This window comes from Temnothorax americanus, unplaced genomic scaffold (genome assembly GCF_048541705.1).
Source record: "Temnothorax americanus isolate GAGA-0224 unplaced genomic scaffold, ASM4854170v1 Scaffold9, whole genome shotgun sequence".
In the NCBI taxonomy this organism is placed as follows: Eukaryota; Metazoa; Arthropoda; class Insecta; order Hymenoptera; family Formicidae; genus Temnothorax; species Temnothorax americanus.
Window position 1 is genome coordinate 1,885,230 of NW_027509812.1, and position 576,716 is coordinate 2,461,945.

The 576,716-nt window shown below is 40.6% G+C and overlaps 28 protein-coding genes and 2 long non-coding RNA genes across 70 annotated transcripts in view; 12 read left to right on the forward strand and 18 right to left on the reverse strand.

The window, feature by feature from the left end:
• Positions 1-9,154: 9,154 nt before the first annotated feature.
• Positions 9,155-14,167, reverse strand: LOC143907937 (uncharacterized). Its single transcript, XM_077425074.1, has one exon. It carries the CDS (start codon positions 12,976-12,978, stop codon positions 11,860-11,862), a length of 1,119 nt encoding a protein of 372 aa, XP_077281200.1. The 5' UTR covers positions 12,979-14,167; the 3' UTR covers positions 9,155-11,859.
• Positions 14,168-21,547: 7,380 nt separating this feature from the next.
• Positions 21,548-35,248, reverse strand: Dab (DAB adaptor protein). 2 transcript variants are annotated; one of them, XM_077425265.1, is made up of 7 exons: positions 34,836-35,248; positions 31,656-31,870; positions 31,430-31,573; positions 29,202-29,354; positions 28,470-28,718; positions 27,975-28,223; positions 21,548-27,889 (listed from the first exon to the last, which is right to left on the reverse strand). In XM_077425265.1, exons 1-7 carry the CDS (start codon positions 34,870-34,872, stop codon positions 23,603-23,605), a joined length of 5,334 nt encoding a protein of 1,777 aa, XP_077281391.1. In that variant the 5' UTR covers positions 34,873-35,248; the 3' UTR covers positions 21,548-23,602. The 2 variants fall into 2 exon arrangements, with proteins under 2 accessions (XP_077281391.1, XP_077281392.1); XM_077425266.1 differs by lacking the exon at positions 28,470-28,718.
• A 3,876-nt stretch (positions 35,249-39,124) lies between these two features.
• On the forward strand, positions 39,125-51,567 carry Cue (Low-density lipoprotein receptor repeat domain-containing protein cueball). The gene is made up of 7 exons (XM_077425267.1): positions 39,125-39,411; positions 43,302-43,514; positions 44,425-44,614; positions 45,440-46,054; positions 46,208-46,522; positions 46,777-47,050; positions 48,504-51,567. Exons 1-7 carry the CDS (start codon positions 39,324-39,326, stop codon positions 48,606-48,608), a joined length of 1,800 nt encoding a protein of 599 aa, XP_077281393.1. The 5' UTR covers positions 39,125-39,323; the 3' UTR covers positions 48,609-51,567.
• Positions 51,568-54,352: 2,785 nt separating this feature from the next.
• On the forward strand, positions 54,353-56,795 carry LOC143908050 (uncharacterized). Its single transcript, XM_077425319.1, has 4 exons — positions 54,353-54,834; positions 54,911-55,408; positions 55,677-55,930; positions 56,364-56,795. Exons 2-4 carry the CDS (start codon positions 55,140-55,142, stop codon positions 56,780-56,782), a joined length of 942 nt encoding a protein of 313 aa, XP_077281445.1. The 5' UTR covers positions 54,353-54,834; positions 54,911-55,139; the 3' UTR covers positions 56,783-56,795.
• Positions 56,796-57,168: 373 nt separating this feature from the next.
• Nompa (no mechanoreceptor potential A) lies at positions 57,169-300,296 on the reverse strand. 2 transcript variants are annotated; one of them, XM_077425292.1, is made up of 24 exons: positions 297,002-300,296; positions 296,466-296,797; positions 296,202-296,245; positions 227,182-227,331; positions 126,046-126,336; positions 68,455-68,580; positions 67,738-67,829; positions 67,136-67,397; positions 66,732-66,861; positions 66,502-66,653; positions 66,002-66,277; positions 65,193-65,504; positions 64,749-64,844; positions 63,473-64,280; positions 62,894-63,298; positions 62,131-62,312; positions 61,265-61,443; positions 60,821-60,960; positions 59,801-59,947; positions 59,487-59,576; positions 58,799-59,171; positions 58,541-58,710; positions 58,206-58,349; positions 57,169-58,046 (listed from the first exon to the last, which is right to left on the reverse strand). In XM_077425292.1, exons 6-24 carry the CDS (start codon positions 68,519-68,521, stop codon positions 57,839-57,841), a joined length of 4,233 nt encoding a protein of 1,410 aa, XP_077281418.1. In that variant the 5' UTR covers positions 68,522-68,580; positions 126,046-126,336; positions 227,182-227,331; positions 296,202-296,245; positions 296,466-296,797; positions 297,002-300,296; the 3' UTR covers positions 57,169-57,838. The 2 variants fall into 2 exon arrangements, with proteins under 2 accessions (XP_077281418.1, XP_077281417.1); XM_077425291.1 differs by lacking the exons at positions 126,046-126,336; positions 227,182-227,331; positions 296,202-296,245; positions 296,466-296,797; positions 297,002-300,296 and adding an exon at positions 71,992-72,243 and having other exon boundaries at positions 60,812-60,960.
• On the forward strand, positions 75,028-167,000 carry LOC143908034 (multiple PDZ domain protein). 4 transcript variants are annotated; one of them, XM_077425268.1, is made up of 39 exons: positions 75,028-75,242; positions 75,531-75,607; positions 75,750-76,135; positions 76,224-76,349; positions 76,494-76,609; positions 117,281-117,423; positions 118,422-118,765; positions 123,843-123,977; positions 124,530-124,688; positions 126,864-127,040; positions 127,199-127,424; positions 127,619-127,920; positions 128,237-128,461; positions 128,540-128,713; positions 128,843-129,004; positions 129,073-129,315; positions 129,421-129,651; positions 138,341-138,443; positions 139,235-140,538; positions 140,625-141,223; positions 149,206-150,253; positions 151,851-151,955; positions 152,402-152,527; positions 157,595-157,771; positions 158,625-158,710; positions 159,004-159,214; positions 159,323-159,413; positions 159,739-159,935; positions 160,562-160,656; positions 160,760-160,826; positions 161,433-161,486; positions 161,575-161,676; positions 161,762-161,833; positions 161,938-162,097; positions 162,237-162,394; positions 162,621-162,779; positions 162,958-163,092; positions 163,169-163,342; positions 163,507-167,000. In XM_077425268.1, the coding sequence occupies exons 2-38, from the start codon at positions 75,592-75,594 to the stop codon at positions 163,337-163,339; spliced, it is 8,385 nt and encodes a 2,794-aa protein (XP_077281394.1). In that variant the 5' UTR covers positions 75,028-75,242; positions 75,531-75,591; the 3' UTR covers positions 163,340-163,342; positions 163,507-167,000. The 4 variants fall into 4 exon arrangements, with proteins under 4 accessions (XP_077281394.1, XP_077281396.1, XP_077281395.1 ...); XM_077425270.1 differs by having other exon boundaries at positions 138,344-138,443; XM_077425269.1 differs by lacking the exon at positions 75,028-75,242 and adding an exon at positions 75,249-75,409.
• On the forward strand, positions 168,904-175,208 carry LOC143908028 (uncharacterized). 3 transcript variants are annotated; one of them, XM_077425262.1, is made up of 14 exons: positions 168,904-169,480; positions 170,123-170,265; positions 170,391-170,564; positions 170,867-171,371; positions 171,463-171,626; positions 172,235-172,456; positions 172,531-172,636; positions 172,698-172,955; positions 173,187-173,352; positions 173,638-173,835; positions 173,915-174,057; positions 174,134-174,352; positions 174,537-174,869; positions 174,994-175,208. In XM_077425262.1, the coding sequence occupies exons 1-14, from the start codon at positions 169,394-169,396 to the stop codon at positions 175,009-175,011; spliced, it is 2,736 nt and encodes a 911-aa protein (XP_077281388.1). In that variant the 5' UTR covers positions 168,904-169,393; the 3' UTR covers positions 175,012-175,208. The 3 variants fall into 3 exon arrangements, with proteins under 3 accessions (XP_077281388.1, XP_077281387.1, XP_077281389.1); XM_077425263.1 differs by having other exon boundaries at positions 168,905-169,480; positions 170,867-171,166; positions 171,248-171,371; positions 174,537-175,208; XM_077425261.1 differs by having other exon boundaries at positions 174,537-175,208.
• On the reverse strand, positions 175,319-180,948 carry LOC143908030 (uncharacterized). The gene is made up of 2 exons (XR_013260025.1): positions 176,410-180,948; positions 175,319-176,104 (listed from the first exon to the last, which is right to left on the reverse strand). It is a non-coding gene; the product is annotated as an uncharacterized LOC143908030 (long non-coding RNA).
• On the forward strand, positions 182,903-207,283 carry LOC143907851 (uncharacterized). Its single transcript, XM_077424866.1, has 5 exons — positions 182,903-183,167; positions 199,906-199,962; positions 200,056-200,129; positions 201,657-203,378; positions 203,632-207,283. The coding sequence occupies exons 2-5, from the start codon at positions 199,917-199,919 to the stop codon at positions 205,948-205,950; spliced, it is 4,161 nt and encodes a 1,386-aa protein (XP_077280992.1). The 5' UTR covers positions 182,903-183,167; positions 199,906-199,916; the 3' UTR covers positions 205,951-207,283.
• LOC143908037 (uncharacterized) lies at positions 229,990-239,900 on the forward strand. Of its 2 annotated transcripts, none has more exons than XM_077425288.1 (8): positions 229,990-230,326; positions 231,031-231,245; positions 232,654-235,288; positions 235,760-237,053; positions 237,820-237,875; positions 238,268-239,000; positions 239,268-239,382; positions 239,457-239,900. In XM_077425288.1, the coding sequence occupies exons 1-8, from the start codon at positions 230,241-230,243 to the stop codon at positions 239,642-239,644; spliced, it is 5,322 nt and encodes a 1,773-aa protein (XP_077281414.1). In that variant the 5' UTR covers positions 229,990-230,240; the 3' UTR covers positions 239,645-239,900. The 2 variants fall into 2 exon arrangements, with proteins under 2 accessions (XP_077281414.1, XP_077281416.1); XM_077425290.1 differs by having other exon boundaries at positions 229,990-230,312.
• On the forward strand, positions 281,501-300,385 carry LOC143908055 (uncharacterized). Of its 2 annotated transcripts, none has more exons than XM_077425327.1 (4): positions 281,501-281,836; positions 291,140-291,232; positions 292,917-293,035; positions 300,240-300,385. In XM_077425327.1, exons 3-4 carry the CDS (start codon positions 292,948-292,950, stop codon positions 300,383-300,385), a joined length of 234 nt encoding a protein of 77 aa, XP_077281453.1. In that variant the 5' UTR covers positions 281,501-281,836; positions 291,140-291,232; positions 292,917-292,947. The 2 variants fall into 2 exon arrangements, with proteins under 2 accessions (XP_077281453.1, XP_077281454.1); XM_077425328.1 differs by having other exon boundaries at positions 292,917-293,005.
• A 4,547-nt stretch (positions 300,386-304,932) lies between these two features.
• LOC143908039 (long-chain-fatty-acid--CoA ligase 4-like) lies at positions 304,933-335,891 on the reverse strand. 9 transcript variants are annotated; one of them, XM_077425297.1, is made up of 9 exons: positions 329,289-329,463; positions 315,658-315,769; positions 310,153-310,507; positions 309,581-309,949; positions 308,837-309,232; positions 308,349-308,661; positions 308,023-308,286; positions 307,628-307,903; positions 304,933-307,546 (listed from the first exon to the last, which is right to left on the reverse strand). In XM_077425297.1, exons 2-9 carry the CDS (start codon positions 315,675-315,677, stop codon positions 307,392-307,394), a joined length of 2,148 nt encoding a protein of 715 aa, XP_077281423.1. In that variant the 5' UTR covers positions 315,678-315,769; positions 329,289-329,463; the 3' UTR covers positions 304,933-307,391. The 9 variants fall into 9 exon arrangements, with proteins under 9 accessions (XP_077281423.1, XP_077281424.1, XP_077281428.1 ...); XM_077425298.1 differs by lacking the exon at positions 329,289-329,463 and adding an exon at positions 325,117-325,499; XM_077425302.1 differs by lacking the exons at positions 315,658-315,769; positions 329,289-329,463 and adding an exon at positions 331,021-331,144.
• Positions 335,892-336,825: 934 nt separating this feature from the next.
• On the reverse strand, positions 336,826-384,932 carry Para (sodium voltage-gated channel paralytic). Of its 15 annotated transcripts, none has more exons than XM_077425277.1 (30): positions 384,761-384,932; positions 382,111-382,143; positions 377,424-377,579; positions 376,632-376,837; positions 374,600-374,728; positions 372,899-372,990; positions 371,949-372,161; positions 371,548-371,608; positions 371,064-371,373; positions 370,581-370,886; positions 368,931-368,987; positions 367,562-368,014; positions 367,110-367,203; positions 366,957-367,025; positions 364,542-364,789; positions 364,266-364,439; positions 363,826-364,176; positions 363,451-363,655; positions 361,868-361,999; positions 361,358-361,490; positions 361,147-361,274; positions 360,791-361,059; positions 360,531-360,704; positions 357,249-357,371; positions 353,594-353,716; positions 353,242-353,436; positions 352,920-353,165; positions 348,123-348,393; positions 346,462-346,766; positions 336,826-346,164 (listed from the first exon to the last, which is right to left on the reverse strand). In XM_077425277.1, the coding sequence occupies exons 1-30, from the start codon at positions 384,905-384,907 to the stop codon at positions 345,379-345,381; spliced, it is 6,189 nt and encodes a 2,062-aa protein (XP_077281403.1). In that variant the 5' UTR covers positions 384,908-384,932; the 3' UTR covers positions 336,826-345,378. The 15 variants fall into 15 exon arrangements, with proteins under 15 accessions (XP_077281403.1, XP_077281400.1, XP_077281401.1 ...); XM_077425274.1 differs by having other exon boundaries at positions 363,421-363,655; XM_077425275.1 differs by having other exon boundaries at positions 364,542-364,813.
• A 324-nt stretch (positions 384,933-385,256) lies between these two features.
• Positions 385,257-403,836, reverse strand: LOC143907846 (uncharacterized). Its single transcript, XM_077424860.1, has 3 exons — positions 401,587-403,836; positions 386,176-386,255; positions 385,257-385,799 (listed from the first exon to the last, which is right to left on the reverse strand). Exon 3 carries the CDS (start codon positions 385,790-385,792, stop codon positions 385,262-385,264), a length of 531 nt encoding a protein of 176 aa, XP_077280986.1. The 5' UTR covers positions 385,793-385,799; positions 386,176-386,255; positions 401,587-403,836; the 3' UTR covers positions 385,257-385,261.
• A 518-nt stretch (positions 403,837-404,354) lies between these two features.
• On the reverse strand, positions 404,355-409,248 carry LOC143907845 (glycosylated lysosomal membrane protein A). Its single transcript, XM_077424859.1, has 6 exons — positions 409,112-409,248; positions 407,240-407,497; positions 405,945-406,148; positions 405,469-405,699; positions 405,076-405,368; positions 404,355-404,971 (listed from the first exon to the last, which is right to left on the reverse strand). The coding sequence occupies exons 1-6, from the start codon at positions 409,184-409,186 to the stop codon at positions 404,800-404,802; spliced, it is 1,233 nt and encodes a 410-aa protein (XP_077280985.1). The 5' UTR covers positions 409,187-409,248; the 3' UTR covers positions 404,355-404,799.
• Positions 409,249-424,415: 15,167 nt separating this feature from the next.
• LOC143908046 (uncharacterized) lies at positions 424,416-431,243 on the forward strand. The gene is made up of 4 exons (XM_077425310.1): positions 424,416-424,634; positions 428,356-428,525; positions 429,568-430,108; positions 430,745-431,243. The coding sequence occupies exons 1-4, from the start codon at positions 424,431-424,433 to the stop codon at positions 431,066-431,068; spliced, it is 1,239 nt and encodes a 412-aa protein (XP_077281436.1). The 5' UTR covers positions 424,416-424,430; the 3' UTR covers positions 431,069-431,243.
• Positions 431,244-431,618: 375 nt separating this feature from the next.
• LOC143908053 (proteolipid protein 2) lies at positions 431,619-439,011 on the reverse strand. Of its 2 annotated transcripts, none has more exons than XM_077425324.1 (5): positions 438,794-439,011; positions 434,815-434,969; positions 434,127-434,300; positions 433,510-433,608; positions 431,619-433,275 (listed from the first exon to the last, which is right to left on the reverse strand). In XM_077425324.1, exons 2-5 carry the CDS (start codon positions 434,947-434,949, stop codon positions 433,141-433,143), a joined length of 543 nt encoding a protein of 180 aa, XP_077281450.1. In that variant the 5' UTR covers positions 434,950-434,969; positions 438,794-439,011; the 3' UTR covers positions 431,619-433,140. The 2 variants fall into 2 exon arrangements, with proteins under 2 accessions (XP_077281450.1, XP_077281451.1); XM_077425325.1 differs by lacking the exon at positions 438,794-439,011 and adding an exon at positions 438,392-438,608.
• Positions 439,012-439,029: 18 nt separating this feature from the next.
• On the forward strand, positions 439,030-441,529 carry Fitm (acyl-coenzyme A diphosphatase Fitm). Of its 3 annotated transcripts, none has more exons than XM_077425311.1 (2): positions 439,030-439,168; positions 439,521-441,529. In XM_077425311.1, the coding sequence occupies exon 2, from the start codon at positions 439,836-439,838 to the stop codon at positions 441,045-441,047; it is 1,212 nt and encodes a 403-aa protein (XP_077281437.1). In that variant the 5' UTR covers positions 439,030-439,168; positions 439,521-439,835; the 3' UTR covers positions 441,048-441,529. The 3 variants fall into 3 exon arrangements, with proteins under 3 accessions (XP_077281437.1, XP_077281439.1, XP_077281440.1); XM_077425313.1 differs by lacking the exon at positions 439,030-439,168 and adding an exon at positions 439,256-439,384; XM_077425314.1 differs by lacking the exon at positions 439,030-439,168 and adding an exon at positions 439,325-439,339.
• A 1,031-nt stretch (positions 441,530-442,560) lies between these two features.
• On the reverse strand, positions 442,561-449,100 carry LOC143908040 (uncharacterized). Of its 4 annotated transcripts, none has more exons than XM_077425305.1 (8): positions 448,660-449,099; positions 447,348-447,687; positions 446,026-447,135; positions 445,381-445,880; positions 445,005-445,264; positions 444,478-444,861; positions 443,839-444,219; positions 442,561-443,557 (listed from the first exon to the last, which is right to left on the reverse strand). In XM_077425305.1, the coding sequence occupies exons 3-8, from the start codon at positions 447,113-447,115 to the stop codon at positions 443,146-443,148; spliced, it is 3,027 nt and encodes a 1,008-aa protein (XP_077281431.1). In that variant the 5' UTR covers positions 447,116-447,135; positions 447,348-447,687; positions 448,660-449,099; the 3' UTR covers positions 442,561-443,145. The 4 variants fall into 4 exon arrangements, with proteins under 4 accessions (XP_077281431.1, XP_077281430.1, XP_077281429.1 ...); XM_077425304.1 differs by having other exon boundaries at positions 447,348-447,708; XM_077425303.1 differs by lacking the exon at positions 447,348-447,687.
• An 817-nt stretch (positions 449,101-449,917) lies between these two features.
• LOC143908041 (uncharacterized) lies at positions 449,918-454,338 on the reverse strand. The gene is made up of 2 exons (XM_077425307.1): positions 453,342-454,338; positions 449,918-453,130 (listed from the first exon to the last, which is right to left on the reverse strand). Exons 1-2 carry the CDS (start codon positions 454,191-454,193, stop codon positions 451,148-451,150), a joined length of 2,835 nt encoding a protein of 944 aa, XP_077281433.1. The 5' UTR covers positions 454,194-454,338; the 3' UTR covers positions 449,918-451,147.
• Positions 454,339-455,998: 1,660 nt separating this feature from the next.
• On the reverse strand, positions 455,999-459,047 carry Abo (de-etiolated protein 1 abo). Its single transcript, XM_077425308.1, has 8 exons — positions 458,407-459,047; positions 458,123-458,260; positions 457,894-458,038; positions 457,576-457,684; positions 457,311-457,503; positions 456,932-457,215; positions 456,639-456,845; positions 455,999-456,543 (listed from the first exon to the last, which is right to left on the reverse strand). The coding sequence occupies exons 1-8, from the start codon at positions 458,812-458,814 to the stop codon at positions 456,360-456,362; spliced, it is 1,668 nt and encodes a 555-aa protein (XP_077281434.1). The 5' UTR covers positions 458,815-459,047; the 3' UTR covers positions 455,999-456,359.
• A 162-nt stretch (positions 459,048-459,209) lies between these two features.
• On the forward strand, positions 459,210-463,070 carry Zmynd10 (zinc finger MYND-type containing 10). The gene is made up of 9 exons (XM_077425309.1): positions 459,210-459,531; positions 459,638-460,872; positions 460,953-461,061; positions 461,295-461,587; positions 461,722-461,927; positions 462,011-462,180; positions 462,273-462,416; positions 462,520-462,752; positions 462,842-463,070. The coding sequence occupies exons 2-9, from the start codon at positions 460,775-460,777 to the stop codon at positions 462,909-462,911; spliced, it is 1,323 nt and encodes a 440-aa protein (XP_077281435.1). The 5' UTR covers positions 459,210-459,531; positions 459,638-460,774; the 3' UTR covers positions 462,912-463,070.
• Positions 463,071-463,156: 86 nt separating this feature from the next.
• On the reverse strand, positions 463,157-464,684 carry Rps12 (ribosomal protein S12). The gene is made up of 5 exons (XM_077425326.1): positions 464,580-464,684; positions 464,411-464,446; positions 463,919-464,053; positions 463,511-463,715; positions 463,157-463,262 (listed from the first exon to the last, which is right to left on the reverse strand). Exons 2-5 carry the CDS (start codon positions 464,425-464,427, stop codon positions 463,194-463,196), a joined length of 426 nt encoding a protein of 141 aa, XP_077281452.1. The 5' UTR covers positions 464,428-464,446; positions 464,580-464,684; the 3' UTR covers positions 463,157-463,193.
• Positions 464,685-465,687: 1,003 nt separating this feature from the next.
• On the reverse strand, positions 465,688-471,593 carry LOC143908056 (DNA-binding protein D-ETS-6; the record flags this gene model as incomplete). The annotated part of the gene is given in 5 exon segments (XM_077425329.1): positions 465,688-466,157; positions 466,360-466,624; positions 470,954-471,214; positions 471,313-471,550; positions 471,552-471,593. Coding segments are annotated over 5 exon segments (1,119 nt in total), but the record flags the coding sequence as incomplete, so codon positions are not given.
• A 1,859-nt stretch (positions 471,594-473,452) lies between these two features.
• Positions 473,453-475,230, reverse strand: Emc7 (ER membrane protein complex subunit 7). Its single transcript, XM_077425323.1, has 4 exons — positions 474,920-475,230; positions 474,566-474,824; positions 474,395-474,469; positions 473,453-474,194 (listed from the first exon to the last, which is right to left on the reverse strand). Exons 1-4 carry the CDS (start codon positions 475,117-475,119, stop codon positions 474,066-474,068), a joined length of 663 nt encoding a protein of 220 aa, XP_077281449.1. The 5' UTR covers positions 475,120-475,230; the 3' UTR covers positions 473,453-474,065.
• Positions 475,231-475,608: 378 nt separating this feature from the next.
• LOC143908048 (RAB6A-GEF complex partner protein 2) lies at positions 475,609-477,801 on the forward strand. 2 transcript variants are annotated; one of them, XM_077425315.1, is made up of 6 exons: positions 475,609-476,006; positions 476,071-476,192; positions 476,276-476,383; positions 476,511-476,660; positions 476,744-476,856; positions 476,946-477,801. In XM_077425315.1, the coding sequence occupies exons 1-6, from the start codon at positions 475,885-475,887 to the stop codon at positions 477,489-477,491; spliced, it is 1,161 nt and encodes a 386-aa protein (XP_077281441.1). In that variant the 5' UTR covers positions 475,609-475,884; the 3' UTR covers positions 477,492-477,801. The 2 variants fall into 2 exon arrangements, with proteins under 2 accessions (XP_077281441.1, XP_077281442.1); XM_077425316.1 differs by having other exon boundaries at positions 475,611-476,006; positions 476,961-477,801.
• A 4-nt stretch (positions 477,802-477,805) lies between these two features.
• On the reverse strand, positions 477,806-484,730 carry Sage (salivary gland-expressed bHLH). Of its 2 annotated transcripts, none has more exons than XM_077425322.1 (4): positions 484,225-484,730; positions 483,530-483,665; positions 483,136-483,333; positions 477,806-479,050 (listed from the first exon to the last, which is right to left on the reverse strand). In XM_077425322.1, exons 1-4 carry the CDS (start codon positions 484,327-484,329, stop codon positions 478,629-478,631), a joined length of 861 nt encoding a protein of 286 aa, XP_077281448.1. In that variant the 5' UTR covers positions 484,330-484,730; the 3' UTR covers positions 477,806-478,628. The 2 variants fall into 2 exon arrangements, with proteins under 2 accessions (XP_077281448.1, XP_077281446.1); XM_077425320.1 differs by having other exon boundaries at positions 483,106-483,333.
• A 196-nt stretch (positions 484,731-484,926) lies between these two features.
• Akhr (Adipokinetic hormone receptor) lies at positions 484,927-489,537 on the reverse strand. Of its 2 annotated transcripts, none has more exons than XM_077425317.1 (6): positions 488,784-489,537; positions 487,194-487,398; positions 486,773-486,867; positions 486,325-486,620; positions 485,819-485,959; positions 484,927-485,688 (listed from the first exon to the last, which is right to left on the reverse strand). In XM_077425317.1, the coding sequence occupies exons 1-6, from the start codon at positions 489,065-489,067 to the stop codon at positions 485,591-485,593; spliced, it is 1,119 nt and encodes a 372-aa protein (XP_077281443.1). In that variant the 5' UTR covers positions 489,068-489,537; the 3' UTR covers positions 484,927-485,590. The 2 variants fall into 2 exon arrangements, with proteins under 2 accessions (XP_077281443.1, XP_077281444.1); XM_077425318.1 differs by having other exon boundaries at positions 484,928-485,688; positions 485,774-485,959.
• A 2,646-nt stretch (positions 489,538-492,183) lies between these two features.
• Positions 492,184-576,716, forward strand: part of LOC143908063 (uncharacterized) — a 182,088-nt gene continuing 97,555 nt past the window's right edge. Inside the window, exons 1-5 of the long non-coding RNA XR_013260028.1 lie at positions 492,184-492,622; positions 492,727-493,165; positions 493,474-493,520; positions 549,455-549,586; positions 549,846-549,968. This is a non-coding gene — a long non-coding RNA (uncharacterized LOC143908063). The remainder of the gene's footprint in view (positions 492,623-492,726; positions 493,166-493,473; positions 493,521-549,454; positions 549,587-549,845; positions 549,969-576,716) is intronic.
• LOC143907954 (dynein axonemal intermediate chain 3) lies at positions 514,136-525,835 on the reverse strand. The gene is made up of 13 exons (XM_077425102.1): positions 525,694-525,835; positions 524,644-524,840; positions 523,956-524,387; positions 522,707-523,030; positions 522,268-522,516; positions 521,914-522,072; positions 519,879-520,210; positions 518,096-518,427; positions 517,646-517,874; positions 516,442-516,742; positions 515,796-515,969; positions 515,208-515,765; positions 514,136-514,764 (listed from the first exon to the last, which is right to left on the reverse strand). The coding sequence occupies exons 1-13, from the start codon at positions 525,833-525,835 to the stop codon at positions 514,522-514,524; spliced, it is 3,672 nt and encodes a 1,223-aa protein (XP_077281228.1). The 3' UTR covers positions 514,136-514,521.

Sequence of the window (576,716 nt, forward strand, 5' to 3'; positions counted from 1 at the left end):
TTATTTATGAGTAGCGTTGCTAAAAAGAAGATAAAAAAAGACATTACCTCACGCACATCCTAAATTTAACTATCTATATAATTTATTAAAATTAGATAATTTAAAAATTGAAGTTTTTTTGTCTTGTTATTCCTTGTAATTTCTATATCAGAGTGTGTCCAATATTAAATCGAATATTTAATCAATTTTTTCTGCAAAATCTCACATGCAACACATTCATCATAACCATTTAATCGCGCACGCAATTATCTTAAAAATCGTAATTTGCGATGATTCGAGTTTCCCCAAACCAGAAAGTCGTCTTCGACGCGAATCGACACTGTTTGTAAACGGTCGGAGTTTGATTAAGTATATAATAACGGTCGGCTGGTTTGTGCGAAACTCGCTCGCTGCAAGCGATTGTCGTTCGAATGCGGTGCATTCGGCTCTCGCATTGACCGGGAAATAAACGCGAGTGCACGTCGAGCACATCGCGGCTGATCGCTCGCTCGATAAGCATTCGATATGTGAGCCGAACGTAGCGGACATCGGATGCCATGCCGGTCTAACGGATCGAAATAAGCCCGAATATCGAAATCTGCTCGACGGTCATTTGTGACGATCGTCCGGCATCCTCTCGTCGCGCCGTCGGCGAATGCGCCATCGCGGTTTCGCGAATCAATCGACGGACCTTTGATCGTGGCACCGCGCATATAAACAACTTCATTCTACGGTAAAGCTTGGAAAGACTTTTCGCAAGATAGACGATTATGAACTTTGTTTTACTTTATTTTAACACTTTAATGAGTATTACTACACTATAGATATATTAACAGGATTGGATTTCATTTAATAACTCATGCTAAATACTCGTATGTAAACGCTCTTATATGTGATCTTAACAAATTCGATGAATACTCTGTGAAAAAAATGGCAAACCGCCGATTAATAATTTTTTTAGTATTACATTTTTTATTATCGCGTCACTCGTATAAAAATATATACATTTTTAGTGTCACTTTTACTTTGAAAATTATTTCTACAAAATCTATGTAAAATTACGTGTATAGTTTTACAAGGATTTTTAACATAGATTAAATTAATGTTTGACATGCCTGATGTTTTTCCGAAAATTTCTCTCGTGCCGTATTGAAATGTACGATCGATAATCGTCGAATAATGGTCGCTGAAAAATCCGGTAAGAGACGAAGCGACGCGATTTCGTCGATGCAAACAGATTGTGTGCAATTTAATAAAAAAAATAACGCTCGCGCGAATCGCATGCACGTAATATCCGACATGATATATTTGTAATTTAATGATATATATTTTTTAATTTAACGTGGCTGCCGAACGCGGCGCGGCTTTTGTGCGTCCCGCGCGTATTTGCAATGTATATTTGTTAATTTAATGCAAACAATTTATCGCGGAGTTAAGCAATAATTTTTCACAATTTTAGCGCGGATAATCGAGCGTGCTACACGCTGATGTATATGCGCGCAAATTTTAATCATCTGAAAGCCGTGAGTTAATTTCACATCGAATTTAATTCGGTCGGCCGTGTCGCGTCAAATTTTTTTTCCTCAAAGAAAAATAATGAAGACGGTATACTGACAGTTGTATTTAATTAATAAAATTCAAAATAATAAGGACAATAAAAAAATAATAAAAATAAGGTAAGATAATTTCTGCTGCGCAAAAAAATGCAATAAACTCTTTTCACGAATGAATTCTCAAAGTTCAAGTCACAATGTTACACCAGCATGGTATTGAAATTTTTCGTATAATCGTCGATTATCTCGTAGATCAATTTCGAGAGCCGCGGAGGACGTAAAAAACCACGGGAAAATCGCCTCGGCTCTTGATGGGACAGGGACGGAAAATATTACGATTAAAGCCGCTCGAATTAGCGCGGAAGGGAGAGTAGGGGCGCGTGGGGCAATAGAATAATCATGCGAGACGTTAACCTGTTAGGCATTAGTGGCGCATGATAGGCACGCTGCGGGTGGCGTCGCGTCGGGATGAAACGAGTGGCTGCGGGGATACAGACGAAATAGATTGAGAGAGAGAGAGAGAGAGAGAGAGAGAGAGAGAGAGAGAGAGAGAGAGAGAGAGGGAGAGGGTGGAAGAGAGAAGGAGGGAGAACGAGATATTTATTTTCTCCCTTTCTCTCTCTCTCTCTCTCTCTCTCTCTCTTTCTCTCGTCAGGGAGTAAAACAATTACGGCTCCGCGTCGACGTACACTCGACCGAGCACCCCTCGTATCGTGTTCAGCAGCCCCGCACACTGTAGGGGTGTTCTTCGGCCTTTGGCGACGCGCACGAATCACCGCTGCGAGCCCGCTTGACGCGCATTCACCGAAACCTCGTTGAAAATCTCAGCGCACGCTATTCCACTAGAATTACAGGTATTGAGACCGGTATAAAGCCCACTTTAAACGATCTGCAATTCGAGATGGTATTCTATGCACGATATCGAAGAGCTTATCTTTCCCCAAATCGTCTTAAACTTGCGCATTTACAAAAAATCGAGATCTTTTGTGAGTTTGTAAGAGCGTACGTAATTTTTTAAAAATATGAATTTAATATTGTTTTTGAAAATAAGCTTTTTAATACTATATCGAATTGCGAACAGTAAAGAGAATCTGGATGGATTTAGCAGCACATATGTTAAATGGGTAAAAATTAAATTAATCCTGACAGAGATGGTATCAAATCTATTCAAGTAATTTCGAGTCTATACGAAATTGTATAGGATTTATATAGAAAATTTACACGTTTTTTGTGCATCAATGAGAATCTCGTCGCGACAGATGATTTTCTCCAAGAAAATTTTGGCAACTTCGATACTGCGAACTCGTTCGGGATGACCCGCCTATTAAAATGCCGCGGCGTTCTGCCGGAGTTCTAAGTAGTAAAAGAACGGCGCGCATTTCCAACGGATGACAACGAGAAGAATTAAGCTCGTGGCCCGCGGGCTGTGTAACTCGGCCGAATTATTACTCCGGGACCGAGAAGTTTAAATCGTCCCGACGTGGCTCGTCTTCAGCCGGGGGGCACGCGATCCCCCGGCTCGCTCACCGACAAATTTAAATCTCGCTAAGCCCGGCCATTAGTACGAAGCGCAAACAGCAAACAGTGCATTAAACTGCGCCTCTGTATGCACACGCGTATACGCGCACATCCTTAAACGCGAAGCCAAGTGTCTGTTCCCACGGGGATTTCGCGACCGACCTTACGCACCGCGTGCGTATGTGGATCCATTCCGTTCGTTCGTTCGTTCGTTCGTTGCGCCTCTCTGCCTGTTTACGCGCGCTCATCCAAACGCGTCCAGACGAGCGGGGGCTGCTCGCTCGGACGTGCATGACATCGCGCGGGACCGCACCTCGTGATGGTTATTTCGCTGGTAAAATTAAATTTGTAAATACGCGGTCACGTATCGATCGCGTGACGAGAACCCGTTAAACTGTAGAAACTGAAACTCGTACCTTAACCGTTTCTCGAACTGGAATGTATTTAAGATGGAAAAGTTGAGTCCGTTCAATTTCTAAAATCGGTCAATTTTCTAATGAGAAAAATATTTATCGATTATACATGATTCAGATTGCATTGTGTTTGAAACTTTTTATTAATAATAACTTTCTAAAGGATAAAAGGAGAGTATCGAATAACGTTTCTCGTTCGTCTGTTATTCCGAATACGTAAGTACGTCGGTATTTGATATATATTCGTATAGTTTTATTTTACTTGCGGAAACGACTTCGATATCGGCGCAAAAGCGGCCAAAAGTTTTGAGACACATGCCTGAACTTTCCCAAGGAAGCTATACATTATAAATATCGGGCTCCTCCTTTTCCCAGCGTCTCGTTTTGTTCTGTGCCGACGAATATTTTCTAATCTCCTCAGAGAAAATTATTCTTTCCTTTCTCTTTAGGTTTTTCCCGGTAAGATAAATGTGTATAATTTCTTTGTTTACAAATTGTTGTGTATTATTTCCAACTTCGATAAATAAGTTTTTAACTTTATAATATATTAGTAACTATATTAATATAGATTTGATAATAAAATTTCTTTGATATTCAAGTGCATCTCGACATTTTTAATAAAGGAACATAAATTATAACTTCTTTAAAGAATCCATCATTAGACAATAATTTTATAGAAGAAGATTGCGGAATATTGCTTGAAAAGATTGATAAAAGATTTTGAAATAAAATGAACGTTTTTTAATGATGTGAAAGGGCAATACGTTAAGACTTAATTAAATTTAGGTGGGCTACAAGGAAAACGCGCGAGGAGATTAAGCGGAGCCACGCGCTCGAACAAAATTTCTCGGCTCTCTGTCGCCGCAGCAACGGCGGCGAAGAAGCCGGGAAGAAATCAATGCCGAAGGATAACACGCGTCCTTGCTCAGGGACGAGCAGTCTCCGGCTGCTGCTCTCGAGACCTCGACCGCAAGCGAAAACTTTGCCCAAGAATCTAATATCATCCTTGGCTCGCACACGTTCTCAGAATTCCATAGTATGCCAGGACTATGTACGCGGTACACGATATCCTTCTTCTGTTAGGAGAGCGCGACAGGATTTCACCCTTAATCGCCTCGAGATCCTTGTAATTTCGTCTCGGACAAACGTTTATAATACTCAAATACGTTGTACTCAAATATGGTGCCTTAATTTCTGCTATACATTTATGTTGCGTTAAGTTTTTAAGAAATATTTCAAATAATCATGACTCTCCAAGTTTTTGTACGGTTGTCTCGAATTGTTAACTCGGACACGCAGATATTATAGAAAAACACAAATTACAATATTACCAAAAATAATGACAGTGTACGCTCTGTCTTTTGCAGCAATTTTTTATCTTTTTTTCTAAAATTTCAATTTTAATTATATCAATTTCTAACGTATTTCTTACGTTGATAATTCTAAATTATCAATATTCAAAAATTTTTTGCTCAAATCATGCAACTGAAGTCACATATTGAGTTGTCTTCAGTCGGGTACTTTCAGGTCCAGTATTTCAAAGAATACTCAATATACTCGTCATAACTTTGATAGCATTATTGCTGGAGAAAATCATCCTTCCTTAAACACGAGATTTTCGTCACATATTTGCGCGGAAACTCCTAAAGCGCAAGAACGTAATACGATTCAAGAGATATACGCGTGCGTGCACTCACGCACGCACGCACTCATGACATAGGGGCCACCCGTGCCCGCACATTCCAAGGATACATGCATGGGTCCCGCGACTTCCGCGCGGACGGCCAACGCGGTGGATCACGCAGGAGGGAAGAGGATCCGCTGGCAAGCGCAGGGAGAGGGAGAGGACAACGATGGCAGGACGAGGGAGAGGAGAGGAGCGAACGGAGTGGAGGAAAGAGAGAGAGTGAGAGAGAGATTCGCAGGAACGACGGGGAAGGGCGGGTTGCTATCTTAGCCACCACAAAGCAGTGATAACATTTTCCCTCCCGGACAGAAGCCTAGCCACCCTTCTCGTCGCTCCCAGGTCGATATCCGGATAACGCTGGTTGCCCCGGGCAACCGGAAGGCCACGCCCGCGCCTCCGAAACATGGCTGCCGCCGCCCTTGCTTCCGGTGGTGCGGGAGGAAGGGTGAGCGGAGTGCTCGCTCCGCGAGGGTGGCGAGAAGAGTAGACGGAGGAAGCGCGAGGAGGACGCGGACGGATAAAACGCAAGAGGCTCGAATTATCATAATATTGGTCATTGCCTGCTGCTGCTTCTCTCTCTCTCTCTCTCTCTCTCTTTTTCTCCCTCTTTCGCTTTCTTTCTCTCTCTCTCTACTCCAGAAAGACAGAAAGCGAAGTAGCTGACTATCAGATCCCTTCTACCTTGTGTGTACACCGTCTCGGCGACTTATTACCATTCCACTCCACACCACACCATGCTGTTGAAGCACCGTTTTGTGCATGTACGTGTAACCGTAGCTAATGCTCTCTTCGCTTAACGCTTACCCTCGACAACGAAGAAGACTTTCCATCGTTTCTCTCTTCAGCGCTAAGTTTCCGCGATGAAACCAAGCACGGCTGATTCTGTGCGTTTCTTTGGTCTCGTCGTCCCGCTTTGATAGCTCAATGGCGCAGTTGAATTTGTCGAGTTTCTATGCAAAGAGCCTCTACGTCTTTTTGATTAATAAATTGCATATTGTAATTAATAATTTGCATTTTTTTTTAGATAAAAATAGTAATCGGCAAATAAAATACATTAATAATTTAATTTGTAATTGTTGTATTAATATTCAAATAAGATTCTAACTTGCGGTACTTTATGCTGCACAGCATAACATGGTTCTAAACTCACATAATGCTATTGGCTTCTACTGAGTCGTCAACATCTCTATATACATGCCTAAGATGTTTACTACCGATCTTACAGATTTCATTATTTCGCAATTATAATCAGAGTAAAGCAATAAATAAAAGGTCGCTTCCTCTCTCGAAGATCGTTGTTAAAAATTCTTTTCGACATTTTTGAATGAAGTAATTTTCAATGGGTTGATATGCGAACAGAAAAGTTCGAGTCCCCGATTGATACTGATTGTGAGAAAGAGAAGGGACAGGAGAGGGGGGAGGATAAGAATTGATGCACCCAGATCGAAAATATTTCCGCGTTTCACGGGTACGCTCGACGGATCAGAGGGATCATCTCTCTTCTCGCATAATGAACCTCGTTCCCATCGCTTCTAATTGTCAACCACCGGCACGTTATTTACCCCCTGAGCGAGGAGAGTTATGAAAGGGGGGCGACGCGCGAGACTCACCTCCTCCTTCTTCATCCTCTCTGTAAGTATACGGGCCGGCACACGCCTTTGGCACGGGCGCCGCGCTTGTATCCGTGGTGACAATGCAAACCGAAACAAACACTTAGCGGCACGTGAACGGCACGTGGCCGACAGGATATATTGCATTCCGAATGCACACACACTTGACGGACGATTAAAGGGGTGTTGCACGCGCGAAGAACCACGATCGTGACAACGATACGATTCTCCCTGTCTCCCGCCCTTTCGTTTTTCCCGCTGACTACCTACTTATGCTCATCGTGAGTCGAGATAGTTGTAACTTGTCTACCAGTTATGTCCTATACGTTTAGACAAAGAAAAGCAGCTGATAGAATGTCCATTAGCATTTGTATCGAAATTACCGTCAGCTTAGTTAAGTTAAGATAGAGTATGCTTAAAATTATAACGTGATTGCTGAACGGAATGAAATACGACAAACGAGAAGTGAAATTTATAACTTATTTATAAATTAATTGAATAAGTGGAGTTTCTTTCTCTATAAGAAAATCTGTTCTATGTAATTTATATTCGTAATACGATCATTGTTTTAATTAAACGAGAATTATATATTTTTATTCTAAATGGAATTTTTTGTAGTGAGAAATTTTTTATAAATTTCTAATTACAGACAGTGATTTTAATTAGGAGCTTGACAATGTAAACGAGTATGCTGAAATCGCGAATACATAACGAATGAGCGATAACGTTGCAGTGTTATAAATAATCGTCTATAAGAGTGTTGTTTGATAAATTGCGCTAAGTCGAACTCTTTCAGCGCAATTAAATTATTGGTAAATGTTTATCTACGATTTAGTGTCTATCTATCTATCTACCTATTATACCTCTGAATTTTCCTTCTCGACCCTGGACTCCTCGACCCTCTTATCGCACGCGCGCAATTATTTTATCACCTCGCGAGATATAGCGTTTACCTACATGCAACGCGTTTGAGATAATGCAATAATAGTTGCTTTTGTTATAAACTGTAGAATCATCGTTATTCGGAGCACGCGTGCAAGTCTTACGCACACGTGTCATAAATCTGGTGCGGTCTGATGTGAATCTCGTAATACTTGTAAATCTAACGATTTCATAATGAAATTTGCAATTTGCTATGCTATAGTTTTGGCGTCATAAAATAAAACTAATATGACACTTGCCATATGACGGATTTATGAGATGTGTTAATCGATTACGGAGTGTGAAAAGAAATTATGTGACGAGAAAACAAGTTGCATGTCCTACAATGAATTAGCACGTTTGATAGTCTTATCATTGACAAATGCAATATCAATACAAAGTCCTACAATATTGATTTTATTCCCGTATTGAAATTGCGATCAAGTATCATATACCCGCGTACAGAAAGATATAATACGAAAGACAATTTGTTTTATCGCTTTCGCTTATCAATTAATTGATCTAATCGCTCTAAGCGGCTTTTCTGCAGAGCGCTGATTCTTACAAGATTACCTATAATAGCAACATTAAATTACGCCACGCTACTAAACAGATAAAAGATAAATTGACTCAGCTGCATTTGTACTCAAATTGCTTGATGCACGTGGCTATTTTTATCGCTCTCGATTCGCACACGCAAGAGCGCGTACTCACGTGCGCAAGACACTAATATATAGTCTCTTGCAAACCGCGTCGCGTCGTAAATTTTCCTCTCTGCGACGCGTGGAGAAATATGAGAGAAAAGCAAACGCGGGAAGAGAAACGGAATGACAGGGAGGGAAAACCGGTGCTGTGGAGTGGAGGAGAGGCGCGTTTTAAGCGCGATGCTCCAAGTGCTGCGGGATGCGGCGGCGCGGCGGTGACGGTGACGGCCGTTATCTTCGTCACGATCGAGGAATGTAATATCGTCACCCCAAGCGACAAGAGTTGCCTTCGTATCGCCGTTTAGAATACCGTCTTCGTGTGGGGGGACACGGGGACAGGGATTAAACTGCAATGAAAATCTACTCATTCTACGCTCCACCGTCGCCGCCCTCTTCTCTTTTCCGCTTCGTATTGCCAGCGCCGGGAGAAGCGGGTAAACAAGATATTGCTTTGTACGCCCTCTCTTCCTCGTCTTTCGTTTCCGCGTTACCGTTTTACCGTCGACTTCTCTCACGCCTTTTCCGTTATCGCCTTATTTCGCGCGCGCGACATCCTTTCCTATATACCGAAGCAGAGACGGGAAGAATTGTTCACTTCTCTCGGCCGGATACACCCGGTGCTTTTACACGACCTTTTGCTCTTCTATATACCTTTTAATTATCTAGTAAGATTTTAATCTGTAATTATCGTATCGACGAAGAATAAACCGAGGCAGATATAAGAAGAGGCTTATATAAGGGGAAGTTTGGGTTAGACCAGTCGCCGCGCTTATACTTAACGATACTTTATTGTTTTTATTATTACATATTATTATAAATCTATCATTTTGACACATACAATACTCACTAAGATCTACTGACGATTCTTTTTAACGATAGGATGTGTGTAGCCTATAACTAAACATATATCTCGATTTCGCTGCTTCTTTATTCTTAGCGAAGGAACAAAGTGAAGTACCGCGGCGTGCGTGTCTCGTAACGATTGAAAAATATACGAGATTAATAAAATATATCGTATATCACCGTTGCAATTTGCTAAATATTCGCTCGTTACAAGATTTTCACATTTTCACTGACCGTCGCAATGTAAGAATAGTAGGCTTGTTTATTTTTACATCAAAATAATTTGGATCCGCTAGATCTCAATTTCGCTATTGAACGTAAATTATATACATTGGTATGAGCTTTCAAAAGCATTGTTCAAGCGCGTCATGTATTTTTCATTAAATGCCACGTCACTTCTCACGTGCAAGCATTGAATTAATGTACTAATCGATCATGTATATTTCGACAGTGCTTGGCTTTAACAAATTTAGATTTTATCAGCACAAGGTTTTTTCCATAATTTTTACTATAATTTGCCGCAAAATTTAATTAGGTCTTATATATAATTTTAGCTTTCTGAAATTTTAGGACCAAAAGTGCACTTTAATTAATTTGTATTTTTTTCACAAATTAAATTTCTTTGTATTGCCATTTTTTAAAATACTTATAAATTATACTCGTTTGTTTTTTAAGTTTCGGACAGAAAGTATTAAAGATTACACACAGGATTGCTCCTTTATAGAACACAAATGTAAAACGTAACGAATTAAAAGCGTCATTAGGGATCGTCATTATCTTCAAAGCTGCGGCCACTTCATCGCGCGAAACGAAAAACGTATCCTATAATCATAAAATGCCATATAGGTATTCACAATTACGTATGGATTGCGCTACGGATTCACTGTATGTACATCAAACGTCTACTTGACCGCTTACGGCTAAATGGGGAGGACGGGGCGGCGGGGCTTTACATTAAATCCACCGAAGAAAGACTTCTCCCCGCTATAACAGAGTGCTGCGCATATATTTGTCCGGGACTCGTATTTACAATGCCGATATTAATCGGCCATACGGAAGCGGCCTAAGTTCGCCTAACCGACGGATCCGGGCAACGAAAGTGAAATCGAGGGGAACGCGCGGGGCAACTTATCCGCGAGACGAACTTTGTTCGCAAAAGCTCGTTTGACGATGAGTGGAAGTACATTATTGTTTCACTTCTCCGGTTGCTGCGTGTTGACGAGATTCGTAATAATTAATGTTATCGGGATGATTAACCAAAGAAAATATTATATTAAAAAAGAGAAACTATTATAATAATAATTCTGAAAAATTTTTCAATTATAATTAAATAATTACATATAGCGGTGATAATAAAGATTTCAGTCTCTTGAAAAACAAATTTTTTACGAAAAAAATTTAGAAAAAGTAGTGAACGGAAAAAGATTCACGATTGAAATATAATTTTAGCAGTGAATTAAAATAATTATAATGCATCTTTCACTAGTCGTCTTAAGAAGCAGCACTTAGCAGATTGTTAAATAAAAATGCTACGCTCTATTGCACTACGCCTTTTTACAGAGATGCGCCGATATATGTACGAGATGCGCTATAATATCCTCGATATACATTTTTATTGAGTCGATTCATACGTATTTCTATAGTTTCTGCGACGCATCTCGATTACCTACTCGGTAAGAAACGACCATCAGGAATTTCATGCCAGGAATTTCGCCAGGTTTGATTACATGAAGCATGACCCTCATTTCGCCTTACCGAATAAAAACTAGGATATAACACAGACAATGCCTGAATCTCGATGTACGTCTCTCTTGTCGCCTGCAATCGCCTGAATATTTTATCGCGAAAATGTACGGCTAATACATGCAGAACGAACATCCGCTAATTTTCAGAAATCCGTGTCGGAGCTTCACATCAAAACGCATGTCAAATATAACAGTTTTGTTACAGATAAATTTTGCCCAAATGATATAGACAACATTGACGAGATATAATAAAAAATGAATATTTTTTTAAAAACTTTGCTTTAATAACATATATTTCTTTCTTCGATGTAGACTATAAACAAAACTGTGATCTATAGGAAGAAACGATTTTTGAATTGCGAAACGACATCATGTTCTGTTCATTTGCGAGATCAAAATGTTTATTTCATTTGGACAGCATTGGTCGAAAAGAATATCTGCTAAACGACATCAATTACCATCGCCTCTGGAACGAGTGGTCCTTTGCAGTGCGATTGTTTTAAACTTTCTCGAATCATTCTTGACCAGTCAAGTCTCTGATCAATCTTTGATGAGCACGGTTCACCACCGCGATTAGTGTTCACTTTGAAATCCTATCATTCTTTTTCCTAGGAAGAGAAAAACTACGATTTCTCTTCCATTTCTTTATTTTGAGGGGCAGAAGCTAAAGTTTCTGGATTCAAACTGTTGATAATGGCGGAACTCGCATCTTTATATAGCAATAATTATGAATTCTTCTTATAAGAACACGCTTAGTTATGTCACTTCTGGCCCTCCCAAAATAATTATCAATCACGCCAAGCTCGCAATAGAGTGCTAAAAAGTTAATACTTTCGGAAAATCACCATCCGTCTTTGTCGATTGGAAAAGAAAAGTCGCCAGGCTCTTAGACGAGCGGTGAGAAGGCGGACGCCTGGCTCCTAATCTCTCTGTGCTCCGACGGGCTGAGATCTAATAACGCGCCGCAGTTCTGATCGCTGGCTGCTTGCTTGCCGATGAGCGCGTCGATACTGAAGTTGCGCTTCTTGTCGACGCTCGTCGTGTGGCTGGTCGGCAGCGTCGTGATCCTGGTGGAGGTCGGGTCCATTTGTCTAATCGGCGGCGCCGTGATTGGCACTGGTTTGTAGAGCGGTGGCGGCGGTTCCAGGAACCCACCGAGCTTCAACGCTTCCAGGGTCGTTGGGGAGAAGTCTAGCAACGGCAGACCGGGCGGTGGCGATAGATAAGCGGCTGCGGGATAGGCCAGAGCACCCGGGTGACCGCCGCCGCCACCCGGACAGGGTCCCCGGTCGCCGCAGATGGCGAAGGTGGCCATGATCGCTCGGTCCCGCAGCACATAGTGCGGCGGCGGCCTCTTGTATCGCTTCCTGCGTCTCAGGAAGCTACCGTTGTCGAACATGTCCTCCGCCAATGGGTCCAGCGTCCAGTAGTTGCCTTTTCCCGGGTTCCCGGGCTCGCGCGGAATCTTGATGAAGCAATCGTTGAGCGAGAGATTGTGCCTGATAGAGTTCTGCCAGGCGGGAAACTTATCGTGGTAGTAAGGAAAGCGGGACATGATAAACTCGCAGATGCCGCTCAACGTCAGCTTCTTCTGCGGCGATTGCAGGATCGCCATGGTGATCAGCGCGATGTACGAGTACGGCGGTTTTATCAGGGACGACGACATTTTGTCGGAACCGTAGCCGGAGGGCGATTGACTGGAACCACCGGATTTTCCCGATTGACTCGACGCCGACATCATCGAGTACGTTTTCTTAGAAGAGCGCCCGCCGCCGCTGCCGCCGCCGCTTCGACTCCTGCCGGCCGACGGCGGCACCGACGTCGACGTTGGTACCGGCGAGCAGCTCGGTATTACCGGGCTCGACGACGTCTGCGACGGCGGCGACAGGTCGTTCTTGTCGAGACTCACCGGGTCGACGATCATGCTGCTACTGTCCGAATCCCGGTCGCTGTCCGCGCAGCCGTCGCACGACAGGTTCGACATCATCATCGCACGTGGCTCCATCGTGATCGCCGCCTCATGAGCATAAGGACCTGCCACCGGGGTGCTCGTTTATTTCGCCGTCGGTCCCGCGGTCGACTCTTCGAGACTACTGCTCGCTCTCATCCTCCATCAAAAGTCCAAACTTGATGCGAAATCTTATCAAAACTTTTTTTTTCTTTCAGTATTTCTCTGATATGAAACCTTCAAATTATTTAGTTGTTAACAAAGAAAGAAATTACGTATTACAAGTTCTAGATTAATCATACCAAGTGCCGAGTTGTCCGCGAATACGAAATATTTCACTTATATAAAAACACTTTTCAACAAGAATCAGTTATATCGGTTCTTGTCCAACATAATCACGGAAAAGAACTGCATCCGTCAGAATATAACAAGAGTTCCACATGTTAATTATCCACGAAATTTCTTTGGTACAAATAGTCGTTACGATTTACTCGTCGTTACCATTAACATTGTGATACAAGTTGCAGTGTCGTTATACGAACATTAAATGACTGTATACCGCTCTTCACGAAATTTTTCCGCGGATCGTCCGTTGTCGGGAAAACACGCGAGTTACTTCTGTTGCGATATATTTCAGCGGAGCGACTGTCACATTCAATCCGTCACTCTATCTTCCGCTTGATGAGTGCTATCTTACGCTAATAGTTTGTTTCCACAACGATAACGGGACTTTTTCGCTTCGTCCTGCTTCTTCGTCTTACTTCCATCCGACTCGTAGGTTCAAGCTGCGATGCACACATCAGTCGTCCGACGAGACATTGTTAAGGATAGGAAATCGTCTCCCGCGATTTGTCTACGCGGGGATACATTTCATCGCGCACCTTCCAGCAACATCCAATCACACGGACTCGATGGAATCTTCGGTATCTTCTCGCCAGTTCACTTGCTATAAAATAATCTTGCAGTCACGCGATCGTACGACCTTTCCTCCTCATTAAAAATGATTTTGATTTGAACTAAATTGTCTCCTGAAAGCCGACTCGCGATTTTTATATCGAGGCTTCACGCGCGAATCTTTCGCGACGTTTTCGAGGATCGTCATGAGTTTCTTTTGGCATTGACACGGTTTTTTTAAGATTAAGACGGACCGAGATCGGATGCCACGAACTCGCGAACGACGGAGGGTGCACGATCGCGAGCGGAGAATCGTTTACAGGGTGAGATCGAGTCTCGAATTGATTTGAAGCGACCGTTTTGGTCCCTACGTGGGCGGACCAATGGGCGGGCGTTTCGACCCCCACCCCGGCTCGCACCCCGTTAGACGAAACCACCCCAGCCGGTCGGACCGACGTATTTCCACCCTGCAAGAGTAGAGGAGCGACGTGGAGAACGGGGAGAAAGCCCCGGAGGGGGTTAGGACGGGAGTTAGGAAAATAGCGGGATAGTTAAAGGGACTTTCGAGGCGGGGGTTGTGGAGAGGGCGGGAGGGCGAAATTGTAACACTTCGAAGGCTGATTTGCTTTGAGCGGCGCGATGAAGATGGAGCGCGAGCCACTGATCTACGAGCAGTCGCCGGCGACGCGACCTTCTCCGTCGTGCGATTGCTTTTTCGACACCAATTTCGTTGTGGACGTTTTTTTTTTAAAACGGCACTTTAAAAACGCAAGACTATGAATTGATTTAATTTCTTAATAATTTAATATCTGAAAATCCCGAGAATATATTTGTTATCTTCATAATTTTATAATCTCTCAATTTTGTTTTTAGCTTAAAGAAAATTTCCAACAAATAGACATTTCGTTTCAAATAGCTTATGTAGAAAAATATTTTGAAGTTTACGTTCTAAATTATTTATTACATCAAAATATCTATGAGAAACTTTTCGAGAAAAAATGCTGGTTTAGATTTATTAAAAAATTCATCGTAGAATTAGATTTAATATTCTAAAATTTCTGTGTTGTTTCGAGGATCTTGTTGCGTTTTTTATAGCGACAAATTTTTATCTTATTGGTTGAGTAATTTGACGTAGCGCGGGGCAGGGGTTAAAGAAATAATTAAGCGCCATTATCGCGTCGCATTTTCATCGTAGAAGTGCTGCAACCAACCAACCATCGACTAGATCCGTAGAATCGCCAACAGAGCGAGACGAGCTGCACGCATCACAAGTTAACTTCCCTGAGGCAGCTCAAATAGAATCTATATTACGCCAGAGCGATACATAGAGAGAGAGCGAGAGAGAGAGAGAGAGAGAGAGAGAGTGAGAGGGTGGGAGTGAGAGAGAAGCTGTTAGGGGTGAGAGGCGTGCACGAGAAACATGGATATGTACACTAGGTTTGATAAATGCCGTAATATTCACTAGCTCCACTAGATATATTAATACATGTAATAATTATTACTAATAAAAACCACATGATAAATATTGATAATAATAAGTATTGATAATAATAAGGTAAGATAATAATTTGTACCTTATAAATTTAATGAAAATAAGGATATTTATTCTTTTTCTATTTTATTATCAAATAAAATCACTTCAATCTATACTTAACGAGCTAAATTTGATCTTAATTTACTTAACGTAGTTCATTGACGCAGACAAAATTTTATCTAGATAAATCAGCTGCGAGAATGCACAAACGAATATTTCCTAATTGTTTTCCAGTAGACATTTATGACGCCTGGGTGTACGAGCGAGAGGGAGATAGAATTAGGAAGATCGAGAGAGATGGGACATACGGCGGAACCGCGATATAGATGCGGATGCGAGTCTACCTGGGCGCACTATCGGTTCACAGAGTCGAGCCGAGCCGAGAGCGAATATTGTGTTTACCCGTACGCATGGCTTTGCGGTGCAAATAATCTGGTATTATTGCACTTACTCCACGTACGCGCGGGCGAAACTCTTCGCCAACTGCCATTCCCCCGCCGCTTCCGCTTCTTTGTTACAGGCGCTCTTCGTGCTGGATTTCAATATCCGTTCGCGCTAATGTTAATGCCGCGTATTGTGTCGTTGTGCCTCTGAAATTTCACGACGCGCGAGACGTTGTAATGATTATTATTCGGTGTCTTGCGTCCTATATATTGCCGTGCACCTGTCTGTTCCATATATCTCTCTATATATTGATACTTTAGCGCTTTATTCCTAATTGCTAATAATTCAAGACGTAATTTAACACTTTCACAATCTTTAAAAAAATGTTATTCTAAATTCATCCAAGTATCCATTAGGAGGAAAAGCAAACACGATAAAAAAGATGAGAAGATATATTACAATATCTAAAGTCGAATGTTATTGCATTGAGCTCAACAATTTTTACTTTTATTTACTCGTACAACAAAACAGTAATATCATTGTCTACTGATATCCTCAGGCAGAAACAAGCAATTGCATTCTGCTGCGCAAGAAAAGCGAGATCCGTTAAAACGTAGCGATTCTCAATAAAAATATTCTTTTTTGTCATGCATTTCTCGCAGAGTTTTTTTCTCGCGCGGGGGACATCGCGAAGAAGTGCTTGAAAAGTTCCGTGCCTTTCGGCCTCCCTTGCCGATTCAGCGATTACCGCGCCTTAATCTTAAGACCGACGAGGACGACAGGGGTGGAGGAAAGGAAAACGCGCGGCGCCCGCGCGGGGTGGAGTGCGCCCCGCTCCATAGAACTCTTCGAGGTTCGCCATTCACTTCGCGGCGGATTGCGGATTCCGAGAGTTCCACCATTCGATCCGATTGCTTCTTACCCTGGACTCTCACCGCTCGTATTTACCTCCTGATTTCTTCCCTCTCGCCCCCTGCCTCTTCCTGTCCCCGTTCCCGCCGCACCGTCAGTTTCCTCGGACCAAATCTTCTGGAAATTCCAAGGCAAACCGCGATCGGGTGTCGTCGGCTTTATACTCGCGGCTATACGAAACTACGTATAGCGGAATGAATTTGCGGGATCGAACTTCGATTTGACCGATTTTTTTGTGAAGATTGTTCGAACGTTTTACGTAAAACTCATAATTGACATTTAAACACAATGTTGTTTTTTAAGCAGATAATTTATTTACCATTTGAGAAAGAAAAGGTGAAAGAGTATCTGTGAATAGTGGGATTTAACTTGAAGATAAAAAAACTTCAAGAATACTATACATAGATTAGTTTTAATGCGTGATGTATGGTTTAATTTAACTTTTAGCAAATATTTTTTGAGAGAAATTTATAACTTGTTAGTGGATCTGATAAATTACGACGTACATGAAGTAAGAATGTAAACATATGCTATATTGTAAATTTATCTATGTATTTAATAGACATAATTTTTTCATAACGAAATATGTCAGCGCACACATCCAATTTTATCAATTAAATACTATATACTGTATAAAATTTTATATATTGAAGTTTTAATCAATCGTGTAGTTTCATAATAATATTTCAGAATATAGCACTAAAACAAGTAATAATTTACGTTATACCGTTTTGTAAAATAATCTTAAATACGTTTTACAAGAAAATTTTAGAAAATTTTCGCGACACATGTGCAAAGAGATTTGTGGATTAAGGAACCGCCGACGCATTTCGTCGTCTACATAGCACTGTGCGACCTAAAATCCTCAATCTCGCGGGAGAGCAGTCGACGTTGAAAAATAGAAGCGCAGCCGCTTTTGCGGTGACAAAAGTGCACGGTGTGCGGCACAAAGCTCACAAAGAGCTCAAAGAGGAGGAGGACGAAGAAGAAGAATAAGACGAGGACGAAGTTAGTAAGAATCGTGAGAGGAGCAGCGAGAGAGAGAGAGAGAGAGAGAGAGAGAGAGAGAGAGAGAGAGAGAGAGAGAGAGAGAGAGAGAGAGAGAGAGAGAGAGAGAGAGAGAGAGAGAGAGAGAGAGAGAGAGAGAGAGAGAGAGAGAGAGAGAGAGAGAGAGAGAGAGAGAGTGTTTACTGGCGGAGAAAGACCGCGTCGCCGCTGTGCGGATGACTCGTCCTCGTCGCCGTTCTTGGCCCTCCCCGCAAAAAGCTCCGCGAGATTATGCCGCCATCTTGGATGTTGGTAAATATCCCGTGCCGAAAGAGAGTCTCCAGTCGGGCGAGGGATCCGGCATTGGGCGGAGAAGTAAGTCGCTGCTACTACTAGCCGATCCTCGTGACGCGGCGGTGGGAGTTGGATTGGTGGTAGTTGAGTCGGTGGTAGTAGTAGTAGCAACGACGTGGTGATGGTAGTGGTGGTGGTGGTGATGGTAGTCGCGAGGATGAAGAAGGCGCTGCGCAAGAAAGTCGAAAGCGTCGCAGGAGCTGGAGAGTGGGACGCGGAAAGGTAAAGAAGTGCGAAGAGGTCTTGGCGGCACAAGGCGAATATCCCCGCTACAAAGAATACTGTCGGCTTTGCACCTTTTTCAAGACGTCGTTTTCCCGCTTCGTCGAGAATCTCACACCCCTTCTCTCTACTCGAGAGCCTCGTCTCGTCCTTTTCCTCCCCGTCCCTTGCCGCGTCTGCCATTTTCGCCGACACCGACACCGAGATGTCCTCCGCGACTCCCTCCCCCCCTCACTCCTTTTCGCATCGAGTAGGAAGAGCCATTTACCTATGCGGTTCGGAGATGGTAAATTGAAGATTCTTTTTATCACGATTGAGTCCTTATTCGTACGATGTATACTGCGAGCTTTGTATTTGAGTGAATATCATCAGATATCGGAAAATAGTCAGATAAATCGATTATTCATTTTAAAGGTTGAATATGATTTTGGAAATATTTAAGATGGACGACACTGTCGAAAGATATATCGCCATATCGGAAATCATTCTGCGGACTATTCTAAAGCAAATTATTCAAGATTATAAAAGATAATAACAAGACAAATAAGTTTAAATCGTCCTATATCAACGATATTGATTAATCGGCGTGGTTAGATTACGTGGTTCACCCTGTATATTGTCTCATTTGATTTCGCGCAGATTGAAGAAAGACACGGAGGGGGGTTCGAAGGGGGCCCTCAACGGCGGCCCGATTGCGGTGAAGCCGCGCGCCGACCGAATCTGAAATTCAATTCAATGCAAATTTGCCGGCGGGGAGCACACTTACGGCTAACCGGCGAACGAGATCGAGGATTCGCTTAGTTGCTTAGAACGCGGTAAACACTCGCTGCTTTTACTCGAGACTTATGAAATATTGATGGACACACATTGGCGCGCCCGACGCTAACGATGTCGTCGTTAAGTGGGAAATACTTAATGGGTGAATTATCGGTGATCGCTCTTCTGTGCGAACACTTTATTACTGCAACCAGCAATATGAAAAATCGTGGAAAAGCTATTACAATATTATATATAAAAATAAGAAAAAAATCAGAATAATATCAGCCCATTAAATTTAAGTCTTTAGTGAAATTTTAGTAATTGCGTTAATAATTATAAAAAATTATGATTTTTTATATATTTTTTTTAGCAAAATATTGCTCTTCTCTGTCTTTCTTTCATCCTGTCTTTTTTCCAATATTTAACTATGATTGAATAATTATTTACAGAAATACAGCTACCTTTAAGTTCTTTTACGCAGAAGATTATGCAGTATCTTACGTTATGAACCGCGCCGAATATATAGGCGCTCTAACAAAATAAAACGCCAACGCGTATCGCAAAAGCGTATACGCGCGCACTCAAGCAAAAAGGGAGCACGCTCTTTCTCTCTTAAACGCGTTGAGCCCAGAGAGCATGGGCCAACGATCCCAATTACAAACATTTCTCGTGGCTTTTCAGAGTTGCATTTGGCCGAGAAGGGCGCGCACCGCCGCCGCCGCTCGGTGCATTTTATGGTTCCCGCCTCCGCATGCCCGAAAGTACTTTTCGTTTTCGAGTGCGTACGAGTACATGCGGGTTGATTTTCTCTTCTTTACACTCCGCCCTCTTCCACAGCTTTCCGCTCCCTCGTGCATCACTTCCAAAGATATAGCGATCTGGTCTGAGCCCACCTATGCTTATATAGATTTACTTTTTTTATCACTGATGTTTTGTTTGATAGAAATAATATACCTTACAGCATTTTTTATCTTGAATTTAAGCTGGTTTTAAACATCTTTAATTATATTTTTCTACGTGAGATTAGTGAGCAAGTCAGATAGTTTATTGTATGTTTATAAAATTACATATTTGAATATTGAGAGAAAATATTATTGGTTACTTAATAAAATTAAATGTGTTAGAAACTTATTAAAAACTCAATTTTTTTACTTTTTTAAAATCTGATCAATTTATTCAGCACTCGTTTCGATAATATGCTTCAAACACGCAACGTGCATGGTGATTTTTTTTATGGCTATAGAGAGCTCGAAAAATTTTCGCGCTAAAAGCACGCGATTCGCAATTCCGAAACTCGCGACAGAGCATCGAGCGAAGAAGGCGGAAAGAAGGTGAAGAAAGATGTGGTACCGTCGGGGGTGAATCGCGGGGGTGGCAGGAGATGGGGCAGAGGGTGGAGGGAAGGGGCGATAATTTGTTAGCGTGCGCGCACCCCCAAATGCGCGAAATCCCGTCGAAGTGCGGCTCGTGCGGCGCATTGTTTCCTTGTTTGCCAGGTGTTTCGAGCACCGCGGCCGAGTGGAGGCCGCGCCATTGTTGCGAGAGAAGTCGTGCAGCCGCTCTCTCTCGACAAAGCCGGCGATCCTAATGCTCTTTTATTGTGCATTGTGCGCGGCCGAAATCAAGGAACGGGGTGGCGTACACACGCGAGGCCGAGGGACGTGGCCGTACCGATTATACGGCCTGAGCACGTCGATGACGATGACGACGCCACCCCGACGACTTGGCGCCTATATATATTTGTCACTTTGCTTTTGTCAAACGCGAAGAAGAGCCTTGCTGAAGGATCTCGTAAGAATAGGATGCGTATACCATAAAGAATTGCGAAATACAACGAGGGCTCGGAATTGTTTTGAGATTCTTTTTTTATATATTTTTATTAGTTGAAGGTTCGAAAGCGACAAGACAGTGACGATAGCATCAGGATACAGAAGCAACGTGATAGTATGCACGTGCTATATGCACAATGAGACTTATGAGACTCTTGGATCTCCCTTCATATTCTATATTGTTCCAAAATTTACTTCTACTTTAATCAAATTTATTTATTTGTTTAAATAAAATTATTTATATTAATTTTAATTGCCGATATATAATATTATTTAGTGCGAGACTATGTTGATTGATTGATTTTGGTATTAGCTATCTTTTGCCTAAATATTGTTAAATGTTAATTTAATTTTAATAAGTAATTATAACAAAAGCATTGTTCTTACTAAAAAATTTTTTTAAATAAAGAAGCAGTTTTATTACAGTATAAAAATAAAAACTCAACTATATATATATCATACTTACTTGTATTATCTTCTTAATGCTCTTGATATATTCAAGTCAAGAATTCCAAAATAAGCAATGTCACATACAGCAAAAGTGTTATTTTTTCTTTGCTGGATATTTAAATAAAAATTTAAAAAATGCTCGATTTTTCTCGCGGAGAAATAATATAATTTTAAGCTCACAAAATAATAGTTTTTCTATTTCTAAGCTTAGAAGCAGGTTATTTCCAACAGAAAAGCTTTTGACTGTACTAAGCGTTGAAATTATCGTTATTGTAATTAATATCACCTAGAGTACTGAAGATATGTGTGTCACCGCTATATATTCTTTTTATTTTATACAATTACTTAATTTCTTCTTATCGTCAATCGCCGCAGTCTTGCGTAAAGTTGTATCTACACAGATCCTTTAAGAAGTCGTATGTAAAAACATCAGCGAGATAAATTTGCATGATTTTGTATAATTGATCATCAGCCGTATTAACAAATCTTTTGGGGAAGGGGGGGACCAAGGAATCGAATTGCCTTTAAAGCGGTATTGTCGTTATCATTTTTGACGCATACAGTGTCGAGTAACCATTAAACGAGTTAAATAATTTACTACTATTATTACATAAGTACATACAGTGTGTAAAATGTCGGCGTGATCGTTGTAATACGGTGGTTAGCGTATAGGAATACTCATCAACGTAAATCAGGCAAGTATATTAGCGGAGAATTTGCGATAAATCTTGATAACTGTGCACCTTGTATATAATATTGGATTAGACAGAAAAAATGTGGTGGCGCATATTATTTATAGCTTTTGAAGTAAAAAACTCTTGTTCAGCCTTCCTTTTACATTTCACTTTGCAGCTTCCATGAAAGCGCAATTTTCCTCATTAAAGACTTTGAGAATAATGTAAATTTAAGCCATCGAGAATAATCTTCTACATTAAATAGGGAAAGAAATGCAAAATATCATATGCTGGACGATACTGTCTGAAATTTTCAAGTCATACATCTTTTCCTATACAAATATTACTTAATTGTAAAGTTTTGATTATGACTTAGAATTACATTATTCTCTCAATATTATGTTTATTTTTACTTACAACAAAATAATTGATAATGTCGAAAAATTAGAGAGCAGGATTGTTTAGTTTGTATTTTTTCAGAACTTTTTTTTCCATAATTTGACTTTATATGCATCAAACAATACGCAATCTTTTCATACTCGAGTCAGTTTCGCGCACTAAATCATTAAAGGTACGACGCACATAAGGCAATAATCTCGTCTGTGTAAACATAATTCTACCACCCTTCGTATCTCTCACACACGAGAGCAATTTATCAGTAGCGTAACCGAATGGCGAATCTGAGGGGAGCTTGCAGAAGGATCGTCGACGATGTACGAATGCCTAATGCAAAGTAATTGATTCATGCTAGTTAAAAATGTATAAAAATCATGTTTTGATTACTCCCCAAAACGCACGCTATCAGTTTCTCTTCGCTCGAAGCTCCCAGATCCAACGGTTACGCACACGTGACTAGAATCGTTTCTTTTAAAACAAACAGAGTTAAACTGCACATTCACAAATTCTTGCAATGGCTATTAAATGAATTGAGTATATAAATAAATGCATAAAATAATATTTAACAATTAATCAATTAATATTATAATAATATAATAATTAATAAATATATTGAATTATGCTGATCTTTCTCTTTTTCTCTTTCAGCAAATCGACCCTAATACATCAATAATATTAGATATATACAGATTTGTTAGAACAATGACTAGTTTCTTTGTGGAATTGTGGTGTGTGTGTTTTGAAATTTCTTTATCAGAATGTCTAAACAAAAGATTAAAAATCGTTAATTTTCGGAGCGCATTTTAGCCTTTCTTTCAAAACGAATCAATCCATTTGATTTGGATTAAATCTGTCAGAAAATACAGGCATGCTGGAAATTAATGTAAGATAAAATACACGAGAATCTTTTGACGAAGAATCAGTTGGGCAAATACAGATTTTTAAAAGAATTTCGTGAATACGAGAGAAGCACAGCAAAAAATCGCTATGGACAACAATTTTTTCAGATATGTTTGAGCCGCACTCAAAGCTCTTTCTTCAATTTTGCTACGTTAAAATTGCTATAGCCAACTAGAGGAGAACCAAGTATCGTTGTAGCGCGGATTCCACCGTTTTTCACGATCCGCCGACGTTTTCCGAGTGTGCAATCAAAACCGTCCCTTTGTTCTCCTTCTCTCTCGTTCTCTCTTCTTCTTAGTCAAGTTCCAATTATCTAGTCCACATCAGAGTCACCGAATTCAGCGCGGGGTTTTAGCGACCCTGACTCTCGTCGTTCGCTCGACGGATCAATTGAAGAAATCGTCGCCGTCGAACGGGTCGCTCTCTCTCGCGAAGATATTCACCGACTCCGATTTCCGTATGTATTGATCGCCCCTGGCCGTCTTGTTATTGTTATTGTTATTCCCCGGACCGTATTTTCCTTGCCTGGAATTCTTCAGCGGCAACGTAGTGGCGCGATGGTCCGGCACATTGTCTTCCAACTCGGACTTGAAGACGAAGGCGTCGTCGTCGAACCTCAAGTCGCCGTTGAAAAAGGAATCGCGGCCACTATCCTCGGAGACGAAGCCGTCGATGGGCTGCTGCGGATCTTTCGTGTCACACGGCAGCTCCTCCGGCGTGGCCTTGAGCTCGGACGACAACCTCTGTCGGTCAGACGTGTCGCTGGATGCGCTCGCCGTGGGCGTGAGATCGTCCTCGAAGTAGCTCGACCGTTTATTGTACTCCCGGACGGGAATGTCTCGCCTAGGATGATCCTTGAGGCCTCTGAGACCGGACGAGGGACTCGCGGGCGGCAGTTCCCGCTTCGGATCAGCCGTGTCCGGTCGTACGCGCGTATCCACCGGTGCGAGCGATTCTACCGCGCCGCTCGGGCCGGCAGCTTCCATATGCTCGACGCTCTGCGCAAAATCGTCCTCGAACGGACTCTGCGTCTTTTGCACCTGTCGAGTCTTGTGCCTGGCTATTCGCTTGCGATGCATCGTCTCGCTCTTCGAGTCGGGACCCTCGGACCAGTACGGCCGCTCCACCCAGCTGTCGTACTCCTGATCGCTGCCCCAGTAGCTCTCGCGGCTCCTGGAGCGCTGAGAGGGTCGTAGGTACGGATCGGAGTCGTTGTCGCTGCACTCGGATCTGGAGGCGCCGAATTTGCGCGGATCCGCGTACACCAAATCGCTGTTACGCCCGTCGTTCGCGCTGTTGGGTCTCTTCGGCCAGTGTCTCTTCCTACCCGCCGGATTGTATCTGGGCGAGTCGTCGCCCGGACGCTCCGGGGCGTACTCCTCGTCCCAGGACGGATAGTCGTGAGGTCTCTCTCTGCTATCGCGATAATAATAGTACGCCTCTCTCATAGAATAATCGGCGTCCGGGGGTCCTCTTCTACCCCAGAATCTGTTATCTTCCTCCCATCGTCTTCTCTCGTACCGTCGTCTGCTCCACCGATCCTCCTCGTCGTAGCCCATGCTCTCTTGGCTGCTGCCGAAACGGTCCTCTTCGTTCCACAGCATCAGTTTCCGTTTACGCTCGTCGTCGTAGTACGAACCGTGAACGTCGTGGCTCCAGGTACACCGCTGCGGCGGGGGCGGCTTTGGCCGGCATTTCCAGTGCTCGTACTGATCCTCCTCGTCTTTGTAGGGCTGTACTTTTCGATGCGGATACCGTCGCGGACCGTCGTCCTCCCATTGGTTCTCCTCGTGCCAGGGCGACGGGTCGCGTGGCCGATGAACGCCGCCGCTCTTGGCCCACGGTGGTGCACCGCGCGATTTCCTGCCCATCCTGTCGCGGAAGCTGCGGTCCCGCTTGTCAGCGTCCTCGTAAAACGATCTGTCCTCGAAACCGGGCGCATCGAATCGCGGATGCCGAGAGCCGGACCAGTATCTGCCGTCCCCTCGTGCCCTGCCGTTGCTCTCCTCGCTCTCCTCCTCGTCCTTCCATTCGTTGTCGCTGTCCCCCGAGTGTCGGTAACCGCCGCTTCCCTTGAACGGGACCTCTCTGTGGAAATCTTTGCCGTCCGGCGACCATGGCGAAGTGCCGCCTATCGATCGCTGCCCCTCGCACGAAGATCTGTCGGACGAGCCGAAGATACCCGTGTCGAACTTGGCCCAATTGCTGTCCTCCTTGCTGTCGTCCTTGTCCGACCGCGTCGTCTCCGCGAACGGGCAGAACATATCTTCAAAGCCCGAGGACGAAGCGAGTGACTTGGTCTCCTTGGCGCGATGCATGTCGGTGTTCAGCATCTTGATCTCTTCAAAGATGTCCATCGCCACGGCTTTCAGATCTTCTGAATCCTTCTTAACCGCGATATTCGGACTCGATGGTGGCGGCAAGTTATCGGAGAACAAATTCAGCAATTCCACCTCAGCGAGACTTCTCGATTGCTGAATCTGTTGTTGAGATTGCACCACCGGTGACGCTCGGGCGGAGCTCGCCATCTCCTCGTCGTCTTTCTTAATCGGTACCGGCTCCGGCTCGCCGATGATCTCCCGCAGAGCGGCGTATCTGTCGCTTGACGTCGAGATCGAAGATTTCACTTCCGTCGAGGATCTTTCGGCCACGGATGAGCCATTCGTTTCGTCGTTGAGAATGTCAGAGCCAACCTTGTCGGACGAGGTGCCATTGGCGTCGCTTCCTCTCTCGGAGTTCTCCCCTCTCTCCTCCGCCTCCATGATAGTCTGCGTCTTCTCCGTGTCGTCCTCGATGTCTATCTCCGTTTGCTGGACCGTGGACGAATCGGATGTGACATCCGCATCTGTCATTGCGTCACTTTCCTTCTCGATTTCTTTGTCCCCGACTTCCACCGACTTTTCCTCCGTTAAATTCGCGATAGAGCTAGTCATCGTTTCGTCCAGCTTCGCAGACCCTTCTTTCAAATTTTCGCTCTTGACGGGTAGCTTGACAGTTAGATTCACCAACGAAGTTATAGAATTCGAAGTGCTCTCGCTGGTCTGCGCTTCCGGCTGTATCTTCGTTTCGTCGGAAGCTTGTCCGTTTTCGTTAAGCGCTTCTTCCTCCCCAATTGCTTCTTCGACCGTTGTTTCCTCTTTTTGTCCCATCTGTTCCATCTCCAGCAATTCTCGAAAAACTGCGTATTTATCATATGTAGGATCCGGTTTTGTTTCCGATTCGTAATTAGTTTTGAAATACTCCGATACAAAGGAGCTCGAAGTCGATCCTATCGTCGCTTTTGACGCCAACGACGACAGCGACGAGATCGCAGATTTTGACACCGTTTGCTCCTTCGTCGTTGTCGATGTTGTTGGCGAAACGATAGTTTCCTCTACGTTGCCGACGGTGGTTTCCTTCGTCGATAGAGTCGCCAAACATTGCGTGAGCTGCGTCAAAGTCAGACTTGTCAACTGCTGGACGGTCATGCCGAGGCTGGAGGCCAACTCATCCAAATTCGTCCACGACGACGTCAGTTGACTGAGCGTAATGTCGAGCGGCGGTTTCGTCTTTTTCGAGTCTGTGACCGGGACGGTGCTGCTGCTGGTAAAGGGCACGGACGACAACGACGTCGCGGATGATATCATCGTGCTGAAAGAATCCTCGAAGGCGGAGACAGTGGTCGTCGTAAAGTCCGATTTGTCGGATATCTGCGGAGGCGGACTGAAATTATCGTCGAACTGATGACTCTTGGTGTCTCTCGGCGGGCTTTTGTTTTTATCCCTAATGACCTTGGTGGGTGACGGTGAAGCCTCACGCTGTGGAAAGTCGTACTGGAAATGTCCCTCCGTGTGTGGCGGTCTAGGCGGTGGTCTCGCGCCCCCTCGAGCCCCCTGCTTCTTCGGCGGTAAAGGCGGCGGGTTGATGAGAATGCTTCCCGCACCTCTGGGCGGTGGTTCCGGCACGAGATCTAATTCCGCGCTCGAGCTAGAGAGACGCGAGTTCGCGTCCGACGAGCAAGACCGTAACGGCGATGCCGGTGACTCGTTCGTTATCGAGAAATCCACCGGAAACTGCTTGTTGGACTCCACAGACTGCGCCTTTCCGGCCGGCAAGTCGATGTCGAAGTCCCTCTTCCGTACTGATTGAAGATATTTCTTCGGACTCGGTAGCTTCACCAACCCCTGCGTCGACTCCGTCGAATCTCTGTCCATGCTGCGAAGGATCGTGCTTTTTCCCGAGGCGGTACTCGCTGCTTTCGGTAACGTCGTCTCCTCCGGCGGCAAAGACACCGAGAGAGGCTGATGATGGATCGACCGAGAGACCGTCTCTTTCTTCGGCGGCGAGTCGATTGTTTGCTGGCCGGACTGGCTCGCCTCGTTCTCGTCGAATCGATCGAAGTTGGCGAAGTTGCTGTCCTCGCTGTCCCTCGACGATAGCTCGTTCTGCGTTTTCGTCGACTCCGCGCAATCCGTGCTGGTCGTGATATTGAAATTTGTCGGAAAGCTATCGGTGGAATTTGTGGATACCAGATCTTTGAGGACTTTCTTCGGTGGATTCTTCAGGTGCTGGAAGAAATCTTTCTTGTCCACGTAAGGCTTGATCAGACCGGTCCCCAGGGGATCCAGTTCCGTGAACACGTCGATCTGCGGGCTCTTCGTCTGAGTATTGCGAGGGGTAGTCTCCGTCGAGCTCTGTAGCACGATACGCGTCGTGTGAAATTTTAAAAACGTATTCGCTAAAAAATATAATTAGGATCATACGTAAGTTGACTCTTACGTCCTCCTGGTCCTTCTTCGTCGCCGAATTCTTACTCAGGTTCGTGATCTCCTCGTTGAAGAGATTCTCGGCCTCCTTGTCGAACCAATGAATCGTATTTTGTGGTGGTGGTGTTTTACTAACTAACGTTGTCGCCGGACTGGAAGTGGTCGATGCGGGCGGTGCTGGTACAGTATGCTGCCGCTCTAAATGTCCCCTCTTCGTCGAGGAGGGTGGCGGTGGTAAAATCGGACGAACCGTATCCTGCAGCTGCAACAGGTACAGGAAAATAAAACGTATAATATTGATAAGAAGTGTCGCCTCTTATTCGCTTTATGAATTATCATGATTGTAATGATTATACGTATCTGCAATTTATTTCTGATATATTCGATCGTGAAAATAAAGTTTCTCCGAGAAGCCGATATTAAGATCGCAATAATTATAATTATTGCAGTTTTATTTCTAGCGTATTAAATGAAGAGGATATTCGCAAAGTCGCAATACTAATCGCACCTTCATGTTCGCGAAAGAATCACCGAACGGATCGGTCTCGAATAGATCGTCGGTAGACGGTACGGGATTTTCCGGCGTAATTTTGTCCATCTGATGAATGCCCTGTTGCAGCGAATTCAGCTCGAACTGCAGATCTAGCAAATCCGCAATCACACCACTCTGTGTCTCGTTCTTGCGATCGGCGGTTTTGTCGACCTCGCAGTTACTCGTGCGAATTCGATGAAACGATGACTCGGTGCCCGCTGCGCCCTGTGACAAATTATCGTAACGCGTCTGACCTCTGATAATTACGTCTTACTATTATCAATACTATTTCTCTTAGAGCCGATTTCACCAACGTCAATTAACTCGTACTCTCTGTCTCGTTCAACATTCTTTATTTCTTTCTAAATTATTATAATGTAATGAGATGAGTGTAACATAAATAGCGACAAACATTTACACATTAATTATGATTAGGGCAAAGTAAGTATTGTGTGGGAAAATTCTTTTTAAACTAATCATGATGTTTTTAAATTAGATCTATTTAGAAGGAGATGAAGAATTAGTTAAACGTTAGCTAACTTTAAACCATTTAAACAAACGTATCTGTGAATGTAATGATACTTCAAGCGCACTATGAGGGAAATGAAGACGCAGTTAAAAATACGAGTAAGAAGACTCGTTTGAGAAAACAATTTAGCCGATATATTTTGACTGCAGCAATTATTTCGAAGTATTGATGGGACTCACCTTGGTGTCGGGTGCCGACTCAACGAAAATACCGCCGGTGTGGAATTTAATCGCATTAATGGCATTCTGCTCTATGTGCTGTTTCGCCAGTTCGATCTCCTTCTTCTTCAGCTCGAACACTACTTGGAACAAGTCCCGCATCGCTATCACCACCTGTTAAACAAAACGTTCTCTTTGTGTCATTTGCGGTATGCCAAACTTTTACCGCGGACGTAAACTCGTTTACATTTCGCATATTCGAAGTCAGACGTATTTGGAGAATTTTTCTTATTTGAGAATATTTGTCGCCCTTTTCTCGAGAAACTCAATCTTAAAAATAACAACAAGACTTTTTTTGTTAATAAATTTTGTCATTTGTTTTAGTTTTATTTTTTAAACAAATTTTTGTTAGACACGCGCATGACAGTCTCTTATGTTACAAGAAACAAGAGAAGGGTATTTTTCTTTTATTTTAACTTAAGACTAAATTGGAGCCTCGAGAATTCCCGACAGAGATCTGAATTAACTTCTTTTTCTTCCGGACTGAAAAATATCGAAGAAATAGGAAGCGCTACCCACGCCCGTTGACCGTAATTTCCGAAACCTTTCTTCGATCGTTTGTTCCGTTCTCACCCTTCCCTCCTGCCCCTCCGCGTGCTATCAGCGCGAGAACCCTCTGTTTGCCGCGACTCCATGCCGGTTAAAACCTCCAGCGGCGCGTCAAACACGACCGCCGCCGAATATACGGGTGAGGATTACCGCCCAGAGCCGTTTACAGGAGGCGAGCGCAGAAATTAAACTTGGAAATTGAATGAAGGCGTAAGGTTGTTGAATTAATTTGCCACCTGTCGCGCGAGCTTCCCCGAGCTGATTTCATTTTCGCGACGATAATCGTCGCTATTGAATTGCGCGAGTTAAGGGCCCGGCAATTGTGCCAGCGTGCGCGCGCGCTCGCTCGTGCGATCGAGAGCGAAAGTCTCTGCGCTTCGTGGCAGAGTTAAACATATTTCTCTTGATTTAACGCAGCCGATTAGTCGTCATGAACTTCTGTTTGCTACTATTGCGTCTTGCGGAAAATTACTCCCGACCGCAATGTATTATGCGAATAATACGGTAATAGGGCTCAGCGGAACTGTTACGAACTTATTTTGCTCGATGAGACAAGCGAGAATAAACGCATTATATATAGCGGAGAACATTTAAGCAGAGATTCAGATAAGCATCCGTGAATATTTCTAATGAATTCGATTAGAAAGATCTTATTTGCAATTAAATGTGACACAATTAAATTCAATGTGAGGTAATGCCAAAATATTATACGCCGTTGCCCTCGCTTATCTAATTTATTATCGTTAAAATTCATTATTGAAATTAAATTTTCTGTTATCTCTAGGATAACATTTTTTATGGTTGTTCCGCTTCTAGCCGATTACAATTAAGTACAATGTTACTTGCGTGTGACTTTCGATTTTCTTCGACACAGAAAAAGGAAACGTTCAAAGGGGCGTTTGCTCGATGGTTAAACCGCGCGGTGCTTGAGCACAAAAGTGGGATATACTGACGGATTTGAATATCAAGAAGTTGCTCGTCGATCCCTTTGAACGGCATATACGAAGCGAGCCGTGGATAATCCGGCAACAATCTCCCGCGGCGAGGAGGACGCAACGGAGGAACGGGGCGAGGCTGAACGCGGAGCCGTGTAATGCAATTATTTACATACGCATCCGGGATTACGGTCGCCCGGGGTCGATATTGCTTCTCGGATCGGGCAAATATCATTCTAGGCTCTCTCCCCGCTCACCCCCCCTTGGCTACCCTCCCCGATATACGCGGCCGGCTACTCGTTCCCGATAATTGACACACTTTAACCGCGTTTGGCGGCAGGAACGCAGGAACGCAAAATCGTAATCGCTCGTGCGTGTGTTCCCCGATAACTCTCGAGCTGCCGAAATCAATTCGATGCCCCTCGCCGTGCGTCTTGCGCATCCTGATTAGATTTTCGCGTATTTGCCGGGGGCGCGCGATACGAGATCCCTCAAAATTGACATTCGAGTGTGCGTTACTCGTAAAGATACAAGAACTCGTCGTAAATTATATTATTTCACGGATTTTCGCTTTACATTAGACGAGAGGGAAATTCTTCTCTCTCTCTCTCTCTCTCTCTCTCTCTCTCTCTCTCTCTCTCTCTCTTCTGTGCGACGTCGCGCGAAGAGACGACCGTTTGAAGCGAAAATGGGAGGAAAACTTACCTGACTCGCCGCCTTATCGGTCTTAATGCCGAAGAATCGATGTCCGGTATCCGGTGACCCAAAAATATATCCGAAGGCTCTCGAGTCGCTCATATCTTGAGCAATAAATGATATTTTATGCACCGGATGATGATACAGACAGTCCTGCGAAAGAATGTAATAAATTATAGTATAAATCGATCCGCGATATGTCCGCGATATCTTTGTGAATAATTTCGCTACTCACCCCCGTCTTTTCGTCCCTTAAACGAAGCCCGTCTATGCTGACTTGAACGGCGATTCGTTGCTTGTGCTCACCGGCGGCGCGAATCGCCATCTTCAGGTCAGCCAAGGCCGCCTGGCACATCCGGTCACCGCGCGCTTCCGACACCTCCAGAATACCGATCAGCTTCGCCTTAAACGATACGCCCTCCCCAAGAAAGCGGGTTGGGTCATTCTTGACTGAAAGCAAAATACGCAGAATCATTTTATCGCTCTGTCAATTAGAGAAACGAATGGAAATAATCTCAGACGCGTTTGCAATTTCATGATTAATATAGTTCAAAGCGATCTATTTCAATTGCAGTCAAGTTTCTTCTTTTTTCTCATAAACGCTGGATGTATGTGTAATTAAGATTGCAGGGTTTAAACAAATCAGTTTATATTTGTCTTCAATTTAGTCTGCTAAAATAAATTGACACATCTACATATACATATTTTTTTTGCGCAGAATAACATACGTCTGAGATTTCTTCGCTTCATTAGAAAGCATTGCCACATTGCAAGAGAATCAAGATATAGTTATTGCGTAGAGCAATTGGAAGATTTATCAAAAATCTAATATGGAAGGTATCGTGGAGCTTCAATGGGGAGTACGACAACGAGTTTAAGGTCGTTCCCCGCGAACAGTTTTCAATCCATTCCGCACGTGAATGGTGAACCGTCGCGGAAGTAACGCGAAAATACGAAAGCCCACCAGCACGGGGAGCGCTCATTGTAACGCGCCGCGACGCGACGTGCGGGCCCCGCTCAGTCTCGCGTGAAGGAGACTCGCTCGGCGCCCGGCAGATCAAATTATCGTATTTGGAGCCGCGGGGGGGGGGGGGTCTCGAGAAGCGATCCCGACGGCGATAGGTCCGAACGCATTAAACCGACATCGATCGCTCGTACAATCAATTTGACCGACACGACTATAAAATGAGAGAACTCGAGTGCCCGCTGAGAACGATCTCCCGGTCGGTGAGGACCGAAGTTAAAATTAATGGCTCGGAAACCGATAATTGGGCCGATATACCTATTCGTAACCGCGATGATAATACGTGTAATTTTGTTACATCCGCTTCTGGGGGAAACGAAAGTGCGAATATTGCTTCCGTTGTGTCAAAGTACCTAATAACATTTGGCAAATGGACTAATTTGCCGGAGATAAATATTTGAAACAGAGCGGGACGCCAGTTGCATTTTGGCTCCTCGTTATAACTTCGTGGCTTTGGTGTAATTAACAAAAGTGCAATTATGTAGTTCAAAGTTATAATGAATGTAACTAATTCATGTAGCTTCGAATTACGTAAATATCAGTGAACGTATATAACTATTATATGCATTATTGTCCGGGAATAATCGTATTAGCTTTACTGCGCGAAATAGTTGACTTTACTCAGCGAGGGTGTGCAAACAAAAGGGCACGATAAATCTGTCGGAAAACTAAATAATATATAGAAAGAGCGTAAAAAAAAGACGAGAGGTATCGCGATTCTCTCTCTCTCTTTCTCTCTCTCTGTCTCTCAGCAGGCTTCTCGCTGCCCCTGCGATTTTAATGACCGAACGCTGCTGTAGCGTTTGTTCGAAGGCACTCGTAGGCTTCGAGTGGAGAACGCCAACTGTCGGCACTCGAAGAGCGTACACGTCCGATATACTAATCCAACTTTTCATCGAGGCTCCTTCTTCTTTCTTTCTCCTTGCTTTCCGCGCCAGATGCGCCCTGCGTGCCATTCGACCCCGTGTATCCCGCACCTCCGTCCCGCAACAATAATTATTATTGCGGTCCACGAGATGAAGCGCAGATCGACGTGACGCTCTGGCACGTCCAACTGTAAATTCACCTTATCATTAGGAAATTTTTACAAGGCAACAATCTTTTCCCTTGCTATTTTTCTTGAGAAAAGGCTGGTCCCGAGAACATCAAATTTAATAGAAGAAATTGAAGGAAGAACTGAAACTTTATCGGATTTCTCCCGATCTCTATCAGTTTCTGAAGTCAAGCTAATGTACATTCTGTAAATTGTGTATGTGTACTGCGCGATAAGACACGCGACAATATATATAGCAACCAAATGTATCGGAAAACTTGGTGTATCGTCGTGAAAATATTTTTATCGCGACGAGACCACTCTTGACATTTTCGCAAAAAAAGCTCGGATCGAAGAAGCCCGGCTCGTTCAAACTTGACCCGTTTATTTACGGATATCCTGTATTATGTACTCGAGAGAAAGAAGATCGTGATTGTTGCAACAAAAAAATAGCGACTCATGACTGACTTATGTAACATCAACAGCGAATCAGCTGTGCAATTAAGGAACAAACATCAGGAAGAATGATAAATTACTGTCATGTGACTCATCAAGAAATTGTCTATCTGTACGAAGTGTATTTGCCTATGTAATAACTTGCAGTCTTGCAATTCATTTAGTGACATCTTGCCATTTTCAGCCTCCTTCATATTCCACAGGCGTAATTCGAAAACCATCGACCGCTTAGGTTTAAATATATTATGAGAGAACGCGCGCCGATGTATACAGCGTTGACAGATCAGCGTGCGTTCGCCATAAACTTCATTAGAATATTTTCCAGCTTATTTCCATAACGAGATCATCCTATTCCCCCGCGGCATTCTTTTACGATTTGAATTACGCCAATTAATCGAATAAGGGGATAAGCGCGTTTTCGCGCTGTCTTCTAAAAAGTCAGTCCAGTAGTAATCTCGAGCACGGAACAGCCGTCGACATCTGTCAGCGGGGCGAACGACCGGTGGTGAGTCTGTCGGTCGGTAAACGCGCGAACGCGAGGGGCGAGGGGCTACTTCCGGTCTTCGCGAGCGAATTCGCGAATTCGTTTTCTCGCATCATCTCTTGCGTCGCGAGACGCGTGTCAGTCGTGTCGAACAGCGTAGCCGAATCGCGGAATCGCGCGAAGCGTATAATGCCTCACGAATACGCGAGCACGAGGAAGCCATATTACGGGGCGCCTCTAACTACCCCTAACGGATCTACAGGGTGGCACCAGAAGCACCCGTCGACTCGCCATCGGGAACGACCGCCGGAACGACACGTAAACTCGTCGAAATCATGAGCGATTTACAGAAAAAACGTGGGGCACGCGCTGCGCACATACCGAGTCGGAGAGGCGAAAATATCCGCCATCTACTCACACTTGCACGGACTGTTTTTTTTCCGTAAGGTCTGCATCGGTGGTCCCGCGTAGACGACGGCGAGAGAGAGAGTCCCCGATGAACGGCACGAAGGGGACGACGAGAATTTTCTCTCTATCTTTCTCCCCGTCCCGTCTCTCACCCGCCCCCTTCTCCCGCGGAGCCGGTCACCCTGCCTTCAAGGCGCACCCTCGTACGTCGGCACGGTCGGGGACACGATACTCAGCACGGACACATGTCGTAGCACGTCGGTCTCTCCCTCTGTCTCTCTCCTTCTTCCTGTTCCCTCCGTGTCCGCGCACCCCCTAGTCTTTCTCCCCCTCTTGTTCTCTCTCTCTCTCTCTTTCTCTCTCTCTCTCTCACTCCGTTCTACCGTCCCTCTCTCGCACTATTACCCCCGGCCGGCGTCTCACCCTCCGCCGCTTCCGTGCCGTGTATTTTCCGTGCGTCGAGAGTCGAGAGGAACGAGAGCGGCCGAGCGAGAGACGGGCGGCGCGTGTATCACGCGTGCTCGCGTAAGCGTCGCAGTGCACGCACACCGCCTACACGCATCACCTAAAAACGCGCGACGCACCGCACAGCGCACGGCGAGACGGCAAGGGACGGGACGACCAGCAGCAGGATCGCGAGGATCCGCTCCGCGCGCCGCTGCCTGGCACCGGGTACACGGTTCCACGCGCGCGGCGGCGAGCGCGTGTATCCGCGCGCGCGACGTAAAAACGCGGAGGAAGTGACAGCTGCCGCCACCGCCACTGCCACCGCCACCGCCACCGCCGCCACCGCCGCCGCCGCCACCGCCGCCACCGCCGCCGCCACCGCCGCCACCGCCGCCGCCGTCGCCATTACCGCCAGCACGGGCGCCCATGCTAGCCGCTTTTATTGATCAATAATATACGCCTGCCTGCTGCATGTCTGTCTGCCTTGCCTATAGTACTCGGCACCGTCGCTCCGGGCCGCTTCCGCTCGCTCGCGTTGACCATCGGCGACGTCCTAACACCTGGAGAACGGAGAACGAAGCTCCATAAATGAGACCAAACGTTCTTCCAAATGATTTTATTGTTTCTCGAGTAAAATCCGAGATGATTCGAGCCGTCTTTCTTACCCCTTTAAACAGAGACGTGGCAGTGAAGTGAAATCACGACTGTAATTTGCAAATTTTGATTACATTCGCGAGAAGGAAACATTTTGGAACGTTCTCGTAAGTCGAAGTCATAAATTTGATAATTTGTAACCTATATATTCTTTTTCAAGAATATATCTAATTGATATTTAGCTGAACTGAGATAAGGAAGCGAGGAAATATGAGGAAAAACACATCTGCAGATATTCTGTCGTTGGGGTGCGAAGTTTGGTTTATATATATATATATATATATATATATATATATATATATAAAACAGTAAAATATTTTATATATATAACAGCACACGATTGCGATTTTAATCTTGATTTATTTCTTAGAACATTTGCAATTTGTACTGTGATTACTTATTGTACGAGTTACTTCCGTCACATAAACGCGGGTATCGTCCGAACCGGATGATCTTCCCGCCGACTTTCGCTTTCTCGACTTTCGCACTATTCACGTGTCATTTGTCATTTTGAGTGTCACATTGGTACTTAAATAATTTATTTCACTTATTTATATATATATATCTCTTTTTTTCTTGCGTAAGGTCCTTTTAATGATAAAACATTTCCAAAGAGGAGAGTATAATGCATCTTTTATACAAGAAATTCCTGAAATAGTAGAAATATAGTTTAAAATTAAATTTTGAATAAATTATTAATTCTCAAATTTTATAATAGATTGGAAATATAAGATAAGATATATGTATATATAAAAATAAAATATAAAATCTTTGCAAATAAATTTAAATATGCAAAATTCTTAATTCTTACAATTAGTTGCAGACGTTAGTTGTATACTCATCTCTAACAGCATGAAAAGTTCAAAGACTAATAAACGAATAAACAAGAAATGTCAAATTTAAAAATATAATAGTTTAATAAATCCTAAATATACGTGGGACGTAAACTTTAACAAATTTTTTATTATTTTAAATTTACAAATGTTTAATCAATGATATAATGATTTTATTTTTAACGTATACATTTTACACTTTTAATTTTTCTTTCTAAATAATATATCCTATAAAACTCTGAACAGCGTGAAATGCTAACCTTGTGTCGATAATATAGCGAGCCGTGATAAAAATATTCGTTTATCAGCTGTGTAATTTGCAACTGCAAAAGAGCTTGTACGTGATAAATTTTATAACGTTATGAAAATTATTTAAGAGATGCAATTATAATATTGTTATTCTAACGCGACATTGCGTACAAAAATAAGAATTGCACATTTGCGTGATATTCTTGTACTTAATTATTAAGCCAATATTCGCTCATTTTTATAGATTACATATAAATGAAGGTAATCAAAATGGACGAGAGACGGAATCATGTGTTCGGTAATTCCGAAAATCCTCGTAATCTTGGGAGTTCAAAGAAATTGTTTTACTAAACAAAACGTTTGGTGTGTAGAAGTAAATTTTTTAACATACTTTTACATTTCAATTTCTCGTAACGCATAGAAAGAATAGAAAGAATATTTTACGTCACTCGACCGAATGAAAATAGGAACGTTCAATTTCTTTGAGCTTGAAAGTTTAGTAAAAAAATTTTTTCTTTTATACGAAGTCCGTAGAACGCTTTCGCGTTCGCTCTTGAACGGTAAGAGTCGATTGGTAAGAACTCGGCGCGTTTAAATTTTAAATGGAAGCGCGAGAGGAAAATTGGCGCGTGCCGGGCACGAGCCGTGAGCCGCGAGGCACGCGATTGCAATGGCGTAGGAGGGATCGCGTGCATACCCCGATTTCGAGTTTATCTCGGACATCTGCTCCGAAACGTCGTATCCGAGGAAAATAGATCGGTTGCTTGGTAGGACCTAAGGCGACGCGCATACAACTCGCATTCAACGCGATTAAGAGATTTGCTTATAGTGAATTCTCCCGTTTACTCTGGTATAGTTATGGTTACATAATCTGATTTGATTGTCGCTTTGATGCATCTTACGATTCTATTTCGCGTGTAGGAATTTGTTATCGTGACTTGCTGAAAGGAAAGCTCGCTGAAAAATAAACGAAGAAAATGACTTGCGTATATACAAAAAAATTTGCGTAAAAAAGTTTTGACGCATAAAAAAGCACTGCTGACATAGAGTGAGCCGTTGTTAAAATCGAGATAAACCTGTTATGGAAAATGATAAATTAAATGATAAATGATAACAGTATTATGTGCGTATGATACGTGCCATGGAAGCGTTAATTCAGTTTAATAGATCGTGCATGGCGGTTCATCAATTAGCGATTAAAACGCTGACCTTATGAAAAAATTAATAGCGTGACCTGCACGATCCGTTCGATTCGGAGCGCAGCGCAGCTAAAGAATATACTATAACACGTTCGATTCTCTCTACAAGTCGATCGTGCAAAAAACGAAGAAAGTCACGAACAAATCACAAAGTCATAAAAATGCTTAATGGAAGAAAGAGGAGCGAACTTTTTTAAATAATTTCTCTTAAGAAGTTGGAATCTAAGTATGTCGAAAAAAAAATTTCTATAAATTCACAATTCTGTGAATTATTTGCGTTTCTAATTGATCCGTCAGAAAAAGCTTTATTGGGGCGCGGGCGTATCTTTATATTATTATAATAATTAAAGTTTACACATATAAATGTCGCGTATTTATTAATTAAGATAAAGGAGCAAACTTTTTCGAAAAATTTTTCTAAAGAAGTTAGAATTCAAATATGTTAAAAACAGAAAGATTTCCAACAAATTTACACTTCTGTGATATTTACGAGATTAATTGATCCGTCAGAAAAACTGTGGAGCATATTTTTATATCATTATGATAATTAAAGTTCATACAAATATTGCGTATTTATAACTAATAAAAGGAGGAGCAAACCTCCTCGAATAATTCTTCTAAAGAAGATAGAATCCAAATATGTGTTTAAAACAGAAAGATTTCCAACAAATTTACACTTCTGTGATATTTACGGGATTAACTGATCCGTCAGAAAAACTTTATTGGGGCGTAACTTTATATTATTATAATTATTAAAGTTCATACACAAATTTCGCGTATCTATATAATAATATTAAAGATACAGTCGCTCGTAAATAAGAGCGGGAACAGATAAGAAGATGATTCCGAAATGACACTCTGCTCTTTGGGACTAAATAACGCTGATTGGCACGTCGCCGGTCGCTGCGCTCGGAGCGGAGCCGTCGACTCGGAGCCGCGCGCGCCGCGCGGCCGCCTCAGTTCGCGCACGGCCGCTACGGAGTGAGGACGTGCGTTGACACTCCACGGCGCGTGTCCACTCGCCAAATACAGAGAGGGCTGCGTGATCCGTGTCGCCCGCTCGTGCTCCTCATCTCGTCACGGTCTGTCCACGCGAATGCCGAACGACTGCCAGTCATGATCTCCGCCGAGACGCGACACCTCCTCCCGAGCACGCTCCTCCTGCTGTGCAACCTCGTGGTCGCGACGTACGCCCGTTCCTGGGGTAAGTCATGAGAGAAACGTGCGACCGGTATACGCGGCGACGATCGCCGTCGGCCGTCGATCGTCCTCGTTGACACGCCGCGCCGGTAACGGGCCAATTTTCACCCGGGGGGAAGGGGGGGTTTCGTCGCGGCGCCGCACACCACGACTATACCGGCCCGTGTCCGTGCGCCCGTTCATGCATACGCGCGCGCGCGTATTGGTGCACGGGCGCCCCGACTCCATTCACCCGCGGCAGCTCGTCACGTACGCCACTTTTGCGCGCTCTCGGCCGTTCATCGCGCGCGAAAGCTGAATGAAACGCGCGGGTGATCGGCAATCCGCGCCCACGTCGGATCCTCGTCGATCGTCTAGCGCGCCGTGATCGCCCGTCCTTGCTCGTCCTCACACCTATTTTACGTAACGAATGTCAACGCGGTCCGGGGTGACGATCACGCGCGATTTCACACACACGCGCGCGCGCGCGCGCGCGCGTCAATGGGAAACGGGAGCGGGCGGATCGCGATGACCGCGAGATCGTCGGGAGAGATGGGCATACGTTCCCCCGCCGCCCCGCGACGATGTCGGAGGTCGTGGAATTTCGGACACTGAGGCGGTCATCGCTTCCTTTCTTTGAAGAAGCTCGCGTTTAGGCCGGCTCGCGTTTTCGCGACATTGTGACCTTATCTCGTTCGCGGTGTAACGGAAAATAGAAAGCCGCCGTACCCTTGAGTCGGTTCTCGGTTCCTGGCAGCATGAAAGAGAAAGAAAGAGAGAGAGAGAGAGGCAGAGGGAGAGAAAGAGCGTGTAATAGAAATCAATTAAGATCGCTTAAAAATCCGGAGCCGAGAGAGTTCATTCCCATCTCGACGCGTCGTTAATATGCATGCGTCAGATAATCGGCGACGTAATCGATACGCGAGCGCAATAGTATGCGTGTCTGAATGTTGACGCTAAGCCAATAGTCAAAGATCAAAGTCATATATGAAGCACGATAATATAAATAATATAATATTATATAATCAGGAAAGAACAATTTCTCTGTCGAGACGCAATTATTTAGGCGATCTAGAAATTCCTCCTTGGCGCCAGTTTCTCCCTATATCTATCTATCATGCGATATTAATATATATTTTTTTGATCACCGAGCGCGAAAAGTTATAAATAGATAATAGAATCAAATATGATCGATTAGTCGTGAAAAAGTCGATCTCACGACTGTTTCAGTTGCTATGCGCGCTTTTTATGAATTGGCATGAATATTGATGTAATATTATATCGGCGAATACATCTTTCGGTAAACAGAAGATGTGCAAATAGAAAAAAAATCGTCGTGCCATTTCGGACGGAAGAACATCTTTTCGCATCGCTCGAGGTTTCAACGCGCGTATGTCGAACCACACGTGCTCCGTGGAGCACGAAAAATCACGTGTACGAGGTCGGGCAAAGAAAAACGGAACTCGTGGCGCGTGTAAATGAGACGACGCGTTGCAACGCGTGAACCTAATTTCCATAAATTTGCCTTCTAATCCAGTGACGTAGTGATTTGTTCAAGAAGGTTCTATATAAACGTTCGTTATCTTACGCACGGAATCGCGGGAAGCGCGTCTGACGTAAGTGCGAATTTCGTGAAGTCTTCGAAAAACCATTGAAGAAATGGCAGTTGGCAGTTCGGGAGATACTCCGATGTCCATTTTTATCAATGTAGATTAACTTTACTCTCTAATTAGTTTAACTTATTTTTTATCTTTTTCAAATTCTCTTAGAACTAGAAAAAGATAAAAGATAAATTGGACCGAGATTAAAGTTAATCTACATTGGTAGAAATGAACACGTAATGTCATTGTTTCGCAGCGAAATTTCGTTCTTGCCCGATATGACGGATGTATCGTATCATTTGGAACGCAAGTTTTCTTTTAACGATATTTGCCTCGGGTATACAATTATGTACCAAGTTCCGCTCGATCGAACAAATATATAATACAGGATCAAACAAGTAATTCAGATAATGGAATAGTATTTTTATGCTAATATTTATACGATTCTTAAAGACGTTATATTGTACTTGGCAATAATAATGCATAGTGTTGTTCGAGAAGGCTGTGCGTTAAGGATTGGCCGCGGTGCTTACGATATTTTATGATGCATAATGCATAACGAACCGACATGAAGAAGAAAAATAGGTCTGTTTGAATCGCGGTAACTTAATCGTAAGCGGGCAGTTGTATCTCACGTGTAAATGGTAATAAATACATTATTTATATGAATTCGAAGAGACTGAATTTGAATAAACGGAAATATCAATAGAGAGATACAAATATAGTAGCAAGAATAAAAATAGATTTCTTTTATTATTAATAAGTTATGCTTTTCACACGCTGATCTTATTTCTCTCTTCGAAATCGTATTTCAATTATAGAGAGAAGAGAGTAGCGCGCGTCTAATCTAACAAATTACAATATTGGAGTTACCACATACAATTTCAATGACTATTCGAATAATTATAAATGTACTATCAATCTATTTATTTTAAATAGTGTATAAGTTACGATTTGCCATTGGATTATTCAACACTGAAATTGGAAAGATTGCTAGAATGTCGTGTTGATTGCAGCGTGATCGCGGTACTTTTCCCTCTGTTTTTCAGCCAACGCGGAAAGTGAAAGAAAAAAAACGAGATAATCTATCTAAAAATTGTATATGAACCCAACATGTCACTCGGTCGCGTTGACTTATACGCTGACGCGGACGATAATTATTGTGCAAGTTGACGGATTAGAATATTTCCCGCAGAAATTTCCGCGATGCGCGCTTGCGTCAAAATCTGTCGTAATCGCAGTTATCCTACCGATCGTAGCTCACAGGTCGGTAAACCGTAAATTCGCTTCGTAATAATGCGGCGAGGCTACGGCGTCTAAACCAAAAATGGGACAGTTGCGATATCTTATCGAATCGCAGTGCCTACGTGCACGAAATAGATACGCGGAAGTGCAATATTTAAAAAATCGTTCGGTTATCTCTAACATTCTTTTTCTGCAATGTCGTTCGTTGCCGTTTATCTATCTCATTAATCCTATCGCATCGATCGCAGTTATATATGCATACTACACCACACGACACAGAATTATCTTTTTACTTTGTAAAAACTTGTTTTTTTTTGTGCGTTTTCCATTATCAAGTCTGAAAAGGCATTGGAACAAATTCATGGACGGGAAGTCTATTCGTTATAATTGCCCGACACTTAAAATGTTATCGTTATCCGCGGCGCCAAGTTTTAATCTGTGTTGCTATACGACTTAGGAATTATTCGATAATAGAGATACTATGTACCACCATGTAAGCGTAACGAAAGTAAAAGTTTTGTTTTAAAAAGTATGTACATAAGTTTTTCGATAGATAGATCGAAGCGTAAACGTTTCGCGCGAAAAACGCAACAGATTCTCAAGTAGCGCGCGACGTGCGATCGTACTTCCTCGGGAATTATTGGCGCGAAAATACCATCGCTGATTGTGAGATCGGAGATTTTCCTCGTTACCGCGTTATCGCTGATAATCTCGAGCGCTGCACAAGGTTCACTTGACGTAATAATTATATAATCACAATAACCAATTACGATACGTAGTATTTTCTGACTAATCGATGATAAGAGCTCAAAAGCGATGATTTGTTGCAGATTAAACTGCGATGGCAATCTTTCTGCAATTCATTTGCACGTATTTGCAAAAGCATGAAAACAATTTTAACTGTTTTTTAATTCATCAATCTGATTAATAGACAATTATTTGCTTAAAACTTTATTTCGCGCTTACAAAGCTTTTTCCCGAAAGCCTTTGCCGGCTTTTTATTTGATTCAAAATGGTTAGTTTATTTTTCTTGAGATTAAATTCTAAATTAGGGTTCTTCTCTCTGCAGACTTAGCCGTGGTGATCGGGAACGAAATCGACTTTTTCGCGCGAAACAGTACACCTATGGGCCATGCCAGCATCGGAGACGCCGTTGCTTTAACCGGAGTAACGTACGATGACACCACTCGAACGATGTATTTGTCTGACGTAAGGAACAACGTATCTATATTCAGCAACGATCTCACGGAGAGGAATTTCACGTCAACCCCTCTGCTGAAGAGTAAGTACAAAGCGTGCAAATTAATCCTTTCAATTATCACAGTGAGGTCAAGAGATAACATTTTCGTGAATATTTTTAAGAACGTCCAGAAAGGTTTATAACTTCTTTTTTTAATTTATTCTATTTTCGACACAAGTATATCACAACAGTTTATATTCTTAAAGATGTATATATGATTAAAAGATATAGCGTTGCTCTTCTTTGAGATAGCAAGATTAAAATAAGATATATATCATTATATGTATAGTATTTTAAATATATAGTTTATTATTATTTATTTACATAATATTGCTTATGATGTTTTTAAGGTATGCGCTATATTTGAGAAATTATCTCGTTTACTAATCAACTAGTTTTATCTCCATCGATAGGTTGTTATAATATGAAAATGAAAAAGTGTAGAAGGTATCAAAATTCACGCGAACGCGATTTTCACGGTTTTCGTTTTTACAAATGCCAACGACATCGTTTTCGCTTGATAGGCGAATTTTTAAATGCGTAAGAAATTCCACGGAGTTCATTGCCACGTGCCTCATAGACATTTGCGCAATCCAACTGGTTTTGTTGGTGCAGAAGTAATTTATTCGGACATAATCATAAATCGGAAAGATCAAAGATCTTTCGCGCGGATTTCTTCGTGATCAACGTTGATTGCGTATACGATAACCCTAGGACCCTTCAGTTTCCATTTTTGCCGACGAGCAACATAGTCTTTTGTTAAATGTTAAATCGAAAAGATATTACATAAATTCACGTTTGACAAATCTTCGTGCGTATTTTCCTCTTTAGAAATCTCCGACGCGGAAGAAATTCGAAATAAATGCGTGTTTGCCGTGAAATGTAAAAACGACCTATGAGATGAGATATCAGAGATATATTTACATTGCATAATTGAATTGCATGTGCGTAGAAGAGAGCGGAATGCACATCGTCGGGATTGTTTTCGACACGTCGTCGCGCACTTTGTTCTGGGTCGACGCCTTGAAGGACATCATCGCGCAGATGCGCGTACCGCTGAACGGTGAACTGGGTGATCCTGTCGTTTTGCTCAATCTTACCGGGAGCAGCCCACGTGGAATCGCCCTCGACGTGTGTAACAGGTGTGCCATTTACAATCAGTCCTGCGTCAATAGAGATTGTTACTCCGTCCACTGCAGATCTGTTCGTAGAATCGAGAAATGTCAAACGGTTATCAATATAGAAATCGTAAATTGCAATAGTAAAATATAAGTGAAAACCATGACAATGCAAAGAATCTGCAAAGCTTTAAGTATATCAATTCTTAATAAATTTTATTACGATATTAAATTATATTAATTTATAAGTTATTAAGATAAATTTCATCAGTTTTATTATATCTGAAGTATCATATATAATTCGGAAATTATTTTAGTAATATTATTGATGATAGGACACGTTATGAATAAAGCAATATAGCACAAAACAGAAACATTAATAGCTGTGCATAGTATATTGAAACAAAGCGAAGTAAAGTGCATGCAGAATAAAAACAGATCATATCCCATATGGATAACTGTCGCAGCAATTCCCAGTACATTTATCCGTCTCGCATTGTCAGCGAATGCTTTATAATAAAAGGAAATAATAAAAGTTGAAAATGTGAACCTGAAAAAAGGCGTTGCTCTCACTGGAATATTCCGATCATCTGTTCATTTTGTATCGTCAAAGCAATCTATTATATAACAAAATGTCTTATAATATTCCATTATATTTAAAAAGATTATTAAAAATGTCATCCTATAGTTTGACTATTATATTGTATAAATTTTATTTTTAGTATATTGAAAGATTTTCTTTTTATAAGTGATTATATGATTATTAATACAAAATAAATTTTATGTGATTTATTCTTCCAATGCCGAACTAAAGAGGGAACAAACATTAATCGCAAACTTTTTCTTCAGCCGCATATACTGGGTGAACAGTAATATCTCAAATCCCAGTATCGAGTGTTCTAATCTCGACGGAAGTGATCGGACGATTGTCATCAAGGAGAATCTATATGAGCCCCTATCGGTGGCGATCGACCATGCGGAGCGAAAATTGTACTGGATCGACGACGTCGAGGGGATCCACTTCAAGATCGAGCGCAGCAACTTGGACGGTAGCCAACGGGAACTGCTGGTCCATAGCAAGCATCAACAGCCGGTTTATCTGGCGGTGGACAGTGAGTCGATATATTGGTCCGATTGGGTTTACAGCGCGATCTGGACCATGCCGAAAAGCGCCAAGGCTGGGGATATCCCAATCAAGTTCAAATCATACTATGACTCGAGAAGAGATGCCGATCCGGCCGGCATCGTGACGCGCGACAACGTCGGCCAGATCGATTGCGCGACGATCCTATCGACGATAGAGAAGAGAACGAACCTGTCGGTGCCAGCTCCACGACCGGCGGCCACATTCAATAATTTAACTACCAGCACAGAGGAATCGGATTTGACCACCGAGAGCTCCAAATACTGCCTAAACGACGGCCATTTGAACAAAACAAGCAACACGTGCCGGTGTAAAGAAGGGTGAGTAACTTTACTAAATATCGCATAAATCTATATCTATATCTATATCTATAGTTGCACAAAAAAATTTTCACAGATAAATGATATCTAAATAAATTAACTAAATGTTTCCGTGTTTGGTAAGCAATTTGAGAATTTGTATAATTCTTGCAGGTTTAGCGGACCCTTTTGTGAAATTTCTCTCTGTCACAATTACTGCCTCCGTGGTAAATGTATTGTAAATCATCACGGATTTCCTGAATGCATATGCACAGACACATTTAGCGGCACCCGCTGCGAGACGGATGTTTGTAATGATTACTGCCTTTACGACGGTGAGTGTTCTGTCCAAGATGGAAGGCCATCTTGTAGCTGTAAATATTCCAAAGGGACCCGGTGTGAAGAGCCGAACGATATCGCGGAGATCTGTACAATCTATTGTGCGAGCGATCGCATTGGATCACACAGCATCAGTTTGACGTCGTGCAGGTATAGTTCGTAGATTTCTTATTCGCACTAATTAGTATTCGATAATTTCATATATATGTGTTTCCAATATTTAATGACAATCTTAACATAGAAAAATAATTAGAAGCTTAATGATCACAATTACACTTAAAAATATTAATATTAGTTTGTAACAAGATCGTTGTGATTCAGAGAGAATATTCGATTTTGAAGGCAACCTATATGTATACATAATTGCATATTATGTATATTAATATCTCATTGTGTATCAACAGGTGTACAGACTCTAATCAAACAGCTGAAAGAATTACGCTTAGCGACAGTTTCCAGAACGGTACGCTGCTACCAATATTCGTAGCCTTCACCGCTCTGCTTCTTGTAATGCTCGCCATACTCAGTTACTATGTGAACAAATTACGGAGGCGACCGCGAATCAAGAGGCACTACGTGGTCAGTAAGGGCGTTACGCCGCTCACATCCCGACCGCAGATACCGGATCAGTGTGAAATTACCATAGAGAATTGTTGCAACATGAATATCTGCGAAACTGTGAGTGATATGTCATCTAAGTAACGCCCTATGGTAATTGATAGCATGCGTAGCGTCAAGGCTTGCTGACGCTAAAGAAATTTAAGACCGAATCTCGATGCCCGTTCTCTTCGTGCATGTTTCGGATTTCCTTTTGCTTCGGATGCAAAATCATGACTCCTCGCAATCGCGGTTATCATGCTCTTATAATTGCGATAAGTTATTAGAGAAGAAATTTTATTTGGCTCTGTTGACAAGAACACGCGATTGCACGACTTTTCAACTTCGAAGAACGCAACGAAATATTTTTCTCAAAATCTTCTCATTACTTTTAATTAGGATTATAGATGACTCTCTATGCTTGGATATCTTCCTTTGAAAGAAGATGTTCAATTAGTTTGTGCATTATGAAGTACGAATTTTTAGGCTGTTTGCGTTATCTCTACCTTAAAAAGAAACTTATTATATACGCTATGTAATAACTGCCACGGAAAATGATGGCTTTCAGAACAGTATTGCGTTAGTATTACGTTGTGACTAATATTCTATAACTGTTTGTTTATTATTTCAATAATTTTATTTATAACTGTTGTTATATAAAAAATGCATGGTCACTTAAAAAATAAATCTGCAATGCGAAGGATATAATTTTATCGATTAACTTAACATGTATATATAATAGACTTTCTAATTATTTATTTTATCATGCACTTGTATGCTTTTTGTAATCAACTTTATACAATCTTTTTTTTTTGCTCCGCCGATTTTATGCATTCTTCGTGCAGAATAAATTTGTTAAAAATTTATATTAATCGCGAGAATGGGAGTAAACATGTGATTGCCAGTATTCTACATATAATTGAAAAATTATTAATATATTTTTGTAGTCTTACTTATTATTTTATCCCATTTTATAACAGTATTTTTGAAATTTACTTTGCCAATGGAGAAAGATCAGCATTAATAAGGAGAGGGCAAAGTCAAATTATATTATCTCCTTTATGAGCTCGGCTAATGTGTTCACGCGTAGATTTCAATTGCGTGCGCAATGTCAACGATCGAATTATGCTAAGATTGGGGGGATCTGTTTTGCCGTTACATTCCAATTTACCAATCGGCTAAATTGGAACTGTAATCCTCGTACGGTGTTAATTGTGCGATAACGTCAACGGTTATAGTTTTATTTTTCTCGCGCACAGTTCTAAAACACGATGTATATTTGTTACTTAAAATAAACGACAATTATATTAAGAATAAGACTTCCTACAAAGACGCTTGCTTGCTTTAAGAACTAATATTTTACGATTACTTGCAAATATTACAATTATTCGATGCATTTGAAAAGTAAATTTTGCCATGTGCTAAGCTATTTCTAAATTTGTATTTAAATAAATTTCTCAATTTATTTCGCCATTTTTGCAAAAATACGAATCAGCGATTGTCAAATAGATAACAGGATTTCGTTCTTTTACAGCCGTGTTTCGAACCAAAATTACGAAATGGTGTGTCAAGGAGCAATAATATGAAAAAGGAAGAGAAGAACTCCTTGTTGGATAATATGGAGGGTAATTCGTGCTAGCACATGCTACTCTTGTCTCGTCGCGTGAAATGGCGAAAACTCTGCAAGAGCTCTGCGCCGCGTCGGAGATCGTATTCGCGGGACTGTTCCGTGTGTTTGTATATAACACAGCGGCGAATTTTAGTATTGTTGTTAAGTTTGAAGGGAACGGGCTTGGAAAAATTAGCGGGGAAAGAAGACCCTGTTGAGCTTGACTCTAGTCTGGCACTGTAAGGATGAGACATGAGAGGTGTAGCATAAGTGGGAGATGGCAACATCGCCGGTGAAATATCACTACTTTCATCGTTTCCTTACTTACTCGGTTAGGCGGAGCGCGTGCCCCGAACGCGTGCCGGTCATCCATGTTGATGGGATGCGCATGAGCGCGCTATATCTCGACGACGATTTCACTTCATTTTGAAAAAAGGAAGCCAAAGGTTTTTTTTTAGAAAGTCCTATTTCTTAGTACGTCATACACATTAGGGCTGTGTTTTAGAACCATTTTGTCACTTAGTAGTCATTAAATTTATCATTTGACGTTGTTAGATACTTGTTTTACGAAAACTGGACTATATGTTTTTCTAAATCTGCCAAACGCAATCCCTCTCGCGTGCAAGAAACGCTAAAGTTTTAAATAAAGACGCGAAATGTTATTATAATTTCAAGATATAAATCATATTTCTGATTATTAATGTATAATATTACCGAATTATATATTTTTTAAATTGTGATTATATAATAACTGAATTTGTTTCTAAAACAAAATGTCGCGAAATTTAAAATATATAACTTTTGACAAAAATACAATGATTTGACAGAATTTCGAGCTTGTAAAGCTGTATTGGAACAAGACTATATGTATTGGTATTGATATTTAAGATAAGCAAGCGAAAGGAAATGTGTACGCAGTTTAGTACTAATTTTGTCATAATCTATCTGATAGATATCTACCGAACAACATAATTCTAATATGAAAACTACTATAATACTTCTTTATACTTTCATTTCTGTTCACTTCTCGTATGTATCTCTTATATATCATTTAGAACTTCTTTTATATATCATTTAGAAGCGAACTCAAGTGTGTAAGGTGAAAAGAGAGAAAGAATAAGGAAAAAGTAGCTATCGCAGTCACAAGGGTTGCGCAAAAGTTGCCTTAAGCGATAATTCTAATCGTTGCTCAAAGTACCATTGAGTACATTCCTGAAAGAAATTTAGATCGCGATATGGCGTCGCAGAGATAAGTGATTATAACATTTTTCGACTGAACCATCCGTCAATGGACTTTACAGTACATAATTATATGAATAATTTCATGGCGTTAGATCATAATTCGATAATTAATATCATTCGTCATTCTTTGATTTTACATATCGCATTCGTGGGAATATTTGCGCAAAAGCTTCATATCTCGATAAGCGCTTCTCTCTAACTCCATTCTCAGTTAATTCACTAAATGAATTCACTTCGTGTACATTTTTGTAATCATGTTCAACCGCTGACCATCTTTTTTATCATACTGTGAGTACAATGTACGCGTGTATATACGTGTACACCTGACATTCGTGAATATACGAATGAGCTCGAGTTGGATCGTGTTTTTACGCACCTAAGATCTTTTAACGTGAATTTGTACCGCTGCTGAATATTAAATTCAACTCGGGAATCGTTATCACTGACGTAAATTCATAGTAGTGATATAAAAATGTATGTGGCATTGTCTAGGCAACTAAATATGTAATACATGTATACATATATTACATCACGAGGTGTATACTAGATGAAAATAGGAAAATGTTCAAAGAGTCACAATGTATATAAACGATCCTCAAATATCCTTGAAATACTGGATATCCCCCAGTGATAAAATACACTGCAGATTTATGAAACTTTGTGCCAGAAGTTTCCGATACTTATACATCAATGATATCCGTGGTTTTTAATCTAATTTTGAGGATCGTCAGAATCGTTTTTTTTCTTTTCTTTTTTTCTTTTTTTTTTTTTTTTTTTTTTTTTTTTTTTTTTTACATATAGTTTGAAGATACCTGTAGGGTTCATTGCAGAGCAATACTCCGTTTATCTACTCCGAAAACTTGTTCTGTATCGATATATGCAACGCGGAGCCAACTTTTAAGTCTTCTTCTTTTCTTCCAATTTTATTCCGTCGCGAGAGTGAAAAAAAATTATCCACCACTTTTATTTTGTATGTGCGTGCAATTGTGGTGGTTACAGCGAACGGGCGAGATCATATACGAGGCGAATGGTGTACTTGTACATAACAATCGAAGAATTCGCCTCGGTGCATCATGACGCGCAGGGCCGAAAATTCAACTTTCGGCCCTTGTAGTGTAATATACTATTATTTTGGTTTTTTTCGTTCTTAAGGAGTATAATCGCAAATTTTAATCTTTTTCGCCCATATCTTTGCGCAAATCGGCCGTAATGCATAGCAGTTACTTAAAGCGTACAATCTGCTACGTACACCAAAGTTGTTTTTGCTAGTAATAATAACATGAAACAGTACAATATTATTGGTTTGCAGGAATTATATCGCATATTGATCCGAGTTGAGACATAATTAGATCTTTTACGATGTTATACGGAGGCTTCATATATAGAAAACATTTTATTTTCAATTCTAATCACGTTAGAAAGTGCATGGCAAACCAATGATTATTACGTTGTTCATTTAATTGTTTATTTATAGGAGTTATGTTATATTTTATGATACGGAATAATGTTCCTGTCGTTGTGACAACAAATTATTCGCAGTACATGACGATACTTTCTGTTCCTGTATACGATAGATGCTACTTAAAAAAAAATTGTCATATTTGCTTTTTCAAATCTACTTTATAATTTTATATTAAAGATTTGCGATACATTTGCCGATTCTATACATATATGCAATATCTGTTATATATACATATATATATATATATATATATATATATATATATACAATATACATATTTAAATATGAAAAAATATATATATGAAAGTTGCGCAATCTACGTATTGATATTGTATTTGGAAAATAGCCCTCTCCCACACACTCATCCCCAGAGACGGGATAGTGGATTTATGGTGAAAGGGTTATATTCCTGAAAAATATAAGAGCCATGATGATGTGTAATATGCAATATGTTTCTGTACAATTTTGTTTTATGTATTCAAAATGATAAAATTTGTCATATGCAATATTTTTTCGAATTTGCTAAACATAATTATCTTTATGCAGAAATGTTAATTTATCATCCTGAACATTTAATGTTTGATCTCTATTGTAATGTACAAACATTACATATTTTCTGCATAGAGATTCGAGAATTTATTGCATTTACTTTAAATTATGTACTTAAACTTGGTATGTGTTAAGTCGTACTTAAATTGCAATCAAATGATTATATTTTTTAAATTATTCAATATATAACTTCAAAAGCAACATATTGCATATTTTGTATCCCTTTACAATGGTTATACTGCTGTTTGCTATTGTATACAGATTAAAGTGAAATAAAATGGATTATCTCTTATTACTGATGTGTTGTTATTATATGTATACCTTATTTCCTGGAAAAGTGTGATAAATAGATTTGAATTATAATTTAAACATACGTCTTTGTTTAAAGAATAGTTATTATATACTGCATAATTTTAATGTAGATATTCCTATTTAGATAATAATGGATTCTACTGTATGAGATGCAGAGATTTTTTAAACTGTTAAAATTTATTGAGAATAAGCGATTCCAATCGTGTATATCTTTTTTATTTCTATATAATTAAAGATATTTACAATTTTATGATTAATTGATGCAAATGAGCAAACGGTTTTATTACGTACTTTTATTACATATAAGTGTCATATGTACAATAGAATTACGAGTGATAGTTTGTTCCATTTTAAACAAATTAAATCTAAAATTGTTGCCAAGATTATATTTAAAAAATGGATGTTTTGATTCTTAGAAAGTATATAACATTCTAACTAAAGAGATGGATAGTTTAGAGAAATTAATTTTCTGTTATGTGTATATTGCTTATGAATAGAATTTATGTTGATTATTACTTGAACGATCATAAAAATCATGAAAGAATTTTAGGTTATAAGGCAAGCGAATCATGAGCTTGCAGTCGTCTGTAATTCGTCAGAAATCGCTCCTGTTACGCGGGAAGCATGTTGAGGGAGGAGGTTGTCCGGATTGCAGTAGGTATTCCGCGAGTGTTTTGAAATGCGAAATGCGCTGAACGACACTGGGGTCATATCTTGAGAAATACAATTCATTTTAACATTGTTATGTATGTTTTAATGCGAGACTTGCTCTCTCAGATGTAATTAGACGCTAAAGAGTTTCAAAATGTTGCTGCATAATGTTAGATAATAAGAAAAAGGTAGCTGTGCGAATGCCGACGCGGCGCACGGGCGGCGTTGGACGACAAAGTCGGAGCTCCGACTTTATTTACATCCGAGAGAGCAAGTTTCGCATTAATGCTTAAATAACAATGTTAAAATGAACGTATTTTTCAAGATATGTGCAATGTCGTTTATCGCATTTCGTAGCTTCTACCTTTTCGCCGAGCACGAGCACCGCAATCTGCATTCGCAGTTTCAGTTATTCACATGCATTCATATACATATTATAAAAGAAATAATTAATAAAAACATTAATTTAATAAACAATGTAGTATATTAATATTTAATTATTATTTTTAAGTAATAGCGTGAAATGTATTATGCGTTTGCTAAGACGCTTGAAAGACCATATAAATTACGAAATAATTATAATTTTATTGTTAGATAATGTGAAAAGCGTGAATCTCGAGTTTGGGAGTCGTTTGTAATTCCTCAGAAATCGCTCCTGTTACGCGGGAAGCATGTTGAGCGAAGAGGTTGCAGGAGTTATTCGAGCAGCGGCACGTGGCGGCACGCTTACCCCCACTATTACCCATCGCCATCAGAGCGGCGCGCCGGGGTTACGACACGGATGCCCCGCCTACGGCCAATCAGAGCGCCGGCAGTTACGCTTGGGAGGGTAGCAGGCCTCCACGCGCTGACCAATGACCGCGACGATACGAGGAGGCAATGTGGGGTGGCAACAACCGCGCTCGGAATATCTCCGTCAACCTCCTCGCTCATCATGCTTTCCTGATATACCAGGAGTAAATTTCCGAGATTTCGCGGTGAGACCTTGAGTTTCGCCTACTTTATCATCCGAATTAATTCTTCTATTAACTTTTATTGTTTTTTCTAATAACGTTTCTACTGATGCATAATTAAATTCTTGCTTTTTTTTTAATTATTATTTTAGAGATTACAGTATTCTATTAATCTAATTATTAATATAGTTATTAATTATGTTTTTTTGAATAATTTATGCAAACGCAAAATTCGGCAGACAGTTTCGCATACTGAAATGTAAAACGTATATGCAACGGCATTTTAAAACTCTTTATTGTCAAATCTCGTTTGAGAGAGCATGATTTGCATTAACGGACACATAACAATATTGAAATAAACGTATTTCTCGAGAATCATTTTAGTTATCGTATTTCGAAGCTCCGACTTTGTCGTCAACAACGCCACCCGTCGGCAATCACAGCCACCTTTTTCTCGTTGGCTAGCATTATGCAACAGCATTTTATAATTATTTATCGTCTAATCACATTCGAGAGAGCATGCCTCGTATTAAAGAATACATAATAATATTAAAATAAACCTATTTCTCGAGATTTATTTGGTGTTGCGTGTATGGTATTTCGGAGTTCCGACTCTCACTGAGCGCTGAGCGGCATTCGCCGCCTATAGCCTCTTTCTCGTTGGCTAGCATTATGCAACAGCATTCTAGAATTCTTTATCGTCTAATATTGTTCGAGAGAGTATGCTTCGTATTAAAGGACACATAACAATATTAATAAACTTATTATTTCTCGAGATTTATTTGGTGTCGCGTGTGGTATTTCGGAGCTCCGAATTTGTCGTCCAGCGCCTGCCGTCGGCATTCGCATTGCAGCTACCTGCTTTTTCTCGCACTGTCTAGCATTATGCAACTGCATTCTAAAATTTTTTAGCGTTTAATTACATCTGAGAAACCATGTCTTGCATTAAAAAAACAGCTAGCACCGTAAAAATAAACGTATTTCTCGACATTCGCGTCCAATGCCGCGTACGCGCCGCTCCTCAGAACGGTACCTTGTGCCATGCTTCTCGTCGAGTGTGTCGCCCAACTGGGGCTTCATCTTTCTTGTTAGTTATTATATTATATGTATAATAGAATTTTTAGACTTATTGTCATTTTTTTAATTTAAATTATTTTTTACAGTACATATGCGTTATTGTATTCAAGAGTATAAGGTACATGGCAGTGCCAAAATAAAAAATGTGATTATTGACATTCGCTTTGAACTCCAACCGGAGCGAAACCAAAAGTTCGACAGGAAGTGTTAGATACTATGGAAGGCCGATCTGAATTAGGCTTAATATTAATATAAGGAGAATGTCCCGAGAGCGGAGCGAAACAATCGAACGCTCGTGTGCGCCTCTGGTATAAAATGGCATCCGTATCTCTGAAAGGCACCCGCAAGACGTACAGCTTCGAGGAGCGGAAGATCTTGATATCGCTGATAAACAAGCACGCGGTTGTTCAGAGTAGGAAATCGGATCCGATTTCTATATGCAAACGGAAATCGGCGTGGTCACGAATCACCGAGGAGTACAACTCAATGGTAGGATCTCGGGGTACGCGTTCCTCCGTACAACTCAGACGTTGCTGGGAGAATATGAAGGCCTGCAAGCGTAATCGCGAGGAAAAGAAATTCCGGTAATTTAACATTACGAAGCATTTTTGCTTTCGGAGTTAATCGAGTTTGGCATTTAATGGAACTTAATTAGTTATATGGAATTTATTTCGAGTTTTGTTTATAAAAGCTAGGAGAGAGCGATGAGAGAGTAGAAAAGGTAGTATCGAGTAAAATTTTTATTCAGGAGAAAAATCTGCTTCAATCTAGAAGTTTGCCAACAAATAGTTTATATAGAGAAAATGATCCCGGGAGAATATAATAACTATTTATATTTTTTAATCTCTTTAGTGACGGTACGAAAGCGATTTGTCAGTCGACAAAAGACGATAGGTGGGCGAGAAATCGATGCTGGGAAGGTATAACTTGTGGCCAGAATATGTCGGAAGCGCCGATGTCTACTGGAACCGTTGGTCTGCCACCGAATATAGTATTCGAGCCGAAGGATTCAGAACCGTTCACGTTGCAAAGTGTCTGTACTGCCGGATCTCAAAATCCAAACTGCCTGAAGAAAGACGGCGTGGATAGTCGCGAAGATTCAAATTGTAAATATGCTTTTTTCTTGCTTTACTCCCGTTTAATATATAGAATTTTTTTAAAATGCACAGTCAAAGGAAATTGAGATTTATTCAATTATACGAATAAATAAAGTTATAATAATGAACGATAATTAAATATCAATAAAGGAAAAATGTGAGAAATGATGTTCTTATAAATTAAATAATTTTTAATTTGCACATTGCGTTTTTCGAAAATTTTATTTCTTGTTTAATAAGGAATTCTTTATAGTTTTGTTAGAAAGTGACAGAAATATTTGTTGTAATATTATAATGATTTAATAGTTTTGTAATATAATAATTTTATATTCAGTATTATTATTAATAGAGAGATAGTACTTTCTAATTTACTTATATAGAGATATACTTTTTCTAATTTCAATAAAGTAGTAAAAATTTGAAATAATTTGACTTTACACAGCTGATAAACATGACGATATTGTGCCAGCCCCCGATTCGATAAACGACTATTATGAGAGATTCGTTATAAAAAGAAACACGCACACACACACGGATACCCCTACGATTAATCAAGTGACGGACAACAATCTTAAGAATATCGCACGCCGAGAAATTCACACAAATCCGGGACCGAGTGACTTGTACACTTCAATCTCGCCTCGCGTTGTGCAGGAGCATTATCGCCAAAGGAAATCCATGCAACGAGAAGAAGAACTGCACGTGCTAGCGCTTTCTGAAGCGCAGATGAAGGTCGACATCGCTGCCATGTTGAAGGAGGAGGCAAGGATCAAGCTGGAGGAGGCTCATTATCGCAAGGAGGAGGCCAGGCTCAAAATGCTGTTCTTTACTTACAAGTTGGATAGGATTAAAGATGAATGAAGAAAAGTGGATAATTTGGATGTACGCGTAGGACGCATTGTTGTAAGTTTATTATTTTTCTTTATTTTCTTCATCCAATGCGTAGATGTTGATGCGCTGGTGCTTATAAGTAAGCAAGATAAATTAGTTAATTATGTAAAAAATGCAAACGTGGTTGTGTCTCTATATAATACCAATTTTTATTTCTCATAAATGTAAAATCAAGATATCATAATAAATATAAACTTTCTGATAATTTTACTTGCTAGTAATTAATACCTAATTATTGCGTTATGCGATATTATTTGTGACGAATGTTGCGAAGTTGTGACCTTTGACAAATGCAGATGCGACGAAGAGTTGATAAATGATGAGAGTAATATATAAGAAAAACGTTTCGATGTTCATACATTATTCGTACTATTTGTATGTTTGGATCAGTTATTTTTGGTTAAATTATAAGTACACAGACAACTCGTCTATGTCTTCAAAGTTAAAAGAAACATGTAAAAGATAAAAAAATAGATTCTGTAAGAAGTGTACAGTAAATTTAACATTTTATCATATTATCGTTGGAATTAAGTATGCCACCACGAGTTTTCTTTGCGTCTTAAAATACTCTTGATTATTCGAAACTTAAATTTCTATATTATATATTAAAAGCTATTTTTTTTGCAGTCATATTTTGGAATGTTGTTTGAGAGAAACAATAAATCCTATTTCTAAAGCATCTTTAGGAAATATTTTTATAAAGCAATATCTTTAACTTCTCGATTGTTAGTAATATTGTAGTATTATATAAACGTAATAAATTCTAATTTAGGTAATCTTCGACGATATACTAAAAATCAATCTAGATTATTCGGAATCCATTTGAAGGATTTAAATGCTTGACACTCATTAGCAGAGGGACTGGCAGTGGGTTATTGACTAGTGACAGAATAGATCATATTGGATGCTGATTTGTCATGGATTGGTTGTCGTTAGTCGCTTTCGTATACTCTCTCATTATAAATAAATAGAGCGGGGATCGTTCGCGTAACGCAATTTCGGGTTCGATCTCTCCGCGAATTTCTTCTACATAAGATGAAAGTTGTCGCTGAGAGCCGATTTCGCGGTATTCGAGCAACGGGTGACCTCGAAAAGCGAAGGATCGGTGTAGATCGGCTCGCTCGGATCGAAACCGCCACGTCGACCGGTGGACAATCCTACAGCACCCTCCAGAGCGGTGGACGACGAGGCGAGACGTTGGCTGATAGCATTACTCATTGATCTCGAGATTGATCTAAATTAAACATTTCCTCCTGTTACGATCTCTATTACAAATTAATGATGAATAATTAAATATTTAATGCGGAAATGTTAAATATTTTTTTAACGCATTTTCCCCCTTTATGACTCTGAACTTAAAATATATAGATTATTTGTTTGACTTTTTACTTACGAAGCCTGGAACGGTTTCTGAAGACCTGCCCTCATGAAAGAAAAGTTGTTAACTCGGCTGTTGTAAGGCTCGTCGGAATGGCTGCTGCGATTGCAGGTTTTGTCGAGTCTACGATTTTTCATGATCACGGAATAAACGTATTTTCTGAAACGATGAATCACTTTAAATTCGCTTAATAGGCAGAGAAGATAAGAAACTGTATAAAAACTGAGGAACTCAGTTATTTTTTATTAATAATACTATAAGTTTATGAAATATTTATAGATTAATTTTATCTTGTGAGAACGTAAATGTGTGTGAGAAATAAATTTTCGAAAGTTAAATATAAGTTTTACCTATAAACGAGCATAGACAAGAGAACGACGGAGGCTAAGAGCACGACGAGAATACCCACTGCGGTAACCAAGCCATAGTATTCATTTTGCGTTATACAAATATTTTCCAAGATCTTGGTTTGCTTCTCGACGACGGTGTCTTCCTCAATGTCCATTCTCGAGTCGAGAACCTATCAAAATACAGATAATATTATAAACCGCGGAATAGAGATGACATCTTTTCATTCCTTCGACGCGAAAGCTTCTCTATCTTGGTACCTCTATCATTTCTCTGACATGTTCTTCCTCCTCTTCGTTATCCATGTCGTCGTTCGCAGGATCGGTCGCGTTGAAAATCGTCGTCGACACGTTGTTCGAGTCACCGTCCGTCACTGTTATCGGCGACACCTCGTCCTCGTCCGCTACCGTGTCGTTATTTACGTCCCTTCGCCGCCTGCCGAAAGACGGCTCGCTCCTGCCGGTACCGCCGGAGCAGTACGCCGGTTGGCAGCCATCGCGGCACGTTCTTACGTTCGCCTCGAACACCAGGAAATTTGATTCAGGTATTTTGAAGGCGTTGAAGCGGGCCTCGAGGCTATCGCCGTCGCGGAGGCGATCCAAACCCGGAAACACGTAGTTGTCCACCGGACAGCTGCAAAAATTTCCGTTTCAATCACGATACGATATGTCCGATACGTTATGATTTGCGGATAATTAAATTTATTTATGTAATTTGACAGCTCTCTCTCTCTCTCTCTCTCTCTCTCTCTCTCTCTCTCTCTCTCTCTCTCTCTCTCTCTCTCTCTCTCTCTCTCTCTCTCACTCTCGAGAAAGACCAAGAAAAAATGCAGCAATAATATTGCATTATCTCCATCAGTATAGATAATGTAATATTATTGCAGTGTTTTTATAATGCTATTATAATTTCTCTCTTTCTCTTCTCTGACTATTACCGGATGTATCTTACCCATATCTGTCTATCAGTTGAACACTTCTACCAGAGTAAGGATCTCTTGCGATAACGTTGGTAGCAAATATATCCGTTACGTAATTGTACCTATGGGAAATAATAATTAAACTTATTAAAATTTAAATAATTATATGTTTCAAATACGTGAAGCTTTCAATTTCCGACGCGTGCAAAGATTAATTTTGAAGTCAACGGAATCAGACAGTAATACGAAGCTATTATTTCTATTAGACCATGCTTTAAAATGTAACTTTGTAATTTTATTAAATTATCGCGATTATTATGCTAAAAGATGTATAAATGAAGATTACCCATCCTGAGCTTCGAGTCTAAATGTTAGAGGGTCACCGACAGCGATGGTCGTCGTAGGTCTACCCTGATAGAGAATCATCAAGCGTACTCTGGAGCTCAAGGTGTTTTCAGCTGGGAGATATTCAATAGGGATGGGAGACCCTGATCTGTACAGTGCACGTACGAGTTCCATTAGGGAAATTGAAAGTAGAAACATCGAATAATGTGGTAAAAGCGATTATATAAAAAATAATTCCGACGGCACAAATAAACCAATTAACTTTTACTTCTAAATTTGAATTTTACCAATTCATGTAAATTTATATCATCTTCCAACTAGAGATTTTTTGGTATAACTATTGGTAACACAAAAATAACTATTGTAAATAGTAAAGTAGTATTAAAAAGTAACTATTGCGTCATAATTAATAGCATAAAAACAAAAAATTTCCGATACTATAATTAATCGTATTAATTAATTTTTTAATAAGTGGCAACGTTAATAAAAAAAGTAGTACGTTATATATGATACAGTGTAACGTAAAGTAGGCAATTGCACGAAGGAATAGAATTGCGTGCGTGATATCCTTAAATGACATTTGGGACTGAATGTGTAATAAAAGAAATTGCACGAGCGTGCTTGCACCTATGTATACTCGCGTACGAAAGACGGAGCGTTTTACTCCGCTCACAGTAACTCGCTAAGCATTATACGTGGCTCCATGTTAACATATGAAATTAATGAGCAAGGAAAGTTTAGAATAACGTTGGAGCAATACGGTAATATTTGCTCAACGTATCTAAAGATGGAGTTTGACTTGCTTGCTCTAAAATTATACGTTTCGTCGGAAGAAAATCCTGTAAATATATAATTAGATAAGATTATAAATTATAACAAGGAATATTATTAGTTAGGCTAAATAATTTTTCTCTCGATATGGCTTTATTTACAAAATTCAGTGTCCCTATGGCACGTAACGCGTTAAAAATCATACTCTCGGTGCAAGACGCGACCTCTCGATCGATATGACCTGGCATACCCGGCACCGATGTAGCCGGATGTGACGACAGCTTCGCCAGGCCCCCGAAACATGCACGTCAGGTTGAATCGTTTGTCCCGTCCGGTTTGCACGTAATCCGAAAATTGCACCACCACGATATTTGTCATCGTATCGCCGTACTGCAAACATTCATCAAAAAGCATTTATTACATACATCTATTACTATATACTGTAAAAAATTGCGATTTTATCAGATACTATCAAGAAAGAGAAGTAGGTCGTTAATAAACAAATTAAAGAAACCAAATTATTATAAATAGCTTTTATAAATCTAATTAAAAGTAATCGCGGAATAAATTTCCATGCTTCATAAAGCTTTCGCAGTCCTTTGTTGATCGTGCACGATAAAAGTTTTTAGCTTGAATCAAATCATGGAAATTACTTCGGCGGATCGAACAGTTAAGCGGAAATGGTCACTCTTACTCGTTGTGTGCCGCACTCGGGGTATCCCTGAGGTCCGCTGATACGGAGCACGTTCACGGTGCCGCCGCTCCCGCGGAAGAAGCACCGGTCGTAGTACCCGTACGTGTAAATTCGCCCGATGAATCCCTCCGGCGTCCTTAGTGTAAACTCCATCCCGTCCTCGCTACAGACTTGACTCACTAGAAGTGTAACAGAGCGTAATTCGTTGGCATCCGCGCGGTTTCCGGCAAACCAAGGCTCAAAGAGAAGTGCGCGTTAATTAAATACGGTGCCAAGTTAATTAAATTGAAGTTAATTAAATAGTCAATAAAATTATTAGCAGGCCAAGGTGAAATCGAGCTTACATGGATAAGATACACAAGTTGACTATGCTAAAAACCGTATTGCTTCTCTATCAGCAAGATTGGGAAGGGATGGGAAATCGCTGATCAGGGATGATCATAAAAATGTATCACGTACACCGTCGATACTTGGAATGTAGGCTGTGTTGGTGCGTGGATGTTGCATAGGTTGCGCACGTGCGAGAAAGAGAAAACGTATAGGTAAAAAAAACAGCATTAGAGATTTATTTCGTAAAGGTAAAGTCGCGTGACAGTGGTGCAAAATTGTATGTACAATAACGTGCGTAAAAATCCATCATCAAATATGTGCAGCTTAATTCTAGAAGAGTAATTATCTCATTTTATAGATCGGATGCCGAGTGAAACGCTGTCTTCAATGCGTTCTTAATTCCATGTAGATAATAATCTGGACATTTTATTCGTATTTTGAACATACGTTTCACCCTGGTTCTCAATGAGTTCATGTGTGTTTCGCGCATTTTCCAGCTTTTGTATCGGCACTTTACGGACGGAGTGGCCGCTTACCGTCCAGACATTCTCCGTCTGCGCCCTGGCGGCCGTTGTTCCTCTCGTAGAAATCGTAATCGGAGCCCGAGTCGTAATAAACCGGATTGCCCATGTCCATGTCTCTGGAATCCCGGTCGCTGAGCTCACAGTTGTCCCTCTCGGCCCCGTAAGGCGCGGCGTATGGCCGGTAATTGAAGGACCTGCAAATGACGTTGGGAATTTGCGAGCACTGTCCCGATCGATTGCGCAAACAAACGCTCTCAGATCATTCCTAATTCAATTTCAAGCTTCCCGGGTCACAAGCATCTCCTGAATCAACTGTCGGAATGCTGCAATGCGTTTCACCGTTGTAGCTGTAGCTTTCGATGAACGCACTTCCTACTTATATGCTTTTGCAGAATTATCTTTCCTGTTTCGCGTACTGATATATGAGCCAAATTAAATTTTATTTTTTATGTTAACTTTCACTATTCTCTGTTGCATGATTTTATAATCGCTAGGAAACGTTTTTAAGCCTTTGATAAATATAATCACATCGCTATCATGAAATATATTGCTTAAATCGATCATGTAGCACATTATCATTTAAAAATTAATTAATTTGGATTTAGGATGTTTTCATTTTCTCTAGATTGCTAGCAAAGCGACAAAGCTTTATTTATATCAAGCATCTTTCGCAAATATCTTTCGAATTATGTAATTACCGAAAAGAGCTCGATGTTTTGATATAAATTTTAATTATCGTCCAATATATTTTTATAAATTCGGTCTTTATTATTACCTGCAAACGAAGTCTCTAGCGTCGGCACATTCTCTCTCGCATTGAGCCAACGACGAGGCGGTGGTGTACCGTCTGACGAACGGCTTTCGCACTCTGGTGTGTGTCCCGACTTGTCTGAAATTATCCTGCTCGTCGCACCTAGACACTAACGGAGGTCTGCCTATGATAGGCCCGCCGGCAGTTCCAAATGGACGAGAGTTGTAGACGCCGCCTTCGCCTATGTATCCACCACCGACGATACCACCGCCGTCGCCGTACCCTCCGTACCCTCCAACGGGGGGTCGCGCCGGACCATAAGGCCCACCGCCCCCGCCGTAAGGAGGTCGTGACTCGGGACCCTGGCCCTGGGGACCGCGAACGTCATCGACGAATCCGTGCGAGAACATTCCTGGCGGCGGATACCTGCTGTTTAATTGAATCGCAATGTAATTTTTCTATGATACATTATGTGACCTATCAAGATTACATAAATTATTTACGTTGAATAAACGTAAAACTCATTAGGCAGACAACGTGGTAATAAAAAAGCGACAAATTAAGCGAAAAAATATTTACCTTTAATTTAATCTCGCGACTTACCGGTTAGCATAAGGGTCCTTGTCTGGATATCTTCCAGTAGCTGGATATCGATCGATAGGAGTTCTGTCACCTAATGTCATAGGATATCGGTCCATCGGGTCTTCCGGGAGAGGATACCGATCGATTGTATTGGGATATCGATCGATCATGTCAGTAGGATATCGGCTTGGAATCAGTCGGACCCCATGTATTACGGGATATCGGTCATTCGCGGGATATCTCCCCAAAGTTCCGGCATCTGGATATCTATTGACGCTAACAGGACGGCGGTCTCCTCCTCTAACAGGATATCGATCGGATATGGGATATCGATCCGGATAACGGTCTCCAACTGGGTAACGATCAGAGGAAGGATAACGGTCTCCCGTGGGATATCGATCTCCTATGGGATAACGATCTCCTACGGGATAACGATCTCCAGCGGGATATCTATCTCCAGCGGGATACCTATCTCCAGCGGGATATCTATCTCCAGCGGGATACCTATCTCCAGCGGGATACCTATCTCCAGCGGGATATCTATCTCCAGCAGGATATCTATCTCCAGCGGGATATTTATCTCCAGCAGGATATCTATCAGGATATCGATCACCAACAGGATATCGATCGGGATAGTTGTCGGACTCGCCTAAAGGATATCTGTTGTCCGGGTATCTATCGTCTAAGGGACGACGATCGGGATATCGGTCTGGATAACGGTCGGGATAACGATCTGGATAGCGATCGGGATACCGATCTGGCATACGATCGGGATAGCGATCCGGTTTGACGCTACTGGAGTATCCTTTGTCGTAGTCGTCCGGGTATCCTGAAGGAAATATTTTAGGAAGTTTTATTGTCATAATTAATTACGCATATTAAATCTATCACATTTTTAATATGGAAGCTGATAAACGAATATGATAATAACTTATATACGTTACCATTAAATACAGCTATTTGATTTTTTATTAATATTAAATTATACGATTATTATAGTAAAGAAAAATAAAATTCAGGATTAGATAACCATATTTAGCGTTAAACGTACAGTGCGAATGTAGTTTTGATTAGCTTAGTATTCGAATGACACGATTTATGAGACGATATTTACGAGATGATCGTAACAGATGATGTTAACAGTCATGTCTAACAGCGGTTATATACATTGTGTGTTTGAGATCTTGTCCCATTACGACAATTTATGGGAATACTTAGCAGTTCCATGAATAATTACGTTACTTTATATAACACGTCGACATGCGATATTATGCTAAATTAATAAAGCGATTCTGACCGGGTCTTCCTAAAGAGGGTCGTCCAAAGTTTGTGTCTTGTCCCAGAGGATCGGGTCTGTATCCAGGGCCATCGCGATCGCCGTCTAGATATTGATCTGTTAGTACAATGGGTCGTTAAATTAAACATTAATCTACGTAACGCGGTATCATATTGCTTCAATAAATTCGCGAAATACGCAGCGCAGTGATACAAGTCAATCTATCAACCGACATAATTGTTTAAGAAAAGAATCGAATCGATTCCAAATTTTTCGTAGCAGAACAAAGATAAACGTTCAAGAATTTACTTTTTTGATGGTACTGCTTATTGAGCTTTTTCGGATATATATTAATTGTTAAAGTTCTATTAGCTGCGTAGAATTTATTGTAGATGACACGATATTCAGAAACTGTTTATCACGTATCCTTTCTCGCGGTGAAACGGACAGACGATCGATACTCACGCATGAGATTCTCGTAATAGTCGTAATCGGCATCGTAGATAATCCGGTTACCGTCCCTCTGATTGAACCGGCTCAATCGGCAGGTATGATAATGCTCGGAGTAAACGGCGCTACGGCACTGAAAGCTCGTCTGCCGGAGGCACTCGTCCAGGCACTCGCTGAGACTGCGTCCGGTGATCTCTGAATGAAACTCGCCGCTCAAACGCGAGTTCCGATAACGCTGGAAGGCCGTGTCCGGACGACGACCGTCGGAGAAGAGGTGCGACGACGAGCTGCTGTCCGGGTATTCGGAGCCGCGCGCTACGGACGGATCTACGCTTCGTAAGTGGGCATTGATAACGAGTTGTGAATCACCAAGTGACCATTGTTAATTAAACGCCTCGTTAGAATATGTACTATGATACAGATACAGAGTAAGATAGAAATCACTCTGATACTTTGAACTCTCGATTAGAACGGTAAATAATTTGTACAATAGGCAATTTTAGGATTACATGTGCGATCAAATCTTTATTTCATTTATTTACACCGAAACCACGTTAATAAAATTATAGAAAAGTTTAGTAATTAGTAAATTTAATAAAAATCAAGATATTAGTAAAAATAAATTTAAAAAAATAGTTTAATAAAAGCTTAGTTTTTTGAAAATTAATTTTGGTTAGATAATGTTTTGGTAAAATAATTAATTCTTTATACAATTAATTGCGAATATTACTTACGTAATGAGACGAATTATCGCAAACTAAAATAGAGATAGGCAAGGAGAGCTAGTATTACAAATTAATATTGGAAATTTTGCATACACTCACGATTATCCAAACACACCAAATCGTAAAAGTGATGGCTTGGGCTGCTACTAACTCCAATATCGTCCTTTTGTGAAACGGAATCTTCCTCGGATATGACGCACTGTCGAGTTTGCTCGTCAAACTCGACGCTGCGACAAAAATATTTCTCCGCTCTGAGACATAGCGCCTGACATTCGTCCAAAGTGAGATTCGTGTATATATCCACTTCAAACGGGCCGCGTAAACGTTTGTTCTCTTCTTTGACAAATACTGCGAGGCCGTCGCATCGTCTTTCGGCTGATCACACGTTAAAAGAATATTTCTTCAATTTTAACAATTATGTAATTGATATAAATATTATTAATTATTATAATTATGTGATTAATGTAAATATGTACGTGATATTTCTCGATATATTTAACATGCTAATTTAATGTCTCTTAATAATGTTTTCTCGCGCGATTGCTAAATATTACAAGAAAATTTCTGACGCAATTTTGTAACAATACGTAATTGCGCACCATTAAGGCAGGTATTTTCCAGATAATCAGAATTTGGATCGTCTTCCAGTAATTCGGGATGAGTTCTTCTGGTGAAACGACTGAGAGAACAGCTCCTTAGGGCAGTGTCGTATGTCGCCGATCGGCAGACGAAACTGAACTCGTTGAGACATCTGAGCACAAAAACATTAAAATATTATTTCTTTTACGACATATATATAGTAATTTTTAATCTCAACATGTATATATACCTGTCCTCGCAGTCGGTTCTGTTAGCGGCGCTGACTTCTTTAATGTCTGTCAAGGGTAGCTTCAGCTTTTTCCTCGGATGCCTCTCGAACACGTAACGACGGTTTGGACATTCCCTTTCTATTCTGTCGGCTGAGAGTGAAAGAGAGAATATTAATCATCATATTAATTTCCAGTAAATAGAAATTATTAAAGACAAAAGTTGAACTAAATCACAATTAAGAATTTTAGCCTTTCCTCGGAGAATCGTTTGTTCCATTTCTATTAGAACTGAAGAAAAAAAAAATCATTGTTGACTTGTTCTTTTGACAAACGAACTCACGAACGAGCGGGTGTTTCAATTAATAAAATGCACCTCATCGGTGCATACAAAGATATACTTTTCTGTCGACATGCGAATACTCACACGCTAGGCACACTTCAGTGAAGTGCACGCTGTTCGGTACGAGCATGAGATTTCCGATGCCCTCCGGCTGCGCCTGTTCCCTCGTTAAATAGCAAGTACTCTCCTCGTACTCGGCAGCGCCGCTGAAGGACGCAATTCTACTGCCAGGCTGGAAGTCGAAGCTCGTACAGGCACGGACCAGATTGTTCGTCGCCGTTCTGTCGCGCAGACAGAGCTCTTGACACTTTTCCAAAACTCTAAACGGAGGCGCCGAGTCTCGCACCTGTCGTAAAACGAAATTTTTTAGCGTTTTTTTTTCATCGCAGCTACTGTCACGTGACGACTTTTCCTACGCGACAGCTACATCGCGAAATTGTGTCCGCAAATTGAAATTCGAGAAGCGGTCTTGCCCGATCGATCGTTCGTTTCCACACGAAACAGCGCACGGATTAAAAAATCCCAACGTTATAGTTGATACATTAAAATATAATATCTGAAAATTTGTGAAATAAAACATTATATTTTATGAATATTTTACTGATAATAAGCTAGAAATTTGAGAAACTAGAGCACGATCGTTAAAAGTAAAATGTAAAGTATTTCCGAAATCGCCGCGAACTTACCACATCATCGTCGAAACCCTGAAGTTGCTGATCCGGAAGTCTCTCGTAAACCACCCTACCCAAACCACCGTTGCAGGTCGTTTGCGCTGAAACTATAATGGTTTTCTCGTTAGCGCCCGTTTGTCGGTCAACGCGCGACAAATCCTTTCCTGTTTTTATTATTTATATATTATTTCGCGCGAAAAAGTACGTATCATTATTTCCTATTCACATAAAATTCAAAACTACTTCCTCTAGTCGACAAACACGCACGCGCGCTCTTCGATCTTATCAAAACGCGATATTTTCGTGTCCATAAGTGGCACGGATAGTGACACAATACCGACCAACAGTTTCGCAAGTACGACGTGACATCGTTTTGTATCCCTCGATTTGTTCGCTCGCACGTTCGCAGAACTGTTTAACTATATGCGAATTCCAAACGGTAGAGCACATTTTCAGGAAACAATTTAGGATATAACTTGCCGTGCTGAACAGAAAATCGGAATTAAGATCTTTATTCTAATTTTTAGCAAAAATTGCTATTAATTAATTGCTGCTTATTGCTTCAATTAAATCAATTAATTTAAAATAAATTTAGAATCTATTTTAGTCATGAAGATGAATGTTTTTTCTTTCTGCTAATTTCTTGAAAACATTTGTAAGTAATGTATGTGTTAATGATATTTATCAATTTGAAAGACATTGGAAAGAATTTTTAATTTCATGTTTACTTACCATTGACCAATAGATCTAACACGATGAGTATCCAAATGGTTAGCAGCATACTAATTGATCTCCGCATCGTGATATTGAAATGTACAGATTACTATGTCGCATACATGCCAATCGCTGTGTTACGATCTGAAATGAATTATTGAACATTAATAATATTAACACATAAAAAAGGAAAGAGATATATTTTTATTTTAGAAAAATATTATTATTGAAACTTTTTACGATTTTAATTTTTTATTTTAATTTTAATTTTTAACGTTATATACTAAATGTACGTTATTAAAAAAATATAAATTATTTTGAGTTATTTGTCGAGAAATTACACGAGGTAGAAATTGAGAAGTCGGACGTGAATATGTGCTTTCGAAAAGAGGGGAGAAATTTAATTTATGCGAAGAGAGAAATGCTTTCCTAAGGGGTAGAGCTTTGTATTGAAATTTAATAATGCAAAAGACCTCAAAATTATTTATATGATAAACTAGCAGGAAGATTACACCTATTTTTCACGTGTATTTTTCTTTTATGAAATATAAATGTCCAGGGAAAAATATTGAAACAGTTTATATGTACTTCAAATTCCAAGGGGCATAAAGTTTTTTTTAAAAATTACGCACGCTACACACACATAAATATTTCATTTCACATTTAATCAGAAAAATAATTAATTAAAAAAATTCACAAAACAATGTTTGTGAAAGAATGCATATATAGAAAGAGTAAATGGAGCAATTGTTGCTTAGCTAATTTTCGAAATTGCTCGAGAATGTTTCTTCTGAATTTCCCTGGAGAACCAGGTGCAACGGACGCAAATCCAGTTTTGTCCCTCGCGTAGAAAAAACAATACGTGAAAAATCGAAAAACAGATAAAACTACTGGCGAGAGCCATTTGTTCTGGATGGACGTTTCTACGTACTCGAGATACGTACAGCGGGGGACAGCGTATATACTAAACTTTATGGGATTCCTGACGGGCACTCACCCTGAACACTTCCACACACTGTCACCCTCGCGCGCTCGTGTACGTACGTGGCTGCCAAAGGACCAGCACACGCCCGTAAGGGCAACGAAGCGTGGTTCCAACTTTCAGGCATTACATTATTAGCCGGTTGCCATTATCTATCCGGTTATCGTGATTGACGTAGGAAAGCGCGGGTTCAATCATCGGAAACGAAAGAACGTGCAGGGTCATCTTCGTGCGTCCAGCAATGATTTCATCACTATTTGGTACCGTCAATTAAAAGAAGAAAAAAAAAACGTATTTGTGTTGAGTTTGGTTTTCGGGCTGGAGCCGCGTGAATTTTTATTTCATTTTATTTTATTTTCTATTTTGATTTTATTTGATATGCGTGTGCAATAGCTTCTAAAATAATTTTTCGAATGTAAAATCTTTCAAAAAAATTTCACGCTTTGAAATGTTCTATTCTGTTCAAATAAATTTTTCGCGATAGTTTTCTTCTTTTTATGTATCAGTATTTTAATATTATTTATTTCACCTATACCATATGTTTACGCGCGAGCGTTACTTCTGTGGTAACTCTACGATAATTCACTCCGCGTAAACGGGGATCTCTGTCAGAGACGAAAATTATCGTAAATTACTACAGAAGTAACGCTCGCGTAAAGCAGATACTACTAGTGTGTTAAAACACATGATACGTGAGAGTAAATCATGGCAATTAAATTATTTTGATATTTTAAAAGTTATGAACTCCCTACAAGGTACAATACGAATGTTAATGTGTTCGCTTTTATTCGTTTATAATTTTGAGAGTATCGTGCAATCAAGCGCAACGAGTGCCTACAGCGACGCCACAATGGCGATATTTATGATATCGACGACGTATCATAAAGAGGATTTTATTGTCGGGGTAATTTATGTTTACTCGTTGATGCACGAGCGTATGCACTTGTTCGTGACGAGTGCCAATTACTATGGCCCATGGCTCGTCCACCGATTGTATCCCATCGGTGTTCATCGTGCAGCGCACACTGCTTATTAATCACGTTATGGTTTATCGCCTCGATAATTGTGTCTGTCACCGACAACGCAGTATAAAAGCTTATACTGATGTTAATATCGTCGGTCGCGAGAGAAAATTATGGCGCCCGTTCGTCATAATTCGTGTAATATTACGCGGTACGAAATTACATTTCTGCAATTGTCCTCGCCGCGGATTGCCGGATTTGTGACGTGCCGCTCTCTCCGTATGTAAATTATTTCGGGGAATTACTCGGATTAAGGGGTAATTAAACATATCGTCAGACACACGAGCAGAGGTACCACCAATTAAAAACGGCGCGTGGGTAGAGAAGACGCGGTTAAAAGTATAACAAATAGTTCGCGCGAAGTTTTTTTAATTTTTGCTGCACCGTTGTAAAATCGGCTATTACGAAATATTAATTTTTAAACCGAGGATTTGAGATTTATCGCCAAACAATATCGCTCATAAACGAACGACAGAAACGAGTTATTTATAGAGGAACACAAAAGGCAATTTTTGAAGATCGTTGTTGACGCAATTCGCAATTCGGGCTTTGGGAATCACCGGCCTTTTGAAAGCTTACTTTCTGTAGCCGCTTTTCACTGGGAGCTTCCACCGCGGGTCCTATTGTCGTGGTGCTTTGAACCCTATTGGTACGCGGATCTGGCATTGTTGCGTGCGTATCCGTGTCGAACGGAGAATGAATTCGGTCATTGTTGTGTGACGTTCATGTTAATGAAACTTTCGCACGCAACGACAAATTATTATCTGGTAATGCGCCATGCTAATTCCCCGTCGAATTTGAGCACGACGTGATGCCGGGGGTAAGAGAGAGAGAGAGGCGACAATGTGTCTGGATCGCGGCTGATATTTCTGCGAGTCATACTTGATAGTTATTACCAATCGAATACGATCGCGCGGCTCTGTGAAAGATCGCGGAAAATCAGAATCAGTATAGTGCTCGTATCTTACGATTGCGTAACGAGTAATTATCGTGATTACAGCAATATACGAACGTGTACTGCGCTCCAACGCGTTAATCAGATAATCACTACGAGATGTATGTACTACACGTCATTGGAATAATTAATTAAGTTTTCGAATAGTTGCAGTCATGCAAGCAGTCTTCAGTCCTTATATGGACATGTAATCACGCGAGTGATGTTCTGTTTAAGAATATTTTTCTTTTCACGATTGTATAGCGAAGGGAATTAGTCATGTATTTACTAAAAATTCGTTATAAGCGTATATATGAAAAATCTTATATTTTCTAACATTTCAAGTGGTTTATCGATCTAATAAATCTCTTTACAAGGAAGATAACGGAACATGAGGGTGCTGCGGATTGGTAGAATAAATTCACCCTCACGAGCACGCGATTTAATCTTCCGTTCGTGGCATTTCCTTTTAAAAAAATGCTATAAAATTATAATTAAAGTCTGAATTACGAATGAATTTACGGACTAAGAAATTTTCCTCTGTATACAGATTATTAAATAGATATCGCGCGATATTTTAATAAGATTATCAGTTGTACGAAAGAACGCTATCTTACCCGAGAGGGACAGCTCTCCCTAAATTCTCCGCTTTTCTGTCGCGAGCTCTCCGTCCTTTCGGGAGCGATTGTGTGACTCTACCGAGAAGAAGGGCGAAGGAAAGCGATGTCGATGCTATGTCCCGAAGTGCGATCTTGAAGCGTCCCTCGTGAGCTATCCGCCGAGCTGTCGCGCGCGAGGAAGAGGCGTGCGCGGAGCGTACGCCGAAATCACGCGTGCGGCGCGAATGGCACCCGTAATCAAACTGACGTTCGAAATCGGCGTAAAGCGTGGAAATAATGGACACCTGTACACCTGGGAAGTGGAGAGAGAACGGCAAAAGAGCAAATCGTGCATTCCCGATGAGCGGTCCCCGCGGTACGGCCGCGTGACAGGCCGTAGGGGGCCCGTGGAGCGCGGCGCGCGGATAACAACGCGCGCGCGGGGGCGGACATGCATCAGGTGGGGTCCCCCACGTCCGACTTCTCTGGCCTTGCACGCAGCGGAAGTGGACCCATTGTGTGTCCGGTTTCCGTGGGGCCATCCGGGAAAACGAGAGACGCGCGATCGCGTCGTGTCCGCGCGCGCGCGCGCGGGGGGGGCCCCAATAAGAGTGCGGGCGGAGCGTCGTGCGCGTGTAACCCTCCACCGGTGTAGGTTCTCGTCATCGAGGCCGACTCGCGCGGCGGAATCATGGATTAGAGACTCCCAGCCGAGGTCAGCCTGTCAACCAGGACGAGATCGCACCGTCATCGTCGACGAGAATCAACGAGCCGCTGAACGATCGACTGGATAAAGCGCGGGGTGATCGCAGGCGTCCCAATGCAGGGGGTCCGTAACCTTTTGTTCATCGCATTAGACACCTCGCGAGAATTATTTTCTTCGTGTTTGCATATAATGTACTGTTCCGCGAATAATTTAATTTATTTTATTTTTATTTTCAGTCCTTTAGAAAAAAAATGTACGAGTGTTAATTTAAAAGTACAATTCTTGATCATACATGAATTGTGAAGAAATTCAAAAATAATATGGAAGATAGACTTTCTTATGACTCTTTTAACAATTTTACAATATTCTGAATGTATTTATATTTGGTTTCGTGATTTTTAAATATTGTTGCGAGGAAATTAAGAATTATAATATTATTACGTATATTACATAAGTACTTCAACGTTTTTAAAATAAAAACCTTGTTTTTTTCTAAAATATGTATAAAAATTTCATCTTGTCTATGGAAATGAAATATGATAAAAATGCGCGTGTAAAATCAATATTTTATAATGAATTAAGTTAATACGTATGAGAAGGAAATGTGAAATTCGATAGTGACAGTATACGTCAGCCTCTCATATAACTTATGATGCTAATAATGATCTTGAGATCTTTTCCCTTCCTTTCTTTACGGGACGTCCTTTCTTGTGTCTCCACAAAGAGCATTATACTTAAGAAACATCTTTTTTTCTCTTGAGACAGCAAATAACGACGCTTCCGTGGAGTCTGAAATGTAGGGGAAGGTGGAAAGATAAAGAAACGTAATAAATCTCTCTCTTAGGGAACGCTTGATAATATGTTTCTTCTTGATATTCTTTTATATAATAACAATAACAGTTATCTGCCGGCAGATCAAGCCCTAATAACTCGCTTTTCTTGTAAGCATGCTATTAATGCTATTATATATGCAATAACTAGTGCAAAAAAGGAAGAGCTTTCAAGTAAGCATAACATTATGGCCATAAATATGATATTGCAACTAAAAAAATTAAACAAGTAATAAAAAATCGCTCAGGTATGTTGCAAGTGAAGAAATGGGAAATGGATTCTGCTTTGATTGTGCTTTTATATCTAATAAAAATATAAGAACGTTTTTATAAGAAAATATGTTTATTGATAAGAAGCACTTCTTTCTCTCTCTCGGCTGTAGTTTTCTTTTTATTAAAATCTTTAAACTTTGCGGTTACATTTACTTATATCTACTTCTTTTTCCTCTACATTTGACAAAGGCTGTCTTTTTCATCCAAGCCAAGAGAGGTAAAATATGATTTATTCAATATTAATTATTTTAAGAGAGAGAAGCCTTTGCGTGAATATTATTTCATCGATGCACACATATGCTCAAACATTTATGGAGAGCGTTATTTTTCAAAAGCTTTCCCACGCGTTTGTATAATTATTACAATCTTATATTGTTAACGGCTCGATTAATATTATAATATTGTAATATTGTAATATTTATAACATTATATATAATACACATTTGTTACGTAAAGCGTATTATATAACATTATGCAGGGAAATTTTCGCTGATATTTTTATTGCAGTTGCGAGCATATACTTTTTGCTTCATTTACGTTACAAATTCACAAAGCATAATTGTAATCTGTCTCAGAATTTGAGATAGAATTTTGTTTATAATTTTACGCGTTGTGTAATACAAAAAACACTCAAAGAATTAAAAAAGAGATACGCACATAAAATATATGCATATAAAAATCTATTAATATGCAAAGTATACAAAATCATATAAAATTGCAGTAGGGTTTCATTTTCCGCATTTTATCATTACACTCAATGTAATAACAACAAGTAATAATAATAATTATTATTATTAATAATAATCCCAACCAGCAGAGTAATGACATGCAAAATGATGTTTAATGACGTCTATAATAGACTAAAATAAACGTCATTATGTCATTTTCTAACTTTATTCTGCTACCTAGAATATTAATAATGATAATAATAATTATTACTGGGACACGGAAGATGGATCAAAGTAGAGCCGAAATGTGCAACTTATAACTTTGCATTGAATTATTAATCAAATATTACATAACGTAAACTCGCGCACAACTAACCGACTCTCAAAGCCCCCTTTTCTCTCGTTACTTTCAATATTATTTCAGTATTAATTTCAATACCGAAAGTCTCTGGTTAATCATCCGGTTAATTATATGCCCGAACGGAGACCGAGCGCGCGCCCGAGCTCGTTTGAAAATGGCGGCGCTGGACCACGTGGTCGCCGACGACCACGGGAGTACGGGAGACGGGAGTGCGACGAGTGCGTGCTCCGGATTCTTGTTGCGTGTGGAAGAAGCTCGATAATAGCGATATATAGCTCGGTCAAGTCAGCTGACACCCAGGATCCCCAGGATGCAATCGCCCGTCGCCCGCGGACTGTAATGAGATCGCTCCGTTAACGCGCGAAACATTAAGGATCGCATTCGCGGAAAGAAGCGCGCGTTCTATCCTCTCGCGCGACTCGCGAACCGAGGTGGGTACTGGAATTCCCGAGGACGATCCCGCGGCTCCGCTCCGCGACCGCATATCGATTCGCGACCGTGCTCAACGATGCTGCGCTTAACGACAGTCAATCGCCCGTTAAGGTGTTCCTCGATAAACACATGTTCTCGACTCGCGAGCGTTCCACCGCGTTTTGAGGTTAAGAGAATATAATTTTTTGCGCGAGGCGTTTGACAGGCAACGAGTTTCAATATTTTTGCACGTGTGTGCGTGTGTGTGTGCACGGGATATCATCTATTCATCTCGTTTTATGTTTCAGTTGGGTGCGTGAGGAATTTGTGGTAAATTTGAGCACTGGCCAGAGAGCAAAGGAGGCCACCATGCCGCTCCATACAGGTAAACACGAACGTTACTTTTTGCGCTTTCATCTCGATTATTTTACGTACGAAAAGTTTTAATAAATATGATTTGTGCCGTTCTATCGATTTTTTAAATTTCTAAATAAATATCGCCGTCTCGTTATATACATTATTTGCAGATATGTCTACGGCGCTCCACATACTGGAAAGCATGCAGGAACGGGTGGAGAAAAGTGGCAATGCTAAGCTGAAGGCGAACACGGCGAAGCATTTCAAGACATTGATTTCGTTGTTGGAGGATCCAGTATTTCGCGGCATAATCATGATTCAAGACTCCTTGAACGAATTGAATACGCAATTGGTGCAACATCCGTCTATCTTGCCCGGAGACTTTGACATTAACCTCAGCGGGCAGCTGGAACTTTCTATTCCAAGTACGCCTACGGTGCAGCCTCTCGGGCCAAATATGTATCAGGATCTGTACCAAGACAGCAGCGAGCTGGAAGATCAGAGAGTTCCAGTCACTCCGTTACTACACAGCAGCAGCGAGGACACGAGTGCCCAGGTAGTTTTGTATTTTGTATTATCTTTGTACTTCGTGAGACATCAACAATGTACTTTTTATCGAAGGATCTGTCATTACTTGGTTACAGGTCACTAGTCCCAGTCTTGTCTCAGAAGTTATGGGGATGCCGCCTATAACTACCCCTACTTATGCAAAGGAGTTTAAGAAAGTCATCGAAGCTGCGGCGAAAGGACGGCAAATATTCACAGTGCAGGTAAATTTTTATAAGATGTAAACATTTTTTTATGACTTCTTCGCAAGGATCTCTCCGTATTCTCTTGGGTTTCACATTTACTTTTCGTGCGGAGTAAAATTATGTTTTCAAGTATCCCACTGATCAAAATCTTTGTTTTTCTAGCTGTATAAACCGGAAGGAACCAGCTTGGGATTCAGCGTGGTCGGACTTCGGAGCAAGGAGAAGAACGAGCTTGGCATATTCTTACAAGAGATACAACCAAACGGCATCGCGGGCTGGTGAGTCAATTTTTTATTTTTATCAACGTTTTCGCTGCATGCTTTCGAGATGTAGATGGGCCTGCAATTTTTAATAACCTTATACAATTAAATAGCGAAGTATCGCTATTATTTTGATAATAGCAGCTATACGTTCCCCTTTTTTACCGATAGACTGGATTCGAAAATTGATAGACGTTCCCGCTTTAGTGGCGTTAGCGGCTTGGGTAAAAGGTTTTAGCTGATGTGTACACATGTACGTATCGACAGTAAGGCAATCAGATAGTAAGTCTCGCCAAATGTCAAAACGCATTTGATACTCGTCAGTAAAAAGATTGTACCGCGATAAGGGGCCTGAAGCGGACAATAGGGATGATCCGGGAGTGGGCGAGATATCAGGTGATCCAATAACTTCGCTTTTACCGCAGTGCGGTTGAATCGACATTTCGCAGTAGAACTAAAGGCGGAAAGAAAATCTGCTTCCTTTTTTCTTTTAAGTCAAGAATATGTTCCATTATTGCACAATGCATTTTAAATCCCTACGTTTCTCTATTCCAGCGGAAAGTCCGAGCAGTCGTATCAATTACAACTTTTTACCGTTATAACGTGCCGTTATCGAGTTTGCAAATCTCGGCGGAAATTCGCTGTTAATGCATGAACCCACCGGCGAAACGCGATCCCCTTTTAGCCCGGCGAGAGCGAAACGCGATTTTCTGATTGCTCCTGGGGAGAGAAAATGAGGGAGGGAGAAATAGCGAGGTGGAGAGGTAGAGAGAGCAGCAAGAGAATCAAAGCTCCACAGGCAGTCTGATCTACATCATCGTCGTAAACCGCATATTCGAGGCGAGGGAAACACGCGCGGACGTCGTCGTCGTCGTCGCGCGAACGCGTTCAAAGCGAGCGGAGCGACCGCACAAGCTATATCATTTCCGGCTCACGCGTTTCACCCGCGGCACACCCTTGTGCACACGGTCGTGTGCTGCGGTGCCGATCGTGCCATCCGTCACACGCATGCCCGTTATCCTCCATCCGGAAAGCTTCGCCGCCACCGCCGTCGACGCCGCCGCCGTCGTCGTCGTCGTCGAGAAAACGCCGCTTTTGAAAAAGAGCCCTCCCACCCTGCGGCCGACCAGTCTTCGACGAACCTTCGTCGGCCGAAGGTCGCGGGGCGGATTCACCTACGCGCCTCTTGGCGCCTCTTATCACGCGGCGGACACGCACCCTCGTACGCACCCGCGCATCCACGCGCGTAATCACACCGTATCCGCCCGCCCGCTCGCTCGCCTGCCTGCTCGTTCGTTCGCTCGCTCGCTCGCTCGCCCAGGTACGCGCGGAGTGTGGTGTGCCGCGCAGCACGCGAGTGTGCCCTCCCTATTTTTCCATCCCCGTGAGTTTCTAGCGATTTTCGCAGTGCGCTCCCCGCGTGCGTCCCGCGTCAGCGCGCTCGCCGTCGTCCAGAAGCCTCTCGCCGACTTTCCCGTTTCGTCGAACGCTGACGACGGGGGTTGCCACCCCCTGATTAATCTGCGTTTCGCGGGGAAAGGAGGGAGAGATACGCGTGTCGGGATCACGTTTCCTCGAGGCGACATGCGAACCCTCGCCGCGTTCGGCGCGCCGCGCCGCACTTTCACGCGATGCCCTCGTTAATCAACCTCGCGACGCGTCCCGCGCGTCCCCTCGTAAAAGAGTTACCTTCGTGCGGGGGTTGTTACGCACGGGGAGGTGAGTGAACGATGGAACAATGCCGACGTCGTCCTGCGATAGCTCACGTGGTGCGTGCTCGTCTTCCGCGAGAAGCATTGCGGGGTACTTCGTATCGGCTTATCTGTATCATTTATGCGAAATTTGCTCACAGGGTCGATTTTTTTTTTTTTTAAGTGATAAAGAGAAGAAGTGTGGAGAACAAATGAATTAGTCGGCGAGTCGCGGTAAATTCGCGACGAAATATTATCTATCGATAAGTCACGTCGAAAGAGAAATATAATATGTGATCCACACAGTTATATATAATATTATTCGATGGATCTCTCGCGAATGAAAAAAGTTGCCACGTCGCGGCCAATCGGCGGAATTGATACGCTCGCCCTCGCATCGCGGATGTTTACGTGTTCGAAGACTTGGAATAAATTTCCTCAGTTTCCTCCACGTCACCGTTAACGCTTTCCTCGCGAGCCGGGGTAGCATGCAAAACGAACGGTGGCGCAAAATTGCGTTTTTATCGACTCGCCGCGGCTCTACTCCGTATAGAAGCCGAGAGACGCGGCAAGCGCGCCCGTGGCCCGTACACACGCTTCGTATATAGGCGAAACTGGGTTAGATCGTCGGCGGGAGTGCGGGAGTAGACCTCTCATCGATCCCGGATTTGAATTCAATGTGAAATTGTTCTAGACCGCGATCCGACCGCGTATTATTCATGCCCTGGAGGACTGGGACCCGTGGCCGGTGGCGCGCGCGGATGACGCCGCGCGTCGACGTCGACGCGCGAAATTAAATGCCTCTCCCCTTGGTCCGGGACGAGAGAGACCGCGGGCGCAAACCTCTCCGGTCGCAAAATTCGTCGGCACGCGTGCCATGCCGGTGAAATTATTTCGCCGTCAACGTCGACCCGGGTACACGTGATGGGGCCACGTCGTTCATAAATTAATCCGTCCAGTAATATCACTCCCGCGTATATGCATAGATTATGAAAAGTTACGACGAACGTGGCAGGATGACAATCTTAGCTTTACACATTTTAAAAGTTCTACAAATATCTTAATAATAATATTGAATCTATGATAGTGTGTTATACACCACCCTTAATGCTATTTCTATTACCATACTTTTCTTTTACTACTGTTTTTATTAATATTTTATTATAGAACCTTTGTATTCTCGTACATTGATTGCTGCTATTTCTACCAATGCTTTATTTTTCCAGTAAATTTTTCATTTCAGTAATTGTTTAGTAATGATTTTTATGCGTTTTCTCTCGGGCTCTAAATTGTTTATTTATCTGTTATATATATTTTTAAATATAACGTATAAACTATATAACATAAAAAAAATGAATGCGAGGGTATGAAGTATAAAGCGTGAGTAATTTGTCGAATCGATGGTTGGCCTATATCCCTATATAAAGCAAGCATACCAGTTTTGACGTCGCGCTAAATAATACCGTGAATAAAGAGAAACAAAATTGGGCAGCAAAAGTATAAAAAAAGCATTGCAATTGCCATGTTAAAGGACGATGTGAAAGTTCCAAGGTTGATAAATTAATTTTCCTGGCATAGCGTTAAAGTTTTTTTATTCGTACCACAAAAAAAGGATTATAAATTGTTGAATTGATTATGGAAATTCCAGGAGCTTCCATAAACAGTTTCAGCGTCGAAGAATATCGATAATTAAATTTCACGAATAAATTAATAATATTTTAATCAGCCGTTTCAGATACTATCTTCTTCATCAAGTTTTATCTCTTATAATATCGAATTCGGGATAATTGGCCGCACAGTTTGTGCGTCATAAATAATTATGCGTCGGTAAATTGTCATAAATTTGCATTGTGATTCGCGCACGGCGGTGTATATGTTTGTTCGAAATATTTCGAAGTTTTTTTTTTAGACGCAGGGACGAGTGAAATTTATCTCCCGAATTTTTACGCGGTCAATGGTCATCGCGGCAAAAATCCGAAGTTCGTTAGTTATACTATCGACGCGCGTCCAACGAAGTGTGCAGTATTATACGCGTAGCTCTAAAAAAAAAAAGCTCGGTGCAGTTATAATGCGTCGCGACGCATCGCCGCGTTGTGTATACGTTAACGAATTTATCGCGCGCGAGAGAAAGTCCAGAGTGAATTATTAGCCAGTTATACTGCGTTCGGTTTTTTTTTTTTCAGCAACAATGTATAAATATTTCAAGTATACTCACTCGAAACTTTATAAAAGCAGCGATATTGAAACACGCTTTTATATTGTATGTCAGACTTCGTAGAATAAACTTCATTTGATGGATATTACTATTATTATATTTTAATGTAATATTTATTTGGATATAATTTCAATCTCTCTTTAAAAATTTCTCTTTATCTGCGATATTGTTTGAGATAACATAATATAGAAGTTTATATCGAACAATTTTGCTGAGAACAAAATGTTTGAAATTTCACTATTAATATCTCGACGTTTGTCAAATAGTATATTGGATGTGGGATTATCGGTAGTGCACCAAAATTAATACGAGATTGTTTTCCTCAAGAAAAAATGCGCCAGAGTATATTGAACGGAGATATTACAAAGACCCCTCTTTGTAATACACTTTCCTGTAAATAAGTGATTTTTACATCGGCACTTTTTTCTTTTTCGTTATTTTCATAAAGGAAACGATTTACCCGGCACGTTTTGCGAAAATTCAGGGAAAAATACGTTAAAACGCCGAAAAAAGTCGTCATGTTCGGAATTAAATCACGAGTAATTGACGCTTTCGAGAAAACTTCTCGCTTTCGACCTGTCTGCCATTTGCATCTCAAAAGACAAAGCGGGAATTGTTTTAGATCGGATTTTTAGAGGCTCGATGTTTTCGTACGCCTTTTCGCACTCTCGCTGTTCGCGCGAAATGTATCTCAAACGGTGCGCGCTGTCAAATCCAAGCACAATTAAATCATTGTTAGATCGGTCGTTGTTTTATAGCAGCGTAATCGTTACGTTCTAAAACAAACGTTTCGTAAGAGGGTCAATATCGTTAACCAGGCGTTGTGCGTTATATAGTTGCAACAATGGAGATCAGTATCCCCGATAGTTTGCACTTCGCAGTCGACCCGGCCGCCACCGCCGCCGCTGCCGTCACGTTTTGTGCTTTGTTCGTTCGATAAAGGCGAGACAAATTTCATCACCGAATCAAACAATGTTCGAATGTATGAATAAAACTTTGCATTCTCTGATTGCAGATAACATAAAACATTTACAAAATGCAGCGAATTTAACGTAAATGATTGAAAATGGTTTTTGCAGCATGTATTTTAGGTAACATCGATGTTTCTTTACGGCTGATAGAACGGGGAGTTTTTAATTTACGTTTTTATCGCGAAAAATAGCAACAGAGTTTCCTAAGGAATTTGATGAGGTTTCCATTTTCAAGCGGGCCCGTAATGGCCGATGTTAAAGAGTTGCAGACGCAAACTCATGTTATAAGCTGATTTGAAAGCGTAACTTTTGCGAGAGAAATTGCTGATTAACCCCTTCGCCGCGTGCATTTTTTAACTATTACAACGTGTATTTCTCGCGGGCGGTACGGCGGTAATGCGACTCTCGTCGAGAGAAAGCGGAGCAATTTAAAAGCTGCACCACTTGATGCCGCACGTTTTGTTGTGCTGTACTCGGTTTTTTCTATATGCATTTAAAAGCGTAGCTGATGTTTAATATCTTCGCTGGGGATATATTTAAGCCGCGCGTGTCCGTGTTAAATTCTAATTAGGGCTGGCGATTTCTGGCATGTTGGTCTTCATTAAAGCAAAGCAATATACATCACTATAATTAAAGCAGGACTTGATTAAAGTCGGAGATTCTAAAAAGCAGTGAGAAATTTCGAAATTAATATTCGTGATAAAATTGTCCCATATATTTTGGTTATTTAAACATTATATTTCGGTAAGCTTGTTTTGTATAATATAGACAGATTGATCAAAAAAATTCTTGCCCAAGCTTCGTTCAATTAATAAGATATCAGCGTAGTCAATAGCTTTTGAAACGATTGAACAATTAAAGATTAAAAGCTTCTCGTGATCTACATTTCTATCAGTGTTAAATTCAATAGGATTTAAAAATATAGCTTATATAGAGGACGTAAACGCAAATTTTAGAATTTTCTGCATAGTTCCGTTGTATCAGAGAATGTATCAATTACATCACCAGAAAGCCACAGCAGCTTTTCGATAGCAAAAGCTTTTCATTTACTTTTTTCTCCCGTCAAACTTCGACGGTACTCTTACCAGCTAATCTCAAAGTCGGAAGATCGACGTTGTTTCGCGCGCTCAAGTGGAGCGAGGCTTTTTTACAACTTCTCGCGACGTCGCTCTTTTACTGTAAACAAAGATCAATAACGTTACGGTATATGTAACGTCGCGGCGAGCGACGTTTTTATCACGGATGCCATGAAACGCCTCGTAAAGTGCCAACCTCGTTCTATTCTCTCGCTCCAGTTTAGTTATATCCCATTCTTGGTTATATACTCTCACGCTAAACGAAAATTCATCCAGTTGTGCTCGGGCACGGCAGGATTGCGCGATGACGGTTAACGCGCGCTTCTTCCAACGCGGTCAACGCCATGGTAAGAAATTGATTAACCCGCTGCACCCCGCGCCACAATGCTGTATAATGATCCGGCGATTACAGGCATTGTGCGCGGAACGAGCTACGTTATCGTCGCAAACAATCGTTTAATAATTAAACCGGCAAAACTGCAGGCTGCTGTGCGCTTCTGTTTATTAGCTCTGAATCGCGCCCGCAGGGATGACTGATCCGCACAGTCATTTGGGGCCTAGCTCATGGATCCGCGCTCAATACGCTGCGGATATTTGCATACAGTTATACACGTCATGTACATCCACAGACACACGTGTTTGTCGCGTGAGTGTTAGTGCGATAAATATTTGAGGAAACGTAATAGCAAAATACAATCTAATTTGGGAAACAATTATTTAGAAAATGGAATAATAAGAAAAATAATAAGAATAAGACCCGTATATATGTTTAATATAGAGCAGAATAGCGACAGTTGGTCTGTTATTTAACATTTTTTAATTAAGAAGATAGCTGAGTTGCCACGCTAGATGTTTTTTTTAATTTTTAAGGGTTTTCCAAAAGTCTCGCGATGCAAGCGAATAATCATTTCCTTACAAACTTTTTATCAGTATTATATAGAACGATATTTTAATTCCCTACTTTGCTCAATTAGCGGACGCCCGACTGGATCGTGTATATAATTGCCGAACTCATTAAATAAAGACACGAGATTGTGTTAAACTCTGTACAATTTAATAATCATCAGTATTGATTTCGAACAGTAGAAATTTCATATATGCCAATTATGGCTTTTAGCGTTATCTCAATAATCTTAATTTAATCATAGTGCATAATTAGTTTCAAAATCCATCTGAAAACTTATTTCGCATTGTGCTCACGTATAACATTTTTCATATATCATTGTACTAATTACAACTTTATTGTTAAACTTATTAGTTATTTTAGACGATCTGTAATTTGTCAGAGAACTCGAGGTAGAATTTCATTTATGATTTTACTCTAATTTGAAAAATATTAGAAGAGTGAAATACACTCACATGTCAAATATTGATTTAAACGCGTTTAAAATTATAAGTAGAATTCTAAAATCTAACAAATTATATAATGTCTGAAACGGGCTTTAATTTAAGAAGATATAATTATCATTTCTTAAAAAAATTAATATTAATTTTTTTATACTTGATGTTAATTGATGTACAGTCGCGAGAATATTAGCAGCAAAAATATTTAATAATGTGTACGTAACGTTCCACCGTTACGAGAATTACAAGTATATACGTGAATGACTCCGGGGCAGGCTTGGGATAAGCATCAGCTCGTAACTTGGATCAATATAATCTCCCTTTTGCTCTTTCTTGCACCCGCGGCACGAAAAAAGCCCCTTTCAGTCGACGCGATCTTTCTTGTTCGCCGGAAAATATATTAACGAGTAATATCTATTGTCGAACGGCTGCTTCTTCCTCTTTGTTCCCGCCTACGTAAAAATTGGAATTTCTATAATAAAAGCGCGTAATTACATTGGCGCTTCTTTGAAATAACGAAAAGTTATTCGTAGAATGAAAATCAGATCTCTCGTCAATATATCTCTCAAAATTGATTAATTATTATATAACTATCATCGTCATATTGAATATATTTAACAAGCTGCGAGAGAGATGTAAATAGAAAGACAGCTGCTATATTTTGTTTAACTATTATTAATATTTATTTTTTAAGAAATATTAGTTTTTCAACTTTGTGGTTTTTAAACTAGCGCATAGAATTACGTTTAAAAGTAAAGTAATATATGAAAAATAAGTACTATTTGCATTATTTTTATATACATCGAAGAATTAAACGAGTATTAGACACAGGAAGGAAAATATAAATTTCTCCATTATTTCTTATGTGTTTCCTTTTTCGCGACTATCAGATTAGCTCGTTAAGAATAAGCTCACGCGAAAGTAATGTGTAAGCACGTCGTTAACAGATACCTCGTACAAATTCTTGCGTTCTTCACTTGTTGCTCAATCGATCCTTGTGCACCATTATTGCCAGGACAAGCGAATACTTACACTTACGTAACGCCAGAATCGGCGATCACTCTCACAGCTAAGGTTTTACGACTGCGTGACAGAACATCTTAATGCCGCGCACGTAGTGCAGAGAGTTCTTTCTTTGTACGCGTGTGTTTCTATCTTCGATTTGACAATGACACTTTATTTCTCGCGTAACGGAGTTTATTATGACTTTTACGAGAGACTATCCATTTCCGATTCGAATAAAGGGAATAAAATTTAGAGACACTAACAATGCTATATAGATATTTGCGATGAAGATAAGACATTTATATTCTTTTTACCAATACCAAAAATTATAATTATATTCCAGGAAGAATTTTATTTTGCTATATTCTGCATTATGCTCTTTTATAAAGAATTATTAACCCGCGTTCCCAGTTGCCGCGTCCTGCACATGCATAAGTTATTATTACTGCATTTACGAAACATGCTCATAAATCATCCGTAAAACTTCGCTGGAGCAAATGAATTTCGGAATAAAAATGAATCTCGAAGCGTATGTTCTTATAATGGAGTTCCTTGCGATAACTCGGTGTCGTTGCCTTTCCCGATATTTCCAATAATCATTATTTCGCCGAATCGCCGCATGTCCAATCGGAATGCGCTTAAAGATCGGGGATTGATTTATCGGGCTTGTGGCAACTGGAACATTTTTTTTCCCATGTATCCACGACATATTTTTCGACACGATATATGCATGTGCAGTCAACGTTCTTGCTATTTTCATTACGGCCGTGACTTCCATCGCATTTGCGCCATCTATGTGTTTATATGTTCTTTGCAAATGTTCCTTCTGACGTGGCTATTTCGAGAGGAAACATGATTTTGCCAAGTAAAATTAACTTGGATACCAAGAGATCGTTTTATGCGCCAAAGTTACGATTTTCTTTTATTACACTATGCAAAGTTTGGATTTTGGATTAAAACGCAAAATTTAAGAAGGATTTGTTATGACAATATTTGCAAATTAGAAAAGACTCGAAATGTACGATTTGTTTGCAATAGCTTTCAACAGCCTTTATATTTGAATATTATATGTTGGAAAAATGAAAACAGTAAAATCCATACGCGCGCAACGCGGTTTATTGATTTAAAATTAATAGGAGTACAAATAAGATCATTGCGAGCCAAAAACAACGCTGGTATCATTCTTGTTATTCATGTAATCAGATTTTCAGATCGCCAACGTAAACAAATCTTTAGCTGATCGGCTTGTTTGTGCCGTTTTAAAACTCCGAAAGCGCAACGCTGGCTTTTCTGTTTTCGATTTCGAAACTTGTCAGTCACGATTTGTAAAGTTACATGTTAGGTATTTCGAGTCTTTTCTAACGTGTTTTTTTTTAACATTTTGCTAATTCGTCCATCGTATCTTCGTATTTGCTTCTTACGGATCGACGGCGTTCGCATTATTTTTCACACGTTTCGGTTTGCGGTAATCGCGACATTCCGCAGTTCCAATAATCTTTTTTTTTTTTGCGACAGAAAATACGGGAGTCGACTCGCGCGTGTGTGAATCGAAACTTTTTTGAAAACGTTTTACCGCGTGCTCAAATAGACAAGATACACGTTACGATAGTCAAATGTGCCACGTGAGGAAAAAGCGGCTGTTCCTTTATTATGCATATTGCTCGGGGATAACGCGAGATCTACGTGTTCCTCGCTGCGGATGCCGTCTGCGAATCGTGAGAGGAAGGATCAGGCCTAACAGGAGTGGGAGTGCAGGTATGTTCGATCAGTTATTCAGCAAACTACGACCCCGTCATGCGGGTGTGCGCGTTTTTTACGTTAACAATTGTGGGAAAGTTTGTTTATTTTCTCATTGAAAATCTTAATAGGATGCGAAGTGTGGAACGTGCATCAGATAGTTACATGTTAACGTTAAATGCCCGAAAATACTGACCAACATGCAGCACGTTCGTGTTCACCGAGCATATCGTCGGTTCACCGCGAGCGAAATTGCAATTATTTTGCGTGCATGTAAATACATCCAGTCCAACATTTATATTTCCGCGCGTAATACGCCTCGAGGAGGGATCGTTAAATATCGTTAATCAATTTATAATACGGTTTCATATCGCTGTGGAACAACAGCAGTTTAATTATCCCGTAGGTATTATGTAATAAATAAGCTTTTAGCCGGACATCCGTGATGCATCGAATTTAAACTCGTCGAGTTTAACGCCCAAATTATATTACCGCGTATTGCATTAGCGGCGCCGACCTCGGTTAATAATTAATTTATTTGAAAAATTCGTGACCATACGTTGGCGCGAACCTTTTTGCCCGCGAAAATCTTTTTTAGTTTAGCGTTCGCTAATCTCGGTTGCGATTCCAATCTAAAATCTCTCATGATTTATGCAAACTTTTTTTTACACTAGTGTGAACACCGTACAGATTTTAAAATATCTTAAAATAATAACACGGAATATTTCGTAATTGAATCCGTAATTGAACGGAATCGGGATTGATCAATAATATTCTACAAATACACAAGGAAAAAGCGCAGAACGGCGAGTAGCTCGGGGAAGACATGAAACATTTCTCGCTTCCTCGAGTATACGTCTTCCAGTAAGATATTCTCGCCCGAAGAATCATCGCGGTGACTTTTAACGAACAGGTTAACTTCTCTCATTTCTTTCGACCGGGAATATGACGCTGCATAATTCAGCGGACAAACAACGTTGTCCTCATCCCGGTACAGGTATTCGCTCCCGTTGCAACTTCGCGGGATCAGCCTTAAGGTGTGTAATCCGAGTGTCGCGACGTTGCGATTATCCGGAACCTTGCTTACATTTTTCAACGTAGTGCATATTTTCAGACGGCGGACGTCGCGCGCGCGCGCGCGCGACGTCTTTTTCCCTCGCGTCTATCTAATGCAATTTTAACGAGGTGCAAAGTCGGTCAGGTCCCGTCGCATACTCTCCGATGCTTGATGGCTCGTGTCGTTATACTTCGCTTCACCCCTTGTGGATCGATATTCGTACCCGTACACACACATGTACACACAAACACACGCCCACATACTCTTCCTCTGTTCGGACGTTGATCAATTTCTCGTGATATATGAAAGAAATCAGCGTCTTCAAAAAGACTAGAAATGGTTATCAGTTTCTAGAGAAAGGTTTCAATTGCATTCAATTTAAACTTTCTTAAGTCCCATCAGTCAGAGTTCGGGCGTATTTTAAATATATAATCACGGTGAAATGTAGAACGTGTTTGCACGAATCTGAGAAATGTTTAGGCAAATCGGTATGATTACTTAACGGATATTACTTGATTGCATTTCCTTCCCTTTGATCGAGGTATTTTAGCCTTATAAAGAATCTCGTTAGTTAAAAGTTCAAGTCGAATAAACGATTGGAATTATACAGTAATGCAAAGTCGTGCTTTGAACGCGGCATATGGAGTATGGAGAGTAAAACGGAATATTTTTCATGGATTCGGAACGGACTTTACTTTAGCAGAATTTCAACTTAAAGCATAATTAATTAAACGTTTAATATATCGCCAAATTGAATTCTTGTTCGGGGGAAAAATCAATTTCCAACGAAGAATATCGCTGTATTCTACATGCGGGAAAATTCAATCACCTTATGCATTAAAGGCATGCACTTAACGGTTAAATGATTAACGTACGTGAAGTCGAGATTAAAAGCGAAAGATGCGGGATCTCGCGCTGAGAGACCGAGAGAGATAGAGGGAGGGAGAGGGAGGGAGGGAGGGAGGGAGAGAGAAAAAAAGAACGAAGGAGAGAACGCGTGCAAGATCGTAGCACGCGAAATTCAACTTCTCCGACCGCATGAAATTGGAGTAATGGGAGAAGTTTAAAATCAGATCAGTTTCGCTCCATTACATTTCCTTTCTCGGTCGACATTTTCTGCCCCGTTGCTTGACCGAGCGATCAATCTCCCGTATTTGAGGAAAAATCGGCCGCGATCGATCATACCGTGGAAGGCCGTGTATGTCATCGTTGTTTGGTCCTCGCGTACATCGAAATCGCTGGACCGTTCGAGAGCGTTCGAGAGCGTAATATCTGTACAGCGAGCGACCGCTTCTACAATTATAGTCGGGCTGCGAGAACCCTCGATGCGGAGGATGGGCGCACGTGAACGGTGCTTTCATCCCGATTACGTTGCTCTAGGAACCGGCCTAGGGTCCCCATGTGTTACGTATCATCCTTTCGGCTTGTCGCGGCGATATAACGTACCTAGTAGCCTCCATAGTAGCAATCGAGATTCTTATCGATAAAGCGGGATTCCTAATCTAGATTAAATTGCTCCCGAATGAGATTAAAATAGATTTCTAGTACGTTTCATCTGCCTGATTCACCTTAATGACATAACATAAAATTTTATTTACGATTATGGATTTTATTGAAGCAAATTGTGCGTATAATTTTACAATCAAAATTATATTATTCTATGAAATTAACAAATATTTTGTATCGCTTATCGTCCTCGTTATTCGGGATATATCGCGTTTAGAATGACAATAGCAATTTATATCTAGAAAAGTAGATTTTTATTTGTTTTATAAAAAAAGTGGATGGAAACGTAAATTTAACGTGAATTTAATTTAACTTCTGTTATCATAACGAAAATGTTAATAGTTATTCTTTATTACTTTCTTGATTAATTGCAATTTATAATTTGATGAGTTTCTTGTGTGTTGAATATATTACACTTTATATCGAATATATTACTCTTTCTAAGTTCCGTACTTTGCACGATGTTGGGAGGCTGATAATGAATTTCGTTAATGTTACACATCGTCCTTTACTCAGGATGCTGTGATGAATTATGCAACATTTCGTATAGCGTTTGGGAGCCATTATCGATATAGAGAGAATTTATCAATAGAAGAGATTAAAATGGTTTCTCTTAAATTTTGCGTTGTATGATTTTACGAAAATGAATCTCTCGAGAACAATTAATGTGCATGAATGATGAGTCAAGCGTTATGATGCTGCAACATAGTGCCCCGATATATGATGGGAGCTCGCGAAATAAAGACACGTTGACATTTGACACCAATTGAGATAAATGAATATTGTGTTGTTGATAAATTTCATCAGCGTAGTTTTAGAACAAATTAAATTTGAATCTAACAGAGTATATACATTCGATTTATATATTTCAAAAAGTTTATATTGTATATGTGACATTTTATCGTAATTTTTTTAGTTTGTTTATTTAATTGACTCGCAAATTTAATTTGCGAGTATAGATGCGAAGTTTTGATAAATGTTATAAGTAGAGTCGTATACACACACATACGGCTGTACAATACTTTAATAATGTGCTCTAGACATTAGAGACGAAAATTCCAATATAAAAATGCTGGGTTCATAATAGTTATACAGAGTTATGCCAATCAAAGTTGGCCTCGATATCACGTAAAGTTCGCGCGCTGTAATTACACTACGTGCCGATCTGTTATCGATTTTCACAGCTCAGATGATTTTGTTTTCTTACATGCAGCTATTACATGCATTACATAATAGTCGTACACAGACAACAATCGATTGATACAAGCAAATAAATTACTAATAGCAAAATTATTAGATGCAAATTATTCAATAATCTGTTTCGTGAATAAAAAATTAAAATGATTGATTAATTATGCCGCTTAAAAGATTAACTTAATAATTAATTAATTGTGCCATTTAAATCCTTTGTGTGTGTTCAGCATTTAATTTTTAAGAATAAAGTTTATCTCTGTTTTGAGATTAAAAAATAATATATAATATTTATCATTTTATCATCTTTTCTCTTTCAAGTTTTTACGTCTCGAGAGGAATAAAATTGAGTGGTTTTAATGAATTAAGAAAAATAAATGAATCGCCACGTTTATTCTCGCAACGATTGAATTTCATTTTCATGGTTATCAGAAAGTCACAAAAAATTCTTGATTTATTAAATTTACATAATATATTATTCCTCTTATATAATGTAAAAATATAGGTTTCGGAGCACATAAAATATAGTTTCATAATACCGAAAGTAACAATAATAAATTAATACATATTCAACTAACTGTTTCGATTACAGTAAGGTAAACTTTAATCTTCAAATAAACTTTAGATTTAAAGTCCGACGATAATTCGTTCGCTGGAATTAATTTGAACAGAATACTCGGTGCGAATTTATTTAATAAAGCTTCAGACGATTTGTAATTCGTGCAGTCAGACTGCAGGATGGAATTCTATTTATGATTTTACATGCCGTGTTACACGAGAAACATTTGAAGAAGACATACGCACGTGTAAAATATGTATATCGAAATACATACATGTCAAAAAGAATGACGTATAAAATTGTTATAAATATAATTATTTCTTGAAATCCAACGGGAATTATAAATCATCTAAAGTAGGTATAGTACATTCCGCAGTGATAATAAAGGCAGCCTTATTTGCGTGTGTCGTCTCATTATAGTTTTACAAAACGGGGGATCGTTCTTTATGAACGATCGAATAAAAAGTTATCGCTACATTTTGCATCAAAATTTTCGTCTCTAATTTAATACATTATTAAAATATTATGCGCTCACGATGGACGTGGACGACATCGCGCGTATGTATTTAATTTACATCTGGATAATGCAAATGCGAATGCCTTTTTTTTTTATAATTTATATATATTGGAAAACTCTCGAGTGTGTCTCTCATTGAAGGGATTATATACGCGAGAGTGTCGGCTTAATCTACGGAATCACGTTTTCTTTTTACCTTGGAAGTCGTTCTACACCTTTGGCGTTTAAGCAGCATCGATCAATCTTTTATGCGGCTGAAAAAAAATGTACGCGATCGATATTCCGATATAGCCTCTGCTTTTCTCGGGATATATATACGCGCGTATTCCGCCGCATGCATGTACCAGAACTAGGACAACTCTCCGGGCGTAATATCGCTCTTTTATTGCGTAATTATCGACGCGACGACAGAACGAGGATTTTCCTCGCAACGAAGAAAAATTCCCTCGCCCCTTCGTGATTGCGTAAAGCTTGCATTTTCTCGCCTGGCTGGTGCAATTTGATAGCCGTGTACGGCTGGTGGAACACCATTGTATTCCACATAGCGACAGTTTTCAGACCGGGAAACCGGATCCCACGAGTCGGACCGCCGCCGCCGTGAAATCGAGCCAACATTACCCAGCTCGGACAAGAAATGAAGAAATTGAGTTACATCAGGATAGAATTCTCCCGCTTTCAAATTTCTTCCCTCCGTTCCCGCAATTTTAAATTATCATAATGCCACGGATAACATTTCAAGACTAAACGAATTCGCATATTTTACGCGTGCACAATTGTAAGTTATAGGTACATACTTCCATATTTTAGCATAAGTATAATAAATTTTCGTGAAGTAGGAAGTAATTGTGGAGGATTCTCACTTAAAATAGTTTTTTTTTTTTTATTAATTTATGTAAATTTTCGTTTTGGGTCAAATCCGGCGAAATGTATGTTTCAAGTGGTAATAGGATTACTCGGTATAATGTTTGCCGTCGCAAAGCGTTACACCGTATAATCGTATCTCCGCTAACACAATTTCGGCAGACACGATAGAGCTCTTCAGCCGCATCTCTCGTCGTTAGATCGGGTTCTTATCGGGGGAAAATAATCCGGGAAGCTTATCGCGATCTCGAGTCAGATGATATTCTCACCCGATAACTTTCTTCTCTATGTACTTTACGTAGAATCTGCACTTTGTAATATTGGCGCGTGCTGCTCTCGATGGGGATGATAATTTTGCGAGCGCGCGGAACTTGCTAGAACTGTGTGGTTGCGCGAAAAAGACAGCGCGGGGTGAGAGGTAGAGAAGGGGGTTGGCGTCGGTGGCGGTGGCGGTGGCGGTAGATAGCCGAGAGTGGTAGGAGAGAGTGCGCGAGGTTGATGGTTTGAGAACATTGGAGTGGAGCAAAGTTGCTCGTATGGTTGCCTTGGTGAGGGGTGGCGTATATCGATCTCAGACTCGCGCGGGAGCGGGGAAAATTATATTTGCAGTGCGAGAACGAGAAGAAGAAAGGGATTGCGGGTGAGGCTGTTCAGGAGGGAAGGGCTGAGGGCAGAGATTGGATGCATCGGATCCGATGGATCGTGCGGATAAAAGTGCACTCGCGGATTCGATTATCTATATAGATTCGAATGTGCCCGGCGCGAATCTTCCTGCGGCGATTAACTCGCTTCTGATCGAGGGCAGGACGGAGGAGGGGACAGCGAGGGGGAAAAAGTCGTTTTGTTCCAGTTATCCGTTTCCTTTATCGTCGTAGAGATCCGTTGTTGAAAATGCAATCGAAAATCAGAGGTAAGACGGAGCGCTGTGTAACGTACGAACAACGCCGCGCGCCGATCGAAAATGAATTAACGCCGTGTTTCTCTCGTCAGTGATTTCCCACACGCACGCTCCGCGGCATCGAGTGATTAATAATTTTGTTGTAAACGCGCACACGTAACTATGAATTAAACCGAAATGTCGGATTGGAGATGCATGTGTGTGCGTGTGAGCAAATATTTGGCTATATCCGCAAAGTCATCCATTAAGTAATTTAGTATAGAATAAAGCGATTGTGGAGTTTGCGGAGGTCATCAAATTGAAAGTCGGAAAAGAATTAGTGTTACTTACAATTACAGCACAAAAAAGAGTAATTTTTTTTCTATGTTAACAAGTAAAATAAATTTTTCAAAATTAAAAATAAAGAAATTAATTAATTTTTGTTTGTTTAGATGTATGTAACATATCACAGAGAGAGAGAGAGACCTAATGTAAAGCGTGATGCTGTTGGAAAATATAATTATATACGTAATATAAATTTTGAGTTTTAATCTGTTATATGGAATATATAAATGTATTATTTAAAAAAAACAAAACAAACTTGATTTTGCACGAATTATTATTATATTATCCTCAAAATAATGAACAAACATAATTGGGTGAATTGTTGGAACAAGAGATCTAAAACGATCCGAGACGTGACTGCCAAAGCGAATGAAATAAAAACAAACAAGCGTGCGCCGTTAACGACACAATTTTCCGCGCAAACGGAAAAGCAATTATCGGATCATTCGAAATTGCGCATCGCATTTCATTATTAATCAAGAGTAATTTTTGGGGGTACACGGCACGTAGGAGGCCCTGGGATCGATAACAGAACAGAGAAGTTTATTATTCAATGCAATTGCTCCAATCCAGTATGAATGAAATAGCGGGGCGCGCTATTTTGAAAACTTTGTACTTCGGCGTGATTATGTTGGCACCCTTTCTCACTTCATTCACCATGTTCACCCCTCGCCAATGTGTTTCTTTCCCCCCTCCTCCTTCTCTCTCTCTCTCTCTCTTTCTCTCTCTCGCTCATCAAACTTCCTTATCGCGAAGTTTCAAATTTCGAAACTGCGCGTGTACACAAGTGCGCGTACTCGCCTCTTGACTAAAGCGAACGGGCAGGTGGTAAAGGCGGCTCCATCAACAGAAATTAATGATTCACGTTCACGGATGTGAATCGCACGCCATGAACGTTTTCCCCCGGCCGCAAACAGCAACCCTATATATGCTTGGATTTTAAGAATTTCATGCCCCTCTCATTCTGTATGCGCGTTTTACTTTTTCATTTTGGCGGTTTTTACGCTCTTATGCCCAGCTCTTATCGTCTCATATTCCGCACAAACGTGAATACGCGCGCGATATTTTCCAAGTAAAAGCGCGGCGAAGCTTGCGGTAACAAAAATATCGGAAAAATAAGCTTACCTACAGCTCTTTTCAGTTATCGAAATAATGTAGCAGGTCTAGGCGATAAATAATTGAAAAAGATAAAATTGCTACACACCCGGTAAAGAGAGTTTCTAGATCCAAGCAAAGTTTTTAAACTCTAATTACATTGTTTCTGAGAGATATTATTTATTTAAAAGTTGCTTAGCACTGTGGACATTGAATCTGGGTTTTAGAATAATTTTAATACGCTGTGAAATACGCTTATTTCACAGCAAGAATATCCTGGATTTTATAGGTTTTTTCTATATACGCTTTAGCAGCGGCACATGATAATATTATGCAACAGAGTGACACGAGTTTACGCGAAAATTTTAAGCAAAGTAGAAAGATTGTGGGATAATAAAAACGAGCAAATAAGGATATTACGTATTACATATAATATAATTTATTATCGTCTAATCAAAAGAAGTTAATAGAACGTTTCGAACTGTGCAGAATTTTCAGCCAAAAGACAAATAATAATATAAAAAGAAATAAGGTCATAATACGATAAATAAAAATAAATAACGATGAAACCGAACTAGTCCTAATCGAATAAAAGAATGAAACGTAAAAGAATGGTATAAAAAGGGAAGTAAAACGAGTTACGATAGGTCTAATAAGAGGCCACATCGAAGTTGAAAGCAATAAAACAATAAATAAGAAAATTAAAGTGAAGTACATAAAAATAGTCAATACATTTATGTGAAATCGAAAATGTAAAAAGGTATCCATAATCGATTTTTCTGAAACGAGAATGTATTGAGTCAGAGCAGTAAAAATGTGACGAGAGTTGATGGAGATGTGTGAATTATATTTTACTTGATCGGGATATTGTAAATCCATATTTTGTAAATTAGTTGATTCTACAAATATTAATTTTAAATATAATTAACTTAAAAGGATATAATATTATACAAAAATCAACTAAAAATTGAAACTTATAAAACATAATGAAGAACAAGAGATAAAATAATGTATGCTTTTAACTATAGACTAATGAAAAAGTGCGTATGAGATAGATATATAAAATACAGTGAGCGTGAATATAATGAGAAATATAAATAAGAGCAATTATATTTAGAATTTGTTATTAGCAAGTTCGTCGAGGATGTTAAAGCAGGATTTATCAAGCAAATTGACATCTATAATGGAATTAATGCCATTTTTTGTTCCTTAATGCGTATCATCTTTAGTTCAGTTTTACTGTTATTTATTTTTATTTATTACATTATAGTCTCTGATTTAACCTCTTTTTATATTACTTATTTTTTGGCTGAAATAAAAACTCTGTGCAGTTCGAAACGTTCCGTTTATTTCTTTTGATTAGATGAAATTAAATAATATTGTATTATACACACCACCCACACGCACACACATAATATTCATTATTTACTCGTTTATTGTCCCACGACCTTTTCACTTTGCTTTGCAAATGCGAGCGAAAATTTTAATTTAAAGAGAACTGAAGAGAAACATATTTTGTATAGAGAATAGAATTACTTTGTGCTAGTCAAGAGAGTTTTTCTTTTGAAACCCATATGAGCGTGATTTTTTTAAATATAAAATCTATATCACCGATTTACACTGCGTACACGTGCACACGCGCGCGCGTGTAACATAACGCAAAGCTTAAAGTATAATGTTCATTTTCCCACATTATCGGCCTTATCGCGATTGTGCTTTAAAGCATAAGAAGATTCAAGAGACTTGTTCCGTTGCGGCGCGTACATGTATCTCCTTTGCCGCTGAGATCTTAATGCGCCTTCGCATTACATGCTGGCGGGTAGTTTCGCAGAAAAATTATACGACGCAGAATTAAACGTCGGCAATGGAATTATACTGTTAAGGATGTTTCATCTGCGGAATCCCATTTATTACGCGAATTTAAGAACATAACGATGCCGTAAGGAATGCGGAATACACGGGCCCGTTGAAAGGCAAGAAAAATGTGCTAATCATAAGCGCGATCGCTGTTAACGTCGCTGGTGTCGGGAGGTATCATGCGAAAGCGATATTTTTTATTTACGTCGACCGTAACGGCGTGCCGTTACGTTCGTAAATCTTTTCGCGCGAAAAGATTGATTTGGCGCCAAATCGTCGCGTACAATATGCAACGATAACACCTCGTAAATCGAAGTTTCTCCAGAATAAATCTCCGCGTTTTTCCATTATTTTTAAATTTCGATGGAGAAGAAAAATTAATCTTTTGATAACTATTGCGTGTTTCTTGTATAGTTCTTCTTTCATGAAAAAGTATGTTATATACTTTTCTAATTGTGTCCATCAGGTTTTTTAGAGAAAAAAAGAACAGGATTACTATTGTCCGCCGCGTTGCTATTTAATTAATTTTCATACCGTTCAGTTTTCATTATGATCCACGAAGATTTATTAACGACATACCCGCGAGATGAATCGTCCAACTTCGTGGGCGCATAATCTCGCGGCGGGGGGGGGGGGGTAAAACCAGACGATGAAAAAGCGGAGATGTCGGCGGATAATACGCGCGAGAGTTATTTTTGCCGCGTGAATCCTTTTAATCGCCTTCTATAGACCGAGGTGACACGTTGGAACATCGATAAATTTGTAGCTATCCAGCTACACCGCATCTGTCGACATCATCTTCCGAATCAGACCGATTAACGGATCGTTTGAGCACCACCCGGTACTGTTGTTTACCGAGGAAAATGTAATTTACGATCGCGCGTATAGCCGCGCGCAACAAAAGATTAGATTGCATTAAGTCATAATTGCGACTGCATTGCAGGCACTTTAATTGTAGCGAGTTTACTTTACCGAACAACAGAGAGCGGAGAGGCCGGATTCGCGCGAGATGCTATAGTTGCGCATCTCCGTCTTTCAAACTTATCCTCTTGTAAAATTGAATATTTATGAATAGCGAGAGCTTCGTAAATTCGTTGTACCAGGAAATTATTTATTGATAAAATTAGTTTTTAGCAAATAGCGCATAATGCAATAATGCAACGGTATTCGTATCGATAACGTGTAAGAAACGCAAAATGGCTTTGATCCACTTTTAATCGTAACAATTTTGTGACATAAACAAGTCCGACTTCTCTGATTGAAACGTGCTACAAAGCTTACTCTTATTATTGTTTTAATTTTAAATAAAGTGAACAATTTTTGCAAATTTTTGTAAGAACTCGAACTTTCTTATGAGAAAGGCAAACTTGTCCGTTTTTCATATCCATTTTCATATTTTCATAAGCGTCCTCACTCGACGTGGAAGACTTATCAATATGCCATTTTCGATACGGAAGACTTATCACTACCCTATTTCACGAACGGCGACCGAAATGTAAATGTAGATTACGTGGCGTGCTTCCATATCGGGATACGCGTGAACTTCCGGTGACCATATGGCGTATGCCAATTTATTACATCCTGAATTCCCTCGAGAGGCGCGTTAATCGATTCTGATGACATCAAAGATGATGAAGCCATGAGATCTCGCACAAATTTAGCTCGGCGTAACAGCATCGCGGTAGCGTGAATTTGAAATGTATCTTGATTCACTTATAAAATATTACTCTCACACACATTTCAATATTATTTGTCGCGTTTCTCCGTGTTTTCAAAATTGAATACATTATCTTCGGAGCATTCGTGTCAAAGTGTACACCAGCAAATAGAATGTTATTACGATTTATTTTCGCGACAGAATTAAATTTGTACATGTCGTGTACGCGCGAGAAAACATTTCTGTTGAAATGACCACGGAATATTATATTATTACGTTACACATCTTAAGAGCTGAACTTTTTTGCATAATGTAAATGCGTCGCAGAATGGAAATGCGATCGAAGAAGTTATTCCATTTCCCTCATTTCTTCGGGAATAAAAGTACTTTTATGATACTTAATGGATAGAGTACATTCCGGAGCAGGTGCTCTCCGGTTATTTCGGAGTTCGATCACTTTCTCGAAAGTACTTTTATCTCGCGCTTAAAAGACCATTCGGCGAACGGCGTGCTCGGCAGAAGACTGAAATTCCTTATTATTAAATCACATCTTATTTCCGGATTGTCGACTTCATTCCACTCGCTTTAGAACTTTACTTTAAAACCGCGAGCAAGAGGGTTATTAATCGTACGAGACATTTCGCGGAACAAAATAGTCTATATTAATGCCAGATGTTTACAACTGTTGTTGCATCGCAATTGTGTATGATGGTTAAGAGACTTTTTCATAAAACGTAAGACATGGAAAGCAAAAAGGCACTTTCCCCATGACGCTTTGGTTTTTCCCCATACAGAGTTTCGCTTCTCTTTAAAAAAAAAAAAGTCCAACTTTATTGATACGAGAAGAGAGGAAACTGAAGAGTACAGAAGTTCTCACGATTTTCTTGAAGAATATTTAGAGAAGTTTCACGAGTAACACCTCGCTAACTGCGAGTATTTGCTGTGGCTCACCGCAATCTGCCATGATTATATACGCTACTGTACATAGAGTATACGCAGCGTCGTCTTTCTGCGCGAACTTTCGTGGCAAGAAGAGCGTAATATACGCCTCTTGAGAGGATGATACGAACAAGCGTCAGATAGGAAACGTAAAAGTTGGAAAAGAAGCGGGAAAAAATTACGCCGAGCGCGTGAAATTTTTTTGGGAGAGTTGCATCGCGACTGCATAGCCGTAAACTAAACAGGATTATACAGAGTTTTCGTTTATTCTCTTGAACAATGCTTATTTTTATATTTCTACGTTTGTCGCGAAGAGATAATTGAAAAAGTTAGCTGTACGATTTTTGTGTTTATATATAGTTTATACGAAAAATAACCCAGAACGTATCTTGTGAATATTTATCTGGTAGCACCGTACATTCGGAATATATGTACAAAATGAGAACTCGCATTGAGATTCTTGCGAGGCGGATTTGTCGTTAATCGAAAAATCGTTAATGAACGTTCTTTATCCGCTCTTAATTTTGCATAATATCTTTGCATAATATCACATCGATTTGCAAAGGCGGCTTTTTTGCTCTCGCGTGAGGGATATATATTATACGGTTGCTTTAAGTCTTATAAGTGTCTACGAAAATAATGCGCGATCGTAAAAGTTGGAGCAACGTCGTTACATTATTCGGCTACGCCACTACCACTTCGCGGATATCAAATCTCGGACTATTTCAATTTGTAAGTTTGCAGAGAGGAGCAAAATCGTTGTAACTTTGCCGTATCCATCCGGGAAACTTTATTTCTGCTCGTTTCTGGTCCGCCGCACGAACTCGAAAACTCATTTTCCGACTCAAGGAGGCGCGAGGAACAGACCCGGGCTGCTCTCTCAACCGGGCGAGTGATCGTTTGCCGGCTTGTAAGTGACTTTGTTTATTAACTCGGCGCGCACCCGAATTTCGCGCGCGGCCATCATCCGAGGAATGCGTGAAATACGCGCGCTATAACAATAGTGCAAAGTATGTGCTGGCATCGAGCCGAGATAAAAGTAATTTATTTTGTGCAACGCTGTAATGCTTCGAATGTCGCGCATATCACGGCAAACGTGCCATAATTTTGAGAAAAATATTCGCGTAAAAAGCTTTATTGTGCAGTATTTGAAAAGTGAAATCTTTTTTTCAAAGGCATGTCTATTTTTCAAAAAATTCAGCCCTTGTATTTATCATATATCGATATGCAAACTGTAATTTATGGCGCAGTACAAATCCCCGATGAATTTTTCAATAATTATTTCCGCCCGGCGCGAGCGACTCGATAATTCGCGGTATTTTCAACCTTAAAATGCGAATGTTTATGCCGAGAGGAAAATACTTGTAAAGGTTACAAAGGACCTAATACTCTACCGTACTTGTTCCGATTTCCGGCGGCGGCTGAGGGAATCAAGTTACGCTTTGACCTGCGACATACACGTAGGCGTCGCAGGTGTTGAACGTTCCGATGCAAATAATAAATAAATACTGGGTCGTGTGTGTATAAAATGCATGAGGAGCGGCAGATGTGTGTTAGGCGCTGCCGCCGATGATCTAAACGCATATGAGACGGGTTCCCCGTGCAGAAGCAGGTCGAGAAATTGCAAAGCACAATTCTTTTATACAACGCAACGCCCCATTTTCGGAAATTTAAAAAATTTCAAGATTAATGCGCATTTTTTACGCTCGAGAAACCTTTTATAACACTTTTTAGCAATGGGCCAGCCACAGTCTGAACAGCGTATATCAAAATCTAGACAAGAAACAAAATCTAGGCAAGAAAATGTAATGTTGCGAAGAAGAAGTGAAGAAAAAGAAGGAGTGAAGAAAAAATGCGGAAATAAATATTCTTAATAATTTACATATCTATAATTTTCGAAAAATATTTACATTATTTTAACTTTTAATAGTATGGCTATTAAATGGCATGATTGTTGAAAAATGTCCTGAAAGATATTAATATTTCTAATCACACTAAACTTTTCGTAATAAGCCTCGTAAAAAGAATCTGATATGCTACTGTTTGGCTTACTCCAGCGCGAGGAATTACTCCGTACATGTTTATCGTTACCGCCGTATACATTTGGCACATTTTTCAACGTCGCGATCGTCTGACCGAAGTTTTCTCTACTTGGTCGTGAGAGTCTACCGGGCTTTGGCTATTGCAAGTATAGTGGTTCTCGTGCGGCGCTGTAAATTTCTCAATACCACCGAGGGGAATCCTTTCGTTCGCGTAAGTCGTATAACTCTTTAATGCTCTCCAACGAGCCATGCTCTCGCTCCTTACCCTCCTAGAGCGGACGAGCGTATCCGTCGTCCCGCTCCAGAAGGGCCCCGCTTTGTATCTTGTCGGTTTGCAAAAGAGAGTGGCATCCCTTTGGGCCGGTCCTTGCCCGGTATGTCGCTGAGGGGCGGCTCCCTTGTTATGAACACGCTATTTTGCCCAGCTGCATATTGCGGTACGCGAATTTCATGACTGGGCAATTACGGTTGTATCGGGGTCGTCCTGAATTTTAAACAGGTCCTTGTAACCATATGTTCACTGTTGCACAAATTCCTTGTTTTGCATATTATATTCGTATCGATAAAATGGAAGAAGAGTCAGACGTTATCGGACATTTTCGTGGCAATGTTTTGACGTAATATTTTATTGATTGCTAAATCTTAGATTAATGTTACATTAATTTTAAATTAATATATGAGAACATTTTTTAACGATTAAATATGCTGGATGATGGTTTCTTTTGCCATCAGTAGTATTATAAATTCTATAGGTTGATAATTATGTGCGGTAAACTTTGTCACTGATAACATCATCCGATGCAAGCCATCAAGGTGTATACTTTACCTTGCAACGCGAAAAAGAACATCGACATTGGACTGTTACGCAATCGGAAATGGAGTTGGCGAGTCGTGTAACATGCCAAAAGGACGTTGATTTCCGGCGTCAGTGCAGCAATGCACGTAGTATTAGACGGGCAAAAAGCTGGTCGAACTTATCGAGAAATGACGCTCGTGACGTCGAGGTTTCGTCCAGATATTTGCCAGCCTCGCACCAGATATTTACAATCGAGTCCTTACGACGACTGTGCGACAACACGGCACGTTTCTTTACCTTGTTGTCCAACCTCGGCGACTCACGAGTCGCGGAAAGAGAGGCAGGACAAGAGGGGGTGTGAGCAAGGGATGAAAGTAGGATAGAGAGAGAGAGAGAGATAGAGAGAGAGAGAGGAGGGGGAGAGCCGGGGGAGAGAGAAAGAGAGATTCGTTATTGATTCGAACTCGACACAGCTTGGGTACAGTCGTAGCAGACCGCCGTCGTCGACGTCGTTCTCGTCGTCGTCATTGTCGTCGTCAATGTGTACGCGCAGGTACTTAGAGGCTGTCGGCAGGCACAGGCGCACGCAAAAGCGCCCGGTGTAGCCGGATTAGATCGCGACGATGACGGGAACGGAATGACCCCGATACACTATCGACGTTAATCTCGAGAAACGCGAGCGAGCCGCGCATTCACGCTGGGGATATATACGCCCCCTCGTGATTGTTAAGAATGCAGAGGGATTTGATGGGTTGAGTTTTGATATACGGGTCGCTAGATGTATCGGTTCAATTGCTCAATTGTGAAGTGTGCTTGATGCGCAAAAAAAAAAAAAAAAAGAAAAGCAGCAGCTTTACTATAGCTCAGAAAAGTACTAGAAAAATTTCTGCAAGTTTAACATTTTTCAAAGGTTTTCTGTATTTTTATTATGTTCTTTTAAAAATGTTGAAGGTTGATGGATCACGCACAGGAAGTTCTCATATATTTTACAACGTTGCGAAGATGATCTTAAATTTTTATAGGGTGAATGTACGAGAGAAGAGGAGGGTAGCTTTGAATACGAAGCACATTTTTGGAGAATAAAAGTGCGATTTTTCGAACAAAGTTGCGGAACAAGTGTAGGTATTCTATACTCAGTTTCTGTTCGAAAAAAATGACAATCCTTTGCTTTGAAAGTAACTCGGGAAAACCTGTTATTCACAAAACTGCCACGTGTTTATACAAATGATTTCTCTACGTGTCTGACACAAGGGCGATGCTAGAAATGTCGGTTATGTGGACAGTAGAAATTATATTTTCAATAAAGATCCAAAGAAAGAAAACAGATATTCTCGGAAAAGAATATTTATTTCTTTTGATAACTTTGCGTTCATTACCTTCCCCATTCGTTATTTCCTGTTCTATACAAACTTAATTTCAAAGAAAGGTTACTATGACATTTCGATCCAATATGTAAAACACGCGCGTGAGAACCGCGCGCGGAACCACGCGTCGCATTAAAATGATCTGAAAACAGAATTATACGCGAGCGAATAAATCGACAAATTCTCGCGCGACTGTAATTTAATTCGGCAACACGTGGATTGGAAAATTCATCTTTGTTATCGAGAGGAAAGCGTTGGGTTTTCATATTCGAGATAACGAAGTGCATCGGAGTTAAAATCCGCTGATATAATAACTATCGAAGTTGCACGAGAAAAAAATTCGTTAGACTAAATAGACTGATGAATGACGACCTGATCGATCATTAATTTTGATAAATGACCCGTGGTGAAACAGAACCGCTTTTAACGAGCTGCGCTATGCTTATGCAGATTTTTTATCGCCCTCCACGCTTCGAGGATATATCGGTCGCGCTATGAAAATAACTTCTGTTCTTCGATTATCACGTCGCGACTGGAATTCATTTTAACGCGATAACTTACGTGCATCCCTGTGCTTCCTGTCATTATCACAGATTTTTACAATTAAATTAAGTTTCCAGTTCTTAATGCGAGCGATTAAGAAATTTGATATTCTTGAGGTAATGTGCGTGAAAACGATTATTAACGTTATCCAGATAACATATATATTAAAATGTATCTGCGCTCATATTTAATGTTTAATTCAAACCGCGGCGTGCGCGCTGTAGCAATAATTCTCCGATATCGAGCTAACGTGAATTATCATTCGCGCAATCGCGGCACTTGTCTCGATTTATATGAGCCGGCGTTTCTATTTGCGATAATTGCTCGTTTGTTATTGATTAATCGCGTCATTAATGCTGTTGTAACTAACTGTTCACATTGCTTTTTAATTCGATTATCTTCGATACGAAATTAATTACGCTAATTATTTTCTCAATCTATAATAATCGGCAGCTATTGCATTTATTCTGCGTTAAACTAATAATATTTGCCGAGCGTATAGTGGCCGTCGTTTCTCTTTCACTTTTCAATATATTTTCAGCGAACGTACATATTCCAACTGATTGAAATTTATTGCCGGAACAGTAATGATTTAGACTCTAGAATATTTTCTCGTGGAGAAAAATTTTATTCCCGTTTTATTCAATATATTCTAATCCGTCGTGGGAATTACGGAAAACCGTCTGTGTAAAAACGTAGTTACGGATTATTCTGATATAGCGTAAAGTATACGCTTCACTCTCGAGGGGATGCTAAAAATCCATTACTTAGCATTGATGTAGATATATCTGGGTCCCTCTTCTTATAAAAGCCGTCCATTTTAGATCGAAGTCTGCCAATCCGCTTTCAAAGAGAGAGATACGTACTCGAAGGGATATTTTTACGGGCTTTCAAGCGTAGAATCATTCACGCTACATTCATATTTATATGTAAATGAGACTCGCAAGAGACGTGACGATGCAAGGTAATCGGCGTACGATTTAGAACTGGGATCGACGCGACGGTCTCACGTCGCAGCCGACACGGCACTTAAGTACTGTGTCACCGCCGCACAGCGTCTCGTGATTCTCGCGCGCATACGCCTCCCCATCTTTGCATTGATTACTCCATTGTGGTTCGTTAATGACGTCAGGTTGCTGCAACAACAATAACCTGCGGCACGAAGCGATTCGCTCAACGTCGGCGATTAATTCCGACGGAATTGATGGCATAGCGATAATGGTCGAACGTAGGCGCAATACAGAGAGAAAGGGGGAGGGGGGGGAAGGAGATTGATACAGAGATAGATACATGGGTAGAGAACGAGAGAGTGAGAGAGAGAGAGAGAGAGTTAGAGGGAGAAATGGTCGTGACGCAGCCGCGATGGGAATACGAGATGTAACGATATCTCGTTTATCTCGATATTTCCGGCGCGAGTAATCCCGTCGCGCTCGAATGTATGCTCGAAAAGGCGAGAACCCCGACCCCGGGAGGGTGGATTTCCCGGCGGAGAAACGTCCCCCCTCGTGAAAAGTTGCCCGCGCTTTATCGTCCCCGCGGCTACGTGCCAGGAGTAAAGCGTATGTGCGCAGTTTTTCCCCGCGTATATACATATACGTTTCGCACGGAGACAGAAGGAAACGGCAAAAAGCGGAAACGGGTGGGCAGAAAGTGCAGGAGATGGCTCGTTACGCGCTTCCACCATGCGTTTCGCGGTTTTGCTCACAACATCGACACAATGTACGTACGTATACTGCATGCATACGCGCCGAGTGCCGGCACTCGTGCTTGCTGAAGGCGTGCGTGCGGAACGATGACGGATCGGTTGTCCGGAATATCGAGCGATCGCTCGATGAAGCGCGTCCGTCATACACGACGTCGTATATGCCCCAATCGGCGTCGGTCCGGCGATAAAAAAGAGAGAGCGACATTAGATTAGATATCCCGCCGAGATGCCGTTTAAATAGCGCGACATGCGTTGTACGCTCGCGCGACATCAACATTTTCCCTCCGCAATAACAGAGCCTGTGGTAATATCGATCCTCTCGCATTTGCCAGGCGATATAAATTACGTACGCGAGACACGAATATGATTCTTATTACGCTATTTTTCATGGCTCGTTGTGTCACCTTTCTTTACAACGCCAATGGCGTCCAAAATCGCTACGAGAATATTTCGAAACATTGTTTTAAATTTACTAAAATGATTATACTGCTTTTACCGAGCTAGAATAAAAGATAAAATTATTCTTCTAAGGTCTTGGATTAATGTAGAAAACATGTTTTTAGAAAACAACGACAATGGCTATCGATAAAAAAAAAACAAGAATCACAATCTTTTTGCCTTAATATGCGATTTTATGTTATGTTTCGCATTATATTTAGAATTAATTAAAATAGAATTATTTTTTCCGATATTTTTTCATATATTAATCGAAGGGGTGTGTATAGAAATAATTACGAATTTTTAACGTATCGTAATTGTGCGAATTGCAAAATTCCTGATCCGAATCGTGGCTTACTCTAGCATTCGTTACATATGCGCGAATAGAACTAGGAAATTGTTTTTGCTTCACTGTAATGGTGTTGTAACCGCTACATTTATGTGCATTTTCGGAAGGCCGTCTGTTGAAATTTATGCGCCGAATAAATTTTATACACCATACCCTTTCGCTCGTTCGCTCGTTCGCTTTTTAGCACAATGATGCGCACACGTGTTTGTTACGAATACTCTGTATCGAATTTAATACCTCATCGCGTATTTATGAAAATGGCACGCACTACGGGCGACGCATAATACAGCGATTTGTTTGATTTTAATTAATGAGTTGACATCCGTTCGAACTTGCGGCAGGATCCACAAATTGCATCTGACACGAAATTATTTCGCACAAGTGCGCAACGACGGCGATGTTAAGTGATAATTTTGTCTGATCAATTGCTGTTGAAGATAGTAAACCCATAGATATGTTTTTTAATCGATTATTATAAGCAAAATTCTTTTTTAATATAAATGTTATATCAATTAATTCAGATATAAACTTATAAAATCGCAATTACTCATTAAAAATTTCGCATGGAAATTTGTGAAATTATAATGTGCATCCCCGTACATCGTTTAAATCCAACGCCTGGTTGCGCGTTGAATAATGTAACCGTAAAAAGATTAACGGGGAATTATTATTATAATATAATAAGACACGTATTATATATTCCGACAGAATTATATGGCAGAAATCTAAAAAAAATTATTCGAGCTTCTATCTAGTCAGTGTAGGATCTCTTTGAATTTTTTATAAATTTGTAGAACAAACGCACACAGAACCGTATAATGTTATACGCGGACTTTTTAATTTTCCGTTCGCTGAAACGACGGAGCGAGGAGCGGCATTTTCCAAGTAAATGTTTGGAGAAATTTTAATATTGTTTTATATAATATATTTGGCTCGCTTTTTTTGCAAGGGTCGTACCGCCCGATATGAAACAGCGATTCCGATGCATCGGGGCAGAAATTGCGGAGAACGTATACTGCGGCGCGCTGACCATGTTATTTTACAGTCAGTTGTTATTTCATTTGGAAAATGAGAATCGCACATCTCCATTTTCTAATAATAACGATCCGTAATAATTTTCTGACGATCGCGCTGTTTATTCTCGCGTACGCGCGTAACGGTGAGTTGTTGACCGACCAACCGACCGCGCATGAATATTCCTATAAGTAGCTGAATTGTGCTCGTCGGAAAATCTGTACCCTCCGCATAAATTATATAGCGCGGTCGCGGTGAGTCGTTCACTGCTCCCGAAATATAAAATATTCAGCTTTGATATGGAAACGCGTTATCGCCATAACGTCATCGCGCGATTCGATTCCGTTTCCTGCTTTAATCAGCGCGATAAATCTAATACGCTTCGACCGTTAATCCGTTCCAAGTCACATAAATAAATGGCACCATACCGTTTATAATACAAATATATTTATATAATTTTTTATCTCGTGAAAATGTTACGTTTGTAATATAATAATAATAACTGCAAACAATGTAGTCTCACAAAAAAATTTGTCAGAAAAATTTCCAGAACTTTTGGCGATTGCAAAATTGGCTTTTTGTACAATTACGTACAAAAGCTATTGATATATAAATTTGTCATAGTATTTTGTTATGCAAAAGGTTTTGCTGAGAAGCGAATAGCGATGTTGAATTAAAAATATAATTGCTCGATCTCTCGCCTGATGAATTCAAATAATAAAACGACCGAAAAATTGGGATTCTTTCGAGATATATCAATTGGAGAATGTAACGTGACGCGCCAGGGAAGATCGTCATTGATAAATGCTTGTTTGCTCCAGATATTGACACGCTATTGGCAATACGCCCATTGCCGGACGCACCACTTTTCGATCTCGTCACACGCCGGATTTTTATGTTCAATCGGGCGCTTTTTGCGCCGATGTTTTTTATCGCGCAAAATTGTTTTATCAATCACATTTTAAGCCTTAGTTTCATTTGAAGAGATTAATGTTGAAAGTATTGGAAATCGATCCGCCCCATCATATCTCTCTATTATACTTTTCAATTTTGTATTTGTGCGCGTGTAATTGTTTATTTTTAATCAACCTCAGCAGCGATCCACAAAAGTTTTCAATGCTCATTTTTTCATAAATTGGCATTTATTAAACGTTATAACGTCGTCTCGACCATTTTCTTTCGGCAAGTTATTGAAAATGTAGCAAGTAAATTTGCTTAGTTGATTAATTAACTTAACGTTTAACGTAGAAACTTACTTTTGTCTTGACATTTACGGTAAGGAGAGATTGACTTTAAATTTCCCAAAGAATTTATTATTAAAACTTTATCGGGAAAAATTAGAAAATTTCCTCTAAAAACGAATATACAAAAGCAAGCAAGAATGAAAGCAAGCGTTGAACTTGGAGAGAAAAAGCTTCTTTTATGATTCTCACTCTCAAAGTGAGAAAGACAAAGATTATAAGCGCCGTGTCACATAACTCGAGGTCTGCTTGAAATGGATGAGGAGGCACTTTCGTAGATTGAGGACAGTTTGGAGTGGAGCAGCAAAATAAACGTTGGAGTACGCGGTGTCACTTCAAATCGCAATAAATGATGGATCGCTCTAGTCCAGGATATTGGCGCGCCCAGGAAGAGCTTGAGGGGCGCATTATTCTTGCCGTAATCTCGACCGCATCCTCTCGCGATGCCGCGCGCTCGCAACGCGGGTAATTTACGCGGCACAACTACTGTCCTTTTTTTTTTTCCTCTTCGGCTTCGCGCGCGGCATTTAAGCGCGAACGGAATTCAAATGATATAGGTCACCGTATCGTATGCTCTCCAGTGCGCCTCTATGCCTCCGGATTACTCGCCGGAGTCTCGCCCGTTTTGTTTCAGAACGCACGGCGCGGCTTTTAATTAGATTAATTAGATTAATTGCACCTGTGCGCGCGCGTTTATCCGACTTCTCGTCGACTTCCGCAAACGCATTTCTGTTATTTTTTTTTCAACTTCCCTTTTGTTTTGAAGTGCTGCCAGCGCGGCGGTTTTGTTTAATTAATTGTTTTTTTCCTTGCTTCGTCATGTATGCGCGTGATAAATGCGTTTGCTTATGCAAGTGGTTAGTTACTCGCGGGCATTTCTTTTTTTTTTGTTTATTTGTTTAGAAAATCTGTTACAGATATTTTACCCGCATTCGTTAAAAGCGAAACAAAAGAAATAAAAAGAGGCATTAATATCGTGACGGAATAAAATCAGAATGTGACAGCTTGTCGCTCCATCGCTCGAAACTTCTGCAATTTATTAAATTGAACATCGATTAATCTAAATGAGTCGATCGTCTCTCACTCGACGCTTTATACAGTGAATTACAGAGATTAGACGAAGTACCTTCGTCAAGTAACGCTGCTCGGAGTTTTGATCGTGTCGGATAATATCGCAACGACAATATATGTACGTTAAAGGCCGCATAGAATACAGAGAGAGGTATATACCGAGTAACCCGAACCCATAATGAGATAATGCTCTTGATGTACGTAATAGTTTCACGCGTATGAGAGGAGATTTTGAATAGCCAAGTAGACGCTAATGAGAGAGTACGACGCGTTTAATCGAGTTGTCACGTTCCCGGAAATTCAGATCTTAATTAGAGTTCGCTATCGTTTTCTGATGATCGAGGATCCTGCCCGAAACAATGCATGACTTGGCAGCGGGTTAATTTATCTGGCTGCAAGACAGTAGCGTATACCGATGCTTCCAGCGTTCTCCAGTTACTCGAGTTAGAATTTACTTATCTCAGTCAGCGCGAGTTAATAGAACTTGAGTTAATACAACTTCATCGGGTATCGGGGATGAGGAGCGTCTGTATATCTATTATGGACTTTCCGATTAACCGATGTCCTGCTGCGGTAAGTGCGAAATTATTCGATCGTGTCCGGATCGGGGTATCTGCGTGGGTAAGGCGAAGTCGATCGTATTTTTAGTTGCTATTTTTAGTACGCACTTGCGCCTGGTAAGTAGCGCAGAACGTTAGATTATTTTTAATTCTGGGAAGCAGTTTTGAGTGATTTCAGCGTCGAGGTTGTGGTTTGTCGCTAATAGAATTGCGAAATATTTGTTGTGAATTTATTTAGCAAAGCACTTGTCGCGTATTGAACGATTTTTAGAGTTCTGTACGGAATAATTTTACGCTTATTCTGCAATTTTTATCTTTTCCAATGGCTTGACAATTCTCGACTAGATTTTTTTTTCGAGGTAAAAGTATGACGCGCTGTGTGTGTGCAGCTGTTTAATATTCGACAATTTTTGCTAATTTTCGGAAGTTTTGCATGCTGAAGACTTTGCTATACATTTTCTCGGATTCGACCTTGTCGAATCGCTGTGACCTGCTATCGTGCGTTCGTTTCACTTACAGCGACGGCTTCCAACGGCACGAAACTTTTTCGAGGTCGCAGAAAAAAGAGGGAAAGGAAGATTAACCTAGTGACTGGACCGATACTGTGTAAGCCCTATGCGTCAATCCACCAAAAATCGTCGGCTTATCCACCCTGGCTTACCTACTAATTCGGAGTACAACTTGTCAGTGAGAGAAAAAGAATGGGAATTCTTCGGTGGTTTCTCCCGTGTATCTGTGTTTCATCAGAGAATTCCGTGAAATATTGAGTCGCTTATCGGATATCGCAAATATATCGGCTACATCGATAGTTTGTTCTGGCATTGGCAAAAGTACAATAGTATATGAGCAACAAATGTAGCGCATAAACCAGATACACGTAACGTTGTTTTTTCCGAAAGGTCGACTTTTCATTCACGCAGCTTGAGTAGTTGAGTAGACGTGCGATTCACTTTTTCGGAAAAAACAATTTTGCATACATGTCGATCAATCATCTTCAGATTATGTGCTTTGTTTGTCACATCGTCATCTCTCGCATCGCCATCTCTTCCTACGTCGCTCTGTCGATCTAACGTGGTTATCGCAGAAGGGAACGTTTCCTCGGCGTGAAAAATAAGCGGAAGAGGAGCGTCTGCGTGACACGAAACCGGGTCGGATCGAATTCGAAGCAGATCCACTGTATTTAATCTGAAATACAATATCGCGAGTGCGACAGAAAGATTTTTCACAGAGATACGCGAACACCCTCGTTTGCGAGGCGCTGTCGGCGGATTGTTATAAGGGCGTATATACGCACACACGTCGTACGATACTCCGGCGCGGTGAGAAATTGCTGTATTTGACTTGCAAACGGGAATCCCGGTTTCGCCTTAAGCCTCGGGATACGGACGTTTATATAATCTTGATGATACGTTCTAAAAGTTTCAGCGAAGTATCCCAGGCAAGCGGTGTCTGAATCCGCCGGGGAGGAGACACTTCTCTCGCTAGCACTACTGAAAACAATGGGGGCGGAAGTTTTCTGCCTCCGCTGTTCCTAAGTGACGAGGGACGCTATATGGTAGGACAACATTCTCAAATCGATAAGTGCGCGTCACGATATATATATATATATATATATATATATATATATATATATGTATATATATACCTATATATATATACGGCTAAAACGAAAAACGAATCACGAGGATTTCCTTTGTGCATAACATTCGTTAATTATAGGTACTTTCTATTTCTATGTACTTGGCATCGAATTTTCACGAAGCAGTTTCGATTTCTTCCATCTCATTATCCGGTACGTCGTGTATTGTGAACATAAAGAATATGCGATTTTATTTTCTACGCGTATCATACGTTCGTGCGTAGCACATGTATTTTAGAAGAATGTTACTGATATTTGTTATATTACATCACGTTAAGAGATTATTAATTAAATTTCAAATGAGTGTTATTACTTTTGTCCAGTGTTGCATCACGGTAATCCGTCAGTGTTTCTTAACTAAATTGCTCGACTGTATTTACGGTATTGTAGAGCTTAATTACTCGCCAAACACAATCCGGCCCGTTCCGTTTTCACGTTTACAGTCCAGCTGCATTCTGCAATTAGCGATGGTCACCAGGCTGATAACATTTGTGAGATCCAAATCAAATCAAAACGCGTTCGGCTTTGAAGCGTTTGAATACCTCATAAACGGTATAATCATGGTTGTTTTCGAAATGATCGCCCGACGAGATTGATTAACTTTTCGGAGAGGCGGACAACGTTTAAATCGAGGCCAGTCTAACGATTGTCAGCTCTTGGTGCAATGCCGGTTTGAATATATTTCAGATTATCTTTGCGTTCTACACGTGCACGGCTATGTGCACGCTCCATTTTCAATAGACAGAGATAGTATCGATCAAGCGCTTTGCAAGCGCTTGCAAGCAGATCAGGCGGACTAAAGAATAAATAACTCGCGATGTGCCGGCATCACTAACTGCAATCAGTGCTGAGTCGAATCACAAAACAAGAATCGTTTTACCCTTCCCAAGGGCCAGTCGAATAATGAAGTGGCACAAAAAGTTCCTCTATAACGGAAAAAAAAAGACCTTTTCCGCTTAATGAAAACATTCATGCACCCTATATGCGCGCGATCATTGAAAGAAGATAAAAGATAACGAGGGAGTTTTCTTTCCACCCGTGCAGCTGTTGTTTGTCAGTACTATTTACGTGAAGCATAAATTACGTCCCTAGAGCTAGTTACGTAATTATCTTGTAGCACTTGCAGTTCCCGCAGAATTTACGTCGGCGATTTTGCATAATGGCCGCGTTTCATACAAAGTGTGAGCCTGAGCTGTTCTCTAGCAGTTTGGAAATTCGGCGAAAATTTTAGTGTGCCAGTCAGTCGTGTAACTATATCGCAGTATGGAAACAATAGGGTAGTTATAGATGTCTTGCGTTTGCGTCGCGCATCGGATCTCGAATTTTTCCCCGAACCTGATCGGAATACGGCATAGAATTTGGGCGAACGATTCGTCCAGAAAGACGTCTTTGTTGTATACAACGTTTGCGTAATTTCGTGAGAGAAAGAACGAAGAAAGACAAAAGAAGAGGAACTCGTTTGAGAGCTAAGAAGTACAGCTCTTTACATTTCATGTCAGTGTTTCGACGTTACTTCGGTTTACGACTCGGGTATAGAAAAGCGCCAGAAACGTGCGACAAACAAAGGAAGAAGCCGCGAGAGAAGCGAATCGTGTGCAGAGTCGCGTTTCTCTCTCTTCTTTTTTTTTTTTTGCGACAGTATATCCAGTTGCTCGCTCCTCGTATATGCTAAAAGACGGCTTTGAAACTCCGCCCCTTGCCGGCGGTGGTCGCCGCCAGTGTTTTCCTACGTCGACGGGATGCCGCACGGTCCACCCTCTCGCGACCCTTACACGCTATCCACCCTCGTATATACTTTGAAGCGCGCCGGGTGCGCTGCGGAAGTAATCTGAGAGCTCGGTATACACACGGCCTCCGTGCAGGATACGCCTCATTCATAATTTACAGGGCGCTGGAATACTAGCGCGAGAGAGGGTATACCGCCGTTCCTATACGCGTTTCTGCGCCTTAGTCCACTCGCATATCCACCGCTATTCCCTGCATTTCACTCGATTGGTCTTATATATTTCGCTCTTATTTTATATCTCGCGCGTTGCGAGCAATATTTTTATCAGAGTCATTATTAGGGTCTCACGATGACCTTTTGTCTACCTTTCTTTCGAGTTTTTTTAAGTGCAAAGCGCGATACATATTCACTAGTTGCCGTTTTTACGCGTGATTCGTGTTTTCGCGCTTCTATCTCTTTAATATCTTCATATTCCAACGAGTTTTTATGCACGTTATGATGCTGGTATCTTTATTTTACGAATTTTACACGTTTTGCTCTCATACCGCGCAGCGGGGATGTTTCCATCGTTGTTATCATTATTACTTTATTCTTCGGATATTTATTACTGCGCAATTCCTACAGATATCGATCTACATTTTATTCCTGTAGCAGTTTTAAATTTTGTTTTATTTGTGTATACGATTGCTCTTTGTTGAGTTCTTTTTGTACAGTTTTGAAGTACATTTCTCCCTTAAATTTTTTTTTGTAACTATAAACCCAGAAGCGATTTAACTCCAATTCCTTTCTGGAATATACCAATACAGTTCTTGGCTTATATTTTTACGAATCAAGAATATTGTTTTATGCTATATATGTGTGAAAAGAACGTTCCATTATATTGTTTCATAATACGTAATATACAAGATGAGTAGCAAAGTGATTAATATATATATATATATATATATATATATATATATATGAGGGATAGAATATGAAATGAATATAATACATTTGACATCCCAAGTGTTAAGTTCTTTGATTCGGGATAATCTCCTAAGAACCTTTGTTTTTGTTCTCGAGAATGTGGTTTTGTTCGCCGATGACGCAGCACCGTAAGATCCGTCATGTCATTGCGGATACGTTCTTGTCGGAGGTGGCTATTCGATCCGCAGGAAACCGAGACGTAGATTACCGTGACCGAACTGACCGGTCAGTATCATTAGCGACAGCGCAGGCATCGAAATTCGGTTTGACGGAAATTGGATAACGTGGCCACCATCGTGCGATTAAATGCCGGATCGTGGTGTGTAGCTTTGCGTGCTATGCGCTATGCCAAATGTCGCGGAGAATGCTCCACTCGATAAACGATGGCGACGTGGAAACAGGTAACGGACATAATGATGCTTCCGTTAGCGTTATTATCATGAGAGATCCGCAATTTCGTCGATTCCTGAGATTCTTGCTACGCGAAATATCCTCGTTATTTTTCAGATAGTTTTTTCATCATTTACGGTGTAAATAATAATATTGTGAGGTGAAATGTTAATTTATTAATAATTTTATTTTAACACTTTTATTTCAATAGATGTAAAAACATCGAAAGCAATTTAAGCAATTTTTGGTTCGAGTGCGGTCAACTGTTTTGTCACCTGACACGGTTTACTTGAGGAATTTTATATTTATCTTGTCAACACGAGAGACTGGAAAATAAAACGTTTTGCTATTTCCGTGTAAGACTACGTGCATCGGTCGGAGGATCCGTGAATTTCAACTTTAAGGCAGCCATTGCAAGAGATAGAATTCTCGCGCGTTTGCGCCTCTAAAATTAAATTGGACAGGTTCTTTTTATTTTCCATCCGAGCGTTGCCTCCTAGTCAGACAGCTATCGCGCTTCTTATTTCGGCCTCTGGTATCCGTGACATGGAAGAAAAGGCGTTCTCGTGCGCTTTATAAAGCTCGATCCAAGCAGGTTTTAATTACGGCAAAGTTACGAGACGGCGCGGCGCGCTCTCTTTGCGAGCGAACGGTTACTTCGTTGCCCGTCTAAGACCGTCCGCGTCGTGGAGAAATTTAATTAGTCAGATATCGGGTCTCGCCGCTTGTCAAAAGTCCCTTATCGGCCTGTCCCCGTGATTCCCCGTCCCTTCGCTCGCCGTATTGTCGTTCGGATTCGGATTTCTCGACAGATTGCGGACACCCGTACGACCGACCGGCTTGTTCCACTTGAAGTGATATCGATAACCTGGCGGCCACGAAACGACGGGAACCACTTTCGGCACGAAATATCTCGGCATTACGGCAATCTGTTGTATCCCTTGTTGTACCCATTTTCCTTGAATGGACAACTGTATCACATATACAAATGGAATCTCAATCCCTTTCGAACCTCTCGAGTACAACACAAGTATCTTTCATAATACGGATGATTCGATGAGGACCGAATCCGCAGCGTCCGATCTCCTTATCTACCATCTACGTTCATTCTAATCTTATTCTCTATAATATAAGATGTAAATCGCATTTTCGAAAAGGAAACTGCAAGGAGTTAGGAGCTGCATGATAAATCAAGTTAGCATCAAACGAATCATCCGATTACGTCACGGAAATTTTCGCGCGATGCGAGACGTTGATGATTTTGTGAAAAATTTAATCGCCGCAGTCGGGAGAGGAACTGCAAAGGACTTCGCAGTACATTACATCATATCGGCGCATCATCTTCTCCTGTGGGCCTATGCTGTAACTCTTAACGACAGTTTTGTTATCGTTATATTTGCGTTGCGCAGATATTATATATGGTATAAAAGAGCTGCGCACCGAGAATATAACGATAACGAAACTGTCGTTAAGAATTACAGAATAAGCCCACTGTACGCGACAACTAGTCTCGTGCGGTGCCGGTGCGGCGGTGTTACAAGTACGATAATCTGTGCTCGGTATGTAAATACACGAGATAACGGAATAAAATTCTAGGTATCTCCTGTGCGCAGCTTCCCGTCCGTGGTATCGCTCGCGAGGGGCTCCGAGATTTCTATTTAATATCAGCCGTACATAAATCGGGATTGGAAGTTTAACGGCGCGTCCGCATCGTTAAGAAGTCTTAAAACGAGCGTGAACTAATTACATCGCGATCGCTGCGATAAGGCAAACGGCAGGGAGATTACGAGCGCGTCGAAGTTTCGTAACGGACCTCCTCTCTCTCTCTCTCTCTCTCTCTCTCTCTCTCTCTCTCTCTCTCTCTCTCTCTCTCTCTCTCTCTCTCTCTCTCTCTCTCTCTCTCTCCTCTCCTTTCCGGAGCGGATAAAAATCGCAGCGATCTGATAATCGTGCGGTTGACGACCACCTTTCTCCCCCGTGAAACAATCTAATTGTAACGGGTCCGAGCGAGCCGCGTGTATTTGCATAGCGGGTATTCATATCGCGTTATTAGATAAGTTGATTATTGATCGTCTCATGATTATTTAGCTGACCCGATTCGAAATGCATAAAGCGAACGTTCGCGCGCACGAACGACCGGAAATGTCAATGGCAAACAATATTGCCCCCACGTAATGCGCGCGCCATTTCGTCGCCTGTCGCCTGAATGCAAAATTCACTATTCACTCAGCAGTCTGTTTTATTTGTCTTGATACTCATCTTCACGACAATCGAGTATCGTTACTAGTTTTGCGTTTTTCATCTCATCGTACAACACATACCGAATTAAAGCATTTTTGTTTCAGCGACGGTCGTCTGTTAGAGGGAGATCAAATATTGGCGATCGATGGGCAGCCCTTAGACTCCAACATCTCCCATGAGCAGGCGATCTCGATTCTTCAGAAGGCCCGTGGTCTGGTTGAGCTAGTCGTAGCAAGAAGCGCCCAAGGTAATTACAACCCGCGGAATCCGCTTGCACTGGGAAATGAGATCCTTCGCGTTCGATTTGCATATAAAGAAGGTGATATCGCGTAACACGATTGTTGTAACCTCGAGTGTAATAGATTAATTTCAAGGATATTTAGATAATCCGTAACAACATCGTTTGCATTTGGATTCCGTAAATTTGTTTCTCTTCATCAAGGCACAACCTCGTCCTTGTAATTTCGCAATTTGCACGAAAGTAACGAACGTTGCCTCTTGCATGTAACAAGAACGACACTAGTCCAGGACTATTATAATACGCCCTCGGCGATGCAACATTGTCCATGGCAGCATAAATGTTTATTTTCGTTGAATATCTCGCGTGAAGAGTTAAATTAGTTTCGTTAACTTTTTTCTGGCCCGGTTGTTGCATATGGAATAGCAAACTCGTGCTGGATTGTCCATGCGTGTACACGGTGCGAATAACGCAGTTGCTTCGTGAAAATAACGCTTTTCATCGATGTTAACTTTTATTACTTTATCCAATCGAATTTCATAAATATGTTAACAATTTCGCAAAGTTGATCGAAACTTGTCATTCAACATATTAATTCTTTCAGCGTTAGTCTCGCTTATTTTCTTATTCATTAAGTTCTGGAAATTTATGTGCTGAAACCAAAACTTCCATAAAAAAGTTGATAGCAGAAACTTGTCGATTAGACTTCTAGGAGTTCTTCGCCCATTTAATAAATTATCTCGAGTCATTTCATGCCCGAGAAAAATATGGTGACTCTAAAATCTACATAGTTTTTTATTCAATATTTTATTTACGTTTTCTGGTTGGTACTTGAACATTTTTCGGAAAGAGAGTAAATCTTTATATAGTAACTTTTAAGTAACTTTTCTGAGAAGCTGCAGTTTAGCAGTTACCATTACTCCTCATTGGAGTGCCGCCGACGCGAGTGACGTCGTGCTCGAAATGGTTAAATAACGGACGGAACGGTCTGTACTTGCTATTGACAGACGTTGGGAGCTCTTTGCCAACGGATGAATTGTCCGGTGGTTCGAGTTCGACAGCGGCCGCAGGAGCAGCGTCGTCCATCGTCGGCGGCGGCGGCGGTGCCGTTGCTGGGAACAACCAGACAAGCTCCGACAAGGATCAATCGGTGTCAGCATCGTCCACCGTCGTTACACCGGGACCGACTCCGAAGTCAAGCCAACCGACCAGCACCACTTCGGCCGCGACACCGACGCCCACGAATACGCCAACACCTACGCCGACCCCGACACCGGTACCTGGAGGCCTCGTTATCGAAAGGAGCCCCTCCGCCGTCAGCGACGCCTCCAAGAGTGGCTCTGACATGGTGGTGAGTCGCCGCTCTTTTTTTTTCCTCTTCTCCTCTCCAACCTTAACCCGCGTTCCTCAGGACGCCTTTTTTTTTTTTTTTTAGAGAGCTTCGTATGACGCGTTGTTTATAATGCCATAATTAGCGGCTATCTTATAGATCTGTAACTTTACAGCATTGACGATACGTGCCAGCGTTGCTGATCGATCATCAGTTGCGTACTCAACGTTCGTTTAATCAAAAATTTAATCGAAGATTTTTCAGACGTCTCAGAGTACAGTAAACTAAAGTAGAAGTTATAAACAAAAAAGAAAATTCTCGTCCACCAGCCATTTCTCATTTATAATCAACGCTGGTATACAATTATATATACTGATATCTTTTTGCGTGATCATTTTTCATTTCAATGGTGCTTTTTTCTTTTGTTTTTTCTCCTCTTTTCGCTCGATCGAAAGCTACCCGGATCTTTTCTCTCGGTAGTGACTATATTGTGCTGAATAATTCCCCACGTAAAAGGATGTTCTTCATTGGCTCTTAATAAGCGCGCTCCTCTCTCGACAGCCTTCTTCTTTTATCGTGCAGCTCATAGCCGGGCTTTCAGGCCCGAGATCGTCTTATGCGGACAAACTCCCGCGTCTTCCTCTCTCCCTCGAACTCGAGGGGGCTTCATCCCGAAAGAAATATTTGCGTCGGAGCCGCTCGAGTGGTGCCGATAAAATCCCGATCGATAGCCCCAGCATAATTGCCCTCATTTGGACACCCTTCCACAGCACATTCCTCCATTTTTATCCTTTTCCTGCCTTCTGTCGCGATAATAGGAACACCGGCTACGACAGAAATAGAATTATTGGTACAGCCTCGCCAGCATCTTGCCGATAATATTTATCTTGTATCTGCGATGTCGGATGTCGCGGACATTGAGGAGTATTTTTCGGCGAAATGTTGTTATTAATTTTGTGCCGTATTTAAGAGAGAATACTCTTTCTATTCGCGGGTTTCCCGTTTCCTCCAGTGGTAGAAATTTAACTGGAGACCCTAATGGATATATGTATATCGCTGTAGAGAGAGACTCTTAACTTTTCCTGACATCCAATAATTTTATTAACGAAAATATTATTTATTTTAGCTGATAAGCGATATTTTTAACGGTACGGTAAAAATATTATTTATATTTACGTTATTAATGTACGTTGCTGCACTATATATAAATTATTACGAGTAATTAAAGTAATATATTAGCGTGTTATTGCGAGCGTACTTACTGAATATATTTCAAAAAGTAATTTTAAATAGTTATATGCGCAGTTTTTATTCGAGAGTTTTCGATTGGCCGCCTGAACGTTCGCCGTAGCCATTTTTCTTGATTCCTCGACATTCGATATATCTGAATCGAGTCGTTTTCTTTTTTTTTTCAATCGTAGATAAATTGGGCGCCTGTTCGCTCTTCCCCGCTTCTGCCCTCCTCCTACCTCCACCTGTCTTCGGGCGCGATAATAGGAACAAGCGGCGGCGGACGGCTGCGACGGAAATAGAATTATCGGTAAAGAGTTTTGCTGACGCCCTCCGGGGCAATGCCGGCTCTCTCTCTCTCTCTCTATCTATCTCTCACTGCGGGCAAAGTTTGCGTGATCTTCAAAATTTATCGTCCATTACCGGCGAGATACCGTAGAATCGTTTATCCCCGCGGCGATGCTATTTCGATGGAACATTTAATCGTAACAAATTGACACTTCCCGAGCTCGTATTAGATCTATGATCCCACGTGCTCTTCCTGCGCTTTCAGTTTCAGCATTGCCCCGTAATCAATTTTATCCGACGAAAGTGGAACGGTTTTTACGAATTAACGCTTTTTCACCGCTGCTCAAAGTTTACACACGGTACGTCGGGCAGTTCGTGAGAGCGCCCGTTATATATAAAAAGAAGTAACGAGAATTTAATTGGAATTTAGTGCAAATCAAAGTTTCGGACATTGAAATCGAGTACAGCTCAGTATTAATCGTTGTTTGATTCTGCCTTATGAAGGAAAATCGCGACAATTACAGAAAATACATTGATAGGATTTACGATAGCGATTTCTAATATTTATTAGTTCGTAAAAGACACATAAAAAATTTATAATTAAGACTTGCAATCGAGTGGCTTATGTCATTAGTGAAGAGAGAATCGTGAATATCAAAGATTTACTGTTTATTTATGTCAGAAAGTTCTGAAAGCATTCGTTCGCGCATATCTGTCTGTACATTTATTTTCCTATTGCCATTAAGCAAATGTCATACTCGATTGACGGGAGGTCGATGATTTTCTCATGACATTGAGATAAGAATAGAATTACGAATGAGGACTTCCGGCGTTGGCAATAGAACTCGACGTGATCAATTGTACAAACTTTATTATCGATTACATTATAGCGCGCTACCGAGGTATTATTTAATACGGTATATTTTTCCAGTCTTTTCCAATTCCTGGTACAGGAGATATTATAAATTGTTTTGTAATACCTTTAATGTTTTATCAATCACTTTATCGATTCCAATAACAAAGTTGTCTTGTACATCATTAATAGTTACGTTTAACGTGTAATTTAAGCTAGAAATGTGTGAAACTTTTGTATCTTATTAGTTCATCAATCTTGTATTTTTATGAAATATCCTTATTATATTCTAAAAATATGTATGTCTATGAGATAAAGAAGAATATATATAATATATCTGACTCTCCACATTTTAAAATTATACGGAATAATATTTTTATTAAATATCTTCGTCACACAGAGAGAGAGAGCCTAAAACTATATTTAATATTTAGAATAAGAGAAAATATCCACCTACTTTAAAATTATACGGAATAAACAGAGAGGAAATCGCGGTAACTGTTCTAAATTGGTTAAAGTACGAAATATTATTGTGCAGTTAATATTGTCTCTTTCAAAAGAATGGAAAGACTGACATCGTAATACATTCAGCATTAACCGCGATTGATTAGCGGTTTCTTCTTCTGCATTTGTAACAAGGAAAAGTACTCTCGTCGCTACGTCAGAAACGGAGCTTCCAACGGAGCTTTACTACTTATCCCAAAACTAATTTCGGTCCGCGAGGAAACGATTATCGGATATACGAAGTTCGGAGAGTATCCTGCCAGCAGGTCTTTAACGATCCTGACGCGACTCGAGTCCGGAGCGTCTCGCCCGAACGAGTTTCCAGCTTCGCGATCCGGTAAACGCACGCGTCCGGCCGCGTGTGTTTAATCTTTCATCGGTGTAGGAGTACGCGCCCATTGCACGTGTACACACACACAACGCGCGCGGACACGCCACGGGCACGCGTTTGCACGACACCCGCAATGTAAATCACTCCCGGCCTTGTCCCTCTGTCTCTCCGTTTCTCGACCTGGCTTTCGTTCCGGTCCGCGAGTGCGCCGGAAGCTGTGGGATCCGAGGGAACATCCCGCGGTTGCGTCGCCTCGCCGCCGCTCTCTCGCAGCTCCATATGGCGCGCGGCGGTCCTTGTTTGCATGAGGCCAATTACCGGATCATAAAAAATTCATCGCGATTCGCGTTTTAACGAACCAACAACTTCGCGTTCTCCTCCTTAATCTGAACGACAACTGGGTGCAACCGCCGCATCGGTAAAAATGCTTCAATTAAATCCGTCCAATTGTCTGATTGAAACGCAATCGAGCCGGCAAATTTCAAAACTTTTCTTCCGATTGTAACCCACTTGCGACTCTGTCTCTTCTGAGCGTCCGGAAATGAAAGGATTATCTCGCACAGTAAACAGGGAGGGAGAGAGGGCAATATCGCGCTTCGAATTGAGTGCTTTATCAAGGAAAGCAGAGATTCTGGCAATTAAATTTCATTAACTTTTTTTTTTACAATATCGCAATACCCACGGGATACTCACGGAGGTAAACGATGAAAAATTGATATCGAAAATCTTGGCTGCAATTCCCCGGAAATTACGGGCCATTGTATAAGCGCGCCTGTAAGAGCTATCGGAAATCGGAACGTTAATATTAAACAGCTCGTTAATTGTAGCCGCGTGGACGATAACGAAGCAAACTCTGGAAAACCAATCAAATTTAATGATCTAATATGTTACGGGCAGAGATTAATACGTCGCTTCTGCTTGTTATTTTATTGATTTTAGGCAGAATGCAAGTAGTAGTGTATTGGTTTTACAATTTACTCATTATATTTATGTGGTTACTCGAAAACGTTAATTGCTCCATTTATTATAATTATTCTAAATCTGTTTTTATTCTAATTATGTTTAGCAATTTTTTACCTCTTGTAATTATAGTTCCAATAATTTTTAAACTAAGAAATATAACCATAAAGATCGTAATATTTCGAAAAGTTTCAAAGTATTTTTACACGTGAAGAAATATCGTCTTAGCCATACGTCAGCATTTTGCAGCTGACGTGAGATATCGACGTGACAAACCGAATCTTTCATCGTTACTGAAAATCCCCAAGTAACCTTGTTCGTTTCGTTTAATTCGTTAACGTATGCCACGGTGGAGCAGATGCTATGCGCTATCATTCCTCTTATTTCCCGCCATCTTACTTTGTTCTCCTTAACCCAGTCTTTATCCAATATGAGCTGTCGTTGGAAGATTTTCTTTTTATATATTTATAAAGTTAAAAACGCGTAGAAAGGGTATAGGATACCCGCAAAAAATATATTTACGGAGAAATGACTCCGAAGTTATATTAGGGAATTTATTTGTATTTCGCGCGCTGTTAAAAGTAACACCTTAACAAGGATAAAATCTTGCCGCAACGTGATAACTAAATCCCAAACAAATCAGATTGAGTATAAGAGACGATCATACTTCTAAGGTGATATTAAACCATTCAAAGTTAAAATTAAGAAGTAGGGAAAGAAAAAATTTATATTTTTCGCAATTTTTTCCGTCAACAAATTCGTTGTTTAATAATTCATCGCAATAAAAATTTTATGAAAATGTGGTATTTTTTCGGAGTTTGATTTACGTCACCCGAATTCATTCGGGGGGGAGGAGGTGGTCGATAATATTATTAAAGTTTCGTAACGAAGGGCGGGAGTTTAAGATGCTTTCGTGTTCTTTTTGCTCGCAGTTGAATACGGAATGGGCTCAAGTTGAAGTGATAAATCTCATCAACGATGGCAGCGGTCTTGGATTCGGCATTATCGGCGGACGTAGCACCGGCGTCGTCGTCAAAACCATTCTTCCAGGAGGCGTTGCCGATCGCGTAAGTAAATCGAAAACTAATAATTCCCTCCCATTGGAAGCTTCTAAATTCTTTGTAGAAGCAAAATAGTTTCAAAGATATTTTTAGCGACATTTACGACATAATAATTGTCCGTAATTTGTGCGTAAAGTTTCCGTACGTGTGTTATTATCAGTATGAGTTATATATCGCTTTCTCGATAATTCGTTATATTACTTTTATCGTAGACCTGACTCTTAACAAGTAAATCTCGTCGTTAATCATAGGTTTAACTTTTGATAAGTTGCCCACTACTAATCATACGGCCGCGTCGCGTGCACTCTTATTCTTTTCCCTCGAACTTTCGCGCTTTATTATAACTCGCACGCGGGAGGTCTGTAACGCGCACACGATACAGAGTACCTATCGGCGATCGATCGGAGTTTTGCATCAAACGTGCACGATCCCGAGCTGCTTGAAAACGGACGAGGAAATGAGAAGCGCGGTGGCGAGAATGATCCGGAACGTCAACGTTTGCCCTCCGGACAACAGCCGCGGAAATTAAACGCTTCTCCTCGCATTGTTTGCCCGCAGGATAATCGACTCCAGAGCGGGGACCACATATTGCAGATCGGCGATGTCAATCTCCGTGGGATGGGAAGCGAACAAGTTGCCGCGGTTTTACGACAATCCGGCACCCACGTGCGACTGGTCGTCGCGCGACCTGTGGAGCCAACTTCTCCGGATTATCAGGTATCTTCACTTCCGCAATTTCGCGTTTGCGATCGCGATTAATTACGGGCGATATCGCTTTGCCCTTTATTTGTTCCGAGCACTCGAGAGGTCAAGTGTTGCGGGATAGCTTCAATAATCCGTCGATTACATTGTCTCTAATGAGCTTCTCTTGTTTGCTACCTTTCTTCTTGAACATTCGGAAATACAAGTAACCAGAATATATTGAAACCTGATAAAATTATAATTGAAAATGTAGACTTGCTTTATTTAATTTTTATCTATCCTGTTTTTCTTTGAGAAGAAGATAACACATTTCTTGTTGTATTTTGCGCGCACGAAATCCAATAGATAGTATTTCCTTTCTGACTCCAGCGGCGTGCAATTACTATTTGCTGGTAACTTCTACGTAATACATTTTTAAAACAAGCTGCAACTCTCTTTCCGTAAGAATTGCGTAAGAAGCGAGGAACATTATCCTCGGATAATGTTTAAAATTCGGTCCATTTGTTTGGCTGCACAAATTAGAACGCGAAGCATGTCTGCGTTCCGCAAAGGTACATATTTAAAGTAGCCGAGTTAGGTGCGCGATGTGAGCCATTAGATTCCGATGCGAGGGCTTAGGATGTGTCCGTCGGGTTTGAAGATTGATGGTACGGGGTACGGCCCGCGCGTACATCATTGTCGGGGCTTCCTTATTGACTATCGCGAGCGGGATTTCAGGCCGGAGCTTCACGCACGAAATTCCACTGCGAGCCATTAGAACGATACATTACATTTGATCTGACGACGCGCAACGCGATCGATATCGCCGGATAACCGCGTCCACGAATATCCCGCAATTTTCGCTGAAGTTCTCGGGAACGGTGGGTGTTGGCCGCGAAGAAGAGCGCGCGATTCGCGAAGCAATTATACAGGGTCGCGGTGGTCGAGGACCGACTGTAATTCGGGGATTATGAATAGTGCATGAGGTATTTCACGAGGTGACGGGGTTCTATTATAGAGCAGAACGGACTCCGGAATTTCTCATACGCTCGAAATCGCGGAAGATGGAAATTACTTCGCATCGGGATTAAAGTTGAGGATCCCAGCGACAGCAGCCGCCGGCGAGCCGAGTTTATCTTTCGCTATATATACAAATGAGTTGTTCATCGTGTTTCAGCGAGGAGTCGCGTAAATAACGGTCGCGTTATAGCGAAATAGCCAAATGACTTCACGGCCTTTAATAAATTAACTTTCGGACATTGTTGTCCGGCTTATGTAATAATGCAACGTGTAACGTGGGCACGGCTCACGGAAATAAAGTATCTTCATTATTCGGTGGGGTCAAGTGAATGCAAAAAAAAAGAGAGAAAGAAAGAAAAACGTGGAAGCGTACTTAGCTTTTCTGCAACGTTCCGAAATGATTTTTCCTGGTTTTCCCTCGTAGGCCTTCAATTTTTATCGCGTTTGATCGATATTTGTATTCCAGCTCCGCGTATAATTCCGGCTGTCGTTCCTCGCGCGCATGGCGACCTGGCTCTGCCACGGAACAGGAATCCTTCCGTTGAATATTTTTTTCCGAAAGGGTTGTAAATATCACTTGTTGAGAGGCACCGTGAAATTTCCTTGAGACTTGTCACGAGTGTTGCGAATCGAGATAAAATCCATGTGACATAATCTCCGACACCTGTAAAAATAAAAAAGGAAGAACATAAAAAATTATACTTTACGAACCAGTGGCGTGTTTCGAACGTCAGGTCGATCGCACGATCCTTTAATTTTCAATTGACCGTAAAAATCGTCGGAAACGATATATCTTTTTCAGTCCGATAGCAAACATTATCATCTTTTTTATTTATTCTTCTCAATGTGAGGTTTGCTTTTAGTTAAAAAAATAAAATAAATCCAACGGTATGCAGCTCGGCGACCGCGTGCAAGCGCTGGAAGCGCGTAATTGTTATTCCACGCACAATTCGGCGTAACCTTTGCGAGAAATTCTGCGAGGTTCACCGGGAAAGCTGTGGGCGTGGTTAACATTTTTATTTACTCGGATAGATTGAAATTTCCACACGGTTGGAAATTCAAAATTCCGGAAAACACGCCCGTCGCGCGACATAGAAACGCGCGCTCGTTTCTATAAATCCGAGGGTTGGGAAGGACGGAGGCCGTAGGCGATGGAACGCATAAACGTTCTCGTTCCCCGGGTACTTGCAGGCACTCGGAAGTCACGCCCCGATCGTACCAACGAAAATCCTGGGGGACCCGGACGAGCTGGACAGACATCTGGTGCACAGCGTGCCAGAGAGCTACAACATGCGACACGTGCAGAGGGGCGATGCCAGCTATGACAACGGCTACATGTACTCGCAGGAGTCCGACATTGAAATGCACGTGAGTGTCAGCGCCGGAGACGGCGAATCGTATCTCTTTTCGCGTTCACGACGCGCGACCCACTTTGAACTCTCCTTTTCCGCGCGACACGCGGTGTCATATTCTCGTTATCGAAGAACCGCGACACGCGTAAAGGAATGTTTCTCTCCCTTCACAAGGCAAGACCCGGTCTCATCATGGACGTGGTACGCAACCCAATGCCAATTGGAGCGATGCCAGTTATACCGGCGGTGCCACTTCCGGTGCAGCTCCAGGATCTCCCGGTGCTCACCATGGAGCCCCTCGACATTAATTCACTGCCAGAGATGGAGCGTTTCGAGGTCGATCTCACGAAGGACGCTTACGGCCTCGGGATCACTATCGCTGGATATGTTTGCGAAAAAGGTAAGGAAGCCCGGCATCACGAAGATTAATGTCCATCGAGTGTTTTTGACGTTTTAAAAGCATGCCAAAGTAGCTATAAAGAATTGTGCATTCGAGGTATGCGGGCAAGTCGCGATACCGCTGTTTATGCGGACAAAATCGGTCGGATGACACTCTTGGAGAACTGAATGAAAATTTTCGATTCTCTCTTGCAGAGGAACTCTCTGGAATCTTCGTTAAGAGCATTAGCGAGGGTAGCGCGGCCGACTTGAGCAATAAGATCCAGATTAATGACCGAATAGTGGAGGTCGACGGGCACTCCCTGCAGGGCTACACTAATCATGAGGCCGTTGAAGTGTTAAGGCGCACAGGGCAAACGGTGACCCTCTGCTTGGAGCGATATCTTCGTGGACCAAAGTTCGAGCAGCTTCAGCAAGCGATCGCCGCAAGCGAATTGAGATTACCTCAACCGAGTTCACCATCAATAACGAGCCTACCTAGTTTCCCCATGAGCGCGGTACGTTTAATTATAACAATTGATCGTAGGCCATTTAACAAATAAATAAACTTGATTAAAAAAGTGAAATGTATTTTTGCATTAATTAAATATTGCTTTGCCATCATGTGTGTTATAGTTTTATATATTTACTCATATTTAACTCATCATCTGCGTATCGGAAATTTGCTAATTATAAACTTCAAAATTATACATTTTAATTATATTTTCGCGTTACTGGAGTTATTAATTATTGAAATAATTAATATAAAACTTTAATATATTTATATTTGCGCGTTGCCGAAAGCATTGCATCTATATTTGCGTATTTTTCCAGGATGGAGAGACCACCACTGAAATAGAGGCGGAAGGTGAATCCCATACTACCGTGGACAGCGCGGTTCTGCAGGAAGGAGAACGTTTAAGGACGTCTGATGAGCACGACGAGGCGACCAACGTTGAAGCTTTATTGAGCGATCCATCAAGCGAGCTTACGCCTCAAATTCGCGCGGCGATCAAAGCGAAATGGCAGAAAATTGTCGGACCCGATACCGAGATAGTGGTAAGCACCGCAATCTCGTCGTAAAATAAGAGCGAGCAGAGAAAGGATGTCTCTTTCGTTTCTTTTTCGTCCAAATAGGTCGCACAGCTGAAGAAGTTCGCCGAAGGTAGCGGTCTCGGGATTAGCTTAGAGGGGACGGTCGACGTGGAGAACGGTCAGGAAGTAAGGCCTCATCATTATATACGTTCGATCCTGCCGGAGGGCCCCGTCGGACAAAACGGCACCCTGCGCTCCGGTGACGAATTGCTAGAGGTTATCGAATTTCCATATCTTTTTAGCGAAGCTTTAACTCGTATAGTATCCTCCCTTTTAAAGTGCTCGATAAAAATGCTCCACTTTCACGAGCAACGTGTCTGAAATCGATACCGTGCTCTCTTGAAGGTAAACGGCTACCGTTTATTGGGCATCAATCACATGGAAGTGGTTAGCGTGCTGAAAGAGTTGCCTATACACGTTCGCATGGTTTGCGGAAGAAACATCGCCTCGCAAGATCCACTTTGTCCTATCGACACCGCTCAACATCAGGCCGCTTTCCAGACTAGAGTGAGTATACGGAGTGGCCGTGACGTCGCGCTTTAAGAACCAGCGCGAAAATCTATGTTATCTCGTAGAGCATCCTCGGTGGGTCTTTGCAAAACTTGTTGCCCACGATGGATCGCCTTGTGAAAGCAAAGTCGGACGGTTCCTTGGCTTCGACGACGACCACGGCCACGGTGACTGACGCGAGTCTAAATAAAATGAAGTCGCGCTCGTTGGAACCGCTAACCGGTCTGGCGATGTGGAGTTCCGAACCGCAAATTATCGAATTGGTTAAAGGAGAGAGGGGCCTTGGGTTCTCCATTTTGGATTATCAGGTGTGAATCGTCTTTCCGTAGCACGCGTGATTCTTCGCGATCTCGATGAGAATCTGCAGTAACCTGTTCGACCTGTTTTCTTTTCCCGCTCGTCTTCGCTTTTAGGATCCAATGAACCCCAACGAAACTGTGATAGTAATACGATCGCTCGTGCCCGGCGGGGTGGCACAGGTCGACGGGCAGTTAATACCGGGCGATCGGCTTCTGTTTGTGAATGACATCGGATTAGAGAACGCAACATTGGACCAGGCCGTGCAGGCCCTCAAAGGCGCCCCGAAGGGGACCGTTCGCATCGGCGTGGCCAAGCCGCTGCCAATACCAGACAGTATTGTCCAGGTGAGCGATCAGGACGACAGAGCCGAGGCTACGAGAGATAGAGACACCGAGGCGGTAACGGCTTCCTCAATCGTGGATAGTCACAAACAGAGACGGGAATATTTCCGCGAGCGTAGTAAGATTAATGTGACCGAGCAGCCGCCGCATATGGATTTGATCGAGGGCCTGAAGCATCAGCACAACCTCGTTAAATCCGAAAGTTTTTAATTAGGTCACTCTGATCGGACCAGTAGACTCAAGGCTCTTGCCTCTGCTAAATTTCACCGCGGTTCGCGTGTCTTCGAGACGGTCGACGGTGCACAGCCGAAGTAACGCGCAATCGAATCATTCTCGGTTCAGCTAACCGCATTCGATCACTGCGCTTGCAAATCACGAGCGGATTTAATATTTCTCTCGTTGATTAAACAGAACGTAACGTGCGCATCTGAATACATATTTTCTAACGAGATTCCGTCCATAAAAGTGAAGTAACCGTCCTTGCATTTCATACATATATACTAAATACGACATCCATACATTTGTGAATGTCGTCGAATAATACGAGCATGAAACATTGTGTTCCATTTTGTGTATTAGAAATCATAAAAATTTATAAACCTATCAGTCTCTCTATATGTTGTTCTTCTCTTTTTTTATCACGCGCACGCACAAGTTTGTCGTTTGGTGAAATTGGCAGAGTGAACTTTGGAGAAAATAATTTGGCATAATGTTAAAAAATATTTTAATACTTGCCATTTTCGTGCGACTGTTTTACAAGACACCAAAGCATAAATTTAGCACATTTATATGGAATAATAAAAGATTGAATCGTGTTGGTACTTTTAGAGCTATGGTAATCCGCAAAAATGTTTATAAACCTGCATGAACGTAGACCATTTGTGTTAAGTCTGTCGTCATCTCATATTTATAAACCAAGTATATTTTATAGCAGCTACTCTTACGTTACCTTTTTCTTTTTAGATATGCAAATGGTATTTTATATACGCAATGACTGATTTTTTTTAGATTATTTGTACACAGTTTTTTATATTCATTTTTAGCTAATTGCGAATTTGTGCAAAATATTTATGGTTTATTTCAAATACGTTGTTATCGATATTCGTTGTGGGGACAATTTTATCTTGTCAAATTTTTCAAGGCAATGTACATCAATATTCACCCACGGCAATGCACCAGGAAGCGTTCAATGTGCTTTGCATCCCGAACTGTGTTGATTTGTATGTTTCAAAATGATCATTTTGTATTGTATTTTTCGCCATTACCATTAAGTTTTTATTCTGTAATTACGGCATACCGCAAAAGGCGTATTGTCTCGGTAATCAGCATAAAAGACTATTTATCGTACTGTGCGATTGTTGGCAGCTATCTCCCGAATTTTCGCAAGTATTTTATCCATAGGTGCTAATTTGACATGGCAGCGTATTTACTTGCGAAAGAAGCGAGATGAGTAATTGAATAAAAATTAATATACCTTGATTGGGGTAATTAATTAAAAATATATATATAATTTAAGCGTCAATAAAATTTTACGGTATGCATGCACACCAATAGAGTATCATATGTTATTTTATTTTGTTTATCATTGTCCACACCACCCCGTTCTCCATCCATTCCAGTTCTTTATGCGTTCGTCACTTGTGCTTGTTACATCATAATTTAATCGTTTGCTTTTCATTTCAGCTCGTTTACCCGCGCGCTACACTCTTCATTTCTAATAGTATATTTATATTTAACATTGTAATACACCTATATGTAGTTCTTTTGTGCCGCGTTCGTACCGTTGCAACCGGAACATCCATAAAGACGGCCAATAAGAACGGCGAAGCCTAATACTTTACGAGGCGGCCCTTGGCGTTATTCCGGGGCGCGGCCAGGCGTTTTTGAATGATTTATGCGATACCTTCGGACAAGATATACCAGCCGACAGGCAGACCTTTTCTCGCTTGGTTTCATTTGACTCCCGGCCGAGGGAATCACGCGTATTTCCTTCGGGATGCGGCCCACGTCGTGGGATTAAGTGAGCTTCATCGCGAGGTTTAAGCACTCGCCTCTCGCACGGAGAAAATAAAGCGAAGGAGGGATCTCCAATTCTGGAAATCCCTTCGCGCGTGATTCGTTCATCGAATTGCGGAGCAGGATTTGAATTGTGTTAAAGTGTGTTAAAGTGATAACAATTGCAATAATACATTATATATCTCGTATTTCATGTATCTGGGATAGAAAGAGAAACATTCGACGTTTGATAGAAATTGTCGAAAGTACGTATCTTTTATGCAGAGTTGCAATTTGTACATTTGCAAAAGAAAGTGTGTCGATGTTTCTCTTCGGTTCTAGGATTTGGAATATTGCGTCAATTATGTATGCATCTTGATGCAATCGCCTTTGTAATCTCGACGTAAGAAACTGTTTGAAAAAAAAGATCGGAAGATCATGCATACGCAACTTTTAATATTTCTTATACATTATGTAGACAGTTGTCTCAAACAAATCGATCCATTTTGACCAGTATAACTGATAAAATCCTATACTCTGGGTCCTACACAATATAATTCCATTATATCCAATAAACTTTCGATGAGTTTTGTACTATTTTGCGGTGGTCAGTCGGGAGAAAGAGAAAAAAAGAATGAAAGGTCGGGCGTTCGGCGAGAACGTGAGAAGTGTACAAATATTTTTCGGCGCCGCACAGTCGGTGCCAGAAAAGAAATGAAGAAGCGCTAAAAATGCGGTGTACAAAAAAAGAGAGAGAGAGAAAGAGAGAAAGAATGAAAGATGAGAGATGGGTGCAAAAGAGATTTTTTTCGGTAATAGCACTCTGTGTTTACCGCGGATGGGGTTTATATTGTCGACCATCATACAAACTAAGTAAGTACAGAACAAAACGATTGTAATAGTGAATGAAAGTTGCCTGGTAGAGTAGCTGAACAAAACAACTTTATTGCATTCGACTGACTCTTCTCTCACATACTTCCAAAATTCTTTCGAACTCACGAACACACATGATCGTACTAGTGATCTTTGTTTAGCAAGTTGCAAGTTCGTTTTGAGAATATATAATTTCTTTGCAGTATGTTACATTTGCCATTTGTCTCTTTGCAGTCGGGCGAGTATGAGAGAGAGAGAGAGAGAGAGAGAGAGAGAGAGAGAGAGAGAGAGAGAGAGAGAAAGAGAGAGAGAGAGAGAGAGAGAGAGAGAGAGAGAGAGAGAGAGAGAGAGAGAGAGAGAAAGAAAGAGAGTGAAAGACATATATAGATAAAGTAGTTTTTAAAAATAGATAGTTAATATTCGAGACAAGCGAATAGCAAATATGTGAATGCGAATTATGACTGAGAGAATGAGAGAGTGAGAAGTTGAAACACAAAAGAGACAAATAAAATAAAAGGAAAAGAGAAAGGTAGAGAGTGAACGAGAGAAAGATTGAAACGAGAGGAATCGATGTGAAAGGGAAAGCGCGAGAGAGAAAGAATGATTCGAACCGGCGGCAAAGTAGCCCGGGGTGAGAGAACGTAAAAAGAGACGAAAGAGTGAAAAGAGGGGAAAAGAAAAGACAATGAGAAATATCGTGAGAAAACGTTAACGAGGCAAGTAAAAGATCAAGTACAAGTTGAACGATATTAAGTCTCTCGTTAATTCCACAATTTTTTTTCTCTATTTTTTCTCTTCTTCTGATTGTGTCGCATTTTTCTTTTACTGTCTCACAAGAACTCTTTAAGCGACCTGTTTTTTTTTTTTCTTCCAAGCGATCTCTCAAGCAAGCTCGTATGTCAAACTTTTCGCCTTTTTGTAGAGCTCTACTACCATTCCACTACTGTCTACTCACTGGCACCTTTCTTCACTATTATCAAGAGGCTCGTGTGGGGATCGATACGTACGTTTACTACTTACTCGCAACCTGTTTATACCTGAACTCTTCCGACCGCCTTCCCGATACTCGAACTACTTCGAACGGGCGAAACGGATGGTACATAAGCCTCGATGGCAGCCGCTGGGATATCTGAGCCGCAAGTTACGTAATAAATCGATTCTCCTCCAGGCTTCCTTATTTCTTCACCGCTTAAAACGTGAAGCTCTTGTTATTACCTTTAAAGCCGAGTCTCGGAGGCACGCGAAATGTCACGAATTATATCAATCCTTATTGCTGTCGTTTATTGACTATCGTTACCGTTATCACACTCGCGTTCCTGTTGTCATTACTCTCCTTGTATATGATTCTATCACCGTCTCTCAATTGCCATTGTCATTTTCTTTTATCGTTTATCGCCGGTGTCGCTGTATCGTTATCGCTGTGTTACTCTCCATCCCCCTTTTTCCTCCGCTGTGTGCATAGCGCCTGTTACGAGCTTCATTTGCGCAGCTGCAATAAACATTATATCGCGGAATTCTCTTCGCTCTGCACATACGCATTAAAGTTTTCTTGCAACGCTAACAGCAACAATAATCCACGAAAGTTTTCCTGCTGGCGCGCGTGCAGAATGCAATCTCAGACTTCAGGGATGCACGATAAGATTTTTTTTCCTCCCGCCATTCCGCCGTTCGTTCGGATTTACTTGACAATCACAGTCGCTACTCCTGCAAATGCTTGCTAGAATGGCAATCCGCACATTAATGGGAAGATAAAGCAAATAAGAGCCTCCTTATAGATCTATCTGTCGTGTGTTGCAGCATGCTCGCAACACCTTGCTTCACACACAGCAGGCTATAAATATTTAAATATTAAATTCAATTAATTCAGAATCGCGCGATGTTAAAATAAATGTTACACAATCATAATTTAAAGTTGACAGACGACTCGTATATATTAACGCGGAAAGCATCCTACAGAGCTTTCTGCTAAATTAACTTTGCAGAAACAGAGATCATATATTTCCGTACTTCAGGAAATGCGGCATAAGCTCGCTGTAAGTGAAGCGCGAGGAATATTTCGTCGGAAAATTATGAGACTCAACAACGTAAAAAGTTAAAAATAAATTTGGATAAAGACGACGTTAGAATAACAGCAATTAGACGACGATGAATCGGGATTCAAAGAAGAAATCTAAATCGTAATAAATCACAGAAATTTAAATCATAATAAATCAATTATTAATTCGCATTAATAATATTATAAAAATGCTTGTACGCCGTAATAAGAATTGCAGCGGACAAAATATTCTGAGATTGCACGAAAGTACATATCTTTCAAAAAGCTCGTTCTTTCTCCGTTTTTAAAGAAAGTGAGGAAAGAAATATTTGCGCAAACCTTTCGCGCTTTCTTGTTCAAACTTTACTATTACGCGAAGACACACGATTCTTTGCACGTTCAACGGAGCATACGGCAGTACAATTATTACGTAAGTCGTTTGTTCTTATCGGGGCACCTGCGCCAGGTGCATTTATCATAACGGCCTTCTTTCTCGAGTATCTCTCGCGCTGTTATTCTTATTACCACAAGAAAAATTTCGTCAGATATTTTACGAACAACTAAACTCGTGGGAAAACGAGGCTCGACTTAACTGCGAGATTTATCGTGCGCATATTTTTTTTCTGAAATATAAATTTTCGCGTTATCTCCATAAAAGATAGAGAAATTGCTCCATGCCTGTTGATGTTAAATGTTTTGTGGGACTTCATAAAAATGCAATAATTATCATAACGTTATTGATGGATAATTGTATACCTCATATTTTCTTTTATAATTCTTATATTTTATATTTTTATATGCGACACAAAAATATGTGAAAATGTAACTTTTATTTGGCACAATAATTGAATGTACCAGAAAATCTTTAACTTCCTTCCCATTGTAATTTTTTAATCTATAATTATTTTTACAAGCGTTATATTTTTATAAACGTTTAAAATGTTCTATATAAAATATTCTATTTAAAATATATGTAATTGTATATATAAAACATGTATATAAAATATTACGATTATATACTTCTAACACAACATAAATAATTTTCTTTATCCCTATTATGCATTTTCTGTGACATACTAAGTGCACGTAAAATTAAATTCGTCTTTTTTATTAGAAATGCTTTCTATGTTCACTTTTCCCTATTTTTTCAAAGACAAGCATTTGCCTCATTTTACTGAAAGCATATAAAAGTTCAATTAAAAAACAAACAAGCTGTAGTCACGTTGACACGCTTCGTAGAATTTAGCGAGAATGCAGCGTGGTAAAAATTTATTGTCGAAAATATCATAAGTCACATGTAACTATCCAAACACACACACACACACACGCATACGCATACACATACATATCTCTCTAATAATGACGTATCTTTTTCGTTTTTCAGAGCGAGGCGTAAGCGCCGAAGCGGATGCGTTTCCCATGCGAGTTATACCTTTACTGCAGTTATCGACCAAAAAAACCAAACAGAAATAGAAAATAAAAGTTACCAACCATGATTGAGCACTATGTCCTCGTTTATGCCCATTTTAATAATAACATTATTAATCCAAAAGAGCAAGGAGCGTACCAAATATAATTTTATGCGAGTTAAAAACGCAAAATCGAAGGAGAAGAGGGAATCAAGAAAGAAGAAGAAACGCATGTCCCGTCCTTCCGTTCGTTTATTCGGCACTTCTCCCTTTCGCCAATATGAGCTTAATAATTAATATGCATAATTAATTAACACGATCGATATTTTATCGACGTGTTCTTTCGACGTTTCGCGCCAATGGCGCGTTTACGTGTTGCGTAAGGAAATTCTTACACAACTTATTAAAATCAAGCATGATTTTAAACAATGACAATTTTGTAATTTCTTCCTTGGCTCCTTGCCATTCTTGATGTATCAAAAATTCACGATCTTTATGAAATTGTATTACTAACTTTGTTATATTTTATCAGAAATATAGAAATATATTGAACGCACACATATGATATAAAAAGATGTTGATACGAATTATCACCAGATATTATTCTTGCAGCATTTTTTGCCATTGAAAGATTTTATTTTTTGATATTGCCATATCTTACTGTAATGCCAATTGCAAAATCTTTAAATAATTCGATTTCTTTCTGCCACGTATAATCCAAACCGAGCTTTAAAATAAGTCTGTTTATTGATAAATAATTTTGTTGCTTAACGTTGATGGTTTCTCGAATTGGTTTATGCAAGTTTACTTTATCGGATCGACAGTTTCGTTGTCACACACTACGAGAGTTATTATTTTCGTAAGGCTATTGAAATAATATGGATGTTCCGTAATGCAACTGGTACTCAACATACGAATCCGTCATTAGCGACGTCGTTAGTGACGTGTCGCAAACTGCATGAATTGGATGAGAATCTCGTGATAAAATATATCAAGTTCTATAGGTAAGTCTCCACATTTTTTTTCAGGTTGCTCGCTCGTATAGAAAACATTATTATCATTTAAGTATACCTTATACGTATCAAACATTTGTGCAAACTTTGTTTATAATTGTTTCGTACGTTTGCGCTGAGAGAAAAATTATTTAATTATTTACTGAATACGATCTCATAATGTAAAATTATTTATTCCTGGTTCCATTCAATTAATTAACGTATTTAATTGCACCCATTCAGCGATGCTTTTTTAAATCTAATTTAGTTAAAAACGCACGCAAATAAGTGCACACCTTCAGCAAATCGTATCTCGTCACTTTAGCTAGATCTTTCTCTAATGCATTGCCGCATAATTACGAACGTTTGTGATATAGTATTGAAAAAAAGCACCAGTTATCTCATTTCTGATATTAAATCCATATTGAATATTTAAGTCCATATCTTTGATATTAAGTAGGCGTATTATTGAATTTATATATATATATATATATATATATATATATATATATATATATTTGATAAGTAGTTTCTTCTTTCTTAGAGCAGAAATCATTTTTCAGTTGTACAACGATACATTATATCGTCGGCGTCCGCGGATTTCTAGACAATCCTATTTGTATGGAATTATTTCCTTAATTGGATTATCGCGACAGCGAAAAGATTACGAAGCAAACGTATTGTTATAAGCAACGCTTACGTCTTCGTGTATACCGCGACGATTCATCTTATTTTTTCTCTGAAAAGCTTCTCGAGATTTATGCAAGTGGCGCTATAAATATATACGGAATTCACACGATTATTGATTCCCATCGCGACAATCTGTATTTGCCGTATTTCCATTTGCACACGTGTTTACCGTAGTGTGTTTTCAAAGTACCCATTCTCCAACGCAATTTAAATCTGAATACGTGGCACGCTCACTGCAGAATTATCTCCGCACAGATCAAAATTCGCGAAAATACACGCCCATGCGATCTGATTAACATATTAATGCAGTTCAAATGCATACAAATGAAATTACGCTGTTTCAACACCAATCAACGGCCGCGTTAATTTAAATTCCACGTCGCGGTCGGCTGTATTACCATAGATTGGCAGCTCCACAGAAATATTAAAAAGATTGTACGTTTTTCTCGATAAATATCGCGAATTTACACAAATGCGATGTTTGGAACTGCGAATAAAATTCACAAATTCACGTAATAGTCTCTTTACCATAATTGTGATTTGTTGCCAAATTGCAGCTTCTCTCTTTTCTTGCGCAAGCCAGCTCCCGTAAAATTTAACGCGAGATCTTATAGAACAGTAATTGTCGGCGTTTTGTATACTAATGGTCTAACTCCTGTCTCTTTTTTACTCGTTTTCTACGCTGCTCGATTCTGTAGCAGAAGGTGACGCCGAAGATCAAACGGAGCAAAAGTTTTCCCAATGAGAGCGAGACGACCGATCACATGGCCGAGCTGGGAGACTTGCTTTCTTCGAGATCAGGTACATTTTCTTCGTTCTATGTATTTGGTAAAAAATGCAAGTCGACAATTCGAATCTGCTGCAACGAGATTGGTAGATTTAAGATATTTATCGCCGTAAAGCGATTATCCTGCCTTATAACTTCGCTCGTACACTTTTTATCGATCGCGCCTGCATCGCGTTCCAAAAGCGAGGCGTTTAAATCACGCTCTATTCAATAACGAGTACATTCCGATTACATTCTAGCCGGTTTCATATAATCCTATATTGTTCCGGAACGTGGATATGTCGCGCCTTGTTTCGCGAAACATACTCGTGATTTCTATACGAGCGCCCCTTTCTTCGTCTGACAACGGCGGAATTTCCTTTCGCTCTATGCACGAAGATATATGTATACCTCTCGTCGTGGCAATTTGCCATTACCATTCAAGTCTGATGTATACGAAAACCATCAATTTTGATCTCGCGATTAGACTAGACCTCCTTTATAGATAACGTACAAAAGCGCACTGCGCTCTGATATATCGCGAGGTAACATGCGATATCCTTTCACGCGAACTGCTTAAATAGTAAAAATAGATTTTAAAAAATCATATATATTTTTCAAAAGTCGAACAAAAATGTCGGTGTGATTCATCGATGCGACTCGTCGATGATAGAAATCGGAAAATTTACTGTGTCAAAAGCGATTAATTGGAATTCATTCAATCTTCGCGTATCTTCGAATTTCAAACGCCTCGATAAAAATCGTGTCAAGCGTTTATCAAAGATCTAGGGCGATCGCGTTCACGAATATGTTTCGCCGTACGCAGGACTGACCGAAACCTCGACGAATAAACCGGAAATCGACGAGGACAAGGAGGAGGAGGAGGAGGAGGATCACTGGAAGGACGCTTCTCCGCTGACGCCGATCTGCAGTCCGGCACGACGGCCCGCCAAACTCTATCATCGCGACAAACGATCGCCTACCAGATACGTTGATGTCGACAACGACGTCGAGATCATTCACGAATTCTATCCCACCACGTCCAAAACGATGCGCGAAGAGACGAGCATCGTGTCGTACGGCGGCACGATAATCGTAGAGACGACGAGGATACCCAGACACGCCAAAGACGTGCCGACGAAGGTGGAAAAGGTAGCACCGAAGGTGAAATTAAAGAAGCAATCGTCCCTGGAGTTGGATCGCGTGCCTCCTGTTCAAGAAGAGCCGTCTTTCAGCGCGGAGGAAGCGTCCAGGGTTACCGCGACAACGAGATCGGTGCGAGAGGCGGATCAGGAACGCAGGAAGAGTTTAAAGCGTCACAGCAGCGCGGAATCCGAAGGACGAACGTCCACGTCGAGGGAGACGCTGGAGAAGTCGGACACATCGTCGGAGAAGGGCGCCAAGAAGAAGGTCTTCACGGAGAAGGCAGACGGTAAGAAGCGATCGAGGAAATCGAGCAAGAAATCCGTCAAGGCCGAACAGAAGGTGGAGGAAGATTTGTCGAGGCGGAAACTCGAAGGCGAGGAGTTTGCGAGGAAAGACGAAGAGACCTACCGACGATCGAGGGAGGAGAGGAAGAGCTTGAAGGAGCAGGAATGCATCGAGAGGGTGACGGAATTCCTGACGAGGCACAGCATTCCGTCTTATTCTGATGTAAATGTCGGCCTCGAAGCCGCGGAGCCCTCCGTTCCCGAAGTCGTGGACGAGCAACTGGAGCAACGAGTCAAACGTCCATCGGCTATTAGCAAAGAAGGGGAGACCACAGGCCTCTCAACGACAATCGAAACGTCCGTCGCGTCCACAAAGAGGAGAGAGAGCCTGAAAAGTGTATCCGAGGTAATGGAGAAAACGAAGGATTCTCTGGGAGACTCAAAGCTCGCAAAGGACGCCAAGAGACTCTCGGAGAGCAAGAAGCAACGGCCAACTTTGGAAAGAACCGCGGCGGCCGTTTCAGAAGTTCGGCAACCCGAATCGACGGTTCAAGAACCCGCAAAACGACCGAGCTCGTTGAGGAAAAGGAGAGATTCCTTCTCCAGAGAATCCTCGAGGGAATCGTTGTTGGAGGAAAAAAAGGGTGTCAGGATTCAAGAGGACGTACAGGAGATCTTCTTCGACGATACGAGCGATCAGGTGAGTGGATCGTCGCGTATCCTAAAGAATTCCATATTTTGTTTTAAGCCGGTTTAATTTTCACGTGTAATTATATCGCGTATCAGGTAACCGATCTGCTGCCGGAGGTCCACCTGGTGACCGCCAGAATCATCTCGGCGGAAGAGGCGTCGTCGGCGCTTCGCTTTGAGGAGGCGGCCAGAATCGAGATCCACTCGCCGCCAGAAGTATATCTCGTTCCAAAGACGGTTAAAACGAAACTGACGCGGGCGCCGTCGCCGGAAGTCGTCGACGTCTCAACGTTGCAGCTGCCCGCCTTGGCGAAATCGACGTCGGAGAGTACTTTAGCGGAAGGCAGGCCCAGCTCCGACGAGGATCGCAAAGTCTCCGTGAGAAATCTGAAGCCGGAGATCCTTTGGGATCTCTCGAAGGTCTCTGATAACGGCGAAGGAGTCGAGGAGACGGGCGAGGACGGTAGAGACGTCAAGGAAAGGCGGCTCAGCAGAACCGGAAGCGAAGGCTCGAAGAGATTAGCTAAGGTTCAGAAACAGGAACAATTTCCTTTCAAAATCGGCAGCCTCGCGCAGCCAGACAAACCGGAACTGACGATCCTGCACGAAGGTCCGACAGAGAAAAGAGGAAGTGTCGGAGACGTTACGAGAAATATTACAACGGAGAGCACGAAGGAAGATGATGGCATTTTAAGGTAAGACATTCTCCTTTGCTGCTTTCATAAATCTATCAGACACGTCAGAAAAGGTCACGGGAAACTCTGATATTTCTCTCAAATAGCAAGGAAAGTTCAATTGTTTCTTTGTGTAAAAGTTGTTTAATTTACTAATTATAAAGAAGATTGTCTTAGATGTAAATAAAGAAAAAAATGATGAACGAACGATTGTGCAATAGCATAGAAAATTAGTTGATCTTATCGTGTATTGCCAATAATATATATATATAATCCTTTGTCGTCGAGGAGAATATTTTGCATATTGCACAAAAACAAAATTATTTATCTTATAAAATATTCGATTACACCGGGAGGGAAGATTTCGGTTATCGCTCGCGTGGGCGAATGATCGATCGATCCCGCCACACGACGCGTGAAAAGAGGCAATGGCAAACAGGTTTGTTTGCAGCATCGTAAATGCGGTCTGTCGATCGAATTATAAGTTCGAGCGACGTCGTTACCCGGGGCTTCGAATGTCGATTTGCAAACAATATTATTTACTCCCGTAGTTTGTCGCTCCCGATTAGGGTTGGATTACACGCACGGCCATAGAAACCCCGAAGTGCTCGTACAATTTACTGGAAAACTAGGTCACCGTTAATACGTCGGAATACTTTGCGCCCCGAAAAAATTCCAAGTAGTCGAGCCACGCTGAAAAATTCATCGTGATTACATTACGTCGCGTACACGATGTTAAATGTTGCTCGTACGTGTGCGGAAGAAGGTCCGAAATTACGCGCCAAGTTTATGTTGCGTAAATAAAAAATTGCTATTTATTATACATCTCGTAACGTGACAGAAATAATGTAGAAGCTCGATTATCCAAACATAAATCTCATATATTTATGACAAAACCGTCCAAAATATGCAACAGAGAAGACATCAGAAAAAGAAGACTCGAACCACTTCTGATTTATAATTTATTGACATTAATTGAATTAATATTGAACCAAGAAGAATATATTAAGTAAATCTACATCTCACATGAGAATTTCTATTTGCCAATTAATTTATTCATCCGCTTTCTATCTTGTTATGTTTAGAGAACGGGAAAAACAAGCGCTCCTTTTTAATTAGTCAAAAAGCAAAGCGCAATCGGAAGCGACTTCCTTTAATTCTTCATCCCGCTTTTTTCCAGAAAACTTTTTCGCTGCCATTTACATTTACGATTCTACAAACTTCTCGCAGGATTGTGGGAGTTACACCCACGCAAGAAAGCACTTACCGTGGAGTGCTATTTTTTTTTATAAAGCGCTCGTATTCACATTGGGATCTCACGCGGCACACGCGAAGTTACGGTCCAAAGTTCGATGCGGTATTTATTTTTTTCTTCCTATACGCCTGAAATAGTTCGGTTGTTTTTGCTGTATTTGTTTTTGCTACGCAATCAAGCAGATTTATTCGTTTTATACGCAGCAGATTTTTTTTATCATCATCACACAGCTGCACTATGTATGCGCGTAATCAATCTTGAAATTAGAAGTTTACGTAATTTAAATTGCATTTATATAATACATGTCCGAAAGAGAGTCAATAGTGTAGTAATATCTACTACCATGTTCGAAAGATAAGCATCAGCACCTTTGAATACTTCATGATAAGCCAGAAACAGCAAAGTAGAAAGAGACGAACAGAATCGGCCCTGCATGATAGACGAAATCGGACACCGAATGAGAACGTACACTCGATTCCGGGACGCAAAGTAGACGGGGGGAAAAATTCTGAAAGCTTAACCCAGAGTGACAGCGATGTCGAGGGGCGGCGAGAAAGGCGCAGCTCGAACAAAATATCAGGCCGAGCAGTAGAAAAGGGCGCAAAAGAGACCGGCATGGCACAATCGGCGAAGTGAAGAGGGATAGCCGGAGTCAGCCAATGTCGAGCGCGAAGATACTTATGCTGCAGCGTAGATATGGGAAAGCCAAAGAGACACAGTTGGAGAGACTGACTGACGTTGGGACGCTCTCGGAAAAGAGGGACAGAGACGGAGGCTGTGATGTAACAAGCTACGAGAGTAGCGAAAAGAGGTGCATGCAGCGGAACGGAGAGACGGGCGACCTCGGTTCCGAGGCACGGAGGACGGGTGAACGCGATGCATCCGGACAGATAATGCGGACTGCGAAGTAGAAAAAGACGACGGAGCTCAACCCGGCGGGGACAAACACGCGCGCGCGCGCGATGTGGCATCGATGAGGATAAGAAGAGATAAAAGTGTCGTTACAAAAGAGCGACGGGGGGGACGTGGTGGAAATTGTAAAGGAGCAAAGACGGAGCGCGTTGCGCGACAGATAGAGACGAGAGAGACGCGCGGAATTGCCGGTGGCTGTAGAAAGATAAGGCGTAAGGAAGTCAAAATGGATGTGGTGGGCGGAGGGGGGAAAGACGGGAACTTCAGCGGTTAAAAAAAGGACGTGAGGAGGAGGACGGATAAATGCGACGCGTAAGAAAAATACGGAGAGCCGAGTCGAAGCGTGTAACAAGCGCGAACGGGTATTGCAAGATACACAAAAATGAATGAGAGGGACCTCACTTATATGAATGAGCGGAATCGTGTTCGTTATAAAACCGGTTTTCAAATTGTCCGTTGGCTTTCAACAACATTTCGCGAATAAACGAAGCGTATCTTTTTTCAATTAATTTCACGTGAATCGTAATAAAGTTTTAATTTCGAGATTAATTACCAAGATGCGTAATATATCGACAGTTCAAAGTTTCAACTGCGAAAAAATACGCGACAATTACCTAAGAACTTTGACCTTAAAACAGCTCCACTTTTGACAGAACAGTACGTTGCGTGACGTCGTGAAATATTGAGGCAACTCCAGCATGGATGTATGAATATGAAATACACGCGAAATACGTAATCGTGTTATTTCTCGAGAATTGACGAACAATTTGCGCTAATTGTATGACATCATTCTCTCTCGCTAGGCAATTAAGTTGTTCTCTACTAAGACGCTTTGATCGCATTCACGGCACTAACCGTTGCTCCACGTCTCAATATTCAGAACGTTGTTCTAACGTCATCGATCGTATCATTTCGCCTGCACGTGACAACATTCGTAATACGTAATTGAAGCAGCGTCGTGTATCCGAGTCCGAAGTAATTCGAACTTCGTTATGCATTTTCTTAACGTCAGACTGCGATAAATCCGACCCTGCGAAGCAGAGCAACGTCTGATGGAGGTAGGAAAGACATTAGAGGAAAGGAGAACATATACAAACAACTCGCATGCATATACGCGATGCACACGGAATGGGATAACCCGCAAGAGAATATGTTTATTCTTAAGTTTCCTCGTGGTGCTTCTATTAAATATGCACTCATACATGCATATACATGTTGAATACTGCGTCTGCGTATGTATTATGTACCTATGCACGTGGAGTTTCTGCAAAGGTCGCAAGTTATCACTCTAATTTGGCGAAGAGACAATCTTAATCTTTATAACGTTGCTACTACTGCCATTTGAGCAGCGCTGTGCTGTGTTGTATTACTTTCATTCGTTACATAATAACCAGTTTCCATCGAATAATTAGTCAGCCCTTGAACAAGAAGCTTTTGATAAAATAATTATGCTTACGTAATGATTCTGTATGAAGATTGAAAATGTATCATTAAATAGGCAGCGAGAGCCGCCATCATTCGCGTAAATAACGCTTACGTCGATTTTACATTACAGAGTCAAATAATTTTTGCTGACACGTTAAAGCGAAATCAGTTATCGACAATAATTAAAATTGAGGAAAATTGCGAGTGCTAAAGGTACTAATTGAAATTAAGGTTCTTCAATTTAGCTGACTAAAAATATTTTCGTCGTTCCGCGAAAAGTTACCGTTACCAATCCCGAGAAATTCCGCACCGTTCGACAATGAAGCTCGTCGTTTATCGAAAATTGACTCGGCAGATACGAGCTGTTCGGAATACTCCCCCGATTACATACGCCTACAACACACACACACACACACACACACACACACACATACACATATGCTTAAACCACACACGCACATAAACGCGATGCATAACGAAGCGCGCACGTGCATATCCAAGCACGTACCTTACTGCCTACATTTCGGCGCGTGTATACACGTAAATCTCCCACGCTCGCCTTCGTAAGTCAGCAAATCCGTTACGTGTTTCCGACATACGCGCACACGCCGATTTCGATTTCGCTCAGCCTCCGCAATACGAACTTTCAGCTATCTCATTGTCAGTCAGTGTATAGAGCGAACGACCGCGTAGTCGTACGCATTCAACACACATCCATACACTCTCATTTCTCGCGAATATATGCATTATATATATGTATATGTTTATGTACCACCTTGTAAGTTTTTCCATATACGCGCAGGTGTACATACATATTTTCACGTTTTGCTGCTGTACACATTCATTCCTCTTTCACACAATTAACAGACATATGTAACGTCTGTTACGTGTGTCTGTTAATGCACACGTCCGAAAGATATTTTTAGAAAATCTTGAAGCTTTCTGAATAAATGTTATTTTCTAAGAGACTTCTTTTTGGTATGTGTATGTGGTGCGTGTGGAGTTGTTTACATACTTTAAATGGACATCGCCTATTTAAATAGAAAATGTCATGAGTGACCATATTTTGTAGATTTTATTATATTTTGAAAGATTACAAAAAATGTGCGTCATATGTTATATAAAAATATATATATATATATATATATATATATATATATATGTAGGTCTGGAAGTATGTTCCGGGACTTTTATTTTTGATATCGGTATATTCCGGGACATTTGGCAGTTTCCAGGACTGTCCTGGAAAAAATTGATGTCCTACGGCATTTTTCGGGACAATTTTTTGAATCTGATTACATATATATGCGTTATATTCCAGGACTGTACATTTCAAAAAACGTAAACAGTCCCGGAACATACCTCTGGACCTACATATATATATATATATATATATATATATATATATATATATATATATATTATATATATATATATATATATATATATATCATACAAAATATATACATATACATATAATTTTTTATCTATTAACAATAATTGTAAGATTTTCGACAAGTAGACATCAATAATTTCAAAACGTCTTAATATCTCTTGCAAAAAATATATTGTGTTCTGTCTCTTTTTTTTTCTTCCATGTACATAACTTCTATACATATAAAGAGCTATGCACAAGGTGTCCCAGAAAATGTATGACAGTACTTGTAAGACGAGATTATTTCATTAAAATAAAATTTAAAAAAAACTTTTTCTTATCGAAGTTGAAATCTAAATATAATTGATGAATTATTATTTATCATTAAAGATTAAAGAGTTTTAATGAATTAAGCTGCATGTGTGCATAATAAGCTTATAATCTTTCAGTTAAACATAATATTGATTTAGTTAAATTTTGGGGGTTAATAATTAGTTATCAAAATGCCCCAATTTGAGAAAATGAGATAAAGATGATCTAAAATTATCAAAATTAAAGGAAAATCTTCAGAACCTTTTTAGACGCGATTTAAAATTGCATTAAGACACAGACTTTTTAGCTCATCGACTTTCGACATAGACTTATTTTTTTCTACTTGCAGAAGAGCTTGAAAGTTTCCAATCCGTTTTTTAACATTCTTTCTGAGTAAAACATAGTTTCGTTTTTGGTTGGACGATTCAGTTTCCAATGATTCCAATGAATTTAGAGAATTCTCTTCTCTTCAAAAAAATCGATAAAAAAGATCGTCTTATTGTCGTTACGTAACATCCCCAGAACACTTTGCATACGGGTTACGCACACAAGTCAACCCCGTGCACACGTGCACACGTGCTCAATGAGCGGTAGCTACAATGCACGCACCAGCTCATGTACGCACGTACGCAGAATCACTCCCTCACCGGCGCAGAGCGCGCGCACGCACCGAATACTCCGCGAGAGTATTCTACTCTCGCGAGTAGTCGCCCGCGCCTCGCGGCAGTCGGCGTTCGGCTTGCGTCCACGCTCGGCACGTTATCGTCGCGTTTGCGCGACCGTATTACATTTGTGTGCGTGCACATATTATATGCGTGTTTACGTGTGTATGTCGCTTCGCGGCCCATCGTGTACGTGTGCATGCGCTCCGTGACGAGAGTGTTATTTATTAGATCAGAGGAAGCCAGTTTGCAGTGACGCACGGAGTGCCGGTCGTCGGTGATACACGACAGTGAACACCTCGACTCGCGCGACGTAAGGAAGCGAAACGTCTCTCGAGGTACGGTGGAATTCTTCTCGCGTCGCGTTCTCCAACGAGATCCCCAAGTGTCCACTCGTACACACTTTCACCCCTTTCTGTGCTCACGACACATACCCTTGAGAGCCACGATCCTCGAGAAGTGTTTGCGACCCGTCGGACAGACAAGACCGGAAGCGAGCGACAACGGCGTTTGAATAACGGAAGTTGGAGAACGTCGCGTAAGCGCCGTTCCTCGCGCTTGACAATTGAATCTACAAGCAATTAAACAACCGGTGCGAATCCCGATCTGAATATTTCCCGCGATAAAACGCGCGAGAAATGTTTGACGTAATTAATCTTAGCGCGTTTCGCGCGTCACAAATAATAAATGTGTGAAAACGCGACGAGCAGGATTCCTCTCCTCTCACGTTTAATTATGAATTCCATAGATGACGTTTATTCAAATTAGAGAATTATCGATACACGATCAATTACGTAAAGATTCTCCAATCGCTCTTCGTAAAATTCGAGATATATATAGTTTTGCATAAATTAGATATTCTTCGCTGTGTCAAAAAATTGATATGGAAGGACGCAACGTAACGAAATGCGTTAGGAAATTTTAAACGAGATTCCACACAAGTTTCCGTAACGTGAGAAATATCAGAGTTCGCTCGAGTTCATGCTTAGCATTTCAGAGACTTCGCTCTTTTTTGTTAAATATATGTATCAAGCAGACGTAATACAGCGGCAAAGTCTGAAAATACGATTTCACGTTGATAATAATGGATACGATAGGAATCGAAGCGCGGTCCCCCGAAGCTCGGGAAAAATCTCCGGGATATTTTCAGTCGAGATATCATAACGTTCGGGAAATTTTCTGCTAAAAGCAAACACAGTGGTAGGTCTGTCACGTTCCGCGCGCGATTTATACTGTTCACGTGTGTACATATCGAAAATGTGCGCACGTACTGCATCGAGAATATCGTTCCAACACACGCAAACAATAAGCCCATCTATATTATCATCCGTTATACAATCCCCTCATTTCAATTGCATGCTACGAGAGACATTTGCGACGAGAGATATCATGACGTGAAATTTTTATGCTTTTAATTGCATTTTTATTTTACAAAGCGCGTCAAAGGGGATAAAGAAACGGGAAAATATTAAAATCCTTCGTGTTCTATTATACCATTCGTGTTAATTATGTCAATATTAATCTTGCATTTGTACAAATATTCTCTTATCGAGCCAATTAAAAAAGATAATCATATTATTTATTTCTTATCATAAACTGTCGTGTGTATCGGTATATTCATTTCTGATTAAATCCAATCATATTTTCACCAATAATAGCGCAAAAATGTTTTATATCGCCCGTATGATCACAACGAATATAAATGGCAGAATTATTTTAATTTTATTTTCACATTGTGAAGAGCGATAAATCCAGCGATAAAAATCGTTTTTTATTTATATCGAGTGTCGAGTATTCGACAGTAGCGAATGACCTCGGCAATCGGCCAGTCTTTTTATACCGCTGACTATAGCGCCGGCCGCTAACAAGCGAATCGTTGCAATTAAGAAAGTCGTTGCACGCAATTATCAGACGCCCAAGATTCGTTTACTGTCAGCGACGGCTTTGTGCCGGCGTTTTTTTTTGCCGCGTATTAAAACGCTCGACACGAAGCCGTCGACTGACCGCGCGACCGCGGGTTTCGCTTCCGTTTTGTGACCTTTGGTTTTTCTGGTTTCTCAAGCGAGTTCCAAGTTCGACGCGAATCCAAGGAATCCATCCGCGTTCCAAAGGACTTCGCGACTCCTCGCGAAGTTGCTGACAGTGCGATTCCGGCGAAGGAAGCGCGTGATTATGAACAGACTCCTTCGAGAGAGAAACGCTCGCCGTTGGAGGAAGCGATCCTTAAGCACGAGGAGGATCTGATCTGCAAGGAGCATTCGCTCGAGTATCAGAGTCAAACGCTCGAGAGCCAATCGGACCATCTGTTTCACGAGGTATTCACTACCTCGGTGGAGGATCTGCTGACGACAGTGCCTGAGAGTTGGACCCGCGAAGTTTACGAGGAAAGTCTCGACGAGGTCGAGCAGAGCTTCAAGGAGACGCAGTACTCGCCTAAGGAGAAGCGTGATGTACAGACGCAGACTGTGCAGGAATCGAAGAGCACGCAGTGTAGCCCCGAACAAAGTGTGACAAGCCCGTGCGAGGAACCGCCCATCAGGATCAGCCCCTTCCACATCGGCCAGAGGTACTTCCAGAGTCCCAAACGGGAAGTGCAGACGCAGACACAGGGCGAGAACAAGAGCGTCCAATGCTCGTTGGACAATCTGGGTGATCTTACGAGAAGCGACGCCACGTTCTCGGATCAGGAGTCGAAGAGCATTCAGTGCATCCCGGAAGACATCTCCGCGAGATCGTCCGACAGGTCGAGGTCCTCTTCTCGCGTGGACACGCTGCGCAGCCCGCGACGTGAGGCCGAGGTACAGACCTACCAGGAGTCGAAGGCGATCCAATGCAGCGACGACGAGCTGCTCGAGGCTGATCAAGCGTCGAGTGCCGATCGTCCGGAGCCCGCGCATCAAAGTAGACCAGCCAGCTCGTCCTCGTCGAGCTCGAGTTCGCCACGCAAGTTTCCGACTGTCGTCTTCGTGGAGGCCAAGGGGGACATGACCGTCACGCACAGGGAGCACGATGGCGACGTCACCTGGTCGAAGCATTGGGGTCCCGAGAGATTGGTCGAGATATACAGAGAGCCGAAGGCCAGCCTAGGGCTCAGCATTGTCGGTGGAAAGGTATGATATAGCGTTTAATGTTTAACAGACAATATACTGATCAGATTATACCGATAGTATACTGATAGTATACTGTCATTATACTTAGAAAAATTAAAAAGAAATATAAATCGAGTTTTAGAAAACTTAAATTAGACATTAAATAGCGTTTTCAATCATCTTTTTGTTAATATTTTCTAATTACGACATGTCGTATTTCTCTTGATACATTATCTATAATTGCTCTATGAGTATTGATCTAATTTACAACGTGAGTATCGCACGTGCTCGCGAGACTTATTTTTATAAATCCCCGAGATTCGATCGCAAAAGATAGATAATTCTGTGAATTATTAGTACGTTCTCGCGCGTGGTCGACCACAATTTTTCGTATTCCTTTTATTAGTGCGCAACGGATATAGCCGCGAGCAGACGAGAGCTGGCCCCCGTCGATATCGCCCTTGGTGTTTTATAGCTCGCTTTTAAAATCGGGAATGCTACGACGGAGTTATTGAAACATTCGGACAGAGTTGAAGTCGAAGTAGGTCGGGCCAGATGGCCACCAGTAAACGGACGTCTTGTCTTAATCGATCTATTTCGCGCCGGATGATCCGTAACTTAATAATTCGGCCCGATAATTAATGTTGGATTTTAACAAGTAATAAACTGTCACGTGCACGCATTTATGACGGGCTTCAGGCATGAGTGAGTTTAATAGATTTGACCCCGCGATCCCGCGAATTAATTCCTCGTACGCGACGCGGGTTAAATGCTTTTTATTGATCGACATCGAGCGGTGCGGATCGGGAATGCTAGTTTGACGAATAGAATTTAATCAATTAATTCTTTATCGCATGCACACTGCGAGCCGCTAATGTCAGTGATATGGGCTGCATGTGCATCGGTTGAAGTGCATTAATGCGCAGCCAGATAGTTTCTCGACGTTAAACTGACAAGAAGGCGTAATAGGATCATCGGCTTTAGTTTTAACCAATCCGCGGTTGTCTTAAAAGCTCTTCAAAATTATGTTTCACACAAATTATCGGAATACTGCGCATTCGGGTAACATATAACTCCGAATCCAATTAAACTATACAATTATTTGCTACCGCCAGTTACAAGGAGATAATTGATTTTGGGAAGGATTATAATCCACCGATACCTAAATAATGTAGCGATCGCGCAAAATAGAATTCGCCACTAATTAAATAGGCGGGATACGTTTGTTTCTCTACTCGTGAACAGGGAAGAGAAACACAATCGATTATTCGATACACAGGCTGAATTGTGGTGTTAAATAATTGCTTTAATTCGATTAGCGCACGACGGTGCGGCAACAAACCAATGGGAGATTAATGAGAATAAATGACCGGGGGAGAATCAAAGCGGGGAGGTTCGGAAATCACGGGGTTGGAATCCGTCTCAAATGATCAGTGCCTAGCGACATAACCCGGGAGTTAACAGAGTTGGAGACAGAGTCGTGGAGCGACGCTGATTAAATCTAACTGTGATTAAACTGTGAACTGTCAGCGGCTGAATCGACTAATCACGACTCTGTTGATCTTGCCGGTTAACGGGACTTAAACGAGCGGGCGTTAAACGACGATTCTTGTTTCAGGTCGATCTGCATAACGGCGGACCCAGCAAAACGCAGAACATTTCTGGGATATTCATAAAGAATGTCCTGCCGAACAGTCCGGCTGGTAGAACTGGTGGTCTCAAGGTAATGCGGTTTCCTCGAAACGATCCTCTTTACCGTCTACCGCGGAAATTGTATTACTTTATTCAAGTAGTCCCTAAGTTGCAAAAATATAAAAACTTTAATAAAGTTGGGAAAAGAACTACGCGGTTTTTGCCTCAGTAAAGATTTTATCTCGGCAAAAGTTCACATTTTGTACGAATGTGCACGCGTTTCAGTTTAAACGGTGCGGACAGCACTAAACGCGTTTCGGTCTATAAATTTCGTTTCCTAAAAATAAATTTATAAAATTTACTTTAATTTCGTGATTTTGATGCTACTGCCACATTTATCGTTTCCTTCGTATTCAGCTTGTGAATTTGGATTTAAGCAGCTTTACGAATGTGTAAAAATTTAATCTACAATCGTCACGATGTATCTCGACTATGCATGGAGTTAATTCGTTCTTTCGCGTACGCGCGTGCTTTCAGATTGGAGATAGAATAATTGAGGTGGACGGCGTCGACTTGCGGCACAGTACGCACGAGCGTGCAGTGGAAGTTATACAAGCCGCCGGAAATCCTGTCAGCCTCCTCGTCCAGTCCTTGGTGAATTTGGTAAGATCTTGATCCCGATCAGGAATATTGATGTTTCCGCTTTACCCGTCTTCTCGAGCTTGAGTTTATCGGCCAGCTTTAATGTTGTTACAAAAGTTTCTTGAACGCTGCTTCTCTTATATCGTCCAAAGAGGACTTTCATCTTCCATCGATGTCCTCTATCTTCTCCATTACATTTGACAATTATGCGAGATGTAAGAGAGAGAGAGAGAGAAAGAGAATCTGACGATCTGGGAGAATATTAAGTTTCTTTTTCATGCGAATATCGCTATCTTCGTAAGAAAACTAATCATGGCCAGCGAGAATAAATATTCCTTTTGAAACGCGCTTTCTGTCCGCAAGTCTGTGTTATATTCCTATTGGAAGTACCTAAGCTTTATCCTGGCTCATGAAAAAGTATCTACATTCCTGAGGGGAATAAATTCATATGACGCGCAGCTAAATCCTTTACAGCCGCTTAAATTTACGACGTTGCTTTACTTCAGTAATTCTCGTACACGTTGTTTTATAGTCTGTAACTTTTCACGATGTGCCCTTTTTTTACGTTAAGCAATCTTTGCAAGAAATAATGTAAAATATAGATAGCGTGCCAAGAGAAATAGGATTAATATTTTCAATCAAAGCTCATTGAGATAAGATGATATTAAAGCCTGATTCTCACTATCGGTCAAGTCATAGTCCGGTCAAGGTCAGATCACGGTCCGGTCAAAGATCGTTGCCATATATTAAATTCAACGCTTTTTCGAGTTTGCATTAACAATGCAGGTCACGGTCGACCGTCGCTCGGTAGTGCGAATGCAAACTCGAAAAAGCATTGAATTTAATGACAACGATTTTTGACTGGACCGTGATCGCACCGTGACTGGACCGTGACTTGACCGATAGTGAGAATCGGGTTTAATTAATAGACGACAAAGATATCACGTCAACTTTTGCTTGTCGGATTACCTTGCAATCAAATCTCTTGAAAATTACTGGGACGTTATTAATGTCCTTTTAATTAAATATCCGCTTAATATTAATTAATTTCAAATACATAAATTTAAACTTTCATAATCTACTTTCTATCTTACTGTCTCCGGTTCGCAATTATTACTTCTGACATTTCGCAATGTAATCTAAGGATTATTCCGCTCGCATTTAACAACAATCTACGCGCAAACGGAAAGTCAGATTTCACTTCGACCCTTCGGTAAGAGGGTCGCCATTATAAATCCACGCACCGCTGAGCTAACTCGATTTACAAGGCACGAAAGTTTCATCTTGCAATTAATTCGTGCTCGACGATCGATTTCGCTAACCGGACGTTAACGCCGTCATCGTAGTTCCACGCAGGGCGAAATTGAACTCCGTAATGTCGTTGAATGGCAGCAGCCCTAGGCGTTCCGCCGTTTAACGTCGCTCGCCTGCCTCCAAAGCATCGCCAATAGACACATTACGCGAAATTGGACGCGGGAGCGACGCGACCGACGCTGTGTGACTGTGCTTGCGAAATGCAGTGATACCCAAGTAGACACACTCACAGAGCGTAACGCAAACAATCCTACCGCCCGGCGACATTTATTATCCTGCTGTGCCATCGCGAGTTTTATCCGAGGTTTATCGCGAATGTTTATGTCCTCGAGCGCGAGATGCACCGATTCGAGCTCTCTTACCTTTTTATATTGGTATCCTAAGATCGGATATGCGCGTTCGAAATGACGCTGGCACCGATGTAAATTTAACATTGACGTCTCGGATTGTTGACGTGGACGCGCGCTCCTCCTCTACGCCCCGCTAACGTCTACGTAAATGCAGATTTCGCCCTCGCAGCGGCAGACGATAAATTCGAAGAGCGATGCGAGCGCAGTATCTCGAACGAGCTCGTATTCTCGACGGTAAAAATGTACAACGATCTGTCGCGACTCTGACACGACCTTCGCGTCTAGCGCGGTCCGAGCTCTAGGGACGGCTAAAAATTAACATTGAGCATCGACATGCATGTTGTTCAATAGCGTATTTATATTGGCGGAGCCTAATATAACTTCCTCCGCGCGATCATCGTCGATCATCGTCGTGTTATTTTTGGCTTCACCGAAGAGCACGAACTATTTTTTGATGCCTCAAAATTAGCTGTTGAAACGAACGTTGGGGAGAGACAAGTCAACTTTACTACCTGGTTTGTACGTTATCAAGTGCCGCTTCAACGTAGGTGTCCCTGTGATAACCCTGTTTGCCGCAGTCGCGACGGTTAGTGAAACGCACGGTTCGCGATTGGTGGTATCTGAAAACGACATCGACTTTTCCCGAAATTTCAATCAGCCGTGCGCTCGCTCGATACTCTCGGAACCGCCGATGCGGGAAGAATGGCGATGCCGAGATACAAACACGATCGCGAATGAATCGGAGGACGGAGAGAGAAAGCAAGAAGGAGAAGAAGAGAAGGAGCGGTGAAGGCGCGAAAGAATAGGATGGAGAGAAGATAGGAGGAAAGAGCGAGAGAGATAAATAGAAAGGAAGAAAGAGAGAACATTGAGAACCATTATTGGCGAACAGCTCTTGTATGCAGATGATGCACCTAGGTAGATCTTCCCAATAAATCTTTACAATGAGGGACAGCGAGGGGAGGCAGGAAGAGAGAAAGGAAAAGAGAGAGAGAGAGAGAGAGAGAGAGAGAGAGACGCGACGATGATGATATGTAAAGTCAGGACAAACGCGGAGAACAAGGGATGGGACGCTGGTATTGTAAAGACCTTAGCTAATGTCCGTGATCCACCGACTATATTAAAAGATGCAAGTTCCTCATCAATTAACTTGAATTAATTAATCATGCTGTGTATATTTATATACATTATCGATGACATTACATCGTTTAAATTTCTATGCTATTTTCCTTTGAATTATAAAATAGAATTTTGATTATATGCCATTAATTCAACACTGTTGTTGAATTAATTGCATATAAGACAATAATTAGACGACGTTGACTTTCGCCAATTTCCGCTTATCGCGCGACTGTCTCAGTGTATTTGAAATTTATCGATGAATAAGAGTGATCTCTAATTGTAGTAATAATCTCTTGTGCTTCTCAATCGCGAATGCATATTTCTCCCTTTTTTATGAGGAGCTGAAGGGAGAATAGGCGAGAGAGCGAGAGAAGAGTTGCGCTTGTCTGATCGCCAGCGAGAGTCGGGGAGGTTGATGCGGTCCACTGGAAAGAGTGGTTCGCCTCGTTGCAACCGAGCGCGCCCATCATCAACACCATGGACCATCGACGAGCCCACCCCTCCTCCCCTGTATGAACGCCACTCCCCGTTCGCCGACCTCTCTCGCCCTTGCTCGCGGAAACCTCAGTTTCGTGCACGAAACCGCCTGGTCGACGGCGGTTTACCCGATGTCACTCCGCACTCGGCTCAGTCGTCACGAGGCGTCGCGATGCACCGATTCTTTGGACGCAAAAGCGTCACCTTCGTCGTACGTTATCACGGAAACACACAGATCGAGATACTCCTCGTCCGATCCGACGATCGCGCGATGCGATCCACGAATACGCGCGCGCCGGTCTCTTTAACTCTCGTCAGCGCATCTCCGCGCGAGATTGCGCGATGCACCTGATGCATCGCGCTCGCGAGAAACGTGTGTGTGTACGTATACGCAATCGTAAATCGTATCGTAAACCGAGTTTACTTCGACTCACGGTATAAATTACGAGCGGCACCGTCGGAAGGTTCAGTATCGGAAGAGCGGAATTGAATATTCCAAGTAATACCAGAAGCTACGGAAGCGAGCCAACCTGTGTCGTATTTTGCCTGCGATCGATCAGTGAAGAAAGATATGGAAATTTAATAAACATTCCGTGTTGGCGAGAGTCAAGGCTGACCGGTTTTGTTTAATCCGGCGATTGGTCCACGTGTGCTGCTATATTCGGCTTTAATTATTCTCTGGTGTTCATAAAAGCGTTCTTCCATAGCGTACTTTCATCTCGAACAACAATGAGATAATCAGCAAATATAAGTTGTACGAATTGTTTGCATTATTGCAAAAAAGCTACAAATTCGAGTGAAAAAAAATATCGCTTTTTACCAGTAAACGTGAAGTAATATTTTTGCGTTTCTGATAAAAATTTATTACATCGTGTTTAATTTGATTTGCATCGAATTTGTCGAAACTAGACGCTTTTTCGCTCCTGTTACATCCAGCCAGTGGAATACGCCTCACCCGCATATTTCAGTCGATTATTTCGAAAAATGCACGCGTTAAAAAAAAGCAAGAAAACATGAAACAGAGTTCTGCACATGGGATATATAAATCATTTTTATAGCCAACGTTTTCGCACAGATGTTCATATTATTTATTACGAGAATTGCCATCGCGTTCTAACAGCGTAATTCTACGTATAGCTACTTATCGTTTTATATATCGACTTATGTGTTGTACTCAGGAGAAAATTGTAACTTTCTCAAAGTAATCGATATTCTTCTTTAAACATGAAAAGGAAAAAAAGGACATCGCACGCAGTCTGTTTTACGGAATTAAACTCGCTCAATTGCAGTTACTTTGGCAACAATTCAAGACGCTCGGCAAATATTTTCGTTGTACTAATTCATTCCGACCGGTTTATCTCGACAGTGCTCAGTTTATCTCGTTGCTAAAATAAGTATGGATCTCTTTCAAACAACTCCGCGAGATTATCTGCACCATACATATTTCCCTCTTGCTCTGTGGTGATGGTGGTGGTGGTACTTCAATTTCCTCTCTTTTTAAAGTCATCGAGCTTTTTCTGTTGTGCGTGTTCTATTTTGCAATTAAAATGTTGAAAACGTTGCAATAGCATTAAAGTTCATGCATGCACCTTTTGTTATTTTATTATTATTTTATTGCTCGAGCTTGGTGAAAGCAGAATTAACAACACTGCGTGACAAGTGAAAATTTTATATATCATATCAATATATAAGCTTACGTTAAAGTATTAAAATGCCACGGAATACATTTCGACAGAATAAGCAACGTTCGCTTTAATTTAAGTTGGCTCGCGCGCAACTCGAAGATTTCAAAGTGGAAGAGAGAATCTCGTAATTGTTGTTGTAGAGCCCAGAGCACGGCGGCGCCGTCCAGGAGGAAAAGGATACCAAAGCCCGAAGGCAGACTGTCAAGAGTCATACATCGTCGTCTTCCGGCGTCAGTCTTGGAACGCCGACGGCCTCCTTTCGCCATAAACCACCGCCGGTTTCGCCCGCGAGATCCATCACGCCGGAAATAATACAGGTCGGTTTCCTTATACGTTATATATCTTCTCAATTCGAATTTTGCACTCTCGAGTATTCACGTGCATATATAATAACGATATCTGAATAACAGTAATTAACCGTGCTTATCGTCGTGCGTGCGTACGTATCGTGTTAAATAAGATTATTCGTGATGGTTCTATTCATAAAAGTTTCATAAAAGTTTTATCAAACATTTCTGGATTCAGCAAACGTCAAAAAGTCTCACAACGAATTAAATTGTCGAAGCTTCAATGAAATGTTTGACAGATGATTATCTTGTCGCGCATTAGATATACCTACGTGAGTATCGTACAATCGACTATATAGCAATTTATATGATCGTTCATGACAATCAATTAAAAAAATTGCGATGCGCAATTTCCCTCAGCCTTCTGCATAAGAAACAAACACAATTGCTGCATTAATTGGCAAAATGGCGCGGGAGAAGTGTCGCGCTAATTAATTTCTTTAATTGAATCGCCGACTACAGTTTTTGCGCGACGGTAAAGTGTATTTCTGCCCTAATTAAATGAATGCAGACTTCACCGTTACGAGGATAATCGTACTCGCTGCACGTGTGAATTTTAAGCCCGGCCTACAACAATCAATTCGCATTTTTATTCGCCGACATTTATTTTGCATAAATAGTTTATGCCTTTCGACATTTGCATCTAGACGGTTTCTTCACGATCGCGCAGTTATAAAGCACATCATCCACGCGAGAATATCTCCACACAATAAATCTCACTTTTATTGATGTAGTTTATAACGGCACATGGATGATATTTTATTGATATAAAAAGAGATTTTAATCCTCCACTTCTGAAAATGTCAATTTATTTGTTGCGTAGCCAGGACTCGGGGACGGCGTTTCACGCGGAGATACCCACAGGCAAAGCTCGAAAAGTTCGGATGGCTCGGCTTCTGGTTCTCGAAGGTATATAGAGAAATTGTGAACTTCATTTTCATTAATTCTCTCTCAATTTTACCTAAGCTCTTTAGGAAATTATCACAATTATACACAAGTACATTATAAAAAAGAACTTTGAAGTTTGTAAAATAGACACGAATATTCGTTAAAAAAATGCGCATTGATGCGCATTGATGCGCATTGATGCGCATTTTTTCCCTATCGCTTATCTCTCATCCGCAAGTGTTCCGCGCGATACGAGAGGTCGGCATCAGAATGCCTTGATTTTTCCTGACTCAAAAGCGCGCATTGTCTCTCAGATCCTCCATGAAGAAGTCAATTCGGAAAACAGCCCCGTCGCCACCAGTGAATCCGGGTATCCTTCGCGAGGTCAGCGAGGAACGGGAGGATCACGCGTCCTCCGCCGTCGCGCAGCCTGCCTCGAAGCCCAAGTATTCCTCGGACGAGAGCTCAGACGAGGAGGACACGCGTATGCTGGAGGGAAATGTCTACACGAAGAGCGGCATCGAGGTAACCGAGCGAAAGTCGATACTTCCGACTCTCTCTCTCTCTCTCTCTCTCTCTCTCTCTCTCTAGCGCTACGATATAACACGCTGTAAAAATCACTTGCCTATATAGATCTCGCGGAAAAGCGCCGGAAACGTGAAACGCACGAAGTCGGAGATCGAAGCAGATCCGGAGCAAGAGGACGAGTTCGGCTACACGATCAGTGAGTTACACGACGTACCGTGCTAAATGTAGACCGCGATTCAGAAACAATTGGGAATTGCAGATATTTATATGCTATTTACGTCACAGAAGAGATCGATATTCATTCCATATGATCGTTCCGTCACGTTTGGCAGCCACTAATAGAGAAATACAATTTTATTATCTCTCCAATCAATCAATCAATCGATCCCATGATCGATCTAAAAGATGACTGATTATTATGTCACTAAAAAAGCACATGCGTAAAATCCAACGTGTGCGCATCGGATGGTACACGTTGGCCGACTGATCTCTACAACGCAAAATGTCCTCTTATTTTGCAGTGAAAATACAGAAGAAATACCAGAATCTCGGGCATAAGGTGGTGATGGTCACCCTCGAGAAGGACAGGAGGGGATTGGGCATCTCTCTGGCGGGACATAAGGACAGAAACCGAATGGCGGTGTTCGTCTGCGGTCTCAATCCGAAGGGTGCAGCTTACAAGAACGGCGGGCTTCTCATCGGCGACGAGATATTGGAGGTGAGTATTTTACTCTTCTCTCCTCCCACCCTTCCCGCGTTTTTACGACGTGCCATTTACGACCGCGGTTCCCCACGTCGTCAGGTTGTTTAACCTTCGTTTCACGCGCCGTCTATAATCCGTTTAACTCGCCCGTCGCGACGTTGCGCGCTGCGGGTTTTCTCGAGAAAATAACAGCACAGGATGCTTTCGCCTAGAATGTGTATTCGCTAAGCCGAAAAACAACGAATGTGTCTCTATTGCGCTTAATATGATAGATGAAGAGAAAAAATTTTTTAATCCAAATTTTGCGAGAGAACTTTGACATTTATAATTAAAGTATAATGTACTTAGAGTTTCAAGTATGTGTAACGTAGAAATGATGTGATACTTTGACAGTCAATCTGTAAGTCAAGGAAATATTAGAAAAACGAAATCATATATATACAAATGTGCGCGCAAGCTTTTATTTCATTTTTATTAAAATTATTTTTTTATCTTCATATCGCACATCCGGATAATTAAAAAAATTTGCATTTATGTGTTAGCTGGAATGTCACAAGTCGCGTTTTGTTACGTGTTTCATTTCGTTATGTAACATGGTAAACATTGAAAACGAATAAAGTATTATTTTCTGTTCCACTTAGATAAACGGCTGCGCATTGCAAGGACGATGTCATCTGAACGCTTCCGCGCTTATCAAAGGCATGCCCGGTACTCTCTTCAAAATCATCGTTTATCGGTGAGATACCAGAGCTTTTTCCGCAATGTAGCGTGACGTAGAGACGACATGTATAACAAAATTCATTAAAACTATAAACGGATTTCCCCTGTCCCGGTTGCAGACGATCGAAAGCTGTCGACGACATCGCCGTAAAGCCGATAGTCCAATTTCCACCAACCTTGGATGACGTGAGTCAATTCGCGGCGTCTACCTTTTTTTATTTTCATCGTGCAAAACCGGCTGTAGTACTCATCATAAAACAATGAATCGAACGCAACGAAAAGCAATTGAGCGTTGCATAATACATTCGATGCGTTGCAATTAATTGAACAGCAATTGCGAGGAAAAGAAATGTTGCATAATTATTTTAATAAAAACATGAATAATCAATAAACTTTGTCGATATGAATAACAATGTTAGATAATATTATCGGAAAAAAGATAAAATACTGAGAGATCTATTCACAGCACACACCCACATCGATGTATATATATTTAAATCATACATAATGTCCAGATCATCGATAAACTCATTTCTTGCGAAAAAAACATGTAACATAAGAATCTAATAATTTTGAAATTAAAAAAGATTCTTGCTTTTTGAAACTAATCTTTTTTCACTGTGCAAAAAGAAATAACTACTTCTTAGAATGCTGAATTTTGATTGATCTACATTAAAATTATAACTTTGAAGAGAATTGTTGCGAAACTTACAATCTTAAAACTTTCATAAATAGAGTAAAAGAGATTTTTTTCGAGATATGAACCGATGGACTATGTCTCATGTGTTACAGGTTTATATAGACTTCAAGAAGTACAAGGGAGTCCGTGACGTACGAGTGAAGAAGGTAAGTGTCTGGAATTACCGCAATTGAGCGATCGATATTTTGCAACAATCTTACTTTCTAATATTAATTGCTAATTGATCGTTCGTAGAATCAATACGGCCTTGGCATAATGATTATCGAAGGGAAACATCTGGCTGTAGGACAAGGTATCTTCGTGTCCGACATTCAAGAAGGCAGTGCCGCAGAACAGGTAATTTTCGCTTGTACTGACGACCTTGTACTGAAACCTATTTTAAGCGGAACTAATATACTTTACAACGCGACCGATATTTCAGGCTGGGTTGCAAGTGGGCGACATGATCCTGGCCGTTAATCTGGATAGCTTGTTAGGTCGCACGTACGACGAGGTTCGTACTTTTCTCTCTTTCTCTTCTTTAAACAAGGAATTATCTTGCCAATCTAGGGGCTAAACATTTAAGCTATCTACATTCTATCTCGTTAATTTTTTTAGGCAACGGAGTTATTGAAGAAAGCGGAGGGTGTCGTTAAACTAGTGGTTTGCAATCCTAACGAAAATAAAGAACAGCAGGAAAAGCCTAAGGGTCAGGAACTCAAGGATGATTCTTCAATTTCGGTTGCACAGAAGACTCCGCAAAAGGGTGGGGCAGCGGGTGAGTTTAACGATTTGAGTCTCTATCTTTCATTTATACGGGAAATCTCATAATAACGCACGCATTTCGTTCTCGAAACTATGATTTTGCACGATCTATTTAATGTTTAATGTTTGATCTTCCGCTACTGTAATATCAGGGACCGCCAAGGAAGCGGTGGAACCCGAAGAGAAGAAAGTCCGGCAGGATCCAAAGACATGCAAGATAGATGTCGGCAAGGAAATAACGATAGAATTTCAGAAGGAGAAGAATCAAGGTATAGGTTTCTACATCGCTGGTGGTTCTAACACTCCTTGTGTAAGTATATATTTAATAATCTCTAAAAGCATTTTATCTATTCGCGTGACATGTAACGTCGCACCGTCTTTTGTAATTTTCGTTTTGTCGAATTGTGAGATATTTAGTTAAAATGTAGAATATGCAAATAGAATATATTGATGCCACTTAATTTCAAAAATATTAATGATTAATCAATATTAAACTTATTTAATCACTATTAAATAAAAGATAACACTTTTTCTAGAACGGGGTATTTGTTTTGGACGTATCTCCCGAAGGTGCAGCTGGGAAGGATGGTCGGTTACAGCCAGGCGATCAGATTCTAAGCATAGGCAGCGATAGCTTTAGGGAGATAGAGCACGACAAAGCTCGCGAGACAGTCCTGAAGCAAGCTCCTGGGACTGTACGTGGCATTTGTACTCTGTTAAACGACTGTCCTCGTTTTATGAAACGAGAAAAAGATATGAGACAGGCTTGCAATGTGATAAGCGGCGCTAGGACTGTCACTATGTTCTAATATTTTCTCGACGAGACCTCGTTCGGTCGATTGAGCGTGCGTGACGCGATTTCGTTGTTTACAGATCACGATGACGGTGTTGCGCCACGAGAAACCAACCGAGGAATACGAGGTCGAGATACAGAAGAAAAGCGGCAAAGGAGCTGGTCTCTGTTTCGCCGCGTTCTGGAGCAACAAGGGAGTCTACGTGAAGGAACTAGTGAGTCTGATTCTATAATTCTATCAGCGTAAGCGACGGTTCGCGCTCACCGCGTTCTATTGATTTCTACCTACAGACAGCGGGCGGTCAGGCCATCGAAACCGGCAAGATCTGCAAAGGTGATCAGCTCGTAGCGATCGGTGGATTGGACGTTCGCGACGCTTCCCTGGACGACATCGCCTTTCACATGAAGATATCAAATCCGCTGCAAATGAAGCTAGCTAGGTACCATTCCGCCAAACAATGACAGGTAAGCTCGCACGTCAGCTTTACGGAATATACGGGAATAACTGTTTAAAAACTGTTTAAGCGTAAAAATTTGAGGATTGTTTTATTTTTCTGATTTAAATATGTAATCAAGGCAAGAATCATGATATTCCACGGTATAGTATATATTGGCGAATTATCTTTCAGGGTTCTGCGGGCGGAACTCTCAGCGTGTGTCCCGACGTACGAAGAAGCGCCTGCAGACACCATGGATTCTAGTGTGATATACATAGGTAAAATAACGCCTCGATAACCGTGTGAGTACCTTTGTTACGAGAGCCGCGTATACAGCAGAGTGGCGCGGCTCGTTCTATTATTTACACGCCAGCGTCGCCAATCGATCTTGCCGTTCGAGCTCACGGACTCGCGTGCGACCCGAGACGTGAGACAAAGAGAAAGAGAGAGACAGAAGTAGAACGAAAAGAACAGAGCACCGCACATACACACAGAGCGCGATGACTCACAAAAGTTCACATCAATCCGAATCCGGGAGCCGGCGGAGAAGAGAATTTTTTGTAAACAGCTTATAGAAAGTACCAGATCAAGTGAAATCCCGTCGACGCGCAAGTCGATCGGCCGTCGATCGAGTCCGTAAACAATTCCGTCTGCCGATGTTCGCGCTCGTGCAAGTAGCCGATACGAAATATCTTATATACATACACACACTTTATTATAATTATATAGCGACGTAATGCGTTATCGCCGAGACAAGAGTTCAATAACGGTGATGTTAAGGGTTCGTTTCGTTCGGCATAGGAGGCTGCAGGACAGATAAATCAATAATAATCGGCGAGTCTCGCGAAGGGGGAAAGCTGCGGGATCGTCCAGATCTGGTCTTTTCTCTTCGGATTACGCCGTTCCCCTCGTATTCCCGCTACAAAATCGAATCCGCTTGTACATTTCGTACACTTAGGGCAAAGACAAAGATAGTAGAACCGATTGTAGCGCGCGTTTTCTCGATAAGCGAAATATTTTCCCTCATTCTTTTTCCTTTTTACGATAAGACTCTAGTCCAGCCCGAGATCGACGTTTCGGCGTTTCTCGCCTTAATTATCTCTCTCGCCCGCGTCGCCGCCGTTCCCGTCACCGTAGCGTTACTATTGTCGTATATTGTATTTTTTAATATTAATAAGAAGCACACGGGGGACGATGTACATACGAGCCGCGTCGGAAATGTACGAGGAAACTTCAGTTGGTGTGCATATATATCGATCGTTGTGAAAAGTTCTTCTCATCTGTCCAAGCTTGCTACTAAAGTAACGTCAATTTGGTAAAACTCGTAAGTAGACTTTTACGTAAAATGCACAACGACATTCGCGCGAACTTTGTGTAACTCGCGCGCGGATATCGTTCGAGGCGGCTTGTACGTCGGTGTAGAATACCAATCAGTGTAGAATATCGCCTAAAGGACATTAGAGATAAGGCAAGGGGAGGCACACACATCCTTCGAGTATAGACCGACGAAACAAGGGAAGCGGTCGCGTCGAATGTCGAAACGTCGATCGAGAGAATCATTTAGCTGTAAGTGCTTGGAGACGCGCGTTCGAGTTCATGTCCGACGCGATCTCGCCGTACAATCGAGGTGTTTCTCAGCACCAAAATGGATGGCGGATATCATCCTGAGTGTTCAAGCGTTTCTTTATGCTCTGACCGCCATCAACACGGCAGCAGGTGACGCGTCGAAAAGCTAGACTGGCTTGTTGAGTACACATAACTAAATTAAATCCTACCGTGTAACTAGTCATTACAACATATAGCTTAGAGATTTTCAGACAGAGGAAGAAGAAATAAATACAGAAAGAGAAATTATATATATATATATATATATAAATAAGTAAATATATGAATATATATATAATAATGTAAAATAGAATCTATAATAGGAATCGCGGAACATGTTAATTTAACGAGTCGCCCATATCTGTCATCGCGTGAGTGGTTGCACATTCTTAAAGAACGTTTTGCATTTGAATCTCGTATAGTTTATCGTAGCAAGACGTTCATAAAGGACGTCGATTCTGTCTCTGGCCGGTGGCTTGAAGATGAGTAACGTCATTAAAATTGTTAGTTGTACGATCATTATTATTATTATATATATATATTATATAGTATATTACGACGAGTGTTGTATAAAGAATTAATTATTGTGTATTGTAAGATGCGTTATAGTATTAAAGTTTCGGACAGCAGAGAAATAGAGTGACTTTGAAAATCGGAAAGCGAACTATGTTCAAAATAATGATCAATATTGATCAGTAATTATTATTATTCATTAATACGTATTAAGGATACGTAAAGCACGTTACTCCTCAAAATTTATCCATATTAATTTATACAAACGTGCGAAACTATTTCTTTACTCTCTAAATCTGAATAGTCACTGATTCAGATTTAGAGAGTACGTTTGTGTTTTATATCGGTACGCTTTAATGTAAAGTTCCCTTTTAATTTTAATGACTTTATTTTCTTCTCATTTTTACTACGTGACCTGTCAACCTACATTTCTTATTGTATCATTATGCGTATGTTATTTATTATAGCTATAGAATCTTATTCGTTCGCTTTTTAAAATTCCACGAAATCAATTAAAATACGACGATAATTGTCGCGTTTCTACGACGTTACAAAGATATCTCGACGCTCGGTAGTCACTCGCGGGCTATCGTCGTTCGTGCCTCTAATCGGCGCGTTCTTAGAGAATTTTATCTGAGGTATAGAATATAAGTACGTCTAGCGTTAGCTGTGCGGAGAAACCGAGACGAACATCCATCGCGAGAATCGCTGATTCGTATTTCACGTCGTCGAGTTCGAAGTTGCGTCTCGTTACCGCGAATATTCATTATCTTGTTGGCAACGCGCGAGAGCGGGGAAGATATCTTTGATGCCTCCCAGCATCAAGAAGATTACATCACAGAAAACTCCTGCCGTCGGCGAAAACGCGACCCGTTCCGGGAATACGCCGACAATACGATCTCGCCGTTGTGTTTCAATTAGCGGGAGATAATGATTGCAGCGGCGTCACCCGAGCGAAGAAATTCCATCCGCGACTTCAATTTCGCTGTCGTTTGTGGGAAGGTCGAGACATTCCGCGATCTTTTTCACGTTAAATCGACTTTTCCTCGAACTATCCTGGCACGCGATTACGCGTTCGCGCGTAAGAAGACGCGACTTCGAAGACGACTCGACGCGAATGCAAGATTATCTCAATATTATGTATCCTCCATAGTTACAGTTCTGTTCACATATGCATTTATTGTACGATTATTGATAGCGTTATTGCACACGAGCGGGGCGATTGTAAAATGGCTTGAGGACAATCCGCGGACGGTGAATCGAATTCGGCACCTGAACGTTCCGCAAGGAAGTGAGACAGACGAGGGTGATAAAAAGATATCTCGCGTAGCTCTCTCATGGATCTTAGATACATTGAAAAATCCGATGCCATTTTACAACCAACGGCTCACGATTATTATTCTGATTATTGTTATCATGATTATTACAGTCGACGTCATGATCATTGTAGCGCGGCACTACTGAGAGTAAGAAAGAAACTGATTATTATAGAATAAGTATAAACGGGGAAGGGGGGGAGGAGAGAGACGGAGATCTATTAAAAGCATTAATTGCAACGTTGTAGTAAATGATGTTTGTTATTGTTGCATAAGTAATCTCTTTACGCTACTTTTACCTCTTATATATTATCTTGTTAATCAACGACCGCGGCATATTAAGGTAAGTAAAGCAAAAGTCTTATTATACAATTTTCATGATACAAAGAAGAATATTTCTTTGTCACAGATCTATTTCTCTAAATAGTGCCTACTTATCATAAACTACATGTGAAAATCGTGCAATATGTAATGAAAAATTTTTCTTAAATCTCTTTCAATGCTTTTGAACACCGTGATTAACGATTAGCAACGTGTTTCGGAATTCCTACGTTGCTCAGTATATACATATTGAAACAACTAAAATCTGCGTTTTGTTGTAACATTTTGCTTGTAGAAATTTTATTTTGAATCTTCAAGCCATAATCAAGAGAAATTTCACGGTGAACGTGGAAAACTCGCTTTGAGAATTGTTCTGGAATAAATTTTATTTCTCGCCCTGCGTCTAAATGCAATTCAAACCCGTTCGAGATCGAATATCGATCCGCGGTGGGGCGTCGATGTGTTTTGTGAATGACGCGAAATCTCGGCGGCATCATTACGTGCCTTATTTTCGATTAATTAATCGTGCATTATCGTGCGCTCGTAACCCACTTCTGCGATAAACGGTTTCTTTAGTCTACTTAGAGTACGTTCTTGAGGTAGCTAAGAAAAGTAACGAAAATGAAGTATATATAGAGTCTTCGTCACGTGATCGCGTGGCGTTTCCTCGCTCGAACGCGTCGGGCGCGTTTATTAATTAATATCACGATTACTTGCGCTCGCGCGCGTGTAATCGCACGCTCGTTAAATATCGGACCCTCGTTTGTCCTCGCGCGAGACGATTTCACTCACGGACCGCGAAAGCGAGGCGATTTTACGTTTTCGCGGCGTATCGGTAATCTCCCGAGAGTTATTTGTGGAGCATCTTAATTTCACAATATGACGGGAGTTACGTTGAAAGTTCTATAACTTTTGCCTAAATCACACGGGAGATAAAATTAATTGAGCAGCGACAGTTATCTGGTGCGTGAAGTACGAATTGGGAAAGACAGGAAAATCTGCGGTCGCCCGTACGTCTTCCATCGGGCGAAATGGAGCGACGCGGGCTGGCTTGATTCCTTCGTGAAGCGTGAAATTTTTCGCGCCAGCAAGAAGAGCTCGCGCGAGCGAGCGAGCGAGCGCTTCGGAAATCGAACTTGACCCTGAAAGTTTCGCTGTTCGCTTTGACAATCGGATGTCAAGAGAGAAAGGCGAAAAGCCGGCATGTGAGAATATTCGATGCGCGAGATGGCGTCAATTTGTTCGTCGTGGTCATCGACGCGCTGTGACGTCCAGCTTTTACTTCAAAGTGACATGCTTTTCGCGCATGTTCGCAACAGTTAACCCGAAACCTAACGGTGTATCCTATAAAGCGTCTTTTTCACCAATAATAATAATAATAATAATAATAATAATAATAATAAATATCAGAGAAAAAGACTTAATAAAATAATTAAGATTTCTATTTTCAAGACCTGACAAAAGATCCAGTTCAGTCCTGCTTTCCACAGGAATGGTGATCTGAACTTAGATCTTTTTCTTTTTTTCCCCTTTCTTCAGCGTGAAAAATATGAAATTTTATTCCATGAAGAATTAATCGAATCTAATTCCAATAATGTCAGGGATAACTGGACGTATTTTTCAGCATTTACCAAAAAAGTGAAAAATTTAATATGATAATAATAACTTGTATGTAATAACATAATATATAATATATATTATATTGTATTAAAAAAATATATTATTATATATTATGGTACATATTTTTTACATTTATAATAACATATATATACATTTTTCTTGAAAAAATACTTCTAATGCAAATGAGATAATATTACACGATATACATGTTCTCTCTTTAATAATAAGTTATTACTTCGCTTTTACTTTTCTTCAGATACTCGTTGCGCCATCACGTTGACAAAAACACGCAAACATGGGCGTGTGTATGATGTACGGGTGTAAACTCATTGTATCGAAATCAAATCAGTGAGTTCCCAAACTGAAATGACTATGCGGTCATCCCTGCGGGTTCCCGAGAATATATTCCAGTACGAAGTTAAGGAAAGACATGAAAGACACACATTTCTCTCCAATTCTCTCCTGTCCAACTTTGTATCGCGACGTGTTCTCGTGTCACAACATTCGACGATTAAATTCATATTCAAACACCCCTCCCGCAAATCGCGTTCTTTTAACATCGAGAAGTTAGCCATTGACCTTGCGCGCCTGGAATAGGCGACGCACTTCGGTTCGTTACACCCACGCGTCGCGACAACTTCTCAGCCAGGCGCAAATTTGTCTGCGTTGCGTTATTTGTAGGAAAACAATCCGTTCTCAACGCGATGGAGTCGTTGTTTGATTTGTGCGTGAGCGACATAAACGACATGCTGCCGCATATGAAGAACCGATTAATGTCGGGAAACTCGCAGGTATGTACAAGAGAAAACCTATATTCACGACTATATACGCCGCGCGCGTTTCACCGTGCCGCGGCGCTCGATCCTCGTTTCGCGTTTACGCTGACGAGAGCAAATATTTGTATAACAATCAGACTACAAGAGAGATCGAATGTCGAGAAAAATATTGTACATTTTATATACATAGTAATATATATATTTCTTTTTCCGGGAAAGTTGCCTCCGACTTCAACGCTGGCGAGCAACGTTCCCCCGACTTCTTATACTCTTACTCTTCCTCTTAATAAAGTATAACTTTCTTCTTAATTAAGACATAATTTCGCTGAGTTTTTAATCATCAGTGCCGCGAACACGCGAGAAAGGACCAAAGGGTCGCGTTTTATTAATCTGAACGAGCGTGAAGAGCCCGTTACGACTCGGCTCGCGTGCATTCGGTATGAACTCAGCGAAATTACAGCGGTATTCATCACTTGTAACGCGAACGCGTAACGCACGAATCGAGGACGATCGAGCGGAAATGGAGCGGAAAGAAGTGAAAACGCGAGACAGTATCGGCCCGAATCGGCATCTGAAACGTCAGCAGCTTCCCCTCCGCGCGTCAATGTATATAGTTCTTATTATAATTTTATTTTCGATCCTGCGCGATGAAATTAGGTCTGGGTCGTGGAAAAGATCCTGATGTTCCTGAGGGATACGAGGGAATCTGAGAGAGGCGTCGTCGTGGGGCAGCTCGTCGGATTCGACATGATATCCACCATATGCGACGTCATGCAGACGTCGGATGAAGATTTCATCAAGTACGCAACTCCTTTCTTACGCTACGAAGAATTCGACGATTTAGTTATTTGCAAAATTCGAGATTTCTTACATCCCCACCCCACGTTTCACGATTGAAAGATATCTTTATCTATTTTCTTCGCAGAGTCGTCCTCGAGTGTTTCGAGATTCTGAGCGCCCACAAAGAATTCTATGAGAATCAAGCGGCTATAATAGCTATACAGACAATGTTGAGACTCAGTTACTGTGTAAATAAATCACTCAAAGACTCAGCGCTGTTTGAGAGACTTATTCAGAGTGTCTCCGGTGTACTTGTTAGGTAATATTCTTCTCACCGTTGTTCGCTATGAAAACATAACGCAATCTTTTCAGTATTATCCTCTATATATTTTTATCATTGAATTAATTATATATTATAATATATAATTTGATATAAATTAATGTATTATATTATTTATCAATTATATATTGCTTATTCATTATATCTATACACTTAACAATTATCTATATCTCCATGTAAATTTGTTAATATACCGATGATTTTAACTATTATTAAATACTTTGCTAAAGCGATTACAATTATTATAGTAAAGTTCCAACATTTATCATAATGACTTTTAGATCGCTAAAATTAGATGTGAGCTTCGACACGGACTGTATTCTGCAGCAAGTTGTACTTTTCGTAAAGAATCTGAATGTCGAAGAATTGCAGAAGAATAAGCTAAAATTTGCGGTTGTCAGGATGTTAAATGTCGTCCTGCAGAAACAAGCAACTTTTGATAAAAATATTGATGAGGAGATTATCGACGTCTGTCACAATGTGTTAAAGTCAATGACAAAAATTGTCAAATGCAGCGACGACGACAACGCGATTTTATTCGCCGCTGATTCATTGTGCGGTACTTGCGCTAGCAGTTCTCGGTGGGATATTCGTCAATTACCTACTTTTTCTCAGTGTCGATATCGAAACCATTTTTGTTACAAACATTTCCCGTTTGACAGATTCTGTTTCATGCAAGATTTGAGGGAAAAGAATCAGATCGAGCTTAAGATTCGCGAGAAGAAAGACGATCTGGAAATTTGCGTGTACGATACGATGATGGATATACTTATACCATACATTAAAGTACGTTCATTAAAGAATATCGCATAATATAAATCTATTAATGATATACCGTACGTAATGAATAAGTAATAAACACATTTTTTTTTGGCAGGACGCATACTTGTCTCGTCTCGACTTGATCGAGTTTTATAGAAATCTCATCTCTTGTTTAAACCACTTGTATCAGCTAAACAACTGTAATAAAGACAACTTGTCAAACCAGTTGACTGCCAATGGTTATCTGAAGCGCTTCTTATATTTGACCGTACAGTTTTCGTAAGTTGCGCCATTTCTAATGCTGTATGACAATGATCGATTGAATTACGTTGCAATTGCCGAACGTGAATATATTCTGCTTTATAATTAAATATATAATTAATTGTTTTTTAAATGAACCAGTGAGGTATACACAACTATAAAAACAAGCTCGCAAGACATTTAATGATTTAGATATTTTAAATATCTTTGCTCAAATATCTTCGAACTTTCGTGTATTAAAGAAAATCTATTCATTTTTAGTTTAATGTTTCAATGCATATTGAATTTGTTAGGAATTTCTTCATTATTTCTTGCGAGATAATTTTAATGCTTTTAATTGTAGTTTCCTTAACATTTATGTTATTTCTTTTACATCAGTTTTCATAATTTTGTAATCTAAAGATATGTAGAGAGATCTATTGTTCTCACTTCATATACTATTCATAGCGCATTCTATGAAAATATTTAATAAAAATCGTTTCTAAAATTTGCAATATTACAGAGTAAATTGGGCGTATTATATATTTTATTACTGACGTTTCAGAATCTCTTATATTTCAAAGATGTATATTTAAACCACTGAACAACAGCATACATAAATCGCGAAGTAACGTTTCACATTGCAGAGAGAATTTACGAAGGAGCACCTGCATATTACTATCACGGATTCTAGGTATTCTCGGTAAAACGGCATTCTCCATGGAAACAGCAAAATTTGCAAATATTTTGCATCTAGGTCTCCTTCAATTGCCGAAAGATTCGACAAAATGGAACGACGCCATAGCATACAAAAAGGATGGGTCGGCCCTTATAATTCTGCTATACTATCATTTTCTTGGCACTCAAGAGTATGAAAACAAAATTTTTTTCGTATTATTTCTTGTTTCAATTCAAACATTATAATTTCTATTTCATTCTTCAGAAACGACGTGATATCCTTAAAATCGCTAATTGCTAGAATCATGCTACTCCCAAAGTCTGTGCCGATTTCAGTCTCGATTTTAAAACCTCTGTGGCTGTTATTTGCTGTGAGTACATATTTACCTCGTACTTGTTTGCGCCATGCGTTAATTGCGTTCGATTTCGCAGGTAACGTCTCTATCTCATCCGCGTCCTAATTTAGTATATCGTTATGAAAACGCGGTTAATCAAATGACGAGTATTTTACAACATTCAGAAATCAGCGAATTTTATACCCATCATATTGATCTTGTACGTTATTGTCTTAAATGTCCAAACATTTCGCAAAACTTACTGAACCAAGTTTTAAATATGTGGCTGATAGAGTCCGATGGCGACATCAGGCCACTATCATTCAGTTGCGACAAAGTTGTTCATCATTTATTGGTAAGCAAAATATCTATTTTTTTGATGTCGAAAAAAGAAAGAAAAAAAGAGATAAAACATCAAACTAGTATTTTTGATTATACGTCTTCGTTAATGTTTCTTTGTTAATATTTTTATAGGATAATTTTAAACGTTTCAATAAGTTAAATATTAATATTTAATAACTTTAGTAAAAATATAACAGTTTTTTAATATGAGAATAAATAATAATTTTTATTTACTTGCACATAGTTCGTGATACGTGTCGGTTATCCCAAACCTATTGTTAATGTTGCTGTGAAAGGGTTGCATCATTTAATGCAAATGGTCAAAGATAATACACAGCTCGTGGACGAAGTCGCGGCTATTGTGTGGCGTTTGTTACCTAACATTCTTTCATCGTATTCATCAGATTATGGTTTGTCAAAATAATTCGATAAATCTTCCAAGAAAGATTATTGCGAGAAATACTCTAAGTTGATACTCTAATACTATTAAATTTTTAGAGAAATATATATAGATTAAAAAAAATATAGAGAAAAATATAAATTTATTAAAATATATAATATATATTTAGAGAAATATATATATTTAGAGAAATATATATTTTATTATTTATTTAAAATTAATATTAGGATCTCTCTCTCTCTCTCTCTCATATCTAATATTGCAATTAGAGAGTCTCGTTAATTTGCATTTGCAGTCGCGCATATAGAGGCGGTTCTGAAATTAGCTAATATTATCCGACCATCGACGATACCGATAGCTTTCGTAATATCCAGCGCCGATAATATTGTCAATATTATATTAAAGAAGAACACAGATTCGAAATTCATGACTTTAATTTTAACACAAGCGTACATTTTGTTAGATACCGCTATGTCATGCGAGTCATTTGAAGGTAAAATACAAATATTCGAATAAAAATAATATGATGTGCGTTTCTGCCATTTAAAAATATGTTTTAACTTCGATTACAGTGCTTCAAACATATGTAGATAATTTTTGGCTGTTGAAAGAGCTATACAAATACGGATTTTCGAAAGAAAGATCACAATTATCCACCACTAGTATAAAACTGCTCACGTTTATTATTTATTGTCAAAAGAAATCATCAGTAAAGGTATAATAATTATGAGTTGTACGTGTAAAAACTTAAATAAAATTGTCGAATATTTTAAGACAAATTTGTTTTTCAGTGCAAAAAGCCATTGGCGGTAAAAATAAAAAAATTGCTTGACCTGTTAACATACGCAAGAAAATCACCGAGCTGCATAGCAAACGGAATGCAATTTATATGCAAACTTTTAACATTAAATGATGATGGATTAGCCATCGTTTTGCAAGATATCACGATCGATATCGATAATAAGTATCTAAATAATCTTTATCAGGTTTACCATACCATTCATGCACAGGTTAGTTACATTTAAAACTATAGGAATAAAAAAGCATAAAAAATTTTCCTATCAAAAGATTTATTGTATTGTTTGTTTTAATAATTAGGGATATTAATTAAGAATTATGAGAGAATAATTAAATAAAATAAATAAATAAAAGATAACAATCCGTTAAGCATACTTAATTGCTATCTTTTTACAGACACACCTCTCAATATCGCAAGATGTGGTATATCAAAGTTTAGTGGCTCTATTACACTTTTGTAATACTAAAGCAACTACGCTAATGACTCATCTTTGCAGCATACAGAGTACTTGTGATCTCATTTTTAACATAAATATGCAACATCTATCGTGTCACTTCGTCGAATTCATCGTTACGTGGCTTCATTATCGCAAAGCAAATTGTCACGATATACTTAAAGGGTATATCTATAAAACACCCTTTGATAAAGTATTGGATAAACTTAAAGAATATTTAGTACTTCTTGATGATAAAGGAATGAAAGACGCTTATCTGAATTTGCAAAAAGCGGTAAGCGTTATTTTTGATTTTTGAATATTCTAAAATAAACATTACACATTCTAGTAAGATTAATATTTTAATTAGTTAAGATATCTGTTGTCTCTCATATCTTTTTTACATATTTTTGTTTTAGCTGTCACAGTTTGAGTAAAAAAATAACAACTTTATAGATCATATCACATTATATCGCAATACATGTAGTTTTTATTAAGGAGAAAGTTGTAAAATTGGATTTATATCTGAAATATCAAATTTTCTGTTAAATAGACGTAAGTTAATTTCTATAAGAATTTGTGTTCTATATTTTGAAAAAATAGAGATGTATAACATTAAATTTACAACAATATTAAAATATTGTTATTTCTCATCCGCTATACAACAAAATTATTCGGGTAATATATATGTAATTATATATTATGGGATATATACACAAATTAATCTCGTATTGCTTAAAAATGTTTTCTTTCAATAAAACAACAGTTTACTAATTTATTTTGTGTAGTATCATTATCAACATTGTTACAATAATAATACATACAAAAATAGAAAAGGATTCTTTTCGAATATTCAATTCTTCATGCCTTCTTTATCTCTATGGGACATGATATGCATTTTTAAACTTATATTTCTTACGTGTATCTTTATTTTCATTTTTATGCTTCTGTGCGCATTCCATTATTCATTATCATGCCGTCATGCCACGACATTAGCTTAATTCTTCCGAGGTAGCAAAGTCTAAGTAAGAAGCTTAAAACGATAAATCATTAACGCTGATGTAACGCGTGTACTTTGTCGTATATACGATGATTATTTCAAAAAGTACATCGATATTTCGCCATTAAAAGTTTCTACTCCTTGCGCCTCTTCTCGAGAGTGCTGCTTTTATTTTTACAGTCGACTGTTTCGACTTTATGAAGCAATTCTTGAAAGCATTTACTTAATCTCACGTCGATCTCACTCTCCTTCAACTGAAACGTGTTGTGTTTGTCATTCGTCATCGTGCCGTCCGGACAAGTGAAATAGTATACCCAAGTATGTACCAGATATATAGAGCGACGTAGTCCACCAACGCAATCAACGGAATTGCGTGTATACCACATTTGATCGAATAAATAGATCTCTTTGTAGTATAGAATAGCGGCGAGCATTTCGCGCGTGTGTTGAAAACGTCATCGCTTCTGCATTTTGCAGGAACAACTCTCTTCGCAAACCTGCTGGAATTGTTCTCTGAGAAGGAGCTCCGCCTACGGCAGTATTTACCAATCCTCGTAATTACGACATTAACTTAAAACTACTTCAGTTATTATAAATTCGTAAATGAAAAAGAACTTAACACTAACACTCGCACTAACACTAAAAACAACTCGCTTTTAATTACTCCATGTTATAAATGTTTAAATAAATAAATAAATTGTAGCACGCTGCGTTAATTACTTCGTCACAAAATAAACTTCATGCTTAATTTTTAATTTAATTAAATAATAAGATAATTAAATAATAGAATTTGCGTGTAAAAACGAACCATGAGATAGCTCTTAACTGCTTGTACCTGAAAAATTGGAATATCAAGCCGGATTAGCCAACGTTGCTGTCCAAACTATCATCCCCGAGCGAGGGTGTTCCCCATAACCTGCGTCAACGTTTCACACGTATTACGTTCCAGCTGTAGCTGGTCGTTAAGAAGAAATCCGATTAACTATATAGCGGATTTATCTTGATGGTTTTCTTGCATGGATGCTCGAGGAATGTAAAGGTCTTCACGAGGAATCCTCGTCCTTCTTAAAGGACCGAGGATCGGACTAAACGTGAATATCACCCCGATGCCATGTTGAACCGGCGATAATCGATCAATAGACGAGGATGGCGCTCGGTTTGTTCTCTCTACCGAGTTTCTTAGTGGAAAATAAGAAATTTTCAGACTTAACGCGGATCGTAAGGAACGACCATTAACTTGTGGGAATATTTCATTAAAGCGTTTATTTTTTACGCATTCGATAAATGAGTAAATATAAGTTTCTCTTCCTTCAAGCATATTGTTGCGTTTGAAATAGATTCATTTTACTTTCTATTTACTTTCTTAGAATTTAACCATGCAATTCTGCATGTCGCTGGAGCTGCATAACTATAAGCTTTCATTTTTCTCGAATAGCGCAAAATTATTCTGATATTTACTGTTCTCAGTAGTACTAAAACTTGATTTCAGATTGACACTGTGTGTGACATCAAAAAACAAGATTTTATATTTATTGAGATCTCTAACTAAAGATTAAAATAATAATATCTCTTGTCTTAAAAGAAGATACAAAAGACCTCCATAAAAATAATAAATTTTAAATTTCTTCCCTTTTTAGGTAATCGCTTCTTTACTTAAAAACTTAAACATGCGTTGATAGAATTATGTGTTCGTAAATCTTTATATGTTCGTTGCAGCGCAACAATATATTAAGTAACTAATCCAACTATGATAAATCTCAAGAAAACGTGGGAGTTGCCGGCATGTGAAACTTCAGTTCCTAATGTACGATTTAATAAAGTTTTCCTCAGAAAGTTTTTCTTAAGAAGAACAACCAAAAAATAAAAGGACTTTAATGCAATTCGCGCAACTAGAATTTTGCACGGCTTAATAATGGCAATATCTTTCTCTTAAAAAAAAAGAAAATAACAAGTTACACACACTCATGTTTATAATTAATTCTGTTAATAAATTCAGCTAAAAATCAATTTTGCAATGTGACATATATTTACATAATATAGTTACATAAATGGATCACGAGAATAAATATAATATTTTCGTAACGTAATCTTGATATTTAAATTTGGTTTCTCGCAATTCAATAATCTTAAAATAAATGTAATAGTAATATATATTAATATGCTCAATTCTCTTGTGAATCGCGATCTTCTTGTGAATTTTTATGTCAGTAAGAAGAGCTCGAGTGAATGTTTTGCAAATCAAACTTGACCCTAAAAGTATCACTGGTCGTTTTGACAATCGGATATCGAGAGAGAACAGCGGAAAACTGCGTGTGAATACCCGAAGCGTGAGTTGGTGTCAATTTGTTCATCGTGATCATCGACACGCTGGACATCCAGCTTTTGCGTCAAAGTGATACGCTTTTCCCGGATATTCGCAACAGTTAACCCGAAACTTGGTGGTGTATCTTGTAACAAGTACGTTTCACAAGCGCTTTTCATCGTCTCTGCGACTGTAATTCCTCGTTTACAATTAAAATGCGTTTTTAAATTGTGAAGAGTTGGATAAATGACAGGTAACTACTTCCACTGAGCATAATTAAAAATTTTCAGCTTATATGATGTTCCATTCTACATCTATTTTTTACCGTAATATAATTTTATGCGCACCTCTTCAGCGTTTAGAATTGTAGATTTCTTATAAAATTTAATTACGGTGTTTAAATAAACACTAAACATACAATATTGCTCTCTTTCTTATTAAAGAACTTCTTACCTTCTTCGACCGAGTATTTAATTTATTCATGTCGATAAGATGCGGGGGCAAGACTCTGGAATGAGTCAGTGTGCAGAACCGTTAGATAAATGTAGATAAATGGTGTAAAAGCTAACTCTACGGGTTGTTTTGACGTGAATATAAGACCCGTATTTATAACGTTTCTGCTGAGAAATTCAGCTAAGACCAATTTTAAGACATGCGATATGTCTCGAGATGGATATTGAGAATCAATTTAATATCCATAACATTATATGACATTAATTTGGAGAAAACATATTTTAAACAAGTATATTAATATTAATTATCCTTCTATTAATCAGAATCGAATAATCTCAATTATGCTATAATAAAAGTTAATCATTGAACTGTTTGCGGCTCAAAATATCGACCTACATTCTAAGTACATATCTCATCCGATACGTCCTTGAGGCGAGATTCGAAAAGTAATAGGAGGCTATATATATAAAAATACTAAGTTAAGACTATAAAAATACGAAGATAAATCGGGTTTCATTCGCGCGCGCGAAATCGCGGCGTGAATTATTGCACGTTTATTTATTTTTTTTTCAGTCGGCCAACGATTATGACACAAAATCGACTCATAATTTGTAACGCTCGCTTAAGTGAAAATCATGGTGCGCTCGAACGCGATTTACGACCGTTTGCGAATCATTCGTCGGCGAACCGCGAGGTTCACGCCGGAAAAGATCGGCACTGTAACACCATAAGCCAGCTTAATTATGTTGCACCGCAACCGTGCACTTTGGCGCACGAAACGGCGGTTACGACGACCGACCAGCGCGGCGGTCGGGGCCGGTTACGAGGAGCAACGGCCCGTGGAATATAGTTCGGCCGGTTTTGCCCTTTCCTTCTGCAAGCCCCGTTTCACGCGTGCCGCGATCCGAGCCTGCGAACCGGTCGTCTTGAACCGGAAACGAAAATGAACGCGTTTTACCGGATAATCACGTATACCTCGGTGTTGCCCAATAAAACGAGATTGGATAGCGGATGAAATCCGATGGGAAACACTCTACGTTAATTTTAGCATTGCGGCTAAAGTGCAGCAATAAAATATTCTCGATAAAGATATCGCACCCAGTGTGACGTGGGCGATTTTTTTCCCGCGCGAAAGTAATTCGTACATTTTCTCCGGGGATAGCTATATGGGTCTTAAATGATGCGTTCACTAATAGCAATCATGACGTGGGGAAAAAGAAAATTACGGAAACTGTAAAATCTCGCACGAGTCTTTAAGTCTCATTATACTCGTCGGCAATTGAAGACATAAATATAATTTCACGTACCGCCGCGAAAGTATATATAAAAATCTTAGAGAAAGCTAGCTTCTAAATAATATTTATCAAGTAAAAAGTACAAAAGAAAACTACTTATACTTTCTTTCATTTTTGGCATCGTGGACGACGTAGCGAACTGCATCAATTCTTTCCGATACCATTGATCTTACCAAATGACCTTTTTGTGAAAAAAAAAATCAGAGTTGTACAGCATTTGCGATATATTCTTTGTCTTTCAATTGTTCGATTTGTAAATAAAAAGTTTTGGACGTCGCCGGTCGCCGTTTCCTTCGGAATAGCGGAAAGACAAGAAATCGCTCGGCTGCGCTCGAAAAGTAAGGGAAGGTCACTGGCATCGTAAAAATGCAGAGGACGAGTTGCCGACGTTCCGGTGCCCTGGGGAACGATACAATTATATATATCTCCTCCTCCGTATATAAAAAGGAGCAAAAAAGCAGATGTCGATTATAGCACGGACAAGTTTTGCGAAACGAACGTAACGGCACGGACTACTTACCACTACAAATGCATGTGCACGCGCGCGCGCGCGCGCGCGCGCGCGTGTGTGTGTGTGTGTGTGTGTGTGTGTGTGTGTGTGTGTGTGTGTGTGTGTGTGTGTGTGTGTGTGTGTGTGTGTGTGTGTGTGTGTGTGTGTGTGTGTGTGTGTGTGTGTGTGTGTGTGTGTGTGTGTGTGTGTGTGTGTGTGTGTGTGTGTGTGTGTGTGTGTGTGTGTGTGTGTGTGTGTGTGTGTGTGTGTGTGTGTGTGTGTGTGTGTGTGTATGTGTGTGTGTGTGCGCGCGTGCTGCGCGTATTCGCATTCCGAACTTTCTTAAGCAATTATGTCATAACACACGCGTGCCCCCCTTTGCGCATCTCTACCTCGCGGTCTAATATGCAATCTGTCCTTTCTCGTCCTCGACGTCTCCGTCCTCATGCTCGCAGGACGAGATCGTAGACGCTCTTCGGCTATCACGTCGTCACTTGGCTAAGAATCGAATTTCACGCTAATGATTATAAAGTGTCTGCCATTTGCGGCTGCATATGCGACGTCCCCAGACGAGAAGCGCCGCTTTTACGTTATTACTCGTCTGAAAAGAAACGCGTAAATTGCGAGATGTTCTTGAATTGAAGAGCACGCATAATTCGTACGCTTAATTAAGCGTAACAAAATGAAATGCACATAAAATTGCATCTAACAACAAAACGAATGAAATTACAGGACTCTGTGCGTGTCTGCGTGCCTCAAAGGCTTTTCATCAACTTCATTTTATTCGTAAATCGAAAAATTAAAGAGGAAAAGATATATTGTAAATATCATATCTAAAATTTCTTTTTCATACAAAAACAAAACTTCATAAAATTAATAATATCGGAAAACGGCTGTTCATAAAACATCCGATGTCATAGATGTAAAAAGAGAATATTTTCATACTTTTGACTAAAAAATATCATTTAGAGATTAACTTTCTCCAATAAGATTTGCATCATGTATGAAATTACAGACTACGCATTTTGGCGTCACGCGATTGCGCCAATGGCACCGAATTTTAATGAACGTTTCTGGATTCGCGAGAAAATGCGAATCCCATATCAGGCTCGCCTATGATATCCATCTTCTATTGCGTCAACGCTTCATGCACCAACAAAAACGAGAGCCTGGTTATTACATAAATTTCACGGGGGACCACGCTAATTAACCTACTGCTATTGCTCAAAAGCCGACCGATGCCGAGAGCAGACGCGCTAACAATGCGAGTTGGTTACATGACCGTTTGTCGAATATGAGTCTGCCCCGCTGGCTTCCTTATCCACTATCTTTGAAACACTCGCAACTTGCGCGCCGTTACGAACGGTTTATGAGCGACGGAAGAGTCTTCTCTACGACTTTCCGCGGCAGTATCCGCGTCCACTATAGCACCTCGCAGTTTAATTTACGATAATTATCTTGTGACATTCGAAGAATCGCCACTCGCAGGAGAGAATCGAATTTCGCGGCAACGCACCTCTGTCGGCCTCTTTTTATTACGCTCTTTTTTTTATTACGCGCACATTTATTTCCAACGACATTCTCTACGATCGCTTCCCCCCTCTCTCTCTCTCTCTCTCTCTCTCTCTGTGCCTCCTTTCTCGCTTTTACAAAAGTCATAAGATACTTTCGCATGCTATTTGAAGTTGACACGTATGTTAGAAGAAAGGGCAATCTCTTTGATGCAAGATTCGACTAATTCGAAGTCGTAAATTCCTGCATGGCATGTACGCGGTTATAAGTCTTGTAATGGTAAAAGAGTAAATTAACCGTGCAACTCGGTTGGTTTCCCAAGTTATCTTGTTGAAATTTCTGCAGCATATTCAATGTCCCTTCCGCTTTGCGGAATTATATCAAAATAATAGTAGCCGGCGCAGCGTGTAACGACAGCAACTTTGGCAAATCCAATACGTGGATGTAGTTTCAGTTGCGAAGCGGCAACTTCGCTGTTAATTTTGAAATGAAAATATCTGAACATTAACACGACGATAAATTAGTTTCGTGACAAAATATGACATATAGAAAAATAGAATGAACCGCTAATTGAGAAGAAGCTCACTACAGTATTGCAATCTCTTCCCACTAGAGTAAAAAAACACAAAAATATGAGAAATAAATAATGGAATAAAAAAAAAAGTTAAATAATTTTCAGATTAAGAAGTAATGCTGTATCATCTTCTCGAAAATTTTGCTTTCTCCCAATATCCCGTTAAACGCTGTAACGCGCCGAATGAAACTGAACACGGAAAATCGAGATCGCAATGTTCACCGAACAAAATCAGCATTCCTTAATCCGTTACAGAAATGGTACGGCGGCGGAATTCGTTACCATTAATTGTCGCAAATTAACGAGGCCGCGAGGCTGCGCATGGCTCTCTCGTTATCGGGGAAAAATTCGCGAGTCCAGCTCACGGTGAACGGACGCGGCGATCTTCGCGTGGATGTTTAAATTTAGATAGTTCCGCGTAACGCACGCGTGGACGCGAGATCGCGTTTACCGGCGCGCAGTTTAACATCACGCGTAACTTTCCACGAGGTGGAAAGCACGTCGGCGCGATCGGCGGGGTCTTTTTTTCGTAGCGAGTATAATAGTGAAGTCGATTCACGGAATAAAAAGGGTCAGGCGAAGCCTACTTTCTTCCACTGAATTGTCGCGCGCTCGTGGGACGGGGGGAAGGAGAACTCCAGTTCGGCTTTATGGTGGAAACCTCGCGAAAGAGAGAGAGAAAGAAAAGGCCTTCTTCTCGCCAGGCCGACGGTCAGCCAGTATGTGCTAGTCCCGCGTAGTAGTAAATGTGAGGCAGTAAAACGTAGCGGCTGGCGATCCTCTCACGATCGGTTCGGATCGGATCGGATCGCACCGCGCGCACTTTTGAGTCACGCGCGAGAGCGTAGTGAGTCGCAGACGGTTCGCCGATTGATCGATAACGCAACTGATCTAATTCATTGATCGTGGTGATCCCCGTGGATACTCGCCGTGAGAGCGTGTCCGACCAAGCCGGAGATTCGCACAAGTGAGTACGAAACGTTCATCACTGACAGTGATCCATGGTGGTGTATAAACGAGTAAATCATCACGTAGGAAACGTAGACGTAAGAAAATTTCTTTTTCAAAAACTACCTACATGGTGATGAACGCGACGCGATTTGACAAATTACTCATCAAAACGCGGATAAAATACCGAGCTAGTTTCTCGTTTAAGAGTTCAGTTATTAATTTCAAACTGGCGCCCGCACCGTCAATTTTTTTTATCTGATGGATACTGACACCTTGATAACGAAAAGAAGAGAAAATGGCACAGAGATTTATCGAGATCCGCCGCGCATTCATTGCATTATTATGAGCACGATGCAAATATTGGCTCGGGCCGTAACGTAATTATTGAAATATCCTTGAGCCTCGGAATACGCGTAGACATATTAAATCCTGGTAAGTAATGTATGTTTTGATAACATATATTATTTATAATCTTCAAAGATTGAACTTAATATTTCGTTTTTAATAACGTTAAATTACATTTTACAACAAAATTCCATCTTCCACTAGCTCACGTAACAATTCCGTTATAATTTTTTATGTATGAATACTTAAAAGCTTTATGCTGTAAAACGTAATAAAAGAAATAACAAACTAATTTACAATATCTATATAATATTTTCAATATTTTCTCTTATTTCTGATATGGTTTCATGTAAATTATTACTAGCTGCACAATATGATGATGTGCATGCTTAATTGTCAGAAAAATTATAGATATTCTGATTGCCACATTAACGTGCGTCGATTGTTCGGATCATGAACGAAATAACCATACGATCGTTGTACACAATCCTGAGAATTATCTTTCAAATATTGGTATGCAAATCATGCTATGCGATATCCGTAGCAAGATGCGTGTAGCTATAACCCAGTTTATTGAATCGTGACGATTCCGCGTATCTTCAAATCGACCGTTATACTCACGGATCATAAATCAGGATAAAATTCGAATCGATGAAAGTCGCGGTATTGGATGCATTTACCTGACGTGGCGTGAAATGTCTCACACAGATATTTGCTCTTGGATATATATACAACATATTATCCGCGTCAGTGTTAATGCGTTCATGTAGAAAATCAAAATACTTGTCACATAACTCCACTACCAGAAATGCGCTTGACGTTAATATACTACCGATACATTTAACATCATATATAAAGAACATAATAGTTTATTACAGAATAGAATTTCAGGATTTCTTGAATTTCGTAACTCTTACACCTGCACCGGTCGGAATTTAATAATCGCATCGGTATAATGTACCCTGTACCAGTATATCATTTACCTCCGGGACAGTAGTTCCACAGAGAACTCGACGTATCTAATAAAAAATGAACGAGGCAAACTTGCTTTACTTTGTGTGAAGTTGTCACGCGTGTTGGATCAGCGAAACACAGGAGCAGAACCCGTAAACACGCGGAAACGCTTATAAAAAATTTACAGCCCCGGAATAAAAGATACAAGAACTATATAAACCATCGCGCTCAGAAGATGAGAACTGTCTGTTAAAAATTTCAGTTGTCGGCCAGGTCAGCAAGAGGACCTTAAAATAACGACCTAACATCACCTACGGTGACGCTTAAAATTTCGTCCCATTTTAAGAAAACATACAAATGCAAAATCGCCAGTCGGGATTATCGATCTTGGAAGCGTACGAAAAAGTATCTTCTCATTTCCCGCCTGTCGTTAACGGTTTACAGTGACAGACGCGACGACACGCTTCACGTGTATACAACAATCGTCTCTTTTTTACAATCGTGCATGTAAGTGCATTTATGGTCAGGCATATATCAAGAATGTATCGATCATAATTCTGATATACGCGCTCGCATCCCCGCTCGAGTCCACGCCGTTCGCCTCTATTTACAGAAACCATGTATATCGCGGCCATTTACTCGGGGGTTGTGCGGAAGGGGTTAGGCAGGTCCGACACGACGAAAGAAAAATATGCTGAAATATACCGGGAAGCGCCGGCGAATGAATTCACACTGCCCGCAGGCACGGCCGTTCGATAATGTTGCACTTTATATCGCGAATAATAGACGACGTCCGTGTGCACCGGAAGCTTTGTTCTCGGCCTCCTCTACGTATGGTCATCTGGGTTACACATCCGAGTGTTATACATTTCGCGCTGCGTATCGTTACGCGCACACCTGTTCGCGCCTCGTAAATATTTCATGGCGATGAAACGAGCCCCCGTGGATGACAACGTATCCTGGGGTCGTAAAGTGAGATCTATTTGTGCAATCAGATCCAACGAGGAAGCTGCGTTTCACGTATAGTCTTTCTAAGAAAAAAAAATTACATCGCGTAGTTCTTCTTACGTAGAATTAAGATTTGTTGCGCGCACGATCACAAACCGTAATTATGAAGAATAGGTACATATTTTTTTATATATTCGATATTTCAATATATTTAACCAGAGAGAAAGATTTTGCTTCCCCTCATACGTTATGTCGAGGGCTCGCGGAAAATGGTCCTGCCATATTCCTTTTACGACGCTCACGATGCTACATATGTGTATATCTGATCTTATTCTGTACATTCTGGGCAAATATTTCCGAGTCGATCGATTTCGAATAGAGATTGATTCATATGGAAACGTAACTCTATCAATCTTCCACTGATGCTGTCGTGAGCATCGTGGTTTTACACGATCGCCATGCTTTCTGCTGCCGCTGTTAGATTCGATTAATACGCGTCGACGTGTAGAACGCGTCGAAAGCTCGTCGCGCGATTGTAGAATCGAATTTCATCGACCAGGTCGTGACAAGTGGGTCAACGGACGTTTGTGAATTTTCGCTCGCACGGTCCGTAAGCGAGTCGCATATTCTGGATTTACCCGGGAGGTCACCAGGATCGCTAACGAATAATAAACTTTTTTGAGCCCGCCGGCCGGTAAAAGGTGCGCCAGCTTTTCACTACGCTATCACATTCGCTCGCCACGTCGGATAACGTATATCCCGGTGATGTCACGTACAACGTACGAACTGCCAAACCATGTAAAAAATACCGAAGGAAAGCGAGAAAGAAGAAAGAAAAAGGGAATGGTTCGACAAACGTTGGAAAAAAACAGATCGACTATCCAATGCAGTGCAATGTCATCTTTCTCCCTCTTTCTCTCTCTCTCACACACACACACACACACACACACACAAAACGATACGAAATTTCTCCTCTGCTGAAAATAACACAGTTATTTTGCTTAGAATGTAGAATTAAACTTGTAAATTTCAAAAATTATATTTAATTAACTTTATTACCACTGAGAGATGAATATATTAATTTAAATATTATTACACGTTCACAGGACATATGTAACAAAGTATTTTAATGATCGTCTCAAACGTATTAATCATTTTAGAAAGAGTTGCTGACGTCTTTTGTAATAGAAATTATTATATTGAAAACTACTTAACTTAATGCGTCTTCAGATATATTCATTCAAAAAGCCTTGTACAATATATATTATATATAGCGTTTTTGATCAATCAAAATTAAGTAAAATCAATTTAACAATACAATTTCCCTAAAGGCGTTTAATACTTCCAGCTGGGATATACGCGATTCAGGAAAATTTTTAATTAAAATCGGTTTCCGCCCCAGAGAGTCCGATCCGTTGTATTTCGTGACTCTGATCATGGTAATTGGCGTGTTAGCCTGTAGAGATTTTGCGCCAGCAAATCATACTTCCACGTCGCAGACGAAAACGATTAGATCGTGCGCGAACAGATCTAATCGGGCGCGAACGTTATAATTCCGATTGCGATCGAATAATAATACGAGTTATATCGCTTGCGTGAATGGAACGGCAATCACAAAAACCGGTCGGTCGATTCCTAATACGCGGAATACGTCCCCATCACTTTCTTGCTCAACAGCAGAGTCATTAACCCCTTTTGTGCTCCGACGTGAATACCTTAAGAGAGTGTGCCACTTTGCGCGAATGATACAGTAAACAGTGCCATTAGAGCGCGTTTGAAATAATTAGTAAACCGACTGCACTTATCTAAATGATTTGTACAACATTTCGAGAGTTGCGCGGACAACGATGATATTGCTCGAAATCTCTGCATCCGATTTCCAATCTAACGATGATACAGCTGAACATAAATTGTATCCATCATTTGTCATGATGCATCGCTATTTCCTCGCTGTTAACGAGGGAAAATCTCCATGAAAATTAACGGTCGTCCCGAAGAGGCCATTAGCAAACGAAGCTGCATTTTACGATTTTAATGGGATTTCGAACTGTTATGATTACAGGAAGGCACTTTGCATCGCGCGAGGCAAAATAAAGCATTTGAGAAAGTTTTTTTTTTTTAGATTCTTTTTCGATCATTGAAAAACTAACGAATAATTTGTCGCGGCAAACAAGAGAGAAATAGAGACCGAAAAAATACACATGTTTGTTGCCCGATATCACCGTGCTATTGAATGTCGCTTGGCGCTTGGCGCGATTGCGGCCCGCGAGCGTAACGTTCAATTTTCGCGATGTAAAATCACGACGCACAAACGAGCGAACGAAAGAACCAAGAAATAGGACGCCGTGAGAGCCGCGCGATTGTACCATCGAACCGGTCGTTCCGTTTCCTAAATATGAGTTTCAAATAAACCGTCTCCGTTGAAGCGCTAATAACGACCGGACGGCGACGTACCGGAATCGATTGGGCATTATTCCACCGTGAATTCCAAATTCATGCGGCTTTAATTCGACCGAATTTAACGCCATTAATCACCTAATAATACGTCTCTATTTCTCTCTCTCTTTCTCTCTCTCCTTCTCTGCGCCTCTCTTTTTGTCTGTCTTTGCATGCGAATTGATTTCCGGGCACTACTTTCTATTATTCGACCGCGGAATATTATCCCGTTTCCAACGAACAACGGGGAGAAAAGCAAAGGAGAAGAGAAGGAGAGTGAAAAGCAACAATTTCATTTCTCGTATTCAGGTCGCGGCCGTTGCGATCGCGTCGCTTTCATAAGTCGAATCTGCTGCGTTTAAAATCATCACTGCGTCTCCGGGACGAATAGAAAATATAATAACCTTTCCGAACGCGTCGTCTGCTCCGTGTGCCGTTCGCACACTGTATATTAATCATACTTAAGCCGTCCTGCGTGCCAGAACAGTCACGTAACAGTGTCAGCCACGGTTAAACACTATTACTCGAATTAGTGGCGTGGCACGGATATTTGCATAATCGAACTTTCGAAAGATCGAGCCGTTATCTCGAAAGTTATCGAATATCCAATGGTTTGTCAAACGTCGAAATGTTTATTCGAGGTCCACTGCTTCTAAATCTCATTATGCACGCGAAATGTAATTATATATGTTTAACGAGTTACTCGTCGACACACCTCACTGACATTTTCTCACATTTAATCACTTTTAACACGAGGAAACAATTATACATCGATAGTCTAACTTTCAAATGTATCTGGCGGAACTTTACTTCCTCTCTCAAGTCTTTATTCGGCCTACGGAAAGGGGTGACAGCCGATGTTTCAAGTCCGAGATTTCATTTTACATAACGCCATTTCACCAATGGCTTCTCACCTAAACGGCGAGCTGCTTTCAGCTCGCCGTTGACGTTCAGCTCGCGATCCCGATTTCGCTGCCCGATCGGGTAAGTCAGCAATCTTGCGCGGACAAAGTGGAAATGTAACTTCCGGTACGGATCCTCCTTCAACTTTTCGATGCAGCGATACGTGACGGGAATAAATTTTTCACGTATTTGTTAACATTCTTGCATACGCGCACAGGCACGTATGAAATAAGCCGTTCGTGCACGACAAGTTTTTCTCGTCCCGCGAAAAATTCGCCTTTGCATGCTGTGCTACCGTGGCGTACCTGGAACGTGCAACGGCAAGACCGCAGGTGGGTCTCCGTGTGAGAAATGGGTGCACCTCTTAAAGCGGAGAAAGTTTTTCCCTTTTTCTTCCTCTTTTCCGAGCAACTACCGTCTCGATATAATCGACAGATGCGAAGACAGACGAGTGCGCCGCGAAAACTTCCGCAAAACCAACGCTTCCGAAAGCTCACGAGAAAGAGAGAGAGAGAGAAAGAGAGAGAGAGAGAGAGAGAGAGAGAGAAAAAAAGAGAGAGTAACGTTTCCTCGAACGTTGCAAAATAAAAATATGTTTAAAAAGAGATCTGTTTTAGCCCCTTGGAACAGTAAAATGTACAATTTTTAAATTTTTTATCCGACCATGTTTTTCCTTTATAAACGTCTAATAGCTCCAATATGATTTAAGGAAAAAGGCATTGCTAAAACATTACAAGGTCTAGTACACGTCTCATAAAATGTATATTAAATGTTAAATATGCAGAATTCATAAAAGTGAACGTGTATGGCGCATTATTACGTTTAGCAATTAGACGGGCGCGTGTTCATATCCTCTGAGAATTTCGAGCAATGTAATAGCGTTACGTGAACTCCCAGAAATTATTTGAAAAAAGAAACGCACATACAACGCTCGGTAAAATGCGTTACATATAATTTCGTGAGAAAGAACCGCGATCTATTGTTCTACGAATTTGCCGAGGTGAGAGGAAGACGGAAGTGGTTTTTCTGGCGAATTATAATATGAGAAAGTATACAATAACTTCTCTATTCCAGCCGTATATTTTGGTCCTAGCTTTGTTAGCGGATATTGTATAATATAATAAGATTGTCGCGCGCAATAATCGCGCGAGAGAGGGCAACAGAAAGAGACGGTCTAATTGTAATTCGCGTTACCTTCGCAGCCGATTCCGCCGTCTTCAATGAATAGATAATTACCTTCACAATTATAAACGGTTCGCACGCGAATACTTCTCGTCTCTTTCTCGTTCTCGTCTCAGTTTACGTAATCGGGCCTCGTTTCGGAACCGTTGTCACGTTCAATGACGTGCGTTTCGTTGCGCGGCGGAAAAAGAACCAATCTTAAACGCGCGAGTCGTGCCGCTTTCAAAATAATCGTTTCAATCGGCCCGCGCGTCGCGCTATTATATCGAGAGTCGCGGGAACGGAGAGCGGCGACCTCCGTGATCTTACTTAATCCCTCCCTCGTGCATTATTCATCGGCCGTGTGTATTGAACCGGCGGTGCGTACGACCGTCGTTGCATGCACGAGCGTTGCACTTGCTCGTGCATCGAGGTCGCTCGCGCGATGACGATGAGGAGGCGGACGCGCCGACGACGCGACGCGACCACGACTCGGAAACGTCATAACTTTCCCTTCGTCGGGGTCCCGGGCTCTTCTTCATTCCAGAGGGGCGACTCGTAGGAATCGGCGGCGCCGAGGTATGCATATTAAGAAGTCGCGCGCGTCCGTATCTATAGGCGTCGGGAGTTACGACGACCTAGATCTTTCTACCGGCGCCTCTCCGGCTAGGAAAGTGCGCATCGCGGGCGTGTCGCGTGCGAAACTGAGACGACATTGATCCGCCTGATCCAATTTCCCGTCGGCACTCTCGTCCAGTAAATGCGTGCGATTGCCCGCGATTATCCACCAGCGACTCGCGACATATTTGATCGGGGTGATCCGTAAATTGCTGCGGTCGGAGTTTCAGGAACGCGGCAAACTCCCCCGTCCGCTTTGTCCGGCGCGTGTTGAAATGCACGGTTTCGCAAACGAGATCGTAGTGTGTTGACCATGATGCCGTGGGATATCTCGTTATACGTGTGCCGAGAGTCGCCACCAGCGGAATCCAACTATTTATCGCGCCTCGTGAAAAATATATAAAAAGCGAAAATATTATGAGTTTGTTGGTAGAGCGCAGAAGCCGACGACTTGCTTATTCAGCTGCGCAAAGATTTCCACATAAATTTTGCACCCTTTTGTACACAATTTTGTGTATCTCAGTCTCAAAATATATAATCAGAAAATACGATATTTCTGTCGTTCCAGCGCTTTCGACGCATATTCTCCTAAGATATTCAAGTAAATTCCACGAAGTCCCTCGCGCGTATTTTGATCACCAGATCATCCTGTAAAACCCGAGTTATTACATGGACAAATGTACGTGCGCTGAGCGGTCCAATTGTCGATTATGGAAACGGCTAATGCGAGGAGTATCGTACGCGATATCTCTCGCATTAGCCGAAGAAAGTACAAACACGGGCGAAGAGGAGAAGCTCGTCCTTTTAGTTTTCTAACAGAACGGACCACACGTTTCACTCGTCCCGCGACACGCTCTACGTGCAGGCGTTCGATGCAATTAATATAACGTTTGCGATCATTAAATTTCTACGAGGATAACTTGGAACGTCTCTAACGAAATCTTTCACTCTTTTCTACTTGAAAGCTATAGATCGTTCACCCCCACCTCCGCGCGACCACTTGATCTTGACTTGATTTCGTCATTATGCGGCTACTCTCGATGCGTCACGACATCGAAAGTGTCCGCAGGCAGGTATGTATTTCGTTGTTAGGCATATCGTCATTTACTTTTACCTGCGTCGACAACGAGCCGCTTGTCGACCCCATTGAAACTTGGTGTTTCTACGAAACACGCCTCGCGTGCTACATCCCGTTAACGTTAATGCTAGAAAGCTAACCAGCGAGGCAACGTCATTATCAATGCCGGAATCATTCATCTGGATACCCCTTCCTTCCGCGAATGCGTTTCGAGAAAACCAGAAGTACAAATGTCGGATAAGTAAGAAACTCGTCTTTCTCTCACGCGTATTAGATATTATATTTAAGTACACACGAATGTGCGTGCAGTGTATCAACTACTTTCTCTTACATTCTTTACAATTCGTGACTGAAAATCAGATTATAATGGTCATTAAATGAATTCTGGGGTCAATGCCGATTAATAACTGAATGCGCGAAGGTTTTTGAATTTCTTATGTTAAAAAAAATTGCGAAAGGTGCAACAATTCATTTAAATTCTATTTTTCTCCTTTATTTTATATATATTAAATGTTTTTGTGGTTCTCTCTCAAACAGTGGTTTCTCATAACAGCTTCGAACAAATATTGATGTTGTAAATACATCTGTATTATTGCGCATTTCCACGCGACCACAAACACATTTGTTGAATAATAAAGCCAAGTGCGCATGGGGTGATCGCAATGAGAGTAATTAATCACGCTGTTCCGAATGTAATTGCATCAGATACTGTCCAACTATTTTCTAGCTGACGCATACGTATTGTGCGCTTTATATAATTCGCGATGACATTACGCATTAAATTAATTTCAGCGCTTGATAATAGTGGTCCGCCTAATTGCCATGAAAACGTTGTCATTGCTCGTAATCGATCGATATAATCTCGATCGACATAGAATGGAGTTTAGATTCGAAAATTATACCAGGGTTTTTTGTTATCGATATATTAAACGAGCATTTTAATTATTTCTAAATCGTCCCGAGAGATAGGCGATCTTTCTTTTGAAATTTTTTGCACGTTCACATATATTTTGACGCGTGTTGCTACAAAAATGGTTGTGATTATACTCGTGAGACAATATGTCGAATCTCACGAGAATTCGCAATAGCGCGAGTTGCATTTGTCGAATGATATTCGATAACGAGGCATACACGTGCGAGAGACTGGAAGCTAATTAAGATGATGCACACGCAGCAAATTATAAGTATCCTGTACGTGTTACTTATTATCAGATCGCAAACGGATACGAGATCTTCCTTCCTAAAGATCGTGATTTCTTCGCGCGATATCCGCCACACGTACCATTCTCTCACATTTTTCCATTCTATTACTGTAAATTTGTTACTGCCATTATTATAATTACTACTAAACGATATTGAGAAAGTCTCATTAATAAATCTAAATTATTTCAACGACTTCTTTCGATTTTTTCTTCACTGATACACGTCACAATTAGACAAGTTAGAACATTTTCGGTAATCGATGTCAAGTAGAAAGGCGACACAGATGTAATAATCTCGTTTGCATAAATTATACGTAACCGTGATATGCCATTATCGATCTAACTACCTATTCTAACATACACCGCAGACGGCCGGTCTATTTGATCAGGAAGTTCTCCTAAACTGTAACATCGCGTTCCACGTACAACTCGCTTTAGCCACCAAGTTAAACAGCCGTCAGATTTTGATAACACAAATATGTTCCAATTTATACACCCGGTAAATCGCAAGTCGTGCGCGTACACATCACGGCACACAACGTTTATTAAAATCAGTTTATTGAATTTGGAAAGTTACCATGAACCGTGTTGCATCACAGGATACGAGAGATCGCTAAATAAAATCTCATTTACTGCTTAGTCAAACCGCAATGTTGTTATTCATTTATTTCATAAAATAAATAATTAACATCAAAAATAATTATCTTCGCTATTAATTAAAAAAAAACGTTTAAATTATCTAACATGCGTCAGCATGCTCGATCGATTACGTTAAGTATTATCGAATTTCTTGCGTCATTTCACGTATTATCGAATTTCTTGCTTGACATTTTGATTATCTTACCTATGCATACCTCCCCCTTTCACTTTTCTATAATAAGCGAACTTTCCGGTAACGAGTAATATTAAGTCTCGTTTGTGCAGCATTTTGTCGCAACGAGACCTGCCGCGTTCATGTTACAGTGAAAGTATTCCGTTCGAAAGGAAATCTCTTTGAATTGCCGTGAACCCCTTGTACGAACTGCCTGTGATCCTTCGGTAATGCATAAGACCTTATCTCGTTGATGTAGTCTGTTATTTGCTCGTTAACGCATTCCCCGTGTAATCCAATATTGCGCGCGTGCATAGAAATTCTCGCGGATCATCGACCGAAATCTCCTTCATTTTTCCCACGCCCCCGTTCTGTACTTATGTCATCGTTAATGAAAGGGAATTGCGCTTTATGTAATTCTTAAGTAAAACGAGGAATTGAAAAAAGCATATTGGCGTAAGTAGACTAAGTATCACATTATTACGTCGTAAAGTTATTCTCTCGTGCTGCAAAATACGGTCACTATTTTTTTCCCTTCCAAGTAGAAGTCTTTGTAAGTCTACTTCGCTGTTTTCGCGCGGAATTTAGGTAAGCTTTTGTGCGAGAGGAATCCAATTTAAATCCCCGGAGATTTCCGCTCTCCGGACCTGATTGCAAGCTTACAAAATTTTCATCGCTTTCAAGAGCGTTGAAACTACACCGTGGCTACAGGCTTAATTCGCCTTACGACCGTTAATCTTCCATCTGTATTGGCAAACGAGCGTGCAGGATACGTACATTCAGGACGCCGCCATGCGCGACGAGGTAGACCGTTATCGCAAATAAGACATCGAACGCTGCTCGTCATTGTTACGAGATGGAGATCCCGCCGACGGTTAGCCTACGTTCAAGTCTTGAGAAACGCGGCTTTTTCAGATGCGCGTTGCGAAATGTGCGTTGCCGGGCCTATCGTATACGACGCGTCGCGCCGCGCGACGTGCACGCGAGCTTCTCCAGGGATACGAGATCGCGAGAGAGACGAGGAGACGAGGAGACGACGGTTGCTTGAAGAGCGTCTGATCACGCGGTCGCTTTAGGCGGATTTCATCTTCTTCTTATAAAAACAGCGGGACGCCGCTCCGTCCTGCCGTTTGCGTGCGTCCAATTTATCTTTTCCCATGTCATCATACTTAACCACCGGTCAGTTCACCTCTTCCGGAGAGGAGAGTCCGGAAGCGCGGCGATTTTGCAAGAGCCTTTATCTCTGGCGACGTCAGGCTTATCTGACGTTAATATTAAATAAAATCTGCTTACCTCACCTCCGTAAGATCGCATCTCGATATTATTCTACGCAAGATAAAGATGAATATAAATCTTTCTCGGATGCGATAAAATCGAGATGTGTATTTAATTTTACAATAATATTTATTTAGATAGCACAAATAATTTAGATTTTTAGAGTTTTGTACAAATAGTATAAATTATCGCCTACATTAAACAAGAAAAATGACAAAAATGGTTAGTTCAAAAAACTAACAAAAGGAATGTAAAGTGTAAGCCTGATAAGTCTGATCTTCGCGGAAGTATTACCGTTATAACATACTTATTTTTCCTCCAACGCGTCGAGTACCGGCGAGGCCTCCCACAGTTCGCATTACTTTTCCGTTCTCATTGCGATCGTAACCATGATATCTCTATTACTATACAGTTCGGCATGATGTGCATCGGGAAATATTCATTTTGTTAAAGTTAAAACGAATGGAAAAACTGCATTGTGCGTCATCGCCGATAATTGCCGGCTTGTAACCATTCAAAACGGGACCGAGAGTAACAGCGTGAACGACCGCAGCTATACGATCAGTGAGGATTAAAACGCGTAACTATTGTTGCGATTAACCGCACAATAACGCGTCATATCCGTTCGCATAACGCGGGAGGTTTTATCTGCCGGTTTGGGGCGTGTTAAAATAGCTACGCAAACCCAGTTTTACGGCAAAGTAATTGACAATTAATGCGCGGGCTCTGCTTCCACACCGAGTGGAAAGCGAAAGGCCGAGCGAACCAGAGCGTGACCCCTTCGTGAGATCGGGTGCGTTATTCGCGGAAAAAAAAGCGGCCTCTGAAATGGTATCGTACCGGTCTGCACTGCACGCCTTTCCCGACCGGCCGTTTACCTTTATCTTACTTTTATCTCGCTGGTGCGAGCCATTTGCACGGGCATTTGTCATTAACTCCGTGGTGTTCGCGGCTTGGATTTTTTAAATCGCATTCGCGTTGCGCGAATGTTTTATGTATGGGAGATTTGCGTGCTCGATATAAAACCGGAAATATTACAGAAATATTTTTCTAATAAAAAATTTAAATAAAATGTAAGATAAGTAATGTATTTTAAAAAATATTCTTCAACAAGAAATACCATCGGAAGAGAAATTCTCTAATTTATAATTTACTTCCGTAAAAATATAAGAATGCTCTCGCTGAAATTACGGATTCACATTTTGATTTTTTATTTAAATCGAATCTACTTTAGTCAATTCATGTACCAAGTAAAATGATACAAAGTTTGATAAGAAACCAAGCGGAATACAGCTTGGGTGATGGTCGAATTAGAACTAGAGTCGAGTTTCTTTAATACTTTTCCTCCGTACCGGTAATTCCGAGAAAAAATGGAAGAAGGAACGAAATCTTATATAAATGTTGTAACTCTGCCAGTTATCACGTACGGCTTCAGAAGTACCTACGTGTGTTCCAAGTTAATACACTTTACGGTCTCGCTTTCCGGAGGACAGTATTAAACGCGATTTTGCTTTACTTTGTGAAACGGCAGCATGGTAACCTATCGGATAAATATCGCAGGTTTCTCTGTCCCCTTGTTAAAGCTGCAAGCGCATAAAGCCAATCCATTAATGCTAAAAGGCTACTCTAATGCATCTATCTTTCTGCCGATATAATGCACTTGCACCGTTTGAGCTGCAGAGCGGGGCATTCGCAGTCAGTGCATTCCGAGCGCATTAATTGGCGCCACGGCGAGACGAGGAGTTTGCCGGGTGTGTGGTCGCTACATCGTTATAACACCGTAGTAACACCGTGAGAAGAAATTAACGGCGATAAAAAATCGTCGAAGGCTTGTTCGCATCGATGTCAAGATTGTAGCGGTTCTCGCAGACAGAACGGAACTCGAACTCCCGCTCCTTTAAATTGCGAAAGATCGAAAGATAGAAAGTGCATTCCTGACGTTTGGAAATCGATTTTAATTCTACGTCAAGGTCGCTGGATGTAGGTAAGAAAAATCAGCATGTAGGTGTAAAGAACTGGCTGTCGATATCGACACCTGTATTTTGAGAATGAGGAAACGAAGAACGTGTTAAAGGAGAATTTCGTCATCGTAAATTAATTTAGTTTGATCAGACGTGCATGTCGAACAGAATATTAAATTAAATCGTAACGACTGTGTGTGATAACATCTGTCTCGTAAAAATAGAATTTTCTTATTTCACTGCTTAGATATACTTGTAAGATATAGTTATAGTAGTTTAAACTTAAATCTGAATTATACATATAAAGAAAAAGCTAAATTTTATATATAAATTTATAAAAGTCTAACTGTATTAATCAAAATTTACTAGTTTAGTGTATTATACAGCTAGTCGACTAGTGCATTATACAGCTGTATTTATACAGCAGTTGAGAAAAATATACACGGTCATAAAAATCAAAGGCACTTTGCAAGTTCTCTCGCACTGCAATCAACTCGTAACCAGATTATGCAAAATGAAAAATTCTTGAATAATTTCGACTCGAATAAATCACATATAACGAAGAAAAATGGATATTCTCGCGTAAACTTCAACTGCATTTCACGTTAATGCACGGTTCGTCGAATCGTAGCAACAACATTACTGTCTTTCATCGTATATTATCTCGCGTGAAATCCTCCAAAAACTGAGTACCTAGTCTGAGACGGTTCCTTTCGATTGGAAAATTCCCTCTGAATCTAATTCTTTATTTAATAACGCGAAATAGTCCAGAATAATTCCTTCGCATCCGTTATAATAAATTGAATTTACGGGGCAATCGGCAACGAAAAATGAGGACCTATTCAAACTGCACGCCGATTTATAACGCTTCAACTTCATTCATCATGCCAGCCATGGAATGCATCAACTCCTTCGGGAGGCTTAGACAGCGACATTTATAATTAATTCATCCGCAAACCGGCTTGAAATTTAAATGCAACCGGGCTCTATCGATTTCTCGTATCGCAGCTGTTTCTGACCGCGAAGGTGGCAGCACCAAACGACACCAGCGCAATAATCGACAAATTGTTTTTATTTTCAACCTGTGACACCGTTTTTCAGATAAAAGAGAGAGAAATAAAGAGAGAGCGTGCCTCTCTAGCTATTTTTAAATAAGCAAGTCGTAAAAAATACAAAGAACTGAAGAACTTTATCTTGAAAAGATGAAAACAATGAGAAGTTATCCTACATAGACAAAGCTAAATATTATTTTTAGAATTTTTTAAATAAAATACATGCTAAACCATCGACAGATTATAGAAACATATGGAGGGGTGAAAACCATAGTAATGTAAGTCAAATTTTTTAAAATATTGACTCGTGTGGATATATGCAATTTATATATTGTATAGAATGCATCTATGCACACGAGTCAATATCTTATTTGACTTACACCCCACTATGGCTCTTATCCCTGCTCTATATATACATTGCAATCCCGTGAATACGTCTCGTCACGTACCTACGATAATTATGAAATAAATATTAATTGCAAATAGCATTGCGTCCAGAAAATCATTCAAAATATACGAACATTTAATAGAAATTCGTAATTACAAATTATGAACGCGCGTAATTAACCGTATATACTCGAAAAACAAATATCCAGGCGATTATTGTGCGAGGTAGAAGAAATATCGTTCTCGTGCAATTTTCGCACGTCCGGGGCTCGATCATATCGCGAGTTTATAATTACATCGAAATCGATGGGCGTCGATGGCTTTGCGCCAGCCAATTGAATTGCCGCGGCGATGCTGCGCGAACTAATTTCTAGGGGCCTTGTTATCAATGTGCGGCTATCGATTAAATGAAAATTCGATCGCCGTTCGAGTAAGAGCGACACGCGTTTGCGCGACACGCCTTACTAAATATCGCGCATTATTCTTACCCGTTCTAAGGTTTTCCTCGACATGTGGCAGTAAGAAGGTCTATGCAAAGTCAGCGCAATTCGTCCGCACCCCCGACGCTTAATAAATGAAGAGAAAGTGGCGTGTTTTTTGCATTACAAATTTTCTGCCCAGCTTTTACTATTTTACATAACACAATTGTTCCTTCTTCTTATTATGCACAAAACACTAGTTGCGATGGTGCTCGTTGTAACGCCATGCGTCACATTACCACTTCATATAATTTTCTTCATCATTTCCTTTGTTTATTTCCCCATTATACCCTCGTTACACGCAGATGCTTGCAGAAGGTTTAATAAACAATATCATAACTGTATCTAAATTTACGTTGCAATTTCATAACGCGCGGCAGTCTCGGCCGTTACGTCAAACATTTGCGGTAATAATGGGGCAGTTAGCGATTTACTGCGTTACCCTCATGAATATTAACGTTTACTAACGACTCTGTAATATCCCGATATCCACGCGCAAAATTCTATCGCGTCTTTTTCGTGCACGCGTCAAACTATCAACGCGGTAACATCTTGGAAAGTCAAAATTAAATACCTGAGTAATTCGAAATTACAAGAATCGGGCCCGCGCGCGTTTCACGTACTTTACACAAAAATGCACGCCGCACAAAAGATATCTGCGTATCACGGCAAATGCTCGTAAAAAGAGAAATTCTCTCTCCTTCATGGATTTCGCTATTACCGCGATTTAAAAATGAGAAAACAGCACGGAAACGATCCGCGAGATTATGATAGATTCACGACGCTTTCTATATCCTTCCTTTCTCTGCGCGATACGTTACACTTTTCTCGTGCTCATGTTTTAATAGTTAATTTGTCTTGGTGCGAGATGAAATATGGGCCGCTCTACTTATATCTCGGATGTTGATAAATGTTATTTTTCGTCAAACCGATTCTAACCCGCCAGAAAGTAACATTTTGATGTCGTAAATGGAGATCTTTATTTCAAAAAGAGATCTTTATTTCAAATGCAGAAGTTTTTACTTTCTACTAACGTAATGTATTATATCTCGCATTTATTAATAATTTATTTATTATTAAGAATATTTTAAGTAAAACACGTGTTGGATATAATATTATTAATAATTTGGCTTTTTTATTGCAGAATTCTGGTAAATGACCTCATGGTCTGCCACAATGTCGTCAATATTACTATTGAATTGTAAGTATAGGTATACTTTTCGATCTAAACCCACAAAATCTTTTATTCGACATGCGCGTACAAATTTTAATTTATATTATTCAAACCATATAGGTGTTCTGACGGCGTGGCTGTTTGTCACCATAGGCGCGATTACCGTATCGGTAGATCGTGCTGACATTAAAACCGTAAGTATATGACCAATATGAAAAGTTTCGCATAATTTCTATTATAAGTTGTTATCGTTATTCATTGTTAATTATAAATAATACTGCTACATTTTATCACCATAATATGAGTTACTCTTACACTTTCTTTCGCGCATCAACGTTTAATAGCCAAGATATTAAAATGTCGAACAGAAAGTTATGACAATAGCATTCTCTCTCTTTGAAATCCTTTGTAACGAAAAATTGTCTTGAAATATTTTAACTCATTCTGATATTAAATTTTCTTCATTCTTCTCTTTTCGCACCACCGCTATCCGTTTTGTCGAATCTCGTTTTTTATATATCAATCAGTATTATACATATATTTTACGTACATATATATTACATTATATATCTATTTTTTTATTCTGTGTGTTCGTCATCTTATTATTTTATAATCTATCCACCTTGTGTTTCAATCATCTTGTTTTTACTACGGGTAGGGATCATAATAGTAGTTTTACTGGCGCCTTACCTTTTGCGAATACATTTTTTTTCATGTTCTTTGTAATTATCTAAACGATTATACCAATCTTTTGTTACGCAATAAAGTTATTGTTATTAAATAAAGTTAGTATCTTATTAGCACAATTTTATAGCATAGCCATAGCTAGTCAAGTATTTAATTGCCTATCGAGTCGTGAATTCTCTCCATTTTCATTTCATTGACGTTTTATGCGACAATCGGAAGTATGTGAGAATTCTGATTTACTGCTGTAGAAACGGAATAAGTTGGGAAATCGCTGATAGTTTGCTCTACCGAGGACGATTACCCTTGCTTTACGAGCGTCGCAGGGCGCACGCACGTTCGTCGATGGAATATTCCGAAACTTTAGATTTGATTTCGTACCGTTATTAAAAATATTAGCGGGGTGTGAGTAAAATTCGTGATTTATCGTCTCTGAACACACGGACGTGGAAAATAATTCGGAAATAGCGTGCTGCCTAAGGCCTCGCACATTTTCTGATTACACAGACCACCGCTTGCCGCCAATGGCGGAGAATAACAGTCTCACTTACGATTTTCTCGGACCTCGGTGAAACTGGAACAGGAACCATTCCATTAACCTCTCCAGGAAGTTCGAGTATCACATTACTATTGTTGTCGCCGCTATGGCGTGAACGAAAATTGTGTTTGATGCACCGTGTAGGGCACTGTAGGGAATATACACGAAAGCTTTATAAGGCTATATAAGAAATTTTTCCATCGCGATATACCAGTCTAATGGATCATTATCTAACAATTTTTGTTACTGAATAAATAGAATTAAAAAAATAAAGAGAATTAATTATATAGAAAAAGTATTTTTAAAATAAGAGATATATATATAATTATCCCGAAGTTAGGGCAGTAAAATTAATACGCGCAAATTCTATTTTGATTTAATTATCCTCGATATTTAATTTTACAATGATTAGACGCTTGATATATTCAATATACATATATATGTATATATATTCCTGAATCTCTGTTTCGATAACTAAAGCTCAAGCTTTGATCCGCAGCCACCAACACGATCGTCGATGATCGCGAATGGCTGGCGACCTCTGACCAATTCCTACGAGGAAACGATCGGCACTAACGTGTCGCCGTCGAGCCACCTGGAGAAGAACGTCCAGGTGCATCCCGTCCTGAGCAAGTTTCAGGAGCACATGGCGACTTCGGAAAAGCTGAAGCCGTTGCGAAAGGGCAAGCCGCCGGTTCACGAATACAGTCCGCCGAGTATACTCGGTAGTTTCACGGTGTTCGGACACGCGGCGACAAAAGCGCGTGGCGAGATCAAGACGCCAGTTAAACACGTGGCTACGGAGACTCGGGAATATACGTTCCTGATACCACCGCCCAAGGACGCGTACCGTTTCGAGGTGAGCCAATACCGCAAGCCGGTCGTGCGAGACAGCGGTAGCTACTTGCCGAGACAGCAGCCGCAGACAGCCTACGTGGCACAGAATGTCCATCAGCAACCATTGGATAGCGTACGCGCGGCGACCTATTTCATCAAAGGTATCCCAAGCAACCGCCCTTACGTCCCGCCGTTCGCCATGCAGGCGTTACAGGCATCGCAAGCGTTGCAGCCACCTCGCCAACCGGAGAAACCGTTCGAATCCTTGAAAGTCGCTAACAGCGCGAAACCGTACTTCCAGCCGCCCGGTGCGGAGATCCCGGGTGACTTCGGCAAGCAGAAGATCAACGGGAACGATGGCGATGTCTACGATAGATACCAAGCGCAATCTCACAATTCGCAGGTGTTAAATTCGGCGAGCAACGGTAACTTCTACAGCCAAGTGAACCATCCCTCGAATCATTATAAGTCCACCTACGAGCGAGATCCTGCCTTCCTGGTGCACGAAAGTCACGAGATCAGTTACGTCACGCCACCCGGATCGTACAACCCGTACAGCTTTCGCCCTTCGTTGCCGTACGAGACTCTGTTGCCACCCGCGGTCTACTCGCCCTCGTCAACGCCACCGTCCACCACCGCCGTCACGCGGAATCCCAGTAAATTCGGCCAGACTAACGACGCGGCTCGGGAGCATTATAATAAACGCCCGGATACGCGTAACAAGCACGAAAAAGGCGGACAGACCGAATTACCTAATCCCAGAACTACGAGCACTTATTACGTTTCGGAACATCAGGAACTTACACCCCCCACGTGGCCGAAGAGCAAATACACGTCCGACATCAACGAAGTTCTGCCGAAGGAGAATCCACCGAGCAAGTTCAGTCAGGAGGTCGTAAACCAGAATCAAATCACACAGGGTCCGAAGAACGTGTACCACAGACCGCAGAACTCCTTCGAGCCAGTTGAGGTTTACCCACCGACGCCGATACCGGATTACGAGACACCGGAGAGCATCTCTCTCAAGCACTTTAACGAGCAACAGTTTCTGCTACAACAACAATTGCTGCTGCGCGATCGACAAAGACTGGCGGAGCAGGAGCGTCAACAGAAACTAGAGATCGAACGGCAGCAGCAAGAAGAGCTGAAGAAACAGCAAGAACAGCTCAATCAACTTGCGCAACGGGAAAATGAGGAAGAAGAGGCAGCTAGACTAGCCGCGGAATCCGCGAAGAATCAGTCACAAGAGATCGTGAGGCTCCCGGCCAATATGCCATACACAATTCAATTGGCGCAATTCGAACCGCAGGTCACTACAGATGGCAATATTCTGGTGTCGGAACCTGGTATTTACAATGTTGAACAGCTGAGACTCCAGCCTCAGGTAATATCTCATTTTATAATTGATCACACTCTATGGCTTAAAATAATGAATAGCTAAATACCATGCACGAAAATTAAACCAAAAAACAAGTAGATAAAATATTACATAACATTCTTTCAACAGAAATTTAACAATATTATTTGAAGTAAATTAATACAATCTAATTATATGTTTAATAACTCATTATCTATTATAAATAGTTATTTCTTTCCTATACAAAGTATCAAAAACGATTCTAAACTGTCTGTCGTAGGTATCCCAGATTCCAGAGAATCAAGTGAACCAGAATTATCAATACCAGCAGCATTACCAGAATAGCTATCAGGAGCAACAGGTCAATTACCGTGAGCCTCAAACCGAGACGCGGCCGTACCGTCCGCAGAAACCGTCCCGCGATCCACAACGTCGTAAAAAGCCGACGACCGTTGCGCACGAACTCTCGCCGACGGAACCGCCGAGCCAGCCGCCGGAAACTGCCATTCCCTTGACCCTGTACGCAGAGGAAATACCGATTCAGACGACGGTGGCACCGGAAGTGCAAACCGCGCCAACAGTGTCGACACAGAGATCCAGAACTCGTCGTCCGGCGGCGCCGGGTCGACGACGAAAGCCCGCGACAACTACGCAGGAACCCGTCACGACGTCTTACCCGGAGGAAGACTACCTCAAGTACAATAGAGAAGACGTGCAGCACAATCAGCACGACTCTTCGCGAAGAAGACGAATAAAGCCCACCCAGGCAAGTTACAACGAGGAAGCGGTAACGGAGAAAAGAGGTAACGTCAGGAAACGACCAAGTCATCGAACGAAAGTGAGCCACGACGAGTCGTACGACACGCAGATCGTCACGGAGAATGCGTACGCCTCCTTAAATTCTTATGGACAGACCACGGAGCCTGCGCCGAACTACAATGAGAATAACTACAATCAGAATAACCATAATCAGAATAACTACAATGAGAATAACTACAATCAGAATAACTACAATGAGAATAACTATAATGAGAATAACCAATTCGCGACGAATCAGCCGAGCGTTTCATACGGAACAAGCCAGCCAATTAATCAATATTATGATTACTCTTCGCAGCAGAATGAGAGATACCAGGAAGATCAACGCAAGGACCATCGCGAGGACAGCATCGTGCCAGAACAAGTGTCAGAATATCACACGGAAATCAACCGCGGCAAAATCGAGGATTATAACACCGATACTCGTCAGCAAAACGTGAACGTCGTCACTAGCATACCGCTGGAAGATCTCTACGTGAAGACCGACGGTAATTATTACGATCGCGCGACAACAGACGGGCCGACAACCACGACAACGACGACAACGACGACGACGACGACAACTACCCCGCAACCCGTAACGCAGGCTCCTCAAATCGCCACCTCGACGTCGAAATCTCACAGGATTCGCCCATTAAGATACGGTAATGCTACCAGACCGCGTTTCAGCATCAAGGATTACAAGAGCCGCATGGATTACAAAAACAGACTATCTCAGAGTTCAACGACGGAGGTAGCACCGACGCCATCCAGCGAAGCCTTGACGCGCGGTTCTCATACCAGACAGAGAACGTCGAGCGCGAAGAATCAACAGGCTCAATTAACGGGCGACACCGTTCGAGAGACTACCGGCAGATACAAATACGTCTCCAGAGTAAACTATCGAACTACTACGTCGTCCCCTGCGACCGCGAGAGATCAAGAACGATATTCGGAGGAGGGCGTATCCTCTACGACCGAAAAAAATAAATTCGTGCCGAAGAGGCGACCGATCAGCGGCAACGTTTACCGAAGTAGAATTGCCTCTACTACGACCAGTCCCACACGATCTCAGCTCAGCGAGAACGTTCCGAATGTTCCGAGGCAGAGCTCGGTGCGACCCGAAAACGTGTACTCGTCATCGATACGTAGGCGGCCGGTCATGAAGAGCAGACTGCACAAGGAGAACAACGCGGCAACGGCGTATCCGGACAGCAAGCGGCAGGAGGAGCCTACGGAGATGGCCGCCGAGGAAACCAGTTTCTACTCAACCGCCTCGTCGAACAGTCGTCTCGTGGGCAACGAGATCGTTAGCGAGAAGGGAGAAGCCGCGTCGCTCGACAGCCATCCGGTGAAACTCGGCGTGCAGGAGAGCAAAAACCAAGGGGAGACTGTTTCGCAGAACGAGGAGACAAGAGCGGCGCCGACCGACGCGACCTTCGCTGAAGACGATCGCGGACGGATTTCGAGCGATGAGACCGAACAAACGAGTCGAACCGAGAAGCCGGAAGCTTCCGCGACCGCCGGAAGCGAGGATGACGCGACGCGGGAGGGAGAGTCAGAAGCCACGGAGACCACGACGAAGTTCGACGTGCGATCCGACGAAGAGGAATTGTTCGCCAAGGCGTCGCAGAGCGTGGCGGACTTGACGAGCTCCGCCTCCGCTCTGTACGACAAGCCGGGCATGTTCAAGGCGGTCTCGCCGGAGAGCAGGCTCGTCTCGCCGCAGTTCAAGATCACCACGGACGAGCCGACGTTACCTATCGAAGCTTTTTTTCAAGAGCTCTCAAAAAAGAACTAACGACTCAGGGTAAATCATTCTGCCGCGAGCAAACTGTCATCAAATCGTAACACACGCGATCGACAATTCCGTGCTTCGAGGAGCAATGAAAGATCGTAGGGGGTTCTCGTATAAGCTTCTTTCGAGAAGCAAAACATTCAGGATTTGTTTTCGGTAATAAATGGTTTCGTAGGAAAACTTACATTTCAAAAGAAAATAACATTCTGTCGGAAAAAGATCTACAGATTTCTCGAGGCATTCTATTACGCTAAACGTAGAAAGTTTCGAGAGACTGAAAGAACTCTCATACTTTACATGTACCGTAGTCTTACGTACTTAATTTCGCTCCTAAATTATTATCATCGCGCTGTCATTTACGTCGTAAAAAGTTAAAACACTCGAAGCGCATATTGAACGCTTCTAACATACGATCATCATTTCGAACATACTTTCCTATATAGAACTATAGATATTAGAGAAACAAAGGGATAACGATTAAGCATAATTTGTCATAGCAAGAAGAGTCTGAGAAAAAGCGCTGCTGCTTGATGAAACTCACGGAGGAGCAACCGCGCTTTTTCTCGTGCTGAGAAAGGAAGCTCGGCAGGACATTGCGTGTGCAATATCTGTAAAAAAGTAAATTATACTCCTGCGGTAATATCATTCGTATGTTCATTTTATATCTTTACGTTAGGTTATTTGTAAAAGAGGAAATACCAAAAGTAAAAATTTCGCGAATTAGGCAATATAGCGATATCGTTGGGAACGCCTTATTAGTGTAAGCATGCGAATCATCCCATTGTGTATTTATTTAAGAGATCATTCCCTAAATCATTTCTCGTCGTTACTTTTCGCGACATCGGAATAAAGAAGCTAACGAGATTATTGTAAATATGAATACGTAGGATAGAACTTTCAGTACTATCCCCTGGGCAGAAAATCGTTTTCGAATTTTATAAGAAGAAAAAGCAAAGATATTTTAAAGTTATTAGGGGATTTAGCAAAAATTATTGTTATAATTGTAGAACGATTCTTCATATTTTGTAAAAGCCTCGTATTTTTTAGGGATTAGAAATAAGTTTGAAAAAACTGTCATACTGAATCGAATTATTACGATTGAATTATCACAAACAGAAATTTTTTATCAAGATTTATACTGCCTGATCCTGTATTTATAAGTACTTTGTATACCGATATATGTATATTAACTTAATATTTTTATATTTGATTAAAATTTAAGAAATACGCATTATAATTATCATATTTTTCTAAGTAATATAACTTTACCAATCAATTAATAAAAATCAATTAATACAAATAAAATTCATATGTAGAAAAAATCAAATCTTAAACAAAAAAAAATATATATATGGAAGCATATATATTATATAACACGAGCACGTTTAATGATACGATCGATATGTTCATTGTTCTTACATTATTTATATGTATCCATATATATATATATATATATATATATATAATCGTTTTATATTGTAAATAAATATATCGGATTATTTAGATATAAAATACAGCGGAACGTAATAAAGCACAAAGGCACTCTAAAACTTACCTCAACCGACTCTTGGAAATTAAGGGACACTTCAAGCTACAAAGGACCAAGCGCACATTAATAAGACATCGTTTGAAACATCGTAATCACCATTTGATTTAATAATTCGTTTAATATCGTTCAACTCTATATTTGAGTTACGGCGAATGGTTACATATACGTATAATCGTCAACAAGTAAAATACTATTTCGGGATATCTCCTTTACAACGCAAGAGTAAAATCTCCTAAAGCACAGCGATCTCTCCGTGAAACTTTTAAAGAGACAAGTTGGAAGATGGATTTGTGTAAAGATACGAATACTCTCTTGCGCGATGGTGAGTATCTGGATTTGTATCGTATCAGGAGCAGAGTCTACCAATTTTGTCCAACTCTTCCCTTCCCCCCAAAAAACAAACTTATTCTAAAGAAAGCAATTAAAAACTAACAAGAAATATTAATGTACGGTACAATTTGTACTCACAATACCTTGTGATATATACGCGTTCAAAGGCGCGGAAAGGATCCAAGTACAGAATAGGCCCTGCGAAACTAGCGTTCTATTAGGTACGACCTTATATATACTCGAGTGTACTCTAGAATTAATTAGCGGACGAGACAGTATTTTACCCGTCTCGATACTCTTAGAAGTTACTGATGCTCTTTCCCTAGAATCAAGTTACATCTCTCCCTTCGTTTTAATTAATACATACGCGCGCGTACGGGCCTTACTTCAAATGTACCTAATTTAGAATTATGCACAGGCCGTCATCTCACATTTATATACCGACTATACGCATACTTACGTACTCACGCATACATACATGTATATATGTATGTATATGTCTAATACGGTATGTAATTTATGCTGGCCGAAGTTTTGTGTATATCGTAAAACTCCATATAATTGACAGTTAAAGTGTTTTACAGTAACTCGAGGTACATACAGTTCACGTATATACAACAGTATCAAACTATAAGACGAAGTAGGCACATGCACACTAAAATATATGTATGTATATATGTAATATATTTACACCTACTGCAACTGCGCCGAGTGAGCAAAAGACATGGACGTCGCGGCTAATTATCGCACGCACATCGGCAATCGCATATCAAAGCTGAAGATTCACACACTTAACGATAAAAGAAGACAATATCAGCCGACAAAACAGCGAAAATTTAATATATTAGAATATTAGATAAATTGATTTTTAAATAATTTATCTACATTCCGAAAAATATTAACTTGAGCTGCACTGCAAATCTACAAATATCGGCAACATATCTCGACTCACAAAAAGTTAGTATCGACAGAAATGGAATGACCACTATTTTCGAACGACAGTGACTCAAAAAATTAATCAATAGCGATATTATCCGAAACGATGTTATCCACTAACGTTGATAGAAAATCATTTGTCATGATTTACATGATTTATATGCGCGATGACAAGATGAATGCATAGCGCGAATCGCCGCGTTATATATAACACACTTACTCACGTGATTATTTTAACAAAAATACGTGCATATAATCGTAAGTAAGAAAAAAAAACGAATGTAAAAGCGCATCACTCATTTGAGAAAAGTTAAGATATTAGTCGCTTTAAAAGTTCGTCGTATCGTCTCCGTGTCTTTGTCTCTGAGAAGAGCCATTAATATTCTAAGAGGAGGAGACAAAAGTGAACCAAGCCTACGCGTGAAACGCGGAACTTAAAGGCACCTTTACACGTGCTTGAAAGATTAATTATTACAACCAGGATAATGGGATTTTTTTTTATATGGAGAATGCGACTAGGTGGTTATAGATATATATTTTTTTTCAAAGGGACGAATGCGGTTCTTACATTTAATTATCTTTTTATCAGAGGGCTACCATCTATATATCAGGCTGGTTTTGCTAAACGATGCCTTCATATGAAATTTCAATATATCATTCTGTTCTCGTAAAATGTAAAAAAAATAAAATGAATTGAATATCGTTGATTAGAGAATGTAAATTTTATTTTCCCAACATTTTATTTCAATAACTCGCGGCAGTGTTCTGTACACAATTTTCGCGAAATATTATTGTCCGAATTGTGCGGTATACACAATCCGGCGTATATCTATTATGTTTTCACGTATGCACGCCTTCGAAATAAACGTGTATCGGTTTTTAAATTAAATCGCTTAAAGTTTACATATCGTCAATAATACTGTTGATAAAAATATTTAATTTATTTAATTATATTTTTTCATACGGTTGTGTCTTAAAAAAAATGACAGCGAATAGCTTAATTAACTGGTGACACCGTTATATATGAGGAGCAAGCATATACAATCTTACATTTCGGCATTACAGAAAAAATTTAAAAATAAAATTCGTCCAGAGTACGACTAGTCCTTTTATAATAATACGTTCAGTCTAGTGTCCTGAATACAACTTTCATCTAGTCGAGATGTCTACGTGATGCGCTCATACGACACTGTGTACACACCATGCATCGTTTCGTACTTTAGTAAAAATATAAAAAAGATAACGTCTCGTGAGAATAAAAAGATAGTTTAAAACGTATTAGAAAAAAAAATTGCAGTGCCTCATGTATATAAATACAGATATAATATATATACATATATGTATATATATATGTATATGATTTATGGAAATATTTCGTACGTTTAATTTTTTTAAACAGTGGTACGTGTTACGTAGCTCAAGCTGATATCGATATTTTACTATCTAAGCCTATTAACGATTAACCAATCGGCCTGTACGATCACAATACGTTTCGCATTCGAGTGCATTAATCTCTGTTACATCGCGGGGAGATTTGCAAGTCATGACACTCATAACTTGTATACAGCACCGGTAATGCATTTCTCCGATTGAAGCGGAAAACGCAACGTCGTCTCGCAAACTTAGGCACGATCATGATGGAATAATATATTTTATTATACATTATATAAAATTGTGTATGATTCAACACGATAAAATATATTTAATATTATGTAATTACATATATATACAATTGAAGATAATACAGTGCTGAATTAGTTGATCAATAATAAAATAAACTAAGAGAGCAATGTACAATTTTACACATTAACATCCAAAATTTATATTTCTAACATTTATATATCTCATTTTGGAAATTCAGGGCATAATATGCATGTCATAATATATATGATATCCTTCTTTATTTGAAATCTAGAATTCTTAAACATACATCATTATACGTATTAAAATTATTAAATTTTTAATTTCTAATAACTTTCTTTTGCTCTCTTTTATCTACCACTTTGTTAACGTCCAATAAATTTTTTTCTTTAACGTTCTTATCTGCCAAACTGTACTTACTTAATCCAATAGCGCGCATTAAAGTGAATCTCTTACCTCGACAATCGTTACTTTTTCACACGTCATCGCTTCGATCGTGTAAATGGCTCTTCGCGAAGGAGATTAACAAGGGACGATCGATCGGCCGATTGGTTAACGCGATGCACTTATAACACTTTCAAGCGGGTCTCCCTATGCTACGACCCTTTTTAGAATTTCCATATGTGGCTTTGAGACGTTGGTCCACTTAGTTTAATACGTTATTATCACCTTTTATTAATGTATGATGCCGCGTGCATCGCGTTTGCGAGCGCACGCGAACAGGTTGAAGTCTAGAGTAACATTGATCTCTCGCTACGATCGCAAATGGATGATAGCCGGGAATCGAAAACCGATATTAATTCCGGGTGGCGGTTTGTAAATCCTTTCCTAGTTGCATCTTGCATCGCAAAACTTTTAATCGTATCACCACGAAATGCATAAATCACAAAGGGAGGATATAATCCGATACATTAATCGCATTAGCATCAGGGGTATTTTACGATTCGAGAGAGTTGCTCAATAACGGTCACGCACTCGTTATTTAAAATAATATAAATTACAAATATATGCACTTGGATATTTGATCTTAATATCCATATCGGACAGTATATCCGATTCACATGATATTTAATTATCCAGGGGAATTATTTTGAATTTCCCATTGGCAAAAGAAATAATTTGTCGATGCATCTGAATTCTATTTGTTAACGTTTATCTGGTTCAATATCCGAAATTAAAACGTGCATTGCCATTGCAATTTATATCAAATTACTTCTATTATACGGTTAATTCAAATGAGAGCGAGTGAGGTAAGAATGCGCCGATATGTGTCACGGAGAAGCATCGATTTTCCGATTTCCACAGATGGATGACACCAAAAACACGAGTCGTTTTCTCGGCGGGTGTCGCCGTCGATATAGCGTTCGTTGTTCCCGCTTGAAATGAATTCGTCGCACCTTAATTCGACGGAAGTTCATTAATTACGCCTATCCGATTTCCCAGAAGAACGATCTACGATATATAATCGTCCTCCTTACGTCGCCGGGTCCCCGTCGTCCCAGAGACGCCTTTGTGCCGGGACGGTGCACAGGACGTCATTAACGAACAGCAATTACTTTCCGAGAGATAATGACACCACGACGCCGACGCTCGCGACGCCGAGCGACGCTCGTCGTCCGTAAAAACGTAACGTGCGTCACACCGCGCTGCGCCGCGCCGATGCGAGTATCGACCGTTAAAATGGATGCCAAAGTGCAAACACGTCGCAAATATTAATCGTATATCGATTATTTACGTGTTCCGCGCGTTGAATTAACCCATCGCTCGTGTTGATACAACAAATCGTAATTGAAAGACACAAAATGAAAACGACATTTAACCTTTACGCAGTATTTCCGCGCCGATGTAAAAAATATCGAATGAAACCCGTGTTAGAGAGAGATTGAAAAATAAATGAAATTTACGGGATATGATATTGCAAATTTTAATAACTTTTGAAAAAACAGACTACGCGTTTCATCTATAAAATATGAGAAATGCGATTTATTCTCCGCTTTAACCAAAATATCATACATCATAAATAATGTCGTTTCGAAAACATTTTATTTTTTCTTCGTCGAATTCTAAATTTCAGTAAATAATTTAAAGTTTTAAAAGATTCATTTCAAATTATAGAAAGTGCACATATTCTCAATATTATCCGGACAAGATTGAAAATAAGATTGTTATATAAGTTAATATTTTCGGTTATTAGAAATCATGCTAGACTGATTGCAATTCACCAGTTGCGGAAATTAAAATAGTAATAATATCATTTGCGTGTGCATTAAATAAACGAGATAATAAGCGGTCTGTGCCATTGAGCGCAAATAATTAAAATGTAACCAAAAAACGGCAAAACAAAATCGCACCTACATATTATAACTGTCTAGCTTGCATTATGTGTAATCGCCTATCGAACCCGATATGTCAAAAGTTAGATGTATCATAGAGTATAAACAGACAGAGCGAGATACGATATTTAAGTATGTTCGCGTAAATAAAAAGCATCATGGTTTTAACACGACGCGCGAGGCAAGATACGTACTATTCTCTTTTATCTCGAAAGCGCAATTATCTTAAAATTCAATTTTGTTTAAAAAAAAAAAAAACCGCGATTTATCGCGCGGTATAAGATGTGATTGAGAAACGCAGCTTTTGGCACTCCCAACGGGGCGAGAAGTTCGTTACTATCTCTCACTGTCTGAGATGCTCGGTATTCCAAAGCCTCTCACCTGGATTTACCTTCTTTCGCGAGAATCTGACGGTTCTAAATGTGGCCCAGCGTAGTTGCTGAACTTGCTACAAATGGACTACAAAGTGAGAGCAAAAGACTGGTCGTTTGAAGCGTGAAAAAACGCCTCTCGAAATTTATGTATATATAAACGATGTACACGTGTCTAAATGTCTATTCTGTAATGATATTTAACTGCCTCTTTTATCTCGACGCGGAAAGAACCTATCGAGCGCCTATTTATTATCAAATGGACAATCACGAATGCCTCTGAAATTAGAATTATAAAAAAGTAATAGTTTCGTTTAAACTTCCGATAATGAAGCAACATTATTATTCCAACGTATATTTCTGAAGTTAGAAAGACAGGAGAGGGGGCAATTCCAGAAATATCCATCGAAGGGCGATATAAATCAAGAATTTATCGTGTCAGTAAAATCTCGTATTCGACGTGCGTGTCATAAACTATGAACCTATTTGAGCCAGCATGGAACATTGTTCTAATCTTATCTCCTTCCGTACAGCGTTACGTATACGAAATATGAGTCGAATCGTTACGATATTCCATGCTGCAAAAGCTATCTATAAAACAATCTTCATACTGCGGAGCAAATACGCAGTGAAGAGCTCAGTTCGCATTGTAATTGCGCGCGTTTGATCGCGAAAGCATGCGAAGGTTTTTACTACCCTTCATATCTATGAAAAATTCAAGCATGCCGCTATGAAAGTCGCGCGATATCAATTTTTTCTTCCTTTACTGCACTCGAACACATATAGAACGCAACTCAGTTAAAGATCACACGGGATAAATCTCGATTTGCCTCACAAAAATAGTTACGCATAAACTCGAAATTTCCGTTTCTACATGAAATATACTAAAAAAGTTGTTAGATATGGAATGTCGCTTGTGTCTTTTGCTTTTTGATCCCAAGTTGTCGTATAGGCGTATCCTATACTTTCGCATATTTTTTTCTTCAGTTCGTTTAACTGGAAAATTCATTTACGCGTATATTCAAAAAAACATTGTAGACTTGTTTCTCCAAAACCCTACTGAGGCAGCTCTTCAGATAATATTCGCGTCTGTCGGAAACGTTTGATAATAACCGGATTTCCATTGCTCGCCGAATAAGCGACTTATAATATACACAGTACGTTCACACTAATACCTATACGCGATCTTGCGAGGAGAAAATCTTTAGCTAAACTAGAATTCTACCTGAAGAGCGGATATACGCACGTTTCGTGCAGGCAAAGCCGATTGAGAACGTTCTCCGGCAACTAGTGAGCGTATTCGACCATCGCGATCGAATACAAAATCCGAGATGCTCCTCCACGTTAACGTTAGTTCCACGGGGATACTTTTGCGGATTAGTCTCGCTGCTATTTGACTCGCGGCAACGAATTATCTCCGCTGGCAAAACTCTCGACTCGCGTCCTGGTCCCGACGATCGAACTTAGAAGTCGCGCTTCGCGCAAAAAAGATCCGCTCGCTGAGAACGCGAGAAAAACTTCCGGTCCAGATATAAGTAACAACAACGAGCCGCCTCCGGACGAGGGATTTCTTTTCCATCCCTCTCAAGGACCCCGCCACCAAGCACGGCGATTTCTTTCGAGACAACTTCTTGTCGCAATTACTATGTAACGATCGCGGCGAGCGGCGTTCACCGTTGCTTGAATCGGGAGATTCGCGAACGCGGTCGACTTGCATCCTGAGTTCCCGCTTGCCTTTATTATTCTTATCCGGCGCGCATTTACTTGCGCGTTTTTGTACGTCGCTGCCGTGGTAGTCTAAAAACGCCCGACTCTTTTCATTCCTGGTTCGTTGCGCTTATTTTGCAAAAATTCGTCGCGATACAACTACTCATTGTCAGTTGATTTTTAGTTCTGTAGGAATAACTTTTTACGCCAAATCCGCAAATTTGAAATTCTCATCGTTAAAAACAAGTAAATACATAGCGAGCTTTTAGACATAGAAATAAAAATTTGTAATGACCATGGTTTAGATAATCCTAAAAATTATCAAATCAATTTCTTTTATAGAATAATGCCAAGTTATCTGGTATTGCAATATTAATTCAAGCCTTTGTACTTGTGGAACGTTACGGAAGTTTTTCGTAAAAATTTGTAAAAAAAATAGAATGTAAGGGAAGTTTGCGTGTAATCGAATCACACAAAAATTGGATTCGCATCTAGTAATAATTGGTAACATTACAAAATCTCCCCTCGACATTGCGTCACTAATCGAACTGCGATTTGAATCGCAGCACTTCTGCAGTTGTCAGTCTTCGTGCAGCTATTATTTCCTTTTATGTGCAGGGTTTGAAAGCATTGGCAATTGTGCGAGCGAACGTTGCAGACAGTCGCTCGCCATTGCTCGACAAATCGAAAGATCTCAATCGCGACCTACATCTATACAGAAAATTTACTTCGCTTGTTAAGCTTTATTCCCTACTTCTGTTCACGTTAGATTTACTTCGCTTGTTAAGCTTTATTCCCTACTTCTGTTCACGTTAGATTTATTATGGAAAGTGAAGAAAAATCTAAGATAAATATATCCGTAATGTTTGGATAATTTATAATAATCACCCCGACATCAAGAAATTGCTCCTTTGTCGATAAATCAACCAAGTTATGTAGATAGTAATCGAGCCCATTGCAGCAATTTGTATCCCCAATTTATCATATCTCCTTCCTCTACACTCCTCCGCCGCACATCTAGCAAGCCTTCAAAGCAAATTCGACGTAAGCCGCAAGATAATTTAACGAAAGTTGATTTATATACTACGAAATAACGTATACCTGATACATTTATTATACAAGATCCTGCCATTTTACTTTTTGAAATCACTTTCGCATTGCTAAATTACTCAACTTCTAAATTGCTTATCTGACTTAAATTTTGCTTTATGAATTAGTAATAATTTCTCTTTCAAATTATATTTCGGCACCTTGGTTTCTAATATGAATGTATATTCTATCTGATTTCCATAATAAGTAGCTGAAATAGTAAGACCAAATTTGCAAGTATATGCATGGGATTTATAACCGTTTCCGCTTTCGCAAAATTGAAACGAAACATTTTTACATTTCATTCGGTGGAGAAAATTTCAAAGGTGCATATAACAAAAACTTATTCTTTATATAATTTAAAACTTTGCTTCAATCTGAAGCTCAGTTGTTGATACACTTGAGTACTTTTCAACGCAAATTTAAAACTAAAAATATATATGCGTTGAGTATTTTCTATTCCTAAAGTTCCATTCGCTTGCAAATGTAGCATACTAATACAGTTACTTTTATAAATGGTCTCCTCACGTATATTCGAATCAAGTCTTTTCCACATGTCAAAGACGCTCGATGAACCCGTACTCGAATAAGCCTGCGCTTTTTAAAGGGTAGCAAAAAAAGATATTTATTCCCTAACGGAAACTAATAAGCTCCCTTTCTAGCGAAGGATTACGGATGTCAAACGGAATGAGCAATCGCGCGTCGCGGTCCGCTTCGGGGAGGATTCCTGGACTTGGGCTATCTGACCGAGACCATCAGGGACCGCGGCAGTTCGCGCGGAACGCGCATTGTCCGAGCGTGTTCGGCGAGCATATGCGCGCGAGTACGCGAGGGACCGACGCGACGGTATCACTGTCCGCGGTGATTTACGAAGCACGCGGGCTCGTGCCAGCAAACCCCCGCGCGTTACGCTCTCACCCTCGCGCGGATACGTGAGCACGGGTACAGCGACGATCGTATCCGGTTCGCACTGGCCACACCGTCCGCTATAATTCACGTCGCCTGCTGGAAACGCCACCGGGATCTTTCATCGGCGGAAGAGCCCCGGTGGCGGATCCCGATTGTTAGCTCTTTCGGATACCGTCGAGACATTCCGCGCTGCATGCTCGACGATCTTTGCTGAACAATAAGCAGGTCGAAAATGTCATACTCGAATTGAAATATATAGAATTGCAATTTATTTTGTTACGTATATTTTCAAGAGAGGTTGAACTTTCTCAAATAAAAATATTGATCTTTCTATAAAGATATTTTAGACAGCTGAGATAATATAGAGATATTAACGCATATCGCAATTTATTGTATAAGATTTCAAAACTAACAATAAGTCATATTGCACTTTTATCACGGCTAAACACATAAAACAAACGAACAAATTGAAAATGTCAAATTAGAATAAAAATATATTCTATTATATACATATATAGATCTGAAAAGATTTTTAAAATAAAAATATCAATCTTTTCACAAAAATGATCTAGGTAATGTAAATTCTCAATGATATGATAGTGATATAAAAAGTAAATTATACTATACGCTTTGTTCCATGGCAAAGCAAATACTTCTGAATAAAACATGTAAACATCATAAATAAGATCAACGAATAACGAATTTTTTCCAAAAAGCCCGGCAGCATTATCATTATACCATTTTTTCACGATACATTCATTTCTAATATTATATTTCGACGTCAAAGAAAAATGCATGTTGCCCGTCTCTCTTCGAAGGATTAATGTGCGACTGTCGTATATTTTTAATATTTTAATGAAATTTTTTCAGTCCGAAACGTAATTTCTTTGCCCTTTGAGATCATCAGTCGCCTGTCGGAGCGCATCAAAATTCAATTAATCGCTCAAACGTGTGTGTATACGTGCCCGCGGGCTCGAGCGACAGATAAAATAAACGCGGCGCAGAGGAATTAAGCTGTGAAGAGGTTTCCGGGTTAATTAGCCTGTCAATGCGGCCCGCTAGCCCCGCACGGGACAATATGCGGGGGGGAAAAAAAAGAAAAAAAGCAGGACGGTTGATTCGACAGCGATCGCGTCCCTTTCGAATGGCGTGATATATCGTACTGTCTGCTACTGTCGTGCCACGCATCTAGATATCTGCATCTTGTTCGTTGTTTCGCGTTTACGTCACACGCATGCATTCGCAAATACCCGAGTGCATCAAGTCTACGCGACACCGCGAAATTTTTCCAATATTTCAGTTAGCGCGAAAACGCGATATTAGCATTTCGCGATTCGCTGCAAGTTCCTGAATAAAAAAAAGTCTCGCGGTATTTAATAGCTTATTCATCGGTGCCGACTATGTCAAATTTTTGGAAATCCAGCGTTTTCCAAAACGATTTGAATAGACTTACACACAAATTTTTGTCAACTTGAAAAACTGACTTAATTTAAAAAGTTCCACTGTTTTTTGTTTCGGCATCGCATTAAGTAAAAGTAACATTTAATAATTAATTCACAATAGATTCTTGTAATCTCTTCTTAATAATAAAAGAACTGGTTAAAATGTGGCGTAAAATTAAAAAAAAATTTAAATCAATGTAGATATTGCAGTATTAGTTAGATTTGTGTCCGTTTAAATAATTAATAAAGAAACTTCACGAAGTGTTTCGTCCCTTTTAATTTTAACCGTGGATTTGACTAAATCGCATTTTGTTTATTATTTTTGTTCGTGTAAATCCATTCCATAATTATGTGACATTTATATTGTAAAGATTTGGATTCTCTGAAATGAGTCGCTTAGAGACATTTACGCACCTGAAATCAGCACGGTTCGCGATTTATTTTTTTCACTAACCCGATTTCATCGTCGTCCTGGCTAATAAAACCGTGTAGCAGAAACCACGATCATACGGATATCTTGTCAACAAGATTCGTTCTCTTTCGCAACGCCGCATTTTCCTATATATTAGATACGTATTATTGCCGTTGCAGTGATTCCATTGAGAGCTAATCAAGCGATCTAGAGCTTGCAATATGTGTTTACCAGGTACATTATTAATTTATTAAAGTTGAAAAAACGTATCTTAAAGATATAACAGCATCGTTGTAAAGAAAATTTCAGCGAATCATTCATTAAATTAAAAAATCTCGACACGAATTAATAAATAGAAAAAAGTATCAATAAATGTTTTATAGTAAAATCGAATTAAAAGTTAAATTAAAAATCTACTGAGATAATAAAGAAACAGTAAAACTTATTATTAAAAATATACCGAGTTCTAGAACAAAGCATGGGTCGCAAAAATATGTTCATTGAGCTGTCAACTGAAAGTTGTCAACAATCGTCAATTGTATTTCGTTTACTGGATTAATACAACGGTATATATCGTTCAAACAATTCTAGTATATCTGCTGCATAATACGCACCGTAAGGTGTGCTATAAAGTAAAACCAATACGGTCTCGGCATCCTCAGTTCATCGTACCGAGCCATCCCCGACGTCGTTAAGTCAATACTCAATCCTATAGCTCTATAGGGTAGTAATTAACAACTCCTATAGTTCGATTAAGTGTATAACCGATATACACCTAAGATATTTTAATCGCTCCAGTAACGAAGTAAGTAACGAGGTAATTGATATCTGATAACGTAAATAGATTCTAGCGAATCATACGTGATATACGATATATTCGTGCAGGAATATCAGATTAGGTCAATTTTTTGTATTGGTAAAAAAGAATTAAATATCATCATTACGATTTAATTTGTTTATCTAAAATTAGTAAGTAATTAGTAACTCTTCTAGCAATCCATGTCCGACATAAGAATTTTTCGTAATTGCTAGAATACATATATCAGATTGACATTAGAATATGTATCAACCGTTTTCAATACACAATTATTGCTGCATTTTCAATTGTAAGTAAAAGTAATAAAGTTCAAACATTACACGAGAACTCATCAAATTTCATCGGTGACGATGTACAAGAAGAGAAACCGCAATCTTCTAACGATACGATATGATAATGAAGCAATGGACGAAGCAATTACTGATGAGAAATTAATGGCAAAATTAATATAGAACAGCGTCGAAATTCGAGAAAATGTCGGACGGGAACTCGCTCAGGGTTCATCGAAAGTTAACTACGGATCAGAACAGTCCCCGACGGGTTCGCGGTCGACGTCATAAACGTGCAACATGATGATTAAGACATGTGGGCAAAGTCGTTATCCACGCTACAGGCTGCAGCTTGCACAGAAGGTCGGTGAGCGCGTTTCTCACCGCTCATCTCGATATATACGATGCGCTTTAATGATGTTGCGAGCTCTCAGCGAGGGTGAGCGAGGGGTGACCACGGCTGTTGACCCATTTCGGACTTTGCGCACGGCCGCAACGAAGTTGCGGCCACCGGCGCGTCGCCGTCCGATGCAGCAACTTCGCGTATTATCGCAATAAGAACTTCGTTGGCTCCTGTCGTTCCCGTAATCCATCCGTTCCGTTCGTGTATACGAACGTGGGAAACGCGATCAAATTTCACGACCGGATGTCCGAACGGAAGGGGAGAGACGGAGGTTCTCACAAACTTTACCTCACCTTAAAATTGCAAAAAGGCCATTCTGCCGGCCATAAAGGCCATTCGAGTCGTTCCATGTAGGAATTTGCGAGTTCGCGGATAAAAATTGAGGACGAATCTTCGGAGTCGCGTTTGGGAATTTTAATAGTTGGCGAAATTTCCTGATCGCAAAAGAAGTAAAAAGATGGACTGAGAACGTTGATTCATTCATATATTTCGACGTGTATTATAACAAATGGCGTTTATATTAAATGAAAAATGAATTCAAGATGTTTCAGAGATCTCTTTCTCTCTTTCGACGTCTATTATCAGGCAGATCTCCCTTAATGCTGTACCTTGCTTCAAGAGAAATCAATTATCCAAGTCTGAGAGCTTGTCCCTTGATTGCGTAATAAGCGATAATAGCCTCAATATTGATATTCATCGCGAGTACTCCGGACTCCATAACAACGCGCAATTAATGCCCGATTAATTATGCATTAATTAAATTAACGATTATATATATATATATATATATATATATATATATATATATATATAATAGAACGTACAATATCTCTCTAATAGAACCGACTGGGTTCGAATCAAAACATGCTATGCGTATACATATTTCTCATTATGTTTAAAAAAATCTCTTCCATCGTTTATAACGAGGCGAAAGAAACTGACTTACAATTGCAGAGCCAGTCTTGGAGATCATCTCGATGGAATAAAATAAGCTACACCATCATCCGCTTCGTACAAAATATCGCAACATATCTTTTCGTTTAGTTTAATCCAATACGTCAATTTTCGATTGTCATTGTGGAAACGACAAGCAAATTTCACATTCTTGCAACTTTGAGAATCGATATGTGATACAGAGCAAAAAATCTCATAGTTCGTTCGTTCAATTTTATTTGCAGACGTCTCTTTTTGGTGCTCAAGAACCGACTTGCGAAGGAGGTTGGTTCGCGGATGCCGTCGATCGAGCGATACCTCTTCGATGAGGATGGTGCCGCGTGCGTGGCTCTCATACGCGCAACAGCGTGTCATTGTCATTGATGTCGAGCAACGGTGGTCGATGATTGCCGCTGGCGTTGCCGGGTGCGTTACCACGATGATCCGAATAGCGGCCGAGGTCCTGAAGAATCCTGTAGGAGGGGCGTCGTAGTAGTTGTTATCGCCTAGAGGAACGGAAGTCGGCACTAGGCTATGCGAGGGTGACAACCCCTTCCGGTTCCGGCGACCAGCAATTGTCGGATAGCCAGCAACCGATCACCACGGTGAAGAACCCGATCAAAAGAGCCACGATGATGTAGATCTCCGCCTGTCCCAGTGAATCTGCTTACATACAGGACACGAAACGTGCTCGTGAAACGCGCACTCGACACGTATGTACCACGTGCTTCAAATGTGCGTGCGGTCAAGAAGATAATTAAGCATCTTTGCTCAACGGCTGCAGGACTGAAAGATCGCATGCATTGTGGAAGGATCACCAGTGCGCAAGTCGCTTAGGTGCTAATCCATGCTTGTTGCTTCAACCCCTTCAGGTATAATTTGTTATCTCGAGTATGCGTATACGGTACGATTGAATTAATTACGTCAGACGTTACACGTCGCTCGGGGAAATGCACGATGGAGTTTGCAAAATCAAAGCAAAATCAAATAAACCCAGTGAAAAATGTAGTTACGTGGAAAAAAATCACATAGAAAGCCAAAAATCGCTTTTATATACAACTGTTCGACGTGAATGTTTTTCGTTTATTGTAATGGGCCCTGGAGAGATGCGAGCAAGTTAGTTAATTTAGACAGTAAACTCGAACCGTAGTAATTGTATAGTATATCGATCAGTAACATTTTAGAATTTCAATTAATTGGGCGTTTAACCAATCGATTGTTTGGCTGGCGGATTGTAAATTCGTTGATTACTCGATAAAAACAAAATGTTAACTTAATATAAAATAATTTCTCTTATTTTGATACTTTAATGCATAATTTCATAAATACTTTTGTAATGACAATTATAAAATTAATTTCAGACTATACAATATCAGCGGCTAGGTTATGAATAAATACAAAGATACATACAACTTACAAATTTGACATAAAAATTGCTTATTTTTGTCAATTAACCTATTATATATTAGCATGTTTATTAATTTTTTTCGAAAAATCAAGTAACTTTAGATGTCAGGGAACTTTGCGGTTCGGTAGGGACCTAATCTGCGATGAAAATGCGAAATTTCCAAAGCGAAGGAGGCTCTTCGCGGCCAGGGTCGTATTTGAAAGTTAAAACACAAGCACTCTTGAGTCAACGGAGGACATGAGAAAAACGATACCGTTTCGTTTGTTCGTTTCATGAATTTTTCACAGCCGTTGCCATTATTATCCCTATACTGGTCCCGGGCTTACACCGAGACAGGTGAACGACTGGTACTCGCGGCAGCAACAGAAAAACAAAGCATATTGCCGTTATCTGTTATGTTCGCTCACGATAAAAAAGCGATAAAAAATTCTCCCGTAAAATTCAAACGCGTCCGCGTATTAATTAGACTCTAATCCGATTTGCTAAATGACTCTAGTTTCCTGCTCGAGCTTCCGTTGTGATAACTTAATTGAACTCGTGCAGCGCGGCGATATGATTGAACTTTGAACGGTGAATATGCATTATCTATATCTATAACGCGTATAAATCTCAATTTGAAAAGTTTTACTTCAAGAATAGGAAGATTACGATAAGCGTAGACGTGACTCCGTTTGAGATTCCGGTAATTGTACCGACATGTACGAAAAATTTCTTACGTAGCATTCAAGCGTACACGTAACCGCGGGCGGGCAAACTATCTTCCATAAAATTGCAAAGCCACGCCACAGGTCGTGCTTTATGGTTCGACTATCATGATATGAGATTTCGTGACAGATGCTGTTACGCCGAGATGCCAAACCAAAAAAACTTTTCTCAACAAATTGAGGCCATGAACATGGAACTGATGTGGAAGTCGACGAGCATATGATATAAATTGTATCCGCGTTATGTCACCGTCATATGCGCGTGTACAATTTACGATGACGTTGGTTTTCACAAGTGAAATATTTACAAGTGTGAACTATTTGATATTAGTGGCGTTTATAGCTTGTAAGTATTTATAGTTCTATATGTATAACGTTTAAAAATTAATCACAAACGTGAAGCAAAGAAAGCGTGAAGCTACCTGCTAAATTTAAAATACATTCATGCACGGTTTTAATTATAGCAGATTTAATTATAGCAAAAATAACACATTTATAAACCAAGCCTATTATATCTCTATGTAAACGGTTACATAAGAAGTGTACGAGACATAGTGCGAGAATAATTAGCAATAACAAGCCTTACAAATATCATGTCTGTGGGAAATCTCTATAAGTCAAAACAGAAATGAAAGGAAGATAAAGACGAAATCGTATTCGAATTCACATTTCACGAATGAAGAGCCTATATAGTCACGCTACTAATGACTCCAAAGTCTCTGCGACAAAATCTTAAGCAAAATATCAGCGATTTGAGGTTCCATCACACAATACCGTTTCACAAACACAAACATTTATACATCAAACAATGTGGATCACAAGCAAGGAAGAATGGCGAAGAATTTGTTACCTAAAGGACCCTTTGACTTCCACAGACCCTTGATGAGAGTGGGATCGCCGCGACGCCAATCGCGCCAACCTCGACCCCGACGAGCAGGCCCCTTGTTGGCATAGCCGGTCCCGGTAGCAGCGGCACCGCCGCCGGCTCCACCTCCGGTTATCCCACCGCCGATAGCCCCACCGGTAACACCGAGACCGAAAGAGGCAGCCCCGGCAGCGCCGGTGGAGAAACCGGTAGCTCCTCCGCCACCGACGCCGCCGACGCCGTTTCCGGTAGCACCACCGGTAGAAACACCGCCGCCGGGGCCCGGGGTGCTCGGCGATGAACCGGCCTGCGGTTGACCGTGGCCGCTCCCAGTACTCTGTGGCATCGGCGCTCCCGCCGCTTTTTCGTCCAACCCGGAAATTCCCAGGAAGCAGCATGAAATGGACAGAGTAGGGCGTGCGCGCCGTTAAACTATCGCTTCACGTTCGATCGATCAATGGGGGTTTTATGGTGGATTGTGCGCTCCTCCACCGATTCGTCTACCTTCACTTATCTAACGAAAATCATTCGGAATAAAGAGAGCTGCAGCAATTATAATAATTAATCATTATAATACTTATAGTCGTTATTTCAAAAAGATGATGTCTGATAGTTGACTTTATTTTTACTCTTTGATTTAAATTCTTCGGGAGACTACAAACTGCAAATGTGAGTGAAAAAAATTCATGTATTTCTTTGATAATATCACTGTCTTTGATCTAATGTTGGATCTTAAATAATATATATGTATATAATGTTTAACAGTTTTACTTTACAGCAAGAAAAAATATCTCACTTAAGAAATCGATCTATCCAAAGCCGGCGCTGTTCAATGTGCGCAAACATACATATAGGATAAGTCTCATTAGAATTCTGAGAGAATCGATCTTAGCGTTAGATATGCGAAGGAGCGGTGTAATGGAGCAGAAGGTATCCATGCGAAGGATTTTTCAGGTAGGTAAATATGCTAAGAGATCAGAGGATCATATAAACTGCTTCGCTAAGTTCGCGATGGAGATAGGTTTCCACTAATATTTTATCGATTATTCCCGATTATCCCCTTCAATTAACAATCACGGATAATCGTAATCAATAGAAGACAGGAAACAATTCAATAACAACGGATCAAGATTGTAAAAGCATCAAAGTGATATTTTTCTCTCTATATATCGGCGAGGTACCTAACTCACAACTACATACACTTAAAGGTCGAGAGGCTTTCAATCCGCTATTGGGTCGAGGAGCGACATTGATGTAAATGGATTGACGACCAATTTACAGAGATGAATGATGAATCGCATTTTCAGCACCATGGCACTCATTGTCAGTGTGGACGGACGATGACGATTATAACGATAAAGAGATAGAAATAAATCGAAATTCTATAATTATAAATATAATTTTGTTGAATATGCTAAATTGTTATAATTGCGTAGTTATTAATTACACAACTCTACATATAATTGCACAATTACAATAATGTATTAAACAATAATTATATTTGTCATTATCTCTGAGTAATATTGCAATTAAATTCTGAATTAGTAAATTTATAAACAGATAACTGTTTGTTCCTTTAGTATATTTACTTCTTTATATTTAAGTGAGCGTGATAAATTTGTCGCGAGAAAAAAGACTCCAATGCCCGAATGTCTGTAATACTCCCCACGACGCGCCCATCTATCATTTTAATTACAAAAATTTCTTCGTGTTAAAGTCTCTCCAACGATATATAAAAAATGGATAAATAATAGAATATTAAATAAATAAATAAAAGATTTTAATTTTATATTACGTTTTATATACATTTTCTCTGATATCGAAATATTTATATTTAAATATCAATTGTAGTTAGAATTGTGAAAAATATCAGAATCAGTTTTATTAACTAATATTTAATTTTCGAGAATAATAAACATGGAAAAAAGCGAGGTTTGCTCTTTAACGTATAGAGAAAAATACTAGAAATGTTGTCTGTTCAATAATTCTGTTCCTTTGAATACGAGAGTATTGAGGTTCACTGATGGTTGCTAAACTTGTTGCGTTCTTTTTGTAAAACGAATTTAGCGAACCGTGTCTTTTCAATGTGACGCAGACGATAAATATTCAGATTTGCTTTTATAAATCAGAAATTCTTAAGAGAATTTTAACACATAAATATAGATAAAAATTACATATGTAAGAGTTAAGAATCTTTAGTTAAAATAAATATAAAACTAATAGTATAGAATTTTTCAATTAATGGGGTCTTTTTAAATTTAAAAAAAAAATGTGCAAAATATAGGAAACGTATGAGTCGCACGTAAATCGTTTAATCCACTTTTCAGAAAATATGAACACAAACTATATGTGCAATTATACATCAAAATTGCATTTTACACTCCGCTCATTGTAAACGGTATTGTATATTATTATATATCAGGCAGTCATCGCGATTATGATAAAAAAAGGAAGGATTAAAAATTCCAATTCATGCTAATAATAATATCGTCAAACTTGCTTGAATTTATGATTATGATTGTAACTTTTAATTTTCATACTCTATATAATTTCACAGCTACTTAAATGCGCTCATCAATATTCCGAGTTTGCTTTACCTATTTCTCAAAAGATTTAAATTTACATACTTATATTCGTATTTTACGCGCGCCGAGGATTTAATTATACGATAATTTCAACTGAAACGTGAATCAACGATTATTAAGTGCCACTTTCATGCATTCGTGCCAAGATTGTCAAAAGGGTTCTCTTTTTCTTTTAACATAACGTAAAAAAATTAATTTACCGTCAGGTTTGCGAAAAATGTGATTGACGGTTTCGCAGCACCCTTAATGCAGAATCGAGTTAGCGGCATGAAGAATGCAAATTTTATGAAGAAAATTTCTTTCTATACTACTTCGGTACTTAATATCGACTAATCTGCATATGCAGATTGAAATTTTGATCGTCACGGTACGAGGAATAACATCAAAAGTCTAACCACGAATAGAAAATCAATAAATTTAAACAAAATTATAGCAAATACAAAATGTATTGCGAGTTCGTAATGATATATTTATGTTTCATTGAGACGCTTGCAAATATCTACGTAATCTATTCTATTCTATTGTACTTACCGCATAAGGAGAGCAACAAAATACAGGCAAGGAAGAACCACCCCATTCTTCATCAACAGGTCGTTCCGTGAAAAATCGTGCTACATCGTTGAACTTCACGCGTACGCCGAAATCGTCAGTGGCTAGTGTTGAACATTGGAACAAAGATTCCTTAAAAAAAAAAAAGATAAAATTTCATATTAAAATTATGTTTGAAGCAAGATAGAAATATATATTTGAAGCAAGATAGAAAAGAGCAAGAATATTTTCATTCTAGATTTATTTTTCACTGGCAAAGTTGAAAGTAGCGGAAATTGGATTGAGAAATCTAATGCTGAGCGCCAGACTGAAGTAATTAAATCAATAGATATTGATATCAGCGAATATTGCTGTACTTCTATTTATATTAATAAAGAAATATGAAACACAAGCCTTATATAATTTCAAATGCACATTTACCAACATAATAATAACTGCTTCGAAAATTTAGCTATTTTCTTTAAATTTAACAATTTGCCTTAAACATTTGCCAGACCCACGTTAAAATGGCTTCAGTTGTGACCTATATCTACACGTGGAGCTTCTTCATAAGGCGGATGCGGACGCTTGCATGATTAACTACACTACGGAAGGTCGAAAATTGCCTATATCGGTGGATTGCATCACGGAAGCATGCGAATAATTGAAACAACCTCCAACGTCGAGAGCAGCCTCCGCGCCGCGAAACGCAGGATCCGCTGTCCTATATAATCGCCAGCGAATAATGTATAAATTCGCTTTCGAAAGCGAGTCGCGCAGCGCTCTCGACATTTCCGTAAACCAGTAAATGGCTTATGTGCGTGAGCGCGTCAGTATGAATCCTGCCTGGCTGCAGGCAAGATTACATTCCTCTCCGCGCGCGCGCGCGAGGAACACCGCGAAACGTCGCGCTGCCCATTGTAAAATTGCTGCACGAACCATACCGTGGTCATATCGTGGCTCGATATTATCGAGCCAAACCGTTCGTATATTATTGCGACCGTTAATTTTACGATACATCATTTGTTTGACCGTTTTGCTAGAAAAACGGTCTCTTTTCCTTTCTTATTAATTAATCCATCGAGATCAGCTTTAATTGAAATAACTTTTCGACACTATGCTCGGACAATAAAATATTACTGCAGTCTTTATCGTAATATTTTTAAAATGGTCAAAAATAGCCCGCAGGTATTTTGACCATTTCAATCGAAATATATCAATTTCGTGTAGGTGTTACACCAGCTGAGACAGTTTCAACAATAAATATCAAAGAGTTATAGACTTTGATCTATCAATTTGTCCACATAATAACAGTAATAAATTGCATTGAGAAAAAAAATATATATATCAATTTAAGACACATAAATATATTATATATTATACAATGCATTATTTACCACTTAATTATCATGATAATTAATGCGGCATTTGAGTTTCATTGCATTCTATTAATTCAGTACATGAAATTGTAAGAGACTATTATCGGCAATAGTTAATAGAATTCCACGTGATAATTTATTGAATAATTTAATGAATGAAATTATATTATCCCCTAAATATACATTATATGGCCAATAAATAATCGCCATTGGACGTACGCTTTAACAATAATATGCCTCAATATAAGGATATACAATTTTTCATTATAAATTTATTCTTCATTATATTTTCTTCTTGTCGGAGAATAAGAGAGATATTTTTAATTAACATGCTAACTAAGGTTGTCAATTATATTAAAGAAGCAATTTAGAAAGAAACAGCTGTTTCAATTGCAAAATCGTGTTTCCTGAATTTAATTTATAATTCATTTTCAAAATATTTTAGCACAATAGAGCAATTTGTGTGGTGTGTGGTAGTCAGACTCATTCTAGAGATATATTTTGTGTCATGCTTGCGTGTGTGCATGCGTCATGTGTGCAGGCGTGTGTGTACGCGTGTGTGTGCGATTTTATGTAAAATTCATATTTAGTGCAAAAAGATTCTATTCTGGTTTCAAGAAGCCATCTTCGATCAGAGTCATCGAACGCTGCTGCGGGGTTAAAAAGGATCCTGAGAAAGGAGATTACCTGAAAGACGCTAGTCGAGCGCGGCGTAATCGGGATCGTCATTGTCCACGCTTGATATCGACGAGATCTCGCAAATTGGAGTTGTGCGAGCTTTACGATCTTGCGAAATTTCGCGAAACGCGAAACGGATCGCCGTCGCGCGGCCATGATCGCGACACCGGACTCCGGAGTCCGGACTCCTCGCACCCTCGCACTCGAGAATCGCGTGAAACCGCCGGCGTCGCGCGCCCAATGCCGCCTGCCGCCAATGCCGCCAATACAGACGCGCTGCTCACTTCAGGCGGTCGAGGCAGCGCGCGCGATTCATGGCACACTGGCGCACTCTTAAGAGCGGTGCGTGCCCCAGTTTCAGCACTAGCACATACATGCGAAAAGCATGATTATGAATCATCCTTTGCGTCTACTGAAACCTGAAACTCTTCTCTCCGATCTTACGTCTAAAATCGTCTCGGATGATTTCAACGGCCGGATGAAACATTAAATGAAATTTAAGATCCAATTTCTCGCCAATTTCAGATGATCTTGTAAAATATAAGGGCCCGGACACACACCTTTTCGCAACAGTAACATTAAAGTTTCGAGTTTCGACCAATCGCGTTGCTTGAATCGGGAACGTAACGGCCGTACGTTCCCGAATCGAGCAACGCGATTGGTCGAAACTTTACTTAAAATGCGAGCACCACCTACATGAAGAATCGATCTCGATCGTACCACGTGAGCTACCACGTGTCTACTGGTGTCTAACTTCGTCCGACTCGGCGCATTTAATCAATGGCGGCGCCGCGGCCGCCGCGTCGTTCCCGCGCATCGTCAAGTCCGCCTTGTAGTTCGAAACGAGAAACGCGTTTACGAGGATCTGTACGGTATCTGTCCTCCCAAATTTATCCAAGGATCGTGTATTCCCTGGGAAAAAGTAGTGCGCGAATTCGTGCAATAACGAACCTTGGCGTTCCGTCGATCGAGATTCGAGACTGATGACTGATTGTGAGTGAAACGATGGCAGATCAAAGTCGGCCGAACGGCATCGATCAGCTCTCGGAGGCGATACGCAACCTCCAGAAATCTTTGGTATGCACGATTTGGTAAGTCCGCGTATCACGCGCGTTCAGTCACTACGTCGCTGAAACCCGAACAGATCGGTACCCGCGCGATCAACTTGTTTTTTTCGTGCGTGATGACTGGGACAGATGTAGGTTAGGATTCGAGCGGTGCAACAAGTGTCCAGCGTAGATCGCAGGCAATCATGACTCACACCGAGGCAGTTGACAGTTTTTACTGATTCTGCATAAGGAACATTACATTAAGCAAACTCCGAGTACTTTAATTAAGTATCAAGCTCGCTAGGGGGGGGGGGGCTATGTTTTTATCTAATGTCTAAGCAGAGGCAAAGAAGTATGTTAACAAAGGAATGCATGTCAAACAAGTTTATGCCGCTATTTGATTGTCAATCACTTGTGTGAATCAAGATTTGATTGTTTTTTTTTTTCAGAACAGCATTTATAGATAGTCATTAGATAACAGTCATGAGAAACATTACATTAAGTGAACTACGAGTACTTAAATTAAGTGTTAAGCTCGCTTGTAGATTTTTTTATCGTCTAAGCAGAGCAGAGAAATATATTGACAGAGGAATGTATGCCAAACATAAGTTTATGCCATTATTTAAACAATGTGTGGTGCAGTTAATTATGTTACAAATGATCAATCACTTGTGAATCATCTCGTTAATCAAGATTTGATTTAATTTTTTTTAAAACAGCATTTATATAGTCGTTTCTTCTTTCAGCTTGGAGCTCATGATGGAACCTACCAAGACGCGATGCGGTCATTCATTCTGCAAATCTTGCATAGGAAATGTCTTGCGGAAGAAAAGCGCGAGTTGTCCGCTGTGTAAGATGAGTCTCAATAGACGCAACATTTCCAAGGATGATCATCTGCAAATCTGTATCGAGAGGTTCAAAAAACTTGTCACTGCCATCAAGAATGACAGCTGTATCGACAGTGAGTACATTCGAAAAATGTTTACTTTTCTGAATTGATCTAAGTTTAGTCAATTATATTCAAATTAATGCGATATAAATCAATTGGAAATCTGGAGTGCATAGGTTAATCCACAATTAGAGGAAAAGCGTAGAGAGCTAGGACATGTTTCCTCTGGGAGCTAGGAAACATATCCTAGCTCTCTACGCTTTTCCTCTAATTGTGGATGTACTCCGACTGCTACGCTACCAGAACGCTACGATATTGAGAATCATTACTGCCCGGATAATAATCGTAATTTTTGCGCCAACTATTGATCCGCGATCCGCTATTGTGTTATTCAACCGGGAACGAAAGTTAAAAGCACGGCACGGTAGATGCCCCGCCGTAAAAGTACATTAAGTGAGGTCAGCACTACGTTCTTCGCGGCGCGCGGGATGGTGGAGGCCTGAAAAATTTAATTCTTGATACTCTCGGGTGCCTCGATTCACGCTATACGTTTTAGAGAAAACCTCAATGTTTTATGAGGACTTGGAGTTTGGGTATCACGTACCTTCCTGACGTTATTCAGTTCCCTTATGTTGAATATTCGAAATGTCCTTACTGTAGATTTTTCCTTTTGCCTTTGACCGTATTTTTCGTTTTTTACTTTAATGTCACGCAATACGCGGTGCAGTAATCAGATTTAAAAAAAATACATTCTATTAAAACGAAAAATTGTGTAACGTAACCGACTATGTAAAAAATAAACTATTTTTATTTTATTGTGAAAATAAATATATATATGGTAAAATACATGGTTGGTATAAAAATGGATATGGCCAGGCACATCGTGATTTTGTATATTTGATTACACGCTTTGATTATAAAATATATACGTTAAAAATTAAAACGTATCGTGTTTTATGGAAATTGCGCTCCTCTCTGAATAATAATTCATATCCTATCGCGCAATAATTCTATCGACGCGTTAGGCATTAATACGTAGTAATACGTTATGATATATTGTTATCAAAACTACTTTATCTCTATTACGATTTTTCGCGCGAAAATCGGATAAGATAAGATATATTAAAAGTATTCATAAGTTTCCACTGCAATTTTCAGAATTACATTCTCTTGAAATTTCTTAATTGCATAGATTAATACGCTCCATATTCTAGAAATAAAATAAACAAAAGATGAAATTGAATTAATGACATTGTTTTAAATTATATGTAACTATTTCTTGAATAAATATATTGATTAACGCGGAATATCGAACAATTGTCTTCAATTGTATAAAGCTAATAAATGTGATTGTGCTCAAGTTGATCTGCTTTTTCATAAGTTAGATATAAGAGTATAGTTTCTTTAGCAATATCAGCAAATAAGACGAGACGAGTTCGCCGATATCTGCGATAAAGCTCCGATAATATTTGTGTTGCAGTACTATCGCACTCGAAGCAGCCGCATGATACGAAGGAAAGCTGTTTTTATCCGGATGCTAGACAATCTAGCCGGGACTCTAACAAAGGAAAGTCCATTCGCCAATTGAATCAAAACGCGAACAAGCAAACCGATAAGCCGTCGACAAGTCACGGAACAATGATTGACGATGATAATCCGCGATGCGGTTTAAACGTGTCAAAAGAGAAGCCGGAAACTTCGAGCTCTTCCCGCGCTTTCTCCGGCGACGAAAATGACAATGCGATTCACAGCCCACCGGAATTCAAAGTTCACACGTGGCTACACTCGTTTCCCGATAAGCTGAACACCGATGATTTGATCGCGAAAAACGATATACCGATCGAAGACAAAGCTAGGCCGATGAACCCAATATCCGACGACAATGATGAGTCAAATGAGACCGGTGAAGTATCTCACGACGGGATCGACGCGAGTCGCAGATCAAATCAAGATAGAAAACGGAGTACGGATTGCCCAAAGCGTATCGACGAGGACAGCGCGTTGTCCCAGGTGACTAAAGAGGCGAGGCAGATTGGCGAAGTAATAGAGATCGATTCTGCTGCGAGTGAATTGAAATACAAGGCCTCTCACACCAGAATATGGGCAAAGGAAAGGCGTGAGCAGGCTGCGAGGTTGAAGTCGAAGGATATCGAAGAAACAGTCAACCAAGGTAACTCATCATCGACGACAGCGCACGATCGGATCGCAGCTATGGGTCAGACTGCGACGAACACATCTACGACCACTGAGCAATCCACCGCGAACTGGTCCCGTGTGATCGAGTTCGGGAAAGAGATGAAACGCGCGAGAAAGAGAAAGGTGAAGAAACTGAACGTGAGCACCGAGAAAAATAAAAACGTACCTCGGATAGTTGAAAACATTAAGCTCTCGCCAAATAGCAAATACGATTCGTCTAGAATTGTGACGACTTTAAATAAAAGCGAAAAAGAGGCCGATCAAAGAGGTCAGATGGAATTACATGAAAAAAATATGACCGACAGTTCGAAATCATCTTATCCTTCGATGAGCACATCGTATATCACGCTGGAGGAAGGTAGGAAGATACACATAATGAACCTGAACAATGATCAAATGAGCAAAATTATTGGCATTGAAAATGCCGCGGAAGAATCTCAAGATGCCGCTGATTTATCGCTAACGCCGCAAAAAAGATTAACCGTATTAACGCCGGAGAAACTTAACGAATCTATACACGAAACAGCCCGTGACGTATCGCAAACTGCCGGCAGCGTTAGAAGTTCGTCCTGCTTGCCGGCCGAAAAACAGACTCTCGGACCTCGAGAGACCAGTAAGGGGACATCGAGTGGCGCTGTTTCTCCTCAATCTTTGACGCCGAACAAGTCTCGATTATCCTTGAGAAGAAAGCTGATGACTAGCGATAACAAGAGTCATGATTCACCGCCATTAAGCCAACTTCCGCTGTCGTACAGAGTATCGGTTGACAAACACGGAGAAGACATCGGCAATCGCAAGAGCGTCAATTCGCCAGTATCCATGGACGGTAAACTATTTGATCGATTGAAAGTTGTGAGACGTGACTTGAACCGTGACTTCCCGTATCCCGTGAAATTTATGCAATTGGGTACGTTAATTAGGCGGCGTAATGTTCAATATTTGTTCCTAGGCGGGACTAAACACGAACAGTTGATACCAGCGGAAGTTGGAGTTACCCCTGTGTACAATATGCAGCAATCGGCCAGTAGATCCGAGGTACATGTAGATATATCTTTCAATCCGTGGAATAATTTGCAAAACTTGAGTAACAATTCCGTGGTGGAGAATATTTATTTGGAAAATAACGCGAATTCGAATCAAGCGGTTTTGAAAGAATTTCCGGCGGCATCGTCGATTTGTCAAGCTTCAGCAACTTCGACGCCAAAAAAAGATGCGGATTCTCATTTAAATCGAGAAAAGAGCGGGACAGTCGTACGTTCTTCAAGCGCAAATCAACAATCGGATAAGTCGATCGAGAAAGTCGCTGAGGAAAGCGCGCGATCTCTTCATAAAGTATCTCGTGCGGACAAGAGCGCGATTCGCAGGACGATCTCGCATACTCATCCAGGAACGTCAAAATCTATTAAACTGCTGTCACCGGATAAAGATTCGCAGCTGAAGTTTCTGGAAATAGACTCCCCAATGAGCGAGCGCGAAAAGTTGAGACGCGAGCTCTGCCCGAGTAAGTCCGCTATCAAAGGAAACAACTTTTCTGAGATGAAAAGTTCACACCTCGCAGCGTCTACGCTAGATAAGGCACAGGAACCTTTCATCGAAAGCTTCTGTAAGAAGAAGAAAAGAATGAGATGCGCCAGTGACAGGGAGATGTTTGTGGACGGATCCAGTGATGGAAACGACGATTCCAACGACTCGGTCAGTAGTCGAATTACGATAAAACTTGACAGAGGCAGCAAATTATCTAAGGAAACGACATTGAGTCGTTTGGATGCGAATAAAAAACGTCGTTTGAGTTCCCCGGACGATCAAGATGTCGAAGTAATCTCGTCGACTTCTGAAGACCAGGATGTGCCCGAGAAAAAATTGAAGACGTCTAACTCGGACACGGAATCGGCGACCCATGTTACAAGAAATTTAAAGAGGTATTAATAAAATTATGTCTTATTTGTCTTATTACATATGATTCTTACATAAATCAGTATTTTGTCATCTCCTATTTCTCTACTTTCAACGTTGCTTCTTTTCCTTTCTTGTTATGTGTGTTCACACTTTATATTTTTAATATCTACTTTAATTTTATTTGTGATTGTAGAGATACCTATCATTATTACTATTGATCACAATTTTTTTCTACAAATCTACATAATTAACGAACTGTTTTATCCAAAGTTCAATGTGTCTTTTCCTCCTTCCTTTTCTTTTTTAATTACTTTGCAACTTTTTGCAACTACTTTGAGCGATTACGCTGTTATTACCGTTACTTCTTAGCCGAAATAATGCGACAAAGCGAAAAATAGCACGCTGCGCATTTAATCTCAGAAAAGTACTCTTCTCATCGAGAATGGTCTCATAGTTCTTTTATTTATACAGTCATAATTTTTTTCCCTCCGAAGACACAGCGACGATCAATGTATCCAACGGAACGCATCGATTACGGACACAACTACGAAAAAATGTTCGGCGAGGCAGGATTCTAACGAAGATCACCGTATTCAGGATATAATCGATAAATGGAGCAATGAACATGACGCGACGCGAAAAAGGTTGGAAGAAAGCAAAACTAGCCAGAATAGCCTCAAATCAATGAGAACCCCGCCCGAAGAAAACTCAGCGGATCATCAATCGTCTCGCTCAAGTAACGCGCCCAAGATAGAGAAGCCCAAGAACACTAAGTCAAGCCAGAAAAGTTCCGCGAAAGAATCGGATATGTTTGAGAGCAGTAGCTTGTTCAATTCGGAAAATCTAGATTATATATTACAGCAGCAACCAAAGTTGAACACAGACGATAATACATCGAAGAAGATTGCGGACTCTTCTAACGACGACATCATAAACAGAGTGCTACAGATCGATCGATCGCGAAGTAATCCCGACGCATGTCGACCGCCAGGTTCTACCCCGCGGAACGACATTACAAGGCAAAGAGAAAAGAACAGCAAGGAATACTTGTTACAGGACAATTTTGACGAGATCATCGCCAGCGTTGAGCAGCCACAAAGCGAGGATTTTATACCTTGTACCGAACGGCCAGATCGCAATCCCAATCGCCCGTCGGCGAAACAGAAAACGTCGAATTGTCTCGCGATGACAGATGAATCGTGCGGCGGCGCCATGCAGGAAACTCCGATCGTACCTCCGTCATCGACGAACGACATGTTCGAGTGCCATTCTCCTAGAAACGCTAGGAAATCACCTGCAACGAATACCAGCTCAAGAAATTCTGACAAGGAGAACGTAGCCTGCAGTCAAAAAACACACGGTTACGGGAGTGACCAAAGAGGTAGAAAAGATGCAACGGTAAACGCCGATGCGATTGACAAAGACTCTCATAATAAAATCGTATCGAAGCATAATGTATCGCGAGAAAAGGAAAAGTTCCTTGAAGAGCGTAATACTTGGATACAATCGGCGGATCGGCTTCACCTTGATGACAGCAAAAAGCAAAGAACCACAATTTCTGGCAACAGATCAAATTCAAAGGATGATATTTTCGAACATAATTCGTTCATGAATATTACGCAGCAACAAGCTCAACTGCAAATGTTAGAAGAGGATCTATTCGGCATCGCGGCCCGAAATCAAGCAAGAGCGACAAAAGTGATTTCGCAGAATGATCCATCCCCAAAGGAGCAACGTACTCCGAGGAAAAGAAAGCAGAATATTCAAGATAAAAATATGGAGCCAGAGGTAAATATTTGCCCTTATATGATACTTTTCTATGTTTGTCTATATTTTTTAAATAATTTTTAAATATTAAACAGTATTTTTTAAATACTAGAGTATTTATGTATGTGTGTTTTTTCGCAAAAATTTATCTTTAGTATTTTCCTATTATACATCGAGTTTCTACGAAAAAATCTTATAAAAAATTGAATGTATAGCTGCAAGTGTAAAATTTATGTCTAATATATTCGTATATAGTTATCGTAAATTTGATAACGCGTGGGGAACGCAAGGGAAACGCATTGCAAGCAGGTTTCCTTGGGGCTTATGGAAATTTAAAGAAATTTCTATCTTATCGAAATAATTAAAATACGCGTAATTAACTTTCTCGCGAATGCAAGTTTAAGGTCAAAATTTGATCCGTAATATTAAATGTAACATAATGTAGTAATATACATGTTAAATTCTATTAAATTTCGTAAACGTCACAACGGGTTTTTACAGCCCGCTTTATGAGCGAGCACTTTACGTTGGTCTTGTGTAGCATTTACAGTAGTTTACATAGAAATAGCAGCGAATGCATTATGAAATAGTCTGTCCCGTATATATATATATATATCATCTTTCACAAGCTTTTGCTACAAAGTGCGCTATTTGCAATCTCATTTAATTCAGTCAGTAATTTATTACGAAATTATGATATGTGATATATTTTGATTCTACGGCACAAAAGCTTCTCACTGTACAATATAACGAGGCTCATATAACACTTTTGTGTTTTTGAACGCAGGAACGCTCCGCCGACGAAGACGACGTGGTGGAGAACACTCCTGAGAAAAAGAAGAAGTAAGTACTCGTACTTTAAGCTGTTCTCTTTTAACGTACACTCTTCGTGCTCGTACTTACATGTTTCTGCGAGTTAGGTATTATGCCTGCACGTGGTCGTAAATACGATAGTGTACGTACACTGTTACATAATAAAATCAAAATAATAACTTAATAACGCATGTAAATAACGTGTGACGATTTCTTGAGACGTATATAGTTTCGACTAGATATTCTTTATATACTCATTTTACATTTAACGCTAATTGGAATAAAACAGTTTTGCTTACAAATACGCGTTAAAATATGTAAAATACGCGATTACTTGGAAAATCGAAAAGGGCAATCTAAAATATTTCCTTATTAATTCGGAACATGCACGAGGTACATATATTCATATTGTAATGTTGCAGCGGGAACAAAACGATCGAGTCAAGAGAAAGTACAAAGATAAGGTTTTTATCGCCGATCTCTAGGCTCTCCGAATGGACACCAAATACGTCGGGACCGAATCAGAGAGCTCGTTCTCTCCTGGCTGGCGCGAACACACCTACGAAACCATTCGAAATGTGGCCATCTTCGTCCATCTTCCACAGTACGCCAGTGGTAGCGCACAACTCCATCAATCGTTCTGACGCATTCGCGGGGAGCAAGAGGACCGAGCGTATAGAAAGCGGGAATATCTTATTGGCGAAACAGGTGGACACGAAGACGCTGGAGAATGTCCGTCGACAGCCTGAAAAGCGAGACCTGTGCTTCGTATGCAGCGGCTTGTCTGCGGTCCAGATCACTACCGTGAAGGAATTCGCGGCGAAGTACAACGCGAATTACGTAAACCAGTTCGACCGTAACGTGACGCACGTTATCGTGAATACTACCGGTGAGCAGAACGCGGCGAAGAGCACGTTGAAGTATCTACAGGGTATCGCTCACCGAAAATGGATAGTCAGCTATAGATGGATCGAGGACTGTATCAGGCAGCAGAAACTGCTGGACGAGATTCCTTACGAGGCTACCACGCAGAATGACGTTGGCATTAATGGCGCTGGACCTCGTAACTCGAGACTACGCGAGAAGAGTCTCTTTGAGGACTTCACGTTTCTGTGCGTCGGACCGTACAACAACGTGTCAGTAAGCCAATATCAGGTCAGTGTTCGGACCTAATTTTCGCGGTCAGTAACTGGAGACATCGCATTCCGAGTTTCGCCTCCAGAATCGCTGGGACATTAATTTTCCTCGTAGACTCTGTTAATTTCTGTTCGAAAACGCGACAGAGCTTCTTAGACTGTAATTAAAATCAATTCGTTGTATGTGTCACCAAAAGGATTTTTATTTACACATTTGGTCGCAACCGCGGTATTTAAAGTTGGACTCGGTCAGGATCCGACATGTAAAAATACTTTTTATTTTTAGGACTTGTTACTCGCTACCGGAGCCACAGTGGTCTATTCCTTCGATGCTTTGGCTAAGATAAGAGGGGTGAAGGGCGTTGTGATCCAAGACAATATTCACGACGAGAAAAAAATCGGTAAGTTGCCACAAATAAACGTATGCGCGATGAAAGTATGTATTAAAGTATTTATGTTTCGGTTTGCCTGATAGAACATTGGTATCGAACTACCAAGGCAGCGGCCATTTTTGTGGATTGGATAGTAGAATGTATCGGCCATTACACATTATTTAAACTCACGCCTTATTCGATTCTGTCACCACAAGATTTTTGTGCCATCGGCTATCCACGAGAACTCGTAGGAGATGATGAGGAGTTCGATGATGATGATCCGATATAAACAGAGAAAAATATATATATATATTTGTTATTTGTTAATAATCCGTACCATCATTTAGTATTTTTGGCAGAATAGCGAAACATTTACGATAGTATTTTCATATTAATTCATGCGTACACATGTAAATTTAATTCTCGTTACATCCGATATCTATCGATATGATATTAACTGTTATATATGATTTCATTGTTTCTACTTTTGTATACAGTATATATGACCAACTGTTACTAAATATATTGTAATTTATTTATGCTTTTCTATAATAAAAACTACTTATTTTCTGCGCGTTAAAGTCCTCTCCTTATTTCCGTACAATTTTCATACGAGTTTCGTTCTCGAGATCAACATCTTCGTTGCTCATTTGCTGTTGCATCTCTCTCTCTCTCTCTCTCTCTCTCTCTCTCTCTCTCTCTCTCTCTCTCTCTCTCTCTCTCTCATGAATTCGTTTTCTGTCCGCTTTCCGAAAACTTCTTTCCGTCTGGAGATCCATCTCACGTAGCATTCCAATTTAGCCTCGAGAGTTTCCCGAGACCGCGAGAAATGCCGGTCGCAAAATACCATTTTCGAGATATCTGACGCGCGTCTCGCCAATGGGAGAATGTAAAAAAGAGAACACGAAATCCATAAGTACGGATGTGATGACGCAAAGGACAAGGCTTTTCGCGATACGACAATGCCGTCGCCGAGATCGTAAAGTCCGCCTGTCGTGAGGGAACGTCGGGGTATTCATATATTCACCCAAACACACGTACCCATATTGATCTGCCCGGGACCACCTGTAGCCAACTCTCATCCGCTCGCGCACCGCACAGCGTTTATGAATCCCACCCAATTGTACGCAGACGAGAGGAAACGAACGCGCGCGCGCGCAACGCATTCTATATTCTCGACTTCGATATTAATATCGCGGCAATACGTATACGAAGAACGGGTCGGGGGTTCACAAGAGTTTGCGGCTGTAAAAGCATGCATATTCTCCCAGACGTTGCACGCTATTACTACATAATCGACCGCAATGTATCCGTTCCGAATAATATCCCCGACGTGCGTCGCAAATTGATGAAAATATATTCGATGTTTACCGCCAATGGGGTGGATGACTCCAGTTCATGAATTATGCAGGCGGAATTCACGTTTAACAATGGCATTTGTGCATCGCGACAGAACGCTTTGTATGAGCCGCGGTGAATTTTGATTTGAAGCAAGTTACTCGGGATTTACCCGTCTCCTTTCGTCATATAGGGAAATTCGATTATTCCTCTTTCCTTATACCGTAGCCACGTAGCTCGGTACTATTGAAGTTCACCATTGTGCGCGATTTCTATTGTATCCCGTGTTTGCGAATCGCTCTCAATTGAACGGAGTATTGGAGGATTCCATTGTGTTTTCACGCGACGTCATTCATCTGCGTGTGCGTGCGCGGCCATTTATGTCGTTCGCGGGTGGCAAAATAGTAGAACACTATCGCCTTCGAGCAGTTCCTTCGTTAAATTGAAATCATGACGCAGACACTAACGAGAAATGTATAAGCTTCTTTCTAGACGCTAACGAGAAAAATACAAGTTTCTTCATAGACGTAGAAACTAATGAGAAAAATATGAGCTTCTCTGTCACACCTGCATAGCAGATGCAGATGTTTTTAATCATAGAGAACCATATTAAAAATACCGCTATTTCTACGTCGAGCAATATTAACTGCACTACTTCCTACGATGCTTATGGTGTAGCGGAGAAAAATTCCTATCTGTCACGTATGATAAACGAATAAATCAGTCCACTCGTCTATACTTACACTAAACAAGCGCCAACCTGACAATCTAGCGCTGCGCTGTGATTACATGGAGTCATTAATAATCACGTTTCCGGGCCGCAATAACTCAGATATATTCACTCCATCGCGCATTAGGTACCAGGTCTTCGCGTTACAATGTATCTCGTGTAATAATAATATACGCGCATGCGGCATTTTGTTGTGGTCTGTTACGTAAAGCGTATAGGCAATAGCCGTGCGCGCTTATGAGTTCTCACTTAATCACACCGAAACGCAACGAAGTTCCGCGCTATTCCTACAATTGTCGGAGCATCTCATTCGGGCGCCACGTTAATTGCGCTGCGCATTCATCTAAGCGCGTTTAATCTATTAATGCGCGCATTTGTGCATCTAAACGTTCCTTCTCGGGCATCGGGAAATTCTTGACTGAAAACTATGCAGATTTCTAAAATTTTTTACTTCTCAAAAATATGAATGTATTTCTCAATCTACTTATAAAAAATATTATGAAAATAGAGATTTTCATCTTCGATATATCTACGTAAATAATGCGTCTCTCTTGTTGCGAGAAAAAAAAACACAAATACGATTGTGTAACCATGTGGCTTAAAACGGGTTAATGCACGTCCATATCGATGAATGATAGTGAGCCATCAGCGTCCCACTGACCTATGCCTTATGCGCCACGAGACAATACAACTCGCTCCGTATAACATCGCCAAATTGCCCAGTTAAATTACAATTTACGAAAAGTACAGCAATAACTTTTTATTACTTCAATAAGTTACTGTCCAGATCGCTGTTTCTCCGAAGCAGTTCTTTGAGTCAAGAGCTATCACAACCGTAAAATGAAAAGTCCCGTCTTCCCTCCCGCTTGACACTTTTTGTTTCTCTTATGTCGTAATAAGAAACACGTAAAAATACTTGTGGAGAACGAAATATACAGAGTATATTTCACCGATTGTATTTTACGAAGTGATATGTATATTATAGGATTTCAACAATGGGAATAGGAATGAGATTATTTAAATTTTTCCATTCTTACTCAACTGCAAACTGAATGTATCAATAATTGAAGTTTTTATCGATTCATTCGCTGTAATTTGTAATTAGACTGAGTTTTAGTTAATTCGAGTTGACAGTTTTTTTTTGCGGTCTTATATAAACTGAACTTAATTAAATTCTCTCAAAATATTCCTGTTTTTCGAATATGTTGCAATTATAAGAATTTAAAACAGTTACTGTGTTGATAAAATGTACCTAAAAATTTAATTATAAAGGCATGGCATTTTTGCATGTTCTATTTGAAATTTATTCGTCTTTTTTCAAATTTACCTACTCTTTTGTAAAAGCACGTTCAAATAATTGAAAATTGTAATTAAATTTACACAGCATAAAAATTATGTTCCGTATTGATTTTGTAGAGTATGCATCGAATTGCAAATTGGAATGTAAAATGTAATGCATGAAATTAAAAATACTTGTTTTTTTCGAACGTCCTTTATTATGTTTGTTGAATATGCCCTAATAACGGATAGTTTAGAGATTAATATCTGTATTAAAAAATATCCGATAAACGGCCTGATAAACAACCAAACGAAGTCAGAACGGATGTTCATATTATGGCAATGATGTATTAAAGTAAAGGTTGTATATTAATATCAATTAATGAAATTACTTAACCCGCAGTAGAAAAAGCTATCATTGTTCGACTGTTACTGTTTCCAGGCAAATATTTTACTTATTTTCAATTTGACTAAGAACGCAAATTGATATGACGCGTGATAGTATCTGTTTTATCGCCTCACATATTATTCTCCGCGAAAACTTTCCTACGAAATGATACGATAAACTAATCTAAACAATGCCACCGATATAAACGATAAATAACGAATAGCTCGATCCACCGCTGAGGCTATCATCTAGTGCGAGCAATTTCACGGAACATCGTGCGTGTCCTGCGGACAATAACGGATCGCCGCTATAGAGTACGATGCGACGCGAGCCGATACCTTTTATGAGCAATTTCATGAAAGACTCGCTTTTTATCTCCAGCCATCCTTACACTATCACCATGCGGTTGACAGAATAACCAAGAAACGCAGCGACGGCCGACCATCCTTTCTCTGTGTCAAGTCATTTTCTTTAATTGGCAATAACGCAAAAATCGAACGTTATCGTCACAATAGGCGGTGAAAACAAAAGCTAGAAGGCCAGGGGGGAGATCATGAAGAATTTCTGAAGGCAGATTCCGTGATCGCTCGCTTTAGTTCCCTCGTCGTGTGTCCAACGCTTATCTCGGTAGGAAATTGCACATCTCAAATAATTAAAGTCTCGCGAATAACACAAAAAGAGAGCTAAGCAGCAGGAAGCAATAATATTTTAATGTAGAGACCATTTAGTAGAGTCATGTTGTTATGGTTTCATTATTTAGAAAAAAGTGCATGCAATCCACTTAAATTGCTGCACACGACAATTGTGTAACTTTAAGCTTAATAAAAGTAATTATCTCCATTTTTTTATATTAACATTGGCTTTTAGACCGATATCTTCTAAATTAAAAAATTTTTAATTCTTTTATTTCTTAATGACTTAAAAAAATATCTTTATCTTATGCTGAGAATGATAAGATAAAATATATTCATAGATATAATTAAATAATGATCTTAAGTATCTAATTTTGGAATATAACTTTTCATTTCATCATATCTTACTTTCTAATAACTGTAAGGTATTGTAGTTGAATAAGCTACTACTTTAATTGACATTAATGAATATACAATAGAGTTACTTAGAAATAACAATTCTAAAAGGAAGAAAACTTTCTCCACACAGAACTTCTACTTTCTACAATAAATAGTTTCTGTAACAACACTCCTACGCTACGAGATGAAACGAAAGAACTTAAAAATATTGTAGGTATTTCGAAACTGTCATCGTTGTATCTAAAAACCAAGAAGAGAAAGAGATAATTCATGAAAAGTATAGAATTATTCAGTAATTCAGTAGTCGATAATCATGATGGTCCAAAGTAAGCCAAATACGAGAACGCCTCAATAACGGATAATAACCGAATTTGATTTCCAAGCGAGATCGCGTTCTTCGAGGAGCATAAAAGACGAAGACTGCAAACAACGGGGGCGGGATTTGCGTGCGTGTACCTTTAAACTTGGATGCATCCGATGGGGAAAGATTAGAGCATCATCCCCGGTTAGCCCCTCAGTCCGCTCGCCAATTAACAATGGCAAGTGCCGCGCGAGAGACGACCTTTCCACTCTACTAATTTGCTCTGGATTTAACTGTGCAACGCACTTTAGTCGCAAAGGCATTCCGACAAGCTGCTCGACGCCCGCGAAAATGACTCTCGGTATCTACGTATTCGCAAATTGGTTCGCGTACCTGGACGAGACTATGTCGCAGGTCGTAGGCGAAATTCATGCCACGACGGGTCGAAACACGATCGAGGAAAAAGTTAAATGGAAATCCAGGACGATTGATTTCGTACATTGGCACGCTTAAAATAGTAAATTAAAAAGATCCATATATAAAATGTCTCGTTCAATATTATAGACAATGCTCATCGCTATAAATAAAATAAGTATAAAGAGCACTGAATCATGTACTTTAAGTTAAGAAAAAAATGTTTATAAATACCGTACGAAACAATACATAATAACACGATAATTAATTAATTATTACTTTTTAATGTAATTTTATCACGACTTGGTTTTATTGAAAAAATACGGCATTACGTGAACATTGTAATTATTTTACTTAATTTAATAAAGAAAAACCGTAAAACAAACCATCGTGGAGACGCTCGGATATCAATGCTGGTGGTATATTATATCTTTTGTAGGTTAACTGTCTAACATCCCGATGTAAGTCGTCGTTTGGTTGAAGCTCTATGACGAAATTTGACACCCGTTACTTAAAATGTCACGCTGCAACGTGACCGCAGGGTGGCCGCACGACACGGAGCTCAGAATTTTACGTGAGTCGCAAACGATCTCGATGTCTAACTTAAATTGAATAAACTCGAAGGTTGCTATGGAGAGAGCGCTGCGTCAAAATGCGAGTACGTTTTGAAACCCTGAGACTTTAGGATAATTTCATATGCCTTTTTGGGAAAAGTTCGTAACATATTGATAAACAGGTCTATATATTTTTGCGATTTCTCATCCCGACATTCTCATGGTAACACCTCCAAGTATTGGCAATGTGCCTCAATCAACATCCTAATTATGTTACATAATCTTTGTTGTGTTTCTAGGCACAGGCACGTATTATGAAACAACTTTTCAGAATGGATTCCGATCAGAATCCATTCCAAAAAGTTCTATAATACGTGCCGTGAATTTGAAATGCGTTTATCAATATACTAGTAACTTTCTTTTAGAATAAAAAGAGAACACAGATCTCACGTTGACGGTGAATGTTCATTTTTTTTACGTATCGCCTTTTTTTAGTACAGTTTCGAACATGGCATATACTGTTTCTCGCAAACGAAGCTTACGGTCTCTTTCGGATAGAAATCGAGCTCAATCGATCGCGCAACTTTTGCGATTTTTAAACTTCAGAAATTAAATCACGTGAAATCCGTGGGATTAATCGCAGTCAGGCGCGAAGCAAAGTTGGCAGAAAAGTTGAAATACACTTCGATACCTTGCGTTATCATCGCATCAATGAATGAGTATTTTGCAGAGCGCCGTTTATGGCGGCGTGCGAACGACAATGGTTCATGCGATTCACGAATTATTATGCGGATCACAGCGAGATGGACGCGATATCCCTAACTTGCTACTCCCGCTGGGAGTCACGTCGAGAATGCTTTGAGCAACGAGCATGTAATTTCATCTCCACCTCTGGTTGGACATTTTGTCAGTACACGATTGAAGTCTCGATCTCTTGAGCCGCGTGACAACTAATGTGATTTCGTATACGCGTATCTTACCTCTGTGTCTCTCAAATTATTGTTTAAACGCCGATAAATAATTGCTCGATAAAATTCAATAAAGCTCGCCAAAACTCGTCGTTTCAACGGTCTCCCATCCGACATCGTTTTTCAACGGAAAGCCAAGCTGTGAAAAATCATTGTTTTTTTTTTTTTTAAGCAATGTTGCTTCTTTTATTTCTGTCCTGGGTGCTTTTGTTTGCCACGTTAAAGCTCCGTCGTTTTATTTACGGTTTCTTCTTTCTTTCATTTTATATGACGATGATTTATTAACACATTTCCAAACGATATAAATACGACGCTTTAAGAGGTACTATGTTAAAATTGCAATAAAGTAAAGAATTAAAACGTTATAAAAGTAAAGCAAAATGATTAATTACATACAAGACAATTTCACACATGACTTATTTACAATTTACAAAGGAAAGTGATGAAGAAAACAATGTTTGATGAACTCGAGCCCTTTATAGAGAATAAGTTCTGGTATGTACCGTAGCAGAAGTTCTATAAATATAACTCTGGTTAGTCATTTGAACTGTGGGACTTTATTCTTTATCCTGAGTGATTCGGTGTAGTTCTTGTAATTCTCAACTGTCGTAAAGAGTGGCTCTCCAGAGACTCAAATGGCTTATTGCGAAGTTGTAGCGGTTCGCGTAACCGCACTGCGCACAGAATATTTCCCAATTGACAAACTTTACACGTGTATATGTATGTACATATTGTGTCGAATTCGTACGCTGCGTATTCACGCGTCTCGATGTACCTTCATCTCAACATAAATCGAGGAAGGCGATGTTTACTTTTGCAAAACGTTATTCTAGACCCATATTAAAGCACAAGCAGTACTATTAGTAGTAGTATCGTGTATGAAACTAAATTATTCGGACTCATTAGAATTTTATCCGGCTTTTTCTCATACATTTTCCTCGCTTATTTCTTTCACACAAGTTCTTTATGCGTCTACTGCGTCTCTAGCCGAGGTTGCATTTTTATCTCTGCGCCGAATCACGAAGAAAATTGTCAGCGAATTTATATTGTCCAAGCGCTACAAACTTAAGTACTTACAAGACAGCAAGTGAATGGGAATAAAAAAGGAGTCTTGTATAATTCAAGAATCGAGACGGGACAGCTGCATAAAAATTAATCGAGAATTGATTACTTTTTCAAGCCACTTCGAAATAATGAATTAATGAATTAATTCTCGTAACTAGTAGCGTACTATTTTTCTTACACGTCTTATTACATGCAAAGAAAAGTTGAGAAAGAGGTTTCCACAAAATAAATTAATAAAGATCAGAACACAGGATAATTACATAAAATGCGATGTAAGAAATATGCAAGTTAAATTAAAGTTATATTTAATTTAATCGATATCCATCTCGTACGTGGAAGATAAAATATACCAATATCGAAAATACGAAGTCGCAGAAAGAGAGTATTAATATTGTAATACTCTCGAATTGTCAAAAGCTTCCCCGCGGAGACATTGTTTTCATTTTTCGCGTTTCGCTATAAATCTGCGCCGAGTTTGATTAAAACCGGCGCGCACGCCGAAGTAATCTCGCAATTTCGCGATCCGCGCGCGATTTATCCAAGGAAGCAGAACTGGCTCTACTTAAAGCCACCCATTGAAACTTTGCGGGCATACGCGGCATGTGGAAAAAATCGCGTAACGAGACGTGTGTCGAGACGAGCGTGTTTACGATGGAAAATACGCGGGAGCTAGACCGAGCCAAAAATGATGGCCGGCAAAGTTGCGGCGTTGGGGCAACCGCTGACAAATTCTGCCATTTCAGCGGGCAGAGGTGGAAGTTCGCGACCGTGGCTCGCAAACTAACGGGCTGCCATATCGCTGCGAGCGCTTTGGATAATTCTCTCGTTTTCACGTTTGAGTATCCCTTCGCAACGAGGGTCGCAAAGCTGTATTTCCATTGCGGGACGGATTCTCCTTCTCGCGATCTGAATGACAGCAGCTTTCCGCAAGCTACGAGCTCCCAAGACCGATAAGACGAGTTTATTTGCGTGCGTCCGCAGTTTATATTACATCGCTTATACATACTTGAGTTTTAAGCTCATCTGTCCTTAATTAAAGTTCGTTGACAGTTGTAAAGTTTTCGTCAAGCAGAGTTACCCGCGGGACATAATTAACTCATTATTAAATTACGGATGCGAGTTATATTTTGCGAGAGACACGCGCAAAGAGCGTGAGTAATTCAATTCAGACTGGTCTAAAAGCTCATTATGGGAAAATGTATGGCGAAATATAACGCTTCATCACACAAACTGATTATTACTACGTAGGTTGATAATGCATATCGAAATATGTATACCTATGTAGATTGATTTAAATTTATCGATATAAATAATAATAATAATAATAATAATAATAAACTTTATTAACGGGTAATAAACCCTTTAGCGTACAAAGAGAAAAGAAAAAACAAGAACAATAAGATAAAATAAAAATAAAATAAAATAAAAATTTTACAACATAATATGGAGAAATTCAGGTTACAAGAGTAGACGAGAAAGTTTTTGTTTAAAAGTTGATACAGAGCCACCAAAAAAGTCAACCCTATTGGAGAAATTACTTGCAGATATTATTAGCCTATTTACACACGAATTTGCGCTATACAAAGTACGGTGATACTCGATGTGGAAGATGGAGTACTGTCTTAATTCTCTATTCGGGATGTTGAAATAGATACGTTCCAACAAAACTGGACAATCAATAGAGTGATTAAGAAGCTTAAAAATAAATGTAAGATCAAAGGTTAGTCTCCTATTTTCTAACGATAGCAGATTTAATCTATCTAATATAGTGCAGTATTCATGGCAAGTAATTGACATGGGATTACCTAGCCGATAAGCGGCCATACGCAGGAATTTGTGCTGCACACGTTCAATCAATAGCTGATGACATTCAAAATACGGAGACCAAACTATGGAACAGTACTCCAACTTGGGGCGAACTAACGTACAGTATAATAATTTTAAAGTGGTTATATTCTTAAAAAATCTACCCCATCGGAGGATGAATCCAAGCGTTCTATAAGCAGCTGAAACTATTGATTGTATATGTGCATTAAATGATAAGTCCGCACTGAACAAGACCCCGAGATCTCGAGCCTCGCGCACTGCTGAGAGAGGTAAACCATCAAGAGTATAGTTATATAAATATGAGTTACGTCTACGAGAAAAGTGAATAACAAAACATTTAGAGACGTTAAGCCGAAGACAGTTCCTCCTACACCAGGCCTCAAGTTCAAATAAGTCATGTTGTAATAAAAGCGCATCAGCAGGTCCATTAATCCGGCGGTATAATTTAAGGTCATCAGCATACAGTAAGAAAGAGCAGAATTTAATAAAAGCAGCTATGTCATTAATAAATAAAACAAATAAAAGAGGGCCAAGATGTGAGCCCTGCGGCACTCCAGACAAAACATTTATACTTCTAGAGAAGCTATTATTAAACTTTATGACTTGAGACCTGTTTGATAGGAAGCAGGATATCCAACGCAAAAGAGAACCTCCGAACCCTAGAGATCGAAGTTTACACATTAATATTGTATGATTAACTGAGTCGAACGCTTTTCTAAAATCGGTATAAACTGAGTCAACCTGGGACCCACTCTCAACAGTAGAAGTTAAAAAATCATAGTAATTAACAAGATTTGTCGTTGTCGAGCGTCCCGGTACAAATCCATGTTGTTCCTTTATAATAATGTTTTTACATAGGAAGCTAAGTTTTCGAGCAACAATGCCATCAAAGATTTTCGGCATAACATTTTGTTTACATATAGGACGATAGTTAGTGACTGATTGACGGTCGCCACTTTTAAAAATCGGAGAGACAAGACATTGCTTCCAAAGAGATGGGAAGGCACCATCCCTCAGTGACTTATTAAAGATCAGCCACAAAAATCTTGACGCGATAAAGATACATGATTTTAGTAATAAAGGCGGAATGCCATCCAACCCCGCGGAGCAGCTCAATGGAAGCTCACAAATCTCGTTATACACATCCGAAATTGATATGTCCAGGGATAAAAGATCCAAGGGGTGATTTAAATTAAAACCGCTGTCAGAGTATTCGTCGATTACATCGCTACTAATATAAACAGATTCGAAATAATCAGCGAAGCAGTTCGCAATAGATTCATCATCCTCCAGTAAATGATCATTATGCAGAATCTGAGAGGCGCAATGCTTGGAAGATCTGATGTCTCTGATAAAGCCCCAGAAAAGATTGGTATTATTCGACAGCGCATGTTCAGATTTATCAATAAAATCAGACCAGCAAACAGCAGACAGAGATTTACATCTAGCTCTAAGATGAGAGAAAGATAGATAATCAGAGAATGAGAGAGTGCATTTATATCTTAAGTGTGCCGCCTTCTTGGCCCTGATTAGAGAAATTAATTCCTTGGTGAACCATGCTGGATAAGTAGATTCAAAAATAACATAAGAGGGAACATAAGTATTAATCGCAAAGTTCAAGTGAGAGTAAAGTAGCTCAGTGGCCTCATCCACCGGAATATTAGCAAAGGCAGAGTCCCAGTCAATTTGACCTAAATAGTCATCAATTGCAGAAAAATCGGCACGTTTAAAACACGGTCTGCAGAAAGAATTCCCTGCAGGACGAGCAGCAGTGGGAAGTGGCAGGGCAAATTCGAGAGCAGGATGATGTGTGTCGCAAGGAAGGAGAGGCTCAAGGGAAGCATGTACGTGAATACCATCGAGAGAGGAAAAAATCAGATCAAGCTCGTTCCCCAGCACATTACTTATATTATTGTATTGCCGAAAGTTGCAAAGACTAAAATATTCGTTGACAATATCAGCTTGTCTTAATTGTGAGCCGCCCCTGGCAATATAATTCAGAGATGAATTGTTTTGATACCAGATAATATTTGGCAGGTTAAAGTCACCAAGAATAATAAGTTTAACATTAGGATAAGAAAAACAAACATCCAGCACGGAACGACAATGAGATTCATAAACATCAGGCGAAGAATTAGGCGGAATATAAACAGCGACAATAATAAATACGCGACGGCCGATCCTTACTTCGACAAAGAGATGTTCAATATTAGAAGGAGATATTTCAATACAGCGGCTGGGAAAACAATTACGGACAGCAATTAAAACACCGCCGCCCCTCGAGTAGATGCTAGTATGTTTATCCCTGTCATATCGGAAAACTTTAAAATCACTTAGGCCCAGCTCAGCATCAGAAACACCAGAATTAAGCCACGTTTCGGTAAAAATAACAAAGTCAACTTTCAGCACGGAAGAATTGATCGAACACCGCAGATCAGCCAATTTCGTCCTCAAACCTCTCACATTCTGATAATACGCTAAAGGGTGATAGTCGCGTTTTTTTGGCGCCTATTAGTGGAAGCTTTTACAATTTTCGGCACACCGTTAAAAAATCTCAAAGTCATGTCGGTAACACCAGTGTCTTTAAGCGATTCAAACCGCTTCTTAACACAAACGAAATGATCACGCTGCTTCCTGGTTAAGTCCTGCTTGATACCAACTGGTCCGGAGTAGCTCTTCTTTTTCTTGAGAATGTCGATGGCGTCGGATTTGGACGGCAATGAGACTCGCAAGGGTCTTGCATGACCCTGTCTAAAAGTGCCGAGTCTCCGGACCTTGATACGAGGAGGATTTAAGGGCCGTATCTTGCGTATTATTTCCTCGGCCGTGGCCAGATCATTCGAACCGTCATCAGTCGAGGAAGAGGGAGAATTTGACTCCTCAATGTTATAAAAAATTAAGTTTGAGGATCTTCTCTCCCTCTCGGAAATTTCCTCCATTATTTCCTCGTGATCGATGGAGGCGGAGGCGGATGATATCTTGTTCTCAATCTCCGTGACTTTCTCAGTTAGCCCCTGCATCTCAGCTGCAATCTGCTCGATATCAGCACGATACAAGCTCGCAAGCTCCTCCCGAAAGATAGTGAAACTCTTCACGGATTATAGCTCTAATTTTTCCGATCAAATGATCTGTCAGGTCAAAAGAGCCTTGAGAGCAGCAGAGAAATCTGCCGTCGGAGTGAGGGTGACCCGTTCGGGCTAAGCAACCAGGATGAGAGGCGACGCCGCAATCTTCGCAAACAATCGGTTTAACCACTGTCGCACCGCAGCCCTTGCAAGTCGTCCTCCTATCCATGGTGAAAAATGCGAGTACAGGAAGCAGGAGAAGTCAAAAATCCAAGACCAGTAAAACAACCTTCGACCGAAACTTGTATATGTTAGACTAATAATAAACACGTCTGTACTCTCCGACGGACTGTATAAGACTGATAAATAGACTCTATATATAGTCTAATGACTATTTTTTTCCTCATCGGAATACTGCGCATAAATAATTTTTGTCTCTTTTGTATTCTTTCTCGGTAAGGAAGAAAATTCCCGTATACGCATACGACGTTCGAGCACCTCGATACTGAAACACTCTTGATATTTTAGCACTTCGCGTTATAGCATATGCGCGCGATAATGCGCTTGGACATGGCAAGAGTGCATTATTAAAATGCACATCGGCGTTATGTAGCGCGAACACATTTTGCGTATTGCGCAAAACGTGATAGATGCAGCCTCGACGAGGTTGTTGATATTTCCCGTGCTCGCGAAACCGTGTTACCGAACGAGATTATAACACTGCGATTTTCGCAGGTTTTAATCCGCCCGTCGATTATTCGCTCGTATTACAATCGTATTCGTTACGGAGGGTAACGACCGTAAGAGGATTATTATTGTATCTCAGCTATTAATTTATAGATGGAATTGCATAATGAAATCTGCGCGAAAGCTTCGAACGCTGATTTCGCCGTCTATAGGCGTCTGTCTGTCGCTCGTCCAGGTGCGAAAGATCGACTGACGTACTGGTGTAGAAAAAAAATCCGCGTTTTTTAAAATCCACTTTCTTTTCGCCAGACGACACGAAAAAATGGAGTAGTATCTTAATGTTCGCTGTTCTTTTACACGTTGGAAATCTTCAGGGAAAGAGAGGAGGAGAGTAAAAAGTAGCATGTCTCTCCCTTACTTCTTTCAACGTGGAAAGTAATAAAGAAACGTAAAAGCGAGTAACTTCGCTGCTCGACCTGGTGTCCTCAGTTGGCTTCGCGTGGCTATTCGCGACATTATTTATCGGTATACTCTTACAAGTTGCCATGGAATACACAATTCGCAGCTACGCGCGAGAAGCATATATATAGCTTCCGGGATACGTGCATCTGCTATACTTCCGCGAGACCGGTTGGCCGCAATATTTTCAGCGTGCAGAGCGCTAACAAGATTTTTCTCTTCTTTTAAATCAACCTGGCAAAGAACCAGCACGTCACGACCGGCGAGATCTTGAAAGATCAAAAAGTCGCACGCTGCAGTTTCTAATAGGGCAAGAATCAAAAGAAACTATTCGGCGTTCTTCGACACGTTGTTAGTCGGTTCTTTCACAACGGTGGCAGCAGAACTTCATAAAAATGCATGACGCGTTATTCGAAGGCAACTCGTATCGCTCGGAGGGCAACGTGTCGCGCTTTTGAAGTTAGCAAACATAAAACCGAAGTTTCAAATCAAGACACAGGATATCGACTTGTTAATGAGAAAACCCGCCGTATTGATTATAATCAACGTAATCGATAGAGTATCAACTTTATTCTTATCGTGATTAAAAAAGATCAATAAGATAATTAGATAAATTTATATAAGTAATTAAATTTGCTTTGAATCGAAATAAAGAGACAAATTTTTTAACGACGTTTAAAAAGCTGCATTTTAAAGTATACGAAAAGATAAGGTGGAGTGAGTCAATACGCGAGTTAATTAAAACGCACCGAGATAGATGAGATAGTACGTGTTCTTAAGGATTGCAAAAAAAAAATTATGGAGATAAATATTGAGTTAATATCTTCCGCAGAGCGCGTAATTTTAGCGCATCTTAATTATAACGTTGATATCAATTAAAGCGAATTACAACAATCTACAAGGCAATATGTGTTTGGAATACGGGGGTTCAAAGTTGAGCGCAGATTCCTTATCACGGAGTTGAATCGATCCACCGGCGTGATTCGCGTTTAGTACTTAATTCGGTCCCTTGTTTCGAAACTATCTTACACGCACGCACGCGAACTCCTCATGCATATGCGCTCGCGATCGCGGCGAAAGTGGAATTCTCTATTCCGGATTCCATTTCCGATATCGCTACCAGAAATTTATCAAAGAAGTTTCAGGTATACATATACAATACGCCGGCGTTCCCGGGCTGACAAATCTTTACGCTATTCGGTTCTGTGCACAACTCAACACTTTCCCGGATAAATGCGGGTAACTTCGCGGCGCGCATCAGTTGTCTCTTGCGTGCATTTTTCCGCGCCGGAAAAATATTTGCGATAAGCTGAATATTCATAGCATTTGTGGAAGGCGAGCTGCCAAAAGATCTCTGATAGATTGGAAAAATATTTACCTTAGCCTCCGAATACATGAATAGAACACGTTGTTTTCTAATATTTCCACACGAGGCGCTCCATTTTAATATGACATTTTCAAACTTCGCATGAATTTACTTTCAACAATAACGTTTGCTCTTTTCCGCAAACCATTGCAGTAAAATAACATATTTTGCGCGCGAACATATACATAGATAACATTAAATATGTACGTTTGCATTAATAAACTAGAATTACATGTCTTCGAAGATTACCCACCGAGCGCTACTAAAAACTTTCTGCAGAGGTAATATTAATAAAGAAACTTTTATATTGCGCTAATTTATCCATTGTAATGCGAAGTCTGGCCGAGTTGTTCATTATGAGCGTGGTATAAATCTTACCGGATATAGCCGCTGAGATATAATTTCTGTCTGAAAGTCTTAATTCAATTTTTTTTTTATTCAATTCGCCGTGGTGTTCTTTGCACGTATCGAATACAAGAGCGTTACGTGCCTTGTTTTCAGGATAGTTCTTCACTTTGGAATTATCCACGGCCACAAACTCGAATAAGACGTGGACATCGAAACATCAAAAACTCCATTGATAAATCTTCGCACTCGAGAGATCGGAAATAGAATTCAAGATAAAATTTCCGCTCTCTTGTACACCGTCATTTTATATAGACAAATATGAGAGGTAGTATAACACCGGTGATATGTAGAGTTGCGAGACTCATTTCGAATAAAGTGGTAAATGTGAACAGCGGTAATGATATTAATAAATGAAGGAAACTTCCTGTTTCACGGCTAATAGTCCCGCTCAATTCTTAATTGCCTGAAATAAGTTACTGAGGATCTTTCGCAGTTTAGAGAATGCTTATTTAAGGAAAGGACGGTAAGTATACAAATACAATTGTTATTTATCTAAAAGAAGCATTGTGTATCTCTTCGCTTAAATAATTTAAATACAAAACAATCAATACATTTCATTGCGAGTGATCAGATTAGATTATTAAGATAAATCATTGAACTAACTAGACTATAAAAAAATACAAAAATTTATAAATATTCTTGCATAAAATAAAAGTAACTACCACAATAAAATATATAAATATACACGTGTATCATTGCATATTTTTATATTTTTTATCTGCTACTTTGATTGCTTGCAAAAATAATTCTTGGAAACTGTTATTATGCAAACGTTATAAACGTGTCATGTCAGAGTCAGAGTCCATTTCGTGCAAGAGTGAGTTATGAATAAAATCGACAGATGCTTAATCGTCAGTTGTACGTTGCAGCTATCGGCCTATCCTTTCCCACGCGATCATACGCTCGATGAACCTGAAATTCTATCTCTCGCTTGGACCGCGAGAGATTTGTCGGGGAAGTTTGTGATATCTCGACTCGCTGATCGGCCGAGTCCTCGTCGCAATATTGCACGATCAGCGGCGGAGTGCCAAAATTCGATTTTCGGTTAGGTACTCCCGGGGACACCCCTGCGGAGTGTTGTTCGATGATACAGAAAGATAATGAATCCCGCGTAACTCCGGGCTTCTTTAATAAATATTATTATACTCGCCCCCCGCTTATATATATATAACACATGCTTTACGACGTTTCATATAGTTTTCCGTGGCGTTCCGTTCGCTTTAATCTCCGCTGTATGAATATTCCACGCGGATGAAATTGCGATACGCGAAATCCAAATCTCCTCTTCCGCGCGGATGATAATAATAAAAAAAAATAATGGTGCTTTCAGCACTTCGAGTAAAATGTCAATTTTCTGATAAAATGAATTCAACGTATATCCCTTTGCTCTGCTGCCCATGGCGTGGAGAACGCGTAAGATAGCCGGTATGCAGCAAAGCAAAAATATTCATTTCAATATTCATTATATTTCATGGAAAAATGTAAATAATAAACGGAAAAATAGGTCAATCTATAGATTGTTGAGTAAACACGCACTTGTCTTTGATCATTATCGCAATTTTTCGTAATCGTAATTATCTTTCAACTAAAAAGAGCGAATATTTTTACAAAACTCTTTTAAACTATAAATTATTCTAAATTTTCAAAATAAAATAATTATTTTTAAATTAGTAGCTTAGCATTAATTATCACGATATCAATTGACATACATACATATGTTTCACTTTCATTTCAAATCATTATTAATTTCGTTATTATCATGAAAATTTCAATATTCGTTAGTTATATGTACCGTAAATTATCTAATATTTATTATCACAATATCACTCGATTCATCCGTCATTGGCGACTTTCTCGAGTCCGAGATTTATATTCCGCCCCAGGTGCGATAGGACAGGTAGGCGAGAATCTCTCTCTCTATATATATATATATTAATATAAGATTAATATAAGAAGTTTCAATTTCGATGATTAAACGTGAGCATTGCTTGAACGGTGTTTGGTCTCGAGCGCGTAGTCCCCCAATCTAGGAATCTCTTTTTATTTCTTAAGCAAAAATAGTAAATTACAAAGTAGATATACAAATTCTTCCGTACTTCTGTTCTCGAACGAACAAACAGCATGTGGCTGCCCAAGAGAGTAAGACATGCATCACGAATTTTTAATTACTAGACTGCAGAGGAGACCAATGTACATTTCAAAGTCGAGAATTTTTTTTTACGCTTTTATTTTGAACGCGTACGAAGTTCATTTTTATCTTATTATATCCGTCCATGCATTTAATTTTGAAAATATACCTTACGAGTATACAACGAAACGTGAGACGACTTTTCGAACGGATAAAAATTACCGCGATAAAAAAGAAACGATAAATCAAAAAATAAAACTTAAAACTAAAACAAATTAACTCATAAACGTGTAAAGGTTGTATAAAGTCATTTATATCGTTAAAACTTGTCACTTTATTAAATACTGTTATTTTATTACATATCAAAGGTTCGGTAAATGGCTCTGATTAAAGTATTGATTCAACCAACCCATGCTTTTGTAAAGTTGTATTTTATTTGTCGGTAATCAAGCGCTATGTGCCTTAATGATCGTCAGGGGAGTATTATGGTTTTCTATTGGCAGCTACTAAATAATTACAGCAAAAAACTTGATCTTTTAACATCGTAGAATATATCGGAGAGACCATGGAATATGTGCCAAAAAAGCTCTATTAGAGAGAAGGAAAATTGCTATAGCAATTATATATGAGCAGTAATCGCGTATCAAATCAAGATGCATTTATTGAGCAATAATATTTATTCACGCGCAGTAATATATTTCTGGATATTTTTAAACGTTTAAAACTTTAAAAAATTGCGCATACTTTTTATAAAAGCTTCAAGAAAAATCTACAAGACTTTAATTGGAGAAAAGTTTTCATTTAAAAGAAAAACTGTCAAGCTATTTTCTCTTAATGATTCTTTCATGTCTATAATATATCTTATAAAATATTAAAGATGTTCTTTTTTAATTTCATAGTTGCACTTCGTATAATTACGCAAGGCATACAATTGGAATATTAAACGAAACGTTTTGTATACATATAAAAAAATTTGAAAAACGAAAAAGACCTAATGCATATATCGCTAAATCGCGCGCGGCAAATACACGAATAAAAATTGTTAAAGAAACACAATGGATTAGTCACGAAAAACTGATACTCTTTGCGGTGCAGAGAAATGAGTCGCTCGCTCAGCCGAACGTGAAAAACTCCCGGCGGGCATTTCTGGCGGTTCTCCCATTTCCCGTTCTCCGTTCTTTGCTTTAGGAAAATTTACCGCCGATTTTGAAGATGACGTACCACGCGGTAACGCTTCCGCGAAGTGCACGAGAAATTTTTGTCTTCGCACGTCTATTGAAAGCCTCTTTCGTTCCGTGAAAAGTCTTTCTCGACTGTATGCAGGCTTTCTCTCTGCAGTCATACACGAGAGAGAGTCGACAGATTCACTCTCGGCGATTCACGACGATGAAACTATACGTGTGCCGATGTTTCAACGGAAAAATTCTATTACTGTTTCGCGGTTTCGTTACCTTTGCGAAATTAAGGAACGAATTTCTTTCTCTTTCAGAATAATACTTCGCACGAAACCATATGCCTTTCTTACGCACAGCCTTTCTGGAAAATATATTAACGATTTAGTAGTCTGCAGAACGCGCAACACACAATCTCGCGCAGGATTTGATGAAAAAATTCACTGCAGAATACAGCGTCGTATTTCACAGTTAAATTATTTAGCTTTCAGCAAAACAACGTGCATATTCGTGAAAGAGCCTTTGTACTGTTAAAGAGTTTTTGCAATACCGTCTTTCAGATACAGTAACCGTATCTGAATTGTTCAGATACTGAGTGAATGTATCTTGAACAATTAAGATAATGTTTACCGTACCACAAAGACGATATTGCAAAAACTCCCTATTTTCATTTTAGTTTTCAAGTCGTCTGTGTTCTGTGTTGTATTTCTTTTCTAAAGTCGCATATTTTTAAATATGTACTTTTAGAAAAATATTTAAGTAAAAGATAAATCAGGAAGAATATGTATAAAGAGATAAACGCAATTATAAACGCAATTAAAAAATCTATAAAAATTATATAATATAAAAATCTTGAAAGAGAAATTTTGCAAATTTTCAATAATAGATAATATTAGATTAGACAATATTAAAAGTATAAGAACAAACGAATGTTGATATTATTAAATTGCCTGACTGCACATTTTTGCTCTATTTATCTTTGATTTATTTTTATCTATGTCTTTATTAGACCACTTTACGTGCGGGGAGATTCATTCTTTCGAGAACTCTCTTAGTTTTTCTGGGCGTAAAATTTTTCGCGTATAATTTCATAAATTTAAACGACATTATCCTTAATGAGGCAACGAAGAAGCTCCTAAATGGCGTGCATTCCACAATTAGGGGCAGTAAGGAGCGTGACAGGTTAACTCATTAAAGAAAGCGTAGGAGTCGGGTCTCCCTTAATGCTCCTCAATTTATCTCCGCGAACGAAGATGCGTCGTTTACCCTCTCGATGTCGGATCATTAACTCTCCCTTAAATTTGCATTACACCTTGTCCATTTAGTCCGGACGTTCGCAGGATTTTATTAGAAATAAATTGTGACAAATTCTACCTTATGAAAAGATATTAGAAAGACTAATTGATATATGGATCAATATTCAAAAGCTATTTGTTTATGTGAATGAGAACTGATGCACCCGTATGAATCTTTTTCATTTTAAAAAAGATTCTGGAATAAAAATTAAAATTAAACATTGTGTACATAGTAAATCATCCAACGAAAAAATAACAAGGCTTATCAACGAACCGGGCTGCCTGCGGAGTGTTTTCTTGGAAACGTACATTCCCGAAAGATTATGCTGTATAAAGCATGATTATATCCCCCGAAAAAGACAACGAGTTTCTCAGCTTACACGTTTTAATACCAACATGATTTCGCACCTTGTTCGTTAGTAAACTAATATAAAAAGCTTAATTTAATCAGCAAAGGATTTACGTAATAATGTGTTGGCTAACAAAAAGCTGCGTCATCTTACGTCACCGTTTTATTCCTCCCATTTCTCATTTGCAAATAAGATTACTAAATAGATTACTAAAGAATTTAATACGTTTGTATAACTCAGAGGCATGACTGTTAATCGATGAGACTATTACTGCTACGAACGAATAAATATAAGTCAAAAGCAAATAATGCCATGCAATTGACCTTTCTGCCGTAAATATTCTCTGGCTTATATAATATAAAATCAGAGCGGATGATCAATAACAAACATATGCACCACTAAGGTGTAATTTATTAAGACGCACGGAATCCTCATCTCCTTGAGAGAATTTATTTATATCCCGCACAGTTGTGTATACGTATACATTGTTTCTGTGAATAAATATGCGATGAAAACGATGCGATTCTGATGGAACCAGGTCCACCCCATTCTACTATTCGTGCACATTGCGCAGCAGCTAATTGGCCGTTATTGACGCTACAAATTCCGTTCCAGGGACTTTTATAGAAAGAAATGTAGAATCGTATCGAGTGCATCGGCAACGAGAAACTTCCTCTCCCTAGCTCCGAGAAATCCGTGATAATTGGAAGTAATTGTGCCAAGCGTTCCCCGAAGATGGAAAAGATCTCTTGACCCGCGCGCTGTTTTTTGAAGATTTAATTCGTCGTCGACCGTTAATTACAACACGCCCGCTCGATTCCCCCGCGTCATTTATAAAACTTTCACGCCACAACGTGTCGCGCCTTAATGGCACCGTGTATATATGACCGAGAACAGATTTACTTCGCGCCAGGCACATTCATTTCGATCACTCAAATACGAATGCGTGAATCAATAACAAACACTCGCGTAATAAAAATAGAGCGGTCATGCAGAATATACGACCGATGCATTTTTTTTATCGGAACGCGCGATTTTAATAGTCAGCCACATACGAGCTTGATGGCCAATTGAACTGATTTATGCGCGTCACGTCTAGAGAGAGATTCCGCGGATCTCTACTCACGCGACTTATTTACGCCGGAAGTGGATCTAGCAATCGCACGTAAATCGAACATTTTTCTAGGCATGTTAAATCGAGCGGACGCGACTATTGCATTTTTCTCAGACGGCGAGAAATGCACTAAACATTACATGGCGATAACAAAAGTGACAGAGCAGAGAGATGGCAGCGGAGAATAAGAGTAGGAAAGGTATGAGAAAAATAATAAATCGTTATTCTTCGCTTGTCTCTCGAAAGGTGAAATGATGTAACATCTTCTTTGTAATTTCCTGCACAATACACGCCACCGTTCTTCTTCGACACTTTGATAATACTTCAGCTGCCCTGTGAACTTTGACACGGGCGTATATATATTAATGTATTAATGGGCAACGTCAGCTTGATTAATGGCCCACGAAGGATAAATTAAATACTCATAAAGGAACAAAAATATAGAGGGACTCGTTAAACCCGTACATCGGCTCGAAAATAATCAAGAATAACCTTCGAATTTTTCACGCAAAACTTATTCGTTCTCGCAATACTTCAATTTTCGTATTCTTCCTTACATGCGTAAATTTATCAAATTTTATATACGTCGTATTAAAAAGCGTGATGGAATCAATATTCATGATTATAAATAATTTAAATAACAAAATTTTTTATTCACGTTATCGAAAAGAAATTTTCAGCTTTATCTCGGATATATATAAACCATATTAAATATTCAATAAAAAATTGAAATATGTGTAAAGAAGAGAGAAAATTATATGGTATACTCCATGCAAATAGATTTTTCAGAGAAAAACAGCTTTGACGCGATTTATTAAGAATTATTTAGATTAGAGCGCGCCACATATACCACGATCGCGCCGTCAAACTTCTCACCTTCGCTGAAGTCTCGACTCGTGCAATTAAATGTTTAAGAACTTAAAGCGAAGGCGAACGTCTCGCACACACCTCGATCGTTCTTATCGTCGGTCATTAGGTGCGCGAAGTCATTAATTTCTTCAACTTCGCAGCAATCATTTGTACAAATGTTTAATTAAAAAAAAGTTTAACTAGCAAAAAACTCGCAGTTGCACGCCTGACTGCGCTACGATTCAAATTTATTCAAATATATACTGACAAATAGAATATAAGCATAAGCAGACGGTGGAAAAGAAAAGGAAGAGAAGGAGAAAGAGCAGGGGAGAGAGAGAGAAAGCGTTCGCGTGAAACTCGTCAGACTGATGGCAACATACAAGAGCAGTCGGTTATGAAAGCTTGACTGGATTACAAAGACACGTTGGATATGCACGAATCTGCACGCCATATAGCTGTGTAATGTTTCCGCAGCTCCGAAACGTCATCCTGAATGTTAAATCCACGAATTCTCGCGCCCGAGCGGAAAATGCTTATAAAATCGCGTCCGAGATGTATACTTATAGCCCGTCTAACTTGCCGGCCGACGCACGACGTATTTAGATACGGGGAGGGCACCGAGGGAATTTTCAGTAATATCTTCATTTGAAATTCTTCAGGAGAACTGCTCGGAAACAGAATGTAATGGAAAACTTTATTACAGTCCGTCCGACAGTAATCCGAAATGCGATAGCGAGGTCCGACATGCATTATTATAATTTCCTCAAGCAGCAAGTTGAAAATAAGCAACTTGCAAAAACATAAACAGAAACACTATATGACATGCATATAATTATATAAATGTGACATAATACTCTCATCGGAAAATTGTGTAACGGTAACTTCTAAATAACCCTGCCAGTTTAACAAACTCATTAAAAACAAAAATTCACTGATTAAGTAACTATTGCCAATATAAATGTTTTACGCGAAATTTAAAATATATTTTTGTGTTGCGGATATTATACTATTAGATATATTAGGCCTATATTTATTAAATAATACTTTATGTGTAAATGCTCCTCCAATTTTTTCAAATGAGATATGCACTGGATGTCTCGCTTATATCGCCTTTGAAAAAATGGTGTGGTTTTAATCGGATCCAAGTGCAAACTCGTTAAGCTCCGGAATAGCCCAAATTAACCTCCGGAGTGTAATTAACCCTCGAAACGACTACTACGGTTGTAGCTTTGTCAATAAATAACTTTGTCGTAAACGTGACAAGAGGATATTCACCTCATTAAGATTGTCAAAGTATTTAATTTACGAATCTATTCTTACATCACGTTCACTGTATCACACGTAAAAACTAAAAGATGTATAAAAATACGCGGCTGCTAATCCACTAAAATATTCAAAAGAATCCTCTCTCTAATGGAATTATCTTATAATAAATTCACTCGCGTGTCCTCGCGACGATCATATCGACATGTCAATCGGTTACGATGTAACGTAAAATTTGCAACGTGCAGACTTCAATTTATAAAAATACAAATTTGCGAGAGAAGAGTACCTTTTCCTCCCCTTCCATCGTGATGTTCTCAGAACACTTTATTTCCGTAATCTTTCGGCAGTGAGGCCGGACGGTACGGCGAAGAAAATTAAGAAAGGGCACGGAGGTGGTATTCCCAAATCCCTCGTTGCACCGGAATCGTAGTTCAGCTTTTAACGAGAAAGTTACTCGTAAGGAGAAACGCTACGACGCGACGATGCGACGGCTTATTCGTCGAGTCGTTCTACTTGCCGTATTAAAGACTGACGCCGCCGACATCCTCGCTCTATCGAAAGCCAAGAAAGCGCCGACGAAGTTATTGCGACCGCGTTAAATCCGTTTAAACGGCTTAGCGAAACTCGGTATCGTGCCGCGTCTTAACGGCGATGTGAAAAAAAAAAAAGAAAAAAGCAGCGGAAATAAAGGCGGTGGTTCAAAAGCGACCGCCTTCGCGACGTGACGCGGCGCGACGCCTCAGCGCGGATTACGCCTGCTCTGTTTCTCCTCACGCTTGTTTGCTTATGAATGTACTCCCGTTATTTTTCACCTCTCATACACACGTGAAAAGCTTATTGTATTTTCTACGTGTAAACATGTATTCTTGGAAATGCAATATAGTGAAAAATGTAGCGTATCATACGTTCTTCCTATTACTTTGTACCTCGATAGAGTAAAATGCACCCTGTGTGTACTGTTACATATTCATCTTATAGTAACACGCGTACGAAAAGGGTACTTCGACAATTTTAAACCGCGGTACGCGAAGCAAATCTATAAATCACAGACGAATCCGGCGGATTATACACCAACGCGCACGAACTTGTCGATGTATAGACCGGTTACGGTATCATTATCCAGCACTTGAATACAGCTCGTGAAAAGCCGAAAAAGAAACACGATAGCTTCAATCAATAAAAAAAGCATAGATCGAACATCGGGCTATAATCGCGTTTGGCGCTACTGAATTTTTTATTGATCCTTTCAGAACCGATTGTTTGCGATTGGGAGCTTCTCTTCGTAAACGTATTTTCATGCCAACACAATATTTCTCTATTATTTGTTTTCTCGATGTGATATTTCAAGTCATGTTCTTCCATGCGAAACATAAAATAATATTTTTATTTTTCAAAGATCAAAAATTTATTTTTATAATAATAAACCGATCTTTTTATCTCAAGAAATTACACCGTCTTATCTACAGCTGACCTCGAAATATTTTTACAACGGTCGCAAGAAAATTTCGCTTTTAATTTCAGTTTGGGAGACACATGGTATCATAAACGGAATCCATCACGTATTGATGCTCGATATAAACTTTTAAACTCGCTCTCTTCCCTCAAATTTATTTTCTCGAAGTGAAATATACATATGTCGAAAACTTTTCCATATTCAAACGCTGCGCGCTTAGAACACGTGCACATGTAAAGAATGAGTAATAGAGGCGAAATATTCAGAGAAATGTTGAATAACATGACTTCTATAAGAGAAAAATTTCGATAAGAAATTTATATTCAATACGTTTCTAGCCTTTTTGGCGAAAACCATCAAAATGCAAATGTTTCAAACACTCAGTGTTGAAACAACAGTTGATGTCATACAGGAGCAATTTCTCTTTCGTCTGATAATAATATTTGTATATAATTCGTTCTCCATGCATTTATCTAATTTCCATGCATAATTCCCGAAAAAGGAATTCGTTCTTCACGTGGAGAAACAAAATCGTAATATTTTTACCCGCAAACCTCCGAGAGCTCTAATTTATTATCCAACGTTCTTGTAATTTAATGAATTATCTATGCCTATGCTGGCACCGAATAGCTGCCGAATTACGCCCGCATTATTCGTTCATCTTTAATCCTTATTCTCTCTCTGGAATTGAGAATAAATTGAGGGTCGTGCATACCGAATTCCTATTCTCCTTTCTCTCAAAATTTCCCTCAGAACACATTCAGCAACCTACACAATAATCTTGGCCATTATGCAAAAGACAGATTCAAGTGTATAATAGGCATAGAGAATGGTATATGTTATTATCATGCTAGACCAAGTGCAATTCTTTGATTTGATGAAGAGCACAAGGCATTCTAGTTTATCTGCATTTTCTATCGATTCGCCTGTTCGCACATTCCATTTTAAAGAGATGACATATGATCAATTTAATAATCAAAAAGATATAGCGAAATAAACTTCTCGCAACTTGTATAGAAATTCAAGAATATGGTACATTAAGTTTTTTCTTAAATTTTTCTATCTATTATATGCCTATGATTTTCTGAGATCTAATTATTTATGTTATTATGGTTTATATAATTAATTCATTACGCATTGCTGGCACTCTTATTATATGTACACATTATATAGATACTAATTACGCAAGATACATATAAAAGCTTTTAATGCATGAATGACAATGACATTAAAAAGATATTTTTCTAGCGCGACAATGCCTCTGAAAATAAATTTTCTTTAGCTTGTCGACATTAATCTTCCGGCGAACATTTATATCACTGTCCGTATAGTAACAGCACAAACATCTATCTGCTTATAGTATATATATATATATATATGCAAAAATTTTGTGATTTTAATAGGAACCATTATATATATATATATATATATATATATATATATATATATATATAATGGTTCCTATTAAAATCACAAAATTTTTGCAAATTGTATTACAGAACATTCCTTTTTCAATATTATCTAAATGTAATCAAATATTAATTAAGTCTGGCAAAAGGTTCGTTGTTTTTCTATCTAAGCTATGTATTAAATAATATTAAAAAAAAGTTCTTTGTGAGGAAAAGATAAATTTCTTTTTAGAAGAAAAAAAGAATATGTTAAAATCTACAGCGACAATTGGATTTTACTGAAATTTTGTTTTCGACTTCATTCGACAATATGTGACACCTCTCGCATCAAGCTATTGCATTCAGATTCGTGTCGCTGAATACATCGTAAAAAGTACACCGGTTGCGTATGCGGCAGATTAATTATTTACACATTACACAGCTCTCCCACGCTCGCTATGCAAATTACAGAAAAGTAATGATCAACCGAATCTGCCACGCGTATCCTAATTGACGGTGGAAAACCGTCGACAAGAAATCTGCTTCGTAAGTACGAAGCGGGAACGAAGCGATAGAGCCGATATATCGCGGCGACCCTCGTAGGAGCCAATTAAAGAACGCAACTAATCGTCACGATCCGAAGGGAAAATAAAGAAAAAAAACACCTATCTGACTCCTTCGCGGCAATTCCACCCGTTTTATCTTCCGTTGTTACCCTCCTTCCGGACTTTTCTCCGCGTACTCGGTACACAAATGCACGGTTCGCGACAAAGTTACTTTGTTGCTTACTAATTGGCTCGCGCGATCGATAACCACGTAGTTTGAACGTTTAATCCTATCGCAAACTATACGCGTGGCACGGAGTGACGTAAGGACACGCATGGACACGTTGTTTGTATGTACAGTCGCACGTACGTTAATTCCGCGTTGCCCTAATTCTACGGTTTTAACAAAATCCGATTCAACACAAAAGGTAAAAAAAAAACAGTTAGATATACGATTGAATTGTACCCACTGATACCGTGCAATGTACTATTAGGGAAAGCTTTCTCAGGTACTTCAAACAATTCTTAAGTTATCCTACCTTTTATCGCAATCTGTCAAGAGTCTAAATGTGTTTTCGTCTCTAGAAATCGCGCAGCTTGTGATATCTGACGACAGTAGGTGGCAAATGCCAATAGAGTGAAGATATCGGACGTAAAACGAGATGTGCATGCGTCGCCATGTGACCAGAATAAAATAGAATATTTGTATCGGAAACTGTTAATCTTTGACCGTAAAGGCCTATGAGAAATCTTACGTTATCGCCTCGAATACGAGAAGTATTACACGCACGCGACCAAAAGATACACGCATGCAATTATCGTCGCGCGTCTCTTTGTCCCTTCCTTGTCGAATTAAAAATTAGATCACGCCACGAACTCCGTGATAATAATGATAAATAGCGACATAATTTCACGGAGTGGAAATTATCCCGTTAATAGAATTAAGAAGTATTCGTCATTCTCGAACGAGCGCTAAATAATTCTCCGAGGAATAGCAGTTTATGATGAAAATGATAAAACAACGATCTCACGAAACAATATGAACTCACCAATATGTGTACGCTTCTACAAATTAATTTACGCTGCGGTGGCCGGTATGATGTCGACAGTCCTTATTAGCGTGATCACCGTCCGAGTGGTAAATTTGCAATAGCCAGGACAAATAACGAGGCGAAACGCTTCCACTCCGGTGCATCCAAATCCCTTCACGCAGAAATACACTTAATTTAATAATTCGATTTTCTATCAAGAGTAATTTGTAAAAGAAAAAAATTAAAAGAGCGTAAACAAGTCTTTGAAGAAAATTTACGATTCACAACGTCGATAAGATTACACGTTTTTATATAAATTTGAACGCATAAAATACACGCAATGGCGATAATAGATAAGATGGCAGAATTATTTAACGCATTATATTTTTTAACTTTCTCGTTTCCGTGACCTATCCTATCTAATACGAAACCGAATAAAATAAGTTTATCGCACACGATGAATTATATATTAAATGCTCCATCTAATATCATTGATTTGTAAATAGTTCATATTTTTTGAATTCCATCTTCGATTCTCCTCTATTTAAATATGAATGTCGGAATCTCACCTGTCCCACCTAATCTTCGATCCTTGCGGACTCCTGAATTCTCCTCTTAAGTAATCCCCGTTCAGACAATAATGCAATATCGATTCTTCGTAATTTATTTATCAATACGACGCATTTATCATATCGCTTAATTCTCTTCGCAATATCTCTTTTTGATCATTCTCTCTTTCGTCTCGAGTCGCTGGAGAGTTTCGTTTGTCGGTCCTCAAGCGGTGCCTTCGCTTCTCTTCAGAGCCAATTTGTGATCATTGGATATAATTATGTAGTTTTTACTTTCGTAAAAACCTGTTAGTTAATTTGATCCACTAAAAACAGTCTAAATCCCTCGATGACTCATTTCTTCGATCTTTGCGTTACATTTTATCTCTCATCCAACGTGCTTCGTTCACGCGAGTTCATTGACATCCGGCCACTGCCCGACTGTCTTCTCTCTCGACACTGTCTCGTCCTACCGATTCGAATCTACTCACCGTTCGACCAGGACTATATTTTTTATTCCTCTCTCATGAATCTCCCGATTTTCACAAAGAGCCGATCACCGATCAACTTTCCCTCTCTTCGTGGCGATTTTGATTAACCGAAAATTCTCTTTGTAACGCGCACCACCTCGATCATTCTTCGTTAAACAAAATCATCAACTCATTGTCAGTCTCATTCCTTCCAACAACCGATATTGTGATCTCGCGCTTGAACATAATCGCCAGGTAGAGAACTCTCTTCGATGTCTTCTCCTCGATCATCGAAGTCGTCGATCTCATCAAGGATCGATGAAAAATCACCTAACTCGATGTGATCCACGATGAACTTTTATCCGGCTCCGATCTTCACGCGCACAGGATCCAGCGTGATCGAGGTAACGCGGGGATGACTACGGATGATCCAGAAACGACAATTGAGCGCGAAACAAGGAACAGACGAACAGAGGAACCGGCCGGTGTCGAACCTCGTGGATACTGACTTGTTGGCTTGCGGAGTAACGTGTCGCGACTCGCGAGGGTGGGTGGAGTGTGCCACTCGCCGCCGGGTGGCCAGGCCAGGTCGGCGACCGTCGTACCCGTGTCCTGCGAATGGCTTGTACCGGCGGCGCGCTCGCGACTGGGATCCTGGATTTCGGATGAGGGGCTCGCTCTCAAGAATCAAGCACGCAGGCGCCGCAGGCTCGCCGTCTCTTTTCCTGGCGCGCCGACTCGCCTCGCTTCTCTCTGTCTTCCTTACTCAGCAGCCTGCCGGTGCTCGCCTGCTCCTGCTTACTCGCGGGGTGGCTGATACGTGAGAGTAACCTACCCTGTCCACCTGCCCCTACCTGTCTGCCCTACCTGTGCCCGTGCCCCTGCCCCTACCTCTATATCTCCCCGCCGATATCTCAGAAAAGACGTGCATGCTATTCATAATTATCCCCGGTGACGTGGTCTCACGCGAGCGCATTCGCCCCTTCCTGACGTAGTCCTCGGTTAATGACGTTGAGATACTCGCGTTAACGCGGCGCATCCACGTAGATCAGGCTAATCGCGTCAATCTGGTTGACGGGTCTCGAGCGAAACGCGCTAAGCGGAAGCGATTACGCGCTGTAGCGACTGATTGCGGAAGCGTATAATCCGTATAAATAATATATAGAGAGGTATAGTCGATAATTTTCTAAACGTTTAAAAGTACTCTTATGTAATTTCTTTTTTTTTTCTTTGTAAAAAATAAAAGTTTAATAATTTCGCTCTAAAAAAAGTTTAAAAATAAAAGTTGTTGTCTTATTCAGGTTTAATCAAGTTGAAAACATATTTTTGTAATATTTTACATCATTATATTCTATAATATAAAAAAAATATAAACAAAACTTTATTAGCTGTTCACAAATGTCAACATGCGAGTCTTTTTACTCCGTGACGTCCTTGTCGGCGCTTGTTCCTGCGCTCGTAGGCCGTAGGGTTACATGAGTCTGCTAAGGGTCGGTTTTACCCATCCACTTGCTTAGTCCTTCGCTCGCTACGTGCTTCGAGTATTTTCGCGAGCCTGCGCTACCTGCCTACACACTGACATTTATACGCGCGCTTGCGTGGGTTTAAAACTTTTTACTCGTGTACAATGCAATTTCCGCCCGATTTTAATTCGAAAAAGCTTGATAAAAAACCTAGACATCAGTCTCTCAAAACCATGCACTACAGTAATAACACTAAAGATATGGTAATGGACGTAAATAATTACATTAATATCATTCTAATGGAAGATTCTGAGTGCATATGCAAGCGCGTATGCGTATTAAGGTTTCAAGAGCATTGTACAGGTCGCTATAGGGGTCCTATGCAAACTACCTAAATCCTGAGATAGTATATGCATTTAAGGGACAGTTTATAACGGTATACACACGCATACATAGCGGACATGAACTATGAATTAATTACCGACATCCATCTAAAGCAATTATTAATAGATATGACTGATATAACTTTCACTACTTTGATAATAAAACCAACTTAGTTGACAACTAATTAAATCAACGATAATGTGAAAAGACGACTGTAAGCTAATATTTTTACTTGGCCACCTTTCAAAAACCTGCTTTAAACACATCAATCCACAATTCGTGTCAGAATCAAAATAAAATTCAGAATAGAATATTATTCATAATTTTATGTAATACGAAAAACATGTGTAATATAAAAAATATGGTATCAGAATATATATTATATGTATACAAAAAATGTGTTAAAATACATTGTACATCGCAATACACGATATGTAAAATCATCGAATTATATAGAATTTTTATTTAGAGAGTCTAAATCCTTTTGACGTTGCTGTAAATTTTCAAATGATATAAATCAAATAATAACAATGCATGAAAATAGAAGCGTTTTGATCAGAACAGCAGATATTCTATGTTCAGCAACGTATCTGACCTATCTTTAAATGTTTGCATGATCTTTGAAACACGCGCACAAACAAGCTAATGCATGTTAATACATCTTGGCTAAAGCTTCAAGCAACGAAGAGTGGTGCAACTTCGCGTGCACTTACGATGGCTTGTAACGCTCGCCTACGCGCTGCATGTTGCGAGAGAGAGAGAGAGAGAGAGAGAGAGAGAGAGAGAGAGAGAGAGAGAGAGAGAGAGAGAGAGAGAGAGAGAGAGAGAGAGAGAGAGAGAGAGAGAGAGAGAGAGAGAGAGAGAGAGAGATATGATATGATATGATATGATATGATATGATATGATATGATATGATATGATATGATATGATATGATATGATATGATTTATTTATGCCCAAGCATAGGCTAAAGGGCAAATACAGAATAATACAATTAACAAAATTATACATGCTCTCTCTAGCACATGTGAGTTCACAAAGCATGATAAGTGAGACATAATCAGACATAACAGCGCAACTTAAGTAAGCGCGCAACTTAAAATAAAAATATGTACATTATACTAAAACTAACTTACTACTAACGCAACTAAAAAGCACCTCGCGAGGTACAGAGCACCTCGCCTTTGTCGGGACATCGGCGATTTCGTTGTAGGTTTATCGCCGTGCACGCTGTGAAATTAGCGCGAGAACAATAAAATTTATAATTCTCATATAATAGTGTTCGTATTTAATGAAATAAAAGAATGCAAAAGATTACTTTGACAAATCATTATATGGTTTCCAGAATAATTATTACCGAAAATATAATATGTTTAATAAATTAATAAAACGAAGTGCTTCTAAAGAAATTTTAAGAGCTAATCTTGCAATATATGTCGCTACATTTTGTGTTTCGCGAGGTAGAGGAGCGCCTCGCGAGATTAGAGGAGCGCCTCGCGAGGCACAGAAGCACCCTCGCGAGGTTAGAGGAGCACCACGCGAGGTACAGAAGCACCCTCGCCTTTGTCAGGACATCGGCGATTTCGTTGAAGGTTTATCGCCGTGCACACTGTGAAATTAGCGCGAGAACAATAAAATTCATAATTCTCATATAATAGTGTTCGTATTTAATAAAATAAGAAAATGAAAAAGATTACTTTGACAAATCATTATGGTTACCGGAATAGTTATTTCCGAAAATATAATATGTTTAATAAATTAATAAAACGAAGTGCTTCTAAAGAAATTTTAAGAGCTAATCTTGCAATATATGTCGCTACATTTTGTGTTTCGCGAGGTAGAAAAGCGTTTCGCGAGATTAGAGGAGCGCCTCGCGAGGCACAGAAGCACCCTCGCGAGGTTAGAGGAGCACCACGCGAGGTACAGAAGCACCCTGGCGAAGTTAGAGGAGCACCTCGCGAGGTACAGAAGCACCCTCGCGAGGTTAGACGAGCACATCGCGAGGTTAGAGGAGCACATCGCGAGGTTAGAGAAGCACCTCGCGAGGTACAGAATCACCCTCGCCTTTGTCGGGACATCGGCGATTTCATTGTAGGTTTATCGCTGTGCACGCTGTGAAATTAGCGCGAGAACAATAAAATTTATAATTCTCATATAATAGTGTTCGTATTTAATGAAATAAGAGAATGCAAAAGATTACTTTGACAAATCATTATATGGTTTCCAGAATAATTATTACCCCAAAAATATAATATGTTTAATAAATTAATAAAACGAAGTGCTTGTAAAGAAATTTTAAGAGCTAATCTTGCATTATATGTCGCTACATTTTGTGTTTCGCGAGGTAGAGGAGCGCCACGTGAGGTTAGAGGAGCGCCTCGCGAGGTTAGAGGAGCACATCGCGAGGTTAGAGAAGCACATCGCAAGGTAGAGGAGCACCTCGCGAGGTTAGAGGAGCACCTCGCGAGGTACAGAAGCACCCACAGAAGGGATGTCTTTTGATTGAACAGACAAATTTATAGCAAACGATACAAATACTTTGTGACAAAAACTACGTCATGCCTGAATAACTTTGCAAGAGAATGCGGATATGCGTCGTTGCAGGTAATTTTATATAGCTATTTTTAATTGGTAAACAAAGCCGTACGTGTAAATAACAAACATCGACTTCGTGTCATTAGAGATTGAATTGAGTGTAGCTTGTAGAACATTCACCGATTAACATTTTACCGTAAACATATGCAAATGTGCCCAATGGGAATTTAAGGAAAATGAATATTTATGAGACGTAATCAGAAAATAAAGAGAAATAGAATTTCCCTGGCTTTTCGGTGTAATTAATCTTTAACCGTGTTGCGCAGTTTCAATGATCCATGCGGTATGTAAACCACGACAAATCGCGTAGTTAAACTACGAGAGCTGTTTTCCTTCTAAAAGTATTTAATTTATGCGCTAGTTGATTTTTCTTGCCGTCATGTACACAATTTCTGATTTCTTTTTGTAATAAAACGGTAATGTGTTTATTTAAAGAGACTTACAAATTTGTGGCAATGTAAAACAGGATTCGCATTAAAATATTTCGTATTCGCAAAAACACGAGAACCGTCGCACAGAAACTGGTCACTGATCATCAATTTGTATTACGAGATCGTGAATAAATCGTCAAAGAATTTTTCCGTGTCTCTGACTGCACCTCGTAGCTTGAAAATCGCAAAATCACTGACTCGACAATTTTTCGAACAGCCGCTTGAAATCACAGATTTCAAGAGGCTTGCAGCAGAGCTTAAATACGTCGTTTCTGCTACCATCGAACCACAAACCTTCTCAAATCTCCTGCTTCGCTTTCCTTTGAAACAATATTTTTTCTTTGCAGTATCAATCCTATGTGAATATTTACGTGCGATTTCAAAGCTCGTTTGACGTCAGAACTAACGTTAAAAAATGAAATAAATTTTTATTACAAAATTTAAACTGTTTTTATCTCTTGCGAATATATATGCGAATAATATATTATATTTTACTTTTTTAATTTTTTACTCTTTTATAACTGATGTAAACTAGAAAAAACGATTATTTCAAAAAATTCGAAAATAGCATCGACAAAGTCACTCTAATATTGAACAACACGATGCTCGAATAATGGAGTCAAGTTACTGATTAATTAAGACATAAATCAATTTTAGCATTATATACCCTTTGAACTCTTTTCCCGTAGTATATATATGCGTAGTATATTTCTTTGAAGAAACGTATGCATGTAAAAATCAATTGTACTCACTCTAAAATAGCTATTTCTTCTCTTACGTTAGATTAATATCAGCTTTGTCATCATCTATTCTCTCGAAAAAGTTACATTCACGAAAACGCAGGTAATCACGTTTTGCATGTCACTTTGTACGTAATAGCATTCCCGAATTTAATGCGCGACGCGACGAACCAGCTGCGTTTCGTTTCCTCAACTAAATCGACGGCGATGGCTACGCGAGCCTTCTCGTTTCTACACCCTCCCATCTTTTCAAGGTCGTATCCAGGGGAGGAGATATAGTCAATGAAAATTAATGCTTCTCAAGAAATGAACAACGAGCGCCGGTCAATTTGTTTGCGTTAATTGTCTACCTCTTTATTACCCAATGCACTATGAAATAAATACCAAACGTTTTGTTCGATACACAAATTAATTATTAATCAATTATTTAATTATTGATAAATATAATAAAATAATAATTTAGAATTTCCATTCTCTATTATTTCGATTTCTGCTTCGAATGACAAAACAAATTGCGCGAAATATATATTTTGATAAAGATCCGTCTCAATATATGTGCGAATCGTTAATCACGTGAGCTAGAATTGTAATAATTATAGAGCGTAATAATAACGTTTGTTATCTTCTAGTTACTATAGTTGGCGTCAAATTTCAAAGGATAATACAACAGGTAATACAGGAGTAGGTAATATAAAGTGACTCGCATTTTGCTCGTTCGAGTGTCGGTGTGCGAATGATAGCACGGTAGCTTTTGCGTATATCTCCGCCGCAACCGTCGCTACAACCTATGGTGTGTTTTACGCCCAAGGCACATCAAGGCCACGATCGGTTATTTAGTTTTATTGCCTTGAAATATTTAATACTTTACAAAATAAAAGTGTGTACGCTGAATATTCTATTCCTTATACCTTTTTAGTAAGTTTCGGCGGATTATAGATTGTTATTATAGCACGTTTCATGTTGTTTCGGTACTGTTGTCTAAAATAATCATTAATTCTATTTGCAATTAGAAATTTTTATTTAAAAAAAATTAATAAATTCTTTAATGACGGTTCGATCGCTTAGAATTCAAACACATACCTATAACTTTTTATATTAAATATTTTTATATTAAAATGTGTATCCTCTCTCTCTAATTAAACTTCGAAGGATATTATCAAGATATTATACACAATGATTATAAAACATTTTATTTACTGTAGCATATTATAATTTAACGTGTTCAAAAGACACGTATGTACATAGGCGTACATTTCATAACAATTTTTTAAAATTATAAATTATTACTCGCGATCGATATTTTAGAATGTATTATAAGTCACATAATTTTCAAAACCAAGTACAAATTTTCTGCTAGAAAACTAATAGCAGCGTCGAATGATTTGTCTTTAAAACAGAAATAAACGCGATTTTCTTATTGTTAGATCGATGCAAATACAGGACGGAGAGATGAAGCATCTGATTAATATTCATTAGAACTGCAATATAAAGGGAAGTCTTTAAATGCCGCTAACTGTTTGATTGTCTGGAATATTATTAAATTATATGAAAATTAAAAGGGTAATTTATATATATTTCCAACTTATCTATGCACTTGACAGTAGTTAATGGACAAATATATGAGTTCAAACTTCTTAGGTACTGATTAATTTTTATACTTTACTTGTTACTTTTGTTCTCATTTTGTATCGAGAGTTTGATACCGACGAATTAAATGATTATATTATACATATATATTTATATGTATCGTAAAAAAATAATTTATTTCACGTAAAAAGAGATGAATTTTCTATTAATTAAATGTTAAAGAATTTAATTGCTTTATAAGTAAATTTGTATAATATTTGAAATTAAATTTTAAATTATTTTACGCTAAAATTTATATCAATATTGCAGAGCTTCGATCAATTTAAATATTAAAGATATAAAAATATTTTTTTTATCATTTTATTGCACTAATAAGTATCGATTTATAAGTATGCAGGTAATATAAGCCATGTAAAGTTACAAGCTGTCTATTTGCTATTGGAGATAACGACGAAACTTTTGCTGATGTTTTAAATTTTGTTAGAACTCTTTATGAGACGAATGAAATATCGTTACCGAATCTTCTCTGGTAAGCGCAAAAAGTTTATCACTATTTTTTAAATAAAACTAAATGTTTTGGTATAATGTCATAAACCGATCATTCCGCACGTAAGTGTTGACCTAACATGTTGCTTCTTGCCTCTCTAAACGATACGATAGCGGTATCTCACTCGTCCTATAAAAATTTTAAGAATAAAACAGAATTTCGTCGCTAGTTTCGTATTTAATATTTCTGAAAAAATAAAAATAAAATAATTTGTAATGTTTAATATAAAATATAAAAAAAATATAATTAACTTTTTTTACAATATATTTAAATAAAACGTGTCCCTATATAGAAATGTTGTTATCTTTAAAATATTCGATTTATTTATAGAAAAATGTGCACATAATTCAAAGTTATTTTTCCTTTACGAGCAAAGAATAGTTCAAAAAGCCAATAAGAATTTTGTCAGGAAAAATTCCTTGCAAGTGAGACTGCGTAGCAAAGTTCCTCGAGCATAGGAAAATAGCAATCATACAAAATCAATGCCCGTTCTCAAGTTTTCCTCGATATAGAAATACTTCTTCTAGCAAATAAGTTCGATGTTCGCACACAGTTGCATAGAAAATTAAACTTCATACTATCTACAAGGAACCATCCAGCACGGAATTGTGAGAAACACAAATTTTAAATGTCGGCTGGTATTCTTGCTCTATCACGCAACAATGGTATCGAGATTTCGCGCCACTGTGTTTATTTTTTGGTAGTCTCGCCTTTAATTTCCTACCACTTGGCCAGATAGTTTAGTAACTTCTAAAAGATATCTCTTACCATCTCGAGATTAAACACTGTATTCCACGTAGAATCATTAACACAAAATTCCTGTGAGACTAATGAAGCTATCTTGTACTAAAATATTTTCTCCGTATTTATTACGGAATATGCACATTATTGCATAAATTTTACGTTTCTAGTATATCATATTATTTGTTTATAGTATTCTAAAAATATATATTGAAAAGAATTCTTAGAATCTTGACAAGATTTACAAGTAACTTGCATTACCAAATATATCCATGTAAATAGTGGACTGTTGAAGTTACTTAAATTACTTAAACTTTTACGTAACTTAAGACTTCAGTAAACAAAGTTTAGTAAGCTGTATGTCTTTCTGTTACGGTTTGACGCAATTCTTTCTCGCTTAATTAATTAACTGTTAATTAAAAGTTGACTTAAGCCATTGTTATAATTACTAACAACCGTTCAGGAAAACCTTCTAAACTATGTTTTCAAACTACCTTCGTATTTCTAGATTGAAGAGAGATATCAAAATATTCGATTTTTAATAAATTATATTGTAAATACTGCATTCATTTAATAAATAAATTTATTTCATTATCGCAAAACTTGGCATCTTGATTTATTTTTATATCAATTTTGAACCTATATATTCATACAACATCAACATAATATACTATTAGCGGTCGATTTTACCATCTATATCTGGTCTAAATCCCATCTATATTAATCTTTAGAAGCCCTGTCGTGGTAAGTAAAGCTGTATAACGTCTAGTTAATACTAACTTGTAAATTATTGCGAACCCTCCTCCAATCTTTAAGCAGTATACCTGTGTTCATAGTCTATTAAACACAGATAGATACGATATCAGGGAAATAGAGATAGAGATAGATAGAGAGAGAACCGTAGCGAAGAACATATACATAATTGTATTATTCAACATGTATATACGATATACTAACTTAGAATTGAATTCTGAACATGAGGTAAATATGTGTTGGGAAAACTGGTAAATGCGACTCTATAAGAATATCAGTATCGGCTTCTTCGACAGTCTCTATTATATTCTCTAGAGACAAGGAAGGTTCGATATTATAAGTTCGTCTTGATGTTAGTGTAATTTCATCTACGCCAAGCAATCTAACGGTTAGAGGTATAGGTATCTAGAGATCTTCTTGCGTTAAAGAAAGTCGCACATTCGCGCAGCATGTTATGTGCGTAATTGCATAATATAAAAACAAGAAGTTCTATACTTATAATGCAAAATGTTCTAGCTTAACAAAATTAACAAATTAAAACTGCGTTAGCAAAACTTTTGAAAAAGATAATTACATGTGTAGGAACTACAAATTGATGATTTATGCAATTAAAAAATATCTCACAAAGTATAAAATAAATCGCAAATATTTTATAACGCTCGGAGATCTCCATGATAGTGAATATTGATAGAAAAATGTTCTATTACAAACATCTGTGATATTTACTCAATGTTCCCGATGCAATTGACGCGCTATTCGGAATAATGCATAGATACGAGGTATTTCACAGTAAAATATCATCGATGAATAAAGAGGAAAATAAATCTTGCATGTACTAATGTCTTTAATAGGATTTTTCTTGTGTAAGCATTACCATTGATCTCAATGCGCCGTACGGCCGTCGTAAATCTAGAAATCAAATTGCGAATTTTACAGGCCCTTGTATCCCTCCGCGCATAATAAAAAGCACGAACGGATGAAACTTTGTTATGATACGAACAGCCATGGAATTGGAACAGGATTTATGCCAGATAGATTCCATTTTACAATCTCCGACATCAGATAGCAAAACGGCATGTAACTATCCGCCCTGACAAAAATATTATACCTCGGTAAAAATCTTTAGAACCTGATATATGCCGATCATATGATACACAGTGAAAGACCTATTTTTTATTACCAGATATTTATTACACGCTTCGAGTTATTATTCTTGTTTAAAATATATTTTGTTATTTAATTATACGGTTTAATGTGTTTCACAATAATAGCAACATAATAATGAAAAATTTATTACATTATTACATTTCCACATAATTATTTATATCTATATACTTATTCTGCAATTTGTGTATACTGTATTTATATTTTAATATAATATAAAATAATAGGAAAGTAAAATAATATTCTTTTCAGTAATTACAGCTACTTCTAATAAAGTGAAAAAACCTGTAATAAATCATTATTTAAAACCGTATTTTATAATTTGTATTTATTAATTTTACGTAAACCTATGCATTGATATTTCTGGACAGCAAGAAGTAAACGTAGAAAAAAGTCCCATCAATCTTAAGGATAGAAAATCCTGCCACGGCAAACCCCCATTCACGTCGCTCTATCGATTAATTCACCTGTCCCGATACTTTTCGCGTCGATTATACATACTTACTTACATACTCCCTTGAATTCGTTCCCCTCGGGCATCCCTTCGCGCGTATCTACGAGAAACAAAAACGAGGCCTCTTGCCTCTCCACATACGAGACACGGATCCGCCCACCCCTCGCGGTCCACTGTCCGCTCGATAGAGCGCTGTATCCCTCGTTATTCTCATCCCTTGGTTTCCACCCTTTTCGTACTTCTCTCTGCACTGGTCATTTCACTCTCCGTGTGTATTTCCTACCGTCCATATCATTCCCGTTCTCTCGAATTTTTCTTTTTACCTTTTCTCGCTCTCAAATTTTCTTGCTTTGTTCACACCTATATCATTCAGAGGTGTCACGTATCCTCTCTTTCTCTTTTTATCGCACACGTAGAGTTGCGCTCCTGTTCTCTTCCCTGACTTCCCTTCACATTAAACTCTTACATTTTCCTACCTACGTAGACCCGTCTTTCTGTCCCGTGCGTTTCCCGTCTCACTCACCTCTCCGCCTTTCCCCACTTTAGTACTTTCATCCCCTCTTTCTCTCGATCCGCCCTCTTATTCCACAAGATCGTGCTCGTGTGGTGTTCTCCCTCTGGAACCCACGCACACGCTTGAATGTATCCCGCTTTCTATAAGACTTAGCTACGGCTATCTCTCTCGCTTGTGCTTTTCATATATTTTTCATTTCCATTTTTTCGTTAGTTTTATCCTTTTCTTCCCTTTTCTCTTTTACGTTCTTCTTCTTTCTATCATTCGGCCCATACTTCCAATCTTTGTCTAGCTTAACTTCACCCAGTATCTCATTGTCGTTTCCTCGATCAAAATATTATCGTCCTTGTTTCAACCACGTTCCGATTTTTCGCCCTCCTTTTCTTCTATTCTTCGTGCCTTTGTCGCTCATACGCGCATTTCTAGTTCTGTCCTGCTCGCGGTTGCAGTATCCGCCGGATACAAGTATGCGCTAGTGTTACCTCTCTTCTATTCTAGTCTCTTTCTCTCTGATCTGCCTTTACTCCCGGCCAACAGTCGCATCTCGCTTTCCCGTGACCGTCTCTTTCTGGTTAATGCTAGCATTCCACTTATCTGTCTCTTTCCGCCTCCCTTTTGCATGTATGTGTAATGCTCGATCCTTCTCTTTTATCACCTCTCTTCGTTCATTTTATTCTCTTTCTCTTTTCGATCGTTGTTCACTCTCCATAGGCGTCGATATTGGGAGATACATATGCAAATATACAATTACCTGTATTGCGTGATTTTTCAAGATTCAAAAATTTAGGACAATTTATCGATAGTCAAGAAGATTACGAAATTTAATACAACTAGAAAAATTCAGTTTATGACAAAAACTTAAGAAGAAAAGTTAAATTATCAGTATTACTTAATTTATCAGTATTAAAATGATAGAAAGTAAAAAATATAAACTTTCATTCGCCGTTGTAGAATAAATTAAATTGTTCTCTTAATTAAAGCACTCTCAAAATTATTAACGTCAAAAATGTTATTAATAATTATCTGTCCTGCGCCTTTGATCGCGCGTTCACCCTTGCTTACGCATGGTTCCTCTCTTGCTCACTCCTCGCTCCCTACCATCCTTTCACGCACCTTCCCCACCTCGCTACCCTTCTCCTCACCGTCAGCCTTCACCCTGGGCCACTTCTCTCCTTCGCTGCTCCCTTCTCCCAGCCAATAATTTTCTCTCTCTCCGAACACATTCGCCCCTACCAGTAGAACTCTCGTATAGCGTCCCTCTCTCGCGGTTTCTCTATCACACCCCGTGGCAGTCGCTCGGCAGCCACCCTATCTACGTGGTCCGTTCAGCTTCGGGCGCCGTCGTCAGAGCAACGATAACGGCCGCGCGGCACCGGGGCGCGGGCGTTCAGTCGGCATCGCGTTCAACCCGCGTCCACAGGCTCACGTAGCGTCGGCTGGACCGCTGTACCGTGACCCCAGCACCTCGTGGCGCGCCACATCCCTCCCACGTCACTCGAGGATCGTCCAGTTCCTGAGCTGCCCAAACACGCCAGAATCGCCCGAGGACACAGTACTTGCTCGATCCAGCAATCTCAAATCCTAGAGCTCGTCTCCCGCGCTTGAGCAACCGAAATGGTTCGTTACTCCCTCACCCTTTGTATAGTAGCAAACGCCGCGGCCGGATATACGGTGAACACCCCAGGTCGCAATCGATTCACGACGATAACCCCGAGATCCTGCACGTTAGATCTCGGCGATATTAAATTAGTAACTAGGACAAGATGATCGATCTTGCGTTGAGCATTAATTATTCGCTTATACTGTACTACGCCGTGAGAGATATTCCCAGATAATCCCAGGTTATGCCGGTTCATATGAGGTCATTGAAGCTACCGATATCGGATTTCACAAAAATATCGATTTAACGAATGTATATAAAGCTTATATTGAAGCACCTGAAACGACTCGTTATTTCTGAATACGAATTTTTCTTCATAGAATCGCTAAATCGTAGAAAACTTGAAGCAATGAGAATGATTTAACAAATTAATAAATCTGAAATAATAATCGCTTTCATATATACGTGCTACATTGATCGTGCTAAGCATTTATATGTAAAATTTTCTCCGTTTGCTATCTAGCTGTTGTTGTATAATCCATTATTTATGTTAGCAATATTTCTCTCGCTACACAATAGAGGAAACTCGAGAACTCAGGTCGCGTGCAAGAAATTTACGTGTCATGAATATTCTCTGATTATGAAAAAGATTAAATACTTGAAACTCTGATGCATTTATTATCTGTATGAAACGTTAGAGATTATCTCAACACGATCTCTGCTATGGATTATGGTACAATTTTTTAGCAATATCGAGCAATATTTATATAAAATATAATCGAAAATTATTGTGAATTGTATATATTCAGATGTCAATAGTTAATTTAATTCGTCAATAATTAATTTAACAAAACAAGAAAAATTCGAGGAATATGCATCTCATTCAGTATGTGATTAATAAAATTCGCTATGCTTTCTAATCCTTTAATAGTCTACAATTGATCTTTCTTTCTCTACATATACACAGGAGCAATAAGATAGATATCTTTATTCTTATGACAGTGGTATAGATAGTGGCTATATTTCAGTCGAAGCTGTATGTACTACGCGTCTGCTCAACTGTATTGTGTTTTGACATGTTGGAAAACTCGATGATCGTCTTGCGACTTGACTCGTCAAGGATCTATTTGAGAAACCGCGAGAGAGGGACGCTACGAGAGTAGTAGAGGCGAATATGTTCGGGGTTATATCAAAGAGGCAGCCAGATATAGATCGCTTCGTCCGCGATCTCGAATTGGCCCGATAATGTGATGTGAGGGCTCCTGGTGTCGCTTCTCGTCTAGTTTATATATCATAAGTTTTCTAAATACAGCAGACTATAAAAATATATAAATGGCGATACGAGACATTCAGCGTTAAATTAAAATAACACGCGAATACGGATTTAACGTTTAAACTTTATATTAACATTTTAATTATAATGAGCAAAAAGAGGATCGACGTCAATACTTGTGTTAACGGCGCTGTAACAAATTTTTACGTTTTATCTTGAGTCGTAAAACGCGATATACGAGCACATAGTATAGTAAAATTCAATGGAGAATAAGCATATTTTATTAGTAAGACATACGATAATTCCGACAACCGCGGATTGTCGAATTGGCTGCTACCACGGTCGATATCGGTTTATTTTTTATCATATGGAGCACTATATAACTGCAAAGTTAATTTCAACGAGCTTTTATGTGCCGATTTTTCTGTCGCTGACATCGTACGCTGACGTCAAATAACTCGGAAATAAATATTAATTTTCAATTACATCCATGTGCGGATTGCACAATTATGAAAATTGTCTCATAAATTATAAAAATTGTGCACGGTAATGAATTCCAAAGTGGACTGAGCCATTCTGGAATACCCTATTTACGTATTTTAATCCGCAAAGGATTTCATGAAATTGACATTTATATTAAGCGGCAAGCAAACGACAGCATTGACGAGTTATGAAAATTTTGCATTTGAAAAAACAATTATTTAGATTGAAATATTTTTCAAAAATCGAGTTTATGGATTCATATAATATTTTAATCCATTCGGTAACTGTGGAACGCGCGTGGCGAAAGTACAACAGTCGCTGTTTCTGGTGTTTATCGCTAAGAGGTCTGACTAAAAGGCGTGCTACTACTGCGTGATATATGTAGCTCCCTTTGTCTGACTGAAACTATGCGATCTACTTGGCGCACAGTCGCCAGACTCTTGTCCGATCAAGTAGTGGAACGATCCATTTGGCGCGAATACAGTCCATCCTCCATCCGATCAAGATGGATCGATCTGTTCGGAACAACCTTGACTCCCTTTTGCCCATCAAAAGATATCCACTTGACGTGATTTTGACTCCGTTTCTCATTAAGTCATTACTTCCTTCATAAATAAAAAATTATGTCGAATGAGTGCTACTTTTTCATTATTTTGCAATATACATTTCACGTACGGCTTCTCACGGCAGACATAATTAATCATTCACTCACCTCCTATCAAAATTGTTAAGCTGTCAAAATTGTTAAATCTAAAAATTGTTTGACGAATTATTAATGATAATGTTAGTTAATGATTTTAATTGAATTATTAATGACGTGGATATTCATTATCGATGCTTTTTATCATCTCGAGAGAAGCTTGTTAATAATTGTTCAATAACATGTCCAATAACTTATTTTTTGCGGCAAGAATTTTTGAATAAATTAAAACTGCGACAATTGGATAAATAAAATTTACGATTAAGATTTTGCGTAATTTCCTCGAAGCTGTATACGATACCGATATTTTATCCTGTTAAGGCTGAACAACACTCCGGAAAAAGAGATCCGGAGAGAACGCGCATAAAAGTCTGAATGTCTGCACCCTGATGGAGACAATACTAGCAACTGTATTCTGATAGGCCAACGTTTATAGCAAGTTATTCGCAGGCCTGTCACCTCTGGAATTTTAGAATCCAATATACGTTAAAGACGCAATTCTGGTAGAATTTTAAGTTTTCCATTACATAAGTTTTTCTGTATTACACAACTCTATTTGATAAAGATTTTACAAAGATAACCAAAACATAACAAGAACGATCTAATAAATACTAATAACGATTAAATTTTTATAATTAGAAATCTCGGATAAAAATTTCTTACTTAATTCAATACAGATTCTCTTTATAGATTCGCAAATATTAATATTCCGTTTTAGCCGTCGAATTAATAAGTCTATGTACAATAATTCTCTGGCAATATTGAGCTTTGTGGAAACCAATTAAATATTGTCGTTGTACGAAGTTAATTAACTCTCATCGAACGTTCATTTCAAGACTCAAATCCGATGTTAGGGTCAGTTCAACACTGCAGATAAATCGAAACCCAAATTGAAGGGTTTTTATCTGTAAAATTTGGACAAAATAATGATTTATATTGTAATTTCATGTATTCCAATACCATTATTAGGTTAGAGTGACAAAAAGAGGTCAAAAGAGATCAAAGGGATCAATTTCAAAAAAGGGTCAAATTGACACTGACGTCCGATGAGGATTACATATTATAGTTTTCGTTACGTGGCTATTATTTGATTTATCGAGGTAAAAGGATACGTGAGCATTAAGAAATCGCCAATCTAAGTCGCTCGTGGAGCTGTTTAATGAGAGTGTAGAACGCGCGAACGACATGACAAGCAAGGGTGGGTGGACAGAGAAATCGGAGGGTAATGGTATTTCCGGCGAATTTCCGACTCGGTTGATCGACTCATCGGCACCGGCCAACGATACGCCTGTAATTTCAGCCTGTAATGCGCGTATATTCGCGGTAAAGTCGTCGTCAGTTTGCCCGGAACTGCCCGGAACCTATAGAGAGACAACGCCTCGTTTCTGAATTTTCATCGATCTGTGCAAATCCGTGGATTTGACCTCCGTCAAGCGACGCCACGCTACACCATTTTTAGCTCGACGCTCGACGTCGGCGTCGGCCGGGTAAAACTTCCCCTCTCAGTGCGATAAAAATAGACATTCCGCGAAAAAGGAAAGCAAAGATTACTAAAGGTGAACAGGGCGTGGCCGCCGTGAGACGGAATAATTACTAAAAATATGTAAGATAAGATAACGCCTTCTGACGTCAAGAGTATCTCATTATTTTCAATAATTATTTATTCTCTGATGATTTAACATCTTTTTAAATAATAGCGCGCCGCTTTTAACCGCGCGAATGTCTTTCGTGATATTACTCAATCTTATCGCGAATCATTTATGCTTTTAAATGAGTTTTACACGAGCGTATAGACGTTCTAAAGTTTGATAATTTTTTTCCGCGCGCACGAGAAATAATTAATATATTCTAGTTTTTAATTTTATTACCAACTTTCGTAATATTACCGATGGGATTATTTTTTGATGCCTCAGATAACTTCACGCGTACTTTTTGTTTTAATTGCATATACCGCATTTATGTAGTAGAGTCTATTAGATATCGGATGCTGTTATTTAATTTCATAATTTCTCGGTCTGCTTTTAGTAAAATGAGAGACATATTTAGTTAAAAACTACGCTGCGCTAGACATTCAATATTATCGCAAACTAATCCACATGCAATGTACTGTGTGAATTTAAAAAAACGTCAGACCCGTGTGACAATTTTTAATTTATTTTTCTCTCGCATCAAAAAATAATATCAAATTTTCCTGTAACATTTCAATTTTATCGCGTAAATCAAGATTAAACTTTATTGCATTTTAGCGAGGTATCAATAAATAAATATATATTTTTTGACGGCAAAAGAAAATATAATGAATCAATAAAGCAATCTATAAATTGAAATTGGAAATTGAAATAAATATTAGCACAACGTAAAGTTCTGGTCACGAAAATGTTTCTCAGTCAAGCAAAATTAAATCTCTTTGCCGAACTTTTTTCGACGAATTTCATGGCACTGCACCACTGGAGCTTTGGTATCGCATATTCGCAAAACGGACGTATGAACCACTAAAGTTTCAGAACAGCTCCGTGTAAAAATGAACCGAATTATTGAGGTTTCTATACATATGCCTATATACCGTGAGTGACACTTATATATGACAAACACGATATTGGAAAAAGTTTTTATCGGTATATGGAGGTATATGTAGGTATATGCAGTCTCCGTTAATGGTCCAACGTGGATAATGGTATTGAGACAATTACTGCTAATTCACTCGAAAAGAAATATGAAAGCTGATATAAGCGGAAATTTTCCAATTACCGTATCACACCATTATTACTATCAGATATCGACATCGCGTGACCTATCTTAACGGTCTAACATAGAGAAAAGTATCGAGAGAATTATTATAATTCACTCTAAAAGATAAATATCAAAATTGACTACACTATAGAGTATAAGCGGAAATTTTCCAATTGCTGTATCACGCCATTATAACGACCAAATTTCGGTAATACTGACGATTTAATAGGATCGTCAAAGATTTTGGTTTATCATTAACTAAGTGCTAAGATTGTCTTCGGCTCCTCGAAGGGTTCGCCTTCTTATCTATATGTGTGTACGATTTTAAATACGGAAAACGCGGCCATCGGATGCAGCGTCGTATATATACATACATTTATGTGCAAAATCTAATTACGAGGAAAATAAGAACCTGATGTAGTCCTTATAACAAACAAATTATATATATATATATATATATATATATATTTTTTTTTTCAACGTGGTTTTTAATTAAAACAAATAAAAAAGTCTAAAATTGATTTTCCTAAAGGGATTGGTAATCTTTCTAACGCATAGAATGAACTTTTTAATTGTTTTACGAAATCTTCGATAAAATTCGCGTTCACTAGCACTAGAGAATTAAGCGATGCAAAATCGCAGTTTCGGTGAAGTATCGCACTCGGTCAATCACGCAGAAGCAGATACGGTGCTAATAGAAATTGTGAATAGCCGTGCCGTTCATCATTGACAATGACGTTGACGAGAGGAACAATAACATGAGGCGCTTTGTCGATTGCATTAGCGAGGGCACGCAGTGAGCGAGCAGCAAACAAAAGCGGTATCCTCCGCCGTGCAGAGACAACCGCGTACTGTTCACTCATTAACGACGTGCATCTTTACGAAAACAAAGACTCTCGCCTTCTCTTTGTGTCTTGATAGCGTTGAAAAGCCCATAGACTGCCGTATAATTACGGATAGGACAACTGTCGAATTGTCCTAAAAAAACACAACACTGTCCATGCTATTTCTGAGATACAGATACCTATATCTTTCGCAAACATTGCGTATTTATAGATTCGATAGTGCGAAAAGTACAGTACTGTATAATTCATGCATCTGACATTTATGTATCGGCAACCGAATCACAGCGAGAGATTAAGAACAGTTATTGTTAGCGTTATACAAAACTATGTGAAAATCCCACTGTATTCCGATAGATCTTTCATTATATGAAATTGTGTGAATTTATTTTGAAACTTATGCAAATATTAAATCTCAGCAAAATGCAGCTGTATGTATAAAGCAAAAGTTGCGAAAGATAAACGTGGTAAAGCTCAGTGGTAATAACAACGTTAGTTATTGAAGCCTTTGATAATAGTAGTCAAGACATAAAATAAGTCCGGAGCGAATGCTTTGATGTATAAAGAGAAATGCTGCTTGGGTTAATTGTGTCCGTTTAATTGAACTTTAGGCTTTAGAAACAATCTTACCCATCTCAAATTGATAATTAACATGTCTATTGAGAACAATATTTGATTAGTAAGCGAATGATGTCCGCTTACGAAAAATATTTTTCTTGTAAAAAGAATAATACGCGGAAAAGTTTAATAGATCTTTATGCGCAATCACTAGCATGCTCTTAAAGGCATAAATGCCGCGACATGATAATAAATCTTCAACAAACTATTATAGCTATTTTGTGCAATATTGTAAATAAGTATTGTCTCCATTTTCAACCAAAATATGTTCTTATCGCTTCGCCGGGATAAACTATACGCTGACGTACAAACTCACACAGACGCAAAAATTGATCGTAGCTTCGAGCAATGGAGTTTCACTAATTTTGCTAATTAGAGAGCGGTCGCTGTTTCAATAACTAACTTCGTATTAAACGCAAAATAATAATCAAACTTGTAATTGCTTCGAGCAAAGATGCTTCTCTGATAAATGCTAATGAGACTTGTAAAAACAGAAAAATAATTTAAAAATACTATTACATTAAAATGATAATATTAAAATTTAGATTAAGAATATGACGAAAGAGATCGTTTCATTAAAATTATTTTCCATAATATTTTGTATAAAATAATGTAAAAATAAATGTATAATGTAAAATTAACACAATTTCCTCAAATCTCCGAAATTATGAATACATATACCAGAATTTCATATAACTTCGGACCAAAACCTGATTTTCCCGATAATTACTTGCTCGATAGTTATGCAAACGTTTCAATGGCTCTGCTAATAATGTTCACAGACAATCGTGCAAACTCGACGTCAGTCATGTACGGCCAAGCGATAATAGCATCCATATTCGATGCAATTCCCGTCGCAGAGACCACAAGACTCGCAATTTCATCACGGCCGACCGCGCCACTAAATCCGCACCACACTTTCCAGAAACAATGCCACCATCGTTAATTAATAAACCACAAGCACGCGGATGTCATCGCGCCTAATTGCGGACGCGTCAAAGCGCGACGCTAGACCGGATACAGCGTTGCAGCTAGCAGTGTCAACTGCTTGTTCGACGGTAGTGGTCGTCGCACAAAACGCTCCACGGGACAAAAGCTTGCTGTCCCCAGTCGGACAGCCTGTGAATACCGGCCTGGTGTGCCGACGCGACTCGTTTTAATTGTGCAAAACAAAGGACCTCTCGAGCGCATACGAGAGCGACGCGTGTACGCGACGTGTAACGAAACTAACTTGTTGATCTCACTTAACCGAAGAGCGTTATTAAGAAGTGCCCGGGGAGTAATCATGCCGTGCATGGCAACGGATTTCGTGACATCGTGGACCCAGCGCGCAAAATTACATATTTAACGCAAAAGAGCGCGCTTTGAATTCAGTCGCATATTCCAGAATTCAAGAAACTTGAATTCTGGAATGGCATAGCCATTTCGAAGCAAACCCCGGATTCTAGAATTTGAAGGTGAAATACCAAAGAGAGAGAGAAAGAGAGAGAGAGATGTCTGTGCTAGTCAAACGTCAGAAATATCAAGTTCTGGACGAGATTAGAATTACTTTGCAATAAACTCGTGAAAGGTTCGTCATAGATACAAGATAAAATAGATTAGAAAATAATGCTATTTTTCCTCTTTACTATTTTTACAAGCTATCGATATTTATAGGTATTAAAAATAGATAATTACACGCAGCCTCCGTAAGTTTTCCTCATTGAAATTTTTAAAAACATAAAGAAAGTTTGTAAATCGGGAAGATCTCTTTTATTATACGTTTACGCAAACATTTTTATCGATTATTAAGAAAAATAATTCTTAAAACAGTTTAGCGACGAAGATTTTGTATTTTTGGTGATTCTTTTATATATTACTATATGTATCATTTTTCTTTATATTAATATATGTATAATTTTTGTGATCTTCTTGATATTACTGCGAGCAGAAAAACAAAAATGTCCAGGATTGAATCTCGTTGTTTTTCAAATAACAATAAAAGAAAAAAATCTGCCTCTTCAATTAAGTGTTTACAGAACCTTCGATCGTAGAAATCACAAATCGAGGAGTCATCAACAATAATCTTTTTGCTCCGTGAAGCAGCTTTTGGCGAGCTTAAAGAAGTGTTCGGCTTGAAAGAACGCGAGATTGCATTAGAACGCTCGATCACACCTTCCACTTTATTCTTTAGATCAGAGAGTGGTGAATTTCGGTGCAATCGGAAGAAAAATATTTTACAGTACAATTGTGGATTCTAATTTTGTATAAAAGCAAGAATCATAGTGACATTTGACATCGGGTCTTTCTCTTTTTCATTATATTAATAAAAGAACTTTTATGTGTGAGAGAGAGAGATATTCTTTTTCTTCTATTATCTGATAAAAGGATATAATATATCATTCAAAATATATGTAATGTATATATATTTACATTTCATTGTATACAAATACCAGATGTAAATTTACATATATGTACATATATCCATAAATTAATTAACGTGATGTAATGCGACAGTTGCATAATAATGACCGAATTATACAATAGATGCTCTAAAATAATAATTATGTTTTCATGCATTTGAATATTATTGCTATAATTCTTACCGTTATTCCGTATTTGCTCGATTCAGAGCACAAATCTATTCGCGTATTACATAAAGCAATGTTTTATAATATATAAATTCTTTTTGCAGCTTGGCCGAATGCGGATCGCGAAAGGAAAATGTTGGGCGATTAGGCGGGGTTGAAGAGATGCGCGTGAAGCACCCTATTTTCGAGTCTCTAAGGTATACATCAATGCTAATGCTCCCCTTCATATGAGAAACACGAGAATGACGAAATGATCACCTTCCTTCCTCTCACATAGCAGACTCACTTCTATCGGTGTACTGCTAACGAGCAAATTCTTTGATCGATGCTGACGTCGGGTCGTCTCAGGGCCGCAAAACTTGGTCGTTTCAAAAGCCTTTTCGAAAAGCTCGAAATCAGAGAGTGACATATCCACAGAAATTCAAAGAAATCAAAAATCTCTTGCCAACCTTGATTATATATCCCTTCGTATCTTTGTGCGTATGACGGCATCAGCCAGCCGCGAAAAAAAACGATAGCAAAAAGTAATATATGCAAATGTATGTTCTCCAATTCATTTACTCTCGAGAGTAAGATAAATAATAAATAATCGCAAGCAATAAATAAAAAAGAATAATAAATCAAAAATAGGAGAGAATTTATCATCTCTAATTTATCTCTGTGTATATATTCTTTTATGACATTAGTCATCTGAATATGCAATAAACTGATAAATATAAATACGCTAATTAAAAATTAATGTATATTGATATTTTAACGCAACATTTATTCACAATTTTTTTAGCTTTTCTTGTAAAATATGAAATATTCTTCCTAAATTACAAACAGTTTAATTTTATAGATATTTCTGAAATATCTGTAAAAAGAGGAACTTCGAAGATACATGCATTTGCATTCATCGAATGAATTAACTTTTCATATAATTTTTTATAATTTATATAAACTTTTTGCTATCTCAGAGGAATATTCAATATTATTGCGAGTATCGGCGTTATTTATTACTCTATACCGTATTTTATGCATTTAGGTACATTCACAATCGTAAAATTTGATGAAATTGATGAAATATTAAATTGTTCTCTCTCGCGATACATATAGTATATCTACATATATATAACTAGAATTTAGTTTAAATTGTATTACTATCACTCGTGCAAATTGGAAAGAGAATCACAATTTTCTCGTTGGAAAAATCCAACATCGAACAGAGGAAAAAACCGGCAAGTGAAAGTCTTCGCCGTTTGCTCGATTTGTCACTCCGCTGACTTCCGCTCGTTTCCTCCATCAAAATGGAGCTCAACAGCGCCGAAGTGTGCACGACGAATATTTAACGACTGCAATATTGTTGTCGATAAAATTGGAAGTTTAAAGTATTATACGGCTCCAGTTACTGTTATACTCATATTCACACGAAGAGCAGACTTGTAATAGTTGTATGTCCATGTATATATACATATTATGCAATATTTCTATGCGATACATCGTAATATCTGACGTAGAGAACATTTTCATTTTAACTGCTTAGAGCGCAGACTTTATAAAGACCTAAATTTTAAGGAGCTGTATAACTTGTAAGATTTTAGAAAAATTAAATGCTATAAATAACGTAAAGCTCATGTTTTACAATAATACTTCTATAACCTCGACTTAATTAACTTAATAAACTGAGCTATATCTCCGTAAAGAAATCATATTACGCTTATAAAGAAGATAATAGGATTTATAATAATAAAGGGAAAAGGTACTAGAGAAAGCGAATGAATAGTAAAAAGAGATTATATGAAAAAATATAAAAAAGTTAAAAATGTGAGGAAGAAGAATGTTTATTGTCTTTAGTTTTAAGGCTTTGCCTGTAATAAAGTATGGGAATTTCCCTTTCAGGTGACGAACCCCGAGAAGAAAAAATACAATCATGCCGGGTGGTGGACGGGTCGCGGGTAAAGTTGGGATCTATAGCTCTCACTACAATGGTAATATGGATGTGGATATGGTTCTATTAGGTACATATGAATGGATATGCCACATTAGCACCAAAGCAATTTTTTGGTGTTGGTTTTACAGCACATATGTATCACACGTACCATAGATATTGGTGTAAATAAGTTATAAAAATTGCTTCGGTATGATTGTGGCATAATACATTGTTGGCAATCAGTGGCGTAATTATGTAACAAATCGCCGAGAGGATTTTTCTTCCATGGATCGTTTACGATGCGCATCACGCAGCGAATAATTTTCCATAATCTCAGTATAATTTACTTTATGTTCATGATATTATATGAAAAATAAGTTCATATTCTTAACAGAAAATTTTTTTTCTTTTCCGAGAGTGAATTAAAATCCTTTCGTGCAAACAAGAAATGTGTATATTAATGTTACCTCTTAATTCTTGTGACATGTTAACATTAATTTTATTTTTATTGTGTTTTATATACGTATATATAATCGAACCGTTTATACAAAATTCTTAGCCTTCGTTTGAAATGTTATCTTCATTTTTGCTGATGAACAAGCTTTGCTGCATTGATTGCCAATGTGCTTTGGTTACGCAAAATATTATTCTACAATATTCTACATGATTGTTATAAAAAAAAAAGTAAAAAATTATTTTTCATCTATCTTTACATAAATGTTTCAAATTTATCTTTACCAAATATATACAAGATTCAAATGTGGATCGAGTTTTGATTTTATTACGCCACTCTAACGTCAGACAATTGCGCACGTATATATATATGACACGATCCCAATACGTAAATGGTCAAACCCACAGCGCATTTTTGGCAGCGACATATGAAATTGTTGGTGAAATCAATAACGCGACCAGAATTGTGCTAATGTTTACCGGACACAGCGAGAAATTTATCAAAATGTTGACCCTGGGCTAACCGCCAGTAAAGCCGCCCTCTCATAATTTACAAATAAAATTCTCTACATCGATCTTCAGTAACTATTCGCGATTAAATTTCCTCCGAGAAACTCCCTTGTGGAATATCGTTTTGAAATTACTTATATCAATATTCGTAAGTACCGTGGCTCAAAGAAGATTGAAGCAGCGCAAGTCTCGTTTATCGATCATAATTTTACAAATAATATCTAAAATTGATCGATAAAAAGAATTATTCAAGTTAAAATTGATATTTAATAATATTTTACTGATATTTTTGCTAAGTAAAATTTGGCAAAAAGCACAGTATCATTATCCAGAAACAATACACGAAGAACATTCAAGATTGAAAAGTTAAGACTTAATATGATGTGATGTCTCACAAATAACAAACAATACTTTAATAATGTATTCTAATAGAGGTTAATAAGAATAGAGATTGCTAACAGAAGAGAGAATGTCGAAATTACAATAGCTTTAGAAGATAGCTTCAAACACTTTTACATATGTAGACATTGATTTTATGTAAATTTCACTGAATAATTGATTTTTATCGCATCCATCATTTCATTTGTGATTCATTCTTCATATTTCTTTCATATCAATATACCATTAACATTAAATATTACCATATTAAAAAAAAACTATTCTAAAAAACAAATTTTTTTTACTTGTACAGCATAATTTTTTTTTTAAATTTGTCGTTCATGTTTGAAAAGCGAGTATTGTTATACTCCAGGAAAATTCTGTGCACAGAGAGAAAAAGCTTTGCGAGAAAAGTTAGCTTATTACCGTCAGCATCGAGTTTTAAGTTCTATCCATTCTATTTTTACCACGATGATGGTTAGAATTTAGAGGAGCGTAGAATATATTTACTCAGTGCGAAGAAAATGCATTATTCTGTCGAGAATAAAATTAAAGTTTTAAAATGCGGAAAAAGATAAAAAATATCCTACAGAATTCTAACATTTCGCAGCTATAGTTTCATTATAAGTCACGTAGTTCGAATTCAGACTAAGTTTTAAGCACCGTTCGAATACCGACGCAACTACAATTCGTCGACAACTAAACTTTAAGATTCGCCGTCGTTACCGTAATGATCCAAGAGAACGCTTTTAAGCGCGATAGTCAAGTAACAGGCGTTAAATTACGCGGAAACAAAAACCGTACGAGTTTGCGGTGTAATAACAACTTTCTTGCAGTAGGTAATAATGTGCGTTTTCCAACAAGCGTTCATAAGTCGTTCTATCTCTCTTTTTTCGCAACGAGTAACAATGACAAAACAACACTGGATGACAATCTTAGAATCAAATAAAATTGCAGGGTAAAATCGAATGGCGATATTTTTTCGAGCGTCGCTTGTATTCGCTATTCAATTAATTATAGACCAGCATGCTTAAGTTTCAGCTACTTATTTTAAGTCTTTATGATTGTCGTATTATTATGGACGTACCATTTTTAGCTTATATTAATTCGCGACTAATTGATGTGCAATTTTTTGGCTCTGAGAGATAAACGCGGTAGAAGACGTGACAAAACTAAGAGACACAAATCAATAGACAGAACTCATTAGCCGAAATAAACTTCGTTCAGTTTCTCATTATAATATGTAAAGTTCAATATGTCAAGTTTGATAATTCTCGAAAGATGACGTGAAAATGTGAAATAATTACCAGATTGTTCGCAGAATTAATACCACGATATAAATATTTTACATTTTCGCGATAGATGTCTTTATGAATTTTCATATCTCATTATTATGTTTCTGATATCGGAATAAAAAGTTTTTCGATGTTAGATATTTATTACTATTACGCATTTTTGTGTGTGCACAATAAATCGATAGACAATTATACATTATTCGGAATCAAATGTTTAATCAGTCATAGTTTATCCATTTCAATTAAGGCAATAAATCTATGAAATTCATCAACTATATCTTTATAATATTATTATAATAACTCAAAACTTGAATTTTCAATTTCCCTTTTGAATGAGTAAATAATTAACAACAACAAATTAAGAATTTAGTTATCCAGTATTTCACAAAAATAAATAATTTGGCATATTTTATTGCTGCAGTACTTATCAATGTAAATTTAAATAATTGTACGTCAATCAGTGTTACAAGAGCAAAGGCTAATTTTAAAAATTTTTTAATGACTTTCCTGATATCTTTTATCTTATGTTATACACATCTTCTAACGTAATTCTCATGTCTAATATAATTTTCACAGATCCATTGCCTCAATATTAATAAAAAATGATTTATTACTCACCGACACGATGCGCAGTAGCGGAGTTGCAGTATACCCAAGTTGATCTGTAAAATATAAACATATCCAAATTATTTCAATATTAATTAATATATTACAATTAATATTTTAATTTAAAAAAAAAACAAAATTGTATCATTTCCAAATTATTAAAAACTATATAACTTCAACATCTTATAATTTTCAAATGAGATATCGAAAAAAAGATTATTCCCGAAAAAATATATAAAACTAATTAATTACTGACAAAAATGATAAATTACTTACCTGGTGGTTGCTCCGCCGTTACCCGATGCCTCCTAGGCCTCCTCCTCCTCTCAGAGATTCGGCATTGTGATATCACAACACTCGCGACACACGATAATTACGACCCCGCGCATACTAATCGCGCGGCGATAATCGCGCGATACTTTACACGGCACTCCCGACGCTAATCGCGCACGACGCGTTCTTTGTTACTTTATTTCGACAGGGTTCCGACGACGAGAATAACGCGAAACGAAAACAATAGCGCGGAATTAAGACCCGCTCGGCACCCGCGATGCCTCGCAAATTAACGTAATGGTGTATATCCCAAACGGCAAGCTGCAGTTGTTGATCTGTAAAATATAAATATATCCAAATTATAGAACGCTCGAAATAATAATATATATAATTAATATTTCAATTAAATAAAACAAAATTTCGAAATTATTACAAACCATATAATTTAAAATAACTTAAAAATCTTGTAATTTTTAAACGAGACATCACAAAAGAAGGATTAATCCCGAAAAAATATATAAAAATGATAAATTCCTCACCTCGTGGTCGCTGCGCCGTTGCCCGATGCCTCCTAGGCCTCCTCCTCCTCTCAGATTCCGGCATTGCGATCACACGATAATTACAACCGCGCGGCGCGAACCCTAATCACGATAATCGCGCGATATACTTTACACGGCACGCGGCACCTCCCGACGCTAATCGCGCGCGACGCGCACTTTTACTCGTTACTCTGACGATGACGGCGAGAATAACGCGTGAAGAGAACAATAGCGCGAAACTACGGTCCAATCGCCACTCGGCAGTCTCGGCTCGCGGCACCCGCGACGTCTCGCGAATCAACGTAATGGCGTACCCCATAACGGCAAAGCGAATTCGAAGATCGCACGGCCAACTTCAGGCGCCACTAGCCGCGGCGACGATACACCTGATGCTGCGCCAAATTTCCCGCGCCTTGAGTGATACGAAGCGCACGATCGCGTTTCAGCCATTTCAGGACGATTACTCTTACTTCGCTTATGTATTGTAATTATAACATAATAAGCGAATAAACTCGCGACTTCAAATCTGAAACGAATATCCGCGACGGTTGACGCTGACGCCGACCGCGACGCTTTGTCAGTTGCTCACGTGACCGAATTCGAATGAATAAATCTCGCGAGATACGCGGTGTGACAAACTGGCAACTGCCGATACATACGACGAGCTTACCGATGCGTAGTTAATAAATATTAGATACAGGATTAATCAAAGTTACGTTTATGCTGATTAAATGCGTCGCGTCGCGTCGCGTCGCGTCGTCGCTCGACTCCGAGACGTAGCCTCCATTCCGTAGCTGCGGCGATCCGGTGAACGATTGACCAGATTGGCCGATAAGTTCGAAAGTGAAGTTGACAACTCTTTGGAATATCGACCGCACGTCGCACACGGCGCGAGTCAACTATATATAATGGCAGATCGAAACGCGATCAACCGTCCAAAAAATATACCAACGAAATTCACGAATTCACGGGCGACATATTCTGAACGCACAAATCTTACAACGCGCGCATTAGTAATAAATAATCGTCATAATCGATGTATCGCGTATATCACGGTTTTTCCATTATCTCGTCTCGATTCGTATATAAAATTCAACGTACAATATGCGAAACGTATTCGACTCGAAACATCGTTATAGAAATAGCTGTCGTCCGCAAGTATTACCACGAAACAACGATAATTTACGATTCCCGTCCGCCGTCGCCTTGGTACTTGCTCCAAATGAACGAATCGCGCAAATATCTGCTTCGATACCAAGCCGTCGCGTCGGCTGGATACGCGTTAATCGTGAGAGTTAAATGATCGCGCGATTGATATCCTTTAAGGTGCGTGTCCACCTGCGAGTAAGAACTCTCGAGAGCAAAAAGAGAGAAAGAGAAAGAGACTCTCAAGAGTATCTCTCTCTCTCTCTTTCTTTTTGCTCTCGAGAGTTCTTACTCTCAGGTGGAGACGCACCATTAATAAGCATTTGTAGAGAATAATCGCGTTTGGAGCTTCGTCGTAGTCGTACCTACCGTAGTCGAGTTTCTAGGGATAACGCGACGTGTGTACGCCGGGGTCGCCGGTCGCCGGGACGCCGCGGCGCCGCTACCCGCCTGCTCGAGCGTTGGAGCGCGAATGCCGCGCCGCGCCCGGCGCCGGTGGCATTGGGTACGTAGTACGTGTGACGCGGCGCGGGGAGGGGCGGCGCGCCGTACGTCGCGGTGCGTAAACAACCGCGAAGACCGTTGAATACGAAATATTTGAAACTTCGCAAAATAACTGTACCGAGTATTTTTCTCTCTCTTTTCTTTCCCATACATATTAAATTTCAACGTACGTGGATTATCGATCCCTATATTTTACGCGTCCCTCGTCGTTTCGTAGAGTCGACGCCTAAATTGACGGTTAACTTATTTCGACAAAGATCAATTTCCGTTTAAAGAGAAAGGATTAAATAATTTGCATGCGACAATTAAATTAGCTATACTAGCAATTTATTTGTCAATAACGGTTGATTACTCTGTGTGATCGTTATATTTGAATATAAAAACTCTCTTTAAATAATATATTAATCGTGATAAAAAGTTTTATTTATAATTATGTGTGCTCTTTACGTAAAATGTAAAGAATCAGAATAAATATATATACAACATACATATACGTGGTATGGAATACATATGGTAGATAAAATCAATATACGGTATATAAAGTTATAAATGGAATTCAAGTGTAAATTTTTTGACGCAAATTATAAATCGGCCAAGGCAAGGGTGAAAAATTAATTAACGTAAAATTCAGTTAGGCAATAAAACTCAATGTAATTTAAATTATAAAAATCGATAATAAATGATACGCGGATGTGCGCAATTATTTACCTGGACAAGCCAATTTTACGCGACACTACGATCAACAATTTCAATCATTTTACAACTCGGAAGCTATCGCGATTTTGACATTTTCATATTAGGATTTTAAATCTAATTATTCTAAAATATATATTATTAAACGGTATAACGGTTGTGGGACATGTCGTAGTTACGTTGTGCTTTCTAAACCTTCCTAAATCGATCTTCCACGAATTTATTTCAAAATAAAACAGACGTATTTGCCTCGACAGGCGGAAAACTAGATTTCATAGCGGCAAATTATAAAGATAGCGGAAAAACAGACAAGGCGGATATTAAACGTAAAATTTCTGATTGAATAGAACGCAGTTGTAAAAAAAAATATATATCAATACTTTTATAAGGTTTGTATATTATATTTTAATATAATAACACAAAATTATATTTATAATCAAAACTTAAAAGGCATGAAAGATTGACAGAAAACGCGATTTGCGCGAGTCTTCTTATTTTTATGAACCGTTTCGAGCGGAAATTGGAAAATTAGAAATAATACATATAGGTACTGAGAGAATAAAGTCAATAAAGCTTTTACAAATCGCTCTTTCACGCTGTCGATTAAGCCTGTCAATTAAGCTTGCGAGTCATTTATGTAAATATAGAGATACACGTGCACTCTTTACGTCACTGTGAAAATGTGTTATCGTTATAATTTTTTTTCTCAAAACATTAACAATGTATTGGGATTCGTTTTTTAATAAATTTTACAAGGTTTTGCGATATATAGCATAATATATGCAAAAAGTTTATCTAAAAGTTTTCTCGCTCACGAGGGTGGAATATGCCATTTGACATTTAAATGTAACATATATGCATGCAGAAATGCGAGATAAATCCAGGCTCGTTTCAGGAAAGGGCTACAGTGGTATAAACGAAGAGATCATCTGGATCAGCATAGGCATGGGGATCACCATAGCGATCTTGATTACCATAGCACTCTGCTATATCGCCCGTGAAAAGTGTCGCAAACGGCACGAAGGATACTACGCGTCATGACGTATGTTTCCGCCGCCTTCGTGGGCGTCCTGGTCATTTAGCCCGACGACACCAGGAATCCTTTTCAGTCCAACCATGTCAAGGGGTAAACCACGGGCTTACTACATCACCGTCTGAATTCTCTCACGGCCTCACCACGGAAAAAGCTTCGAAAGCGCGAAAATTTCAAGCGGAATATGAATGAACCTGAAAGAAAAAAATACATGGTTTTCTCTACGTTAGCGTACCGTAGTTACGTTGCGTACAAAAAACGGATTTTCTAATCAGGAAAATCCGCAGATTATGACATAAATCTCTGATTCTATTTGCTCTCTAAAATGAAGTCACTTGAAAAAAAAAAGATTGAAAAGATTAAAAGGATTTTCTAATTGAAACTCGAGAACAACTAGATCGGTTAAAATAAAAGTGTAGGAAGAGAAAATAATGTCGCGCGCGCATTGTTAAACCTTAAGGAGCGACGGGATACGGTTTATCTGTGGGAAAATCGATTTCAAATTTCCTCGAACATAAAGTTTTATCATCAGTATATACTCCCTTTGGAACGCACTTAGTATCTCGTTCGCGGAACGTGTTCACGCGATATCACGCGTTATGGAGCTATTGCCAGAGCACATTTCTTGAAGGAAAGAGAGAGAACAATATTCGCACCATTACGCACACTGAAGAGAATAAAGATTTTCAAGAAAAGGAAGAACATTGCCTTAAAGGCTTAAAGGCTTAAAGCTCCTATCTAAAATGGGACAAGTAGTCAACGCTGATTTATAGTGTGCAACGGTGACTATTCGAGGTACACTTTAACTAACTCTCCGACGTTCAACGAATTGTGATTTCTTCTAAACGCACCCGAGCTTTGTATCTAGACAGGGTGATGTGTGTGTGTGTACGTGTGAGAGTATAGTCAATGGACCATTATTCTCATTCGCGCCTGTACGTGTCCTCGAAAAAGCTTTCCGGTGTTAAAAACGTTTCTAAAAGGCGTCGCAACGGGATGCCAGCCTAACTAGTTAAAGTGCACTGCACAGACAAAGTAAATGGCAATTAACCACTAGATGGAAAGGACCCGACGACTGGTTAAGGTATAGATGAAGTAAAATTAATGATACGATTTTTATTCCCGAGAAAACGTTATCCTAATTTTTTCGAAATTCAAAGGTAAAAGAAATTGACTTTAATGTATCTTGATTCTGTGGAAAGATCTCATTTCCTAAATTTTCGAATTTAAATATCTCCCACCTGTAGACTAGATAAGAATAAAATCGAAAAAAAATTACAAAAATATATCGCATAATCTTAATTTTGATAAGTATAATCTCATTAGAGCATTATCTCGGCTTCGTAAAATGCACTGCTATTTGATTGCTCTTTAATTTTGCCTGTTTTGCCTCGAATATGAATTACATATTAATATTTTTCAAGACTCATGAATAATACATAATAATTTACGAATATTACTTTCGTGTAAAGCTGTAAAGTATATATAATAAAAAATTGGTACAACAGATTTTATATATATAATTAAAATTAAATTATTTTACGTTATATTTAATTGCAGATGTATGCTCTTTTCATAAGATTCATTAATGTTTTTAAAAGATTTTAATCCGTATACAAATTATTCACCCAAGTAACGGAAGAAAGAAGCCATTAAAAGATTAAGATGTTTTTCACACGTCTTTTCGACGCCTTTCAGAATTGTCCGAGTATTCTCATCGCGAATAATATCGCCCGGAATCATTTTCATCCGCTTTATACTCGAACAAATGGAAGTATCTCATCAAAGTGTTCCCAAGCAGAAAATTCTTACTCCAAATGAAAGTGCGGTGATTTACGACTATTACGAGAGCGTTTTCACGTTGTCACGCGATTAGATCCTTTATCGTGCCGTAAATTAGAACTATTAGAAGCTGGAGCATCAGATCTTATAACCGATCATTAAAGAAACGGCTTTATGTTTCCCGCTTGATCACGTGGTTCTATAAATACAGTTCTGCCTTATTGGCAAGCGATCGATTGAGTTTTGCGCTGAATAATTCTCCCACGTCGTTTCCCGTAATTAACTTTATCTAAAACTTCGAAATCCATTTATATCGCAACGTGTGTTGCCACGGGTTGCGATAAACTTTCACAATCCCGCGTTGTTTTCCCGCTTCCTTTCCGGCGACTAGAGAAAATCGCTTAACTTTCTTCTGAAATCGTTCGCTTACACGCCTTCGGTCGATACTTCGATAGCACTTCGTACTATTGGGCAGCCTCTTGCAGCTGACGGTAGTCCAAGGCGCCATGCAATTTCCGTCTACGAAAACGTACATTCCGGCCCATTCGCAACGCGTGTAATCTCTGAAAAATTTCAATTACATTATTAAAAGTTTTAATTACGCTTCGTACAACTTTTTCTTCGAGCTCGATCGGAACAAATGTTTATTATTTAAAAGAAATATTACAAACTGTTAAAGAGATATTTTAGTAAAAAGAGCTAATTATCTAATTAACACAAATAGATTGCGATTTAAAAACGACATTTTTTAAGTGTGATTTAAGCTTAATATATTGAAGTTTACTAGTCCTGCCAGAAATTCTGAATGCAGACAGCTTCTCGTTCTTCGAACGATATTGGAAGACGAATTTTCACCAAAATATTTCCGTGCAAATGGCATTATTCAATCTCACGACACGATAAATTGAATAATCGCGAAGTGTGTTTGCCGTAAGAAAATATTTATAGTTAAGACGAGCGCCAAGAGTCGAAAGCAACTTCGAGCACGTAGTTTATCTCAGGCGTTTTCTTGCGAGCGCCGTAATACGTCCAAACAACTTTTCTCTATCGCGTTAGATCGTACTCTCATTAGATAACTTCGACTTCGTCTGTGCATCTATGTAATTAATAGGGTACTTAGCTATACATAGTCACGAGGCTACGATTAATTCCGTATAACGTAAGAATCTTGACCAAATTCTAGAATATATTTCTCAGAGCTGAGTTTACACTCGGCGCTCAATATCTGAAGAGATATCGACTTTTAGAGGAACTGTTATAAAGCAACGGGTATTTGTTGTTAGAACCGATTTTTTCCGAAGCGTGTTCTCCGCAAAATAAAAGTCAGGAAGTTTTGCGCAACAAAGTACATCCTGTTGAAAATTAAGAGCAAATATTGGTCTTTTAAAGATCGATTGCAAACTTGTTATAGATCTCTATACGCGTAAAAGGGGGGGGTGTGTGTGAATGTATTAAATAAATATGTCACAATTTAACAAATATTTCGTATATAGCCAACAGTCTTGGCCACGACTGGCAAAACAGTTTATGTTAGAAAATTATATGCGTGTTGTGATGTGACTAAAAGAAATGTGTAGATATCGTACAAGAAAAAATTTTTGGTAAACGCGAAACGGCCAATTATCAAAAGATAATAAAAATAGAAGATGCTTAAACGTGTAAAAATATCTATGCGTCATCTGTAAAAATATACGACGGTCATCGCACGGTTTACCTACTTTATCCTCTGATATAAAAAAAGAATGTTATTAATAGCATCGTTTTTCTCGTCGGTTACAGCTGATACATAAATAATGTCGGTAAAATTAATATATAAATTCTGTTCGTACTACCAATTATTGTTGCGAGGTTGCACTGTTGATTATATTGCAATCTAATATAAGCTAGAAACTTACAAACTCGTTATTTATTTTAACAGCAAGATTTAAGTATTTACATATTTACTTTTCGGTAAATGAAAATGCATCCATAGCCATTGTATAAAGTCCGCGCTGTTGTGAATAACAAGTCTCTATTTCGCGTTTAATCAATCGAGACAATGAGAAAGATCCAATTGTCATTGACGAAATCATTAATTCAAGCGATCTGTCTTGATGACCGGTGACCTCGCAGATAAAGATGAATGTTCCTCCGCGCGTGCGATCCACCGTCTTGTGGACTTTAGACATGTACATGTATGTTTGTATTTTATAATTGTCGAGAGAACTCGTTCCGCATTAATGGCCGGCGCGCAGCATATTATATAGGCATGTATGTATTATGTACACGTATGTATATTATAGATTTTAATATAGTGTGTATTTAAAACGCGCGCAGCACCACGCACACCACGATCGTATACACTTTATAGTTTGTATATCTACTTGAAAGTAGAAAAAGAGTGGCATTCCATCTTACGTCTACTGCAAATGACCAACTTGATAGATCGATGTATTAATGACTTCATTTGTAATGAATAAACTATTATATCATACTCAACTTCGTTGTGTTTTCTTACCCTGTAAGCTTTATCAATTAATTGGATTGGATTGGATATTTCGAATGAGTCTTAAAAGATGCTCATTATTTCCAAGCACAGAAACTGCGAGTTGAACTACTGAAGACTCACTGACAGTCGGGAATAAGGGAAAATTACTCAAAAATGCATTAATGCATTTATTTTTTAGGAATTTAAATTAAAAAATAAATAAATAAAAGTTATGGCTCATATCTGGGAAATGGAATAAGTAATAATGAAAGAGATGTATTGCAATGACGTTTAAAATCAGTGATATACATCTTTGTACATTTATTTTGCAAATTATTTTCAAATAATGATAATTGCTAATAATCATATTAATAATAATTGTATCTTTGATGCCATAACACCAAACAATTTACCATGCCTACTTAAGTAATGTACAGCGCTTAATAATTAATACAAATTAGTACCAACTCTCTCACACACTTAGCTATCGCAGGAACTCTCGTGGCGAATGAAAAAGAAAGGTGAGCTGTCTCTGATCATTAGCTCTCATTAGCGCTCATCGTTTCGTGCCCTCGCTCGGTTACTATTGATACTAGCTCCCGCCATTTTCATTTTCATAAAACAAAACAGAAGAAAAACATTAAGCTTTGTGTCTGGGGCTCGATTCTTGAATTTCTTGCAAGAGAACCGTATGCGAAAATTTTTCTCTCAACAGAAACGTTACAAGTTTATTGATTAAAAGCTATGCGACAGCCATCGACTTGCAACTTTTCTGTTAAGATCAACATTTGCGCACACACTGTTGGAAAATTTGTGTTAAATATAACATAAATCGCATGTCCCAAACGTTCCACTTAAATTTTTGTGTTAATTTAACATAATATGGATGTGTTATAAATAGTAACACCGATACTATGTTAAAATATTTCAAGTTCAATTAACATAGCAGGCATATGTTAAATGTACACAGGTATGTGTTGATTATTTTACACAAAAATGTCAACAAGGACCTTTTTTAACAAACCTACAAAAATTTTCCAACACGTGTAGGTTTATCTTGCGAAGAATTCAAGAATCGAGCCCCTCTCTATGTGTAAACGCACATATTAACGTAGTTGCAACACGCGTATTTTATGCGCCAATATCTTGTATGGTACAAGTTTTCTGGAAACTGCGCTGCTTTCTCTGTCGGCTCGTATTTATACGCCGAAATATGCGCAAACATGTGAATAAAAAAAGAAAGCGTAATCGACGGGCAATACTCTGTTTAATATTTAAAAAATATGAGTATAAAAAAAATACATAAGTTACATGGCGAATTTTGAAAGTTGATTTTCTGACGCTTGTGTAGCAAAGTTCCACTTATTTAGGCAAATTAGGCAGTAAGATATATTTGCATTTTTTAATATTTTTTAATATTTTAAACGTGCAGTTCTGCCTCGAAATGTGAATAAATTTAGTCATACAACTCGAACCGCCAGAGACACGCGCGCGAAAAATTAACAGTAAAGAACAATTGTATATTTGTAAAACATTATTTCTTTATAAGCTCACATACGTTTTACTTCCTAATCTTTTCCTTATAGACATATATGTGCATTCAAGCATATAACGATAAAAATCGAACACCCTCGCGCGCATATACACACTCGAACGTATACGCATATACACAAAAATACTCTGTTGCTGGGAGAAATATTGTGATGTTTGAATTAATATTTCAAAAAAAGTAAGCGCGGAATATGTCAACAAATTTCTAGACAGACAATGTAAGAGTGTTAAGTGGTAGTATCTCGATGAGAGAGAAATTTTAATTTACATAATATATTATTAAAATTGTCTTGAAATTGATCTATGCGTGCCGAACGCAACAGCCTCGTTTTTCATTTCTTATCTATGTATATACATATGATATATCATAAGAAAACAAAAAGGTCTCTGAGAAGATCTCTTTCAAACATCTCGTCCCCTCCGAAGACCGAACTCGACAATTTTGAATAATACTTAAAATAAGTACACCGTACGAGTTGTGAATTTAACCGAAACCAGCTTGTGTGCAAAAATCGAGACTGGTTCATTAATATCAATAATTAGATAGGTGCACTACTGAAATACAGGCGCGACGAATCGACCGACGTAATCAAAAATGATATAAAAATAGAGGGAGTAGGACTACAACAATTTTCCCAGCGGAAAATCGTCTTGTACCATTTACTTTTTTTCCAATATCGCGCTACGGTATCATCTTACGGTATCTATTTGCCCTCGATAAAGTTGATACGTAAAGTGATACATAGAAAATCTCATCGGCTTCGTGTCACAAAATCGAATACTCGACTTGTGTGTAATCGATATCTATGTAAAATTATGAAAAATTTGTCGCGCTCGGAAGACCTAATAAAGAAATACCTTCAAAAAAGCGATACTTTCATTTTTGGATCAAAAGATCTCGACGTTCTCTGAGTGGTTTTCCCGGTTCAATCAAGTGAATTAATGACAATTTGATCTGGTGATCTTTGTCAGCGGATCAGATTGCTATTGATTCAGATAAACCGAGAAAACTCGAAACATGCTGAGATCTTTTAATTATCATTACACACGCGATTACCACAAGCTTGGCACTCCCGTGACCAACGTGAAATGTGAGCATATGACAAAGTTTACATGTATCTATAAATTATCGAGGTACCGTCTGTTGGACAAGGTGATTTCTTAGGTTTAGATCCTCATTACACGCAACACTTAGTGCATCCTATGGCGGAACATCACGAAGCGTACATCCTATTAATTTCATGTTGATAACGTTCCTGAACTGCTTTCCTCTTGAGTTTGAATGCCGCGGTAACCAGACCCATGTCGGGTGACCATTGTTCTGCACAAAGTTTCACCGCGCCGGGTATTTCAAACCTTTGGAGCTTACCTACAAGCAACAGAAGTAGTCAAATAATAATAATAAACTCTATTGGTAATAGTAAAAATAGTAAAAAATATAGAAACGTACATTTCTTCGCTTGCTCAACAAGTTCTTGGAGTACCACTTTCTCGATCTGTGGATTACTACAGAGTTCTTCAAGACTCTTTCCGGTTATCCCTAGATTACTGGCGATTTCTTCCAAATAATGTTGGTTAGGTACGACCAATGCCACTGTATACGCTTTATTCGCATCGCCATAGACGCATATATTTTCTACGACAGGGCAAGTCTTTAACTCGGATTCGACTTTGCCTAAGGAAACGTACTCTCCGAGTTGCAGTTTAACCAAATCCTTCTTTCGGTCTGTAAATAAATATTCATCATCGGCGAGATATCAAAAATAAGAAACTGACGCGTGAATATTATATTTGTCTCATAGGGATAACAAAATATTGTGCTTGCTATATTTTTTGGTGACATACCAATAATCTTGATGGAACCATCTGCATGAATCTCGCCAATATCGCCGGTTCGGAACCATTGTCTGCCGTCCTCTTGGAAAAAGTCTTCTTTCGTTTTATCCGGTAGTTTATAGTAACCAGCGGAAACTATGTCGCCACCGATTACGATCTCTCCTCTGGGATGTGGATGATCTTTGACTCGATAACCAGCTTCTTCCCAACTCTCCAATCGGATATCGCAAACCGTAGTGGGTGCTCCGACTCTTCCTGTGGTTCTATCGTGCACTGAAAAAGATGTACGACACGACATAAACATCAAATATACGTTGCAGTTTAAAAATACATACTGTCCATAACGGTTGCGCAAGAAGACGTTTCCGTGAGACCATATCCTTGAGTTACGGTGACGCATAGGCAGAGTTTCACTTGATTATGAGTATCTGGACTGAGTGGAGCGCCTCCAGAAAGAATGAGCCTAACGCGACCACCGAGCACTTGTTTCGCGGCTCCAAAGATATATTTGTCGAAGAGAGGCGTTTCATAGCCTCGCTTCGTCCACTTCAGTTTGTATTCATATGCAAAATTGAAGATAGCTTGCCTGAACGGGCCAGATTTCTTCACTTTCTCGATTATTCCTTTGGAGATGCGATCGAGAATGAGCTGAAACAAACAATTTTATACTTAGCACTATTTGTAATAATTGTATAAAATAAAAAACAAATTTTTTTATTTATAAATTAAATAATAAACATTTGCTTAGTGATAGAACAATTTTCTTTTTAAGTAAAAAATCTAGATAGTAAGAAGAAATTAAATAAATTGCAAAGATATTCACCGGTACTGCAGTTAAGCAAGTTGGATGTAGGACGGAAGCATCACCCTTTGATCCTCTCTGAATTTTGCTACTCGAGTCAATCAGCGTAAGCGGTGAGCTATAACCGATGGGCACTCCGTTTAAAAGACACACGCTCTCAGCCAGTAGCTCGAAGACATGAGCCAATGGCAAAAAACCGAGAAACACATCGTCTGACTTGATTTCTACAGCGTCGCAGAATGCCTTTAGAGTGCTTATGATATTTTTATGAGAGAGAACGACGCCTTTCGGAACTCCGGTCGAACCAGACGTATACATAATTATAGCGGTGTCATCGCCCTTCGGCGAAGTAGCACTCGCAGTTGACTCATCACCCATTTTGATGACCTCGGAGAATGGTAGTAGTTGCACTCCATCCTGAAACAAAAGTAAGTAATAAAGAATACCTAAAAGAACTAAGAAAGTGACGTACTGGTTATAAGTGGCAGTACTGACATCAACGTTTATGTAATAACGTAATGACAGTCAATCACAGTCAATGTCACAGCTATTAAGCAAGAACTAGTTTTCAGAAGGAAATCTGCCAGCAGATCTATGCGCAATAACCGGTTATTCGAAATATTAGTTTTTTTGATAACTATTCCATTAACACTATTATGTAACTATACAAAAGGAAAGTTGAACAAAGATTCTGTATATTTATGATTTAACGTATAAAGTCATTTAAATGCCAATTCATATTAAAAACTAATATTTAAAATGTACCTTGTAACCTTTGGTGTTAGTCCGTTTGAGTTGATCTTCCATATAGATAATTTTCTTGACCTCCGGCACCATGTCCAGCATCCGCTTGAACTTTGGCAGAAGTTCATGACTGGTAATGACAGTGTCTACTTCAGTTTCGTTGATACCGTGAGCGATAGCCTCGTCGCCTAAAGTCGCGTAGATCGTCACCACGGTGAAATTTTGCTTGAAGCATGCGTGTGCCGCTATCATCCATTCCGCTCTCGTCTCAGCGAAGATGACAATGTTGTTACGTGGCTTCATACCAAGTTCTATCAAACCTCGGCCGAAGGAAGAAGCCAGCTTATTGACGTCATTAAATGATTTCCATTTGTAATGTCCCATTTTATACTGAAAAACAGGTAGAATTCCACGATATAAAACTCTCTTCAATATTGGTATTAAACACAATAATGAAAGTATACAGACATGTTGGTGCGTTTTAAGAATTCTTTTTCTTACGATTTTCTTTAATTTTTATTTCTCAACATATAGAGAACGTTTCACAGTAAGAGACGTTAGAAGATTTATTTTTAAATATCTATATATGTTACCTTTTTGAAGATTCTGCCGTTAGGTTGAGGCTCATCCTCTTCTGCTAAGATTTGCCTTGTACCAAGGCACCTCTTATCGCCGTACATCTCAACGATCCAAAGAAACACCTTTTCCAGAGTATCGACCTTTTCGTGCTCGAGCATGACGTGCATCGGTTTCGGGGAGTCGACGCTTCTGTAAGTGATCTGATTTTCATCTTTAGAGATCGGACGGGCCTTGATTCTTCTGGAGGCCTTACGCTTCTCCCATGGTCGTTGAAGTATGAGATACACGGGGAAGGTCAGCAAGTCGTACACGTACGACAGAGCCTTGATCGCGTGGATCGCGCCGTAGATCCAGAAGCCTTCCATTTCCCTGTTAAATAAAGGAATCACTTGATTTAAATACTCTCAAAAGTAATATTCGGTGCTTGTGCAACTTGAGAGCAGAGAAATTATAACAAGTGCAAAAATGTACGATAAATAAATACATTAATAAATAGATCTTTTTATTTTTCATGTACCTTCGAAAAAGATACGTGTGAAATTGTCTTATCGGATACAGCAGTATCTCGTTCTGCTTATCCAAGCAAATTATCTACTCAAGTAAGCAGTTCTGAAGCATAAACGAGAGTAAAGGCTGTCGGTCGGAATCATGCGTTGCAAACATAATTCAATAATAATTGAACATTATCTTGCATATGCGGGATAAGCGACCGATAAGCAAATTAATCATCGGGATTAATTCCTTCGTGGGATAGCTATCAACGAACAGGCGCCTTTTATCTATTTTAGCAGAATGGTCGCATTATATATAACACTTTATCATGCTACGTGCGCAGGAAAGACAGAAGAAGCGGCTCTCACAGACACAACATATCTATCAAGATCGATAAAGTGATAGGATAACAAGCTATTGAAGCAATAGGATACAAATTCAATCATACGTATCGATGGTACGCATCAACAATTATAAGAATGTAATTGTACTCCTGTAGCGAAGAACTAGAAAAGCATATCATTTAATTAATTTGACTTCTCTAGCGCATCGCCTCGAAGTCCCAAAATACCGCATTACTGTTTTTCGATGCTGATGCAAAACATAATATTTCCATTTGATCAACAAAAGTGTAAAAAATGTTCGATTATATCTCCTTTAATGTCGAGTGTGACATATATCGGCAATCGATTTTCACGCCGCTAATAAAAAGAAAATATCTCACACGTTGACGATATTTCTTACGATAAGACACCCCGTGTTTGAGAGTTAATTTAATAAATACTTAAATATTTAAGGATTGTATTACCTGTTGCAAAAGATAATTTGTGAAGGAAACATTTTACAAATTTTTACATTTTTCTCTTTGTCATTTATCAAACAATTTATATAGCTACAAAAGATTCATACTATTATAGTAAGAAAAGTGATAATTTTACGACATACATCACAAATGCTAGATTTAGCCATCAAGAGACACGGTAGTGTCTCGCGTCAAGTACACGCGAAGCGAGACCGCACCCTGACTCTTTTACGCGACGCGACGAGTTGCGAGTACTCGAGATGTTGAGATCTCAATAACGAGTGTTTATATCCACGAGAAAAAGATAAGTCTAAAAAGAGTTAATTTCTCTCAAGTCCGCTTCGATCATAAGTTTCGTGAGGTCAAGCCCGGTTCCGATAAAATATCAGTCCGCGCTGAGCCACGATTGCCACAAAGTCAATTTAGATCTGTGGACTTGCGTATCAATTCCGTTGATTCCGTTTTATTCTGTTATTGATTGCGCCATATCGTATTCGCGATATACCGACCATCCCTGAACTTTATATACGACGCACTTATGTCGCCTCTCTCTTCCTGTATACGTTATAGTTAGGTCAATACTTACTTCACACCGCATGGTTATTAATCAAGTTTCTTTTGATTTTGCTCGCTATTGTATCGATCGCGTATGTACCGGTCAGACACATATCACGCCGCATAAAACAGCTCACTTGATATTGCATACGAGAAGCAAATATGAGTTATGTCACATTCAGTTTCTGCAATTCGACTTGAAACGGCAAGTAGGTCTGACGTGCAAGCTTTGATCGATATTACGCAGTTTTGCAAGAGCATATACCGAAAGCAACAAACAACAGTTTTTTCGTCAATAAGTTACACCTGCTTACAATTAAGACAAAACGTTTTTAGTAAGAATTTCGAAAAAACATGTTAATTTTTTATTGTCACAGTATAAACTGACTGTTGTTTTATTTCTTATCACATTAATCTTTTGCCGTGATCACCTTATTAATATATATGCAAATATATAATGCTGTGTTGCAAGTATAAAACCCAGATAGTCACAGCGACGTCCAAAGTTCATATGTTGCGACATGTGTTCAAATAAATGTCAGACGCATTGCAAAGAAAAAATTATATGATTTAAAAGCAACCAACAAAACAAATGTGTAATACCGAAAATTCTCACTATTTATACTAATTTGCAAATGGAGCTAAAACCGATTATATTGTTTCCGTCGTGAGAGCATTAAATATACGATAACATACGTTATAAAAAAAAAACAAATAAAAAAGACAATATGAAATTAAATGTACATGAAGAATCGTACAAGAAAGAACAGCACTTTCATAATTGCATAATTCGATGAATCTATATGGTTGCAGCCTATTTGATGCTAGTGATGCTACAAATGCTTTGAAGCGTTCCCCCCTCTTCTCCTTCTTTCTTCACTGAAAGAAAGGAGAAGAGGAATGCTTCGAAGCATTTATAGTGTTAAGTGGACCGCAGCCTATAAGTAGAAGGAAAATAGGAAAATAGAGCAAAGATATCGACGTATAAAGCCAGTCTTTAAATTGCTTTTTGAAAATTTTATAGAATGTTCATATAATGGATATAAAGATTGAATATTCCTTTGACTCAATAAACTAATTTTTTTAACATAACGATTGTTTTACAAATAAAACCTTAAATAAGAGGTAAAAAACAAATTAGAGTCAAAGATAAAACTGTGAGAGGTTTATAATAATTATAATAAAAGTAGTCACGATATGCATTTAGGTAGTAAGGCGTTTTAAGTGTGGATGGACGAGTGTGGTTAAGGAAAAATTGTTGATGTAAATCAAGTCCCTTCCCAGCTATTGTAAGCTGAAGTAAATTCTATATTCTATTAAAGATAAGATCTCATTAAATATATTAGAATATGTTAAATTAAGTTAAATTATCAAAATTAAGTTGTAAATAGATGTAGCTTTATTTTGTTATCAAATGCAATCATTTACTACAGCTCGTGTCTCGTATTATATTGGTTCAAAAATGAGAAAAAAATTTCATTAAACTGTCTACGTCATAAAATTTATGATTAGAAAAGCATTTGACGATACTGAAGAGCGTCCTGTATAACTGTCAAAAAATGAAGATCTATTGTAAGTATTATAGATAGAAGAAGACACCGAGAGAGAATACGCAATCGAGATTTCAATCTTTACGGACTTTGAACGTCGCGAGTTCACGTTGCACGCGGCGGACGAATGGAGCCAACCGGTCTCTCGAGCCTTATCTGCAAGCATGCTATCCAAAGGGTCTCGTGCGTATGGCGGAAGTCAAAGGGGGACGAAGGGAGCCAGCTGTGCGGTAACAGGCACCTCACGGTCAAATGCCGGAGTATATCGTCCGGAGCTCCCGAGATCTCGCGGTTTATCTTTTTTTACCGATTTGCCCGCGCGCAACAAACCCCCGTAAGCCGAATAAAAACTTTTCTGTCGCGGTCGCGGGACGGACGAAGTCCAACGAAAACAAATAAGAGTTACGACATGAGTTCAAATTACACTATGATTTGTTATTCTAATTGCAATGCGTCTAACAAAAAGATATATCCATACAAACTTTGAATTTTATTTATAAGTATATATTAAGACAAAAATGTTTAATTAAAAAAGACTAGACCATTGAATTTTGCAGGAGAAATATCAACAAAGACAACATGGCAACGTAGGCAATAGTAAAAAATAAAATAAACTCATATTACAGTCACCCTTCATTCTATAACGACGAGAAATCGATGTATCGTGAAATATTCATTCTCTTCTCTCATATGCGTTTAAGAGGTCATTTTTATTTATGTCTGCTTTCGGCATTCGGATAGAAAAGTTGTGCAAGTATAATATTAAAGTAATGATGCCTTATTACTGATCTGATGCAAACACGGTCTCTCCTATCGCACTTTTATTACAAATTAATACAAAAAAGAGAGTGGCAGAGTCCATTAAAAATAAATTATCTTTATACATATAGCTTTTTTCTTGAGAACATAAATCAATGCACGCGAAATCTATTTCTCGTAATGTATTTACTTATTAGCTTAACAATTAACATACTTTAACATGTTATCTGAGATATACGTTAATATATTAAATATGTTAAAAAATACATGTAATCATGCAGAATAAATTTATTTTTAAAAATTACCATAGATAAAGCTCACAAACTACATAGAAAGTGATTACATTTTAGTCCAAAGTTCAACGGTGCAGTCGTGTTGAATCTGGCAACTTACTTGTATATTCAGGCAATAATTATTGTAAAAAAAATCACTCATAAAAACTCATAAAATATTTTTCCAAAGAGAATCACAATCGACCTTGTGTAATAATATCGATTGTTCAAATTCTTCGTGTTCACTATCGTTTTATACCGATAGCTGACCTAAATATCTCTAAGAAGAAATGGAGAAGGTATACTTACAAAATACATATATGTTCTATTCAATGGTAAACATAGCAGGATGATTCTGAATTTATGTAACATGTCTGTACTAATTTGAACGACAGATTAGAATCACGCAGCCACATTTTACATAAAGTACTTGATATATATGATATATATACTGTCATACGATCTTGCTATTACATGATCACACATCGCATGCCGGTAACATCGACTTACATCGAAAACAAAATTGTCATGCTGGAAATAAGAAATAGATAAATCAAAGCAACAGAAATAGTTAAAATAATAGCAACAGCCGTTCAACTAGCGGCTAAATTGCAAAATACGCCACGGAGAGAATTCTACGGCGATATAAGAAAATTAAAAATAAGTGTGATAAAAATATCAGAACGAGAAGATTGCAGATATATAAATAGAGGAAAATATGACTATATGTAAGATGCGATTTAAATTGTAACGTATAGATGGGAATCGCAAAAAAAAAACGTGCTTGAACATTGCAGCGAGGCGAGACAACTCAAGAAATTCGGGGATTCATCGAATGCGTTTCGAGAAGTCCTACAAGCGACGGTGCAAGACCCACAGCACGTTTATTTTAACATCCGTGGGCCGTTCGCATCCGGGGGCGTAGAGAGTCGTAATAGTACAAGCGACAGCGAGATAGAAAATACAGCAGAGAGATCTCATGCGAGCGTTTGCAGCGTATGACGCGCGATGCATAACGGTGCAAGCTCAATATGCCTATCTACGAGCTACGCAGCGCGGCATATCCCGTGCGTTTACGCTACGACTCACTGTTTATCGTCCACAATCATGGTGGCGGTTCTCTATCCGGTCGCTCTTACTTCCAAGATCAACACTTCACCCGGCGGGGTGCCTCGCTGTGCGCGATGCGGATTAATCGACACTGCAAGAAAAACCATTCCCAAAGTCGACAAAAGTTAGTGAGATCTCCGGGGTGCATGCGGTGCGGGGTGCATTCGACGCTCTTCGTCGTCGAAAAGACCCTCGACACGACAGTTATAGGAAGCCATCGAAGATCGTCTTGGCAGATACGTCGAGAAGACTTCTTGATCGTTCTCCCGACCTTCGTACTGTCGTGGCGTTATCGAGACGCGCTCGCCGATCGTTAAGAACGACAAATCAAGAGAATCGTTAATATCTGGAGACGATTTATTGCGGTATAAACAATCGCAAATGCGAAGTATATTGTAATCTTTAAACGTTGTCTAAAATCTTTTAAATGTTGGAGTATTTAACGTATAAAAAATTAGTTTTGCGACGATACCGAAAAGACCATTTGCTGAATTATAAACTCCAGTAAATTTTGGAGTAAAGGTGACAAAATACTTATTAAAGTTTGAAGAAACACACTCAAAACGTCAATATAACTTTACGTTTTTTAAATTCATCCACAGACGATAACATTCGGTATCGCAAAATCTGTTCGGCTGTTTTATTTTCTTAAGTGCAGAAAACAAGACCATATGTTTATGTAGCAAAGTTATACATTGCATGGTAAATCGTGTTACGTACACGTCAAGTTGAACTGCTGCATACGTAACAACTTATACTTACACATATGCAAGCAATGTAAAAAATAAGAAAAAAAAACACTAGTAAAATATTTAACGTATGAATAATGCAAACAGAAAGGCTCAACTGGACGTAAATTAGTAAGTCGCATATAACAAACTAATTTAAAAAAATATGCAAATGCGCGATTAATTTTCGCGCTATAAAAAGTGTAATCAAGCTATTGCTCGATAGGTCAGAATTACATCCGTCGCTTTGCCCGTTTAGCAAACAATGCGTGAGCTTTGACAGGCGCGGTATCATTTATGTATCGTTATAGCACTCCGAAGTGCACTTACGCAATGCAGAACCCGAGAAGACGGCAATGAGATGAATCGGTCCCTACGAAGAATGACCTCCGATACACGAAACGCCAGGTTCGCGAAGGATTCCTCGATGTCGTCCACAATTTGCCCGTCGCGGTCTTCACGGTCCGTTAACCGCGCGGCAACTGATGACTCGGTCAAGTGCACTTTGCACCCGATACACGCGTGCACGTGTCAATTCGTGGCGGAATGCACGCATTGCAGTCGAAACATGAGCGCAAAATGTTGCGCGATGACGACATCGATCAGCCGATTAGCCGATTTTCGAGGTTCAACCCCTGCGGCGGCACTGAGTTCATCTTTATTCCGTTACGTGTAATGTAAAGTCCAAACACGTATTTTTTCTAAAGCAACCGCGTTTTAATTCGCATTCGATTTGCATAAACTATACATTACGCATGAATTCTTATCTTCGACACGAAGGTGCAAAGAGCAGTCGGCCAAAAAATTATCGGATTTAGATCGGATGAGAAAATCTCTTCATAAAATGGAATGTTTCGCGCGAAACGGACAAAATAAGACAGATGGTATTGACGACATACATATACAACATAACTGAGATAATGTAACAGAAAATATAAAAATCGCAGACGAAGCATTTCTTCCATCGGTATCGCACTCAACCGACACGATACTTTGTATCTCCTTGCTACTTTGGCCGTATCTCGAAGGGCAATGAATATGGACGAAGCATTATAAATATCGCAAGAAACGCGTACCTTTTTGCTCGGCCCATTTTACGAGACTATTACGATCCAAAGTTCGCGTTTCTTGACGCAAATAACTATTCAGACTCGCCGATAAGAATCGACGGTACAAAGAACGAGGACAATGTTGATGATAGGCGGCGCCCGTTCAAGTTTAATCCGCTCCGCGAGATTGCATGAAATTTATTACCGACGATACCAACACACAACTTTATCTTTCTGTAATCAGAAATAAACATTTGATACGTAATTAATTTTGACGTACGTTAATTACGTATTAGAAACATGAAAAATCTAAACGCGCCAAGCAAATCGCGAACAATGTCGAAGTATTTTTCGCGAATGTGGACGGGGACGGGACGGCGTTTCGCAATACCGCAAGGATTCGTCGTATAGGAGGAACAAGAATCTAAATTCACAAAGTGTCATGGCTATCAATACATCTCGGAGTTTCATTTTGCTTACTTTTCTGAAAAAAGAGTCAACCGAGTGTAATATGTATAAAACGTTTCAAAGAAACCATCCTGAAGACATGGGAAGTTACGTCAACTTCCCGTGTCTTTTTATCAACAATTTTATTTTAAACGCTTTACACACACATATATGCTTTCTCAATTAATTATACAGTCTGATTTTTATGCTCCGTGTGAACAGTCGTTAACGTGCATTAACAAGTTGGCGAAAAGGTTAAATTCAATGTCAACTTGTGTCTTTCGAGGATTAAAGTCCGCCGAGCATAATTATATTTCAAAACATTGAGTAATCACGTTTTGCGTAATGCAACTACTCGTGGTGAGATTTTGCGCGTCCGGGCTTATCCATTCGTTCGTTTTATCGGCGAGTCCGAAGTTCGATATCGTACGAGCGAAGACGGACGTATACAGAAAGGACGTCGTAATACCGATAAAGGTCCGTCTACTGGCACTATTCCACGCGTTGCGTCATTACTTGTATTCGTGGCCGTCATTCACCGTTGTGTGATCACTCGCGACACGTTGCGTGCGATCGATTATACTTCCCGACACTCAACATTTATAAACTAATTTAAAGATTAATATAATTAAAATCAACGCGTGAATAATATTGTTTAACTTGGGTAACGTAAGTGCCACGTTATTATTTTGGATAAAGATCAAATCGTTTTAAGCGACACGAGTTAGTCTCAAAGTATTTGTTTTTATTGTTTGTAGTTTGTATATACCTATATTTATTCGCATTATATTCGTGCGGTACTAAATCATAAAAATAATCAAATTAAACTGATTATATTATTTTTGAAAATTGTCAGCCAAAAATATTTCCGTTTCGATATTTAGAGAGACATTTTAAAAACGACAGGGTTGAAATTTATGTTGTATATTTATGGTGGAATAAAGAATAAATTATGAGAAATAATCATAAAAAGGGCACGGAATGGCTTGCTTTAATATGAATTATGACGAGCGTTAACGACTGTTACTATATATGAATCATCACATGTTTCTGAGAATCGCAAAAGGCATTGCCCTCTTTAAAGAAATACTGTCCTTTACTACGCTGTTTTCATTCATACTTTTTTACTTGAAGATAAGCTTTCCTTTAAATTATCCCTAGGTTTACGTTCACGCTAATTATAAGCGCATTTAGAGTCACGAACAGATATCGTTCTTCCTTCCGTGACGTACGTATTAAGCAGGGTCCACATTATCGAGCAGAACCGCGAGCCGAACTTCGCCGCGAACCGATCATGCGTCCACATTATCGAGCCGAACCGCGAGCCGAACTTCGTTGCGAGCCGATCATGCGTCCACATTGTCGAGCCAACGGGCTCGCGCGAGGCTCGCGAACCTCGAATCGAACATCAGTGCGAACCATCGCGTACTCACCCCACGAATTTACAAGGATTTTGATGATACGCGGTTTGGCTCGCAGTGTCCCACCAAAAGTCGGTATTTCGACGAAACATCAAAAGATGCTATTTATGATCAGATTACACGCTTTGTCGGGTGGTAGACTGGTAGTTAAGCTTCGAGCTAGACAAATAATGACAAAAAACAAAAAATGAACGATGAAAGAAAACGTGAGTAATTGCCCAGTCGCTGTATTTGATTCTATCCACGTATGTGCAGTCTACACGTCTACTGATAGACAAAATGGAATGGTCTGATAAAAAATGTTTAAAATTAATTAGTGATTATGAGCAGAAAAGATTATTATATACGGGACGCTAAAAATCCCGAACATTATAACAATTAAAAAAATGCATATTTATATTTACAATCGTATTTTTAACGTTGCAATATATATTATAAATTTATTGCGTATTTATCATAGATTTAGAGTATGTGTTTATGCAATATTAAATATAGTTGTAACCACTCTAAATATATAGTTTTATGGTTTGAAAAGGAATTAAGCTTTGAATACAAGAAAATAATAAAAGCACGCATATGTATACACATATTTAGTCGTCTTTTCCTGTTTTCATACTTTTTTTATAAGAAGAAATAAGTAAAGAACTCGAATGTGATAGTGACATGTGATAGTGACAAAAAGATGACGACATTATATTGGCATCTCTGCAAAAAGAAAAAGCAAAAATAAAAAAAGTATGGAAACAGGAAAAGAGGTGAGTGAATATATGATGTATATGTGCTTTTATTATTTTTCTGTATTCAAAACTTAATTCCTTTTCAAACCATAAAACAAAATTTAGAATTAATATTGCATAAACATACTCTAAACCTGTGATAAATACGCAATAAATTTATAATATATATATTGCAATGTTAAAAAATACGATTGTAAATATAAATATGCATTTTGCATACATGTATTAAAAATTTATATAAATTTTATTATAAATTTCAATACGAGATTTAACTCCAAAAAATTTTAACTCATGTTCGCGGTTCGCGATGGAGTTCGATTTGAGGTTCGTCTGCAAGTTCTGCTCGAGATTCGGTTCGGGACTCGGTTCGCGGTTTGGCTCGATAATGTGGACCCTCCTTTACACCAACCTTGATCCAGCAAAACGGGTATCGGCAATGACGCTACTGACCCAATTTTACGAGCACACACATACTTTAAAGCACATAGAAATAAACTGCACTCATATCCGCAACACACGAATGACCCGTCCTCCACGACGCATTTAGCGAACGTGGCACAATCGCATATGCAAGATAATTCGACACCGCGCTAACAAGCTTCTAAGGATTGTAACTTAACACGAGTCAAATAAGACAGAACCAAACGTTCATGTTATTCGTCGTATATCGTTGGTAGAATAATTATTTATGGAAAGAGTTCAAGGAGAACATAAATATCTACGATCACGTTCGCTCATATTAGTTTTGAACTGGAATTTTAAACTGGATATTGAGCTTACATCATTTTATAAATTTACATTAACAAGATAAATATCACTGGAAAAACCAATGATCTCAACATTTATGTTTCTCTCGGATATAAATGCTTATATTCATTCTTTTTATTTACATCAAAAGCATTCGTGAACTGTGTTTGTTAAATTATTAATATTTTATTGCGAAAAAATGATAATTATATAAAAAATACATTAAAATGATTATATAAAATGTAAATTAAATATGTTTCTTAAAACATGCGTATGTCGACATTTAAGATAATTTGTTTTATTTTATTTATTTATTTATTTATTTATTTATTTATTTATTTATAGCTTGATATGTTGACAATGTTTATTCCCCCCCTTCACCTCCTGCGTAGACGGGGCACTGCTATTATCTAATCTGATAATACGCGTCTCAAAACTACTTTCCTGAACTTTGATCTGTTTACTTATATATACGCGATAAATTCGACGATTTCTTGACATTCTCACTCGTTAGTAATAAATCCAAGTCTATTTTACATTAAAAATCCATTTTTAAAGAAGATAACATGAATAAAACAATATTATGTCTTTTTGAAAATATTTATACATTCAGGTAATTAATATCATCACATTCCACATATATGATTCTGTTAAGTCAATATCTTGTAATGGAGGTCTTCCAAGGGACTCATATAAAAAAAAGAAGACGAAAACATATGACTTGTTCAATGATACTGCTTCACGTATGCAAATGAAAGAAAGATGGAACTCGAACTGGTTTTTACATAACAGTCTATCGCGCCGCTTATGTAATGACTAAGACTATCCTCAATCAGATATGTTAGTATTATCCTCCTTGCGTCGGCAAGAAAAGTAGCGTTAAATGCGCAATTCATGTTTTTTTTTTTGCGCAATTAATGTGTAAATAAATAATAAATGTTATAATCGAGATAATTATATTAAACCACAATCTAATATAATTGACCATAAGTTGCTCAAATATCTCGTCAAATAACACGTTTATCTCTTTGTTTTGCATGATCGACGATTCCCAAAATTTTGGGACATGAGATCGATTGTATTATCGGTAGGATCGTATTAACGAAATGACAGTTTGACAAAATTTGTCGATAGTACGTTGACGATAGTAATTGATGAGAGAGCCCATATCACTCTCAATGGGCGATCAATATCCTCAAGGACATTTCAGAAAATCTGTTGACGTTTGAACGCGTATATCTATGATATACCTCGTAGATTATACCAATCAAATATAAACAGAAATAGCAGTGTACACACAAAAACCGTACAAACAACGGTAGCAAATTTTACGGAAGTTTGTCACGATAGAGTACTTTGCCAATTAAGAAAAAAGAATCAAAATTCAAATAATTGATCGATGCGTTTTGATATCAGTCAATCACATTTTAACGCGCATTATTACGCGGTCCATAGTTACGTAAAGTAATTACATTCGCGCGGTATCAATGATCATCGTGACGGTCCTGCGAGCGTAAGAAAAATACAGAATGCGCTGAATTAATTAAATCGTTCAAGTGCGAAAGTGATTATGTGCGCTGATATGTGATCACGATTAAACTGCGAGAGAAAATTCTCTGCCCGTCGCAAATGTTTGATTTGACACGCCACTATACCGCGCACATAATGCGTTCATAAACTGAATTGTGCCGCTAGATTCCAGATTGGATCAATTGTTGGAGTCGGTAAACAGCGAAATCTCGGGTTTCACACTCTTTAAATTTCCGTCCGACTACGTCGCATTTAAAACTAGTGGTCCAAGGCCGAACAAAAATCGAGTTCGAGTACGATCTAATTGCAAGAGGAACTCTCACGAGTACCTCGGAAAACAACTTCCTGAAAACAGCGGTTAGAAGAAGACTAAGAAAGATAAAATGAAAGGTGATTTTGTACACATATGGTAGTTTCATAGAAAATGTAATTCAAGAGTTTAAAAACTGTTTTTTATCGTTGTTCGTAGAACGATTAATAAAACTTTTGCTCTAAGGAAATGCGGTCTAATCTTGAATAATTAGACACAAACATGAAGAATTTCTTAAGCGTTATCGAAACTATATAGAATACAGAAGATATCCAGGTCACCCGACCAGGTTGCAGCGACACTGTAAATCGTGTCACTGATTCATCGCTGTGAGGCTTCTTGAAAATTACTATTATTCTCTTGGCCTAGAAAAAAATACGTTAATACAATTTGAATAAAGAAAAAAATCTGTTCTGTTCATCAAAACAGGTCGCGTTGAAGTATGTGCACTAATGTTCACGCATGCGTATCCATATTAACAATCTCCTAGCCGTTAAAAATAGACGCTGCATTTTTTTACGTTTAGATTATGACGTGACCTGAATAGAAACGGCTCGATCGGGAAGTCAGGATGTGTCGATTTGCGCGTGATTATACGTTTACCAAGGCAAGTATAGTTCGAACTCACAATCACATCGGTCTGGGAAAAAAAACCGGTTTCACCCGTTTCACCGCCGCAAGAGCGGAAGAGAACCAGCGGAAGAGGGACCACGAGGGGAAAGAGATTTTCACGCTACATCGCTATTATTAATAACCTCGTGCGCGGCCAACGAGATGAAACTACCACGTACTACTTTACGGATTGTTTCCGTCTAGACGATCATCCAGCACGTCCGTCTAACTCGGATGCACTACGCGTCATACTTGTGATCTCGCGATTCGCAGCTGCGGCCGATCTCACTGATGCTTGGCGGACATGTCGACAAATATCAAATATACACAGTTGAAAATAGGCAAAGAAACTGCTTCGCAAAACGGATTGATGAATCGTGATCATAAATCACCGAATGTAATAAATCGTCTTCTAGAATTCATCGAAAGTATATAGCTAACAAAGAAACGATTTACGACCATGTTTTGCGCAATGTTTATCGTAGTCGGTACGAGTGCTATTTCGAACACATTGAGAATTAACATCATTAATGTTTGTTGTCGTACGTCTTCATGTATATTCCAACATGGCATATAGGTGATTCACACAGCTAAACGAAAAAAACCAACATAAAAAGAATGATAAGAAGCGGGTTTATAAAAAAGTTAATATTTCACCTTAATAAAAAGATGGAAATTACTTAATAAATAATACAACAAAAAATATTGCAAAAACTAAATCATCATAGAAATAAGAAACGACATTCTCCATTCTTCTGTTAAAATAAAATTAATTCAATATCAACGAAAATTATTCACGTTTTTTGCTACGATAAAAAAGTATTTACGTAATCTGTTACACGTGTGCGGAAAGCAATAAAGAACCGAGGTATATCAGCTCGTCAATCGATCACACCTGTGTTTACGCGTAAAATGTCGAAATGATTAGCACACGATTGTACAAAGATGATTCGCGAAACCAATATGTGAATCTTAAATTTTCACCACTGCGCTCCCGCACACGTTTAAAATTACAAAAATCTCTCATAAAGCTCGTAAACAAGTTACAACACGTAATAAGATGACGAGTGTGCAAAATTCTAATTAGAGCGATACGCATTTTTGGGGGGACCCGTAAATAAGATCGAATAAATATTTGCAGGCTGGCACAGTGCCATATTCATTTACGTAAATAAAGGCGTCGACTAACGTGATCACCGTCGACCTCGTTCGACGTTGACCGTGAATTTGCAAAATCAATTACGCTGCCGCGGAATGATACGACACCGAACGATAAGCAAATGATTTTTCATTTGGTTTTCCGATCAGGGAGCTGACGCTATAATTCTTAACGACAATTCCGTCATCGTTATATTTACGTTGCAGATATTACAGATGGTAAAAAAGAGTCGACAATATAACGATAACGAAACTGTCCTTAAGAGTTATACAGATTAGACCCAGTATAACAACGAAATATAATAACCCAGTATAATAAAGTTTAATAAACAGGAAGTTTGCGCAACGGTCGATTCAGAATCGTCGAGAAAATGTTGACGCAAAGAGGAAAATAATGACGAGTCTTTCGAGGAAGTATGTACGCTTCCGCTCGATATCAGCGAGATCAATGAGATCATATCACCGATATGGATCCAATTAATCCAGCCAGATATAAATTGCAAATCCGACGAAGTATAACGCTTAAATCCTGCACGCAGGACGAATGGAGAGTTTAACATTTTTGCAACGTTATTCGTGGAAGACGCGTTACGGTACATCGAATCGAAGAACGCGCGGCAAATTCCAAGCTTCTGACGCCCACAGGTAGTGGACGATTACTCGCAACAAAAACAACAGTAAACCGAACCCATCGCTTACCTCACGACTCTCACGAGTCTCGCGACAACGCGCGCAACGGTCGGTTCCTCCTCGGCGCCTTCCCGCTCACCGAGATCGCTGTCGCTTCCAGCTGGTCGCTGTTCGCGTTTCCCACCGCGCGACCGCGCGAGAGGAAATGATCACTATGCGCGATTCAAGGGTGTTGGTTCAAGAATGGCGTATGGCGTGGGTGTCGCGCGTGTGCGTGCGATTCGCGCGTACACCGTCCGTTCTCCGCGCCGCGCGCCGCGCCGTGGTACATACGTATGGCTACCGAGGTGTAAGGACGAGGGGGTGTGCGTGTCGCGTAAAATGAGAGGAGAGACGATCGGCGGCACCGCGCTTCGAGACGATCGACGAACGACTGAATTCGCACCGACACACCGCAATTTACATCGGTGGGAGGCATCGCGCCTCCCGATTTACCTTTGATCTTTGGCCGTGTGGACCGACCGCGCGTGGACCCTGATGGGATCTCGCCCGATAACGCCGCGCGACGATCAAAGGTGGAAAGCGCCAGGAGAGCTGAACCCGGGACCCGGGACTCGGACGTCCGCGAACGGGGGGATCCCGACCGCTCACAGACGAATCCGTCACGCGTCCCGCTTTCCCGAGTTTCATACAAACTCCCGGATGAACCTTCGAAAGCCCGTCGCTAACGACTCGTAGCGATCTTGAACGAACGCTACTTGCCGAATCAGAATCTCGATCGAGGACGCGCTGATTTTTTTTCTAAAATCGACCACTTGCTTTTACATCGTGCTCGAAGCGGATAACGCTTAATCGCGAAACGCGTATCGAATCGCGTAACACTTTGTTAGTTGGACGGAGTCACGATTTATTACAGCGGAAGGCAGTCGAATACGCGACATACGCCGATTCACCGAGGTATAACGGTAACGCATGCCAATGCCACGTGCAACGTCACAGCCCACCAGGTCGGCGCCTCAGTGTCCTCACGGTCGTGCTCCGGCTTCCACGTCCCAAACTATCTGGATCAAGTTCGTCTACGAGCACCGATAATACTGCGCCACGCTAAAAGTCTGAGAAACGAGTATTTCAAGATCCGCTTGCACGCGCCGTAACGTCATCATTCTCTAAAGCAGACGTATCAAACTGGCGTTGCATCACGGGCCACACAAGCTACTTTACATTAGCGTGTTTTCAATGTTCAAAAAATAAAGTATGATTCTTTTTTACAATTATTATATTTAGTTACAAAGCGAAGGACTGCACTGAAACGTGCTCAAACGCAAAATTCCAACTAAATTGCACGCAAATAGAAGTTACAGTCATTTACCTCAAAATACGTGATATTTTTTCCAAATAACTCTCACGCACAAAAAGTCTCCGTTAGCTACAGCCTTTTCGTCAGCGGTGTGTGCCACGTGTGTGTTCGACATACCTGCTCTAGAGGGACGAAAAGGAAACGCGGGTATCTTTTACTGATTTTAGGCAGCTAATTTCAAAGGAAACTCGTGACCCTCGTCAAAATAACTCCCGACCTGCTATAAATAAATTTTAATATATTGTAAAATTACGTATTTAGATGCCAAACGCGTTCAAAAATTTGACGCTACAAATAAAATATTTTTGACACAGTCCAATGATTTTTTTTTAAGGTATTTGCGTAGCACTTAAAATTCTATAGCGTTTATTTTTCGCATTTATATATCAGACCGTTATTCGTTTATGAAAAATTAACTCAGCGTTAAGCCACCCTCTTATCAAGTATCTAACGTACCTGTCAAATATTTCGAAGCGATTTCATCAAAGTGAACTTTAGCATCTAAATAGTATTTCATTTTCAACGCGTTAGAATTTAGCGCTAATTTAATAAGGATCGTAATATAAAGTAATCGCAATGAAACGTTACGGGTAAAACTCATTATTGTCGGCATAACAAGTATTCGTAACGAGTCGTTATTTGTATCGGACTATTCAGGCTACATCGAGGTCGGCGTACGTTTGACCCACTCTCGTAACTTTTCAATCACTTTCTCAGAACTTATTCTACGTTCATCGACCAGCCGAGGGTTCAGATTTTAATTATAGGTACAAACACCGCGTTGCAGAGCAACTCTGGCTCCGACGACCGTCACAAAATACGCTCGGGGAACGTACTCAGCGGCTAATAAACGCGTGTGTAAAATCCGTCGTGCATTACTCGTCAATTTATGCGTCAATTCCTTCCCCTATCTAAGAAATCGGATGCTATCGGACGTACCGTCAAAAAACCTCGACGCTTCGGTTTACAAACGGTCTTAAAACGCGACGGCGAGGTACCTCTTCCCGAATCACCCTGTACATCGAAGCGCCACGAAAACGTCGCTTACGTTATCGCGGGTCGCGGCTCGCGGCCGAGGAGCTTCGCGCGGCGAAGGGCTTCCTGTCCCGCGGGGGATCTTCGCGTGTCACGCGTCGGAGTATTTCCGCAGCCTCCGCCTCGGGTTTCCGCTGACGCGATCTATCCTCAATGACGCTCGATCGGCGACGTCATCGTCGCCACTGAATCCTCCGAATGTCCCACTCGACGCCGTTTTCCGCGCGCGTCTCGACCCTGGTCTCGACGAACTCCCGACACCCGTTGTACTTGTCACGCGCGTGCCGCACGACCGGCTTCGGGCACCGGTACGCACCGACGACGCCGACGCGGAACGCGGACCAACCTAGGGATCAACGCCGCGGCCATCTTGCCGCCTGAAACTAGCGGGATCGATGGGACGCCACGAGCGTCTCCTGTCGGCGTGGCGCGAGGCGCGACGCGACGCGACGCGGCGCGGTCTTCTCTCGGTCAGATGCTTCTCCCTTTTTTCTTCTTTCAGCCGGCACGGTTTACGAAGATAAAAGGTCCTGAGACGAGACCTAATTAGTCCTTAGGCGTGTCTCGCGCTCCCCCGCGCTCCCTTCGCCGAGAATTCCTCGTTGCGGCACGGTTAATTCGAAAACGGTCGATCCTTGTGATTCGTACCTCACTTCGAAAACGCGCGTGAGATCGTACGTAAGTACAGGCGTGTTTGGTTTTCACTAATATACAAACAAGACGAGCCGAAATATTCAACGCGCGACGGTAACACGCGCCCAGCACCTGCCGAACACCGATCCGGCATTCAAAAACACTCGTCGAACGCGCCTGCCGATAATGCGTAAATACACGGGGGAAAAAGGGAATATTTTTGCTTCGAAAGTATCTTCGGTTTCGATGGAAATAGTGGAAATCGTGAAATAGGATGGACGTCTTTTATATAATTCAACCGAGAAAAAAAGTTGAAATAAAAGGTTGATATTGTTACGAGATTATAAATTGTTACGTGTATACGAAACGATATAAACGCGTTAATTTGAATATATAAGTTTTATTTGACGCTTCTTTTTTTTCCGTGGACGATCGCTCTTTCGTTACACCCGGATCTAAATCTCGAAAAATCGGAGCGTCCCATTGAAAACGTTCGGAAATCGTACGAGAACGAGAGAAAAGTTCGATTTTTTTTTCCTAAGTCGAAGGAAAAGCGGATGATTTTTAAATGGATGCCTTTCCATTTTTTCTCTCTTCGGTATTGCTGATTGCATCGCGTCGGTCGTGTGCCACCGTGCCTCTTTTTGCGCGGGCCGCAACACGATCGCGTGCGTTCCGTGCCGGTCACTCGGAAAGTCGCGCGTGTAGCGCGTGCCGGTCAAACGGCGGCCAGGCGCCGAAAATACCGCATTGCGAGTTGAACTTAACGATCGACCGCAAAAGAAAAAGCGATACTCGATGCGAGGGAGGAACCATTTACGCGCGTCACTTGTTTACGCGGGCAATTAAATATACCGCGCGCAACAATCTACGCGTCAATACACAACGATCTCAAGCGATTATCGTTACTGGGTCAATCTATAATAGATCTACCGTTTCGTATACGCGCCGTCGTGCAAAGATACGCGTTAGTTTCATACGTTCCATACGGTAACGTGCGCGCACGTCGAAACGGTAAACATTCCGATCTCCGGCCGCTGGGCTCTTCTTACCTCGAATGCCCGTGAAACGTTCCACGGTTCTCGTTTGGCAGCGTTTAGCGTCGTTGGGGTGTAAATAACGAGAGGCGAACGTTCAACGTGGCGCAAAACGATATTCGGCTTAACAGACTCCGTTCAACTTTCGCGAGGCGAGATCTCCGCCGGGGCTACGTTACCTTGTTCGTCCAAAACGATGCCGAGCCGACTTTCGGCTCGGTAATCCGCGCGACAGTTATACTCGTTCCAGTTGCGTGGGTCGGCGTCAGACGAAACTCAACGCCGGAGCCGGAACGTACTTAGTACTCGCCCGCGGACTGTTGGCAGCCCGACTCGGCGGAACAGCGAACAGAACAGCCGGTACGTGGTACGTGGCGAGCGCGCGGGCGGCCGCGGCGCGGATCTCGATATAGACGATAGACGGCCGGCCCGCGCGCGGACCAATCGGACGGCGAGTCGTAGTAGGCGGGGATGTGGCGTGATCCTCGGTGACGTCACGCGCCCGTCGGCCCGCGATCGATAACTTGAGAAACTCGCGTGCCCTACGCTCGCGCGAATTCACGAATTTCACGATTGGCACGATGCATCGGCGATCGATGGCGTACGCGTTGTCCATATATATATGCGTTGTGCAGGTACAACGGGAGGACGTATCGCGATTTTTTCCTCCGGTCAACCGAGCTGCGAAATCGGCCGAATGGATCGCGTCCGTGTGGAATGCGGGCGATGCCGTCCCCGCGCTTTTTTATTCGAACGTTTTATCAGGCGAGCGGAGATACCGCGGCACGTATATTTATCGACGGCGCGCGAGACAGAGACATAATTTTAATCGTTTATCATACGTACGTGAAAAGAAGTCGTCGAACATGTTGCGTCTTGAGCTCGCGGGAGGTTAAACGTTAGTCGAAAAAAATCTGATATCCATGCGAATTATGTAGTTAGGCTAAAGACGTTGCCGGCCCAAATTCTCGAATGGTAAAAGATAGACTTGATGTGTAAAAATCAATAAATATAACTATTTCAGGAAACGACGGAATAACAAAACTTGAAAAAAATTGCATAATTATTTACACAATACTGTATTATATATACGAGTACTCATTATCCAATATCCCATAAATATTGTAGCAAAATTAAAATAATCGAGAGGAACCGGAACACCTGGAACATGGATTGCGTCACAGCGCGGGAGTATATTTGCGCGCGGTAAAGCTACGGTGAAATTACTGGAAGGATTAACATTTAAACTTTATTAAAACCAACAACAGAGTAACAAGAGCAACAACGACGAAGTCGACGTGCCTCAAAAGCAGCCCGCGGCAACTGCATCTCTCGCTCTCTCTCTCTCTCTCCCTCTTATTCTCTCGTTTCTTACAAAAAAAATCAACCTGCCTCGCGTCACCCACCCGTCACCCTACCACCGCCGATCAACGTCCAAGTTCGAGCTCGAGCGCGATGCGCGATGGAGCGCATCTCGGCGACGATCTCGTATCTCGTCGCTGCGAACGAGCGAGCGCCTGGAGACCTGCGACATTAGTAACATATGCAAATGAACACACACACAGAGATTAGAGGCGTTAACGTCGGTGACGATGACGATGGCGACGAACGGGACGCGCGTGTTCCGGCCGCGATCCTCGTCGTCTCGCAACTCGCAACGCGCACAGGGAGAGCACGTAAAATCCCATTCGCGCTAACGATCGGCCGGGCAGTCCCTCACGGGCACCGTTACGATCGCTAAAAGCAACGCGAGGAGACAAGCGAGCAAGAGCATGGTGCGCGTCGTTACCGGGACGGTTGAGAGGTTAGTGACGCGGGGGACGCGCCTCACGCGCCTCGCGCGCCCGTCGTCGGCGTCGTCCCCGGGGCGCCGCGATCTCGCGCGATCAAGCTCGCACACCGTGCGCTCACCTTCGCGACTCTTCCCGCTTCGCGCCTCGATTCCGCTAGGCAGGACCACGGTTTCCTCCCGATCGCGTTCCCGCTCCTGCCTCAGGGCGTCGCCGATAAAGCCGATCTTGCGGATCGCGCCGTCCTCGCTCTCGCTCTCGTCCGCGCTGGTGCCGGTCGCGGCGGTCCTTCCGCGTCTGGTAGCCAGCTCCCCGATCTCCCGTTCGCGCTCGTAGAGACTGGCCGCGGCTAGTTGCAGGTCGCGAACGGCCCTGGACAGGTCCAGCTCCGCGTCGGCGGTGGAAGCGTCGTCGAGGCGGTCGACGATGTTGGCGTCACCTCGGTCCCAATCGTCGCTCGTTAAGGAATCGCGCTTCGAAGTTCCACGAGCACGTTCCTCGAGTCTCGGAGCGACGACGGGCCGCGCGTCGCTCGTCGGTTCGTCCGGGCTGTAGGGCGTGGAGCTGTTGCGCGCGCTACCACTTTGGTCCTCGATCTCGGAGCCACGGGACACCGAAGAGTTCTTGCGAGCGGATAGCCGACTGTCGCGCAAGCTGTCGGCCACGTTGCCGAAAGCCTCCGCGATCAGCTTGACGTTCTCATCCGCCACGCGAAGATAGAAATCGAGGTTGCCGGCTGCCGGCGGCGGCGTCGAGTCCGACGAAGACCTCGTGGAATTCGAATCGGTCGGGCTCGCCGTCTTCTCGCTCCCGACGTTCCGCTCGTTGTTGGCAGCGTTGGCACGCCGCGAGTCCGAATAACGGCTACCCGAGGAACGTATACGTATATTCGTCGGAGGTTCGTCGACCTCGACGTCGACGCCGAAGTCGTTCGACTTGTCGGCAGCGACGGCAACGACGGGATCGTCCGCGTTCGGCGATTCGATCGGCGACGCCGCGTCATCGTCGTCTTTTATCAAATTAACTAAATCTTGGCAGAGGCGACTGTACGCGGTAAAGTCCGTCTCCGTGTCGCGACCGCTGTTGGCTGCCGAAACGTTGGAATCCGAATGCGGGTACTCGTGCCAAAATCCGTCGTTCGGGATGGCCTTTGAAGGTAGCGCGACGTCGAATGGCTCCGCGTTACCCGACTCCTTCTCATTCTTCGGACTTTCTCGCGTGGTCGTCGTCGTCGTCGTCGTCGTATCCGGCGACACGTAGGCGCGTATCTTCTTCCGGTACGCGCCTGCCGCCGGATGGTTGCCGTTGATATCGATATCACCTTTTACCGCTGGTTCTTTCCACCTATGCGCTTCGTTATCCGACAACTCGCCGTCGCTCGCGACGCGCCTGAGATATTCTGGTCGCTCGGGCATCGCGGCGAGGTTCCTCGTAACGTCCTGGATCTCATCTCTGATGGCGTCGAGACTGGGCTCGCGTCGCGGGTGAATCCGATCGTGATCGATCAGCCCGTAAAGATTGGCCGATAGCGATCTAACGGCGCGTTTCTTGCCGCGAGTAACGGCCTTCGACGCGTCGATCTTGCCGCTCTCCGTGACGCCCCGCGCCGCGACGGCGTCCTTCCTGAGGGATCTGTAAGCCAAGTCGTCCGTGATCACGTCAGGTTCGCACCGCGGTACGTACGACGAGCGCGGCTGTTCCGATTTCGTCGGTGTCGCGTGCAGGTAATCGCTCTCGGTCGCCGCGGTGACGGGTCCGAGCGGTATACCGAACGGCGGTTGCGGGTCGATCACCCGGAGCGCGTTGTTGGCGTGACTTATACTGCGGAAGAGCACGTCGTCGCGAGTCACGTCCGGCTCGTCCCGACGAGACGGATAGGCCGACGGCGAGCGCGCGAGATCATCCGCCGAGTCCCTTCGCGAAAGGACGGGCGAGGCGACGAGATAGCTGATGCTGGATAGAGTCGATTGTCCCGCGATATCCGAGAGCGACGCGGGTCTCTCCTTGGGATGCATCCTTCGGTAGGCCATGTCGTCCTTCGTCCTGTCCGGCGAGTCCGGGGTAACCGCGATCGCGTCGACCTCGTTTTTGCCTTGCTTCCGATTAAACTCCTCCATGCTTCGGCGTTCCGCGCGATCCAGCAGGTCCTCGTCGCCGAGGCGAAGACTGTTGTATATCGCTTCCAGCTCTGACAAAGCTTCCTCGAGGTTCTTCGAGCTTCTCCGTCTCTCCAGAGCTTCCTCGGTCATTTCTCTATCGTTCTCTTTTTTGCTCTCCTCATCAACACGATAATTGACGTCACACGTTGACGGAGTAATGGTACGCGTGACACGTTCGCAGGGAGATATTCCAGATGACCGATCCGACGCAGATGCGCGCGATGAAATCGCCTCGCAATGTTTATTCGTTTCACAGAAGTTCGCTGATTTATTCTTGGCCTTGCGATTGAGCCGATCGTTGCGAATGTTTCTGCGTCTCGTCGTTTCGATTTCCCCGTAGGCCGATTCGTTCGCGCGGTGATGGCTCGAATTATATTTATTGTTCGCGCGCTCCAGCGAATTACGAAACTCTGTTTTAGAACTCGAGTTTCCTAGCTCGCGTTCCATCCGCGATCCGTGTGATCGAATATTCTTCCAGGTGGGTCTCGATGCTCCTCTCGCAACGTTAGTCTTATCGTTATCTTCTTGTTCGAAGTACGTTGGCACATTTTGACGTCTGTTCGTCGGATAGGAACCGTATCCGTAACCGAACGCGCGATAACGAGGATCCCTCGGAGGTGGCTCGGGTGGCTGATCGTCCGAAATGATCGATCGGCGATCAACGTTGTAGTCGAACGGTTCCGAGTAATGGCAGGCGTTTTTCGCGGGATATGTAAAGAAGTTCCTAGCTCGCGGGCCGTCCGCGTACACGTCGCCGCTGTGACGTCGCGAGATCTTTCCATAAGCGTTGTTCCGATTCAAGTCCGTGATGTATTGACCTGTAGAATATCTCCTGACGTCGCCAAAAGTTTCACCGGAATACGGTAAATTCGCGCGTTCCGCATCCCGCGGACTTTCCACGGAAGATTTTTGAGCTGGAAACACGCGATTGTTCGAGTACGCGATCGATCGACGCGGATGTATCGGCGGACGACACGATCCGTTCGTGTCGGCGTAAACAACGCGTTCCTTATCTTCGATATAGTCCGAGGAACACCTTTTGTTATATAGGTCGTTCAAAGTATCGCCGCTGCCATTGCCCTCGTCCCGAGATAAGCGCTTGATGTAACGCTCCGTTCGAGCGGCACGAGTTTTCCTGTTGCACGTATTGCTTTTCTGGCCATTCAGCGCGCTATCCACGACGTGAAATCTGTTTAAAGAGCCGTTGGATCTGCGACAGTCTTCGTCGGAACTGCTGCCAGCGCACAAATGATCCCTCTTCGCTTCGGCCCGAGCTTTCAGTTTGTTTCTTCGAGACTTCTTCCCTAAACCGTCCAACGAACCATCGCTGCTACGCGAATGCGGCGAATCCGTCGCGTGGCGAACATTATTTTCGATTTTTATCCGTTTATCGCGCTCTGCCTCGTTCTCTATCGAATGAAGAACAACACCGTCGACGTGCCTGAGTTTGCTAGGTTTTTTCGATGTACTTTTACGATAGACGATTTCTTCGTCATTGGAGGAACTGTCATAATCCTTTATCGAAGATATTCTTCGCAGCAGTCCACCTATAGACCATTTCTTGTCCTTTTTCTTATCGGATGCACTGGATACCGCGTCACAAACTGGCAAACGCCGAGTTGGAGGCAGGAGACCGTCCATCCTCAACATATCTCTCTTGCGCAGCCCCTTTTTCTCCATAGTAGATGTCACCGAGCTTCGCTGATGCTAAAATACCTAGAAGAAAAATATATTTGGTTTATCGCGCAATTTAATTTCTACGCAATGATATATTATAACGCGTTTCAATGAATATCGCGCAAAGCATGATTTTCATAATTTTTTTTAAAAAACCAAAATTACTAGTTTCATAAATTAATTTGTAATGCTAATTGAACACTTTGCGAGAAGAATATAGAAAGTGCAAGACTTTATTAAAGTTTCATACGTTCCCATATATCGTATTCAACGAACACGCATTGCACTCGCCGAGTAATACAGTGCAAACTTGACGGCCACGTGTTCAGTACTGTCGCCCTTTAAATCTCATTGCGCCAAACGTTCTTTTCAACGGAAAGAAAGCAACTCGAGAGTATCTTTGGTACGATACGCGCGCACACGCATATTTGAGAGATTACTCGGCTCGGCATTCTTAGAAAACGTCGGAGCCTCGCGATAAGTAAAACTCGCCGCGCTCTCTCTCGCTCCGATTATAAATACACCGTCGCGGCGTCGCTACCTTGCTGTGCGCTAGCCGCTAACCTCCTCGATGTCGAAATCGACGTGACTCCTTCCTCCTCAGCCTGGACGCCCTGGACCTGCCAAGTCGCGAAGTGACGATGAGTCACGAGTGCCAGATACTCGATCATTGAAGCCCGCGGCGACGCTGCAGCTGCGCGCGAGGTCAGTGCTCGTCGTCGCCGTCGGGGACGCCCGATAAGCGCGATAACGAACGTCGTATTAACCGCGCGCGCGCCGTCCGCCGTCGCTCGGTCGCTCCTCGGCCTCGGTCTCTCTCGTTTTCCTCGGCGAGCAGATCTTTGACAGCCGCGCCGTGCCGCGCGTAATCGACTCCGCCTCTCGCCGCTCCAATTTCACTGATCCGACAACTCTCTCAGAGCCCGCGAGGAGGCCCGAGTGACCTCGAAACGTCCATCTTTCTTACGCGGACTCGCCGCACGGAGGAAGTATAACGTATCCGAGTCTCGGAGCGGCACACACAGAACTGACGGAACGGGCATTACTCGGCGAGCGTCGCGCCAGCGTTCGTAGAAGGCACGACGGCGTCGACGGCGACGGTACCGGACCGTCCAGACCGGCTGCTCGCACCGAACTTACGAGGCAGCGGAGAGCGGAGGCAGTAGGCACTGGCAGCGATTCGTCCTCGAGACCCCACCCATGCTCGCTCGCTCGCTCGCTCGCTCTCCGCGCGCGATCTTCGCGTAAAAATCCTCGAGCGAGCACCCACGCGTCGCCGCACCACGTCTACAAGATTGTACATACATACAGTGGACGGCGTTAATGATAGCGTTTCTTTACCCTGCATTCCCTCCCCAGCTCCAGGAAGCTCGTCTCAAGTCAGTTAGGTAGAGTCGTAATACTCGAATGACAGTGACGATCTGTCGGAAGATATCGCACAAAAAGATATACACAAGCAGCAACTTGGAGTAAATTAAATTCAGAGTGTATATTTACGCGCTATCCGCGATTCGGCTATAAGTTAACTCGTGGTTATAAGTTAGTTTGTATAATTAAACCCCAAATCAGAAACTTTTACTCCGCTAGTAAATAATTGAAAGATTTTTCATTCGACCTAACTGGCTATCTTTGTTAATTATAATCAACGATCGAAACGTCGTTTGATAAAATGTCTTTATTGCTACTTTGTATAATTTAATAACTAATTTGTTTTCGCCTTTCGGAAATAGCGGTCTTTTTGCATCGGCTGCGTTTGTAATTAAATGTTCCTCCGGACAGCTGCGAAACAATGCTTATTGAGAAACGAACGTCACTGCGTTCCAACTAGCGTTTTCGCAAATTTCCGCAAGTACATATTTCGCCGAGCTCTTTATATTCGTTAATTTCACTAAAACTGATAAGTCTTTCTTTAAACAGGTTTAGAGATCGTATAAGCCAAATATCTAATCTTTAAGAGATAATATAAAATATATGCGCTTCTACTTCACACAAGTACTTATATTGTCACTGTCACGTTCATTTTCGCTGATACGAGCCGGTGATTAGAATCTCGAATCTCAGGGACGACGGAGTGAACAAATACAACGGTGTGAGTGTTAAGCTTTTTCGTTTATTGAAAATATCTCTGTAAAACGTGTGTATATTGTGGCCGGGCGAGGTAAGCCGACAATACCGAATCTTCGACAACGAAATGAAATCGGGTAGCAAACGAAGAGATACGGTGAAGACATTGAAAACAATATAGTCGATCGATATTTTTTAGTATCTACATAAGTAAAGGACGAATCAACGATGCATTCGCTTACTGTTTAATCTTATTATTAATTATATTATGTATAACAAAGCGGTAACAACTTGTTAATTGTAACTATTATGATAATAATCATTTACTTTATATAATTACAATAATATAATGTGTAAGGATCGTTAACTAATCGATAACAAACGAATCGTATCCTCCTCCTTTTTTTCTTCTCTTCTTATTCTTCCTTCTCTCCCTCATCGTATCCTCGTTTCATCGCGTCCTCCTTTCGCTTTCCCGTTTTGACCCAATGTCGATCGTTAGCGTAAATCGCTTTATTATTTTTTTTTCGCTCACTCCCCCCTCTTTTTTGTATTAATTATTTAACAACAGTTTTTTTATCCTCTTATTATATTTGCTCTTTAATTTAATAATCGTAGTAAACATAGTAATTATTTATAATATTGTGCAAATAACCCATATATTTATATTTATATTTATATTTATATATATATATATTTCCTTTTTTGTTATTTATTCTGTTAATAAAAGTGTAAGTAATGAATGTCGTATTCTCAACGGAGGAGCTTCTCTGTATTTTGTATTTTTTCTCGTTTTCGCGCGTGCTCGTCTTGCGTGCGCGCGCGACCGCGTGTCCGCACGACACGCGCGAGCGCGTATTACACACACACACACACACTCACACACACACACGTACCGCAGATTTGTTTGTCTTTAATGGACGATCCTTCGCGCATTTTTTTTCTTTTTTTTTTTCATTAAATATTTCGACAGCTAGCTTCTTCGTTAAAATTGGATTCTTAGCACGTTTCTACCTAGCTTTTGAAAACCCATGGCAGTTGCTTGTTCATTTATACTGGCCGACAGGCTCCGTAGCTTGACACTTTACAATGCTTTATAGCCCAGCGCTCTAGGATTTTTGTTTCATATATATTTAATTAATTAATTATTTTTTTATTTCATTAATATCATTATTTATTATCTCACGACGTAGGATTAATGATTCGAGAATATCGAGACACTACAAAGCCATTTTTCTTGCTATCCGTTTAAGAAAATTTTCGTGCATTTACGAGATTAGTTAACTTAGTTTCTTTTTTATATAACATGCGTAACGGCAGTATACGTATCAGTAACGTGCGTATATCGTCCTCGGAGAAAGTACGTTAAACCTCGTCTTACCTCGCTTAACGAAGGAAAGCCCTATTATTTTTTGTTCGTTTGTTATATCTTACAGCCATCGTCGCGCAAAAGCTGATATCTTTAATGTACATTTTGGAAAAGATTAACGAAAGTCAACGAAGCACACCACGCACACTCTTCCATTCCCTTCCCCCTTTGTGACATCGCCTTATTGTCATCGTCGTCGTCGTCGTCGTCGTCGTAATCGTCGTCGTTATCATCGTTGTCTTCGTCACCGTCTTTATTCTTGTCACCAATCTCGTCGTTGCAACGTATTGATCAAACAAACTCGTTTTTATCTCATATATGAAGACTCCCTCCCCTCTCCTCCCCGCGATATTACCAATCGATTCTCAAGTAACCCTCGCGAGACACGTATACAAAAAAACGCCGAAAAGACTGCCTTCTAAAAAAAAAGATTGTCAACTGAATAGAGAATATAAAAAATATCTCGATAAAAAATCGGAGGGAAATTGATATCTGAATTACTTTGTACAATGTGGATGCGCCATACGACATATAATTAATCAATTTAGTCCTTTGTCGAAAAGTGAGAGAGCACGGAACATTTTTAAAAATTCTTGGAAATGTTTGCGCGCTTTTCGACATTTGGGCGCTATCTTCGACGAGTATTGTCTCATCTTTCGTAAGACAGTCCTCTCGCGGTCCTCTTCAATTCGATATCACGGACGAAACGTTAATCGACGCACGTTGCGATCGAATTATTGGGGAAGTCGTGATTGAATGCGCGGCGTCTAACATTCCATCCGTCGACGAATCGGTGCATCGCCGACATTACTTCTGCCTAAAGCGGATTTACGGCGCGGTATATGCATTTCGAGATTATCTCAGAAAAAGTCCTTCAAAGTGAACGCATTGCATAACCGATTGTTCGCCGGTACCTAATTGTCCACGGTACGCTTGACGATCCGACAATCTCTGCGATCTTTTGAATCTCAAAATCACAGGTGTCTACGACATCATTTTATGATCACAATAATTATGCAAACTGGGGTTCCATGAAACGTTTCAACGGCCCGATTATTCGCGGGTGAGTCAGCGTCGAATACGCGTCGCGATAGATCTATCGTGGATGATGAACCAAAGCGCGCAGAAATAGAAGATGCCTCTACTCCTCTCGTCGTTGCTCGCGTGATTCATTTTTTTTCCGCCCCTCACTTTGGATGATTCATTCAAGACGATCGTGAAAAGCGAAAACCGCCTTGCAAATTCGCCTCTACCGGCGCGTCTCTCCGTCGCGCGCCTCCATCGGGGAAGGACGATGCACTCGCGATGCTAATCGCCGAAGAGGCGTTTCCGGAGATCGCGGCCGCGTTCGTTCAGCTGGAGCTGTCCGTCGCCTGTCCCGTATAAATCATCTACATCCCGGAACACGTGCGCAAACGTCGATTAAACGCCCAGCGTAAAGTTTCGCGAGATATTATGTACGTTAAACGTTTCATCAACGTCGTTTGAAAAAAAGAACGTTGGTTTAACCGAGATTATATCTGCCTTTTTCCGTTTCTGTCTCTAGAAACGACAGTTGGAATCGCTGGGAAGGGATTAACCAACGCGCAACGTCTACCGGCTCCGATGTAGATTTGTACGCGACGTACCCCCGCGTCACTCTTTATTATATTCACGTTCGACGAATGTAGTATCGAAAATATATATTATTACGAGCACAAGCGATTTGATTATTATCGAATTATTTGCACATATTACAACACGGGAAACGGGAAGGGAGGCCAAACGGAAGAGGAAGCAAGGAAAGGGCCTCGAATAAGGTACGGGACAATAAGCCGGACGGACCATCGGATATTTTCGTGGTACTTCGATATATAAGAACGATCGACGGTTATCCAGCAAGGTTTTCGTCTGGGACTTTTTTTTTTTAATGCGTCGTCGTCGTCGTCCGTCGTGCGTTTCCAAGACGCCGCGATTTCGAGGGACAACGTCGACGGCGCGAAACCCGGTCGATCGATCGGGCGACGCGATCCCGATCCCGGGTGCTCGGAAACCGGAGGGGAAGGCCGGCGATATACGAAACGCAACGGAGAACGATGATCGTCTCCGAACGAACGAGATGCGGGCACGCAGCTGCGCGCATACGCACGCATCGTGCCGTCGAAGGGCTATTTTTACAGATGCGCGATATAAAAACTATATACTTCCCTCCGACCGTTCCTCCAACGCGAAGCGAAAGCAACGTTAACGCGGCGAAACGCAATCTTTAAAAGATTAAAAGCGACAAATGTGTCTCGAGAAAATTCAGAATTGACGACGTGTGCCCTTCGTGTCGGTTGCATTATGTTTTACTTTTCCACGGATAGACTTCTTGGAGTTGAACGTTTAATTTTAGCGGCGCGTCTTGAAGCGATTTCAGATTCAGAGTCTCGGACTCGCCGCGCCGGTGTGAAATCGTCGGACAAAACCGCGACGAGATTCGTGAATTTGCAGTTATAATAGGTATACGTAGAAAAGCTACGAGGACATTATAATGTCGGACAAAACTCTCCTAGAAGCTTCGTCAAAGCGAGAATTCGACGTCGATAGGATAGGGTGAATTATTTGTACAATAATTTCCAAATGGTGCTCATCCGGTTCGTCGTTTGTGAAGGTAGCGAACGTCTTTCTCTGACGCGTTATTTTCGAAACATTTTGTGTCATCTGCAACGACATCTCTGCGCTTCGATGTTCTAGTCGTCGTTGTTGTCAGTTGTCATCGTCGTCGCAATGGTCATTAATCATTATTACTGTTATTAGCACTGTCACTGTCGTTAGTGGCTGCGTTCAGTAGATCCAACGGTCGGTTTGAATAGCAATCGAATCTGATTGACGGAGAGAGAGAACAGCATAAGCAAAAACATGAGATAGAAATATAAAAATATGTTCATGACGATTCATACATTTTATTTTTATGTCACCGAGAAACGCATATAAAAAAAGCATAAATATACCGCATATTCTATAAAATTAATCATTAAATGTCTAATTTTGTAGATCAAAAGCTAATTTAAAAAATGGGTATATTTTATATGTATTCCCATTTGTATATTCGTGTTCCTACCCGTAGCTCGATTATGCTGGACGTGCAGCGAGACACAAACTCACGACGATGTCATCCTAACGAATCCTCTATCCTCGGTGCGTTCCGCTCGTAATTCCACCAATCACATTCAATTGCATCAAGACTGTTACATCACCGTGACAACGTTTGCTGAACACGACCTTTGTTCTCGTTATCAGGTCCGTCGCTGTCCTCATCCTTAAAGGCCTCTGCCGAGCGAGTTACGAGGCTCGTCGCTCGCGTTCTCGACCAGCGAGAAAACATTCTCTCCCCATCTCTCTCTCTCTTTCTCTCCGAATTTCAGCGATCGTCACCCTCCCACACGTCGACTTCCTGTCGACGAGCATAGCCGCCTCTCAAGTGCTGGCAACAGCACACGCCGGCTTCCTCGTCGCGTCGTTGCCCATCTCGACCCGCCGCGTCCCTTTCCTCCGCCCTACCGACCCTACGCGGATCGCGGATGCAGACGTAGAAAAATAACGATCGCGCAATCCGCACTGAATATACACGCATACATATATATATTATATATCTCTCTTTTGTTTTTGTTTTATCTCGCCGCCTACTTAAGTTAAGCTTACGCCGCCGCGTGACTGCGATAACGCTCTCGTTAATTCGTTATATATACTTACGACGACGAATGTTCGCTCGTGCGTGCGTGCGTGCATGCGTGCGAGGCGAGACGCGCTCACGTAAAACCGTCCTCCGACCGACATTTTAGGGGAAACGATAGCCAGCGTCCGAAGAAAAATGCAGCGTTCGAGAGTGAAACGCTTGAAAATCAGCAATTTTATTCGAGCGACTAATAAAATGTCAAAGGAAGAAAGACGCGGGCGCTCTGCTCGTCTCATCCTGCACGTACAACATCTGTCCCTCTCTCTTTCTCTCTCTCTCTCTCTCTCTCTCTCTCTCTCTCTCTATATATATATATATATATATATATATATATATATATATATATATATGTATATGTATATATATACACTATGTAACATATCTCTTACGAACATGGCCGTTTGCAAAGTCAGCAATGTCGTCATCGTCGTCACGCGTTATAATAAAACTCTGATGCTCCGTGTATAAATTGTTTAACACACGTTCAAAATTTGCTTTGGTGATCTGTAGGGTGTAGGTTGCGCGGAGGTACTCGCTTCGTGGCGGAATCACGACGACGACTGCGGGGGTAACGACCACGGTAGAAAGAATACACGATGTATCAGCATGTCCTAACGAAGTTAAGAAAATCTGGCGCGAGACGCTCGGTAAGCGAGGGGGAATTTGTTTTCGTGATCAGGACGGACGTTTCTCCCCTTGGGAGAGCCGCCCCTAAGAGTTTTTAAAGAAATGGACCTCCGAATACGTATTCTTTCCATCGTAGTAACCGTCGATCGAGATAAACGATCGCCGACGATCATCGAGGACGCATCGCGAAACTTTGACAGACACGAGCGCGATTAAGTCGACGTGGATCTGTACGCGATTCCGCGCGAAGTCTTGTGCGTAAACCCGTCTAATTCTGCGTTTATTGACATCCGCCGACGCGGCGCGTTAAAAATATCTCGATACCGAGAAACAAGAAGCGAAGGATACGCTCGCTTTCGCGACGGGGAACAAAGCGACGGCTTCGAGCGAATGCGCGCGATGACGATCCCAAGGGATCGTCGAAAATAGTTATTTTAATGATGCGATATCGCATGGGAAACCGAAGTCAGATTGCTTAAGATTGCTGTTATTCAAAAGGCACAACGTAGGGTTTTCTCATTGTCCAATTAGCGAGAATGCTGTACGATCAAATTTTTTTCCTCATATATATACAGAAGGCTCTTTCTACGCGGAAGCCTCCCTTTCTGTAACATTTTTCCTGTGTTGTTTCAGGCTTTTGAAGATACGCGACTTTAGATTTCTGAAAGAGCAATATATTTCGGAGCGACCAAACTATTTTACATAACAGTAAGTATCTCTTTGTAATTAAAAACTTCGCCAGCTGAATCGGGCGAATAAAATTCGCGCTCCGTACTGTGCATCATATACACAATATATATATAATAATTACAATATAATAATAATTACAACTCTATTTAAAATATCAATGTGCTGCGGGATTTGCGACGTGAGACGGGTTTACGCGCGCGGCGATCGATTGCGATTATTCGAATAACGATACATTAAAATGTATTAATTCATTTATTCCGAAGCGCGTTTTATACTACGTCGTGTAAGACTGCGTGTAAGTTTTGCAAATGTGTAAATATCTAGCTGATGATGAATCTGCGGAATCGCGCCCTTCCTCCTCTCCGACCCCTTCAGCCGTTCATCGAGAACATTAAAAGGCGTCGCCTTTTTCTCTCTTTTTTCTTCATTACTTTTTTTTTTTTAATTGCCAATACGCACGTTTCTTGTGTTTAATTGCGATAGAGGATCGCGACGCGGAAGGGTCGAAAGGGAAGTGTGGGAAGGACGGCGAAAGATCGGAGGCACAGACAGGCAAGTAGATAGAGATAAATAGGCAAGTCCGCGAAAGAAGAATCCGAAGAGAAGAAAAAGGAACGACGGTACAATGAATCCCCTCCATCGGGATACAAAAGTCTCGCACACATGGCAAACGTGATCGTAAAAAAGCCAAAAACGCGGCAGGGAGACGCGGACTCGTCGCCGACGTGAGGGTATTAACCCCGGGATGTGTTTCGCGCGGGGTTGGGGGAGTATCTCACAGCGAACATCGTTGGGGGAGGTCACATTCGCGTCGCGTGAAGCGACCGGTACTTGCGTACCTGGTAGCCCGCGGGCACCTTTGGGATGAGAAGAAACGGGGCTGGAAGGGGCGGGAGAGAAGGTTGTGGAACCAAAGCGGCACGATCAAGCATTCGCGCACCGTTCCACGAGAGATGCAAGCCGAGCGAATGTATAGTAGCTACTACCCGCGCGTACATTTTTATTTCACGAGAGAATGAGTCCTTTTTCCGCCTGCGAACTTTCTTTCGCTCGTCTACTTCGTCCTTAATCGAAAGTGATCATCGTACGTCGGTATCATCGTCATCGGCATTGTCATTGTCATCATTGTCCTTTCGGGCCTGTGTTCCCTTCGATCCTACCATTTTACGTATCGCGATTACATATCGTTCTCCGAAGCGAATGTCGCCGCGACAGAGCTCGACGACGGCACCCGAGGCGTCGCGCGGGCGGGTAGGCGAGTACTGCTGTAAAACGGTGTAAAAAATCCAAACGGCGGATATAGAGATTCGCGAGATTGAGCTAATGTGATACAAGATGGTGTAGACAAGAGGTCACGCTGCCTGTGATCTGCTCGCGCGTCGCCCCGACGCGCGAATCGCCGTCGATACTGTCACTACGGTCGAACGACGAGGAACAGAGGCGAAAAGATCCCGCGAGATCTCGGGTACTCTTGCCCCGCGTCGCAACGTTACGCTCTCGCGAGTCTCGGTGTGGGGAAGTCGGCTCGGAGAGGACGTCGCGACGCTTCGGCCTCCGCGTTGTTCCTCTTCGTCTTCGTCTCAGCCTCTCTTCTTCCTTCTTCTCGAGTTCCAAATCCGCGCGGCGCTCTCGCGCCTCTTCCTGTCGATCCGGACGGCACAACAAATAAAATCCGATCTTCGAAAGCCGTGTATTCGGCAATCGGCGAGAAACGGCACGCACACCTCCGGTTCGAAAATCGATGAATCTCATCGTCACAGTTTCCTTGTGTACCTCGTACGGACGCTCGTCTCTAACTAGCGACGTGTCTCTCTCTCTCTTTCTCTCTCTCTCTCTCTCTCTCTCTCTCTCTCTCTCTCTCTCTCTCTCTCTCTCTCCTTCTCTCTCCCAACGGTCGTGGCTCGTTAAAAGTCGATTTAAAGGCAACTCGTTGGAGGAATGTTATTTTATACAACTATAAGGCTGTCAATGGAGAGCACACGCGAGAGGAGGTCACTACTCCGCGCGAGCAATGCGAACGGCTAATGGTGAGTGATCATCGTCGTCGACGATGCTGCTGCTGCTGCTGCTACTGCTGCTCCTACTCCTGCTGCGGCTGCTGCGGAGGAGCGATTTGCGGCGCACGGACGGCGGCGGTGGCGGCGATAGCGACGATGGTAGCTGCTGCGGCGGCGGCGGCGACGACGACGATGGCGATCAGACGTCCGCGGTTCTCGAAGTGATGCTCAGCGATCGGCTATGTATAACGACGCGGTGACCGTTCTTGGTGACGTAGCCGTCGCTCTCGACGAGCACCTTGGTCTGCCGGACACAGAGGTCGATGTCCGGATCGTCGCTCTCCTCGCTCGGCCCGCCGAGACGCTGCTGCTTGTGCTTCCGCCAGGCGTGCTGTATTAGACGGGCGCAGTACTCCTCGCGTTGCCGCCACAGGGTGGACGAGACCGGCTCGTAGCCGACCTCGTCGGGCCGGGCCTTGACCTCCTCGAGATCGGCCGTCTCTTCGATCGGATTGCCTTTCCGTGCGAAAAAGTCCTTGGTGAGGGCATCGAGGATATCCACGCAAAACATAAGGTCTCCCTTACATATGGGGATATCCATCGACACAATCTTATATTTGTTGGGCTTATGTATCTGCAACGGGGGCTCCAATACGTCCAAGAAGTCCGACAATTGGTCGTATCTGATGTATTGCGTGCCGTCCGGATCGAACTGCTGCCAAATCTCGTAGTACATATCGTAGTCGTCGTCCGTCAGACCCTCCTGCACGTCCTCGGTGGCTTGCGAGTAATTCTCGAGGATCACGGCGATGTACATGTTGATGACGATCAGGAAGCTGATGACGAGATACGAGAGCAGGTAAGCGATCCCGATCGTCGAGGATCCGCAGTTGCCCGGATAGCCGATCTCGTTGTTCGGCTCCTGGCAGTCCTCCTCGTTTATTATACCGTCGAGAACACCGTCCCAACCGGCCGAGGTTGACATCTGTCAATACATAATAATAATTAACGATATGTCGAAGACAAGATTTTCAGTAATACTTAAAAAAGATAAATCCTTGCCCGCGCCTTCAATCTTTAAAAATATACATATATTAAGTGCGTATGCATGTGTTCTATTTTAATATCAACGTAACATATGATTTTCATCATTAAGATTTTACAAAAACCGTCAAGAAATATAATTCAAAATATGATATAAAGTAATAGCGGTAGTAAAGCAATAGTAAACATATAACATTTCTATAAAAGCGAAAAATTAAGATCGATATAGCTTAGTTACCTGAAACAGCAGTATCATTGACTGCCCGAATGTCTTGAAATTGTACACGTCGTCCAGTCCGCTTTTGTCTTTGACGTGCATGAAGAAAGACATGCCGAATATCGCGAAGATAAACATCACCAAAAACAGCAGTAGGCAAATGTTGAAGAGGGCTGGCAACGACATCGCCAGGGCGAAGAGAAGGGTTCGGATACCCTTGGCACCTTTCACGAGTCGAAGCACACGACCGACTTTTGCCACTCTCACCACACGAAGCAAAGTCGGCGACACGAAATATTTCTCGATAATGTCGCTGAGCACCAGACCTGTCGGAATAAAAATTTACATTTCAGCAAACTTGAGGTCCTTCGAGCTCGAATTAACATCGAGGACAAAGCGAGCGAGGGTGATATCACTTATGGTGCATTAATGATATAATTCATTCATAATTCATTCATAATTCATGAAATTCTCGTGCATCGTTGAGCTAACGGGTTCGAGATCATGCGTCTGGATCATCTAATTATGTAACTATTGTTAACTAGTGTGACTAGTAGAGGTGCGATTCCGAAAGATAGGACTTGAAATAAACGTTTCTATAAAAATTTCTTTTTCTTTCAAGCTATTTACATCATACGAAAAATCATTTGTGAAAGTCATATCTTTCTTTTCGATAAAAAGAATACATGCAAATTCTCCCGCGAGATACAAACGTTCATATTTGACACTCCGTGTTTTTCACTCTAAGAAAATGTGTGTGCTTGGAAAATGGATTATTAAAAGATTCATGCGCGCTCCAAGGACTTGGATACTAGATTCTTTCGGCTAGAAATTTCACAAAATCATAGAAAGCGAAAATAATTGAAACATATAAGCTCTTTCTATCATATATAATCTAATTAAAATTATGCGGTGCTTTATATGAAAGATAAATTTAAAGATATTACAAATTTCTTTCACTACTGTCATTTGAAAGAGATGTTTTATAAATCGATCTATATATTCTATAATTCTATATATTCTGGCAATAAGCGAAAAATCCGAAAATCTATTTTATACAGACCCGATCTTACCCAACACACTTTGATTTAATAATTGTTGCAACATCGATTAACGTGCCGAATGGCTCATGCGAAGCGTCACGTCACGATAGTTATTTATTCTGTGATTTCAATTTCTTCGATATTAACCATAATCGTTAATTCTGAAAAAAATTCTACATTGTACTACTTTTAATGCAATTCTCATTCAAGTTACAACACGAAGTAACGCTGAGCACGGCAATTCGACTCTGGAAACCAAACAACATCTTGGTAGGGCACGAATAAGGTTGTGACAGGACAGTTTGACACGGTGGGAAATAAATTCAACATCAATGTAAGGCTACGTAACGTAATGATATCCATCAGTCGTTGAGACACGAGCGAAACGTTAGACCTGTCCGCTTGATCGAGAAAAGAGATTCTGCGTGCATAAAAAAGTATAGCGGAGAAACAAGACAGCGTGGCACGCCGATTTGTTCTCGCTCGTGAGATACCAGTCTAAAGAAGTGTACTAAAGAGGCGAAGAGGTACATCGTTATCGAGCAGCGAGAAGGGAAGCTAACAGGCCCGCCACTTTTTCACATTTCGCTCTCGTTTCGCTCGAGTCATACGACTAAAGCAACCATTACGTTACATTACCTAATATTGACAATATAACAACAACAAAATCAAAGAGGTTCCATGGCTCCTTGAAATAGTGGTAGCGAAGAGCGAAGATCTTCATGAGACACTCGCTGGTGAATATCACAATGAATATCATGTTGAGATAGTCCAGAACGTTGCTGAACGTTGCGCTCTGCTGATAATGGTCCATTGTCATCGTGAGCATGTTCAGCCCGATGAACAGCATGATTATCATATCAAACTTTTTGTCCGTCACTATTTCAAACACTATTCCCTGTGGCCGCCACTGCGAACAGTCGAAAAATCCATTATGCCGATTTATACGTGACTTGAAATTGTTCTTACACGACGTTAAGCGTTTAACTCGATAGAAAAATATTTTCTTATTGCTTTATTCTATTATGTATATATATCGCAATAATTTTAATAATGTCGCGCATAAAATTCGCACTTAAAAAATACATTATTTTATATTTACAGTACAAGGGTAATTTTATTTGCTGCATTTTATTTCGCTGCTCGTTTAAATTTATCTTTAAATTTATTATATATTGTAGAGAACACAGAATCACAATCGACAAATTAATTATTTACAATATCTAAATTTTTAACTGTCGCGCATAAATTAAACGTCGCTACGTTTTTACGGAGAATTTGATTTTGTTCTTTAATTATTGAAATCTAAAATTTCACTCCTGGCTTATCTCAGATCTCAGGATTTAACAATTTAAATTAAAGTAACATCGATAGATATTCTTCGAATAAATATTAAATGTAGTAATTCTTTTTAAACGATACAGTTAAAACCAAAACCGCGTCCAAAGTTTTTAGTTAAAAAGGGATTAAACAATTCGCGGACGCGCGCGGAGTTAAATTTTACTATCGGCATACATCAAATTGCAACGTATATCCATATCAGAATTCAAGTAACAAATCCATTAAGTTTTCAAAACGCTCTCATCGTGCGGAATTAATCATTGGATAATACTAATTTTAATCGGATGATGTTAACGAGTTTACAAAACGAAGCGCGAAATATCTCTCGATAATCCAATGGTCAATTCGTCGAAACTAATGTGAAACGCAAAGAATAAAATATTCAATACATGGTACATGGTATATTTCATTTTACAACATTTTTATAAAGTTGAAGATTTTGTAGCGTCAACCGTCGACATCGGCTCGCGGCGCTCGCGGCTCGCGGCCTTCAAAATTGTTTACGTCGGGGTATGCCGCGCCGCGCGCGGCGCGCCGTGCCTACGCAAGGTCGGAGCGCTCGCCGCTCGCAGGCGGCTCGCATTCGCGCTCCAACACTCGAGCGGGCCAGGCGGGTAGCGGCGTCGCTGGCGTCCCGCGACCCGCGTACGTCACATTATTTCTCGAAACGCGACCACGGTAGGTACGAAACGAAGCTCCAAACGCGATCGTCTACGAATGCTTAAAGAATATGTAACGTCAATCGCGCGATCGCGTAATTCCCACGATTAACGATTACGCTGACGCATATCCAGCCGACGCGACGGCTTGGTATTTGTTATCGAAGCAGATATTCGCGCGATTCGTTCATTTGGGGCAAGTATCGAGGCGACGGCGGACGGGAATAGTAAATTATCGTCGTTTCGTAGTAATATTTGCGGGCGATAGCGATGGTTATTTCTGTAACGATGTTTCGAGTCGAATACGTTTCGCATCGTACGTTGAATTTTACGTCGCGTTTGCCTATCGAGAGATAGCACGGGATACATATACGAATCGAGACGAGATAATGGAAAGCCGTGATACGCGATACATCGATTATTTGTTGCTAATGCGCGTGTTGAGATTTGTGCGTTGAGAATATGTCGCCTGTGAATTCGTGAATATCGTTCGCATATATTTTGGACGATTGATCGCGTTTCGATCCGCCATTAATTGACTCGCGACGTGAGCGACGTGCGATACCCCAAAGAGTTGCCAACTTCACTTTCGAACTTATCGATCGATCATTCACGTCGCCGCAGCTACGTGATGGAGCTACGTCTCGGAGTCGAGCGACGACGCGACGCGACGCGACGCGTTTAATCAGTATAAACGTAACTTTGATTAATCCTGTATCTAATATTTATTAACTACGTATCGGCAGTTCTCGCCGCGTATCTCGCGAGATTCGGTCGAATTCGGTCACGCGATCGAGCAACCGACAAAGCAGCGTCGCGGTCGGCGTCAACCGTCGCGGATATATATTCGTTTCAGATTTGAAGTCGCGAGTTTATTCACTTATGTTATAATTATAATACGCAAGCGAAGTAAGTAATCGTCCGGAAATGGCTGAAATGCGATCGTGCGCTACGTATCGTTCGAGGCGCGAAAAATGTACGAAAATTTGGCGGTACGGTGTAATTTGGCGCAACAGGTGTATCGTCGCCGGCGTCGCCCCGGCTAGTGGCGCCTGAAGTTGGCCGTGCGATCTTCGAATTCGCTTTGCCGTTATGGGGTACGCCATTACGTTGATTCGCGAGACGTCGCGGGTGCCGCGAGCCGAGACTGCCGAGTGGACCGTAGTTTCGCGCTATTGTTCTCTTCACGCGTTATTCTCGCCGTCATCGTCGGAGTAACGAGTAAAAGTGCGAGTCGCGCGCGATTAGCGTCGGGAGTGTCGTGTAAAGTGTCGCGCGATTATCGTGATTGACTTATTCGCGATCGCGCATAGGAGAACTCGCGAGTGTCTGTGTGTCGTGTCGAAAGGAAGGAGAACGCGTTGACAGAAGCTGAGAGGAGGAGGAGGCTTGGGAGGCATCGGGCGACGCCGGAGCAACCCTGAGGTGAGTAACGTAACATTTACTTATCGTTTATTATTCTTACGAAATTAATCAGCTGCGCGACGCGACGGCCGAATGGGGTATTTTATCTACCGTTTTGTAAAATAATAGAAAATATTTTTTTATGTCAAGAGAGACTTATTTATAAGTAGATGGATGTGAAAACTTTTTTAACATTCGTAATCGTTTGAATTATTTGTAAAGAATTACACAAATTTGATTTTTAAAATTAAATTTTTAGTTTGTATTTAAAAAGATTTTTCGGCGATTAATGATTTTCTGAAATATTTCACCGACGAACGAATTTAATCCACGAAATCTTTATTTTTTGAAATATTATTTGAAATATTAATTTTTTGAAATATTACGTCTTTCGGAAGTTCTATAATTTGGATATATTTGTATTTTACAGACGAACTTCTGTACTACAACTCCGGTGCTGCGCATCGTGTGTCGGTGAGTGCTAAATCATTTTTTTTTTATCTTGTGGCAATGAATTTATGAAAATTACCAAAGATTTATGCATAAAAACATCTGGAAAAATAACGAAAGATCTAAGGATGTTTTCTCAATTTTTTTCTCATGGTAATTTTTTATATATTAATATTGATAATAATAATGAATTTTATATTTTATTTTCTGTTTTAATAATGTTATTGTGCTTGGATGTATATGTATATTTCATTATCTACTGTAACATCTAAAACAGAAATTAAAAGTTGACGTTAATTAAAATATAGATAAATTTAATATTTCATAGATTCATTGCCTTAAAATGGATGGGCTAGGATAAATTAATGTAAATATTTAACCCTGAACTATGTGTAGTATGTAATAACTGTTGGTTAATTTATTGTGCATGCGTACAAAAATGCACACATACGGAACTGACAAAGCAGATCTTATTATCTGTGCAGCACTGATCGGTAAACTGGTACATTGTATGCATTACGAAAGAGTTCTACAAAATACACAAATCTTGTAAAGTGTCTAACAAATCTATTAAGAAAAAATAAAGATCGATAGAATAATCTTTTTCAAATTAAAAATTACCTTCTCTACATATTTGGTAAAGCGAAGTAAAATCTAGCATTAACGTCGCGCGATACTTGCGCGATTAAATATCTTTGTACAGTCAGATAGGTTTCTAAGATAAGAGAGAGAGAGAGAGAAATTGTTAATTCTATGAATAAGTTAGAGATTCTCGATTTCCTTTTCTTTGTTTCTTTCCTAAACTTTTTTTAAATTAAAATCTCTGAGATATGAATTTGAGAAGCATGAATCCTGATCTCTTTCTCCTATATCTCTTTCAGGGTTAAATATTATATAAAATGATGCAAAAAGACAATACTTGGAAATTGTTCAATATGCATGTGTCATTTTAAGTGAAAGACATGAAATATTTGATGGCTGTATATCTCTTTACTTAATAAAAAATACGCCATAACGATTGTTATCTCCATTTAATTTTCTAATATTTTTCAATTTTATCTTAATTTTTCATAGCCCATTCATATGTATTGACAATTTGACTTTATATCACTTGAAACAAAGTCAAGTGAGATGTGAAATCCAATAAATATTTTTCTGTATAAATTATCCAGCAAAATTTACGTGAGTACAATTTCTTTATTGCGTTATAAAAGCTCCCGATATTATTATTTAGCAGTCACGATGTTAATACAGATTTTATATATAATTAATTATGAGTTATTTTTTCGGGTGGGAAATTTATTTACCTAAATTAACTAAATTATTGTGTAAGTTTATCGACATGTTTTAGTAGAAAAAATGTTACGGAAATAATTAGATATGAATAATTGGTCTTGATCATTTTCATTGCCGATGATTCGAACTCAAAGTTCGATATTTGAAATTTGAACAAGTGATTGATATAATATTGTGGCACACATTTATATTAAGATGTTTTAAAAGATGCGAGAGACTTGGCATAAAAGAGAAAAATGTGCCTTGTTATACATGATATAATATCTTTATTATTTGTATAACTTACCCTCGGACGAGGAATTGCTTTTAGAGGCTTCTTATTGCCCATTTTTTTCATGGCATTGTAATATTTCTTTTGATCTTCCGTCATGAACATCTCGAGGGATCCGCCGGCTTTCTTCTTTTGCTCGTTAAAGTTGTCGATGATAACTCCGATAAACAGGTTGAGGGTAAAAAACGATCCAAATATAATGAAAAATACGAAATAGAAATACATGTAAATGTTCGTCTCGCGAATCGGTTGTTTATTCAGCTGTAAACGATTAAATGACGTGTTACGATATGTACATTGCGATAAAAAGTAGGAATTGTAGGACCGCCGTACTCACCTCTCTAGAGTCGATCGCGTCGTTCATGATTTGGATCCATCCTTTGAAAGTCGCCACTTGAAATAGGCACAGATACGCTTTCCCGACGTGGTCGAAATTCATCGGTGAATTTTCCCACGTGTAATTCTCGGTATTGCAAGCGTTACGATCCGGTATTATCTCGTAGCTGAGCGTCGTCTTGTTCGCGTCGACACACTGTTACGGAAATGAAATTGTACGATATACGATGTGTTTTACTTTTTTCATGACATTTTTATAATAATATTTTTATAAATTGGAAAGAATAATGTGTACTTATCTTCTGAAAAATCAATTGTCAATTTCTATTCGCATATTTAAAAAATATGTTTACCTTAAAATATTTGCCAGCGAACAGCTGCACCCCCATGATAGCGAATATAAGCCAGAAAATAAGGCATACCAGCAATACATTGAAGATGGATGGAATGGCTTGGACCAAGGCATTGACGACTACCTATGAGAGACGAAATTTGATTAGACGCGATAGCAGACTCGTAACATTTCGCTAAGAATTTCTGCGTCTATGCGTTTATATTATGCGATTGTGTCACGCGCTATACGCATAATGTGCTCGTGTTAGGACTAAAAAAACGCGAAAACTTATTTATCCTATAAAAATAAATCTGATATAACCATCTTATATTTCCGGTAGAAAAATTATACGCGTAGGTATAGGCTCATTCTAAAGAGATTTATAATTTTTAAAGTGTCCATAATTTTAAATTTTTTAATAAATTTTAAAATAAAATATTATTCTATTAATACTCTTAAACGAATAACGCGATTTCCTTACTAGATACATATTAAAATTTTCTCGTAAAATAATATTCGCTCGAAATTTAATATTGCTTATATAATATACATGTTTATTTAATAATTGCAAACAGAATAATAAAATATACGTTGCGTTCTTCTGTGCGGTAGCTTAATTTTGTGCGTAATACTTTGGCTCTACAAGCGCTTTTGAGCAAGTAGTCCTGATTGTTCGAATTAAAATATAACGTATTATTATTATAAGCAAATGTCTAAAAATAAATTAAAATTTGAATAGAGGAATATTTTCCGGTTCTCGATTTACATACACACTAAAAGATTCTTATTACATTGAAAAATAACATTTGTTATTAAATAATTTTCTTACTCTTTAATAATGCACGAATTATGTAAACATTATGTAAGCAGTAGTTTAAATATATTTTTCATTAGTGTGTATGTAATTTAAGTGGGAAGTTACAACTAATACAATTGATAAAATGTAATTATGACTTTGATTGATCATGAATCAGTGATGATACGCGCATCGTGTAATTTTATATCTACAAATTTCATACTCAGGTGTACTAAAGAAAGTAGCCATAGGCAAGCTTAACATGTAAAGCAAGCGCAAGTTGCAGCACGAACGAAAAGCACTGACGAAAGCAAACAAGCAATCATTCGGACTTCACGTCTACTAAGCAATCCAGTTGCAAATGCTACGTCTAAGCAATTTATATACGGAATATCCCACAAAAAGTATGTATACGAGTAGCGCGGGCTCTCATTTAGGCGCATATATTAATAAGCATACGTTAATAAGCAAGCCAAATTATGCAGCTTATATATTATTCGATAAAAAGATCTTATCTTTTTAATTTCGAGGAATAATTACTAATTTAATGACGAGAAGAGGGCGATCCATAACCACTAAATATCTTGGATGAAAAAATCTAGCCTCTTTTTTCTTTTTCTTTTTTTAATTTAGTGCTTTTTTTCCTCTCTCAGGACATTCAGTATATAATATTTGAAAATGAAGAGGAGTAACTTAGAATTCTAGATAACTTACGCGATCCGCGTGATTAATATGTTTCCCAGAATTACTTTCGCAAAACGCGAATTATTTTATGAAATAGTTTCTCTTTTCTATTTACGCACGAATACGAATTAGAGGTCCTGGGAAACATATAAATCTTGTAAATTCAGAAACAATCGATCCTGCTACCTTCGTGGTCTCGTGCAAAAGCAAAATGTAAGAAATAAAATACTGAGCGCTCCGAGGAGCGGTTTGCAGCGAGCTACTGTAAAGTAGAAGTGTCAGGGCGTGGGCATGACAGTATAATTACTACAACCCAGTGTCTCAGCGACCTTGTGTTGCGAGTATGTGATATATAAGTATGAAGGAGTATCTGAGGATATTCGTATTCGTCGCGATTATTATAAAGTCGTGAGCCTTCACTACGCGTTACGAGAGATGAGTCAAGTATCCCATTGTGTACTCATATCCCACATTCGGCCGCAAATTTTACTGTTCATGACAGAAATAATATTAATTTACAATGTACGATATACATGTGTGTATCGGATAAATATATTCTAAAATTCGGTTATTTAATTCCAAATGCGATATAAATAGAGATTTATGTGGCTAGTAGTTTTGTGTGTGTGTGTATGTCGAGCTTCTAGAACGTAAGACTATCCGTATAAGATTTTCACACGCGCTATTATTAAGCTCGTGAATTACAATGTCAGATATACGCGATGTTCCACTTCGATCTTCGCGTTAAAATGCACTTTTCCAAATATTTTACGTATAAACATTTTCTCGCGAAGATAAGATGGTACAACTCGTGTATCAATGACAATGTACGGATGAAATAAGCGCGTGTTTCTATATGGTGCGTGTTGTTTTCGATTAGTGTAGTGTTGATCAATTATGGACGAATTATCTACGCGCTGCGTCACGCATTCGCATTTCTAAGCTCTGCCGTGCATTCGCGACTGCCTCTATTTTAGCATGTTCCCGTGCAACAGGAAGAGATATAATATTGAGTTTCCGTCGATTCCAGACTACCGATCTTGTTTTTCAAGAGTCAATATCGCCAAATGTCAGATTTATATCTTTTAATTGTAACAGTTTTTATATGAAATAATTTTTTACATAAAAGCTTACATTCTACCAAGATAATCTCTTGATAGGATACCTTATATATTTGCATTTGCATTATATATACAATTATTTATAAAAGTATCGATTCTATATAAATCATACGCGAAAAAACATTCAAAAATAGAATTAGAATTAAATACAGTAACACATATTTGAAGAATTAATTAATATTTAGTTCATATATATATATTAAGAAATATGGAGATAATGGATTTTTTTCTCGATCTACATTAAAATGGTGATTGACAACGATGCAGGCTCTTGATAAACGTAGTCGGTCGAATTTCGTGGGAGAAAAAGGGAAACGATGATGATTTTCAAGCCCATATAATCTGGGAATTGTTCCTAGTGCGAGAATTGAATCAGATAATGTGTACATATCGATATCGTTTATATGAGAGAAAAAAATGATGGCAATATAATGTAATAATTTAGAAACGATTATAGATAAAGATCCATTCGTAATAGTCGATAGTTTGATGAGGAGGTAACGCATCGTGAGAAAAAAAATCACATAGATTTGATTAACAACTTTTTTCAATATATTCAAGAACATGATGTTATAAATTTTCCCTTAATTCGTATGAAATGTAACATGTTTCTAAATTTTATTTTTAAATTTTGCAAAAAACATAAATCAAATGATTATTTCTAAATTGCGTATCAATTTTAAATAAAAAAAATCATAATTTAATATTAACTCTACTAGGGTATTTTCTACGATTATTCCATATTTTAAAAAAATTTTATCTTCCATAATATTTAATAACTTTTCTATGATGTAATAGTTTGCTATATATTTTATACTTAAAATAAATTAAGCTCAAGTAAAATAAAATTCGTTTATGACGACTATATAAGCAGATATTTGTATAAAGAAACGTTTTTGCATCCCCTCGATATAAAAGATGATCAATTTTCAAAAGAGAATTATAAAATTAGGAAACACTGTTATACTCCCCGGTATTGAAGGGATTAAACATATAGGGGATCGATTCTGCCGTCTTCTCCACGGCAGACGTAGAGCAAGCGACAAGGTCTGCTGAGACGGTGGGCTACATACCCGCATCCCCTGCATTCTAGACATCGCCCTGAGCGGCCTTAGGGCCCTTAGGGTCCGCATAGTTTTGAAGGCTTGAATCCCGCCAGCGCCACAGAGCGACGCTACGAAGTTAATGAGCGATACCTGCGAGCGAGAAACGAGAGCGAATCACAGCGAAAGGTAGACAGATGTGTGAGGGATAGACTTGATCAATTCCGACGATTCACGGACGTTGGAATAAGGTCGGGACGAAGAAAGAGGAGAGGGAAGGAAATCAAAGACAGGCGAGATCGACGTATTACTGCGTTCCTTCAACTCCTCGACGGATTAAGACATTTGGATATCTGTACAAAGACGAAATTCGAGGGGCTGTCGATCTGTGGAGAGCCTCGATATTTCTCTATCTATAGATATATATATATGTATATATACTCATATGTACATTATTGTATTACTCTTCTATAAGTACCGTCACTTCCGAGGATTCGTGCAAAAAGAGGGAGCGTATCGGTTGCTCGATAGACAATTAATGCAATTTTGCGAAAACAATCTTCTCTTGCACTTTTACATCTCATTTCCCGATGTTCAAGCGTCTGATATTGACAAGGAAATTATTTTGGGTAGGCAGTTTTGAAAGTTTACGTAAAAATTAATTCAAGAATAATTTTTAGATAGCAATTTAAATAATATGTGCATTTAGAAAGCACCGATAATCAAAGCAACATTTGATAGCAATATTTAAATTATTATGAAATATACCTATAAAAATCTGAAACTTCTAAATAATAATTAACGTAAACTAAAATGATTTGTTAGATTCGAGAGTCGTAGAAAAGATTTCGGTAACGGTACTTACAGAGTAGAAGACACATTACATTAATACGACAATTATATAAACAAGGGAGATAGAGGCAATAGATTCCAGGTACGACACATAGCAATTAACAATAATCAGGAGATATACATAACTGTGTGTATGTGCATATATATTTTCACATGTGTACGTGGAGAGATACATATGTAGTCATATATAGACACACACACACGCAATCAGAAACAGAGATAGATAGAACGACAAACAGCTCGGTAGGGATTATCGTTATACGAGCAAGTACTATCGGCTGCATCCTGAAACAGACGAAAAGGTTTGTCATACTTGCGATCGCGACGCATCACACGAGTCCCAATTTAATTTAATTTATACGCGAAAGATATACGTTATACCATAATCAAGATTATATCAATTAAGACGAGGAAATTAGCTCACGTCTCAATTATTTGTCAACGAAAGGAAAAATATATTCGTGACGAGACGTCGCGACGCTCTAAGAAAGATCTTGATAAACATAATATTGCGCGTGTAGATGCACGTAACATCACACGCGCGCACACCCACGCACACACACACACACACATACGTACGAGGAAGTTTTTACACTACACAAAAAGCATATTTATATAATATATATGTATATATATATCATGTATAGATATTCGGTACTTTGCACAACAATCATGGTATCAAAAGACTGTTAAAAAAGGCGTACATAGGCGACTTTAGCTAGTAATATACGACAATGACTCCAGGTATCAGTGCAGACACCAAGTAGAGACGCCAGTGTATCTCTGCACATCGGTATAAGCACACCATAGTACACCATAATACACCGTAATACAAGCTACCCTCGCCGTAGCTGTTCTTCACGCTTAGCCTCTTAAGATTCGTTTTTCATCTCGTTCCCATTTACCACAACGGATATTTCAAAAGCCGAAGCTTCGTACCGCGTCCAACGGATCGATATCGTACTCTATCTAAATCGTTGAATCCACAGTCGATTGGGATCGAACCGAAATAGATCCAGCTTGTTTTAACGAATCGCTGATTTTCGCTTTGACTCCGCATTCAATATTAAAACGGAATTACTTCTTTTCTAGTTGCTTTTATGCGAGAATTTTTAGCAGATTGGAGAGAGAAAAGAAATGTTTTAAAAATATAACTTTTAGAAAATTACAAAAATATAAACAAATATGTTTGATAAAAGTCGGTTTTTGTAAAGAGAATTTGATACATGTGTATACAAGAAATACAGAAATATCTAGCATCAGCAGGAATAAATAATTTTCCTTATTAATATCGCTATCGGCGCATGAGTCAACGCTTGAATCTTGGATTCTATAAAACGACTTCGACACGTCTCGATTCGTTCCCGATCACGACATTGTCACTACTTTAAAAGGAAGAAAGAGAGACAGAGAGAAAGGAACAATCCATGCATGACCGGCAGTCCCTCGTTAATCGGAGGTCCGCGCGGCGGACAAATTAAACGTGCTGTCACGATAACGTGATCGATCCGTTAGCTCCGTACGATCCATCAAACGTCGTTGCGATAACAGGCCGAATCACAGGCTTTCTTTGCATTATTGTTCGCTTAAGTCCTCGTCGACCGATGACTTACTCTCATGCCCTCCCACCGTGAGACTGCTCGTAAAGGCCTCAAGGCCCTCAGTGTTCTCATGGAACGGAAGGCCGGGATGTCAGCTGCGCCAGCCCAGATAGCGCCCAAGTTGATCAGTGATAGCTAGTTTCATCAAATATTTATCAGACGGGACATAATATGCGTCAGTTCTTACAATAATACTTAATGGCGATCGTTTAAGAGAAATCCACCGGACGCTCGGCTCCCACATTGCTTCGCACGTCGGCATTAGTTGTTCAAGGATTGAAAGAGGAGAAAGAAAAAGAAAGCGGGGATAGATAAAATATAAGAACGAGAGAGATCTTCTCTTTACGCGTATAGTCTTCGGAAAAAAGTCATCCGTGCATCGACTCTGATTTTATCTAGAGAATATTAAATTGTATATCATCAAATATACTTAATCTTTATCCATAAGTAATTCCCGTTATCGAAACACGGATGGACACGCTTTTTTGCAAATTCGTGTCGATGACTTCGGTTCATTTTCAAGATCAGGTGACGTGCCACCGGTTACCGACTGTTACGACGCGGACGTGTGTTACGATTCTTCGAAGCGACGTAAATTTACTAACGACGCGAAAACAATACGGCGAGTAATTGATCCACGTACGAAGTCATTTGAGAACGACAAGATCCTCTCGTGAATTACTTGTCAAGTGCGTGCAATCGAACTTTTATTTTATTTGTATTTCATACGCTCAAATCATCATTGAAATGTCAGAGTTATTATTTTTCGCAGCGCTCAATTGCACACGTTGTACTAAATCAAACATTTCTAATAATCGGATTGAAATATTGGAAAGACAGAAAGAAATATGTGACTTACCATGACGATGATAAAATCGAGCCAGCACCAGGCGTTCGTGAAATACTTCTTAAATCCTAGAGCCAGCCACTTGATCAACATCTCGAGAAAGAAGATCACAGTAAATATTCGGTCCATGTAATACAATACGTCCTGCAGAACAGGTCGATATTGAAGGTGAACGTCCTCCAAAGCCTGTAAAGCCATCCGATTTCGCTCGTTCGATCACTTCCTCGATGTATATTTTTTGGGTATATAAAAAGATTAATTAACAATCTTACCAAGGCCAAGCTACTTAGAAGGATCATAGTGATGACGGCAGTCTCGAAATATTTGTTCTCGATCAGCCGGAAGGTCTTGAATCTCAGGTTTGCCCAGCCTTGCCAAAACGGAGCGTCATCGTCGCCGGCCAGAAATGGAAACTTTTTGTAGCAATTTTCTGGACAGCAATCGGCCGGGTAATCCGATTGAAGAGGATCCTCATCCGCGATTATTATGTCGACCTCTGGTATATCCCCTTCTTCCCCCTCTTCACACTCGTCTTCTAGGTCTGGATAGAAGTAGTTCCACTATTAACTTGAAACGTTCGATAATAAAAGTCTCTCTAATCTGCGATCGCTATTACTGTCAGTCCTACCTTCCTCCTGTTCCAAATCTTCTTTGCTCGCATCTTTCTTCTCTTCGCCGTTCGATAACGAATCCATGCTGCCTTTATGACTCTCGTCCTTAAATGCGCGATTTTTGTGACTACCATACGATTTGTTACTGTTAAAAGGATATTCGAGTAAGGTACGCTCTTAATGATATTACCTGAAATAGGTGAGCATTTTATAAAAAGCCTAACCGACCTGATAGTGTCGTCTTCGTACTGATTAATATAATCGTTGTCCAATCTATAATCGTGGTGGTTTATTGAATTCGCGATAACCTTCGTATTGTTCATGCACAGCTTGCCCCTCTTCAGTTTGTTCTTCAGATCTCCTTTGGAATCAAATTCGATATATTAATCACTATTCAGTATTATTTTTCGAAGTGTAATTAATAATGAAACACACATACATATCTCTAAATCTTTAACAAAAAAATTGAATAAGATTCTTAAATTTTTATATATTACTTTTTATCTTTTAATTAATTATTGTAAAGAAAATTTACAATCTTTTGCAACAGTTTTTAAAAAATGATTGTAAATGAATAATTTTTTATTGCGGTTTCATGTGTCAATGTGCCAAATATGTAATTTGGCACATTGTGCTATACCTCTTTCAGCTAAAGACGCTAACTGTACAATACGGTTTATTATTATTATTATTATTATGGACAAAGAATTGTAGTTTTGTTGTTTCCGATACGCTCACCATGAATGGTAAATTCCATCCCATCGCCAATGGCAACTTCAAGCTGATTAAGCTCTTTGGCGCTCTTCTTGTCTCTGTATGCGTCCAATTCTCCATCTGCAAGATCTAGGTCCTCATCGCGATCAATCCCATCTGCACAATCATATAAAATCTCTAATTCGCCCTTATTAGGAAATTCGTATCGGAAAACAAATCGGAACGCGCTGGAAATTATACGAAATGCTGTACAGATAAAAATCTGTTCGCTGTATATACAGGCCCATCTCATACACACACGTGCGCGATTGTTTTCCGTCGCAATTCCCAACACGTCGAATTGAGGAATCAGATCAAATTAGTAACATGATCGTGTTGTTTGCATGCAATCGTATATGGTGTCATTTATGTCCAGTGATATCACCAGTGACCCGATCCGGTTCGAGACACGGTGTCAACGATTTACAATGTAGATGCTTTGTGCATGATACTTGCTGCATAGACACACACTTGATATTAATTTTACTAATGGTGGTTGTGAAACAGCTAAACTCATTGGAATAAACATCCAAATTGCTCTATTATCACCTGACTATAGCAAATTTTAAGGATACGTGAAAGATATTTAAAAATTGCTTGCATAATTCAACATTTGTTAAAAAGATTTTGTGGAGAATATGTATGTATATGTGTGTATTTAAAAAACTACAATTTGTATGCTTCCATTTTTATACTAAATCGAACGAAAAATTAATTAACCGAAGAATTTTAATCAGGAAAATTTGCAGCGTTTGACTATGAGCAGAAATGCAGCACGCATCATGCGGTTTCTTATGTATGTACATGTATGTGTCTATTTTGCTTAATGGTAAATTCGCATCTTGGACGAACTTCATCACCATCGAAGTTACGTAGTAAAATGCGTTCCCAAAGTAAAATGCATAGCAACGTATAATTGCCAGGCAGCTAATCAGCGAAACAAAATTTAATTTGCGCTTAATCTCACCGTGCATTAAATACATCGAACTATTTAGTTCTGCCTTATTTTCGAAATAATTTTACTGAATCAAAAATATGATTAAATTCGAATCTGGGCTAATTGTAATTAATTAGGAAACGAGCGTTTATTATTCGTATATTAAATTATAAATGAAATTACATTGTAATGCAGTACGACGATTTTAATAGAGCATAATAGCGAACTAAGTAAAATTTATCGAGTCTGCATAATAAATCGAATGTACCAGTCGACGTATATATGCTTTAAGAGTTTTAAAATTGATAGCAAATCTTGTTAGAAAAACGATAAATCAATGAAAAAGTCTAAAACGATGTAAAAATAAACAAATGCTGTTTAAAAGTAATTTTTAACAAAAGATACGAAATATCAAATCTGTCGTCCGCTCTGTTCGTCGTTGTAATTCATAGCTCGTCATTACGCGTAATAATCTATTTACTGTTACATCGGTCGCCGACTGGCACCAGCAAAACGTGTGAAAGAAGTGTAAAGCAAAAACTGAAAGACAGTGCCACGAACTACACAGCGCACACAGCAAGCGATCTGATTGGATATAAACCTTCTTTCCAACTGTTGGACGGTCCCTCACCTGGCGCCTGATCGGATATCTGATTGGTGAGTTTGGCTCGCATCAACTTAGCAAAAGCAAGGATATTTCGCTTGATCCACTTAATGAAACGCGCTATTCGGTCGATCGCCTCCGCGATCTTGTTCGTGTCGTTGTCCGCAGTCGGGGCCGATAGATTCGATGAGCCGAAATTGCTGAGCAACAGAGCTAAGAAGAGATTCAGGACCTATTTCGTGGAAACATAACACGATTAATCTTGGCAAACGGAATAATTTAATACTGTAAATTTGCGGTGTTTTGCAATTGCTTTATACGTATAAAATGATAAAGATAATATCAACTTGAAAACTTAAGCAAAACTTATTGAAAAGGCCGTTCCGCCTTTTTTCTACTTACGACCAAGTTACCGATGACGACAGTAGCTAAGAAGAATGGTATACAGGAGACGTCGCCGACCAGCATGCAGTCCCACATAGACTCGATCCACTCTCCGCACAATACTCGGAAAACGATCATAAAGGAGTGCATGAAGTCAGTGAAGTTCCATCTGGGTAGATCACCGTCCGGGAAGTAGTCGACGTGATCGGTGTAATTCTTGCCGAAGAGCTGCATACCCATCACGGCGAAAATGAAGATGATGATGATCAACACGAACGTTAGATTACCCAACGCGCCCACCGTTCTGCCCATGATGGAGATCAGCAGATTCAACGTAGGCCACGATTTAGCCAGCTTGAACACTCTCAACTGAAAGAGATCATATTTTCGATATAACTCGTACGATTACTCTTAAAATCATTGCTTATCGAATAACGCAATAAAAGAGTGACACTCACCAATCTGAATGATCGTAATACTGACAGGCCTTGTACACCTTCGAGACCCAACTCCAAAAGTGAAAGAGCGACGATGATAAAATCGAAAATATTCCAGCCCTCTTGAAAATAATATTTTGGGCTCATCGCTACCAGTTTCAGAGTCGCTTCGATACCGAACGTCGCCGTGAAGAACTAGAATTTGAATTAGATCATCAGCACAATCGTAAATTATTAGATGTGTGTATATATATTTTTTTATAACAATACTGTATTTGCATGTATGACAATACTCACGTAATTGCCAGACTTGAGTATTCTTTCCATATCTTTGTCCATGTCGTGGTGATCCAATGCCATGAAGAGCGTATTGACGACGATGCAGAGTGTGATAAAGAGCTCTACGAACGGATCAAAGACTAACAGGGACACGTACTTTTGAAACTCGAGCCAAAGCCAGCAGCAATCCCAGACGCAAAAGATGTCGATACAACGAAACATTCCGGCCAATAACTTGTCCTTGAACGTAGGTTCTTCATCGTCGTCTGTCGGAAAGTAATAGGTCGAAACTGTAACGCGCGTTAGTAATTTTGTCTGGCACCACTCTTTTTGGGGAAAGAGGTTTTTCTTTGGTCAGGCTCATTCTTAGAGATCACAGATTATATTTACAGGCAGGCAGACAAGCGGAAGGCGTGGCGAGAAATTAAAAATGACATATGCACATACGAAATAATGAATCGCGTAAATCTGAATAAACGTACTTAATATTTAATACTATAGTTGCAAAATATCTGCATGAAAGTAAAATATCTTTTAATGTTTTCTTTCTTTCTTTCTTGATTATTTTTTGTAAATACACTGACATCGTTACATTAACATCGCTATGCTGTTCTGCAAATTAAAAAAAAATTGCGGATTATTTTATTTCTACAAATTGATACTGTACAACTTAATACAATTTAATAAATGATAATTAATATATTTCGTACGATATGCAAATTCACGCAAGTCGCTAATATAAAACTGAAAAATGATAAATTTTAAACAAATATCGTGCATTAGCGGCGCGAATAATGTGCAATGCGACATAATATAACTACATTACAGCATGCGCGCGAACTCACAATTATTACGTTTTATACACACACAAAAAATGAGGTAATTTTATTTTAATACTTTCGCCACATAAAAGATTATAAGCTAAAAGCTTATAATCTTAGCTATTAAAATATTATAATAATAGCTGTTAAAAGCTCGTTATGTGTTGTTTTCTTAAAATCGGCAGTAAACATTATTATACAAGAACAATTTTATTAAACTTGTTGGTTAGAAGATATAAATTTTGCTTAAGTTTTTACAAGGTATGCTTCTGCAACGAAAGAATTAAGTGTGTAATATAAGCAATTAATGACGACCAAACGTCAACGTAATTACGTGAAATTTTTCTGAACTCAAATATTTTACAACGAAATGCAATTAACAAACAATATCACGCACGGCTGTACATTTTCCAAACAAAGCGGTGGTGTTATATGCGGTCTTTAGGAAAATATTCTCTGTTTCCACGCGGATGCTTTTACGTCAACGAAATTTACAGACGTAGCGATGTAGCAAAAGTAATTTACAACTTTACGTGCAAAAATTCGAAACTAACATCACAAGTGATCAAATATCTTTTGCGAAGACTAATAACGCGTCGATGAAAATACTCGTTTCTATTTTCGAAATATGCTGATATTGCCGTATTGTGCACCCGAGACAAACACGATAGTGCCCTTCAACGCGGTGGTGATGCAGGTGCAAAAATATTGAGTTTAACCAAAATCGCTGCAGTTTTAAATCGAAAACCAAAGATAAATAAAATTTCTCAATCATCGATGAGAATAAAAGAAGAGAATTAAAAAAATAAATTTTGTTACAATTTCTTTCAATTCATAAAAAAAAAAGAATGGAGGAAATATAAACTAAATAAAATATAAAATTAATATTGAATATTTTTATAAATTTATATATGTGTAAAATATTAATTTAAGTATTAAAAGAATATAATATATTAAATGAAATGAAAATTACCGAGCATTATTTATGATTTATCGACGATTGAGATAATCTGAAAAAAATTGAAGCATAAAGCGACCAGGTTCGTGCAGCTGCGGCGAAAGTGGTAATCTGTGTCACATCGCAGGAAACGAGCAAACTCTGTTTCCCCAAAAAATGCTTTCACCGCCCTCAAGGGCCCGCGGGCCGCAATCGTGTCTTTTTTTCTCGTCGCATCACGCTGCTCAGAGAGACAATATCCTTTTTATATTATTCGCCATTTAAAGGCTTGTTCTCCGTTGAGCAATCGCTGAGACGTGTATCGATCCATCGTATGTAGCGAACCGCATCAATTTACACGCCATGCTCAATCGTAAACAAAAGTATGTACAAGGAACACGAGCATGATCTTAGCTGCGCCAGCTAGGATGAAAATCAAAAATGAAATTTAATCGTTCTACTATGTATGTACAAGGCGCGCGGCCCAGAAATGTCCAGCAAAACAGTATATTAACGCAAGGGAGTAGTATGACGAGAGATTTTAAAACCACAGTGTACATCGAACGGCAGGATGCTCACACGATAAACAAGATATATACATTTGCGATAGGGATGAACAGAAGAGAGAAACTTGAGGAAACTTGATGAAAGATGCGGAAAGGGACGCGATATTACCTCCTTGTTCCGGCGTCTGGCTCTGGCGACCGGCGGCTTGCTCGATTATATTGTTCAGCACCATTACATCTGCGCAAGAATGATAAGATCGAAGTAAGTTTGATTGCTCGGGAGAGCCTGGAGCTATATTCGCTAACTAGTTCGCAATCTCACCCTTCATGTCGACCACGGTGTGCTGTTGAGACGGTTCGATAAACGGATTGTCTTGTTGCTTGGTCTTGCCCATGGGATCTTCCTCGGAAGTTTCCTGAAAATTTGAAATTGTAAACACCTGGATCGCTACGTTATGCGTCGTGCGTTCGAATCTGCTGTAAGGCATCAAATCTTTGTACATTGAGAACTGCGGCATTTTTACGTAAAATATTGCTAAGATCGATACTATTAGAGTCTGCAATAAAGATTGAAACTGATAAGAATATATTCTGCAACTATACAATTATGAATAATACAGACGTATTTTCCACGAAGCAAAGATTTCTGTAATTTAGCACAAACTCCGAAATATTCTATCTTCAATTAGGTCGTCTATTTCCCCGAACAAATCTCTCCCTCTGTTTTTTATGATTATCATACTTGCGAGTTTCTCAAATTTAAAAATCACTTACGAAATGATAAGTTTTCTGATTGGTGTCCGTAAGATGGCCATTGGCCGGCGTAGTCTGTTTGTTATTTCTATTCCTGAGAATCTGCTCTTGCTTGGTGATCGGCTTGCCGATGCTGTCAATGCCGCGGATACCGGGGAAGGCCAGGTCACCATGGGATGTGTAGGAGAGCCGCGAGGCGTGCGAAGTGTAGGACGAGTGACGCGAGCCGAGATTCGCGTAGTACACCGGCACCACGATCGTACCGTTCTCCTCGGACATCGGTGTGACCGCGTTCGAGTCGTCGGCGTAGGGCAGGTGTTCCTGGGCGTCCAAGTACGTCGACAGCACGAGGGGCTTCCGGTCACCGCCCGGCGGTACGAAGCATCGGCCACGACCATTGCGTATCGTGAATTGGTGGCTGCCACGGCTGCTGCGGCGTAGATTGAACGGTGAACCGGGTAGGCTCAGGCTTGCCTGAAATTACAACAAAGCGGACCACCGCTTTTTTTTCTCTCTCTCTCTCTCGCTCTCTCTCTCTCTCTCTTTCTCTCTCTCTCCCTCTCCGTTCTCGGCCCTCTTTTCTGGCAACCGAGGCGAGGGCCAGCCGGAAAGACATCTTTCTCTGTCCTCGGCGATGTGATTCCCTTAGAACGATTGTGACATTTCTCGCGAAATTGATCGCGACCTATCACAACGCTTAACGGATCGAAGAGTCACGAGCTGTGATACGTGAAGATTTTAGCTGGCATTGTTTGAAATAGAATAATAGATTTTCGACCATGATCTTATTGGCTGAATGCAAAAGCGATATTTAGAAATTTAAAAGATTTATTTATTTAAATTTAGAAGATTATACAACAGGTAACTCTTCAAACACAATCCCATCCCGCTTTCCTACTTTAACTAATCAGTTACGAAATTGACCGAACACGATGATCGACCGGTAGTATATATATAATATATGTATTGAGCTGCCTATATATATCTGGTTGTTGTCTTTCTAAGTAAACCGTGAATTAATTCTTCCAATGCTACGCGCGACATTGATCGTTCTTCGTAATTAATTAAAAGAAAAAAGATTGATCGCTCAACGAGACTTGTCTCGATGAAATTGCTCGCGGTGGATCATTATTACATAAAAGACGCGACACGATCGATCATCGGTGATGGTCCGCGCTTGTCTCGACTCAGGAATGGAAATCCGTGAGGATGAACGGGCGCGTGATAACATACGCGATTCACAAGACATCGCCTGAAAGCTGCGAGTCGTAACGCGCGAGATATTGATGAATGGCGTCTCGAAGATGGCGAGATCGTGTGATCGGGTCCTATGGTGCTATTTAGTGTACGTACGGTCGGTGCTGACAGACACACGTCGTGACACACGTACCTTCCGCAGGCTTTCCTGGTAGGCATAAGTAAACTGGCCATTAGCGGCGCGAGGGACCTTAAGAAAAAAACAAGAAAAGATATCTCCTACCAAACGGCTCGTAACGTGATCTAATATGTACACCAACGAGGCACTCGAAATAGGTATGGAGTATCACATAACACTTGCAGAAGCACACATAACACAATTGTAGATGGAGAGGTGGAGAAAGAGAGAGAGAGAGAGAAGAAAGAAAAATACGGCTATGTAAAAGAATATTTTTGTGAGTGGAGAAATTATCGAATCTAGTAAAGGTCTAGTAAAGTAAATGTGTAGAGACACGAAGATCGGCGGTTACGTCCGCGATCGAATTGCGTCAATTAGAGTGATGCATATTAGCATACTTGAAAACAGTCAATTTTTCACGTTACCTTTTAATTCGAGACTTGCTTGTTTGTTAGATAAAGAGAAATAAATAGAAAAATTAGTCCATTGAAATTTTCGTGTCAGGTAAATAGCGTTTTCGAGCATCGATATTAGGCAATTAGCCGATATATTTCGTATCTCCGTTAACTATTAATCGTATATACTAAGCATATACTTCTCTGCATGCATGGCTCTGTAAAATAGGATTGAAACGTATGTTCAATATGCGCCGTGTCGTTATACGGCCGAAATTCAGTGTCCCGCGCGTTACTACCCGCAAACGCAGGATCGAGGCAGCGATATTCGACACATTGAAACTGTACGATATAACTAGGGCGAATGATTAACGGGAGATAGTGACAGGCTCTATGCGTAAAGCAACCTATCCAAAAGGGTTATGACATCATAATACGAGCAATCGAGATACGCAGCGAGTCCCAAAAAAGATTTATATGAATAGCAGAGCGTTGATTGAATTAACCGAAAATTAACAGTTTCTTCGTCAAAATTCGATTAATGTAGCAGTAGTGAAAATTCAATTATTAAATTATGGAGAGTAATTACGTGGATACAAGAATTTAATGTTTCTTGTACATTTGATAAAAGATCTAGATAAAAAATTTCTTCGAATTACAACTCCGAAATTGGTAGACTTTTTTGGGACATCCTATATATGCCAAGCATGCTACAGAGCGGCGGATGTTATAGGAAGGCTCGACTCGTCGCGATTTTTTTCTTTCTTTATGTGTTCAAAACATATGATTAAAAAAATAATCAAGATACGTCAGGATTATAATTATAGGAGGGATATACAATCTTGTTGAATGTATTTTGCTTTCGATTTTATCTATTTGATATCTGCGTACCAACACACAGTAATAAATTATTACCAAGTTCGCCTAATTGCCTAGATTTGTATTCGCCATTCGCCGAGTTTGCCCTAATGACCTAAAAAGTCTCTTCATCAACCGGGCTAATAAATATAATGCATCATCATCCGAGTCCTATGTTCCGGAAAGCGGTGATTTCGAACTGAAGCAGCCGATATTCCGATATTCGCGATTTCAATCGCAGACTATCGACGAGTCGAGTCGGATTGAATAGCCTCGCATAAGTTGCTCTCGTAGGAGCGAGGTCGGAGGGGGGAGAGGAGATCGTGAGGTTGATAACAGGGCCACGATAGATTACGACGCGTAAAAAGGTCGATATGTATATATATCGTACATTATCCAACCGGATACTTACGGCGCTGACTTTCCGCACTTTATTGGCAGCGCTGTGGTTGTTGTTGATCTGCTTGATGTGCCTCTGATCGCCGGCGGACTCGATCGAACGTATGCTCATCTTCTCCTTATTGTTGTCGTCGTTGCCCTTCTCCTGGCCGACGAATAGCTCGTAGCTGTGACACGAGAACTCCGACGGGGATTTGACGATCTGATTTGCAGCTTCCGTGGCGGCGGCGGCGGCGGCCGCCGCTGCTTCGCGCGCTTCGTGCGCTGCAGCCCTCGCCGCGAGCTTATTCTCCTTCGCTATTGCAGCTTCCTCGGCTTCCTATTAACATTAATCGATCGTGTCAATTCTTCTAATTTAATAATTCACGAATCTTAGGCCTAATTTTGCGAAATAATGAATTTATTTGTCAAGAAAGACTCTTCATCCTCAGTCGATGAAAAGCTTCAGTTGGTATCTCAACATTTTTCTTCTAAAATCGATTCCAGTATCATTTACCCTCATAGCCTCTTCCTCGGCAGCCTCCTCCTCTTCCGCTTTCTTCTGCAACTCGTCGTACGACATCGCGACAATAGCGAGGATCAAGTTGACAAGATAGAAGGATCCAAGGAAGATGATCACGATGAAGAAGAGCATGTGCCACGGCCCGGCCGATCTTAGCACCAGTTGATACAAATTCTCCCAATAATCCTGAGTCATGAGACGAAAGGCAGAGAGCAATGCCCAACCGAAAGTGTCGAAACTCGTGTAACCGTAATTCGGATTAGTACCGAATCCTTGTAAACACGTGTATCCAGGAAGGCACTGCCTGTATTCGGAGAATATTATTTTTTCACGTGCTCTTTGCATCGGTATCGCAAATATATGTATATTTCCGGAAGAACTCTTTCCACTAACGTTGGTTCTTTCTTAATAGGTATATTAATCTTAAATTCGTTTAGCTAACAGTATTATTATAAATAAAAATGAATTATCAACTTACCCCGCCCCCGATGAATTTCCACATAAGGGTATATTTTTAGCCTCGTCCATGTACCAATTACCTGTATATGGAAACGATTTAATAATCAGATATGCGATTTAATAATCGATTATCGAAAATTAATTTTAAAGAAGACTTATCTTTGTAAAACAACTATTTAGTACAAATAATAAACGCAGCTTATTTATTACATTTGTTTAAAGAGGCATTATATTGAAATAGTTGAATTAATCTAGATTGCTAATCATATTTTGATATCGTCAATCATACGAACGTTTGAAAGACCAACGTCACAAATATTTTATTCTTTTATTGCAAATAATATTCGGATTCCTCTTTTTACAAGCTGTAGACTTGTTTTTTTTATTTTAAATTTAATTTTACGAAGAACCGCGACTTACTTTCGTTATTATTGAATCGAATCCAACTCTCGTGGGTGAGATTACCCCAGGAGCCGTCCTCAGGAAAGTTCTTTATACATTTTTGCGTGAGGACCCCCATGTAAATCTGAAGACCCATCAGCGCAAAGACGGAGAGGGAGAACATCGTCAGGATTATCACATCGCGCAGATTCTTCACGGATTCTATCACAGCGCCGACAATGGTTTTCAGACCTAGACAACGAGAACAGAATAACAGTAGATTCGTAGCGTGAAAATACAGCAATAGCGGCGGCAATCTGGAGAAGTACCGATTGACTTGTCGTGCGAGAAAAGGCAGTTTAATCGAGACAGGCATATGGATAAAATGCGAAATGAACATCTTTCTCAGAAGACTCGATAAAAAAAATATATATAATTTTAAACTTAAAATAAAATTTTTAATGGAGAAGAGCATCACGACGCACGCGATTTTATGGATAGCGACATAGAAATTTGTCTAATATTATATTCAGACGAGAGACCCGTTCAGTGCACAACCTACAGCTTACAAAATGAAAAATGAAATACATGAAGGCCATCAAAAGCATATTTTTTTACGATAAATCGCTTGATACGATATACGATCAAATTTTCTCTGTCTCCATCCACGTTCAAAGCAGTTTCGTGCATCGAGTTCGATAGTTCGTTTCGCGAAATCGGTGGGAAGAGCGAAAATAAGGGAAAATGGGGAGAAAGCAAACCAATGTAAAATGAATCGAATTTGTCGGGATAAATATCGGGCGGACGTATACCGTAAGAATACCAGGTGACAAACGGAACGATGATGCGAAGGGCGATACAAGCTGCAGTAAAATGGAACTGTTGTAGATATGTGATGAGATACGGAAGACGTACACAGCGTTCGCGCAAGTGTTGTCTAGAACCACTATGTATTTGCGTCTACGACCATTTCTATATTCTAAGCATACCTGGTACAATAGCGACAGTCTTCAAGGCTCGGAGGACTCGAAATGTCCTGAGAGCGGCAAGGTTGCCTAGATCTATGCCCATCGTCACATAACTGTAATACACCCGAACATCACACACATTACAGTGATACAAACAAAAAGATAAAACAAGTTAGAGAAAATCGGGGCGGGGGTTACGTAGTTACGCAAACGGTTACTCGCTACTTTTCCTATTTCCTACCAAAAAATCTGCACGAACTGCAATGTGTATCGTAAGGTAGCTATTACTGCATGCACGATTCAATGTAACATGCCGCGTATAACTTGCCACGGGTTTCGAGATTGTTTTTCCAACGTATCTCCCAAGCTTATTTATTTCCGTCAATATTTTTTCTCTTTTGAAGATACGATTAAATTATTTTTAGCACTGCTATGTATATTTAATTTAAATAATATTATATTATTCTTTATTTTTGCAAAAAAACGATCTTTCAAATTCTTGTTCTCTCGCTCGAAAAATATAGTACCGCATCAAAAAAACTTCAAGAGTTTGCTCTAACGAGTACTTTCGACTCATCGAAGTAGAATAAAATCGGTCTAATTCTTGTTTTCTAGGTTTGTCATCAAAATGAAAAAACTAGATATTTTGAAAAAAATAATGACGATATCTCAAATATTATGAAAGATTATGCTGAATCTCGTGGCACGCGATCTCGGCTGTGTTACGAGCCGCGGTTGAGTACTCGTTTATCGAGTGAAACGTATACACGTATCGATCATCTATGAACAATTACTGAAGTAAGAATGTATGTATATAGATACGTACTAAACTACAACAATTAGTCAACTGACTCGACGACTCGACGTAAGAGTACTAATGTCTAATCAACGTATTACGAATGGCAATTAAGAACTCCTTGTTTAAGATCACTAAAAGAGACAAGAAATAATACTATCCCTATCTAGATGAACTAATTTAAGTACCTAAAATATATATATAAGTACACCTCAGAGCGTGTATGCGTGTATGCGCGTTCGTGTCTGCGTGGATTGTGAGGCGTAATGAACGAAGATCGAATATATATATATATATATATATATATATATATATATATAAGTATATAATCGATGCTACGAAAGTCTTACTTTAGCGTACTCAACGGATCTAGCGGAGAAGTCTACTGTCATAACCTGGAAAGATCTAACTTGATACTAATTAACGTTTCGTGAATAACTCTTCAGTATACACTTCCGATCTAAAATTGCCAATTCAAAAATTGCGATTTTGATTACCGTATTTGTCGTCGTAACATGATTTAGTAATCCACTTCTTTTTCTATTCTGTTAAGAGCCAATTGATTCATTTAATTCGACACTGTTAAAATAACTTATAAATAGTTTCTGTAAAAGTCATCGTATATGCCATAAATTATTTCAAGTCCGAGGGAAATAAGGGTCCGATAAATTCTAGTCTTCATAATAACGTTTCTTTTTACAAGGTCGAAGTAATTAGCACGATGTATAATTTATAAAAAGATAAGAGCGATACTTGGGCACTTCCATTAGTATCCACAAAATCTCCACGACTTTTTCTCGACAAAATGGCGACGATCCTTTTGTCCACCATACTCTACCGTATACTCCGTTTTTTTTTATTTTTCTCTTAATTTTTCTTTCTTCTTGCCTTTCTCTCTTTAAGAAGAATAAGTTTTAACTACTCACGCTAAAGCTATAACTACGAAGTCGAGCCAATTCCATGCATCTCTAAGATAGGTAAAAGGCTGCAGAATGAAACCCCTCGCCATCACCTTAACGGCGGACTCAAATGTGTAGATGCCCGTAAATATCACTCTGAAAATAACAAACACACCACTCAGCTGTTTAAATGCGCCTCATGTGATTCTCTCTACCACCTAACACGCTTAAAATCGCATGTGAACGGTATTCTCGCGCAAAAATGTGATCATAGCCATAATACTACAACTCGTTAAAATATTTCCACCGTATATCTCGTAATTATTTCCTATTCCTAATTATTACAAATTATTACATATATTTACTATTATATATTTACATATTGTGTAAATCTTACGGCAGTAGAACTAATCTATCAGTAAACTCATTGTCAGAAACATGCCAGTGATGAAATTACACATTAATTAGCATGATCACTTTTGCCAGCGAGACTAATCGCATCTAAACTCGGCGTTAATTTCTGACATCTATTTAATCCCTGCAAATAATCTATTGGCATCTATATTTCATTGTATAGATTAACTACTACACTCGCATCTCAGGCACGGTACACGCGAACGAATTACTCACGCGAGAAATAGTCAATAAAAAAAAATAGTTTATCACACTTAACCGTAATATTTCAATTAAACACAAGAAGCATAAAAATAAAAAAAAATAAAAAAATAAAAGTCAGGTTTCTCCAATTCTTCATTTATATTTATAACATTAATGCTGACATATATAATAGTTATTTATCACTAAAAGTTCACCTTAAAAAGTTTACGTATTGTTCTTCAAATTTTGAGACATTCCCGACAATGATATCCGCAAATTTGCAGCACACTGCATGTTGAATCGTTCGCGCGATTTGTTACCCGTCGCCTAGTGTGCTATCTCTAGAGAGACTAATACAAAACTTACCAACGGAATACAATTTATCACAGTCTCTACTCATATATTAGAGCTATAACATGTAGAACATGTAGAACATTTCTTCAAGTATCTATACAACACAGGTGATCACGCCGTAAGCCTTCGATGAGATTTTTTCTAGTTAAATAAATATCGAAACAGCTAAACGTGGCAGTGAAAAAGACGAGTTAAGTTTTGAAACTCAAAAATAAATAACCGACGACGATAAACGCATCTCCAGCTTATATAGGCATATGTCGGTATAGACTAAGCTATATAAAATTACAATTATTTAATGACAAGCTTTTAAGTGTGTATCACCCCAGTCATCGCAGAATCCTTATACATATATCGTAGAAAGTAAAAACATTTTTGTTCATTTTTCTTACGTATCGTTTGCGTTTGCAAAATGCGACAATGAAATTTATTTGTTGAACTTATTTTTTTCTTCTTTCGAAGTATTAAATACTTCGAAAACGGTTGTTCGAAAACTAATCAAGAAAATAGATAAATAAAATCTAATTAGACGGATAATTCAATATCACCATTGAGATGAATAATATTAAACGATTTTTAAATAATTGCATAATAATTACTAGCGTATTTCGTTGTAAATATTAAATGGGGTTGACAACGTCAATGTGATATTAATTTTTAATATGTAAGCAAATACACTTCTCAAAATAAAAATAATTTCAAATCAGTGATAGAAAAAATACAATTTTATATAATTTTGCAAGGAATAATCGTAGAATCATTTTCAAAAGAATATTTTAAAATCTAAAGACTTAAAAGAGTCTTTAACTAAGATTCTAAAGATTTTTTAAGAATTTAGATTTAAAATGTTTTTCTAAAAAATGGTCATTATTTTTCGCAGAGTTTCATCATATTTACTATCAATTGAAAATGGGAATTTAATTTTGTCCAGATGTGTGCTTTACAGATTTAGGCCAGTGTTTAAAACTTTTAATTAGAGTCTCTTCAATAGTTTTATTTCTGATATAAGAGCGAAAAAGTTTGGCTTTCCGCTTGTTACAAGTACTCGCTCATCCATCATCGTCGATAAAGTCACGATTCGCAAATAAAAACTGCGAGAGATACTCACTCGGTGGACTCGATGGCGGGCGTGGCGGTCATGATCATGAGTATACAGTTAACCAATATTGTAGTGATGATGAAGAGGGAAAAGAGCGGGTGGACCAATATATATATGGCCACCCGCCGTATAGGATTGAACGGGTCGAGCATCCACATCGCGTCCGTCGCTGAGAATCTGAATATATCCTTTCCCTTGCTAATGACGACGAAGGTCTACGAACAGACACATATCACGAAATTCATTCGGTCAGATATTACGAGTAAAAAGTCCAGAAATAGATGGATAATCGTTTATGAAAATCGTTATTAGTGTTAATGTGTTGCGGATTTAATGTGCTTTAAAAAAGTAGAGACATTGATTAAAAATATAGCTTTCAATGAGATCTCGTATTAAAATAATTGTCTCGGTTTAACTAATATAAATAAAGAGATTTTTTGAACATAATAATAATGTACCATCAATCATATAAGATAATTAATCGACCCGCAAAAAATATATTTTTTAATTTATTTTAACATGAGTTTTTCAACTTCCGATTTTTACGGTTCTACGCGCTTGGTAGACTTAAATTATAAAAGATCTCGATATAGATGTACGGCTTTTAACGCACCATTATAACCGTAAAATAGTTATACAAAGCAATTACGAACTTGAAAGCTAAAGTTTCAAAATAGCTACGTCAAATGCAATCATAGTGAGCGGCCGCTCGTTAGAACCCACTCTAATGTTCCGCATCTCGCGAAAACTCAGTTTTCTCTAAAAGAGAGTTAAGCTAATTAGTGCATCAATGTCTGGTACCCTTTGATTGTGGTAGAAGCTATCAATATCCTCGAGAGGTGTGGAGGCCAACTCGGCTGGAAAATCGTTGTGCATTCGGACCGGGATCGACGCTCCCTGCTCAAACATTGGATCCGGCTGAGGACCTTCGTCCTCGTCCTCGTCATCATACCGTACCTGCGAACGAGATGCTCGTAAGATTATTTCTACACGCGTATTTTTTCGCCATATCGTTACGCCGCGGCACTTTGCCTAAGCAAAAAATATGTTAGAATCTTCGCAGATAAATATTATCGCAAGTAATTGAAATGTAAAAGATATATCATTGTAATTCAAATTCTATCGAGAGAACAGAATTATTTGAGTGATTGAAACATTCCTTTTATCGAAGCGAATATGTCAAGGATATATATGATGCCGAGAAAAAAAACTGATCTCGCCCGCTTATCATACTTGAAATTTTATAAAAATTCTTTTTAACGCGTTTCATTATTTTCACATTAAAACCGCGTATAGAAAATCAAATTGGGCCATCGCATATATCACGTTTCATATTCGAGCATGAAAAGTAAAAATAATCGAGCAATCGATGATATAAATATTTCCAAAATACCGCGATTTCTTCGACCGTAAATTAAACGGACAATAGGTTTGGCTATATGTATGTACAGTTGCATTTCTATATTCAACGATGACATATCGCGTAATACAGAATCTAATACAAAATTAATTTTCAAATATTTCAGAGTAATTCTTCATTATTCATGACACAAGAATGTCGTATATAACGTAAAGAAAAGATCGAGATATAACACAGAAATGCATATTACGAATATGATTCCGAAGCTTTTCTCCAGTATTATATAAATACATTTTAATATAATTATGTCTATATATTTTTATATGTAAATACTAATTATTTAATACTAATCATTGTCAAATACTAATTTTGTTAACTCAAGCGCAATCTTTTGTAATTAATATCTTAGTATTCTTTTTTATATTGTAAAATATTTGATGCAAGATTTTTTCATGAAAATGTGCCTTTAAAATATATATTTACGAGCACGGCTTGTAGCACGGCTAGAAATATAAACTTGACCGTATAGAAGGACGGAAACCATATGGCAGCGTATGTAGAACGCGAACGTGAAATATTCAGTGCCGTCGTATGAATATTCGAACAAATCGCTTCTTTGGAAATATTCATCCGTGTACTTTTCTAAGTGCACCAGTCATTCATAACCCGCTTTTAGATGAGCTCAATGCGTTGTACCGCATCGTCGTTTGCCTGTGCATCACAAAACAAAATCTCAACCGTGTGATTTAGTGAAAACGGTATAGTAAGCGTATTGCGTGCGACTATATATCACATATTTCAAACGAGTGGAAAATCTCGTTATTCTCAGAAAGGCCAGATATCCGAAGCAAACTTACTGAGTCCCGTGATCGCTGATAAAACTCGGAAAATTATCATTACGTTAATTGATGTACTTTGGCCAATAGCTTGCCACAATAAGATCACGGCAGTGTGAAAGGCGAAGCCAGTAGAATACTGATGTATTCACGCTGCAAATTTGATCGGTGCTAAAAACGGGTCGTGAACATACGAACCTGAAGAAGGTCCACGCGATCTGCTCGACTTTGGCCCCTCCTACGGCTCGAATCTCTGACAAGTCTTAATTAGAGATACGAGATACTATTCCTATTTTTTTCTCTATGCCGACTCGACTGATACTAGTTTGCCTAACGCTCTAGACTCTAGACACAATAGCTCTATTCTAGTCTCTATCCGATCTCCGCCGTAGCGGAACACGGTAACTAGTCTTCATCTATTCAGGGCACAGTCGCGCACAAATTGATATAAAAGCGTATGCATGGCAAATAAATGTCTCAACCGAAATAAAGCGCTCGCATTATATATCTCCCCATGGACCACGGAGCGTTCGTTCGCATTCTATGTTTATGCGCTTATGTAAATTTATGCGCGGTGAGTTTAAGACCTTAACCACTAAACGATCCGTCGCCGACATGTTCACTTCGCAAAAGCCGTAAAATGCGACAGAATCCCGCAGATGATGGATATGAGATCCGTTCAATCGATCTCGGGATGCGGTGATGCATCTCAATTGCGGTTCCTTTTAGAATTACGTGTCAGAAATTTAGGTGAGTGTCCTATACCTAAATAAAAGGCTAAAATCCGTGTCTAGATGACTAGGTCTAATTGTAAGTTGCGCAAGCCAAGTGTCTGCCGAGCCCTGCGCGCGAAAGCTCTAAACTCGTGCTCGTGCGTGCCGAAAGTTTCGAAACTCGTGGTCGAATCTCGAGGGAAACTCGAGCCGGAGTCTGACCCCGTACATTATCGGATTTGACCACGAGGCTAGGAGAAGCATACAAGCGTAGTGCGCGAGAAACGCAGGAAATCGAATTCCCGTTCTCGCGCGAACTTGACTTTCGTCGGGAATCGGGAATAACAAACACGCCGTGAAGGCGCCGACGGAGATTAAGATGTTCCGAGCTGTCTGCCGATCCGCCGTAGAATGACAAAGTTTTCTCCTTATGGAACTTCTTATTATCGCGACCAACTATAAAATCAATACGATTCCAGAGAATGCACACCGCGTGGCTGTGCGCGACTCGCGCACTTTGCTTTAAAAGCAGCTGAGACAATGCGCGCTGGTTCATCAAGAAAAAAAAACAGGATTAAGAAAGTCAGCGTAAGCGTTGCACGTATATGGCAATACGATCTGTGTAAGCGTCACCAGGCGACCGCGACCTCCGCTCGAAATATTTATGTCGTACGTTATATACTGCGCATCTCCGTATTGCCACTTCGTAGGCGTCTCTTGGTAGCGAAACTTTTTAAGACCGCGCTCATATATATCTCGTCAGAAATTACGTATTTTAATTTATTACTTGAACCCAAATATGCACGAGTTAGGTGCGCTGGAAGCGATCTTTGATATCAGATCATATCAGGTTTAATGCATCTCTAACGTGTATCCCTTGAATCATTGCGCAATCGAGTCTGGGATTAATTGTGACAGTTTTAATAAAATGTTGATTCGCTCGTCAAAAGCAAAAGAATTTTGGTACATTTGCGAGAGATGTATATAGAATTACTCATCTCTCTCGGCGTTTACAGCACTCGAGAGTTCGAAACATCGCGCAAATTATGTCGTCCCGTTACAATTGATCCCAAGCTCTCTCCTACGAGCGTGTTATAAAGCGCTTTCAAAGCACAGAGATTCTGGAAGCAACAAATATTTCGAGGGAAAGCCGCGCGTTAAAGCGTATAAAGCATAGCTCGCGCTCGATTGTAAGACGTCAAGACACTTGCCAAGGAAAGTATATTCGTGTATTTGCAAACAACCAAAGGGCAATATACAAAAGCACGCTGCTTTGTATCGTGTGCGTGTTTGCATGTGTGTGTGCGTGTTTGCATGTGTGTGTGTGTGTGTGTGTGTGTGTGTGTGTGTGTGTGTGTGTGTGTGTGTGTGTGCGCGCGCGTGTGTGCGTGTGTGCGTGTGTGCGCGTGTGCAAATCGTGAGACTTCATCATGTTCTTGGCCACGATGCAATATCCAGAAGAGGGGATATTCGCGATCGCGATAAGAAAGATACTCGACATTGAGATATCACGGAGGCGAATCGCGCCTGTTCCCGCTAAGAATAGTCCCCAAATTAATTAATCAAAACGTTTCGAATTCAATGCCTCGCGGATTAAACTTGCACATCTTTGGTATCTGGTCGATATATCGATTTGGGATGATGACGCTCGGGAATCAATATACACCGTGGCACGCAGAAAACTAGGGATTGAAACCTTTATAACTGCGACCATCTAATCCAATGAATACAAATTCTTCTTTAATCGATTATAACGTTCGAAAAAGAATTAGATTTAAAAATCGTAAAAGTTCCCGAGCTTATTACGACCAATTTAAGATATCAGAAAAGATATTGCGCCAGAAAAATTCGCGGAAGATAGCATTTAAAAAAATATACTACTGTTTTATTTTATAGTTCAAAGGTAACAATAATAAATGATTATGTAATATTATTTTAATTTTATTAGTCCCTTTTGTTCCATTTGCTCATTAATCTTTGATATTTAAGTATTTGCCCTCAGGAAATGTTATAAGGGAAAATACTTGAATATAAAAAATTAATGAACAAATGAAACAAAAGGAACTAATAAGATTATAAAATAATTTGTAAATTAATAATTAACTTAAGTAAAATCTGTGTAAAATTTCAATATATGTAAATGCAGTTTCGAATATGCTACGAAGGTGTGGAATCGTTCGCGACCATTACCGAAAATATCGATTTTTCCTCTACATTCGCGGGGAACTGAAAAGTTCATTATTCTTGTTTTCAATCCCTGCAAACAAAATGCAAGCAAGTATCGTATCATATGTGTGGCGTTGGACAGTGAGTGAGTGACGCGTGTCTAGTCGATCGATCGGCCAAATGCTGCCAAGTGAGGAAAAATCGTGAGATCGTGTGCGCGCGGCGCGTGTCTGTTTGCGCACGGGTTCATGTTCACGGTGTGCATGTGTGTGTGCTGTATATATATATATATATATATATATGTATGTCAGCATATATGACGTGTACATGTGCACGTGTATATGTTAGTAAGGTAGAAGAGTCGGATGTGAGATAGACAGAGTGGTATTACTTAGCGTGACGTAACGTCTTACTTCTTTTTTCTTTTTCTTCCGTCCATAACCTCCCTGAAATTGGAGAAATGGAGAAACAGTCGTTACACACAGAGATACAGAGAATACGGGAGAGAATCGGTGAATGAACAGAGTAGAAAAAAAAACAATATGCCAATATGCGGTAACAAGGGGGTGAGCGCGATAAGATGGGATCAATCCGTAGCTTTCGGGAAAGTAACAACTGGATCGAGCGAGTTCAGAAAAAAAACATAAAGAGACAGCGAGAGAAAGAGATTAAAGGGATAGATGGCAAGGAAAGGAGAAGAAACACAATGTTACATCACGACATAGACACACGACGGGAAATACATAGGATTAGACAAGCCGAAAAGAGGGTTTCCAAGCACATGAAGTTTGATCAGGACTGGATTAACTGTTAGAAAAACACGGTTTGTCTGGGAATTCGGAGATACTTTTCACAGAGAATTATATCCCGAGTCGTTGTCAACTATTTTAAGATACTTTGGGAAATTTTGCTAGTATGTGAACTTTATAACTTCAAACGTTTGATTATAACGTAGTTTCTGCTACAATTAATAGGGGAATGCAATAATTTATCTGTCTAAAAATATGCTAGTTAATTCACAAACTCTTTACAATATATTTAAAAAAATGCAAAAATAGAAAGTTGATATATTCTTAGATTTTGAAGATTTATTACAGAGAGAGAGAGAGAGAGAGAGAGAGAGAGAGAGAGAGAGAGAGAGAGAGAGAGAGAGAGAGAGAGAGACGGGATCGATGATAATCCAGTCTTGATCTCGCTTCTCTCTCTCGTTCTCTCCTTGACCTTTCATCGCTAGAGTATAATACAAGGAGGCAATAAAAGGAGAGGATTTGCTCCTCTTGGGAAAGTAATTTTCAAACAGGGCGATCAATGTTGAACGATAGACGCCGTGGAGGAGGAAGGTTAATAAATAAATCCGCTCCTTTTATCGGCGTTGCTGTTATAGCCGTGGGGCAAATTAGGATCGCTAATTATAAGGATGTAAGGGACTCATTCGTTGGGGGTTTACATTAATACACTTCTCCGTGATAATCATCTCCCATCGCGTGGGACTCGCGCGTTATTCATTAACGCGAGTGCGACGAGAAGAAAGAGTGGAGGTGGCCACGATACATGAGCGATATTCACGCACATAAATAATGTATATATGTATATATATTTATATAATATTTATATATGTATCTCTCTCTCTCTCTATGTATAAGTAGGCACAGAGAGATGAGTGGCACTGCAGACATCGAGCTTCGTACGTGACATATCTTTCGTAACACACACACAGTACTCGACGAAAGATATATGTATGTATGTATGTATGTATGTACATATTATACATATAAACAAAAAAATGAGTTTAAATAGTCGTCAGTAGAGAGATAGTTACATCCTCACTACGATAGATCAAGCGAACAATCAATGGGACAATCGAATGGATGAGGGAAACAGATGAATCTGTTGCAATTTGTCATATGTAAGAGAAGAAGAATGTAAGGGAAAGAACAGATTTCGCATACGGCGCTACAGCTAGGCATAGGAAAGTTAACGATAAGGCAACTCATACTTAAGATCAATCAATAAAAAAATTGAATATATCAAAGAACATAATATCTCTCACAGAACAAAAATATACAAATTGAATAGTACAATCTAAAATTTTGTTAATATTGATGTATACCTTAAATCTCGTTGTTTGTTTATTCAAATAAATTGAATTTTATATCAAGTGCATTTAAAAAGTGCGGTACTGTTTTATTACTCTTGATATTTTCGAACGCGTATTTTATTCAGTTCATATTCTGTTTATTCTCTCTACTTGTTTTGTTTGACTGTGTACTTACTTCATTAATTAAAAATGTTTTTTTCGCTGAAATGTTTTATAAGAAGAAATTTTAGTGAAGATCTTTTATAATAATGAACGTAACACAATCTTAAGTATGAGCAGCATTTAATGCGAAACTCTTAGCGCATTTACACAAGCGCCTGTGGGCGCAATAGCTATCAGTTAAGAAATGAATTTTTCGAAAGCTCTAAGATAATTTGTTGTGCAATAGGATTTTCAAATTAAACTAATGTGACATCTTTTTCGTGAAAACTTTTAAATTTTTATTGTTACATTGCTCGTCTCGTATGAATAGGTATGTACACATGAATATGTACAAAAAGGACAGTAATTATACAAGAAAATTAATCGATCGCACAATCGAGCTTGGCAGGAAAGTTAGCAGCGTCAGATAAATGTACCCGCTAACGTTAATCAGTATATGACTAACTGAAATGAAAAATTATACAACGGATAACAACAGACTCGAAATAGCGAGTTTGGAGAACAATAAGCATATGTTCAGCGAACATTTACGCAAAGCATATCTTTGGAATTATCCGCTATCATCTTTTTAGAGTTCAAATAATATTTTTTCGAGACTTCCGTGAAATAATTCGGAAGGATCTCGGAATGCCTGAACGCGATCGTCATGGAACGACCACGTAATTTATTTGGCGCTACTTAAGGGGTATCCTACGAACTACTACGAAGTACGCATATGACGAATTATGTGTCGATGTAGTTAATGCGCGAAGAAAATTAGAAGTACGCGATCGTGCGACGAGCGCATACGGTCGCGTTCATACCTCGCCTTCCGCTCTTCTCTGCTGAAGCTCCTTCTGCCTGGCCTCTTCCTCGGCAATGCGAGCCTCGATCGCTGCCAGGGATTCCCGCGTGAACGGACGGAACAAACTTCTTTCTTCCTCTGATAGAGAGTCAGAATCTTCGGACATTGTCTAGGCTGCGCACAGCTGAGCCACCTTCCTGCGAATGCAAGTCGCGATCAGTGAAGAAACTATCACACATTACACTAGATAACATAAGAACGGATGCGAGAAAACGAAGAGATAGACGAGGAAAGAAGAATAAACAATAATATCAACCAACAGTAATTCTGAGCATTCGAAGCTCGATTATCCACTCTGTAGATAGTGTAGATTAATAAACGATGACAACACCGTGGAATCCGCGAAGCTGTTAAATAATTACGAAGAAAATAAAGTAAGAGTGAAGTAACTGTACGAAACAAGACGAAGATGAAAAATGGAATGTGATCTATTGGTAAACCGGACTCACTTTTGTCGGTGCTAACAGTTCCTGAAGTGTAGTGTGCGCGTGTCCCACGACGCGGGGGGATAGTAAAGTTGCTGCTGCGGCTGACGGGGACGACGGGTCCGGTGCTGAAAGCGGCGCGACTTGCCGGCTACCGGCCGGTTCCTGGGCGTCGTCGATTCCGGGCGCGTCGTGCCGACGATGCGGTCGCACGACGCCGTTACGTACGGTCGGACGGATAAGGGCGCTCCGTGCAGCACGTCGGTTGCCGATCTGCCGCTGCTTTTGCTCTCCCTCTTCTTGTCGATCGCCGTCACGCGAGTACTGCTGCTGATGCCGCTACTGCTGCTGCTACTAACGCCGTTGCAGTCGCTGGTGCTACCGCTACTTCTAGTTTTGTTGCGGATCCTGTTGCGGATGCTGCTCTTGCCGATACTGCTGCTGCTGCTGCTGCTGCTGCTGCTACCTGAATCTCGTTCCAACGAAATGGCGACGAGAAATGACGAACGCGCTGCGGCAGTGCGTGCTATGTCGGGGACCGTCCAACGCGAACCAAGATTTTTCATGTCCGACCTAAGAGGAGTCGAACAAGCGCTGCGTTGCGATAAGACCGAAGATATCGTAATTCTGATGTTATCAGGAGAGCGCAAGTGTAACGAATAACTAGTTGGTTTTGTGAAATGATATTGTACCGTGTTAATGGCTTATTTTTTGACATTTTGGTACAAATTATGAAAGTTCAACGTGAAAGAAACAATTTTAAGGTCATATGTCCAACCTGACGTAAGTCTTCATTATAGAAACATGATTAGTATTTCTTTCTGATATTTCAATTAGTATTTCTCGGAATATCACGAGGCCTCGTGGAAGTCATTAGTGAGTAACGTCACCGAATGAACGAGCTACTCCTGCAAATGGGCTACCACCCTTTCGGAAAATGCATACTCACGTGTAAATGAAGCGACGCGGGTGCGATCAATCCGTTATCCGAAATAACATAGTCTAGTCTTCGAGTCGGTCGATTTTTATCTGCAACAAAAACAGAGAAGCCAGATGAGTGCGCTGAATCCTCTAATTAATATCACACATAAAAAATTTGGAATTGATATAACACACTTCGTACAAGCAACGAAATCTGCATAAATTTGTGTAAAATATTTAAAAACTTGTTTAAAAATATTCTATAAAATTATATTAGATACAAAATATTTCTATTGTAAACATATCGCAATGCGATGTGAGTGTTTTATTACAATGTAACACCGAGTCTTATTTATAATACCAATTAAGTCGACACTTGATCTGTACATTTACAAATAAGACCCTTCTTCGCGCTAATGGCGTAAAGAATCGTGTTTCTGCCGCAGAAGCTTAATCTTCCTTAACTCGGTAAGGAGAAACATGAAACAATCTCTTTAAAGTGATTTTTGCGATTGGGATGCGAATCGCCAGAGTTGAACACGTGCAGTGATAAGTGATAAACGATCGCGTTTGCGGACGTCCGCGCGCTCGCGCGACGGGGAGGGAATTTCGCGCGGATCGTGCCGGCACCCCTATACAGGCGGAGTCGCGGAAAGGTGTCGGTGGTCTTTGACCGAGTTTCGCGCGGTCGATCATATTCCGCCGAAACTCGGTCACATGCGTTTATGCATCGGCGGAGGTGGCGGCTCGCGGCGCGGCACCGAGCGCCCAGCCCGGCGATACGCAACGTAGGAAAAGTAAGAGTGAAGGGCTGTTGTTCTCGCCAGTGGAACACGCACATGCATAGGGTCGGCCGGTACCACGTCGAACGTCCGAGTACGACACGCGGAAGTTCTCGCCGATATTTATATATAGTTATTTATGTGCTATTCTTTCTATTGACTCTCTCGGCGCTTTCAAAGCTTTTTTATTTGTCAGAAAGAAAAGACCGCGAAAAGTCTCGCGAGCAGATCCACGTGTTCAGACAACTCGGGAAAATCGTGAGGATTTATACGCCATCATAAGTCGCAATGGTTACGTCGTATAGCCGTCATTCTATTTTTCTTTATCGTTTCGCAATCTTTATTTATTAAGGACGAAATCCAAATTTTTGGTGAGCTTATATTATTATATACAGATTTCAAGACTGCTAGAAGAATGCAGGCAGTATATTGGGAGTATTTGTGATTAAAATATTATCTTTCTTGCGTAGCTGTTTGAGTATAACCAATTTTTTGAATATAACGAGTTTTTCTTTATTAAACAAGAAATCGTGATTATATATATATATTCATAAAATCATGAGTTGCCTAAATTCATTCTTTCACGAGACTTACGATATACCACAATCTTCACTACTATATTTCTTACTTACTACGTAGAACATTTTCGTTGCAAGGCAGTATTTTCAATATTTGTATAGTCCGTCCTATTTAAGTGCATAATACCAACCCTTGTATTGTAAATGACCGATATAAGCGGTAGTACAGAAACATGTGTAGCAATGGATATTACGTAACTGATCATCGAAAGCAGATAAGTTAATTAAATGGTTAAATCTGTGTACAACTGATTCGTACGATTTTTATTCGTACATTATAATTTTCAAGTAAAATAAACGCGTACTATTAATTTGCTTCTGTAAATCTTGTCGGAAAGATTTAATAGCAAAGTTTCGCAACGGACACGAGATGTAACATCCTTGTTAATCAATTATCTTACTAATTGCGAGAGTGAATATAAATCAGAAAGTATTTTCTATTTGTCTCGTTAAATTAACGTCACATTTGTCTATCTCGGCTAATGATATCGTGTTCCTACACAGAATAAATCGCAGAAATGGAACAAGTTATATACCTTGCTTCTACGACAAAAAAAAAGAAAATGACAGATAGAGTCGCATAGCACGGCTTTCATTCCGATATTCTCGTTACTAATTAAACGTTCATATAACATATATGCAGGAACAAGAGCAATTATGTTACTTTTAATCTAAGTACATTATATCGCACTTTGTATTATATAATTGTCTTGTGTTTCCCGTTTACGAAAGAAATCGATGGTTTACAACTTCACGAGATGGCCAACGCGCAAATCGCGTGTCTCGAATCATTTAACGCATGTTTTTTCCTTTACCATATGGCTGCTTTAGATCGTAATGTGAAATTCGCGGAGTCATGTTCAAAGTATGTGATTTTACTCGCTCATTAAAATCCCATGAAATGTTCAAAACCATAACAGCGCCCAACCTCTCCATTTGCTTATGTCTAAATCGTAGCTATATTATTTTATAATATTACAAAAACACGAAAGATCGAGAAAGATAAAAACGCTGCACAAACACACGCTCTAAATTAAATCTTCCTCTGTTATTTCTAGGAAAAGAGAATGAATTTTTCCTGCTTTACTAATATAAATTTGAAAGCGCAATTTTGTAATTATTATACCGAAGCATCGAAATTGTACATATTTCAATATCGGAATATATGTACACTTATGTTTGATCGAGAGGAGATCGGATTAATGTTATTTCGATATTAACTTGACTTATGGCCTTTTGGAATGTATTATACGGGATAATGGCGAGAGAGATTTTTCTAATTATTCATTAAGTGATATATAGAAGCCGCGAAATAATTAGCCAATTTCCCCGATATGAATCGAATGTACGCTTGAACGGAGGTTGTATTTCACGGATATAGAAATGCAATAAAAAGCGGCGCTCTGCCAGCGTGCGAAGCAAGAAGAAACGAGGTCAACTATATCTGCGACAAATCGGCCTTCATTAAATCCAAGATTATATGTATAAAACAACTCGTCTAAATTTGATGCGATCGCAATTGTTGGGTAGTTGGGAGTTTACAGAATCCAATTTATGATCATAAATGGATTAATACCAAACGGAATGCGAGAGCATTATACCAAAACAGTTTTTCAGTGCGTCGTTTGCCTGGATTGCGGATCAATAAATAACCATAGTGCATACATCCGCGGCGTCGTCGGTCGTATACAAAACGATGCGCGATCTATTTCAATTCTGTCATGCATGCGGAAATGAGACGGTTCGGCGCAGATGAGTCAGTTATCAGCGATCCAATCAGCCTTGACATTTCTTCTAATAACAATCAAGGGCTTCGGCATATTTTCAGTAAATTAATATACGCGCAATTATCGCATCGTACAGCATTATATGTACCACTGATTGTAAGTTTCGGTATGTGATATCAGAAAAAAGCGGCAGGAAAAAAATATTTAGAAAATCTATAAAATATAACACAGAATCTATAAAAAATCTAAAAAATGTAACACAGAAATGCATGTCTCTCTTCTTCTTATTGTTAGTAACCCAGGCTATTCAACGTAGATTGTCAAATAGTCACAAACAAACACTGGCGAAATCTTAATTGCTTTTTATATTATTCGATTAATTATTGTCACAATATTTTTTAGTGATTAAGTATTCAGAGAATGTATTCTTCTCATACAGAGAATGTGTATCGATTGCATTAACTTGCAATTCGAAAAGCCTGGTTTGACGCACTTGACCTCTGACAGCGAAGATATCTCGAACATTTATCTTAAATTTCGATGTTTTCGCAATTATGGTACATCTCTGTGTAACATTTTTTGCGAATTTTGATTCATCCTGGTATATACATCGTAACAAATTTTTATTATCAAAAATCTGCATATCCATTGACATACGTGATACTCACGAATTAAGTACAATAATAGTGACAATCTTGCATGATTTAAATTTAAGATTTTTCTCGGCATTTTCAATATCTTTGCATTCTCGCGATTTGTTTTAAACTACATCGAAAGATGTGTCGTCTTCCGCTAAGGATATAATAAATAACTGTCCCATGCAAGTTGTTTGTATCCTACACTAAGCTTTCTCTTTAAAAAGAAACTACCAAAGTACTCGATTTATTGCATCGAGAGAACAAACCTTTGACAAATTATATTGAAAAGTTTCGAATTGCGATGTTTATACAAATATATATATATATATATATATATATATATATATAGCTTATATAGCTTTAAAAAGCAGTTTGAAACTTCGAAAATTCGTGATGCCACAAAGTTTCACGGAATAATATTATCGAAATATTTTCATCAATCTTTTACAGTCACGTATATAAAATAAGGAAGGACGCGTTTCTTTCAATAATTCCCTAGTCAGTCATCCCTCTTGAAAATCTCAACAATTCAGATATTGGAGGGTGCCACCAGTCTTAAGTATGTAAAAAAAAAAAACATACAAAAAATATAATGGAGAGGAAGATGATTCTATAATGTGAAACGAATTCTACAAAATTGTCGGTTCCCAATGATTGGATATTTTCTCGGTACCGGACGTTTCAGAGATCCTCGCTGGTGGGCGAACTTGAATCATTGAGCCAGCTTAGTCTGGAATTCTGCGTAATCGCAACGCCATATTCGTGAATCCTACACGGTAGCGCCACCGGAAACCACCCCTGGAGTGGAGGAAAACCCCCTTCCAGTTGCTGGCGACGGCGGCTGGCTGGCCGGCTGGTGGGGCGACGCCGACGCCGACGCCGACGCCGACGCCGACGTCGCGTGACGTCACGAACCAGGCCGGGTACGTTGCGGAAAAACGTTGTCATGACGACGACCGCTGACGCTACCGTCGTCGTCGCCGCACCGAGCCTTCCGCCACCGTCAATGCCAGGACAGCGCGCAATCGGAAAAAGCGCCAAGGGAAAATAAAAAAAAAATGCAAATGTCGTAGAAGTTGTACATGCATGCGTTATGCAATTTGCGTCGTCGACTCGCAATCGGCATGGAAATCGTGAATTCCAAAGGGGTAGAATTGGACGCGGGTGATGCATGCGCTAAAATAGGTAAGTCCATTTGCTGCCCGGATATCCGAACATCAATCGCTTCGCGAGCGGAAATTCCCCGGTTGCTGTTAAAAAACGCGCACACTCTTTGCGTCCTCAATTTTTCACACGCGGAGAGCATTTAATTCGTTTGTTCGCGAATTAGCCCACGCGCATTTAGATTTACGGATAAATCGGAATATTGCTGAGGTATCAATGGGAATAGGAAGCTATTAAATTATTAAATTTATTGTATGAAATTATCAATTGTATTAAATTATCGATTAGCGTACCCATTTTATAGTAACAATCGCTAATCTCTTGATCAATCATTCGCCTACGAGATGTTTTAAACTTTTTCGTATATTAGATATTCAGTGGATTTTATCGACAAGTAATTTACTCGATAATATCCTTCTGCAGTTCGACTTCGATATTCTTTGGCGTGAGAAAGAGATAAATATTGAAACATAACAACCGCGCGAATAAAAGAAGTTTATGGCATGTCTGATTGGAGATAAGAAAGGATCGTTGTTTTTAAGATTTATTGCCGTGTTTTGAGGTTCGCTACTGAGTTGTGGCTGTTAAAGTCGCCCAAATTGAAATATCTACAACGTACGACAGTAAACCGATGACGTTTCGCGTAAATGTAGCGTAGAATTTTGCGATACGATACAAATAACGTGAGCAACGACACAAGTTTCCGAGGTTTCATATTTATTACGTAATTTATTCCGGTGAAGAGCGGCTCACAGTTTCCGTCGAATAAAAAATTTGACACGGAAAGCGAAGCGCCTTCTGTTAAAGATCAGTTATTCAATTACGTAAATGCGAAGCTTGGAGAACTTTCGTTGCCGCAGGTTTCAACTATGAAAGTAATTACGCGACGAATATCTTGAATAAGAGACGAGTCATCGTGCTACTTTCAATTTCGTTTAGTAAAGAAAAGGCATTTGTTAAAAGTTTAGACTTACAAGTCGCGTATATTAAAAAATTAATCTCCTTATAATATTTTTAATAATGTAAATTGGGACTTTAAATTCCTATATAATTCCATAAAATAATGATGTAATTACATGCGTGAAATGTCGATATCCTGTAACTGTCTTATATGTAGCTTGGAGATGGTTACAGAGCTAGCCGATCGAGCCGGAACGAGAGAACGACAGTGAAGGAAAATTGCTTCGCCCCGACGTGCTTGACGTGGCGACAGTGATAATGTTGACTGGGTGTGCCCGGCGTTATTTAGATCGTCTAGATGAGTTGTCCGTCTAAATGACTCACACGATTTCGACGAAACGACTAATTCATCAGAAGAAATCAATGCGTGGGACAATGCAAAACAAATGCATTCAAAGAACATACTTATATTTGCATTTTTTAATAAGTTTATAATGCTTGTAGAGCAATTGTTATACAAATAGTTCAATTATAATTTTCAAAAATATAACTTCCAATTATAAACGCTTTCATTTAAGAATCTGAAGAAATAAATGCGAAAATAAACAATAAAACATTATCCATGTATCAAAATACATATAAGAGTTTTATAAAAGATTTAAATCAATTAAATATACGCAGATTATAGATTTGTCTAATTTTATATACAGTTTAAATAACTTTATTATATATATTTGCAATAGTGATGAAAAATAACATTTGATACTTTAGAAAAATATTTTCGATCGCGGCAAACAAGTCAAGCAATTACGGTCGCCAAGTAGTGATGGCTATTTATGGTCAGACAAGCAAACAAAAGTCCGCGGCGCATTAAATGCGATATATCAAATATTCTTTCGTACGAAATGGTGTTGGTATTAGCGTTATTTATTTCTATTTTAAGCTCCGCGAAACGAGAGGGAAGATGGGGCACAAAAGTACGAAGAAAAGGAAGGGAAATATTTCCTGCGGTCGCGTAGGCACGCGAGATATGAAAATCTCTACGTAATCTGTTACGAGGATATATCTCGAAATGCAGTAGACTCGGTCGTTGTGTGTTGTATCGCACGAGCGAAGTGGAAACGACGTCCGTACATGTGGATATTCGTCGTTGCATTCGCGACGTTCTGCACTGGCGCGACCCACAAAAGACGAAGTATACCGCGACGCGAAGTATAGCACGAAACAGGGCCATGCGTTCGTGCGAGGGCAATCGATCGATTGCCCGCTTGCTTGCCCGCTTGACTTTCTTGACGGTTCGGCTCGGCATTGCGCTTCCAAGAATCCACTCCCTCCCGCGGGAGATTACCACCCCGCGTCTTCAACCTTCTCACCCTCTCACGCATGAAATCTGCATTTCGTCGTTTCGTTTTTAATTACGCGACAGACCATGTCATCTGTAATCTCCCCAGCTAGAGAAAACAGAATGAAGTTAATTAATTAACGAGGATACTTGGATACAGTTGAAACAGGAAAATGTTGGTCACGAGGAGAATGTTGCTAACGTAAAGCTGAAAGCTAAAGTAATTAGAATTTTCTGTTAATGAACGAGTGAAATGATTAACCCTTTGCACACTTTAACTTGGACAAAAACTGGGGACTAATTCTATTTTTATTTATAAATATTGCTCCGATATCGAAGAGAGATCGATGTAATATTATCAAGAGACACGTGTCTCGCGCCAAGTACATTGATGTTACCCAACTCGTAAGTTTCATTGATACATCTTTTTTGTTGTTACATTATCATGAATGATATCGTGATGCGGGATTATAATAAATGCGAGTCATAGCTGCAGATTTTTTGTTACAAATGAAAATCTGATTTATCTGATAACGCGGTCTTGACCGGAGATAAATCTTCGGTTACTCTGACAAATGGCGGCACTTTAAATTCTCTAAATGATTGATACAACAGACTCGTGCTGAGTGCAGAATAATGGTAGATAACGAGGAATTTCACGGTTTAGAAAGCAACCTGCATAATGCATTATTTTAGTATTTCGTAACCTCTTTCTTTTTCTTCACTTCTTTTTCTTCTCTTTCTCTCTCTTCTCTCGCTCTTTCAGTCTATCTATTTCTATCTCTCTTTCTCTTTGACCCACTAAAGCCGATTATTTTACACATAAAAAGGAATTAAACGCGATTATTACATACGTTCAGAGTATATTAAATTGTATTAATATCATAATGTAGAAATTATATCTGTTTTATCGTCTGATTCCTAAAATAAAATTTTCATATGGATAAATCCTCCCGTTATTCCCAAGTAAAAAATATTCAATTTAGTCCATGATCTGCGCTAAATCGTTACATTTGTAACAAAAAAATTTAATATATCAAGTTTGAATTATTATAATAATAATAATATCGCTTATATATATATTCGAACGGGAATGAGTTGCCTGATGCAGAAACGATTTACATCATTCATTGAACGGCGGGCGCAGAGGTGAGGATATATCTAACAATCTAACACATCTCGACATGCATTGTATCCCTTATCCATAGTTCACCGCTAATGGGATAGAAGGACATGATAAGGCACCGACCGTTTCAAATCGGTCAGAACGAAATGACCCCTAGGGTAGGGATAAAGGATTATTGACGTTCGCGAAATCGGCGTGAGTCCAATCCCGGGTGCGCTTGTACTCGTCTGAGTACACTTGTACTCGAGGACGACGCGGATGAAGGGAAGCGTAGCGCACCTGTTGCGTTCGTTCGCCCCGTAAAACCTGTCCCTCTTCCCTCCTAATCCTCCCGCTGCTGCTGCACCCTTTTTTCTGCGCGCGCGCACTTTTGAAAGACTGGTCTACTGTCTACTGTCTACTGTTGTCATCACAGAAATTAGGCGAGTTTTTATCCCGAACGAAAGGGCAAGCTTTCGCGCACGCGAATCACCCTCGGTCTGTCATATTTAACAAAAAATATAGTTTTTCTTAATAATTCTAATGTAATATTTCTATAATTACGGTTAGTAAATCATCGAGAGAGAAGAGAGAAGAAAGAAAGACAGAGAGAGAGAGAGAGAGAGAGAGAGAGAGAGAGAATCTCAAATATGCTTTCTGAATTCTTTATATAATTATATTCAGAAAGTAATACATTTAATTAAAGATTGTGCTGCAAGCAAGAGATTGACCGTAGAATGTACTTTAGCAACATATGGAAATCAATCGTTCTTTTCGCGCTCTTTTTTTTTCAAAATAAAAATAAATAGCAATGAGGAGGTAAAAAAAGGAAACAAAAATAATATTAGCTGATAAAATGTCAGCGAACAGTTTTATATAATCGCGCAAGACGTTACATGCGGACTCATCCTCGCGCGTCGAGCACTTCCCACGCCGCGTTCGGCGCGTTAAAAGGAGAGCGGGTAGTCAGGGCGGGTTTATCCCGGTGCTCCCCTTTTTCTCGGAGCGTGTCGCTCTTAACGCGGAACCAAGTCCTATTTTAGCACGGATCGGCGATCGCGCGGAGCATATGACGCGACCCTTGACATTATGCCCTATCGATCGTTTATTTATGCCGAGGGATGATTTATCAAACTTTAAGGGATCTCGAGGAACTATCTCGCGGCCGCCGTATCAATTATTCTCACGTCTCGCCTATTTCGTACATTTATACGCGCGGAATGCGAGACGGCACGCGAGTATGCGCGGAATCGAGGAATCCGCCTGGTGTTCGCCCCCGTGTGTGTGTGTGTGTCTGCGTGTATGGAGGTGTACGTCGATAGGAATATCCGTGCCGTATCGCACAAAGGAGCCGAGAGTTGACGCGCGCTCGCGCCTCTGTGTCGCCTTCAATGGACGATGACGTAAGTTACGTCTGCTCACGCGCGATTACGCAGCGGATCGAGCTGCTATATAAGTTCAAGTAAGCTGTGAGATAAAGGCACCATCATTGCGATACCGTTATTAAGCGATTCAGGCGAGGTAAATCCGTTTTAATCAAACTGTATAGCTTACTTCGAGGAGAAAAATCACACATTTCACAAAATATTCCAAATATATCGCACCGCAAACTTCGATAACGAGTTTCCTTAATGTATTTAAAAATAGATTTTTTTTCTTGTGCGACAGGAGAGCGTTATTCATCGTAATATTTTATCATCCTCGTACAAACTAATTCCACGCTTAATTAAAAAAAAAAAATCCTCTTTTTAATGCACTTTAAGCGGATAGTTAAAGATGCCATTGGAGCGAAAAACCGCGCGGGTATCGGAACGCAAATCGCTTAACACGTGCCGATGTGCCTTTTTTCCTGCTTCGAAACGCCCGGCAGGAAACGGGCGATCGCGCGAGATAATAAAAACTCGCGTCACTCGCGCGTGAGCGACACGGGAGCGAAAGTGATGGGCGGCTGTGGTCTGTTGCTCGTAGAGAGAATGTATAATATATATCGTTACAGCACAACGCAAGTAGCACGCTTCCTCGCGGGAGAAAGTCCTCCGAGGCGTCGTCGTGCACGGGGCGCGGTGATCGATACCATCGCGCGGCTCTTAAGCGGATCGTGCAGCTCGTATTGACCGACAATTTTCGCGCGGAGGAAGGTCACCAGCTAGCAGGCATGTCACAATCATTGCCGTAATCGCGACGCGATCGATTGCGGCGATCGAAACGACATTAACCGGCCTTGTTTGCTCTCATTAACCGTGCACAGCGATATGTTCCGCGTCGCTAATCAAAATTTTCGAGATATCGTCGAGTAGCGCAGGACGCACGGCAATAGGACCTAGGACCTTGTGTTTGAACATTAATCCATATACAAATCCTTTATTTTCCAAACATAATAAATTAGACATACTATGACTTGTTTGTAAAAAAGCATTTTTGCTAAAAACTTTCAAATTTCTAGATATTTATTGGTAAAAATATTGATTGTAGGTATGTCACATCGATTCTGTTTCACTGTTGAAAAATATTTTTTCGCTAAAATAATAAAAAAATTTCTGAATATTAATTTATAAAAAATATACTATACACACACAAGTACGTCTCTAAAAATGAATTATTATTAATAGGGCTTTTTTAAATGCTTTTTTTACATGCTGGTCTTTTTTCTTTCTCTATCTCTATCACCAAAGCTAAAGTACATATTTGTTTCGTTTTATATACGAACCATAAAAATAGTTTGTCTTTAAACAAAACAAATCGCATATACCTGTCACTTTTACTGCGGACGGATTATATAGTTTAGCCAAAAAGAAGATTTGAGCGCGCGCGCGCGCGCGTTATTGACCGACATCCGAGGGGTAACTCACTCTAAAATCAGCGAGACAACGTTCAGCGTTATTTAGACGTTGTGCTCTGTTTTTTCGATATCGGTGACGCTAAAGTAAGGAATTTGTCTTATGAGTCTGTTAGAATAGCATCAATGCAATAGGCGATCGTTATTCTTAACGTCGGAGTTACTATATATTTCTTGTAAGCTAGCGATAAGCTCGTCGTCGCTAGCAGCGCTAAAAGAGCCTAGTCCAGTAGCTTCTCGGATGATTTTTTTCTTACCAACTAAGAGCCGTCCCTTACAGGTTCGTTAACACCTCGATGTTGACGTTAATCGAATCTTTCTTCTTCCGTATGTCTATATTTATACCTTGGTTTATATACAAAAAGTTTATGCTCTCTCTCTGTCTCTCTCTCTCTCTCTCTCTCTCTCTCTATATATATATATATATATATATATATATATATATATATATATATATATATATATTCGGGCGCTTAATATTATGAAGGTATAATCTATTTTATTGTTATACACTCAATTTTAATGTATTTAATAATCAACCCCTTTCAGTTAATGAAACGCATATTTTTATTTTATTTTATATATATTTGGTTTAAAATAAAAATATGCGTTTCATTAACTGAAAGGGGTTGATTATTAAATACATTAAAATTGAGTGTATAACAATAAAATAGATTATACCTTCATAATATTAAGCGCCCGAATATATTTATGATTCAAGTGTAACGCTACTTATTTACGATTAAAAGAAAAACAATAACCAATCAATGAAGAATCATGAAGAATAATCATTTATTTTATGACAGTTGCATTTGGGCTTCATCAATTTTTCGATTTGTAAGTTAATATGTTACAGGCAATTGGATCTCGAGGGATTTTTTTTTAAATATAGTCGTGTAAGTCGAATTAATTAAGTTTTATTCAATTTTCTGGAATTTTTCATCAAATCTATGTCCAATTTTTAGATTTTTTATTTTAATCATTTTTGAGTGGATTTTTCTGGAACTTTTAATTTCCGTTTTCTTTTGAGAAATTTAATGTCTAAGTTTTTTATTAATTTTATTCGATTGAAATAAATTTCGAAAACTAACGGATTCCAAATTTATTATAAATGAATTTCTTGGAAATTCGAAGAATTTTAAATATACGTAATTTGTATGCAATATTGGCAATTGTAATTGATTGTTATTTTTAAATTAAAGTTTGGACATTTCATGTCAATAATTTATAATTTTGTATTTAAATTATAATTTCAATTATAATTTAATTCCAAAATTATAAATTCTCTCTGTACAACGAAGAAAACATTATTCCTTCTTCCAAGAAAACACTTAAGACTTATTTTGAGTAGACAAGTATATTCTCTGTATAATGTAATGACACTTATAACAAATTATAGGTAGAAAAGTATTTTTTTTTCTTTTACAATGTAGAAACATAGAACAATCTGTAAAACATCTAGTAACACAGTCTAGTATTTCAATATTGCAACGTTCCTCTTTCGTTTCGTATTTACAATAAACGTTGTTTATATTGCACGATACTAGACCCTGACACGTTGGCTGCGTTCGGTTTGGGCGCTCACGTGCTATAAGCATCGCTCTATCTTCGTTTGATATTCGATGTGCAACGAAGATAGAATGATACTTACAGCGCGTGAGCGCCCAAACCGAACGTAGCCAACATATTCCGAGTTTACCCGACTCGTCACGAAGAGTAAGACTGTACGCTGTACAGTAAGCGATCGAATGCTATTTTTCCTTATTCGATGCTTATCCCATGGTTATTTCTCTTCGCGGCGCGTTGCGTATGACTACGCTTGTGATTTCTTTCCTTAGCTATTGATTTTAATTTATTTTATTCGTATGCGAATGATTTCATTTTATAGAATAAGAAACTTATGTTATACATAATAAATAAATTGTACGGGCAGTTACACTGCGTTAAGCAGAATAAAGCTGCGCTTATTTTAACAACATCTACCGATTTTTTATTTTGAAAAATCATGATTTTAGAGTGATTTACCCCTCGCCGACATCGTCTCAGAGCGTCAGAGAGCGATGGCACGAGCTTAGGATCTTCTTGTACATCCTAGCGTCGGACATAGTCCTCGTACCGATCACCGTCACCCGCAAGCTCGTCGGGCCGATCCCTGACCGCGACAGCGTCGATCGATATATCGGGAATGGCAGCCACGACAGGGCCGCGCGTCACGCTACACGTATACGCGACGACGATATACGCGGGGCCCGTGTGGCACCCACCTTGGCGATTCGATTGCCAGTCCTATCGCGCGTCGTAATCGAAAGACCTGGTTACCGATGTAAACGGCGACGCGCAGACCCTCGAGCTGCATGGAGCGTCGCGAGCGCCGCGTCGCACGCGCCAGTGGAAGTGATCGAATCAACGACTGGTCAGACATAGGCTACGGTCAACGTGACGCCACAAATGCTTCGAAGCATTCCTCTTCTCTTTTCTTTCAATGAAGAAAGAAGGAGAAGAAGAACGCTCCAAAGCATTTGTAGCGTCAAGTTGACCATAGCCACAGCGTCTACTCACGGCTGACACGTTTCACTTCGATCATCGTAGGTACTCTTATAGTCAGATTCAAAACTTTTCGCTGTAACGTTACGCAACGTTAATACGTAACATATTTTTACCACCACGTTGACCACGTTTAAAGAAGGTAGACTTTTCATATGAACAAATAATAGAGCGAGTATCACGTCGTATTTTTTTTTTTTTAGAAATGGCACTTTCTTTCGTTTATGTAAACTTACTGTTCCTCAACATTTTGTCGGATGTCTAAGTTCTAAAATCCAACGTTTAACGTCGATATAAATAGCTAAGCTAAAAAAAAAACAGCCCGTTGTTGCTGACAAGATTAAGGCCCGGTCTATATATACAATGGATGTCGTAAGTCGGAATCGTAAGAAACTGACCACGCACAATCTATTATTCTCCTTGCGGTCGGAGAATAATGAACTGTGCGTGGTCAATTTCTTACGACTCCGACTTCCGACATGCATTGTAGACCGGGCCTAAGTAACCAGATTGCGCGATTGACGGAGATTTAACATTGCTTGGAAATTATATTCTAGACAATTTTCTCTTGCCCAACCAGAGGCCACTAATATAGATTCCCCTATATTCTTACTGACATCGAATGCCAAACTCGTGGATTTGCGCTACGTTACCATCCGTACGTTGCCGTTATCCATCCGTACATCCATGTTGTAAAACTCGCGCCAATGTTTTTTCTCCCCTCTGTCCGTTTCGAGTAATGAATTCTATCTGCCACGGAAATAACAAAAAAAATCTCTTTTTCGTTCCAACAATTACGCGATCTCGAGAAACTGCGTGCTGATTTTGCGCCGAAATTTTTTTTTTCGATGGCGCGTATCTACGCGGAAATGTGTGCAAATTCTATACGACACATTTGCTGTAAAATGTCCATACGACCCCTATACGAGAAGGAAGTTGGACACCCGGTGCCTTTACATCGTCCCTGCGGAGACGATATACTTTAAATGTATTACTTATGGATATATCATTACTCCCACGTTACGTGTCAACGATTATCTCATTAATATGTATCATTATAATGTACGCCCCCGTATGCCTCTACAGCTTGCTTACTTGTGCTATATTTACGGTAGCTACGCCCGTGGTCCTACGGAATGTCAAACAGTCCATCGTGTTTAACATCGCTGATACTAGACGTCCGATTAGATATTCTTAGACTTCGAACATTATCGATAACTCATATTAAATGATATAAATCATTTTGTTTCTGAACAATAGGACAAAACAGTTGAACGATAATTGAGCAAAACGGAAAAATGCCGTTTTATATTTTTATAAACATTTCTTCATAAAATTCCGAAATCCGTTCACCGAAAGCTTGCCACGTATTTCAACGTATTTCTCGATATCAGATATCACAACGTAGTCTCACATTATTCGTTTCGAGACGGACAACTCGCACGATCTGATTGAAGGAAAGCAGCACGTTTCCAAACGGTAGGATACTCAAGTGGAAAAACATATGAACAGATCAGACTTTCTAACGTTATCTGTAACAAATTTTTTTAATTGAATAGGATTCGATTCGACAAACGCGATATCCTCAAATTTTGCTCGATACTCCGCGAACTTTGGCAAACGGAATGAGATAGCACGAGTCACTTTGACGATTCGTGGATCGAGTTACGTGGAGGCGAACTAACATAAATAACTCCGAAACCGAAAGATGAACGAGAGACGTTCGGGAGATGTTTAAGAAAGAACAAGACGACTTTCGGACGCTCCTGTTGTTGTTTAGATGGAGAATGGAGACACACATGTACACTCGAGTTGACACTTACGGTTGAGGAGGTCGAACACTCTCCAGCGTAGATAAGTAGTCACCGCTGCGAACGTAAAAGAGAAGCGCAACGTAGCGATATGGAGAGAAGAGAGGCACTGCGACGACGAGCGGAGAGGGAGGGCGCGCGGGGGCGGGGGCGGGTTCTGGAATACCTCCGCGGGCCTTGCTCGAGATGTAAAGGTAGCGCAAACCGAGCACCGTAAGGCGACACACTAAGATACACTTTCACACACGACCGACGAGACGTGTGTGTGATGGCGCTAAAAATTCTGCCTCGCGCGCGATGTCCCTTCACCTGCGCGCGTAGACGCGTGCCGCCGTGTGTACGCGCGTGTACGGTCCCTCTCCGTTCTTTCCTCTTCCGTTACGCTACGAATTTCGCCTCTTCTTTTCCCTCTTTTTCCTTCGGCCCTCGCGCGGGTGACGATGGCGGACCGCGATACGAGACGTTCTTCGGTTTCAAGTGATTTTCCCTTCTCTCTTCCTTCGTCTTCGCTTCTATTCTCCTTCACTGTCTCTCTCTCTCTCTCTTTCTCTCTCTCTCTCTCAACACCTATTCCTTCTCGTATTCTTCTTCTTCTGCTTCTTCCTTCTTCTCCTCCTCTATTCTTCACCGCAGCGGCAAAGACCCGCCCCGTGTCGCGCTACACGAACGTGTAGTGAATGAAGAGAGCGTAAAACTTGCTCTGCGACAACATTATCCGGCCGGTTATCGGTACCTCGGTTTCCTCGTCATTTCGTCTCGCGTCCGTCCTACGGTCTAAGCCGCCCGCGCGCCGCAACGAAAATTGATCGCGTTGCGCGCGACGGTCCCTTCCTCGGGGGACAGGCCCGTCGACGCGTCCGTATCCGGCCGCCGCGTCGCCCGTGTTGACGCGGGGCTACTCTCCTTAGCACACACGGGTCCGTTCGCGCTACGTCCCGCTATCACTTTTCGCGCCGCCGTTCTCTCGCGCTGCGCCACCCTTAGCTCCGGTCCTAAGCCGTGGAACCGCGCGCGCGACGGCTCTTTCTTTTCCACTCCCTTTGTTCTTCACTCGACTCTCACCGCCGCACGTTCGTGCACATGCACGTACACGCGCAACACACACACGCACACACACACGCTCCACGCGTGCGCGCGCGCGCACGCGCGTGCATACGCCTCACGGACACGCGGCACAAGCACACGCGCGCTAACACACGCGAAATCGGACGCGGCCAAACGCACGCGCGCGCGCGCACGAACGATCGTTCTCTTTATCCCTCTCGTTTCAACTCTCTCTCGATGGCCGTGTTTCCTTCTCCCTCGAAGCTATGTCCTCCTTCGTCTCTACCACCACCACCACCACCACCGCTCACTCTCGCCCACTCTTTCTTTCCTCCCCTTCTATTTTTCTCCGTCTCTCTCTTTCGACTTTCGACCCTCCTTCACCCTCTGCCTCGCACCGTCACCGCTGGCGTTGTCCCTGCACCTCCTCGGCGTGTCCCCTCGGAGCAACGCGGCCGCGGCCGGCACGAAGGGTCGCTCTCTGACGACGCCAGGCTCGAGACCTTCGCTCTCGACGAGTTCACCCCTCGAACTCTCTCGCGCGGTACTTCGTACCCCCGGGTATCCTCTACGCTGTGCGTACTTCGTGCCGCGAAAGCGACTTCTCCTCGCGGTGCCGACTGTCGCGAGACGCGATCAGTCGAGTCGACGCGAACCGTTACTGCATCGCCACGCGCCAGTCTTCCGCGCAGCGGACTCCGCGCCCTCCGCGGAAACTAGTCACGGGGCACCCACACCCCGCTCCACGCCCGCTATATACCTCATTCGCGATCTGCTACCTGCTACCAATCCCCCGCCACTCCGTCGATTACCTTGCGCCCTGTAAAGCCGCGCCGAGAGTCGAGACCGACGGCGCGACAATCCCCCCCGAGGACGATTCGAACTGGCTCCGAGCTCCGACTGGTTAGCGGGTGACCGAGGTGACGTTGCGACTTGCGATCACCACCGGTCGCTGCCGCCGCGAACGGAATCGTCGCGTGGGTGCGGGTACACAGCACCCTCTTTCTTTTCTTTCTTATTTCCTTTCTTTTCGAGAACGCGAGCCTTTCCCAAAAGGGTGGCGAAACGACGGTACCACCGAGGGCACCGAGACGGCACGGGGCGAGATCAATGCTCCGTTCAGGGCTCGTAAGTCCTTGCGTGGTGCGCTTCCGTAGCCACGGGGTGGATCAATGAAAACGTACCCCTCCACCTCGGTGTCGTGGACGTGGCCCCGCGCCACCCTTTGCCTTTGCCGCTCCGCGACGGAGGGAAACGCGGTACCATACCGCGCCACTCTTACTACCAACTGCCTGAAAACATTCACCCGCACCATCTACGACTATACCCGCGAGCTTCGGTAAGCTCGTCCGCGAGGTTTATCACCGCGTTATTGCGGACACGCCGCGCCGCGCATCTTCGTTGTTCCGACGCGGACGCATCGAATTCTCGTTTTTACGCGAAATCGCTTCGCCCTTAAGTCTATTCTCGATTTTACAAGTAAAATGTAAGATGTACGCTTAAACACGGAGCATGTATTGACACATATAAAAATAAAAGATTAATGAGAAGAGTGAGAGAGAATAATGGAAAGATGATTAATTAATATTAAAAATTAAGATCCGAATGAAGATAAATGCATAGTCTTCATATATTTGCGAAAAATGTAAAAATATGTGAATACACAGAAAATATAGCGAGATATATCATCATAGTACAGGAAACGAATATCATGAAGAAAACTATACAAAATGTAATACAACTTATCGTAGAGTATATTTCGTAAATCGTGCATACAATCAGCGTTCAATTATAAATTGCCTAGAAAAGTTCAATCATTCGTTGCACAAATTAACATGTCGTTCTCTCATAACATATTTAGAGAAAAGTGTGATTGCTTTTATTTATTAATTTTTTTATTTAGTGTCAACAAACAACATATCCTCATAAAACATTAAAACAGAACTAGAGGATTATGCTAAGCGCTAAGCGCTAAGCGTTAAATACGTTATGAGAGAACGAATTATCACTCACGCTTATCACACCATCAGATCCGAGCTAATAGTTGTTCGTGTAAAAATATATGTGTTGTATATAAATATAGGAATATCTCTTTGTGAAGAACAATAGGTTGTGTAGTTGCGATGCACCTAAACGTACACGCGACATACGAAGAAACCACATGGCACACGAGCGACGAGCTCATCGACTTAGATAAACATTGCCATGCTGTTTCGGCATTCTGCGAATGCAGAGATACAGGCCGGTGACGATCATAATGAGCAAAGGAAGGCCAAGGCCGAGTGAAATAATCATAATGACTAGATAAGAGAACCTCTCCTCGGGTGGTGTGCCGTATCCGATCATGAAAGTCCTGCAAAACGTAAAATTTCGTTAATTAGAGAGATTAGGGAATTAGATTCTATGATTCGTCATGAAATTTTCAAAATAAGATTTGGTAAGTAACTGACGACTCACCACGTTAAATAGCTCGTCCTCTTGTAGAAACCGTCTCCTTTCGAGCCCAAAGAAACTACTAACTTCTGCAGTAGAAGATCGTCCACAGCTTCTCCATAGTAACAATAGAGCATCGAATTTTTAATGGCGCTCGTATGATTGAACACTTGTTTCGGTGGATATTGCATCGTCTCCGTGGAACTGGTTACGTCGCGCGATGCGCTATTGTACGACACCGGCCGCCATTGTAAATACGAGCCGGCGTTTAACGCATCCATCACTTCTCTGTAGGGAGGCGTTCTAACTTCAACAACCTAAAGAAAACCATGAGACGAGAAAGGTTAAGATGATATTATCAATCAAAATATGAAAGCAGAGAGATTGCCGGAAGCAATAAATGTCTGCGATTGTTACCTCGAATATGCCCGGAGTGTGCTCGTCGTCCAGACTCTTTTTCGGATCAACGACCAACGGTATCTCGGGATCGCCACCGCCAACCGCGAGCAATTCAATAGCGAACCTGCTGTTGGAGAAGGTTTGGTTGGTCTGAATGTGGTCGAGGATGATGTCCACTTGCGTAGAATTCTCCGTGTGCAACATGTGCGGCACCATATCCGAGTGGTCGATGGTGCAGAATCCTCGGAGCTGACAAGCGAACGAGAGAGATTAAAAACGCGTTAGATACAAACAGGGTACAAAAGGGGGACTAAAGAAGCCAGATATATATATATATATATATATATATATATATATAATATATGTGTGTGCTCAGTGATGTTCAGGCTCAAGATGAAGCTAGTTCTCGCTTAACCGAGCCGTTGAGATTATTTTCGCATGCGTCGCTACGTACTCTACCAATACTTTCTCTTCAATGCTGCAAAATACTTTACCGAAAGCTTTATACTCCCGTATCTGCTGATATTCTTAGCTGTATCGTGATAAGAGTTACCCTCCATATCCAGGTAGACGAATTCGCTCTTTTGCGATAGGGACACGCGCCGCCAGTTGAAATACTCGGTACGTAAAACGTTCGTATTAGTGACGTCGGCAGTATTAATCAGTGCCGTGTCATTTACGTCGTTGAATTCGATAATCTGTAACACGTAATATACTTGATATTATTCAACGCGATATAGGCATGCAAACGCTGAGAAATCATAACAGAGATGACGAAATCGAGTCGCCCGACGGTATACAGCTGCGCGATTAAACCTACATCAAAATACAAATCGCAATTTCTCCCGCGTAATTGCACATTAGCGCGCAATAAAATTAACTGAATTAAACCGCAATCTCGTCGACACTGACGTGTGTCGTGCCCGAAATTCCTGTCAGATGCGGTCGATCGATACGTGGCGCGGAAATCTGTTTGTCCATTGCTGCGGACAATTCCATAGCTTTGTACGTGACCATTGGTTCAACCGAATAAGACGAACTAACCGTCAATCGTCAATTACGCGCTTTACAAAGGATTAATCCCGCGAATTTTGCATAGTGTTTATTGAATGAGAAATTTATTCTGTTGACGCAAGAATATAAATTATTAGTTTACATAAAATATTATTTTGCTGAGATATGCTTGAACACAGCGAAATTGTGACGAAGATACGTGATGCGCATTCTCATCTCGGGGAGAAGAGAGGCTTGAACACTCGGCTTGAAGAGAGGCTCTCCGAAATGAAGACGTTGTCGAGTGCGAAGATTTAATTAAGAAACCGCGGATGTATCCTTCACACTGGGCAAGGGAATGTGACGAGTGGATTTGTGTCACTCACTCGGATTTACGTCCACGTTTGGCGGAAGTAAATCAGAGTGACAATCAGAGTAATGCATTTTAAGTATCGTAGCATTTTTAACGCACTATTTTTATATTCTTATAATCTATGTTGTTGCATTTTTACATATTTGTTACATTCGACTCGTGCATCTCTCAGCAAAATTAAAATCGAGCACTCGCCTATATGATAATTTATTTAACACGAATCTCGAAAGAGATAACATAATTAGTAATTTCGATCAAAACTTAGCGATGAAAGATAATTCTCTTAATTTTATTCGCCTTTTGATACGTTTTATTTGTCCCATCGACAAAATAAGTCAGATTTGGTCGACTGTCCGTTTAACAAATCTTAAACAAATAACTCACGATTGACTTAGCCGTTAAAAGGACCTTCGGGAGGGTTACCTTGTTTATTATTATCCCGAAAGAGTAGGCGGGCTTCTCCGAGAAGCTGAGCGAGTTCCCCCTTCTGGCGAGATAATCATCCCAGGTGACGTTGAGCCAGGCGGACGGCGGCGTGAGCGCCAACAGCACGGACGGGGTGCCGACGAAATCCCACAGGTAATGCAACGTGTCGTTCGGGCCATCGGCTCTCAGGTAGAGCGTCGTCACGTTTCGCTCGCGGCACGGCTCGTCGCAGCCCGGGTTCACCCACGACCGCAGCTAAGGCAGGATAAAGCGGGCGTTTTATGCAACGTTGCAGATTAAACGACGTCGTATTAACGGACGGATGGCCTAGATCAGTGCCGGATTGTGCGACCGGCGGCCTTGCCGTTCCTACGAGAGAGTCCCCCGTGCGATTATTATCGCACAAAACGGCGTTGCACCGTTACGCTAACGCGCGGCGTTGCGGGCTCGTATCTGCGAACCGTGAAGTGACGAAAGTTACGTTTTCCTCTTGTTCATTCTGAAAAAGAGCTCGCGAAAGTATGCGCGATACCCTCTCGGCTATTCCGTCGTAATACTCTCTCCGTGACTCCGTTGAAAAGAAAATCTGGAATTTTCCCGCATCGCGCTAAAATAATTATGAAGAAATTTTATTTTTTAATATTTGCGAGTTATAATCCTACCACGTCGTTGCATCGATAACGAAAGAGGTAGAATAAACGCGAATAGATTTCTTTGTCCTATTTTCAAACGCATTGTATCTAGGTTCGCACAGTTTGCTTCTACGCTTATTTACTAATTCACGCCTAGGATCGATAGTGCAGTTTATTAAAAATTTAAATACCAGACCTGTGTGCAAAGCACGGATCGTATCGAACATTCCTCCGAATGCCTTAAAACATTAATGATTTACGTCGGTGTTTACAATTAACGAACTCAATCTCTTTTAACGTCACGTACGGTATATGTATCGATAAGATAATTATCGTACATGTACGATCTTTTGATGAAAAAATAAAATACCGAGAGGGGCAAAAATAAAATACAAGATAAACAAGGTGTTCCATTAATAATTCATGTTAATTTATAATTACTTATTATATCACCTTAACTTCTATATCATATTAACTTTTCCATTATTTTATTTTACTATTAGATTAATGAGTCGCTCCGGACTGAATTTAATGCGTCAAAACGTCGTATTATTACTCATGCATGCTCATGACAACCGAGGAAATTTAAAACTCAAGCTGACAGTGAAAAACATTGCGCTGATTCACATCGGCGCGATTATAATCATTCCGAACGCTGGCGGAACGATTTGACGTTTGACGCGTTGACGCGCCGATCGCGCGACTCACGATCGACCGTGTCCTTCGATCGCGAGCAATCTAGGCTAGGCCGCGTCGATGCATTTATCCGATCAGCCGATCGCGTTAGTACGCGAGCGTGTAGCCAATTTATCAATAAATCCACCTGTTTAGCGACGAAAGGAATGTATCGCGATAAGTCTCCGTCGCGAGATTTCTTTCGAAGCGCGCTCGGAGCTTGACGCGGGAAGAGTTGCGGGAGGGAGGAGGGGGCAACGGGGACAACCTCGTGGGCGCAACGCTACGCAACACGCCCCCCCGGGCCTCGAATATAAACGGTCGGCGATCCTTTGTCCGTTACGCGATCCATGTAAACGTCGCCCGGAGTGGCCCGGAAGTTCAAAGTCGCGCGATGAATCACGCGCACGCGATTCGCGTCCGCTTTGACGGCGCGACGCTGTCCCGCGTCCCGCGGACGACGACGCGTTGTGGCGGCGATCACGCGCGGCCAGTCAATCGCAGCATCCAGCAAACGCGAATTCGAGAATCGAGATCGAGCAGACCGAGCTACCGTACTCACTGTGCGCCGCGTGGAAGAAGCCGAGTCCGCCAGTGCGACGACGAGCAGCAGACAGAACGTCGAGGCGCTGGCCATGCCTGTCGTCGCGTAGTCGCGTACGCGGTAGTCGCGATACGACAACGATACACACACAAAACGCTCGCGGCTCACGCTTGTCAACGCTGACGCCGTTCGCAAACTGATAGCAACGCGATTCGTGACGATCGCGTGGGAAGTATGGGAACACGCGGCTTCACGAGCGGCACAAGCGGGAAGCCAGCGCCTTCGTGGTTGCGAGGAGAATCAGGCGAAGATCAGGTGCGAAGGGTAAATCATCGCTTGCTCGATCGGTCAAATCGGTGTCCATAAATAAAAATATGTCAAAGTCGGGATCGAAGCCCCTACAAAATCCGTATATAAACATCATATGTAAAAAAAAAACGCCTCTCCTTGTGTTTAAAAAGTTAAAAGTTTGAGATAGTTAAAATATTGAGATAGTGTCTAATTTTATTACACATGGTTTTCTTCGTATTTGTCGCAAACTAAATTAAGTATCTTTAAAGAGACATTTGCTTCATATTATTGTATAGCCAGAGAGAAATCTGAGAGAGGCCATCCCGGCCTTTTTCGTCAATTTTCGTGTGTTGCATTTTCCGACGCGCCGCCTGAGAAAGTGCAACTCAACTACGTCGTTTCGCTCGGTAACCGCACATGGTTTGCGTCCGTGCTAATGTTTCGTGTCCGAACTGGCCAGTTGGAGGAAATATTCTGGCCGCCGCAGCCGCGCTCGGCCGGCCCGGCGCTCGGCAAGCTTCGAGCGAGGAGAGAAGGACAGACATACGATCTGCTGCCTCGGCTGTCTTCTTCTCTCGAGTACTTATACGTTAGCTACGTTGTAAGAGATAAAGATTGAGAACAGATTGTATAACATTAGACTTTACATTTCTAATCAATATTTATATTATTTACTAAACTATTATTTACTGTTCTATAGTTATTACTTACCCTAGTAGCACATGATAGAGCATATACGTTTTATATAGTAATACTGAAGGTAATACTGAAAGAAATCCAATGAAACAACATATAAAGGTGATAAAAAAGGAAAACGCATATTTTTTTATCAATACGTTTAATACTATGTATAATAATAATAATTATGATTAATATTGAATCCTCCTCTTTCTCCACCCCTTTATTCTTCCTCCACCTTCCAGCGTCAAAGCGCACGTGTGCCCGGTGCCCCGAGCGGTGGGGCAGCCCCACCATGCCCGCGCTTGGGGTATAAATAAATAGGGGACTCGAGCCGACTCGAGTCACCAGTCCTGTCCGACTCCTGCTTCCGACGCGACCACTCTCCGAGACCGCTCACCAGGTTGGGTGCTCCCCACCTCTTCCACTGTACAAAGAACGGGTGCCCCTGTTCTTACCTGGGTGCTCCCGGTGTACATACGGGCCGCTCAGTCGGGCGCCCCCGATTGAGCTCCTGACCACCTGACCGTCCGTATAAGGCAACCGTGCCTCCGCGAATCCGTCCGCGTAGTTATAAGCCTAGCAATAAGTACTTGTCCGCGAATTTAAGGCAACCGCGCCTCCGTCTTTTGTCCGCGAACTCAAGGCTACCGCGCCTCCATCTTTATCAACAAACCCGGCCGCGATCTTGGTCGGCCGCGCACCAGCCCCACACACGTACACAGCGGCTCAGCGGAGCAACACACACACACACACACACACACACACACACAACACTCACATACTCCCTCCATCTACGTGTATGGTAATTGCAAGAATAAATAACGTTTGTGTGAAACCAACCAGTGTCTCCCCGTTTTCTCAGCCTGGCCCAGCGAGCTAACTCCGTGCGGGAAAACGCAATCGTTACAAAGTTAAGCGTGTAAAAAATTTTCTCTCTCGTGGTAGACCACCTTGGCGTGGTGAGAGGGCTCCCCGTTCGGATCCGACGGGCTATGTCCGGCGACTTCTGCTTCGCAGAAGTCGCTGTGATGGCCCGTTGGTGAGGTGCGGGGTCTAAGAGTCTACCCTTCCTGCCGCCGGTCTACGGACCGGAGTGGTGGGAAGATTTTGTCACTCGTTAGACATCACGCTTAGGGGGCTAAGCGTGTAATAAATCTACCTGTCACTCGTCAGACATCACGCTTAGTGGGGGCTAAACGTGTAATAAATCGACTTGTCATTCGTCAGACACCACGCTTGATGGGGGTCAAGCGTGTAATAAATCTACCTGTCACTCGTCAGACATCACGCTTAGTGGGGGCTAAACGTGTAATAAATCGACTTGTCATTCGTCAGACACCACGCTTGATGGGGGTCAAGCGTGTAATAAATCTGCCTGTCATTTGTCAGACATCACGCTTGGTGAGGGCCAAGCGTGTAATAAATCCGGTTACACGACAGTTTCCCGAAAAGTAAAGGGGATAATGTTGGTACCAACGAAAATCCCTAAGGGCGTCGTAATAATTTCTACGGGTTAGCAACACTGTTGAAGTAGTATAGCTGTCAGTTTGCGTAACTTTTTTGACATTTTGACATATAATGTGCACGCGTGTATAATAAATATGTTACGACTGTAATATAGTTTATAAATGTAAATGTAAAATACATTGTGGCACTTAAATAAAATAAAATTAAATAAAAATAACAAAAAACAAAGTGCATAGAGGATAAACGAGGTAAAAAATTATAAATAAATTCTTATTATTATTATTATTAGTAATTAATATTTTTTAATTTTTTCAATGTTTTTTGATAAATATCACTCACATAGTTGTAGCATCGTTCTTCGCACTCTGGAATCAGTTTGCCATTATCTTCAACTGCCGAATGGCCAAGCGTGTAATAAATCTACCTGTCACTCGTCAGACATCACGCTTGGTGGGGGCCAAGCGTGTAATAAATCTACCTGTCACTCGTCAGACATCACGCTTAGTGGGGGCTAAACGTGTAATAAATCGACTTGTCATTCGTCAGACACCACGCTTGGTGGGGGCCAAGCGTGTAATAAATCTACCTGTCACTCGTCAGACATCACGCTTAGTGGGGGCTAAACGTGTAATAAATCGACTTGTCATTCGTCAGACACCACGCTTGATGGGGGTCAAGCGTGTAATAAATCTGCCTGTCATTTGTCAGACATCACGCTTAGTGGGGGCTGATTCGGCAGTTGAAGATAATGGCAAACTGATTCCAGAGTGCGAAGAACGATGCTACAACTATATGAGTGATATTTATCGAAAAACATTGAAAAAATTAAAAAATATTAATTACTAATAATAATAATAATAATTTATTTATAATTTTTTACCTCGTTTATCCTCTATGCACTTTGTTTTTTGTTATTTTTATTTAATTTTATTTTATTTAAGTGCCACAATGTATTTTACATTTACATTTATAAACTATTACAGTCGTAACATATTTATTATACACGCGTGCACATTATATGTCAAAATGTCAAAAAAGTTACGCAAACTGACAGCTATACTACTTCAACAGTGTTGCTAACCCGTAGAAATTATTACGACGCCCTTAGGGATTTTCGTTGGTACCAACATTATCCCCTCTACTTTTCGGGAAACTGTCGTGTAACCATAAATCCTTCGGTCACTCGTTAGGCTCAGTTCAACAGTGGCCAGTTAGCTTAACTAGTAGTTAACTTTCACTCTCCGTCTCTATCTAACCTTTGAGTTAAAAAGAGACAGAGAGTGAGAGTTAACTACTAGTTAAGCTAACTGGCCACTGTTGAACTGGGCCTTAGACCGTGTAGGTTTTTTAGCCGGTAGGAGTCCGGCATACCCGTCTGCACCTCCTGGGGGGCGGCGGTACTCATGATGAGTTTTTCCTACAAAAAAAAAAAAAAAAAAAAAAGACCACGCTTAGAGGGCTAAGCGTGTAAGAAATCCTGTTGTCACTCGTTAGACAACTCTTCTGTCTTTACTTAATCGAATCGTTCATTTGAAGTACGCAGGTGAAAAAAAAACAGATTTTCAAGTCATAGTATAAGTTTCAATTTTTATCGGATATTGATAATAATTAATTGGTCACTCAGGATATTTTACAAAAAATCACTTGGCCAAAAGTGTCGCCAGCTCTTCGACTAAATAATTAGTTTACTTCACTAAAAGTTCATTTCACTTCAATATTCATTATTTATTTATTTATTTTTTATTTACGGTATTTCTTTCTAGATTTTTTTTTTTTTTTTTTAGTTATTCTGCTATTCGGGGCGGAGACGAATCCAACAAGTCATAGATCATTAAAATCTGTCCAGCCGTTCTTGAGTTATAAGTGGTGTAACTAACCCGACTTTGTTTTATATATATAGATGTGGCTTGCAATGATGTATAGAACAGCGAGTGACAAATTTTTGCCGTAAGACTTTATGTACTGTCTCTGGTCAAATTTCACATTTCAGAATCTATTATAGATTCTCCGAACCCGAAAATAATTAAACGTTTACTTTAACGTTTCTCGAGTGGACATTTGAAACGCATAGGTGCTACCTAAGTATTTATATATTATCCTTACAAATTTTAAATTTTATGTTTATTAATATTTATTTAATTATATTTGCAATTTTTTTATATTTATAAATTATATATATATATATATATATATATATATATATATATTCTTCTCTCCTCGCTCGAAGCTTGCCGAGCGCCGGGCCGGCGGGGCCGGCCGAGCGCGGCCGCGGCGGCCCAGAATATCTCTTCCAGCTGGCCAATTCGGACACGAACCATTAGCACGGACGCAAACCATGTGCGGTTACCGAGCGAAACGACGTAGTTGAGTTGCACTTTCTCAGGCAGCGCGTCGGAAAATGCAACATACGAAAATTGACGAAAAAGGCCGGGATGGCCTTTCTCAGAAAAGAGTGTCGCGCGAGAATTAGAACTGTGATACAATATTTTTTTTTCGAAATAAAGAATGGATTTATGAAGTTTGATAATTTATAAGATGAATAATTCTCACAGACTTTTAAATTACGAACGTAATTATGAACATATTTATAGAGAAAAGGAATATTGAGAGATGGAACAATAATAATTTTTTTTTGGATAAAGATAAATTTACATATACAATGTAGAATTTATAACTTTATTCTTTTAAATTGTGAATAGAATTAAAACATATTTATGAGTATCGAGAAATAGAAAGCGGCATGACCAATTTCTTTTTCTTTTCTCTAAGACAAATAATAAATTTATTCACCAAGTTTGGCGTTATAAACCAAGAATTCAACTTTAAAATATGAACATAATTATAAAAAAATATATATATCCGCAAACGCGAAAAGAGTCATGTCGAAAGGTAAAATTGCGGTTTGGTAATAGTTTCTTTTTTTTCGAGAACAAAAAATATATTCGCGATTTAGGACTTGGCATTACGAAACCAGGAATTTTCAGGATCGACTCGTGTGATCAAGTTCGCCTGGTTCGATCACTTGATCTGCTTGTCGATTTATATATATTATTTCTTTTATTTCCTGTATGACGATGCATTAATCGATTAATCATTACCATGACTTACCTTTCCATCGATCGATGCACACACTATTAACCAGCGGTTTCGTCGCCGGGTATCCTTACCTCACGCGTCCCTCGGCGCAAGTACGCGAGTCGCGGGATCGAAAAATTCGCCGCGTACGACGTACTCAAGGATCATACCCGATGGCCAATACGTACATACCTTACGTCCTCCGCGCGCGGACTCTCGCGCACGCGATAACGACACACGGCGCTCTTGGGAGGATTTTTAACGTTCGGCGCGCATTGTAAATATGTAATATGAGCCGCCTTTCGCGCCGAGAGAAGGAAACTCGTACCCCATTGGCCGTCGAATTCCGCCAACGGTGGTGGAGTTACCAAGCCTCGGCACATTATCCCGCGTACAGTCTCGTATACAATCCCGCTTTATGTACCTATACAAAGTGCTTTCGTCGGCGCAGGCCTTGAGACGCGTATTAAAATTCATTGTACCTGTGAAAAATTCTCATTTCTCATATCGCCGCCGCGCCGCGGTATGTATGTAACGACGTTACGCTTTGGCGACGTCGGAAGTCGCTCGTCGCGAGACTCGCGGGGCTCTTTGTGTCAAAAGATATAAACCTCGATCTTAGTCCGCGAGATCTTTGACACATTTTTACCGCGATATATCGTATTAATATTAATCAACGATCGCAAACATTCACGATCTAACAATCTCGCTCATGTATAGCTACCGCTCCGTTTTAAACCGGCAAGCTTTACTATGTGAAATTATAATTCCAACGAGATAATTAGAGCTATATATTACTTTCTGACAGTGCGGACGCGCGACGTATGACAAAGCTGGCATAAAAGAAAAACCGCGTGAGACGACAAAATGCATCCGGAAAGCTTCCTTAGAATTAACGCGAGGAGAAAGGCGTTTTTCCGCGCGACGGCAGATCTCCGCGCAGGTCGCGAAACGAAGCGGAATGAAACGTAAACGTAAGCATAATTCGCGGCGTCGAGCTCGCATCGTCTCGCGCGCGCGCGCACGCGCGCGCCAACGATCCCGGCCCTTCTATCGGCGCGACGACGACGGATCCGCGAAAAGGACCGACGCCGATCGGTTCCACTTGGGACACCGGGTACAGGCGGGGAAAGAGAACGTGCAAAAAGAACGTTAAGCGCGCAGACTGCGACCTTGACCGAAGCGGTGTCCGCGCGCGAGGCAAGGCGCGGCGCGCGGCGCGGCGAGGTGAGGCGAGACGAGGCGAACGTACGTGCATCCGTCTAGCGCGCCGAGGGGTTCCATTCCCTCATTCCCTCGGCCGGTCTCGAAGCCGATTTCCTTTTCGATACGGACGACTTTTTCGAGCGCGCCTCGAGAGCCGCGGAGCTGACGAGCGGCGGAAGTCGCGCGGAGGATATGATTTTCCCTGCGAGATGAACCTTCTATCCGATATAAATGCTCGCGGATTAATTTCATTGTCTTGTTTTATTTCCGCGTGAAAAGGGAGAAAAAGAAATGAGGGAAATGTCAAATTTATATATGGAGGAAAAGTGATACTCGAGAAAACAGCCAAGTTGTTGGCGCATCGATGCACGTGCATGCACTTGGCAACGGCGTGCGCTTCGGAAAGTTGAGGAAACGCCGTGGGAGAAATTCTAGAGGCGTTCGCGCACGCACCGCGCACCGCGCAGAGCGTTGCGCACGGACGTCGCGCGTCGGTTCGGTAGGATTTAATTACGGGAAGTAATTACATCGGGAGGAGAGATATAATTAATCGAATCGGTAGAGACCACGATGAGGTCTCTCGCGCGCGGCTGGCGCGATGGCGTGGCGATGTATGTAACGAAGAAAGGAAAGAGTTACGCGCCACCTGATGAATCTGGTTACGAAATTTTGATCCGAGCCAACTAATTTGCCGCACGTAATTACTAATTAGGGCGAATCGCGCGCGCGAGGGAGATTTCCCCCGTCGTTAGGGGGTCTGCGGAGGCGACCGGGAGGACCCGCGAGCCGCGCGGCGCGCGACGTGTCTCGGCAGCGAGAAGGGCCACAATAGCGAGAACGTTCAAGGTCAAGGTCAGTCTGGGCACTCCCCTTCGCGTCTATCGGGAGTCGCTCGACGATCGCCCCCTTCGCCCGGGCGAAGTCTGGGCCCGATTTTTCCGAGATCGGCCGCGACTGGCGAGGCGAGACAAGGCGAAGTATAAAAGCCGCACCGGCGCGGGCGGCGCGGCTCTCGAACGCACGTTCTTCGCCGACTTCGTGATACGGCGCTGAAGGTCGTCGCAGGAAGTCGGGACCCGCGGGAGAATAGAACCGTCTCGCATATATACCGGGTGGCACGATCGGAAACAGGTTTCGCCGCTCTCACCTGCGCTCCCTGCGATTCGCACAACTCGTGTCCAACAAAGATTTTTCGACAGATATTAATATGAATGGAATCCCTTCGATCTACCTTTGAAGCGTGAGTCAAGTGCGTAAGTCAAGGGCGCGTTAAGACGACAAGAAACACCGTAAGAAGATGAAATCGTGCGATTTTACATAATTCCGTATAAGTTCTTATTGACGAGTAACTTTTAATATTTTTGTAAATGTTAATCTCTTTCTCTGTCGTCCGAAGTAAACATGTTGATTGCTGTCCGTATTTAATTCTTATTCTCGAAGGCTCGTTTTATCTACATTGTATATAAGTATTTACTTTGATCAACTTAGGAGAGGGAGTTCAACAAAGTCTAAATTATTGAACGATTAGAAATTTAGCGTATATTATCTCGGAGATATACGTATAAAATATCAGAAATATCAGAAATTTTTCTAAAATTTTCAACCATATATTTTCACAATTTTGACATCACAAAACTAGGAGTAAAATACGAATGTATGATTCGATCCCTCGCATTGCATTCAATGTACTCCGACACTCTTCGTCCAACTTCTTTTCATCGCGCTTGAAATCTGAACTATAGCTTTACCGAGAAGGAACAAGAGAGGCGACTCCCGTTCACATCGCACATTTAGCGCTAAACATACCTGCTTAATTGCCGGCCTTATCAACGTTATACCTTGCGACAGCGGCTACTAAATTGTAGCCGTTAGTCCCTCGTTTTACTGCTGGCGACGAGAGGAAGGAGGACACGCGATCTTGCCTGGACATGGGACGATACTCGTCGCCCTTAATAATTGCACCGAAGGGCGTTATTACAAAGGCCGATAGATCGGTCTACGCTATCAAACAACGCGGCCCTTTAGAGCGGATTAGCGACGATCCCTCAAACGTAGACTCTCGGGATCCGTCACGGTGCGCGATACAATACCGAGTAGAGTATAGCAACCGGCACGCACGCACGCAAGCACGCACATCGGCACGCCGAGGCATCGGGCGATCGGATTCGAAGGCGAGCCCGCGCGATAATTGCACCCGACGCGACGACCGAAAGACCTACGACTGCACTCGCCGTTGAAAATTCGCGGCGCGCTGCTCCGGCTCCGGTTCCGCGCCGCTCGTCGCTGTCGCCGCCGCCGCGCTGTTCGTCTCGTCCCGTCGCGTCGCGGTCGTTCGTCGGGACGAACGAAAAACGGAACAAAGAGTCTTGTTGCGGGCAAGCAGTACCCGCCGGTTCTCGGCCAATGAGAGGAATCGGCACGATCACCCGCCGCACCGGCCGGCTAAACGTTCGACCGGCTGCCGAGCGCCGCCGCGCCGCGAAAAGGGACGATTGGATTCGCGAATCGTCCGCGAAATGGAGGGTAGCGTAAATCTCTCGCGAAGAAAAGAATGTGAGATTCCTCGCGAAAAGTAGCGGAGAAACATAGCATAATTTCAATAACGAAGACGTCAGATGAAGACTCCGCGAAAATCTGCCGCAACGAAGACGTAGTATACAAAAGTCCCAAGTCCCAATTATTTTTTCATTCGATCCCTTGGAGAGAGAAAGAGAGAGAGAGAGAGAGAGAGAGAGAGAGAGAGAGAGAGAGAGAGAGAGAGAGAGAGAGAGAGAGAGAGAGAGAGAGAGAGAGAGAGAGAGAGAGAGAGAGAGAGCAAATGTCAGCGAGTGACGCGTGCAAATTTATTGTGAATTTAAATTAACCCTCTATAACCGGATTTTTTTCTGTCACAAAAGAAAATTACATAATTTATCATTATTGAAATCATTGAGACTTAAGGAATATAAATTATACACGAGTAATTCCCATCGTTACAGAAAGTTTAAGTATATCAGAGCCCAGGGGTGAAAATACCACGTAACTTCTGCGAGTGTCGCGAAGGGAGCAGCGGACTTGACGCCGGCGACTCGACGATGTCATTCCTGTGAAATTGCAGGACACGCTCCACCGCGTCCCCTTACCGTTGTCGCGCGATGTGCATAACGATAAGAAGGCGACGACGATGCACCGGCGACAGGTGGAACGTCATGAAGCCACTCGGCAAATTGATTGATGCGATACCGCCGAGCGATACCAATTATTTATTTAGTTTATCATTCTTATATTACCGAGCTCATAATGCGTGACGCGAATGTGAGTTTCGCCGGACGCCACCTTGAATGTTAAAACGCCGAGCGAGCGCTACGAGCACTATCGGCAACGTTTGTTAAAAAGCGCGATTGCAAATATAAAATCGTTAGTATAATCGTTAAATCGAGAGAGTCGAGAGAAAGCTCGCAAATATGTTTGATCTAAAATCAACATTTCACATGCAAAAGAAACGCGCCTATTCCTCTCAGCACTAAATTGACCAATTCGGCGCGCGATTTAATCCGACGATATCCTTCCTTGGCAACCGCGCGTATAGCTTCCGGCGAACGCACAGCGAGAAACTTATTACTACTGCGTCCCTACTTTTCTATACATCACCTGTTCGTTCCCCTCTCGGGACGCCGAGTTCTGAGAAACGACAGCGGCTCGACGCCGCCCTCGGGTCTCGGGAAACCCTGACTTAGGCGTCGGACTCTATCATTTTCCAAGCTACGATACCTAGAAGTCGAGGCTACCCGTGCGCACTCAATGTCACTCGGCCGAGACCGTCGCGGAAGCGTCGGACGCGATCGCGAAACCGTTGCGACGACGATGACGATGATGATAAGACAGGTGAGGCACTACGGCGCGTTCGCTGCACTCGCGGCCTCGACCGCGACCGGCCGCGACGTCGAGCGTCGAGCGTCGAGTTCCCCGAATCCCCGAAGCAGGCACACTCCGACGGGCGTTCCGTCGCCATCTACGGCTTCTCTCCTCGTCACTACGGTTATCCCGCGCCGCGCCGGCAGGAATCACAGACAATTAATCATAAAAGGCGCGCGAGGGTACCGGCGCGTGTATCGATGACGGTGCTCTCGCGACGGTGGTGCATCAGGAACGGGCGACGCCAGTGCGACGACGACGACCGTGACACGTAGAAAAAAGGGATCCGCGGGATGGTCAGGGCGAGGGGGAGAGGACGAACGCGGAGAACCGGTTCTGCGAAGGGGGAGGGGGTTTCGTGCCCACCGACAACTCGACGAGCGTGATCTGTCTGAGCTTTGCTCGCCACCGTCGCCGTTGCCCTCGTCGTCGTCGTTATCGTCGTCGTCGACGTCGCCGCCGTCGCCACTGCCGCCGCTGACTCGGCTCGACTTCTCCTCCCGCGAGAATGCCTCTGCTCCGGTGCACTACCTACCCACCTACCTATCTACCTACCAACCTACCTACCTACCTACCTACCTACCTACCTGCTCGCTCTGCCTGCGCCTCCTTGCTCGCTTGTCCGCCCATATCTGCCTGCCAGCCTGCCTGCTTTCGGCCGCAAAGGGGGCCCTCGCGGAATTCCTAGCCGCGAGACTCCGCCGCTTTTCACGAAGGGGGCATATAGGCTGCGCTCGCATGGATACGGTGGATACAGGGATGCAGTCTCGCTGGAGATATTTCGTGATGACTGCGGATGCAACACCGCGATTTTTATTTTATACATAGACATTCTACAATTTTTTTCTTATGAGATATGCGATTGATGAAGAAACGTATAATGTTATCTTGTTGGTTTTCTGACTGAAGTATCTCTTTAATCTTCAAATAACAGTTTAACAAATGTTGTTAATAAAGCTTGTGCTACTCTTTTATCAGCAGAACTGTCAGTGCAACATCTTTATATCGTCGCGAAATTTAAAACGTGACTAAAAGACACTTTAACTTAAAGCACTAGCCATTTCTTTGCACCGCATTCTCTCATCTATATAGATACGATATTTGTGGCGGAGACGCGAGAGTACTCCAAAGCAAAAACTTTCTGCGGTTTCACGGTGCGTAGTGGCGAGGAAAAAAAACGGAATGAGTCGAAATTGCATTAAACCGGAGATTGTGCAAAAGCCTGGCGTTAAGTAAAATCGTAAAATCTTTCCCTGCAATCTATCTTCGATAGAGATTTGTAGAATATTTTTTGCCTCCAGCATTCTGTCTTCTAAATCAGTTTTATTTATCAGTCTATCTTTAATTTTAAAAACAACCTAATTTGAGGGAACGAAGGAATTCCATATCGTAAAACATTCACGTTCGGTCCACGTTAATCTCCAACAATGTCCCTCGAGTCTAACGTATCGCAAGCTGTAATCTCAACATACCGCCCTGACATTTTGATGAATCCCGAATGAAGGATGGGCGCGACGATACGAACTTTAATGAGCTACGAGCAGTCGAGTCTCGTCGACGTCGTAGAAGAGCCGTGAAGGAAAGATAAACCGAGCGCAGATACGATATGCAAAATGCTGGCTATACAAAAGCCATCGATTTACGCGTCGTCAATGGTTGACGAGAGGGAAGCGGGATGAGAAAACTTCGACCCGCTCGCTTTGTGATTTCTTTGTCGCGCGAATAATGCGCGCACCGCGAATCTTGCTAAAGCGAACAAACGAGCGAGCGAGCGAGCGCGAGCGCGAGTGAGTTGCATTCTTGCACCGGCGGACCGGCGGGATGATAAGCGCATAGTACGTGCGCCTTACCATCGCGGTTGCCAGCCGCGAGGATACGGATCGGCACGGAGACGGAGAGCCGATCGGCCGACCGACCAGCCAGCCGGCCGGCCGGCTTCGTCGGTCCCGGCACTACTGACCTTGGACGCGCGAGCCTTCGAGGCTCGCCGGGCGCGCCGTAAACGCGAGCTGCTTTAAAAGCAGCACGCCTCGCTCCTTTCGTCGTCACCGAGCGGTGGAGGAGCGCAGGGGTGTATTCCCGAAAAAGCTACCACCAGGTTGCTATTGTGACGGTTGCACTCGCGACCGCGACGCGTCGCGACACCGTACAAAGCGGCAGAGTGGCTCTTTGCCGCATGTACCATTTCTCTGTTCGTTTGGCGACGACCAATATTTTCGTCCCACTCCCAAATGTAGAGAAGATAAGAAAAATTATTTGTGCATTGAGAGAAGAGCTAGGTTTTTCTCATTTCTCGAAAATCACTTACCAATATCGATTGGAAGTTTACAAATTGCGAGATTTGCAGTTATTTAATCTAATATTTTTTTCAAGATCTCACGCTATTAAAAATATGTACAATTATTGTTTATAAAAGATAACTCATAATGTAGAAGTATGATAACTGAATATTTTCAAGATTGCGATTTTTAAGCCCACTTAGACGATATACAATTCGCGTCAGATATTAGGATAGAGTTCTATTTATAATTTTATATGCCGCACATTTTGGTACGTATGTATTCTAATTCTTTGTTTTTTGCAAAGCATGGCATATAAAGTTATAAATAGAAATCTAGCTGAATTTCAGTCGAAATTACAGATTGTCTAAAGTGCGGACTTTATAAAGATCAGCGAGCGCACTTGAAGAATAAAACGTATATATTTTTCGAAATTTTATTTAATCGCTCAATTAAAGAACATAATTAAACGTGTAAATGTTATTAATCAGACAGAATTATTTTGCTAGGTGTATAAAGGATTTTCGTTTTTTTTTCTTTACATGCTGTATTCTTATCTCGCTTGTGACTCTGTAAAGTTATGTGGTCTATGAAAACGCAGCGAATTAAGATCTCGAGAAAGTTTGCATTTGAATTAAGAAAATACGAGATATACGTCAAACTTGAAAACGTAATACCGACTTGGTACCAGGTGCATCCTGATTCGACTACACCCCTGCGAAAGAGAGTGCAGGACGAGTTTCTAGCAACTTCTGCTGAAGAATACAAAGTCACAAAAAGTTCTAGTCATGCTCTTCATCCACCGATCGCCTCCCGGTAACGATAAATCTCGACAAAAAAAATTATTTGAAAAATATTTGTTTGAGGTAATCTACGAAATAATTAATGTCAAGATTTGACAATTAAGTTACAACAAATTCAATTATGTCATAGTTTCATAATACAGAAAAAAAGACATCACATCAATCGTATTGATTTATCTGACATTAATTTTTGTCGATTTTACTTTGTATCAATTAGCTATCATCAATTTCAATCACAAATATAAGAAATAGACACAAAAAATATTTTTCAGATAATATTGACTATCGACATTTCAATATTTTATAACTATATACGATAAATGTTCATTCTAAACAGAAATCGGTTTCCTTTATTATAATTCATATCTATATTTATCTGCGATATCAGTTTTCACCGAGTCTACTTTGTACCAATTAATTATTGGCAAAGCTAATTGTAAATAGGAAAGGAATATAAAGAGTATTATAATTCTTTAGATGTAAAGAGAGAATACAAGAGATAGAATGATATTATTACCAATTCTTTTAGCTGCGATAAATGTTTATTGCATACAGAAACCAGTTCCGTTTATTAGAAAAGACGATATACTATAATAATGGCACTCTCGCGCGGGGCATAAAGTTGACAGGATATTGCGTAATCATTACCTTCCTTCACATCCATATATGAGTTTTACGTGACAGCTGATTAGCCATCGACGTCTGTTGCGACCAATTATTCAGCTCGTGCTATGACAATCTCCTAAATCGTTTTATCCGCGACGCGCGCGAGATCTCAATTCTAAATAACATTTGTGTCAATCCCCGTTGTATACATCTAATACCTATCCAACACTGATTCGAGTGTGGAAATTTTCTGCACGCAACGATGGACCAGGGATTCAGTTGCGCATCACCTCAATTAGCGATCGTCATTTCTACGTGTCGCAGGATCTCTCATTAATCTCTGCCTTGACTTCTGGCGACAGAGAAAATTCACTGATTTAAACGCATCTATGTCAAATTCACAGTAATAAGCGGCAGTTGGCGGCAAGATTGATGATGTTGTGCGCGCTAGTCGTGAGATTTCAGTAGTCATTACCGATCCATTCATTTGTGTGATCCTCTTGCCAGTCAGAAACCGTTACGTCTATTAGATAGGTGTTACCATCAATGATCCATCAATTATTCAAGAAAGTATATCTATGTAAATTTTACATAGATATACCTTCCGATTTATTTATGGCGCACATAAGAAGGGGAACCCAAATGTCATCATAAATTACCTACAACTAGCAGTACGCTTGCGACACGCGAATAAGAGAGATCTTATGCATTAATCCTCATTTCCTTTATTTGAGCAATGCAGGATTAAGCGTGGGGAAGAGCGGAAGGGGTGAGTTTGAGGGGAATTCAAGTTCGCAAGCGGCAATCTTATTCGAGTAATAATAATTAATAATTCACGTTGTGAATTAGAGCACGTAGCACGTTGAGATCTGCCATCGGCTCGGATCAACGATCCTCGCGGGCAAGAGGAGCGTCTTCTCCGCGATCTCGCGGAGCCGACGAGCAGCGGGGTGACGCGTCGGCGTCGTCGCGGTGGTGGATCGTTTCGCGTCCGTTCGCGGGCGCGAGCGCGGAACGCGATTCCTGGACGGCTGGATGGAAAGTTGGCCTGCATGCCATGCTGCCCGCCGGCCGTACTATAGGAATTTAAACGGGGATATAAGTATAAGAACACGGAGACGGGGAGTCGTTCGCGGTAGTGTGAGGCACAAACGCGCCACGGCACCACACCCAGCGTGCCCATCGTTGCGACAGCAAGGGACAACAACAAGAACCCCGGCCATGCGCGTCGCGGTGATCGTGAGTACTTAGCGAGGCGTCAAAGTGTTCTCCAACCGCGCGCGTCCCTTATCCCGATTGCCGCTACCACCCAGCGAAAATAACTTGTTGATTATAGATCGTGAAAAAGTTTATTCCACACGAGCTTGAATTTCTGATCTTCAAAATCAGAATTGGCTTTGCGAATGTTTGAATGTCCCTCTTTCTCGGTCTCTCACAATCAGTCTAATTATTTTCGACATATCCCTTTCCTCTTTGGCACCATGTTTCTCATATAAGATCAGATTTTATTAATCTTTCCATAGAATAAAATGTGAGGTTGTATTCAAGTGAAATAGAAAGATATTTACTGTATTCTAATTTAATCCAAGAATTTAATTAACAATATTCATGGGTTATAAGTCGAAAAATTTTTTTAAACTTTTATTGGTTTATTCACAAAATAAATTTTTATTAATTTTTATTTATTATAATTTATTTTTTACATGGTTTACAAGAGTTGCCTTTTCATAACTATTTCTTATGTTTTTTTCTTATTGTTAGACTATTCTTTATAATTTCTAATATAACATACCATTATATACGCTTAAGCAGTAATGTTTTTAAAAGCATCTTGTTAACTGCACAACTCATATATAGTCGCTTACATATATTTATATTACTAGCGATATATTATATTGCTTCATGCAATCAAATCTTACATAATACATATTCTATCAAATATTTCATTACGTAACATGGTATTTTATTACAATCGTGTCATATTTAACACCTGTTGACTCTCCTTTTCGAACCACGACACGAAATAAATTACATAACGTTCGACAATTTTATCTTTAGATACGGCGTATATTTTATAAAATAATTAAAAACAACAGGTTGTTTGCCTTTAAAAGGAGCAAACACGTTCTTTTCCCGCAGCGGTTATTTTTTCCTCGCGTTTTGTTTTTGTCCACATCGTACTCGATATTATACTCGCTTTCTTTCGCGCGTGACCCCACCTGTTCTGATCACTTTCATCTTTTAACCCTCAAGTGGCACGATGAGATTTCAGCGGTGTGAGTGGTGCCAGGCTGTGCGACGGATATTTAAATACTGGCACCACGAGTATGTCAAGTACGCAGAACTCGGACTGATAATTTACGTGCACTTTTTAAGCAAAATAAATAATTGACGAAGGAGAGAGGGACTGTTGCTCAATTTACACGCCAAACGCGAATGTTCGACATTATTAGAATACGTTTTAACTTGTCAGCATTTCTTTAAATGGGAGAGAGAAATTCAGGGAGAAACAGATAAATTTTGATTTATTATGCGCATTTATTGAACGTTATTTCAAAATTAAAAAAAACAAACATATTATAGTTAAATTAAAAAAAAAATAAAGATATTAAGAAAAAGAATCTTATAAAACAGAAACTAATTTGTTAACACCTTAAATTTCCATATTTGAGAAGTAATCAGGAACTTTTAAGCAATTGAATCGACCGCTTTGATCGTTCGCTTGTAGGGGTCATTAAAAAATTTATCGCGCAAAACTGATACGTAGATGAAAGGGGTGTCTTGCGTGGGACGAAGGGTGCTCATCGACTCTGGATTCCCATTGCCGGATTTCGTTCGCGTCACTCGATCCTTCACCCGTCTCTCGCGGGCCGGACCGGGAGTTCGCGCACTCTGATCGGCATTGCGAAGGCCGAAAATCGTCAACGACTTGGGCGAGCGCGAGTGAAAGCGCCCGGCGAGGAAAGTCGCGGACAGATTATTTCGCCGTAGGTATTCCGCGTAAACGAGTCGGTGCGCGCGTGCCCCAACTCGGAACCGGCGTAAAAATCGAATTCGCCGACTCGACTTGGTTCGGCCCGCCTCTCGCGTCTCGCTGTCCGTGCATTCTAACGTGGTCGCATGGCACCGCGCGCGTTGTTAAAATCTGCTTAATGCATCATTTCTGGCCGATACGGCGGATACGCTCGGTCATTCGTTTCTATATATAGATGTTGATTGAATTAACGTTAACGATTAAGCTTAAGCTCGTGAAATTCTGTTTATAACTTTATCTCCCCTGTAAACCTGACTTAAACGATCTACCATCTATATTGGAATTCGGGATAGAATTTTATTTGTAATATCGTGTAATACGGAAGATATTTGATATTTTTTATCTCAGAATACACACATATATAATAAAGTATAAGGCATATAAAATTATAAGTGAATTCTAACTAATAATCTAATCTGATTAAAGTGAATTCTATCTAGAATTCTAAAGAGAATTATAAAAATCGTATGATAAACTTTAACAAATTTATTTCGTTTAATAATAAAATAGAACTAGAGCATATCACAGATGTGTGCCCAAAGTCCACGAGAAGTTTTAGCAAGAAATTATAAGTTATGTAAAAAATATTAAGAATGATTTCTCCTATCTTGTTATGTCATATATCACAACAAGAAAAATGAAAATTATTATTTAAGGTTTTTCTTTCGCTTCGCGCATGTCTATACATGGCAATAAGTGGAGTTAATTCGATTCTGCGATGAGAATAACGATGAAAGTGAAACAGCCGATATAGACAGTTATTTGAATTTCCATTGCTGTTTCTAATTTTCAACGCAACGCGCGTAACGTCCCGTCTATTTTTCGCACTTTCCGTCAACTCGGCGAGCCGGTTGACGCGGTCGTCGCTTAAATGTCATGCCATACATTAAAATAAACAGTTACGCGCGTTACTTATGCGCGGGATGCCTGCGTACCGTACCTGCGACTTAAGGCCGAATCGAATCGAATCGAATCACTTTCTCTTTTCTCTCAAACGCGAGACGAGGCCGATTTTGCGTACGCGAGCAACCCGGCACCGCCGCGCCGGTGCTCGGAAGGCAAACCGGAATAATGCCGCGCGATCTGGTTTCGCGTAACGCGTTACACCGCTCGGCGTTGCCGTTCATTGATTCCAATATCTCGATATCGTACGAAACTTTTTGTTTTTATTTCAATAATGATCGTTCTTATTAGCGTCGTATCGGTAGCTCAGGTATAGCTGCATGAAAACGCTCGTGCTCCGACGAAATTATCGGTGAAAACTCGGAAAGAGATTTAACGACCGCTATCGGTGCCCGGTATACGTCGTTATTTTTCTTTGGAGAAATCGAGAAACGAGACACGACCGGATGATTAGCATGCGATTTCAAGAGCACGGCTCTAGATAGTAGTTCATTATCGCGTTTTCTTCGAGAAAATGACATCGAGAACCTCGATACGGAAGTACGAGCAATTATCGCTCATCATAATACTCCTTTTTCGGCGAGTATCACGATGGTTCTCGAAACAGCGCGGTATGTCTATAATTAAATCAGGAATTAGCAGTTTTTTATTTGAGCGCCAGATTATATTTTATCAAACATTTTATATTTGATTAAATATTTTAAGCTTTGCGTGCGAAAAGGCAAAATATTGAAAATATTACGTATAGTAGGTATATAACAAGAGAAAAAAACGATTTTTCGCAAATTATTATTGGCGAACTCTAAATATAATAATAATAATTATGCGAGTAGTACAAAAACAGGTAGGTCCGCCGGCCACGGTTTAGATACTTTAAAGTCTTTAAACCACAGAATCCTAGACGATGAAAATGTGCCAACGTCTACCCTTAATTATCCATCACTCCACGGCAGTTCTGGAGCACGGCCGAAAACTTGCAGTCGAGAAATGAAATTGTATAATTTAAGGAATCCTCCTTTCCAGTTCTTGGCGTGCGTCGCCGCGCTCTGCACGGCACAGATCCAGGATGGACCGAGGGGGGCACCGATCCCGATACGAGCGACTCGCTATCAGAGATTACCACCCCGACCGGGCGGTACCGGACCGGCGGCGGCATTCCCCAATCAACGATTTCGTCGACCGATCTCCTTCAAGTAATGCCTCGATCATCAATCATACAGAGATAATTAATTACGTAGAGTTCGAGAGAATTTAATAATTAAGATTTTTCAGGTTTGCTTTAGTGAATTAATTTTGACAAGATTCTTTTCTTACATTTGTCTCTTCTTAAGGAACACGTCGATATTCGTGCGACATATAAGTCGACCGATCTCCTTCAAATAATATCTCGATCAATCATGCGCACTTAATTGATCCGAACGTGGGATAGTCGATTGTGTAGAACTCGGGAGAATTTAATAAGAAAATAAAGTTTTCAGGCATGATTTAATAAGTTAATTTTGACAAAGTTCTTTTCCTAAATTTGTTTTTCGAAAATGTGGATATAATCCATGACGTATGAGCTCGCAAAATTTCTGAAGATCTTTTGCCTTTTTTGACGATATATCCGATTAGAATATGACCTTGTTGGAAAATTTAACGACGAATATAAATAAATCGCGTAATCTGACTACTCGAGCAAACTATCCGAGCTATTGGAAAGGCAGGAAAACCAGTTCCGGGCGACGCGCGTATCTGTTCGAGAGGTACAGAATGAACCTACGTATGCCGTTGTTAATTAGTCTAACGGATCCAAGTTTCGTGCAACGTTCGCGCACATTACAAGTTAGGAAGTGCGAAATTACCGTATTTAAGAATAGCCGGATTACGCAATACCGACGTACAAATCTACCGCTTCTGATCAGGCTTGCAAATTAAAACAAGAAAGTTCGAATACCGTTCCACGTGAGCGGGCTCAGCAAATATGTATAAATGCATGTGTAACGTTGTAACTGGTAAGGAATAAAATATTCTTGGCATTTTCATGTGTTTCACCTTCTGCATTTTCTGCCGCGAAAAAGTAAACTACACGTCATTAAAAAGTGTGTCTGATATGATCTGACAGCTACGTAGCTATACAGGTACCTGAAAATGATGAAGTACTTCCGAGAACTAGACGTAAACGTCTCTCTGTAGTGTATAGCCACATGTTAATCGTTAATCGAAGAAACCGCTCTAACGTCGCTAAAATTGCAGGCCCCGGGGAGGCCTCGGAGACGACGCGCCCGGGACGTTCCGTCCCCTTCGGCCGAATTTGCCGGTATCCGCGCCTTCGTTCGCGCATCACGTGAAGCCGGTGAACGAGGAACCCGAGGATGAGGAGAACCTGTCGCGCGATTCCACCCGCGAGGACGAGGACTCGCGCGACCAGAGCCAGGAGGCCAGGAGCCAGGACAGCGAGGAGGATTTGAGCGAGGAGGTGCCGCGTGCGGTGCCGAATCCACCGCGGGTAATTCCGGTGGCTCCAGGACCGCAGGTATACCGTCCACTCCATACGGTGACGCCGGCGGGCGTCAGAGTGAGTCCCGCGACACCTCCGCCGCCACCGCCCATTCAATATCGCCCGACACCCCCGCCGCCGCCGCCGCCTATCCAGTACCGCCCAACGCAGAAGCCCACGAAAGCCCCGAGGAAGCAGATCATCGACGATATCACGTTCCAGCAACCGATCAAGCCGCCCAAGCCGGTGAAACCATCCCAGGCTTACGAAATCCGCGGCAAGAAGCCGGTAGCGCAGGTAGGCCTACTACCGAACATATCCCGTAAGATCGCAAATAAATTTATATTTTCTTGATTAGCTTCAACTAATTGTAAGATAAGCTCTTATCCTGAAATTAATTAAATATCCTGGAATTAATTAAATAATTTTACATTGATAGGAATAAGTATGTAATATGAATCGCGAATTACGCGAGCGAGGCTGGTACAATCCGAAAGTACGAAAAGATTGATAGAGTTTTGAAATCGAAAGGTGAAAGCCGGAATCGTCTGGCCGTCGTGCTCCTTTTTATCCCAAGATAACGTCGCATAACTCATAAACGCGGTCAGAGGAAACCTGTTCGCGCCCGTTACGCAACGCTCTCCAGTCGAATTTGTGAAGTGACACGCCCGACCACAATCAGAATTCCGAATAGAATTCCATTATTCTTATGTTATACGCTGTGTACAAAAAATGAAGAATCAGAATGCAACACGTCACATCGAAATATAAAAATTACAGAATTCTATTCTGGAATCTGACGCAAATTATAGATCTTCTAAAGTAGTTTTAACTTCGTAATATGCCATAGATATCGGTATAGGAAAATCTACATCAGAATTCTTTCTTGAGAAAAATCTTCCAACTGACGACATAACAAACAATATTCTGTAGATTATCAGGCGATATCGGCACGACAATGCGGACGGTTCTATCACATGGGGCTTCGAAAACGATGACGGATCGTACAAGGAAGAGACAATCGGGCAGGATTGCATAACGAGCGGTAAATACGGATACATCGATCCGGACGGTCTCCGACGCGAGTACACGTACGAGACCGGGATCAAGTGCGACGAGCAGCAACGAGAGGACGAGGAAGACGGCTTCGTGGATTACCAGGAGAATAAGCTGGTGCTCCCAGACGGGAAGACCATAGATCTCTCGTCGATGGGCAAGAAGCAGGCGCGCCGGCCACAGTTCCAATACAGAAATTAAGGAAATCACTCGCATTTCGTACATTCGTCATCGCTCTTGTCGCGTTTAATGCGTAATTGTAACTCATCAAATCATACGTTTCTTAGACTAAACTAGAGTTAAATAAATAAATTAAGATATCGAGAGATTAGTGATAGAAATAAGGCATAATTTTATGTAGGATTATTTAGTGTAAATTAGGCTTAATAAATAAAATAATAAACCAAGATATTAATAATATCATCAGCTTAAAGTGATCCGTATCTCCAAATTCTCCATAATATAGCTCGCCACGCTATATAAGAAACTCGCTTAATCTAAATGAATATTCGTTAATATTCGTTGTACAATATTCGTCAAGATGATAGAAGTAAACGGAATTACATAAGTGAAGCAACCGAAAACTGTCGCGCGAGATAACGGTACAGTTATCTTTATCGGAAATTAAAAATTCATTTACAAAGATAACTCGTGATCTTATTCGTGATATGTCCTCAATATTTTACAGACATCTTGACATAACGCATCCGTCCCACATTGAAAAGGGATCATTAGCAAACCGAATTCCACGTCCAGGAAACAACAATCAATCATTTATTTCGTTGAATACATTTACCGACGTTGAGACTTTATTTCGCCGATCATTATTATGCATACTAATATCCACGTCAGATCTCTCGTCAGATTTTTAACTAGACATTGATATAAGTGTATACCGTGATGTGTACATATCGATGTTGTACCTGTATAGGTTCGAGATTCTGAATAAAGGTAACAAACTAATAAATATATACAGTTTACGCGAATCGCAACAGAGAGTGTCTACTACTCTTCGATATATCGTAACAAGTTATTCTCGTTTGTGACATAGAGAAAATCTCGTAAGCGTCATTCTGCGAGATTACGCATGCCGAGTAACGCGATCCGATATGACGAATGCGGCAGATATGTTTGTCGCGAGTCGCGAGCCAAGTAACGCGTCTATTATGTGTGTGCGTGTGTGTGTGTATATATATATATATGTAATCACGCAACATTATCTTCTTGTGTCTCCCTGTACAAATCGCGCAGTCATAGCTGCACTCTTGATCCCTCCCTCTGTGTTAGGAGCTTGCAAAGAGCAATATCGAACAATCTAAGAAATCTAAACGACGGTCTATAGAAGCTACATACGACAATAACGAGGAAAAATTCTCTCAGCATCTTAATTTTGCATGCTTTGTTCTTGCTTGCAAACGGCCGAACGCATTGGATGGTCATTTTATATAGAGATACCGCTCTCTATTATATATAAGTTCAAACACCTAGTATACTCAACTGTTTCTCCCAAATTTCACGTCTTTAAATTTTTGGATAGAGATCCACGAAACCGGAAATGTCTCGTTAGTAGAAATGTAGAAAACAATCACTGAAGATGAAATTGATCGGCCCGATTGCGAACAAGAACTTAGAAGATTAAAATAGAACTAGCACTCGCGCGGTGCGCGCAACGGCACTCGATCTCGCGCTAAAATGCACCCGAGCATCGTCGTTTACCACCTCCACCACCACCACGATGCTTAAGCGTCGCCTCGGTTTCAACAATAATTTAAGATACGGATTCAACAACGTTTACAGACTTGTTATGCGTATATAGATATATATATGTACACATACATCATCGCATAAATAATAGTTGATCGAAAGTAAAGACGCGGCAGATATTATTACAAAATATTAACGATCGTTGTTCGACGGGGGATAACGCGCGCACGCGGTCGCGTCGCCCTTTTCTTCTCGTTAGAATGTAAGTTAATACTACGGCGTGGTATAAGATTATTGCCATGTTACAGAGTACAAAAAAAAAGAGACGAAAAGAAAGTCGAGTGTACGTGCGCGGGCGTGGATAAACGAGCGTACATACGCACGAGCACGCGCCTCGTGCGTGTCGCATTGACGTTTCACATGAGAGAAACGTACGAAAGAAACGCGCCGGAATTACAAAAAGAGCTGGCCCCGCACAAAGGTAACGATATGTGTCGATCGATCGATCGGTCCAAATCGATCGACCGGTGTGGTCCATTCCGCTGTAGGCCTTCTTCTCTCCTGAATATCTAATACGCCGGGCTAGTGACGGCGGACACTTGTTTCGGCGTGTGTTGGCCCTGCGCCAACGCTCCGCTCTTCGCCGCTTTAAACTTCAGCCAAGCGTCGTAGCCGTACACCACCATTGCGCAAAACCCGAAGAACTGCGGATAGATCTCAGTATTAAACATCACAAAGAGCGTATCCAATTGCCTACTACTTTGATAAAAAAAAGTTCTAAACAGCAAAAAATAAAATATTATTTTGCGGCGATTTATGTCTTCTTTTTAATTTCTATGAGAAAATTTAAATGTCTGCCAAATGTTTTTCGACATTTACGTTGACCGCGAGACAGAACATAACAATAATATCCAAAAGATACATAAAATAATTCCTACCGCAGCAACACCGAAAGCCTCCGTGTAACGCGCGTAGTCGGCTGCGAGGGAAGCGGCCAGCAAGTATAAGACGGTCCATATCGTGCAGAATATAAATTCCTGAAATTACATGCATTAAGTTACAGCATACAGATGTATAGCGTTCTCAATGGTGAAACTGAGTTCGGGCGCAGTCAAGTTCGTAAAACGCGCAATCTGTCGAGACGTTACGCGACATTATGAGATGCCTACGTAATACCATACGACCATACGTAACCCCGACATTCTTAAAAGGTCAACCTGATTACGAACGATCTTCGGCACAGCATCGACGGTGACCGCCCTCGTTGCGTCGCGATCAATCGTTCACCCGTAAGCATAAAAGTCCGCAGTGGCGGGTCGATTTTTACATTCCTACGCGCGTAGAAACTTTCCAGCGGGCTTTCACTCCCTGCTCTTATTACACGCATGTATTCGCGTTACATCGGTGTTATCGAATACAACCTGTTCTCTATACCGCCTACTTATGTTCTTATTTGCGTTTATTTTAAGCGCGCCTTTACCCAAATAAGATAAAGGATCTTGCGATCAATAGACAGCCGATTAACAGCGCGCTGTGAGAACGACGAGTGACTTACAATCTTAAGCCAAGGGATCCTGGAAAACTTCTCCACAATGTGGAACAAATAGAGAACGAGCAGGATCCCCGTGAACCAGAAGCCGGCCATGGCCACGGTATTGAACCATCCTCCCCGGCTGTGGCTGCTGAGAATCGACACCGTTATGCATATAAATCCCAAGAGATTCAGTACCTGAAAGAAGACCCCGGCGCGATTATCATACATGAAAATTCTCTGTTGCGCAGCTGAGCGAGCATGCATTGTGCACAAATACAAAGCCCCGCTCTTGCAACCGTTGTGAGAGATTTAAGAATCCATTATAGCCCGTGACGCAACCTTGGTACTTTACACCGGCCGTCGTAATCTTAATTCACGGTAGAAACATTTTGTACACAGTTAAATTATTTACACACTGCGTATATATATATGTATATAATTAACGAGCCAAGCGTGCTGGTCTTTAATAGATTTTCTAGTTCTTGATAATCTTTCGACTGATTAAAATTTTTATCTGTGAGCATTTTCTTTATATATTCAACAGAGGTTCAATTCTAAGAGATTTATATTTAGCATCTTTCACGTTGGACTTTAATGATTAACTTATGACTCAGAATCTTTTATTAACAACATTGGGACCGAGCAATTAAAATATTTCTCGCGAACAAGATTGTACAAGCGACGAATAAACGTAGATCGCAGCACTCACCACTTGCACGATCTTTAATATACCAGGCAACGTCCTCGCATATGACGGATCGAACCGCACAATGGGCTGAGTTGTCGTGGTGGAAGTCGTCACGGTGGTCGTGGTGGTGTGCTGCCCCGGGAAACCTTGATCCATCTTCTCCGGTTATTCTAAAACTGTAACGCAACAATACGTAGTACACGATACACCTCGCCGGTTTTGCAAATCGCCGTCACGCTGATCCGATACGCGCGAGGACGCCGGTGACTCTTCGTAAGGGCGCGTCTCAAGTGGAACGGTGGAGCCGCGCGAACGCGGGGGATGAGGAAAATATGGACCTTAAAATAAAGATCCGCTGACGGTGGCGTTTGTCAAACACGCGCACTAGATCTGCAAACGCGAAGCGTATCGAGGCCTCCTTGTTCTCCCCGAGGATTTTATTTCAGGAAATTGGATAAATGTAGGCTCCACGGGGGGGGGAGGAGAGGGGGTGCGAATAACGTATCGATCCTTAATTAAAGATATTTGATATCGGGAACCCGAGAAGGGTAAAAGAGCGAGTGCGGTAGAGCGATATATTTTCTAAACTGACCACTTGAGATGCAAAATTATTTCTGCAAAAAAACATCCGAAGGACGTGTATGCAACTTCCACGTCGGGGATGCTCCTCGCGCGGATGTCGGAGAAAATAGCACACGCTCCGATATTTACTATCGTAACCGGCGCTATCGATTGTGCCCAAACAACTTGCCATCTGTTTATTTATGATTATAACGCACCGTGGCACGACGTCTCGCGAATGCGTGCCTTTGTGTATTTGCATCTATAGTTGATTCACGACTTCCTTTACTGGAAAAGATTACTCTTCTAGTCCACTTTTGACAAACTAAGACGATCGCTCGGCCTTCATCGTAAACATTCTCTGAAATCTTTTGCATTACACGGCGTGTCTTCTATATATCAAATGTTAAATTCTCACAAATAAAATAATATATATTATTTTACTATATAACTATATATTATTTTATATTAAATAAGCCTTTCGAAAGCCAAAGTAAACGAGTATTAACTCAATTTTGTTTACATTTTTAATTAGAAAACATTTTTTCAAGCTAAATAAAATTTATATATATATTTTTAACAGTAATACCAGAGCACATTTAGAGCTTATCCCTTTATCAATTTTCTCTACATCTTATTTTATTGATCACTTTACCTTTCGAAATGCTCATGCAATAAATAATTTGAAAAATGCTATTAAATCGCAGAAATCTGAAAGTTTCAGCGGCACGTCGAGCATCGATCGACTCGATGCGTAAGTACACGAAGGACACACGCACTTGAACACGCAATTCTTTCGCGCTTCCCACAATTAACGCTCAATTAATGTGAAATCACGCGCGGGAAGAAAGAGGGAAGGGGGGGGCGCTCTCTGGCTGCCGGAGATATGCACCGCGATCGACGCCGAGGGACGGAGAAAATGAAAACGCGGATCGATTACGAGAGCTATCGTGCAGGCGTAAAAGGCGTAAACGCGTTTGCGTCGACGATAACGACACCGGATAATCGACGCGTCTGGTGATCCCCAGTCGTGACGTTGGCGAAATAATTTCCCAAAAATCGTTTATTTTATAATAGAACTGCTTAGAGGGACGTAACCAGGAGCGACGTCGCTCAATTCTCTTCATTTTATCTAAGTGGCTCTTGAAAAGAGTATTATACTTGCGAGCGAACCGAGAAAGCGGTGCCGTGCCGTCCCGAGTCCCGCGCGAGAGATCGCGAACATCTCGAAGATGCTCGGGGGCTCGGGGGATTCGGGTTAGAGACCGCGGGGGAGGGGGCGCGGCGTCTCTTTATTATGTCACTCGAGGCGCGTGCCGCGTGGGAATTACTTAATCTCGCAGCGTGAGGTCATTCCGACTGGAAATAGACGGTGACAGTTCGCGGCGGAGGGACAACGCGGCCGAGGTGCGGCCGTGCGTGCACGTGGTCGTTAAAATCTTCCCATACGACGCGGGTGGGAAAGACAAGGCGAGAACGTTGACAAATTTGGCGAATACCGCGCTTCATCGAGCGCGCACAACGCGTCCTGTCGTCGCTGATCCCTAAAGTCACCGAGACTTACCGTTAGTATATCTATAAATTATATAAACATTATTGCATCATTAATATCTTGCAGTCATATCTTTATAATAAGAAGACGATCTTTTTAGTAACTCGGCACAGCGCATACAGAATTAATTCAAAGGAAAGAATTTATTGAACACCAGAGGTCCTAAGAAGTTAAATTCGTCGCAAATTATCACGTCCTTTGGCATGCGACGCGCACAATTAAATTAAATCTTCCAAAATTCGCTTCTGATTGAAACTTGGTTTTGAATTATTAATGGCTCATATTCCACATTATATATATGAATCTCATATTTCACATTTCATCGACGAATCCCGCTATATTGTTATTCATGCGTCACGAACATAACGTAAATTCCGTAAATTCCATTCCGTCATCGGGATGAAATTACAATGCGATTTATCCAGGCAATCCAGTTTGACAACGGAAGCGATGATCGATTCAGCCGGCAGAATCGCTCGCGGCAAAATTTCTAGGTAACCGTAAAAAAAATCGTCGCGTCTACAAGTTAATCCTTTATAACCGGATTTCTTTTGCTCTCGTAAAAAAAAGTTACCTAAGTAAGTAAAGTAAGTAAATTATCCAAGTAAGAGTAAAAGAATTAAATGGAAAAATTGATTGAATCACCAAGACTTAAAAAGTTTAGGTATACGGGTAACTTCCAAGTCGCGTGGCATTACGAAGGATTAGTCGAAGATTAAATTAACCGGAGTTTGGCTGACCGGAGTTTACTCCAGGCGAGAACTGCGGATCAAAAAGGCGCGAGAGACCGCGTCTTATCTCACGGCTGCGGGGAGATATCGGTGGGTGTCGCGGGGAGATGGAATGTATGCAACGCGCGTGGGTGAAGGTGAAGGACTAACATTGTTGTCGCAACGAGATGCGGGATACGAATCTAACGACGCGACGCCATATCGGACGCCCCGTCGGCGTCGTGAGGACTGAGGATCGATTTCAGCAAAGATTTGGCTCCCTTTCCTTTCCCCAATGCTCGACTTTACACAGCCGTGTCAGAATTTTCCCGGAACCCGGAACCGTCAAACGACTTTATATCTTGGCTTATCGGAATTGACGTTTGCGGCTCTGGGCATTCAGTGTCGTTTCAAGTACGACCTCGAGATGTTACACAGTCATCGCCTCGTTGATTGGATGGAATCTAAGGACGACTTAAGACCAGAGACTCGAGATTTATCTTAAATTCAATAATAATAATTTTATTGCAAATGATACGAAATCTTATACGTGGAAACAAAATTATTGTGAAGAATTGGATCTCAAGTGGCGAGGCATCGCAGCAATAACGCTGCTTACAGGCCTAAATCCCGAAGATCCATATCCCTCCCTGGACGAGGAAGAGAATCGCCTTCGAGAATCGACGCGCAGTTAATACAATTATCTCTTAATCCAACATATTATCTCGAGTATCTTGTATAATAATTGTATATTAATCACTGGACGATACGTCACGAACTTCCTCGATTGCGATCGAGCGACCAAATTCGTAAACAAATGTGAAACGTCAGCTACTCCACTCGCGGGATTCGCGCGGAAAAGTTTCCGTCCTCGCTCGCGCGGCCTCGTGCGGGGAGCTATACGCCCCGCGTCGCGCGTCGCTCTCCCACGTACGGGCGAGGGGAGGTCGGAGCGTGACGGCCGCGACCGACCGTCTACGCGTCGAATTAGCGACGGCTCGCGACTGGCTGCGCCGCGCGTCGCGTCGCGTCGCGTCGCGTCGACTCCGCGATCGTTGCACGATCGTCGGAATGAGGCGACAAGGCGAGGCGAGGACCGCGAACGTTTCCGCGAGCGACGCGAAGGCGGCCGCGAACGCGCGTCGCAGACGCGCGAGCAACGAACTTTTGTTGTTACCTGTTCCACCCGTTACTACTCCTCTCCGGCTCTTTTTTCGCCACCTTCTTCTCCACTTCGCGCTTAATCCCTTTCGCGAGTCGTCGCGACGACGCTACGCTTCCACCTTCTCCTCTTTCGGCGACACGCGATTCCAACGGAGAGCTGCAAACAACTCGGGCACAATCCACACAATCGTTCGCTCGAATCTCCGCTCCGCGTCCCGGCCCGGCGTGTGTTTTCCCCCCCTTCTTCCGCCGCTCCGAGTTCCGACCGATCGTTCCCGTCGGGACGACCGTCCATGAAGTGCCCGAAGACAAGAGGGAAACGCTGTACCAGGGACACACCAGGGAGCTCGAGAATGAGTTTCAAAACGCACTAATGTCGCGTACATAGGTACGCATAAGCTTGTTCTTTGCGGCTGAAGCTTCGTTCATCTTTTCTCTTCTCTTTAATTACACATAAGTACGTCGTGCGTTTAATTATAAATGTGCTTTTTGAGCGCAAAAATTACGATATCGTGCTCTGCTAGAAATAAAACCCCTTTTCGCTGTATAAGTTTTCGACGTAAGACGGTATTCCGATATAGCTTACTTCAAAACGGCTGGCAAGGTCGAATGGCGAATACTTAAATAAATTGAAATAGAACCTACACACACATTTATTTATGTCGCGCCTACGGTCACCACATAGCCACATGGGCGAACGTCGTGAACCTCGTTCTTAACTTTTTGTATGTACTTTTCAGCTTTTCTCTTTGATCCTACTCCACTACAACTATATAGCAGGGATCATCTGGCTGGGGCTGGGAGCAAAGAACATATCCGTGGCACGCATAGCGATGTGGAGTAACGAGGTGGGGAGAGGGTCAACCAGTGGATGACGGAGCAGATTGTCCCGAGTCCGCGGTAACTGGAGAAATCAGAGACCCTTGTAACGGTCAACCCCGCGCTGGAGACTTCCACGGGACACAGTGGTGCGCGTGTTCCCGATCCAAGAGGTTAGCCCAGTGCGATGATTCTAGGTGACGTCGGCCGTCGATAACCGAACTCGAAGCGCGACGATGGCGACAGGTAAGCGACGTAGCATCCACGCGTCGTCCTCCGGGAACGCCGGTGCGTTCGGTTACACCAGCGGCGGCGGCCCGCGTTTGACCAGCCGGATGAACTTTCGGCCGAGCGGCGCGCAGCAGGAGGACCGCGGTGGTACCCGACCGACCGCGGCGCCGAGCTCGATCGGCCTCATCCTGGTCACCATGCTGCTGCACGTGTGCAAGAAGTCGCTGCTCTTCGACACCCGACTCAAGGTGGCCATCTACTGCGGCACGATATTCATCGTCTCTTTGATCGCAGACTTCGTCGCGATGCCACGCACCTACTTCTCCAGGTCTGACAACGCCCTGAATCAGTACTTCGTCAAGTGGGGCTGGGGCTGGCTGCTGTCCGTGATCGTGCCCTGGGTCGTCCTGACGGCGCACACGCTCGGCTGCGGCCGTCGGCCGATCCTGCTGAGGCATCTGTCCCGCATCGTACTCGCCACTGTCGCCTGGCTTGTCTGGACGAAGCTGTTCAATTACATCGAGACTAATTACGGCAGGTGTCTGGGCACCCGCGACATCCAGATGCAGTCCAAGGCCAGGTGCCTGCGGTCGGGTAGATTCTGGAGCGGCCTCGACATATCCGGGCACACGTTTATCTTGATCTACTCGAGCCTGATCCTCGCCGAGGAAGGCTCCTCCTTGCTGGGATGGGAAGGTATTAAGGACTTGATAATGCGGGAAGAACATACACGGTCTGTGCCGTCTGAGACCAGCACCGGTCCACTGCGAAATCTCTCCGACGACGACCTGGAGTTCCTGAAGAAGGCGCACCGAGCGCTCACGCCGTATCTGCGTGGCCTCTTTCTGGCGATGACGGTGCAGCAGCTGCTGTGGGACATTATGCTAGTGTCGACGATGCTCTACTATCACATTATGATTGAGAAATTCTTGGGTGGCGTAGCCGCGGTCGTCACGTGGTACGTCACGTATCACTGGTGGTACAAACTGCCGAAGGTCGGCCTCCCGGCACCCGGCGACGGCCTCTTCAAGTACAACGAGGTAAAGACGAATCCGGAGCCAGGAATCAGCGCCAGGGTGAGACGCGGCACGTTGAACGGCACCAATCAGCCGAGGTTCATGGGAATGCCTATTTTCAGAACGACGCAAGAGACCGCGGAACCAAACCCGTCGCCTAGACAAGTGGATCTCGACGTGTCGATGTCTCCGAGGTTGTAAAAACGCGTCGCCCTCGACGAACTGATCGCTTTCACGATTCTTGTTCCCTTGGTACTTAAACATTTGGCGATTGATATTTAAATAAGTATCCGGATATATACGGTTCCCTTATGTTCGAGTACAAAGGTCGATTTGAATGTAAGAATAGTATAAAATATAATTTCGTCTAAAGGATGCCTTCCTTCGGTTTCCTATGCGTAAGCAAAGAATTTCAAATGCACACTCCCGTGTGCATTGGGATATCCTTGATTTGGGTAAACAGATAATTGAGCTCCCCTGAACAGAGCAGCTTCGTGCTTTTAAGTTATTTATAATTATAGAATGACGAACGGGAATATGCGTCTGTTTTTTCGGTTGTTGGATTGTTGTTAAGAAGAAAAAATATTTAATTTGATTTGTTTAGGGTTTAAAGTCAGTGTGTGTTCGGTAACGCTCTTCTGAATTTTGTTTTGTAACTTATATTTAATAAAGTCTGTTGTTAACAAAGCGTCCGTTTTTCTTGAGTTCACAGGTTGTTTACGACATGGAATAAGCGTAGCGTCTATATACCGTGCTATATTTATACACGGAAGAAAAGTACAAAATATATATAAGTTTTCCTGACGAAAACTATTTTTCTCCCCTTGCGTGTGGTACAATCGCTACATTTAAGAGAGTATATATTCTTATTGAAATTATTCTTCCGCATTGTTAGACGGAAGATTGTTTAATAGCGGGTCACTAATCATTTTTATTAAATGCTTCTAATTTGGCAATAATAAAAATCTCCACATTCTGAGTTGTATTATGAAAAATAACAATTTGTTTTCCAGAGAAAAAACGTGATAACAAAATAAATATAATACATATTTTGCAATATTTGTTGTAATAAATTCATCCTTTTGTTACAGATCGAAACTTCTTTGTCCATTAATGAAAAGTAACAACGTCAGATAGCTCTAATTGATTATTATTAGCTTGTATCAGCAAAGTCATCTTGTCCTTACTTTGTGAAAAATGACATTAATTTAGCAGCACTGCCTATTATAATTGCAACAAAATGAATTTTCTATTGTTGATTTTGCCTACGAGTACAGCAGAATAATCCTCATATTTGGCAACATAGAGATCTTTGACAATCGGTGTTTAATACTTTGACATTAGAATAAAAGTAGACATTTTTGTTAATAGATATTTGTACAGAGATACAATTTACATCGGTTAATATCATCTCACTAATCTGCTTTTAGAAAAATCGTAACTCATCGCGATTGTAGACTTATTATGCGCACATGTGTTAACGAAAATTCAGTTAACTAACATGGATATAATTAATTATGCATGTGCAATAAGATGCAAGTTGTATACTTCCTCGATATGCGTAATGTATTTCTTATGTTTTACATTTTACATAAAAATAATCACTCGAGTGTTACTTAAACAAAATCGCGACGAGACTGTACAGTACCAATTATTATGTTCAAGCGTCTACCTAAGAGAAAAAGAGAAGTCTAGTGAAGAAATAAAACGTAAATAATGGGAATCCACCCTGTATTGTAAAAATGAGAACATTTTTGCTTATATATACCATCACAATCTAACAGGCCTCACATATTTCGTTATTTCGTGATGGTGATGGCAGCTAATTATACAGTGTACTTAGATAACATTTAATACGTACGTATTTATCCACATTCACGAACAGAGATCGAATACCGAAACGAAATGAATTCGTTAGTAACTGTATATCGATATCTAATCGCGATTGTATTATCTTTCAAAAAATGAAAATAATCTGTAATTTCGATAAGTTTAGTTTTTCATTAATAGGTACGAGAAAGATCTTTACTTATATCCCGATATTTAACATATAATAAATTTTTTGCAAAATACATATCTAAGTGCTGCAAATTTAATTAATTTATTAATTTTACCGGAAAATTATATATATATATATATATATATATATCTGTATATATTGATATACGTTATACATGTCATGTCAGAATTCATATCAATCTTTTTTTTCCGGTTATCATTATACATAAGACTGATATTTGTTATACCATTTTCGATCCCTGTTCATAAAGAGCGCACGCTGACGTCAATCGAATTGATTTTAAACTTTCGATCTTTTACGCGCAATCGCATCCTCCACGGCCTTTAGTTGTTTTAATAATTCCTCGCGTCGCGAGCTCGCCTTCTTGGCGGCTTTGGCCGCCGCCGCGGCCACTTGCGCTTTGTTGTCGATTAACGGCGGTGACTCGATACTCCGCTTTTTACCTGCCATAAGTGCACTACGATCGATCTTTTTCACCGCTGTGGTGTTGCTCGTGGGTTTCAGTGTTAGCTTAATCTGCTGCTTCGCGCCGCTCAGCTTCAAAGCGTCGATGCCTTTGGAGTCTTTACGCGTTATCGGCGGTGTCGAACCCTTTCTTCTACGCGCCTCACTCGAGGACGACGAGTAACTCGATTCGCTCGAGTCGCTACTACTTCCACTGCTCTCCGATCCCGAGCTACTGTGAGATGACCTGAAATATATATATTTTTTCTTTTCTTTTTCTTCACACGACATTAATAAATGCAATATAAATCAAGGAACATCTCCTAAGATTAGATTCGCCGATCTAGTAAGTCATAGCTCATTTTGTTACATTCTCAAAAGAAGTTTTTGACGATAACTTTGCAGTGAATTGCGTGTGTCAGAATTAGTGTGATCTCAAAAAAATGAGAATTTTTTAGATTTATATCTTTCACATTCATATTTTTAAAAATTTAACTACTTGTAATTTAAAAGACATTTTTTTTTTACCTAGATCTAGAGCGACTTTTAATGATCTTAGCCACAGCAGCCGCAGCCATAGCAGCCTTTTGCTCCCTGGCTTTTTCGTGATGACGATGAGATGAGAGCGGGCTTGGGGCAGGTGGATTCAATCCGGCCCGTCGATGCAACGTACCCGTAGGAGATATAGAACCTTTGGGTGGGCGAGGAGAGGGAGCGGGAGGATTCATCAGCATAGCACCTCGTTGAGGTGTGGCTGCGGGGACAGCCGGGGGATTTGCAGGTGGTGAAGTAAGAACAGTGGATTTGCCTTTGCCAGCAGAACGGGTTCTAGATGGCGGGGAGGGTGAGCGAGACCTGGATAGGGAGTCGTAAGAACTGTAGCTAGAACGACTGGAGCTACGGCTAGAACTAAAAAGACGATACTCTTGTACGTTTTTATATATAACAAAGTAGCACAGTAAACATTTAGGTAAAAAAAATGCACGCAATTCTTGACTAATGTGTTATTTACGTTTTCTCACTTTCTTTCTCTTTGCGTGAGAAATACTATTGAACGTAGTATTGTTCTCAATAAGTCTCCAGATCTTCCGAAAATTTCTATATATAGAGTGCTCTTTAAAAGATAACAGAATATAATGAATTGCATACGACGAATACGCGTAATACCTCGTTGAAGAATATGAAGAGCCGGAAGAGTAAGACTGCCGCCGGGATCGACGAGACGATGTATTGCGGCGTACGGTGCTCGGGGACTTGCGTCGCATCCATGGATCTGCCCATTCGTCGCCTCTACTCCTTTCGGCAGGAGGTGGCTCTTCCTCTCGCCAAGGTTTCGTCGGAGGAATACGCTCTACAATGACTTCCCGCGATGGCCGTTTATGCTTCTTCTCGTACTTTTCATAATAATCACGTTCTCTATCGCGCTCACGATCTCGTTCCCTCTCGCGATCGCGACTATGCGGTGGCGGAGAAACCGAATGCGCACCACGAGGAATTGCGTGATAATCAAAACGTTCCCGGTAGTCCCGAGACTCTTTGTAGTGCACTCGCCTGGTTATTGAAAATAAAAGTGAGAATAAGTTTGATTGCGAAGCATTTTGTAAGATTGACGTATAATATAAAAATAATTTATTTTTAGAGCTAAAAATAAAATCTTTTTAGAGCTTGGTCATACGCGATCGTTTCGTTCTCACCTATAATAGTCGGTCGATGCGGATGGAGGATAATATCCTTCGGGTTCGTCAACATATCTTTCCGGTGTAAGTCTGGTAGAAGACGATACCCTGCGCGGTACCTCCCGTTGCGGCCATCTTTCGACCGGCGGCTCAGGACTAGCGGCTCTCACATAGTATCCCGCCTCTCTATCTAATTCATCCTGTCCTAAACTCAGGTTCATTTTCTTCTCTTCGAAATCCATGTCCGATTCTTTGCGTTTATTGGCTTTACGCATCATCTAGGTAATCAGGTAGGAAAATATCTTCTTTGAAATTCGATTTTAGATTGGAATGTTTATAAAATATTATAAACGGCATGCATAGTGCCGTGCGCAAGATCTTGCGCGTAACTTACTTCCTTGGCGTGTCGCAGACCGCGTTCCCAGGCAGATTCAGTCGGCGTCTCTTCGACCTTAGGTGCATGTGCAGGAGCACCGTAACTGGGCAATGATGCTCGCATACTCGGTCTGTCGATGTGCGATCTATATTCGTGTGGCGCGGCGGCGTGTGGCGGATATGCCATAGGCCTCACCATATCGAACATGGTGTAGTTACCTTTGTCTGTCACTCCTGGATGCAAAAATCTACAGCTAACGCCCCATGTACATTGGCCCCGACTGTAAAAACGACACACCGGTCTCGGCTCAGTCTCCTCCGGCCGTGCATCATCTCCATCGCTAAGCTCCCCTTCCTCCAATTCAGATTCTTCTTTCTCCCCTTCTTCCCCTTCTTCTTTGTCGTTCGTCTCGCCAGATTCTTTCGACTTCGCCTTATCCCTGTCTTTATCTTTATCTTTGCTATCTTTGCTATCCGTGTTATCTTTAGTCTCTTTCGCAATAGGCGCCTCAGTTTCACCTATAATTTTATCAATTACAGTAAATGCAATTTTATACAAGTGTCTCATCGAATGAAACATTTATAGAATATTATAACGTTCAGATATCTATGCAATTTCAATTAAAGAAATGGATTTAAAGCTTGAAATTTACAATATATTTACCTTCGTCACGCTCGTCTTTCCATTGACCATCGGCTTCAAAATCTAGTTGCTCACTTTCCTCTGTCAAGCCAACTGGTGCAATTTTGTCTTCCTTTCCTGTACTTTCTTCGTCATTGTTAGTTTCTTGTTTGGCATCCTGTTCTTGAGCCTTGTTTGTTTCCGCGTTCTGTTCAGTGGACTCTTCAGCACCGTCCATACTCTCAAGATCCGATACGTCCGACAAATCCTCGCCATGAGTCATAGGTGTAGGTTTAGATTTAGACATGGGCTCTGGTTCGTCCTCAATATCTCCATCCGAGATTTGCTCGCCGTCCAATTCGTTATATGACCCGTTCTTTTCTTCTTCGGGAGACCGAGGGCCTGAATGCGCCGGTGAGGGTTTATCCGATTCTTGATCATCCATAGGAGACGCCGGACCGGATTTGAACGATTTCGGCGAGCTCGCCGATATTAAGGACTTGACGGAACTCTGACCCGATCTGGGTGACTTGGGCGAACTTTGCCTGGACTCGCTATTCTTGTACGAGTATGACTTTAATGAATTATCAGCAGATCTTTGCGTATCCGCTTCGAGGTCAGACGTCTTCGACTCGGTGTCTCCGAAGCGCATAGACTTGGAATCGTTCGAAGGAGAGAGACACGACCCATTGTCCCGTACGGGCGATCGAGACAAGCTGCGATACGACGGGGGTGAAGCGGGAGAGTTATTTCCCGAGTGGTTGGACGAGTCGTTTGGGTTGTATGCCGGCGATTTGGGCGGGTCATAAGGCGATAAGGGTGACAGCGGTGGAGACTTCGACAAACTACGGATCGACCTCGGGGAGCCCTCTTCACTGGGAGACATTATCCCGGATCGCTGCGATTTCGGCGATAACGGGGTGGATCGTGGCGACTTGGACTCGTCGCCCGATAACGGCGATCGAGGAGACTTCCCGCCGGAGAAGATAGAACTCGCGGCGGATTTTCGTCGCTCCGATCCGGAAGAGTGATGCGAGTAGTGCGACGATGTTACCTCATCTCTGGCCGAAGCAAGCCGACTCCTGCCTTCGTCATATCCCTCCGAGGAACTGTCCGTACCAGAGTCGGACATGTCGGACTCTATATTTCAGCCTGTAAATTAATGAGACTCGTTAAAAGGGCGGCCGGACAATTTCAAACGGACGAGAACGGGGGAATGTCTCGATTAGATCTCTAAATGTAACCCATTCCAATCTCTCTCTTATTTGGTAAGTTAACTTAAGCCTTTATTTATTTATTTTTTTAAGGCGTACCGACCGTACGTAGCACTGAATAATCTGCATCAGTAGCATCACAGAGCTTACCTGTGTCGATCAGAGTCTGTGAAGTATTCGCTCTTGATGGCACAACGCGCGCGATCCATATCGTGTCGAACATACTTTCTTATATCACAACTTTCGACTTTCTCGCTCTTTTTTTCTATTCGAAACTTTTTTTCTTTAATACTTTATTACTCAAACTGAACTTCGCTTGCTCACATATGCGATACGTGCCGTTTTTGGCCGGACTTTTCTTGCGCGGAACTTTTTAGTGTCGTTTTGAACTTTCAACTTGAACACAACACAAACCAAGTAAAGTACTGATAAACCACGAACCGTTTTTTAAATACTGCACTAGCGAAACTATAGCGAACGAACTTTCAACCTGAAAGAATATTTCTTGGGCCTATGGGGCAGAGAAAGAAAATGGGACAGGACCGGGAGGGTGAGATGAACGGACAAAAACATGAAGGAAGCTTCAATGATGGCATATCCCAATCACATTAATGATTGTTTTTTGGCAAAATGTAATTCAATTAATTAATCAAGATTGCAATAGGTTAATCTCTGTTAATACAAGCTCCTCGGAAAGAGAAGACTGTACTCTCCAAGCAATCATACCTCAAGGCTCTCTTCTCATTTACCTTCGGGCCAGAATTAAACTTTGCCATTGCGACGATTCCGATGACGTTTATTTAGGTGCATTAATTATTTAGGAGCATTAATTCCCGGTGAAGTCTAAAGAGAATTCGTAGTGCACATGTGTGGTGACGAAACGTCAAAGGATTCACAGTATCGATTGCAGTAATGATACGCGTAATTAACAAACGAACAGAGAAGTGACTTCTTACATTTAGTTCCACGTTAAACAGATCTTGCGTAGCCGTACACAGGATCCATCTAATACCTCGTCAAGCCTTCTTTCTTCAAGTCCAAGTTTGTTTATTTATTTCTGTTTACGAGAGAGATAAAAGGCGCAGCCACAGGGCACCGTCTGGGAGCTTTTCCTCTCGGGGACGACGTGCGGTACCTCGCTTTGTCGCGTCAGCGCGGATACACGCTTATATCTCCGTGCGAGGCGCGCGGAGAAGGTTAAAGCGGAAGGTTAAGGCGACGTTCGCGATTACTGCAATCCAGACTGCGACCTGCGACGCGACGCGAGGAACACGCGTGGGCGTGAACGTGCGTGCATGCGTGCGCGTGCAAGTGGGTACACGGGGTAGCATTCGCGGGTTTGCGCGGGGGAGCCAGACGGGAGGGGGAAGAGGGGGGACTGGCACAGGTCGGCACGGTTATCGTTTATCCGCGTCCTGTCCGTGTGAGACGGGACGTTGGCGCCCGGCGGTTGCGGTCTTACCTTGGTCGCGCGTTTACTGCGAGGCCTGCGCGGGGCCTCGGCGGTGACTCCGAGACCTCTGACGAGGACTCCAAAGGCGGCCGGCGTCACCCGCGGATGCTGACGTTTTTCTCTCGCGCCAGCCGCGACGAGACTCGGCCGACTCGGCGAGGTTCGCGAGACTCCTCCACGACGGACGGCGCTCGGCCCACACACACACGCGCGCGCGCACGTAACCCTGCACCCCAGTCCGTGTGCGGGAGACACGTTTCCGGATCCCTCGCTCTCTCTAATCCTAATCTCTCTGGCCTCTGGCCTCTGGCCGTTCTCTCGATCTCTCGTCGCCGTCGCGCAGAATTAGCAACCCCCGTCGTCGCGAAGAGAACAAAGCACAAACGTCGAGAGGGAGAGCGAGAGAGCCGAGAGGCCGAGAGGGAAGCGCACCGTCCGTTTCACGGCCGTGGGTTTGAGATCGATAGATGGGCGCGATTTTGCGTTTATTCCGCTCGTCCATGAACGGGATCGACCAATCAGCTGTTGAGTGGTCGGCATCAGTCGGCGTCTCATTGGCACTGACACCGACACGTTTTTGTACGGAACGCTCGCGTCTTCGTCAGCTGTATTATCGATTGAACGCGAAAGTTTAGTTTACGGTTCTTACGAATAGGTTGCGGCATATGTCGGAGCACGTGTCCGCACGTGTCGAAGTAAAAAAGGAAAAGGATTCCTCAGATTGAAGAAGATTATAAATGCTCCTTGCCTCTTCTCCGATTGAAATAAAGCCATGAGCGAAAGAATAAAAATAAGACTGAAATAAACCATTATACAATTTATATAGCTCCGTTCAGGGGCGATTGGGGGCGATCAACTTATTTTGACAGATCTCAGGTTCAATTCCGATTTTCGTCGATTTCCTACGAACACTGTGAGCCCTTTTCCCACGATAATTAAAGATTATAATAGTTCAAGAAGTCCTGTGTCGAATGATCAGTACTTACCCAATAAATAGTTAAACGCATTTTGATCCAACCTGAATCCTTTCGAAGAGATAAAGATAGAAAAAGAAGCCAGACGAACAGATCTCGAGTTTCTCGCCAAGAGCTTTTACAAAAGATGTGGGTCTTTCAGATTATCTTATATTTCGGATCTCTATATTTTCTTAAGTACTCGTAGTTGATTAAATAAAGGAAAAATACTTTAAAATGGATGTCACAAAATCAGCAAGTATAGTTAACATGGCAAACTGGAAACTGGAATAAGTAAAGATCCAAGTGTTAAATTAACCGATAGAAAATCCGCTTTTAATTTCTTATATGTAATATTACAAGATGATGGATTACGTATGGAAATTCGTTTGTATACTAATTGTCTTTATTTAAGTAAAGAAAACTTAATTCGTAATACCCCTAAATATACAGTACTTACATTTTCATATCGACTGAACTAAATAGCTCGTAAAGTACATTACATAACATAAAGTAAACTTACCCTAGCCATTACAATTGATATCCAATGTCAAATCAATGATGAATGTAAGCGTAATATTCAATAACCGCTAGTGTCGTTGATGACACTTTTTCTTATTGCAATTTTTCCTAAAAGTTATCTATATATATATATCTTATGATATAAATTATATACGAAAATATAACAAAAATGCGGTATAAAATCTACAAGAGCTATTATTGTAACAGATCTATATACGTAAAGATAATCTAAAAAAAACAGTCTAGAAATTAATAAACTTGAAGAATATTAAATTTACGTTTAACATTGACAAGACAAGTCTCGTGAGAATTATAGAAAGTTTTAAATATTTCGAATACTGTTAGTATGTCAGTCGTGAAATCGCAATGAATTCGAATGTACTGTTGGAAGATATTCCTGTCCTAATCCACGTCCTAAAATCAGATAGTCGCACTTTTTTTGCTGCAGTCGTTAAACGCGACTCAAATCGAATCCTTTGTTCAATACGCAAAAAACCGCGCTTATTTGTACATTCGATTGATTTAGCTTGAACAGAATTCTAAAATAATCAGCTACGCTTCCGTAATAGCGTCTTTTACGTTCAGTAGCTTTCTAAACTTATAAGCAAAGTATACAAAAAAACATGATCACGATTTTAAATACAGACAATATTTATTAACATTAGTACTCGCTTCACTTGAAGAAACATCCAACACCCTATCTCAAGATTTCAATAATCTTGCGTTAGAAACAAAAACTTCTCCTGAATTAAAAATTGTGCGGAAAAGCGAAGATAATTCTAAATCTTAATTTCTAAGTTTATAATTCGGAATTTACTGTTAAAGTTACCTCATACCGATAATGAAAAAATTTATCAAAAATATTATTGAAGCATGTTACATTTTATCAAAAAGATAATATACTTCAATACTCGTCAGAGAAAATCCTTATTAAAATATTACGTGTATTACTAAGGCATCTCGTGAATCATATTTGTTTCTTTTTATCGCGATAATATCGTCGACTAATAAAACTTATTTATCTATTGTATCGTCGTTATTTCGGTATTACTATCGTTCATGGTCATAAAACTCAATCTATCCTCTTCGTCGAATATCGATCCATCGTCCGACTCGGGTTCCTGGCTCATAAAAATGTACTTGGTTTGTGCGTTCGTGTCACGTTCCTTTTTGTGGGACTTTTTAATGGAAGTCCTATGCTGCAGTTTGATGAACTTGATCGCGTTCGAGCTATTTGGAGGTGTCGTATTCAGAAACTTGGATACTGTGGTATTTTTTACACTTTGAACATCATCCGCTCCTCGACTTGTGGACGGTTGAGGATTGTCGTAATCAGTCTCTTTACAAGCTTTCTCTCCCTCTTTTTCACACATAATACTGCATATTTTCTTTTCGGCGCAAGGACTGTCGACATGATGCTTCAAAGACAAAGCTGTATGTTCTTCCAACGTCTCGCTATCTGTGAAACTGACGTGTCTACTCTCTTGGATGTACGATCGTTTCTTCTTTGCAGTTGGTCTCCTGCTATGGTTATGCTTATCTTTCTTATGTGATTTTTTAATAGAATCTATGTTATGAAGTAGCTCCACCGTCGACATATCTATTGGGGTTGATCTACCATTTTTGTCTTTCAAATTGACAGTATCCGCCGTTTTCAAAACGCTTACATCAGTCTCAAATTCTGTAGCGTTATCGCGTTTCGATGCAAGATCTTCGTTTTTTCTCAATTCCTTGAAACGTGCGACTGGTGTCACGCATCTGGAATAATCAATTTCGTTCGACGTTGCTCGCGCAGATTCATCTCTCTCCTGCGACATCTCGTCCGCGAGAACGTAATCCGTGACAGTGAGCAAAACTGGTGGTTTTTTAATAGGAGTATAAATCTGAACTTCGTCATCTATACTTTTACATCCTAAAGACACGAAGGCGCTTGGCATCTTGGGTGTACTACTCAGCAGGGACATGCTCCTTGGCTTCTTCTTCTTTTCGGGCGACGTGCTAGGAGATTCTTCTACTCCAAGAGACTCATTCCTGCGTGAGATTCCGTCAATATTTTCCTCTTCGTCTCGACTACTTTGTAACGAATCGTTACTTCTCTTACGATATTCGTGATGGCATTCGGCAAAACTGTAAGTTCTTTTGCTACGTTTGTCTTTTTTATGTGACTTTTTAACCGAATTAAAACCAAGCAGTAAGAGTCTACTTGAATTTACATTTTCGGGTGTGCTTGGTCGATCGAATTCGAAATTCTGCGGACTTGAGACGCAAATCGCATTAGCCGTTTGACTTTTATCTCGATCATCATTACAAGCATCCTCGAGTGACATATCAGATTTTGGTAATTCCATTTCTTGATCTTTCGTTTTAAACAATGTTTTTCTATTTCCATGTTTCAATTTCTTATGCGACTTCTTAATCGATTCTGTCAACACGTGCTTCAACACGTTTACGTGGTTTTCGGGTGTAACTACTTTGCTAGCGTCTTGAGAAATAATTGGATTAGATTCTGGAGATGCCATTCTATTTTCGCTCGTCGCATTGACATTACAAATACCTGAAGATTCTTCCTGCAAAGATAGCGGACTTGCTTCTTCATTGCAAACATTCTCTTTGGAACGATCTTTTTCCTCTTCGTCGTCAGCTGTGAGATGTATACTGACTTGCATATTTTCTTCGTGACTCACGCAATCGTTGGAATCAATATCCTGCGTTTCATCACTTTGTATTTGGTCCAATCCGCTTTCCAATGAATCAGTTCCCGTCGCTTCCTGCATACTGCAATTAAAATCTGATCCAATATCGAGACGTTCATCATCGAAATTGTAAATAAGCGTTCTCTTAGGATTTCTATTTTTCTTTTGAGATTCACTTTCAGAAGTAGCACTAGTTTCAGCAACTACATCTATTCCCGAAGATTCTGTCGTTCTCGAATGTAACTCATCATTTTTTACGGAAACATCCTTTTGTTGAGTAGACGATTGTTCTTCATGACAATACAATTTTTCCTGTGAATGAAAAATAGATAGATTCTTATAAAATTTGGAAGGAATAAAAGATATCTACACTTGTATCTAGTTTTACTTGGTTTGAATCTATTTTAATAAGACGATAGGTTGAGACCGTGTAAAATCATAAAACATATAAAGATTTGCGAGAGATAGTTTAAAAATAAGAACAGCAATGCATAAGGCAATAATGAAATATAATTGTATATACCTTCTTGTGGCTCTTCTTGATGGCACTTATACTTTCCGGAATTATGTTTATTATATTCTCAGGTGTATGTGGCCTATCGAGTACTTCCTGGTTAAATTCCTGAGACAGATTCCTGGGTGTACTCGCGGTTATAACACGGCTAGGCCTGTTCAATCCACTATTTAACGAGCAAAAGGGACGTAAAGATATTCTGCGATTTGCATCCTTGTCAGTTCTTTCCTTTCCATCCTTTGGAAGCAACCTCATTACTTGAGACGATCTTGACAACGTATTTTCTTTTACATCAGTTCTCTTGCTCGATGTCTTAATATGTTTCCGATTATGTTGAGGCGTTTGATTCTGATTTTCGTCGATGGATTCCGCAGTCGGGACATTACTGTCGACGGAATCGGTCAAACTTGAATTTAACGTGGATGGCGATGTATCGGCGTTAATGGGACTGCTGGAATTCTCGTAACTGCTGTTCTTTGGACTCGGAGTCGAGTCGAAGTTCAATAATTTTCTTATTCCTAAGTCCTCCCGACTGGAATTCGAACTAAGTGCTCTCATTATCTTAGCCGATCTGGAATCCGACTTGTATATATCACAAGAATCGTCTGAACTTGAATTTGGCGAGTGGAGCGAATTATCCGTATTGGTAGTACCAACAATGCAGAACTTTTTCATTTTGTACTGAAATCGAAATCTATTTTTACGTGGATACTGTTTGATCGACGCTCCGGGCAATTTAAATGAATATGGCAAAAACTTGTTTTCAGTTGGCGACGTCAGATTTATAATTATGTCACGTTCCGGACTCAAGGCACCATCTTTGCTATTGCTGCCTTTCATATTTTCTAAATATCCGCTCATTCAAGTGCAATTATTACTGCATATGTAACACATGTATGACTTGCCATACGTATACAAGAATGCACGTATGGAAATATACACGTATATAGATAGGAGTGTGTATTTCACGAAAGGATTATTCTGTGAAGTCTTTTTATAAGGATTATGCATCCGAGATTGTGCTTTTCTCCTTGCGAAGATTCCTATAAAAAAGAAGGGATTGTTTTAAAGAATAACACGTAAGTTATTTGCTATGTATCTACGACACACTGTGTTTTAAATAGTTTTATTATATAAAGATGTGATTAAGGTTGCGGCCCACGTGACGCTACAAATACTTTGGAGCGTTCTTCTTCTCCTTCTTTCTTCATTGAAAGAAAAGAGAAGAGGAATGCTTTGAAAGCATTCGTAGCGTCAAGTGGACCGCAGCCTTTAAATATACTAACTAAAACATTTTAGTATTAACGTAAACGTATAATAAGGATTGCTTTGTTAGACAAGCTCGAAAATAAAGACTTATAATATGCCAAGAGTTAAATTATCCTCGCGATTTGTATGTACATACATACATAGACGACATCGAGCGAGAGGACGTTACCGATCGGAAAAGGATAAACGGATAAACACAGAAAGCAGAATTCGCGTCAGACGAAAGTGTCGTTTACCTAATCAGATATACGATAGCATTTAAAGATATCTCCTTACGATTTTGCGCTGCTGCTTATGGGGAAACGGGCTCCTCGTCGCGAATCTTCACAATGTAGCCGCGATGAGCGGTCGGAATCTGGTGAGCGCGATCCACTCTGAAAAATCACACTGGAAACGTGCGTTCCACTCTCGCCACCGGCGTTCCGGGTGCCGGTGGTAATATGCGCGACGCGATTACTTCGAAATCGGACACGAGAATAATGGAATAATCACGAGAATCGGAAATCGGTCAATTGTACGCCCGCGTAGGCAGATACACGTCCAGTTTTAACTCGTTCTCGCGTCTCGCGTGTCCACCGTCCACGTATCCCATGGTGCATGGTGCATAGTGTTGCAAGATGGTGGACGGACAATGGCGCAAAGCGGTAGTGGAAATGCTAGCAGACATCGCCATAGACTACGAATGAAATAGACCGAGAGCTGGGGGTCAATTGCATATCACAAAAAGTTAGTAGAAAAGTGAGGAAATTCATTAAAATATCTGCAATTTTATTATTTGTTGAAATTTAGTAAATCTGTTCACTTTTGTAATTTTCACTTCATTTCAAGAAGCAAGATACACAATCGACCCTCTGCACCCAATGGACAGATATCAGCCATGACTGACGCCATAGTGCGTTCTCGGCGCGTGTTCTGATTGGTTACGATCGTTATATACTGGTGCCCCTTTAGTGGAAAAATGCTACAGAATTTTATAAAATTCTTATATAAGACTCTCAGAATTTTAAATATAAATTAAAATGTTTTTCAGTAAAACTTTGACAAAATAATAATAAAATAATCAAGATTTTCCCGCTAATATATAACGCGAGTTACAAAATCGCGGTTCTGGATTTAATCCGGCCTTCATCCCGCATTTTCTTGTTTATACAGAAGCATCCCTGATTATAAAGGAAAGAGCTGGATCTCAAAAAGAAATATATATACACCTTTGTTTAAGAGAGAATTCCTCGATTAAAGAGGATATGATTAAAAGAAACATTTGTATTACGAGGGCAAATCTATACTCTATTTGATGTTTTCTCTTTAAAGCGTGGTACTTTGGCTCATCTATATTGAGCCGGAAATTCAAACAGGGATTAGAAAAAGTCAAAAGAAAAGTATAAAATGAATGGCAATTCTCTTCGGAAACTCATATTTCATACAAGGACAAAACTAAAATTTTCCTTCATGGGCGATACCGCAATTACAATAGTAATGCTACAACACAAATGTCTTGCATTTTTTTAAGAATCTCAATTCTCGATTTTTAATTGTATTAAAAGTATATTAAACTACATTTCATCGTCATTTCTTACATACTAATAGTCGTGACAGTCTTCGAATCTATTTAACTCTGCATGTGATCGCGCTGTAACACAGTTTTAGTCGAAAAGTAAACTCCGTTTTGTACTTTAGCGGCAGCGATCTTAACTCTTGCGAAACGTCGTAAGAAATCAGTTTGTACGTTGGTAAAATGTATATTGAGAAAGGGAAGACCTAGACGTGCCTAACATGAAAACTGACAATATATTCTGCATTAGTACGTTGCACCGAAATTGCGAATGGGTCCGTTGGGTGGAACGTAAATGCGACTAATCGTCTCGCAGCCGTTGGTGCTGTTCGTCCCAGCATGCCGGCGTACATCCTGAATTTTAAGAGACCCGAGTCGCGCGCATAGAAGCTGCAAAGAGAAAAGAAATTAGCAATAAAACACGCAGGCAGAAATTGGTTTTCTCAAATAACTTTTTGTCGCCGGATTAAAAATGAGTCGCCAACCGTATTGGATGTTCCCCGCACGCTTTGGGACGTTCCATCATGGACACCCATTTGTCATCGTAGCAAAATAACGATAGATCCAAGTACGGAGAACTCGAGTAGGATTGCGCGCATATTGGTAACTGAGCGAGCAGCCTCTTCGTGGCTTCGGTAACGCCTCCGTATCTAGCGCTTATTATCGTTTGCTTGAACCTCTGCTGCAACAATCTGGAAAAATAAGGGGTACTTGATTTAAATTGTTCGAACATGTATCGCACGTGTGTATTAATATCAAAATGCGAGATGTCACATACCTGGCATATATATTATTAGAAGGCGAACACATGTACTGACAATCCGTGCTCATTCTGGCATTTCTGAAGAAGTCGCTAAAGTTTTCGAATTGGGTTAACAATTGAGTCGACGCGTTATCGTAAGCCGCCAAAATTTTCGCCATAACCATGTCGTAAACCACTAACAAAGCCGGCTGCGCGTTTGGTTCGTTCGCTTGCAACGTCGCTACTTCTTCGCTCGCGTACCTCACCAAGATATGATTCGTATCGAGCAGCTGCATCTTCCACATTCGTAGTGAATTTAGCTGAAGCATTTTATTCAATTAGCTGCTTGGCAAATTACCTATCGGCAATCGTAGAAGAGTTTAAGTAACAAAAAAATTAAAGTATCTTCAAATACCTGATCGAAATATTGATAAAATCTCCTTAGTTCATAAGGATCGTTCGTCACATAGCTTATGTACTCCGCTCTTTTGTACAAGTATACCAGTAATCTGTGCTTCAGACTATTTATCGCAACATCCTTAAATGGCCGACAATTAGTCCCAGGAAAAGCACTCGTCACTAAATACGCATCGTCTTCCATGCAAAACCTATAATACACATACGTCATTTGTATCGTATTCTCCAAGTTGTTAATAATTGTAACGTTTAGTAAAATATACCTTCCTATTGTCCTGACATTAATAAACATCCCATCAAGGATTTGAAAAATATGTATGGTTTGATGCTGTACAGACAAAACTGCTAATATGTCTTTGTACAAATACAGACCTGTGTAGAAAAAAAAAAATATATTCCTAAGCTCAATGCGTTGTTAACCGTTTAGCTGACCATTAATGCAATAAAATATTTCCCATGTGTTTTAACAAAAGTAGTTAAGCGTGTAATTAAAAATCTTTGCTCTTTTTGGCAAGTTACATTCGTCTAACGCTAAATCCAATTTGATCAGCTAAGTAGTGATTCAAATATCGTTCGTATACCTTGATTATGCGACAAATAAATTTTGTCAACTTTAAAATGTCTAGTATCGCACAGCTTTCCGCCTCTTAAATCAACGAGGTGCAAGCTGTAATCTTCAAGCGGCGATCTAGGATTTGGTGTCAGTGCCTCGTTGTTGGAGTAAATCTTAAAAGAAATAACATTTGGTCAAGCTCCTTTTCGAGAAGGAATACTAATCCTACGCGAAAGTAATTAAGAATCTTTTGCTACCTGATAAAAGTGGGGCCTCAAGTCCTCAGGGATATGAGCGGCCGAGCCCACGATTACGTATCGAGCGTCATCGGTGAATAGACTGCATTCTCTGTTCAATTGCTGGTTGCTTTCTACTACATTTATAATCCACTTCACCTACAAATACGTTTCAGAGCTGGTACACCAATTTCACCGGTTTTCCATTTTACTCTCTCTCTCTCTCTTTCTCTTTTCTTTTCCTTAAACTTTACAATCCGCAAAGTAAAGGCGTACGCCGCGCGGAGTCGGTTAGTATCCAGTACCTTGAAAAATCGCGCGAAGATATTACTTCGTACGTGAAAGCTACAGTCGTCGTTCTTGTGGCCGATGTACTCGCCTTCGCAGTCGGCCAACAAGTCCGCGGCGGCCGGTGCTCCGCGGTACTCGTACACCTCGAGCGACGTCTGATCCGCGCTGAACGCCACCAAGTACCTCCCGTCCGGGCTAAACTTGCGCAGAAAACACGGCGGTTTCTCCACGTTCATCACGGTGAAGTTGGGAAAGACATTCTGATAGAATTGCCTCGCGCAGTGCACGTGGGTGCCCGGGTACGGGCAGCCCATCGTCTCCCTACGCCTGAGGCGCAGCACCACATTTTGCGGGCCGATCCTACGGGGATTGACGGGACAGGGATCCGCCACGGACTCGATCTTGCTCTCCCGCACCGCCATCCGCACGACCTACGACTTCGGACTCGTAGCCGCTACGAGTTCGTCGCGCGACGATAATGTTGGACGAGCGCGGCGTCCATTGCGTCGGTCGCGGTGAAAAAACGCCGATACTACGTGCGACGCATCGTCCCTGTCAAGCGTGACGTCGTTTACCGCCGACGACGTCGTCCCGGGTCGAGACATGCAAGTTTGAAGTTAATCCCCGAGACAGGACCCGCAGACGGACGGACTCGCGGCACTCGCGCCATGTTTATTGTTCCACTGCCTTCGGGCGGCTTCGGGTATGTTCGGCATTGTTCGGTGCATGCTCCGGAGATGGCCGAATCCGGCCGAGCGTCGAAGGCGAGTTCCGTTGCCGAGGTGTGCCGATTGCCGATAGTCATTTAGTCAACGAGCGATTCAGTGAGAAAGTTACGCCGTTGTAATAAAGTCGCATTTATTGTATTACCACAGAAAACCTTTTCTCTTTGCATTCAGCAGTATTATTCGACAACATCTTGACTAGTACGAAAAAATGGTTGAAAAGAGTTTAGTTGACATTGTTGAAAAAATGAATGCTATTACAACGAAACCGGATTTCGACTCAGACGAAGAGCGGGAAGATACGAAAGCAAAAGTAGTGGAACCGTACGACAAGAGCGATGTCTCGGACGACGAATTTCGGCTATCTAAAATTCGCAGACAAAATGTTGATGCCTTGGATAAAGTGGATAAGAGGTAAATTTTATATAAGTATTTTATATTTGCACGTGTGAAAGATAAAAGAATTAGTATGTAAATGAAATCTTGAAAATGTCACAATTTTTTCATATTGTTAACGCAGGTACGCTGGTAAAAAAATTTCGAGGAAAGATATATACAGTGACGAGGACGATAAAGATGTGGGAAATAAAGGCTCCAACGAAGATGCTGAAGATGAAGAGAGGGACGATGCACGGGAGCAAAGTAACGATGAGTTAGGCAGCAATAGAAAAACAAATTTGAAAGAAGGATGTACAGATGTTTCAGAAAGTATGTCCGATTTGAAAGAACAAGACGATTACAACATAGATATCAATGATCCAATGGTCAGGAATACACTGGAACTTTGGAAATTTTTCTTCAGATGCGAAGAAAGAAACTGCAGACATTCGTTCTAATTAGTATTAATTAATTAATTATCTTAAATTTGTTATGGATTATATTATTTATCAGTTTGCCCAAATATGTCATATAAAACATTAATCAAGACACCTATATTACACAACAATATCGTTATTGTTATAGAGAGCAATGTTGTATTGTAGTAGACAATAGAAAAGTTTTATTTGTGTGTGCAAGACTAATTTTTAATAAACTATCATGTGTTTTTTTTCGCTACACTCCTCGCTACTCCAGTTTGTTCGTATAACTACTTGAGTTTATCACAGAAACCTCTGTTAACAACCGTTAACGACGACCGATTACGGAGCAGCCAATCAAATATTAGCCTCAAATGAAGCGCAAAATTAAAAAATTTTAAAGCAATAAAAAACAACGTAAATAAAATTCGTGATACAAATTGAAATAATAAAATCACACCTATATTATTTATTTACAGAGAAATACCCCGAGAGACAGGACCCCCCACCGAGTAGACATTATTACACGTTGTAAATATTTATGTATTTATATAATATAAAAAAAAAATAATGTTACGCGCTTTTTGATCTTAGCTCGAAACGAGATATCTTTTTCTCATTTTTACCTTATTTGTGTTTCGCATCACTGCCGCGAAGTTGCAGACAAAATAGATATACAATTTCTCTCTCTCTGTATAAAAATACATTGGATACGATTTATTGATCAAACGTACTCTTGCACGCGTGAGAAGACTTACTTATTTTTTGCGCGCGAGATATTAGTAATAAGAGAGAACGTTATTCTCTGAAAAATCTGAACGCGGGGATATTCGAGAAAGCCGTTCTCTCTTCCCGAAAGAATGGGAGATCAGATGGAATACATAATACCGCCGTGGGAAATCGAGGCCTTCGTGCAAAGCTTGAATGTTTCAGACTTGGAGAACGTCGGTACCAAAAGGTAAATTCGCATTTTCGCATATTTTCTTGTCATTCGGTACAATTTAGAAATCAATGTGAAAACGCACGAGTATCTTTCAGCTGGCTGGAGTTCCATAAGAAACTGGCGTTGCTAAATCAGCAGAGTGTGCTTGAGATAACTGGACTGCGCGAGGAGAGCGTCATGGAATGGTTTATCTCGTTAAAGAAAGTAAATAATTAGGAGCAACGATTTGTAAAATACAACGAGCGAAGCAATATTTGTATATATACATCGCAATCAGAAGGGAAAAGAGAGATAAATGTGCTGAGATACAATTTTCTATATAGTTATAAATTTAATAATACTTAATTCTTTCTATGTAAGCAAATCACGGGAAATTATATTTCAGCACAATTATCTCTGTTACGATATCAGTTCTTTGTATCGAGCTGTGTTTTTAGATTCCTATTCTTGTCTACGAAGCTATACAAATCGACATATGGAAGCACAAGGTGTTTCCGCTTCTGATCGATCTCAATGACGAGCCGACAAATACATTTATGTTGTACAGTGTACTTTATCACGAAGTTATTGTGGTTTCGTTATTGGAAAATATATTGTTTCATTGCGAAGGTGCGCAAACGGTGGACGACATGGTGATCGATCTCATCGATTACACCGTTCAACGTGTAACGACGCTCCTTGATGGAAAAACCACAGGCATATATGAGAGATCTGAAATCAAAGACGCTAAGTAAGATACTATTCTCTATTTTAACTGCAGATGATAAACTTGGCAGAGGATGCGTATTTGTATTATTTATGCATATATTACGGTGTACGTTAAAAATTGTTATGAATACCGAATTTGTTGATCACGCACGCCAGTTCTTGTTTGGAAGAAATAGCGGAGAAGCAGAAGGCATTCGAGTTCGACATTGGGATGCGGTGTATCTCGATTCTTCACTATCTAATTGAAATTTTGGATAGCTTACCCCTTTGCGCAGTTTCGCGTATGCTGGCGATCCACGACATTCCGTACTTATTGGCGCAGCTGATAGAAAGTCAACCGTGGAAGAAACAAAATGAGGACGGTAATAACATCCATTTTCCGTTTACAGCGTGTCCTAACGAAATATGACGATAAATAGCTGAGTTGTCATTAATCTTCGTGCAGGTGAGGCGATGACGTATGAAGCCAGCTGGAGGAAAATTAAGGCGAATGAAATTGGAAAAATGAATAAGAGAGAGGGACAGGTATGGTTCGGTTTGCGAGAATTACTTCTTAATCCGAAATGTTCTCCGTACTACGAAATCACAGAGCACAGGTTGTCCCAGCTATCGAAGGTACTAATTATCATCTCGATACTCATGTCGATAATTATATCATAAATATAATTTACGATTTTTTAAGTAGAATTTTTAATTCTATGTCTTAGTTGCAAAGACATTTGCATGAAGATGTACTCGATCAAATCGCTCCTTTAATAGAACTTAAGAGATGGTTATCCTACTTAAACATATCGCCGGCGATGCCATCCTCAGACTCAACCTGCCCGGTTCGTGTGGAAGTTATACCGCAGGTACATACATTCGTTATTTCTTATTCTTTTGTTGTGTGTGAGTGTGTGTGTGTGTGTGTGATTATCAAAATTATATATACAAGATTAAATACATTAAATATAGATAAAGTCAACTATTTTGGAAAAATATCATAAAAAGTGGAAGAAATTGGCTAGGCATCAGTCCAAATACCTATTTACAACGGATACAAGTTACATCAAAGATGCTGCGCAAATTTTAAGCGACGTCTACGATTTGGAGAAGTTAGATCGTATAGAAGCGAAAAAGTGTTCGTTATGTCAAGAACCGTCTAAGAAACAATGTTCCAGATGCAAGGAAGCTTGGTATTGCAGCAGGTATATGGGAAATACTTTGAGGATTTACTAACAAGTTACGTTAAACGCATTCAAGAGTAACATAGTGTTGATAATTCTTTTTATCGTAGAGAATGTCAAGTGAAAGATTGGGAAAATCACAAGAATATTTGCAATATGATAACGGAAACTAAACAATGATAACATAGAGTATTCACTACTAAGAATATGTGTATTCATCAATATAAAATATATCTCTTTATATGTTCTCTTTTAAATTATGTAGTATTCTAATCATGGACATAAAGGTTGCAACACTTTTCAGTAAGGATAATCTCACAATTTTTGCGCATTTTGAAATTTATTAGGGAAAAATAGTTGCAATCTTTATATTTATAATATTTCTTAACTGAAATTCTAAGAAAGAAATTTCAGAAACAAATGTATCATATTTTAGTTTGTCAAATATTTTATTAAAAGATTTTAATGTACAGCGCTTTGTTTAAGATATTCCATTAGAACGTCCTTAGCTGGTGTGTCTTCACCAAAATCCTAAAAGCAATGAACACTTACTCAATAATGGAATAACAATGACAGAGAAGAAAACGTTAATAAAAACTATCTCAGCAAGGCATAATAACAGCACGGTCTGTTCATTTTATGGGTTCTACTCAGTAGAGGGAGCCCAATTATCATCATATATGCGATATGTTTTATAATTATCTCTTTAATGTACTGTTAATTACAACAAATTTTACGAGAAAGGAGAGCAAAAAAGTTAAAGTTCCAATATAGTCTACCTTTATGACGACGCACGAGCAGCCAACAACTTTGCGCGCTTTGCCTGCGCTATCAATTTTACACAAGCCAGCCCATTCACCTAACTTTTTGTTGTTGTCTACTTTTATCAGCGGAATTTGATGTTCATTGCATAATGCTTGAACCAATTTCTTGTACATCGGTTCGTCGCAATTATCAGCCAAGATGCAGAGCATGGCTTGCCTCCTGGAATACAAAAGATCCATCATTAAAACGATTGTTTTTAACATTTATGACATAATATTTGTCTTATGTGTTGGAGCAGAAAGGTGCAGATAACAGGATGTATCAATCAGATCCATTTCAAAGGAAAAAGCTTCTGTTTCCCACCACATACATACATCTAATTATATTCTATTATAATCGATCTACATATTTCTGTGTCTTACTTGTCTAAAGCTTTAGCAGCTTCATGGAGCCCGTGCACAACGCCATCGTGAATAAGAGAGTTCTTTAGAACTTCTTGCAGCGCAGTATTAACGTCCATACTACCGCCCGCTGTCATTGCGGACGGCACATCGTCGCTATAAATAAATAATTTTATTGAATGTGACAATATTATTGAAAGCTCGTTTTATCAATAGATGAATATACATATATTGTTTTATTATGCCTGTTTGTCAGCTGTCATAGACTATGCGTATACTTTTTACATGCTTGAAAAATTTTTCTATTGATATTTTTCAACAATGAAAGTTTACCCAATTATTATACAATGCAAGTGCGTTTACTACACGTGAAACTTTTTTCCCCGTTACTAAACATTTCCTGCGAGTCCGTGCAGCTTTGCGCACTCGTGATTTTGTTAAATCTACCAAATCTAGTCGCGCAAAAAACGGGGAAGGCAAGGAGAAGCTGAAGGCACCCTAGTATATACTCACTTTTCCACGTCAGACATGTTTGAGCGAGCCGGAGAGCTGGAAATAAATATGAGACGTTATTATTCTCGCTCTAGGAAACACATTCCCACGTTTTCGCGGGCAAGATACGTGACGATCGTAACGTAACGAATGGATTTTAATCGCTAGCATCCAGCGTGGTCCAGTTTACCTTTTCTGGCAGAGCGAAGAGGAGTTAAGTTATCGGGCACCGGGGGATCTGAGCATGCGCCACCACGAGCGACGCCACGCGCCACGCGCGTTTTCGACTGGCCCGACTGGTCGACATGTTGGCGTTGGCACGTGGGGACATCTACGGCATCCGGGCCGAGATGGAAAACTTACCGACGATTGGTCGAAAGCGTGCCGCGCTTTCTATCGACGCGGTCTTTAGAGTTTCAGAGTGTGTTCGCGCGCCAACGGTGATAATCACACGAATATTTCGGATCGCGTCGGGCCAAATTGCATCCCCTCCAAAACGGTATTATTAATCACAATTTAGCTTAGCGCCGTTTAGAATTGATTCGTTGCTTACGGCATGCCTTCTCGCGATTGCGTAATCATAAGTGATTATTTGCAGCGTAGATAATCGCAGGGAGTGTCGAATTAAGATTTGCGCCGGGCCAGATGACATACGTTTCGTTTACCATTTCTACGAGCAGCCAAACTAGCGATGCCTCGACGTCTTTATTTTCAATCGGTTTACACAATGTGAGAGACTTTTATTTTCTACGTTATATTTATTAGATAGAAAGTCGTGTTTACAAAATATACATTGCAAGTATACGATTCTATAAAAGTATTATGGTTAATAACGAGTTAGTATAGAATCTACTAAGATGTAGTAGATCCTACAAGAGTAGTAGTCGTGATAACGAGGAAATAAGAATGTGCTGTATTGCTTCGTGTATGTATATTTACAGGTTCGCACATCTCGGAGCACGATTGTGAAAGAATACGGAGGGAATCCCAATGATTGCCACACTTTAAACGTCTGAAATATTTCACGTTAGTACTATTATGTATGTACAGTTCGTCCCTACGACGTGTCAATTGACAATGAGAACTGAGACTAAGTTAACTGTATCATTTCTCAGCTAGAAATGATTAGATTCGAATCATTGATATCACTGTCAATCATTACTGGTTAATATTTTTGTCATCTTCGATCTCATTATAACGGTATTTATGTTCATTGCTCAATTGTAAATATTTTTATAAAATTTCTATTGTCTTTCAGGCAATAAAAATCTTATATAATATATCTAGTCATTTCTGAGTCCAAAATATGAAAAAAAAAAAAAAAAAAAAAAAAAAAACAGTGGCAATATGTGCAAGATAAGAATGAAAGAGAGAGAAGGAATCAAAAGGGCTATCATCCACTCAAGTTGACATCGGCCAACATAATCTTATATCTAACAATGATTGAAGACAATGTTATTTCGGTGGTGAATATCGATATGACCAATAGTGCGGTGGTGGCAGTGGTGGCGGTGGCTGCTGTTGATTGGAAGGCGACGATTCCGTTTGTAATGAGGACGATACGGAGTGATGAGCAGATCCCACTGGATATAAGCGATGAGTCTGATGATGAGGATGACAGCTCGCATTTGTTACACGCGACGACGTTGACGCTTCCAACATGATGCCGGCTTGCGACTGACAAGCCATTCTCAAACCGTGAAAATCGAACTTGTAAGCGTAACGTTTGCCGTGAACTTTCGTCATTATATTCTTGTCGTAGTAATATCTGCGAAATAACAATGTTTTTTCTCTCAACAGCGCTACGTAGCATGGGGGAAAGCACGTTTCAAAGCGGTCAAAATTTTTGAATCTACAAGAATCTTGAGAGAGATCTGGTGAAGATGAGATCGATGAGATATGTGGAAGAGGAAAGACAGGTGAACGATATGATATGTACGATTGTGTCATATATCCGTTTATGCAATTACCTCAACGCGCGTGACAGCTTGTCGTAATTCATGTTAGGCTTGCTCTTGCGCTCGCCCCAACGACGCGCGACCTCGTCCGGATCGGTGAGCTTGAATTCCCCGTTCGAGCCCTCCCACGCGATACAGGACGAGTTAGACGAATCCGAGAGCAGTTCCAGCAGGAATTGCCAGAGCTGAACCTGTCCGCCTCCGACCGCCCCCGAGGCACTGGCTCCAGCCGTTGATCCAATCAGCGAGCAAGTCCGTTGTAGGAGGCTGAACCTATCTGCGAGCAGAAAACGGAACACGCATGCACCAAACCCCGTTCTCGAGACGTTCTTGAGATCGAGTCGCTTAGACCATGAGAGACAGAACGATGGATCGCCGGCTTTTCTCAGTACACTTGTCTTCTCGTTCTGACTGACACGGATTTTTATCCTGTATTTCCGCATTGTCCACGTAAATATTCCGTCATGTTTACAAGATCCGAGAAAGATTTACGATGATTATCGGTTTAGATTTTATTGTGAGAGTATATGAGAACCCGAGCAATTATTCTAATATCCTTTCTCTACACTAAAGTTTTATTATATATAATATTCTATTTTTTACACTGTCTTAATAGCTATTGTATTCGTTACGCGCAAATTATTTTTTTCTGCATTGAACGCGTTGCACGTTACCCGTAAATACAGAGCGACGAGGATGATATGCTTGCGACAGTATTTTCAAAAATTTAATTTTTAATTTTTTGTTTTTCTGAATTTACCATTATAAAAAATCGCAGCGGCCGAAGGGTGCAATCTGGTGTCCTGCTGAAGATGTAAAGGATGCGTTTGAATTCTCCACATTACGCGCCGAATTAAACTATTTTAGCCTAATCCTGTGCGCTTTCGGAAACCGATAAACGACAAGCCCATCATCTCTGAAGAGTTATTTCGCGCATTGAGGATTCGTTTTCTTGCGTTTTCAGCACGACGATCATCTTGCAGTCTTAATGTTTATCGCGATTTTACATCTTTTTGATTTGAAAAGAGAAAGAGCATGCATCGTTATGGATTTCTCGTGTCGGCGGAATAATAATAGAAACTAATTTTACAGGGGCTCGGACGGTCACACGAGCGAACGTAGCACGAACAGCTTCATCGCGAACCAATTGTCACGCAAAATAATGGATACAAATCAGGGAATATCAATTAAGATTCATTTCACTGATATTGATGACGTTCTACACATCTCAGACAAGTACACCCACGCACGCCACAATGCAACATCAATCGTCAACGGAAGGTAAATGCATTTGGAATAAAACTCCGCCAGTCAGTGGGCAGAGAACGACTGAGCGACCTTTGCCCCTGGTTATTTCAGCCCTTCGCGCACCCCACTCTTGGTCTTGGTAAGAACGGAATACCTTTACACCCCCTCTTCTGACGTACTGCGCTTTAGAGTACTTACCTATATAGTTGTCGTCTCATTTTCTCTTTCGAAATTTACTCAAGTATCTTTTCGAGATCTCGAGCGAGATGGCCAAAGTTAAATAAATTAATTCGAAATTTCTTCTCTCGTAAATGGGTCTCTCAAACGCTTGTTCGGAGCAATCGTTTCTTTTTAGATCACATTTCTGCAAAAACTTGGATATACGCGTCGTCTGATAAAAAATTTTCTGAAATTTTATAATATATCGCCGACATGTCACGTCGATAAGTGCGATAAGCGGTGCTGTCTATTACAGCAGCGGTCTTAATAAATAATCTCCCGTTTATCGCGCCTTTCTGTTGTGATTAGTTATCGTACTGTATCGCTTTTTCTGTATATGAGCTTGTCTGTGTTTTGCGATTTTCAAAATGACTGAGTTTCACACACACACGTACGAGCAGCTTATTAACAAATAGTGAATCGGTAGTATTATCTTGAGGTGTTGTGTGAAACGTCTACGAAAGAATGTCAGGAGAAAAAGGTCCGAGATATTTGTGGAGAAACATCCGGAGTCCTCCATCGCGATAACGCGTCCATGCATTAATACTGATTTATGAGTTTTGCACTAAAACGAAGAAACTTGTGCCTCCCAAAGACATTTCTCTCGATGTAGCATGATAATTAATCACAATAGAAAGACGTAATTGTGTGGACGCGCTATTGTAAAAGAATTGGAAAATTTTTGAATAGATTATGTACCTATTATTATTTTATATTACTTCATCTGACTTATACGGAGACGTAAACTAAAAGTGTACAATATATGATCGCCCCTCTTTCGTCCGATACAGAACACAAAAAAATATTTTAAAGTCCTTTTGTACATCTTTATGAAAATGATCTAGCACAGAACTCTCTGTTGAAGTGATTGCTCTTTATAGACGTCGGTGCTTATGTTATAATTATAATAGAAGTTTTAATGGAATATTAAATATTATCGCATCTATTATTGTCAATACTAGTTGAGTCAGCTTAGAAGATATTTATATTTTTCAGTCTCTGTAACATTAATGAACAATGGTGTGCATTGCCAAGAATTACGTTGCATTTCAGACTAATCGACAAGAATAGAAAGACATACGGAAACGTGGTGCGAAATTTGAATTTTAACAAAGGACTGTAATGATATAAAAAGATTCGTATATACAACGCTTTCATATATTACAGATGCGCCAACCCGACTATGATACGCAAAAGAAAAAAGAGAGGAAGGGAGAATGTGAAAAATTTTATTTCACTATTCGACTGTTGTGCTAAAGATGACATAAAGTGCTCGAAGGGCAGGCTCGAATGGATTCATTCGAGGATATCGTGGATGCACATATTTTACACGTGTGCATGTATGCTTAGATACAAAGTGCATGCCGCACACACAAGGCGAGAAGTTTAAGCGACGCGTGACGGAGATGCGACGCGTAAAATTATCCCGTATACATTCAAGATCCAGAGAACGTTTGCCGCTCATCACGAAAACAATATAGTCGCGCCCCGCGGCGAGCTTACCACCCCCAAGCCCGTTAGAGCCTGCCCTCGGAGGAGAGCTGAAAGAGGGGTAAAAGCGGTCGCGCGGCAAGCTCGTAACCCCTCGTGGCACCACCTTTCCGCTGCCCTAAACACTCGATGGTTTATTCATGAGGACTCTCTCACCGCGATAACACTGATTCGTTTAATAAACGGCTGCTGCCGGGGCGAGATGGGCGACGCACACATTGAAAACGAGAGAGAAAGGGAGGCAGAGAAGGAGGGAAGGGGAGAGAGAGAGAGAGAGAGAGAGAGAGAGAGAGAGAGAGAGAGAGAGAGAGAGAGAGAGAGAGAGAGAGAGAGAGAGAGAGCTGCAACGTTATTCAAACGGACGATATATCTCGGAGGCTTACGCTGCCACAGTTCGGTACCTCTCACTTTTCGCTTTTCTTCCTCTACGTCCGAGGAGATGGTGCTCGAAAGTGTATTCCGTATACGAAAAAGAGGGGCGAATAGAGCATAGACAAAGGGAAATTACGTTTCTTTTTTTCACCTCGTTTTCTCGTGCTTTATTGTGACTACGCAGTCGAGACCAATTCTAATATAATGTATTATACTGTCTATATTGTATTATTCTTGTTACTGCTAACATGATTATATAAAATGTTTGTTTAAATACCACACTCCACCCTCGTAGAAATCTCTTTTCGTATGAAATGAAATTTGGCTCGATCTTGGTAGGCTGTTCTCTTTTATTCCTCGGGTTATCGCTTTCTTACTCAATCGCCTCGATTTTATACGATTTCAACATGTACGGACGTTTCGGCACATATGTTGCTTTTTCCCTTCGGGTCATGCGAGCGACAGAGGTGATGAAAGAAAGTCTGGGGCGAAACTATCCGTTCGAAGATACCGATATTTACTTTCCTGCCGGACCGCGTTTATCTGTAATAGATCGCCACCATCGTTAAAGCTCTAGATAAGCTCCAGTTGGACCAGAATCGGCCCTTGGGGAACGGTTAGCCTTTTCCGGTCACTCTCCATTCAATCGTGACAGGTCCAAGACCAAATGCCTATTAAGCTTTCCTAAAAGCTTTAACGTTTAGATTTATAGTGTGAATCGCTTTGGATTTATGTTTGCAATTAATATACGTAAACGCGACGATGTTATTGTCGCCAATAGAAAAAATGTTATTACGACCTGTTTTAAGCGTACATTATATGTAGAAGTAAGTGAGAAATAGATAACACAGTGGCAGATCTTGAAAACTATATTCTGGTAAAATTATTAAGGAATTATTTATATTTAACTAAATATAAACATTAAATCTAAAAATAATTTTAAAAGACTAAACTATATCCTGTCGTTTTTAGATGAAGTAATTGATATCAAAATTCAGATATTGGAAGAATCCAAAATCCGAATCAGAATAGGAATATGAATAATTTTATTTATCCAAGGTAACTTTTTTTTAAATTATTAGGACTATTCCAATGACCCAAATAGTCCAACGAGCCAAATTTTGATTTTTCAGAAAACCTGAATTTATTTCGAACATCTAAATTTAAATGTAAATTTGGACCTGGGTTCAAATTACTGACATATCAATCTTATTAATCATTATAATTGTTAATAGTATCCGTAATAAGAAAATAGTGATTTTGAGCTTAGACTCACCAGTTCTCTCATTATTTTCGTTTTCTTGCAGTAAACCCGGAGTACGCACGCCAGTGGCTTGTAGATGAAGATGAGCCAAATGTCTCGCTAAGATACTACCTGCCGTCCCGCCGATATCCTGCCAGTCTTGTAGCGTTAATCGCAACAGTTCTTCGCCGGTCGACGGAAGTATCGCTGCGATGGATCCTGATCTAATGGCGAATGTCCGACCGCACCATAGAAGCCATTCATTTATGTGACTCGAGTTCCACTTGGACGGATCTGAAAGACGAGGATCCGAAATTATCGGGATTTCCCATACTTTGATACGTGAGTCAGAGGTACAGCTTTCACACATCGTTCGCCGATTAGATATTTACCGGACGGCAACATTATTTGCTCAGATTCGGGACGATTATCGGGATCTTCATCGTTGTTTTTCTCGTCGTTTTCCGACGCGGTTTTGTGTTCCACGGTTTCAATATTGGGTATTCCATGCACCTGCGAATGCATCGCACGGGTTTGTCTGCAACTCGTGGGCACTTGTGTTTTCTTATCACTACCCCTCTTCGATTTCGATTTCGATCCCGAATTTGATTCAGAGTCCGTCATTTCAGATGGTATCTGATGCACGGTGTCCGAATCTTGAGAAATGTCCACAATTCGACGAAGGAATTCACGATTTTTCTTCGCGAATCGATCATTTATCGTCGCCATCTCGCATCGAGTAACGTCGAGCATTCTCACCTAATTTCGGCGTCGAAACGTGGTTTCCAGCAAAATTACATCTCGTAAGTAAGTCCGACGAGATGTCTTCGTCGAGATTAGGCTCGAATTAGCGCCTTAATCGACTGATCGATGCTCGTGTTCATTTTCACATTGCACTTAATCACTTTAAATACTAATATATAAATATATGGTATATAGATTCACCGTAACTTTCTTCTTCCACACATTTTGGCTACGAATATTTAAGTAATTATTTGATCGCACGATCGATCGTTCAATTATGTTTCTCGCAACGTAAAAAAACTTAATCGCCGTGGTACAACACATCGCGTAATCACGTCGCAAGACGATGCTTCGATCTAGTCGTTGTCGACCTGAATGAAACGAAATCGGTCGGGCGGGAGGAGGCGAACTACGGCCGAACCAGAGAGCCAGAGACTCGATTGGCGAAATATGGATTCCCGGAAGAGCGGTACACTCAGCCGCTCTCGCTCGGCCAAGTTGCTCCAAGCGGGCTCCGTGCATCGTCGACCGCTGAATCACGCTTCATCGCTGTGAATGCTGAGATTGCTCATCTTTACTCATGTCCCTTTTTTCGTTTTTGTCAATTCCCACGGACGGTGCGATCCCGCTTCCTGGCGTTAATCGCCAATCAAGTCTGAATAATTTAACTTTCTTTTTTTTTTCTTTCTTTTTTTTTTAATTTAATAAATTGCTGCGTTACAGAGAGGATGCGGAGTTTATCTCGCGATATCTGAAAATATTCCTTAAAGCAATAAGCTTTAAGGTCCACTATTGTACGTTTGAGCGAAGATCTTTTTTGTTATAAATTGTTATAAATTATAGATCCCCCGTTTTCCTGTCCTAACTCTGTTAGGAAAGAACTCTGTAGAATTTCCGCACGTTTGCTTTTTGCTTTCAGTTCGAGTTACAGATGTGCGTAGATTTTTTTTGTCGACCTGAATGTGACCTAGATCTGCGTGTGTTAATCATACTTGAAAATATATATTTAATGTCGCATCCTATGCTAGCCGGTTTTTTGTCATGCTATGACTTAAACATTTCCGAGAACATTTTTATGTCTTTCCTTATCTATGATGCAATATACAATCCGAGTTATACAATAGATCCATTGGTCACTTTAACGTGACAAATTAAAACGATGTATAAACATAATTTTATTTTTTTACACGTAACGCTCTTGTGGAAGATATTTTAAACGGGAAATTATAAAATTTCTCATTCGTATAGTTTTGTATATAGATAAGAAAGCACACCATCGTAATCATCCGTCGATATTGGACAGAGCGATATTTTCGAGAACGTTAGATCAAGATTTTAAAAGAAATTTTATACAATGTTTGAGATTCTTTAAACTATATGTAGAAACTTTTCTCAGAAGAACAAGGATCTTTGTGATTGGCGATTCTGTATTCTTTATTAAACATTTTATGAGCAGCCCATCGTTATCATTTGTTACAATTTCTCAACGTAATGCTAAATTGGAAATATCTTAAGTCTACTAGTTTCTTACATCGTTTTAGATTTTTTTTTGTAGGATGAGTACGAAATAATTATTAAAATCGATTAATGACAGACAATCACAAAAGAATGGGACATTATATAAAATTAAATTATATATCATTGTTAGGATTTGTAGTCGGTGGTTTGATCCAGACACTCATCCTATATATTTGCCTCGGTTTTAATCGAAGTTGATTGAGAAAAATTTGAGGATTGGGAGTGTGAAGGAACATAAGATGGATGATAATTCGTTTTGGAAGCCCATAGTTCAAGATTTTATACATAATTGTTGTTTATTTGCAATGTGGTATTATAGATACATGCCTTTTTACGATTTAGAAAATTGTATCTTGTGCCTGGACACCTTACATAAGACAGGATTAATCTAGACATCACAGAGAGTGACCGACACAAGAAAGTGTAACAAAATAATGTCTTTGTGACACGAAGTACAATTATATTGTACATATTATTACATATTATGTGTGTCATTACATCATATTATATAGGTCAGATTTTTTTTTTCTTATATTCATATTCTCTACTGATTTATGAAATTGTGTATAAAGTGACCACATAAAGCAAAGATGGATAAAAAGTTAGAAAGTTGCTGGCGTTGTTATCGTTTCTTTATTTGAAGTATGTATACGAAACGCGAATTATTTTTGTGAATTATGAAACTGTAGGAATATATCAAGCACTTTCAAGTAGTCATAGTTTAAAGGCTTAACGTATTAACAATCGCAATCTTACGCGATACTCGATGCAAGGAATTGGAACGTTTTTCTCGCCTCTCGTCGTCGTATCTTAATATATTTTTAACGACTAGAGTAAACATATACATATAATCATCTACAGATAATAAAACTAAACTAATACATTATTGTCTTTTCTTAGCAGCTTTTACAGCCTTTGATTTTTGTTTTTCTCCTCCAGAAAGAAAAGACGTTATTACTTCAGACATTTCTGGCATATTATAGATAGTGAGATTATTTAATTGCTCCATTTCCTACAAAATGCATTTAGTTTATGACTTTGTCAAGGACTAGAATATATAAACTACGTGGTAAATCGTATACTAATTTATGTTAGACGATGTGAGTGTATCTTACAGTATTATCTTTCATTTATTTATAGATATTAGAAAAAAAAACCCTCCTAGTCTTTAGGATCACTCATAATTTTTGGCCGGTCTTTAGGTCTTCTTACCTTCCTAGTTTCAGGATCATTCATAATTTTTGGCAGAATCATGATCAGTATAAGTGGCAGAACCATCATTAAAACCTGTGAGGAGAATGGAAAAGAAGTAACGACTTTAGCAAAGGAAGGGAGCAAATCAAAGCACATGCATTGTCCACGCTTCGTCCAAAGCTCTATTACCATGGGATTGAACAGGAAGTCTGTTAACCGCCACTGCTCTCTAACTTGGAAATATCGGAACGGTGCTAGAGGCCTCATTTTCAACGGGTAAGGTACTTGAATCACTTGCGACGTCTGTATCAAATTGACCTTTCGAGCTCGGAATTTCCCTTTAGAATTGATCTCGACCCTGACTGGCTCATAAACGTAATTCGGATTCACCACTTCAACCATGTACGACCCAGACGGGACGTTCGTGATTATAAACGTGCCATCTTCCCTGAAATCAAACATGCTCGTTTAACATATATAGCGCGTCCGTGCGCGTGAATTCGTTCAAGTTTGTACCGCATCGAATGCGCATAGCTACATTACCTCAGAAAGCCGTAGTGTTCACCTCCGTTTGCCATCACATGGGTCATGAGCTGCCACCCAGTGGAAGCAGCGTTGTCCCAGGGGAACACCTTCCCCTCGATCACAAACAAATCCGTGGACGCGTCTTCCTCATGCTCCGCTATTACGTATCGCTCGCATAAGTTCGCGAGAACGACGAGCAAACACAGAATTCCCCTCATGACGAATACGAGCGAACAATCATTAACCTCTCTCGCGTGTGTTATCCACCATTATCCACCTGCGACCTGCGACCGAATTGTCGTGCGCTTTATCAATCCTTGCGCACCTAGCCACCTGGACACTGCGATGCATATGACACCTGTATGTCCTAGAAAACACCAGTGTGCTTTATATCAGAGAAAGGTTTTTCTCTGCAATGATAACAGTTATCACTTGATGGATAATCAAACCCGGATGATAATCAAGTTACATTTTAAATTAAAATATTATCAGGCCTTAAATATGCGTACATACACTACATACATGTTTATAAAACAATAGGATAATAATAAATCATAAGATTAGTATTGTACTACGGAGCTACCTAAATTTTAATAGTCGATCACGCAAACTTCTATACGAACCGACTGTGGATAGGATATAGCGTGTTACCCGTTGGAAATATTCGTGGACATGGCTACGTAGTTCAACGTCCACGTTTTGTATACAAGATTACCAAGAGACGCCAGTGAGGTCAGTAGGGTTAGGTTTATTAATGAAATATCTATAAACATTTTTTCCCCACAAATTTAGAAATGAAATTGGAGCGAGTTGTGAATAAATTGACAAAGGGGTACGATATATATATCGATTTAATTTAAATATGTAGATACTCGGACCATTGAATGAATGTGATGGATTACGAGAAGATTGTATCTCAATGACAAGATTGTCATCTCATGATTGGGAAAAGTACGTATGTCTCTATCTAAAAGAGAGCCAATATGATAGAAATCACGGCAAAACTCGTTCGAGGGCCTGTGTATTTTTCCGGGGAGATTATAGAATGTTTGGTCACGTTCACTAATCCCCCGAACCCAAATCATCAAATATCACAAAGCCACAGGTAAAGAATGATAATGCTGTAGGCAATTAACTTATTGTTCGTAACATCAATTGCTTTTCCACAGTGATTTATTCGAGAGTCTCGCATGGGCGAGTGCACAGGTCCATTGTCAGTGTACAATCAACAGCAAAATGGTCCTTTCAGAGAAAATAAATACTGCAGCTCGTTCAGTGGCAATTAACGCAAGTACGAATTTAGAAGAAATACCTTTAATCCTTTCTGCTTTATTTTTATTAATTGTGTCTACATTTATTACGACTTTGTTACAGATACTACCTTTGCGCCATGGCAGCAAGACAATGGACACGTGGTACTGAATACAAAGCCAAAGATCTTGTGTTGCGACTTAAGACTGTCACCTGGAGAAAGTAAGACCTGTAAGTTTTTTATTATTCTAATTAAATTTTAATATTTGGAATTGTGTTTTAAATGTTTCTATTTAATAATTTCTCTTGTATATATATTTTGTGTTCTTTTAAGTTTACTAAATTCTTTTGTTAACAGATATTTATCGTGAGACAATACCAAGCGACGCTCCACCTTCGTACAGAGGGCAGGCTGTGAAATATTCTTATAAGATCACAATTGGAACACAAAGAGTGAATACAGTTATAAAACTGCTGCGAGTACCGTTTAGGGTGCTTTCTTTAAGCGGTAATATTTTGAAGGATTTTGGATAGAAAAATGATAATACCCCTGTGACATAAAGTATGTATAATTTATATATTGCTTTACAGAATTGCCAGAAATAACAGCATGTAACGATAGCGTAGATCTAAGTCCGAACAATCCGTTTATGGAAACGCAGAACAGGGAAACTCCACTAGATATCGCTCTACAAACGCTGCAGGTTATACGCTATTCTTTGTGTAATCTTAAGAAGTACTTGCACTTAAAGTTGATTTAAAAATTGTATATAGTGCTAACATAACTGTGTAGTCTACAACGTTTCAGAATTTAACAGCCAGACGCAGTCCGAACTTTTACAACGTGACGAACGGCCGTGGGCGCGTGGTGCGGTTCTGCCTCTTCAAGAATTCCTACAAACTCGGCGAGGACATTGTCGGAACCTTCGATTTTTCGAACGCGACTGTATCCTGCGTTCAGGTGTCTGTGTCTTTACAGTCAGAGGAACACGTGTCCGAGGAGTACAAGCGAGGGAAGACCGCTACGCCGACTCTGATCAGCTACAACAAGCATCACGAGATGTGTCTCGGTCTCAAATATTCGCATCTGGTGCTACCGATACCCTTGCATGTCACACCGGATTTTACTACCGATTTGGTAACGCTCAAGTGGCGATTGCATTTCGAGTTTGTCACAACGCCGAAGTTGATGGACATGCCCGGTGAGAACACCATAAGCTGGCACGGACCTTCGACTCTGGATGTCGAAACGATGATTTGGGATCTTCCACTGCATATCCATCCAACTACTACTCCGCCGAACATGGCGCAACAGACGAAATACAACACCGTCATATAGGTATCATAACGTAGCATATATGCATGTTATTTAATCAGTGCATATGCATATAAAAAAAGCGAAGTATCGGTACTTTTGGTGCAGGTGCAATCAACAGAAAATAATTTAAACTTACAGTCACATATTCTACGTTTCATGATTTTTATGTGGTAGGTATGCGATTATTGTTATTCCATGATAGTTTAGAAAATTTGTATTCTGTATGATAATTTATTATATATGGGGAAGATATATTTTCATATATAATTGTGTATATATAAATAAAAAAGAATTATATGTAATAAAGGAGAAAAACGTTAGAATAATTTGAGCACTTTTGTATCTATGATATATAAATTTTATAATAGCATCTTTGACTTTATAGCATTTATTTCTATTCGGAGTGATGGTTTCTTCGGAGATTAATGACTTTGCAGAAATGATATATTACACAGCGACGAAGAAAAATAAACAGGCTATCTTAATCTTTATAAATAATGTACATTTTCTATAAATTTTTCTTTTTCATGATTTATGAGAATATTTTTTTTAACTGTACTTTTTTACATTTTCCTGCAATCTTATCTTTGCTATTTTTCTCTCGAAAATCTAAGTGTTTATTGCTTGTTATTTATATGATTCTTAATATCGAAATGTTTTCGAAGTCAATAGATTCAAATCTGAGAAAAAAAATTGCCAAGTTTAGAATAACTATTCTAATTCCTTCGTTCGTAAAAAGTCGCAGTTAATAAAAATAAACCCCGCAAACAATTGATAAATTAAAAAAAAATTGATAAAAGTTTATTTTATAATATTATAGGTTTCTATATTAATATTTCTTTTTCTTAATCTCTTATTGAATATTCCTAATCCTAATGCATACATGTACATTTCAATAAAATAGTTATTTATATGATTCTTAATATTTAAATGTTCTTGAAGTCAATTCAAATCTGAGGCAAAAATTGTTAAGTTTAGAATAACAATTCCAATTCCTTTGTTGAAGGTAAACATTTTGTATTTTGGACCATGAATGTTTATTCCTTCTAAAAGAGAATTAACGTCTTGCTCTTAGAAATCCATAATATTACAAAATAAATTTTATCAACTTTTTTAATTTATCAATATTTTACGAGGGCTCGTTCTCGAAGCGATGAGCTAGTGGCGTGCTTCGTAAGAGAACTGTCGGTCCTCTTGATCAACCGGCAATCTCGGCTGCAGAGGCGGTACCAAAGTCGGCGGCGATGGGGTGGCGAAGGGCGCGTGGTAATCGTATCGGTAGTAAAGGGACTCCCATCGGGCTGCAGCCGGATGTTGCACCTCGAAAGACGTCGGCGGACCCGGTGGGGCCGCGTAATAGCCGCTGGCACGATCGGGCATGTCTGGTACATAGCTGTACTGCGGCTCCAGCAGGCTCTGCAGATGCCTGATGTACGTGATGGCGTGGCGCAGCGACTCGATCTTGGAGAGCTTCTTGCCAGGCGGCTTGCATATCGGCAGCTTCGACCGCAGCAGCTCAAATGCGCGGTTCATGTCGCGCATTCGGGTCCGTTCGCGATCGCAGGCAGACTTCTTGTAGTCTGAAATCGTTAATTACGTCGGGGTTAACGACTGTTCTTGCTCGCGCGCACTCGTCGTCGTCGCCGTTGTCGGTGTATTGTCGCGCGACAACGACCTGCCCGAATGATGGAACGAATTTTAGAAAAGCACTTTAGCTTCATGTAGAGACGCTGATATATTACACGTGAAAATTTCGGATTTAGGGTGAAGAAATTTGGCTTTCGAAGGAATTTTTGATGATTTTAGTCATCCTAGCCAGCAGAAAGTTTTAAAAAACGTCTTAAAGACATCACAAAAAAAAAGATATTTAAAAGACATAATTTTTCGGATGTCTTTTAAGCGTTTTTAAGACCTTTGTTAGAAGCTTCTGTCAGCTGGGATATTTATATATTTCTTGCGCTTCTTAATTTGTGTATGGTATATAAAAAGAGCATAATCTTTTTCCTACAAAATAATTTTTTTTTTATTTGTTTTGTGCTGAATTAATAAGACATAAAACAATACTGTAACATTTTGTGTAAAATTGTACGAGAAGTTATTTACGGAATCATCTATCTTGTAATTCGCGAGACATTCCTGTTGCAAAAACAAAAAAAGGGTCAATATGACTAATAAAAATGAATATAAATTTTAGATATTTATCTTATAAAAATGCCAAAAGAAGAAACAAATTGTAAAATAAAATTGAGAAAAATTTTTACCAGTAATCTCTTTTAAATGAAAGCAAATTTTGAAACGGGGTCGGGAGAAATATTTAAGAATGACGAACATCAAAGCTAGTCGCAAAGGTTAGAGTTAAAATTATATATATCTAATTTAATATATATGTGTTAATTATATATATATATATATATATATATATATATATATATATATAATATATAATTTATATATATTAAATAAAAATAAAAAAGGAATCTTTGTGCAAATATTTTTTCGTAACATGAACTTATAACTTCTCGTGGCTTGTGTATCTATTAATCTCGTACAGTCTTGTTTATTATTTGTAATTTATACTTAAGCTTATCCTTCTGCAGCGTGCGTCGCGAAAAAATCAAGCAATAATTAAGATCATGTGGAAGTAATTAAGATTACGATCTATCTCAAGATAACTGTTTATATAGATATTACCGGTATTATTATAATTGACGCAAAATGGATTGTATTATTTATCTCTCATTGTCAGATGTTTAAACAGCGTTAATCGAGATGTGCTGAATTAATTTATTTCGCGGAAATCATTGTTAGCATGACGTTCCATTTGGATTATATGCGCATATTACGTAGCTGCAGCTACATGTACAATTCCGCGTAAAAAGTCTGTGTAATAAGATATATTTAATTGTTCCTCTAAATTTCAGGATGTTGAACAAGGGGTGAAAGTTCGGTGATTATTCGGAGTAATCTAATTATATTTTATTTTATTTATTCTATGTATTTTTTAACGTCTCTCTCCAATAAGAGATGTTGCGTGATTCGCGTAAAATACACAGACTAATAATAAAATAAAAATGTAAGATAAAACGAGTAAAAAGATATGTAGAGTGCATGTAAAACAGCTGTAAAATAATGCTCTTTACTGAAAGGAATGCGATTGAACGACGCGCAGTACTTTCGATTGCCTTTGCCGCACACGCGTAAAAGGATGATGGTGATACGTGTGATGCCTCAAGGCGCGGACACGAATTATTTTCACGTGGTTCAGGATTCGACTATGAGCTCGAATACTGGACTCGGAACGAAGATCCGATATCACGGCAAGACATTGGAATCGAAGCAGAGCTCGGTCGAAATAGCGCTCGTGACGTGCAGCGGCTTCGAAGGCGTTGATCAAAGTAAGAAGTAAGAAGGTATAAAGCATCTCTCTCGCGATCATTCAATAAATCCGAACATCAAACGAAGAATAATTATCAAATCGATCAAATCAAGTATATGCTATTACGATATTTTATTAATTTATTGAATAAAAAAGCTGTCTATATATATAGGTGACAACAAATGAAGAAACTTTTATCATTAATTTTATAAACAAAAACTTGTTTCGAAAATTAATGGCAACATTTATCTCTTATTATCTATTTGCCTTTCAAACTTACTCAAAAATGAGCATAAATTTATGAATTGACATTGTATATTAATTTTATAAGCTGATGTACAAGATAAATTATACAGTTAATAAAATGTATAACATTCCCTATTCCGAAGATAAGGAGGGCCGTCAGGACATTTGCGTAGAAACCGAAACTATCGAGCTTCTCAACGATCCATCATCTCTAACGCGGCGGGAAGATGTTCCATCGATCGTTCAGGACGATTCTGAGAAATTTGCGGAATTTCCGCATGCCGAGGATGATCGTCGGGAAACCGTGCAGAAGGTCGTGTGCAATTCGCAAGAATTGCGAAGGCAGGTGGAGCGCGGCTGCAAGAGCGTCGACCGGAAACGGAGCTGCGGCGATCGCGTCGTCGAGATCGAGGAGAAAGAAGAAGATAAGTGCGGTAGTAGCTGGTGGAGGGACGGCGGCCAAACAATTCTGCAGTTTTTCGCCAAGATCCTGGGGAAACGCGGCGGAATAGGCGCCAGGGGACCGGCGGGCTACGTCTTACCTACCGGCAAGCAGCCTGGCAAGCGTGTCAAGCGTGTCTCAAGGGGCGGCAAAGGCCATAACGGATGCAGAAGAGACGTCGATAGGGGTATACGGCTGAAGCGAGTCGACAACGGCTACATTGCGAATCACGTATATAGGTATATGATGGTTTGGCGAGTATACTTGTGTTGTTTAAAAATTCTAGAAATGTCAGAATTTAAAACAAAATTTTAGCTAAAGTGAAATTCTGCAGTTTTAAATAGCAACTGTAAGTTAACCCAGCTAGTAGAAAGTTTCTAAAAGACGTCTTAAAGACATCAAAAGACGACATAATTTTTTAGGCATCTTTTAAGTGTTTTTTTGAAGAGCGTAGACGTATTTCATAAGCTTTTACTAGCTGGGAAGTAGCATCGAAGGTGGTTGATTGATCAAAATATAAGTGTTGAACTTCAAACATTTAGAGGAGAGAAATTAGATAGAGAAAAATTGTCAGTTGAAAGAAAAAATCAAAGAGAATTTAATTTAAAGCTCGATATCGCGCATGATTCATTATTAAAAGTTCATGCAAAAATGAAGTGCTATATACACGGCATGCATTTGAGACTTCCGCCCGATTTGCAAGCTTTATAATTGATTACAAAAGTGCGAGAGTCATTATTTTTCTGACTGATTTGTACACGCGATTTTTACATTATGTAAAATTGTCCAACGTGACGCGATACGCACGCACGTCTGCAAATAATTTCAAACGCGTTACGCGACGCATTGGTATAAAAATGTGCCAGCGATGCCTAAAATTGAATGCAGCCGTGACGCGAAAATATCTTGTCCTTTTTTTTTGAAATACGTGCGTACGTTTCGGCCGAATTGATATTCATGCACCATGTCGTACTCGCAGGGACGAGGGAAGCCGGCACGACGCCGCGACGGAAAATAAGCCGCGCGAGAAGCAGCAGCAGCAGCAGCAGCAGCATCATCCCTCGATTCTCGTGCGACAGATACAGCGGACACGTGACAAAAATCTACGGGTCATGCTGCTGGAGCGGGAGCTGTGCACACGTTTGCCCAAGGCTGCCAGGAGAGACGCGCGTCTAACCGGGAACGGCGGTGTTAACGTCCGGCAATTAAGCAGCCCGCTCTGTTAATTCTCTCACCGTAAGAAAATTGGTACTTGGAAAGAGATTTACTTTCATGGATCATTTAGCTCGATCTTCTCACAAATGCGTCTTAACACGTTCGCTTTACGATTTACTTCAACGCTACATATATGACAGCCAGAATTTTGCACAATTCCATGTGTCTAAAACAAATAAAGTTTACTAATTGGTATCGGCGTAGAGGGGATGGCCTGTGGCGAGAAAATTTTGAACTCTAGCATGTGGTAACGCGAACGTATTAAGGCTATCTATGATAGATATATATGATCGCCAATCTATTCACGCGGCATTCCTAAGGCACGTAGATTAGTTCAATCGTGGATGTGATCTCACCAGGCAACGAGCAATTCGACATTGCCGCACCTTTCTCAGTCTGCGACGGCTCCCGATGCACCGACTTAATGTTGGTCTCGTGGAGCATCTCGAGATGCGGATGGCTGCCAATTATTTCCGGTTCCGGTACTCTAATCACGAGCACTCCCTCGGGATTCTGCTGGCCGCGCGTCTCGAAGCTCGTCTCTTGCCATCTGTCTCTCGTGGCCCGCGGTCGTGTTGTTTCGTCTAATGGGAATTTGATATACGCACAGTTAATAACACGATTTCACACTTACTATTAATTATACTATTTACGTGTCAGAAACTAATCGAGCAATTATGTCATTTATAATATTTGGGGATATGTTTAGCTGATACGTAATAAGAATGAGTAACTTCCTTCATATTTTGAAGTACAAGCTCAAGTACCTCGTATGCGTACCTGCCGCCAATCTTTGATTCACCGTTGATGCGGAACTCGGCGAGCTTGCCTTTTTTTGCTGTTGCTTTGAGTTCTCGTCTAAATCCAGTAACACCGGCGAACGCGCGTAATCTTCATCGTTGCTCTCGTTTTCGGACTGGAATATATAAATTTGCCTTTTTCTCATTCTTTTTATCCTATTCTTTTGTGCTGAGACTTTAAGTTTCTTAATGCGCTGACCTTCTCTTCGTATATTGTACGAAACAAATCGATGTAATCGCGACACGAGATAAATGCGACACTAAAATATTTTTCAGGAATACAGCGTTGTAAAATAATCGTTTAATAGGTATTACAAATTACTGTTGGTTAAGTTGTTTTAACAGTGTATTTTAAATTAAAATACAAGCTATAAAAGACTGAAAATAAAGATGAAACATATAAGAGATTCTCGCAAAATATATATTATTTTGCGAGAAAAGACACGTTTCTCAAAATGCAAGATACATAAATGTAGAAAATTTTGATTCAAAATACGCAGTACGAAAGAATATTTTCCGTCACAAAAGTTTACATCGGTATTTGAGCCCAGACTCGTGCGCAAAGTAAATAAGTAAATAAGAAGATGACGGGGCTATCAGTTGCATTATTGAGCGATATTGCGGAGTTACATTTTTCGCGATAGTATCATCGCATCGCACTTCGATTGCCTTTACCTCGTTCTTCGCCGGCTCGGCGTGATATTCTTCCGAATTCTGCTCCATCCCGGACACCCGATCGAGCACAAATAGCACGTCTTCGTTAACCCTGATGTCACCCATCGACGTGCCGAAGAGAAACGTCGTGAAAAACTGACGACTTGGTCCTTCCCGACCAAGTATCGGAAAGCGTTTATCAAGTAGGTCTAGTCGGCTGGGTTTGTCCTCGGATAAGATGTGGATCAGCCACAGACAGTCGTTATTAATGTTAATTTTATCCGTTTATTAAGTGTTCAGGTGTTCCGCGCCGGGGGTTCTCAATTTGTCGCAATCAGGTAAAGAGAGGAATGTATCGGATATCATATGGGCCCTGCCCAAAGTATCGCGATTATATATACTATTCTTAATAAAGTACTTGATTGCCATATAAGTAAAACGGAAAGTTAGAAAATTATTATTAATATGACAATACAAGAAAACATGGACATTCGCGAAAATTGAATTTTCTGTAAATATAACAAATAATCATTATTTTTTGGAGTTTTGGAATATTAAGGTAATTTTCAGAACTATCATAATAATGTTTATCTGCAGCTTTTGCATGAAATTATTTATATTATACGTTATTGTATAGAATTTAGTTACTTTGGAGCAACGATCGAAATTGGAGAACTCGCGTTAATCGTACCATTACTTATTAATGCTCGCATAGTAAAAAAATATTTAAAAAAAATGTTTCTACCTCCCAAAGGAATTAAATAGGTATAGCAATGGCGTTAGATATGGGTGTCCGCACCTGGTGTATAATATTAGCATGCGTATGAGAGTCTCTGGGATGATCGGGATAAAAATGGGAGTACAAACATCGGAACATAATAGACGCTCAGCCGATGGAAATACTAATGAGGTGGAACGGTGCAAGTATAACAGATCGTGAAGAATGACGCACACGTGGGTGGAGAGATGCGACGGGAATTACGAATGCGAGGAGAAAAAAATTTTGAAATTGCATCGTGCTTTCGTTCAGTTTGTAAAACGGATTCGCGAAGTCAGATATTGTATGTGTATATATTTTCAATTTCAAGTGATCGAAACTCTTGTAGTGACAATCTTTCTGTGGATATCTACATCGCTAGCTGTATTCTGGAAATATTTCTGTAAAACAGCGAGGTTCTTTGTTCGCAGGTATTTTTCAATAGGTTGTCCATAAATAATTTTTATTAAAAAGTCGTCATATAGAAAGAAATTGCATGTGCTCCGACATTGTTCGTACTGAACGCATTTACACGGCCGCGAATGTATATATGCATCAACTATATTCGCGATGTATTCTTTATATTCAAAACAGTCCTTCTCAAAATGCAAACTTTGTTTTATTTCCACTTTACCCGAATATCTTTGAACTCGCAAGTCGCGAGATTCTAGAAATAAACGACGATGTTGAAGAGGGTACATCCGACGCGTTCCGACGTGCATCTATATCTGAAAGAAAAATGGCAATATAAATATAACGTTTATGCTCTCTCGCGACGCGAAAATGTTTGACGGTCGTAACACAAATACACACGTGGTACTCGTGGTAGAGCGATTCAAACTGACAGATTATGATTACCGTAAGTCAACGAATAATCTTTCTTTCTGTGTAAAAAACTTGTCAACGCCGCGCGTAATTCCTTGTTAAATGCAAAGTAAATCCAAGGATTAACGCAACTCGTGAGACTGTTTAAGAGACTTAGAATAGTGAAGGCAGCTCCTGCAAATTATAACACGTACAAGTACAATGAGATAAGAATTAATAAATAATTTAATGCCCTAGAGAAACATTAGATCCGAAAAATAAATACTGGGAAATTCCGTTTTCTACTTTCGCATATATATTTACACATTTTCCTATAACAATATAAATTTATAAATTAAGCCAATAATATATAATAATAAATTAATATTGTTACAAGCGTTATGAATTGTACAATCAATTAATTGTAATTTCATTAAAAAGATATTAATTGGAATTTTCGAATCGCTGAATATTATATAATGACCAATATCACTTTCTAATTAATAGTATTTTTTAATTATACTATTACAATTTGTTACTGCATTTGATAAGATATTTACCAGTGACAAATGATGAAGTGGAAGCTTTAGGGTCCCACGTTGCCCATAGCTCACACCCGATAAAAGGGGTATTGGTGATGATGTATAAACTAACTACGATGATCATTTGTTTTACAGTATTGATCATCGCCTTGGAGATAAGGGGATCTTGATTTCGTTGAAAAAAACTGGCCTTGTTACTTCTGTTGAGATCAACGACACCCGACGTTTTACTGCTCGTCCATATCGATATGCATATTCTCGTGTAAGTATATACGAGCACTATGAAGGGTAATAGGAACTGCGTGACACTGTACCTATAATTAAATCCAGACATCACATCGCTTAAGTCTATCGATATTATATATATATATATATATATATATATATATATAACGCTACGAAAATATATAATATATATTTTAAAATATAATGTAAACCATATATTATGGATGAGTGGATATTTTACCAAGTAATATAAGCTCTCTCGCCATATTTCAGGTAAAAGGTGGCCCAACACTCCCAAACGCCGGGCGATATTTCCGTGTACGAGAATATAACAATCTAAAATTATTGAACGAAAAGAAATCTGTAATTTGCAGCAACAAAGGTAACGACATTTACAACTGTCCGACAGCCGCGGGCCCGAGATACATTTATCAAAAACGTCAAGAAATTCGTGAAGCGCATAATGCATTTATAAACGACAAGTTCCATACAACCATTCTCATAATAAATTAGCGTGTCGACGCTATTGAATTTGCGCCCGCTGTCTACATAGGATAAAAATTAATATCTCAAGTAAACCGATTCACTCTCGGGCGCGAGGCAAGGTGGATCGTGTGAACGGAATACATCTCACGGAGGTGCGAATTAAATTTTCAACGGACCTGCGGTACGCACAGTATAGCGGCAAGCGCCCACGCCCCGTACACCATTTTCGATCTTCGAGATGTGACGCGGCAGTAACTGAAGGGGTGGCAGATGGCATAATACCTGTCCATCGCGATCACCGTCAGGATATAGGAACTGAGATACAGACCGAACGGCTGTCCGAATTTGATCAGTTTACAAAGCACCGCTCCACCCTGAAATCTGACGGTCGTACCATCAAATTTGTTTAATCGCGCTGGCTCTAGACGAGAGCAGATTTTTGCGATAGAACTTTACACAAATTTGTACGTCAAAGATACGTCGAAGTTGTGTATAAAAAGAGTCAAATGGATAAAAAAGGGAATATAAAGCGTAGGTACAGAAGTTTAGGTTTGATCTTTGATTGAGATAATATTTTTTTACAATATTTAGAACTAATATTAAAACAGGTCAATATCGGGTTGGAAATACCTATTCGATAACTGAAAACTGTCTCATATATTTATAGTGTATTACATCGATTGTTATTTACCTCTGTTATTTGCATCTCAAGATTATTGGAATCGTGCCAAGTTTATATTTGTGTGAAAACAATAAAGTATTTACGGTAAAATTTTGATTAAACTGGCAGATGATATTGGGCAGTGAAAGCTAAACGTTAGAGAGACTCCTGTCTGGATTAATCCTATATCATACATCATATCTCGATGGATAAATATAATTTTCTAACATCAATCAAAGTGTCAATATACACGATTATGCTGGGAAAAATACAAGGTGCTTTTTTAAGGTCCGTCCTGATTTTAGAACTTTAAGATGGTTATTCGCCGATGGTTAATCGCGACGCCGTCAATCATTGATTAAGCTTGATTCAAAAAAGATTTCTGATTTATTTCAGTCATTATATGTATTATACATGTTTACATCACGTATTCTATCATCAAGAGCTATAAATATCAACTTTAAAATTTATTTTGCCACTTTTGTTTCTTTCACACTGGTTCTAAAATATGTGGTTCTCCACAATGAAAAATATCATTACAGTTAAAAGAAACTCTTTATTGTTCGACTATATAAATCAATTAATATTCTTTTCTTTCTCTTTCTCTCTCAAAGTCGAAAAGTATTTAATTAATTTTCTTGTTTCTAAAGATTTCTAATATGTATTATATTTTTAATAATTTCTCACCGTGTAATGTACATAAAATAGATATGTGAAAGTTATATAATTTCGATAAATTTTATTACATTCTGCGATTAGTTTTCTGCCCAATTTCTCGTAGCAACTTTTTAAATGTCCAGATTTAGGTGATATAGATAATTCAAACACTTGGATTCGAGTAATCAAATAATCATTGTTTTGTATAGCTAGATATTATTTTAATATTTACGGTTCCCGTACCATCTTTTCAAATGCGTTTTTTCTAAATATATAAAGTAATTGAATAAAAGATGAAGTGGTACCGGTGTATTATCATAGTTGACATTGTATGTTGTTGCAGATAAACAAACGCGCTCGGTGTACTTCCTGCATATCGCCTTCGACATTGGTCAACGAAAGCTCATTAAAGAATCACAAGGTTAGCCGGAATGACAATGCAGCTTACCTGAACGTTATGTCCCAGGCGAGCTGCGGCAGAACGTCGAGCAGACCCGTCAACAGGTCGGCCACGCTCAGGTGCAAGATGAAAAAGTACATCTTGGTGAACTTTCGTCGCTGATAACGCCGCCGGACGTAAAGGGCCAGCAGGACCAGGGCATTGCCGAGGAGGGTGATGAGGAATATGCTGGTCAGAACCGCGATTTCCCACTTGGCGAGGTACTCGTCCCTCGCGTCGTCCGCCGACTCCGAAGACGACGTCAACGACGAGGAATTAAAATCCTGCGACATATCTCCGAAGCACTCCTTTCGTGCGCGATTCTCTCGACCCGCCGCCTCGTCATTCAGCCGATGCCGATACTCGCCCGACGAGGGAGAGAAAAATAAAAAAAGAAGAGAGGAAGAAAAAGAAAAGAGAAACTCCGGAGATTGTCCGTGCGAATTTGCGCCTGCTACGAGCGCGCGACGTGAAACTCGTGCGATTGAATATTTATACGGTATTTCCGGTATTAACGGTAGCGTGACAACGCTCGTTCTCCGACGCGACGACGCGGAATGCCTCTTCTGGGAGGTGTCATCGCGAAACGCACCGATCGGAATCACGTGGAGGAAAAAAACGCGGTTGGAGCGAAATTCGCGGAGAGGCACCGACGTAATTCGTAATTGACGCGGTTTCTACGCAAAAACTGCGCAAATAGTCTCGTTGATACGCGCGAACTACGCGAGTTTCGCTCAACGTCGACACTGCGCTCTCGGCCCGACCGTGTCGCGCTTTGCCTCGTATCGGCCAAGGCGCGGTGGAAGGATCGAGTCCGACTGGAAGGATCCGAGGAAAAACAGCGTTACGTGATGAGGGTATATAAAATCGCACGTAGATTACACGTGCGTGTACATGATTGAGCTTCTTTTCTTTTCGACTCGCTGAATTGATCGCCCGGCAACCGATGGAAAGTTCCTCGTTGGATATTCAACCCAATTCCGATGGTCTAAAAAAAGCGTCTCAACCGTTGACCGTATTATTATACTGCGAGACAACCCAAATTGACGTTCCATTTCGAAATGAGCACGATAATTTTAGGCAATGCGAGAGAGATTATCATTAAACTGTTGTTTGAATAAATGAGAATAATCTTCGATGTTGTATATTGGTACTTTACCAAAAATTACTGTGTCAACATGATGTTATGCTAAACGATTTTAATAATTATGAAGATGATTGTAATATCATTGTCCATTACTTCTATTTCTATATCGCACTTAAACGTATCGGTTATGTCAACAAGACTGATTTTTAAATGGAATTCTTTGCCAGAGGGTGAAACGGGTTAAAGAAATGTGATTATAATATGAAATAGGCGATCAGTTTTATTTTCCATTAATTATGATAATATCTGTAGACTAATCACAGGGATTAGCATTATAAAGATGAAGATCATGAATCCCGTGCTAATTATACAAATCGAAGATATTCTGGAGAATTTAGCAACTTCTTATTAATTTTTGTATGTAAGATTGATAAATAACAAAATTGTTCGATGAAATATTTTTCATCGACAAACTTCGCATCTTTACGTTATTTTACTGTTTTTTAAATGAAATTTAAACCACAAAACGCGCGTGGGCGCGTAACTCTACTTTATAGAATTCAGTAGAACAAAAATATTTTCATGTTCATAATCGTTCATAATTATGTTCAGCTCGAAAGTAAATTTTCTTTAAGAAATAATCGTATCTCTCGCAGAAGTACGTAAACATTTGATGATTTATACGCTTCGAATGTATCCATTTTTTGCATGACGCGTGGAAGTCGAGTTATAATTATATATTTCAATTGAAGCAAACGTTCTTATGATAATTACGATAATATGATGTTGTCCTGTCTGTCCAGTTCATAGAAATTTGCCGCTAACGATTCTCCTTCGATTAATTATCGTACCGAAGCCACGAGGCATCGATGCTCCATCAAGTGCGTGGTGCAATCTCACCGTATCGTCGAAGATGCTCTGCCATTGTTTACGACGGTATCGAACTACATTAAAGTGCACGATGCACTTTTTTACGATGAGTTATTTATCGCATTCTCTCGCCAAGGTTTCGCTGAAACGTCCCGCAAAAAGCGTGAAGCAACATGCACAATCTTGCTAGAAGATGCACAATCATGCATTTCATTCCAAGCTAGAAGGCACGAATATTATGAGTCAATCGACGTACGTTATAAATATCGACGAGAAATGAAAAAGAACAACACAACTCTGTCAACAATTTATTTTAAAAAATCTTTTGCCAAGGAAAAATTATATTAAGTAAAATCTATAATCGATTGAAGTTAAAGAAACACCAAGAAAACTGTATCGTTACATCACAAGTAAAGAGAAACATAACACGCTATTCTTAAAAAAAAAAAAAAAGATAATTTTAGGTATTATCGAGTATCATGTTCGCATACTTAAATAATATGCATGTATGTGCTTGTTTTTTTTGTCAAAGTAATTTACACTTTTTGCGCGAGGAGAAAAAAAAATCGGTATCAATGTTACGCTTTGATGCTTTCAGCCGCGTAGAAACACAACATTTTTTTGTTAGCGCTTTTTAATCCGTCCGGCGAGAGACAACCGCGCGAGCATGACTCGATGATTGACTCGCGGCCGGATAGCTGTGTAGCTGTATAATTAATTAGTGAAACGCAATCTCGATGTAAATGCGTTCATGTGCGTCGGTTAATGATCGAGCGACAATGTCGAGCGAGCTGGGCGTGATCGCGACAGCTTCGGACGTTTGTTTGGTCAAAGGTGTGTACTCGGCTCGCGCGCGAGTTTATTATGCGCCGTATGGCATTGAATGGTTAAACAGCCCACTTAAATAGGCGTATATGACCCCGGCGTTCACGCGGGTCGCGAAAGACGCGAGTGAGCTGAAAGATCTTGACACGTTAATTACAAACAACAACGCGTTTGAAACTGAGATATTAACTCGTTTTTTCTCTTTAATTTGATCATTATTGCAAGATTTTCGCGGAAGCGTATTTCGCGATAAATATAAGTATTTTTACATCGGCAGTTTAGTATTTCTCCTCAATTTCTTGTATTTAGCTCCATATCTTCGCCTTAATCGCTTTTAATTAAAGAAAAAGAGAATAAATAATGTAGTCAATTTTTTTTTAAAGAAATTTTCCGCGTGTTCAGCTATATTTTTCCATATTTTATATGTGATCACAGCGCATCTCTTTCGACCAATGAATAATGATGTCAGACCAGGCTGCGTTCAGAAACATCACCCGAAGTGCTAGAAATCTATAGTGCGCATAACATATGCTGTGCAGGATTTTCATTCGGGTGATGTTTCGGAACGCGCCCCTGGGGTTCGGCAATCATCCCGGCATCCCTTGCTCTCGGGTCGCATTGCAGCGCGGAGTAATGCACGAATCGACGGCGGTTTAAATTACGAAGAATCGTGATACGTCGAATCATTTAATACATTTGCTTCACGGAATTAATACGGATGCCGAGGTATATCGCATTCGATAATACTCTCCATTACATTCTTTCGGACGATTGGTCTCGTAGCGAGACGCTTTTCGAATCTCAACCGCCAACTTGACTCGCGTCGTGTTGCGCGGCTTCGGAATATGACGTCACACGGCACACGGCACGGGGAGCGGGGAGCACGGGTAAAGGCCTATCTACATAAGACGCAGAACGCGAGTCGCAAGCACATTGACATGTAGACTGTGCGTGTGTCTTGCGACTTGCGTTCTGCGTCTTATGTAGATAGGCCTTTAAGGAGCGGACCGTAAAGTCGCGTGACGCCGCGACGTATTAATCAACGATCGCGGTCTCTATTAACGCCGTAAGTTTAACTAATTCGTATTTTATCGTGTCTCTCGATATTTGGCGATCGTGGGTGATAGACCCGGTGTTCATATTGTTCATAAATTGACGATTTAATTCCAGTTAACCAAAATCGCCAGGACAAGCGGCAAGCGTATAGCGTCATCGCGACGCCGTGACGTTGCACCTGTGGCGGCGAGTGAAGTTAGCCGCGCGATTTACGAAATTCTCTCCGCCATCTTAGCGTCTACCTGCGGGACATCGCGGGTCGACGGGCGTCGAGCGAATCGTACAGAAAGGTTCTCGTAGCTTCTCCGACGTAATTCTTCCGTCGCCGTGCGATTAAGTACGCTCCGCGTCGCGAGATTAATACCGGGAGTGCCGTGCACAGTGTCGAAAGTCGAAAGTGTCGCGCGATCGTAAATGACGGTATTTTCGTGCGTGAACGAGTCAAGGGAACGAGTGAGCGGAGTGCGTCGACGGAGACGCGACATCGGAGAAGGACCGATGGAGAGGAGGAGGGGGCCTGGGAGGCATCGGGCGACGGCGGAGCGACCGTGGGGTGAGTATAATTATGGTATTCGTTTTATTTTGCTGTCCCGTCAGTCCTGTGGCGGATTTCGCCACTTTCGCGGTTTAACTCCGGCGCAATTTCGATCGGAGTTCGATCTCCGCATATGCGACGAAAAATATGTCGCGAACGTCGCTTCTTCTGTCTTAAGGCTATTCTACAATACGTCGCGAATGCTCTGCGCGGTGCGTTTGCGGCGTATTGTAGAACGGCCCTTAACAATTTTCACGAGCGCGATAATTATTTACTATCGACTCTCTTGGACGCTGCTTTAATGTAAAAATATTTCTGTGTTACAGATCAACGCAGGGTTACAACTTACAACTCCGCTGTTGCGCATCGGCTGGTGAGTGATTTTTTTTTATTTTATTTCAACGAGGCAGTGGATTTTTGTAAGTGTATGTATGAGAAATGAGATATAAAAGAGTTAGGCTCCTATCCATTTCGAGGCAATAGATTATAATATATAATTAGTTTATTTGTAATATATTTTTATATATATTTCTCAGTCTTTAATGTTTTAATTGTTTTTTGTAATAACTGTAGGAATAAATAATATATTCAGATATTTCATGAGATTTTAAGTAATACAGAGCACTTTACAGCTAGATTAATTATCATTTTAAATACAAATTCTGATATAGCGTCTAATAATTGTTAGAAAAAGACTGTTCATAACTCTTAATAATAATAATATCTCATTTCTCATACATACACTTTCTTTACGTAAAAAGAATATAATTTTTACAAATCCATTGTCTAGAAAATATTATTATAATTGATGTGAATAAAATTGAGCACACACACGTGCCTGGTCAGCCTATTCTCGCTCCATCCCGCCACTCACGTTGCCGAGAATCCGAGGCCTCATTCTCATCATTGCTTTCGACCGGTGTCGCGCGTAATTGACTCCGGGAGGCAATCGATGTCCGCGTTTGACTCTCATATTACTTACTCCACTATCGTCGACGCATTACCCTGCCTCTCGATCGACTGTATAAGAGGGAGGGCTCTCGCGCGATATATATAATCTTTGCGTTTCCCTCGTGACGGCCGGGTGAATCGGTGCCCCGTGCCGGCCTGGTCTTTTCGCCGGCGCAGCAAGTAAAGACGTTTATCATTGTCGACGCCGCTCGTCGCCTCGGCGTCGCGTTCACGATTATTACGGGTTACGAGCGTCGGTGGGAGGCGCGCATGGCACACGCCGGTCGATATAAAGGGAGAAAGTGATGATCTCGAGCGCCGCGCGCTGGAAAAGCTTCATAAAGTAAATTACTATGTGCCGCACGTACATCTTATGAGGATTAAGGAGGGACGTATCAAGAAAGATCTCCGCCCAAGAAAGGTTGACGTAGACTTTACCTTTCTCTTTCCCCTTTCATTTCATTCCCGACGTAGCCGCCCGAGAGATGCTTGAAAATCACGATGCTTCCTCCGGCCGGTGTATCTCCCCCCCCCCCCCCCGGCTCGGCTGTACGCTCTCACCGATAAAGAGGGTGGACCCGAATGTAAGGGGGCCAAAACTGAGCGGAGTAACTCGTATAGATTACAACGTTAAGCGTCTGATAAATTCGACGTCGGGCTTCATTGGAATTTTTCTCGCGTAAGGACGCCGGAATTTTGCGAGACGCTCACGGCTTTATTCTCTCGCCGAGGATTTGCGACGGCTGTATGCGAGACATCTCCTTTACCGTGGGTAAATTCGAGCAATTTATATAGTCCGTCTCGTTGCTATTAAGATGCAAACAAAAGATTTGAGAATAAATCGTGTTGGTCGAACTCGAAGCAGAAACGTTTCGAGTTTCAAGTTCGAACGGAGCTGACGGTCCGTCTGTTCGATTGAATAGAAAACTGAGCGATTTAATTGTTGGAATATTAAAAAAAAGTTTAAGTAAAGATGATATATAAAAATATGAAAAAAATAAATGGCTTTTGTCTGTTTCTTTTTGTCTTATTTAAACAAACAGTTCGAATTGTTTGACTGTATTTTTTAGATTTGAACAATTTAAAGTGACCGGGAAGATATTTATTCGTATTTTTATACAGTCACGATCGTTGATTGATTAATAAAAAAAAACGTTATATATATATATATATATATATATATATTCGATATTTCTTGTAATAATACAGAATTGCTCGTATTGTATCGCGTATTTATTTAACTTGGCGTAAATAATTTTATGTAAAGACAGTGTCAAAATTGTACGGTAAATTAAAATTAGAAGCGTTTGTTTCTAAAATTATCATATCACACCGATTACTCGCTCGCGAATAATAGTCCGGTGCAAGCAAGGTATTTAAGTATTTCTCGTTTTCCCTTATCCTTTATGCAACGTTTTACATAAAAAAAAAAAATATATATATATATATATATATATATATATTTCGGTCTTTCTGTATGAGCGTTATTCCACGACAGTAGCTTTGAGATAAGTTTTATTAGTTTCTGTATAAACGCTGCAGAAAGTGAATCATGATAAATGCAAAGTTTTATATTTATAAAAAGTTTCTGTCTGTGTTGTGTACGTAAAAATGTCATTAGCAGTTGGATGCCCGTCGACAAGCGTGTTTGGAAGTATATTATTGACGATGGAAGTTAAATCAAACGTCGCGTTTGTCTCGCTTAAATGATCTCGCCGAATTATCTATAGCACTGTCCGATGTAACAAAGTTTGACATCCAATAGGTACATGTCTCGAAATAACGATGTTATCGTGCTGTCTTTCGTTTCGCGCCGTTTGACTCGTCATAATAATGTTAAATTAGAAACCAATAAACCAAGTTCGACATCCTTGTCACGTTCATCTATAAGATCAATGCTCGTGACTTTTTTTTTGTTTCATCGCGAAGCGAATTGCTCGCATGGATTTTCTTACGCCGCGTAAAAGTCACGCGTGTCCTCGGATTATCCCGTTCTTAACGTTTTACCTCTCGCGTGCAATGTGGTGCGAGGTGGCTCGAGACTCGGGCGTTTTATAAGACATAATTAATCGCAAATACAAGAAAGGTACGCGAACGTAGTAAAGGTGACAGCGGTGGAGGAACTAAGGACGATGGCAAATATTGACAGATAAAAGAAGAGACCGGACCGGGGAGGGCTCGCGACGTGGCTGTGTGTGCAGTTTAATATTAAAGCTAGACTTTTCTCCGCAATCCCCCGGAATCTACCGGCGCGTTCTCGACTGTATTCTCCCCATTGAACCTGGTGCGCGCTTACTCAATACGCGATTTCCCCCCGTAAAACTTTTAATTACGAAGACTGGAATTAATTTCGCGCCGTGACGACAGCTATACGTATAAAATGATCGTTAGATTATAATAAAGCAGGCGTATATTCTCGTGTCGCCGTCTCGATTATTGATCGCCAGAATAGCTACATGGCTGGCTTTTGAATGCACATATTTCTACTGGAATATATTACGCGCTAGGATTATTGCGTCCATAAAGTGAATGATTGACTAACAACCTGGATGGCATAATTACATTAGCGATTTTTGTCCATCGATAGAGATATGTCTCACGATCTTGAGTATGTGTGTTTAATTTACCTTACTTTTGATATTAGTAACAAATTATTAGTTAGTCATTAAAAATTTTAGTAAAATTATTTAATTATCTTTCTTCTTTTTTATAAAAATCTGTCGGGCAGTTTTCAATCAAATTTTCTTGCAATTACATTTCCCGTTTACGTTCCATGATCAAGCGTAAATATTGCGCCGTTACGAAATTTTTCCGCAATTTTCCCATGGGCTCTCATTTCAGACTCTTACCTAACTTAAGTTAATCGGACTAGGGTTAACAGAATATATACACATAGAGAAACAGAGGGAAAAGTTTTCATTTTGCGTCGTTACGGCATTAGTGAAATCTGTGCGGTAATTGATCGCGAAAGAGCTAAAAGTATTTCTCGCGATTAACGAAAGTACTGTTCGCGCATAACGAAGCAGAAGCGTGACATATATCCATATGCGTCGGCCGAATATAAACTCGAATACCGTTATCGTGATTTCACGGAGCTACGGGGCGGAGGCGTGGCTAATTAGATAACTCCGCTAAACTTCACGTATTTTAATAATTTCAACCGAGATTCAATAGAGAGGCCGACGCGCAATAATAAGCACGCTTATAGCGCGCGGCGCGCATTCGCGTTCCGGTTGATGACGGATCTCGTGCTCACACGCGAGGCAACTAAATTGGCCAAAGTTACTGTGAATTTCACGCCCCGGTGTAAAGCAGCTCGGAAGGAAAATTAAAGAGGATGCGACTGTGTGCCGGGGAGCGAAGCACGCAAGAAGCGGACGAAGAAAACGTAGCGCTGTAATTTCGCGCTTGGTAAGCTCTCTAGACAGACCACGACGTACTCGCACGACTCGGCGTCGGACTCGGCAAAAACCGGTTTAGTAACCGAGGTTTAATTGTCTGTCTTCGAAGGTCTAATAGTTCTCTCTCTCGCGCCTGTCTTAATCAGATAACGAAGAAAATTAATTGTAAATCGCGCTACGATTTCTTTCGCGTTTATCACGAGCGGGAGTACTCTCTCTCTCTCTCTCTCGGAAAAATTAAACGGATGAGATCAACATTAATTAGAACAATAGAATTAATTATTATACTCAAGTTATATTACTTATATTATTAATGAGATCTTGCTACATTGAAGATACAAAGAAGATAATTATGACTGATGAGGCGCCGTTAAAAATGGTCAAATCTTCTGAATATATAGTTACTCGTAGAGCAGTATAATTGTTTGTAGTTTAATTCGTGATCTTAATAAAAAAGCGCAGAGAGAGAGAGAGAGAGAGAGAGAGAAAGAGAAAGAGAAAGAGAGAGAAAGAGAATTCTAAATGTTTTGTTTACGCAACGCCGAGGCGAGCAACGCAAAGATGACAACGTGTTGTACGTGTATGCTTTAAAACGACAACTCGCGTTGTCGCGAACGTTTCTCGCGCGAGTCAGGAGCCAGAGAGACACATCACTATATTAAACTCTCTACCCGAGCTAGACAAAAATATGTGTGCGCGCACGGCTTGCTCTTGTTAAGCGTGCAATAGGCAGCCCGGGACGCTTAGTCTGCAAGGGGCAACAAAACACACGGGAACTTCTAGGGAACTTCCGACCGTGGCTTGAAATCTTGTTAAATAATTTAGCTCTTTTGTGTACCCTTCTCCAGCTTCTTCCTCAAGCTTGCTGCACGCCCGGCTTCTCTAAATGTAAAATACGCATGACTAAGCTCTTTATTGTGACTTGATATCCCATTTGCTGAAAGCGCTCTGTTGCAATTGGGATTAATATAATCTTTCTCTGTACCGTGGACTCCCTTTGCGCCTTTGTCTCGTTACATCGCCGTCGAAAACTATTACGTATTATAACCGAAAAAATCCGCGCAGCTTTGACAGAGATGTACTTATGAGAGTTTTATAACGTAGGATGTTCTTCTCATTTTAATGACTTTTAGCGACACTTGTGTCTATTTGAATTAGCACGCGTCAATAGCTTACGATAAATGGAAAGCATTTATTATACTCACAAATTGATGTCACATGCTACAATGTCTGCAATAACATAAAAATATTTTTAAACTTTTAATATTGCTTCCTCATAGAGGAAGCTTTTTTTAAATAATTTTTATTATTTTTAATGTGCTGTTTTTTCAATTGAGAGAATAATAGCATTTTATATATATATTTAATCCTATAATATCCATTACTTAATTTAAAAACAATTTTACTAGTCGAAGTTTGAATTACTTATAATCGTAAAAGTGAATTAATTTTACAATTGCTTAAACTTATATTTAGCTAATTTAATTTAATTTAATTATGTATTTAATTATACCCTTCCTCAATTTTTGAACATAATTTTAATTTCAAGATCTATATCTATAGATTTTTAGAGACGTGCTACGTCTAGAACGATACTTTTATTCAATATTTTTGATAGATATATATTTTATAATCAAATTATTAATTTTAAATTATCCCTGATATTCTGCGAGTTATTAGATCCAGATTATTCATTGTGCTAATAAAAAGTGTGACAATTTGTGTGACAATAAAGTGTGAAATTATAATACCCTTGAAATAGTTATACCACTTCGACACTATATGTCTATGATTATATACCAAACTCATATCAGACTTTAATATTATGCAAATATCTAATTATATTTCATCTACTCAGAAATAACTCAAAATTTATTTGAGCTATTTAGGTTCATGGAATTCTAAATTATTGGCTCTCACTATTTATAATATCATATTAAATAAGGACAATCCATTTTTATACGTAGTTAATTTTATACGTACTTTATTTTATAACATTAATACAATATGCGAATTATATATTACATAATTTTTTGTCACAAAGAAGGACTACATTTTTTAAAAGTTTTGGAAAGTTTAATACAAGTTTTAAATTTCTTCTTATTTTTCTTTTATTATAGAGATACAATGTTTTGCTAATAAACATTTTGCTCGATTATTCACTCTTACTATAAGCAAAAGTTGATCACAAAGTACTTAAAAAAAATTATTTTATTAATTTCTACACTTTTATACATTGTTATAAAATGAAAAATTTTTTATGTCTTTATAACGCATATAAATATCAGCAGAGCGCACAATGAGAAAACGGCACGTTCAAAAAAATCTTTTTTTTTGTGTGTATTCGAGATTTCTACGAGATGCGAGAAAACTCGCGGAAATCGCCGGGTTAATTGAAGTTCACGCGAGTCGCGCTAAAAGGGAGCTAACCCCGCGAGAGGCAGATGAAGAAAGGGCGGCTGGGTTTTGCAAGTAGTAGCGGAGGTGACATAAGGGCCGGCGCAAATAAGGGATGAATCGTCTCTCAATGGTAGTCGCGGCGCGGCCGCCTCATTGCATTTAAGTATAAAGTTACTAATGTGTGGATGTAGCGCCGCGGCGTTGCGCGGAGGCGACAAAACAGCTGGCGGGTCTCGGTATAGACAACGACAAACGCGGTTAGCGAGCGACGACATAACTCGCCCGCTAGAAAATGGAAATGGCGAGAACCCCGAACGGCTGGCCGGCCGGCCGTCCGTCCACTTTGTAATTTCGAACTACTGAACGCGATACATCGCTAATTATATAGTGGCATGCGAGAGCTCGGCGGCCGACCGCGGAATTTTATCGTGCAAAATGTTGTCAGCGTTTAATTTCCTGCTAACCGCCAGTCGAACAAACCTTCGGTGGAAAACACATACGGAATGCGTACACTTTGCTTTTTCCACATAGGAATGGGAAATGAATTGCCTCATAGATAACTTTCAGATTTTTTCAAGGAACCGTGAGCTTTTTCACGAATTGATCAGTGCAGTCTAGTTTATAGCTGTCGTGTAGAACTTAACATAGACAAATGGATTTTTTTATATCAAAAGACGAATCATGAAAGGTTGTAGCCAAGTAAATTTAGAATCTTGAAGATTTGAAGCCTAATCTTGAAACTTGAGCATTAATTTGCAGAAGAAAAATGGAATAAAAATTCAAATTATTCTGCTCATAAACATATATCTGAATTTAATGTATGTATATATATTATCGTCCGCTATAACTTTATTGTAAGATTAAAGCTCTTTTGAGAAACTTTCGGTCGGTAATCTCGCAGTATTTTGAACGGCACTGCATTATTGCTACTTATATGCAGCATCCGCAGAGTTGCGGACGGAAAGTTCCCTCGTGTAATCGTGGTGGTCGCTTATTAACAATTCCGTATACACATTTTTGGGTCACGAGTAGCAAGATAGAGACTGCGACCATTATACGCGAGTCTGCAGGTCGTTGTGGCGTAAATGCACTAAGAAGCCGGTACGGCGGGCAGAATGAGCTCAACACCCAAGCCTAAGCTTCATTAAGAACTTACTCGGCCGTCCAATGGTCGTGTTTGTTCACTGAAGTTCCGGTTACGTGGTAAGGGGTTTAATACATGTTTACACACGAGACGACGACTTTACGTCGTTGTCCCGCCATTTACATTATCCAACGCGGTGGCAGCTCACATTACGGTGTAAGCTGGGCGTTCTTTAAAATTTAATTACGCGGCCGCGGCCGACTTTGAATGAATCTCTTGTGAACTTCGAGTAGGTGTGGCGCTCTCATTACGGGTCTTAAGAACGCCTAAGAGCTTCCATTATGTAAGATTTTTTAAGTACCGGCAAAGAGAAAGAAAGAGAGGGAGGGAGGAAGACGGAAAAATTAAGTTGCCGCGGCGCCCGCTAAGTACGCTTAAGCGTCTGTAAGGAAAAATGGAATAAGAGCCACATCTCAGCTTTCCCGAAGTCCTTAACAAGCGCCGCGAAAAAGGCGCGAGAGCCGTGCAACGTGCTCGATAAATTACGCTCGTGTTTCGAAAATTTGTGCCGTCGACGGAAGCCGGAAGCCGGAAGAATGGAACGATTAATGAGAGCCTCGTGTGCCCGCGCTTTCGAGTCTTCGCACGCGAGTCGCGAGAACCACGAAGACGATGCAATCCAATGAAACTGTCGTTTACTTATACGTGAACGGCGTGTCAATGCTTGCCGATCGTCCCGAGATATACATCCATTACTCTTCTCGGCCTTTCGCGTCATGATTCTGTCGGAGGGTGAAAATTTCCTCGCATTTTCGAACGATAGCAGAGGCTTGACTCGCATTCCCCTTATGGCTTTTTAAAAAGTTGACGTTAAATTTTATTATAAGGGAAAAAATTTCAAGAATTTCATACAACAGTAATTTTTTAAGTAATTATTTTTAGAGATTGATACGTTTTAGAGATGGTTGATATATCGTATGAATATATGAGAATATGATATCGTGAAAGCTAACGAATGTCACTACGAACAATGATTATTTTTTACCTCTTTATTTTCGGGTTTTCTTTGTGGAACTTATTGAGATTTTTGCGTTGTATAAATACCCGCGAGCGCATCCGCGGTAACGTAGTTGAAATTGCTCGATAGCTATCCCCCAAAGGAAATTTTCATGCGCGAAACTCGTTCCCAGTAATTGAGTCAATATTTTCTTCCTGACGTTGAAAAAGTTTTAATCGCCTTGTCGGGTGCACCTGAAATCGATAGCGGCAAAGACTCGGCAATATCGCAATCGCGCGAGAAAAAAAATCTTTAATTTTAATAGATCGTTTTTGAAATAGATCTTTAATGTACTTAGAGCAAATCGGTTTTAATATATTGTGAGAAAAAATGTTGAATGTAACGGCATGCGAAGTTATACATTGAGGATAATATGTGAAACAAAGAAGAAATTTCAGAAACAATGTCTAGAAGTTTGCGCATCTAGAGAAGTTCTAGAAGTTAATATTATCTCTCAACCGGCTAAAATAATAATCCCTTTTTTCGACGCCAACAACTTTCTCAATTCGCCAACAGACGGTAGGCTTTGTAAGCTTAAATGTAGCTATGTCACAAACATTCTGCAAACCATTATAAAACAAAGTTGCGGTATTAATTTTTACGGGCCGATTCATTTTTAATTTAAACTGAATGTAGCTTATTTTTACATCCGACTAAACATATACAAATATCAAATCCCGCTTAACCCTTCATTGCACACATTTTTTTAAAACATATATTTTGCTGGATCTTTTAGCGTGTGGGATTTTTTAGGATCGCTGATTGAAAATCTCAAGTCAAAATGGTAGATCTAATATAATTGACGACCAAATTTAAAGAAAAATTAACTATGGCTTATATACCTAACTAAAATTTGACACGTACATGCATACGTCGACAAGGGAGACACGGGGACTCGGTATCGCGAAGGGGTTAAATTGGGCACGATTAACGTTCAGGCGATGCTCCAACGGATTGTAGTGAATGAATCACCGGGAATCGTATACACTGGTATTATGAACGACAAGAGGGGGTGCGTTACACGCTCGTTCGCCACCGCAACGAGCGACACGGGCAGAAGCGCGCTTGTAAATTTGACCGCAATATATTCGTGGAAATGGTGGAGCGATCACGCGGCAGCGTCATCCGCTCGAACGTAATGAACGATTTAAGTTGGGTCCATTGTCGATCCGACTGTTCTCGCATTAGCGCTCTTTGCTCCGAAAAGGAGCCCGCGGTTCGAGTCGCGCTTTATTTCCTCGTTTTGTAATATCCGCACGTGTGCTCTGCCTACATATATTTCATATTATTATGCAAAGGAGCGGGAAGAAATATAGGTACATTTGCCGCTCTCAAACCCGGCGCTTTCGCCCAGGCTTTTAAGCGTCGTGCATCTTGCGCCCAGGCTGTTTATAGGCTTTGCTCAACGACATAAGTACGCACGGTACCAATATGTTTCTCATATTTTTCTTTGCTTCGCGGGGGCGAGAGGCGCGAGCGCGATGATATACTTTTCCGAAAACAGTGTTGTCCGACATACCGGTCGGTCGGTCTATGTTGGGCGTATGTGTATATACAGGGGAGTCCGCATTATATATTTATACCCGTAAGCCGAGCGTTTGCTGGATATTTACGACAGATTGTCCGGTTAAGCGGCTTTTGCCGTTCCAATATTCTCGAAAGAGGCTGCGCCCCGACGAGCCTTCGGTCCGCTCGCCGACGCGACGCGACGTACGGAGGGGGGGAATATAGTTTTATACAACGTCGCATACGGTACATTATTGCTTGCAAAATAAATCGCGCAGTCGATACCGCGGCGATTCGCCAACTTAGCGACAACAGTCCCCGTTGTAACGATGCAGTCGACGTAGCTGGCGAAACAAAGGGAAATTCCACGTTTCACACAGCACCGTACTTGTTCAAATATGACGGCCATTAGCCGTTATGAGGCTGTTTGTACTTAAGCGTAACATCGATAATGACATCGATATCAGCGTCGCGGATACAAGCAAAAGTTATTAGCGTGTACATTCGCATGTCGACATAATACGATAAAGATGTTTCTTTGATTTAAATTTATCCAACGTAGAAATAAAATAGGACAATTTTTTCATCGAACAATCCTCTAAAAATTAATTAAAAAAGATGACGATAGAAAAATATTTTAATTATTTCATAAATTATCATTTTTACATTGCTAAACAGCAAGATAACCAAGTTTACCTTGAAGAAACATGAAATATTTTGACTTTGTGACAAAGTATATTGTTATTGCAGGACTAATCATCGATAACGAGACATAGATAAGATAAAGTGGCAATCTCCGTCGTCTCGACATGTTTGCCGTCAAAGTGGGCAATCTCGCGATATTACATGAAGAACAACGTACCGTTTGTTATTGCGCATTCATTCCTCGTCAAGGGAGAGAAACTATGAACGGCAAGAATATGTCGCCAACAGTATTCTAGCAGCTGTTATTAATCCACTCGTTTGTCACAGACGCTTATCTTGCGCGATCCTCCTCGTCCCGATGTCCCTTTGCGGATATTTCCTCTTCTTTTCGCTGCTTATAGTTCCGCGCATTGTAGTGCTGCCAGTTCGTTCGCGGTGATTACAGAAACATTGCATTTACATCGCGGAGCAATTTCTTTTCTGTAATATCTTCAGCGAGTTTATGATACAACGTGTACCTCGTGTATCTTTCTCGTTTTGACTGTTTAAACAGGTATTTCGCGATTATGTGTATGTTAATAAATAAATGTCTTCTGCAGCGACTTTACTTTATTAAAAATTAATAATACGAGTTTTGCATAACGTTTGTTATATGAATCGCTCGGAAACTTTTTATTAAATTTTTTTTATACCCGCGCCTTTCACAATCGGTTCATGAGGTCACAAAAAAGTGACTTACTTGATTAAAGCACGGTGAAAAATTGCTCTCGCGCGATTTTATTGCTTTTTTTGGTACAGTAAAAAGGTTAAAGGGGTTAAAGAGAGAGGACATACGGCCAGCGTACGTTTTTTGGGGCTGGTGGACATATTTATTTCTCCACCCTTTATCTTCGCACGCGGCGCTAGGGGCACCGATAGCCACAGAGCGTTCGGAAGCGGCAGACTAGCCGTAATCGATCGGGTCGAGCCAGTGATTAGCGTGTAATCGAATAAGGCCGAGCGATCGTCGATTAGCGATAACCGATAGCCATCCCGTTAGGTAACCGATAAATTGCACACACTCACGTACCAACACTCACGTCGCTCCGGGCTGTTGTATAACCCGAATTGAAAGCGGAAGAGAAGGGTGAGAGGGGCACCGAGGTTGTGGAACCTCCACGGGTTCCGCGGCGAAGCTGTAAGTTGACGTCGGACGACGGAGCAGCTGCTGCGAGTCTCCCGTTTAATATTCCGCTTAATTCAGCAAATAGCAATGCAATGGGACGCAAGGATCCGGTAATGGATCGCCCGAATTGTTCCGCTCAACGGTTTCGCATTTACGTTTCGCGAAATGGGCATCACCTAGGGTATCAAGATCGACATTCAAGTGCAAACCAGTAAATCGCCCGGAAATCGATCGCGGTTTAATATTTAAACTACCTCAGAAGTCGTGTAGCTTTTTTTTACAAAAAGATAATATCGTTTTAATAATTAGAATTAACGGTAAAATAAAAAAATCTTTGCTACTAAATAAGAATATGTGACTCAAATGTAACAATTAATGTTTTGATTGGCTCATTTCGAATTGCACTTTGTTTATTCTCAAAAAGTTTTTCTTTTCTGGACAGTTGATTGCATTTCAATTCAAAATGTGTTCTCCTTTCATTCTTTTTCCGTATTCGATAAAGGTGTCACGTGAAATTCTATTCGCTGCGGCGGAATCTTCTTGGGATGCTTCGGGGGAATCGGCAAAAATCGGTCCGCACTTTAACGCTCGCAGATTAACAGAAAATTTATCACGACGATTTATATACGCGTGGTTTAAAGGGCAAACCCGCGAAAAATAGGGGAAAAACGAACATGACGGCCTGGGATACACCCTGCTCTTACTCTCGGCGCGCGCTCCGTCATGGAGAAACCCGTAAGAAAACAGGAAACCGAACTCACTCACGCTTCTTCGACGCTTCTCGCAAAAACGAAGGAAAAGTGCTGCCAGGGGAGAATTTCAGTTCCTTCTGTTTGCTTGTCCCTAAGGGACACGTAAGAGGAACGACGGTTAAACGTTTCACGTCGACGGTTCTCGACGCAATCTTCCACACCTATAGGTACAACAGCGTTATTTTACTTGTTGTCGCGAGTATTATGACTTGTAATGCATATTATATTGCCACGAGTATGCCTGACTTTAAACTTTTAAAGTAATATTACTACTTATGATGGAATAAGAAGCAGGATAACGGAGATCATTTGTAACGTTGCTTAAAATTGCAGTAGATAAGATAAAGAAAGAAATCATATGACTTTACTATAAACAATAAATTACGAGAGAAAAATGAAAGAACTAGAAATAGAAATTTAAAAGCTGAATTATATACAAGGTTTAGAAAACTCGATGAAAAGCTTGTTAGTTGTCAGTGATAAAAATGTAGATTATATATTTAAAAGAATATTATAACTGTAAATTTTTCATTTAGTAAGTATTTTAGAAATACGTTTTATGTAACACGTGCATGGAAAGTGGCCCATTGCGCATGCTACGCGTGCGTGATAGACCATTTTCCACGCACTTGCAACATAAAATAGGGTGTGCAAGTCGTGCGTAAAGATGAAAATTCCCGGGTGCGGAGTTGACGCACGAGCCGAAGGCGAGTACAGCACTTGTTGCACAAATAACTATTACGAGTTTAAACTTTAAGAAAATATAAAATGTAGAAAAACGATATTTTTAAAATTATTTTAAATAAAAAAAGCCGTTGATACTAAAAGTATTATGAATTTCTTAATTATCAGGAATGTTTAATTGTTATATCAAGGTCTTCCTCGTTTTTTTCCAGTAAAGTTTCCTAGATCAACTTACGATCTCATAGAATGTATCTTATTTTTTTACCTATTTTTATTTTTATCGATATGCTCTTCTTTCGATATGCGGCTAATAAACACGTGGGCCTGTGCGTGCGCGACGTCGCGGCTCGAAGAAATTCACTTGTAAATTCACGAGACAATGGCGGGCAAGAGAGGCGACGGCAAGACCGCACACTGTAATTCCGCTTCATTGTTTCCCAAGCACGACATCGGCGCAGCCGATGGAAATTCAGGTTTTTTTTTCCGCGCCCTGTTCATTCAGCCCTTACCTTAGCGCTCCTCTTTTAAACTCTTCATCTTCCTCTCTTCCTTCGCTCAGTACAGAGGTGGATCTATGTGGAAACAACTTAGAGCTTTACAATGTCAATATTTGAAATTTATGTATCAAGCGAGATAAAGTAGAAAAAAGCGTATGCTCCGTTTGCTTCGGACATGCAAAATTGGAACGCCTGATGAGAAAGCTTAAATTTTGTTTTGTTTAATTCCACAAAGAGGGTCCGATTTTATATTTTTGCAAAGCGCGTCGATATAAAGATAGCTAGTTACTTCCCATTGAGAGTCTGAAAAAAGTATCAGACATTTGAGTTAGGATCTATTTCTGTGTCTCCTCTCTCTCTCTCTCTCTCTTTCTCTCTCTCTCTGCCGGTTCGTATCTCTTCTTCTTGTTGCGTGTAAATTTTCCTTGCATCCCACGCGCTCTTTCGCCGTAAGCTATATACTTTTTCCTTCTCTTCGAATTTCCCTGTACGTGTGTACGGAAGAACGGCACGATGTACCTACGACGAAGGCGATGCGATTTGAAATTCAACGATGCCGGACGCGACGCGCGCTGCGCCGCTCGTCCTTCTTTGTGTCGGACCATTGTTCTGTTGCCACAGCTGTGGGTACCAAAGCTATCGCGTGTCCTCGCGAGATGTACTGTCCTTCCGGTTGGATTCCGCGAGACTGCCGTTACTGGAAGTACAAATGTTACTGGTGCCGTTTGGACATTTCGTACGCGCCGTCGAACAAGCTTTCGGGCAATTAAGCTTTAAGAAGCGTAAATATGTAAACGACACGAATGAATAAATTAAATTTTAATCGTGCGACAACCGCGATATTGATTTAGCTTACAAATGTTTATTTATTTATTAAGATAGTTCCTTCCGACAACACATCCGGAGTCGCCTGTGTATGTACGTTCTCAACTTTTCTCCTTTGCTGCTTGAAAGGTAACTTCGCATCGCCACACACACACACATTTCCCGCTCATATCCTCACTGCATTAAAGTTTTCTTTTAGAGAAGGGCGTTACTCACGTCACTAAAAGAGTCTTTTAGAAATTTATAAGGTATCATATGGCACGAACATAAATGATCTATACCATCTCGAGTTATTTTACATACATACATATTATGTGCACGATCTTTCAAAATATTAATTTATTAATGTTCACATTTCCCTCGTGGATATAAGAGATATAAGAATTTTTCATTTTCAATTGTCGGGATCATTGTTCTCTCTCATTGTTTACAAGAATCAATTCTGATACGGGGAGTCACGTACATGCGGCAAAACGAATTGCAGGAGCGTGACATATAACACTACTTTCACCATTATAATCGACCAGAGAACTTTTCTCCCCAAGCTTTATTGCATTAGCAATGCAACGTCGATCGGGTGCTGCGACGCAGATGGTTTTTCGTGATATCGTATCGTTCTATCTAACGTCCTTGGTACGAGTTACCGTGCAAACGAAGACGAGAGTAAGAATGGTAGGGAGACGTACGCGAAGTCGAGGGGGATGAAAGAGAGGCAGGGGGTGAGACGGCTCTCTCTTCGGGGTGATGGTGATGGTACATCTTCAACTACATAGTTACTGAAGTTAATGGAAAGAAGTCGAGGCAGCTTCTCGCGCATTAACAATTCGAAAGGGCCTTCTATTCCTCTTTCTCTCCTCCCTCCTTCCTTTCCTTTCTCGTCAAAGTCGCGCACCGCTCGCCGTAAAATTCTCATTCGAAATGTAGAAATAAGGCAAACGCGATGGCACACTTTGCTTCTCTCCTCACGGTTTTGCGCCGTTTCGCGTTTCGTTAGCTCCGTAATGGCTGATGAATAATCCCCGGCAAATGAATTAAGAAAAAAGATGTCGCCGAGCGAGCGGGCACGGGCCTCCTCTTCTCACCACTGTGGGCGGCATTTTTCCCTCCTGAGTTATAAATTTCCGGGCTATATGCCGGTAGTTAATAGAGACAATGAGAGAAAAAATGAGGTAGCTCGCGCTATCGTTGAAATATCGCGCTCGCCACTCTCGTAAATCTGAGATTCATCTTATTTAAGCGCGAGGCACGTTCAGTGTCACCCTCCTAAATAATCTTTTTCGCGCCTGGAATTAATTAGGTTGCTGCGAGCCGGCGCTAAGTCACGTTCTAACGGAGGCTCGACATGACGTAATATATACATTCGCGTGTTGCGTGTAAAAACATTGCAACCTTTAATTTTTTAAAAATAATTTCAACAAATCGCATTTTATTTGAATATTGCACATCTGATATAAATATGTATATACATATATACATTTATATTATAGCAAATATGCAATTTTCTTTTAAAAAATATGTTGTTATTTTCATTCTTTTATTCGCATTGCATGTAATTTCCTTGATACGATTGGTTAAACGCAGTAACTCACATGCAGCAATATAGTTATTGAATAAGTTAATAATTTATCCCGGCAACAATCCGCTTCGCGTTGTCAAGCGCAAGACAAATGTGCAGACTGATTGTATTTAAGAGAATCATGGAAATCCGCCGCTAGAAGGGTGTGACCGAGCTCTTTTCCGTGGTCGATTGCGCGGAGGAGTGAGCCAGTACAATTCCTTCATCCCTCTTCATTAATTATAGAGCTCGTTTGGGGAGTTAACTGCTGTTACGATACGTGTGAAATGTTAATGATCCAGACGAGGTGACGACGACGCCAAGGTTAATACCGAGCTTCTATGTCGACGCCGCGCCGTGCAGAAACATTCAAGCCACAATCTGATCCTCCCAAAATATATAAGTTCGTCAGTTTTAGTTCAAAATATTCATGTAAAATAGCATTTCTGTAATAATGTAATAACACGAGCCAAAAAGAAAGATTCGTATTTTTAGCATGCTGTCAATTTAATAAGTGTGACATAATTTAAAATATCGCGTATTTAGTACATATATTTAATAATCAATTATACTTTTTCTGGGCTGATTAATTATAAAAAAGTTGGTAAAAAAATAGATTATCGTGATAATTTATTGAGTAATAAAACCGCGATTTTTTTAGTGTGTCACAAGAATAAGAAAATGTATAGTGATGATAATTTTCCTTCAATTGAGATATAATTAAACACTTCTTTTTTTAGATAATTTTAAATAATTGTTACTATTTTATTTACTTATCTATAAATAAAATTGAACGTTATAACAAGCATATATTTGTTAAGGGCCAACAAAAAGTCGTATTGCGACTTTTTGCAAGGATGTTTCCACAATATTTTCGCGGGAAATTTCAATTGTTGCAGTAGAGATCGGCGAAATATCGGAAAAAAAATCGATGCAATTTTCGGCGCGATCGACGATATATACATACTCTTTTTCCTTGTGATGATACGTTCCGCGTTACCGATTCGCGGAGAGTGTCGTTAAAAATTGATCCGTCGGAGTAAATGCCGGACGAAGTGAACAGAACGATCGACGGTTTTTACACCGGATTTTGGTATCAGGCAAATCCCAGATGCGTCAATAATCGACGTGCCCATCGTTCACCGTAGCAATTTTACGAGCCTCGTTATCACTCGCGCGGACCAACGTCGACGCGACAGTATCGCCGAAAAGCCTCCTCTTGCACGCACCCATCCACGGACAGTTGTGGTTCCGAACCGGGACTAATTCATGGATTCGAGAGAGATTAATTGGCAGAGAATCAAAAGTGCCGTCGCGCTGTCAGCATCGATATCACTGCAGAAGAAAGCGCTTTTTTTATTTCGATTAAAATAATTTTTTCTTTGAAACCATCGCGCTACGTTGAGTAATTTGTCTTTTGAAATCGATATGTTGGATCTTTCATACCCACACAAAAATATTACATTTGTAATAATATTATAAAATTAAGTACTATTTCCACAATGGATTTTTTAACGAGCTTAAAGTCAATTTTCTCTCAGGGCAGCGAAGAATTTTCGCAGAATGATTAAAATTTTAAAGATCATGTTATAATTATATGACACATTTAACATTATTAAAATTGTATCCCAAAATTCAGAAATATTTCTACGGACACACGTGAGCCCGCTGTAATAGAAATATGTAGCGCGTGTAAGTGGACAAGTAGCGTGACACTCGAAGAAATGGAGCACATGTATTTTCTTACGTAATTCGATCCAAGAGTGATGCATGGGCCAATTCATCATCGCATTCAGTTGCATACGTCGCGCTGATCGTTGTAACGGAACAAGTTTTACTGGCGCACATACGGAGCTATCTTTTCTTGCCAATTCTTTCTCGATTTTCTCTTCTGTATGCTATAGAATATCGTATATCCGGTTGTTTAACCGCGCAATGGATTATACGAACGTGAGATTCGAACTAATGCCGAATGTTCCGCATCGCCGATGATTTTCAGTTGGATAAACTGGCCGAGTGCTCGGCGGAAGGAAGCGACGCGGGAGAAAAGTTGCGAAAACGATCGTCCCGCACGGCGCATACTGTTCATGACCGGCCCGAGGAAACTTTGATCGTTCAGGACAAAGCGAATTCCAAAAAGGAAGCGGGCAGGCAAGGGTGAAGGAGAGAGAGAGAAAGAGAGAGAGAGAGAGAGAGAGAGAGGAGAGAGAGAGAAAGAGAGAGAGAGAGAGAGAGAGAGAGAGAGGCTGTGTCGCGAGAAAAATAGAGAAACACTTGTACGCAAGAACGAACGTGACCCACCCTCTGGGATGTTCCGAAACTTAGGCAATAAGGCGACAGTCAGTTGCAGAAGGTCGTGCGGATAGTTTCGGAAACTTGCTGCGCGCGCGGCTGCAGCAGCCGTTTTCCGGCTCCTACATTTCGGTAATAATCCGTCGCTATTTATTAACCTATTCTCTTGATTCGCGTCCGTTCTTTCCGTCCTCCTAGCTTTTCTCACCTTCGTCTGGTAAAAGCAGTCGAGAGAAACTCGCGCATAGGTCGTAACAAATTCCCGAGTATTATAGAGTTCACAAAAAAAGTAAATTAGAAGAGTCTCATTATTTGCTTGCACGTTGAAGATAATAAAAAAATATAGCTTTTAAACATTTATACGTGCGTCTAAAATTAAACGGCAATATGCTTCAAACATGCTTCAAACTGATGATACCTAATTATTTTTTGTTAATTAATCTATTAATTATTAATCTATTCGCGAAGTTGCATGATTGTAAGTGGAACAAAATCCTTTTAATTCCTGTAGGGTCAGGGCCCTTTTGTTTCCTCCCTGTTTTTCACCCGCGGCGTAATTTTTATATTCATTATCGCCATTAGGGCAACCTCACCTTCCAACGGTAGAAGGGTCGGCGAAATGAGAGTCGACATTGCGCGACGTCTGACGCGCAGATCAGAACAAAGCGACGCTATTTCGAATAATTACAACTCGTTTTCACTGTACAAAAATTTTTTTCAACCTCTGTCGAAAATCGCTTTCATTCTTCTCATACTCGTCACCGCAACGTTTCAAACACATAGATTGTTCTGCTACTAAACCCGGCTATCTTACGTAACGATACGAATACATAAAATAAATGCGAGAGAAAATATTGAAAGGTTTTTCTATCCGAGATTATTTTTTACAATTTGTACAAACACATCTATGCCAACTTTTATTTGAACAATAGAGATGTAAAGCTTTTACACAGTATGGGAGTTTATTCCGTCCGCAATTATAGATATTATTTTTAGAGCACTATTCTATGCTTTTATAATGATTAACTCTTCAATTCCGACAATTCTTAAATAATTTGAAGGTACCGCGAAAGTATCCCTATCTCGATATAGATGTAAAAAGTATCATTCGTACCAAAAGAGTGGACATCGCAGTAAATTAAATCGGAGAAGTGTGTTACGCCGGGGAAATAAAAGCAGGTAAACCCGTTATGCAAGTTGCGCCGGTGGTCACGGTCCCTCGCAGATCCGTTTACGACGGGAAAGAATCACAAAAGGAAAGCGGGGCGCGACGGATAAGCGGAGGAGAGAGCGCACCTAGTTTGAAATTTCAAATTCATTTACGGTCCCGCTGCCGAGTTTTAATCCGCTTTAATTATGAAAAATCGTTGAGTGCTGCCGACCTATCTACCACCAACCTACCCCCCCTTCCGTCCTTTCGTCTTCTCTGCACCCAGGCATTTCTTTGCGTCACTTTTATCGCCGAAGCAAAGATCGTCAGTCTCCTTTAACTGCCATATCTTCTTCCTTTTACTCACGCGACGTCTCATTACTGTAATTACTTCATGCTCATTGCAGTGTATAAGAAGTGTTATTATAGATCGTTATAAATAAAAATATAAATGTAGAGTACGTAAAAATTGCAATAATTGAACGCATTTAGAGTTTCTTTCTTTAAAACTGTTTTAAGATCTATAATATAGAGTTGAATTTCCATGTGTAACAATCTAATGCAAGATCTGTGAATGTTGACGGAAATATTCTATCCCCCTATCTCATCCAGACGTTCCATTTCCTTCGCTGTCATGTACATCTCCTGTTTATCGACATATTCAATTACCTTGATGACGTGCACATTAGATCCTGCGACATCCGAAAGTATATATATATATATATATATATATATATATATATAAATGCATTCCCCTTTCTTCAGATGTAGCGATAAGAGAATTGGCCGAGAATACCTTGTTCTTTCTTTATAGTGCTTTTATACCATTCGGTAAACTTATAAAATCAGTTTATATTTGCGGACCCTGGGGTTTATTTGTTTCAAAGGTGGCCATTACAGCCGCGAGTAGTACGGTTCTGATTAAAGGAATTAAAAGGATGAACCTCTAAGAGTAAACTTATATGGCACTGCGCGCGAAGGCACGTAGTTTCATTTTCCAACAGCGTTATTACGTTAGGCCATGCATTATCAGAAGTGCAGTCAAAATTATGGATGTAATTTCAAAGTCAAAGGCAGAGAGAAATGGTTATAGCTCTGAAATATATTAAGCCGCGCGACTGAAAATTCGTGAAATAACATTACAGAATTATGATACAACATACGTAATTATCTAAACTTATCGAAATTGTCGTCGCGCATTCGAACCTTTGGCTAACTCGAAAATAAATTGGTACAGAACTCGCTGTGTGGTGTGGTTTAGCATATCAAATTAATTTGCAGCAAATTCTTTTCTCTTCGCAAAGCTAATGAGCAAAATTGTCTACATAAATCTGAGTTATAAATCTGGTATCTCAGAAATAGAAAAACACAAGTCAAAATGTAAAATAGAGATGTATCTTTGTACATGTTTTATACGTTGCAGGCAAGACGTGATGCATCGTTTACGGCACCGTCCACTTTGCACGTCTTCTTCGGCCTGTTTAACTTCTTGAGTTCGATGTCCATCGATCTTCTCCTTGACTTCCCTTGCGCAAGTACTTTGCGCCAGTCGAACGTGCGTTCGAAAGGCGTGCTCTTTAATTTGGCCAGAGCTTCGGCTTGCACCTCCAGAAAATTGTATATAATTTCTTCCTCGGGATCGGCAAAAACGCCCTTTTAACAGAGAGAATAATTAGTATCTAATGTCATTGGCATACTTTGTATCTGATGGAGATAAACATTTCGATACGTGCAATTTTTACGTAACAGATAAAACTCTAGAAAAAATATATTATAAATTTTTCTTTTATACACGCAAGAAACATTGACGATATGGATGTGAGATTAAAATACCTTTCTCTTTGTACCGTTTATTTTCCATTTTAAACAAAGGAAGTATACATATATAAGCAAGACTCAGCAGTTAAAGAACATTATTATTTTAAATAGTCTCCGACATTTTTTACTACAATTTTAATCGTTTGTGCGCGCGATTATATTTTATCACTTTCCATCGTGATGTTTTTATTCGAGCGTATATGTTTTTTATATATTACAATACTGTACTAATTATTTGCAAAGGATTGCAGTAAGATTAATTGATTTCCTTGACGTACTTCTTTTCGAGGAGCGGTTTCCTTCTTAATGAACTCGTCGATCGTTAAGCGTCTGTCAGCCGCAGAGACTGGCAAAGGCGGCAACAAAGTTTCTCTGCGCTCCTGCCGCTGCTGCTCCGGGAAGAGGTACACGACGGTTTCCTCAAAGATTTTGTCCTGCAGATTTAAGATCTCGCGTATCTTACGCTTCTTTGCCCTCGCCTCCTGCCGCAACCTGAGAATCGGCGCGCGCTGCCTCTCGAGGACATCTTTTCTGAGCCCCTTTTTCTCCAGGATCAGTCGTTGCATGCGCTTTACTTCCATTGACATCCACCGTTCCTTGGCTTCTTCGAGGAACTGCCAGGGTTTCCGACGCTGTGAATAGTACGAAATTAACTTAGCGGAAAAAGGGAGATCGGTTTTCTTCTCCGCGCGAGATGTGCCCGACTGAACCGGGAATTTGCCGTTATTTACGTGACTATATAATCGTTCGACTCGTTCGGGTGCGGTTATCCGCGTAGTGCGAATTGGCGACCGAAGCGTGGCTACGAATTGAATGAAAATCATTGAATTATTTATCGATGTGGAATATCAGAGTGGTCGTACCGCGGATCTCGTAGGTGTAGTCGCGCGACCTGCCGCTTCGACCGTGTCAGCTTTAATCTTCTCCTCGGCCTCCAAGCGCTTTTTTTCCCCCTCCATTTTACCGAGCTTCTTCTTCATCTCGATATCCTCGAGATTTGTTTCGCGCCACATTTCCTGCCAGGCTTGAAACTCGCTTATCTGGTCATAGGCAATCGTTATAGAATGAAGGAATGAAGAAATTTTTATTACCGTTAGTAGTAAAATTACGATAAATTACTATAGAAATGAAAAGAGAGGATCTTTTTTTACGAACACGACTCCCATTAAATTTCGATTTATTTTCGTCTTATAGAAGCAGAAAATTTCACGAAGCGAATGCGTGCGTAGAGATTCACATGCTGTGTGAAATGACATTCTCGTACGTTCAACTATAGTATTGCTGGTGAATGAAAATTCGGCTAATTATTCCAAAACATTTTGTTGCAACGGAATAATTAGATTGATAACAAGCATGATTATTGTCTTTACTGTTTTAAATATATAATGAAATTTTTTCTCGTCTAATAAAGACATATTTGCCTTCCGGAACATAAATTTCGAGTTACTTCGTTTAGACGTTTAATCGATATCGCTCTCGATCTATCGCTGTCGCGTCCATTTTTTATCTCACCCTTTGAACCTGTCGGTCGATGAACTTTTTCATCCACTCGACGTCGCCCACGTCGTACGTCAGTAAGACACGCGGCGCCGTGAACGTCCTTAAAGAGCCGTTGAAGTCGCAAAATCCGATACACTGCGGCTCCAGCGGCAGCTCGTGCGTGTAGATACCCGTAATTATCCGTCCGGATAGACTTTGCACGAAGCTCGGCTCGTGACTCTTTACTACGAGATCCCAAATTTCTACGGTGCCGTCCATTCGTCCCAAGATCAAAACGGTCGGACGTATAATTCCCCACGAGCACGCCGAGTATCTGTGTTTAATAAAAAAAGTATAGCAGGAAAAGTAGATCGATGGTCTAAAAGTGATCAGCACTAATCCGATGTTGCTTTCTGTCTTTGTACGTTAATTATACAGCGGTTTTATTAATTGTCAATGTTACACAATACTGGAGAGTTGATTTTTGAGATAATTTTAAATACAAGATATGCGTTGCTCTCTCTTTCTCTTTCTCTCTCCAAAATCAATAAAAATATATAGAGTTAATGAGACAGAATGGACCGTTTGTCGAGTGCTCGAATCGCGAGAGCATCGGCTCGACAACGCTCGATAATGACTGTTGCGGCGGGCCGACCGCGCGCGGCCATACATTGGAAATAGCTTTCATTAACGGAGTAGTAACAGCACGCGGGTGCTGTAAATGTAAGTTATGATCGTATTGTCATGCAGATCATACCGAAAGTTCGACTCTCGCCGTTCGAAAACTATGCGCGGCGCGTGAAACGCGAGCGAGCGCGCTCGTGTGCGCCGGGCAATGAGAAACGCTATCGTCGCAATTACATGCTGTACACCGCGGCAATTTATCGCGCGGCCTCGCTCGTTATTTTTATTTCCAATGAAACGCGAACGAAACGCGAACGAGCCGCGCGTACTGCCGCGTTTATGTATATTCATGACCATGTTTCGTTAACTCTCGCGATATTGACGTTTCTCCTCGAGGAGTAATTTCTCAGCGCGCAATTCCCGCGATCTCGCTCGTCCGCGGTTATTTCAACGCGAACAGCTCTTCGTCGCTTCCTCTCTTTTTATCTTCTCCGCCATTCTCTCCTTTCCGCGAGAATCACTTAGCTCCCGGCGTTTATTTTTGACGCAGGAGGGAAAGTTCAGTTTGCTCTATAGTCGGACGATAATCCCGCGCGCGATTTTTTCCACCCACCCGACGTTGGACTTCTTCCAAACGAGCGGCTCGCCGAAATCGTCCCTCCATACGGCGAAGATCTTCCCGCCTATCGTGACCACTACCTGATGGTAATAATTGGATCTGACCGAATGCGTAACCGGTCCGTCGTGCAGCCTCTTCATCCAGAGCCAACGTACCGTCTCGCGATTCACGCTCACGTCGGTGGCGAATTCGTAGCCGGTCCACGTTATGCACCCGAAATCACCTGTTGCCGTCGTTTACGCTTTAATCCACTTTACGCCGTTGATATTAAATTAGATCAATCTTATTCAGGGGGATTTAAGTATAATTAATTGTGTTTAATCGCGCGCATCTGAATTGCATTAACATTAATGAACTCGGGATGTAATCGTGCCGTGTCTCAGCCCCGTAGACGCCAACGGTCGGAAATTGAGTCGCGGGAAAACGTTATACAAGTCGTCTTACCTTCGACGGTTCCGACGAGCATCTTCGGCTCCATGACGTAGTTCGCCTTCTCGATTATAGGTTTGTAGTACTTTCTAATTGTGAGGTCGTCTCTCGCCACCGGGAACGGTTCGACTTGTTCCTTGCGAAACTTTGGATTACACATGCTGAGAGTCGTTATCACGAGTTGCCGGCTCTCGTCCGGATATTGAATCACGAGGATATAGTCGGGCTTGAAGATGCGATCGAGGATCTTGAAGGGCGACGCCGGCTGCGCCATGGATTTCGAAATATCTGGACGAATCTTCTTCCGTCTACGAACTTGTCGAATGTCCTTCTCCGAGGGTTGCGATCTTTCGTACCAACGTCAGAGGTAAAAAAGATGTATCTCACGTTATCTCGTTAATAATAACGAAATAACGTTAAAATAAAAATAGATTATTAGAAGATTATTTTCAGCGATGTGTTTTCATTGATTTAAATATCTTGCGTAAAGGAAAAATGGAATTTGGATGCGATCGATGGTTACTAATAACTCTAAATCCATTATAAGATTTTTATTAATCTTTTGTCCGCGGAAATTGATCTCCACCGGCGCAGTTTTGCGCAAATACGCTCCTTTCTCTCGGCGTGGCACAGAATAGGATGTAATCTCGTAAATATCGTACCAATTTTGTATCAAGTGAGGAAACAATTCACTGGTATTGGAGCATCTACATAGCTATTGTGGCACGGCCGAAATGAAGAGCGCTTTTCCCCTTGCACCCCACTGGGCGCGCACAGAGATCGACGAGGCCAAGGAGCTTGGGAGTTGGCAGGTCCGGAGGACTACTCTGGACGGTAAGGAACGGCGGGGAAGGGTTAGGAGCGAGGACTGAATACCGATCGACGATTATAGAGGGATGGTCTATCCATTTTCGGACTATATAAACGCCAACTTCGGAGAATTGAGGAGCGACGGAGAGTCAAGTCGCAGGACCATTACGGTTCCGCAGACCGAGAGAGTTTCTCGAGAAGGATGATGGCGAGGAGACGGGGGGGGGGGAAGCGGAAGGCGGTTCGTCGTCCCGCGTCCGGAAAGGAGGACTCGAAAGGCAAGAGACGGTGCTCGCTCTTTAACGTTTCGCTTGCGACAAGTTTCGCGCCCGTCGAACATTCGAAGTCGCTAAGTTCCAGTCTCGGGAGATACGACGGCACCGTCTACCTTTCTCGTGGTTACCAATTGCTGGTTGAGATCGACCGGAGGCCGCGTCATGCGCCAGCCGTTTGAGTTGTTCTTGGGATTTTTAAGAAAAACGACGTGACCTTTTCGCTGGACAACGATGTCGGGTGTCGCGAAATTGAAAGATAAAGAAAACGGATCCTCTCCGACTATACGTTGGGATCTCTTGAATATTCTATTTCTTGCTCTTGCGAATCGAATGGCGTCGTAGTTTCATAGGAAAATTCGTCCGAATCGAGACATTGATTCGACGCGACTCCGCGACGGTCACGTTAGTTCCTTAACGTTTAATTCTTAACCGATGGAACTATTCGAGTAACGCGACAGGAATATCAATATTCTTCTTCTGATTTTCACAGGACCGTTGATAATGCTAAATCCGCGATGTAAAATTTTACATAGAGGGACAAAAAGTAATACATATAAGTACTTTTAGTACAAAACATATAAGTACAAAAAGCACTATTCTCATCGGTAAATTAAGACTTTTGTTCAAAACTAAAAACATTACATCTAAGAACTATAAATAGCATCTGTTAAATAATAAATGTGTTAAAGTCAATAGACAAAGGCGATGCTTACTTAAGATCCCAAAAGGCGACCGTGCCATCCTGGCTGGCGGTTACGAACTGATAGCTTAGATTGTCCAGGGGCGCGTCTTCCGGCAAAGACGAGATCCGACCGTTTTTGTCGACCTTGTGATGTGAGGGCACCCAGACTATCTGGGTGATGCCCGCCTTCTGGCTGTACTTCAGGGCGGACATTGCCGCCGGACTGATCAACGACGTTGCCGTCGTCTCGCGCATCCATGTCATCAAGCTCTTCATCGCGATGCTGTACTTTACTTGGGCGCCCGTCTGCGCCACCACCGTCTCCACCTGCTCGATTTTGCCAGGAATGTGCCAGATGGCGATCTACGGGAAGGATATGAATGGATTTTATCCGTCATCCGCTTGTCCGCCCCTCGTCTCGTTTCACTACAGCCTAGACTTTTACGTTTCACGGTCGTAGCTTGTGAGAGGATGTTTTCCCGTACGTTTTTGGAGACGTTTTTTCTCGTCTAAAATTTGCTAATTAGAGCTCGCAAGTAGTGTCAGGCAATTAACAAGATGCGCACAGAGTTTTTAATTGAAATAGTAGAGCGTTGATAAGAAATAGGAATATAAAATAATATTCGCTAATAAATTCAATAAAAATTGATATCTTTTTATAATAAAAGAAATTAAATTTTATTTTCTTTAATAATATAGAAGTGAGTCTGGACTAGAGTAAGTCGAGCTCTGCACTGTTATTTTTGTGTTCTTTGCATTGTAAGTTATTAAAGAAGAATATCTCGAATGCGATGTAATGTTTTATTATAATCTATTTTAATTTTATTTTAGTATTCTTATTAATATTTTAATAAATGCCGTACGTCGCAGAAAAACGCTAAATAAAACTAGTCATACAACCTAATTTCGAAACCGTTTGTCACTTTTTGTCGTTTTTGTTAATATTTTTTTTTATTTTTATTAACATTTTATAGTTGCAGCCTGTACTTTAGTTTATATATTTATATTAGAATGCACAATTTTTTTTAGTGTGCTTTTAGTTTTATTTATTTAAATTTTTGATATAAATCTTTATGGATTAAAGTCAGAACGAGAATACTGAGAGCATAAATAGTAGTATAAAGAATTTAATAATATGCATAATTAAATACTGCATAATCAAGAAAATCTTTTTCGATATTTGGACGATCGCAGATGGACTCTATTGTATCGCATTAACTATTTTGATCTACGCGAAGACTACGTGTTCAAGCTTTTTTTTTAGGTAATAAACATATCCAAGAATTACTTTATATAGCTCGAAAAAAGGGGACAATCTATTAAAAAAAAAAAACATATGAAAAGTTTGACATTTTCACCGTTCCTTTTGACTTGACTTCTTTTGACTTTTGAAACCGGGATAAGCGCATTTCCCGATACTCGTGTTCGTCGTCTCGCGACGTTTTCTAATACATGCGTTTCACGATATTCGATTGCCCGATCAAACGCGTGTCCCGGGTGTCATCTGATATTTAGAATATTGTGGAACATCGAGAGGAGCGGTGGGAGGATCGTCGCGATGGATTAATGGAGACAGGTGATCCCGCTTGCATACGACATTCGCTTGCATACGTTGCGTTCGTTGTTCGCGTTTGCCATGATTGCCGATGCTCGGCACTTTTCGAATTTTCACGTCCGAAACTGCACGCGGTGACAAGTCGGGGGTAGTACCCGGGTAGATCCACGCGATGTGTTTTTCGATATACGTGATTGATATCGATCGTGTTCCATTTGGATTGAACGTCCGTCGGAAGAATTTGTTTACGAATAACGCGCGTGTCGCGTTATTCATTCGCGAGTATGACGTGTCGAGCAAACGCGAATGCATCGGGGTGTATCGCGGGGGATGGGCCGTAACGGGTTAATCGACATTGGTGGATTGCCGTTTGTCTGTGAAATGAGGAAAATATTCATATCCGCTTTTACTGTTGAATTATCTCACAATTTCTGTTTCTTTTTTCTTAATTCACGACAACAAAAAAGAAAACGTACGCTGAAGTGGGAAAAATGGAATTTATTTTTATCACCTGGCCATTTGTACAGCCACCTATGATGATGCTGCTATCGAGGGGGCAGATGGAAACGGATGTTACTTCTCTTGGACATTCGAGGATGAGTTTAGGTGACAAACAGTCAGTGAAGGACCATATCAGGACGCGATTGTTGCCTTCACAAGCTAAAAATACCTATTTATAAGAAATACGATTTAAATTATATTAAATTATAATAATTTTATTACGCGCGTGTATTTACGTAAATAAAAGAAAAACGTTTTGCTGGTTCCGCATTAATAATAAAATGTTCTTCAAGATTAATTTAGATCAACCTCACGAACAAAATAAATATAATTTTTAGAAGTAATTTGCAGAGTGATGCCAAACCTCGTCGTAAGTTTTGGGACCTATTAGATGCTCCCCTTTCCCATGTTGCGTGTAAGTAGCTATCGCCGTTCCGGTCCAGAATGGATGCCAGCAGAGATCGTTGATAACTTTGTCTGCAATAAGCTTTCCGTCGTAGTAGCTTTGATGTTCTTTATAACCTATGGGCACCGGTGCCTGCGTATCCTTTTCATTAAGCACCAGGTTTGCATAATCATTTGTATATATATCCCACGTGGAGTTCATTAAAATCTGTGACAAGACAGTAAATAAATTAAAAGTATTTGCTATATCCATTAAGCTCGTGTCTTAAAAGAAATTAAATATTTTAATAATTAGTCTAGCTCACAATTAAATTATGATAAGATATATATTATATCCCAATTACACTTATATTTTATTATTTAAAGTATTGTAAAAATCAATAAATTTGTAACATTACCTGATCGCACATTTTGCCGGTGTAACGTTCCAAGAAATCCTTCAAGGACTTTATCTTTTCCTCGGTGTAAGTAGACAAATCGACTGTCTCGTATTCGTACAGATATTGGTACCAGGAATTGACAGGTATCGATGGCGCCGTTTGCGCCTCGTTGTGTCGAACGATCGGCGTCACTTGCGTATAGCTGCTTACCAATTTACGCCGTACATTCTCAAATATTTGCCGGTTATCCGGTAGCAGCTCGATATATCCGTCCCTCTGATCGTCCGCCTTTCTGTCCGTTAGATTTATCGGCACGTTCAGCAAATCGGCGGTAGATGTAACCTGATTGTAATTAAATGCGAAAGATATGATCTCTCGTTCGGTACATCATAAACGGTGTGGGCTGGGCTGTACATATCACATACCTCTCGCAAATACGATTAAACGATCGCGAGATTTATAAACTGCTTCTTGCCCGATCGAAATCGGGATAAAGTGATTAATTTATTTGATGTGATTTATGAATGCCGCTACGATATTATTGTCAATTCGTCGAGATTAGTATATTTATAGAGGCAGAATTATAGTAGTAATTTACGATAATCAGTTTAATACTGCGGCTTAGAATTAACGAATGCAAGCTATCAATTTTCACTCTCGCACACGCGCGAGTTCATGCTTTGGTAATGCGCGCTGTCGAAATGTAATAAAAATTTTCAAAAATTTACGGACTATGTTGCTCGAATGTAAATATGAACTCGCTCGAATAGATATGCAAGTCGCGACCGAAAAGTTTCGACGACGGCGGAGTGAAAAGTCGCTCGACGTCGTTCGACGAAAGCTACGAGAGAACACTCGAGTCAGGAATGCGATATGTAACATGTCCCATCCATATAATGTTTATTAACAACTGAAGAATTCAGTGCAGTATTTTGCATTCACTTTTTTTTACTAAAGGATTAGTTTAAGTTTAATTTCTACAAAGTTTAAGATTAATTTCACCTCTCTGTCTCTCTTTTTTTCTCTCTCTTTCAAAAGTTTTTAAGATATTAAACTAGATATTATTGCATTAAATCTTCTAATTATTTATTAGGATATTATTTTTTGCACATTATATCAATCTCAATTAATTGAAAGTGGTGAAAGGTTAACCAGACTATGATTTTTTAATGTTATAACAAACCGCAACTGTGTGTGTAACTTTTAACACCGAAAACCAGAACTATGACTCTTTAACGAATCGGACTATGATTTTTTAATGCAAAACCTCAATCTCGAATAATGGCCTTGTGTCCTTGACGACGTTGGTATCGACCACGGCACCGCTTCCCAAGTCGTGCCATCGGCCAGGAGATTTGTAGATCGCGTTCCTTACGCGATTCTCGTGATCCTCCCTTTGCTCCTGTATGTGCTTCACTATAGCGTCTTTACCCTCCTCGGTGAGGACAATGTAGAATTGGCCCTCTTCGGACAGGGACGGTGCGTAGCCGATGAAAACCTTTTCATCAGGAAATGTGTGAATCTCGTCCTTCACCGGCAGGAAGTCGCTGCTCTCAGAATGTAAATCTATATTATCCTCTATAACATCCTTTCTAACGTGCACCCATGGATATTCCGCGGTGACGTTCTCGCCAATGATGCAGCCGACGATCTTCTGTGTCAGCGGCGATAGATCGAGTCTTGCTATTCCCGGTATTCCCTAATATTAAATCAATTTATTTTTCTTTTTTCTCTGAAAGAGATGTCTCTTTTACAGAAATATTGTAAAAATTAAAATTATTCGATATAAATGCCGACGCGATATATTAGACTAATGACAATTTTTTTATTCAGGCTTAATTCTTATTCAGATATACTTCCGTTGAATTCCTTTAAAGTCTTACGTTTGACAGAACAATTCAATAACCTCGAAGTTTTGAAAATAGAATAAACCGCTGGCATGTTGAAATATTCACCATCGACGCGGAATATCGAATTTTCTTCGATGGCTCCGCGGTTATCTGCGTTGTGTTAAATTTCCAAATGTCGCTTACTGACGGTCGAGAAGAAGCGTAAGAGTTGAGATCATAGATAGTTCTCCGTCTTCGCATTGATGGATCATCCATTTCTATACGGATTTTCTTCTTCGCCTCTTTTTCCCAATCTTGTGTAGCTGACAGAATAATAAGACAGATAAAGTAACTCACGAGTAATTTTTCAAAAATAAAAAAATTATGACAAACGTAATTCCAGTTTTTACGATAAAATACAGTAGGGTTCTATTTATTAAATAAATAAATTGTGTTGTCTTATAGCGAGATATTAAAAACTCTTTGACTAATAAACTTTAAAATGATAGATTGATTAAAATAATAAAGATATTGAGCCAGTTTATTTTAATAGGTTATTTAAATACATCAATCAATATATTTATCAGATTTGCACGATTCACATTTTAACAAACCAAAATCAATAATCTCTTTCATTATTTCTGCCAACTTGCTGTTTTAAATCGCGTCATTCATATTTGAACGTATTTACGCTCGGCTAAGTTTACGTTTCATTGTTAACACAGTGCGTACTTCCACCCGACACGCGTATATCCCGTATGCATCATCGATCTTCGTTCGGTACATAATTTTAACCCATTCGTTACAAAGTTTCAATATTTCTACATTCGACGTTATCGATGTTGTTCCTTCGAATGCAGCGCGTTGTATTTCAACAACAAAGCGTATTTCGATTTAAAGGATATTTGTTTTCGAGTTGACAAAACAAAATCTTTTTGTTATATGCAAATCCAAAAGAATACACCGCACAATGCTTCACAGTTTTTGTATTTAGTGTTATTTTAACTTTAGTTCCTGTCGGAGAATACCGAAGTAAATAGACGTGTGCCTCTCAAGATATCATCCGGTATAGGTCTAAGAAACATGCATACCCACGTCGTTGATATCAAATATGTACATCGTAAAATATTCATCATGGTTATTACGTCAAATTTTCTCTCGGGGACTATAACCTACGCGGTTTTTTTTCCTCTTCCCATTCCCTCTCCTCGCAAGGTTCTTCTTCCCCTGAGCTGAAAGATTGTTCCACTTCGAAATAGTCATCGTATCTGTATTCCCGCTCAGTATCGACCTCCTGAAACTTTTCATTTCCCGTCATTCTTTCCGCATTTGCTTCGCGTATTTCTCCCTCCATGGATGTAAACTGCCCGCTCAATTATTTTACGTTTCCAGGGACTCCGTTGTCTCCGTTGATGCGATCGACATGCAAAGATAAAACTACGTGCGTTCGCGGATACGTATACGTACGTATGTACAACGTACACGTAATACGCGTATAAATCGATACGACGGCGACGTGCGGTGAATAACCCGAATGCGATACGAGATGAAAGACAGAAGAAATCTTCACGTCCGATCGAAACGAGCGAATTGGCTCGATCCGTCGATTGTTACGTCGCGTCGGTGTAACAAGTTTTTAATCCGAACTATATATAACTGGCTGACGACGCACGTCGAGGCTTAACGAAATTTCAGTCGGGTACATTTGCAGTCTGATTGAACATTGAAATTTCGATTCTCATCGTCTGGGGGGCCCTCACGTCCATCGCGTAGCGCGATGTGGCTAGATATGTTTCGGAATATCAATTTTTCCCTCGAAATTTTTACGTGCGAACGCAAGCGATGAGGGCGATTTAATTGTTTTTATATCAGGCGAATGAAACGGGTCGCCCGTGCACTTAACCTATTTTGCAAACTCGATATACCACAGGTATATTGTCAACGTTAACGGAACGTTTTGTAACCCAATGAGCAATTTAATTGCTCAGCGACTAATTCGTCGTTTAAATGCGATACACCGTCAAATTGATAATATAAGTTAAACAATAGATTTAATGTAACAAATAATGGTATTAGGAGAAGAAGGTATAATTTGTAATTATATTATTATGCGAATTAGTATTCTTCACTGCGAATATTTGTCATGTATTTTTCAAATGCGGTATATATATATATATATATATATATATATACATATATATATATATGTATATATTTGTTTAAATATAAACAACTGCAAAGAAATAAAACTTTCTTTATTTGAATAAAAAATAACGCAATTGCAGCGTTGGAACCGGTTCGCATAGTATCTTTCGTGATTAAAAGGTTTTCATCGGTCTCGACTGTTGAAATGCAATTACGCCTGGAACAAAATATTATTCGTTTGCCGAGGCAAACTTTTATTCGGCAAATATAATAAATTATTACAGTAATATTAAATGCTATCTGATACCGATAATACAGTGTACAATGAATTAACCAAAAACAATATAATTGGGTTAATATTTATAATTTGTGCATGTAATTTGTTTTACCGGGAAAGCTTTGTTCCCTCGATTTTATCGATAATGCTGGTCTTATGTTTAAAATATATGTTGTTTATGCATCTAGTAAAATATACACATGCAAAAAGAAATATAGAATTATATATAGGTGTGTATCGTGAAAATGTTTTAAAGTGAATTTAAATTCTCTATTTTTAACCAAATTATAAAACTTATCGCCCGCGGTATACGACAGCGAGATAAACGCAAACGGTTCTTATACACCCTAATACATACTTTGCACACATCTTAATCCCCTGCCACATTATGATGTTATGATTGCACGAGAGTTGGTCGTTCTCTACGTTAAATACGAGGCAAATATTTATCCAAGATTATGGCGACGTAGATGACAACTTCATTCTGCACGCAATGCCGGATATTCTCGTGGTACTATACATGTGTATTTATACATGTATTACACATATTTCGAATAGACAGTATGCGTTTGCGCTCTAATTGTCAGCGGAATTTATGACTTTCGCGAATGCGCGCGGAGCCGGTTCCAAACAATGCGTTCACTTGTCAAATATTCGACAAATTCAAATACGCTGCATTTACGTGTAATGGATTTAACATTGTATTGTCACGCACAATTAGAACATTGTTACGCCAACATGCGTTATCGTGTCCGCATGATGTGACGCTTGTCTCAACTTAGCGAATATTTATTGAGTTTGGGAACGAACAAATAAATAAAAGCGATAAAGAAATGAAAATGAAGAAAAATTATATAACTCTAAATCATTAAAGGCGTTTAAAGCTAAGGGGTCAAAGTAAAGCTGTATTGAATGATAAGTATAATATGTAAATATGCACTAACCAAATCTATCTTGAATTTAAAACATTGTTCGATGTGCACTCGGATACTTCGTGCATTTCTCGGTGCATATTCATTATATCATTCTACTTTCGAGTTTGAAGTATTCATAACGCGCGGCCATTAGAAGAATAATAAATATCATTTTTACGACTTATCTTTGCGTTTTCGATTTCTTTTGGCGCGCCGTGCCAGGCACTTCCCTGAAAAATGTATCTTGTACCTGGCGCATGTCGGTGAATCGTAAAAAAAAAAGAAGTGCCAGTCACGCCTTTTTAAAAGAGAGTTTTACGTAGAACGATATTGCGTAACTCGCGGCTTACAATTTCGCGACTTTTTATTTGAGAGTTTCTTTATATTGTCCTTACTTATGCGCCGTAAAAACGCATGTATTATGTGATCCGTAAGACGGATCAGTTTCGTGATGAAAATGGAAACTTTGTCTGCTGGCTTTATCATTTATCGCGTCGTCGCGTGTCAAAGCGTTGCGGATGTATCTATATTCTATATCGATTGAGATGTGTTTAATATAGACAAAATTTTTAATTAAATTATTACTATTTTCGTGGGCATACACGACGACCGCATGTTTTGTATGCGCTTCGACGATCGTTATTTTCAGCGTTTGGACGGCGGGTTCGGTAATCGGCGATTCGCACGCCCGTTGGAAAAATAGATTCCGGCGTTTAGACAATTTGGCTTCGCGGCCGGGCCGTACGGCGATTAATCAATTGCAAATATATACCACACATAGATTGGAAATACACGCTGCCTATTTCCTGTTTAATCGAATCAAATTGAGATGGTATTTTCCCTGTGTCCGGTCGGCTTCATTCCGGGCCGAAATGTCGAGTGGTGCTTTCCTCTTCGCCCAATGCAGAATTGTAGAACGCAAACGATCCGAAAATGCGCTCACTGACGATTGATCGGTCAAAGGGAAAACCGTATAGAGAGTCCTCGCCATTTTCGAGAGCAAGAAATGGAGAAAAAATAGCGCGGGAGAAATAAATGAGGATCTCTTCAAGACTCATTATCCTCATTACATACTATACACATACTCCTTTTTTCGCGATTTTTTTATACAGCTTTTTTAAATAACGCGGGTTTTTTGTAACATTTATGTAACATAGACATTAATTTCAATTCCTATTTAATAATAAATTAATTTCCATAAATAATGCGTTTTATTCTCACGCGGGACGTATCTACCGTATAAAAAGAGAGTTGAGTGTATTAATATTTTTGTAAAATCTGATTGTGAGAGTTTTTCTCTCGTTTAAAAGTGGTATACCTTGCCACTTTTAAATTATATCACGGATATTTCCTGTTTTATGTAAATATTTCCCGTGCACACACGTGCAAAGCTCTTCTCTTCTACCTTGATTCTCGTCATATCTCTCCGCCGTTAATTTATCACTCTAACGCTACAAGAAGCTGAAGATAATTTATTTATAACGAAGTGGTGTAAGAGAGAGAGAGAGAGAGAGGGGGGGGAAGAGAAAAAAGAGGGGTGGAAGGAGAAAGGAGTAACCGCGCTTAAGTGGCACTTTCTTTCGCGGAGATGCAAAGGATGTTCCATTGCGAACGGATGTTAAAATATCCGGAGTCCTACAAGAGCGCGCAGCATTTACTGCCGCGTTTATTTCAAAAATTTATAACAGAGCGCTTTTTTTAAGTCCCGCCGGACGGAACTTTTACGCTAGTTTTGTAGTAGTCCGGCGAACACTTTATCGTTCTAGCTTTCATTCGGCGCACTCGTCCGCCTGCGCAAATTTGATGTGCTCCCTGTGGATATAGAGAATCGCTGGGACAAACACGCGGCGCGTTGAAAATATTGGGTTGTTTTTAACGCCACCGTTCATCCCGGTGACATAAATTTTTACGACGATCTGACAGTCGTGAGATTTTCATATGAAAGCGTCTCTCGTCGAGCCCACTAGAAAATTATTTGAGAAATGGAATTTATATGTTCCTGGCCTGAATTTTCGGAAAAGGCAGTGCCGGCAAACGGAAAACGGTTCGATAAAAATATATACTGACTTTGCTTGGCTGTGAGAGCTAATGAGCTAATATTTCAGAAAGAGATTCGTTTTTAAATTATAAATTAAAAATAAAAAATGTATGTAACAGGTAAATTTCGAAGGGACAAGCAAGTAAAATAATTTTATTTTTTTGTATAATCACAATATTATTTTTATTGTATAATAATTATTATACGCTTGCACATATGTGTATATATAAGAAGTTATATAAATCACAGACATTCGAGGCTCTATAATTATTCAATTTCTGATTGCGTGCTATCCACGTATCTATTTCGACAGTACTGCATGTCGAACAAGCCTTTGCTTCGTTTATCTCGCTCGCGGTAAAGGTTTTTCGAAATTGAATCGTCCCTATTTCGTTGCGAAAACAGACAAATCGCGGCGTCGTCGCTCGTGCTTCTGAAATTTTTATCCGAAGCGTTTCGAATGTCTGACGCGAAGCGACGAGCCCGAAATATAGTGCAGCAACCGATATACACCAAACAGACGACTGATTTTATTTTGTTCTGCCACTCGCCATCGCGCGCGCCGACATTTAGCGAATCGCGCTCTATTTTCATCTTTATTATGAATAATGTCGAAGTAGTTACATGTAAAGGGTACAGCATACTACGTCGCACTTCGCATCTTTTTATCTATAACGACGTTGACCGAAGACAATTTCGCATTTCGGAGAGATTTTACTGCGAAATGTCAAAAATGATACTTGAAACGCAACAATTTTCTATTTTCATTTTATATCAAATTAGTCGGTAAAACTTTTAACAAGAACCACAGAGATTATATTTTAGCGATAAATTTGGAAATACAAAAATACTTAGTCTGCCTTCAAAACGTTTTTATATACAAATATAGACTGACTAGCTCGAAATAGAGAGATTAACTATATCTCGAACTACTCTAATAGAGATATCTACTAATTCTCTGATATGTCGATAGTAAAGTATTATAAATAGAAGTGTGTGAAGAATCCTCGTGTCGGAAAGTGAAGGAATCGGAATTTGAGATGCCAGAATATTTGGCAAAGATATTTTTTGCAATAAATTTGTCGCCAATAATAGAGAAATTCAAGTAAAATTTAACATCAAATTATTACATTGGCTATTAATACTAATTTAATTATGTGAGAAGTATTATTTTAGCAGAGGGTTGTTATTATAAGATCGAGTAATAATGGGTTTTATATATAGAAATAATGTGTTTAAAATTCTCTCACATACAGAACAAATTAATATTAGTGGCAATCGATTAAAAATCGATCTAAATTATCTATTTATTTTGTATTATGTACACATATATATTGGTCATTATCTACTTCTTATATGAAGAATTTCGAAAAACTTATACGACAATGGTCGAAGAGCGCTCTGAAAAACTTGCTGCATGCGAGCCACGTGGCCGAAATAAGACCAGCGTGCATTTTACGGAGGAAGATGCGAGCGATATAATCCTGAAAGTCTCGGATGCAATGACGGCGATACGATGCAAAAGTAGCGCGACATGGTGTAGCGTGGGCGCAAGGGTGGATGGGGGGGGGGGTTAGATAGGACGGAATCGCATCGTCGGCTCGTAAAATCTCATGAGGTCGCTGTCTCGGTATCGGAAGATGTCTCATGGGCAAGGTAGAGAGGCGGGATGGAGGAAGTAGACGACGCAGCGAGGACGAGGGAGGGATGGAATGTCGCGGAATGTATATTCGATCTGAGTGAGGTAAGTCTGATCGAATGGGCAGGATGGCGGTCCATCACAATTTCACGAGCTGTTGCTGCTGCTGCTGCTGCTGCTGCTGTTGCAGTGAGCGAGCAACGGGTATTCTGCCGCATCTGTCGTTCGCTCGCGGTAGCGATTTCCACGCGAGTTCCCGGGGGGCTGAGCGAATATTTTAAGGAAAAAGTTCGCCGACATGCCGACACGCCTATATCCCGCGTTTTCCTGCTGCAGAAAATCTCTTTTAGCCTCGCAGAAGAAGTCGTCGTCATTTTTTGAAATCTAATCCTGTATTTCATCCGTTCGTCTCTGCTGAACTCGCACGTAAAAGTCGCGCAGATGAAGATGAGAAAAAGAGGTAATTGCTCCTAAAGTAATTTCTATTATTTAATCCGAGAGAGTTATGCTTGTTTTATAAATTGGACGCATTCGTACGTCATATATAAATGCGAATGGAGATAGATTTATGTATATATTGTGACGTGACAAAAGTCGCGTCCCTTACCCCAGATGGGAGCTCGGCCGAGGGAGGCGTCAGGGATGGTGCCTCCGCCCGAGGCGGGCGGAGAGCGAGCTTTTAGGTTAGGATTAAGACCTTTTGCGAGCGTTACAGGTCGAGGGAGTGCGGAGCAGATGGCCAGGGTCACGACGAGTGTAACGGCTTATGCCGCGTCGAGGGACTTACGGCTGGACAACCAGGAGCTTCCGAGGGCGTACGATCGGCGGGCGGGTCACGCTGGGGCCCACAACCGGCAGATCAGATGACCTGTCAAGGCGTCACGGATGGCACGAGAGCACTGCAGCCCGGATACGGGGGACGCCCCGACGAAGGTCCCCGTTAGGAACGGGGCCACCACCGCTGAGTACCGCTCCCGGTCGACGAGCCATGGCCCGTCCAGCCTGGCCGTCGAGGAACCGGACGATGAGACGCGGCCTGGACAGCCGGTCTCAAATAGGCGGACTTCAAAACTACCCCGGCCGGCGGATGGGCGCAGTGACGAGGGGCGCTCGCGAAGGGCGCGACGATCGCCTAGAGGGATCGCTGGCAGGCCAGGGCGCAGCACCGATCAGGCTAGGGAAACCGGCGCGCGCGGGCGCGCGCGGGCCCTGCGTGGTCCCGCCGGATCAAGGAAACGCCACTGTCGAGCGAGCCGCCATCCCGGTAACATCCAGCCCTAAGAGCGAGTGACGAGCCGCCGGAACGAGACGAATTTGTAAGGGCCACTGCTCAGCCTTCCTCGAATTAAGATCGCGAGAATACCTAGGCCCTCCCGGGAGTCGCGTTGTGCCGCGGTAAAGTATGAAATCGGCTGTAATTAACGAATATCGAGCGCCATACCGCGGGAGGGGCCCGTGCGACGAAGTGATCGCGAGTGCCCGCCTCGGGATGAAAACGTACGGCCGCCGACAGTCAGCGTACATGTAATTTCGTTGTGATATCGTTCCGTGTACTTCGTTGCGTATGATTTCGTTGTGAGTAATTTCGTTCGCGTAATTTCGTTGCGGGTGATTTCGTCGCGTGGAATCTCATGAACGCCGTTGGCTTAACCGTGCCGTAGTTTTGAGAAGTGGCTCTCGCGCGCGAGAGGGCCTCGTAGTTATCGTTGCCGGTTAAGTTCATGCCAATTGTAAGTAGCTATACGTGCGTTTCATCGGGATTAATGGCCCACGGTTGTGTTGAGTTAACGGGTGGGGCCATTCGTGCGTTTCGAGGGGAGAGAAGATCCCCGGCGTTGTCGCGGTAGACCGTAGGGAAATTGCGTAATTGTTTAAGGAGATTGCGTTGGTTATTGGTTAGCATCTCGCGTTTGACCGTCCGGGAGGAATTCGCCGCAACTTATGTCGGGGAATACTCTTGTGCGAATTCAATCGGGATTGCCGTGCAGCTCAGCGACGGAATGAGTATCGCGCTCGTGGGGTGACACGTGGCGTGTGCTCGAATTCTGCTTGTTCGCCGTGGAACTCGCTATCGTCCACTTGTTATCTGCCTTAACCGAAATATAATTTAATGTTTTATGTATTTGAGTGTGATGATTGCGCTACGCTCCCTCCCCTATTCCATCCGCGGTTGATCAAAGAAGCCCACGCCTGAGAAATACTGCGATCTCGTGAATCGTGGTGCGAGGAATCGCACCTGGCGCCCAACATAACATCTCTAAAATACTCAGTCGAGCTACCATCGGGGTTTCGGAGAGCAGTATCGCGAATATTGATAGAGATTATAGTGAAGAAAGCGACGGCGCGCTCCTCCACGGCCGGCGAGACCGTGAGGACATCGTCGTCGTCGTCGTAAATTTTGGCGCCCAACGTGGGGCCTCTCGCCCGAAAATTACCAATTAACGAAAATCGGGAGAGAGAGCGTGCGCAAGTGAATTTGTTTTGTGCAATCATTATATTTATGTGTTCCCCTATGATTTATGTGATTCTCTTGTGTTAGTTATATGTTCGATCGGATTTTCGAATTATTATTTCGTGGCCCTGGAATTTTGGTGCCATGAATGCGGTGTGTAGTGCCGAGTGAAGGCCGCTTCGCTCGACTTTGTTTTGGTTCGCACACGGCCGGTATTCGGGAACTTGAGTTTTTCAGTCGAATTCCTGCCTGTTTACGATTTCGGGGACTGTGTTGATTCGATTTCGGTTAAGTTTCGCGAAAGTAAATACCGTTCGATAATATTGCGACTGGCATACCTCGTCGTCCAAATAATAAGCTAGGAGAATAATAACGTACTTGGTAATTCCGCGTATTGGGAAAAGGAAAAAGGCCTTGCTGGGGTCTTCGGTTTCGCGTTCGGTGGACGTCATAAGGGGAGGCGAATAGGACTCCTATGCGGGAGGACGACTTGCTGGAATCGCCTCTTCGGTGGATCAACCGCCTAACGAAAGAACAAGCGGTGCGACATTTAGAAGATCGGGGGTTGGACACGGCCGGAATTTTGCCAACTTTACGCGCGCGTTTAGCTAGATTTGAGGAAAAGTCGATTCGGAAAACAATGAACGACCAACCGGCTCCACCCCCACCCCCGTCGGCCATCGAAATACAATCGGCTAGTCCTCAGGGGGACCAGGGGGCGACCCCGAGGGATAAGGCGACGGGAAGGGAGGACCCCTTCGTGAGTCTGGGGGCGTACAATTTTCCGCCTGACCCCCACAAAACATGGGGGGAAACTTATCAGCGGGCACCCCCGCCGCGAATAGAGTACCCGCCGCGCCATGATAGAGGAAATACGCGCGGATCCGCGGCCGAGGCTTATAATATAATGAGAAAGTGGAACCTCCACTTCTCCGGACAACGCGGTAGCGACGCGGAAGCATTTTTGTTACGGATTAAGGAAGCCCGCTCCATTATTCACGTGGATGACGCCGAACTATTTAAGTGCTTGCCCCTATTCCTTTCGGGTACCGCGCTATATTGGGTAAGATTGGAAAGCGAAAATTGGCGGGATTGGCGGGATTTCGAACACGCGTGGCGAAGTCGATTTGGCGACCCGGACTATTTAACGACCCTTCGGGAAGAGATACAGCGACGAACGCAGGGAGAACACGAGCCGGCGGTCGAATATTTGACCTGCTTACGGTCTTTGTTCACGCGAATGAGCCCTCCGTGGTCCCTCCCGGAGCAGCTCACATTAGCCCACCGGAACTTATTGCCGCGGCTACAGTTCGCGATTCGACGGTGGGAGTTTAGCGATTTTCACACGTTGGAGGATTTGGCTACGCGGACGGAACGAACCCTCCTCGCGGACAAAATGTATAGACCCCCCTTGTTACCGGAACAGTCACTTTTTCCGGACTTAGCGTACCACGCGCCGAAGGGGAAACCGCGATCCCCGAATACCGTTGCCGCGGGGGAGGCCGTGGCTCAGGGAGACCCAAGTAGAGGGAAGGCCTGGGGCGCCGCAGCGTCCACCGACGCCACCATACCGAGATCGGTTCCCGATGATTCCAACTTAAAATGTTGGAACTGCGATCAGACGGGCCATCGGGCGAGGACCTGCAGGGCGGCTCGACGGCAACATTGCTACCGGTGCGGGAACCCGGGGTTTACGACGCGGACATGCCCTAGGTGTTCGGGAAACGCGAAAGGGGGTCAGTAGGACGGGTCCCTACGCCCCCAATTATCGAGAACGAGGCCCGGACAGCGAATACCCCGGAAGAAAAACTCTCGTACGTGACGCTCGATCCCGACGAATTCCCCCCGCTGAAGTATATTACAATCCGGATAGGCGGCCGGCCCCTGTTAGCGTTGGTGGACTCGGGCTCGAACATGACGCTCCTCGGTCGCGAGGGGATGCAAATAGTAAAAAGTTTAGGCGTCCCAACCACGCGAGAGGGGGGCGCAACAATCCGAATGGCAAACGGACAAATAGCCCCGATTCAAAAAGAAGCCTCGCTTTCTATCCATCTAAAGGACCGGAGTCGGAAGATCTCGGTAGGCATATTGCCGGATTTGGCCGTGCCGTGTATCGTGGGGATGGACTTCCTGACAAAGTTCGGTATCGCGCTAGACTTCGGAAAAGGGGAGTGGCATTTCGCGGATAGGCCTCGTGTCCGCTACCAGTTTCAATTGAAAGAAACGGACCCCCGCGTTTGTGGGCTCGCGGAGCTAACTAAAGATCAGGAAAAACATCTGGAAAATTTTTTACGGAAAATAGTAGCACCATCGGGAGACCCCGGTTTGACCAACCTAACCGAACATAAAATAGAAGTAGGAGATCATCCGCCGCTAAAGCAACGCTGCTATTTAGTCTCGCCAAAGGTGCAAGAAGCAATCCGCGCAGAGGTAGATAAAATGTTAGCAGCCGGAATAATTGAGCCGTCAGTAAGTCAATGGTCGAACCCAATCGTGATGGTGAAGAAATCGAATGGCAAGTACCGGTTTTGCCTGGATTTCCGCGGAGTTAATAAGATATCTAAAAAGGACGCGTACCCGATACCACCAATGGACGGGATACTCAATAAGTTACGTTCGGCAAAATATATTTCTACAATCGACCTTAGCCAGGCTTACTTTCAGATTCCGTTGAATAAAGATAGCCGAGAGATTACCGCGTTTAGCGTCCCGGGAAAAGGCTTATATCATTTCGTCCGAATGCCATACGGATTAACGGGTGCCCCCGCGACGTTCCAGCGACTATTAGATAGTTTAATAGGCCCGGAAATGGAGCCTTTCGTTTTCGCGTACCTAGACGATATAATTATCGCGACGGAGACTTTCGAGGAACACCTCGAATGGCTAAAACGAGTGCTAGATAAAATTAAAGATGCGGGATTAACGATTAATATGGATAAATGCGAGTTCTGCAGATCTCAGGTTAAGTATTTAGGCTTTGTGGTGGAGGCGGGAGGCGTATCGGTGGACCCAGAAAAGACGCGCCCCGTGCTAGAGTACCCGGCGCCTCGAACACTGAGACAATTGCGTAGATTTCTCGGGATGTCATCGTGGTATCGGAAGTTTATACCGGAGTTCGCGACGCTAAGTGAGCCCTTGACCCGCCTTTTGAAGAAAGGCAGGCGCTGGGAGTGGGGGGATGAACAAGTTCATGCATTTAATAGCATTAGGAGTAGCTTAATGGCGGCCCCCGTCCTGGCATGCCCAGATTTTAAAGAACCTTTCGTGTTACAAACCGACGCGAGCTCGGTTGGGTTGGGGGCGGTCTTGACTCAGAACCTAGAGGGGGAAGAACGCGTAATAGCCTATGCCAGTCGCGTGTTGTCGGACCCGGAAAAGCGGTACTCGGTGACTGAACAAGAGTGCCTGGCCGTGGTGTGGGCCATTCAGAAGTTTAGGCCGTACTTAGAGGGTTACAAGTTCACCGTAGTTACGGATCATAGTAGCTTGCGGTGGCTCCACAACTTGAAAAATCCCACGGGTCGTTTGGCCCGATGGGCGTTAGAATTATTAGAGTATGATTACACAGTGGAGTACCGCAAGGGAGCCCTACACCACGTGCCCGATGCCTTGTCGCGAATGTACGAAAGCGCGGAAGGTGGAAGAGTAAACGCCGCCATCGAGATCGAGGAGTGTGAGGGTACAAGTGACGAGTGGTATCGCAGGCGGTATAGAGAGGTAGCGACTGACCCGAAGCGGTTTGCTCACTGGAAAATAGTTGATCGGCAGCTATACTTTTTGCGACCGCGACCGGTGATTTCGGACATAGTTGAGGATTTGGACCGGTGGAAGCTGGTATTGCCGAGAGAATTACGCGCCGAGGCCCTTCGCGAATCCCACGACGCGCCGCAGGCCGGTCATTTGGGAGTCGAAAAGACATATCAGCGTCTCGCCGTGTCGTACTATTGGCCAAATATGTTTCGCGAGGTCACTCGGTACATTCGGACGTGCGACACATGTCAGAGGACGAAGGTCGAGCAAGCTAGTCCCGCGGGGTGGATGGGCCGCCGCGTTATAGAAGGGCCGTGGACTTCGATCGCCGCGGACATAGTGGGGCCCTTGCCTCGCAGCAAGGCCGGCTACCAGTACCTTCTGGTGATCCAAGATTTATTCACAAGATGGATCGAGTTGAAGCCTTTGCGAGCGGCTACCGGCCCGAAAATTAAAGAGGCGTTGGAGGATCTTATCGTGTCGCGGTGGGGTACGCCGAAGATCCTCCTCACGGATAATGGAACTGAGTTCGTGAATCGCGTGATGAAGGGTTTCGCTGAGGAGCATGGCATCACGCACGCCACGGTGCCACCGTACCACCCGCAGGCCAACCCCGTGGAGAGGGTCAATAGGACCCTGAAAACAATGATCGTGTCGTTTATTGAGAGGGATCATCGGGAGTGGGATAAATACCTTCCACAGTTTCGTTTTGCTTATAATACGGCGGCGCATTCGTCGTTGGGAGCGTCACCGGCGTTCGTGAATTTGGGACGTGAGCTAGTGCCGCCGAACTTGTTGCGTGACCAGGGGGAGGACGTGACTCAGGTGGAGCCGCGGGACCCGGCGGAGTGGTCCCAGCGGATGATCGAATTAAGGGCCGTTCGAGAATGGGTGGCGGAGAATATGGACCAGGCGAACCAGAAGCAGGCCGCGCATTATAATCTGCGTAGGCGGCCGCGAAGATTCCGAGTCGGGGACTTAGTATTAAGGCGGCAGCACGTGCTGTCGTCAGCCGCACAGAATATCGCGGGAAAACTGGCGCCGAAATTCCAGGGACCCTTACGAGTGAAACGGGTGATCTCTCCGGTGGTGTACGAGTTGACACAGCTGGACGGGTCAACCGTAGGGAAAGTGCATGTTAAGGATGTGAAACCGTACTACCCCCCCAGTATTATACCTTTGGGACCCAAATAAATAGTGTTTACCAAACCTACGTGTGGTAATTGAGCGTGTGCATGTCGAACCCTTCCGCCTCCTTCCTGTTCCCTGAGAAGGAAATTCGCGTGGAGGTTGGAACGGGGCGAGATGAACGGGGTGGGACGTAGTTGAGGAAATTTGGAGGGGAACAAAGTCGGGAAACAATGGTGCGGTGAATTGGTCGGTTAAATTTGGGGAAAGATTGGGAAGTAATTCGGAGATTTTCGTTTCGGGTGATTTTCGTGTACTATTGAGTAACGTTGGAAGGGAAGACGCATTGACTGATCGGGGTCGGACGGGGCAAAGCCGTCACCGACGGAGTGAGGTCTCATGAGGGAAATGAATGGGGTATATCAGAAGGCTTGAGCGGTGGTCTCCGGCGGACCGGGGCGGACGTCCCCCTCGGCACTCGTCTGGGAGCGGGGAGTTGTGACGTGACAAAAGTCGCGTCCCTTACCCCAGATGGGAGCTCGGCCGAGGGAGGCGTCAGGGATGGTGCCTCCGCCCGAGGCGGGCGGAGAGCGAGCTTTTAGGTTAGGATTAAGACCTTTTGCGAGCGTTACAGGTCGAGGGAGTGCGGAGCAGATGGCCAGGGTCACGACGAGTGTAACGGCTTATGCCGCGTCGAGGGACTTACGGCTGGACAACCAGGAGCTTCCGAGGGCGTACGATCGGCGGGCGGGTCACGCTGGGGCCCACAACCGGCAGATCAGATGACCTGTCAAGGCGTCACGGATGGCACGAGAGCACTGCAGCCCGGATACGGGGGACGCCCCGACGAAGGTCCCCGTTAAGGAACGGGGCCACCACCGCTGAGTACCGCTCCCGGTCGACGAGCCATGGCCCGTCCAGCCTGGCCGTCGAGGAACCGGACGATGAGACGCGGCCTGGACAGCCGGTCTCAAATAGGCGGACTTCAAAACTACCGCCGGCGGATGGGCGCAGTGACGAGGGGCGCTCGCGAAGGGCGCGACGATCGCCTAGAGGGATCGCTGGCAGGCCAGGGCGCAGCACCGATCAGGCTAGGGAAACCGGCGCGCGCGGGCGCGCGCGGGCCCTGCGTGGTCCCGCCGGATCAAGGAAACGCCACTGTCGAGCGAGCCGCCATCCCGGTAACATCCAGCCCTAAGAGCGAGTGACGAGCCGCCGGAACGAGACGAATTTGTAAGGCCACTGCTCAGCCTTCCTCGAAGTAAGATCGCGAGAATACCTAGGCCCTCCCGGGAGTCGCGTTGTGCCGCGGTAAAGTATGAAATCGGCTGTAATTAAAGAATATCGAGCGCCATACCGCGGGAGGGCCCGTGCGACGAAGTGATCGCGAGTGCCCGCCTCGGGGATGAAAACGTACGGCCGCCGACAGTCAGCGTACATGTAATTTCGTTGTGATATCGTTCCGTGTACTTCGTTGCGTATGATTTCGTTGTGAGTAATTTCGTTCGCGTAATTTCGTTGCGGGTGATTTCGTCGCGTGGAATTTCATGAACGCCGTTGGCTTAACCGTGCCGTAGTTTTGAGAAGTGGCTCTCGCGCGTGAGAGAGCCTCGTAGTTATCGTTGCCGGTTAAGTTCAAGCCATTTGTAAGTAGCTATACGCGCGTTCATCGGGATTAAGGGCCCACGGTTGTGTCGAGTTAACGGGTGGGGCCATTCGTGCGTTTCGAGGGGATAGAAGATCCCCGGCGCTGTCGCGGCAGACCGTAGGGAAATTGCGTAATTGTTTAAGGAGATTGCGTTGGTTATTTGTTAGCATCTCGCGTTTGACCGTCCGGGTGGAATTCGCTGCCATTTATGTCGGGGAATACTCTTGTGCGAATTCAATCGGGATTGCCGTGCAGCTCAGCGACGGAATGAGTATCGCGCTCGTGGGGTGACACGTGGCGTGTGCTCGAATTCTGCTTGTTCGCCGTGGAACTCGCCATCGTCCACTTGTTATCTGCCTTAACCGAAATATAATTTAATGTTTTATGTATTTGAGTGTAATGATTGCGCTACGCTCCCTCTCCTATTCCATCCGCGGTTGATCAAAGAAGCCCACGCCTGAGAAATACTGCGATCTCGTGAATCGTGGTGCGAGGAATCGCACCTGGCGCCCAACATAACATCTCTAAAATACTCAGTCGAGCTACCATCGGGGTTTCGGAGAGCAGTATCGCGAATATTGATAGAGATTATAGTGAAGAAAGCGACGGCGCGCTCCTCCACGGCCGGCGAGACCGTGAGGACATCGTCGTCGTCGTCGTAATATGTAGGGTATGTATATATGTATGTATGTATGCATTATGTATGTGTATATATATGCAGAAATGTGAAGATAAAATACTGCATTGGTCATTGCTATTCTGTACTATTTGATATTAATTATTGGTGCGGTTACTAACATATCTATTCTTGTAATAAATTGTAATAATAAAAATAGATTTAAAAAATTTTAAATTAATATAAAGATAATAATGAGAAATTAAATAAATTTTCAAATAAATAAAAATATAAGAATAGACTCGCATAACGATGATAAAATTTAGGACACAAGAAGTATATTTAGACACATGTAGGAAATTGTTTAAAAAGGAACAAGAGAGTTATTACGGTGATATCGATCGTATTAACGACTTTTCTATTGAAAATTTGATACGTTTCTTTTATTACACTGTTGGCGTTTAATTGTGATTTGCAATGTCCTTTGTTCTACGAACGAAAAATTGTCGAGCATCCGTATAACTCTCTCCTCACAATATTCTTACGGTTGATTAGGTGCGCGCACATACGCAAACAGGCAGGTAGGTAGGTAGGTATCTCGTTAATGACGGGAGAAAGAGGAGGCCAATCCCTGATCATCGAGATGGAAGCCGGATCGCGTAACACGTATCTGCGACGACGCGTAAGCCCGATTTACTTATCGGCGCTGCGAGGGCCCGGTCGTAGGCAGCGGATGATGCATATCGGGTTAACGAGAGAACGTGTAACCGGGAGAAACGTGATTAGAGCGCGGGTGGAGGCCGCGTGCACAGATGGACGACGGTTGGTTAATTTTCAATTAACCGAGGGAGAGTGAGCGCAGTCTCTCTCGCTGCGCTGGACGGGGGACCGGATTATATCCGACGACGGCGATCGGCACGTCGGATAGCCAGGTGACTGCCGACCTAGGCTGGCTGTGTAATGTACACCCCCGGGTGTACACTACGCGTTGCGGGCTCCTCTTTCCGATCGCAGTTTCCCCAGGATTGATTGGACACAGCCGTGCACACTGTACTCGATTAAATCGTCGCGCGAATACGGACTCGCGCGCTTCTCTCTCTCTCTCTCTCTTTCTCTCTCTCTCTCTCTTCCTCTCTCTGTTTGTCCTCTCTCTCTCCTCGCGCTTCTCTCTTCTCCGAAATAACCTTCCCAAAGCCGAGTCTCTTCAAAGCGCTCCGCGCGCATCATGTTGGCGTAATCGCTAATTCATCGAGGGCTCGTGATCGGCGTCGCTATCATCTTCGCGTAATACCGCTAACGAAGTAATCGGGTATGTGGCAGAAGCTATAACGTGATATACGTATTACGCGACGCGACGCGTTGCCATTATGATGCCGTTTACCTTCATTTCCCATCGTTTATTAATGATGCGATACATTTAGATGCTATATACGTAAATTTATATGCTAAATAAATGATAGATAAATAATTATTCATTAGCATGTATTTTTACACGTTACCAAATATTTTCAATGTTAGCTTTATCGATTTTTCTTTTCTCTAATATTTAGTTCTCAGGTGTTACATTATCTGTAAGGCAGGTTACATTATATGTAATTTACATTATTTAATTAGAAATGAAAAATATAAAACACAAGTCGAATTATCTGCAAAGTGATTAATTATAAAATATCTTACAATATATTTGGCATTTCTTCAGATAAAAATATAAATGCTTTTTTATGATAATTTAACACTAATTCTCTTACTTATATATATAGTCGTCGTGCTCATTAAAATAAAAGATAGAGTACGGAATATTCTTTTTCTTGTTCCGGAGGTAATAATCGCAAGCATTTTGAACACGTGTCCGATTTTGAGAGCGTTTCCTCTCGACGACCTCCGGTAGACCGCCATTCTTCTGCTTCCGATTTCTCGTTACGTGTTATTTTTCCTCCGTCAGTCTTTTACGCACGGATCCTTATTCCCGCTGCTTTCTCACAGCCCGGGCGGAAAACACACCCTGGCCGACGTCGTTCAACTTCCCCATTTCTTCTCTCTCGAACAACGCGCGAGTCAAGCCGCCATCTCGTTAGTAACGCGATCTTTTTTACGCGCGAGACAAGTAATTTTCTCGTCTTGTTCTTTTTTTCGTCCATCGCGCCGAAATTGCCGAGACTCTCGCGTTACCGCAATTAATTTTCCGCCGGGTAGAAGCGCGACTATCAATCGGGCGACGACGGGCGAGAACGTCGCCCATCCTTCAAGCGAAACTGAATCTTTATTACAATGAAATACTATCCTCGCCCGGTAAGACGGGAAAACTTGTTTCGCTGGAACTCGCAAGAAATATCTATGTACGCGATGTGCCGCCAATGTCTTCAGTTTCGTCTCGGATGTAGTGGATGCTTCGCTGACGGAGCATAGGATTCTGTTGTTAAAACAGGATAAGCTTGACGAAACGATAACTTCGTCGACAAGCGCGAATACGAACGCGCCGTAAAATGAATGTAAACCTGACACGCAACGATAAAATTGCAAAATTTAACGCATATTCGGATCCCGACAAATCCCGAAGTATAATGTAACCCATAAAAAAATCTATAAACGTTACGAAAATTAAAAAATCAAAATCAAGAACATAAAAAAATTTACATGCATTTCAGTGAAAAAAAATTATGAGAAATTTATGAGAAAATCTTTATAATATTTCTACATTTTTCTTAACTTCTGTCGTAACTTTCCTTTGATGCCTATTTTAGTTACTACTATGATAAAATAAAAAAAAATTGAAATTTTGAAATTGACAGAAATACGATATTGTACCAGAGACTCATCAGAATATCGCATCGAGCTAGAATAATCATCGGAGTTCCGTTTGCACGCTAAACGCGGGAAAGTTGCTTTATAAATCGTCGTTCGTGCAATCTGATACTCTGTTGTCGTTTTACGAGGTAACTTCCAGCGAGAGGATCCTTCAGGAATTCCAATCATGTCTCGTCGATGGAATGCCGCATCGTGAAGGCAAGTCGGGAGGGGAAAGCGGGCGGATAAAGGCGATCAACTACGAAGACGACCCCTTACCGCACCTTATATGTACGTGTAATAACGATTAACATCAACGGTGCACCTGTCGCTTCTGTATATTGTCGCAGCTTAGTCTCATTGACGGCGCCGTTAGCTTCCGACGTTATCTCCGTATGCAGCCAGGTATTTTCGACCGACCTACTTCCGCATAAATATTCAGCTTCTCGGATCTGTCAAGTGTATAGGCAAAGTTGATTAATTTCTACACACACACACACACACACACACTCTCTCTCTCTCTCCCTCTGTCTCTCCCTCTCGTGGTTTGTGAATATAAATATTACTTTATTGGGAAACCACCATCGCGGTTGAATGTGACAATAGCAGAAGTCCAAGTTGAATCACGTTCGCGTGTTGCGTTTTTTGCGTATTTAACTTATCCCCCTGCCGGTAGTGTGGTTGTTGCGGTATCGCTGGAGTCCAAATTTTAGTTTGCGTGCTACAATTACCGGTCTGCCGACTGCCCTATTCACACATCAAGCTGACTCTTTTATGTATCAAACTTATTGATCTTAATATATCTAAGGCCTAGTTTCACAAGTGTCGGTTAACTTTTAATCTTAGATTAACTCACTCTTCGTCTCCTTCTAACGTCCGCCTTAGAAAGAGACGAGGAATGAGTTAATCTAATATTAAAAGTTAACCGACACTTGTGAAACTGGGTCCAAGTGGCAAATGGCAAATGCTATGTGGCTAATTTTATATTCAAATTTTAATGAAATTTGAATTTCATTATTGAAATTCTATCGAAATTCCCTATAACTCGTTAATATTTTTATCTAAATCAATTGTATTAAATTATGTGATTAGTGAAAAATTTATTCTCACACATTGACGAGTTTAAGTGCCCTTAAAAATATCTCTTAACATAATCGTGAAAGTGATTGATAGATCGTTTCCGATATGATGCGCATTTTACGCGATGAAAATACCCTCTACTCTGATTTGTTTCAAGTAACCAGTCTGATGTAACTTCCTCTCGCATGGAGGAATATCGAGTTTACAACTGATATTACCTATCTCAAGTATACGGCTTGTGCTTGGGAAAGACGGTGGTGTTGCCTGATAGTTGGCTACACAGATCAATGGCGTGTAGAAAGCGTATAACGCACCGTGTTTAAACATTTCACAAACGTGTTCATACTGCGACAGTTATTGATACAGTTAAGCGTTTGAGTCTAAATCGATATTCTTCAAAGTAACGATATGTTTGCACTCGAATTACTGTTCGAATTACCAGGAAAGAAAGAACAATGGCCAAGTGAAATGAGTAAATATTTTGTTATAATGTTATACTTTCATTTATCTGATAAGATTATTTAAAATTAATTTTACAGAGATATATAGTTTTGTTACTTTGAAGAGAATTAATTTTACTATTTTACAAAAGATACATAAAAATATTTTCTGTGTTATAAAAGTAATACAATTATTTTACAAATTATACTCCTGCCAATGAGAATTAATCGTGACACAATTCTCTCTCTCATTGACCAATTCTATTCTTTAAAAAATATCCTATGCTTTTTTATTGTAAATTGAGGTATTTTTACGCGGAGCGAGCGTGCATAAATTACACTGATATAACTCACGGTTCAATGTTTAGATAATTAATTCGCGCAAATGTTTCCAAATATATGAAACCAAATAAAACGAATTAAATGCGAATTAAATTTAAAGTCATGCATTAGTTTATTAAAATTCATGTCTCATTTATTCTGACGGAAATAATATATCTAATTTAACGATATAATGCAAATTATCGAAGATGAGCTAACATTTCGAGCTAAAATCGTCACAGACGTTGGCGTGTATACGCGGGCACCTGTTCAAATATTATTACAATTATTTACAATAGTGGCGGAGATCACAGCTCCGTAGCGAGCGTTCATTTACTTGAGCAGACGCTCTGATTACCATACCCTTGATGAACGGCGCCGGTTTCTGTCGTCGTGAGTTTGTAAACAGCCGGTTCGTGGAATACCGACGCACCATCAAAGTGATTAGGTGTTTGTCATTCGTGCGGGCGATAGTTCGATTGAATTCCTAACTCCAAAAAGTGGTTTTAATTATCGACTGCGCGCCCGTCGCGGCGTCGGGTGCGCAGGGATAGTGGAGAAGCAATTAGCTTTTTGCGCGCTCGAGGTTGGCCCCCTTCCCACATCCACCGTCGCACAAAGGAGAGAAATTCTTGCGAGAATTAAATGTCAATCAGCCATGACGTTCATTAAGCGGCGCCGTTTGTTCTAGTTGTTCTATTTTTCGCTGCCGCGGCCGTGCGCGAAAGAGAGAGGACTCATATCGTTGTCTATATATTCTAATCTCGAATCGCCGCTACGTTCCAATAATTTCTTGGCAATATTCCTGAGCAACATACGTGGTCAGCTTTCATTTATATTTTATCAGCAATTCAGCAAATAAATCGATGATAGCTGAATAAAAACGCGACGTTCGTCAGACAGTTCGTTCGTCGATTGAACGTTTGATTTTTTTTCTGAGCGATTCCCGCGGTTTACGATTCGCGCGAATATTCTGTACGGCTACGTAATGCAACGATATTTTCTAGAATTTCTTACAACGGGACGAACACTTACGCTGTACGGCGCAATATAGACACGTTGTAGCTTTGATAAATGGTAACGCGAGAACAGCCATTTCGCGCTGCGGCGCTTCTTTGCGAGCTGCTTTTTCACGGTGAGGTAGGCTGCCGTTTTCCTTTGCATAAAACATAATTACTTAGAGCGAGAGAGTAATGCCGAGTGCTCTCGGTACACAAAAGGCGACGAATACACGCTTCAAGGTTTCTCAGGTAGTGAGCGCGACCCGAAGTGTCTCTTAGTGAGAACATAACAACGCGTTCAAGATCAGATGTGCATCTATTTCCGCGGAAACGAGTTCGTTCTGCGTTTCTGTAAATTTCGTACAACACCTGCGTCCTGGGTAACGTGTCCTAATTTACGTTTCGCCGCATATATCAGAGTGCTTTTAAGCGAAATGTTGCATCTCTTGTACAAATTAGAAAGACTGCAATTTAACTTTAAACGACTCGTCGTTCTCAGTTTTATTTGAGGCCCGTAAAAAACTAATCGCGGCTTCCAACGGGCTTTTAAAAAATTCCTCACGCATATCACGACCCGAACGGTATCCTCGGTGACGGGGAAACACTTCCCTGTCATTTCAACGTCGTCGTCATCGATCCGACCTTTCTCTCCGCAGTCGAAAGTGTAGAAATGGCCGCGCGTGCCCATTCGTATTCACGGTTACGTCCCCGACGGCAATTCTCATAAGTTTTTCCTCCAACTTTGCCGTATTCAATTTGCGTGCCACGTTGCGGTAGTCCTTCTCATTTTTCTCTATACCTTCGCGAGAAACCATTCGACGGCAACTCAGGTAGTCAGATATCGCGTATTCACTTTTGGCGAGCGCCCGTTCCGTTTAGGGAGTAGTATAAAGGAGGGAACCAAGGAGAATATACGCTCACCGCGCTCGCATACAAGCCATCATTCTTTCGAATTTAATTGTATCGTTATGTTAAATTACGAATTCCGAGAGAAAGCATCGTCGAGAAAAGAGACGTTCTCTCTGCACGGAGAGAACTTCAGACATCCGTTTGCGAAAATTTGCTACCACCGGCGCGAATCTGACACCCGCCACGCTCGTGTGATACATCGACCTTCGCTTTCGTCTGCGCTTGCGTGTACATGCCCGCATATACGCGGAGAATTACGTATCGTCAGGTATACATTACGTACACACACACACAATACCTCGCCATCCGGAGCTTTTGTGCAAGAACCTAAGTCTGCCTCCCCCGCCGTTTGCGGGAAGAAGCGTCGCTCGTAATGGATGTAAAACGTATGCCGCTTGGCCCATTCTTTATCTTATACGCTCCCGTATACACATACGCGCGCACACAACACACACGCACATACATATACATGCGACTGGGGATGCCTCGAAGTAAGCGTGCATTCGTGGCAATATACTTCGCTCGTGGAAATGGAAATGGAATCGCTTCTGCTGCGCGGCCTCCAGACTCGTATCGTGTTTCGACACTGTAAATGGGCCGGTCGGCAAATTTATATGGCCGTCATGTATATATGTATATACATATATATACATATACAGTACCGTGTAAAGGAAGTTCAAGCATTGATAGTGTTGTCACACCGTGTTCAAACCGCAGCTTTGTTTTTATGAAACTTTCCAGCGATAATTTGCGCGCGTAACACGTGTTTTTAAATCGAGAAATTTTAGATTAATATACCTTGTTATCGTAGTACGTAGAGAAAGAAGGCATTGGAAACAAACTCTGGTATACAATACGATAAAATATAATAATTGCATCTTCATAAAAACTTTTACCTCGTTTTGTTAAGATTTTATTATATCAGATTAGATATATATTCACCGAGGGACAACTTAAATTCGATCGAAAATTCCTATCGATAGTCAACATAAAAAGCTTTCATTTTGTAGCGAAAGTATTTTATGTGAAACGAAATCATGATATCCAACAAAGAGCAGAGCGTATCGAAACGTAAGAATATACGATTCAATAGTTCAATTTTGACATTTATATTTCATTACGATTTATTGTTCTATACATCATTTTTATTCGGATAATTATATCTTCGCGTATAGATAATTTTACAATTTATTGTTCATATATAAAAGACACCTCGATAATTTTTAATATAAATAATGTACGCTGTCACGTGCGACAAATGCATCATTAAATTATAATATCGTTTAAAATAATTACCTCAAGTAACATTAATGACTTATAAAAGTTTTGCTGTTACGATCGCGAGCATTATATCACGGATAATGAAAACATAATGGCAATGCGTTACAGAGGCCGATTAAATATGAATATAGTATAAAATAATAGGAACGCGATAAACGGTAATTTAATTTAAAGCTTTTATGCTATCGTTGATCGCTCATTGTATATTAGCTTTAATAGCTTCGCGGCAGCTTTGTTCGCCAAATAGACTATAAGTTCATTAGCTATTGTTGTGTACATGTATGCAGGAATTCATAATGTTTACTCGTAAATTACTGCTGCAAAAAAGGAGGGGAAAATTTTTTTTTCTTCGAGTGTAGGTACATCTATGCCAGCTGTCAGCCTAGATTTGTCATACCTCATCTCAAGTTCCTTGAATAAGCTCAAACTGCATGGTGCGAACACTTTGAACTGAATCAGTTTTCTCTCTGTATGTATTATTTCTGGCTTTCCCCAATCGAAATCATGCCCAAAGGATATTCGGTGCTCACTCACTACAGAGTGACATCGGAGCAGCAAGGGATCCTGCGAAGCTGATATCCCGAGCAGCCTGAGAGGAGGAGGAGGCCTAGGATAGGCATCGGGCATCGGCGTACCAACACCTCTGGTAAGTATTACTTTTTATTTTTTTCTAAGATATTATAGAATCCATTTTTTCATTTATTTTTATTTAGTTGCTACATTAAACCGTGTTTTAAAATATAAATTAGTAAAAATAAATAATTTAAAAATTTTGATTCAAGTTGATTCTAACGTAGAGACCTTTTTCGGAGAAGTAATTTAAGAAAACATTAATCTGAATAATGAATAAGATGTTCGATGCGCGTGACAATTATTTAATCGATTCGATTATTTTTATGTTACAGAAAATATCCACGCTGGAAGGATTATCAGCTTCGCATCGAGGGAACACGATGGACATCTCGAGCAGCCTGAGAGGAGGTGGAGGCCTAGGAGAGGCATCGGGCATCGACGTACTAACACTTCTGGTAAGTGTTATTTTTTATTTATTTATTATTTATTTTTTATTTTTAAATATCAGCGTGGTACGTACAAGGTGTTGCAGTGGTATACCGGTCAGTATGGCGGGTTGCCCATTTGTGCAGACGCGCATGGTCATTCACAGCTGTATTCACTTTGACGCATTGCATTATATGTGAGTGATTATAATGTGCTGAACCCTACGCAACTGTGAACGACCATGTGCGCCTGCAAGAATGGGCAACCCGTCATGCTGACCTGTATGTCGGTACAACAACCGGTACACCTCATTAAAATATTGATTATCAAGTTTGTTGATGATATTTCTATCATTATCCTTGTCGATGTACATTCTGTGAACAGTTTCGGTCGCAATCGGAAATAAAAATTCCCGGTGAAAAATGCAAAAATTCGAGATACCAAGTTACGTCGTACTATTTTATCTTCATGCTTCGGTGTTTTCCTACGCGAAACGAAATATATGTATACTGCCCGTGCCTAGTAACAACATAAACAGAAACTCTGAAACTTCAGTCCGTGTTACAATCGCAAACAACAGCGGCTAACTCTATTATTTGTTGGAAACTCCTTTCATGTTCTTAAATAAATGCGAAAAAACGGAATAGTGATGTATTAAAGATGATTATTCTGAATCGCCCGACAGTTTCTTAATTCCGAAATGTCTTTTTCATTATTATGTTATTTAACTATTTAACTAATTTAACATAAATTCAAATACTGTATGTGAATGTTAATTAATAGTATTAATACGATATTAGTATCCTTGCATTAGAGCAACTCAAATATTTCTGCTAGTTTTAAATCGTTTGGCATGATGAAGACGTTTAATTAATAATTTCTTTTAACGACTGAGAATATTTTAACGGCCACCGTCAGTTCGTTAGACGTTGCGTCGCTATTAACAAGCATGACATTATTTCCGCGATGCCGCGAAGCTTTCTCCCTTTCTTCCTCCGTCGAGATTCCCCAACAAAATTAATCTCTAGTCTAAAGCTTGAATTCATCTTGTAGATATAACTCCGCGTGTGCGCAATTTTCTCGGCATAACTCACAATCGTTGCACTTCAAATGTCACATTGTTTCTCGAATTACTTACTTCATTTTCTCGCGAGACAATTACCCGCGGAGGTTCGCGCGACGCGAACGTCGACAGCCGGCGCGGCGTCTCGTATATATCGTCCCTACAGCCGGTCTGTTTATTACGCAAACATAAATATTAATATTAATTCTCTGTACACGCGCGGGGGCTCGCGCGTACAGAGTAGGTAGCGGTAGTTATTGTTTCTCGCGTTTCACGTGTTCCGCACACAAACCGCTGCGGCCATCGCGTCGCCGCATAATCGATTCCGCGCGAATCGGCGCGATGATGGATGACTTTGGAGAAGAGGTACTTCGGATAAATAAATATTTTGCATTGAAAATATTACCTTAAAGCCGTTGTTGCCGTTGATCGATGCGCGGTCTGTTCGGTCGACAGCCATACGGCGTATATACCAGCGAGCGTGATAACTAATATCGGCTCGAACAAGACGTTAGCTATTTTCTCTGTGAATAAAGACGAGCCGGGGGTTGTAAAATGGAAACAGAAACAGAATAGGTCGGTCTCGTAGTTTTACGTCACGCACACGTGCCGCTGCCGTCCTTTTCTTGACGCGTGGATTTTTTTTCTTTTACGACTACTTGGTTTTTCCGGTAATAAAAATTCTCCCGAATTGCATTTTGTGCAAATATTACGCGACGGTCATGTAAGCGTGCGAGGGGAGGAGGCTCCGAAGCAAGTGTTACCAGCCACGGCGTTGATCGACCGATGGCGAGGTGCCAAGAGGAACCTATCGTGATAACACGTCGGAACATAGCGCGCCAGTATGCTCCGGGAAGGGAATAAAATTGGTCGAACGCCCGATAAATGTATCGCTCGGAAGAGACGTGGGGATGAAATTTAAGCCTTTGCATCGGAGATGGACACCCCTTCTCTCTTCTGTTTCTGAGCTTTTTTGTGAACTAAAGAGATCCTATTAATGTTTATTTAAAGGGTTACACGCTAATAACTTTTCACGTACGGCTGCATATCTGCTATATTTGAACTTTTCCCTCCAGTGAAAGCCGCGCTCGTGACTTAATAAGTGTCTTAATCTCAGCGCCATGATTAGTGTTGATTGATGACCGCGTGCAAAATCGCTATTACTATCATTTATTACGGTGGTTAGCAGCAGCGTCCTCCGCACACACACACACACACACACACACACACACACACACACACACACACACACACACACACACACATGCACGCAATACATTTGGACGTATTTCACGGGAGTGGAGAACAATGCGCGGTCGGTTTTTCTCATCACGAACGAAAGGGATGAACGAGGTCCCGTCTCGGGGGAGGGGGGGATACAGTTGAAAGAGCAGTCCGGGCCGTCACAATTGTAACTTTAATTTCTCGAGGCGACTATCTCGACGCTCGCGACGGGACGCAGTCGTGGAGGGACTTGGACAGGAGGATGGCTGCAGAAGGAAAAGGGGAACGGGAATGTTATCCACATCGGTGGTGCTCGGAAAAGGTTGGTCCGCGCGTCCTTTCGGCCCGCGCGTGTTTCCTCCACCTGTTTCCACATCCGTATGAAACTTATTCTGTTCGGAAAGTTCCGATCGCGTCCTGTTGTCGAGTCGTTTTATAACGCCGGAACTTTTGCGCGGTGCGCACCCCGATATCGAGTTCGGTAATTGAACTTTGGAACATTATCACGTGCCACCGCTTTGATGGCGAGCCCTCCCGACCAGTCGGCGGGAGAGCGTCGTATTAACAAAAACGTCAAGAGAGAAAGCGCGTTTAGTAAATGAAAGCAGTAAAACGAGTGTCCACTTGCTAAAGATCCGAAGGAGGAGCGCGAAAACGGAGGAAAGGAGTAAAATATAAATCTCTTTTTTTTTAATTATATTCGTCTTTTGCAATTTCTACTTTCATGTTTTCTTTTTCTAATTGCTTTTTAATGCACCCTCTCGTACTTTAATTATGTACTTTTGTAATTCTTACCTGAAACTGTTTGCGCTTCCTTTAAGATCCACCTCCGCCTCGGAGTATCATCTTCGAGAAAGTTTAACGTGCTAAAAATTTAGTGGCTCGACGGTACGAAGGTGGAGACGGAGGAAAAGTAAAGAGGATGAAAAGGTCGCATTCGACTTTCCCGGATGACTTTGTGAGTCCCAGCTGTTCCGCGTAAGTGGCGGATAAGAGGGAAACCTTGTCGGCAAATCTACTTAGCTTAATCTCGGCTGTAACCTGATAGTTATTCTTTTTAATATGTAATGTTTAAACAACGTTACAGTTACATTTTAATGTGCAGGGCATTGAAATATGTCATAAAAATTGAATTTTAATACATATTCACCGAAAATACTTAAATCACATATATAATTCACAAACCAATCTATCTTTTTTATTTATTTTTAATTATATCAAATTAATTTCAATCTTTTTGTATCTATAGAATATACGAGTCAAATCATACGTCATCGATTTGCGACTTATCTAATTAATTATTGTTACATGCCTACTTAATAATAAAAATCTCACAGATTCGTCGCGCAGAGATTTAATGAAAACGAGAGCAACTTCAAATTTATTATGGAACAAAATTAGCAAACACACGCGTGCGAATTGCGTACTACCAAAGTTTATTCCGAATCACGAAAGCATGCATACTGAAAATTTATCGACTAGCGACTTTTCGTCGACTAGGTGACCGCCTATGTTGCTCTGCTTTAGCGCATTCTCTACGTCGCTGCCATGAAAATTAATGAACGCCGAGAACTCCGACGAGAGCTTCCGTTTCCGGTCGTCCAGACGTGCGCGAGCGAGACGTTGCGGCGGCCGCAGGAAAGAGAAGGAAAATCCAGGGCTCGGTCAGAAAACGTAGTGTTTCGCTCGTAGCTCGTTAGAACAGAAGAAGCGAGAGGCATAATTCCCAGTTTAAAACATTCGTTCTCATCGGTCGTAGTTCCGCGCCGAGAGTTTTCGACGGGAGGGTCTGACCATTGCCGCCTGTAATGAAATGCAATTCAGTATATTTTCATAATCATTGAAACGTATTTCCGATTTGGATCATCGCTATTATGTAACGAGAACGTACGAAGTGTCTCTCAAGTTTCAATGCAATTATCTGTGCAGCGAAAAAATAAATAAACCTAAGGCGACGCGTATAATCTAAAGATACGGTTGATGCGGTTTTTATTCTTTAGATTTTCAGAGCGCGATGTCTTTTCCTTCGTTTTGCCATGTTCTCTTGAACGGGTATTTTTAAATTGCTCGATATAAGTTCAACGTATATGTATCTCGTTTTCTCGGATTATCCCCGAGATTGGTCGCTGATAGACCGTCAGATATCGTGATGATATCAAGACAATGTCGGTTGCCGCTATCAGGGCCAAGTGGCCGATATACGTATTGTCTACATTTTTTGCCAATAACGCACTGATATTGGTTGCCGATACCATGCCGATATTCGTTGCCAATGCGGGGGACAAAGTTGACGTTGACGGTTAGGTCTATATCGTTATCATTTCGACTTCCAGCCAATCACGTGCCAGTATTGCCTCTCAGTACCGAACCGATTGTAAATATCTGTATTGCTTACTGACGTGATGTCTGATCGTGGATTCTTGTTTCTGTCCGGTTTTCCAAAAACGGAACAAGTCGCGAACCTTAAATCTGAGTTTATTTATACGTTACGATGAAAAACCGTGGCATTTTGGTCATAAGTCAGCTTTCCTACGGAGTTAATCGCGGCTAAGAGCAAAGAGACAGGTGGAAGAGAGACGAGAAGGACAAAGAAATGGAAAAGGACGAAATAAAATGACTCGGTTTTCTCTTTGAGATTAAGAAGCGGATAAAGCTGGGGCCAGAGAAAAGGCGAGCTATCACCGGTCGAGCTGGGAGTCTTTAAATGCATAACACGTTTAATCCTTCGTAATACCTTGCCCCTTATCGTTCCTTATCTTTGAGCGAATGCGAAGGCTCTTCTCTACTCGGGTCCACGTTGCTCGCTGTTGCTTCCACCGTCATTTTGCTTGTCCCGCTTGCCTCTCTATCAGTCGGAATAGGTACCCCGCACTCGTTTCTGTATTTGACAAACGTGGCCGACAGAATAGCAACGTGGATAGTAAGGGGAAGAAGGATGAAGAAGTGAATGAGCAACGGAAAGATCTCTGTCTCGGAAAATAAACCATCCGTGACGCGGTCGAAGTTTCGAGTAAAATTTATCCCACGGGTGCAAAAAAAGAGCGGAGGGATGCTCTAAATCCGCTCGCCTTTCTCCAATCGGAACGAAGATGGAAAAAGCAGGTTCCGTATTCCGCTGATCGTAATTATTTGCAGATTATAAAAAATCTCAACTCGATTATTTTTTAGAATTATTACGAGTTAGTGGAAAGTTATAAAAATTTGAGCTACAAGTAACATTAGAACTACCAAAGGGATCAAAGTGACTTGTTTAACATTTTTTAAAATAATTATTTATTTTTAAAACATCACAATTTCTGAAATTTTCTCTGACTTTTATTGAACTATACAAATAATTAATTTTATTGTTTTCTTTTTTTCTGTTTTTTTTTTTTTTTTTTTAATCTCTTTGGTAGAAAAGAAATAAGGTTAATCTTCGGTATTTTTAGTGCAAAAAATTTCGGTCAAGCCGAAGTCACTCTCGCCGCGAGAAAGAAACGCTCGAGACGGTAAAATATTTGCAAACGATTTTGCCATATGCAGATTGTTGACGATCAAAGCGACGACGTCCACGGATATAAAGGACTCGCTTGCTCTTTCGACTTTATGATCGGGATAACACGAGCGGATTTAACTCGTTCATATTCTATGAAAAATTCGCGTTTCGCTTACGGGTTTCCTAACGTCTCCGACGTCTCTACGATAATGGGGATTACGTGCCAGCCGGTCTCACGTGGATGTAAAAAATAGAAGAGACGCGTGGAGAAAGCCTCAGTCGAGCTTTCCGCGCCCTCACGCTCGTAAAAGGGAACTCCGATATTTTTTTTGTATTCCCCGAATGACCGGAAAGTGATTCGTCGAATCGGATACGGCCTCAATGATGCCGCTGATCGTGTCTGCCTCGCTATTTTACGGGGAACAACGGCGGTCGGTGAATGGGATGCGCCGCAATGATAAAACAAAACCTTCCGTCCTCTTTTCAGTCAACCAGGCATTTTCCGTCGAGATTACACAGCGCGAAAGAATCTCGCTCGCGCGGTTCTCGTCTCTGTCGACCGGATGCTGCCCGATCGACCGACCGGATAACATTATGACGGAGGGATGCATGCGCAACGGTAAATCAGTGTTATTTCGGACGTAATGGAATCGATAGAGCGGACGGGCGCGTGTTTACTCGCGAAACAAGCGGAGTCAACGAAAAACGGAAGATTAAAATGGGACGCGGCCGGGCGATCCGTGCGTTAAACAAAAATATTTTTTCGCGAACAGTCGACAACGTGATGATCTCGATATGTTTATTCCCGCCGGGCGCGCGCGCGTGATACACGTTTTTTTTTCACGACCAGAAATGCTCGCCCGGACGCGCGTACGGCCAGCCATTTTGCAAATATATGTTCCTTCTTTCTCTCCGTAAACGCAACGGGAGGTAAGGCGATTGGAAGAAAGGGGGGCGTTGGGGAGAATTATATCTCGATCGACGCAAGATGAATCCGCGCGGTACGTGTCTCTCTCGCGACCGGACGGATGCTGGCGTTGCGCGCGAGTCAACGCTGCAGCGAAGAAACGGATAAAAGGAAAATATAATATATATTTTTTTTCTCTTCGAAATGGCGTTTCTCGAAAGTTCGAGAAACGTTGCGGCGATCGAAGAAAGGTGGAATTGAACTCCGAGTTGGCGTGTGTCCGCGCAGTTGCCGCGGAGGCCGCGCGCGTAAAGTACAATGTCCATTAAGCTGCACTTACGGCGTCGAGTGTGTCAGTGCTTCGCTTCATCGATATTATCGTAGCGCCCATTTAGGCGCTATGTGCGTACAACGCGATTACAATTCCAGTCCACGATCGTGTTTGCAATTCCAACGGCGGGGCTTAAATTAATTTGACCGTACCCGGGGAAATTGCCGCCGTAGGCATAATCGGTGGAATTTTTAAAGGGGCACACACGGTGCGGAGCAAGACCGCGTATGGACGCGAAACGGGAAATAAACGTTCTGCCCTGTCTTACAACGTATGGTCATAACGAAATACGCCATTAAACAAGTGGCTGGACTGTCTTGCGCCGCGAATACGTGTAGACAGCGGAAATAAAAACAGGGAGTAATTTGCATAAAATCGATTTGCTGAATTCGCCGTCGCGGTCGCGCCGCCTCGGCAAGCGTCCCGGCGAACGAAAGAAAAATTCAGGGTAAATACGAGGACAGGGTAGACAGAAGCGCGGAGGTCGCACATGGTTTTATATCCGGTACCGGGTACCGGCTGTGAGAAAAAGGGCAATCGGCTCTGACTTACGGTCATTTAACATTCTTTAGGCAAATAAAAATTGAATTTAAGGCAAATGTTATTTTAACGCGACTGGGAAAGAGAAACATCCTGTTATTTCTTGCGTCCGTCAAACGTGTTGTACAAGCACCAAATGTGGTGCATATAAATTTATCCTTGACTTGCGCCGCGGCGCCGGTATCTACCGTCAATATTGTGTCTATTGCAACGTTACATTCGCCTGTGATACCGCTCGCTAAGCGACGGAAGCTGACACTTCCAGTCTGATGTCGTAGAATGAATCGTCAATAGTTTCGCTCTTCATATTTCGCGCAGCACCGACTCGGGAAATTCTAGGAAACCACGCGGCGACTGAAGCGATCTTTCGCGCTCCGTGAGATTCCTCTTTTACGTGTACTCTCGCGCATGAAACATGTTCATCGCGACGTACGTGATACGTGAGCGCGAGAGAGCTAGGAAGGAAAAGAGGGAACAAACCGTAGGGTGGGAGAGGGATAGGAAAAGACGAATGGAAAATAGAGATTGGGGTCAGTGCTCGGGAAGAAATAGGATTTATCCCTTCCAAATAACCGGTACCTGTCGGTGCCCGTCGTTCGCAGGTTCCAGTTGTAGGAACTTGTCACGAGGAACGACGATGTCGCACCGTCCGCTTCGTGAGAATATTGCGCGAGAAGCGGAGAAGGAAAAAAGGACGTAGCACGAGCGAAAAGATTGAAGAGTTAACGCGGGAGGACCAGGAGCGAGGAACGGGAGGAGCGGAAGATGGAAACGTTAGATTTTTCGTGTTCCTCCCGCAAAAGAGAGGAAGTGGATGGAAAAGCATTAGCGGGCGATAAAACCGTTCTCTCGTCTCCCTTTCTCTTTCTCTCTGTCTCTTTCTTTTTCGCTTCTCCTCGCACCTTTTCCCGATCGTGTCGTCTTTTTTCGCCGTATGTATGTACCTCTGTCTCCTTTATTGCCGCGGAGAGTGCGACGCATTTTTGTCGCGCATTCAAATATTGTGCGAAGAAGTTCGATCCACTTTCGAGAGTGCAGCGACTGACGGCGGCAGGGAGGAACGTCGATGGCGTGAGTAAACGAGTGTAATGTACCGTGCAGAATAGCTGGATGTGAATGCGCGCGAAGCAACGATAAAAGTTGATAGCCCCCTTTGACGTCAGTAAGTTTCAATCTCGCACAATTTTGAGGTATAGTGTTTATAATATTCCGTTAGACCCCTTCGCTCTTGTTTCTCGGTGGTTTCCACGCGTAAGCTCTTTCCACATGGGCTCTCTTATTCGCGTGTAGCGACCGGAAGCGATTACGTAAGGCTTTGGCCAAGTATCTCGCAACGTGGAACATTATGCTAATCGCCAGCGAGCCAATACAACTCGTCGACGATTCGCTCTGCCCGGGTCCATAGATTCTGAAATAACCGAGTCGGCCCGCGACAAAGGCGTTTCGTCCAGGTTTCATTTTTTCGAATTTCCAGGGGAAAATTGAAGCACTCTCTCTCGTTCGCGCGGTAAAGGGCACTTCCCGTTCGCGAAAGGCCGCTTTGCAAAAGATAGAGAGACCGCCGCTGTGTGTGGAAACCAACCGGAGAATAACCGGCGGAATCGACGAATTCACTCGGGCGGGGCGTAGCGCGGACACATCCGCGCGCATCTCCAAGATTTCTTCGACAGTTCCGCTTCTGCGATCTTGAATTCGCAAAACTGCGGGCATTCCATCCACTCGTGTTTTATCCATCGGTGTATCTGTGTCTTCCGCTTACTTTGCGAGCTCGCGTCGATTTGTGCAGGATGAAAGAAGAATGAAATGTGTTCTTTTAATTCCAAGATCTATTTAAGATAGAATTTAATATATTAACGCGTTTGACGCGCTTGTATTCAGTGATTAAATTTATCTGTAATTCTTATTTTTTTATTTACATAGTCAATTGCATAGTCAACTGCTCTGTGAAGCATTTTTGAGAATACGCAGATACCATTAATGCACCCAATTGCTACACTTAGGTAAAATAAATTTCATATTTTAATAGATTTATTACCCATCTGTATTGAATTCTTTAATTATCCTCTAACTGAATTGTTTTTTCTTTTTAATTAAGCTGTAAGATAACGTAAAATGTTAACCTTCTTTTATATTTCTTAGACCTCCCTCGCAGTTTTGCACACACATATACACGCCCACGCGCGTATGTTTATTATATAGAGAATCTTCAAGAAGCCGGATGTGCCCTTTAGCTTAAATTAGATGATGCGCCCAAAATTAATCCGACGTAGACGGCGTTTTCCGCGTAATCGCATTTGCTTAAGTGACACTTCAAGGCTCCCGGGCCTTTATTGGTCCTCGGCTTGATTCAAGTACCAATTATTTTCGGGAGATTAATGTTAAGCGCATGGAAGTTGCGCTGGCGAACGACCCACGGAAAATTTACCGCGTTAAGAGAAAAACGGATATATTCGACGATTATCTCGTGGAGAGAGAGAAAAACGTACTCAATGCGTGGCGAATGTCGGTATCCACACTCGCGATTACCCGCGCTTTCGCGTTTGCACTCTGAATGCACTTGTGCAGTTGCGAGAGTCAGACGCGGTATTTGCGGTGGAAAAGCATTTCTTTCTCCATGCTCTTCTTTCTTTGTCGGCGTTCGTTATTTTTTCCGCCAGAACGCCACTATTTTGGTACTTTTTCCCCCTTTTCCTTCGTTCGTTCTTTCTACTTTGCGTGGTCCACCGTCCTGCGGAAAAAGCTTCTTAAAAGGTAGTATCTACCTCTTTGTGCACGCGCGCTCTCTTTTGCTGCTGCTTTCCTTCTGTATTTAAAATTCCTCGAGCTCGTAATTTTTAATAATGTTTATACAAAACTGTGTTAATACAGAGCCGTTGCTCTGCGGTGTTAACGCCTTAGCTTTACTTTATACTTTTCCCGGAAAATATAATTGTCTCATTTTATATAATCTTTAATAGACGATCCACATCGTGAAATATTTTCCATGCAACTTGATACGCTTAAGAGATGACAATTATTTCTTATGCGATGTTATTTGACGATTGATTAATCTTTTTTTTTGCTTCAGTAAAAATGAATAAATTTTATCAATATTTTAAAGATTGATTATAAAGAGATATATTATTCGTATATTTTTCTGATGTAATTAAATGATCTCCATGTGCATTCTACATGTAAAAGATCATGTATTATTCTGTATACATGTATTATGTATTATGTATCCTTATTGGGATTTGAATTATTATTTCGCGTATTGATAAACGGAAACGAAATTGTCTGATATTTCCATTATTTATTATTTATACCTAAAACGATAAATGATACATGAACTAAATCAATATCGGGCACTCGCCGGGGATAATTATCCTGGAAAACAGTAATTAAACGCGGCCTAAAATATTTCTCCAGTGCGCAGCGCAGATATTTACAAGCAATTATCGCGCACTTGTGCAGCGCAGCATTATTTTTGTTTTACTCGAAATTGGTGTATAACTTCGTATCAAGTGTATTAGCTGGCAGCGGCGCGCTGTTAGCTTAATTGTCCGCGCTGCAACGCGAATGACACGATTAATCATTTTGAGCCGGTGCGTATCAAACAATTGAAGTTGCGAGCTACGCTGGACTAAATGGACTGAAGTAACCTGTCGTGTATCTGTGCGAACACGTGCAGTACATAATGGGAATGTGAGTAACGTGACGCGTTGCGATATGATGATGGACAATGTGACAGGCGGACTAAGTGGAATAACTTATAATATTATGAATCAAAGGTGTGAGGGACGCTCGCAAGTGTTTACGTGCGCAATAAATATTGTAAGGCACGTTTATAATTCTGGAAGACTACAGTTACATTACTATTTGCGGTACGTGAAATATAATACCTTTATATATTTTTCCTGGGGAAATAATATCGCGATAATATATATAGTTGAAGTTTCACAATGAGTAATCAGATATTGTCAAAATACTGCTCGTTTTATTTGGATATCAGATACGTTCTGCTCTCAGTCAATATGTCGCATTCATTAAATTATTATTAGTGCCGTTACTACCATTTCGTAATTATTATTATATAAAATTATAATTATAAATTGTTATTTTATAATACCTTTCTGTACATTTACATTTATAATATATTATTATGTTAAAACTTTTGAAGTGCTTTCCTATAAAATTATGTTTTTGATATTTTTCTTGGGGAAAGTACACTAAGCCAATTTTTATAAGTTTATTTTAATCTCTTCAGAGATGAACGGACTATGATTTGATCGCTTAGTTTTGAAGAATTATAATGTTATTAAAAGTTACGAGCAATCAAAGTTTCAAAAAAATTAATTTGTTTCAAAACAAAATTTAAAACTAGAAAAAAGAGCTTATTACGAAAATACATCATATAAAAAAAAGAAACGTGAAAACAGATAGCCATATTTTGTTCTATGATTTCATAACTACATCCTATCCTAAGAAGGAAAGAAGTTATTTATATTATTATCGCTAAAATTTTGGATACCTATCTACACGTTAATGATTTGTAATAACGTAATCTTTGCACGACGAAGTTCAAGCCAACATCGGACGTTCCACCGATGAGATTTCATCACCGGGCAACTAAAGGGTGTCATAAGCAGCTGCTGTGGACAAGAGTACTTGAGAGCATCTCCTGCCGGTTCCAAACTCGAAAGTAGCTTCGCTTCGTGCGTTAGTTTCATCTCAAGATGAGACGACACTGATAATGAGATTCGATAGCACGTCAAGTTTTAAGAATCGTGCTAAAAAGCTAATTTCATATATTCGAAAGCAAATAAGTCTGATATAAATCATTGTGAATTGTGACGGGATATAAATTATGGAATAACCAATGAGTCAGAGGAGATACGGCTCACAAACACAACGATTCACGAAGAATGGAAAAATTAAATTAAATTTTAATAATTTAAAATTCACGCTAATAATCGGAGCAAAATTTAACGTGTATAAATGTCATATATTTTTTACAGATTTTATTCTTAATATGGTACACGCACATTGAGGGATGTACAGACGGCGTCATTAATGCCTTCCGCATCTGAAGCATAGTACATGTAACGCGCACTACAGAAATTCCCAGAACACAGCTAGGAAGGCATTAATGACGCCGTCTGTACGTTATATTTCTTACAAATCTATGCAGCGTTGTTGCGCAAACATCGCGCACACATAGCGAAATCATAATTTTAGATGAAATCTACTGCGGGTAGATCTCGATCGGCGCGCGGCGGGTGGATTCGCGAACGTCGAAAAGCTTTCGCGTCGACGAGCGGATCTCGGTTGTATTATCGAGCTCTCTGGGAGATTACTACGATCGCGGGAAGAACGCGGTCGATGTTTTGGAATTTCGGAGAGGATCAACGGGATGGCTCCCGCCTGACGGTATAACCGACGGATAACAGACTAACGCTTCGTTATACGCGGACAATACTGCACTACCCGGTTATACCTGCCGCGCTCGTGTCCGTTGAATTATTTATGTAATTAGGCGTCATCGCTGCACGTTATGCGTATCCACCGTGAATCTACGCCGCCGACACCATTGGCCGGCGTATATCCGTCGATTGACGGGCTGGAAAGACTGCGTTCGATATAGCTGATTTCCCAGCATGAATCGATTCATCGCCGTCGCAAATTTCCGCGTGGCTAAGTTACAAGAGTGCGGCCGGATACGCGCCTCCGCCTCCGACGCAGCTTCCGATTTCATCTTCTCCTCTCCCGCGCCACGATAACGATAGGCGCTACATCCATTTATATCATGCACGAGACAAACTCAGATATATGTCGCGCGAGAGATGTTAATTCTTGGATGACACGGTGAAAATTAGTAGTAGTAGATAACCGAGAGAGCGGAAGAGAGCGCGAACAGATTTATCGCTGTCGTGCTAATTGACAGTGAATTACGCTATTTAACGAAGTCGGCAAATCGCGATCGCGAAATTGAGTTGATAGATAATATTTCGTATGTAAGCATATATGAATTATGCTTTTGCGGTTCAGAATGCAACACCCATATGGAACACACACAGATATTAAATTTAATTTTGTTTATACCGCATTAAACATTCAGTTTTGTTTTGCCCACAAAGTTCGGCGCGCGGCGGTGTTTCCCAGTGAAAAAGGACCGCCAGACCCCGCCGATATATTCGCCATTAATCGCTATACCAATTAGGAGCATCTCGGCGAGGAAGTAATCCGGAAAAGTTAGAGGTAAACGAGCTGGCGCTCGCGAGCTCTAACTGCGAGACTAATGGCGGAAGTCGAATAATTTGAAATAATGTACGAAACTTGGGCGAGCGATTTGTTCGGCGAGTTTGTAGCCCGTGAAACACTAATTTTTCCTCTACGTGACCATCCGACCGGCTCGTCCGTACTATAATTCGTTTTAGTAGTCGCGGTTCGAGCACCTTCACGGGCGATTTATTATCTCGCGAACGAAAAACTCTTAGATCTCCCTTCCTTCCCCCGCGTTGGTTCATTCGACGCGTGATACGCTGGACGATCAGCGAACTCGTTGGAAAGTGGAAATCTACTCTAAGTACGTGACCGGTGATTTTCGCGATTTATACTTCCCCGCTACTCGTGCATAGAGTTCTCGCGCAAATGCCTCGTGCGTTTTTGCGCTTTAAAAGGCCCGAACGTGTTCGCGAAAGTCCTCGCACGCGCGTACCGCCACGTGTCCAAATGTTTTCATCGTTAAAGCCCTTCGAGAGTCGGCGCTATTTACGCGCGCAAGAGGATCGCAAAACCGGTAAAACTGCAAGCTGCACCTCTCGCGACTGCGACGGAATTGTCATCGCCGCGAGATCTTGGTAACGTGCTATTTTCGTTCCAGTCGCGCGGACTGCAAATCGCCTTTGTAAAGTAAGCCCGTTGCAAGCCGGGCATGAATTCGCGACGCGTCAGCGCCAGCGCGACGAATACGAAACTGATTGCTTTACAATACCGGCAACAAACGCGCTCCCCTTCCCACCCCCGCCGTTGTCTCGCGTCTCTGTGTTTACACGTACCTTAAATCTTTCGCGCCTTCCCGTTACACCCGTTACGCTATATTTGCGTATCGAGGCATGCTCCACTTGACAAATCGACCAGCTTGGAAAACTCTTGGTTTCTTCTTTCGCGCGTCGTCAGCATCGGGACACGCTGGTTTTTTATTCGTGTCTTTTCTGTTTTTTTTTACTTATTTTCCCGCGCGTAAAATATTGCGTTTACATAAAGTTTTCATTTATACATTGTGTAGTCAGATTTAATATTTAACGTTTATTCGGTCTAGTATTACGCAAAATATATATAATTCTCTGTATTTATTTATTTACGGTGTAAGTTTCGCATAATTCTTTTACGCCGCTGTTTGCGACTCCAAACGTTTGTCGTATTGTAAATTGATAATCCTGTCGACGAATTTTTGATATCTCTATTTGCGTATATTCACAGCGCATATTCTAGAGACACGCTACTCTCTCGTTTCTGTGTATATTTTACACGCGGAAAATATCGAGCGTGCAATATCATATCTGCTTCCGCATAAAGTTTATATCAGCTTTTACATTGTTTTGCGTATAATTTGAAGTAAAATTGCATAAAATTGTATCGGTATACCTATAAAATTTTGATATTTTACGTTAATTACTCCATTAAATTTTCCATGTTCTAGGTATCGTATAATTGCCGCTTGTAAATTGTGAGCTTGTTGGAAAATTGTTGATTTCTTTATTTGTGCCTGTTTTCAACGCATTTCAAACGCGACGCGCCATTTCCTGGTCCATGCGTGATGGTCCTGCAATATTCTGCTGCGTGTAACGAAATTTAGCATTCTTATTATCTTCCTAGTCGTAGAAATTATGCAAAACGTACACTAAACTTTTTTTTGCGCTATCTTTTTACGCTACATTGTTATATTATGTTCCACGCGAATAAGTTCACGTGCTCCATTTGCCTGAAGAAACAAAAACGGCATATGCTTTAACGTCGTTTTGTTAGACATGCTTATAAATACATATTTTTTAACTGAAACGTGTCGTATTTTGTTATTTATCGTTATTGCCGCTGCTATTGAATCTTAGGATAAAACAGAAAGAGAGAGAGAGAGAGAGAGAGAAAGGGAGATTAATTTTACCACCGCATTACTATTGAAGCGAATTTCCGGAATCGTTCTAAAATAGAAAATAGACCACCGACTAACTAGTCGTTCACGCTTGTATAATATCGAGAGTCCGGGCGCCACGTCATTATTAGTATGCTAACGTAAACATTACTGCCCGTGGCTATGCAGAGTGCTAGTAGTGTAGTCGGTAGCGTAATCCAATACTGTTGTAGGTTGTGCCGCGGGTAACTCTGTACCAAAACTGGGAAGTCTACTGTAATCACAATTGGTAGTAGAAAGATAGGGACAGACAGCAAGGGAGAGATAGAGGGAGGCAGCGAGAGGAAATAAAACATACATTGTAGTCTGTAATTAATTTCATACAAAAGAGATAAATGCGTCATAATTTGCGAGGATTCTCCTTTGTATCTTAGATTTTTTTAGTTTATTTGTTTAATCCGATGAACGATCTGTTCGAAAAATCTAGATGGAAAATCACCGGCGTGCCCAAGGAAACCTAGCGCGAAATAAAATATGTATCGTTTCTCTCTCGTTTCTCTCTAGCCAGTCTAGTTCGTGCTGCAATCCGCCAGCGAATCTATCGCCCTCGATTTATTATCCGCAAAACGAGTCTGGCTGGCCGTAAGTTTGCCCGCAATCGAATTTGTGGTGGACATTGCCGGACTAATCGATAGAACAAAAATAGGGACATGAAACCTTCCTTAGGCGTTTAATCAATGATTAAGTAGAACAAGAAATTGTGAAACTAAACTTTCAACTCTCGGCACTGCAGCATTATCAAATTTAATGAATTCTTCTAGAAATATAAGATTATAATTCATTCTGTTAATTAAATGGATTGCTACAGATGTCAGATCCGTTTTTGTAAGATTATTAATTTTTAATCATTATTTGATTTTAACATTATTTTGTTTCTCATTGGATTAAGATTATATTTTAAAGTTTTCTATACCGCGTATATTACAGCGCGCGCACATTGCGCTTAAAAACGCTGCAGCTCTGATTCACCAACGACGGCGGATACATACGTCAAAAACTGTGGCGGCTAGTGGAGGCTTTAAGCACGTGATCGACGATTTCTTTGAATTATGCTCCAATTCGTTCTCGCGTTTCGTTCTAAGCGCCTCGAGGTAATCGAGCGTCACGCCAGATCGCGTTACAAAAATCGTTTCTCGAGGCGTGAGGATCCCGCGCCGTTGGCGTTGGCCGGCACTTTATCGGCCCGTCCGTGACGCGAAGACCGCTTCTGAGTCTGACTAATGGCGGTGGCTGACTACTGGCGCGGTCTGACTACGGCGATCGAGTTATCTTGTTAGCGCAATCGATATCGGCCAACTGTGAAGAGAGGAGTTATCCTGTCAAATGATGCCATTTCAGTTCTTGACCTGTTTTTCTTCTCTTCTCGTAATTGAAGCCTGAAGGAACAAGAGGACGAAAGAGGCACACCATACTCGTGATATATTTTAAGATTATAGCATCTAAATGGAAATAATTGTCTTTTTTTCAATATTCTATAAACTATATTTTAAGATTGATATATTTAAATGTTTAAGTATGAAGTTTTTCACTTTTTATGAAATTGAAATTACTCAATTATTGGTTTTATTCTCCAGTCAGATAGGCAAGAGATATTTATTATCTGTACCTGTCACACTTGTATTTTCTTTTTCTTTTTTAAATCAGCCAATTTCGCTTCGCGCAAAAGTAAGATAAGTGAACTCCGATAAGAGTCATCGCGCAAACAAAATTTGCCTCGCTTATACAATGGACTGCAAGATGTATGATAATTTCCTGCGAATAATTCAGCAAAATGACAAAAATAAATTACCTATTGTACCCCTTTACCATTTGTTATATCTCACTGCAATTTCGTACGTCGTTGCATGGAGATACGACGAAAGGATGCCATTATCTCAAGCAGGCACTTTACTCACGCATGTTTGCTTTGCGCAAATAAGATAGATACGCAAATCAGCAGCGAGCGCGAAGGAGAGCACGCTCTCGCATCCTTAATAGCCCCTGGGGCCCCTGGCAACTAGCACATTTTGGCGCGCCAATTGTACCAATTAAAAATTTATACTCAGAACTGAGACTCTCGAACGGCTTTAAATCGGTGCTATCGATTGCACGGAAGGTATATTAAAACGAATTTGTTCGTTGCGCATTAGAGAGAAGATAATGTTAAACATAGCTGAGGTCGAGGTCAAAGCTGCATTTGACGACGCGTAAGAAGGTCACGATCGGTCTCCGAAAGGTCACACATCATGAAAACTTTCCTTCCTAACTTCCGTAGAAAGAAGTTTCATGCAAACTTCTGCCGCGAAGAGCCGCCTAATTTTTCTCAGAGTATTTACTTGTCCTAAGATGTTTGGAACTCGGTCCTGTGTCACTCCCTAGGAAATATCTACGGAAACGCATGGCGGAGAGCGCGTTACTGATAATTTCATGGAGATCCTGAAAATTCTGTGCCGTGGGGTTCGCCACTGTACGAAAATACACGAAGCGTCTCGGTGCTCGTCCTGCCCGAAGAAGGAAACAATATTCTTCCTCCTCTGTACCTAATAGGGGGATCTTGGCTGAGCCGTATTATCCTTGTGAAAAATTCACGGTCTCTAAAAGCACGACCATTCGGCTCTTCCGGAGCCCCGGTCGATCGTCTTGTATATTCGTCGTGTTCCACCGGTCCGGGGAATCCACATTTCCATAAAAGCACCGGCGTGCCGCGCCACCACCATCGCACGGGGATCCCCCGATCGAATCTTTTATCATTCTGCCATCTCTTCGAACGATCTCGCGTGCCTATCCGCGGTCCCTTAACGACGTTACAATGCGCCGATCGATGGGCATAATTCACGAACGGCAACGTTCCACAACCCCCGTGGCGGCTCTTTCATCCCTCGCTCCGCGTTCCGACATGGACGCGCGTTATACGCCCGCGTTAAGACTTAAATCATGCGCGCCCCCACAGTCAGAAACGACGTCGACGCCGACGTACACGGAGGCACGACTGTCGCCGCGTTGTTACGAGCAGTAATACAAACGTATGATAATCATGCGGCGTTGGAGATACCTCGCGACATTAATGGGTAGTTGGCAGAGAGCGGAATAGGCGGTTTACTCCCGGAATAGCGAGATTACACTGTACCATTGAAATACTTGTCGCTTGTACCGTGCAATTATTACCGCGGAAGAATTAAAATAAACCATGAATTGCGTCATCAAACTATTCGCTATGCTTGTTAGCAGACATTCTGGCAACGGTACAAGTTTCATAATATATACTACGGGGCTCAGAATAAGGGCTCAATTAAAATTCATTAAAAGTTTCCATATAAATAGATTTGTTCCGTATGATAATATGTATTTCGTGCATTATATTGAGTTCGTAAAGTTATATCTGAAATTAATTTCGCTAAAGCAATATTAAAGCGAAAATATTATTCAATCCGTTTTCATATCTATGAAAAAGCTTTCGTGGTCAACGCGCTGCTTTTTACAGATATATCTGCTGTCTTGAAAAAAATTGACAAACATTTATCTCCTGTCGACGTTGCAGCGCTGCAGGGAAAATTGACGGATCATTTTTGTTCTTGAGTTTTACCGCGCTCGGGATAGCCGACGTATTCATCGATCTGCTTACGACGCCAATTACGATGGGCTAGATACGTAATAGAGGCATTACTCTAACCGGTCGTTCTTCCGTAGTCGTAAAAAAATTCAGCACGTCGTAAGAATATACTCATCACCCGAAGTTTCACGCTCCCTGCCGCCTCGCACCCCGGCCGGCTGTGCAATCTTCGTAAAAATAAAGGAAATAAATTGCCGTGGAAAATGGAGGGACGGGGACCCGACTCTATCATCGCTCATCATTAAAAATTTTATATTATGAGGTTTACATCGCGTGAGACTTGGCGGAAATAACAGCGAACGCGGTGTCTTATCTGTAAATATTTTATTAGGTTAAATTAGGTATTAATCCTAGAGGTATCCTTGAGCTTTCAGTGCGAACTGTCTGCAACTCATAGGTTCTATAATGATAATATGGGCCATATGTATTAAGCACAGAGTGCAATTTAATATTAAATCCGGAAAAAATATAATTTTATATAATTTATTTCTTTAAAATTCGAAATATTTAATGTTGTTAACTGTTAAAAATATGAAGACCGTTGCACAATTGTGTAATTTGTAAAGCGCATATGTGGTAAAATAATAACAGAAAGCTCACAAAAACACCCGCTTTTTTTCATATATAAATGCATATTCTATTTTGATTATAAAGTGGCAATTAAAACGCACATTATGCGTATTTTTTATATTATTTTAGCATGCGCTGGTTCATTCATAACATAACGATGAAGACTACGAACTGTTTCTGAAGACTATGACGAGGACCGTTCTCTCAAATATAATTTACATAATACATCCTTATTCGGTGCAAACGTAATATTTTTAATTTAAATTTTAATTTAAATTTCGTACGTAAGTTTTAATAATTTTAAGGATATTATTTTTAATCAAATGTAAAAAAGTAATATTAATAATCACATAAATAAAATTAAATACAACTTGTAAAATATGTTTTCAGAAACATATGTAACTACAATACACACACACATACACACACATACGTCGATATTCCTCCTATTCGTGTTGATTGTTTCAAAATTAAAAATAATATTTAAAAGAAAATCCAGCGCCGCTTTCTGCTCGGTCGTATAAGTGCTGGAGCTTACGTTTTACTTGCAGCCTTATTTGCCGGGTTCCATGCGAGGCACGGAATTTAAAGGCTACTTGCATAATTTGGAGCGCCCTCGATACGATAGCGACATATTTCATCTCGAGTGAGCGCTCTTTCCACCACTTCCTCCACGAATTATCGGTACTTGGCCGACACGGCACGTACGTGCAACTGGCTCATGACTTGTGCGTATTTTATCTTGGCATAGTAATTAACTCCAGAGCGTCGTCGGGGTTTTTACACCGGCCGGGGCCGGCTTGCGCTGCGTGGAGCATCGCGAAACTCACTTGAGCGATTATAAATGCGCCGGAATGAGACAAATAAAGGATAAGGGTATTCTAGAGCCGCGAATGTTGCTGAGCTAGATAGGCGATTATCTTTCTCTTTATTTATTTCGAATTTCAATGGAGTAACACGCAGATTTGTGTGCCCATTAAATATTGCTTATTAAAATAAACATGATAATCGCGCTACATTGTTCTCTGATATTCGCATCTCGTTTCATATAATTATGGTAAAATGCAAACGGTCAATAAATATTACAAACACTCCGCAACGATATCATAGAGTGATTCTTTGTTGTCCTACATTGTTTTATCTATGAATATAAAATCCAATAAATCTAACTGCTAACAATAACGTATATAATTCATTTACGCGATATATATCAATACGCAAATAACAAATTATCCACGGCTATCAAATTTTATATTGTCGTTTTGTGTCCAACGCGTTTGTTTCGCGTATTTCCAACATCAGTTTTTGAACACGTCAAAATTAAGAGAAACGCTAGAGAAAATTTGACTGCACTTGAAATGCATATTGTTATAAAATATTATATACTCTTTTTGGGAAGGGCCACAATTCTATTCCCTGTGAAATAAATATATTTGTCGATTAAGCGAACAAAACGACATCGATATGATTGTTACCGATCTGCAGAGCGTCGGCGTATAGCCGGACGCATATATAGTTGTATCAAGAAGCGGAGCGTTGTCATCCGGCAAACCAATTTGTTGTTTTAACAAAATAAATTGCAAATTCGCGTAACGCGATTCTCTCGCCGAATTGGCGGAATACCCCCTCGCCCTCAGCCCTCGGTGTGAACTGCTGTTCAAATTGAATAATGAATCGCGTCCTGTTTTTTCGCTCCCGGGATGCGTCGCACTTCAAGATTAATTAAAAAGTGTCATTATTTATTTAGCGCGTAACTGCGCTTATACTTCGGATGCAATTACGTTGTGCGCACGGACAAACTGTCAGGCAGGCTGCCTGTATTTAAAATCCTTTGACGCTTAATTTCTATGCTCGTTGATGGGGAACAAAAAAAGTTTCGTTGAACACGCTGTATTAGGTAATCGGTGCACCGAAAGATTTACGTCGATTTTTAACATTTATATATCGTTCGGTCAACGATCCGATAATACTCCGATAACGTAATGCGAGCGATTGTGCATTACGGTAAAAGAGCAAGAAAAAACCCATTAAACGTAGGAAATTTTTTGACAGGGCCGGAACAAAAAAATTCGATAGCTAAATCTCAGGTAGAAACCGAGCTCGGAATAATTTGTTCTACGGCGAGCGGGCGGAACCGTGGGTAACTTAATACCTCGTCGCGTCGTCGCGTTGCGGAAAGTAAAGAAATCCGACGTGTACTTAATAAGTTTTCGGTAATAACCGCGAAGCTCGGATCTCCGTAGCGAGACGCTTGACTTCGCCGACTTGCCACGTCAGTGCCCTTATTACCCTCCTACTCCGCTAAAACCTTCCTCTCGCGTCAGAACGCGTAATCCTAATAACTGCCGAGTCGGGACCCGGGCAAGGCGGGCAATAACTATCAAGTGGAATTTACTCAGGATGTTTTTAAATCGCGAAGCGATAGCGAAGTTCTGATTTTGTTGAAACTGCCGCTTGGAGAAGCCGGCTGAAAATTCAGCCCTTTAATGGTCCCGCGGGAGTATCTCTTTCGACGATGAAATAATTTGCTAACGAACCATAAAGTAGCGCTCGTGGATGTAATGCATATCCGGAATATTGACGATAAGTGGCAGTTTTGTGGGAAGCCTCTCCGGGATGGATTATTCGAGTGGAAATTACGTGACGTATATCTGCGTTTGAAATCTATGAGGGAGAGAACTCAGGTGAGATCATAGCGTTGAAGCTATCCTTTACGCCGCCGGTCGAATTTTAGCGACGCCGGTGATGGCCGGCGCCGCGGAACAGTGAAATATGAATCTCGGTCGGCGAGCAGTCAACGAAACCGAGATAATCAAACGCTGCTATCTACCATTGCTCTCTGTAAATCCCAGAAGCAATAAAGTTGCGGTAGGGAACGGCAGGGAAGAGAGGGGTGAAATGGTGTACCTTCCGTTACCTTCTTCTTCCACGGTAGAATGGCTGCCACTGCCAAAAAGAGAGGGGGTGGGGAGGGGAGAAAGAGAGAGAGAAAGTGGAGGTTTTCTCCGACGATTTTTTAATTACTCGCTCGCAATCTCGCGTCTCCGCCCGACGTAAACGCCATTTCGCGAGAACGGCCGGCAGACAATTGGCAAGAGAGACGAAAGGCTGGCGCACGGAGATGCCTGTCGGAACGATCCCAGGATTTATGTTATCTCTGGAAGACTCGCGGGACGCACGGTGCACGTGTCGGGGAAACCGGATTGGAGGCAAAGAGGGAGGGGGGAAGGCGAGGGGCGAGAAACGTGAAGGTCGTTTCGGCCGATATATATACGAGGAAGGGAGGGAATCTCTTTCGAGGGCGCTCTGCGAATTCTCACCTCGCCATCCACGTAATCCTGCCTTCCCCGGGAGTCGCGCATTACCGCGTGCGCGCATATAGGTTGCATGATAAATGAAATAATGAAACTCGGCGTCTCTGGCTCTTCGTGCTTCGAGCTCCGCGTAATTAATAGGAGGAAACGCGACAAAGTGTTCGTTACGGCGACACCGTTTCAAATTTCGCCGTAGTGTAATGTACAGTATTAATTTTGCCTGCTTTATTATGCCACGCGTTTTTAATAATGTCTCTAACGCAGATATACACTGCGTGCATTACGTAATTGGCTGGATGGCAAAATCCTATTATTTGTTGCACGTCCAGGAGAGACGTTCTTTGAAAATTGAAAAAGAGTCGAAACGCTCGTTACAAGGATAAACCGTGTTAATAATATCGATGACACTTACCTGTGACTGGATTATGACAGATGTTAAAGATGTACATTTTCACGGAGCTATATGCAAAAATTTAATTTTCTGGCAAACGTTGGTTGACTTTAAAAACTGCGAAAATTAAATTACGGGCACATGAAAATGTAAAGAAAGAGAAAGTAGAAAGACACTCGGTCATAATTGATACCGCAAATATCTAAAAAAAAATCCAGGCCAGATTAAAGTTTTGAAAGCCATCCAAAGATCGACAGCGGTTCTCCATCCTGTTGGTTTTTATATCAACACGTTTATTCTGATTACGTTGAGGTGTGTATATATTTATAGAGAGAGATCTATAATTATTGTAGATACACGTAGTATGGTCGTCGCAATTTCAATTTTTGACACACTCGCGTTTCTCTCGTCAGGCACACCAGATGGAATTTCACTCGTACGCACATACACAAATACAAGCGCGCGGACCTCAGAAGAATGTACAAACAAACACACACACGTTTACTCATTCAAAAGATTATGTATAATTCAATATAGACGCAATTCCTCATTGTCGCAATTCTCGTTATGCATAGAAAGGGTCACAGTTTTGCCAGTGTTAATCGAAGGGTTAAAATCTGTAACATCAGTTAAACGTCAAAAATAATATCTAATAAAAAAATTTTGAATTTTGAATTTGCTAGAGCACCGTTTAGTATTTTAAGCTGCCAATTTTCGCACTTGATTGATATTCTTCTTCTTTTTAATTACTCGTCGATAATAACAATGACAATTGAATTGTAATTGTAATAACAACTTGTGTAACGTAAATGCAAAGCACTTGATTACGATGAATTCTATATCCGGGATAAACGAACGAGGAACGAGTGAACCTCGAATGTGCTCGAGAGTTGGGACGAAGAAAATTTTGTAGCGTGCCAACCACGTAATGGGCAATTAATGTTTATTCCGTATTCCAAAATTCGGACGTTGTGGTGTACACTTCGATATCCGATTAGATATTCAAAAGAAACTTGAATGGGGTATCTGTGCTGCGGGGATGGATTACGGATTTGGAGACCTCGGGGGAATTGTGCGGCGGTTATCGGTGGCAGTGATACGTAAGCGTCGATGAATATTCCGTTACAAAAGTGACTTTTGATGCTTTTTAGGGTTAGGCTTTTGGTGCTTCGCCGGTACAAGCTAATAGACTCGTGCCCGCGGAGTCCAGCCGCGGAGGCGCCGGGGTTCGGAATTGACTTTCAGATTTGATAAGCCGATGCAGATTTTCGTGTAAAGGCTTCTTTTGAAACTGGGCGAAAACGCGGCTCTGGGCAGATCACCATTTAGCCGCCCAAGAGGCTTCTCACCGGTGCATGCACGCCGCAATGCAGACTCTGTACAAAGTGCAACTGGAAGCTGTGGTGAAACGAATGTGCCCGTTCGAACGTGGCGATTTAACGGGCAGTCCTTATTTGCGGGATTTACTGTGAACAGGAAATACTACTCCTTTTTCCGACCGCGTCATGGATTGAAAAGTGCGATGTTAATCGGAACAAGGATAAAGCGTAATTATATAATAATTTGTTACGATTTGTTTACAAAAGTGCGTCTTCTATCAGAATTTTCTCATCATATTATTTAATTGTATCAGGATGTTATGAAAAAAGAAAGCAAAGTTTAAAAGTAAAATATATTTTTTAAAAATCGTAAAAGAAAATAGATAGTAAACTGGCTATTTAAATATTGGAATTCTCGGAAATGACATTCAGTATTTCAACAATAACTAAAACCTTTTTTATATTTGCACATTTATTTTGTAAAATGTGATTATTTATACCATATGATATATCACATTTTATTGTGATATTTCAGTCTGTTAAAGAATAATCTAAAACGTGTTAAGGCGATATAAATTTAGCACACTCGAAACTACTTAAACATCAAACTAGTCGGAAGTACAAAATAGCACGGACATGTATCAGCCTGCAGTAATTGCTCATTACGCGCGTTCGTTTCCCGCACGAACGCGGAAATTGGGTCGCGTCGCGAAACACGACGTTGGCCATCGTTTCTTTATTGCCGTCAAAATTTTCGCGGCGTTAGCGGAACCAGCCGCATTCACACGGTATTTGACAGAAAACGTGGAATGTATTGCAGCATGCGAGAAGCGAGAGTTTAGGGAGGAGACGCGAGGAGAAACGTGCGCGATCGTTAACGGAGCGCGTGCTTAAAATACCTGCGAAACCGGAAGGACTCCCGCCAATCGAACTTTTGTACATATGTACACGGGCACAGGTATGCGTACCGGGTGATCCACTGCAGCTACTGCACTGCAGCTATTGTATGCACCGTACGTGATACGAGTGATAAGTTATAACCTTATCAGGCTGGGTTGCATTATTGTGGCCAAACGTGTGCATAGATATTTCAAGCAATAAAGCGTAACATTATATGGATCTCATCAAAAACGATGGAAAGAATTTTAACTTGGAAAATCCAAATAAAGAATCCACGTGTTATTTAGTTACAATCGCGCAGGTTTTTTTTTCCACGAAGAAATACGTATAATTAAGAAAATGGCATCGCTGTAACAATAGAAGATTATGCGTTATCTTCAGTACAATAGAACAAGATATAAAAGAGAGCAACAGTTTAAACAATTCTATGTCTTTTCCGGGAGAAAAATCGATTTTACGGAGACTCAATTGGAGCACTCGAGGTATAATTCTCTTTTCTTTGTCCACTTCGATCTCGTTCGAGCGCCGGACGTAAAATATAAAAAAAGAACGGTCTCAACTCAATCCTTTCGTGAATTCTTGAAAATCCTTTAGTGCGACGCAAATAACTGCGACACTCTAACTATAATGGAAAGAAAAGCGAGTTTGAATACTCTAAAAATAACTCAAGTGTAACGTGACTTTCGATGTCTGTCTGCGTTAGTAAGATATTTTTTTGTAAGATCAAAATGATAGAGGGATCAATGTGTTTTTCTGCAGCAATAAGTTGCGAGAAAATCATGAAATAACAGCAAGCGCATATACTCACATATACATCTCTTTTGCTTTAATTATTCTTAATCCTCGATCGCAGATCGCTACCACAATCACGTTAACGTACATACGGTGAGAAATTCACGTGTTTGCGCTCACGCAGGCACATACGCATATACACATACAGGTGCGCGCGCACCACGCACACGTACATATACATATATCTTTATT

Bases quoted from the DNA above. Each gene is read 5' to 3' on its own strand.
- Fitm (XM_077425311.1), top strand. From the start codon at position 439,836: ATGGCGACAGGTAAGCGACGTAGCATCCACGCGTCGTCCTCCGGGAAC.
- LOC143908048 (XM_077425315.1), top strand. From the start codon at position 475,885: ATGATAGAAATCACGGCAAAACTCGTTCGAGGGCCTGTGTATTTTTCC. The intron at 476,007-476,070 runs GTAAAGAATGAT...GCTTTTCCACAG, and splicing joins CAAATATCACAAAGCCACAG to TGATTTATTCGAGAGTCTCG. The intron at 476,857-476,945 runs GTTATACGCTAT...ATAACTGTGTAG, and splicing joins TCGCTCTACAAACGCTGCAG to TCTACAACGTTTCAGAATTT.
- LOC143908050 (XM_077425319.1), top strand. From the start codon at position 55,140: ATGGCATCCGTATCTCTGAAAGGCACCCGCAAGACGTACAGCTTCGAG. The intron at 55,409-55,676 runs GTAATTTAACAT...TAATCTCTTTAG, and splicing joins CGCGAGGAAAAGAAATTCCG to TGACGGTACGAAAGCGATTT. The intron at 55,931-56,363 runs GTAAATATGCTT...GACTTTACACAG, and splicing joins TAGTCGCGAAGATTCAAATT to CTGATAAACATGACGATATT.
- LOC143908055 (XM_077425327.1), top strand. From the start codon at position 292,948: ATGCCGGGTGGTGGACGGGTCGCGGGTAAAGTTGGGATCTATAGCTCT. The intron at 293,036-300,239 runs GTACATATGAAT...GGCTCGTTTCAG, and splicing joins TGTGGATATGGTTCTATTAG to GAAAGGGCTACAGTGGTATA.
- LOC143908034 (XM_077425268.1), top strand. The intron at 76,136-76,223 runs GTAGTTTTGTAT...ACTTGGTTACAG, and splicing joins GCGAGGACACGAGTGCCCAG to GTCACTAGTCCCAGTCTTGT. The intron at 123,978-124,529 runs GTAAGTAAATCG...GTTTGCCCGCAG, and splicing joins CAGGAGGCGTTGCCGATCGC to GATAATCGACTCCAGAGCGG.
- LOC143907846 (XM_077424860.1), bottom strand. From the start codon at position 385,792: ATGAAAAATCTTGGTTCGCGTTGGACGGTCCCCGACATAGCACGCACT.
- Nompa (XM_077425291.1), bottom strand. From the start codon at position 68,521: ATGCGGAGATCAATTAGTATGCTGCTAACCATTTGGATACTCATCGTG. The intron at 64,281-64,748 runs GTCAGAATCGCT...TATTTCCTTCAG, and splicing joins ACCCTCTTTAGGAAGACCCG to GATACCCGGACGACTACGAC. The intron at 58,047-58,205 runs GTAAGTAAAAAG...TGTTTAATTTAG, and splicing joins CAGAAACCGTTCCAGGCTTC to ATCAATCTCGAGATCAATGA.
- LOC143908028 (XM_077425261.1), top strand. From the start codon at position 169,394: ATGGAGTCGTTGTTTGATTTGTGCGTGAGCGACATAAACGACATGCTG. The intron at 169,481-170,122 runs GTATGTACAAGA...CGATGAAATTAG, and splicing joins TAATGTCGGGAAACTCGCAG to GTCTGGGTCGTGGAAAAGAT. The intron at 174,058-174,133 runs GTATAATAATTA...TTTGTTTTTCAG, and splicing joins AAAAGAAATCATCAGTAAAG to TGCAAAAAGCCATTGGCGGT.
- LOC143908039 (XM_077425294.1), bottom strand. From the start codon at position 334,738: ATGGAGAAAAAGGGGCTGCGCAAGAGAGATATGTTGAGGATGGACGGT. The intron at 330,635-331,020 runs GTGAGCGCACGG...CTAATGTCGCAG, and splicing joins AAGCGGGAAGAGTCGCGAAG to GTCTCCAGGCGCTCGCTCGT.
- LOC143908053 (XM_077425324.1), bottom strand. From the start codon at position 434,949: ATGGATCAAGGTTTCCCGGGGCAGCACACCACCACGACCACCGTGACG. The intron at 434,301-434,814 runs GTGAGTGCTGCG...GTCTTCTTTCAG, and splicing joins TATTAAAGATCGTGCAAGTG to GTACTGAATCTCTTGGGATT. The intron at 433,276-433,509 runs GTAGGAATTATT...ATCTATCCGCAG, and splicing joins AGGCTTTCGGTGTTGCTGCG to TTCTTCGGGTTTTGCGCAAT.
- LOC143908040 (XM_077425303.1), bottom strand. From the start codon at position 447,115: ATGTCCGACTCTGGTACGGACAGTTCCTCGGAGGGATATGACGAAGGC. The intron at 445,881-446,025 runs GTAAATATATTG...ATAAAATTATAG, and splicing joins GAAAGACGAGCGTGACGAAG to GTGAAACTGAGGCGCCTATT. The intron at 443,558-443,838 runs GTAAAAAAAAAA...TATATATTTCAG, and splicing joins AAAAGTCGCTCTAGATCTAG to GTCATCTCACAGTAGCTCGG.
- Akhr (XM_077425317.1), bottom strand. From the start codon at position 489,067: ATGTCGCAGGATTTTAATTCCTCGTCGTTGACGTCGTCTTCGGAGTCG. The intron at 487,399-488,783 runs GTAAGCTGCATT...TACGACCGTCAG, and splicing joins GCCTGGGACATAACGTTCAG to ATTTCAGGGTGGAGCGGTGC. The intron at 485,960-486,324 runs GTAAATATCTTA...TATAATTTGCAG, and splicing joins CACTTCATCATTTGTCACTG to GAGCTGCCTTCACTATTCTA.
- LOC143908037 (XM_077425288.1), top strand. From the start codon at position 230,241: ATGGCAGATCAAAGTCGGCCGAACGGCATCGATCAGCTCTCGGAGGCG. The intron at 237,054-237,819 runs GTAAATATTTGC...TTTTGAACGCAG, and splicing joins ATAAAAATATGGAGCCAGAG to GAACGCTCCGCCGACGAAGA. The intron at 237,876-238,267 runs GTAAGTACTCGT...GTAATGTTGCAG, and splicing joins ACTCCTGAGAAAAAGAAGAA to CGGGAACAAAACGATCGAGT.
- LOC143908046 (XM_077425310.1), top strand. From the start codon at position 424,431: ATGGAAAGTTGGCCTGCATGCCATGCTGCCCGCCGGCCGTACTATAGG. The intron at 424,635-428,355 runs GTGAGTACTTAG...CCTCCTTTCCAG, and splicing joins CCATGCGCGTCGCGGTGATC to TTCTTGGCGTGCGTCGCCGC. The intron at 430,109-430,744 runs GTAGGCCTACTA...AATATTCTGTAG, and splicing joins GCAAGAAGCCGGTAGCGCAG to ATTATCAGGCGATATCGGCA.
- LOC143907937 (XM_077425074.1), bottom strand. From the start codon at position 12,978: ATGGAGCCACGTGCGATGATGATGTCGAACCTGTCGTGCGACGGCTGC.
- Zmynd10 (XM_077425309.1), top strand. From the start codon at position 460,775: ATGGGAGATCAGATGGAATACATAATACCGCCGTGGGAAATCGAGGCC. The intron at 461,588-461,721 runs GTAAGATACTAT...CACGCACGCCAG, and splicing joins TCTGAAATCAAAGACGCTAA to TTCTTGTTTGGAAGAAATAG. The intron at 462,417-462,519 runs GTACATACATTC...CATTAAATATAG, and splicing joins GTGTGGAAGTTATACCGCAG to ATAAAGTCAACTATTTTGGA.
- Cue (XM_077425267.1), top strand. From the start codon at position 39,324: ATGATCTCCGCCGAGACGCGACACCTCCTCCCGAGCACGCTCCTCCTG. The intron at 46,055-46,207 runs GTGAGTAACTTT...TAATTCTTGCAG, and splicing joins ACGTGCCGGTGTAAAGAAGG to GTTTAGCGGACCCTTTTGTG. The intron at 46,523-46,776 runs GTATAGTTCGTA...GTGTATCAACAG, and splicing joins ATCAGTTTGACGTCGTGCAG to GTGTACAGACTCTAATCAAA.
- Para (XM_077425272.1), bottom strand. From the start codon at position 384,907: ATGTCCGAAGATTCTGACTCTCTATCAGAGGAAGAAAGAAGTTTGTTC. The intron at 372,162-372,898 runs GTATGCTTAGAA...CTCGTTGTCTAG, and splicing joins GACTGTCGCTATTGTACCAG to GTCTGAAAACCATTGTCGGC. The intron at 363,656-363,825 runs GTAAGTAGAAAA...TCCACGAAATAG, and splicing joins TCGTCATCGGTAACTTGGTC to GTCCTGAATCTCTTCTTAGC.
- LOC143907845 (XM_077424859.1), bottom strand. From the start codon at position 409,186: ATGGCCAGCGCCTCGACGTTCTGTCTGCTGCTCGTCGTCGCACTGGCG. The intron at 407,498-409,111 runs GTGAGTACGGTA...ATCCTGCCTTAG, and splicing joins CTTCTTCCACGCGGCGCACA to CTGCGGTCGTGGGTGAACCC. The intron at 405,700-405,944 runs GTAAAGTATTTT...TTCGCTTGTCAG, and splicing joins ACGGGAGTATAAAGCTTTCG to CTCCGAGGATTCTGCACCAT.
- Rps12 (XM_077425326.1), bottom strand. The intron at 463,716-463,918 runs GTAAGACACAGA...TTTGTATTCCAG, and splicing joins GCTGCTAAAGCTTTAGACAA to GAGGCAAGCCATGCTCTGCA. The intron at 463,263-463,510 runs GTAGACTATATT...CATTGCTTTTAG, and splicing joins GCTCGTGCGTCGTCATAAAG to GATTTTGGTGAAGACACACC.
- LOC143907851 (XM_077424866.1), top strand. From the start codon at position 199,917: ATGACCTCATGGTCTGCCACAATGTCGTCAATATTACTATTGAATT. The intron at 199,963-200,055 runs GTAAGTATAGGT...CAAACCATATAG, and splicing joins GTCAATATTACTATTGAATT to GTGTTCTGACGGCGTGGCTG. The intron at 200,130-201,656 runs GTAAGTATATGA...TTTGATCCGCAG, and splicing joins ATCGTGCTGACATTAAAACC to CCACCAACACGATCGTCGAT.
- LOC143907954 (XM_077425102.1), bottom strand. From the start codon at position 525,835: ATGACGGGAAATGAAAAGTTTCAGGAGGTCGATACTGAGCGGGAATAC. The intron at 524,841-525,693 runs GTAGGTTATAGT...TTATTCTGTCAG, and splicing joins GGAAGAGGAAAAAAAACCGC to CTACACAAGATTGGGAAAAA. The intron at 518,428-519,878 runs GTAAGCATCGCC...TTGGTACGAAAG, and splicing joins GTCGCCTTTTGGGATCTTAA to ATCGCAACCCTCGGAGAAGG.
- Sage (XM_077425320.1), bottom strand. From the start codon at position 484,329: ATGGGTGACATCAGGGTTAACGAAGACGTGCTATTTGTGCTCGATCGG. The intron at 483,334-483,529 runs GTACGCATACGA...AATTCCCATTAG, and splicing joins GAATCAAAGATTGGCGGCAG to ACGAAACAACACGACCGCGG. The intron at 479,051-483,105 runs GTGAGATCACAT...TAACGATTTCAG, and splicing joins GTCGAATTGCTCGTTGCCTG to ACTACAAGAAGTCTGCCTGC.
- Abo (XM_077425308.1), bottom strand. From the start codon at position 458,814: ATGGCGGTGCGGGAGAGCAAGATCGAGTCCGTGGCGGATCCCTGTCCC. The intron at 458,261-458,406 runs GTACTGGATACT...ACGTATTTGTAG, and splicing joins TCTTCGCGCGATTTTTCAAG to GTGAAGTGGATTATAAATGT. The intron at 457,216-457,310 runs GTATTTGAAGAT...AAAATGCTTCAG, and splicing joins TTTATCAATATTTCGATCAG to CTAAATTCACTACGAATGTG.
- Emc7 (XM_077425323.1), bottom strand. From the start codon at position 475,119: ATGAGGGGAATTCTGTGTTTGCTCGTCGTTCTCGCGAACTTATGCGAG. The intron at 474,825-474,919 runs GTAATGTAGCTA...GTTTGATTTCAG, and splicing joins GAACACTACGGCTTTCTGAG to GGAAGATGGCACGTTTATAA. The intron at 474,470-474,565 runs GTAATAGAGCTT...TTCTCCTCACAG, and splicing joins ACTTCCTGTTCAATCCCATG to GTTTTAATGATGGTTCTGCC.
- LOC143908041 (XM_077425307.1), bottom strand. From the start codon at position 454,193: ATGAGCGGATATTTAGAAAATATGAAAGGCAGCAATAGCAAAGATGGT. The intron at 453,131-453,341 runs GTATATACAATT...TTTCATTCACAG, and splicing joins TCAAGAAGAGCCACAAGAAG to GAAAAATTGTATTGTCATGA.
- Dab (XM_077425265.1), bottom strand. From the start codon at position 34,872: ATGCAGACCTTACGGAAAAAAAACAGTCCGTGCAAGT. The intron at 31,871-34,835 runs GTGAGTAGATGG...TTTTGCTTTCAG, and splicing joins AAAAAACAGTCCGTGCAAGT to TCAAGAATGACCCAACCCGC. The intron at 31,574-31,655 runs GTGAGTAGCGAA...ATTCTTTCGCAG, and splicing joins TAAGGGACGAAAAGACGGGG to GACTGTCTGTATCATCATCC.